The sequence below is a fragment of the Schistocerca nitens genome, chromosome 4 (genome assembly GCF_023898315.1).
Source record: "Schistocerca nitens isolate TAMUIC-IGC-003100 chromosome 4, iqSchNite1.1, whole genome shotgun sequence".
In the NCBI taxonomy this organism is placed as follows: domain Eukaryota; kingdom Metazoa; phylum Arthropoda; class Insecta; order Orthoptera; family Acrididae; genus Schistocerca; species Schistocerca nitens.
The window spans coordinates 544,927,754-545,414,245 of NC_064617.1; the positions used below are offsets into that span (position 1 = coordinate 544,927,754).

Sequence of the window (486,492 nt, forward strand, 5' to 3'; positions counted from 1 at the left end):
CTCATCTGCTGCGTGCAGTACAATTAAATTAATCCTCTCGCCCAAAATATTTAACGTAGCCACGTCAAAATTGTATTATCAATACTTACCTGCGTGCTGAATGCACATTTAAATTAAGAGCTTCATCGGCCATCAGCAAGAGAAGCTATAATTTATTATGTAACTTGAAGTGGTGCGTTACTAGCCCAGCGGCTAGTCGGGAGAGCCGATTTGATCAGGCGTTCCCTTAGCCGTCCGCACCGCGGCTTTATATATAAGAGCGTTGCGCGAAGAAGGAAGGCCCCAGTTCTCTCCAGACGCTGAATGACACGCCATCTGTGTCGGCTGTCGCGTCGCGTCGGTATCACTGCTACTAACAGCCTCGGGTGCCGTATTCAGTTACTCGAGATGCGCGTAACCATGAAATCATTTCAAGTGATTTTCATTATCTAGCTTCAGTTTGCGTATTGTCGTATTTTCACGTGCCGTCGCGGGACAGACATTCTACCAATAATTTAGCGTGGCGTTTGAAATACTCTCATCAAATTATGGCGAGCATTCATTTCAACATTTAATTCGGACATTTATAGTTGCATCAGCGCATTAGACTCTGAACTGCTCTGTTAGTTAGGTTGTAGGGATACCTGTGTTTTTTATTTGTGACTTTGAGAATATACTCAACTATTTTGGAAAATCGTTTTTGATTAGAAATCCCGGACAATCTCCTAATTCCCCAGAGCTATAAGCTGCAGCTATAATATTATTCTCAAATGAAGTGGGCACTAGGAACTCTAATTACAGGCTTCACGTTTTGTTAAATCGCTTTCTGGGGGCTAACAAGTAAATAGAGAGCCAGTGTTGAGAATGGCGAAAGACAGCATTAACGACATTCTAAAAGCCAGAAACTGATTCAACAAACAAACATTTGTACAACAAAATTTTTCTCCCACAAATCCGCCGCCCCACAGTATGGCCAATTTCAAAGTTTCATGTCGACCAATTTAGATATTAGTGGAAGTCTGCTATCGATGAGCCGGCTCCATCGATGGATCGGCTCGATTTCTCTTTTGATATTGACAGGGGGCACATTCTAGCGGTCATTAAGTGTACTCCGTGTCGCCGAAGATCCACCATCTTTATGGAGAGTTATTCCATGAAGTCACAGAGCAACAATGAAAAAAGGCTGGATTTGCGCTCTCTGTAATTGACTAGTATTTAAGTGATGAAATGTTTGCAGCCATCATTGGAAAGTACGAGCAATTCACACCAATTTGTCATCTTCACAATATGAAATTACTTGCCGTGGGCGGAGACTGGGTCTTGTTAAGCGATGCAGTGCGAGTTCCCTTGAATGAGCCACCTCGATTTTTGTCTTACCTCAGACCTAAGAAGGCCAGCATGAACAAAATGATTTTCATTACACGTTTTCTAATAGCTTGTAAGCGTTTAGGTAATAAGTAAAAATGTGTTTTTATTTTACCTTAGGAGCTGGCATCTCTACGTTTGGCCTCCTTGGTTTCGAATACATGTTATTCGGTTTCAGGTGTCAACAAAAAACTGCTAAAAATGAAAATTATGAAATTTATTGACACTTATTTAGATGTACTTAGATTTAACAGCTGTTACAATATAGCTCCGTCACAGAGACTGTCTGACCCAATAAAGGAAACCAGTTCCCTTGATTTTCTAATATTTCATTAACAGTGAATATTATGACTTCTGTGTCTCCTGTAGAAAAATGCAAGAGATACAAACTGAACCGTACTGAATCACAAACTGTCCTCATAGTGCATCAACATCTCATCAGTTGACATCCACGCGCATCCCTTCCGCATGACCTATATAATCCCCTTTCAGTCATTTGCAAATCTTTCTGCAACACTGAAATTGTGTTGCAGCATCAGCCACTGGCCAAATTTTGCAACCAGCTGCCTGCAAAGTCCCGCCACTGGATGCTAAAATCATGCTGGTGTAGCCTTCTGCAACACAACAGAGGTAGCGGTGGCCCGGGTTTCCACGTGCCACGGCGCAATGCTGCACATCCACAGCCACCTAAGTGACAGGGGACGCGTTCCCGTCACAACACAGCTAGCCAGAGCGTCTATAAACTTTCCCCCCTCAGCCATTAGCAGCACTTGTCGAAACTTCCACTCCTGCTGAAGTCGTGACAGTCTCCACGCTAGCCAGAACCCTTATATGGAGCCGAGCAGATGCAACCTCACCAAGTAGCATCATCAAGTAGGCGCAGCCGCTGGTCTACGAGCCTACAGAGAGACCTGCTGGTTTCGGGTCTCGAGCCCGTGTTTCCGAGAGGAGGCCACATCCACAGTGTTATTGTCTGACACTCTGAGAGATTCCAAGCGTCCTGGGTTCAGCGCATGGCATCTGCACGTGTGACCGGTTGTTTGGAACTGACTGCAGTCCAGTGTAAGCCTACAGACTGTCGGTCTGACGCCATCCTTGAATCAGCAAGGCCACTTCACCGCCTTATTCCGCTGCCCGAGCGTACACACACGCCAGCGCCGCCACGCGTACTGGCAATGTGTTATGCTGAAGTATCACGCCACTCCTTGATGATCACACCCGCCATCTGGACGCAGACATGGATCTCTTGCACGGAAGTCATGTTGAATAAAGAAGATATTGAATGAGCTTTCCTGACTCTGCGCTAGTTGACTCTGCACTAGGTGTGATACTGGAAGATCCCAACCTACAATTCCCACAAACGCCATCCTGGCTTGTAGAAGTGACTCACACCGCCAGCGCCAGTAATAATTCGGGCCAGCATTGGTGCATTTCATGTGATAGGATTGGGCACGCATTGTCTAATCGCTCCGATTGGAAGGCCTAATGGAAAGTTCGAGAGTTGAAAGAGGGTTCTGTCATTGACTTAAATGTCTTTGGAGAGCACAATAAGGAAACAGACGGTAGTCTGCACCCAGTTATCTGCATTCAGTATAACTTGTTATAGCACAGTACTCCATGTGCCCAGTCATTCCCTGTAGTTTGTTTAAAGTGTAAGAGGCCTGGACATTACGCCAGGGAATGTAAAAATTTGTGATAAGTTCCTATGGAACCAAACTGCTAAGGTCATCGGTCCCTAGGCTTACACACTACTTAATCTAGCTTTAACTTACGCTAAGGATAACACACACACACACACACACACACACACACATGCCCGAGGGAGGACTCGAACCTCCGACGGGGGAGCCGCACGAACCGTGACAAGGAGCCTCAGACCGCACGGCTACCCTGCGCGGCCCAGGGAATGTAGGGAATGCCCACGTGTAGCACTACAATGAAAGAATTAAGTAAGAAACGTCGCTGTGGTGTTGGTAACAGCTTATTTCCTGGTGTGTTTTTCCTTTTATTGCGGACAACTAACAGATGAGATGTTGGTTGGGTGAACAGCTATTGGCTATGTTGAAATTACGTATAGTGGTGGATGCTAAAATGTACGTCCTGTATCACGAGAAGATGACTGCTCAGACATCCGAAATTGTGAGGGCAGTGTTCAGCGATACGGAAGGAAAGATAGCCGTAAGTATTACATGAAGCAGTTGCGCAATGTGTCACAAAAACAGAGGAGTAGTAACTCACCGTTAAACAGCGTTGGCAGCATCGCAAAACACAGGCAGAACGTGTGCAGTGCCGGAATTGTTCTTAGATAAATTAGTGGATTGAAGGAAACGTAAGTTTTTATTGGACACATGGGCGCAGGTGTCTGTGGATAACATGGGTCTCATAGGAGGTTGGGCCATACACAATGTACGAGAGTCGCTCCGAAAGCAATATCCCCTATTTTTATTCATGGAAACTGCAGGATTACATAAATCACAAGAGAACAGCTAAATAGAGCAATATTTCAGCTACAGGCTGTCATTTTTCCACATAGTCATCACCATCCGTTATGCAGTTTTACCAACGATGAACCAGAGCCTGCATAGCGCGCTCGTAAAAATCGGAACCAGCTGAGCTAACCACTTCCTTAGAGCTTTGACAACAACATCCGAGTCTTGAAAATGTTCGCCACTAGTCCATCTTACAGAGGCCCAAGGAGCTGGAAGTCTGAAGGCGCTAAATCAGGACTGCACGTTGTGTGTGGTAAGACAGTGCAACTGAATTTTGCAGTGAGTTGCGAGGTCACAAAACTGATGTGGGGCCAAGCGTTATCATTTTTCAGGTGAAAGTTGGTCTTCTTCTCTGGTCTCACCCTGGAAATTCGGGCTTTCAGCTTAGTTAGTGTCGTCTTGTAGCGTGCTGAATTGACAGTTTCTCCAGGCTCCAGGACATCGAAAGAAACCACACCCTGGCTACCCCGGAAGACTGTGCACTCACTTTGCTTTGTCTTGAATTTGTTCTGTGCCGGAGAATTCGCATGGCACCATTCCTTGGACTGTCTTTTGCATTACGCTTCTAGTGGTGACACCACATCTCATCTCCGCTGACGATGCTATTCAGAAAATTGTCACCATCAACTTCATATTGGTCCAGCAGATCCCTACAAATTTCCATTTGATGAGGTTTTTAGCATCCGTGGGACCCCAAGATTGTTTCCAAGGCATTACAGCCGACATTCAGCTTTGCACACAATTCTCTGGTCGTCATCCGTCGATCAGCACGGACGAGTTGATAAAGACGCTCTTCATTGCGGGGGATGACGGCTGCGCAGGGTCGACAGGGCGATGGCTCTTCATGCTCACCCTTTTCGCCACCTTGAAAATGTGTTACCCATCGCCTCACATTGCTCGCGACTATTGTATCCCCTCCATACACCTTTAGCAAGCGTCTGTGGGTTTCAATCTCCGCAATTTCTTCAGCAGTGAGGAATTCAATCACACATAACCGTTTTATACCCGCGTCCATATCAGACTCTGCTGGCGCCAATTACAGCAAATGAAAAAGGAAGGTTCAAGCATTAGCACTACACCAACATCACCTGGCGTGGACATCCAAAGTCACCACAAAAAATAGGAAGCTTTACTTTCGGAACGACCCTCGAATGTTAAGTGTAGTGGCTGGATACGAAGTGAGTTCGGCGACACTGAGTTCTCCGGCTGGGATGGAAAATTTCCGCCGTGCGGAGTGGCCGCGCGGTTAGAGGCGCCATGTCACTGATTGCGCGGCCCCTCCCGACGGAGGTTCGAATTCTCCCTCGGGCATGGGTGTGTGTGTTGTTCTTAGCATAAGTTAATTTAAGCAGTGTGTAAGTCTAGGGACCGATGACCTCAGAAGTTTGGTCCCATAGGAATTCCAACGCATTTGAACATTTTTTGGAAAATTCCCGAGTTTGTATGGAAATTATTCCTCATATAGGCGATGGTTACTGAGAAATCTTCGAACCATTTCTTACTGAAACATCACGCTAAAACTGAATCTGATCAGAGTATGGCAGAACTCGATGGAACATCGTCCCATCTGGGGGAAAATCCTAACAGTGCTGCATTGCCGGAAGGTTCATCCCTGGAGCAAGGAGAACCAATTAGACTGCGTACAAGATTACTAAGGTTCAATTTGCTCTATAATGTACCGCAAGTTATGGGAAAACTAGTGTGAGTGAGCTTAGGAACTAATATGCTGGTTAGTGTTATGAATGGTAAAGTCGCTAAAGGAAAACGAAGAGTCATATAAGACACGATGTTTCCTACCCAGGAGTGCCACACGACACAAGAATTAGATTTATTTATATTTATCGTGTCAGAAGCAAACTAAAAAAAAAACAATATTAGATACATTACTACATACATACATACATTATGGTTTGTAAATTAAACTAGTCAAGAATGAAATAAATGATCAGACACAGATTGTGTTGTCAAACATAAGGTAATTTTAATCTATACAGTGGATGCCCAAAAATTTGCAACGTGCAGTGCACTTTGTGTAGCGTTTACGAGGTCCTCCATGGTGCACACAGTTGGAGGTAATGTGCATTGTAGTAGATGTGTTGTCTGCACGGCAGCTCCGCAGTCACACTGGAGAGAGTCCACCTGGAAGCCCCACCTCTCCAGATTACTCTTGGATCTTGTGACAGAAGAACGCAGGCGGTTGAGTGATTTCCATGTGGACCATTTCTCTGTGTGGCCTGGGGGAAGAACTTCTTGCGGGATCAGCCACACCTCCAGATGCTGGCATCTGACCTGCCATCTCTTCTCCCGGTGTTGATGTGGAGTGTCAGCGAGTGGTACTGTACTGTACTGTGAAGGAAGCTCTTTCTAGACACAAGTCTTTGCTGTGCCGGTTGGTGGCCATGTAGTGGGTGGGCTTCGGATGTTAATGCCTTCTTCATTTCACTCCGTGCTGCTGTATCTCTTCGGATGTCCGGGGGGGCTATGCCGGATAAGCAGTACAGTTTTTCCACAGGTGTGGCTCTTAGACAACCCGTAGTGATACGACATGTCTCATTCAGAGCAACATCAACTTTCTTTGTGTGTGTAGATCTGCACCATACTGGGCAAGCGTACTCAGCTGCAGAGTAGCAGAGGGCTAATGCGGATGTGCGCACTGTGTCTGGCTGTGCTCCCCATGTTGTTCCAGTCAGCTTCCTAACCACATTGTTCCTAGCAGCCACTTTTTGCTTTGTTTTTAAGCAGTGTTCCTTAGATGTAAGAGCACGGTCCAGAGTGACTCCGACGTATTTTGGAGTCTTGCAGTGTTCTAAAAAGGTTCCTTCCCAATCTATCTGCAAGGTTCTACTAGCCTGTCTGTTTCGGAGGTGGAAAGCACAGGTCTTAGAAGGATTTGGTTTCAATTGATTGTCACTGTAATAGGCAGTTAATTCTTTCAGAGCATCAGTTAGCTTCCGCTCCACCCTCTCAAAGCTGTGATCTTGTGCTGTGATTGCTCGGTCATCTGCATATATGAAGCTTTGTGTTCCTTCTGGTAACGGCTGGTCGTTAGTGTATATATTGAAGAGGGTGGGTGCCAGTACACTGCCCTGTGGCAAACCATTTTTCTGCTGCCTCCATCTGCTTCTTTGTCCTTGATATTCCACAAAATATCTTCGGTTCTGCAGAAGATTTCTAATTAGACAGGTTAGTTTGTAGTCCTTGGTGAGGTTGTATAGCTTCAGCAACAAGAGTCTGTGGTTGACAGTGTCGTAGGCGGCTGAAAGATCTATAAACACCGCTCCTGTTATCTGCCGCCTTTGGAAGCCGTCCTCTATATGCTGTGTCAAATTCAACACCTGTGCTGTGCAGCTCTTCCCTTGTCTGAATCCTGCCTGTTGAGGGATCAGTAATGGTTCTATCATATCTGTAATTCTTTGGAGGATCAACCTTTCCAATACCTTATACAGGTGGCATAGGAGGGAGATTGGCCTATAGCTTTTGGGGTCATCCCGGTCTTTCCCTGGTTTATGTATAGCTATAATTTTTGCTTTCCGCCAAGATTTTGGTATCTTGCCGCTCTTGACACAATTATACATTAGCTCGAGTAGCCAGCACTTTGCGCCTGGGCCAAAGTTCTTGATCTGTTCACTTCTTATGTCATCTACCCCTGCTGCTTTTCCGACTTTGCACTCATTTAGAGCTGAGTCGAGCTCATTCAAACTGACTGGTCGAGACAGAATGTTTCCCTCTTGTTCGGGCTCCCTTTCCAGGGTTCGTCTCCCGATTTTACTGGTATGGTCAGGTTTACCATTTTTCAAAAGCTGGTGTGCGATCTGGTCTGCTTTCACATTTGTATGCGTATTGGGTTGGGAGGGATCACTGTTAAGGTGTCGTAACAATCTCAATCGACAATAATCGATAGTATCCGTCCAGCAGAGCAGCTGTTTCAGGTGTCACACCCTGCAGATACATTGTCCTACACCCTCTTGGAATTGATGCCCGGAAGCAATGTTTGAGAGTTTGAACAAAGCTGTCATACTCTTCAGGAATAGGTCGCACAGACTTAATCTCCTTGTCCAGCATCTTAGCAAATTTTTTCCAATCAGCTTTCTTGAAATTGTATCTGCGTTTGAAATTCACCTCCTGTGGCCTTATTGCTGGAAGAACTTGACACAGTAGTGGCCTGTGTTGCGTCTTTGGTATGGGCGAGCACACTGATTTGGAGCAAAGCTGTGTGATGTCTTCACTCACAAAGAGGAGGTCAGGGTTAAATCCACGTTGCCATCTGCCACTGTTGAAGGAAGGGGGTAGCTTGCTGTCATGTATAAGAGACAACTGGCAGGATTCAGCCCAGGAGAGGACTGCCTCCCCATTTTCATCATCTTCAGAGTATCCCCACAAATGACTATGGCTGTTAAAGTCACCGATTACTACAGACGTCTTGCTGTTATGGAAGTTCCTGGGTGGTGTGAAGGAAAATGCAGCCGACCACGCAGTTACTCAGCTCCACTGAGATGACTTCGATGTTATTTTCTACGGTGCAGTGAGCACTGAGTAGATAGTGTCGGAAGTTCCATGCGGCTTTTCGCGGATGATGCTGTAGTATACAGAGAAGTTGCAGCATTAGAAAATTGTAGCGAAATGCAGGAAGATCTGCAGCGGATAGGCACTTAGTGCAAGGACTAGCAACTGACCCTTAACATAGACAAATGTAATGTATTGCGAATACATAGAAAGAAGGATCCTTTATTGTATGATTATATGATAGCGGAACAAACACTGGTAGCAGTTACTTCTGGAAAATATCTGGGAGTATGCGTGCGGAACGATTTGAAGTGGAATGATCATATAAAATTAATTGTTGGTAAGGCGGGTACCAGGTTGAGATTCATTGGGAGAGTCCTTAGAAAATGTAGTCCATCAACAAAGGAGGTGGCTTACAAAACACTCGTTCGACCTATACTTGAGTATTGCTCAACAGTGTGGGATCCGTACCAGATCGGGTTGACGGAGGAGAAAGAGAAGATCCAAAGAAGAGCGGCGCGTTTCGTCACAGGGTTATTTGGTAACCGTGATAGCGTTACGGAGATGTTTAGGAAACTCAAGTGGCAGACTCTGCAAGAGAGGCGCTCTGCATCGCGGTGTAGGTTGCTCGCCAGGTTTCGAGAGGGTGCGTTTCTGGATGAGGTATCGAATATATTGCTTCCCCCTACTTATACCTCCCGAGGAGATCACGAATGTAAAATTAGAGAGATTCGAGCGCGCACGGAGGCTTTCAGACAGCCATTCTTCCCGCGAACAGAAAAGGGAGGTAATGACAGTGGCACGTAAAGTGCCCTCCGCCACACACCGTTGGGTGGCTTGCGGAGTATAAATGTAGATGTAGATGTAGATGTAGATTATCTGAAGCCCTGGTCTTACAAATATAGCACTTCCATACTGGGAGTGTGGTGTTTCTGCAGCTAGTTTCATGCCCGGTATTTTTGGTCGTCTCTGTCGCTCATCTCTATGCGTCTCTTGTATACACAGGACGTCGCATTTTTTGTCACGGCATAGGTTGGATAACAGATGTTCTTTGGCTGATGATATGCCTTCAATATTTATAGATATGGTAGTTAAAGTTGGCTCTGATAAGGACCGTTTATTTACTCGCATGTTTGTTTGCTTCTGGTGTGAGAGAATCAACCGTCTAGGTATACCTAGACGCCCAGGGGACGCCCGGATGTGTAAGGCTTAGTTGTCAGGACACACCCTTCGTGGAGGCTTCTCTCATGTCCCCCAAGAATTAGATGGAAAGCAGATACTGCCGGTCGGTTTAGATAACCGAGGACATGAAATCGTCACTTGATTGGAGATTTTACAGCAAGACCCTAACTTAAGCAAGCGACCGGCAGAAGAAGCGCTCTTGGAAGGAGGAGAGAGGATAGCAATGAAACAGTTGCTGGAACACGAGAATTTGTTTCATCCTCGTTGGTCTTTGCTAGCGACCCCAGTGACACAGCACAGAATCCCCACTGGGTGTAAACTGCCTGTATGTCGTAAACTGTAAAGAATACCACATCGTCTGCAATCAGTAATGGGAGAATTTATCAATCAGCAGTTATACGATCCCCTAATGGGCTACCACAGTGTATGGTAGAACTCGATGGGACGTGGTGGGGAGGTTTGTGTTTCATCCGCCTGGCCAGACTGGTCAGCTGGTGAGATTCCAAAGTGTAGTCCTCCTAGGGAGGTCCATTCTTGGGAGTATGTGGATGGCAACCACATGGGCCCCTAGTTAAGTCTAACATTACTTCCACATACATGTGTCAGGCTTCTAATGTTTTCTTTTATGTCTGCCTCCCTTGACCAACAAATGTTTCTGTGGCGCCAATGGTTTTAAGGTCAGAAACCTGAGGCTGCCTTTTCTATCTCAAATAGCAGCGCCAGTGGAGAGGATGGTTCTAGGTACAGTGGAGCCGACGGAAGCAGTGCATGAGGAAACGACCAATAAATCGAAGAGACACTAAAGTCCGACGGTTTAGAGGCCTAAACCCTATGTGGAATTTTGATTAAAACACAGAGTGGATCGAGCTCTTAAGTCCATAACGACAATCGGTATGAAGAACGAAAACTATCATTAAAATTATCTGGTCGTCCAGGTCGGAGGTTGGAGCGTTCGACCTGCTTACCATCACTCGGAAAATTTCAACCTGCTAAAAATCCAAGAATAACGCCTCGGAACCAGAGCGAAATTATAGAGAATCGAGCCAGCAAAGGAAAAAGATATATGAATTTTGGTACTTGGAACTTTCAGGATATCGCAACTAAAGCAACAAATTATTCAAAGGAACCCTTCCGAGCACTGTAAACGTAAGAACATTAACAGAAACACCAAAAAAGGTAAACGAGTAGGGGAATAGGTGACCATGTTATTTACAGTGGAGTTGGCGAAGAGTATTGGGCAAAGAAGGGGATATATGTTGCGACACATAAAAAGGTGGATATGCTGCATCAATAAATGGGTCTGTGTAAACGAATGTGTTATACGAGGGCTGATCAATAAAGACTGAGACTGATTTTTTCCTGTAGCTTCCATGATAGTTTCCTATCTGTACGAGGAATATTTAAAAAGAGCGGGATTTATGTATAACGTCCATAGGCAGCAGCACTCTCGTATAGGTAGTCTGGTAGCAATGCTCTATTTTATAGATGCTCTTCGCATTTCGCATTCCAAACAATGGAGATGACGCGAGAGGAGCAGTACGGCGCAATAAAATTCCGTGTTCTTTTAAACCATACAACAACTGAAACTTATGAAAAGCTGTAGCAAGCGTAGAGTGAAGAGGCACTATCTCGCGCAACAGTGTTTAGCTGGCTCTTTGGACTTCAAAGAAGCCCGACTCGTCTGTATTAAGCAGTGTAGGCCCGGTGTTTCGACTTCTGCTGTAACTGAAGTCACCATCAACAAAACTGCTGTGATTATCCGTCAGAATAGGCGGATAACATTACGTAACCGGAGTGAAGTCTTGAGAATTCCATATGGCAGTGTCGTTACGATTATGCGTGATCATCTCCATATGACTCGTGTTTGCGCCATTTGGTTACCACATCTGTTGACTCCGGAACAGAAGGCTGTGCGAATCTGCTGGGAAAGTGATGGTGATCAATTTTTTTCAACGTAATGGCATGATTTGCCAGTATGCAATTCCCCCTCACAATACGGCAGCATACTACACCTGACTATTGACTAAAATCAAGAAGCACTTTGCAAGGAAACGACCAGAACTTTCTCAGACTGGGTGGCGACTTCATCATAACATTGAGTGTCTTCACGTCGCAAATTAAGTCATTCAGTTTCTCGTTCAATTCAACATTACCTGTGTATCGCATCTGCCTTATAGCCCCGATCTTGCACTCTGTAGCTTTCTTTATTCCCATCATTAAAGGCAAAACTTAGGGGAATTCGGTCTGAGAACTTTGAAGCTGTGCTCTAGAAAAATGAGACGATTCTCACAACCCGACAAAGAACGTCCTGTACCATGTATTCGAAGACTAGCAGAGACGTTATAAAAACAGCATTCAAGCAGGAGGGGAGCACTTTGAAAGAGATCATGTAAACGTTGAAATGATGTAATACAGAGCTGTGCAAAAAAAAGTCTCAGTCTTTGTCGATCAGTCCTCGTACTTGTGGATATGAAACTGAAAGGATACAATAATGATTTGTCAAACATCCTAGATGATATTAGCAACAGGAAGGAGATGTATCTTTTAGTAGATTTTAATGAGAACTGGGTAAACAGAATCAAGGTTGTAGGGAAATTTGGGGAGGATATTGTGAATGATGATGGAGAGCAGCTGGTAGAAATGTGTGAACAGTACAGTCTTCTTTATTTTTTTCAACACAAAAGATCTATGAATACACCTTGATTCAACCTACAAGAATATAATTGATTATTCTACAGGGAAATAAGTAATAGTACTAAGATGGAGGATTGCAGAGTCCATCGAGAAGCAGAACATTCACCTGACCATTTAGTGCTTCAGCATGCACCATGGTACCCCTTTCGAAACATAACAGATAGCAAAACAGTTGTAATGAGAATGGGGAGAAATTGGACTCGCCACAATACAAGTTAAGTTTGCTACAGGATCCCCCAACTGCCTAATTATACAAGCTTAAATTGATTGGGAAGTTGCATCAGAGTAGTGATACGACAGTGGAAGTATAGTCCGTGAGACGAGTGATTGGTACTGACAGTTCCGGCGGGCAGACGGCGCTGTTGCCGAACGTGGCTCACAGCACGCGGCGCCCTGTCTGCTACACGCATTCTCTAGCAGCAGAAATAAAAGCGAGACAAAATACAAGTCGTATTGGTACGCGTGAATTTATTTAAAGTTGATGCTTGAAATATATTAACTCGAAAACTGATAAGAGCTATTTAGTACAAGTATCTAAGATGCTGAAACATAATAAAGTTATTTGTTAAACTTCACAACTGAAATGAAAACTATTTTCGCAAGTTGTTGAACATTAGCAGTTTTGGTTTCCATTGTTAAGTATTAGCATTATTAATTTGTTCTACTACAAGCTACAGAATAATTGGTCAGTGTATTAAGAGTTATAATCTGAAGAAAGTACTCACAATATGATGATCTGGTTGTAGATCGATAGCAAACTCCCTCCTTACATTCCTGAATACGTTGTAGTTACTGTAATGGAAAAACACCACTCACATCACTGTCAGAATCTGATTTGACATTGTCTTCCTCAGCACTACTCGAACTATCACTGCTCTCTCCCAGATGTATAATTAAATTTTCGATGCATTCTTCCACAACCCCTTCGGTTTTGGCCGCCTCTCTGATGGCACTTGCAGTGCTGTTTACAATTTTAGCCCACGTCTCGCTTGTCACTTTATTGATAGCTGCTGGAAGGAGAGTTTCCACTTCAGAGATCGTGATTTTTTATTGTTTGCAGCAATGTAATTTTTATCTGCGCCCACACTCCTTCAATTGCATTGAAGTGACAGTGGTATGGAGGAAGCCGAACGATTTCATGCCCGTGCCTTTTAGCAATCTCGTCAATTACATATGTTGGAAATTGGGGTTTCTTTTGTGCCACAATTTCGAGCAGTTCCGCCTTCCTTAAATCTTCTCTGAAATCTACTTCCTTAAATCTTCTCTGAAATCTACTTTTCGTCGTTTCAACCACTGAATGATATCGTCTTTTTTTGTTGCCAAGGTTGGTGCCTTATCGTGAACAACGGAATGATAAGGCGCATTGTCCATAACAATCACTGATGGACTTGTCAGATTCGTCATAAGCGATGTCTCGAACCATTCTTGAAATACTACACTGTTCATTTCTTCATGGTAATCTCCCGTCTTTTTTGACCGAAACATTTTCAAGCAGTTTGGCACAAAACCTTTCGATGTTCCTGCATGTAAGACAATAATACGCCCTCCTTTGCCAACAGGCACTGCCATTGTCCCCTCGGGCGTTCCATCATTCCAGCCTCTACGTAAAGAATGGCTGGCATTGACCCAAGTTTCATCTAACCACACTATACTTTCGAATTCCACACCCATGATCCTGCGCAGAAATCTGCACCGCCATGCAACTACATCTGCCCTTTCCATTAATATTTTGCGTCCGTTAAACAGTGAATAGCTGAAGCCTATGTCTTTCAACACTGTACGCAATGAAAATTTGCTCCCTTTAAAAAGATCGTCTTTCTGAAGCGACACCTGTAATTTAGATAGAGTGGGATGTTCCCTTCTCTTATAATAGCTGTATATATGACGACGAATAGCGACTTTCTGAAAATCGTCCAAAGCTGTCACCTGCTTATTTCTCGGTCGCTTCTTTCCTGGTGTGTGCAGCTTTGTTGTGCCACTCTCGTCACAATCTACACTATACTGTTCTTTCCCTTACAACAGTGTTCTTACTTATTTTCAATGCTGCTGCAGTTCTCTTCACAACCTGAACAACAGGAATTAAGGGCCCACCTTTGTCCTTTTCTTTCTCAAAGTAATCCCTCACAGAGCACACGAATTCACGGGCCTGGGTGTGTAGCACACTTTTCTTCCTCCGTTTCACTTCTTGTGTTGGTACTACCCGCCACTCTAGACATTGTTTACAACGAAACATAAACAAAGAAACACTAAAAACAACAAAAACGAAATAAACTGCGAATTCAACTTCAGACAAACGACGAACGACTGCACCGCCTGCACGCGAGACACTGGTAAGTTTCATAAGCGCGCGCGACCGGGTTTCAGAGCGGCAACGTGGCCCTTGCTACCCGCTCAGTCAGGCCGTCATTGGCTGCCTGCCTGCGGTCGCTAGGCAACGGAAAGACGCTACCGAGCTGTCAATACCAAAGACTCGTCTCCCGGACTATAGTGCGTAAGACAACTGTGACAGCTGTTCAACAGACGGCCCGTGAAAGTCTTGGAGTAGTTGAGTGTACGTCTGACAAATTTAAAAGTGATCAGTGGAATGATGATACTGAAGCAAAGATGAAGGAGAAAGTTGTGTAATAGATGACTTATGAGCAATGATGATAGAAGTAGGTATATAATACTGACGGGAGAGCTAAATAAAATAGTAACTAGAGAAAAATGCTATCCTGAAGTGGATCTTTAGTTAGCCACTTAGTCACTACGTCCGGTAGAGTAGTATGAGCAGCGATGATTACGGCCCCCTCCAGCAACCACCTATGCACATACCGCTCCCCATGCCCTGCCCCGCCACGTCGAGGCGGTCCAGTTATTATCATCATCATCATTTTCTTTTCCTTTTTTCCTTTTCTACAGCATTTTTAAACTAGTTTATGGAACATAAAATTTGGAAACAGAAGTACAAAAAGTTATTGATATTTAAGAAACATAAAAACAGAAGACAGGAGATATGGTAGACGAGTTAATACCGCCAGCATTGTGACAGGGGTGAACACCTCCGAATTGTTGCTTTGAAGCGTTGACCGCTAGTCACAATCTTTCAGAGTATGTTAAAAGAAGAAGAGACACTGTGCAATATGGTTGATACTGCAACAGTGGAGTGGATTAGCCTAAGTGTCTGTCTTCAACGTTTTTCTAGGTATATCTAAATGTTTATAGTGCATTTTTACGACGGTATGCATGCACTGTCTTATCTTTAACTTATTTACAGGTTCAGAGTGCAGTATTGCGGCAGTTAGCTTGCATGAGCTTAGGCTACGGCATAGTTATGCCAATTGTTCAAAGTTGCCGGCCGCGGTGGTCTCACGGTTCTAGGCGCGCAGTCCGGAACCGTGCGACTGCTACGGTCGCCGGTTCGAATCCTGCCTCGGGCATGGATGTGTGTGATGTCCTTAGGTTAGTTGGGTTTAAGTAGTTCTAAGTTCTAGGGGACTAATGACCACAGCAGTTGAGTCCCATAGTGCTCAGAGCCATTTGAACCATTTTGTTCAAAGTGGTGGTGGTGGTGGTGGTTAGTGTTTAACGTCCCGTCGACTACGAGGTCATTAGAGACGGAGCGCAAGCTCGGGTTAGGGAAGGATTGGGAAGGAAATCGGCCGTGCCCTTTCAAAGGAACCATCCCGGCATTTGCCTGAAACGATTTAGGGAAATCACGGAAAACCTAAATCAGGATGGCTGGAGACAGGATTGAACCGTCGTCCTCCCGAATGCGAGTCCAGTGTGCTACCACTGCGCCACCTCGCTCGGTTTTGTTCAAAGTTGTTTTGCTGTTAGTCAGTCGTGATTTTATTCTTCTTTTTCCGCATTTCCTCTATGGAACCTGTCATGCGGTTGCATATAAGCCTGTCATCTGTGGGCTCGTGTTAGTATGTAGTTTTCATATCTAGATTTGGAAATGTTGTCTCTTAGTGTGTTAAGCTGGGTCCACTGCTCTTCATTTCTAATTGTTGTGTACATAAGTGGTTCTGTGTTACTGTAGTCTTGGTGTAAGGCGTATCTAATGTTTCCGTACTGCCTGCAGAAAAAGACAGTGTGTTCTTCCCCACGTGTTCGGGTTGGTGTCTGTCTTAGACTCACGCAGTTTAAGTGCGTGACATAAGTTCTGTACCCAGTTAAGTGCTGCACCATACCTTGGCTGGGATCGAAATGTTTCATTCTTAACAGCTCCCTTATCTTGAGGAAGAAATCATACCATCACTTGTGTCCCACTCGTCTTGCCATGTATCCATCCACTGGCGACTTAGTTGCGCTCGGATTGTGTAAATACCCTGGTAATTGTGTTTACTTGGTCTAGCCTCCCCATCCGTAAATAATTCATTACAGCCCGATATCTGATGATGATGGCGATATATTCCGAGTTCCACAAACAGCACTATCGCTGATGTGGTACCGAACGCCCCTGATAGTCTGAGCAAACCACTCCTCTGTCCTCGTCTGACCGACCCCTTGTTAGTTTTGAGTCAGTCTGTGTGCCCATGTACTGGCTGCAAAGCTTGGTGCTGATTCGAAAAGGGCGCAATGGTATTTTTGTGTAATTGGCAGGGCCAGTCTGTACTTGCTTGAATTTAGCCTTGCCGGCTTGTGTGGTATTTTTTTCCGCTTCGTCTGTTGTAAAGTTTATGGGTTCGTGGATGTTGAATTTTTCATCTACGTGTACTTCAAAACAGCATGTCACGATTGCTCATCTGTTTATGTCCCCAGTTTTTACTGAGTGGTTTCTTTTCAGTGTGTAGGTTGTTTTACTTTGTGCTGTCTTGAGTTTGTTATTCTACACCACTGGGTGATAGCATGTAGTGCTCCACTGGATTTCTCTTCTAGCTTGTCTCTGTTGCTTGCAGAAATTACGACTAGTAAATCGTCTACACACATGACAACTTCATCTGTCTTATACTCCCCACCTTGTAAACACAAGAGAGGTTAAATAGTTACGTCCCAAAAGACGGGGCCTCAGGTCGACATTTGTGGACAATCCTTAGTAATTCGTATGGTTTCTTCGCGATTGTGAAATCTTCTCGGGTCATCAGCCGAATGGTGGCTTCGCCTTATCGCAACGTCTCGATGAGTTTCGTACCTATCACCTTCGGTTCAAGACTTCATCATTGGAATACGCCTGAAATCACATACTTTGCGGCTGCTTATCTACCATTCTACTACTCTCTCTGTAATCGGGACTATAGTACAGAGACTGTGGTACCTTCAGTTGTCTTAACCTGGCAAACATTGCAGGCCTCCAGAGGTTTTCAACTGCCCCCTGAAAAGTCATCATTATGACCATGGCATATTTGTTTGTTGTGTTCCTGAAAATTGGCAATGCTTTGTTGATGGCATCATCTATAGATTTTCAAGGTCTGAAGCCGAATTGGTGCGGACTCAGGCTCCAAAGAGCTTTATAAGTTTGTAGGCACTTGCACAGTAGCATATCCTGGATCAATATGATTTAGAAGCTGAATTATCTCTGCCTGCTATTTTTTTTTTTTTTTTTTTTTTTTTTTTAGTATGACTGCTTTTGAGGTTTTCCAGGCTGCAGGCATCGTTCAATGACGTTGTCAGAAATGGAGTAATCTGTGGCGCTAGTCCTTTGAGTACCTCTGAGTGGATACCATGCTGGTCCAGGTGCTTTTCTGTTCTTATGAGCCTGCTAGCGCAACTTCTTCTTGCGCAGAAGGTCTCGTAACCATGACAGTGTTGTATGGGTTGTGTGTTCTTCTCTGAGAGTGACTTGGTGTTGTGTGTCTGAATCGAAAATGTCGTTAGGAAAAAATTTATACAACAGAAATTGTGCTGTATTTCTCCATCCCCTCGTCGCGGTGCCTTCATCCTACATCAACTTTTCCAGAACCAGTGGTGTTTTTATTTTTTCTGTTAATACCTTATATGCCCCCCCCCCCAATATACTTTGTTGCGTTTGTGCTGTTATTAATGTGTTCCAATGTTGCTTGTGTGTGTCGCATAACTTCTGTTTATATAGGTCTTTTGCTTGTGTATGCATTTTGTCTTATTTATCTCTTTCCGTCGTTATATCCCACTGATACAGTTTCCGTTTAAGTCTGGACTCTTGCTTAAGTCTTGTTAATTCGCTCGTCCACGTTGTGGGCATGCATTTTCTACTGGACGTTGTTGGTATGGATGTGCTTTGTGTGTTTTCGATTATTACTGCTAGCATGTGAGTCGTGCAGTCCATCCCTCCGTCTACGGTGTTCACAAGATGTTGACTGCAACCTGAGTTATTTTAACAACTTTTTCGCTTTCAATGAGTATAACTGTCACTGCTTTACAGTTTAGATTGCTAGTTATTATTACTCTTGATCATATTGAGCACCAAAAATGACACTAATGTTAATGAAAACAACCACAGCTGTATTATTTCACATTTACTGTGTTACGACCGATTTTGTTCATTTAACATCTTCAGGTTGCCGAGTTGTGTTAAATCATGGCACAAATGGTCTGGTTGTCGAATGTAATGTAAAGACCAAATCCAAGGACACTGATCATAAACGTTTTGCCGAAAGCCTGGCGGAAGTGTGGCTGATCGGTCCATGTTCTGGTAAAAAGTTTTTCCCGCAATGGTGATGCTAGGTTCCGAGACGACAGGGCCCCTGTTCAAACATCTAGCATCGTCCAGGACTGGTCTTTTGACCACCGGGATGAGCTGTCGCATCCCCCTGGCCACCAGTCACCAGATCTCAGTATTTATTGAACCTTTGTAGTCTACGTTGGGGAGAAGGGCGTGCGTTAACTCTCCATGTCCATCATCATTACTTGAACTCGCCACTATTTTGGCGGAAGAAAACAATGCAGAACCTGTAATTATCCATTCTAAGACGACTGGAAGCTGTTTTGAATTTCAACTGTTTCCTACATCGTCTTAGGCACAATAATGTGTTGTGTTTGTGGTATTTCGATATTTTTGTCCACCCTATGTACTTTCAAGCCCTCCTAAAACCACAACGGCTTATTCCATGTCCGCTATTGCAATCATTCGTAACATCACAGAAGGTACATCTTCCTCGAATTTCAGAAATAATCAAAACCATTTGCAGTCACTTAATAATGGAAATACGTCTGTCCGAGTCAGAAACCTGTGAGATTATGCGAAAGGACTTGCTCGTGGAAAAAACCGCAGGACATACCGTTTTCAAGAAGTGTCGACGAACAGATGCACACAATTAAAGACCTATATCGCTGACGTCAGTCTCTTGAAGAGTTACGGAATATATTTATGCTCATATATTATGACGGTTTTGTAGAACTAAATTCTCCTATATAGAAAAAGTCAACATGCATTCCGCAAACAGAAATCCTGGGAAACTCAGCTCGATCTGTTTCCCCGTAAAATCCAAAGCGCTGTTGAAAACGGTGCTCAGGTTGATGCCGTGTTCCTTGACTTCAGGAATGCATTGGATACCGTCCCGCACTTCTGCAGTAAAACTCAATAAGGAACAAAATCGACAAATGTAAAGGTAAGTTCCAGACTACCCCAAGGAACTGTGACAGGGGAGCTACTGCTTACAATTTATATACATGATCTGGTAGAATGCGCTGAAAGCTCTATAAGGCAGTTCGCAGATGATGCAGTTGTCTAAGAAAGTTACAAAGTCAGAAGAGTCTTGCAAATGCAGGAAGACACTTGCAGGATCGGTCGTTTGTGGCAGGAGCAGCAGTTGACGCTGATCGTAAATGACACGTAGTACGCACAAATACACGAATAACTCCAGTACTGTACGATTGCGTTACTGAAGACGAGTCACTGGAAACCGTAACTAAAGTAAAACGTTACGGAGAGGATCGATCATTGGTGGCAGACTGACAGTTGACGCTGAACGTGTATGACTCGTAGTGTGCACAAACAGACAAAGAAATCCACTACAGTACGATTACGTCACTGAAGACAAATCACTGGAAACAGTAAGTAGAGTGAAACACTTCGGAGTAACGACCCGGATCGGCCTAAAGTGGAATGACCACATAAAGCAATTTGCGGGAAAACCAGATGCCGGTGTGAGATTCATTGGTAAAATCCTAATGAAATGTAAGTTATCATTCATCCACGAAAGAAGTGGTTTACAAAAAACTTGTTAGGCCGATCCTTGGTTGCTGCTCATCTGTCTGAGAACCTTGAATTAATAGGAGAGACAGAGAGGATCCAACGAAGTGCAGCTTGTTAAATCACGGGCTCGTTTAGAAGTGGCGAGAGCATTATACAGGGTGTTACAAAAAGGTACGGCCTAACTTTGAGGAAACATTCCTCACACACAAAGAAAGAAAATATGTTATGTGGACATGTGTCCGGAAACGCTTACTTTCGATGTTAGAGCTCATTTTATTACTTCTTTTCAAATCACATTAATCATGGAATGGAAACACACAGCAACAGAACGTACCAGCGTGACTTCAAACACTTTTTACAGGAAATGTTAAAAATGTCCTCCGTTAGCGAGAATACATGCATCCACCCTCCGTCGCATGGAATCCCTGATGCGCTGATGCAGCCCTGGAGAATGGCGTATTGTATCACAGCCGTCCACAATACGAGCACGAAGAGTCTCTACATTTGGTACCGGGGTTGCGTAGACAAGAGCTTTAAAATGCCCCCATAAATGAAAGTCAAGAGAATTGAGGTCAGGAGAGCGTGGAGGCCATGGAATTGGTCCGCCTCTACCAATCCATCGGTCACCGAATCTGTTGTTGAGAAGCGTACGAACACTTCGACTGAAATGTGCAGGAGCTCCATCGTGCATGAACCACATGTTATGTCGTACTTGTAAAGGCACATGTTCTAGCAGCACAGGTAGAGTATCCCGTATGAAATCATGATAACGTGCTCCACTGAGCGTAGGTGGAAGAACATGGGGCCCAATCAAGACATCACCAACAATGCCTGCCCAAACGTTCACAGAAAATCTGTGTTGATGACGTGATTGCACAATTGCGTGCGGATTCTCGTCAGCCCACACATGTTGATTGTGAAAATTTACAATTTGATCACGTTGGAATGAAGCCTCATCCGTAAAGAGAACATTTGCACTGAAATGAGGATTGACACATTGTTGGATGAACCATTCGCAGAAGTGTACCCGTGGAGGCCAATCAGCTGCTCATAGTGCCTGCACACGCTGTACATGGTACGGAAACAACTGGTTCTCCCGTAGCACTCTCCATACAGTGACGTGGTCAACGTTACCTTGTACAGCAGCAACTTCTCTGACGCTCACATTAGGGTTATCGTCAACTGCACGAAGAATTGCCTCGTCCACTGCAGGTGTCCTCGTCGTTCTAGGTCTTCCCCAGTCGAGAGTCATAGGCTGTAATGTTCCGTGCTACCTAAGACGCCGATCAATTGCTTCGAACGTCTTCCTGTCGGGACACCTTCGTTCTGGAAATCTGTCTCGATAAAAACGTACCGCGCCAGGACTATTGCTCCGTGCTAATCCATACATCAAATGGGCATCTGCAAACTCTGCATTTGTAAACATTGCTCTGACTGCAAAATCACGTTCGTGATGAACACTAACCTGTTGATGCTACGTACTGATGTGCTTGATGCTAGTACTGCAGAGCAATGAGTCGCATGTCAACACAAGCACCGAAGTCAACATTACCTTCCTTCAATTGGGCCAACTGGCGGTGAATCGAGGAAGTACAGCATATACTGACGAAACTAAAATGAGCTCTAACATGGAAATTAACCGGACACATGTCCACATAACATCTTTTCTTTATTTGTGTGTGAGGAATGTTTCCTGAAAGTTTGGCCGCACCTTTTTGTAACACCCTGTAGATATGCTGAACAATCCACGGAGGCAGGCGCTAAAAGAGATTCGGTGTGTATCACGGAGACGTTTACTAATTTTGAGAGAGTCCGCTCCGGCGGGAAGTGATTAACAACATATTACTTCCTTCTATATATATATACACTCCTGGAAATGGAAAAAAGAACACATTGACACCGGTGTGTCAGACCCACCATACTTGCTCCGGACACTGCGAGAGGGCTGTACAAGCAATGATCACACGCACGGCACAGCGGACACACCAGGAACCGCGGTGTTGGCCGTCGAATGGCGCTAGCTGCGCAACATTTGTGCACCGCCGCCGTCAGTGTCAGCCAGTTTGCCGTGGCATACGGAGCTCCATCGCAGTCTTTAACACTGGTAGCATGCCGCGACAGCGTGGACGTGAACCGTATGTGCAGTTGACGGACTTTGAGCGAGGGCGTATAGTGGGCATGCGGGAGGCCGGGTGGACGTACCGCCGAATTGCTCAACACGTGGGGCGTGAGGTCTCCACAGTACATCGATGTTGTCGCCAGTGGTCGGCGGAAGGTGCACGTGCCCGTCGACCTGGGACCGGACCGCAGCGACGCACGGATGCACGCCAAGACCGTAGGATCCTACGCAGTGCCGTAGGGGACCGCACCGCCACTTCCCAGCAAATTAGGGACACTGTTGCTCCTGGGGTATCGGCGAGGACCATTCGCAACCGTCTCCATGAAGCTGGGCTACGGTCCCGCACACCGTTAGGCCGTCTTCCGCTCACGCCCCAACATCGTGCAGCCCGCCTCCAGTGGTGTCGCGACAGGCGTGAATGGAGGGACGAATGGAGACGTGTCGTCTTCAGCGATGAGAGTCGCTTCTGCCTTGGTGCCAATGATGGTCGTATGCGTGTTTGGCGCCGTGCAGGTGAGCGCCACAATCAGGACTGCATACGACCGAGGCACACAAGGCCAACACCCGGCATCATGGTGTGGGGAGCGATCTCCTACACTGGCCGTACACCACTGGTGATCGTCGAGGGGACACTGAATAGTGCACGGTACATCCAAACCGTCATCGAACCCATCGTTCTACCATTCCTAGACCGGCAAGGGAACTTGCTGTTCCAACAGGACAATGCACGTCCGCATGTATCCCGTGCCACCCAACGTGCTCTAGAAGGTGTAAGTCAACTACCCCGGCCAGCAAGATCTCCGGATCTGTCCCCCATTGAGCATGTTTGGGACTGGATGAAGCGTCGTCTCACGCGGTCTGCACGTCCAGCACGAACGCTGGTCCAACTGAGGCGCCAGGTGGAAATGGCATGGCAAGCCGTTCCACAGGACTACATCCAGCATCTCTATGATCGTCTCCATGGGAGAATAGCAGCCTGCATTGCTGCGAAAGGTGGATATACACTGTACTAGTGCCGACATTGTGCATGCTCTGTTGCCTGTGTCTATGTGCCTGTAGTTCTGTCAGTGTGATCATGTGATGTATCTGACCCCAGGAATGTGTCAATAAAGTTTCCCCTTCCTGGGACAATGAATTCACGGTGTTCTTATTTCAATTTCCAGGAGTGTATATACAGGGTTATTACAAATGATTGAAGCGATTTCACAGCTCTACAATAACTTTATTATTTGAGATTTTTTCACAATGCTTTGCACACACATACAAAAACTCAAAAACTTTTTTTAGGCATTCACAAATGTTCGATATGTGCCCCTTTAGTGATTCGGCAGACATCAAGCCGATAATCAAGTTCCTCCCACACTCGGCGCAGCATGTCCCCATCAATGAGTTCGAAAGCATCTTTGATGCGAGCTCGCAGTTCTGGCACGTTTCTTGGTAGAGGAGGTTTAAACACTGAATCTTTCACATAACACCACGGAAAGAAATCGCATGGGGTTAAGTCGGGAGAGCGTGGAGGCCATGACATGAATTGCTGATCATGATCTCCACCACGACCGATCCATCGGTTTTCCAATCTCCTGTTTAAGAAATGCCGAACATCATGGAATTGCGGTGAAGCACCATCCTGTTGAAAGATGAAGTCGGCGCTGTCGGTCTCCAGTTGTGGCATGAGCAAATTTTGCAGCATGTCCAGATACACGTGTCCTGTAACGTTTTTTTCGCACAAGAAAAAGGGGCCGTAAACTTTAAACCGTGAGATTGCACAAAACACGTTAACTTTTGGTGAATTACGAATTTGCTGCAGGAATGCGTGAGGATTCTCTACCGCCCAGATTCGCACATTGTGTCTGTTCACTTCACCATTACAAAAAAATGTTGCTTCATCACTGAAAACAAGTTTCGCACTGAACGCATCCTCTTCCATGAGCTGTTGCAACCGCGCCGAAAATTCAAAGCGTTTGACTTTGTCATCGGGTGTAAGGGCTTGTAGCAATTGTAAACGGTAAGGCTTCTGCTTTAGCCTTTTCCGTGTGATTTTCCAAACCGTCGGCTGTGGTACGTTTAGCTCCCTGCTTGCTTTATTCGTCGACTTCCGCGGGCAACGCGTGAAACTTGCCCGCACGCGTTCAACCGTTTCTTCGCTCACTGCAGGCCGACCCGTTGATTTCCCCTTACAGAGGCATCCAGAAGCTTTAAACTGCGCATACCATCGCCGAATGGAGTTAGCAGTTGGTGGATCTTTGTTGAACTTCGTCCTGAAGTGTCGTTGCACTTTTATGACTGACTGATGTGAGTGCATTTCAAGCACGACATACGCTTTTTCGGCTCCTGTCGCTATTTTGTCTCACTGCGCTCTCGAGCGCTCTGGCGGCAGAAACCTGAAGTGCGGCTTCAGCCGAACAAAACTTTATGAGTTTTTCTACGTATCTGTAGTGTGTCGTGACTATATGCCAATGAATGGAGCTACAGTGAATTTATGAAATCGCTTCAATCATTTGTAATAGCCCTGTATATATGCTGCAGAATGACCATAAGAAAATGCGAAAAATTATAGGTAACGCTGATGTTTGGCAACAATCATTCTTGGCAGGCATCATTCCATTGTGGAATGGTGTTGGGGGGTGGGGGCAGACAGTGATCAAGAAGTATCCTCCGACATACAGCTGACAATGGCTTGCGTGATATAGATGTAGATATAAATGTAGAAACTAACGGATGTCTCTTGAACTAATGGAAGCTCTCCCTTTACATCTCTCTGAATTCATACACAGCACGCAAGACCTTGTAATCTCATTATTGTGTCTTACGGGCAATGTCTCGGACTGGCACTTCGGTTGTCGAAGTGTTCAGACACAGCACATGTCGGGCGCCATGAATGTAGCGTGACTGTGGAACTGTAGCCGTTTCCCAGCACGGGTTTTCTTTACGAAACATATTTAATTCTGTAAATTTAAAAGAAGATCGTAGCACTATGTCAATGGCGCCGCCGTAGCCATGCGGCGAACAATTACGCCTCCCAAGACGGATGTAAAAATAGGGCACAAAACAAGTTAATATGGTGTACAATTCGCATTATTTTGAACTTATCGGTGAGGTCGTGGCTGTACACAACATAAAAGCTAAAAATTCAGTTCAGCCACAAGTAACGCTTTACGAATTGCGTTCATCGCCAAAAAGATCTACATTCAAAATTCTTCACTTCATGGAATACAGACAAAGCCAAACTTTATCCAAGCAAAACCCTCACAGTAGTGTAAGTACTCTATACAGGGACAGAAATTTAACAAATTTCGAAAGACGGCATCAATTCGAATAATCGAGGAGACGGTCCTGCATGTCGACGAGCGGAGAAGGCATGTTTAGCGGGCACTAGTCGCCGGATGTTATCGGCAGTTTTAAGTGTCGCAGAGGGACTTTGTTAGTGCGATTCTACGCCGGCAGTTCTGATTGACGTACTGATCAGTCGTTATGATTTTCAGCTAGATTTTATGGTGGTGTTGACCAAGGCAGTACTATAAATCGCTAGGCGCTTTGTGTCAGATCGGGGACCTAGAATGATCAAGCAGGTGTTTGTGAAAGACAGTATTTGGGTAGAGTTATTAAAGTGAGAGTAAACTAAGTATGGTCTGTGGAAAATGAAATATTTGTTTTTGTGTGTTTTTCCGAGCTTCATGTCTTTGAACTCCGACTATTCTTTTGATAACCGATTAACATGGCACAGTGCACAACGAAAATATACTGAAGTCACATTCTGGAGGACGGTGCTTCGAACCTCCGCTGCCCTTCAGGATTTGGGTGTTTCCGTGGTTTCCCTGAATCGCTTAAGGACACGGCCGATTTCCTTCCTCGCCCTTCCCCAATGTAGAGGCCAACAGCGTACAACAAGTGTGACCTCACGGGGAATACTGGTGCAGGGATCCTTCGGACACGCACCGCTATTGATCGGCGCCGCACAGCGAGGTGCTGCTATGACGCACAAGCCTTCAGCCGGCCGCCGCCTCCCCAATGCTGGACGTTGCACTGCTACGCTGCTGGCTCACTGCACAAGCACCCGTCATGGTCGCACACTTGACGCATTGCTGACACTAGACAGCAGGCCGGAAGAAAGCAACAGCAGGCAACCTCCACCTGCCAGGTGGAGGTTGCCTGCTGTTGCCACTTAAAGTCAGCGCGTAGCCATGGGAGACTCGTAATCAGGAAGACGTACTCATATTTTTAGTGTGTTACCAAGTCCATATACGTAATATACGAAGGAAACGTGTAATACAGTTCTATTTCATTAACTTACGATGTGAAGATGCTATGAAACTTGATATTTGAACCTTTGCAACATTAGTCAAGACACTAAATATTCATCACAGTTGATGTATCAGCTCCATTCAACTTCTTTCATCGGTCTTCTGACTGGTTTGATGCTCCGGCCATAAATTTCTCTTCTGTGCCAACCTCTTCATTTTGCACCGTACTTCTTCAAATATTTGTTACATATACACCAATCTCTGTCTTCCCCTACAGTTTTTAGCCTCTATAGCTCCCTCATGTACCGTAAAAGTTATTCCATGATGTCTTAATACATGTCCTCTCATCCTGTCCGTTCTTCTTGCCAATGTTTTCCATGTTCCTCTCCTCGTCGATTCTAAAGAGAACGTCCTCATTTCTTATCAGTTAATTTTCATTACACCAAACGCTTCGATTCTACTGTTTTCTGATTTTCCCACAGTCCACGATTCGCTTCCATACGATGCTATGCTACGAACGAACATCCTCAGAATTTTCTTCCTTCCGATGTTGGATACGAGTACGCTTATTTTGATCAGGAATGCCTTCTTTGTCTGTGGTACTTCATTTTTTATGTTCCCCTTGATTCGTCTGTCTTGCATTATTTCGCTTCCACGGTAGCAGAACATCTTTTCATCTACTTCGTTATTCAATTTCGATAAGCTTATTGCTAATGCCTTTTCTACTGCTACTTATTCCTTTCTTTTTCCTCCCAGGTTGCTCTCAATCCATTGCGTGTGCCCATTCATGAGGTCTTACAATTCTTCCTCATTTTCAGGATAAAAGTATCACCAGGGAATCTTTTCATTCACAGCCTTATACCGTGGATACAAATCTCACTCCTGGGTCTACCTTTTGTTTTCGTCATTGCTGCTTCAGTGTACTGACTGGACAGAATGGGTGATAGACTAGTTCTCTATTTTATACCTTCTGTGATCACAACGCTTCCGCCTTAGTTTTCCGTTCTTACTTTTCCCTACTTTTTCTTCTGATTTGTGTATTATCCGTCTCTTTTTTTCTAGCTTAGCTCTATTTCGCTGAGGATTTCGAACATGTTTCACCATTTTACATCGTCGGCCGGTTTGTCTAGGTCGATAAATCTCAGGAACTTGTCTTGATTTTTCTAGTCTTGCTTCCATTATCAAGAGCAATGTCAGAAATGCTTCTCAGTCGCCTATACGCGATAGTTACCTAACAGACCCCCAATCACTTTTTCATTCTTTAATACACCGTACGTCCAGAAACTTCCAAGACTGGTTTTATTCCTGGCGTGTAAGCAAAGGCAGCTCAGTAACTGTGGTGACAGCTTGAACCCATAACTGTAAACAACAGATGTGGATTCGACCACCCAGTCTCCTCCCCCCCCCCCCCCCCCAGCCGGCCGAAGTGGCCGTGCGGTTAAAGGCGCTGCAGTCTGGAACCGCAAGACCGCTACGGTCGCAGGTTCGAATCCTGCCTCGGGCATGGATGTTTGTGATGTCCTTAGGTTAGTTAGGTTTAACTAGAAATAAGTTCTAGGGGAGTAATGACCTCAGCAGTTGAGTCCCACAGTGCTCAGAGCCATTTGAACCATTTTTTTCTCCCCCCCCCCCCCCCCTGAAGGCCGTATATCCACACAATCAGACCAGCCAGTTACGAGCAGACAGTGTTAAGCAGTGGTCGAGCGGCGTAATGTTGCAGTGTTGTTGTTCACAAATCTAAATGGAGTGACATCTCTAAATAAAGTATTCAAGACATCCTCCTGAATGTTCTGAAGAAGAGAAAAGTGTTTCGGAATTTTTCTTGCATAACTTGTCTTCAGAGCAAAGAGAATGACGCATTAATGTCTGCTATACCTTGACTCAAATAAAAAACACGGACAATTATTTTGTGGAAAAAGTCATGCAGGTGACGATAATTGCTCTTATTTATACGAAACTACAACAAAGCGACAAAGTGCAGAGATTTACATGAAGCATCAACGCTGTGACGACATAACCGACATTCAAGCCACTCTGGCGCGCAAGCTGAACAACATCCCACAAAGGACTTTCCTGACAGATTCACATGGTTTATGAATCTTCTGCGCGCTGTACTCAGGTGTGGAGGGAGACTACGTAGAACTCCTAAAACACTGAAATCTCCATCTTAACTTTTAGACTCAAAACTTTTCTGACTTACTGGGTATATTATTCTTGTCAGCAACTTGGATGCATGGGCTGTTAAGCAGATTGTGCGGTAGTTCTCGCAGTTATCTACCCCTCCTGTTTTCGAGATTATGTGGATGATGTTTCTCCGAAAGTATGAGGGAATGTCTCCGGACTCACAGCTTCTACAAACAAACATGAATAGTCTTTTGGTTGCCACATCCCCCAATGATGTTAGAAATTCCGAAGGAATGTGATCTATCCGTTCCACCTAAATTCGATTGTAACTGTTTATAATGTAATGAAAAATAATCGTCCATTAAAGCGTTTCTTTGACAAATGAGACACCGTGTCCCATCTTTTCATCAAAGCGTAACATACTCACAAGGAAGAATGCTTCCTGTAATTTTGTCTCCGTGCGGTGTGACAGGTCAAAGGATTCCTCTGATCGGTGCTGTGATTTACACCGGACTTCCTCTAATTATTTAGGAACTGTAACAACGCTACTCTCAATGACACACGAAGCAAATCAACTTTCTACATATACTGCCACTGACCACTCTAGGAAACAATGCAGCCTGTGTGACTCTAGACTTCGGAGATCAGTCTGTCCAATATAGTCTGCTCCCTGTCGGGAAACTTGTAACTGATTACCCGGAATATCTGGATCCTTAGAGCGAGCAGGTAGTTTCGAGACACTGCACAGCCCCACAGGCTTCGCAGTGAGCGGAACATACTGTGTGTCTTGCGATTTGTTAGAATAAATGTGATTTATCCGTCAGATACCTAGTGTTTTTTTCTTTTCTTTTTTTTGTCATTTGAGTGGAAATAAGGGGAGGGCAGTGGGTCCTCTGGCATTAGCTGTATACAGGCGTCCAACGTATTAGTGCATTGGTCGTATGGCAAACCTTATACATTGGAGACACACTAAATAGGTAGTGTGCTAACAATGTAATTTCTTTGCGGAACAGTTAGAAAATTTAATAAACAAATCATTGGTTATCTGCACTGTGTTTGCAAATTGCCTGCCTTGGATTTTTTTTGGAAAACCTCATACTGCAGAAACGAATTTCATGCTTCAGTTTGCCAGGAAGATATGATCCCTTCCGAAAAATTCTCTAAGGTTATTCTGGTATATATTCTGAATGGTTTTATACAAGCAAGTTAAGCTTTCTAATGGGTCGTTATAGCGAAATTCCCTTTTAAAATGTTAAGAATGAATTCTCTCTGGGACATTGACAGATGGATTTAGATATCAGAAATAAATCAGTCAATCAACTACCCGAACGTTCCTTTACTGCAACATCAAGTACAGCGTAATTATTAAAATGTAAAACAGTACTACAAAAACCCATAGCGTCAGAAAAGGTATCCTCCTATTGGAGAACCGTTGAATATATTTTAAGCTACCGAACAGAAATGTTTCTTTAAGATAGTGTTTCAAATTGTTAACTGTCACAATGCTGGTTGAGTATCCAGCGACGCACCATGGAGAGACGATCTGTATAGCAAGCACTATCGGGCATATAAGCTGATGAGCCAAAACAACACTGTTGACCCACCTTAGGAACGCAATATATCGGTCACCTCTCGGGTCAGGAGGTCAGTGGGCGTCGAGGTTGGACATGTGAGGCGGTGACGGTACATGGTATCGGATGCCGAGCTCTGAGAGCTGGTGAGCATTTCAGTCTTACTCCCGAAAGAGCGAGAAAAACAGCGGTTTCTGAAATAACATTTTATTAACGTGTTTGCTACAATGAATACTCTCTTCCCCTGCGCTCAGGGAACAGGCAGGGCTGCTCGCCCAGGCGTCGGCGAGGACTGCTGGTTACAGCACCCGAACAGTTTGCGTAGTGTGCGGCAGGTCAGGCACCCCGCCTGACAGGGAAGTAGCGCGGGGCGGCAGCGGGACACCGTGTAGCAGCCCGCACTGAAGGTCTCAGCGTACGCACAGCATATTTCGGATGGTGGCTGTCGTGAAGGCGGAAGCCCAAGGCTCCCTCAGCGTACGGCCTGGAAGGCGCTACACATACAGCCTGGGAGGCGGCACTCTGGCGCCCACAGCAAGTAGAAGATGGCAGCTCGTGGTCGGTCGGGTAGAGCCTTCTCAGAGGAAGGCCCCGTAGATCTGCACCTTCCATCAGCCACGCTGCGACCTGTTAGGAGCGACGGAGTGGAGTGACGAACCCCACCCACAGCCGGCAGGCTGCAATCCAGTGGCTGAGGACTTCAGACAGGAGGCAAGCAGCACATCGTGGTTCACCTGTAACTAACGAAATGTCATTTCGTCGGGTTTGGTGATGCAGGCACAGTGAGAGTGGCGTGTAGGAAACTGGGGTCTTTAATGCCAGATATCACGTCTTTATTGCAGGTTCGAAAGTAAGACGTTGTCAACCGGCTCAAACGGCTCTGAGCACTATGGGAGTTAACATCTGAGGCCATCAGTCCCCAAGAACTTAGAACTACTTAAACCTAACTAACCTGACATAACACACATCCATGCCCGAGGCAGGATTCGAATGCGACCGTAGCGGTCGCGCGGTTCCAGACTGAAGGGCCTAGAACCGCTCGGCCAAACCGGCCCGTTGTCAACCGAACTGAGTAAAAACCCTAAGATTTTGGTAATGACATTTCGTTAGTTACAGGTGAACCACAATGTGCTGCTTGCCTCCAGTCTGAAGTCCTCAGCTACTGGATTGCAGCCTGCCGGCTGTAGGTGGGGTTCGTCACTCCACTCCATCGCTCCTAACAGGTCGCAGCTGTGGCTGATGGAGTAAGTGGGTCAATCATCTATTCATTCTCTCAGCGACCAAACCGGCACAGAAAAGGAAGATAACAGAGAGAAGGCCGAAATACTGAATTCGGTCTTCCGAAGTTGTTTCACCGCGGAAGATCGTAACACTGTCCCTCCTTTCAATCGTCGTGCGAACGCCGAAATGACAGATATTGAGATAACCGATCGCGGAATTGAAAAGCAGCTACAATCGCTTACCGGCCGGAGTGGCCGTGCGGTTCTAGGCGTTTCAGTCTGGAACCGCGCGACCGTTACGGTCACAGGTTCGAATCCTGCCTGGGACATGGATGTGTGTGATGTCCTTAGGTTAGTTAGGTTTAAGTAGTTCTAAGTTCTAGGGGACTGATGACCTCAGAAGTGCCATAGTGCTCAGAGCCATCTGAACCATTTTTACAATCGCTTAGTAGTGGAAAGGCTTCAGGAACAGGTGAGATACCTAAAAGATATGAAGATTATGCAAAAGAACTTGCCCCCCTTGTAACAGTAATTTATCGTAAATCGCAGGAGCAACGAAAGGTCCCTAACGACTGGAAAAAAGCGCAGGTCATTCCCGTTTTTAAGAAAGGCAGATCCACACAATTATAGACCTATATCGTTGACGTCAATCTGTTGTAGAATTATGGATGTTTTATGCTCAAGAACTATGACGTTCTTGGAAAATGAACAGCTCCTCTATAAAAATAAACATGGATTCCGCAAACAGAGATCCTGCGAAACTCATCTCGTTCTGTTCCTCCATGAGATCCACAGCGCAGTGAACAACGGTGCTCAGGCTGACCCCGCGTTCCTTGATTTCAGTAAAGCATTTGACACTGTCCCGCATTGGTGATTAATGAAAAAAATACGAGCTTACGGAGTATCGGAGCAGACCTGCGATTGGATTCAAGACTTCCTTGCAGATAAAACTCAGCACGTCGCTCTTAACGGAACTAAATCGACAGATTTAAAGCTAATAGGAAGTGTGATAGGACCGTTGCTGTTCGCAATACATATAAATGATCTAGTAGAAAGTGTCGGATGCTCTTTAAGCCTATTCGCAGATGATGCAGTCGTTTACATCAAAGTATCAACGCCAGAAGACAGTAAGAATTTGCAGAACGACCTGCAGAGAACTGATGAATGGTGCAAACTCTGGCAGTTGACCCTGAACGTAAATAAATGTAACATATTGAGCATACATAGGAAAAGAAATCTACTACTGTACAGCTACACTATTGATGACAAACAGCTGGAGACAGCGTCTGCCGTAAAATATCCAGGCGTAACAATCCAGAGCGACCTTAAGTGGAATGACCATATAAAACAGATATTGGGAAAAGCAGACACACATTCATCGGAAAAATATTAAGGAAATGTGACTCATCCAGGAAAGAAGTGGCTTATAAGGCGCTTGTTCGCCCGATTCTTGAGTATTGTTCATCTATCTGGGATCGCTTTCAGGTAGGATTGATATAGGAGATAGAGAAGATCCAACGAAGAGCGGCGCGTTTCGTCACGAGGTCATTTAGCTGGCAAGAGAGCGTTACGGAGATGCTAAACAAACTCCACTGGCAGACGTTACAAGAGAGACTTTGTGCATCACGGAGAGATTTACTATTGAAATTTCGGGACAGCACTTTTCAGGAGGAGTCAAACAACATATTACTTCCCCCCACATACATCTCGCATATCAACCACGAGGAGAAAATGCAAGAAATTAGAGCCAATACAGAGGTTTAGCGACAATCATTCTTCCCACGCACTATTCGCGAGTGGAACAGGGTTGGAGGGATCAGGTAATGGTACCCTCCGCCACACACCATTAGGTTGCTTGCGGAGTATGATGTAGATGTAGATGTTAGGTGGCCGTTTGCTCTCGTTTAAACGAGGTGTCGTCAGTCCCGTCCGCACTGTGGTATCTCAAGTACAGACGGTTTTCCCTATCTCTGCGTTTATCTTCAGTCCTAGCACGTCTTGGCGTGGCAGAGATCAGTCTGCAGAATTACATTCCGTCTGCAGTCATACTGCAGCGTTTACGCACCCAGCTCTAGATCTGCCTGCTGTGTGTGGTACAGGCGTTGCCATACTATTGCAATACTGATACTCTTCACGTGCTCCAGATTACGGTTGTGACACATGGCCTGAGCTGGACTTGGTCGTTTTGCCGTCTGTGTCACGTAATAGCTTCGAAAAATTATTAGAGCACACGGATACAGTGTTGCTGTGCAACATCAACAGAGCAGCGATTTTGCATGGCATGGATTCGACTGTTTGTTTATATGAATCAGATATCCGGTGTGGTGATATGTCGCCAAGGAGCTGGTGCCCGACAGCGTCCCAAATGCACTCTATCAGACAATTTTAGTGGCTAAGAGTTCAGCGTGAGTTTAATAATGGTAACCAAACTACTGTAGAACGTTTCCGGGCGTGTGACACAGGCATTTAATCGGCTTGAAATTGTCATCGGCGTCAAGGTAGTTATCAAGCATGAAGGGATACAAGTGGTCCACAGCTGTCATGGTGCCTTCGACTGCTACATTAGATCGCATGGATGTCCAGATCAATGTTGGGGGCCAGATGAATGTCCTCCACAACGTAACACTGTTCCCGTTGGGCTGTGCCCAGACTGCAGTGCAGCTTTCGAGTAGCCGTTTGCCTGGACGACAACATATTTAGAGACGTAGTGTGACAAGAAAAGTGGTTCATCCCACCAAGTGGCACGTTTCGGTTAATAAATGATTCAGTTTCGGTGATCCCGCCCCCCACCGCCCTACAGTAGTAACTGACGATGTCATTGGGTCAACATGGGAGCACATAGGGCTCATTGCTGAACAGTGCGCTCCGAACCACTTGGCAAGCACCAGCATTGTACTCTGCCGTCAAAACTGCCACAGATCGGCGCCAATCCTGCTGTACAGAGAGTGCGTCCAATCTCCTCGTTCGTGAAGGGGCGTGTATGGTCAGTACCTTATCACCGACTTGCGTTTCACCGCCCGTTCATCACTTTACATAGATGCTCACGATAGTAGCAGGGAGACAGCATCGCCATTTCCGAAACGCTCGTTCCCAGGTGCCAGCCAGTAACAGTCCGCTCTTTGTAAAACCAACTTATGTCAGTGTATTATATCCCAGTTGCTGCCTCTATTTGTCGTTAGAATGGTGATGATATTTGGTTTGTGGGGCACTCAACTGCAAGGTCATCAGCGCCCATACAAAGTCTCAATTTTTACACACTCCAGTTTTCTACACGGTCCAATCTAGCCACTGTCACGATTGATGATGATGATGATGATCAGATGATGAGGACAACACAAATAACCAGTCCCCGGGCAGAGAACATACCCTTGTCGTTAGAATGATTGCCCACTAATCTCTGCTACGCTTATACAGGGTGGTCCATTGATCGTGACCGGGCCAAATATCTCACGAAATAAGCGTCAAACGAAAAAACTACAAAGAACGAAACTTGTGTATCTTGAAGGGGGAAACCAGATGGCGCTATGGTTGGCCCGCTAGTGGCGCTGCCATAGGTCAAACGGATATCAACTGCGTTTTTTAAAAATAGGAACCCCCATTTTATTACATATTCGTGTAGTACGTAAAGAAATATGAATGTTTTAGTTGGACCACTTTTTTCGCTTTGTGATAAATGGCGCTGTACTAGTCACAAACATATGACTCACAATTTTAGACGAACAGTTGGTAACAGATAGGTTTTTTGAATTAAAATACAGAACGTAGGTACGTTTGAACATTCTATTTCGGTTGTTCCAATATGATACATGTACCTTTGTGAACTTATCATTTCTGAGAACGCATGCTGTTACAGCGTGATTACATGTAAATACCACATTAATGCAATAAATGCTCAAAATGATGTCCGTCAACCTCAATGCATTTGGCAGTACGTGTAACGACATTCCTCTCAACAGCGAGTAGTTCGCCTTCTGTAATGTTCGCACATGCACTGACAATGCGCTTGCGGTGGGTCACGATGGCAAATATCCTTCAACTTTCCCCACAGAAAGAAGTCCGGGGACGTCAGATCCGGTGAACATGCGGGCCATGGTATGGTGCTTCGACGAACAATCCACCTGTCATCAAATATGCTATTCAATACCGCTTCAACCGCAAGCGAGCTATGTGCCAGACATCCATCATGTTGGAACTAAATCGCCAATCTGTCATGCAGTGAAACATCTTGTAGTATCATCGGTAGAACATTACGTAGGAAACCAGCATACATTGCACCATTTACATTGCCGCACCATACGTTAACCCGCCATGGTCGCTGATGTTCCACTTGTCGCAGCCATCGTGGATTTTCCGTTGCCCAATAGTGCATATTATGCCGGTTTACGTTACCGCTGTTGGTGAATGACGCTTCGTCGTTAAGTAGAACGCGAGCAAAAAGTCTGTCATCGTCGCTTAATTTCTCTTGTGCCCAGTGGCAGATCTGTACACGACGTTCAAAGTCGTCGCCATGCAATTCCTGGTGCATAGAAAAATGGTACGGGTGCAGTCGATGTTGATGTAGCATTCTCAACACCGACGTTTTTGAGATTTCCGATTCTCGCGCAATTTGTCTGCTACTGATGTGCGGATTAGCCGCGACAGCAGCTAAAACACCTACTTGAGCATCATCATTTGTTGCAGGTCGTGGTTGACGTTTCACATGTGGCTGAACACTTCCTGTTTCCTTAAATAACGTAACTATCCGGCGAACGGTCCGGACACTTGGATGATGTCGTCCAGGATACCGACCAGCATACATAGCACACGCCCGTTTGGGCATTTTAATCACAATAGCCACACATCAACACGATATCGACCTTTTCCGCAATTGGTAAACGGTCCATTTTAAAACGAGTAATGTATCACGACGCAAATACCGTCCGCTCTGGAGGAATGTTACGTGATACCACGTACTTCTACGTTTGTGACTATTACAGCGCCATCTATCACAAAGCGAAAAAAATGGTCCAACTAAAACAATCATATTTCTTTACGTACTACACGAATATGTAATAAAAAATTGGGTTTCCTATTTTAAAAAACGCAGTTGATATCCGTTTGAACTATGGCAGCGCCATCTAGCAGGCCAACCATAGCGCCATCTGGTTTCCCGCTTCAAACTAGACGAGTTTCGTTCTTTGTAGTTTTTTCGTTTGATGGTTATTTCGTGAGATATTTGGCGCAGTCACTATCAATGGACCACGCTGTATACACTAGTGTGCAAAACTTTAGGATGAAAGTAGCTCTGGCGTCATGTGCCACTGTCAAGTAATATAGCTCAATTGGACCATATAGAGAGAGAACTGCTACGATATAGAACAGAAGGTAAGTGAAACAAAACGCAGTGAGACGAATAGATATGGTACTTGTATTCAAGGACAATAAGTACACCAAAGTCACGTCATTTATTAGGGTCCTCTGGACTTTACAAACGCCAGGACATGGTTCTTGATCAACACAGATGGCAGTGCATGTTCTGCTAAGTGTAGCCATGCTGGCTAGAAGGTTGTTTAGGAGTTCTTGTGGTAGGCTGTTCCGTCCCTCCTCCAGTGCGGCTAACAACTACTGGATGGTCGTTGGTGATTTGGGATGTGCTGCAATGCGTCTCCCCAACGCATCTCACACGTGCTCCATGGGACTTAAGTCGAAGAAGCGGGCAGGCCACTCTATTTGTTGAATATCTCCTCGTTCCAAGAGCTCCTCCACCTGCACTATCCGATACAGTCAGGCATTGTCATCCATAAAAAAAAAGTACGAGGAGGACTCGCACCCCGGCGTTTCGTACAATCTTAACTGTGTATGTAGATAGTTCATCTAGAGTTTTTGATTAGTGGATTTGTATCAAAATAAGTGACATAAATTGTTGTATCGTTTGAGTGCATTGAATTGGAAGCTTAAATTTTTACATCCCCAAGGGAAAGTAAATCTTTGTACTTGAAATAAATTTCAACTTCATACCTCTACTCATTCCTGAGAAAAGGGACCTCTACAGACGGAGAGTGAGACGGACTACAAACTGATTCTATAGGGTTTCCGTTTCTACCGGTTGAGATACGGAACCCTAAAACTGAAGTCAGGCCCGAATCTACCCCTGAAAAGACGCACATGGGAAAGAAGCACAGCGTCACAATAACTTTGACCAGTGAGTGTACCGTGTTTAAAGATCTGGAGTTCGGTATGACCGAACAACAATATGAATCCCCAGAGTGTAACACCTGGAGCACCAAAACGGTCGTGTCCGAAATATTCCTGGGTGCATTACGTGTTCCCACCTCTAGTCATATGTGGGTGCTTAAGCACATAAAATTAAGAACTGTTATGGAAATGGAAATTAGCGTTTGGCGTCATTGCCCGGGAGGCCCCTTACGGGGCAGGTCCGGCCGCCTTGGTGCAAGTCTTATTACATTCTACGCTTCATTGGGCGACCTGCGCGCCGGATGGAGATGAAATGATGATGAAGACAACACAACACCCAGTCCCTGAGCGGAGAAAATCCCCGACGTAGCCGGTAATCGAACCCGGGCCCCTTAGAACAGCAGTCCGTCACATTAATGATTCAGACATCGGGGCGGGCAAGAAATGTCATGATACCAGTGGAATAAAAAGTATGGGACATGTTCAAGGAATATATAGTCTCTAGAGATTTGAATGTGTTTGGTGACGAGCCAGAGGTTTATAAACAGCTGTAACTTAAAGAAACCAACAGATACGATCTAGAAATCCATAACAATATTTTACTGATTACAAAAGTCGAAGATTACAGAGACATTTGACCTCAAAAAAGTATCTGAGAGGCGGAAAAGGAGACCGCATGATACCCAGAAACGGGAAGACATTAAAATACGCCAGGAACAATCGACCAAGTCACAGGCGCGTTTGAAAATAAAGTATTCAAATGGTTCAAAATGGCTCTGAGCACTATGGGACTTAACATCTATGGTCATCAGTCCCCTAGAACTTAGAACTACTTAAACCTAACTAACCTAAGGACATCACACAACACCCAGCCATCACGAGGCAGAGAAAATCCCTGACCCCGCCGGGAATCGAACCCGGGAACCCGGGCGCGGGAAGCGAGAATGCTACCGCACGACCACGAGTTGTGGACAATAAAGTATGATGGTCACCCAAGAATCATAATAGGAGTATTTTTTAATTAGAGCGATTATTTCGCAATGGAAGGCCTCTGGGCCGTATGTTTAAACAGAATGTTCGTTTGGTGCCACGAACATACTGAGAAAGGTTGTAACACGCTGGGTCGTATCTGCGTATAAGGATTCTGCCTGGTTGAGCGCAGCGTTTAAGTCGCGCGCGCAGCGAATGCGGGCAGGGTTCTCGCCACTGGCCAGCTGGCGGTTGAGCGGTGGCCGGGCGACGCTGGCTGGCAGCTCGCTTCCCCTGGGGGCAGCGTGGCTCCTCGTGGGTGTTTCGCAGAGCAGTCTTGACTTTAGCGCGCGGTAGCCATTAAAAACTTTCAGCCTGCATTCTACTTACCTGCGCATGTGCAGCGCGAACCAGGCTGAACGCAGGGAAAGCTCGAGGTGTCAACTGAAAGAGAATTTGGTTACAAATCCAATGATATTAGAGATATGATCTGAAAATGACATATGAGATGAGATACAGAGACAAATAGATTGGAATAAAACTAACGTACTAAATGATCTATAGCTTTTCAAATATTCAGCCCAAAAAAGAGAACGAGCAATCAATTTGTAGGTTTTGATAAGAACTACTTAGATGATCATTAACCTTAATAAATAAGCTGTGAGACATTTTAATTGGAAAATTAAATGAAATTATCATACCTTACGAATGAAGGCAGCGTGGCAGTATGATTTGGCGGTGAGTACTGTTCACCATGCCCACCATGTTGATGTTAAGATTTATTATTTCATTACCCATTTTTATTGGTTTATGGTAAATTTGCATACTTCTGCTCATAATTTAAATTTCATTAAAGGTACATGAACTACAACTGGAAAGAGGAGACGAAACACTATAAAACTGATGTGTCATTGATGTTTGCACCATAAATACTAAAGGTACCACGAGAATTAAAGTAATTGTCACCATTCCAAGCACAAATCGTAAATATTTAAACTTTGATTTGAGGGGAAACTATGGCAAACAGGAATTATTATATATGTTTAAAGCATGAAATTTTAACGTACAGCTCATGGATCAAACAGAATTTTGATCAAATTTGTATATCAAAAGTTGCATATAAGAACTGGTGATCATATGAGGCCTTTATTAGAAGTCAGTGGACGAGCTTTTTGCGGGTGGGGGTTCCGAGAGTTGGACAAGGGCGTCAGTTTTCCGCAAGGGGTGACCGAGTCTTTATAATCTTCGTTGATCCATTATGGACCGTGGAACAACGGCTGGCATGTATTTCTTGATGCAATAATTTATCAACAACCGTGTGTATTGAAGAAATTTGTTTTATGAACTTCTTAAGTGCTACCAGTTTCGGCATCACATCGATGCCATCTTTCAGGCCCCGCACGTCATAGTCGTAAAAACGCTCTACACGGAAGGAGCCATATAACTGGATCCGTGAATCAAATCGTTATGCAGTAGCTCTTGGGTGGCCTGGCGACACAGACTCGCCTGGCCACCAAGAGCTGTTGCACAACGATTTGATTCACGGATCCAGTTATATGGCTTCTTCCACGTAGAGCGTTTTTACGACTATGACGTATGGGGCCTGAAGACGGCATCAATGTAATGCCGAAACTGGTAGCACATAAGTTCATAAAACAAATTTCTACAATACATACGGTTGTTGGTAAATTATTGCATCAAGAGTCTTTTAAGGTCGGCGTCCTAGCTCCTCAAGATCTTCTGTCAGCAGCTGGGCAGTCCGTTGGTCTTCAGTTGTGCATTATGTGCCGTCAGACTTGTGTGGGCGGTGGTCCAGCCGCGCTCGTAAGATGTTTGGAGTCGTACTTCACGTTCCATAGGATTTACAAATAGTGTGTCACTGTTTGGACTCCGGTTATTTTCCACAGTGAAACTGTAGAACTGTAGAACTGTGGGGACTTCAGTTAAATTTCTTGACTGATTGGCATTTCGGACAGTAAGTCGTCGTGCCGCGTCGGCGGTAAGTTGATCCCTGACAACTGCAATAGGATGGGCGAGGCAGCTTTGCGGTCCTACCTCAACCAACAACATACGCGATTTTGTAAGGAACACTATCGAAAAGCCTCAGTATTGTCACAGCTCTGTAGACGGCTACCGTTATCGCCTGCAGCCGGTAGCGCTTTGCAGTGGAAAGCTGGCAACAGCACTACAAACTGTCAGGCAATCTTCTTACACTGCCTTCACTATAATCAGTTTACTGATGAGAGTATGTTAGTAAATTTGTAACAGTGAACACGGTCTGGATTTTTCCAGCTAATTTATAGTTTATTAAATGTAGAGTGTGATTTTATCCACTATTTGGAGGCCAAGACATTTTATTAATTCAACATAATAGCTTGTGTTTATCACCAGTCAACAGTTTAGTGATTAAATAATTGGATAATAAACCGTATTTTAAAACTTAAATCACGTCTAGTTGGGAACGTGATTTATAGCACTATCTACGTTCAATCTAGCAAATATTGAAGTTGTATCTAGTTGTCAGTAACTATTCTACAATTTTACTTAAATTTAAGGCATCGCAGCTTAGGAAGAACAAATCTGCCCCTCGACGAAAACAGAAGAGAGCCATTGTTTTTACTGTTCTATTTATTAAATGAAGTGAACAATTGTGCCGCAAATCGTGCCATTATTTGTCTTTTAAGAAAAGTGTCACATATTCTTACAAGATACAATCTTAATAAAAACTAGGAAAAGTCCTATAACTATACGTCTGTAAAAATTCTTGACGAGATATGGGCAACTTTTAGTTTGTTTAGAATGGTTAGTACTTAGTGGTGAAGGCTGTCTTCCTTTTACGTTCTTTTTAACTTCTAGGCATTTACATACTTGCAGTGCTAGGAGTACTTGTTCAGTGGAAGAGATCTGTTCCACACTAGCGAAGATGAACAAGTACATTTTAGATCCCATGTTCACTGGTCTTTTTTCTTTTTTCTTTTTTTTTCTTTTTTTTTAGCATACTGCTTCCTCTCAAAATACGGAAATAAAGAGTTTGAAGTAGAAGCGGTGTATTTCATAGTATCGAAGATGAACAAGTGCTCATAGCTCCCAAGGTACGCGTTTTACAACCCGTCTTTACTAGGCTTTTTTTTCGTATGCTGGTGTAAGGAACCAGTCCCTAAATCTTGTCGGTATATTGGCGTATTGTCTCCTAGGGGTGACTAATTTTTTGTCTGGTGCTTATTTCGACGAAGTGCTAGTAGCATAGTAGATACTGCAGTAGATACTGCAATCGTATATAATATTTGATCAGAAGTAAATGAGAGGACATCGACTTGTGGCCAAACTTCCGCTCGTGATACGAATTTTCATGTACCAATGTTCCCAAACAGAGTGTTTTTACCCGGAAGTAAACATAGACCCCAGCTGATGCGATTATAATCCGGAAAGGCGCAACGGTCGGCGAAGTAGCAGTGTAAACAAGGCGGGGCCTGCGCACAGCTGACGCAAGATGGCGGCGATCAGCTGCTGACCCAGTGAGCGGCTGTAGTGGCGGGGGTTGGGGCGGCGCGGCTATTGATCGGCGGCGGCGGGCCGGCGCTGGCGCCGCCGCCTCCAGTGCGCGCCCGTCGCCCAGCCGCGCTGCCTCCGTGTCCGACGCCTCCGCCGCCGCTCCGCCGCCTCCGCTCATGCCGACGGACCCCCCACGACGTCTCTAAATGAACTGTTGTTCCTACCTGTGAGTACCTGGCTCTGTTTCCCGCTCCCGCTTTGCACGGCGACTAGCGGCCCAGCTCGCTTCCCCAGCTAGGCTAGCAGCTGTTGTGACACCGTGTGCGTGTGCGGCTTCCGCTGAGACAGTGCACGCCGCCCGCTATGGCCCGGCCCGTGCTTAGCAGCAAAGTGAGGCGACAGCGCCCAGGAGCTCCTCGCCTCCGGCGCAGTTAGCGACAACAGGTGTGTTGTGTGGCCTTCCACTGCTTTACTTTACAGACACTGTGGCAAGATCTCACACGACTGAGTACCTGGCAAAAAAAGGCACGTATGTTTCTGGATTTTCTTTTCTTTTCAGATCTCTGTAATTTTGCCGCCCTTCGACATCCTGAGGTTTCGTCCCCGTATCACTAACGAGTGGGATTCGACAGTCAGAAGAAGCAGAAATTGGTCATTTTACTGATCTTTTTAACTCAGACTAGAAATGCCTCTTGACGAAATGATGGACAAACGTCAAAGCTTTTTTTCTGATATTTGACATCTGGAGATCCTTGAACTATTTAGAATTGTGATCATGAGCAATAAACACAATTCATGTAGTCATAACAATGCTCAGTGTACTAGTTCTATGGCCACAACATCAACCAGTTTTCGTACAAATTCACTTATAGTGTCTCCTGCATTACTCGTGATACGAAGAAGTAAAGGTGATTAATAATGTACACAGACATATACTGTATTTGTGTTTTTTTTTTTATTTCAATGTATTGGCTTTCGATTGGTGCCCATGCAGCCATCACAGTAGTGCAAAGACGATAGAACAGTGTGGTTGAGTCGACTTTCGTGTCAGTAATGTCGATTCGAATGTAAGGACAAAAAGTATCCAGTCCCCAAGAGGAGAAAATATCTGACCCGGCAGGGAGTCGAAACCAAGCCCCTTCAGTCAGCAATTATCTGTGATTTCTAAAGTTTCCACAACGTCAAAGACAGCATGCATAATTTCGGGTATTGATATTTCATTGCACTGAATTATATGGCAAGACTGACTTAGTTGCTTTCAGTGGGTACTACAAGCGACGGTCTGAGTACCTGCCTGGTCTCGAACCTAGACGTCGGAACGATGCTACGTCCATGAGAATGACTGCTAACAAAATGTGACTGGTTCCATTCCTACAATCATGACTATAAGACAATAAAGAGCCATTGCTCCAATGCTGAAAATACCATCCCCTCTATCCTTTACTTTCTGAAAATAAAAATTATAATCGCTGATTTAACTCCTCGGAGTTTGCTCTCAACGTTGAACACGTTAGACAAATACATGTATATTTGTTTCTTGAGCAAAGTTCATGAAAAATGAATGGCGATACAGCAGTATCTTCATCTCACCTTTGCCACAGTCTCTAAATATCCCATTCCGCCTTACTTTATTTCCGTATTGGGAATCTACTGCTGCACTATTAAACCATTAAAAATTGCGAGACCCACTGTCACATCGTCCGACTCGAGGTGGTGCAGTGGTTAACAGGCTGCACTCGTATTTAGGACATGAAGGATTCAAATCCCTTTATGGCATTCAAGATAAGTGTTGTCCGTGATTTCTCTTCAGGCGAAGAACGAGATGATTTTCTAGAACTGTCCACAGCCAATACGAGCTTACGCCCGATCTCGAAGGGCCTCGCTGTCGACTGGACTTTAGTCTCTTAATCTTCTTTCCTTATTATCAAGTACATGAACTGTCTCTTGGTCTGAAGTGACATAGTTGACATTACGTGATGTAGCATATTTATTTGTGTAATGGAACTCCTTTGTAAAAATGGAGTATTATAGGTACGGATTGTGGAAACATGCAGCAACTGTTGTTGCATCGATAGCTGATTATTTATTTTAGTACAGTTGTGGTTTGATATACGCGATATTTTAATACTGAGGGAGCCATGTGCGGCTGATGCATTACAATGTATCAAAGACGAAAAATTATAAAACTGTTGACTACTACTTGACGTGTTGCCTGTTAAAACTTGTCCCAGTATCTTGAGCCGACGACCGTTTACTGGTTTTTCCAACGTTTCACCGGCGCGAGTTGCTAGATTGGCACATATTTAACCTCTATTGCTGGTTCACCATCGACAATGTAACGTGAAATTTTCACAAGTAATCGGCTACAAAAGTGAAGTCAGTTCCCGTTCCGTACCTTCAAATAAAAAGGCAGAACACAGTAGTACCGTGTTGCTACGGGTTTTAAAAATCCGTCGTCATCAGAAACATGTGAGATGGAACACTAGCGCAGTTGGCCAAGACGAACTGTCGCCTAGTGGAAGGAAGAATGAAGACTGGGGTTGAAGCCCCGTCGACGTCAAAAGTCAGCCGGGATGGAGCTCAAGCTCGAGTTGGAGAAGGCTAGATAAGGAAATCGGCTGTGTCCTTTTCAAAGGAACGCTCTAGACATTTGCCTTGAGCGACTCAGAGAAACACCACGGAACCCCTAAATCTGTATGACTGGACATATCTGAACAGCAGTCCGCCAGTGTCGTATTACTGCAGCACCGCGCTCGGCCTATTAGAAGGAACTATTTGACTTCTCATTTCATTTTGCTTGGAGAGACTCATATGCTAATGACGAAGTAAACGCCTCCACAGAGGACGGAAATGCACACTTCCGCTTGAGAAAGTTCCCTCCTGCACATTACGATCGAAGTAGCAGCTGCAAGCAAGGCGGTCGTTAAGGTGCTGCGTACCACCCTCCCCCGCGGCCTTGAACTTCATTTCCAACTGCATACCCTCCGGCACGTAAGCAGTGAGTTAGGAAACACTCCCATAAATGCACTTTTATTCAGGGGACAATTTCCGGATTTTTTGACCCAATGTGTCCTTTACATTACTAAAGCCAGCGCTCGGTCCTGTCAGACACTATTTAGCCACGGTGGCCGGCAGTTAGTTGTCTCTTGCAGGCCGATTCTGGGGCCCTAGACGGAGATTATTATATACTGCTGCGCATAGCTCCAGTCTTGGTTGTGTTTCCGTTTCTTTTTAAACGTTGTCCCCTTCCTGTTCAGGTTGTTTAGTGATTTCAGTAGTTCGAAAGAACGAATGCACTAACTGGAAATAGCAAGTTATCGAAAGAGTGGGCGATCATTGTGGCTTACTGCAAGCTCATCCTCTGCGAAACAGTTCGTACAAACCCGTCTCCATTGTCCAGCTGCCGGAGGAGGGAGGAGGAGATCTGTGTTCAGCGTCCCGTCAACGACGAGGTCATTAGAGGCGGAGCACAAGCTCAGATTAGGGAAGGGTCGAGAAGGAAAAGGCCTTTCAAAGGAACCATCCTGGCATTTGCTGAAGCGATTTAGGGAAATCACGAAAACCTAAATCAGGATGGCCGGGCGCGGGTTCGAAGCGTCGTCCTCCCGAATGCGAGTCCTGTGCTAACCACTGCGCCACCTCTATCGATGTCCAGCTACCGAACGTCGAGTAACATTAAACAACGATCCTCTTCAGTTTAGGTCGTTATCTACTTGCTAGGGGGAATAGGATTGACTTGATGGAAGAAGTCAATGAACGGTTGTTCCTTGCTTTTCTTTGGGTTAGGACACACGATGACGCGGTCTGTAGCACTAAATTGTTCACCATCTCTCCGCATAACTGTTAAAAAGTTTTAATAGTTTCGACGCAATAAAGCATAAAGCTAAATCTTTTTTTAAATTTCAAAAAATTAACAAATAAATCACATTGCTATATCTCGGTTGCCCGACGATCTTAAATCTCCTTATAGTGTCTGTTCCGTCCCTTCATTGCAATGAAATCTGTATGACATCGAACTGAGCGCCTTCTGCTAGAAACTTTGCATGAAAAAACTGTACGATAAAGGGCTAATCTGACTTACCATGACCATTCTTTTTTTATGTCCGTGGATCGAAATATACCACATGCCTTAGCTTCTTGTGAAGCAATGATGAAGACCTACTTATGCCACCAATCAAAACATCTACATATGAAATTTGTTAGTCATATAAAATGCAATAGCATGTGACGTTTTGTCGAAAAAAACGACGCATTCTCTGTACAAGGTCACAGACTGTATCTCGAAACAAATTATGGGACAACAAAACCAAGTTGAGAACAATATTTTATTATTGTTTAACATCCGAACAAGTTGAACATTTTCATTTCTTACGCTCGCAAATAGGTAATTAACTCTCTTAGATACCACGTTCGCTATGGATTATAATGGAAGCATAACAGCAAAGATAATGGCTTCATCATGTTTTGAATAAATACTAATGTCACCTATGTGAAACTAATGTTTCTGTCGAATCTCATGTTCACTGAACTCATGAAATCGTTCTTCTGGCCTCAAAAAAAAAACTGAAAAAAATGTGTTCGAACGTTTATTAATCCGTAGAAAAAGAGTGCAAACAGTGATAGAACATTATTTTCATGACCAAAGTAATGTAAATCGATCGAGCAAATGGATACCTCCGTTGATAATTAGTAATAATGTAATATGTAACAATTAAAATTCAAAATTAATTCTTATTTTGAAATTTATTACATTTACGAATTTATTTCGGGCTTACAAAACCATGCACATGCGTAACTGGTTGTCATAGTTAAAGACAATAAGTTATAATCAAACATCAAAACAAATTTCGGTAATGACAGATGCTGAAAGAGAATTTTCATGTTAGTGTCCAATATAGAATGGAAGTAATATTGAAAACTAAAAGGGAAATTAGAGCCGAAGTCAATGAAAGACTAATAGGCTTGATTCCGATATTAATCGTCTATGACATCATCATCTAAACATAGGAGAAATAATAAGCCGTCCATTAGATAATCTACATGAATACTACTGTCAGATACATTATACTTTTTAATTAGAGTACACGGAAACAGTGCGGCATTAATACGTATTTTTTTCATGGATAATTCTTTAGTTATTATATCTTAACCACAAGTATTTATTGTATTTTTAATACTTACGTGTTTCTGCATTACGTCATTTTCAAAGAAACAGTGTCGTAGTAATGCTGAAAAGCATAAGGATTAAAGAAACATAATAAATAATTGTAATCAAGATGAGAGTTTTGTCGTAAATGCAGAGTACGACTGACACGTCTCCCAAAGCTTTTATGCACGACATATCAATAATTCTTTAGCTGAGGGGTACCGTACAGAAGAGAGTCAGATTTAGCAAGAAATCTACAACTCAGAGTGTTGAAATGACGCAATACATTTCAATAAACCTTGAAGACTTTCCTATATACTTCTTTCTGATTACAATGTCGCAAGCAGGAATATAGTGCCAACATGCAACCTATTTCGATAATTTCTGACATTATAATGTAAGGAGAAGAGCATGGAACCTTTATCATAGTATTAGGGACAATCATAGAAAACATGTAGACAATATCTATATAAACTGTTGCAACGAGCTGAAAAGTGTCAGTTGACAGGCCAATGCATTCCTCCGAAACAGTAACAAAATATCAGCTATACAGTTTATTGTAAAAGACATAGGGGAAATACAGTATGAGAACTGCAGAGTGTGAAAATCAAAATATTTAAGACAGGCAAAGCTATACAAAGTGTTTAGTGCCGCTTAATTTCAATAGTTGCAAGACTATATCAAAATTTAGTTCGCACAGGCAAACATGCAGAACTTTTATTAGATTGAGTTCCAAGACAGTTACTTCTTAGAAGATTATGACAGTTGCATGAATCACACAAGAAAGAAAATTGATTTAATTAAACACTGAAGAGGGAAGTCCCACATACATATGACGAAATACAAAGTACACTTGTCTACTTGGAAAGTCATATTGTTGTTGCAGACGGCACTTGACCGCTGACAAGGCTATTCTTGTGCATACGGAAAATGTAGCAGCTCACAACACTCGTATCGTGTTCGAAGTTCGTAAGCCGCTTGTGATTCATTGTCCTTCTCTGACGAATCATGAGATGACTCAGTTTGCCCACCCCCCCCCCCCCCCCCATATCTATACGGACCACAATCAGAATTTATCTTACAACGTCTACGACAAGACAAAGACAAACTCCCGTGCGGAAATAGATAAGAACCCTCACTAGCAATAATAATCTCAGAAACCGGTATAGTACGGTAAGCTAAGATTTCCCGAGTTTCAAAGGATTCCAAACCGGCTCTTCCTGCATTGTTACAAGCAACGAAAGCTACAGTTAACCATCCGTTACCCAAACTGGAGGAAGAAGAAACTTTCATTAAAGAAAAATTTAACTTAGCACCACAAAATAAAGTAGGTCCATGAATAAGAACAAATTGAGTAGTTTTACCAACTCCTCATTTGGATGGTAGTGATTTACGTGATATTGAAAATATTCCATGTGCACAGGCATCTTCTAGCTTAAAAGAGTGTGATAGTTCTGCAAATGATGTGTCTCCTGTGGCTGGTCCGTCTAGAGGTTTTTGTTATTCAGTTGGCGGCCGTGGTAGACGGCGCTTAAATTATGACTCTGACTCTCAAGATGGCGGACCGGCGCGCGACTCAAATCATGGCGCGCATTCAAATCGGGGGGACACGGACCACGGACAGTTCGGGATTCGATGCTGACAACCCACGTAAGTAGCGACGTTATCAGTGAAATCACTCGAATATCTCAGTCGCAGTTTATCTGTTAGAATCTTATTCGTTACCAGTGATGCAACTTGTGCCAGCAGCCCTGTATTTTACACCAACACCTAACAATGCACCCTCTCATAAAGCGGCATCTGTGAGGCAGTGGTTTGTGGTCAATAATATTGCTTAAATGGACTGGTCTGCCTAGAGTCCTGAATCCAATGGAACATCTCTGGGACGAGTTAGAACGTCGACTTCGATCCGGACCACAGAATCATACGGAATGGAGATCTTCGTCATTGTCTAATATCAAATCGGCAACAAAGTGAACTGAGTGGCTAAAAATCACGTGAAGGGTTGTCCCATTTCAACATGTGCTGTGTCTGAGTCCCGAACGTTGGGGCTATATGGAGCATGTGCTGTGACTGTAGACACGATATCTGAGCACTCTGCTAAAGACAGGTGTGTAATAAACGTGGCCACTCCGGCCGGCATTTCGGGTTTACGACGTCAGCGGTGTCTAGGGTGGTTCTTTAACATCGCGTAGACCATGCTTCCATACGTGTAAACCATCGCGTAGGACGACCACAGGTATTTATAAACGGACGTCACGTCGCCTCTGCAGAGCCAACCAGGCGATCACCCGTCTACTACGTATCGTTGGCCGCCGACTTGAAAGTGGGGGGCGTCACGAATCCATTCCTGCCAGGGCTATATGGAGACAAATGCGTCGTAGTGGCCCTCAGATGACTTTTGGCCTCTCAACGTACAGGGCAGTTGTAATTAAACTTTCGCTACTTGAGAGGGCCCTCATCAAAAATGAGTGATCGTACAAAATGAAACTTTGTGGAAACATTTGCAAAGACACGTGAAAGAGAACTGACGAATAAACTATTCAAAGAAACACATTTTAATGTCCTCATGAGAGGGTAACATTTGTTAATTGCGTACAATGTTTACATGTCAAATTACAAACTTTGCTCAGTGTGAGAGCCACCTGCATCCACGACAGTCTGGAACCACGCCAGACATTGCTCTTCTACTGCCAGTAACAATGGTGCACCATGGAATGTTCGGCTGTCGTGACAGCTCATGCGCTGCTTGAGGATCGCACACTGCATCCAGTATTCTGAGCCATGGCGCTGTTAACCGTCGGCTTCTCCCAGAAACAATTCCCAAATCAGCAGTTAATTCGAACTTCCGAATCATGTTCTTCAATCATGGTGAGGAAAGACGACCTCTCTGTATCGCTTTAATGCGTCTATAGTCGCGAAGAGCAGCACCACTACTTCTGTTGTTTTGATAAAACAGCTTTATGAGTAAAGCCCTACTCAACATATCCAGACCCATGTTGACTGCAACTATAATGTAAACTGATGATTGTGTTTCAAAGCTATGTCGCCATACCAGCACCAATGCCTAACTGCAAATCACGACACATACACCACTTGCAACATACATCTTGCAGTGCACAGTCTGAACATCATTCCTATAAAGTTGGGCACCCATACGATTAATAGTTTTCTGTCTGCACTAGTTCAAGTAGCGAAAGCTTAATTATAACCTCCCAGTATATTAGAAATGACATTTATAAGGAAGAGAGTAGTAGTCAGGATATAGCAGAGTAAGTGCATTTAGTTAGTGTGGGTTGCATACATTCAGGGCCAAGCATACTTTCTGAGGCAAACTTGATTGATTTAAGACCCCCCACCATTAACCTATTGTTCTGTTAATTGATTTATGACCTCCCTGTTGATAATCCATCCTTCTCAGGAATACTCCAGCCCTTCCCCCCGCCCTCCCCTCCACCTCCGTCTCCCCCAACCTTCTGGGAAAACCCCTCGCCAATACAAGCACACCTTTGATATCAAATTAATTGATTAATTACCTAAATCATTCAGTTAATTAAAACCCCCCCTCTCTGGGAAACCCCCTGCACCCCTGCCCTCCTCCATCTGGAAATTGGTGGGAAAACGACTCAGTCTGTGCTAGAGAGGAAGGATCTCATGAAATACAATTCAAATAAATGTTAATTACATAGAAAAGGATATACTGTGTATTTATAAAATTCAATTTGCAGATGGTGGATTTCTCTTTTATTTGGTGGAAAAGCTAATCATTGTCTGCTGTTTTGGAAGATGCAGGTCTTGTAAAATGCATCAAAAAGAACTAATCAAATAGATCACTTTTCTTCCTGATCACACAATGAATATCGTTATGAAACTGATGTCAACATAACCCACCGCATGTAATTACACTGTTAAAAATCTTCTGATCCCGTCTTTGCTCCGCCTGCATGGAAGACATGTCGACCACTTCATGTATTCCAGCATGTGCCACACTGTACCACATGCCCCCTGTCGCCTGCAATCCTTTGAGCCCCACGCGCTGAACTGGGAGGCGCCTGTCGCCCGCAGAGAAATGCGTCTTACCAGTTGTCAGCTTCCTTTAAAATTTGATACCAGACTCACTTCCTGTTTTGTTCCCAGACACACACCTTCCAAACCAGTCAGTGAAAGCTCTATGTGCTTGCCCTGCAGTGCAGGTACCGACTGAGTTAGTTCATGACACCATGAGCAGAGCATGCTGAGAGAGGCAACCTCTCCACTCCTTATCCCTTAATTCTTTCCCTTCCAATCTCCCCATCGACCCTCTGGTTAGTTTCTGTTGGACTGAGCATCAGTGGCGGCAACTCTTTGATATCGATACGTGAGAAATTCCTGTCGAAACACATCCTTCTTCCCCCCCCCCCACCCCCTCTCTCTCTCTCTCTCTCTCTCTCTCTCTCTCTCTCACTCAAGTGGCTACTTCCTGCGCAGCGAGCATCTGTCATGTGTCACACAAAAACTGCTCTGTTGTCCTGAACAAAGTAATGGAGGCCTGGTAAATCACCAGCAGTGAATGTCTTGGCAATATTTCCTCACTCTATCAGATTGATTAACTAATTATATAATCAATACCCTCTGTATGAGACAGTTTTTGCTAGCATTCTAGAGCTGGATACTAGGATTGGCATATTTGGCAGGATTCGATCCGACAACTTTTGCAAACCATTCTGATTTTTCCCCCTGTTTCCTGTTGGTGAATACTGACACAGTTACATCGTTTTTATGTCCTTAGACAATATGTGGAGTGCTTGGATTGATGTGTGTGCTCATAGTACCGCTATTGGAAACAATAAAGTGACCACTCGTGAATATGATGTCTCGATTGGAAGTGGTGCTGTATAAAATGATAGTTGGAATTTCAAATTTCAGTGTGAGTAATATCGTCACGATTGTGGAATTTCTAACCACTACAGGTCTGCTAAGTGTATTTTATAAAGCACTATAGAATTCCTAAGTTTGTTCTCTCACCTGTACCAGGATGAGGAATATGAGGAAAGGGGCTCCCTCATGATAGGATAGTCACAACAGCAAGTATCACATCAAGACAGTATGCACTGCGATTTATTGAGGAGCACTAAACAACAATTCTAGCAGTTGTCATGGCGAAATAATTGAGACAGCTGAAAACACTTGTACATACAGCCCACTCAGCCCCATATCCATATGCAGTGCGCTCGTCCCCTTATAAACCGTCAGTGCCAACGCTCAGAGGCTGGAGAAAACTGCTGCTGTGACTACAGCCACAGTTGTGGATGTGCATGTCTGTCAGAATGCATCACCTGTGCCATGGAGGGCACTGGGGATGACTGGAATGATAGAAAATCGGATTTCTCAGAGGGGAAAGGGTTAGTTAATTTATTGATGTGTTTAATTATTCAATTGATTTGGTATTAAAGGTGTGGTTGTATCAGCGAAGGGTTTTCGGTGGGGATGGTGAAGGTGGAAGAGGAGGGGTGAGGGATTTTTCAGAAGGATGGATTATCCCCAAGGAGGTCATAAACCAACAAACAGAACAATAGGTTAAGGCTGGAGGGGGTCATAAATCATCAAAGTCTGTCACTGAATGTATACTTCTCCCTGAATGTATGCAACCCACACCAAAAAAAATTCTCTGACAATTTCATTCATGATTTTATGTGTTTGTACGTGCAGGAAAGGAGTCAATGTGGTGTAACAAGAAACGAAAAGAAGAAAACAGAAAACAAAAATCTGTCGGATGATTCTGAAGAATGCAGAGAATACGTAAACAATGGCGAAATTGACTGTAATCACATACATAAGACGAAAATGAGGAACGCATTATGTCTCACATATAAATACAGAGAAGATAAATTAATAGGAATTTCGAAAGATAATGAAGTATTTTCAAAAAGTAGGTCAATACATACGACGCTAGTTTTATACATCATCACAGGAGATCACTCTCTCCCTGTAGGGGAGAATGTTGTATCTTGGAATATTTGTCTGACTTTCGCCTCTAGCCAGCCGTGTAAATGAAGTTTAGTATACTTTCGTATTTCATTTTTAAGTGATAGCGTCATTTACTGTGTGCTGTAGTCTCTTTTAAAGTTAGGAAAATCACTCCAAAAAAAGAAAGATTTTTGCAAATATGAAAAATGTTTCAAGGTACAACATGGCTACGTACCTAGGAACATATTCCACTGAAATTTAGAAGTGTTACTGTCAAAAAATCTTGTTAATACTGTAACTAAGAGTCTATCTGTCAAAATATTATTCTAATAGCCACCTAAGTATTATCAAAAGCCAGTTACAAATTAAATACATTTTGAAATAGAAGCTATTAAATACTATCGCAAATTTCCATGATCGAGACAAGTAAAGCTGTTAATACATTGAGTAAACTCAGCTCATTTCGAAATATAACATGTTCCATTGGTAGATCATCTTCTGTTTCAATATACAAAATGATGTACGACTAACGAAGTGTGAGGGGTGTTAAATAAGTAACGTAGCACTTCTTTTCCTCGCCTGGTTTCGATTGAAAAACTGCGAAATTTGTTGTGGGACGTCGTGGAATACTCCTGTTTAAGCCCCTATACATTCATGAAGTTCCGATAGGTGGCGGCGCTCTGCGTAGCCTTCGAAATGAGGTCTGCAACGAAGATGCGTTCCAAGCAGAAAGCTGTCACTGAGTTTCTTTTCATAGACAACCAGAGCATCGCAGATATTCAAAGGCACTTGCAGAATGTCTACGGAGACCTGAACAAAAGCACGGTGACTTATGAGGAGAGGCACCTGCAACAAGGTCGCGCAAACCTGTCTGCCCTCCGGCGTGTCGGCAGGCCGCATACAGCTGTCACTCCTTCAGTTTGTAAAGTGCGGACACTCTCATTCGAGGTGATCGACGGATGACAATCAAACATCACGTCTCGGTTGGTTGTGCTGGCACTATCGTTTTCCTCGCCATCCAACTGAACATCATAAAGAGCAACGGAGTACCATCTGTGCGGAATTGCTTGCGCGTTACGAGACAGATCGTGGCAATTTTTGTCGAACATTGTCACAAGCGATCGAACATTGGTTCACCACTTCGAAGCGGCAATCCACGAGTGGCGCCACATCACCTTTCCTCCGAAGAAAAACATCAAAACCGCACCCACAGCCGGTAAAGTCATTTCGACGGTCGTCTGGAGCTCTGAGGGGTTATTCAATTGATGTCCTCCCTCATGGTACAACAATCAGCTCTGAAGTGTATTGTTCTACCCTAAGAAAATTGCAGAAACGACTGCAGCGTGTTCGTGGGCACAAAGATGCAAACGAACTTCTCCATGACAACGTAAGGTCTCACACGAGTCTGCGCACTCCAGAGAGGATCTTACAAAACTTCAATGGACTGTTCTTCCTCATCCACCACACAGCCGGATCTCACATCCTCAGATTTCCACCTGTTTGGCCCAATGAAGGATGCACTTCGCAGGATGCAGTACGTGGATGATGGGCCGGTTATTTATGCATCAAGACGCCGGCTGCGACATCGACCAGTGGAGTGGTACCATGCGGGCTTACAGGCGGTACCAGTAAGGTGGTGTAAGGCCGTCGCATTGAACGGAGATTATGGTGAAAAATAGGGTTTTGTAGCGAAAAAAGTGGAGATTAATATGGTGTATTGGAATACCGAATAAAACCAACCTGCTTCCAGAAGAAAAATGTGTTGCATTACTTATTCAAAACCTTTCGTATAACTAGTTTTAAAAATGCAAAAATTTTGCTCTCCGTGAAATTCTGTAACCAAAGTATTAAGAATATCTTCCAAACAGCTTTAATATGTTGTACAGTACATAAATTGGTAGAACCCAAAATATTTACGAATGCTGTAAAACACAATACCTCGTGTTTCACAACAAACTAAAACCGTATAAAATGCCGCAAACAGATTATGGGGGTGTCAAGTGCGCATTCCTTCAGTCTATTCTGTAATCGGTCACCAGACTGAAATACTGACCATAAAACATCACGTGTTCCTAGGTATATTATCCTCAGGGTGCAACGTTCTCCTCTACTTTAGGTTACTTTAAACACACAATATGAGGAATTTCTTAGGAGCTATTTTTACACCAGAAATGTATGAGCTTCACTTCCATCTCAATCACAAACTCAAGAATAATTCAATAACCATTCCGTTCCGGCCCATAAGTCAAACTAAACTCGCATAACACCGTCGCATAACACTTACCTACAGGGTCAGCATAGTGTGCTGTGCGTGTCGCCAACACCAAACCGGAATTGTCACGTGACTTCAGAATAACATTGTTTATTTTCATTTTGTGGCGAGTTCGTAACTTCAGTATTACATTTATTCGCCCTATTTTTACACGTTATTGGTAACATCAGTGTGGAATAATTGTTACTGTTATGGATGTAAATCGAAATAACTCAAATCTGGAAAAGTTTGTTTTGAAAGGTAAGTATCACAAACATCTAATTATTTACTTATTAGCAACACTCGCTTTATGCGTTGAGAAAAACTGAGGTACATTGCAACAGGGAGTTAATACCCTACAGCTAAGTTTTGAGACAAAGATAGGTTACGCAGTGCGAGAGTGTGCTACCAGTCAATCTGTTGATTGTACACAAATGTCGACCAATTATCACCCACAGATAAGATTTACGTGTGATTGAGTCATTACCTCCAGAACGCAGAGATAAAGGAGTTGCAATAGGAAATTGTCGTAGGAATACTAGTACGTATGTCGTGGAGAATCGGTACGTTTATTTAATATTTTAGTTTCCTTAAGGATCAATGAAAAACAAACATTTGGTACAAGAAAGTAAAAACGGAAAAATTCGCCTCTAAAAACATTTCACTAATGGTATATTGCCATAGCTCCCAATCCCCCTTTTTTTGTGAGGGAGAGGGGGGAGGGGGAATACTTAACTTTGGCGCACCTGAAAGTCGTTTCACAGTTCCGCCCCAATTTAATTTTTTAAATCAGGGACATGTCAATACGATCAAGTGCAGAACAAAACCTTTTCTGGAACAAAAAATTAACTATAATGCCCTTGCATTTATCTCTTTGAAATCTTGTCAGAATCGTTCTGAATATTGAATGCAAATTATTAAGATGGCCATGAAACACGTGTATAAAATCCGCAGTACTTTTGAACAAAATGTGTTTGCACTAGCCAAGTAATGACATTCAAAGCCTACAGAGCGCTTACAGGCAAAACCTTTCTTGACTATAGTCACTCGACTTTGCGGGCAATCCAGGTACGCGACAAAAATTCCATTCTGCGCCTCAAGGGGCTCACTGCACGGATATTTCTACTCTATGCTAACACGCACAAATTTAAACCTGGCAAAGTTAAAAATACTTCTGTAAGAAATACGGTTCAGTGGTATATTCGTGTAAGAGACGGATAGTTCGGTCAGTGACTACCCGACGTACGTTCAGCTCTGTAAAGTCACAGACGGCTTTGTAAAGGTAAGTAAATGCTTAATTAATCTGTAATAGACGCACACAACTAAAGATACTTTATCGATCTTACCACTGTCAGACCAATTTTACAAAGTCTTCGTTTTTATCAAAAGGATCTTAAAGAACATTAAAGGACTGGCAATAACTGATCTCCAGAACCGACAGTCTGTGAGACATATCCTGAAGGAAGTCGGAGCATTTCAGGAAAAGCCCCGAAGGAAAGGTACGCCGTGGCCAGAAGAAAGGAAGGAGTTACATCGGCAGAGGATGTGGCAGTACTGGGTAAAGATCAAAGGCCAACAGTTGAACGAGTGTGGTCCAAAGTTGGCCCATTTGAAACAAGAAGAAGAAAATGACCTACTGCGGAACACAAAGCACTTCCAAAAGCAGACATTGTTGTTGTGTTTAGATAATCAGCTCTTGTTTACAACCAAAACCTTTCAGTTTCGATGTTTTTTTTCATATTGTTAGTGATTCTGCGTTCCAGTGTATTAAACATCTGACTGAAAACTGAAAGAATCTGTTACGTAAGTTACATCATGTCTTAATTTTGTGACTGCAAATGAGAAATGATAACGCACTTAGTAAATACCAAGATCCTTGTAACGTGGAAACGACTCTACACTCGTCGGCGTTTACAAAATATAAACATCGCAGAAACAAAATGAACAATGTAAAAATTGTACTATTATCGGGAGATATTACTTACAGATGGCTGACGTTACTGACAATTCTGTTTCTACTACTACCTTTTTAGTTTACATGCTTCTAAGTGATTATCAGCGAAATGTTACTATTAAAAACTGTTGTTACACCTGAAAAATTATGAATTTCTTCAAATTTCTGTTTCAGTTTCTCTTTTCTATATTTTTTGTGGTTTCAAAGTCATAGTTCACTCAAAGAATCCAATATACCACTTTTGGTGAAACGACACGCCATTGTTTCAATGAAAAATGCAAAATCTCAGTACTAAATGAACAAATTTAATTTTAGGATATATTGTATTTAACCTAAAACAACAAGAATTTTTACCGGAAATATAGATATTTGTTCTAATACAGATCAGTGACAAGTTACAGGGAGCATTTCTGACGTTTTGAAATGTGATGAGGGGTGATATGGTCACCTTGAAGATAACAGCGATGCAAAGTTTGAGAATATGTGAAAACCAAAACAGTCCATAACCGCAAATAGTTGTTTTATTCAATTATCGGTTTCGAGGTCACTGATCGTGTTCAGATTGATCTGTCTCCTTGACGCACAGACGGACCTACATTAGGGCCATAAGTGTTTACTACAGTTTTATCATATACACTATGTGACGACCATATGGCGATGTCATTCAAGGCTATAAATTTTGTTTGCCTCTTTTGTAAACTTCAAGGGTACATATCAATCTGACGATCATCATAACGATCGAAACCGGTCATTGAATAAAACAAATACTTGCGGTCATAGACTGGTTTGATTTTTACATATTGTTTTGGAACGTATGACACAACTTGTGTTTATTAACGTCCACACACAAAATTACTGTGTATTGCAATCTAAACTTGCGTTTTATCCTCAGTGGCAGCAATAATACTAATTATTTTCACTAAAATAGCATCCAGGTGAAGAAAACAAAGTTGTTGAATATTATTCACAATCATCTGTAGGAAAGCCATAAGCTGTCATATAATACATGTCTCCAACTTGTAACCTATCACAAGTCGATGGAAGGAATGTGCTGAAAAGTGAATGTACTTGTCTTCTGGTTCCGATCAAGGTGGCGCAGTGGTTTGTGGAGTGGACTCAAATACAGTAGAATGGACGTTTAATTCGCCGTCCGACTCTCCTGAACAACATTTTCACTTATTTTCCCTAGTCACTTCACGCTGGTTCCGTCAGTGCCAACCAAGTTTACAGAGGAGCGGTTTAAAGTCACGCACGGTCATAGAACCGATGAACTGCGGGGCTGCTATTCAACAGTACGTACACGTATTTTGTAAACTTATTATTTTCATTACATACAACATGTGGGTATTTATTTAACATGTTCTGTAAAAGTGCCATTCAAATAATAAAATGTGGGATAACGACTGCTGAAATTTTGTTTTGCTGACTTAAGTACGAGCTTTCCTTTTACGAATAAAAGTAACCACAGTGTTCTTACTCGTGTTTCCACAAAGTGGGAACAGTAACCTAACCATTGTTCCACGTTTACACCATTCCTCAACTTACCAGGAAAGAAAACCGGCACGTGCCCGCCATTTCAGGAATGACCTGCACAGTCTCAAAATTGATTATAACTTATTACAGTTAACGTTAAAAAAATAAAATGTGTAGTATTAAAACTTGTCAAGCGGAAGCTCGAAACCTAAGCGTGTGACGTTCGATGGAAGAAAATGAACACTCTGGTGTATATGAAGTTGTTAAACATTAAAACTTTCCACGAAAATGTACTGTAAAGACACACTGCCGTTGAATTCAAAATTTGTGAAAGGAACGTCAAACATGAGCGCAAAAACAGCCTTAAGTCAGCTACATTATCATTAACATTAATTCCATCGTATTCTGATTGCCCGACTGATACGCTTACCTATCAGTGTATCAACAGATGATTTTTTTGGCGTACTCTGTTAATAATAAAAAGCAACCAATCTCTGTTGACAATATTGTAGTCAAAGTTCATAATACGTAAATAAAATTATTATGCCGATGTAAATACTTAAGTTTTGGTTTAATAAATTAGAAGTACAACCAATGTAATGCAGAGTCAATGATCAACTGTTTCCACTCGTACAAAATCGAGCGGTCACAATCGTCAGCGGGCGCGGGGCGGGGGAGTGAGGAGCGGAGGAAGAAAGCTTCGCCCCCCCGATCCCCCTACCATAATGGTCAGCAAACATTTTTTTTCTCAAGAGCCATTACTCACATTGTGGACCGGTACGTCAGGCTGCACATGTACCGATCTTGTTGTTAATTGGGAACTTGCATAAAATAGTATGTTTTGAGTCCCCAGTAAGCCAGCTTAGTAAGAAGGCGATAAGCTGGCTGTCTGCCCCCAAGTACTGATCGTTAATTTTGGGCACCATTCGGAATCCTTCAAGTCGACTCTTCTGTTACAGGTGACTGCCACCCTCAGCGACCCAAAAGTTGTGAAATTCTGTTTGGCGAAGTGAAGTTGTGCTGTCCGCGTGAGCGGATGATTACTTGATTAAGAACGTCAAGTAGATTTACATTTAAATGCATTATAGAACATGAGAAACGATCGCAAATGTTTACTTCATATTTTGGACGTCACTTTTGTTCTACTTATTACGTTATATTGAAATAGCTTAAAATAAGTTCATATTCTTTGCTTCATGTCAAGATGACCGTCTCTGTAATGCGCGTTCACAAATCCATGTTACTTCTGTGTTAAAATTTACACCATAACAGCTGATCGGTCCGAGTTCCGTCCGTGATCAGTCAGTATTGGAACACAAGCATTAAAACATCCCTCCTGTCACATCCAGTTCCCGACAGTGGGTGTGCTACATACCTCTCTGCCCCTGAAGGAAACAGTCAACTTTACTTAGGTTACGGCCGAATTCAGTTCAAATTAGACACGACTTAAAATATTACTTCCTCTGTATTTCTGTTTCTTACTGTGCAGGAAAACTACTCTCTTAACATGATTTGACGTGCATGGAATCTATTCTCTTACCATTATTTGACGGTTTTTGATACGCTGGAAAAAAGTAGTTCAAATTTTGGCCACGAGCTGCAAATCTGGTGCTGTACAGCATGTCATCTATGTCTCTGGTGCTGATATTCAATTAATTGTGTAAGTTATTAATAAAATAAACATTATGCGTGTCTCATTTTACGACCTTTTCTACCCATATCCCATTCCTAATCCTAGTTCATTACATATGGAAACATTTATGTACGTCTTTCTTGCATTCACGGCCCCAGATTTGAACCTGGTGGCCAAAATTGGAATTTTTTTAGCGTAAATCGGTTTCGCGTGACGTATTGCAATATCTAATACGTTTCGCCTCCATACGATAATAACAGCCCACAGTGGACCTCTGTGAGTAACTGCACTTTAAGTAAAACCACTACTCTATGAGTCAGCCAGGAGGGACTGTCAAGCCGGTTACTGGAGACGGGCGGCCGCACCCCCGCCTCTCACCGCGAGCGTGCCATAACAGCGGCCGCTGAGCACCTGGAGCGCCCTCAGCTCGACGCATCTGCGTGGAGCGCACTCCGCCAGCGCCCGTCTGACAGCGCTGAGGAGCCGCCGCTGCGGCCACGGCGCCGCTATCGATCCGAGCAGTCGACCCTTCTGCCGTCCTTTGTTTACAGCTGCTGAGCGGCCGCCATTCACTTTTTGATTTCTGTTGTAGCAACAGGCCGCTGTTCGGCTCTGTATTACGATTTAGATAAACATTCACTTCAAACCAATCAACGCGGGTTCTATTCAAGTGAGTAAGGAGAATGTAAGGAATCGGCTCAGTTCATTTACTCAGTTGACTATAATCTTTAATTATCTCGTGTATATTGTACAGGGTGCTTATAAATTAATCTTGGGAATTTAACGCTTTATAATATTTATTGTATTAAACTTACAGTTATAAATGCTATGTCAAACGAAGGAGCAACTCAAACAGTTTTACCAAGAACCTTATAAATGTTCAATGTGAGCACCATTTGTCACATGGCACACATCAAGTCTTTAGACGAGTTCTTCCCAAACGTTGATAAGTGTGTCTTCAGTGATTGTAGCAACAGCTGCTTCAATCCGGTTTCTTAATTCATGGATGTCTGCTGGTAGTGGAGGCACATACACACGATCCTTGATGAAGCCCCAAAGGAAAAAATCGCATGGCGTTAGGTCGGGTGAACGTGGAGGCCATACAAAGCAAGCCTTGTCATTGGGCCCCTTGCAGCCTATCCAGAGCTTGGGTACGGTGAAGTTCACTAGCGGATTGCGGCGGAAACATTGCGCGCTGCGCATGCCCACTGGTGCCAAAGACACCTGTTTGAGGTGCTCTTCCATTTGACATATCATTTATAATTGTAAGGTTAATGTAATAAATATTATAAAGCGTTAAAACCCCGATATTCATTTATAAACACCCTGTATTTTAGACTGAGCTGAACTATCTTGGCCCTGTTGCGTGTCTCGTATATCGAAACACATCATCCAGTCACATTAATGTGATCACCTATCAAAAGCCGAATAACCACATTTTGCAGCGCGGACATACAGGAAGGATCTATGAGGTTCTCGAAAGTACCGACAGGATGTGGAGCCATGCCAACTCGAGTGCAGTGGCCAGCTGTGCTATGTTTCTAGGTTGAAGATCCATGGCGCGAACAGCCCGGTGGATGTAGTCTCACACGTTCTCGATTAGGTTTAAGTCAAGTGAGTTAGGTGGCCGGGGGATTATGGTAAACTCACCCTGCTTCTCTTCGAACTACACACATACATTGTGAGCTGTGTGACACGTTGCATTGTCCCCCTGGTAGATGCAGTTGTGCCGAGTAAAAAGAAACTGCCTTCCAGAATGATGAGATCGCCCAGGGAATGTCACGAACACATTCCCCGGACCGTAACGCATGCAGAATGTTCGCTTTTAGACGTTTCAATTGCCAACGGTCATTTGTCAGATGGTGCATAAATCGTGATTCATCTGAAACGGCCACCTATCGCCACTCAGTGGACGTCCAGTTGCCGTATTCCAGCCTTCTTCGCCAATGAATAGCAGTTAGCGTGGATGCACGAACCAAGCGGCTGCTACGGAGGTCCATAAGCAGGAATGATCGCTGAACGGCCGTTCAGGAGACATTGCTAGTAGCACCTTGTTTCTTTTGGGCGGTCAGTTGGTCAACAGTTGCACTTCTGTTCGTCCGTACAGAACTCCGCAGTTGTCGCTCACCCTTGTCATATACGGCCCGAGGAGCACCACAATTGCCGCGGCGTTAATTTTAGATAGCGCCATTTTGACGTGCACGGTATACTTTAAACATGGCGGCAGGCGTATGTTTAGATACTAAGCCGCTTTGGAAACGCTTCCACCTATGGCACGAAATGCAATGCTGATGCCCTTCTGGGTGTCAGATCAATCGCTCCGTTTCCGTATTACGACAACGACTACAGTGGTTTCCGTGTCCCCCGACGCAATTCATATACACTCCACTGCCAGTGCTGCGACCAGCCGTCTGTGAGCAATTACTGCACGTTGACGTCGCACACAGGAGGCGGTCACATTGATACGGCTGGACCGTGCAACTGCAATGCAGAGGTAATTATAATCGTAACCCCTTTACAGTGATAGGCCTAATATGTTAAATGCCAACAACGCCCATCCGAACGTAATTTACAGTAATACAAGACAGTTCTACACTTGTACCAGTAATTCTACTTGACACACAGCACATCGCACTCCCCCCACCCCCTAAAAAATTCAAATTATCAAAAAACTGCGGCTACAGTAACAACATACAGGATGAGGTAGCTACGAGAGGCCATCTGAAATACACCGAGAGCGAGGGGATGTTTTACTATGTGATTTTTGATAAGTTATAGCGGACACTGTGGCGAAGCCGGCCGCGGTGGCCGAGCGGTTCTACGCGCTTCAGTCCGGAACCGTGCGACCGCTATGGTCGCAGGTTCGAATACTGCCTCGGGCATGGATGTGTGTGATGTCCTTAGGTTAGTTAGGTTTAAGTAGTTCTAAGTTCTAGGGGACTGATGACCTTAGAAGTTAAGTCCCATAGTGCTCAGAGCCATTTGAACCATTTTTTTTAATGTGGTGAATTTGATGCCGATGAATTTTCGGTTTTCCGTAATCAACGATTGCCCTAAGCAGCCACGCCTGTGAAGTACTGCACACACGACAGGTGTGGCGCCCCCACTGTTCCCATAAAGTCCTCTATGGGAGGGAGCAGGAGGGAGGATCGTATGACACGGTTGTGTGGGGGACTCTTGGCTTTGTTCGCCTTCTAAGTAGAGCGTTTTTCGTGGCTTGTCCTAACCTCATCTTAATTTCTGATAGTCGATCAACAAAAATCTGTGAACTAAACATTCATAGCAACACTTTCCCTACTTGTCATTTTTTTTTTTTTTTTTTTGCGCCACCGTGTTTCTTCGTCGTCTATATTTATTTACTTGACAATACAATACTTTTTTATCTTTCACTATCCCGCATGGCCAGACACATTGGAAAGGTTCTCCCACTTGAAGCTGTGCCATGTATGGCGCAGCAGTGTTGTAGGTATGCGCACAGTGAGCTTGGTAGCACATCGCGAGTTGGTTGGTTGGTTGATTTGAGGGAAGGGACCAAACAGCGAGGTCATCGGTCTCATCGCGAGTTAACCAATGTTGCGCATAGGATGATAATCGGTGCAAGACGCATTTCGGAAATTACGCAAGAGTTCGAGTTTACGAGGTAAACAGTATCGACAGTGGATCTTCAGTATCGCAAACACAAATTCTCTACACACGTAAAATATCATACAGGGCGAACACATATGTTTGACGAACGGTCAAGTCGCTTATACGCACAGCCATACGGGGCCACCGACAATCTACCGCCACCAATTCGATTATGTGGCCTCAGGAAGCTGTCTTTACCAGGACTGTACACTGTGCAGAGATGAGTCTCCGCATGGATTTCAGCAGCCGAAGATCGACTTGTCTCCAAGCGCCTTCTCGTGGCTTTTTGCCACTCAGCGTATATTCAGTATAAGACTATATTAACTTCGAACTGAACACACCTGCCGCAACGTAATATGTAAATTCGAGTGACACTCCGATGAGACGAAACAACGTTATTGCCCACCGTGAGATTCAGTGCCGCCTAGTAGCGTCCTGGGCAATTGATGCAGTAAGAAAAGTATACAGGGTCCAGTCACCACCGCCTATGTTCGACGTCAACGTACAATAAGCGCTCACAGAGAGCCGGTGGTAGTACAGCAGTGTCGCGGGGACGAGGAAAACAGTGCAGTCGTCATCGTAAGGCGGAAACGGCGCGATTTATCTGACGTCCGAAGGAGAATGATCACTGACTTTCGGGCCACGGATGGAAGCACCTCCGAAACGGCTAAGCTTGTAGACAGTTCGCGTGCTGACATGGTGAAAATACACCGTGCATGGCAAAATGGCGCTATCCAAAACTGGTGCCGAGGCATCCGTGGTGTACCAAGGGTCATAGATTGTCGTGTTCTGACATAGGTGGGAGAGGGAAAAAAGGGGTCACTGGTCAGTCTGTGCTCCCGAGCGGTACAAAGCAGAAGGGAGAAGGACAGTTCACAGTGAAGGCATTTGATTGTTTTCTTCTATCTGAGCCAACACTAGTACAGGCATTTACTCGAAATGCAGGTGGTGAGACTCGGTAGGGAAATCGTTGCGGAGACTCTTGGACAAACAGGGTTTTGAAATAGTTGTTTATTCCAGACAGGACTAACTAATACACTGGAGGCTAGTTCTAGGGTTAGAAAAAGCATGAATAACACTGTTACAACAGAAGCCAGTGCAGAAGTCCCAGAAGTGGTTGCTAACCATTGTAGGAAACACTAGCAGCATCTTAAGGCAACAACTTAGTTGCAAAACAAAACATACTGAATGTGACACTGTTCACTGAGGCACTCCAAGTGAGAGCGCAAACTTACGCAGAGCCTGACCGAGGCTGGAGTCGACGGACGCGGATTCGGCGCCCAGATCGTCTGACTGAGAACTCCGCCAAACTGCGGAATCTAATGGTTTTAAAGAGTCGAGTGGGGACACTGTTTTTCCCTCTTAAAGCCACCCAGCCAATCCCGCAGGTCTCTTGCAGGCGCCTGCCAATCACGGTTTAGTTAAGTCCCCTTTACTGTTCCTAAGGCCGGGATGTTAATGCAGTCGCACTAAGTCCGTATTTGGTATCAACATTGTTCAGCTGAAAGCTAAACGTAACTGTTCTGCCAAATAAGGCTTGAAACATTATTGTTGTACGTCATTTAGCCCCGTTCCTCGGGCTCCCCGGAGTAGTGACTGCTAGGTCAACAGTTTTTGGCGTTTTCGCTCTCTTTCTAACCCTTGTGAGCCTACTGACGTTGCTGTTCTCAGGGCTGGTATCAAGCTGGCTTTATATGCTAGTACGCGCCTGTTGGTTACAAAGACGACATATGAAGTTACATGTTAATTCCTTGAAGAGTAACTAACGCCCTGGGACCGCGTCTGGGAGCGTCTGCATTTTCGCAAGGCTCTCCCCTTACGGTTTACTTCATGTAACAATATCTCTCCTAGTTTCGTCTGACCTCGGCATCGTCTATGCTTCCGCGCCTTGGAGCACCTGTCCTCCTTTCTCAGACCTTCAAGATAACACTACAGTAGCAAGTAATATCAATATATTACAAGGTTGCAGTAATGAACACCGGCTACAGAGATATGTATGGGCGAATAAACGTACAACCCCGAAATGAACCAAGTGAATACTCACAGTGAATATTGCTGTGTGTGGACCTCCGCAGCAGGCGCCTGGTTTATGCACCCAGTCTGACAGCTGTTCATGCCTTTTGACTGCTGTTCATCGCCGACGAAGGATGGAATTTGCACGTCAAGACAGCAAGTGGACGTCAAATGAGTGGCAACGGGTGGCCTTTTCAGATGAATCATGCTGCATGCTTCATCGGATAGGTGGCAGGTGCCCTGTACGTCGTGTCCACACTGGAGGATGGAGCGTTATGGTCTAGGGAATATTTTATTGGCATTCTGTAAGGCACAATTGATCAATACAAGCATGCATCTATCCTTCTGGATATGCAATTTGTTTTTTCTCGGCACTGTGGCATCTACCAGCAGGACAATACAAAGTGTCACACAGTTTGTAGTGTACGCGCGTTGTTCAAAGAGCACCGGGTGAGTTTGCTGTACCCCTAAGCCACCAAACTCCCCGGATTTACGCCCAGTCGAGAATCTGTGGGACAACCTCGATCGGTCTGTTCGCGCGGTGGATAATCAACCGAAAGGCCGGCACTGGAGTTGGCATGGCTCCACATCCCTGTCGTTACTTTCCAGAACCTCATTGACACTCTTCCTGCACATCTCGCAGCTGTCCGCGCAGCACAAAGTGGTTAGACAGGCTTTTGACAAGTGGTCACATTAATGTGACTGGACTGCAGCAGAGAGGAATGGGCAATCACTAAAACGGCGAAACAGGCAGCAGAATGGGAGTAAACATTAACATAAGCGACTGTGACAAAAGGTAGAAGGAGTATGAGCATTTCGGAAGCGGCGATGCCGATCGACTGTACGCAAGCTACTGTCGAGAGCATCTATGGAAAGTGGTTGAGGGACGGTGAAACCTCGAGTAGGCGACAGAGTGTTGGAATTACACGCTTCACCACAATACGTGGAGGTCGATGGCTTAACCAGGAGAGTCCGCGATCTGAGGCATATCTCACGACAGAGTACAATGCTACTGCAGGTTGACGTGTTTCTTTGTGCCCACAGTTGAGCGCAAATTGTTGAACGTGGGATTCCGCATCAGACGATCCCTGTGTGTCCTCATATTGACCAAATAACATTTTCAGTTACAAGTTCAGTGGACACAGGGTCGTCGAGAGTGGATGTATTAATTGAAACATGTCGCCTGGCCGGATAAATCACGTTTCTTTTTACACTAGGTGGATGGCCGAGTGTGGATATGCCGTCATTCAGGCCAACGTTTGTCCGAAACGTACACCGCGCTATGGACGTAGGCCAATGGGAGAGTTTTATGCTGTGTGGAACATTCGCCTAGGTTTGCATGAAACCCATGACAACTGTCGACTGCATTACTGCGGACCAATTGCGCCCTTCATATCTGAAGTCTTCCCTGACTGCGATGACATCTTCCGACAGGATAAATGTCTGTGTAACAAGGCGATAATCGTGCTACAGTTGTTCAGGAGCACGATAGTGATGGTTTGGCCAACAAAAACGCTTTAACTGAACCCGAAGGAACACATCTGAGACGCTATTGGATGCCAGATTGGTGCCACAAACACCTGGCCGCAACTTACGGGAACTGCGTGACCTGTGCGTAGACTTCTGGTGCCACGTACCTCCGTAATCCTACCAACGAGTTTCCAAATCCATGCCATAAAGAGGCGCTGCTGTGTTGCGTTTCTCAAGTGGACCAGTATACAATTAAGTAAATGATAATACTACTTTGCTCTCATTGTGTGTGTGTGTGTGTGTGTGTGTGTGTGTGTGTGTATGTGTGTGTGTGTGTGTCTGTGTATGTATGTATGTGTGTGTGTGTGTGTGTGCAAGAGAGTGTATGTGTGTGTGTGTGTGTGTGTGTGTGTGTGTGTGTGTGTGTGTGTGTGAGTATGAACATGATTACTCAGTTAACTTAGCACGATAATTAATACTCTAGAACGGTAAATTGCATGTTAAATATATTACTCACTTTCTTGGCATCAGGTGGCAGATCCGTATGATTATTTTCTGATTACATGATTTTAAAATAATCAGAGCTGGCAGGAATCACGACTCATTTACACAGCTGATAATGTTAGCCATTGTCTTAAGAAATACACATTTCAAAACACAGTATATCTTTAAATCTAACTGTTTAATGCTGGTGAGGGAAAAAAGGGTTGCGCCTGGAGTGCCTGCAATCAAACGAGTGTTTCTGCGCTTTCACTGCACTTAAGTTATTTCTTTAGCGTTCGTACCACAGAGATAGAACTGATAGCAAGTGAGAGCATCATGTGTTGATGTTTCCACCGCTAGGCAGTCAAGGGTTTGTAAAAGTATTCTGCAAGTGTTTTAGATGAAGACGTATTGAATAAGTAACATAAAATACAGGGTGTCTGAAAAAGAACTCCTATTTTTAAGAATAAATTTAATGGGGAAATTAATGAAAAATTACGTCAATGAGCACATATCATGAAAGAGAAGTCCTTCGAGTTTTTTTTAATGTTAGTAGACGTCAACGGGAGATCCATTTGTTGCTCTGCACACGTCGAGACGATATTTCACTTCTCGCCACATATTCACCAACATTTCAGGTGTAACTGTCCCAACGGCCGCGATGGTTCTTTCCCGTAAATGAGTGATGTCTGTCTTTTCACTGTACACAACATTTTTATGTGGCCCCAAAAGAAAAAGTCAAGTGGGTTTAAGTCTAGACTGCGTGTTGGCCAAGGTATTTGGCCAGCCCTGCCTATCCACCTTCCTGGAAAGCGAGTGTCAAGAGCCGCACGCACACGGTTACTGTAATGAGGTGGGGCGCCATCTTGTTGGAAGAACACAAGCCTCTTTTCTGCCTCAATGTCGTCCATTTGGGGAGAGACGTACCCTGTCAACATGTCACAGTAAACGTCCCCGTTTATTGTTTTTTATACCAAAATGAAAGGATAAATCACACGAGCTTCTGTCAAACTGCACTAGACATTAACTTTGGGAGAGTCACGTTGATGCTGAATAACTTCATGTGGATGCTCTGCCTCCCGAATTCAGCAGTTATAACGAACGATTAACTGTTCACTGACATGAAATGTAGCCTCATTGCTCTGCGCTCCACTACATGCACGACTGGTCTGAACTGAGGGAACAGAGGAAGAAAACAGCACTGGTGCCATCTCAAGGTCAAGCAGGGGAGCTAAATTTGGAAAGTTGACGAATCAAACACCACAAACTAGAATAGTGTATGTCACTTTGTACAGATTCTAGGACACATTAAAACTAGGAAATTCTTTTTAAAACACCCTTTAATATGAAACATTTTATTTTATAGAACGAATAACCTCTCCACTGAGAAAAAAATAATTAAGTGCAGTGCATACTTGAGCTTCGGAGCTTGGTAGTCACAAAATAGTGACGTTAGGAATTTTTCGGACTAAATCGTTCACTCTGCAGCGAAATGTATATTGTTATTAAACTTCTAGACTCATAACAACAATGTGTCACACTGAGATACGAACTGGAACCTTGACTTTCTCGGGCAATGGCCTTAAGAAGTAAGCTACCCAGACACGACCCACGACCCTTCGCGGCTTTAAGTCCGCCAGTCTCTCTCCCCTGCTTTCCAAACTTCACAAAAGCTCTCCCGCAAATCGTGATAGACTAACTGTCCAGCAAGAAGGGAATGGCGGAGGAATGACGTAGACGCAGCCTATCGGTTGTCCCATGACCAAACTTTTACTCTCTGTTGGACCTTGCACTATTCTGAGAGTACATGACAGAATAACACTGCCAGCAGGACAGCCAGTCAAACACAGAACCTTGTCTCTTTATCTGACTTCGCCTCCCGGTCCGAGACTGGTGTTTAATTGCACAGGAAGTTTAAATTTAAGAGTACTCACTAAGGATGATATACCTCTGTCGAAACATGTTTGATACACTGAAAATGTACAAATCATTGTTGTGTTAATGTTGAAGTCAAGCAGTGTCTTGGTACATAAGTTTTCTTCTTAAATGTACGAGTATATTGCGTTTCCTTAATCGGCCTGCTCTTATAGCTTAACATTTAGTGCCCGAGCTAGCCGGAATCGTGGAGTCGTAGCAACCAATTATTCTGGTAAATCGCCGAGGCTTAGGCGATTTCCCATTCTCGTTGATGCAAACGCTGGAGCGTTCCAAAATTTCCACCTCAGAAAATACTATGCACAAGCAGTTGAAATACCAAAACAAACAAAACAAAATTTACACGATTCGCAGACAGTCATTGCACAATATTTCCATGGGGTAACTGTTGACTATAGCGTCAGAGAGGGCATCCGACAGTCAGTTTAAAATGAAATTCGCCAAATCATGAAAACATCAGTCCCCATATGACGCTACAAACACTGGGAAAGAGAGATACGTTGATTTTGTATGTTTTAGAGCGACGTGCTGAGGGACGCCTGAAGTGTAGGATGTGTTGAACAGAAAGACAGATACAGCTGATCTTTTGTGTGACTGATGTTGTATATACGCTGTGAAGTTCGCAATGTAGGAGAGACGTACTAGCAGCGTTGAAGATGGGAGGATGGGTCGTCAGTCGTCCGTGGATAGGTTAGCCGATAAGACCATTATCTGCGAAAGGTAAGGTTTCGGTGTTGAGTTACTGTTCGGCACACAGTTTTAACGTGCATGTAAGTTCATTACGTATATTATTTTTAGAAATAAATGCGAATAACCTTACAAGAGCAGAGGAGAAACTGCGAATCTGTGAGGTGTGCGGTTTTGACGATTATGGAGACCGAAATACAAATGGAACAGATCGTAAGACCTCATGCTACTTCTTGTCAAGAATGAAATGCGTGCGGTCATTTCCTACAGCCATTACCTTCTTCAGCCGGTGCTATGAATTGAAATATTAAACTGCCCGCAACTATCATACGATCATTGTCCTATGAAAAGAATAAATCGTTTCCAACATTTACCAGCAACCAATGTTGTGCTTATATATCGAAAACTGAGGCTTTTTAGACGACCATCAGTTTGGCTTTAGGAAACGTACAGACACCAGAGAGGTAGTTCCGACGTTGCGATTGATAATGGAAACAAAACTGAAGAAAAATCAAGACACGTTCATAGGATTTGTCGACACGGAAAAAGCGTTCGACAATGTCAGATGGTGCAAGATATTCAAAATTGTGAGAAAAATAGGGGTAAGTTGTAAAGAAAGATGGATAAGAAAGAAGTGCTCGGACTGAAAAGGGTATAAGACTGGGATACAGTCTTTCGCCCCTACTGTTCAGTCTATACATCGACGAAGCAATGACGTAAATAAAAGAAACGTTCGAGAGTGGGTTTAAAATTTAATGTGCGAGTATATCAATGATAAGATTCGCTGATGACATTGCTATCTTCAGTGAAAGTAAAGAAGAATTGCTGGATTTCCTAAGCAGAATGAAAAGTCTAATGAGTACAGAATATGGATTAAGAGTAAACCGAAGAAAGATTAAAACAATGAGAAGTAGCAGAAATGGAGACATCAGAATTGGGGATCACGAAGTAGACAAAGGAATTCTGCTACCTAGGCAGCAAAATAACTCATGATGGGTGAATCAAGGAGACCTAAAAAGCAAATTAGCACGGGAATAAAGTGCTTTCCTGGCCAATAGAAATCTGCTAGTATCAAACACAGGCCTTACTTTGAGGAAGAAATTTCTGAGAATGTATATTTGGAGCACAGCATTTTATGGCAGTTAAATATGAACTGTGGGAAAACCGGAACAGAAGAAACTCGAAGCATTTGAGATGTGGTGCTACAAACGAATGTTGGGGTACTAGAGGGAGCTGTAGGGGGTATGGAGGAAGACAGAGATTGGATTACGTCAAGCAAATAACTGAGAATGTAGGCTGGAACTGCTGCTCTGAGATGAAAGCGTTGGTATAGGAGAGGAATTCGTGGCAGACCGCATCAAACCAGTCAGAAGACTCATGAATAAAAAAAGAAAAAAGAAAAAACGACAAGTAGCAGCAACCGTGTATATACGCTATCGGTATTATGAATACCATACAATACCTATCGAGCATGATTCCTCCAAGTAATGTCTAATCCATGCATAATCATGTTGTAATGAGGTCACGGAAGTAAGTAAAAAATAGAACAATTCAACAGAGATGACAAGTTTTTGACTGTAGTATTCTATAAAGCAAACCGCGCTAATTTATCTAGAAAATGAGCGACATCGTTCGTTTGGCGTCACGCCATGACAGCCATTGCCACGAATGAGCTGTTCATCTGCATTGCTATCAGTACCTGTAGTGTGTTGGACGATGTCGGCATCTGCGTCAGAAAATTTAAACACCAACCAGTATAGTTTGTGGTGCTAACGGGGGACAGAAAAGAAAAAAATTACGCAGAACTGTCCGCTGGACTACAGCCTAAGTTGTAGAAACGGTGCGTCACCAAGGAAACATCGGAGTACGCCAGAAATTAAATACTTCTCAGAGCAACTACTGCTGCCGTCACTATTACGACTTCCCGTTGCAGAATGCGCATAAAGTAACCCTGAAACGTAACCTTGAAGCAGAGAAAGTTACCCGTTTACAGACGCGGTGAAAACCATTACGTCGCTAAGTTATTGACGTTTAGAGAAAGGCGCCTGATGCTATGTAACGACGCTAGCTCCTAAGCTCGGCGGGTTTGTATCTAGCACGCTCGTCAGGCGGCAACTACGAAAATGGACGAGAGCTGACGTAGCGTTACTAACTGCAGCATTATGTTCAAAACTGCAATCTGTGTGCAACCTAACGAAGCTTTAGAGTTCACAGTTATCCTCTTATGGGGGTATCAACTTTGTATATCAGAAAGTGCGCCAGAGCACTTCTGATTAAGTAAAATTTTCTGTGGTTGTTCCTTGTATTAATTATATTTCATCGGTTTAAACGCAGTTAGATAGTTACAGAAATGCCATGTCACCGCACTAATGATGTAGTTTCCACCCTGTACCTACACGCAGTTTACTTATTTTTATACGGCGCTATAGTTTTTTCGTACGTCGCAAAAGTTTGTTCAAACTTTCAAGTTGATCTTGACTACCGATGGACGGGGCGCCGTGAATAAGATGCGGGATTCATATCTGTGGTCATTCACGTTTCCGTTTTCTTGTGTTATCCCAAACTAGTTTAAGAGAAGAGCTAGGATGGTTCCTATAGTGCTGGAGAAATATACACTTGAGACATTTGCGACGGCACCGTAGTGGGTTCTAGCAGGCATAATTTTACTTCTAGAGGAGGGTAAGTGGATACTAAAACACACACATAATATTGCATCACTTTATTAAAATATCAGACCTTAAATTAAAACCTGAAATACCTGACTTGGAAACAATCCATGCCCACAGGTATATCTACGAGGGCTATTCCGAAAGTAAGGTCCGATCGGTCACGAAATGGAAACGACTATGAAAATCCGATAAAGCTTTGCACAGATGTGTTGGGTAGTGTCTCTAGTATAACCCCAGTTAGCATCACGTCGCTCTTCTCATTTCTGAGCTCGCAGTGAGTGCGTAAAGATGTCTAGAAAATAGTGTCTGCCGCCAAGTACGGGGGCCTGGTGAGAAATTTCCCCTGAAGCTATGCAGCTAACATTACATAACTGTCGTGCTGTTTCGTCTTCAAGACAATTCTCAGCCGCATTCTGCAGGGGCAATGAAGATGCTCCTGCATCGTTTTCAAATGGAAATGTGAGATTACCCACAATACAGCCCGTAATTGTCTCCCTCTGAGTTTCAGCTCAGGTCACATGAACCGCTGGTTATGAAGACAACATTTCGGCACAAGACAACGAGCCGTAGGCCAGCGTAGAGAATTGGCGGAGAGCACTGGCGGCTGCCTTCTATAGCGAGGGTATGGGAAAGTTGGTACAACGCTACGATACACGTCTAAGTCGGGTCGGCGACTATGGAGATAAGTAGCTGCAAGGTGTATCTAACTGTTGCAAATAAAACATTTTTGATTTTTACCGTGGTTTCCATTTCGCGACCTATCGGACCTTACTTTCGGAATAGCCCTCGTATGTATTTGTTACAGCCACTGAACAATTATCACTTCATACAATCCAGAAAGATATTCGTCTCAATGTACAAGTGACTATAAACTCCGGTATAGTTCTGACTTGTAATACAACTAAAGTAAGACGATTCTGTCGTTTTAAGCGATGATTGCGGAGTCGGGCTGAGCGGCACTGCACTCTGACTAAGTATTCGTCCAGCAGCGGCGACTTATGGAACCTCTAGCGGGTTTTTCTACGTCAACTGCTCTCACTCATTGCTGCGTCAGGCAGCGACTGTCCTTACGTGTGGTTCCGTCGTGAGATACCATCTTTGACATGGGACCTTGTTTTCGAACGACGCTACGATTCCTATCGAAAGGACATGGCTGATTCCTTCCACATTCTTCTCTAATCAGACCTAGTGCTGAATCCATAATGATCTTGCCGTCTGTCGGACTTAAGTCTTCCTTATACCTCCTTCTTCGACCTCACTTTCGAGGCACCAGTCGCAATGTCGTTGCTTCTTTATTTGGCTTCGAATAGCTGAAAGAGGAGAGCCCTGCTCTGAGAGAGCCCTGTTCCTAAGAGAAATCGAATGTGGCTACCTTAGACCTTGAACCTGGATCTTCCGCGACAGCTGCCTACTGTCTGCCACCTAACCGCAAATGCCATCTCTGTAAGTGGCAAATGTGTCGACTTCAAAAAGACTCAAAAATGCAGATTCCAGCACCTGAAAAATTTTCGACTACTTTCTATATTATTATGTTTCATCTTTAACACTTGTAGCGTGTTACGCGGGTTTCATGTGGAACCTTGGCAGATGATGGTTCAAATGGCTCTGAGCACTATGGGACTTAACATCTGAGGTCATCAGTCCCCTAGAACTTAGAACTACTTAAACCTAACTAACCTAAGGACATCACACACATCCATGCCCGAGGCAGGATTCGAACCTGCGACCGTAGCAGTCGCGCGGTTCCGGACTGCGCGCCTAGAACCGCTAGACCACCGCGGCCGGCTTGGCAGATGAGACACACTTTTTCTAGTAGTTCCTTTCATCGCTTTATTTCCCTTCATTTTTGAGTCTGTACTTGTCGATCGACGCTAGAAGCTGGGGAAAAAGTTTCTGTTAAGTCGTCTGAAATTTTGGAAAACCGAGCGAAGCACAGATTGTTCCTTTCGCTTAGTCAAAACGGAAATACGTCTCAACTGCATTTATGTCGACGTGTTTAGTGCCTTGTCGACTAGTGTTTTGGTTATTGTTGGTTTTCTTTCTACAGAATAGGAGACTCCTCTCTTGTTCGAAAATAGATTCTTGTAGAAGACGTTCCTACACTTGTGATTCTCAAATTTCGTCGGATATTATGCCCATAAATGAAATAATTGAAACAGAAGACCAGCAAACGCAGGAGGGTCCGAGATTTGTGCTGTGTTACGGCCATTTCCCTTTTTTTTTTTATTTCAAACTGTTTGGCACAATGGTCACACACAAGCAAGCACAAAATTCAGAAACATGTCATAAAATTAAATTGTAGTTACATTATACGTAAGACATGATCATAGCGAAATTCCTTTGTTTTCATGGATGTACAGTAAGACATTGAACACTGTGCCGTTCAAAGTTAAGCTTTTGCATAATCTAACAAATTAAGGAACCACTTTGTTGATAACAGAGATAGGCAACATCCAATGAATAACGGTGCGTTTCGTCGCGGGATCGTTCAGTCGGTGCGAGAGCGTTACAGAGATACTCAACAAACGCCAGTGGCAGAGGTGACATTAGAGGCACTGTTCATCACAAAGTGGTTTACTGCTGAAATTCCAAGAACGTACGCCCCAGAAAGAGTTGGGCAACGTATTACTTCCTTTCACGTACATCTCGCGAAATGATCAGGAAGAGGAAATCAGAGCTCGCATGGAAGTTTACCAACAGTTATTCTTCCCATGTACCATACGCAAATGGACTGTGGAAAGAGGGAGAAAAGTATCCTCCGCCACAAACCGCAAGGAGGCTCTCGGAGTATAGCTGTAGATATAAATCTCACGAAATGAAGAGAACATCAAAGATATTAGAGCTCATACGGTGATTTACTGTTAATCATTCATCCACAATCATTCTTCCCACGCATCGCTCGCGGATGGAATACAGAATGGGCGAAAAGCTAGTGATAACGGAAGTACTATTCGCCACACACCGTGAGGTGGCTTTCGGATTATATCTGTAGGTGTATAATTTAATGGAAAACGTAATAATATCGTTCTAACAATGCGAAGCCGACTACCACTTTGTCAGCTTCATAGATGTCTTGGGCGTATGACATTACAGCTATACATTTGTTCGCGCAAAATTACAAATTAATAAACTGCAATTTCGAGAAACTGCCACCAAAATTGTGACTTGTAATGTAACATAACGGCCACAAGATAGTCTTACGGAATGGGCCCTGGCCCAACATTCTCTTAGTAAATTTTTGTTTTTAGAACTGACATTCATCGGCGCCTGCTGAAGCTGTACGCATACCCATCAGTTGTGAGCACAGCGGGTATTGCTTTTCAGCAGTGGCGAAAGAAGGAGTCTGAAGGACGAGGCGCATTCCAGGCATCGCCGTTCCGCTCTATCGGCTCAGGATAAACAACGACTCGATGAGATCATCCGCCTTAATTGGCGTATTACAGCAAGATAATTTTTGCTATACACACTCGTAGCGTGGCTTATTCATCACGGCACCTCACGCAGCGTACAGCGAGCGCACACCCTGTTTATGAACTGCCCATTACTCATTCCAGGCAGTCGGGACATTAGAGGACCGAAAATTTCCTATCAGCCAGGACGCAGCACTTTATCCTGGATGGACAGTCATCTACAGACCCCGCAGCAATACAATATGTCCAAGACAAGGCAGCCCCTCATCTAAAATACACACACCCAGTCACAAAAAAGGCCTATCCGATGTCCTTTGTAAATACAAACGTGAACTTCTACTCTAACGTTACGAAAAGTGGCAGGCAATACTGAATTTCAATTTTCTTATTCATGGCGCCTTCATAGAAAAACGCACAATAACGAAACGTTTGTGGTGGCCCAGTGCGCCTAACTTATCTACAGCTACACCTGCTTATACAGGGTGGTCCCGAATTCATGGTACAAACTGTAATGGTAGGTACAGGACATTGTAACAAGGATTTATTGTATAGGAATGTATAGTCGCAGGTGACGCGGTGAGGCGTAAACAGGGGAAAGAGAAATGGAGTGATCGGTTGGTGTCACTGCCGGTAGAGGGCAGTAGATGAACATGATGTATCGCAGTAGGGACAAGCGCCATTCACAATTGTGCTGCCGTAGACGATGGGTGACTTTACGTATGCAGAAAAAGCAGACATGCATTACATGTACGGCCGTGCAAATGGTAACGCCAGAGCTGCGTTACGAATGTATCGCGCGGAGTATCCTAATCGACGAATGCCGGATCATAGAATTTTTCAACGGTTACATCGTCAACTTTGTGAAACAGGTACGTTCGACGTCAACAGACATGACGCTGGTCGATTAAGAGCTGTACGCACTCCAAGACTGGAAGAACGCATCTTGAACATAGTGGCTGATAGACCCGAGTCAAGCACAAGAACTGTTGCGCGTGACGTACATGTGAGTCATCAGACTGTATGCAGAGTGGTAAATGAAAATCGCTTACACCCCTTCCATTTTCAAAAAGTACAAGCATTGAATCCGGCAGATTATCCTCTTCGCGTGAACTTCTGCCAGTGGTTGTTGCAGCAATGTGCGTTGCAGCCGGATTTCATAGGTCATGTGCTATTTACAGATGAAGCGACATTTTCACGCGAGGGTGTCTTTAATGCGCACAATTCCCATGTGTGGGCAACAGATAATCCACATGCAACGCGTCCACATGCGTATCAACAACGTTTCGGTATTAATGTGTGGGCTGGTATTGTGAACGACTTTTTGATTGGGCCATACTTACTACCCACGCGACTCTGTGGCGAAAGCTATCTTATTTTTCTGCAAGAAGTGTTACCAGAACTGCTGCAAGATGTTCCGCTCGCCATTCGTAACCGCATGTGGTTTCAGCACGATGGAGCGCCAGCACACTTCAGCACTGCTGTACGGAATTACCTGAATGCCACGTTTGGTGCTAGATGGATTGGGCGTGGTGGACCAGTCCCTTGGCCACCCCGATCTCCTGATTTCTCTTGCCTCGATTACTTTTTATGGGGACATCTTAAGAGCCTTGTTTATGAGACTCCAGTTGACTCAGATGAGGATCTCGTTGCTCGCATATCTGTAGCTGCTGCAGGTGTGCGTGAAATACCAGGCATCTTTGAACGTGTACGCCAATCGCTGCACCGACGCTGTCAAGCATGTATCGCTCATGGTGGACGCAATTTTGAACACTTACTGTAAACATGACACTTGTCAACAACGATTTCAATAAAATCTTTCGTTTTCCTTTCGGCCGTTATTTCCCCTGTTTACGCCTCACCGCGTCACCTGGGACTATACATTCCTATACAATATATCCTTGTTACAATGTCCTGCACCTACCATTAAAGTTTGTACCATGAATTCGGGACCACCCTGTATACGCCGCAGGCCATCTGCCTGAGACGTTTAAAATCAGAAAACACTTTTTTTAAAATACACAAATTTAAAAATTACAACATATGACAAATGGAAACTCTGCATCTCTAGGTATTTTTGTATTTGTGAAGTCATTTTCAAACATACTTTACGGAGAACGCTATAACATCGACTGTTTCAGTAATTTTGCGAATGTTTTCACTAGCTTGGTCCACCGTTTTACTGTTATTTTCATACACTTTTCCCAGTAAAATTCCCACAGAAAAAGTCTCAAGCAGATGGCTTGCGGAGAATGTAAGCAGGTGCACATGTAGATAAGTTATGTGCACTGGACCGCCGCAAACATTTGGTTATTGTTCGTTCTTCTGCGAAGGCTCTATGAATACGGGACAGCGAATGACGAATGTGTGTCACGTAGCTCCATCTTCCCAGGAAAAGCAGTATTGCCTGTCACTTTTCGTCAAGTGAGAGTAGGAGTGCTTGAAAATTAAGATACTCATCTGTATTTACAAAGAACATCGGATATGCTTTTTTCCTGAAGGGTTGTTTGAAACAATGTGAAGTATTTCACTAGACTATAAGATATTAGGGTGCCGATTCACATCTACAGTAAGATGAAATCAAGCTTCATCACTGATAAAATACAGTGTACGGTAAATTTTACCACCCATATTATTTTTATGCAACCACTCGCAATACTTCATCACCTTGTTTTTGTCATGTGGAGCACGTAAAGTAGTTAATACATTGGATTAGTAATAAATAGGATAAGCAATATTATTTCTCTACTAATAACCATTTGTGTGTGTGTGTGTATGTGTATGTGTATGTGTGTGTGTGTGTGTGTGTGTGTGTGTGTTTCTGTGTGTGTGCGAATGGCAGTCAACGGCTCGAAGAAACCATTCCGAAGTATTCACCGTCAGTCACATTCGGTGATGGTACTAACAAATCTCGCCTCTATCCTATGATCTTTTTATATTCTTCTTAAAAAAAACAACAAAATTTTATTTATATTTCAACCTTAAATTATTGTTATTTAGAAAAGTATCATTCTTTGTAAATTCTGTAGATTAAAAACAAAAGAAAAGAAAACTGTGATAAGATGAAAAACGAAAATTGTAAGATGTACGACCTGTTTTAAACATCAGATAACAGGTCTATAATTTGGCAATAAATAAATAAAAATAGTCATGTTGGACGCTCGGGACCTGGAGAGAAGAAGTTCTAACTCAACCCAGAGGCATTCCATTGGGTTCAGGTCGCGACCCTAGGTAGGCCAGTTCACTCCAGGAATGTTATTCTCCATACACCATTGTCTTACATATATTAATTTTTGACGGGTGTATTGTCGTGTTGATAAAAAAAAATCATCGTCTGCAAACTGTTCCTCTACTGTACTCAGTAAACAATGCTGCAAAATGTTTTCATGTTCTTCCGAATTTAGTTTGTTAATCGCAATGAGAGGAATACACCACAACCACGAAAAATATCCCTGTACCGTATTTCACTGATGGTATCAGATAACGTTCTCCAGGCAGTCGCCAAACCCAACCCCTTCATCGGATGCCACAGGGTATAACGTGATTCATCAGTCCAAATCGCTCGTTTCCAGTCATCTACTCTCGTGTGGCATCGCTATTCCAAGCGTCGCTCAGCATTGACTAGAGAGATGTGTCGCTTATGAGGAGTTGCTCGACTATTGTACCCATTTTTAACTTCCTACGCAGTTATTGTACCAGCTGGACAGCTGGCACCACTTTAGAACTCATGAGGGATTCCGTCCGCTGATTTCATGCGATTTTTTTACAACATCACTCTGCAATGTTCGACGGATCTTGGCCGTCAGTACATGAGGTCTAGTGCTGGTTTAGCTTTGGTTGTTCCTACGAGTTCCCACTTCGTCACAGTCACATCACAGTCTACGGCACTTTTAGAAGAACTGAAATGTCCTGGTTTCCTGGTTGGATCTGTTACTCAGGTGGCATCCAATGAGAAGTCTGTTCGAAATCACTGAGCTATCCTGACCGACCCATTCTGCTGTTACTTACTGGCAATACAATACTCCTCGCCTTCTTTTATACTAAAGGGCCCGCCTCTCGCGACATCTAGTGGTCAAATCCGCACTACATATAGGTGTCCAGATACTTTTGCTCAGGTAGGTCTAGTGTATGTCTGCTAGTTTCAAGCTATATAAAATGAAGCACGTGATGTTGGAACTGCGATATACGAGTGTTGTCCAGAAAGTAAGTTTCGATCGGTCGCTAAATGGAAACTACAGTGAAAATGAGAAACATTTTATTTGCAAGAGTCAGCTACACTTTCCAGATACTTCTCTATGTAGTCGCCAATCCGACTTAGACATTTGTCGGAGCGTTATACCAAATTTCCAACACTATCGTCATAGAAGGCAGCCACCTGTGCTTTCCGATAATTCTCTACGATGGTCTATAGCGCGTAGCCTCCGCCCAAGTGTTGTCTTCGTATCCAGCGTTTCATGTGAACAGAGATGATAGGACGAGCCAATTGGGGCTGTGTTGTGAATGATCGAACACTTCCTATCGAAAAGGTTGCAAGAGCGTCTTCACTGCCCCTACGGCTGACAATTGCCATGAAGAAGGAAGTACGGGGCAGTTGTGTTAGGTGGGCTGCATTCATTAAGGCGAAGCCTCTCAGCGGGCCCTCCTACTTGGCGGGAGACATCGTTGTTCTAGGCACTTTTACTCGCTCACAGTGCGCTCACAACTGAAAAGAGAGTCTATGGTCATATTAGAGACACAACACAACACATCTGTGCAAAGCTTCATCGGGTTTTCACTGTGGTGTCCGTTTCGCAACCGATTAGAACTTACTTTCTGGACAACCTTCGTACTACGTAAGACGAGAATAAGGCATCTGGGTGTGGTAGCATACTGCAGGAAAGCGTCGTGTAATTAATTTAGGTAACTAATACAGATATTAAAAAAATTATTTAATTTATCGTAACCTGCCATCTAGGTAAATATACTTCATTGTATCGGTCCAAAGTTTTAGAGACCATTATGTATTTGAGTAGGTGCTCATAATACTTACGTATATGTTTATTAGCAGTCTGTAATGAACTGCGATGGTCACGATATTAACGGTCGTGGTTATTAGGTTTTTGTTGACAGCCAGAGGAAGTGATGAAGATACGTATTGGTGAAACAAGTGATTTAGTGATATGTACCTCCTTCTGTCAGTATTTAGTGAGCTCTTTATGTCTGTTGCTTTTTCCTCGAAAACAAGTGGAAAGTATTAATCGGAGGAGAGTACGGAGAGTGGTAGCGTGGTATGGAGACGGTAGCGGACGCGGGCCGCTGGTAGAGCTGGCGCCGGCCTCTCCGTGGATGGGCGGCCGCGCGGAATGCAGAGCGCTCGCGATACCCGACACCGCCAGTCGGTGGCTGCGCGCTGGCGACTGCCGGCTCTCCCATACGGCAACACGGAGAACGTCTAACGAGTGCACAGCCAACACGTCAGTTACACGTCTGATTATGGTCACACACAGACTTCATGATAGGTTTCAGTTTCATGCTGGTCTGGGACTCTAATCACGACCATCCCCCGTCCACCATCAACTTCCTATCAGGAGTTTTGGTTCCTATCTCGAGCCTAAGATTTCCAGCCAACATCTTAAAATGCTTAATCCTGATCTCAGTACCAAACTTGCTTTCTGAGAAGTTTAGTTTTCGAGCAGGGCATGGTGCCACGTCCCAAGCCACCCGGGTTGTCGAACACGCAGCACAAGGACGGTTTCCGCGGACGTAGAGAAGGCCTCTAATTGCATCTGGCGCGTCATCTACATCTACGTGATTATTCTGCTATTCACAATAAAGTGCCTGGCAGAGGGTTCAATGAACCACCTTCAAGCTGTCTCTTTACCGTTCCACTCTCGAACGGACGCGGGAAAAACGACAACTCAAATTTTTCTGTGCGAGCCCTGATTTCTCTTATTTTACCGTGATGATCATTTCTTCCGATGTAGGTGGGTGGCAACAGAATGTTTTCGCAATCGGAGGAGAAAACTGGCGATTGAAATTTCATGAGAAGATCCCGTCGCAACGAAAATCTCCTTTGTTTTAATGATTGCCACTCCACGTTTCATGTCTATGACACTATCTCCCCTATTTCGCGATAATACAAAACGAGCTGCCCTTCTTTGTACTTTTTCGATGTCATTCGTCAGTCCCACCTGACGCGGATCCCACACCCCACAGCAATACTCCAGAATAGGACGGACAAGCATGGTGTAAGCAGTCTCTTTGGTAGACCTGTTGCACCTTCTAAGGGTTTGGTTTGCTGTACCCACAATATTATCTATGTGATCGTTCCAATTTAGGTTATTTGTAATTATAATCCCTAAGTATTTAGCTGAATTTACGGCGTTCAGATTTGTGTGACTTATCGCGTAATCGAAATTTAGCTGATTTCTTTTAGTACTCATGTGGATAACTTCACATTTTTCATTATTCAGGGTCAATTGCCACTTTTCGTACCATACACATATCTTATCTATATCAATTTGCAAGTCGTTTTGGTCATCTCATGACTTTTTTTTTTTTTTTGGTCATCAGTCTACTGACTGGTTTGATGCGGCCCGCCACGAATTCCTTTCCTGTGCCAACCTCTTCATCTCCAACCTACGTCCTCAATTATTTGCTTGACGTATTCCAATCTCTGTCTTCCTCTACAGTTTTTGCCCTCTACAGCTCCCTCTAGTACCATGGAAGTCATTCCCTCATGTCTTAGCAGATGTCCTATCATCCTGTCCCTTCTCCTTATCAGTGTTTTCCGCATATTCCTTTCCTCTTCGATTCTGCGTAGAACCTTCTCATTCCTTACCTTATCAGTCCACCTAATTTTCAACATTCGTCTATAGCACCACATCTCAAATGCTTCGATTCTCTTCTCTTCCGGTTTTCCCACAGTCCATGTTTCACTACCATACAATGCTGTACTCCAGACGTACATCCTCAGAAATTTCTTCCTCAAATTAAGGCCGGTATTTGATATTAGTAGACTTCTCTTGGCCAGAAATGCCTTTTTTGCCATAGCGATTCTGCTTTTGATGTTCTCCTTGCTCCGTCCGTCATTGGTTATTTTACTGCCTAGGTAGCAGAATTCCTTAACTTCATTGACTTCGTGACCATCAATCCTGATGTTAAGTTTACCGCTGTTCTCATTTCTACTACTTCTCATTACCTTCGTCTTTCTCCGATTTACTCTCAAACCATACTGTGTACTCATTAGACTGTTCATTCCGTTCAGCAGATCATTTAATTCTTCTTCACTTTCACTCAGGATAGCAATGTCATCAGCGAATCGTATCATTGATATCCTTTCACCTTGTATTTTAATTCCACTCCTGAACCTTTCTTTTATTTCCATCATTGCTTCCTCGATGTACAGATTGAAGAGTAGGGGCGAAAGGCTACAGCCTTGTCTTACACCCTTCTTAATACGAGCACTTCGTTCTTGATCGTCCACTCTTATTATTCCCTCTTGGTTGTTGTACGTATTGTATATGACCCTTCTCTCCCTATAGCTTACCTCTACTTTCTTCAGAATCTCGAACAGCTTGCACCATTTTATATTGTCGAACGCTTTTTCCAGGTCGACAAATCCTATGAAAGTGTCTTGATTTTTCTTTAGCCTTGCTTCCATTATTAGCCGTAACGTCAGAATTGCCTCTCTCGTCCCTTTACTTTTCCTAAAGCCAAACTGATCGTCACCTAGCGCATTCTCAATTTTCTTTTCCATTCTTCTGTATATTATTTTTGTAAGCAGCTTCGAGGCATGAGCTGTTAAGCTGATTGTGCGATAATTCTCGCACTTGTCAGCTCTTGCCGTCTTCGGAATTGTGTGGATGATGCTTTTCCGAAAGTCAGATGGTATGTCGCCAGATTCATATATTCTACACACCAACGTGAATAGTCGTTTTGTTGCCACTTCCCCCAATGATTTTAGAAATTCTGATGGAATGTTATCTATCCCTACTGCCTTATTTGACCGCAAGTCCTCCAAAGCTCTTTTAAATTCCGATTATAATACTGGATCCCCTATCTCTTCTAAATCGACTGTTTCTTCTTCTATCACATCAGACAAATCTTCACCCTCATAGAGGCTTTCAATGTATTCTTTCCACCTATCTGCTCTCTCCTCTGCATTTAACAGTGGAATTCCCGTTGCACTCTTAATGTTACCACCGTTGTTTTTAATGTCACCAAAGGTTGTTTTGACTTTCCTGTATGCTGAGTCTGTCCTTCCGACAATCATATCTTTTTCGATGTCTTCACATTTTTCCTGCAGCCATTTCGTCTTAGCTTCCCTGCACTGCCTATTTATTTCATTCCTCAGCGACTTGTATTTCTGTATTCCTGATTTTCCCGGAACATGTTTGTACTTCCTCCTTTCATCAATCAACTGAAGTATTTCTTCTGTTACCCATGGTTTCTTCGCAGCTACCTTCTTTGTACCTATGTTTTCCTTCCCAACTTCTGTGATGGCCCTTTTTAGAGATGTCCATTCCTCTTCAACTGTACTGCCTACTGCGCTATTCCTTATTGCTGTATCTATAGCGTTAGAGAACTTCAAACGTATCTCGTCATTCCTTAGTACTTCCGTAACCCACTTCTTTGCGTATTGATTCTTCGTGACTAATGTCTTGAACTTTAGCCTACTCTTCATCACTACTATATTGTGATCTGAGTCTATATCTGTTCCTGGGTACGCCTTCAGTATCTGATTTCGGAATCTCTGTCTGACCATGATGTAATCTAATTGAAATCTTCCCGTATCTCCCGGCCTTTTCCAAGTATACCTCCTCCTCTTGTGACTCTTGAACAGTGTATTCGCTATTACTAGCTGAAACTTGTTACAGAACTCAATTAGTCTTTCTCCTCTTTCATTCCTCGTCCCAAGCCCATGTCCTCCTGTAACCTTTTCTTCTACTCCTTCCCCTACAACTGCATTCCAGTCGCCCATGACTATTAGATTTTCGTCCCCCTTTACATACTGCATTACCCTTTCAATATCCTCGTACACTTTCTCTATCTGTTCATCTTCAGCTTGCGACGTCAGCATGTATACCTGAACTATCGTTGTCGGTGTTGGTCTGCTGTCGATACTGATTAGAACAACCCGGTCACTGAACTGTTCACAGTAACACACCCTCTGCCCTACCTTCCTATTCATAACGAATCCTACACCTGTTATACCATTTCTGCTGCTGTTGATATTACCCGATACTCATCTGAACAGAAATCCTTCTCTTCCTTCCACTTCACTTACCCCTACTGTATCTAGACTGAGCCTTTGCATTTTCCTTTTCAGATTTTCTAGTTTCCCTACCACGTTCAAGCTTCTGTCATTCCACGCCCCGACTCGTAGAACGTTATCCTTTCGTAGATTATTCAATCTTTTTCTCATGGTAACCTCCCCCTTGGCAGTCCCCTCCCGGAGACCCTAATGGGGGACTATTCCGGAATCTTTTGCCAATGGAGAGATCATCATGACACTTCTTCAATTACAGGCCACATGTCCTGTGGAGACACGTTACGTGTCTTTAATGCAGTGGTTTCCATTGCCTTCTGCATCCTCATGTCGTTGATCATTGCTGATTCTTCCGCCTTTTGGGGGCAATTTCCCACCCCTAGGACAAGAGAGTGCCCTGAACCTCTATCCGCTCCTCCGCCCTCTTTGACAAGGCCGTTGGCAGAATGAGGCTGACTTCTTATGCCGGAAGTCTTCGGCCGCCAATGCTGATTGTTTATCAAAATTTAGGCAGTGGCGGGTATCGAACCCGGGACCGAAGACGTTTTGATTATGAATCAAAGACGTTACCCCCTTTTTTTTATTTTTTTTTAAGACGCTACCCTTTTTTTTATTTTTTTTATTTTTAAAAAAAGAGTGTTCAGTTATGAGTAGGTGGAGACAAGGCGGGCAGGGGTCGAAACCCGAGGCCTGGCCGCGATGTCTTCCCCCCTCCCGTCCCTGAAGCACTCACGCAAAGTAGCTTTTTGATTTATTTTTGTTTTATTTTTATTTATAATTTTTTTTTCACCAGGAAAAGGGTAAATGAAAAAAAGATCTTTATTGGTACAAACTTAAATACAACAGAAATGCCATCCTTCCGGCGAAAATAACACAAGACAATATACTCGTACAAGGCGAGGAATTTTTTTTTTGTTTTTTTTTTAATTTTATGAACAAGGTGTAGGGAAAAAAAGAATAATAATTCTGATGTAATCTAAGAGGTGTGAAGCAATATACAGTGGAGTGAGGGAAAGACCAGTGTTGTCTGGGGTAGTGCATTGAAGAAAGGAGGCGCGTGTCCATGCGCCTACTCCACTGTGGGTTACAAATGTAGAAAGTAGCGCAGGGAGTCTCACATGTCAGCAGGGGGGGCGGGAGTGCTGTCGGCGTGTGGCACCATCCAACTGAGCGGGGGTGAAGTAAAGATCGCATGTAGGTAGTTGGCGAAGAAGGCGCGGTAGCACGGTCGCTGTTCAACTTCACTGTGGGCGGTTTGTAAGTACTGCCAGAAATCAAGGCGTGATTTGTCGCCACCATTATACATGTAGGTGATCGTCCACCCCTTGACCCATACAATCGCATGATTTTTGGAGGCGGGGAAATAAGAATTCTCAGGATGGATAAAAGTCCGTGGGTCAATCGAGTCCGGCGGAACGCGGAGGTAACAGGCAACAAACTGTCGGGCAAGTTTCCAGACGTCACTGGTGGCAGCACAAGTCAGTTGGTGGACATCGTCATCCACGAGGTGGCAAATGGAACAAAGTGGAGAGTCCTGTAGTCCGATGGCGTGAAGGCGATGGTTTGTGGCGAATTTTTCATTTGCGACTTGGTACCATGTTGCCCGGACGTTGGAGGGAAGAAAAGGCTGGTGGATGTGACGCCAAACCGTTGGCCACCGCGTGGACGGATGTCTCAGTTCGATATTGTTGCTGGATATGGAACGAAGGAGTGGGGTGTAAAAATCTTTAGGTCGAGGAGAACGCGTGGTCGGTAAGTGCGTGTGAGCGTAACTGAAGTCGACGATGAAATCAGAAATGTGGGTCAAATGGTGCTTGATGTGTCCGACTGGTACTGGTGGTGTTATGGTCGCGGGCACAAGAATTTCCAGCAAGCTGCGCGTAAGGGAGGTGCCCCCGTGCCACTGCTTGTGCATGGTGGACATGTACAAGGACGCCGCTCGGAGTCGCACATTGACAAGGCCGAGGCCTCCTGCTCGCGGGGGAAGGGTGAGCGTGTCGCAGCGGACCTTAAGGATCGTACCGGCCGTAAGGAAGTATCCGAGGGCAGCCTGGAGGCTGCGTCCAATAGTTGATGGCAGCGGGAGGACCTGTGCGATGTGGACCATTTTGGCCGCCACATGTTGATTGAGGTATTGGACACGTTGTAAAGAATCGAGTCGTCGGAGAAGATTTTGTCGCACCGTCGTGCGGATAGTTTGGAGTGCACGCCGAAAATTGATGGCAGCGGAGCGGCGAACGGTGGAGGTGAAAATGATACCAAGGTATCGTAGTTGTTGTACACACGGGAGAGGTGCTAAGTCGTCGTGTGAGAGGCCGCGTCCAATGGGCATCGCCGCGGATTTAGCCACATTCATGTTACTGCCCGCTGCAGTGCCGTACGTTGATATCAAATCAAGTACCGTGTGCGTTTCACTCCGTGAGCGGATCAAGAGGAGGAGGCCGTCCGCATACGCACGACATCGAAAACTGTGCTGTCGCAAAGTGAGACCAGAAAGGTGGCTCGTCAGACTCCCGATGAGTGGCTCCAGGCTTATGGCATACAGTAGGGTCGAAAGTGGGCAGCCTTGCCGTACGGAACGCCGGATCGCCACTGGTCCCGCCACACGGCCGTTAACCTGAATCAGAGATTCGGCGGTGCCGTACAGGCGCCGGATCACGTCGATAAAGGTTGGTGGAAAACCCATGCGGTTCATCACTGAGAACAGAAAAAGATGCCGCAATTTGTCGAATGCGCTGTCAAAATCAATGGCAACCACTGCTGCGCGGAGTCGGCACGCCGCTGCCAGTGCAATTAAATCGCGACATTCTCCTGTGGCCGTTTGTATATTAACTGAGCCGCCCGGAGTTGTCTGTTCCGGGGATAGAATGCTAGGCAGGATCTTGCGGCATCGCGTTGCCAGTAGGCGTGTAAAAATTTTACAGTCTGCGTTAAGCAGAGTCAGGGGACGGTAATGTGCTGTCGTCACACCTGGTGTCGGTTTGTGGATGGGTATAATAATTCCCGTGACGAAGGACGGCGGTACGGCGTTCCCCATCGTCAGCAGTTCATTAAACATCTTTGTCCACCGTGACGCCATTAGTGTGAAGAAAGCGCGATAAAATTCTATCGGCAATCCGTCGACACCAGGTGACTTATTCAGAGCACCTTTTTTGATTGCATCGTGGATTTCGTCACGCATAATGGGCTCCATCAGCTCGTCCGCTTCGTCGCTGGTGAGGGTGCGAGTTACGTGTGGTAACACAGACTCCTCAGGGTGGTTGTTGGTAGTCTCCTCCTGGTACATTGTGCGGTAGTGGTCGACAAAGGCACTGACGATTTCGGCCTGGCAAGTGACGTGCTGGCCGCGACAGGTGGTGATCTCGGTGATGAGTTGTCGTCGTCGATGTTTCCTATCGGAGGCGATATGATGCATGGTCGGATGTTCTTGTTCCGCCGAATCTTGACGTCGGGTTCGCACCATAGCCCCCTGCAGTCTACGGCGTGTCAAAGTTACAATTTGCGCCTTAATTCTGCTGCGTTCCCTCTGGGTGTCGGGGGTGGGCGGTTGGGCGTCCAGGTCGCGGAGAACGGCGTAGAAATAGTCGGTAGTGTGCCGGCGCCATATAGCAACTTCCTTTCCATACTGAATCAAAGTACGTCGAATGGCAGGTTTGGCACATTCTAGCCACCAGGTCAAGGTCGTGCCGTATTTAGGTAAGCGTCGTTCACAGGTGGACCATGTCTCGGTAACACGTTGAAGACATTCGGGATCATGAAGATGGGAGGTGTTTAGCTTCCACGGTGCACGACTACGCCAGACCACTTGCTTGGGGAAGAGAATGGTGCAGATGTAGGCACAGTGGTCCGAAAAGGCCAGGGGCCAAAGTTCTGCACCTTGGACTGCAGGCGTGAGTTCCCGAGAGACGTAAATTCTATCAAGGCGGCTCGCGGAGTGACTCGTCTGGTAAGTATGTCCAGGCGCGTCGCCGTGCCGAACTTCCCAAGTGTCGCGGAGCAACAGATCTCGGACGACAAGACGCAGTTCTTGACAGGTGTTGTAGTGGGGCACTTGATCTTTAGGGTGCAAGACACAATTAAAATCACCCCCAAGCAAGTAATGGTCGCAGCGTCCAAGAAACAAAGGAGCGATGTCTTCTGAATAGAAGAGTGCCCTGTCGCGTCTGCGGGTGGAGCCTGACGGAGCGTAAATGTTGACGATACGGGTCCCCATGACGGTAACGGCCATGCCTCTGGCAGATGGAAGGTATGTGATATCGGCCACTGGAATGCCTTCTCTGGCGTAGATGGCTACGCCGCGTCCCAGGTGGTCACCAGGAGAAGGATAAGTGTTATATCCCGCGACGTCTGGAAGTGTAGCCAGGTGTACTTCCTGTAGTAGTGCGATATCGACGTCCGACGCCCATATCATCTCTCGAAGCAGTTGAAGTTTCACGGGTGAGCTAATGGTGTTAGTGTTGATCGTCGCTATTCGGTAGGTTTGGAGCCGTACCCCGCCGTGGAGGGGAACTCCACCGGCGGAGGATGAAGAGGGACGAGGCAACGGTGAGTCGTGCCGTACGCCACCCGACGGCGGTATCAGCGGCGTAACGATGCTTCCGTCTGGGGTAACTCTGTCCCCAGCGTGTGGTCCGGGTCCTCATCGACGTCCTCACTCCACACCATTGAAGGCGTTGTCGTTGTGATGGTCGTACGTTCCACTTCGGTCGTAGGGGCAGAGGACGTCTCGGCGACAGTCGCATCTGTGGAGTCCATTGGTTCAGGAGCACCCGAGCGAGCCAGTAGAGTAGGCATCGACGTATCCACAGTCGGCGTCATGTTGTCGTCATGCGTATCGTCGTGTAGGTTCTCCGAGGCCTCGTCGGGTCGGACGGCCTCTGGAGCATCGGGGGGTGGTGATCCGTCTCGTTCCGAGACCGTACGGCGCCTCCTCTTGCGCCTCTTAGGTGAACGTTGTTTGCGGGTTCGCCCCTCCGTGTCGGAAGACGGGAGGGAGTCGCGTCGCTCTGAGAGGAAGGCCGCCGCGGGAACGTCAAATGAAGGGGCGTCCATATGTTCAGGCGGGTGGGTGTCGGAAGTCGTCGCTGTTGGTAGTGGCGCCGGAGTAGCGTCAGGCTTTGAGCGCGACGCGTCGGCCCCAGCGGTATCCGTAGCAGCTGGAAGGGTCACCGGTGCATGGTCCGATGGGCGGCGGCCGGTGGGAGGAGAAGAGAGCGCCGAGGCGTAGGTGATCGGTAAAACCGTCGTCGGAGCCGGAGGTGCCACGGTAGCGGCTGGCAATTGGGTGATTCGTCGCTGAAGACACTCAGATCTGAGGTGGCCTTCTTTGCCGCACCCGGAACAGGTCTTGGGTTGGCCGTCGTATATGACAACCGCGCGGCACCCGCTAATTTGCAGGTAAGATGGCACGTGGCGATGGAGGTCTATGGTGATCTGCCGTACACCGTTAAGAACGGGGTACGTTTGGAATTGCGCCCAGCGTTCGGCAGTGTGGCCATGTACAGTGCCATAGGGGCGGAAAGCCGCGATAACGTCTTCCGCTGGAAGCTCGAACGGGAGTTCGAAAACTCGTATGGTGCGCATTCCTAAGCCGGCATGGTCGACAGTGACTGCTCCGACATTGCCGTCGGCGTGGCAAAAGCGTAATCCATGGTTGGTGTCACGAAGTATTCTTTCACATACCGCGTCATTGACGACTTTGACGTACACAGTACTGCTTAATATGGACAAATGGATGCCCAAGATGTCAGAAGCTGGGATCTTAGCAACGTCGCGTAGGAAGCGTTCCACTTCCAAGGCCTTTGGTCGTGCGTAGTCGTTGCAGAAGTTGAAACGTAAAGTTGATTTTCGAAAACGGTTGGCCATGGTTCCAGTGCACGTAAGCGACACGTAAGTGACGGCCGCTGAAATGTAAACAACAGCGAGCGCGCGCGCTCCGCAGGCGGAAATAACAACACGTCCGTACTGCACGGCGGCGAAAGCCGGACTGTCCTAGACCACGGGTCTTTACAAGACAGTAAATGACAGCATCATCTGCAAACAATCTAAGAAAGCTATTCAGAATGTCTCCTACGTCGTTAATATAGATCAGGAACAATAGAGGGCCTATAACACTTCCTTGGGGAACGCCGGATACTACTTCTCTTTTACTCGATGACTTTCCGTCTATTACTACGAACTGTGACCTTTCTGACAGGAAATCACGAATCCAGTCATACAACTGAGGCGATGCTCCGTGGGCACGCAGTTTGGTTAGAAGACGCTAGTGAGGAACAGTGTCGAAAGCTTTCTGGAAATCTAAAAATATGGAATGAATTTGACATCCCCTGTCGATAGCAGTTATTACTTCATGAGTATAAAGAGCTAGTTGGGTTTCACAAGAACGATATTTTCTGAATCCGTGCTGACTATGTGTGAATAAATCGTTTTCTTGGAGGTACTTCATAATGTTCGAATACAGTATATGTTCCAAAACCCTACTGCAAATCGACGTGAGTGATATGGGCCTGTAATTCGGCGGATTATTCCTCCTTCCCTTTTTGGGTATTGGTGTGACTTGAGCAATTTTCCAGTCTTAAGGTACAGATCTTTCTGTGAGCGAGTGGTTGTATGTAATTGCTAAATATGGAGCTATTTTATGAGCATACTCTGAGAGGAACCTGACTGGTATACAATCTGGGCCGGAGGCCTTGCCTTTATTAAGTGATAGTTTAATATACAAGCTCCACCAATAAGAGTGTCTATTAAACATAATAAGAGTCCTGACTTCATTCTTACGTAATATGTATTTTTTATAGTTTAGACAGATGTAAGAGTATGATTAAGTCAGTGCGCCCCAAGGTTCAGTCCTTTACCGATCCTGTTCTTTAGTATTCGCTAGCCCTGGGATGAAAAGATTTCACCAAACTAGCAGGGCGTGCTAAAAAGCTGTGCTGCATACTACCTACCTCAGTAAATTGATAAGCAAACATTCAACAAGAAAAAATTTGGAATGGGTATCTATAAGCGGAAATAAGTATTTTAGAAGCGAATCAGGAATTAATATTACGGGGCATACCCACGTTCATACGAAGCACATGATTGTATTATAGGCAACAAATGGTTCAAATGGCTCTGAGCACTATAGGACTTAACATCTGAGGTCATCAGTCCCCAAGAACTGAGAACTACTTAAACCTAACTAACCTAAGAACATCACACACATCCATGCCCGAGGCAGGATTCGAACCTGCGACCATAGCGGTCACGCGGTTCCAGACTGAAGCGCCTAGAACCGCTCGGCCACACCGGTCGGCATTATAGGCAACATGCAAGGTATGTGCACGTCGCAGAATGGCTACACCCAGTTGCGTCTCAGGGGCATAAGAACACCTAGCGCTGCCATGAAGTTTCAGACAACATTTCGTCCTAGCAAAAGTTGTTCCCCATAACGTGACCTATCAGCCCTATACGCTTGATACGAAGGCTTTGAAACATGTTGTATATATTCATGATATCGCCAAGCGTGACAACAGTCATCCTGCACTCTTCAGAGACGACATTGCTGTCTATGCCAACCACTAGAAAATTACTCCGTCTTGCAACTTCAGAGATACCTTGAGAAATAACTCAATGATCCAATTTCGAAAAATTTAAACTATAATAAATGAAAAGCAATCATATTCACTACCATGATAAGACATCCCAATCACCGACTATCCATCGAGGGACGGATCCCATCCTGGTGGATACTGTGAAATACATTGAAATACACTCCAGGACAAAAAAGAAAAAAATGACGAAACACGAAGAAATTATCAGAATAGGATGGGAATCAGTAGCTATGATATACATGTACAGCCAAACAAAAAATTGCAATTTCAGAAAAAAAAGAATGATTTATTGAGGGGAAAATGTTTCATAAAATGAGCAAGCCAATAACGTGTTGGTCCACATCTGACCCTTATGCAAATAGTTACATGGTTTGGCTTTGGTTGGTGCCGTTTTTGGATGTTCTACTGCGTTATATTGTGCCAAACTACGTCCAATTGGCGCGTTAGGTCGTCAAAATCATAAGCTGGTTGAGGTCCTGCCCATAATGCTCCAAACGTTCTGAATTGGGGACAAATACGATGACCTCGCTGACCAAGGTTGGGTTTGGCAAGCACTAAGACAAGCCGTAGAAACTCTTCGTTTGCGGGCGGGCATTATCCTGCTGAATTGTAAGCTAATGATGGCTTGTCATGAAGGGTAACAAAGCAGGGTGTAGAATATCGCCGACGTACCGCTGCGCCATAAGGGTGGCGCGTATGATAACCAAAGGGGTCCTGCTGTTAAATGAAAAGGCACCCCAGACCATTACTCCTGGTTGTCGTGCCTTCTGGCGGGCAACAGTCAGGTTGGTATCCCACCGCTGTCCAGGGTCTCTTTAGAGAAGTCTTCGGCCTGGAATCTCAGTCACTGCAGTAGAATTGTCTTCAGCGACGAGTCCCGCTTCGAACTGAATCCCGATGACCAGCGAAGACGGGTCGGAGACGCTCCAGACAGTGATGGTATACCAACCTGACCGGCACGCCCCATACGGCCAGACAACCAGGAATGATGGTCTGGGGTGTCTTATTTTCATAGCAGGAATGCTCTGCTTGTCATCTGCGGCACCTTTATAATACAGTAGTAGACCGGCGAATCACCCATTTTGTTGCCATTCATGGCAAGCCATCCCGGGCTTACATTACAGCAAGATAATTCCCGCACGCGATAAGAGTTTCTGCTGTTTGTCTTCATGCTTGCACAAACCCTACCTTGGCCGGTAAGGTTGCCGGATCTGCCCTCAATTGAGAACGTTTGGAGCATTATGGGTATGATCCTCCAACCAGCTCGGGATTTTGACAATCCAACGCACCAATTGGACATAATTGGCACGATTTCCCACAGGATGACATCCAACAACTCTGTCAATCAATGCTAAGCCGAATAACTGCTTGCATAAGAGCCATACGTAGACCATTGCGTTACTGACTTGCTTAATTTGTGAAGCTCTTGAATAAATCATCCAGTTTCCCCAAAATTGTAATCATTTGTTTGTCTGTACACGTAGCTCACATCCATCGATTTCTGTCCCATTCGGATAACTGTTTCGTGATGCTCTGATTTCTTTTCCGTTTTTTTTTTTTTTTTTTTTTTGTCTTAGAGTGTATTACAGCCTAAAAGTCAATAGTAAACTGTTGTAGGATTCACTGTGTATGAAATTGAGGTTCGGTTAAATTATATAGTCTGTACCCATTACTCAAGCATAACTGGCTGGTAGCCAGGGAAAAAGTCATTTATTTTACAAAATGGTGGTCCATCAATCAGATCTGGGGCATGACAGCAGACAAGTGAACAGAATCCAGATCCTCCAGCACAGTGCTCTTAGAATTAAAACAGATGTGTCCCAGTTCGCTTTAAACACTCGCAATCATCTAGATAAAAACAAGTCCAGCATCACATAACTCGTATAATATAAAATTCAGTTATTTCGCGAAATTTCAGGAAACCTCCTTCTCAATTTAGTTCATCATTAGGTTCGGACTCATTTCAATAATTTTTTGAAGGAATACATCGCCATTTGTGTATTTCTATATATTTCCTGTGTACAGTGTATATTTTGGCTTTCACTCCGTTATCGTGTACAACAATCTTGGACGATTAACGTATTTTGCTGGGCACTGATAAGTATGACACGCCATATATCGAGTACACTGTCCCTATACCATTAACATCATTTTGCTGTGTGCTGTGCAGGACGACACAGACACAGTTCAACACATTTGTTTGACATGAAATAAAAAGTATAAAATGTTTTTACCTGCTTTTGGCTCACTTTCCCAGATATGATGTGCTACAATGATAATGTGCTGCTTCTTACAAGATGTTAATTTTGTACTTGTTTCCTATGAATGCTATGCTCTGTTGCCTCAGAGAATAATAGTTTTGGTCACAGGTTTCCATCTGCAGTTTATTTTTATCCGGGAACCCTCAGAAATTTCCAATGTTTTTCGGTACACATAAGAAAATTAAAGCATGGGTGGAAACCTGTGTCCGAAGCCGTCATCCACCGAAGCAACAAAACATAGAATTCAAAGGAGACACGGCCTCTCTATGCTGCAGCTAGCTCCATCTTCTCCGTTGGCGATCGTGACATTCAGTCGCGATCACTGAATAACAAACAACATTGCGAAACTGTCCTCCTCCGGTCCGTCAGCGTACAAAGTCACGTTTGCTGTCCAAGGGGTGGCCTAGTGGCAGGCGCCGGCGCCTGTAACTTCAACGCCCTGTACCGTCGTGGGATGACGCTTCTGGACATAGGTTCCTACCCTCGATTTGTACTTCAAGGCATCCTCTGCAACCCCTCAAAATTTGTCGGTATCGTTTTAGTAAGACGCTGTACATTATCATTCAGTTGAGACAGAAGGCATTTGGGCAAAGTCTTCTGGGCCTTCAGATTACACGTTAGTAGTATTTTGTGATTTCTCGCAAGTATATTTCATGTATCTAACTTAAAACGTGCTGGGAAAACGTCTCACGTAATGGGATAGTGTCTTAGTCTAGCGGGCTGTGACCACACATTCACCAAGTATAGTGTGCAGTACACTTTAAAGAAAAGTGAACCCATTCGCTGCAGGCTGGCATGGAAAGCCAAATTCCGCCCGATGTCGGACTCTAACTCTTACGTCATAACACGACGCCACTGTACGGGTGTCATCACCTTAAACTCAATAAGAAAGTATATCGATGCACCTATTAAAATACGAATCGGTTAATCGTTCCTCCAAATTACACTCCTGGAAATTGAAATAAGAACACCGTGAATTCATTGTCCCAGGAAGGGGAAACTTTATTGACACATTCCTGGGGTCAGATACATCACATGATCACACTGACAGAACCACAGGCACATAGACACAGGCAACAGAGCATGCACAATGTCGGCACTAGTACAGTGTATATCCACCTTTCGCAGCAATGCAGGCTGCTATTCTCCCATGGAGACGATCGTAGAGATGCTGGATGTAGTCCTGTGGAACGGCTTGCCATGCCATTTCCACCTGGCGCCTCAGTTGGACCAGCGTTCGTGCTGGACGTGCAGACCGCGTGAGACGACGCTTCATCCAGTCCCAAACATGCTAAATGGGGGACAGATCCGGAGATCTTGCTGGCCAGGGTAGTTGACGTACACCTTCTAGAGCACGTTGGGTGGCACGGGATACATGCGGACGTGCATTGTCCTGTTGGAACAGCAAGTTCCCTTGCCGGTCTAGGAATGGTAGAACGATGGGTTCGATGACGGTTTGGATGTACCGTGCACTATTCAGTGTCCCCTCGACGATCACCAGTGGTGTATGGCCAGTGTAGGAGATCGCTCCCCACACCATGATGCCGGGTGTTGGCCCTGTGTGCCTCGGTCGTATGCAGTCCTGATTGTGGCGCTCACCTGCACGGCGCCAAACACGCATACGACCATAATTGGCACCAAGGCAGAAGCGACTCTCATCGCTGAAGACGACACGTCTCCATTCGTCCCTCCATTCACGCCTGTCGCGACACCACTGGAGGCGGGCTGCACGATGTTGGGGCGTGAGCGGAAGACGGCCTAACGGTGTGCGGAACCGTAGCCCAGCTTCATGGATACGGTTGCGAATGGTCCTCGCCGATACCCCAGGAGCAACAGTGTCCCTAATTTGCTGGGAAGTGGCGGTGCGGTCCCCTACGGCACTGCGTAGGATCCTACGGTCTTGGCGTGCATCCGTGCGTCGCTGCGGTCCGGTCCCAGGTCGACGGGCACGTGCACCTTCCGCCGACCACTGGCGACAACATCGATGTACTGTGGAGACCTCACGCCCCACGTGTTGAGCAATTCGGCGTTACGTCCACCCGGCCTCCCGCATGCCCACTATACGCCCTCGCTCAAAGTCCGTCAACTGCACATACGGTTCACGTCCACACTGTCGCGGCATGCTACCCGTGTTAAAGACTGCGATGGAGCTCCGTATGCCACGGCAAACTGGCTGACACTGACGGCGGCGGTGCACAAATGCTGCGCAGCTAGCGCCATTCGACGGCCAACACCGCGGTTCCTGGTGTGTCCGCTGTGCCGTGCGTGTGATCATTGCTTGTACAGCCCTCTCGCAGTGTCCGGAGAAAGTATGGTGGGTCTGACACACCGGTGTCAATGTGTTCTTTTTTCCATTTCCAGGAGTGTATTTCCTCGCTGGGTCCGGAAGTGATGTGTAGCATGTGTGGGAAACAGCCTTTGTGTTAACAGAATATTGCGTGTAAGCTGCAAGCAACCATCCTCATGGGTAGAAATTAGGAGCTGAAAAGATTTAGCAACCATGTCCCGAACAGTTACCTTAGCGGAGGTATAGAGCAGTGGTCGTCAAACTGCGGCACGTGGGCCGCCTGCTGTCCTAATCAAGTGTTGGTGCGGCCCCCTGTTCTCAGCCAGTTTTTTCATAACAATGCGTGCTTCTGGCAACTAAGAGATGAATCCAGAAACGTCAGCTAACGTTAAGAGCATCTTAAGAGTGTTTTTTTCTTGCTCAGTACCAAAAAAAAATACTTAAGATGTGCTTACTTTCAATTGATTGGTGAATTCGGCCGTGAGCTACGTCCAGTTTGCCACTTACGTCAGAGGCAGAGTCGTACGTAGGCGCGTTCACTGCAGGGCTAATAGAAATGAGAGGGGGGAACTGATTTTTTCCGACGCTGACAATTCACGAGCTGCGCAACTGACGCCGATCAGCTGCTGTGGTATACATCTCAAACGGAAGTAACATGGATCCGTGAATGCGCGTCAGAGGTACGGTTTCCTTCAAATATTTAACAAGCAATATGAAATCAAATAAAGACTGTTCTAATATAAGAGTAAAAGAAAAACATTTAGTAAACATTTGTGATCGTGTCTCATATTACTATTACTGTTATTAATTAATATAACTTACTAATATATGTAGGTTACAAGATAATAGTGATATCGGCAGGGGAAAGTGTGACAAAGTGGCCAGGACGGGGAAAGTGATCGTTGTACACTTTTTGGCCTGAACAGTACTGCTGATCAGACTAGTTTTGATTGTTTCATCACTTGTATGAAGAGTAATAATTTTTTACAGCATCAGTGTTTAAACAACGATTTTTGGCCGATAAATGTAGTTCAGTCAGATAGTTTCTTCTCTGGATAACTAATTCAGACATGGCATCCAATCGGGAATAGTGACCACACTGCTCGTCGGGGAAAGTGATAATGTGTACACAGCAAAAATAGTTACTTCCAGAAAACATATAGCATATAAAACTGTCTTCTAAAACCTTTGATGTACAAAACTATCATCTCCCATTCAATCCCTTTGTGACAATTTCGAATTAACTAAAAGAAAAATTTAAAACCGGCTCTGTTGTATGTGGCACACAAAACTCCAATTGAAAACGATCTGCTGCAGCCGCTTGGTAGACACCTAGAAAATGTGCCCGAAGATCAGAAAAACAAACCTGAGATCCTATTGCACAGGCACTGGCCACGGTAGCCGCTTAGGTAAGGAAATCTGATCACTATGTAAGCCTTCATAAATACTTTGTTTTCTTTTTCTCTTAAAAATACTTGGTATGATACGTTATAATTTGTACATGCAAAATGTGTAAGTTTCCATCAACAACTATGATTTGGTGAAAACTGAATTTCTCGTTGAGTGGCCATTTCCTCCCCCCCCCCCCCTCCCCTCCCACACAACCACCACCCCACTCCTCCAGTCCTTTTAATGAATGCCCACGTGCCTCCCTACAACTTTAGTATGGGCTCTTACGCAGAAAAGTTTGACGACTGCTGGTATAGGGCGATCAGAAGGAGCGGTGGGTGGGCGGCGACCTTCCGCGCGGAGCTGTGTCGCCCGCTCCTGATGTCGCCAGCACTCGGCCCGGCCCGGCCCGGCGCAGCCGGATATTAGGAGTCCTCTTTTTCTCCGGCAGCCGTTGTTTATGGAGGGCGCGGGACGGAGCTGGCGCCGAAAGAAGGACACTCTCAGCCCTGGACACGTGTTGTCGTGTCCCACGTGCTGGCCGCCACTGCCGACAGTTTTAACGGCGCCAGTTCCTCTGCTCGGCTGGAGTTCGTACTGCCAAGGAGACCTTACGGAATAGTCCTCTTCGATTCTCTTCATACGAAGAATATTCGGAAAGTACCGGTTGCTGTGACCAGGCGGTTCTAGACACTCCCGTCCGGAACCACGCTGCCCCTAGAACTTAGAACTACTTAAACCTAACTAACCTAAGGACATCACACACATCCATGCCCGAGGCAGGATTCGAACCTGCGACCGTAGCGGTCGCGCGGTTCCAGACTGAAGCGCCTAGAACCGCTCGGCCACTCTGGCCGGCTTTCCGTCAATTCTTTACGCTGATCTGCAATTTGTTGTCTGTGCCAAAATTTATATCGATAGCCAGCGGGTCATGCGAGCAGAGATAAAAATCAGGGGGAGCCAAGTCCAGGCTGTATGCGGGTTGATCAAACATTTCACATCGAAAACGCTGCAGGAGCGTCCTCATTGCTCCTGCAGTGTGCGGTCGAGAATTGTCATGAAGTAAGAAATGCGTGACAGTTACGTTGTGTGGGCTGCAGGAAATCAGGAGAAATCTCTCAGAGGCACTCATTCTTGGGGGGAGACATTACTTATCTAAGCATTTCTACGTGCTCACTCTGACCTCAGAACTGAAAAGAGCGACTGGACGTTATTGACGGGCATGCTAGAGACACTGTCAGACAAGTCTATGTAAAGCTTCTTCGGATTTTAACTGTGGTTTCTATTTCGCGATCGATCGGACCTTACTTTCTGGACAGCCCTCGTACTTACAAGATTTGAAGGTCAGTGCTTGAACGACCGTTTCATAAACCAGTACGATGCACTTCTGAAAAACACTAAAAAAATCAACAATGAAGATTTGAACATCCGAGATATTAACAATGTCGTGTGTAGCTGTGTACGTAACTTGCACGCTGATTCCAGTAATATTAAAAGCAACTCTTTTAAACTTTACTTTGATTTATATATTTATTTTTAAATTTTATGTTAATTAACAACTGCAGACACATAACTTTGTAATAAAAATAATATCTTTTGTTTTTAATTATTACCTGAATGAAAATGTAAGTACTCATACTGAATTAAAATTTGGTACAAAAATACGAAATTTCTTTTCGTTAAATGAAAGATTATACGAGGGCTATTGGAAAAGTAAGGTCCGATCAATATCGAATTGGAAGCACAGTGAAAATCTGATGAAGCTTTGCGTCGACGTGTTGGACAATGTCTGTAGTATGTTCGTCGATCGCGTCACGTCGCTCTTTTCAGTTCCGAGCGCATAGTGAGCACTTAAATATGCCTAGAAAATAATGTCTTCCGCCAAGTTATAGGGGCCTGGTGAGAGATTTCGCCTGATGTCATGTAGCCCACACAACGTAACTGTCATGCATTTCCTTCTTCGTGACAATTCTCGGCCGGACATTGCATGGGCGATGACGCTCCTGCGACGTTTTCAGTGTGAAGTGTTTGCTCATCCACCATACAACCCGGACTTGGGTCCGATTTTCACCTCTTCTCACACTACCCGGTGGCTATGACGACAACATTTTGGCACAGACAAGTTGCAGACCAGCGTAGAGAATTGGCAGAAAGCGCAGGCGGCTGCCTTCTATGGCGAAGGTACTGGAAAGCTAGTACAATGCTACTTGGTACGGAAGTAGCTGTAAATAAAACATTTTTGATTTTCACTGAGTTTTCCATTTCGTGATCGATGGGACCTTTCTTTCCGTATAGCCTTCGTATATACGGAATATTCGTAACTACGAAGTAGTGCTGAAAGTTTATGCTTTCGATTTTCTTGATGAAAACTCTTAATACTTTTAAAATAAAACAAATATTAATAACATTCTGTATCTTTACTCTTCACGTCTACATATTTGCAGCCCTCTGTCGCTAAAGGGCTCCAAATTGTAGCGTTTAACATGTTGGTGGGTGACGTAACTAAGCTGATGCGTGAGAAGCAGCGTGCTGTAACCGAGTTTCGAATTCGAAATATTCATCCACACATGGAGCATTGGAGGACCCTGTCATTCAGCACGACAATGCCAGACGCACAGGAGTGCTGTGGCGTCTGCAACAATCCGACGCCTCGGGCTCACTGTCATTGATCATCCTCCTCACAGTGCCGCTTGGCTCCATCCGACTTTCATCTGTTTCAAAAGTTTAAATAAAACCTTCGAGAACATCACATTGGTGGTGATGAAGTGGTGCAAGCGGAGATGATGTGGTTCACTCAAGGAAGTCAAACGTTCTACAGTGACGGTATCAACAAACGGGCCTCCCGTTGGGAGAAATGTGCTCGTCGCCAGGGTGACTATGTTGAGAGATATGTAGACATGACGAATAAGGGTGTCGAATGTTAATAACATTTGTTTTTCTTCTTCTTCTTCTTCGCGGATGGATCACTTAGGACCACGCGTAATCAACATTTGTTGGCCTTCCTTTTCGCCCAGTATTCCTTCATAAACAACGAATGGGCTAGCTTTCGTTGCGTAGACCATGTATGTCGGTTAGTTTTTCTCTCTTCTTCCTCAAAACCCCGTGTGTTTGTGATTTTTCTGATTTCATTTCTATCATGTAGATTTGGAGACCCTAATTCTCTCAGGTCTTTTTCCGTCTGTTTGTACCAGTTCGGTCTTGTAGTTTTGTTCTTTAAAAATGTATGGATTTTGTGCGTTAGCCTGTTTGAGTCCATTCTTTGTAAGTGCCCCATGAATTGGATTCTTCTCATGCGCATTGTGTCTGTTATTTTGGAGATATTTTTATATATTTCAGCATTTGTTTTATTTAAAAAGCTTTATTACTTTTCAAGTAAAAAATCTGAGGCATTACTTTTCAGCACGCCCTCGTACCGCTGGGGTTTCAGAAGACGACTACACGAAAAGTATAAGATATACAGAAATATGACACACATCGTAGGATAGACTGTCTCTCCTAGTTTTCATTGTTAATATGTTCCTTGACATCGTTGCAGAGCGCACCACTAGGGGGTACACGACTGAGAACTAAGCAAATCATCTGCTCCGTATTGTCGCATCGAATTAGTTCGCGCCTGTTGATAGGCAACCCAACAAACAGATTTCCAAAGCGTTTTCCTGTCGTGGTGTTTTCTGGGAGCTTCCCAGCGGCCTTCGTCAACTGCACACACGTTTACGCGTTTCTCGCGTCGCAAACTGTGCCCATATTGAGCACTTATAATGTAAGTTAAAAACTTTGAGAGATCCACTGGTCTGTGTGTATTTTCTCTATGTATTGTATTTTTTGCGTACTCGTCTCTGGAGACCACTGAGGTGCTTGCGTTTTTAATGTTATGTTTGTATTTATTTCTCATCTCTCAAAATAAAAAAAGCATTTCATGTTATATTTAATGTTTAGCATTTTGTAAGAAATTTTAATGTCTTATAAATTTTCATGCAATTAGTAATTAAAAATAAAATGTTATTTCTATTACAAAATTTTCATTTTGTACACAGCTATGGGTAGTTCTGTTCATACTTAACAGCGCCCGATCTTCAACATCGATTTTTGAGTTTTCTATGAGAAATACATCATACTGCTTCAGGAAGCTGATGTCCAAGCATAGATCTTTAAACCTGTATGTATGAAGAAAATTGAAGATGGCACACCTTAATGTACTCTTGTAAATACGAAACGCTATTAAGCAAGCGTAGATCCAAGGCTCGGTTTGGGGTGGGTTCTCAGTTCGTTACTTTCACGCTTCCCCCCCCCCCCCCCCTCCAGTATAACTTCCCATTATTGCCACTCTTAACATAGCACAGACGCCTTAAATACTATTACTGATGACAAAAATGAGATCCTTACATGAAATGTAATAATATTAACAATAATAGTAATAGTAATAATAATAATGTAATTTTGTTTACACTGCGCGTCTGAGATATACTGCATTTCAAAAGCATGCGAAAGAAAATGTAAGAAGTACATGTGTCATATAGCTGATTAAAGAACTATAATTCGCAAGAAACCTTCATAAGTTTTACAAAGTTTTACAGACATAAAACAAGGTGCATACTCGTCATTATCAGTACTTCACGAAGCATTAGGACTGTGGACAAAGGTATGCAAAATATGGTTCTGCGAGCGGGTAAATGGGAGCGTTTAATTTACTGAGACTGAGACAAGTGGCCGTTTCGTTTAGACGTCGGTGCCAACCTTCGCTGTGTTCCGGATGATGTCTGCTGTAAAAGTAAGTTTATGAAGAACCGTCCTTCTTACACATATGTGGAATATACTAATACCCTTAAGGAACTTGCAGTGATAATAAAGCTCATTAATAACCATAGCCAAGTTCATAATAAATAGTCTTTGTAGTGACGTATGGTAAATCCTCCACAAGCTGATTACATATAGGAAAAGTGTCGTCCAGACATTACAAAAGATTATCATTTCTTTCCTCGAGAAATTCATACACAAAAATACATCTCACAGTGTTTAGAAGGCAGTACACATCGCTTTTCTACATTCCCCTTTGTGCCTTCTTTTCCTACTATTGTTTTTCTTCTTGAATAAAACTAATTTCATTAACAGCTATTATCCATTTACGTTATCATATACGAACGGTGGAAACATTTTCTTTGTCTATGTATTAGATTGTATATATTTGGTCGCTCTTATCGGAGAACAGACACAGAAAGAAATATCAAGTACTCATTGTTCGCAATTTGTCACCAAAATAAAATACACAATAAAATAAAGATTAAGGCGACATGAACATGTGTGAAGGCGACGAGAATTGATCAACTTCCGATGTTAGTAGATGACAGAACCGTCCCTGTTTTCGCGCATGCGCATTCTTCTGTATACTCATGAGTTTAGAACTCTACACTCGGCATAGTCAGATGATCACTGGCGTCCCTGGCCCACTCGCCATGTGATTTGCGAATTATTTACACTCAGGCTCGTGTCACACACCACCATGAATAGTCGATTTTGATCAACTGGTTTTATTTATGAGGTGGTCGACAGTAAGACCCATTTCACACGAGCGGCTTCTTTATCAAAACAGACTGCTTGTGGTGGGAACTCGTCGCACTTTAGCATGTAAATCAGTCGGCATTTACGTTGTACGATGCCTGAACAAAGAAATGCCTACACTTTCCGTAACAGAACCTACACCTGTACCCGGCAAGCCGTCTTGAGGTTTGTGACAGTCGGAACTTTGTGTACCACTGTCACTTTCCCCCTCCATCTATTCGTACGCCTGCGAGGCTTTGTCTACGTTTAAACTTGCAGCCAAGCGCTCTTTGCTTTCATAACAGTTTTCTAAAATTGGCTGTTGAAGCACGTCAGGTCTGTTTTTATCCCTCACAACTTTTCTGTCACATACCTATCTAACGCACAGTGTACAATGCTCTTGAATTTTCTCCGTTGGTACTCAATGTTGCTAGTGCTTGTGAAAGAACTTAGATAAATACTTTTCAACGAAACTTTTTTTTCAAGAGTGAAGAAGTCACACCTACAAACGAGGAAAATACTTTTCAGGGTTGTTTGGCACTTGGGAAGGAAACAAGACAAATGGTTCAAATGGCTCTGAGCACTATGGGACTTAACAGCTATGGTCATCAGTCCCCTAGAACTCAGAACTACTTAAACCTAACTAACCTAAGGACATCACACAACACCCAGTCATCACGAGGCAGAGAAAATCCCTGACCCCGTCGGGAATCGAACCCAGATTAAGAAGGTGGTATGTACTGCCTTCTAAATATTATTTGATGTGCTTGTATGTACATATCTTCACGAGTAAATAAATGATGTTTTCAAATGTGTCGACGACACTTTTCTTATTTCAGGTCTCAGTAGCATAGAGAATTTACCATACAACCTTTTGTCAAGAAAATCCACCACGAATGTCGCTGTTTTCATTGTTAGTCCTCTAATGCTGTAATTTCGACCTTTTGTAGGAAATACGGCCCCTGCTAACCTCACTTTCGCCGTTCAGTTCTCGACCTGCGCAGAAGACGGTTCTCGCACGACGCGCTGTCTTGACGTCGACGTGTAAACAAAAATGACCACTCCTAACACGAGAGACTAGTACAGGAACAATACGCCAGGAGTGCTGCAGGAGACTCACTTGCCACGAGTAGCCGATTGAAACAAAACAAAATATCGCTGAGCTTGCATGTGTGGAGCCCTGGCCCGCCTGCGGTAAGAGGCCCGCGCCGCGAAGGCCTCGCTGTAGTCCGCTGCCCCCACCCCCCTCCCCCTCCCTGCGGACACAGCTGTGGTATTGATTGCCCGCGGCTGTCGGCTCCTTTGTGCTGCCCGAGGCGGGGCCGCCAAAGCATTGTCCCGAACAGGTACCGAGGACGCCACGGGCCGACCGCACAGCTCTCAGTTCGCCTGTAAGTTCACAAAACCCGAGTGTTTCCCGTCGACGACAGCCACTTGCGCCACTAGATACTACTGTACCTCCGTTACCAGAGTCGAATGTAGTGTTGTAATTAGGAGCACCTGCACCAAGAGCCGCCAGAACCCTGTCCCGTCCTACACAAAACTGCGCCAGCTTCATTCTTCCCGGTGTAGCATCTCTGCCTAGTAAGACTTCGAGTCGCTTGAGTGTGTACGCCGGCTTTAAATGCGCCGTTAAAGTGAGAGTGTGTCCACTTATATAATGATATACAGCATTTAAAACAAAAATTTAGACGTTATTAAATACCTCTATAAACTGATCCTTGATTAGATTTTCAAAAGTCCAATTTCTTTCCTTTTAAATGCGAAATTTATAAGTGAACTTTGTCCACTCTTAACCATACTACTATATAGTCCTTCAGCAGAGTACGTTCGCAGCGGTTAGCCAAAAGTCTTCGTCCCCTCTACCGGGAGGTTATAACTAAAGTGCAGTTAACGTCAAGTGTGGACTGCATTCATCGTACGGCAGCGGAACTTGGTAGATGTTCTAATGCGTTAATGCGAAACCGATTTACGATGGAAAAAAATTAGTGCCAATTTTGGCCCATAGATGCAAATCTGGCACTGTGAATGCAAGAATGGCATATAGAAATGTCTCCATGTGTCATGGGTTAGGAACGGGACGTGGGCAGAAAAGGTCAAACAGGTGAGAAAGGCGTTGTGTTGATTTTATTATTAACCGCTGCTTACACAATTTATTCAATGTGAGCACTGGAGACGTCGACAAGATGCTGCAGCGGTAAAACGAAGTGATCAACAGTTGCTCGCAGCAGTTCCGGTGGAATCTGAGCGAAGTGTTTCTGTATATTGGCCTTCAGATCAGATAGGAACCGAACGTGTCCCCGGTAAACACGTTCTTTCAGATATCTCCAGAGCCAAAAGTCACATGAATTCAGATGAGGTGATCTTGCAGGCCATCCATCGGGAAAACCTCTGGAGACAACACGTTCGTGGAAGGTCGCATTAAGCAGATATTTCACTGCGCGAACGACATGAGGTGTTGCCCCATTTTGGTTCAAATCAAATGGCTCTGAGCGCTATGGGACTTAACATCTTCGGTCATCAGTCCCCTAGAACTCAGAACTACTTAAACCTAACTAACCTAAGGACATCACACACATCCATGCCCGAGGCAGGATTCGAACCTGCGACCGTAGCAGTCCCGCGGTTCCGGACTGCAGCGCCTAGAACCGCACGGCCACCGCGGCCGGCCGTTGCCCCATCTTGCATGCAAACAATGATTTCCATGCAGTTGCACTTTTCCGAAGCAGGAATCACATGCTGCACAAGCAGGTATCGATAACATGCAGACATCACGGTACACCTGACATGCCCTGTCCTGCATTCTCTTCACAGACGAACGGACCGAGTATAATGGAGTTTGTAAGTCTACACCACACCGTCACATACAGTGAGTGCTATGGTTCTTCGTGTACTACACGCGATTCAACAGTTCCCCAAATACGGCAGTTCTGCCGCGCGGGATAGTCGTGCATTCTAAGGCGACTTGTGACGATTGGCGCAGCTCCCCCGGTCGGAGGTTCGAGTCCTCCCTCGGGCATGTGTGTGTGTGTGTGTGTGTGTGTGAGTGTAGTCCTTAGCGTAAGTTAGTTTAAGTTGGATCAAGTAGTGTGTAAGCCTAAGGACCGTTGACCTCAGCAGTTTGGTGCCATGGTACTTACCACAAATTTCCAATTTTTTTGGCAGTTCTCTGTATTCATAGCACCTTGTAATGTACAACGTCTCTCGTCACTCAATAGAATGTTGCCCAGCCACATATTATCAACTTCTTTCTGTGCCGAAAATCAAATAGCAAATCATGCGGATCATGAGGTTTCAATTGCTACACCGTTTGGGTCTTATACGGGTGCTAATGTAAAACAGACCGCGAAACCTTCCGTATTGTTGACAGTGGGATGGGCAATTCTTGCAACACTGCACGAGCATTAGCACAAGCCGGGGTACGTGCTGCATTATCAGTAACAGCAACAGCAACTTCGTCCATGGCTTCCACCGGGGTAGGACGCCTTCCTCCTCCAGATGCCACACCAAGTCTCCCGTGTTTTCGAATTTCATTATCACCTTCTTTAAACCATTTAATGACATCGGGCGTCTCCTCAGATCTTTCAGTCGACGACATTTTCTCTATGTAACACTGTAATTGCGGCCCTTTTCATGAAACAGTTTCACTAACAGCGCGTTGTCTATGTTCTCTGTAGCCAATTTTTCATTCAAGTTAGGGCTTGTCAAATGACGGCGTGGATGTCATACCGTCAAAGAAACTGTGTATAGCGCCAGATTTGCACCTTGTGGCCAAAACTGGAACTATTTTTTTCAGCGTAAGGGGTTACGCATTAACACATCATATCTACCATGTTTCGCTGCCATAAAACAATTACAGCTCATTGTGGGGCTCGGGGAGTAGCTGCACTTTGATTATAACCACCCAGTATGTGCGAGAAAAAGCAGCCGATCTGATCTTCAAAATTACTGTCATAAATCACCTGTCCTTACAGACGGTATGACCATAGGACATACCTGTGTTCAGATAATATACTACTGGCCATTAAAATTGCTACACCAAGAAGAAATGCAGATGATAAACGGCTATTCATTGGACAAATATATTATGCTAGAACTGACATGTGATTACATTTTCATGTAATTTGAGTGCATAGATCCTGAGAAATCAGTGCCCAAACAACCACCTCTGGCCGTAATAACGGCCTTGATACGCCTAGGCATTGAGTCAAACAGAGCTTGGATGGAGTGTACAGGTACAGCTGCCCATGCAGCTTCAACACGATACCACAGTTCATCATGAGTAGTGACTGGCGTATTGTGACGAGCCAGTTGCTCGGCCACCATTGACCAGACGTTTTCAGTTGGTGAGAGATCTGGAGATTGTGCTGGCCACGGCAGCAGTCGAACATTTTCTGTGTCCAGAAAGGCCCGTACGGGATCTGCAACATGTGGTCGTGCATTATGCCGCTGAAATGTAGGGTTTCGCAGGGATCGAATGAAGGGCAGAGCCACGGGTCGTAACACTTCTGAAATGTTCAACGTGCCGCCAATGCGAACAAGAAGTGACCGAGATGTGTAACCAATGGCACCCCATACCATCACGCCGGGTGATACGCCAGTATGGCTATGACGAATACACGCTTCCAATGTGCGTTCACCGTGATGTCGCCAAACACAGATGCGACCATCATGATGCTGTAAACAGAACCTGGATTCATCCGAAAAAATGACGTTTTGCCCCTCGTGCACCCAGGTTCGTCGCTGAGTACACCATCGCAGGCGCTCCTGTCTGTGATGCAGCGTCAAGAGTAACCACAGCCATCGTCTCCGAGTTGATAGTCCATGCTGCTGCAAACGTCGTCGAACTGTTCGTGCAGATGGTTGTTGTCTTGCAAACGTCCCCATCTGTTGACTCAAGGATCGAGACGTGGCTGCACGATCCGTTACAACCATGCGGATAAGAAGCCTGTCGTCTCGACTGCTAGTCATACGAGGCCGTTGCGATCCAGCACGGCGTTCCGTATTACCCTCCTGAACCCACCGATTCCATATTCTGCTAACAGTCATTGGATCTCGACCAAAGCGAGCAGCAATGTCGCGATACGATAAACCGCAATCGCGATAGGCTACAATCCGACCTTTATCAAAGTCGGAAACGTGATGGTACGTATTTCTCCTCCTTACACGAGGTATCACAACAACGTTTCACCAGGCAACACCGGTCAACTGCTGTTTGTGTATGAGAAATCGGTTGGAAACTTTGCTCATGTCAGCACGTTATAGGTGTCGCCACCTGCGCCAAACTTGTGTGAAAGCTCTGGAAAGCTGATCATTTGCATATCACAGCATCTTCTTCCTGTCGGTTAAATTTCGCGTCTGTAGCACGTCATATTCGTGGTGTAGCAATTTTAGTGGCCAGTAGTGTATATTAATCGGGAACTCAACTCTCCTTGGAAACCAGTAAGGATTCCGAAAGCAGTGGCGATACGAAACCAATACTAACTGCACTTCGTACTGAGGTATATAAGCAATCTGAAAATGAAGCAGGGAGAGTCTTAATGTACTGTAAATTACAGACGTAGCTGTAGATGAATAAATCAATCACCGTCAGTGCAGGAGATTTGCAGTATGTGCCTCATACAGCCTAGGGCAGAAGCCTCAACTGGATCGAACCAGCCTGTTGGAAGCAGACTGCTAAAACTGATCAAAACTGTCAAATCGCGTTACCAACAAATGTAAACATATTACTTGCTTTCGTGCACATTTAGACGTCCCTTTCAGGGCACAAGTGTCCGCGAAGTTGTAAGACAGCCTGTACTCGCTACCTAATCTTTCCGACGAAAACTGCGCGGAACCGAAGGCGAGTCTACACACGTCTATATCCGTGCGTGAAAGAGCATACGATATTACATGAGTGCTGCCGATAGAAGTCGGAGCGTTCATTCACTTGAGTCCTTTCAAAGTGGGAAAACGTCGGCAGCAGTTGGATCACTGCTCTCGCGGCACGTTGGCAAAGTGATTGCGAAAGAAAGAAGGTATCGTGTTGCAACAAGGGCAAAGAATACGTGGACAATGTGAACTGAAGCCGTGTCTTTTTGACATCAAAATTGAAGATTATCGCTACGGGAACAAACGTGATACAGCATTAAACGAAATCTGCTGTGCGTTTAAAGACGGTAGACCGCAGACAACAGCACAGTACATTGAAAAGAAAAGCTCTGTGTTCACAGTACTGCCTAGACCTAGAAAGACACATCATTGAGACTTCGAAGTGAAATGGTGCTGGCAGTGAGTATGTTTGTGTACCAACGTATAGTCTTTTGCCAGACTTCTATTCACCAGCGACGTGGAATCTTAAAGTACAGACAACTTCTTGGAACAAATAATTGCTTTTCTCATCACAGTGTCCAGCTTTGGTAGTTTCTCCTGCACAATATCCAGTAGGAATCATGAATTATCCTCACTCACCCTCAGTTAATTTCGAAACAAGTTTTCGTCTCCTTAAAGAAGTTGTTTTCGAAGCTTCCCCTCTCCTCTCGTCTAGTCGACCATTTTTCACCCATAATGACAGTTTTTGTTTTCTTTTCGTGTCGTTCACTGCATAGAAAGCAGCGATCACAGAGAGAGAGGAAGAGTTTATTGGTAATTTTCTTTTAGCTCTCAATGCTGTGAGAGTTTGCTCTCTGCGTGAGATGTACTTTTTGCGACCCGCCCAGACGTGAAACCACGCGCGACCTCTCCCGCTCGCTTTAGCGGACGCTCCTTTGCACACGTTAAGAGACGTGTCCATGAACACTCACGTACGATAGATTGCTCAAAAGAAGACAAGTCATAGCTTACGCCGCATCAGCTGGGTGCCTCAGTTGACAAGTGTCAGACTACACATCCAAAGTTCAAGGCCTCCAACTAAGCCCATTCTAGTGTTCTTTTCTATCATTTATCTCTCCTTCCACCTCTGACAACGGCTTGTATATGTGGAAACTCCCAAAGCAAAGTTCGCTATGGTTCAGAGCCCACGTCAAACTGTAGGTCTTCGTACAGCTGTTTGACTGAGTCAGTTCGAAAGTCATAGGAAAGCAAGGGTATTTAAATTCCGCTACTCCCGATTATTCCGCTACTCCCGAATGCGGGATCATTGCCCTAAGCCAGATTTCCCCGTGCAATTAAAGTGACGCCACAGCTAGTCACGTAACGAGTCAAACTGCAGTGGCGGTGTGAGCTCATTTTCACATGCAGTGGTCTAAAATCTAATGGTACAGGTTTCATTATGTCTTTTACTGATTACTACGGCGTGTAATGAGTAATACCCTAGCATGGGTTGTGAGTGAGCCAAGAACTAAACAGCAGGAAAAGAAAGCACAAACGTTTGGTCCGAAAGTGGATTTCGCGCAGGGCATCAAATACACTTAAGAATGAAAATTAATGTTGTCAGACTTAAAAAGTAATTAGTACTCGTGCACGTAGATTTATTCGTTGGGCATTCCAGAATGACTATTTCGAGTACCTTTCGAGCTGTGCGTCAAGTTCATCTAAAGCATTTGTCAATTGAAAGAGGGATGCGATGCAGTCCTAAATGCAGCTGCAACTGACTGATACTTGACATCTTGCGATTCCCCACCACTTCTCCTATATATATTCAGCGCCCTAGAAGTACGAATATTAAATTCGCTCTTACACTTTGCAGATGTGCATGAAATTGAAGAGGTCGCAAGTACTGTACCTGTAAGTAAATGCATCCTGTATCGTGTTTTGACGTAGTAATGTTTTGTACAAGTTCACAAAAATCATTTAGTAAACCTGCCATGACGTCCAGCACAGAGTAAGCAGTTGGTTTATTCACTCTCAAGTGCCTTTAACAAGAGCTTAAATCGTGCTGAAATTATTATGCTTCCATCCCCCAGAAAGTTTTCTTCTGATTTCTTCTCTCAGGTTCCTCTTCTTTTACGGTACTGCAGTCTATGGAGGACCCAGGCCTTGTCGACCACCTGTCTCCTACAATCCTCCGCCAGCCTTCTCGAGTTTCGTACTGCTAGTGTTCTCAGATCCGTCTCTACCTCATCCAACCACCGCAGCCTCGGTCTCCCTGCTGAGCGACTACCCTCTAGTTTTGCAATTATTACCTTCTCTGGCACTCGTTAACCTTCCATTCTCTGCACATGCCCCGACCACTTTAACCTTTGTGCCTTTACATCTAGGGTGATTGGTGTATTTTTATTTTTTATTATTTTCTTCAGATGCACTGGCCAAATTTTTAAAAGAATTTGTAACCGTACGAAGCTAACATTAGAATAATCAGCGTATACTGCAAGCATAACACAATAAAAAACTTCCTGGAAGTTTACCAGGATAGGATTCGAGTCAGTGACTTCTGCCTTTTGGAGTAAGTACTCTACCCACCGAGATATCCAAGCACAATTTAAGGCCTCCTCCACAGCTTCACTTCCACCATTATCATTTCTCCTACCTTCCAAAGTTTTATACACTTGATCTCCGTGTAACGACAATATGCAACGTCCTCATTAAGCTCCACCACATTTTTCATTCATTGTCCTCTCTTCTCTGCTAACCCTTCCTCTCTTTGTGAAAGAAGTTCTGGACCATCACATCATCGTGCACATTTTCCCAAGAACAGTTTTCCACAGATTTATTTCTTCATAGTTCCCGCGCTTGTCTTCACCTATTTCTAATATCTCGTAATTCCCACACTTTTGAAATTCTTTGCATGCCATCTCTTCCGGATTTTCGCCTGCACAAGTTTTACTTTTGTACTGCGCCGTGTCTTAGGGGCATAGTTTAAGAAAACCTTTTGCCAAATCCAAATGTTGTTTATCACTATTTTATTGAAAAAATCTTTCTTTTTCCTTGTCTGGCTAAATTTAATGATATTTTTTCTGTGCTTCGTGCCTCTTGCATAATCTTGCTTACTAGACACAATAATTATTGTGTTGCCGCGTTTTCGCAGTCTGCATTGTGCGGGAGTTTTATTCTGTACCCTCCAGCCTGTCTGTTGCTCGATTCCGCTCTAAACCGCGGGCTTTATCCATATATCACTTCTTCGAAGTCTTCGTCAATTTTATGTGGAAATTCTCAGCCCGTAGCACAAGTAATGGTAGTGCTGTTTCAAACTTTTTTCTCTTTTCTTTCATACAAATTAAATTGTATCCATAATGAACTTCAACCGTGTCACACACGATCTTCAGTTTATGTTTTTCCTTCCTTGGTATTCCAACTTTCTCATTCTCACTTCGTGTTCTACTGTGTATCTGAGTACATTCCATGAAATCTTTTTCGAAGTCATAACTGCCCATCAGCATCGCTCGAATCTGCATACCCTTACTGAAAATGGCTACAATGTCTGAAGTCCCTAATTATTCTTATGGTGATTACTGGGAATGATTTTTTAGTTGCCTACCTACTACGGAATCTCCGGCACCCACGTGGACGACTGCAGTGTAAGTCGATATTTTATGTTGTAAAGTACGGATTTCGAATTAAATATATCAGAGGGAGAAATATGGAGCCGACGCATTTCAGAGTTCTTTCAGTTAACATCCGGGAGACTGCCAAGATTATAATCTTCATACAATGGACGTTTCACTAAAATGTCACGCGTGTGAACTCCTTGATCAACTGCGGTGAGGCTTGGAATTTAACCCAAATATATTGACCCACACTCTGATAAGAAGGTAACTTTGCACCACCAGTTCCCACCCCTTTACCGGAAAAATGCAGGAGATGAAAATTTTAGTCATCGGGATTCGTGTTGGCTGTTTCCACATTGAACAATACCGCGCTGACGTGCGTTAATGGTCTTGGGTTGGGCGGTATGTGCCTAGCAGCTATACTAAAAAAAAAACTGTCTGTATAGCGTAATGCAGAATGCGCACTTGTATATGGCGACCATCGCGTCTTGTCCTGTGATGTCATTTGTTTATGGAACTTCTGACTTCAAGAGACATGTGTCTTCAGCTACACGACACTACTACACGGCACTGTTACTGCTATTTAAATGTATTACTGTTTCATAAAAGAACGAGCAAAAAAATCTTTGACACGTTTATTATCATCCGCAACTTCTACAAAGCAATCTCGTCACCTCCCTCTCCGTAAAGAACGCCGGGTTAAAGACATAACACATCAGAATAAATACTTCTGAACACAGAGACAAGCGGACAACAGAGACAGGCAGCTCTGGAAATAATAAACTTACGCAAATGCCGAACACGGTTTCCTGGACTAGCACTATATTAGGAGGCTCCCGTTTATAGGTTTCTGCTTGACATCCTGTTTGTTGTACACATGCAGTGCCGCGAAGCAGTGTCTACTGGCTGCAGAGGTCAGTGAACCGCGAGAGGGCAAAAATACCGGCAGAGCAGGAATAGCCGACCATGTATTTCTGGTAATCGTCTCCAGCGACAAGTTAATTAGTATGCTCAAAGGGAACGAAAGCTTAAAGGATGGGCACTGAAAAAACGTTAGCAATGAAATACGGGAGCATTGGGACACGTTGGAGATTAATGGCACTTGTGGGAATAAGAAACCACGATCCTAAGGCACAAGAACTACATGCACATACTTCGTGACGCCGACGTGAGAGGTTCTTGCAAATATTATACAAATGAACGAACGTTATGAAGTTTTTGGGATGTTTGACTGCTGTTTTGGGTAAAAGTCAGTACAGATAATTTGGCGTAATCTTATCGTTCAGGAAATAAAATGACTTTCACTCTCGGTATACAGTCCACAGGACGTTTATAGATTTCACCGACAAACTTTGAAGAAAGATAGGTCACACACAAAGAATCGTTTTTGCGAAGGAACATATTGTTTTCAATCGTCGTTTGCGAGTTCCGCATACGAGACGTCCGTAAGGTTCGGATCATCATAATAGCAGTCGCACTCAGATTACACGTTTTTAAGATAAATGTTCAACAGTTGTTAAAATGAACTGCCCTGATCGTCATTATAGCCTTAGTATCTTCCTAATATCCATATTCTGTTTCGTGTGGCGAAATTCATCATTGATTTGGACGATTAACTAATCCTTATCTCATGATTTATAGAGGCACCACAAATAGGTTACCTCAAGTCACGAACTGCGCAGCGATGTGTCGTGGACACCTTGAATCTTTCGTTTTATTTCTGCATTCTGACTCAAACCCATCACGAAAATTCTCAACCGTACCTGACACATTTGACTGTGTGAACCCGATCTCCCGCTGCAACATTTCGGAGGATGTTCTCGGCGTCTGGTACAGTTTGTATATGTTCACTTCACAAAACCAACGGAACGCCGGGTGAACTACGTGACTGCTGCACCACATTCTCTTAGTATCCTTGTTCTCGACCATTGTGTTTTATTATCTTCCGCCTCCCTCGCTAATATCTTTAATTTTCCAGCTGGCTGAGAACGAGCGTCCCAAATTGTGGAATAAATCAGCGAGAGGTCGGAAACAGCGATTTGCTCATTTCACAAGCACAAAGACATTGCATCTACTATTCGAATGCAACTGCGGCTCTGCGGTTTGTTAGGCAAGGCACGCGAGTAAGATAACCCAGCCACAAGGCTACACTATCTTCCTTTGGTTACAGATTCATAAAAATCAGAATGGCTTCGTGGTTCGTGCAAAGGTTTAGAACATATAGACCAGAATATCTGTTTTTATATTGCAATAGCAATTAAGAAAAACAGACGTAAGCGGACTATGTCGCTCAAACTAGTGTAGAGTGTTCGTAAATACCTCTTTGACCGTCGTTGTCATGATGAGTGAGAAATGAAATACTTATAGCAGCTGTTAAGAAATGAATGAATGAGTTTACCCTAGCTGAGCTGTTAGCGCAGCGACAGCCATCACATCACATATTGTACACCAACTTACTAGCTCCATATTTAGCAATGAGTCAATTGCTCGCTCTACGAACTGATCCATTCCTAAAGACTGTAAAGCAACACAGATCATTTGAATCAAAAGGGCATAAGACAGTAACTCGCTGAATTATAGTCGCTTATCACTGACATCGATTTTTAGTAGAATTTTAAACGTATGCTGCGTTCCAACGATATTTAATACCTCGAAAAAAAGGAACTAATGACACACACAAGCACTGATTTAGAAAATATAGTTTTTGTGAAACACAAATGACTCTTTCACACAAAGTAATGAGCGTTATCAAAAGGGCGTCCCAAGTTGATTCTATAATTCTAGATTTCCAGATGGTTTTTGCTCCTCACAAGTGGTCCCTAATCAAATTGCATGCCTCTGGAGAATCTAACGTTCCCCAAAGGAAGCATTATAGCTCCTTTGCTGCTGTTAACCCATGTGAACTATTTAGGCAGCAGTCAGAGCAGCCCTGTTACACTGTCTGCAAATGATGCTGTCGTTTACCGTCTAGTAAAGTTGTCAGAAGATCGAAACTGATTACAAAATGGTTAGACAAGATACCTGCATGGTGCGAAAAGGGGCAGTAGAACCCAACAATAAAAACCGCGAGGTTCTCCGTATGAGAACTAAAGGGATTCTATCAAATCTCGGTTACACGATAACGTCGATTCAGCTAAATACCTAGAGATTACAGTTACGAAGAATATAAACTACAACGATCACATAAATATTACTGTGGGAAAGGTCAACCAAATATTATGTTTTATTGGGAGAATACTTAGAAGATGAAACAAATCTGGAAAACAAACAGCCTAAAACACGTTTGTGCGTACTGTTCCTGAGTATCGCTGAGCGGTACAGTATTCTTACAAAATAGGATTGACGTAGGACATACAGATAGCCTGTTGAGTGTCAGATAGTTTTGTATTACCACGAAACATGGGAGAGAGTATCACAGATAAATAAGCACGTTGGCGGGGCACTTATTGAAACAAAGGCGTTTTTCGTTGCGGCGAGATCTTTTCGCGAAATTAAAAATTTTTCCTCAGAATGTCAAAATACTTTATACATAAGTAGGAACGTCTGTGGTAATAAAAATAAGATAAATCAAAGCTCCCAGGGAGACCTTTAGGTGTTGATTTTTCCCGCATGCTGTTCCAGAGAGAAAGGTTAAAGAAATAGTCTGAAAGTGGTAGTATGAAAATTCCGAAAGTAATGTGAAAGTGTTAATAGTAGCGTAGTGACGTAAATTTGGCTGTAGAAATAAGCGTTACATGTCGCGCCAGACCTAAAATATGGTCGTATTTGTAATGCTGTTGGCACAGCGCAACAGTGAACACAAAAATGGTTCAGATGGCTCTGAGCACTATGGGACTTCTGAGGTCGTCAGTCCCCTAGAACAACTTACTGCCTGACGCAGGAATCGAACCTTCGTTCCGTAGCGGTCGCGCGGTTACAGACTGTAGCGCCTAGAACAGCTCGGCCACCCCGGCCGGCCAGGGAACACACTAAATTTTATGTCAGAGGTTATCGCTCAAAGCTCACATGTGTTGTTTATTGACAAAATTGGTCTTGACACTTATTTCAATCTCCATAGCCCGCATGAAGAACAGAAATGCGAAACGTTCTAACTGTCAAACCTGACATTTGTCGGGAGAATGAAAAAAACCATGTATCTCTGTTCGTACCTAACTGATTTGTATCCAAGTAATCGAGATGATATTCTGATGCGACAGAATTATACTGCTCATGGCATCACAGCAAAACAATGAGACAAATTAGAAAATATATACTTTATTAAGAACGTTGTAAGTGCCATACCATGAAACTGACTGGTTCTCAGTGACAGGAACGAAGCAGTAACCAGCCACTGTTAATAATGCAGTTTAATTACACAAATAGCGCTGTTACCAGTTTCGAACCGACATGTCAGACGGCTGTTCACTTGTATATTACATTTCTTGTGGTTTATATTAGTTGATGGATGTTTTTGTTTCCAGCAACTAATGTAAACAACAGTTGTAATATGAACGTGAGCAGCCGTCTGAACCTGACGGTTCCAAACCGGTAACGGCGCTATTTGTGTAACTAAATAGAGTTGTAACCGTGACTGGTTGCTGTTTTCTTCTTCGCGACAACCAGCTTATATTGTGCATAAAGTCAAGAGTCTCAAAAGTGATAATTTTCGACTAAATAGCACTAAAAAAGATTTAGTTTCAAATACCGAGGCACAAAGTTTTATTTGTGATAAGAGAAATACAAAAATACAGTATTAAGCTTTTATCTAGTAGAACTGTAATCACCGAAAACTACTTCGCTTATCTTTTAAAATTTGTAACTTCAGAGGGAAGCACAGCTTGGTACAAAGACCATGAGCTGCTTACTACCGCTTGTTTGAAAGACTTTCTGCATATTTTGACACCTGGATCAAGTTTGAGGACACCAACAGAATACCGAGAACACAACAGCACTGGCAACGGGTTTTGCGACAAAATAGCTCTTGGAACGTTTTCCACACATCAGTATGTAGTTGGAGCGAGCACCTCCTAAAGTCTCCTCAAGTCCTCGTATATGGGCTATTGAAACTGCCTTAAGTGTCGAAACTGGTTAGTCAACGAACACTATATTTAAGCACCTCTGTGTTCTAACGTGAATCAATCATAAAGGTAAAGGACGCAGGCGTGTAAAGCTGAAGGATAGCACAGTGCTATTGGTGAGCCGTACGGCACGTGTCGCGTACAATGCGCCCCACACTGGCTCTGCCTCTCGGCTGCACGGCTAAGTAGCGCGCACCCCAGATGCAGGCGAGGTAATTCCATCAGGACACAAGTGGACCCCGCTGACAGCATGCGGCGCCCTACTTTTCAAGAGCAGGAGCTCTCAGCGCTGAGCGGAAAGGCGCGCCCAGTCCTGTCCTGTCCTGTCCTGTCCTGGTCCACATCAGGTGGAAGGGAGGGGGTAGGGTATTTCGAACTCGTCTGCCTGGAAGAGCAACCTTCAAGCAAAAAAACATAAACTCACTTTATCCCTGTGTCATTCCTCCACAAGGATCAGCTAACTAAAATGAACGAACTAGTGTCGTATGTCACCGAGGCTGGCGTCGCAGTGGGTACATTCAGCTGTGTAATGACAAAGGTTTTTCTTGCTTCACGTCATGTTCTTTAGAGCATCAGTTGAGCGTAGGTGCTTGTAACGTGTGTGTGTGTGTGTGTGTGTGTGTGTGTGTGTGTGTGTGTGTAGTGTAGTGTAGTGTAGTGTACTGCTGTGTTTGTGTTGTGCGACGACCTCGACAGATGGACGGAAGTGAAACCTGGTAACAGTACTTAGCCTACTTTTCTCAAACAACACCAAGGTAGCTGCAGAGCTTAAGGGCCCCATACGACGACGAACGGATCACCATTGAAAAGTGTCCCAGACGCTCACTCCATTCGGCGTTTTAGTGGGCTTTTGAAATAAATCCAGCTCATTGGTGCCATGTTTGATAATAAGGACTGTGCGCCAGCATCTTTCTCTCCATAACGGCCAATTAGTACACAAGCAAATTTCTTCCACTGCTAGGATTTGAACTGGCTATCTCAGCTCCAACATGGTCGAACACACTTACAGTAGTGAACATGGCTACGTAGACGGGTACTGAACTGATTATTTACTATTATATTAGCCCGTTTCCGAGAAAATTATCCGATCTGAAGGATCACGATGAAGGAGAAGTGTCCTTAACATGATACAACACCCCTTGCTATGTACGTAGAAGTGATTTGAAAAGTGTAGATATTTTTACAATAAACGCCGAAAGTAATGACTGGCTAATGAACTATGTTCAAATATACATTTGCACTCCAGAGCCACCTTACGGTCGGTAGCGGAGATTACATCATGTACCAGTACCATGAACGTTCTGTGTAGTGTCCGAGAAATGTCTCAGTAGTTGTTGTGGTCTTCAGTGCGAAGACCGTTTTAATGCAGCTCTTCAAATGGCTTGGTTCAAAGGGCTCTGAGCACTATGCGACTTAACTTCTGAGGTAATCAGTCGCCTAGAACTTAGAACTAATTAAACCTAACTAACCTAAGGACATCACACACATCCATGCCCGAGGAAGGATTCGAACCTGCGACCGTAGCGGTCACTCGGTTCCAGACTGTAGCGCCTAGAACCGCACGGCCACTCCGGCCGGCGCAGCTCTTCACTCTAGTCTAACCTGTGCAAGCCTCTTCATCTTTACATACCTTTTCGAAGCTGCAGCATGAATATGGTTATAATAATCAAGCCTTAGTCTCTCTGTGCAGGTTCTACCCCCATGCCCCGCCCCCTGCGACAAGCGCTCACACCGTTACCTTTACAAACAAACTGAGTACTTACTGCTGCATCAGAATGCGTCCTATCAAACCCCTCGTTTTTAGTTGAGCTGTGCCATAAAGATCTTTTATCCCTAAACGATTCAGTACCTCTTCCTTAGTTATTAATCCATCTCCTAATTTTCACCTTTCTTCTATAGCATTACATTTCAAGAGCTTCTACGCTGTTCTTATCTGAACTGTTTAACGCCAACGTCCCACTTCCATACAAGGCTACACTCGAGTCAAATACCTTCAGATACGCTTTTCTTGCAGTTGTCGGTCTGCGGCTAATATCTTCTCAACTTCGGCCATCATCAGCTATTTTGTTGCCCAAATAGCTAGACTGATCTACCACTTCTAGATTCTCATTTCCGAGCGAAATTCCGTCAGCATCGCCTGATTTAATTCGACTACGCTCTGTTACCTTGATTTAACGTTTTGTTGATGCTCATATTATCTCTTTTCAACACACTCTCCAATCCGCTCAGCTGCTCTTCCAAGTCCTTTGCTGTCTGTCTCTGACAGAATTACAATGTCAGCGGCGAACCTTAAAGTTTTAATTTCTTCTCCGTGGATTTTAATACCTACTCTGAATTTTTCTTTCGTTTCCTTTACTGCTTACTCAATATACAGATTGAATAACATCGGGGATAGGCTACAACCCTGTCTCACTCCCTTTCCAACCACTGCTTCCCTTTCATGTCCCTCGACTCTTTAACTGCCATCTGGTTTCTGTACAAATTGTAAATAGCCTTTCGCTCCCTGTATTTTACCACTGCCACCTTCAGAATTTGAAAAAGAGTATTCCAGTCAACATTGTCAAAAGCTTTCTCTAAGTCTACAAATACTAGAAACGTAGGTTTGCCTTTTCTTAATCTAGCTTCTAAGATAAGCCGTAGGGTCAGTACTGCTTCACGTGTTCCAATATTTCTACGGAATCCAGACTGATCTTCCCCGAGGTCGGCTTCTACCAGTTGATCCATTCGTCTGTAAAGAATTCGCGTTAGTATTTTGCAGCTGTGGCTTATTAAACTGATAGTTCGGAAATTTTCACATCTGTCAACACCTGCTTTCTTTGGTATTGGAATTATTACATTCTTCTTGAAGTCTGAGGGTATTTCGCCTGTCTCATACATTTTGCTCACCAGTTGGTAGAGTTTTGCCAGGACTGGCTCTCTCAAGGCTGTCAGTAGTTCTAATGGAATGTTGTCTACTCCCGGGGCCTTGTTTCGACTCAGGTCTTTCAGTGCTCTGTCAAACTCTTCACGCAGTATCCTATCTCCCATTTCATCTTCATCTACATCCTCTTCCATTTCCATAATACTGCCCTCAAGTACATCGCCCTTGTTTAGACCCTCTATATACTCCTCCCACCTTTCTGCTTTCCCTTCTTTCCTTTGAACTGGGCTTCCATCTGAGCTCTTGATATTCATAAAAGTGGTTCTCTTTTCTCCAAAGGTCTTTAATTTTCCTGTAGGCAGTATCTATCTTACCCCTAGTGAGATAAGCCTCTACATCCTTACATTTGTCATCTAGCCATCCCTGCTTAGCCATTTTGCACTTCCTGTCGATCTCATTTTTGAGACGTTTGTATTCCTTTTTGCCTGCTTCATTTACTGCATTTTTATATTTTCTCCTTTCATCAATTAACTTCAATATTTCTTCTGTTACCCAAGGATTTCTACTAGCCCTCGTCTTATTACCTACTTGATCCTCTGCTGCCTTCACTACTTCATCCCTCAAAGCTACCCATTCTTCTTCTACTGTATTTCTTTCCCCCATTCTTGTCAATTGTTCCCTTATGCTCTCCCTGAAACTCTCTACAACCTCTGGTTTTGTCAGTTTATCCAGGTCCCATCTTCTTAAATTCCTTTTTGCTGTTTCTTCAGTTTTAATCTACAGTTCATAACCAATAGATTGTGGTCAGAGTCCACATCTGCCCCTGGAAATGTCTTACAATTTAAAACCTGGTTCCTAAATCTCTGTCTTACCATTATATAATCTATCTGAAACCTGTCAGTATCTGCAGGCTTACCTAAGGACATCAAACACATCCATGCCCGAGGCAGGATTAGAACCTGCCACCGTAGCAGCAGCGTGGTTCTAAGCGCCTAGAACCGCTCGGCCACAGCGGCCGGCACGTCGACCACTAGTAATCATTACGTATGTACAAAATGATAAACTTCGTATGAGCAGGAATGTAAATTGTTTCCAAGCTAACGCTGTCTTCGATTAGAAAGAGTTCACATTGCTTGTTCATCGATGCAATGATTGCTGGAGAGGAATAATGAATGTTTGCTTACCCACATGTAAATTGGTGAGAACTGTATGACTACAGTTACGTCTAAAACCATGGTTTGAAAATGGTTGGAAAAGATATAATTACTATCGCAACCGTGACGGGTATGGAAAGAAAATAGTTATTTTACAGCCCAAGTTGGTGGTCCTGTACCCCTGTACTTCATCGGTATGTTGGAACTTCATGAATCTCTGTCTTACGTAGCTGTTACAAGTTAAGTAGTTCCGGATGCATACTCATGAATATCTTACAAAAAGTTGTCATAGGTTCTAACGATAGAAAGCCACTGTTGTAATCGAAAAATAGTAATGTTTTGGCCTCCTATTTACAAGCAATACGGTAAATTTGTTTATTCTGATAGTCAACTGGAAGTTCACTGGCTGAGCAACAGTCTCCTGCACGAGTTTCAGCATCTTGTTACAAGCCTTTGCTTTGCGACATCGGTATACATGTGCCTCATTGATGTTGGCCAGCTCACATAACTTTTTGTCCAGAACCAAAATAAAAAATTTATCAAACGAATCTTGCTTAGCTCATTGCGTGCGGCTCACGTAGATTTACGTGTTTCCACGTCCAAGTACTGTGAACGAACCACGTAAAATTTTCGTTTTTCGTTCCTCGTCGTTTTCTGAGACCTGTTGCTCATGGCACTAACTATTTCAATTTAACAAAAGGATATATATGTATTGGAGGGTTCAGTGCAATGAACAACAGTGTGAACTTATTTTTATCTTTCGTTTTCCGCCAAGAATCAGTACCGCGAATTAGTCAGTACTGTAGTTGTTGCCTCGTGCGGTATGGCGTGAAAACAGTTGACGGAAAGCGAAATTCTTGCTGAACTGTTTGCGGATAATTTTTCTGATGTTCCAAGTGATTCAGATGATGTTGCTGTCAGTGGTAGTGGAAGCGAAGAAGAAAACAACAAGGCTATATCAGTCAAAATGAGATAGTTGTGAACGATTTAGATGACGGAACTTCTGATAGTGAAAGTCAGAGGGACAAGATCACTATTTTAGACACATTTAGAGGAATTCCAGGTGTAAAAGCTCTTTCCAGTGAGATCAATAGCGTTACAAGCACTGTGGAATTATTTCTAGGGTATGAATTGTTCGATCACCTGTCGACACAATCAAACTTGTATTATAAACGAAACAAAAACCATTATAAAGAATTTCCTAAGTCTCCCAAATTTACGAATATCACTGCTGTTGAACTGAAAAAGTTTCTGGGTATGATTATCTTGATGGGAAAGATAAAGAAAGATTACTTGAAAGACTATAGGTCAACAGATCCTCCAATAGAGACATCGATTTATGGCAAGCTAGAGAGCAGAAATCGATTTGAGCAGATATGGAAATCGAGGCATTTCAGTGACAGTTTCTTACAGAGAGGTCAGGAAACGTACTCTACAAAACTGAACTTTTGCTAAAGTACCTTCTAGATAAATTTCAGACCATATACAAAACTCAACAGGATGCTCTTGATGAAGCAATGATACCATGGAGAGGGTGGCTTCGTTTCCGGACATATAATTGTGAAAAACTTGTCAGATATAATTTATTTGTACCTATGATTTGCGAGTGTGTGTGGATATATCTCCTATCTAGAAATATGCACTGAGGAAAGAAAAAAGCTTCGAGACCCTATTCTCCCTGTACTTCCATCTCATCTTGACATGTGGCACGATGTTTATCAACACAATTACTACAACAGTACAGCTATTGCCAAAACACTTCTAGAAAGGAAAACAAGAGTTTGTGGTACAATACGAATCAATAGAGGTCTCCCTCAGTGTCTAAAAACAGAAGCCAAATCTCTTAAGAACGGAGACACTACATTTACAAAATGTGATATTTTGCTGCAGGTATGGAAAGATAAAAGAGGGGTGAGAATGATAATTCACGATTAGTTGCGACAAGAAAAAAAAAAACAAAAACAAAAAAACAGAAGGGAAAATTATAATGCGGAAAGCCAATAAATGGACATAGAAAGTAGTTTTGTTTCTAACAAATTTTGCTTTGCTTAAGTCATACAAAGTGTACAGAAAACTAAATCCAGATATACAAAAAAAGAATGAAACGTAACTAAAAAGAGTTGCAAGAGCCTGGTCATGTGATCAACAAGCTGGCGCAGCAATTGTGAAGGAAACTGAACAATCCGACTTACAAAACGAGCACCTGCTAAGAATCCAATTGGTCGATTTTCAGGGTACGTGAAAGAACATACTATTCGGACTATTGTGTCTACGTGATGGTATACTGTGATACATTTTCGGTAGAAGTTTTGAGAAGAGGAAGTGGGCCACCGAATCAAAAATACAGGGTGCTATTTAGAAAAATACGCCTATTGTTCATATGTTGGCAACGAACAGAGATACAAAAAAAGACTTTCATGCCGGTTAAAGACTTCCTGGTAGCTAAACAAAAACTGCTTGATACTTTTTTTTTATATTGCTTATGGACAAAATGTTATTTAGGGTGATCACGATAAATGGGGACACTTGAAGACAACAGGATCGTCTGCCAACAAACAGCACCTGAATGTTATGTACCAGGTCACTTATAATAATATATCGACAAGCGTTCCGCTCCGGCTTCACACGAGTTGCAGCAAGCACTCTTTTTTTTTTTTTTTTAATTTATTGACTTTCGGTACATGCCCTTACAGCCATTTCGACTCTGGAAATATGATTCTACAGTCTGCTTTGACAATATAAGTTATACAATAGGGACATTAGTGTAAGTTGTACCGTGGTACGGCCGGCCGGTGTGGCGCTTCGGCCTGGAACCGCACGACCGCTACGGTTGCAGGTTCGAATCCTGCCTCGGGCATGGCTGTGTGTGATGTCCTTAGGTTGGTTAGGTTTAAGTAGTTCTAAGTTTTAGGGGACTGATGACCTCAGATGTTAAGTCCCATAGTCCTCAGAGCAATTTTTTTGAACTCTGGTACGAAGTTAATAGAGCCACGACCGGACGACTTGCCTAGAATAGCAATAATAAATTACATAAACAAACCATCCTCGTGATTCGTTCCATCTATTAGTGAAAATCGTATCAAAACCTCTACAGCAGTTCCTGAAATTAGCCTTCATGTTTGACAGAAAAAACGACGGTGGGCTTTAATTTATCGTCTATCACTAAATGATGGAACTATTTTAATCACAGTAGGTTCAGTTATATTAATGCACCATTAAAGGAACAAAACTGACTGCCTACGGAGTTAAAACGGTTCCATCATTTAGAAAATAAATTGAGACTGTGTACCTGTACATGAAGAAATTACTCTAATTTATAGTGTGTAGTGATCGCGAACAGTAACGATCCTACAACACGCCTGAAGCTATTTTCGCTTCTGACATTTAGAACGAAGTATTGAATACTGTTTTATAGTATGTCGTCAGTTCAGACACAAAGCTAGTCCGACACTACGTTGTTAGCTCGTCTGAACTGTAAGGGATGCCTTCCGAATGACAAAAACGCGACGTAGGCCTTTCCACCGCTGGTGCACACCATGGACAAATTAAAGCGAGCTGAATTTTTTACGATCGCTGTTCATGGAATTCGTATTGGTTCTAACAGAGGAAATTTGCAAGACTAGCAGAAAAAAAGGGCGCGAAAGGAAATCGTTTTCCATTAGTCAACATCAGACTGAAGAAGTATAGCGTTGTAGTCATGGACGTCCGATAGATGACCATTCTTGAAAACAGAGATGACGTGCACATTTTTCCTGCTGCTTGGAACGCTTCATTGCTCCAGTGAGGTACAAACAAGCTGCTGCTGAAAAGGGAACGAGTTCTGCCGTATACATGTTTGGAATGGATAAGTATCAGTCAGATGTAGTGGTCTTTCCTCTTTTGAGCGATTCCAGTTCACTTGCAATTCTGCGACCACTGCCTTGCGGTGACGAGGAGCAGCCGAGTGCGCAGTGGAGGAGGGCGGGGCGGTGGGGGGTCAGAGCTGGTAGGTTCTACAAACCAGACTCACGGGGAAATTGTATGACGAGTCAACCGGCAGCGGCAGTTCTGGTGAGCCACCAACAGCTGTCGGGCCGTCTCACTCCCCCCTCCCATCCCTTCCCCTTCACCGCAGAAAGTTCGCCACTCTGCGCTGCTTTGCCGGGAGCTATTACGTTAATTGCTTTACGTAAGCAATGATTCGCTGCCAGCATATTAGGAAAGCGAACATGACGTGTCTAACGTACCAGAGATAGGCACAGAGTTATTAGCGCTGAACTTTTTCAGATCGTCACAAGTAAATAAACCTCTTGTAAAAGCGTTCCCACTGCTCCTGGCGGCGTTTCGTTTACAGTATCCGCTTTTATAAACTAAGACCTGATAAAAGTGGGAAACTGTCTGAACACTTCCTGCCTGGACCATGATACCAAGCATCACGTCTCATTTCCTACTAGCAGAGTGAAATTAAGCCCACTCTCCCAGTCTTTCCGCTCCGTCCAATTTGACAAATTTAAAGTTACGAATGCATGTTTCTGCGCCTAAAGTTTCATCCACTAACGCTGGAGACACCACCAGAAGCTATAAAGTGCCAGATGTTTCAAGCTCAAAAAAACCTCAGCAAGCCAATATCGGACCGCTGCATAACAACAGAATCGTCAGAGTTGTCGACACCTGTATTAATTTTTCGCCACTGTTAGTCAACGATGGAAAATGTCCGTACTCAAAATTTTAACTGCCGACATGGGCTGGAAAAGCGCAAATTTTTTTTTTTCTTTTCCACGGTTTCCGTGCTTTAAACTGCCTAGCGTACAAACCTGGAGTGTCTGCGTGTACTACACCCCGCTCTCTTCGTCTATTGAAAGCGATCGAAATATAATTAATATGCGTAGAGAAATACTGCCTGTATTTTATAAATAAGTTTCTTTCCAAGTTGGTATGAAGTAAGTGCATACAAATACAAATTTCCAACACGACTACATTAAATTTATTTCTTTTAGCTACTCCAGAAAACTGAAACATCGTCGAAATGTTATAAACATTTATTTTTTGTGCTCCATGAGCATACATTATGGCAACTGTGAGTAGCAGACAGACTTCGAAATTTATACAGAAATATGAGCCATACCTATGGATAAATCCTCCCTTATATCGGTTACGCTGAGCAGTACTCGGCATATTTAATCAGGTTTTGAAAGCAAAGACAGGCAAAAAGTCTAATAGTGGTTGCAAATTGAGAATGTTGTAACTGAAAACTATAGTCCATTAAAATTATTATGGATTTTTCTCACCGCAACTTCGACAGAGTTACAAATGACAATTTCAATAAACGTAAGTTGCTGATTGTTTTTTCAGGCATCACGCCGGAGGTTCATAGCTGTAGTCCACAACAATTTTCTGTAGAATTTTTTGTAAAATGAATTCCACTCACGGAAAAATGTTCGGTCTTGGGTTGAAGTACAGGCGTCATGCAAGAAGGAATCTGAAATATCTGCACGTATTTGTCAGTGTGAGTTCATATGAGCCTGATAATTATTCTGACTGTATATGATCAAACCAAGTATCTATTTGTTTTCACAGAATGAAAGAAAAATGTGACACGTGAAAAATATAACATACAAATTTCTCCCAATCAGAGACCAGTTTGTTGATACAGTCACTGTAGAATGTTTGATTTTGTTGACTGAGCCACAACCTCACCTCTGCTTGCACCACTTCATCACTATCAAGTGATGTCCTCGCAGGTGTTCTATAAGTTTTGAGAAGATGTGAAAATCGGATGATGCCAAGTGGGGACAGTATGATGATCGATGACGGTGAACCCAAGGCGTCAGCTTGTTACAGATGTCGGAGCGTCCGTGTGTGGTCTGGCGTTGTCTTGCTGAAGCACAGGGTGCTCCATATGTGGACGAATTCTTCCAATTCGAAACTACACTCCTGGAAATTGAAATAAGAACACCGTGAATTCATTGTCCCAGGAAGGGGAAACTTTATTGACACATTCCTGGGGTCAGATACATCACGTGATCACACTGACAGAACCACAGGCACATAGACACAGGCAACAGAGCATGCACAATGTCGGCACTAGTACAGTGTATATCCACCTTTCGCAGCAATGCAGGCTGCTATTCTCCCATGGAGACGATCGTAGAGATGCTGGATGTAGTCCTGTGGAACGGCTTGCCATGCCATTTCCACCTGGCGCCTCAGTTGGACCAGCGTTCGTGCTGGACGTGCAGACCGCGTGAGACGACGCTTCATCCAGTCCCAAACATGCTCAATGGGGGACAGATCCGGAGATCTTGCTGGCCAGGGTAGTTGACTTACACCTTCTAGAGCACGTTGGGTGGCACGGGATACATGCGGACGTGCATTGTCCTATTGGAACAGCAAGTTCCCTTGCCGGTCTAGGAATGGTAGAACGATGGGTTCGATGACGGTTTGGATGTACCGTGCACTATTCAGTGTCCCCTCGACGATCACCAGTGGTGTACGGCCAGTGTAGGAGATCGCTCCCCACACCATGATGCCGGGTGTTGGCCCTGTGTGCCTCGGTCGTATGCAGTCCTGATTGTGGCGCTCACCTGCACGGCGCCAAACACGCATACGACCATCATTGGCACCAAGGCAGAAGCGACTCTCATCCCTGAAGACGACACGTCTCCATTCGTCCCTCCATTCACGCCTGTCGCGACACCACTGGAGGCGGGCTGCACGATGTTGGGGCGTGAGCGGAAGACGGCCTAACGGTGTGCGGGACCGTAGCCCAGCTTCATGGAGACGGTTGCGAATGGTCCTCGCCGATACCCCAGGAGCAACAGTGTCCCTAATTTGCTGGGAAGTGGCGGTGCGGTCCCCTACGGCACTGCGTAGGATCCTACGGTCTTGGCGTGCATCCGTGCGTCGCTGCGGTCCGGTCCCAGGTCGACGGTCACGTGCACCTTCCGCCGACCACTGGCGACAACATCGATGTACTGTGGAGACCTCACGCCCCACGTGTTGAGCAATTCGGCGGTACGTCCACCCGGCCTCCCGCATGCCCACTATACGCCCTCGCTCAAAGTCCGTCAACTGCACATACGGTTCACGTCCACGCTGTCGCGGCATGCTACCAGTGTTAAAGACTGCGATGGAGCTCCGTATGCCACGGCAAACTGGCTGACACTGACGGCGGCGGTGCACAAATGCTGCGCAGCTAGCGCCATTCGACGGCCAACACCGCGGTTCCTGGTGTGTCCGCTGTGCCGTGCGTGTGATCATTGCTTGTACAGCCCTCTCGCAGTGTCCGGAGCAAGTATGGTGGGTCTGACACACCGGTGTCAATGTGTTCTTTTTTCCATTTCCAGGAGTGTAGATAACACAAAGCTGTTTTTCACGCACAGGCATAGTTACGTTGCATACCGCCAAATTACACGCTACAATTCGGAGCCTTTTACAGGTCCTCTGACTTCTTTTCCGTACAATCATTCGATTCTGCAAAATGGTTACTACAAGAGACCACTAGAAAACATTGCCCTGAGTGCAATCTGACCAAATGCAAATTAATTCCTCGATAATGGTAATATCAGGAAATGCGTTTTTCCATATGACACAGTCTCAAATTTATTACAATAAATGGAATTTAAAAAACGAGTTTCAACTAGATAACACATGATAAAAATTTATGTTTTAGCCCGGGACCCGAGACTCCGACCCATCAACGATTCTCCCTGTTAATTAACCACGAAAGCTCTTAAATATAGCTTTAATCACAAGCAACAAATTGTGCATACGTCTAAACTTGAAACGACACGACATAAAGTTTGCGCTGGACGGGTATTCGAACAGAGCCTAATCGACTGTTAACTGAGCACGATCATATGAGAGACGTCGTAATTTTTCACCAGTAGCGAAATGATTGAAACTGAAATAACGAAGCGATAAAGTTTTACCTAAGCAGGATTCGAACCCAGCACCTTTCACCGTAGTTTTCTGCCAGTAGTAGACGTTAAATATCGATGTATTTCACAAGTAGTGATTTCTGAGCATGTCTGAAATGGAAATAACTTGATGAAAAAGTCTGTGCTGACTGGGAGTCGAACCCACACATATAGCAGTATCGTTCAGAAAGAGACGTTAACTATTAAACCGTTTTTAACCAATAGCTAGGGGTGGCATGTTTGAACTTGAAATGATATGATGAAAAATTCCATGCCAAAACAGGCATCTATCGTTACTGTTGATGACGCAGTAAGAGACAATTACATGATGAAAATATTTGTGCCCGACCGTCATACGAAACCATAAAGTCATCTTGAAGAGCTTGGAATTTTGGAGAAACACTGAAACAATGGAACTGTATCGTCCCAAACGCGTCTGATCCCGCATAAGGGAGTACCTCAATTGGAATTCCAGTCCTGCAGCAATATTTTCGCAATCTCAAGATTTAATTGCCCTTTGACCTTCTACACTGAAGTGACAAAAGTCATGGGACAGCGATATGCACATATACAGATGGCGGCAGTGTCGCGTATACAAGCTATACAAGGACAGTGCATTGGTGGAACTGTCATTAGTACTCATGTGATACATATGAAAAGGTTTCTGATGTGATTATGGCCACACGACGGGAATTAACAGAATTTGAAAGCTGTATGTTACTTGGAACTAAACGCATTAGACATTCCATCAGGAAATCGTTGATGAATTCAATGTTCCGAGATGCACAACGTCAAGAGCGTGCCGAGAACATAAAATTTCAGGCATGACCTCTCACCACGGTCAACGCAGTGGCCGACGGCCTTTACTTAACGACCGAGAGCAGCGGCGTTTTCGTAGAGCTATCAGTGCTAATAGGCAAGCAACAATGCGTGAAATAACCGCAGAAATCAAAGTGGGACGTACGACGAACGTATTCGCTGGGACAGTGAGGCAAAATTCGACGCGCCCGACACATCGCCTGTAGCGCATCTCCTCGGCTCCTGACCATATCGGATGGACCCAAGGCGAGACTGGAAAATGCGTGAAATAACCGCAGAAATCAAAGTGGGACGTACGACGAACGTATTCGCTGGGACAGTGAGGCAAAATTCGACGCGCCCGACACATCGCCTGTAGCGCATCTCCTCGGCTCCTGACCATATCGGATGGACCCAAGGCGAGACTGGAAAACCGGGGCATGGTCAGATCGATCCCGATTTCAGGTGGTAAGAGCTGTCTGGCGGAAACCTCACCAAACCATGGACCCAACTAGTCAACAAGACACAGTGTCTGGTCCGACTAAACCGATCATTGACTGGAAATGGTTACGTTCGGCTACTTGGAGACCATATGCAGCCATTCATGTAGTTCATGTTTCCAAACATGTCCAGGTCACAATTGTTCGCGATTAGTTTGAAGAACATTCTGAACAATACGAATGAATGATTTGGCCACCCGCATTACCCGACATGAATTCCATAGAACATTTAGGGGACATAATCGAGAGGTCAGTTGGTGCGCAAAATCCTGTACCGGCAACACTTTCGCAAATATGGACGGTTGTAGCTGCAGCATGACTCAGTATTTCTGCAGCGGACTTCCAACGACTTCCTGCTGCACTACGCCGGACAAAAAAAGGTCCAATACGATATTAGGAGGTATCTCAAGACTTTTTTCACGTCAGTGTTTGACGATCAGTAACAAATTAAAATTTCTGCCACGACTTCCGGCTCTGTACTATCCAAAAGGTTATTGAGTCTCCCCTAATAGCTACCAAAGGGACGTAGTGTTTACTGTAGAGTTGAAACCACAATACAACCCTACATTGTTCAGTTGGCGTTACCAGACATGAAGACGATCTATTCGTATTTGTTCAAAATGGTTTCCTGAAGGGTGAATCGAACACAGCCTTTAAGCATACCAAGCCAGGATCATTCTAACGGATCACTGAACTACAAATATGTGTGGAACATGATTTTATTGTAATGATGGAGACTCCGCAATGAATGAGAATTATGACTCCCTGGAGGTGGCAGCCCGCATCTCGTGGTCGTGCGGTAGCGTTCTGGCTTCTCACGCCCGGGTTCCCGGGTTCGATTCCCGACGGGGTCAGGGATTTTCTCTGCCTCGTGATGGCTGGGTGTTGTGTGCTGTCCTTAGGTTAGTTAGGTTTAAGTAGTTCTAAGTTCTAGGGGACTTATGACAACAGAAGTTGAGTCCCATAGTGCTCAGAGCCATTTGAGCCTGGAGGTGGCTCAAAAATGGCTCTGAGCACTATGGGACTTAACTGCTGAGGTCATCAGTCCCCTAGAACGTAGAACTACTTAAACCTAACTAACCTAAGGACACCACACACATCAATGCTCGAAGCAGGATTCGAACCTGCGACCGTAGCGGTCCCGCAGTTCCAGACTGTAGCTCCTAGAACCGCTCGGCCACACCGACCGGCCCTCGAGGTGGGTTACAGCCTCTTCATAACATTTATTTCCTTGTTCGTTCACATCACCTTTCACCAGCTGCCACGGCTACCCAACTTGATTTTGTAATAGCTGAAACAAAAACAAGTAACGACCATCTGCACGAAATGGCAGCATTACAGGATGCTGAAATTTCTGCAGGAGGAGTTGTTTTTCACATGAGTTCTCGTGGTGCTGTAGGTATCAGTAGACTTGCGTGGTGCCGGGGCTAGCAGTGTATTTAATACTAAATTCTTCTAGAATTTACATATGTAAATGATGCTCTAAGCCCCCCCTATTCTAACTCCGACTTTTGCTGTTGCACATGGATTAAAAAGAAACGCGAACTGACTGTAATCGACCCTGCAAGTGGAGTAGAAAAGAGTTTAGCACCTGCAATAATTTCATTTGATAAATAAGTTAAATAAAGGAAAGTTTCATTAACGTAGTGATAAATGATAGGGTTGCTCTACCGATTAACAGAATGAAAGTTCTGTCCAAAATAACAATATGGTTTATTATAACTCAAAATAATAAACAAAAACACATGAAACATTTACAATACATCACATTGGCTCAAATTGGATACTCAAATAAATGCTGTGAAGGTGAAGTTGTCCCTAAACTAGATTGTGACATTTATGATGAAGTGGTATGTGGAGCCAATTGCTTGCAACTCAAGTCTTAAGAGAGACACACAGCCAACCCAGCATTAATTGCTGCTACATTAGTAAGAACTCAGACAATGAACACCCAAGACAGATCAAAGTTAGAAAAGACAAACAGGCGCGCTCTGCTGACCTCGGATTATCACCTAGCAAAATTGCCTGCTTTAGCTGGTGCTGCGGACGTACATTACCAAGCTGTCTTCTTAACTGCAAGAACACGATCTGGCGTACCGGAGGCAATGGCTGGTTGCTTCGACGTCCCGTCGTGGTGATGATAATGTCGCGAGTATAGCCCGAAACAAATTATCCTGGCCTGGTTGTTCCAGACTAAAGACTTCCTAGCAATACACTCATCACTATCCCTTAACATGGACACCAGATAGGAAAGGACAGAAACATTGCTCATGGAAAGGTAGTGCCTCTTATCGCATCGACAGTGGAGATCGCGAACATAAACAAAAAAAGTTAGCAGCAGTAAATTCTTATGCGAGAAAACGCAGTGTGTTAATACTTTAACAATCTTAATCTATTAATGCAACGATTATTGTTCCCTGTGGGAAGGTTCATATACACTCCTGGAAATTGAAATAAGAACACCGTGAATTCATTGTCCCAGGAAGGGGAAACTTTATTGACACATTCCTGGGGTCAGATACATCACATGATCACACTGACAGAACCACAGGCACATAGACACAGGCAACAGAGCATGCACAATGTCGGCACTAGTACAGTGTATATCCACCTTTCGCAGCAATGCAGGCTGCTATTCTCCCATGGAGACGATCGTAGAGATGCTGGATGTAGTCCTGTGGAACGGCTTGCCATGCCATTTCCACCTGGCGCCTCAGTTGGACCAGCGTTCGTGCTGGACGTGCAGACCGCGTGAGACGACGCTTCATCCAGTCCCAAACATGCTCAATGGGGGACAGATCCGGAGATCTTGCTGGCCAGGGTAGTTGACTTACACCTTCTAGAGCACGTTGGGTGGCACGGGATACATGCGGACGTGCATTGTCCTGTTGGAACAGCAAGTTCCCTTGCCGGTCTAGGAATGGTAGAACGATGGGTTCGATGACGGTTTGGATGTACCGTGCACTATTCAGTGTCCCCTCGACGATCACCAGTGGTGTACGGCCAGTGTAGGAGATCGCTCCCCACACCATGATGCCGGGTGTTGGCCCTGTGTGCCTCGGTCGTATGCAGTCCTGATTGTGGCGCTCACCTGCACGGCGCCAAACACGCATACGACCATCATTGGCACCAAGGCAGAAGCGACTCTCATCGCTGAAGACGACACGTCTCCATTCGTCCCTCCATTCACGCCTGTCGCGACACCACTGGAGGCGGGCTGCACGATGTTGGGGCGTGAGCGGAAGACGGCCTAACGGTGTGCGGGACCGTAGCCCAGCTTCATGGAGACGGTTGCGAATGGTCCTCGCCGATACCCCAGGAGCAACAGTGTCCCTAATTTGCTGGGAAGTGGCGGTGCGGTCCCCTACGGCACTGCGTAGGATCCTACGGTCTTGGCGTGCATCCGTGCGTCGCTGCGGTCCGGTCCCAGGTCGACGGGCACGTGCACCTTCCGCCGACCACTGGCGACAACATCGATGTACTGTGGAGACCTCACGCCCCACGTGTTGAGCAATTCGGCGGTACGTCCACCCGGCCTCCCGCATGCCCACTATACGCCCTCGCTCAAAGTCCGTCAACTGCACATACGGTTCACGTCCACGCTGTCGCGGCATGCTACCAGTGTTAAAGACTGCGATGGAGCTCCGTATGCCACGGCAAACTGGCTGACACTGACGGCGGCGGTGCACAAATGCTGCGCAGCTAGCGCCATTCGACGGCCAACACCGCGGGTCCTGGTGTGTCCGCTGTGCCGTGCGTGTGATCATTGCTTGTACAGCCCTCTCGCAGTGTCCGGAGCAAGTATGGTGGGTCTGACACACCGGTGTCAATGTGTTCTTTTTTCCATTTCCAGGAGTGTATTTGCCTATTCTACTATGTACACCACTTAAACTACTATTATTCCACGAACTTCTTTGTGTGAGAGATGTGGTGGAGTCCTATGGACTAGCGCCAATCCCTTGTCAGACTCCCCCTCCTCTGACGTGCATTAGGATTTGCAGGTCTACTTTCAATCTCCTGGCCCCACTGTTGTCCTTGGTTTCGCTCTCTCCAATTACGGTCTCTTTGCCGTTCGTTATTCCTCCTCTCCCAGATTCCTTGTCTAGCATGACCCTGTTCCCTGACGTTCTGGTTTCCGTGTCTCTGGTTTCCATAACCTTGAATAGCGTAACCTTGATTTCCGTAACCCTGGTTTCTAAACTGACCAGTGCGATTATGCGATCTGTTGTCGTCTTCCCTTGCTGGCCCGTGGTATTTGTTGTTTTGCGCCTCCTTCTTGTCCTTTGCGTCTTGTTTATCAAAGACTACTTCGAGTTCGCGCAATAGACTCTTGAATGCTTCTATGTCAGATCCACACTTCCCGACAAGTGTCTGTTGATACCTAACTGGCAATTTGGAAAAGCAAAATTTGATGATTTCTCCATTGCTATATGGACTATCTAAAAACCGATTCTTCTTGAGTAAATCATCAAATAATTTGGTTGCGCTCCTATGCCCGGACACTTCCAGTTCAGGGCAAAATATTATTTCCTCTTTAATCCTGTCTTGCGTTTCCTTTGACCAGTAGGTCCGCAGGAATGCACCAACAAATTCCTCATAAGTCCGACACGTCGCTGCCACACCCCACATCTTTTCCGCGGCTTGGCCTTCGATGTGTCCACACTTGAATTCTAATTTTGCCTGGGTTGGCCATGACGACGGTAATGAATTTGTAAATAGCATCACCCAGCTCTTCGGATGCATCGACCCTCCATTCTTTGAACTTCTGGAATTTTAGTATCGACAGGAAGTGATTCTGATCAAAATCCTGTCCGATCTTCGCACTGGTGTTGTCACTCGTTTCCGATACTTGCACGTCTGCTGAGTGTCCTGATCTATCTTGCTGATAACTGTGATGTGCTACCTCTGTATCACAGTGGAAGTGGCACTCCGAATTCACTCTCCTAAGTGGGATACAATTATTGGAGCTATTACTAGGTGTTTCTACGTGTGCCTTGTTAGTTCCGCATTCTGTCACTGGGCTAGAGCACGGCGGGCGTTTCCTCGGAGACACAATTCTGTGTACTCCATCATTGGTATCCGAACGCGCAGTGCTTGTGTGCCCGTTTCGCTCTATTTTTGCTATCCGTCTCTCTACTTCTTTCATTCGTTTCGTGATGTTCGTAACCGCAATATTACCTTGAGTTTTTAAGAACGCTAAGGATTTTGAGTGGGCTTGTGTCGCACGTCGCAAGCGACCTGAAAGTTGAGAAGTTACTTTTGCGATTTTCATTGCCCCTGTTGCTGCCGTTTTGGCTAGGCCTGCTACTTTTTGTGCTACCATTGACATTTGTTTTGCTTCTCCACATTCTTTCTTTATTATTAGTAATTCCCCACGAATTTCCCCTGTATGCGAAATTATTGCCTCTGTGTCCTTCTTACGCTGTTTCTCATCTTCTTCCTTCTCCTTCTTACGTTGTTTCTCATCTTCTTCCTTCTCCTTCTTACGTTGTTTCTCATCTTCTTCCTTCTCCTTCTTACGCTGTTCGTCAGCTTCTTCTTTCATTGATCGTAGGAAGCTCAGTATTGGGTTAATGTCATCATTTTGATCCTCGTCACACATGGGTGATGTAACTCTGGACACCTGGGCGCTAGAGCTCTGACGTGACCGAGCTGGCCCCTGTCTGCTCTCGTTCGTTTGATTATAAACTTCTGCAACCGTCTCGACCTGTGTGCCTGTCTCTGTTTCATCCTCTACCTCACTATCATAATCACGGCGGCGACGTTGCTCTAAGATCGCGTTCAAATCACCTTCCTCATCAATGACCCTGTCGTCCTGTCCTGCTAAAAATGTGCCCATCTCATCTCCGAACCTATCCCCGTCAGTAAACTGCCCCTTATCCATTATGCAATCCTCTTTTGTTTTAACTTCGCTCGATAATAGTCATGCCTTACTTCTCGTGATCATTCATGAAAAACAATTTTATCTAAATTGCACAATAAAAATAATCTACGCCATATGTTTTTCGACATAGACACAAAATTTCAACAACGCCGTTCCAACGCTGTAATTACATGCACAGAAACTGCACACAAGCCCGACAAAGTGTGAAGTGGTACGGACACCACTTCAAAGAAACATATAAAGCAATGAACAAACAAACAAATATATACGCTGAAAACAAAAACAGTAATCATGCGCAGCTACTTAAAACTAATCACGGAACTACAAGAAAAACAAGTTGGGTATTAATCATTAAAAAAAATAGAGAAAAACTAAGAATACTGTTTGCTTATCAGTGATTCACAGGAAAGATCCGAGGCTAAGGATCGCCATTTTATGCGAGGTGCCGGGGCTAGCAGTGTATTTAATACTAAATTCTTCTAGAATCTACATATGTAAATGATGCTCTAAGCCCCCCCTATTCTAACTCCGACTTTTGCTGTTGCACATGGATTAAAAAGAAACGCGAACTGACTGTAATCGACCCTGCAAGTGGAGTAGAAAAGAGTTTAGCACCTGCAATAATTTCATTTGATAAATAAGTTAAATAAAGGAAAGTTTCATTAACGTAGTGATAAATGATAGGGTTGCTCTACCGATTAACAGAATGAAAGTTCTGTCCAAAATAACAATATGGTTTATTATAACTCAAAATAATAAACAAAAACACATGAAACATTTACAATACATCACATTGGCTCAAATTGGATACTCAAATAAATGCTGTGAAGGTGAAGTTGTCCCTAAACTAGATTGTGACATTTATGATGAAGTGGTATGTGGAGCCAATTGCTTGCAACTCAAGTCTTAAGAGAGACACACAGCCAACCCAGCATTAATTGCTGCTACATTAGTAAGAACTCAGACAATGAACACCCAAGACAGATCAAAGTTAGAAAAGACAAACAGGCACGCTCTGCTGACCTCGGATTATCACCTAGCAAAATTGCCTGCTTTAGCTGGTGCTGCGGACGTACATTACCAAGCTGTCTTCTTAACTGCACGGACACGATCTGGCGTATCGGGGCCGATGGCTGGTTGCTTCGACGTCCCGTCGTGGTGATGATAATGTCGCGAGTATAGCCCGAAACAAATTATCCTGGCCTGGTTGTTCCAGACTAAGGACTTCCTAGCAATACAAATGCGCCTCTGAGGGAGACGAAGAAGGCTCGCCACACAATCACTGACGGTACAGTGATTGATTTTAACAAGCGAAGTCACACAGTAACTCCGATACGTTCAACTTTAGCCAAAACTGCTCAAGACAGACAACATAGGCCTCTTGTACGCAGAACGCTCAGTTGCCAACTGTACTCGGAAAGTTACGTTGAAGTCGAAACTTCAGCAACTTCGTCAAACAGTTACAATTAAATAAAATTATATTAGACAGCCAACAGAAGGCAGGCTGTCCAGAGCAGCGAGTGCTCAGTCTTGTAACCTACTCCGACCGAAAGGCGAGAGCCGACTCCCCACAAGAGCACCCATACAAACCGAACACAGAACATTCCCGCCCCCACGACAGTGGCCGTGGTTAACCGTTCCAATCAGCAACTCGAAAACCGGCGGAAAATTCCACTCTATTGCCGGAGCACTACCATTCCACCAATGGAGATTCTTGGCGCCAATTTCTGCGCCGATTTTGCTACGTCACGGAGCTATGTCCTGAGCAAGCCAATCACAGTTACGATTTTGCAGAAAGCGCGGGAATTTGCCCGCCAAAACTGCCTGGGTACACTAGTCATTCCCACGCCTCGCTGGTAGCCCGCCAGAAAGTGTTTTCGCTAAGTTTCTGCGAAGTAACGGAACCTCTAGCCCAGCCGCTACTTCAGGCCCCTGCGGGCGTGTCTTTTGACAATGTCGGCGTCTGGAAAGCATTCACTCGACTCCCTCACACCCGTCGGCGTACCCTTTCAAGATCAGCAGAGCCTGCCTGTCACCGGACCACCTGGGTGACGAGAGACGCTGCGTGGGAAGTCCGCGTGTGAAGGAATAGCAACTTTTCACCGGATGCAATTAGAGAGGAAAATCGTAAGATAGAAATATGAGAGGGGGCTCATGCCACCTCTCAGACTTATGGCGAACGCGGTGTAGTATAAACGCAAAGTCGTGGTGTGCATCCATGTCTTTACTTCGTAAACCCCATTTTGTCTGATGTAATTCTCTACGCAACAGTGCTGTGACCATTGCTCATGCAGCATCTGATGTGAAGCGTATAGAGGTACGTAATCTACCATTGCAGGTAAAACGTTCCTCAAAAACGTAATTTGGTGCGTAAGTCAAGAAGACTTGTCTTGCTGGTTGTTGTAATTCGACTGATCAGTGATTTATTGAATGTCACAGTTGAAAGTTATGAGAAACGTTGCGGCGTTAGAAAACAGACCATGAAACTGAAAAAATAATTAAACATTTGTGACGTTTTATTCCCTTAGGATTTAAAAGAGGGCTGCAGGCAGTGGAGATACCTGTAAATCACGTCAGTAAATAGTTGTCTCGTTTCAAGTAGGATGTTACGGTGTGAATTATTTGCCACATTCAAGAAGATCAACGGCTTTCGTGAATGACGTTTGCACGGTTTATCATTATCGTCAACCCAATTATTGACAAATGTTATGAAGTGCAACCATTTAACCTTCGTGAGAGACTTGAATTCAGTCGATAATATTGAGAAAAAAGAAAATAATGATGGTTAGATCAGGCAGGCTGCGGAACGAAATCGACTGTGCCGTTTGAAAGGAAAGATCGCAGCATTTGCCTTAATCGGTTAAAGAAAACATCAGACAAATCTGGATAGCAAGACGGTGATTTGGACCATCGTGTGTTAACTTCATAAGAAAATAATGGGTAGCTCTAGTAAAAAATATCACAAGCAAAGGCCAATGTGATTCCACAAAACGTAATGTTATGCAGCTGGTGGCACTAGGTTGCGAACAACATTCCAGCGTATCTTCATCACAGTTGACACCTGTTGCCAACAGCCGAGACACCTCGTGATCGCCATATAAGATGGACAACAAGGGAATTGCAACAAGTATTACTACTCTAGAAGAACGCCCATCTGCACTCTGCTGATTTCACTAAAAAATCTGTCAAGCAGACTGGCTGGAAATCATCCCTACCACCTATATTCTTCTAATACTGCTCCCTCAAAAGTTTATTTTTTTCGCTCATTATCGAACAACCATCTAGGAACTTTCTTGGGTGAAATTTAAAACATTCCCGGCGTACGGTCTCTCCTAAAAATTCCGAGAGAACTGCCGGTTGTCTGTAACTTGCTGTAACGATATCTCGGTGCAGAGCCTTCTAGCCATCTTTGGGTGAATACTGACGTGCAATAAACTAAGCTCCCCTATTTAAGATCCCGCCAGCACATGTGTGGTGTTGTAGATGGCACTGCGTGTGCGTTGCCCGGACTCCTATTCTGGAGGACGACGGTTCAAATTCGTGTCCGGTCTTCCAGTTTTAGGTTTCACGTGATTTACCTAAATCGCTCCAGGCAAACGGCTCCTTTGAAGGGCACGGCCGATCTCTTCCCTCATCCTCAGTAGCTGTCTTAGCTGTTTGTGGTTTACTGACGTAAGTGTACTGCAAACGAAAAAGTTCATTCACCTGAAAGGATTCGTCTTTTTAACATTACCAGGTGCTATTAATATTATGAGTAAATAAAATTGTCTTTAATATTACTCAATTCAGAACCGTTTTCCTTAAGATTGCTTCGCTTGGCAGCAACTCCAACACATAATAACACAAATGAACAGACAACGCAACGCTGATTACACAACATGAACGATCACAGTTAAATTTTAGAAGCTGCCAGTAATCCACAGTTTCACATCATAAAAGCAAACTGTCCAAGGAATCTTGCACAATAACCGCAAAATTACACTCAGAAAGCCGCAAAGTAAGCGAAACAAGTGAATGAGTGCAGCGCAAGTTCAATTCCAGCTTCTGCTAACATTGAAGTAGAAGAATTCGTGTTTAGAATGAGGAACAAGGGGCACAACAGGCTGATAGTACTGAATATGTCATCCCTAAACAAACTGCCATTTAGTCTATAAAACCAAAGGTACTAAAAAGTCATCTACTCATAACGATTACAATATAGCTGTTGATGATGCTTTATTAATAAAAAAAAGACGCCTCATGAATGACCTATTCAATTTTCAGAGTATTCGGGAGGACGACGGTTCAATCCCGCGTCCGGCCATCCTGATTTACGTTTTCCGTGATTTCCCTAAATCGCTCCAGGAAAATTCCGGGATGGTTCCTTTGAAAGGGCACGGCCGACTTCCTTCCCCGTCCTTCCCTAATCCGATGAGACCGATGACCTCGCTGTTTGGTCTCTTCCCCCAAACAATCCAATCCAATCCAAATCCAATCAATTTTCAGATACTTTAGGACAGAGAGAAATAAAAACAAAAGGAAGAGGTTCACCAAGGTGAGCGTGGGACAGAGTTTATATGCAGCTGCTCGAGTGTGGCACGTTTCGTCCGTAGTTTATCGTGTATACGTTCAGCTTTTTAAGAATGGTCGTCATCTCACGCTTCTCAACTTCCATAGTTCGCTACCCGTCCAATTTTCTTCCCGGAGGGCCCTTGATTTCATAGCATCATTGACACCTTGCACCCATCTACTAAACGATGTTCCATGTTTTCTTCACGCAGCTGATGTCCATTCATAGATTATTCATAGATTCTTTTTGGTCATTGGTTATCATACAGTCGTCTGAGGTGGCCGTACAAATATTTTGTTACCTGTAGCATTGAGAATAATGTATTGTGTAGGGAGCACATTGTGCTCATGTGGGAGCGGTCTATACTATGATTTAAACTAGTTGTCACTTGACAGGCAACGGGCTGCAGGGCTCTCGCCACCAATAAACCAATGGCAGCCGGCGCTGTCGGCTGCCACTGCGCTGCCACTTCGCTCTGCTGAGCTGACTAGGGCACTGTGCCAGCCAGTCCTCAGCGAGCCGTTGTAGACGTGCGGGTGAGAGCTTTGAGTGACTTGTAGCTTCGCGTGTTTACGATGTCCGATGAAAGCAGTCGCAAGAGAGGGAGGCCGAGGCTGCACACTTCTCGGAAACCTCCAAAAAGTGGCGGACATGCCGTCGCTATATGCAGTCAGGCGCGTGAATACGTGTGTTCCTTAAGGGAGTATTTTGAGAGAGAGAGGGATGCAGGAGGGCCTCTCGTTCCTTTGGATAAGGTGGTGGAGCGAACTGCAGCTGCTCTGCAAGTTAGCGAACGATCCGTAATAAGAATCTGCAAGGAGAAATTCACGAAATAAGGCTCAAGTGAATCATCTAAATTGGACACATCTGGGAAAAAGAGGCGACTAGAGAAGAGGGTCACAAAACTTGACTCTTTTCAGGAAGATGCCATTCGTCGTCAAATATACGCATTTTATTCGAGGAAGGAGTATTCAACACTCAAAAAACTACATGCTAACCTCACAGCGGCTGACCTGTTTCAGGGTAGTAAATCGTCTTTGTTACGAGTCGTGAAAATGTTAGGATTCCGCTATAAATCCATCTCTGGCAGAAAGTTACTAATGGAACGCCAAGATACTGCAGCCTGGCGATGCCGCTTTCTTAGAGAATTAGTGGGGACAAATTTTGATGATATCGTTTGGCTTGATGAAACGTGGGTGAATGCAGAACACAGTTTAAAAAATGGCTGGACAGACGGTACCATAAGCGGTAGTATGGCAGCTCCGATCGGCAGAGGAAAGAGGATAATTGTAGCATATGCCGGAAATTCAAAAGGTTTCATTCCAAATTGTCTGCTGCTATTCAGTTCAAATAAGACCTCCGACTACCACAAAGAGATTAACCACAATACTTTTGTGAAATGGTTTGAAGACTGTGTCCAGAACAAAAAAACTATCATTGTTATGGATAACGCTCCTTATCACTCAATAATACAAGATAAAGCACCCACAAAGTCAACGAGGAAAAACGACATTGTTAGTTGGTTACAGAAACATATGGTACAGTTCGACAGTAATTTGACAAGGGCAGAATTATTAGAACTTGTATTGCAACACAAGCCAAAGAACCCTATTTACATTGTGGATGAAGTAGCAAAAAAATACGTGCATAAAGTGCTCAGATTGCCTCCTTACCATTGCGATTTCAAAGCAATAGAGCTGATTTGGGCTCAGGTTAAACAGCATATTGCTGCAGAAAATAAGAAATTCACATTAACCGAAGTGGAACGCCTTTTGAAAGAGGCAGTTGAAACTGTGACATCGGAAGACTGGCAGAAGGTGGAACATCACGTGAAAGGAGTGATACAGGACGCACGGAACAATGAAGGTATCTGACAACAAAGTGTCGAAGACTTGATTATATCTGTCAATACGAGCAGCAACACGGATAGTTCCACTGATTCTGACTCTGAATTAAGCGGTGTTTTCGCATTGTCTGATTAGTGTGTAGTGTACTTACTGCCATTAAATATTGTGTTTGTGAATTTATTTCGATTAATTCTTATTCTTGTTGTGAGACTAAGAAATACTGTTTGGCCAGCTCTCGTCATCTCCTTACGGTAAGTTAGACTGAATTTTAATTTTATTTCATTTTGTATACACACCAAGATGTTATTCAATGTGTGTAATAGTTTTCGAGATTTGCAATCTAAAGAAGAAAACTTTTCCGGGCGCGAAAATTTCTTACACTTCAGTAGTTAATGTAACAACGGCCCTAATTAAAATTAAGAAAAGATATTTGATATGCTTATAGATACAACTGAGACCGATACTGTACGTAAATTTCAAAATATTTACATAATATTCATAGGAGATAGAGATTTTAAACGTCATACTTGTTTCGAGTTCAGTATGGATAGAGTTGCTTAAAAACGCTGTTTTCAGAAATTTTTATACAGGAAACGTAATGCACTACGAAAAGCTTTAAGGATTCTTTGCCGAGTGCATTATTTTGGTAATGAATGGAAAAAAATATTTTGCTGTGGCACCAATAGTTTTTCAGTAATGACGTGATAAGTTAGAAGCTGTTTGCGAAATCGAGAATTTAAATAGTTTCAAACAAATTAACGTAACTCTTGTCCTAATTAAAATTAAGAATAGATATTTGACAGATGGAGAGACATTGTAGAGATATACATCACATGTGGGTTTGAAATTTTTTACTTACTTTTTGTAGATGATACAGGCTTTAAAACGATTTTCTATCGCCGGGGGTAGCGATGCGCTGAGGCGGCTGCCTCCAGCCACTGCTTGACGTGACAATGCCGCAACTTCGCAGCGCAAACGTCAAGTGACAACTACTTTAAATCAGACTGTAGATGGTTGTAAAACAATAAATTGGTAACGAAGATCGCAGGAATTCTTTTTATTCCATGATTATCGATTTCGGCGAAACTAAAGCCGCCATCATCGGATATGTCCTAAGATCCGAAGATGGCGGCTTTAGTTTCGCCGAAAACCGGTAATCATGGAATAAAAAGAATTCCCGCGATCTTGGCTACAAGTTTATTGTTTTACGAGAATGGTGTCTTTTTCTCCTATAATATCCCATATTCTTTCACTTATGACGTGCTTTACTCTGCATATACGAGAGTTTCTTTGCCAAAAATCCTTGCTAGTTCGGGGCCATGTGGAGACTGGAAGCCATGCATGTTCCCGAATACTAAGAATTTGGAACTTAGGAGTTAATGCTGGTCCACCAGTAAATCTTTCCTATAATGGCACAATTACATCATATAGTAAGACCGCATGCTCCATTGCACCGGGATTACGAAGACTATAGCAGTGTGTGTCTGACACTTTCCACCGCAACCTCGCGTTACCAAAGTGTGTAAAACGACTCGAAAGATTTTCGGTGACACTTATTTGCCATTTGTTCGCCGTGTAAGAGCGATTCATGCAGGAGAACTTCGTTTGGCATGGAAAAATTTAATTATTTTATCAATCTAACTCCGTTGCTTTTGTCCTTTTATGTGATCCTCAATTTCTTTTAGCTCTACAAGGGCCAATGAGCAATAATATGGGGACACAAGTTCGGTATGCACAGAGGCAGTCTTAAAAGTGTTATGAAGGTTTTCTAATAGTCTCCAAGACGAAATGCAATTGCAGTTAACCTTGTCAGGTGATTTAGATTCAGCAACAAGTACCATAGCATTTAACGTAGCTGTCTGTTCTAACAATTACACTATGATAATACTCATATGAACCTTGTTATAGACTAGAGGGTTCATTAGTTGTTTCTCTCTGTCTTAAGCTCTCTGAAAATTTAAAAGGTCACTCATCAACGATTCTTACTTTCTTGAAAAAGCATCATCAACGTACTGAAATCATTATGAGCAAATGACAGGCCTCGTTTCTTTCGATTTTACGGACAGAATGACAGTTTCACGCAGGGATGACACTTTCTAGACTTTACTGCGAGCTTTTTGGTCCTTTTTCCCACATTCTGATCGCAACTACCTCTCCTTTAATATTATCAGGGTCTGGAATCGAATTTGCACTACACCAGCTTATAAAGTTTCTTTGTGAATGTTCATGTTTTTGTGGACAGATGTGAAAATTACCGAACAATCAATTTAATAAGTCACCGCCGCTAAATACTAACGCGAATTCTTTACACACGAATGGAAAAACTGGTAGAAGCTAACCTCGGGGAAGATCAGTTTGGATTCCGTAGAAATGTTGGATCACGTGAGGCAATACTGACCCTACGACTTATCTTGGAAGCTAGATTAAGGAAAGGCAAACCTACGTTTCTAGCATTTGTAGACTTAGAGAAAGCTTCTTCCCCCATGAACCATGGACCTTGCCGTTGGTGGGGAGGCTTGCGTGCCTCAGCGATACAGATGGCCGTACCGTAGGTGCAACCACAACGGAGGGGTATCTGTTGAGAGGCCAGACAAACATGTGGTTCCTGAAGAGGGGCAGCAGTCTTTTCAGTAGTTGCAGGGGCAACAGTCTGGATGATTGACTGATCTGGCCTTGTAACATTAACCAAAACGGCCTTGCTGTGCTGGTACTGCGAACGGCTGAAAGCAAGGGGAAACTACAGCCGTAATTTTTCCCGAGGACATGCAGCTTTACTGTATGATTAAATGATGATGGCATCCTCTTGGGTAAAATATTCCGGAGGTAAAATAGTCCCCCATTCGGATCTCCGGGCGGGGACTATCTAGAGGACGTCGTTATCAGGAGAATGAAAACTGGCATTCTACGGATCGGAGCGTGGAATGTCAGATCCCTTAATCGGGCAGGTAGGTTAGAAAATTTAAAAAGGGAAATGGATAGGTTAAAGTTAGATATAGTGGGAATTAGTGAAGTTCGGTGGCAGGAGGAACAAGACTTTTGGTCAGGTGATTACAGGGTTATAAATACAAAATCAAATAGGGGTAATGCAGGAGTAGGTTTCATAATGAATAAAGAAATAGGAGTGCGGGTTAGCTACTACAAACAGCATAGTGAACGCATTATTGTGGCCAAGATAGACACAAAGCCCATGCCTACTACAGTAGTAAAAGTTTATATGCCAACTAGCTCTGCAGATGATGAAGAAATTGATGAAATGTATGACGAGATAAAAGAAATTATTCAGGTAGTGAAGGGAGACGAAAATTTAATAGTCATGGGTGACTGGAATTCGTCAGTAGGAAAAGGGAGAGAGGGAAACATAGTAGGTGAATATGGATTGGGGGGAAGAAATGAAAGAGGAAGCCGCCTGGTAGAATTTTGCACAGAGCATAACTTAATCATAGCTAACACTTGGTTCAAGAATCATAAAAGAAGGTTGTATACCTGGAAGAATCCTGGAGATACTAAAAGGTATCAGATAGATTATATAATGGTAAGACAGAGATTTAGGAACCAGGTTTTAAATTGTAAGACATTTCCAGGGGCAGATGTGGATTCTGACCACAATCTATTGGTTATGAACTGTAGATTGAAACTGAAGAAACTGCAAACAGGTGGGAATTTAAGGAGATGGGACCTGGATAAACTGAAAGAACCAGAGGTTGTAGAGAGTTTCAGGGAGAGCATAAGGGAACAATTGACAGGACTGGGGGAAAGAAATACAGTAGAAGAAGAATGGGTAGCTCTGAGGGATGAAGTAGTGAAGGCAGCAAACGATCAAGTAGGTAAAAAGACGAGGGCTAATAGAAATCCTTGGGTAACAGAAGAAATATTGAATTTAATTGATGAAAGGAGAAAATATAAAAATGCAGTAAATGAAGCAGGCAAAAAGGAATACAAACGTCTCAAAAATGAGATCGACAGGAAGTGCAAAATGGCTAAGCAGGGATGGCTAGAGGACAAATGTAAGGATGTAGAGGCTTGTCTCACTAGGGGTAAGATAGATACTGCCTACAGGAAAATTAAAGAGACCTTTGGAGAGAAGAGAACCACTTGTATGAATATCAAAAGCTCAGATGGAAACCCAGTTCTAAGCAAAGAAGGGAAGGCAGAAAGGTGGAAGGAGTATATAGAGGGTTTATACAAGAGCGATGTACTTGAGGACAATATTATGGAAATGGAAGAGGATGTAGATGAAGATGAAATGGGAGATAAGATACTGCGTGAAGAGTTTGACAGAGCACTGAAAGACCTGAGTCGATACAAGGCCCCGGGAGTAGACAACATTCCATTAGAACTACTGATGGCCTTGGGAGAGCCAGTCATGACAAAACTCTACCATCTGGTGAGAAAGATGTATGAGACAGGCGAAATACCCACAGACTTCAAGAAGAATATAATAATTCCAATCCCAAAGAAAGCAGGTGTTGACAGATGTGAAAATTACCGAACTATCAGTTTAATAAGTCACAGCTGCAAAATACTAACGCGAATTCTTTACAGACGAATGGAAAAACTGGTAGAAGCGGACCTCGGGGAAGATCAGTTTGGATTCCGTAGAAATGTTGGAACACGTGAGGCAATACTAACCTTACGACTTATCTTAGAAGAAAGATTAAGAAAAGGCAAACCTACGTTTCTAGCACTTGTAGACTTAGAGAAAGCTTTTAACAACGTTAACTGGAATACTCTCTTCCAAATTCTGAAGGTGGCAGGGGTAAAATACAGGGAGCGAAAGGCTATTTACAATTTGTACAGAAACCAGATGGCAGTTATAAGAGACGAGGAGCATGAAAGGGAAGCAGTGGTTGGGAAAGGAGTGAGACAGGGTTGTAGCCTCTCCCCGATGTTATTCAATCTGTATATTGAGCAAGCAGTAAAGGAAACAAAAGAAAAATTCGGAGTAGGTATTAAAATTCATGGAGAAGAAGTAAAAACTTTGAGGTTCGCCGATGACATTGTAATTCTGTCGGAGACAGCAAAGGACTTGGAAGAGCAGTTGAACGGAATGGACAGTGTCTTGAAAGGAGGATATAAGATGAACATCAACAAAAGCAAAACGAGGATAATGGAATGTAGTCAAATTAAATCGGGTGATGCTGAGGGGATTAGATTAGGAAATGAGACACTTAAAGTAGTAAAGGAGTTTTGCTATTTAGGGAGTAAAATAACTGATGATGGTCTAAGTAGAGAGGATATAAAATGTAGACTGGCAATGGCAAGGAAATCGTTTCTGAAGAAGAGAAATTTGTTAACATCGAGTATAGATTTAAGTATCAGGAAGTCGTTTCTGAAAGAATTTGTATGGAGTGTAGCCATGTATGGAAGTGAAACATGGACGATAACCAGTTTGGACAAGAAGAGAATAGAAGCTTTCGAAATGTGGTGCTACAGAAGAATGCTGAAGATAAGGTGGGTAGATCACGTAACTAACGAGGAGGTGTTGAATGGGATTGCGGAGAACAGAAGTTTGTGGCACAACTTGACTAGAAGAAGGGTTCGGTTGGTAGGACATGTTTTGAGGCATCAAGGGATCACAAATTTAGCATTGGAGGGCAGCGTGGAGGGTAAAAATTGTAGAGGGAGACCAAGAGATCAATACACTAAGCAGATTCAGAAGGATGTAGGTTGCAGTAGGTACTGGGAGATGAAGAAGCTAGCACAGTATAGAGTAGCATGGAGAGCTGCATCCAACCAGTCTCAGGACTGAACACCACAACAACAACAACAACAACAACAGAGAAAGCTTTTGACAATGTTGACTGGAATCCTCTCTTTCAAATTCTGAAGGTGGCAGGGGTAAAATACAGGAATCGAAAGGCTATTTACAATTTGTACAGAAACCAGATGGCAGTTATAAGAGTCGAGGGGCATGAAAGGGAAGCAGTGGTTGGGAAGGGAGTGAGACAGGGTTGTAGCCTCTCCCCGATGGTATTCAATCTGTATATTGAGCAAGCAGTAAAAGAAAAAAAAAAAAAAAGTTCGGAGTAGGCATTAAAATCCATGGAGAAGAAATAAAAACTTTGAGGTTCGCCAATGACATTGTAATTCTGTCAGAGACAGCAAAGGACTTGGAAGAGCAGTTGAACTGAATGAACAGTGTCTTGAAAGGATGGTATAAGATGAACATCAACAAAAGCAATACGAGGATAATGGAATGGCCGGCCGCGGTGGTCTCGCGGTTCTAGGCGCGCAGTCCGGAACCGTGCGACTGCTACGGTCGCAGGTTCGAGTCCTGCCTCGGGCATGGATGTTTGTGATGTCCTTAGGTTAGTTAGGTTTAAGTAGTTCTAAGTTCTAGGGGACTAATGACCACAGCAGTTGAGTCCCATAGTGCTCAGAGCCATTTGAACCATTTTTGATAATGGAATGTAGTCGAATTAAGTCAGGTGATGCTTAGGGAATTAGATTAGGAAGTGAGACACTTAAAGTAGTAAAGGAGTTTTGCTATTTGGGGAGCAAAATAACTGATGATGCTCGAAGTAGAGAGGATATAAAATGTAGACTGGCAATGGCAAGGAAAGCGTTTCTGAAGAAGAAAAATTTGTTAACGTCGAGTATAAATTTAAGTGTCAGGAAGTCGTTTCTGAAAGTATTTGTATGGAGTGTAGCCATGTATGGAAGTGAAACATGGACGATAAATAGTTTGGACAAGAAGAGAATAGAAGCTTTCGAAATGTGGTGCTACAGAAGAATGCTAAAGGCTAGATGGGTAGATCACATAACTTATGAGGAGGTATTGAATAGAATTGGGGAGAAGAGGAGTTTGTGGCACAACTTGACTAGAAGAAGGGATCGATTGGTAGGACATGTTCTGAGGCATCAAGGGATCACCAATTTAGCGTTGGAGGGCAGCGTGGGGGGTAAAAATCGTAGAGGGAGACAAAGAGATGAATACACCAAGCAGATTCAGAAGGATGTAGATTGCAGTAGGTACTGGGAGATGAAGAAGCTTGCACAGGATAGAGTAGCATGGAGAGCTGCATCAAACCAGTCTCAGGACTGAAGACCACAACAACAACATGTTTTGTAATCAGTGTTATATTGTCTTTTCATTTGTGTCATTGTGTATTAGAGTATTGGCAATACGGAACTAACTTTTGTCTTGTTTTTAATTTCCGCACGTAGGGGTTAGATAACATTACCCATTGGCTGTCATGGTACTTAGGCAAGTTTTGCTGTGGGTGCCTTCCTGCCATTCTAGAACATTTGTATTCATCTTTTAATCTGATGCCAGATACTTTTCAATCTTTCAGCAAAATCTTAAGCGGAGGATACATCTTCTCCCACGGTAGGTTGGCATATTTCGAAAGAAGGGGGAATTTTTTGGCCAAAGCACCCTTGGAAGGGGATAAGCCTATGCTTTCGAGGATTTAAGATTTATATTCTGCCACAGAAAGTGGTAGCAACACATCCAAATGATTTTGGCTGCTGTTTACATAACAACATCGTATTTTCCCCACTGTCTTGTGAACACGTTCAGTTCTGTCATTCACTCGAAACTGTAGTGCATTAGCTCATAAATTCTTCTGCTTAGGGCACAATGGCTTCAATAACTTGGACATAAGTATAGCACCTGTGTCAGTTATTACGGTCTCTAGCATTCCGAATTTCAACGACCATTGGTCAATCATAGCCTGTGCCATTGTTTCTAGTTGTTGATTTGGTATGGGTATCGTGGCCAAGAAACGTGACTAATGCTCAATTATAGTTAATACATATCGATTTCCTGCTGGTGTATCTATTCCGTTCATTTGGAATGATCTGTTCGGCTCAGGTAAACTTTTTAATGGAATTTGCTGATGATTCGTCTCTGCTCTTTGAATGCAAGTAGCGCAGCACTTTACGTAACGCTCTGTGTCCTGTTTACTTGTTGGCCAGCAATAACTTTCCACAGTGCGGCAAGCTGTGGCACGTCGTCCACTATGCCTTGATAATATGGAGTTGTGAACCTGCCTCAATACTTTGTTTGCATCTACATCTACATGGATACTCTGCAAATCACATTTAAGTGCCTGGCAGAGGGTTCATCGAACCACCTTCAAATTCTCTATTATTCCAATCTCGTATAGCGCGCGGAAAGAATGAACACCTATATATTTCCGTACTAGCTCTGATTTACCTTATTTTATCTTGGTGATAGTTCCTCCCTATGTAAGTCGGTGTCAACAAAATATTTTCGCATTCGGAGGAGAAAGTTAGTGATTCGAATTTCGTGAGAAAATTCCGCCGCAACGAAAAACGCTATTCTTTCAGTGATATCCATCCAAAATCCTGTATTATTTCTGTCACACTCTCTCCCATATTTCGCGATAATACAAAACGTGCTGCCTTTCTTTGAACTTTTTCGTTGTACTCCGTCAGTGCTATCTGGTAAGGATCCCACACAGCAGTATTCTAAAAGAGGACGGACAAACGTAGTGTAGGCAGTCTCCTTAGTACACTACTGGCCATTAAAATTGCTACACCACGAAGATGACGTGCTACAGATGCGATATTTAACCGACAGGAAGACGATGCTGTGATATGCAAATGATCAGCTTTCCAGAGCATTCACACAAGGTTGGCGCCGGTGGCGACACCTACAACGTGCTGACATGAGGAAAGTTTCCAACCGATTTCTCATACAAAAACAGCAGTTGACCGGTGTTGCCTGGTGAAACGTTGTTGTGATACCTCGTGTAAGGAGGAGAAATGCGTACCATCACGTTTCCGACTTTGATAAAGGTCGGATTGTAGCCTATCGCGATTGCGGTTTATCGTATCAAGACATTGCTGCTCGCGTTGGTCGAGATCCAATGACTGTTAGCAGAATATGGCATCGGTGGGTTCAGGAGGGTAATACGGAACGCCGTGCTGGATCCCAACGGTCTCGTATCACTAGCAGTCGAGATGACAGGCATCTTATCCGCATGGCTGTAACGGATAGTGCAGCCACGTCTCGATCCCTGAGTCAACAGATGTGGACGTTTGCAAGACAACAACCACCTTCACGAACAGTTCGACATTTGCAGCAGCATGGACTATCAGCTCGGAGACCATGGCTGTGGTTATCCTTGACGCTGCATCACAGACAGAAGCGCCTGCGATGGTGTACTCAACGACGAACCTGGGTGCACTTTCTGAAACTGTCAGCATTAATAAACGTTACCATTGCTGCAAGTTTTGGAGAGTACGCAGATATTTCAACAAAATTGCGTACTGAATTTGAAACAAGATTCACTGATATTTCGCGCTTGGAGACAGATTTAGGAATGTTTGCTACTTTTTTCTCTATAGATACCGATTCTGTAAGCCACTCTCTCCAAATGGAAATAATAGATTTTTAAAAAAAAAATGGCTCTGAGCACTGTGGGACGTAACTTCTGAGGTCATCAGTCCCCTAGAACTTAGAACTACTTAAACCTAATTAACCTAAGGACATCACACACATCCATTCCCGAGGCAGGATTCGAAGCTGCGACCTTAGCGGTCCCGCGGTTCCAGACACAGCGCCTAGAACCGCTCGGCCACTTCGGCCGGCAATAGATTTTCAGTGCGATTCAGAATTGAAAGATAGATATCAGAACGGAAAGACTTTAAGTGCCTTTTACAAACATTTGTCACAGAAGCGTTACCCGCAACTTCATAGAAATGCAGCACGGATGCTTAGTCTGTTCGGATCAACGTACAATTCTGAGCAATTCTTTTCCCTAATAAAACAGATAAAATACGACTGATGTTGCATATCAGATTATCATCTGAAATGTGCTTTGAGACTGAGCTGTGCTGAGTCAGTCATTCTCAACACTGAAGCTCTTACGCAAGGAAAAAATTTTTCAAATGTGTGTGAAATATTATGAGACTTAACTGCTAAGGTCATCAGTCCCTAAGCGTACACACTACTTAACCTAAGTTATCCTAAGGACAAACACACACATCCATGCCCGAGGGAGGACTCGTACCTCCACCGGGACCAGCCGCACAGTCCATGACCGCAGCGCCTAAGACCGCTCGGTTATTTCCGCACGGCTTACGCAAGCAAACTAAATAAATGTAAAAAGCAGCAACAGAAAACTGATGTGTTATTCAGGTCCCTAGTTTTGCCTTCTAGCTTGCCATCGTCCATTAACTTCCTATTTCGTGCGTATTTCCATTCATTTTGTCCTTCTTTTTCTTGAGTTTGAAAATCTATTTAGCATTAAGGTTACTGTAATAACCGTATTTATTAAATGTTCAACATGTTTAATTAGAGCCGGTCGGGGTGGCCGAGCGGTTCTAGGAGCTACAGTCTGGAACAGCACGACCGCTACTGTCGCAGGTTCGAATCCTGCCTCGGGCATGGATGTGTGTGATGTCCTTGGGTTAGTTAGGTTTAAGTAGTTCTAAGTTCTAGGGGACTGATGACCTCAGAAGTTAAGTCCCATAGTGCTCAGAGCCATTTTTTTGTTTAATTAGAATGGTGATTCCTTTTTACGGTTCCTTTGGCAGCATATCCTCAGTTGCTCAACGGAGTATTGATTTACTTGCGGCTAACAAACAATTTCAAATGCTGTCTTCTATTTTTCGACACCACGGTCTTCCAGAGTTATTCAGCTTTCCGTAGCACTTGGCTGTCACTGTCAAGCGAACAGCCAAGTGCTCCGCGCTCCCGCTCGCCGAGCGCAGCAAAGAGCAGGATCACGCTGCTCCATAGAGCGGTACCTTGAACGGCCCTGTACTAGACGAGTACCAGTTAGGCTTCCGTAAATATTGCAGCACAACATCCACCTTAATAAAATTAACAGATGACGAGAAGCTTGCAATGGATACACAACAAGTGATTATCAAGTGCTTCTCAGACTTCAGCAGCGCGTTTGACTTTGACGACTTCGACATTTTACTTGCCAACCGTAGCAGGCTCAATTTCTCGCAAAGTGCAGTGCAATCATACCACATGTACGCTTATGATCTCCAGTTGTACCTAGGTGCAAAACTAAGCGGTACTGGTTGGTCAGTCTAGGCCCCTTAGCCAGACCATCTTTCATATTAATTGGGACAAATATCAACTTCACTCACTCAGTAAGGGGTCTAGCAGTAATAATAGAAGAAAATCTAAACTGGATTGAGCACGAAACTGCCGTGTATAAGAAGCCATTATCATCTCTCGAAGACCTACAAAAAATATAAAAAGGTATTCCATCTTGACCTGAAAAACCAACTTGTACAAACACTTATACTTCCGTTTACTGATTACAGTGATTTTATCCTAAAACAGCCGTGCGATTCTGGGCGCTACAGTCTGGAATCGACCGACCGCTACGGTCGCAGGTTCGAATCCTGCATCGGGCATGGATGTGTGTGATGTCCTTAGGTTAGTTAGGTTTAATTAGTTCTAAGTTCTAGGCGACTGATGACCTCAGAAGTTAAGTCGCATACTGCTCAGAGCCATTTAAACCATATCCTGAAATACCTTTCTCAGGAAAGCACATCCCGCCTGGAACTGGTTATGAATGCCTGTGCTCGTTATATGTGTGATGTTCGACTCTTTGATCATATTTGACCATGCCTGCTGCGTGCAGACAAGCGCAGAGATTCTCATACCCTCTGTATTGTTTGTTTTACTATCGACGCACACTGTCCCTCATATCTCTACTCGGCCTTAACGCTCTTGACAGAACAACATGGCAGAAACACCCGTTCCCGTCAGAGCAAAATCCTTTCTGCCCCATTCCAGCGTTCAGTCACTTTCCCGAAGTCCTTCTCAGTAGAGGAACCGAATTCTGGAGTAGCCTCTCGCATTCTATTTGACACTTCACTAACATCTCCAGCTTCAGAAGACAGTTAATGACGTATCTACCGAAGCAATAATAAGGATTACCATTGTCTCTGTACTCACTCGTTACTTTCTCTCCAGCCAGATCATTCTCATTTCCCAGTATTCTTGGCTGGTGCAGTCTCCTTAAATTTCCTTTCCCCAGAACTTGCTATATCAGAAAACATGAGTTTTGTACAGCCATAAATTGTTTTATGTCTGCCACTATCGCTATTGTCATAGTTATTATTATCATTATTGCAATTTTTATCATTAATTTTATCGCACCAGCAGTAGTAGAAGTATTGTCAGTACTAACTTTATTCGTTCATAGTATTATCTACACACATTGTCACTATAGACACTCAAATCATTTTAATACTATTTGTCATATCAAAATTCATGTTCCTTAGGTAATTATGATGTGCAAAATGTTCTATATGTGTGAAAACCTGGTCCGATGTAAGAAAGGACCTGATGGCCCTCATTGAAACAGGTAAAACAAATAAAAATAAATAAAGGAAATAAATAATTCAGTCACTGAGCTGCCTTATATAGCTCAACTTCATTATTGGTTTGTAATGACGCGGCGTTCTATTACAATATCCAGTGATGCTCTGGTTATTACTCCACAATTATCCTACCAGAATTGTTTTCGCTCTCGCGATTCTGTTTGTAAAATATTTGCAACGTGAGCAGCCGTCATTCGGAGATTCAAAAAGTGATGTCCCATAAATACATACGGTTATCATTTTAGACCTGAACTGCATGTCCACCTTTAACAACGTATTTCCAAGCTGCGTCTTAAAATCGATAATTAAAAAATTAATGTTCTCTCGGCATAAATTACAACCGTCCCCTATCTCACGTTCATGGAGCTTTACAGCCATGTTTTTAGATCTATGGGACTAACTCAGCACACGTCTTGCTCAGTGACAAAACAAACAGATCACTGAAACAACAGCTCCTAATAAGAGAGATTAGTCAGTGGCTAGAAATTTAAGCTGGCGTCCGCTGTATCAGTGACAGGGTACTGTTTGAGCACAACGCTTGATAAGAACGGCAAAACAAAGACGCGCTTGCGGAGCGACCTGAGTGTCAGGCGAGGGGAGCGGGCCGGTAATGACAAATAAACAGCGTCGGTTGCGGTGGGGGAGGTGTGGGTGGGGGGTGGGGGAGGGGGAGGGGGAAGGGGTTACGTGTGTGGGGGACTGACATCGCGCGCTGCTCGTTACCGCGTTAACCCGAGTGACCGGGAGCGGAACCCCGCCGCGAGTCGCAGGGGCGGCAACGATTGATGATATCAGCACGCGCACGAGTAGAACATGCTTACTGGCAGTCGCAGCAACACAGGAAAATGCTGCAGGGCGGGCAGATGTCCGACTCTTGGTGCAAAAGGCTGGCAGCTGTGCAACGTAATGCACATAAACAGGCGGAAAGTTCGATTACGAATTAATCTGACGCATATGTGGCATTGTGCTGCGTATAACAGTTAATATTTTAAGTTATATGTAAAACAACACACAGCTGTTGTTAAAAATATTTTAATTTCCACTAACATTTAGGTTCACTGAACACCAGGTGACAGTTCAAAAAATGGTTCAAATGGCTCTGAGCACTATGGGACTCAACTGCTGTGGTCATTAGTCCCCTAGAACTTAGAACTACTTAAACCTAACGAACCTAAGGACATCACACACATCCATGCCCGAGGCAGGATTCGAACCTGCGACCGTAGCAGTCGCATGGTTCCGGACTGCGCGCCTAGAACCGCGAGACCACCGCGGCCGGCCAGGTGACAGTTGTCTAGGTCCTCGGTTAGTGCTTTGGTACACCTGATAACATTTTTTTTTTCTTTTTCGTCTCATTCTCCATCCCCAGGAGGAGAATGGACTATTTTAGATGGTCCATTACACACTATTCTGCAAAATTTAACTACGAGATAGATAAAGTAGCATAACACATTAACAACTCGGCGGAAATAAATGAAATTACGGGAGCATGTAGCCAGAGGCCTCCCAGTCGTTCACAGAAAGCTGGACATCACACGGCGTTAGGTCAGCATGACTACAGCGCCAGATGGTGCTGGCTCCGCATCACGGGACAGTTGAAGGAACGGGGAAAGACAGTGCGTGTCCATCAGCGAACAGTTACAGCGCACTGTGGTTGTGTTCTCCCTAACAACATTTGGATGACTTCACAAGGGGAAGAATCATCGGGAAACTGGAAGCAGGGCGAAGCGTGAGGAATGTAGTTTGGTATTGCTCACGACGTTGTTACGCGTGCATTGGGAGCGTTCCGAACACTGCCCGAAAGAAAGGAGGTGGTCAGCCACGGTCACCTACAGCAGCAGATGACCGCTACATTGTGCTACAGGAAAGAAGGCACCCGCGTCAAACAACGAGTGAAATTGCAACCACATTTAACACGGCTGCAAGGCACGGAATCTCACGCTCCCCAGTGGCACGGCGACCACATGGGGATGGTCTCTTCGCCGGACGATCGGTATGTTGTGATCTGTTGACACGCGTACATCGGCGCCGCCGTTTGCGATAGTGCCAAAAGCGTAGGTACTGGACCAGCAAGGTTCAAATGGCTCTAAGCACTATGGGACTTAACATCTGAGGTCATCGGTCCGCTAGACGTAGAACTACTTAAACCTAACTAAGGACATCACACACATCCATGCCCGAGGCAGGATTCGGACCTGCGACCGTAGCGGTCGCGCGGTTCCAGACTGTAGCACCTAGAACCGCTCGGTCACTCCGGCCGGCCCTGTATGTGTTCTGATTACTCTTATTATTATTAGGAAGATAATTTTTCTCTATGTAGAGTGTCACCAGTGAAATACTTTGGTAGTCAGGAGAAATCTGGTGACTGAAATTTCGTGAAACGATCTCACGCCATTGTTTTAATGACTGCCATCCCACCCCGCTTATCATGTACGTGACACTCTCTCATCTATCTCACAATAATACAAAACGAGCAGCTAGTAAGGTTCCCATACCTCACAGCAGTACGCTAGCTGAGGACGGACAAGCGTAGTGTGGGCAGCCTGTTTAGCAGACCTGTTGGATCTTCTAAGTGTTCTGCCAATAAAACGCAGTCTTTGGTTTGTCTACCCCACTTCATTATCCATGTGACCACTCCAGTTAAGCTGTTGGTAACTGAAATTCTTAGATATTTAGTTCTTCGGAGATAACTGCCACTTTTCGCACAATACAGGTATTTGTAAGGGCGTACTTACCTCCAAATATTTGAACATGGTACGCTTACCGGTCAACGTTATTATGACACTACTCTTTCCCCAAGTACGTCTCTTCAGGGCATTCGACCCTGGCTTCATTTTTATGGATGACAATGCGCGACTGCATCGAACTGCGTAGGTGAAAGAGCTCTTGGAACGAGAGGACATTTGGCGGATGGTCTGACTTATCCAGCATGTGTGGGATGTGGTGGGGAGACGTACGGCAGCACATCCACACGCACCAAGGACCATCCAACAGTTTGAAACTTCTTTATTTAAATGAGTGTGTCTGTACTTAAATTGCTGAACAACTGAGAAGATGAAACTTCTACGTCATTTGATTCTGAAACAGCTGAGTAAAACTGAACGTACTGTGCCTACTTTCTCCTTACTTTTCCTTATCATGTCAACACTGACCCATAATATTCTAGCGCAACGCAATCTGACTGCTCAAAAAAAAATTACAGCCTGACTTCAAATAATTAATACAAAAGAATGGCCCTGAATAAGAAGCAATCCTGATAAAAACCTATCCATTTCATTAAGCACTTACCTCACAAAAATCTTCATTACGCAAACTACTGCAATACAGCGAGCGTCAATACTGCCAGCTACATAAAAGATTCTAACAACTAAAACCACGTCCGCGGCTCGTGGTCGTGCGGTAGCGTTCTCGCTTCCCGCGCCTGGGTTCCCAAGTTCGATTCCCGGCGGGGTCAGGGATTTTCTCTCCCTCGTGATGACTGGGTGTTGTGTGTTGTGTGATGTCCTTAGGTTAGTTAGGTTTAAGTAGTTCTAAGTACTAGGGGACTGATGACCATAGATGTTAAGTCCCATAGTGCTCAGAGCCATTTGAACCAATTTTTGAACTAAAGCCACTAACTACTAATAGGCATGTGGTTAGCAAAGGAAAGATTTTGTTGCAATGCGACATCCAGTTCAAACAACAATATAAATCGTCACTGACATCCAGTACAAAGATATATAATCATGAATAATTTTCAATCTCCAAGTCGGATACTTCCAGATCGTTAGCCTACACTAACACTTCAGACCTCTACCCTCCACCAATGCTAACTTCTCACATTTAACATCCATCACTGCTGGCTATTCACCTCTAACTGCCAACAGTACTTCCATCACTGCTGGCGACTAACTTCCAACTGCCCAATACTACTGGCAATTTACTTCCAACAACGAGTCCAACCAGCAACAGAGTCACTTACAAAGAAAGCGCAGTCAGAGATCCAATACAAAGCGCTACACAGCATTGTCAACACAGAAGCAGCCCACTTACAAGTTGTCAACCGCGCTGGTGGAGGAATCGAACGCCCTACCTCAAGAACCCCTTACTAACCTTATGGCCAGCTTGGGAGCACGTTGGAGAGCAAGCATTGCTGTCTATGGTGATCAAACACCGTGTTAAGAACCATGAAGCGCCTTTTGTAATACCCAGGAGACCATTGTAAATCCCGATGATTTCATTTAATTATTGTCTTTGAATAAAAGTATCATTTGTTTGTCTCATTGAATATCTCTGTCAGCTACCTTCTGTACTATTATGTAGCAGTTCTTTTTTGTATGGTCCTAGTTTCATGGAGCTATGTTACTTGGCAGTGACACATTGTGCGAAAGTAACTTTTCCCGGGTTCGATTCCCGGCGGGGTAAGGGATTTTCTCTGCCTTGTGATGACTGGGTGTTGTGTGATGTCCTTAGGTTAGTTAGGTTTAAGTAGTTCTAAGTTCTAGGGGACTGATGACCATAGATGTTAAGTCCCATAGTGCTCAGAGCCATTTTGAAAGTTACTTTCGTCGTTAAGTTTTGGCAGCACTGTATAATCACATCTACATCCATACTCCGCGAGCCACCTGACGGTGTGTGGCGGAGTGTACTTTGAGTACCTCTATCGGTTTTCCCTTCTATTCCAGTTAAATTTTTAATGTCACCCTGTGCCAAACAACAAGCATGGCATGCCACTCTGAAGAGGAAACCACGAACACGACGAACCCACCGCGCGCACCACCCATCCGACGCAACAATGGGAGTGGCAACATTCCACGCATGTCATCCACCGCAATAAATGCGAGCTTATAAGCCTTAAGGACAGTACCACCGGCGATAAGGCGCTCCCTGACACTTCCAGCATCGTGGTACCACTCTACATCCCGAGCCACTGCGACACAGAGCAGTGCTTTCCAGCGGCGACCCGTTGGATCCAGTCAAACGACTGCACCAAGGAGCGACTAGAGGACCCGGCAGACAGCCGCACCATGCGAATCAGGTCGTTCGGATACTTTTGGGAACGACTGTACATTCACAACTACTAGTTTATCTTCGTTTGAAACGTGTGGCTCATTCTCGTCTCAATGGCGGCTCCCTTCCTCGCTAGAACCGGTAGTTCGTTATGACACACGATGAAGGTGAAATGAAGCTGACGAAGTACTCAGTGGTTCGAGTGCGTACTCAGTATCCTCTCTAAAGTCGTTGACAACTGTAACTTCTTCGTCAGACATACCATACCCTCCCTCGGATTCTGAACCAAAAAGTATCTTTCGAAATGCTGCTATGAAAATCTGGAATGAGATTTTCACTCTGCAGCAGAGTGCGCGCTGATATGAAACTTCCTGGCAGATTAGAACTGTGTGCCGAACCGAGACTCGAACTCGGGACCTTCGCCTTTCGCGGGCGAGTACTCTACCAACTGAACTACCCTTTTTAGAAAATACTAGGCGAAATAGTAGTAGGATAGAGGTGATTCCCAGTTGAAAAGCACATTGTTTTATGCCAAGCCTCATTGTAGAATATTACCGAGTACAAATGTCACTGTTGCATAAGACGAAGAACTAAGCCGATGTGGGCAGCAGCCATTCTTCCCACGTGTCCATAAGCAAGTGACAAACGACACGTATGAAGGAAAAACATGCCAGACTCAGATTATTTGGAAGAATCCTCAGGCAGTGCAATTCATCTACGACAGGGATATTTTATAAATGCCTCGTTCGACCGACACCTGAGATAGCTCGCCACTGTGGGACGTTTACCAGCTATGACTGAAAGAGCAAATAGACGAAATCCCAAGAACCGCAGTGCGCTTCGTCACAGGTTCATTTAGCAAGGTCTAAAGCGTCTTGAAGATGCTGAGCCAACGCCATCAGCAGAAGCTACAAGAGTGCGTTTTGCATCACAGAGGGGTAAATTATTAAAATTCCGAGAGCGTACGCTTCGAGACAAGACAGTCAAAATGTTAGTTACCCCTAAGGAAATCTTGCAAAGAGGCCATAAAGGTAGAATTAGAGTCTAAATTATATGGCGGCTTCTTTCTTCGCATCATTAGCGACTGGAACAGGAAGGGAGGAAAGTGAAAGTGGTACAGCAACTACACTCTGCCACACATCGTAAGGTGGCCTACTGAGTTCGGAAGTAGAAGTAATAGTAGGAGACACTGCAAGAATGGTAAAAATGCTTACTCTTAAAACATATTTATGGGTGTTCCAAAAGGAGTCATGTAGGATATTATTTTCTGCCACATGTATCTCGCATAATGAAAAGTATATATGTAGGCCATTAGCTTTATCGCTCTATCATTCTCCCTTCCCCGCTACACCTGAACTCCCGCAGGAGGGCGCGGTAACGAGAAACGGCGAGCTTCTTTAATCAACGAACTGGGCGCTCCACAGCGCAAATACCGGGAACCTGGGACACATGCAGAGAAGACCTAATACTAATAGGCAAGAGTTTCAAACACGTACACACACATACAAGGTTTTTATAAGACAAAACTGTAGACTGGAGAAACAACACAAGACAACCTGGTGTGACGCAAACCCAGTACAGAACCTCGCAACTGCCGTCCCAAGACAGTCATACAAAGGGTGAACGAACAAAATTACAGAAACTGTCAAGTGCAAAGAGGCCAGTTACAAAATATATTGGCTGAAGAGTAGTTACATGAAGCCGTTTGAACACCGCGACGCTTTGTCAGGTTTTGTCAAGTCTTGGCTTTCTTCTGGAGCGAAAGGAGCTCAGTTTGTAAAGCCTGGACAGACCTTTTTCTAGAGCACTGTCGGAGATGGATGTTTAAGTATAGCATATTCAACCTGATACGTAAGAACAAATCTTTCGAATTTTAGCCTGATACTTCTCTAATGATTACAGAGAAATGGACATTCATTATTTCAGTAACAGTCTGCGAAATTGTTAAAACGTTTGAATCATTTGGAGGAAAGACGGCTCCAGGTCTCAAATATAATTACATCCGAGTGCACTCGCGCACACCCCCGTCCGTTTCTGCAATGTTCCCACAAAATAATGTCTTTCCTCGAGTTGTTGTAAACATGAATGACATCTACTGACATATCTGAGACAAACGACACGCTGAAGTCCGAATAACATGGTGTGGAGCCAAGCGGAATTAACTTTCACTACGACAACGGCCATATACGCGCTTTGATAGTGATCAGGCTAGCATTCCAAAGATCTGGCTTCTGAGCAGTTGACTTTAAGCTTGATTGTCAAAGATAATACCGTGTTGACATAATCGGTGACCAAATGACAGACATTTGCTGACGATCGCATTGTATGCTGTGGTTATATCTTATGCACCTTACGCCTTAGATAAAACTTTTCAGCAATAAACTACTTGGATCTGTTCATTTGTACCACGAGAAGCACGATATCTTAAGCTGTTGTATAAAAAAGAAAGAATATGAAACAGAACTGAGAATGACACAAACCTACTAAAAAGTGTGCAGTTGGCACCTTGATCAGAAATGGGTGGAGAATAAAAATATTATAAGAGAAATACATCAATGAGATAACGTTGTCTTAAAGGCGCTGCAGTCTGGAACCGCAAGACCACTACGGTCGCAGGTTCGAATCCTGCCTCGGGCATGGATATTTGTGATGTCCTTAGGTTAGTTAGGTTTAACTAGTTCTAAGTTCTAGGGGACTAATGACCTCAGCAGTTGAGTCCCATAGTGCTCAGAGCCATTTGATAACGTTGTCGTCTCAAAACTCATTAGCGACGACGCAATAACACGAAACGCTTGTATGGCAAGAAGGCGAAGAAGACTTGGATGTGCCATTGTGGTAGCCATATAGCATGACGCTAAAACGATAATGGCTATACAAGCAAACACAACAGTTACTGTGCTGACAGCTATGTCCTATCTCAGTGTACAGTCACGTGATGCCGGTTTACTATTTGATGCTGCACTGACAAATTGAGCCTATGAAAAGTTACAATAACACCTTTATTTTATTCTACATAATGCTCCACATGTGTTGGTATATTATAGGCGCAGATTTTTTAAATGCATCGCATGTACAGCATTCTACCGAAATTTACGTGTCAAGTGATCTCGATTGTTATTGGCGACGGAAGGGCCTGAAATGCTCTACAATCATGCCTGTTTAATATTTAGGATTTCCTCAAATTACTTCGGGTGGAGGCGGGCGACGTGGAAGGGGAACTGGGATGGTTTCTCAAACAACACAACTTCAATGCCTGAGACAGTGCCCTACCTATGACTTTGGTATCAACAGACAGCCTTTCATCCTTCCATTTTCCTCCTGTCGTGACTATGTGCGAAATTACCTTGGATTCCGTATCACCTTACACAGTCAAAAGTACACAGCATGTTTGCTCTCAGCCTCTTGACAGCAGTCTGCTGCCTGGTGGTTTTATGGCGAGCAGCTATGAGTTAATGCTGACACGTGTCCTGTTCTAGCAACAGTTTCAACGACGGCCAAGTCGCGCTCACTACTACTCTAACCAAATTTCAGAACCTGACCGCCGACTGTTTTTTCTCCACACAGCGACTACTGAAAGTCATCTAGCGATAGTGACACTATTAATTTAGGGTAGTTCTGTCCACATCGTTAAGGAATGTCAATTACCTAAGTTTCTTCCTCTTTGTAAGGCACATCATGTGGCCTTAGATTCCGGACACGGATTACTGTGCATTCCATAGACGCCAGCCATCCAGATTGTAGTAGCACGTGAGCATCGTTTTGATACTGTTTTAACGTTCAATCTTTGGCAAAGGCTTTTCGCTAGGTTCCGATACAATGAAATGGAATCTGTTTTCATGCTTCTTGAAGTTTGGTGGGCAGCTGTTACTGAAATTTGGGCTACTGGATCTGACAGGCAAAGGAAAGATACTTGATTAGGTCTAAGAAAAGGGCTTTGAGCAACTCTGAACATACCGATTTTGGAAATCCACAGGACTTTCTTCCGAGCACGGTACAATGTTTCTGGTTTTGTGCACTGTAGCTTCCGTCACGCTTACACGGAAAAGATCTAATTACAAACGGTTTAAAAGTGCAAGAGGTATGCAATTGTAAAATGTTTTCGTAAAGGCCAGCTTTCATTTTGCTGTCTACCAAAACTAGTTCTACTTTGTGATGTTCTGATGTTGCTGTTATGATTAAGTGTTGATACTTTTGTTTCCAAGTGTATGGCATCGGTGTCGACACAAGGCTTCCGATAATTTCGTAATTTTGTAAGAAATATCAAAGTCTTTGTACTAGAAGTACCAAATGACTTTGAGAAAAATAATAAGTTCCAATACTGCCTTAATGAGAATTAAGCTGTATTCATATCTATGTTGCATATAGGAAAGACAAGTGCATTAGCAAAAACTTCGTACTATGTGCATTCTACAATGAGTACATGAGATTTCAGGAACGTATTACTATAGTAGTACTAATAAGCGCGTACGTGCGACCTTCGAAAAATGGTTCGAATCTTGACTTTATCGACTTTATACCCAACTTGGGTCATGCAAACACAGTAAAATTATAACTTTTTTTGTATTCTAAATAAGTGTGTATGATGTTTTAAAAAAACTGTAATTCTAATGAGTGTTTTGCTTAATAGAATAATTTTGTACTATTGTCGATGCCAAATATCGTGTCGAATCTATTACCCCTACTGGTGCTGGCTCCAAACCGTAATGACATCACCGCTATAATGCTGCACCAGTCATACTGATATACAACAATTCAATCTATTAAACCGAAAGGACTGAATGGTTCAAATGGCTCTGAGCACTATGGGACTCAACTGCTGTGGTCATTAGTCCCCTAGAACTTAGAACTACTTAAACCTAACTAACCTAAGGACATCACACACATCCATGCCCGAGGCAGGATTCGAACCTGCGACCGTAGCAGTCGCACGGTTCCCGAAAGGACTGAAATCAGTAACATGCACAGACAGGACATACTTTCAGTTGGTATACGGTATATCCCTATAGAAGTGCAACCACGGTCCTACACCAGACACGTCCTCCCAGTAATGCTATCCCCACATACCCTGTGAGAGAACCTCTGCTGGTAATAAAGAGGAATAACAGAGGAAAACATCAGTGACAATACAGTCAGACCTGGATACTGGCTCACGGAAAGCAGAAGTTCTGGGTCTGAGCCTCGTCTGGCACAAATTTTCATTCATCATGACATATCCATTACACAATATGTTCATCATTTGAGAATGGTTATCAATGGGGTCGTGTTATGCCATATCATTGCAGCTTCATTGATTTCATCCTCACTGACTCAATTCATTAAATTTCACAATTTTTATCAATTGTTGTCCTTTTTAACAGATCATAAAATAATTTTTCTGCAGCTGATGACATATGATCTGTCTAACGTTTCGAACGTCCAACTCAGTAACCTGACCCTGGCACTAGAATAGACCTATTTTTTTCTAAGAAGCAACAGCGTCTTATCTGCAAAGAATATTGATTTACGACACTTGATTTATTGCCACTATTTTGTAAAGTCTTGCCAGTCATAATACTTTGCGCCCAGAAAACGTGGCAATAGCCAGTTCCCTTCATTACCACTAGACTCGTGCTAGATTATACCAACATGAAAGCATCATTGTTAACTCATGGTAACAACATAAAAATTAAGTCATTATTTTCCTGGTACAGAATAAAATTATTGAGTTAACAGAAATGATTTCAGTGCCTACTCCAAGAGCAGAACAGACAAAAGAAAAGCAGTGTTAGTTGATTTCCTAAATTCACCCTTGTTGCTCATGTTATATTTACTTAAGTACAGTAAGGTGAAAGTAGTGGAACAAGGGAGGCATCAGTGCACATTGCAGGTTGCCTACATCAGGGGAAAGTATACATTCACGATCAAACAGACTGTTCTCTTTTAATTGACAAGTCCTTAAGTTATTGTTCTGCTAAGACGATTAATACCCCCTGGGGATAATCAGTCCTTTTAATTGACAGGTTCTTAACCTACTGTTCAGTTAAGTGGTTTTCCATGTCACCCCCACCCCTAACCCTCCCCCCTCCACCTCCACCATCCCTGTGGAAACTCCCTTCGCCGATTCAAGCACACTTTTGACACAAATTTGATTGACTAATTAATTAAATCGATCAATTAATTAACCCCTTCTCTGCTGGGAGACACCCCACCCCACCTCTCCCCTTCCCTCCCCCACCTGGAAATTGCCTGGAAAAAGACTCAGTTGATTGACCATTTGGCAGGAAACTGAGTGCTGTGCATGGAATTTTGTTTGAACATTTTAGACAATGTATGGAATATTGTTTACTTAAACAATTTACAGGATACAAGGCAGTGTGTGGAATATAGTTTATTTACTTATTTATCCAAAGAATTTGGGGGGGGGGGGGGAAATCGATTGCAGAGTATGGAATATTGCTGAAACAATTTAGACACTGTGTGGAATACTGTTTACTTAAACAATTTACAGGATGCAAGGTGATGTATGGAATATAGTTTATTTCTTTATTTACTTATTTAAAGAATTTGGCGGGGAATGGAGGCAGTGTATGGTATATCATTTAAACAATTTCTGTAGACAAGGCAATGTGTGGAATATTGTTTATTTAAACTATTTATGGGATATAAGGTGGTGCATGGAATATAGTTTATTTATTTATGTAAAGAATTTGGCGGGAAATCGATCGCAGTATATGGAATACCGTTTAAGCAGATTAGGGAATGAATGGGATATTGTTTATTTAAAGAATTCATGGGATACAAGGCAATGTTTGGAATATAGTTTAACTATTTATTTAAAGAACTGTCAGGAAATTGACTGCAATGTATGGAATACTGTTTATTTAAACAATTTATGGGATACAAAGTGGTGTATGGAATATAGTTTATTTAAAGAATTTGTAAGTAAATCGATTGCAGTGTGTGGAATATTTAAACAACTATGGCGCTTTTTCATTTCGATTGCGTAAGGAAACACGTAGCTACACTGTAACAGCCCGCTTAAACATGTCTGAAAAACTCTCTCACGGCTCACCACCCATGCAGGCTGCCAGGAGTTGGGGCGAGCGCTGGAGGGACTTAGAAACGCCAGCTGGCTCGCCGCAACGCTGTCGACTGTTGGCGGCTCTGCAGATACGTGAAGTACTGCGCTAATCCCTGATCAAAAGCGTCAGGTGGCGGCAACCGTTTGAGACTCATGCCTGAGAAATTCCTGTTGAAACACTGCCAGGCCCGCACACGCCGTCGGTTGTTTCGGACCGAACCGTAGACAAAGCAGTGTTTAAATGAAACAACAAGCCTACTGTTACCAGTCACTGTTTATTTATCTCCACGACGCGTTTCAAAGGTTTAAACCTCCATCATCCGGTGGATTTACATTTGTCAATATGACATTTGTCTGTGTGTGTGTTGTGTTACGATTTTTTGGAGGAACTTGGGGCACTGTCTAGTGGAGAAACAAAACACTATTTCAGAACATGGTTTTGGGTTTCTTTTGACAAAAATTAAACGTGTATCTAACGGGAAAACATAAAAATAAGTAAAATAAAGTACCTCCAGTGGTCACAGGTTCCTTTCACTGTCGTAACACATCACATGTCTACTGTCATTTGGTGTCGGAAACTATTGGGTGCATGGATCGTATAGCAGGAGAGAAAACATTATCACAAAGTACAAAAAATATACGTCCTAACAATATTATTACAGGACAAATTTTTTAAGGGATTTGGAGGTGTTGTTTAAGGTGTTGAATACATTCGTTGGAATAAATACTTCAGGTGCCACAAGTTCCTCCAAAAAATCGTAACACAACAAACACGCAAATGTCATATTGACAAATGTAAGCCCACCAAATGATGGAGGTTTAAACCTTTGAAACGCGTCGTGGAGATAAATAAACAGTGACTGGTAACAGTAAACTTGTTGTTTCATTTAATAACAGTCACGGTAGAGCCTAACCTAAAATGTTCGCATTTAAAGCAGTGTTTACCTAGTAAACCCCCAGCTGTGAATGTCTTGGAAATATTCCTTCCATCAGGTTGATTGACTAATTAATTAAATCAGTACCCTTTATGTGCGACAGTTTTCTTACCTCCTATTGATAGATACTAGGACTAGAATATTTGGTGGGATTCCATCCTGCAACCACTCGGTTTCCAAATACTACTGTTTTGTTTTCCGTTGTCCTCTTTCGGTAGATACTGACACAGTTAGGTCATTTGGTAGGGAGTCAGTTACGTTGGAGGCGGCTGAAAATTTCAAATTTCAGCTCAGTTGCATGCTATGTCCTTAAACAATTTGCGGAAGGGGCTTGACAGATGCATGCTCGCAATATCACTGTCGGAAACAATAAATCGGCAATTTGATGTTGTGATTGGGTTTTTAAAGCGTTGCATAACCCCTAACTTGTTCTCTCCACTGTACTCGGAAGAAGGTACTTGATGGAATAGTAACAACAGCAAGAAATACCTCTGCGATGTATTGAGAAGCACTAAACATGACACACTTAAACTACGATACAGTCTGTAGCAGTAGCTGTCATGGTTAGATGTCTGAGATCACTGAAACACTCTCACATCCATGTCCTGAGGTCCACACGCAGCGCGCCAATCCCCTCCTACACAGCTGGCGCCAATGCTGAGGTCAGTGAAAACTACCACCGCGGCCACAGCTGCAGTTGCGGGTGCGCGTGTGTGCCGGAGTGCGCAGCCCTCGCCCATGGAGAGCATCAGGTATGAATGGAGTGCTGTTACTTCCCGTAACCACCCTTGTAGCTAGCCATGGTGCACAGCAAAACGAGCATCTGCGGCTTGGATGTATACTGCAATTCTAACAAATTCCACCCCGACATTAACCCCATAAAAAATAAAAAATAAATAAATAAAAAAAAAACTTTATCCAATCCGAGACAGTGAAGCTGTTGGCCATATATCTCGCAAAATATAGATTTCCACTCTTTTATACAAGTTATTTTCAAAGACAGATGAAATTATGGCATACACGTTCTTTTCACATCGCTAAAGTATCTTTACTTGTTGTGAAAGTCCTGTAACAGTATGACATAGGTTACATTTCCTCTAAATATTTACTCATCAGGTAGAAAAAAAAATCTGTTCTAATTTGTTACATCAGGCATCACAGGACTAGAACATTAAACTTATTTTTGGCTCATGATGGAATGCTAAGATCTACTTCTGTCACAGGATGCCTCCTCATTTTCGAACTCCGCGCAAAGTACCCAAATGCCTAGCAACATACCAAGGTAATAGCACAGAGAAGTTGGAAATGTCAGGTTTATGCTACATATCACTTTATAAATTCGGTAATACAACTGATTTTATTATGATGGTTGTCTCTCTCTCTCTCTCTCTCTCTATAGGTGGGAGATTGGAATTCCGTTAAAAGATATCGCCGCAACGAAAAAAGACGCCTGATTACCGATCCAAGTCAAGAATCATATCCGTGCTACCTACACAGGTAGCACCAGGTGGCGCTTCTTTGATATCAAATTGATAGCCTAATTAATTAAATTGATCATGAGAGACACTTTACACGGTGAGTAACTTTTTTTCCAGCAGTCGGAGTACACTCACCAGGTAGCTGAAATGGAAAACCCTGGAGGAAAAACAATGTTCTTTTCAGCGAACACTATCAAGAGTGGTTCAAGTGGCTCTGAGCACTATGCGACTTAACTTCTGAGGTCATCAGTCGCCTAGAACTTAGAACTAATTAAACCTAACTAACCTAAGGACATCACACACACCCAAGCCCGAGGCAGGATTCGAACCTGCGACCGTAGCGGTCACGCGGTTCCAGACTGAAGCGCCTTTAACCGCACGGCCACACCGGCCGGCCACTATCAAGAACAGACATTTAAAGCAGACCGCAGAATTCTACCACCGGCAACATACATTTTGCATAAGGACCGCACTCTTAAAAACACGTTCACAAGGATTATATTACTGTCACCCTGCATAAAAAGCTGTCTTGGTTCTACAGGCACACACACACACAAGAGTCGCTAATAGTGTTATGCTTTCTGGTAGAAATGCTGTCTGCGATTTGGAATCAGGTCATCCATTCAGCCGCATACTTGTACTGGATCGTACAGAGATGTCTCTTAATCATTACAGCCACTGGCGAATCATATTTATGCCACTATCATATCTCAAAACGAGTCACCTTTTTTGAACCTACGTGCTACGGATCCCATACAGTTAAAACTCCAGCATGGTTTTTTAGGCCCTCTGCATCTTGTAACTGCTCCTCAGTCTCTGCCCCACCCTCCTTGCAGCTTTTTCCATGTGATCGTTCCAGTTTAAATCAGAACTAAACGGAAGTCGGAGAGCGCTATATCTAGGACCTTCTGCATCCCATGGAGAAACAGGACGAGCTGAATTAAAGCGACAGGACCATGTTTTGACCAATCAGTGGAAGTGGGGACACGTTGTCGTAGCTCCACCAACTGTGAACAATGTATAAGGTCAGCGCCAAATGAAGCCGTTTCCTCCAATACGAGGTAGTAAAAAAAGACACTACAAGCAGTTATGGCGGAGAAGATGAGCAAGACTCCACATCATACAGGAACTGGAAGAAGGATGAGGATCTTGCTACTGCATTGTGGTGTGTCTCCACATGACATATAGGTACTGCAGTCCAAAAGTGATACATGTCTCTCAGGGTACATTCATGTCTGTCATCCAAACATTCTCTCCCTCCTCGTTTCTTTTATACCGTCCAACAGAGAAAAACTATGAACTTTAAAAACTTCACTAACATCGCCCAGTAGATAATTCGACAAGATATTACCGCATCTCTGTCTTCTGATACATCGAAAACAAATACCATCTGCATGCTAGCATCGAGCATATGCAGCAATCCTATTAAACATACAGGTATTGGTTCAGTGGAGCAAATGGCTCGTGAGCGAAGTCGCTTCCACAGACCAGTGTGAAGTTTCGTCACCTGTACTGTAGGACGACCATATCCCACAGACTATTAATTGCAGTTGAGGTTCCCTGTCTCGTTGTTTGATACATTGTTTTTTCTGTTGTGACACATCCAAGCAGTGTATGACTACAGCTACATACACCACCATCATTTTGTTTTTTTCATCATGACTTCGAGGTCTGTATCAGGTACTAAACCAACATTAACTTGTCTCGATCCATTGGCCCTCACAAAAAACTGGACATCGCATCGTGTAAATTATGCTGCTACTGCTGCATCCACAACACACAAAGGATGATTGAAATATAAGACTGAGGCGGTGTTTCTTATTGAAAAAAAAAAATGCAGACGACATCACATCATATGGAAACTGGAAGAGTTTTACATCACTGGGGAGCATTTCCAAACAACTGTCTGACCTCTACACATAAAGTCATCTTTTGCAGTGAGGTGGCGGCCGCCGGTGGCCGAGCGGTTCTGGCGCTACAGTCTGGAACCGCGCGACCGCTACGGTCGCAGGTTCGAATCCTGCCTCGGGCATGGATGTGTGTGTTGTCCTTAGGTTAGTTAGGTTTAAGTAGTTCTAAGTTCTAGGGGACTTATGACCTCAGCAGTTGAGTCCCATAGTGCTCAGAGCCATTTGAACCATTTTTTGCAGTGAGGTGGTAGCAGACATCTAGGTGTTCCATTTCGATTGATCCCTCATATTGCAGTCATGTACGTGATCACTGTTTTGGTGCAGGCCCTCCCAAGAGGGCGTTGCCCCGCACCAGGACTCTCTATTCATCTCAAACAAATAATGTTAGTCAGTCAATATGTGGCAATCAACAGTGTACTATTGTATGGATGGGATGCAAAAGACACCGTCAATGTATTGTAATAGGCACCATAGTTGACAGTGTGATCAATTTTAGAAATTTTACACGTTTTTCCATAATTTGAACGCCACCAGCGTTCTTCCCAGTTTCTGTATCATTGCTAAACCACCCTTCCACTACTTTGCGATTACCACGTACTAGATTTCGAATGTAGATATATGACTGTGTAGTACACCCATTCATTGTTAATTCTCGAACATATATATACCAAAGGATACCAGACAGAATGCTATACCGATCTACATATTTCTAGCACTTCGATCATAGTGCATAATTTACGATTACGATTGCCCTTCTTTCCCTATATGGATGGGAGTCACAGAGCATTCTCGCATTCCTGAGATAAAGTTGGAGATTGAAAGATTTCCCTGCATTGTCTTTGACCCACTTCCCACCCCCTGCACCACTGTCATCGATTTAATTTGCAGCTCACCAGAAGCATAAGGCTACTACATACGCTAAATCCACATCTCATGAAGGAACAGGGCAAGCCGAGTCCGTAACTGCTGTTCAGCGAAGATTGTTCCGCGCCAGTCTTACTCACGGCGCCCATCTAAGTGCACATGGTCTTTCCAGATGGAGCTCTATGACAGACATAGTTTGAAACATTTTACGTAAATCAACTGCGCCATCAGTTCATGAGTTTTGTTCTAGTGTCTGGGGTCAGTAATAAGAAGGTATTTATAAGAGAGAAATGATCGTGGAACATAAACACATGCGTTCCTAAGGCTACGTGGTCCTGCACTTAAAACACGCTATAATGCTAGAGCAGTGCGTTTTTCGACCTATTAGTCGCATGGAATGCAATGCTGTTAATATTCCAAAGTAAGAAATATATTTCCAGTGCATGACATACATTCTCCCTTAAAGTTTCTCTACGATAAACTATGGTGACAAACTGTAAATTTATAAAATTATTACCTTGCGCATCAAACAAAACATCGATTCTTTGTAATACAAACACTACATAGCTTTCCAGAGACGTATGACGCCTGCTCTTTACGAAGTTCAAGCCCGATTACAGTACGGAAATTATGATACGTTCACAACAGCCCTATAAAACGATCGTTGCCAGCCTAAAATGCATACGAAGAAACAGTGACAACTTACAAGGAAATATACACCAAGATCAGTAGCCAGAGGGGATGTAACATACCCCAGATAATCACCGCCTCTGGTAACCTTCATCTTGCACACTGAAGTAATGGTCCCCGATGTTAGGCTGTGCTCCTCAAGAGCGGGATAATATTACCGTTTCGTCTTGACGTCTCTAGAGTGCCGTCTCTCTCCACTTGTAAGGTGTGTATATGTAGCATCAGTCGACTCTCCTCCTCCAGAACAGGCAATTTTATTGATTTCGCTCAGTACTCATTTCATGGTATTTGTCTCTAATTTTATGTGTTCTCAGTCAATTTTCGTAATTTTACTAGGTTTTTGCAATTTTACATATTTCATGGTACTTCCCACAATTTTTACGTATCTCACTTCAATTTTTGGAACTATACTAGCATTTCCACGAATTTTAAAAAATTTTATTTCATCTTCTACATTTTTCCACAGTTTTCCATATGTATATATTCATATTGCTGAGATACCTATGTGCTGTTTGATTTTCTACGAGAATATTTGCGCATCTTATAAACCAACCTTCTAAAAAATCATAAGACTTGCCCTCTCCGCGATGATTCACTTGCATGCATTCAGGATAGCACGAGCATGGGAAGTACAGTAACACTCGGTTCGTACGTATATGAAACTGAAGACTCGATTTACGTCCAAGGTGTGCAGAAGAGAAATGTACTATTTGGCTTACATCTCCGTTCTTCTAGAAGAGGGTACCGAAACAGGTTTTCGATCGATGGACATGTTTCATCACACTTGAGTTGAAAGTTCTCTAATGACTGTGGTATGAAGAGGTTTGTTGCTGATGATCGCAGGTAGATAATGCTCTAAGTCACACACAGAAGCCCCGAGAGAAAAACGAAAAAAAAAGTTCATAAATGAACTACAGCAACATCTCCCTGTCTCCCTCCCAACCGATCACTCCATCTAGTTTCTATCGCCCTTTATCGCAGATCCATGTCAATTTAGAGGCAGATGGCTCTCTTTTCCAGAAAAACATCAAAGACAGCAGTCAACTTGGGTGTATCACCATTACCTCAATAGACGTGCAGTAGAATGTTGTTAAAAAACCATACAGCAACTGCTTGTGAGGTATTTGTTAGCTGATACTGCATGGTTGTGATTGGTCGAAAGAACAGCGGAGCTCGTTGTAAATACTGATTTTTAGGGTTTGACACCTAAACAGTCCTGCCCAGTGTCAAACACGCGATACATTCTGTAATTGTATACTGAAGTCATCCAAGCTGGTAATACAACGCTCTTTAGCTAAGGATAAAAAATTATAAGGCGATTGCCGATAACTTTGGGGTCACACCTGGACTTGTGATCCGACACATATAAATTTATTACTCTACATTTGGTGGTCAACCATGTTCAAAATTCTGTTCCAACCGTCTTATCGCTTTCCACGAAAAATAACTGTTCCCGGTAGTTTCATGTCAACTTTTTTCTCATATTCCTCAAGCTGTACCATACTCGTTGCCTTGTATAAGAACTTTCCTGCACCAAACAGAAGACATGCTAGTACTTCTCATTCCTCCTCAATGTCCCCGCGTTTCGGCGTATTTTCCCTCAATCCATACGTATTTTCCGTCAATTTTCGCAACTTTATCGATTTTATCTCACGACAGAACTTAACTTTGGTAATCCGACAGGAAACGATGTTAACACTACGGTAAAGCCGCTGACTTTTAATAAGCAATCGGAGATTAATTTATGAGTAGCCCTCGTACCTACAGTTTATTCCATTCCGTGTGACAAAGATGAGCTGTTACGCCATAAAAATCCACTCTTAAAACTTTCCTAAATTTTTATAGAATATGATAAGTAGGATAGTGTCGAAACTGTTAAAGTTTGTGTTATAACACTTTATTGCTTGAGCACTCCGATTACTTTTAGAAAAAGATTGGTCGACGAGGAGAACGATCCCTTCAGCAATCATCGCATGCCCTTTATTTTTTCTTGATTTTCGGAGTTTCGTAACCGTCCTAGAATAAACCTGTGACGTTACAGTATTCTCACGAGTTACTCTCGCGAAATTTGTTATCGTAATTTCTTTGTGACACCAAAAATCTGCAACAATCATTTTGCGATTTGCAAGCGTCTGCTTGAATTTTTTGGGCTTATTGTCAGAATGAGTTCGCAGTCACTGTCTAGACTGTTCCTTATTATTAGAGTCCACGCACTGGACCCATGTCTCGTCCCCAGTCACGAATATATTCAGAAATTCCTCCTCCTTTTCGCGGTTACACTGATAGAGTGTCAAGGCCGGACCATCTTTCAGTTTTCTGAACATCAGTGATACACTTTTATATCCACTACGCATTAAAATTATTATAACCTAACCTACCTGGAACAGTGTTAAGGAAGATTAAGTTTGAAATCTGAGGCACATCGTCTGAAACTCTGTAAACTGCGAACCGACGTCTCGCACGCAGTTTCATCAAGATGTTGCACAAGTTGATCCTCACATCTAAATGTCTTTCTCGACCACTTTCATCATGCACATTTATGAGACCAGCCATGACTTTTCTGCTCCAGCCCGTCGCAACATTACCACTCATTACCGCATCCCTATATGCTGTTGTTGTTGTGGTCTTCAGTCCAGAGACTGGTTTGATGCAGCTCTCCATACTACCCTATCCTGTGCAAGCTTCTTCATCTCCAAGTACCTACTGCAAACTACATCCTTCTGAATCTGCTTACTGAATCTCGGTGGCAGTGAGTCGTTCTGCTTACAGGAAGCCAATAATAGAACGTACCTCACTGTTGGAGGGAGGAGCGATAACGCTCTCCGTTTCAGTGACACACGCCGACGAAAGAAACGGAGAGCAAACTGACGCTACGTGATTTTCAGTCTCTTGTTCCAACAACCCAAGAGTCATGAAGCTACAAGCATTTGTTTATTTTTAATAGCCAGTCGGAGATTAACTTATGAATAGTCCTCGTATTTCAGCGGGTAACAGGTTCGTCCGACGCACGCTGTGGTGGTTATAGGAGTTAATTAAGTAACGAACTCGTGGTCCAGGCCGTGAAGGCCCAAGGGTGTCAACCAACCCTGCGTCGTTATGTAGAAGAGATATGGAGGGGTATGTGGTAATCACGCAGCATTTCCCGCCATTTTCCCGACTTTTCAGACAGTGGGGCCGCTACTTTTAATTCGTAGCCCCTCAATTGGCACCATGAACTGAGTACAGTCCGTAGCAGTCTTCCCACCAAGGAAAGCTCCTTAGTAGTATCGGGAGTAGAACCAGGATCCCCTGCACGGTAGCCCTCTACGCTGACCAATCATCGACAGAGGCGGACATATAAGCTCACTAGCTAACCCTAATTGGTTGACGTATAGGTTTCTGCGAAATGCAATCTGCATGTGTTCAAAATAAACGTGACGTTAGTTGTGTAAACACATTTTGCTGCGCACAGTAGCTCCATCACTATGGTTAGCTGTATTTATGACGTAACCGCAACTTCTTAAAATGAACTACATTTCGTGTAAATCTTTCGATTGGACTTCCATTCGGCGGGTCGCATGATAGTGACCAGCGCTTGTACAGTGTACTAAAGTAGTGGTCGTTTTGAGCTTGAGCTGTTGCGTATGGATATGGGAGAAAGGATGGAAACCGATGCTGTAATAGACCCTGTTCAAAGTTCATCAATGAACTTAACTTTACCAAACAATGCATAGTTAACAGAGTCTTATGCCCTCATTCCATCGCACACTATGGAGGGCTTAGGTGCTAATCGCTGTGATCAGCAAGAGTAGACTGCGACTTCACGTCTCCTTGTTGACCAAATTCTGGCTGTCTTCAGACTGAACTTGTCTAAGTTGGTGCACATTATAGTAATATCCTGTACAAAAAGTTAAATCTGAGAAAATGTGAGTGAATTCTGCAACAAACAGGAAAGCACAAAGCATCACAAGTCTTCTACTGTAAACCGTCCGTGAAGTTCCAAGAATGATTGAATTCCTGTCGTATAAGCGACGCCAGCGCAGTAACGACGGTGGCAGTTGTGCTATCAACTGTAAATAACAAATGTGCAGTTGGCAGGTAATTTGTGAGCAGGCAGCGTTAAGCAGTGGACGTGTGACCACAGGGTGTCAACGTTGCTATCTCGCAAACTGCACTGTGGCAACGGGCTATATCTCTAATTACGTTATGAAGAAAATAAAAGCGTGTGCAAACTTAATTCTCGTACAAAAGCAACGACGGGTGGAAGCCTGTCACGACTTGACTGAAATGCAAAACGCGGAATAAATCATCACGGGTGACGATACTTGGTGTTATCAATATGAAGTTACCACAAAACGACAGAGTACAGTTGGGTCTCTGATGGCTCGCCAAGACCGAAGAAGGTGAAAACGTGCAAGTTGAACAACGTCCCAAAGAAGGACTTTTCTGACGGTTTCACATGCTTGTATGAAATCTCTGAGCGTTGTACTCATGTTAGGAGAGACTATGTAGAACACCTGAAGCACTAAACCACCATCTCATCTTTTCCATATTTTTTATTAAGGCTCGGATCTATTTGAACTGATTGGAATTTCTAAAATAAACATAGGAGAAAGAAAAGAAAGACACACACCTGCTTATACTAAATTAAAAATTTATGGCATGAATGAAAGTCTTTCATATTTTTGATTGCATATCTGTTGTGCACAATGTGGTAAGAATGTCCAGAACACCTTCGAGATGTTTTGAGTTCAGTCAGCACTTTCTTTTCATTACGAATCTGTACGAATACTATTTTATGCCAGTAGTTCTGTAGTGAGCTAGCTTTGTAGTGTGGTGTTGCTCCATGCGATTGGGAAGACCGAAGACTATATTTACCAAAGTATGCAGTCCTATAGCAGTAATACCAACAACTATAACATATTAATTGTTTAATGCCATGAAGTGTGGGTCCAGTCCGAAGTTTGGTTTCATGTGGCTCTCTACGCTAGTCTATTCTGTGCCAGCCTTTTTGTTTCTGCATAACCACTGCGACCTCCGTTTATTTGAACCTGCCTACTGTAGTCACCCATTGGACTCTCTCTGCAATTTTTACTTCCCCTCCCCCCTCCCTCCCCCCCCCCCCCCCACACACACAGACACAAACTTTCCTTCAGTACCAAATTAGTGGTACCCTATCGAGCAATCCCTTATTTTTCTCAAGTTCTGCCATAAATTCCCTTACTTCCCAGTTTGATTAAGTAGCTGCAAAAAATGGTTCAAATGGCTCTGAGCACTATGGGACTTAATATCTGAGGTCATCATTCCCCTACAAAGAACTACTTAAACCTAACTAACCTAAGAACATCACACACATCCATGACTGAGGCAGGATTCGAACCTGCGACCGTAGCAGTCGAGCGGTTCCGGACTGAAGGGCCTAGAACCGCTCGGCCACCGCGGCCGGCTCAGTGACTGCAACTCGAGTAATTAAAAGTGGTATGATTTCAAAAAGATAATAAAACTATGCTGACTCCCAATTTTGGCTTTCCAGCCGACACTGCGTGTGAGTTACATTAATTGAATACTCGAGTGGATGGTTGTTATTCCTTTAACGCCAGAATTATCTGCACGGTGTGGCATCACATGGTACGGAATCGCCCGCGCGAACGAGTTCCGCTGTACACGGAAATAATGTGTCAGCAAGCGGATGCAACACGAAAGTATAGTTGAGTCGGACTAAGTTTATCCCTGACAACTGCAGTGACCTGGGCAAAGCAGTTTCGCGGGCCTACTTGGAACAGTAACTTAGCGCGATTTTGTAAACGTCTCCATGGCAATGTCTCAGTGTTGTCACAGCTCTGTAGACGATTACTGTTTTCGACTGCCGTTGAAAGCTGGCAATAGCGCTGTGAGCTATCATGGATTTTCTAAGCCGTCTCGACTATAGACGAGATGAAATAACGTACATAATTCTCATCCCGCATTTGGATCCGAGTTTTGAACCGGCACTGGTGAAGTTATTAATGCATATTTCTTTTGATTATTATTGTTTAACTTATAAATTATTACATATTATTACTTCTTACATGAAACATAGAATTAATTTTACTTAACAAAATCGAGAACTTGTTTTATCACATCCCAGTTTTGAAAAGGAACTTTGAGCTATGCTAAAAAAAAAAAAAAAAAAAGAAAAAAGTAAGTCCATGTTATGTGGTGGGCCATGGAATAACTATTTTTCCTGCGGGGAATATTTATTTTCCCAATTTTTTTATATCATTGTGATATATAAACGATCTGCTCTAGTTACAGTTCCATTATTTCGTTCGATTACCAGTAGACGGTCTAGAAATAGAAGCAAATAAAATGAATTATAACTGAAATTGATTTCGACAAAGATGTGTCACCCAAAACAGGAGAGAAAGATGGAATGAATTTAAGTTTTGATTGGCTGTGTCCAGTTTTGGAACTACGTTCATGCGCCCTCTTGTTGCGATTTGTATATCTTACGTTCATTGAGTTTACGTTCTACAAGATCCCGCGTGGTTTTACAGAGAAACAAAGACGGGGTGTGCCTCGGCTGTTTTGGAAGTAACAAGGCCACAAAAAAATTAAAAAATATAAGAAAAAAAGAGAGAAAACCGTGTGCAAACAAATGGCTAAGCCGCGCGGGATCAGCCGAGCGTTCTCAGGCGCTGCAGTCATGGACTGTGCGGCTGGTCCCGGCGGAGGTTCGAGTCCTCCCTCGGGCGTGGGTGTATGTGTGTTTGTCCTTAGGATAATTTAGGTTAAGTAGTGTGTAAGCTTAGGGACTAATGACCTTAGCAGTTAAGTCCCATAAGATTTCACACACGTTTGAACATTTGAGAAGTGGCTAATACAAGAAAAGAAATCACCCACGTTCCCTCACTTAACCAGCTAGGAGCCGTTGATTTCCACAGTTATCTAAGAATGGATGCATCATACGTTTGGAAACTGCTGAACATCATCAAACGGTTCTTAACGAAAAAGTATACAGTCATGAGAGTGTAACCTGCGAGGAGAGGCTGTTAGTCACAATATGGTTTCTAGCCACTCGCAGAAAGTGCAGACGTATCCTCTCAATTATTAACTAAAATGATTCCTGAATCGTACAACGAGATTCATAACTGATTGAGGAAATACATCAAACTAAAGCAAAATAAATAAAACAAAAGACGTTCATGTAAACGTTATTAATTTATTTATGTATATAGCATAAAAGATGACCTGTAAGTTTAAGAAACTCATTTCAGATTCGAAGAAGAAAGAAAACACATGGCGATGGCGCACATAATTTAATAAAAACAATGTCAAACACATAACAAATGAAGCATTTAGCAGCGGTAATAAAATTACTTTGCCAGCCGAAGTGGCCGTGCGGTTAAAGGCGCTGCAGTCTGGAACCGCAAGACCGCTACGGTCGCAGGTTCGGATCCTGCCTCGGGCATGGATGTTTGTGATGTCCTTAGGTTAGTTAGGTTTAACTAGTTCTAAGTTCTAGGGGACTAATGACCTCAGCAGTTGAGTCCCATAGTGCTCAGAGCCATTTGAACCATTTTTTAAAATTACTTTGCTCTCAATAGCAGAGGGCTTAGATATAGGCTGGGCTTTTTTAACACTTATAAAAATGAAGCAAGTATATTTTATGAATTAATCTCCATTGAATGTCAATATTTCGATCTTCAGATTTCATTTCTGATATGTATCAGAAATAAAACCTAAAAACAGAAATACGGAAGATCGACGGACTTTTATTCTATGCACCACATGAAACCACTATGGAGTCGTTAAAAAATTTAAAAATGCTTCATTTCTTGCATGTGTATTGCTATACTCCTCGTACGACGTGTCCCACAAACATCTGCAGTCTTAAAATTTCTCCAGAAACTCTGTCCTTAAGGTTTTGTTTGCCTCGCACCCTGTCATGTGTATCAGAACAGCATTTAATCCCGTGCACGTTGACAAAAGACGAGAACTTCTGTAGGGCAGCGCAACACCAGTTTGTAGGGTGGAGTGCTGACGGCGGTCAGCTGTCGGGTGGTCCTACCCGGCCGACATCTCGACAAGGAAAGTTCGTCGGTCGGCCAGTCAAAACGTCTACATACGTCCAATTTGTCGGTCGGTCGATTGGTGCGCGTGCAGTCCCTTTAGGAACAATTGTTATCGGTGACCATCGTGTAACGGTCCGAAATTAAGGCACGCTTTCATTGGTGTCTCTTATGAACGCCTTATAGCGAAAGTGAGCTATCATTGATTCGCCACATGACGGGTTGCATGCTCAAAGGGTTGAAGGAGAACGATTAAACATCTTGGATTAGGGGAGGACAGACAAAGAAATCGCCGGGTCCATAGCAAATGATCTTCTTGGTATTTCCTGAGGTGATTTAGGGAAACTGGAAAACATAAATCTGGATGGCCCGAAGGAGACTTAAACCGCTGTCCTCTTTAATGGAAGTTCACACTGTCGAACGGCGCATAATGAAACGATCAGCTTCTAATGCGTTCATACTTGACGCTTCGTGCCCCTCAACGGCTGAATATACAGGGTGATACACACATGCTTGGAATGACATGGGGTTTTATTAGAAATCCCTCCCCCTCCCCCCCCCCCCAAAAAAAAAACAGAGTTCACAAGCTGTCCGACAGGTGGCGCTGGACAGCAAAACGTCAGTAACTGCTACCGTGACGGGTGAGAGGTACGCCGATATGTTACAGAATCGCATCATCCCCAGCCTGGCTGATAGACACCTGCTGGAACGTACGATTTTTCTGCAGGATGGCGCTCCACCCCATATTGCTAGACGCGTGAAAGATCTCTTGCGCCCGTCGTTTGGTGATGATCGTGTGCTCAGCCGCCACTTTCGTCATGCTTGGTCTCCCAGGTCGTCCCCAGACCTCAATCCGTGCGATTATTGGCTTTGGGGTTACCTGAAGTCGCAAGTGTATCGTGATCGACCGACATCTCTAGGGATGCTGAAAGACAACATCCGACGTCATTGCCTCACCATAACTCCGGACATGCTTTACAATGTTGTTCACAACATTATTCCTCGACTACAGCTATTGTTGAGGAATGATGGTGGACATATTGAGCATTTTCTGTAAAGAACATCATCTTTGCTTTGTCTTACTTTGTTATGCTAATTATTGCTATTCTGATGAGATGAAGCGCCATCTGTCGGACATTCTTGAACTTTTGTATATCTTTGGTTCTAATAAAACCCCATGTCATTCCAAGCATATGTGTCAATTTTACCTCTCTATCTACATTATCCCGCGATTTATTCAGTTTTCAAATTTATACTGACTTTTTGATCACCCGGTACTTACTTTTAGATGAGTGTAGGTCCGCAACGCTGTAAAGTGATAGCTAGTTTTTGTGTGGACAAACTCCGTCGGAAAACAGACGTGTCTTGTTTTTTCTATTGGTGCCAGTCTCTCAGTGAAATGCTGGCTGTGCTTTCCAAATAGTGTAGCTAGCTCTTTTTACCCTAAAAGAATCTCTCTTGTCCGGGATTTCCGGCCTCAGATGAACCCGCGCGGAAAGTCCGAAGCCCCAAGTAACAGCCGATACCGGTCTGAGGAGGCTGGAGGAGAAAGCGAAAGTTGGCAACGGTGCGCCGCGCGGTAGCCGCGCGCACGTTGGCAGCCTTGCAGCCGGGTCAGCTGTGCGACGCGGCGGCAGCCATGCTGTTCAGTGCGGGAGGCAGCCTCCTCACGGCAGTCGGTGTGCGGCTGTTGTTCTGTCGAGTAGTGTTGACAAAAGTGCGTGAGCGCGCGCGCACACTCCGCGTCGCGTGAGAACGCGCAGGCCGTGCGTGCGGGGAGCACGTGGCGGGGATCCGTAACTCACCTCGAGCCGTGCACTCTGCGATCCTTGGCGCGCCGCGGGGATGGAGGGCCTCAGACTAGCTATTCAGTGAGTTCTTACTTTTAGCTAAGAATTATACTGCACCAGTATTGTAGCTTTACGATGTGTATGCCGTGGATTGTACTAGAAACGGCTGATAAGCCTATCTCGTGATATTTTTGGCGAAACCAAACTGACGAAAACAGCAGTGCATTTTTCTAATATCAGAGTATTAGACTTCGTCTTAAAAGTAAATGTTCAAATCTGGCCTCATAGCAGTACTCTCAACACAGAACAGCAACTGGATCAGTCACCATGTAAAAATAACTAATCTTTCCTGTGAACTGAACTGTGTATTTTGCGTACAGTGAAGCATGAACAACAATTATATTTTCCCTCTAATTCGATACGAGGGACAAATGATTTAGGTTCCTATTTCATAAGTACCATGGAGCCTAAACTGACTATTGCAGGATACGGCTATTCTGTGATGAAAAGAGACATAATTATAAAGTTTTGGAAATCAAAGTTAAGTCTAGAACCAAAACAATTTGTCGTCGCAACCCATACAAAAGCTAAAAAGTGGCAATATTTGTTGTGTGTGTGATTGGATAGCTTGAAGTTTAGAGATGCAGTGTAGGGGGAAATGGAAATGAGCATCAAATAGATCGAAAGAGTGAAGACTGTGAAAATAAATAGGGCATTTTGTTGCCGATTTGTTTTTTTTTCCCTTCTGAACTTCATTTCTGTGCAAAATTGTTATTGTTTACGAGTGGCTCGTTTTGCTATACATTACGGATACTACCGAAAAAACCTTGTATGATACTCCTGAGTAAAGAAATAGGCTGTGCTGTAAAATTTTATGTTTACTGAGTTTAAATGCTGCCATGTGCAATATGATCATCACACTTAATTGGTGTCCTATATGTTGTCACGCTTCCACATGCACTAGCGACTATTGTCGGCTGGTTACAGTCATTGTCGTTACGCTTTTTATTCTTTTGCCCGCGTGGCACGCTGCAGCCGGATACGGGAGCGCAGTCGAGTGCTATTTACCTGTATGGCGCGCCGTTTTTGTGCGCGGCGAAGCACGTAAAAAGTGGCAGAACGCCCGCCCCCCTGCACGCACACCCGGCGATATAAACGCTTGTCGATGTCACCGCACGCACGTGCGCAGTGCGACGTCCCGGAAAGGGCGCCGACGCCGCACCCTCGGAAAGACAATGGGCGTGCCTCTCGTGCTGTCCTGCGGCTGGTTAGCGCCGTGATTGCTGCTGAGTGTCTGGCGTCTCCTGGCCTTTGTTGTCTGCGCGTGCCTTGCCCGCCGCGTTTGTTTAGCTTCTCTCTTTTTTCCGACCGCAGCCAGCCAGTGCAGCTCTCTGCCTTGTCTGCTGCTCTACGCCATCTTTCACTCTCGCCATCAGCTGATGACAGTGCAGCGTCGATGTCGCTCTGTTACGAATTGTATCCCATTATCACCGCTGCTACCGCTTCCACGGGGTTTTGGCCCGCGCTGCGTCTATAAAATAGTTCTTTTCAATGAAACAGATAATAAGTTAATGTTTCTATGCCCGGCGCCAGTAGTCTGTATTGACTGCTACGATAAAGTGAATGGTACTTCGGCATATAAAATCAAATAACATCAACATAGTAACGCAATAGCGAAAACATGCAGCTTAGTATCCGTTCTCAAATTATGTTCGAGTCATATTTAATAAACAGAACGCAGAAAGTTAAGCTGAATATTCCAAACAATTTTTGAAGGAGAGAATATTTTAGTAACTGGGGAGAAGTCGCGAATAGAGCCCTACATAATTCAATTCTGGGTCCACTCCTATTACATATGTATGTGAATGACCTTCTAACTACCCTACCACAACAAAGGTCAAAATTTAATGATGATTGTGGTGTTGCTCACGCTGCTAAATACTGCATTTTCGGGCAACAACGAAGTTATTATGTGGCAGGTGTCATTAGAGCACAGTTAATAAAGTCATTTCATGTAATAATGAATAAACTAGGCACTCATCTTTTCGTGTTTCCCACGCTGGTCTCGTTGTAAAATCATGGCTCAATCGTCGAAAATCTAGGTGGTGATGATTCCAAGCTCGGATGCAAAGAGGCCTAGGTTTTACTCTGCTATATTCAAAAGTTTTATAGAAGTGTTTCACAAACCATTCTTGAAGATTACACCTTTGAAAGTTAGCACAATGGTAATGTAAAATAAAAAAAGGAATCAGCACTCCGAATTCAAGTTACACTTCTTTTTTATTGCTTTTGTTGCGATGGCACGTAACACACAAAACATCACTTCACAATACAAAACATACTTGAAAACATCTTCCTCACTGTTAAAGTTCACATTTTATAAACTGGCTACAATATGCGTCTTTCCAACATGACGTCCAACAGTCCGACTCTCTAACAACCAATAATCGCTTACGCGCCCAAAAATCAGTTACAAGTACGTCAAAGATCATAGTGACAAAAGAAAGTATACACACAAGAATAATATCATTGCAATATAAACATATCGATGAATCAAAGTACTTCTACATTAACGGAATCAAATCTGTATGTTGGCTCAGAAATTTGTCAACTACTTTACAGAAACACAGTAAAATATTACTGGTATCGAGAGGTTCAGGTGAGTTGTCGCAATGGTTACGTAATTCAAGTACCATTGCAACCTTCATCAAGCAGAACTGATACGTCTTGCAGACGATACTAGTCTTAAGTGGTTCTCTGAAAATGACTCCCCCTTATTTTTGAAGAAAAAACACTATTTTCAGTTCAGTAGGCTAAACAAATAGTCTTGCAAGCAACTAATGTAGCACACACGCTCAGTAAACAGGAGAGAATGTTCTTAAGTTTTGGGTATACATATTGATGAAAACTTGAATGAGAAGAAACATATTAACGAGCTGCTCAAACAATTAAACTCAGGTCCTTTTGCTTCATGCTAACCTTGCAAACAAACGAATCAACCTCCTAACATATTTGGAGTGGCCGTGCTACAGTCTGGAGCCAGCGGACCGCTACTGTCGCAGGTTCGAATCCTGCCTCTGGCATGGATGTGTGTGATGTCCTTAGGTTAGTTAGGTTTAAGTAGTTCTAAGTCTAGGGGACTGATGACCTCAGATGTTAAGTTCCATAGTGCTTAGAGCCATTTGAACCATTCCGCGTTCAGTCCGGAACCGTGGGACTGCTACGGTCGCAGGTTCGAATCCTGCCTCGGGCATGGATGTGTGTGATGTCCTTAGGTTAGTTAGGTTTAAGTAGTTCTAAGTTCTAGGAGACTGATGACCTAAGATGTTAAGTCCCATAGTGCTCAGAGCCATTTGAGCCATTCAGCGTTCGAAGTGTGTTAATTCCCGCCCTGAGGCCATAATCACACAGGAAACCTTTTCACATGAATTACCTGAGAACAAATGACAGCTCTGCCAATGCACTGTCCTTTTTGTACCTTGTGTATGCGATACTATCGCCATCTGTGCATGTGAATATCGGTCTCCCATTCCCATGACTTTCGTCACACCAGTGTAATTGTCTATAGTAAGTACACCTATGGCCTAATTGACGATAGTGATATGAATGTGCGAGACCCAGGAAGAGGTGAAACATTTTGCTACCCAGTGATTAATAACTATCCATTGCTAGATAGGAGCCACGCTACAGACTTCTCCATGCATTGCAGTTTCCGGTTGCACAGCTTACTCAATAATCGTTAGCTATTTTTCTGCGGCAAATACTTAAAAATTGCCGCCCCGTGAAATTTCGTATTACCGAATTTAGTCTGTAGTGTTTCCAAAAGCGAGGGTAAGATTCTTCGCAGGAATATTGTGATAAGCATTCTTGTTTCATACATCTGGGAAATACATGTGTCATTCGTACATGAGTAGTGATTGTGCTCTTGCAGTGATAAAATCAAAAACAAGGAAGCCTGATCAGACACTTTTGTTTTAACGCAGTTTTAAAAAAAATCAACATTCAAAAAGAGCGGATGAAAAATGGCGTAAGTGGAGCCACCAGGGTACGTATTTCCAAGAGAACTTCAGTTCCAGTTAAATTTCTGTGTCAGTTTCTACATGTAACAGAAACACTGCCGGAAAAAATAATTTCGTTAAGTTACATCCTTACGACCCGCTGATCGGTCGCAGAACGATTTCCCGCAAACTGCACTATAACTGCAAATGCAAATCTGTCACTTCTTCTTTTATTACTCTGTGGACGCCGATGTTCAATTCTAAAGCTACTAAGAATTCTTTTATATGAATGCGTGGTGTCTGTTCTTTGGGACATATAATTGATTCGCCTAGCTGGGCAATGGATCCACCTTATTCAGTGCGGATGCACAAGTACGTCCGACCTCCTTCGGGAATCTGAGTAGCAAGCATGGAGGAAATGGAAGGGGGCTGTGGATAGATGACACTCGGTGGGAGTGTGGGTCGGCCGTGAGGCGTACAAAGATATTCCGCACAGTTGTGAGAAACACTGTGTCCCCCTGTGTCCCGGGTGGCGCAGTGGTTAACGCACATGCCTAGTAAGCAGGAGGGCCCGGGTTCGAATCCCCGTCCGGCACACATTCCTACTCGTCGCCGCAGATGCCGCACAAAGTCCTGATGAAGCTAATATCACTAGTCCCTTCCCTTTCCGTTCCTTTCCTCCCTCCCCCTTCAAGAATTCTAACACATACACCTTCATAGGAAATTAAGTAAACAACATGGATTCTTTCGATACAAACTGTACTGTGAACACTAGACATAGAAAACCCTCCTCGAACACTGAAACGGAGAAGGTGTGAATTGTTCTGCGAGTTCATTGTATGACTTCTCGTTAAGTTTATGGATAAGGAAAGTGATACTTCTTGTCAGTAACTTAGCTGCTTGGAGTGTAGGAGTAATGAAGTTTCTTACACGGGCGGTCGCTGAATCCACCAGTGGTACTTCCACAGTCACATCAAACGAACGTTTATTTTTTTTATTTCTGTTTGACGTTACGTGGACACTGATTTAATATTCAAGTTTTTTAATAGTGTTTGTAATTGTTAAAACTATGGTAATGCTCTGCAGCGAGTAGGTAACACGCATGGTCAATGTCTTTCCAGATTAAAGATAAATGATAAATAAAAGTTTTATAAAGTAAAACACAAGCGTTTGTTCATTGTCGTGATTCCTGTACATTTCTTATACTTCTTGACAGAATCGTATTTATATATTCACATAACCATTCTGTATATCGAACGGTCATCTTCCGACCAGTGAGCAGTCTTCACGTCGCTGAGGACGATGTCTTCTTTTCCTTTTTTTAAAATAAATATAAATGACTGTAACTTTTAATTCAACTCTAATTGTATTACTGTAAGTCACATTTCAGAATATAGGAACGGCAAGGAGAGGGATGTAACGGAATTTAACGCGTGTGTCGTAATTGTTCTGAACCGTATTATAGGCGCTTTTTTCGTAAGAAGACTTCATCTAATTAAGTCGCAGACGAAATATATTTACGGAAAGAATAACTTCTTTGGTTTGAAAGTAGTATGTCAGGAATGTGGCTCTGTTCCTTAGTCAACCGTTAATGAGCCATAGCATGTTGATGACAATGGAAACGAAATTCGTTAGGAGATTAGGCAGTGGAAAAGTGTCTGCGGTAATGGAGGTCGTGGGGTATCGGGGTGGGACTGTGCTGTTGCGTTAATTCTCTCTCTCTGGACTGTCTGGCGTAAAAACTAAGCACATCTACCATAAGATTTTTCGTATGATGCCACAGATACAAATTCATTAAAGGACAGTTCCATTTTCCAAAATGGTTCAAATGGCTCTGAGCACTATGGGACTCAACATCTGTGGTCATCAGTCCCCTAGAACTTAGAACTACTTAAACCTAACTAACCTAACGACATCACATACATCCATACCCGAGGCAGGATTCGAACCTGCGACGTAGCAGTCGCGCGGTTCCGGACTGCGCGCCTAGAACCGCTAGACCACCGCGGCCGGCTCCATTTTCCACCTTGACTGTATTATGATGAGTTATTTATTTCACACCATCACCTGATGTTGGCCATGTGCTATTTTCAGGTGCTTACTCTTCTTCTTATTTTTATTCTTATTCTATCATGCATTAGGCTTTCCCTCAGCCCGTTGCAGCTACGCCTGGCCCTTCCATAGTTGTGCAGGTCTTCCAATGCATCATTACCCAAGATTCACTTCCATATAGTAATGTTGGTACTAACATAACTTTATAAAATTTTAGATATGTTTCTGTTCTTACTTTACGTTGGAGGGCTCTTATGATAGTGCCATTTAAGTAGTTAAATTTTTTAATTTTGTCTTTTTGATCTAGAATTCCCCTGTACGATAGCACGTTTCCCTGAAATTTGAATCTATCCTCCTGGAAATGGAAAAAAGAACACATTGACACCGGTGTGTCAGACCCACCATACTTGCTCCGGACACTGCGAGAGGGCTGTACAAGCAATGATCACACGCACGGCACAGCGGACACACCAGGAACCGCGGTGTTGGCCGTCGAATGGCGCAGCATTTGTGCACCGCCGCCGTCAGTGTCAGCCAGTTTGCCGTGGCATACGGAGCTCCATCGCAGTCTTTAACACTGGTAGCATGCCGCGACAGCGTGGACGTGAACCGTATGTGCAGTTGACGGACTTTGAGCGAGGGCGTATAGTGGGCATGCGGGAGGCCAGGTGGACGTACCGCCGAATTGCTCAACACGTGGGGCGTGAGGTCTCCACAGTACATCGATGTTGTCGCCAGTGGTCGGCGGAAGGTGCACGTGCCCGTCGACCTGGGACCGGACCGCAGCGACGCACGGATGCACGCCAAGACCGTAGGATCCTACGCAGTGCCGTAGGGGACCGCACCGCCACTTCCCAGCAAATTAGGGACACTGTTGCTCCTGGGGTATCGGCGAGGACCATTCGCAACCGTCTCCATGAAGCTGGGCTACGGTCCCGCACACCGTTAGGCCGTCTTCCGCTCACGCCCCAACATCGTGCAGCCCGCCTCCAGTGGTGTCGCGACAGGCGTGAATGGAGGGACGAATGGAGACGTGTCGTCTTCAGCGATGAGAGTCGCTTCTGCCTTGGTGCCAATGATGGTCGTATGCGTGTTTGGCGCCGTGCAGGTGAGCGCCACAATCAGGACTGCATACGACCGAGGCACACAGGGCCAACACCCGGCATCATGGTGTGGGGAGCGATCTCCTACACTGGCCGTACACCACTGGTGATCGTCGAGGGGACACTGAATAGTGCACGGTACATCCAAACCGTCATCGAACCCATCGTTCTACCATTCCTAGACCGGCAATGGAACTTGCTGTTCCAACAGGACAATGCACGTCCGCATGTATCCCGTGCCACCCAACGTGCTCTAGAAGGTGTAAGTCAACTACCCTGGCCAGCAAGATCTCCGGATCTGTCCCCCATTGAGCATGTTTGGGACTGGATGAAGCGTCGTCTCACGCGGTCTGCACGTCCAGCACGAACGCTGGTCCAACTGAGGCGCCAGGTGGAAATGGCATGGCAAGCCGTTCCACAGGACTACATCCAGCATCTCTACGATCGTCTCCATGGGAGAATAGCAGCCTGCATTGCTGCGAAAGGTGGATATACACTGTACTAGTGCCGACATTGTGCATGCTCTGTTGCCTGTGTCTATGTGCCTGTGGTTCTGTCAGTGTGATCATGTGATGTATCTGACCCCAGGAATGTGTCAATAAAGTTTCCCCTTCCTGGGACAATGAATTCACGGTGTTCTTATTTCAATTTCCAGGAGTGTATGTACTTGCTCTATAAGCTTGTTGTCTATAATTTTTTTTTCTTACTGGATTTTTTCGAAAGAATGCCATGGCTTTTGTTTTTTGTGTTGATATTGACTTATTATATATCTGGCAGGTTTGGTATAATTCGTAGGCAGCTCTCTGCAGTCCACCTTCATTATTTCAAATTAACACTTGCCTACTCTTATTTCCACAAGTTTACAGTCATCCGGTGTGGGTGTATACAATGTGCGTATGTAACTTTTGTCGGAAGGCTTTCGTAGGATCGTTAGCGTTTGTCTTCAAGCGTCAGCCAGCCATTTCCCTTTTTTTTTCTGTCCCTGTAACTCTCTACCATGGCTGAAACAAGCCTATGACCATGTATACTACCATTCTTTGCATACATTCAATATCCCCCATTAGACCTGTTTGGTGCAATTTGAGCAGTGTCATAGAATGAATCGCACGAGTGTTTTGTAAGCAATCTCCTGCACTTTTCCCAACGAAACGAAGTTTGCCCCATGCGTTACCTACAGTTAAATCTCTGTGAGTATTACATTTCATACCCCTAGAAATTGTTACATTAAGGTCTTTTTATTAGTTGACGGATTCCCGTTGTGACTCATTTACATTGTGAAAGGATACTAAGTGTTTTTTTCTTTCATTTTGTAATGTCCACAATTTTACATTTTTTAACATTTAGTGCAAGTTTACAATTTTTGTTGCACCACTTCGAAATCTTATCACGATCTGATTGAATATTTCAGGAGTGTTTTCCAGACAATAGTTCATTATAGATAACTGCATCCTCTGCGAGACACAACATTGTCTATCAGGTCATTATTATGCAGAACGAACAACGAAGGTTCCAACACGCTTCGCTCGGGGTACGCCTGAAGTTATTTCATGCTCCCTACCATGAAATCCTGAATCCTGTAAAAATTCTCTTTTGATACCCCGTATCTGTTACTCTAACTTATAAAGTCTGACGTACATGCCTTCTGCCTTTCAATCCCAGAACTCCATGCAAAAGCTCCTTTCACTGTGTTTCTGGTGCGCTGCGGTAGCTACAAAGGACCCCAAAATCCGTAGCGCGTCATGCGATACCTCCGCAGCGCTCCAGTGTACTCCGCTGCGGTGAAAACAGTTCTCCTTGCCCACCACCCTCACCCCACAGTCCTCTCTCCGAAAAATCGCGGGCTAGTCGGCGCCGTGCCGTGGAAACGCCGCAACATCGATTTCACTGCATTACCTGCCGCAAGGCTGCCAACTAAACGGCCAACACTTTGCTACCTTGTTGCAGTGCACTTTAACAGTGAGCCAGACAGTTAATTGCTGTCGTTGTTGTATACTGAAGCGTCAGTGCAGTTTGCGTCAAAGACTTCGGAAGACTAAAAAATTGCGAAGGTTTATCTTTTTCCTGTCAAATTCAGACTTTCGGAAAGATTCATCCGATTTCATAAGACTCTTTTTATGTTGAATGAAAACCGAAAATTACAGGGTTGATCGTCACTGTTCCCAAGTAATACATAATACCTGTCCTCCACCTTAGATATTATTAAAATTCCGTGAATTTTGGTACAAAGTTTTCGAAAAGCAATAACATGCAAAGTGGGGAGTATTTTGCTGACTTGTTAACGCCTTTTTTGCGTACCGAGGTAAACTTTATCTTTTCTTTGCTGCACAACGAGCCTTGCAACTATTCTTCACATATTTTCCCGTAAAGTTTGTGCGAAAAGTTTCCTACGAAAAGTAAATAATAGGTATTTGCCTTTTATGTAAACAAATACATCACTTTTTTTCTTTCCAGACAGTGCTGAATGCCCTTAAAATTGGAATATTTATTAAAAACTGTGTTGCGCAATTATTATGCGATTTAGAAGTTTGGGCATTAATTGTACGAGTACAGCAAAATACCATACAATCGCTTGTCGAGAACTTCTTTTAGATATTTCCTGCGGTTCAGGAAATATTTGGCGTTAAAGGTGCTTCAAAATATACTTGCTCTTCGGCAGCCGAGGTCTCTCAAGCACTTTCTTGTATTGATGCTTCCCTCAGAGTTAAGCCATTTCGAAACCTGCTCATGGAGAATTATTACCGTAATTTGGTCAGCGAGGGAGGAAAGGTGTAGCGTCAAGTTACTGATCACAAGACATTACAACAACGTCCTTGGTTACCTCGTGAAGGTCTGTTCAGTGTATCACGTATTTAGTGCAAGAAGCGACGTTGTTAGTGATCAGTCGAACTGGGACATTCATTACGTTCTGTGGCCACAGTTGTGCTATTCGTGAAGAGTGAGATCTGTGCCAGTTTTTTTTACCCTATATCCATAATGACCCATAATAGCACCAAACGGAACGCTACACACAGAACTAGCATTCGGGAGGACGACGGTTCAGACCCGCGTCCGGCTATCCTGATTTAGGTTTCCCGTGATTTCCCTAAATCGCATCAGGCAAATGCAGGGATGGTTCCTTTCAAAACGCCGACTTCATTCCCCGCCTTTCCCTAATCCGATGGGACTAATGACTTACTGTCTGGTCCCCTCCAACAAATCAGCCAACCAACCAAGAATTCTTATATTGTACCCAACGCTTACTGGCGAGTATTAAGTTTACTACTGGTATATGTCAAGATTGCAGGGTTTTGTAGGACCATCTTTTTTTTCTAAAATGCAGTATTATTAACTACTAATGTGGTTTATTACAAGTTACGTACACGGTTGTGGTTTTGATGGAAGTATTACTCAGAAAATCATTGACTATTGAAAATAAATAGTATCTCAATAATGTTTCATTTGAAACTCAAATGTCTGTGTTTGCCTAATTGGTCTCAGATATCAGCGTGTCAGTTTTGCTTTTTTTTTTAAAACATTTTGCACGATCCGGGGTGTTACAATCGATAATAGGTTGAAAATACAGAAGATTTAGTTTGTTACGTCCACCGGTACATCCGATGACATGATGTAAGACTCCCCGAGACAAATTTCAGACTCACTGTCTGTACATTTTCCGGGCCATAATGGGTAGTGATTTTAATTCACTGCAGTGCATCTCAAAGTAATCAATAAATATCTGATTGCATCCGACTGGCGTCTTGCACAAATAAACCACAGCCCACTCTGACTGTGGCCTGGCTCGCCCTCTCACGTCTAACTTTCGTCGGAAAGCGACCTCATTTACCATCACCGCAGCAGAAAATGTATTCGTGTGTTTTAGGAAGAATTAACATACTACCGTTCCAATATGTACAAAATTAACCTCTTACTTGTGCAGCTTTCCCAATCCCTTCGTTCGAAGACAAGTTCTCCCGGTAAACAGGTAATTATACACACAGAGGTCTGTTTCGATTCCAAACACTTATCTGATGCAGCCATGACAAATGCACCCATGGAGAACTGTATGTAGGTAGTTGCAACCCGCCAGCAACATACGCTAAGTTCATTCTACGTGGCTGGACCTAGTCGCAGTATCCGTTGTAAAATGCCTAACTGAGACAGTTATTGTAATACCATCTAATATCAAGTTCAATACTGTGTACAGGAAAATGAAATAATCACTGTTTTTTGTTTCACTTCTCCCTACTCCATTTTCTTCGTCACATGGTATTGCTCAGATAACCCAGAAACAGCATAATCATTTTACTGAGACCTGAAATCCCTTCAGTTTCTATTTAGTGATTCCAGTGTGCAGATCATGCAATACAGTTAACTTTACCTTGCGCAGTAAGAATCTACTTTCCCACCAGAAGTGTTCTGATCTAGATGTGAGACTATTTGCCGCGCGGGATTAGCCGAGCGGTCCAAGGCGCTGCATTCATGGACTGTGCGGCTGGTCCCGGCGGAGGTTAGAGTCCTCCCTCGGGAATGGTGTGTGTTTGTCCTTAGGATAATTTAGGTTAAGTAGTGTGTAAGCTTAGTGACTGATGAAGTTAGCAGTTAAGTACCATAAGATTTCATACACTTTTTTTTTTTTGTGAGACTATTTATCTACTGTTATTTATCGGTCTCCAAACTTTGATACTGCCTCTCTTCGCTCGCCCATTTCCCGCCCCCCCTTTCCTCCCCCAACTCCTCCTCCTTAACAAGGTGTTTTTGAGCGTAAGTCACAGTCGTCCATTAACACGATACACAGCAGTATTAAAAGGAAGACTTAGGATTTGGTCCTTAAAACGCGTGAACTGGTACTTGTTACTGTTGTTCCATGTCGTCACTTAATGTCATAATTCTGTACTTCTAGTGCCACTGACTGTTATAGTACTACAGCTTGAAAATTACAGTATTCGGAATCTGAAGTGAGGAATTCCATAAGTGGTTCTTGCCTTTATGACGTGTTACATAATTTAAGACACAAGAGATTAAGTTACATTTATAGCTCTTTACTCAATTCAACAACACCATTATTCTTATTTGAGTCAGAGTTTCGTTTCCGAGCATTTCTGCATTCGTGTCTGTTGAGGTAGCGTATAAACGAGAACAGTAAAACTGAACTGCAGTTGTAGCTCCTTGTAAGAGTAATACAAATTCCACGCATCTTGACGAAGAGATCGACTTGAGAACTTCTTTGCCGGCCGGTGTGGCCGTGCGGTTAAAGGCGCTTCAGTCTGGAACCGCGTGACCGCTACGGTCGCAGGTTCGAATCCTGCCTCGGGCATGGATGTGTGTGATGTCCTTAGGTTAGTTAGGTTTAATTAGTTCTAAGTTCTAGGCGACTGATGACCTCAGAAGTTGAGTCGCATAGTGCTCAGAGCCATTTGAACCATTTTTGAGAACTTCTTTCCTTGATATCCAAACTGTAATTTACGTCCCGGGGTTCTAAAGAAATGGCTACGGCAGATTAAAAACAATGGGACCTGGATCTGACGTTGGCGAGAGTTGGCTTCGCACACTGCCCCGCATACCTTCCGTCTCCCAGCGGCTTCCTCCCACTTCTCGGAGGTACTAACTTAAATCTTCCGCAGAACAAATATTGATCCACTGCCAAGAAAGTGCGAAAACTCGAGCGGAAATCGTCCGCTTCTAGTGAACTCAGAACAGCACAGGGCTGAACACGAAAAGTGCAATATGGTTCAATAGCGACACAATCGCCAAATTTCACAAACTGAGGTATTTATTGCTTTCTCATCACGTTTGTTAAAGTTTGTACGTCCTTTCTTTTTCCAAATGCCCGAGGTAATTACTTATTTGTTGCTACAATCGCGTTTTTCTAAAAATGGCTCTGAGCACTATGGGACTTAACATCGGAGGTCATCAGTCTCCTAGAACTTAGAACTACTTAAACCTAACTAACCTAAGGACAGCACACACATCCAAGCCCGAGGCAGGATTCGAACCTGCGACCGTAGCGGTCGCGCGGTTCCAGACTGAAGCGCCTAAGTGAAAAATAGTAAAATAAAATATTGATGTTTAATTTTGTGCATCAACATGATGCGTTGTAATCTGAAATAAAATGTCTGCTGCAGTTAGGCGTTTTTTTTCATCTTTTAGGCACGGTGCAAAGGTAGATATTTCCATACACATTGTCAGTGAACAGGGATGTGTGTATGAAGGGCTAATGCCCCTTTCTCTTACTGTCACGTCACTGGTCTCCAAGCAGAGCAGACGACGGTGTGGCAGAAGCACCTATAGTTTGGCTTGCTGCACGGAGTTAGCGAGAAAAGGCGAGTTGTTCTTTGATGAATAGTACTGGGTCATGTTTCAACACCATTATTTGTGCTGCCTCGAATTTGAGATCAGATTCACCGAAATTAGCAACACGTACGCGTGCACGTGATCGCCGCAAGGCACTGTTGAGCGTATAATGGAGGATATTTGGCACAAATATCAGTTACTCCGTCTACTACTGCAGTAACCCAAAGAGCCCTTGAGGCAGATTGCACGTCTCTGTACGCATCCTAATCTAGCTGAGCATATAGTTCTGATGCCCACTCTAAATATACATCAAAGGCAGTAGAATTACTGCACAGTTTCCTTGTAATGCTAGTTTTCTTGATTCCCTCAATACCGTCTCTAGAGAACCACATCGAATGTGCTCCAAAGGCTCCTATTTAAGCTCTTCAGGCATTTTGTCACCTTATGGATAGCAATCCGTCGTAAATCCACCCAAAATATTGGAGCACGCTATCGAACTAGCGTCTTGTATACTGTCTCCCTTGCCGATGTACATCACAGAATCCTTTTGACGGGTCTAAGTCTTTTCATATTTTCGTACCATTTTCCATTGCTTCATTACTCGTAAGTATTTAAACTACGTGACAGGCTCCCCCAGTTTACCACTGATGTCTTAATCGGGTACTGTAGTGTTACTTTCCTTGTTTACTCCACAACACCTTTGGAGTGTGCCTTGTTTTCTCCTGTTAAGAACAGCTGACAAGTCGTACGTCCTAATCACCCGGTACACTAGCCTCATTTGTGCGGTCGGTCATTGGGACTCACTTTCATCAAGTGACCATATTCTGTTGGCCTTATTCGCTGTCACCAAGCGGTTCAGTCACTAACCGAGACGACGAAGTATTGGGAACAGCCTATGGCCTGGTAATTGTGGATCAGAATACAATAAGCAAACAAATTGGTCAACCGAAGTTTTTTTCGAGGAACTACATGGGAAAACTTCAAATGTGCTTTTACACATTGTACTTGAAAACACTGTAACAAAATATGTGCCTCTAGAGCTTAACGTTATTGACTAATGAATCACTCGCATATTGCTTCTTGTTGCATATTGCTTACCATTTAATGACATCGTCGTTGCGAGACGTTACCCCTTACGGCGAAGTTCGCGATGACGGGTGTGGCAGAAACGGGAAAGGTAAATTAGAAAAGATATCCTTGATGTTAAGATGGGTATAATAAGAATCGGTGGATAAGTGTTCGTATTTACTACAGCAGCGTATTTCCATGAAGTGGGCTGTACGTTTTGGAACTAAATTTCGAAGATAACTAGAACTGAACACCTCGTCGGCAACTCTCTTGCTTCTCAATACTTTGTAGTCGCAGGCCGGCCTCTTATTAGCTGCTTAGCCTTCCTTCTGCAGCTCTCTGAGGAACCTCCTACATTCAAACAACACTGCTAAATCCATTTTCGGAGTCTACAAGATAGTCAAGCTACGAAAAAGATGTCGCGTTTGGATACAATGGTGTTACTGGCTGACGATATTTCGTTCTATTTTTGAGACTTACATGTGAAGAGAATAGCTGCAATGTGATCTCTTGTTGAGTATCGGGGCTTTCAATGAGTGATTCACACAATAATCAGTTGTCAGCAATAGATCAAATGTGATCACTCAGTGTCTTTTGAATATAGCACTTAGAGACGCATTTTCTTCCATCAAGATCAAAGTATTTCCGGACACCCAGATACTACAGCTACTGTAGAAAACCCATTTAATACTATAGTCATTACGAAAATGAACACTCGCTGCACCTACCAGCAAATTCATTTTACTCCGTTATTGTTTCCTCGACTGAACGAGAACCTTCATATAACTATGTTCGTAGTAGTAGTTCACTATCACACTATCTAAAATACGAGCAGAACCTGAGCATTTGGCATTGTCAAGATATTCGTCTTTAGTACGATTCGATGGCTCGGTAAATAAGTGACCTCCCCCGTGATTCGAATTCCACAGTAAACTGTATGCCCTGTTTTCAAAAGTCAGTGGAAAGCAACGGCGTGCCATCTCCATTTGTACCATCGTTTGTAAAGCAATTTGGTGTTCGAAACAACCTTCGGGCTGAGGAAAGATTTACATTATATCTCATCAGTCTAATTTAGACTTGTTAAAACGGACATTTAATGCATTAACTGGTGAACGTACGTGGCTGTAGTAGCCAGACCCGTATACATACATGGTGTTGCGAATCTATTCGTTCAGATTAATACTGCTGGTAGATAGCATCAAAACCAATATATTTCGCTGTGGTACACATGGTTTCTGATTGCAGTTTCTGATGCCAGAGACTATTTATGGTTGGTTCAAATGGCTCTGAGCACTATGGGACTCAACTTCTGAGGTCATCAGTCCCCTAGAACTTAGAACTACTTAAACCTAACTAACCTAGGGACATCACACACATCCATACCCGAGGCAGGATTCGAACCTGCGACCGTAGCGGTCGCGTGGTTCCAGGCGCTACAGCCTAGAACCGCTCGGCCACCCCGGCCGGCAGAGACTATTTACACCGAAGGTAGCGTAGCTAATTACAACAGCACCACGCACAGGAAATGTTCGGATGGGACCATTGGCTGTCGTGTCCGTTCGAAAATTCCCGGCTTGTCCGCAATAGTGCAAGCAGCCTGCAATTCTAACATGGAGGTCGTTTTCTGTTTCCGCAAATGTTTCAAACACTAGCTGTTTCATATGCCCCCAGAGGAAGAAATCCGGGCACGTGAGGTCATGTGACTCGAGTGGCCAGTCCACAGGGCCACTTTGGCCGATCTATCAATTCCCGAAGGTAACTATCAGATGATTTCTCACAGCAATGCTGAAACGGGCTGGCGTCCCATCGTCCTGGATGTACATTCTCCAACAGTTCTGGCAACACGTGTTCCACGAAGATGTGATATCTCCGTCCGTTGAGGCGGTATTTAAGAATGTATGATCCAACCAACGTATCACCGAGAATGCCTGTCCACAATTAACACCGAATAGCTGTTGATGAGCACGAGTTCGAGTACCTCGTGAATTCACATTTGCCAGAATATGCAAACTGAGGATATTTGAGTGTCAGTACACATTCCCAGTCAGCGACACAACAGTTTGCGTCAGCATCACTAACGAAATGTTCCCAGATATAACAAGTTGACTTCAGAGATCATATGTTCCTTATCGAAATACGCTGACGGAAAAAATAGCAAAACCAGAAAACAATTAATGTAAATTAATGAAATTTCGGGAATACATTTGTTCAAATGGTTCAAATGGCTCTGAGCACTATGGGACTCAACTGCTGAGGTCATTAGTCCCCTAGAACTTAGAACTAGTTAAACCTAACTAACCTAAGGACATCACAAACATCCATGCCCGAGGCAGGATTCGAACCTGCGACCGTAGCGGTCTTGCGGTTCCAGACTGCAGCGCCTTTAACCGCACGGCCACTTCGGCCGGCGAATACATTTGTCTAAGTGATATTTTGAAGTGCACATGTTAATGTAAGCGCGAGATAACCCATTGCAAATGTGAAATGCCGGCACATCAATAACCATTGTAACGCCACAGTGCTGAATGCAAGCATGCAACCGTGCACACATTGTGTTGTACAGACGTCGAATGTCAGTTTGTGGTATGGAGTTCCATGCCTGTTGCACTTCGGCGGTCAATACAGGGGCGGTTAATGCTGGTTGCGGATGACGCTGGAGTTGTCGTCCGACGATGTCCCATATGTGCTCGACTGGAGACAGATCAGATCATCGAGCACGCCAAGGCAACATGTCGGCACCCTGTAGAGCATACTGGGTTTCAACCGCGGTATGTGGGCAAGCGTTATCCTGTTGGAAAACATCCCTGGAATGCTGTTGATGAATGGCAGCACTGCATGTCGAATCACCAGACTGACGTACAAATTTGCAGTCAGGATACGTGGGTTAACCACGAGAGTTCTCCTGCTGTCAAACGAAATCGCACCTCAGATCATAACACCAGGCATAGGTCCACAGCATCTAGCACGCGTACAGGCTGGTTGCAGACCGTCAGCTGACACCCTTCTAACCAACACGCGGCCATCACTGGCACCGAGACAGAACCAGCTTTCATCAGAAAAAAAGAGACCTCCACCCTGACCTCCAGTGAGCTCTCACTTGACACCACTGAGGTCGGAAATGGCGGTGATTTGGGGTCAGTGGAATGCACGCTACAGGGGGTCTGGCTCGGAGCTGTACTAGAAGCTAACCATAGTGTCAACTACTGCTCAAATTGCTGCTGCAGCTGCAGTATGGTACGGCATGACCATACGTCATACACGATGGTCTTCCCTCTCGGTTGTGCGACGTGGCCGTCCGGAACCTGGTCTTCTTGCGACCGTACGTTCTTGTGACCATCGCTGCCAGCAATTGTGTACAGTGGCTACATTCCTGCCAAGTCTTTGTGCAATATCGCAGAAGGAACATCCATCTTCTCGTAGCTCTATTACACGATCTCTTTCAAACTTACTGACATGTTGATAATGGCGTCTTCGTTGAAGCATTCTTGACTAACATCAGCTCACCACGTCCAGTCTCAAAAGTAACTAAAGTCATGACCGTTAGAGCGTGTATTTAAAGCGATCCTGATTTATATCCTCACAGTGGCGCTACTAGCGCCAGTTCTGTGTGACTGGCCCGAAATATTGACAGACATCATCTTTCATACACAGGAACACGCCTACCAACTTACGTTTATGCCGCATAACCCGTTCTTGGTTTCGGAACACTCTGTATGTATTCCACAAGCAACCTGACCGCGTGTGTCGGATAACAATACACTTTCCTTCATTCCATGTTCCATTGGCGAATGCTGCGTGAGAGGAAAGACTGTTAGTGGGTCTCCTTATGAGCTCGAATTTCTGATTTTTCTTTCGTGGTCAATTTGGGTATTGGGAGGAAGTTCTTAATGCTTCATGGAACGTATGCTCTCGGAGCTGTAAAAGTAATCCTCTCCATCTTGCTCAACGCGTCTCTTTTAGCGCCTGTCGTTAAGAGTTCGATGAGCGTCTCCGCTTCGCTCTAGCGCTTACTACATCTACATCTACATGGATACTCCGCAAATCACAATTAAGTGCCTGACAGAGGGTTCATCGAACCACCTTCACAATTCTCTATTATTCCAATTTCGTATAGCGCGCGGAAAGAATGAACACCTATATCTTTCCGTACGAGCTCTGATTTCCCTTATTTTATCTTGGTGATCGTTCCTCCCTATGTAAGCCGGTGCCAACAAAATATTTTCGCATTCAGAGGAGAAAGTTGGTGATTGGAATTTCGTGAGAAGATTTCGTCGCAACGAAAAACGCCTTTCTCTTAATGATGTCCAACCCAAATCCTGTATCATTCCTGTGACACTCTCTCCCATATTTCGCGATAATACTAAACCAGTCTCCGACGAAATTCACTGCTTTTTCTTGGATTTTCTCTGTTCCACCTGTTAGAACTATCCGGTAAGAGTCCCAGACTGGCAAATAGTACCAAAAACTTAAGTTGGTCCGTCATTCGACTGAAGTGAGATGATTTATGGAACAAGAAGAATCTGCTTAAAAATTAGCTGCCTCTACTTTCGAACACAGCTCCTTCAGGGTAAATGACCACTGCATGTTCTCGCTCAGACGTCAATTCCGATCTACGCTGATGTAGTTGGAAGCTTGGACAAGGTGGTGTAAAATATAAATCGATAGAAAAGCGCAGTTGTTTTCTGATGATTGGTAGACGCACCTTTGCAGGCATGTTCCTAATATTGTAACACTTCTCTGGGAAATAACTGAATATCCTGGTACCAGCATGTGCTTTGATTCGTGGAGGTATCAAAATGGCGGTCATAAACCACTTACCAGAATGCAATACGCGTAAAATAACGCTCTGTAGCAAGAACTCTAGTTCTCATATCATTAGTCGGCGTAGCCAACAAATAACCTCTCACCTTCGAACCTGACCTAGATCTCGGGTTACTATACGTATCAAGTCGGTCGTGACAACGTAAATTAAAAAAAAAAAAAAGAAGCAAGATACATCTCTGTTGCGCACATCACTACGTAACGCGTCAAAGCTGACATCTGCTATCGGTGCGTTCAGTTAGAAGACTACTGATACTTACAAAATAGTTTATAGATTTATATTTCAGTATCGATTTTTGAGATATCGTAGCATCGATATTAAAGACAAAATATCGACTATCGGTAGCAGAAGAAGCTAGGCTAATTGTTACCAGTGACAATATCTTTTTTTTTCGTCATTCAAATGAATGAATCTTTTTCTGACACTTCTCAGAACATCAGTGTAACATATTTGCGACTTCTCAAACGTGGCCATTGGGGTGACGGCGGGGCAGCAATATTTTTGAACGAAATTAAGGCAGGAATATTAGTTATTTTGTACCTAAGCGTTGACATTCGTTATTCATTCAGTTCACGCTTTCGATACAAGCAGTGCGCTCGAATATTGTTTAGTTCTTTTAATTGCAAAAATGATACTTTCAATTATGTAATTAAATCCTCAGTTTATGGTACGGTAAGATAACATTTGATTTACGTAAATGCAAGTACTTGCGTAAAGGAAATTAGCTCGTCCACAATAAGGCATTTCAGATATTTATATTCCATCTGTTCCGAATAATTTTACTCTTTTCGTCCGTTCATTGAAATTTGTATCTTAGTTCAAATGGCTCTGAACACTATGGGACTTAACATCTGAGGTCATCAGTCCCCTAGACCTTAGAACTAATTACATCTAACTAACCTAAGGACATCACACACATCCATGCCCGAGGCAGGATTCGAACCTGCAACCGTAGCGGTCGCGCGGTTCCAGACTAAAGAGCCTAGAACCGCACGGCCGCACTGGGCAACAATTTGTATCTCTCATTCTCTTTTCACGTGCCTTTGTTAACATTAAATGATAACGAAATGATACGGCAGTGTAGGCATGTCGTATTCGTCGACGAGTAATGTCAGCAAGGTGTTGACATTTTCTTTTTAACAGTCACATTGTTACGAAAGGCTTTCCAAAAATGGAGCAAAGTTAAGTGTCGAGTTGACATTAAGAATCCATTTATACCTAAAGCATTAGTAAAGCTCTCAACATGTGGCCAAAAATTACTGTTTGTTGACAAAAAGTTATTGGGTAGGATATATAATGTTAATTATTCTTGCAGTTATTGATTTAGATGTGTTTGTATGTTGCTTTTTACGCCGTTCGAGAAATTCAGTTAACATCGATTTTTGGAATCGATTATTATTTGTTGTCGATGTCTAGACGTCGATGATAAAATCTCAACCGACATCGATGGTTTGACAACATTTGACATCCCTAGGTTCAACCGTCCTTTCCTTCGTGCATTCTGAAAATCTCAAACGTCAGGTAGAGCAAGATGTTAGATCGCCAGTCCGAGAAGCATATATCACAGGAGTTTGGACGTGCCACCCGCTTTCGCACCCGTTGCTGGATGATCCCGTTTTTCCAGTCTGGCGGTGGACCGTTTGTGTGTAGCGGCTGAGCGGCGCGCGTCGGGCACGTGTCGGCGGGGACAAAGGCCATTGGCCGCCCACGCCAGCTGCCGGCGCCCGCGCGCGCGCCTGCGCCCCTGTGCTATGTATAGGCCGCGTCAGCTGCTCGCCTCGCCGCGCATCTCCTCACACCTGGCTGGCCGTCTGCGGACTGCGTTCTGGTGCAACCGTTCCGGCAGGGGGGCCGTTAAGACTGCAACGGAACTCTGCACTGCCCCCCTTTCTGTTACCCTCACCTTAACCTCCACCTTGACAAGCCCTCACCTTCGACTCTCCACAGCCCTGAACAAACAGATCCGTATGTTTCCAGAATTTTCTGCACTGCGAACCATTTTTCTGGCATTTTCTTGTTACTCTTGTGGAAGTCATTGACCCTTCACGTTGCCTTTATACAGCGCTCCATTCCTATCGCTATCAAGGTATCATCTCCATTTTGCGGTAATGATGAATCCGATATCGTCGACGGTCTGTCTTACACAACAGGTGGTTGTAATTAAAGTGGAGCTACTCACAGAGGTCCACTAATTATCGTGTGGCAGCGAAACTTGGGGGATATTCTAATGCGTTAATGCGGAACCGAATTATCCTTAAAAAAAAAAAAAACTTCCAATTTTGGCAACCAGGTGCAAATCTGGCGCTTTGAATGCGAGAAAGACTATAGTAATGTTTTCATATTAAATGGATTAGGAACGGGACGTAGGCAGAAAAGGTCAAACAAATGTGAAAGGCATACCGTTTATTTTATTGTTAACTGCCCCTCACACAGTCTGTTCAATATGAGCACCGGAGACGTCGACGAGATGCTGTACAGCGCCAGATTGGTGGCCAAAATTGGAACTAATTTTTTTCTATCGTATATCGATTCCGCACTAATACATTAGAATACGTACAAAGTTTCGCTGCCATACGATGATTACAGCCCACACTGGACCTTCGTGAGTAGCTGCAGTGTAATTATAACCACCGCCGGCCGGAGTGGCCGAGCGGTTCTAGGCGCTACATTCTGGAACCGCGTGACCGCTACGGTCGCAGGTTCGAGTCCTGCCTCGGGCATGGATGTGTGTGATGTCCTTAGGTTAGTTAGGTTTAAGTAGTTCTAAGTTCTAGGGGACTGATGACCTCAGAAGTTAAGTCCCATAGTGCTCAGAGCCATTTTTTTTAAATTATAACCACCAGGTACTTCTATCTCGACCTATCCATGCGGTTCTGTCCAACATCACTTCAGCTATTATTCCCAGCAACAGCTCGAGTAGCAATATGTGCCCAAGCATTCTGTTTTCTCGTTTCATTGTGTTGATACATACATTTCTTGTAGTTGACTCGCTGGGATCATCATTCCTTACTCGATAAATCCATCAGGTCTTCATTAGTTTTCCCGTAATACCAAATTTCTTCCCATTTTTCATATTTCATTTAATTATTTAACCAGGCAATATTAGGGCCATTAGGCCCTTTGTTGCATCTACCCAGATATTCTAGATATTTTTAATTACATTCATTACAATAAGCATGTTACACGTTAAACCAAATTTATATTTCACACTCAAGAGAGCTGTGCTTCCAACATAGATTTCACGAATCTTTTCTCTGCTCTCAAGGTTTATATTTTTATTATTAGCTGTGTTTAGGAAGCCCTTTTTCCTTGTGCAATCCTTTTTTCATCTATTAACAAAGAAAGTTGTATTATATGCCATATTCGTAGTTACACAGTGACCCATCTTACAAACTTAAAGAAATATTAAAACTTTCACTATCACACATTTATAATAAAAACAAAATTGTATACTACCTTTAACAATTAAAATTCACAAGAACATGATTGTTTCAGCAAAAGAATATGTTTTTAACGAATTTTAGATAAATATTTAAAATTAGTGGTGGTGGTTGTGGTGGTGGTGGTGGTAAGGTCCTGTGGGACCAAACTGCTGAGGTCATCGACTACTTAGTCTAACTTAACGCTAAGAACAAAACACACACACGCATGACCGAGGGAGGACTCGAGCCTCCGACGGGGTAGCCGCGCGAACTCTGACAAGGTGCCCTAGACATCGCGGCTACCTCACGCAGCTTAAAATAAGTTATGTACGGAATATTGTACAGTATATCCAAGGCATCAAGCAATCTAAAAAAAAAACGGAAAGAAGAAGCTGTGCCCGAAATGCCCTTCTTTTACTGTTCAGATTGTACCTCAAATGGACTTCAAAATTTAGTCCAGTCTGACCGATGAAAAATAAGTTTGGTAATTGTTTTTCGTCCTTTGTGTGTCACATATTTTTTCTTGACCTTTACTTCCTTACTTGCTTCATTTTCTTCAGTAATCATTTTTCTCAAAGGTAGTGTAGTGTAGCCATCTCTTTAATACTGCCAGTTCCCACTACAATTCGTCTTCGGTGAGTTTGGAATCTGGGTGGTATGATGTGTCTCCTATATCAGTGAGGAAGTGGCTTTTCTAAAACGCTGAAGGTATGTCTTTCTCTCACCATTTTGATTGCTAAGTCAAGAAAGTTAATAGTGCCGTTCTTTTCCAATTCTAATGTGAAGCGATTTTAGGGTGCTGCTGGTTTAAAATTTTTGGCAGTTCTAGTAACTAATTTTTACTCCTTTTGAACAAAAAGTGGAGTTGTCGACGTACCGTTTGCAATAAATCATGTTCTCTTTGTTTCCTGGGAACAGTTAAAAAAATTTTCTCTCGATTGTTCACAAAAAAATATGCTAATATGCATGATAGGCAGTTACACATGCCTAAATCTTTGTTTTGCATAAAACATTTGAAGTAATAAACAGATCGCAAAAATGGTTTTCAAAAAAGCCAGGATCGTGAATCACTCCTTACTGAAGAATATGCCGTTTATATCGCTAAATGGAAACAGATTCATGATGTGTATGTGCAGACTGAAGCGATTAATGAAAATTTGTACCAGGGCTGGCACTCAAACCCGGATCTCATGCTCACTAACCAGATGCACTAACTACTATGGCACTGTGGCAAGTGGGTTGAGGTGTGAATGGGAATTTGGATTGAGGAGAGAGGCGTGTTAGAACAGTACGTGCAGTTCTTCAAAGACACTGTGCGAAGTTGGCGTAGGGGTTAGAGCACTTGCCTAGTGAGCAAGAGACACGGGCTCGAAACCCGTCCTTGGCACAAATTGTCATCAATCGGTTCAGTCCGCATACATGCACATAGACGTTTAAGACTTGGAAAGGTCTCTGAAACAATATAGTTTTTGGAAACATTCGTTAAAAACATCGCTCGTTTGGACACTGGTTACAGTCAGACCGTCAAGGTAATGTGAATATTCGGTGATGCATTCGTGTATTGCTCGCTTGTAATGCATGGAGAATCGATGTAATAGATAGTTTCATGCCACGGTTAGGCGAACTGCATGCATTATTAGTATTCTGTCCCTAATGATCACAAGGTCAACGGGACGATTAACACAATCGATTCTTCTTTTGTTTCGTATAACTCAGAAAAGATGTCCTCTGAGATATGCTTGGTACTTTTCTGCAAGAATCCGCGTCTCTGATGTTCACGAACGCTTTCGAGAATGGCTGATAAAAGAAAAAGTTCCTATAAAATACGAAACGAAGCGTCAAAAATTCCTCAGTGTGTGCTCACGAGCTGCGATTGTCAAACGCAAGTAGATTGCGCTGACACAACTCTTCTGCCAGTCCCAGGCTTTATCGGTAACTCTGGGTGTTTACCGTTAGTGGTAAACTTTTCAGTCGACGTCGTCGTCGACAGTGACGGACTGAAGCATTCCGTATTTCCAAGTGAAATAATGAGCTGGCGGTTACGTAAATGATGTGAAGGTGGGAGAAAACAGCTGTGCGTAACAACGTGTGGGAGTGTACTGCTGGGAGCGATGACTCACGGCAGACTGTTTGTAAATAAGAACGCGCGCTACGCTGGAGCCGTCCTCACAACTAAGCACCGAAGCCCCTTCCACTTAAATGGATTCTCTATTACAGACTTACGCTAAAAAAGCATGTGGTTACCGGTTTACATAAGTGATTGTCATCTTCAGGTCTGGTTCAAATGGCTCTGAGCACTATGGGACTTAACTTCTAAGGTCATCAGTCCCCCAGAACTTAGAACTACTTAAACCTAACTAACCTAAGGACATCACAAACATCCATGCCCGAGGCAGGATTCGAACCTGCGACCGTAGCGGCCGCGCGGTTCCAGACTGAAGCGCCTAGAACCGCTCGGCCACTCCGGCCGGCTCTTCAGGTCTGTATGAAAGTGTACTACTGGTGATTTCAGATTTCTTCAATCTTAAAAATAAGCTGAGAGAGAGAGAGAGATCGCACATGAAATCATCTTTACTTGGATTGATAACTAGTTTCGGCAAACAATCTAGCCATCTTCAGTTCTAAGGTATAAAACAGATTTTTTCTCAGGTTAGAAACATACAACAGCTTAAAGAAGTGCACATAATATTGTAGCAGGATTAAAGAGTATACACACGAATTAATTACATAATACATACCATAAAACTTTCTTGATTAGTGATGGTGCCATTACGGCTTCATACATCATCCATTTATAACATCAGTAAAAATAGCGTCCCATCGTTCGTGACCAGTGTAATTGAACGATGGACATAAAACTGAAAATATACACTAATATGGGTAAGTATTACATAAAATTACATAGCTTGGTTTATATAAAATAAGCAGATTCCTGTCATGCAAGCCGGTCTCTGTGGCCGAGCGGTTCTAGGCGCTTCAGTCCGGAACCGTGTTGCTGCTACGGTCGCAGGTTCGAATCCTGTCTCGGGCATGGATGTGTGTGATGTCATTAGGTTAGTTAGGTTTAAGTAGTTCTAAGTCTAGGGGACTGATGACCTCAGATGTTAAGTCGCATAGTGCTTAGAGCCATTTTCTGTCTTGCAAGTTATTATCGTTAAAGTCCTGTTGGTCTAGCTATAAGACAAGCTGTATTGATGTCACTATTTAAGTTTAAGTACATTTACATCTTGTTCCTTAAATTGTTATTAGAACATGTAAATTTTATGTAAGTTACACAGCCAGCTGCTATTGCCACCTAGCAGTATCCACCCAAAGCAACTTATCGAGAACCTAGTGGCCGTCAGTCCCCATTTCGCCACAGCACCGGCCACGTGTGTGTATACGATGAATATACCGAATATTGCATTTGTTGAACGTCGTAATGGGCATCAGCTGCCATACTGTTCACATGTATCACGTCATAGCAACATATAGATGATGATCTTTGTTACGAAATGATGTAAATACTGACTGCGTCACTACTAATTTGTAATGTCATGACGGCTTTGGTCAGACGATGTCTTTTACATTGACATTTCAGTCGATAGTTCTTTATGCAAATATTGCTTTATTTTCACTGCTTCTTACCTACATTAATGTATATTTTCAGTTTTAAGATCATCGTTCAATTACACTGCCCACGAACGATGGGACGCTATGTCATTTTAAGAAACATTTTAACGATGTTTGAAGGCGTAATGGCATCATCACTAATCAATAATGTTTTATGATATCTATCATGTAATTAATTCGTGTATATGCTCTTGAATCCTGTACAAAATTATGTGCATTTCTCTAAGCTGTTGTATGTTGTTAAGATGGGAAAACCTCTGTTTTATATCTCAGATCTGAAGATGGCTAGATTGTTAGACGAAACTAGATATCAATCCAAAGAAAGATGTATTAAACAGCTCTGCAAGGAAGGAATGCAGGTGTAAGAAATATGATGAGCTGAGCGTGTTGAACCTCAGGTCCGTGTAAAATTGTTGTCGAAACTTGTTACCACACAGAAAATATTTTTTTTAAATCAGTCTTTAAAAAATGCAGTGCAATACAGTACCTCCACACTTGAACAGAAAGATGTTGTTTTATATTTAATAATGGAACAATTCGTCGGTACACTGACTCGTAAGCTGTCTCAGTAGTGTAGTGGTGTGGTGTAGTACAGTTTACAGGTTGGAGCAAAGTACTTCCATTGCACACTGTTTTTAACTAGCCAGTCAGTTTTCCATTTGCACCGACGAGGTAGCAAGTACGTTTATAGAACAAATTACAATAAGAAACCACCACAGTTGTATTGACACACATTTGTTATGTCACGACCGGTTTCATTCGAAAGAATATGACGTTACACTGCCAAGAATCTTAATGAATTCCCACAGAATTGCGCCAGTATCATGACTTAATAAGTCTAGTTGTCTTACATAATAGTATAAGCAAATTTTGGAACATGATGGTGTAGTGTACACAGTTTGCGAAGTTGAAGTTATGCCAGGCGGACGACGGAGGATTCCATAATAATTCTCCCTCAAAGTTACAAAAAAAAAACTTTGATTTATAGCAACAAAACGAGATAAGATATAAATCAGTGTGTTCGGACAGGGAATGAACCTCGCTCGGTATGGTAATTTTTGATCAGACAGCATGATGAAATCATTGGCTCTTCTGTAGGCACCGGTGCAAAATGAGCCTCCATCTTCTAAAGGACTATGCCTAGAACTAGAAAAGTAGTGTTTATCTGTCAGGTTGATGATTCCCCTGCATTTGGTACTTACAAGGAACCCCTTGAGTGCGAGGACGCAAAAGGCTAGTGACATTTACGGTATTTGACATACACATACCTTCTACCATGCGCTCACAATATTGACTGCTAATGGCAACAGAGGGCGGGACTGCAGGTATCCAGTGGTGAGCCCAGCATGAGGCTACGGAGCCTCATAGAACTGCTTAGTCGACGAGTAACTCGTAACAGTGCTGCAGTGGTAGTGGTATCGATGCAAAGCAGACCAGTGGCAACGATAAACAAAGCAAACATTGTGTGCCGGACCGAGACTTGAACTCGGGACCTTGGCCTTTCGTAGGCAAGTGCTGTACCAACTGAGTTACCCAAGCACGACTCACGCCCCGTCCTCACAGCTTTACTTCTGTCAGTACCTCGTCTCCCACTTTCCAAACTTTACAGAAGCTCTCCTGCGAACCTTGCAGAACTAGCACTCCTGAAAGAAAGGATATTGTGGAGACATGGCTTAGCCACAACCTGGGGGATGTATCCAGAATGAAATTTTCACTCTGCAGCGGAGTGTGCGCTGATATGAAAGTTTGGAAAGTAGGAGACGAGGTACTGGCAGAAGTAAAGCTGTGAGGACGGGGTGTGAGTCGTGCTTGGGTAACTCAGTTGGTAGACTACTTGCCCTCGAAAGGCAAAGGTCCCGAGTTCGAGTCTCGGTCTGGCACACAGTTTTAATCTGCCAGGAAGTTTCATATCAGCGCACACTCTGCTGCGGAGTGAAAATTTCATTCTGTAAAGCAAACATTGCTTTATATCTACAACAGCAGTTACCGAAGTTGATATTTCGTTAAAAAGAAACCCAAGGAATTTTGCAGATCGAAAAAGAAGTGCAGATGAAGTATTAGTGTTTCTGGTAGATGATTCAGTGGAAAGTGTGGTGTCGTGTACATTCGACTAAGCGGACGATGTGCACGAGGAGAACAATGAGGACGACACGTGCTTAACAAGTGAAAGTGGTATTGAAACAGGTGCCGAGCCACGTAGTTCACCATCCTTGTTGGTGAGGGAGCCACAAATCCCGTGTGCAGTGAAACGTTGTTAAGGACAATCGTTGTCCAAGAAGTGGGTACTAAACATAATTACGTGCATGGAAGATCATCCGCCGTACAGTAAAAAAAAGTAATGATCATATTTCGAATAAGTTCGCAGCAACATGACCGTGTAGAGCATAAGAAAAACTACGGATATTCAAGGGAGAATAAGGCGCACTTGTTACAAAAACTAGTGTTTGCGGTTTTCAAGAATGCTTGACTACGTTATGCGTATCAAATTGCTGGCCGAATAGATCAGTGATTTCAAAGGGAAGCAGTGAATGGTTGCGTAACTTCAAACAGTGCTACATAATAGGGAGACGTAAGATAACGAAATTTCAAACAAAGCGTCGACTTGACGACGCACAGAAAACTGTGGAATCGACCAGAAAATTTATAGGTGAGATAAAGAAACTTATTCTATCGTTCAGTAAGGAATTTGTTTTCAACTCCGAACAGTCGGGAAATGAAAGAAAATGCATATGAAAGTAACCCTAAAGTGAGAGGTAGTGAGAGATTTTTACCACTAACATGCTTCAAGGCAGTCGTATTTACACCACAGCAAGCAAGAGTAGGAAGGTGGGCCTAAGAGAACTACATATATAGTATGAGCACTGCTTTTGGCCAATAACTGGTCAGAATAATATACTTTCGCTTGATTCCTGGTCTGCGTAAAAAAATCTTACTCCTTTAGAGCGAACCATCCCTCCTGAAAAGTGTGTAACATTGCAGCTCATACCACCTGCACCGCTAGACGAATTCAGCCTCTGGATGTTTTTTTACGTGCCTGTAAAACGTATTATCGCACTGTCTGCAGCTGGACGATAAGCTCCACGATAGACTTGTTTCGCGCCGGCCGATGTGGCCGTGCGGTTCTGGGCGCTTCAGTCTGGAACCGCGTGACCGCTACGGTCGCAGGTTCGAATCCTGCCTCGGGCATGGATGTGTGTGATGTCCTTAGGTTAGTTAGGTTTAATTAGTTCTAAGTTCTAGGCGACTGATAACCTCAGCAGTTAAGTCGCGTAGTGCTCAGAGCCAACAAGACTGTTTCGCATTCGGTTGCCTGCCATCACATTCCTCCAGTTCTCATCACCCCGTTACACCAATATGACTCTATATGACTGGATACCTAGCTAAACGTCCTGAACGGTTTGTAACTCCCAAAGAGTTCGCCTTCGGTTTTGTTGGTGCGAACCTTTGGTATCATTGTGGCGCGCCTTTTTTCATTCGGTGTTCATGGTGCAAGTTAATGGTTTGTTCTGAACATTTCTTGACTGTCGACGATATCCATTTTGTGAAGTGTGATCCATACATCCCATTGTAGGTTCATCTCTGCACCGCCAGCACACTCATTTTCTGTCGCCCTCATGATGCGCATGATGAGTCACTAGCAGTTAATATTTTTTCAAATGAGCCATACTGAATATTGAACATGCGACCTCGCACTTAAGGGGTTCCTTATTAGTGTTAAGAACTATCTCAAATTTGCTTACTCATAGCTTTAATTAGCATAAGCGTACCATCGATCAGATCATGAAAGATTTGGTGGTAAAGGGTTGGGTCGCGGTGACAGGTTTCTGTGTTTTTGAAATTTAGCGGACATTATTATATTGTGGATTTTAGAACGCATAGTCAGTATTCCGAATTGAACAAACAATCAGTCAGAATATATTCGTAATGCTCCTCCACGAGCTATTTAGAGCCGTAACGGTTAACGGTGCTACTGAACATTCCCTCACACGCAAATTCTTTGTTGACATTTAGACAGATAACTATATTGTCTTTAAAACTCTGTTCTCCTCTGGGGGGATGGGGGACTGATAATGTATCTCATCCACATGGCGGAGATTGCGTGGACGGAACTGCCGAGAGTTCCTCGCGAAGCGGATGAATATCTAAGTATAGCCCGCGGTCTTGGCTTAAGTCCCAATACTGGCAGCTCAAGCAATACATTTCACAGGTATTTATGAAGACAGCTAAACCGGCTCCAATATAAAATGGAGCTGTCATAATCAGTAGGGCGGTGACTCCAACTACTTCGTAAATCAAGAAAAAATTGTAAACATAAAGATAACAATTTTTTTTCGAATGTTTTGGAAGTTCGCAAAAGAGTAAAAAAAACTCAGTTCAAATACACAACCTGAAAAAACGATTCCTGGCAAGAGAAATAAGTCTGAACTTAGAAAGAAAACGAAAAGTATAAAATTGGTATCGGGTTCTTTCAACACATCCATCGAACACAAAGAGCAATAAAAGAATGTTTATTGTTGTTAATGCTGCTTTATAAACCTTATAGTAATGTGATTCTATGCTTACTAATCCTCCCATTAACGCAATACGACCAAATTGCCCGTTCAAACAGTCTCTTCTCAGTTGTACGTCACTAACTACCGCCCTACTTTGAAAACTGAAGTTGTCTGCAAAGAGGCTGAGGAGAGTAGACATTTAGGATTACACTGCCAGAAAAGTAACTCCCGAGAGGTGGTTTCCATGTTGCAATGGAAGATGACAATGTAATTATTTCTACGGATCTATATGAGTTGAATATGAGGGCAGAAAATCCCAGGAAGCCAAGGTACTACGTGAAGTCATGTACGGGTCCAAAACCTTGCAGTTATAGTATAGAGAACCAATCTCCTGTTAAAGCTGAAAGCAAACAGAAAGGTGAGCTATCATATTCGATATTTAAAATCGCTTGTTCATATTTGTCATTTTGTTGGCATCACTGTGAGCTCACTAAATTTGACAGTTTCTACCAGTCAGTTCTCACATATTGTGAAACTTCCTATCAGATTAAAACTGATTTCCGGACCGGGACGCGAACCCGGTTTTAAAAATCTTTTCACAGATGCTTGTTACATCAGAAAACACCGTTGTACATTATACGCCTTTTAAAGTAGGTTTTCACTGTTTAAAATATATCCAGCTCATGTAAACATATGTGCTACTGTGTGCTGTATTTTGGGGATGTAACAAGCATCTGGAAATTTTTGTAAGTACAGGATAATACCCATCAGCACGAATCATGTTATAACATCAGTAACAAATTCCTAGTTATGTTCTACAAAGCGATTTGAACTGAAATGAAGTGGTGGTGGTGGTGGTGGTGGTGGTGGTGGTGGTGGTGGTGATGATAAAGGCGAACGGAGGACTTAAATTTCTTACAAGGGGTATGAGTAAGCGCAATCCACTTGTAACGGAAATCACATTAAAAGTGCGAGCAGCCATGTAGGGTACTGCTGCAGTGTATGGAGCCCTGATCGGGTAGACATGGCAGCAATTATAGAATGATGTCACGTGATGATACGTGGGGCGTTCAATAAGTAATACAACACCGTTTTTCTTGACCAATTTCGGTTAAAAGAATGCGGAATTTGTTATGGGACATCGAGGAATATTCCCGTTTCAGCTTCTATAGTTTCATGAAATTCCGATAGGTGGCGCACGGAGGTGAGTTCCAAGCAAGTTCCAAGCAGTGAGTTCTTTTGGCGCAAAACCAGAGCGTCGCAGACATTCACAGGCGCTTACAGAATGTCTACGGAGACCTGGCAGTGAACAAAAGCACGACGAGTCGTTGGGCGAGGCGTCCGTCGTCATTGCAACAAGGTCGCGCAAACCTGTCCGAACTTCCGCTTGCAGGCCGGTCGAACGCAGCTGTGACTCCTGCAGTGTTGGAACGTGCGGACACTCTCATTCGGAGTGATTGACGGATCATAATCACACATCTCGCTGCTCAACTGAGTGTCTCTGTTGGTAGTGCTGACGCACTTGTCCACCAATTGCGGTACACGGCGATGTGCCGCTGGGTTCCTCACCGTCTGACAGAACAGCACGAAGCAACGAAGTACCACCTCTGCGGAATTGCTTGCGCTTCACGAGGCTGATGGCGACCATCTTTTTTTCTGTCGAACTCGTCGCAGGCGATCAAACATTGGTTCCTCACTTCGAACCGGAAACAAAACGGCAATCCACGAGTGGCGCCACATCACCTCTCCTCCGAAGGAAAACGTCAAAACCGCACCCTCAGCCGGCAAAGTCATGTCGACGGTCGTCTGGAGCTCTGAAGGGGTTATTCACTTGATGCCCTCCCTCATGGTGCAACAGTCAGCTCTGAGGTGTATTGTTCTACCTTTAGAAAATTGCAGAAACGACTTCAGCGAGTTCGTCGGCACAAAAATGCAGAAGAACTTCTCCAAAACAACGTAAGGTCTCACACAAGTCTGCGCACACTAGAGAGGATCTTATAAAACTTCATTGAATCTCGCATTCTCAGACTTCCACCTGTTTGGCCCAATGAAGGATGCACTCCGCGGGAAGCAGTACGTGGATGATGGGCCGGTTATTGACGCACCAAGAAGTCGACTCTGACGCCGATCAGTTGAGTGGCACCATGCGGGCAAACAGGCTTCCCAGCCACGTGGCGTAAGGCCGTCGCATTGAACGATTATGCTGAAAAATAGGGTTTTGTAGCCAAAAAAGTGGAGAATAATATGGTGTATTGGAATCCTGAAAAAAAAACCTGTTTTCAGGAAAAAAGTGTTGCATTACTTATTTGACACCCCTCTTACAAACAGGACTTTTGTCTGACTTCATTGTAAAATATAAAACTCAGTGTCATACATAACCAAACTGTATAAAGATAAGCGAGCAGTTGTGCGGGATAAAGAGTGTAAAATGTACAAAAACACAAGCTCTTCAAATTTTAAAGTTTCCTTTTCCAAAAACGTATGAAACGGCAAATGCATTTGGCAACCGATCTGTCTATGGAGCTAAGAGTTGATCTAAGAGAAAAATTACAATTTTTAATATATGTCTTGTTCTGTTAGTATTCATGTGAAATGCTCTTAGTCTGTTAATAGGACGGTCGCAGGTTCGAATCCTGCCTCGTGCATGGATGTGTGTGATGTCCTTAGGTTGGTTAGGTTTAAGTAGTTCTACGTTCTAGAGGCCTCATGACCTCAGATGTTAAGTCCTATAGTGCTCAGAGCCATTTGAACCATTTTGTTAATAGGAACAATTTCTTCTCTCGTGAGTGCCGAGTTGAGAAGCCGCGGCTGGCGACGAATCTATTGCGAAATAGCCCAGTACTGTGTGCCTTTGATGATGTTACAGTCGATGTTTTCTAACACTACCTATTCCATTTTTGCGGGGCTGGTGACGACTGTGGGAAGCACTGTTTAGTAAGGTGTGCCGGTGGGAAGAAGATGCTGCGCCATCTTCGCCGTTGCTAAGGTCATAACTGTGAATTTTAAAATTTTCCCGGCGAATTGACTGTTCAAACAAATTTCGGGCTTGCAGCCGGTCGTCGTTCAATATTTCTCACGATGTTTCAACTGGGCACCTGCCAGTCATCTTCAGTTGAGCCGTCGCAGACTGGCGAAAACGTCCTCCGTTCCGCAATATATAGCGTACTGTAAGTATTCTGCGCATGCGTCGAAAACTTGATAGTTGAAACACACTGCCCGCCGGCAGCGCCCTCGCTGGTGGAATAGCGGAACTCAGTCGCCCTCTGCGTTGCTGTTTGTCACGGCCGTCGACGCACTCTGTCGTCTTCCATTTGAGCAAATCGTGGGGATGATGGGATTCCGTGCACTGTCCAGCTGGTAGCCGCTGTCACGGTTTAACAGATTTTCCGCCAGTCGTGTTTCTACGGATTCTTTAATAATGGAGTCCCAGAAAGACGTTGCTGTGGACAAAATCATTGTTTTCTCATACTCCATTGAATGTCCAGTAGAAATACAATGTTCAGCAATAGCGGACTTGCTTGGCTGCAAAAGGCGAGTGTAACGTTGATGTTCAGTGCAGCGTTCTTTCACGGTGCGTGTGATTTGACCTATATAAGCCATACCACATTGGCACGGTATTTGTAAATTCAAGTTTTCGACGCATGCGCAGAATACTTACAGTACGCTATATATTGCGGAACGGAGGACGTTTTCGCCAGTCTGCGACGGCTCACCTGAAGATGACTGACAGGTGCCCAGTTGAAATATCGTGCGAAGTATTGAACGACGACCGGCTGCAAGCCCGAAATTTGTTTGAAAAGGTCATAACTGGTCAGTATGTGAACCTGCTTCATGTAATCAAACCTTGGTATCCCTGTACACTAAATTCTTCTGTAGCTTGTGTTCGCTTCTAGATCGTACCGTTGGTCTACGATGAACTTCCGTCCAAGGCTATATTCTACATATTTTCACTTACATTTATATTCATGTTAGAAGATCCGAAAAAGAATAAATCATACATCACACTTAAGAGAACAGTGTGCGTTCCAAGGCATATAGTCGTTTATGCCATATTATGAACTACTGTCGCCGAGGAGGTTGGCTGGTCAGAGCCGGAGTATTCCTGGACAAGAGTGCACAGTACGTAGGCAGTTGAGGAACGAGCTGGCACCTCGAAGTCGCTTCTGGAGTCCCGGGGCGTCCTCTTGGATTCCAGCCAAAGGGGCAATGCTCGCCATTAAAATATCCTCAGCTCCTGGCGGTTCTCTTTAGAGTACCACACGAGGTAGTCGGGATTACAAACGCTTCCTTTATTTTGGCGACGCAGATGCTTGCATTGCAAGTGGGGCTACATAGCTCTATCCCATCACAACTAAATAACGAAAGTCATGAAGCCAGGGTAGAGGAACTTAAAACTTCTGAAGTTGTTACATGTAACAACGCAGCATAATTTCTGTTTCTTCAGATATTCAACTTTGATGCCGTGGATGAGCCAAAGACACTTGGCTTGTCTTTCGGGGAGGGGAGGGGGGGGGGAGTGTCGTAGCGCTGGTAAGCGGAAGAACTAGCCCACACTAGGCGACAACCGTTTCAGTACTTAAGCGGGGTCACTGAACAAATATACAGAACTGTAGACCTCCCTAACTGACATAAATTTACTGTAGAATTGTGCAACTTATTTTTTCCCGTACGATGATTTTCTTGGAGAACTAAATACACCTCTGTAGCAGTCAGCACGGTTGCCGAGAACACAAGAGTGTAAAATCCAGTTTGCTCTGTTCGGTCACGTCATCAGTCATTTATATATATAACGGAGCCCTGTTTGATACAGTTTTTCTTAACTTCCGGATGGCATCGATGGAGTTACACTGGATCTCTTACCAACTGAGATACCAATCGTTCCTACAATTTTATGTCAACATTAGCCTTCATAAGTCTTAAGATGTTTTGCCCATTATGAACAAAACGATGATACTACTTCACATACAAACTTAGGTAACTAACTGAGCTACATTACTATCACGTGTGTTGCAAATGTGTTCGCAAGTTAATTTCCACATTTCGCTTAACAATATCAAATATACAGAATCCGGAGATGCTGCACTGGAAGCTTATGAAAAGTTTCCAGGAAATCTGGAGGTATGGATAGTTATAGCCTTCACATACGCAGTTTAAGGAGTTTTATTTTACAGCTTGGAATAACTGCTTTTAACTCTCTCAAATTCGGGTGCAATGAAAGGAGGAGGCACAGACCTAAATGTGTCATCGATATATTCTACTAGTTACTACGCGGTGAACACATCCGTCTACTGAAAATCTTTGGACTGAGCACCGGTTGGGTGACTTCCGTTTCAGTGTTACTAGCTACTCATTTGATCCTTTGAGTCTATATGGACTGTATTACAAAATTCCCCTAATCTGGGATTGAACAATTAACATCTGGCAGTAATTTGCGCTCCCTGCACGCTGTAATGAAACTCACAGGCACGTTCGAGAACAGCGTGCCCGAAGCGAACTCGGACATTGCCTTTCTCGGTGAGTGCTTTATCAGTTGACCCAGTAGAGATCGTAACGCGGTCTCACTAAAGACGTAACACTGCAATACCTCTCCTAATCTTCCAAACTCAATGGAAGCTCTCCATTTACCGTGTCTGGACTTGCATGTTAGTCAGATCTCCGTTGCTAGCGTTTCCCCAAAAAGTAATAATGTTGACCCTGGATCCCAGACCAACATACTGGTTTCACTTGAAGTGTCACCTAAATTTCACAGAATTTGAATAGTCCATCAAACCACTAGCGCTAGTAACCTCTACCGCTAGACTCCTGCCGGCCGCTGGTGGCCGAGCGGTTCTGGCGCTACAGTCTGGAACCGCGCGACCGCTACGGTCGCAGGTTCGAATCCTGCCTCGGGCATGGATGTGTGTGTTGTCCTTAGGTTACTTAGGTTTAAATAGTTCTAAGTTCTATGGGACTTATGACCTCAGCAGTTGAGTCCCATAGTGCTCAGAGCCATTTGAACCATTTTTGAGCTAGACTCCTCTTTGTGTAAATACCAACTGGCAGTGTGCCACATAACGTCTAAGCGACTGACAATGTTTTTATTTTTGCGTCGTGTTCTACTCTATTGACGCAATTTTCAATGGCTAACTTAAATGATCTACACTAATTTTTAACTGCAAATTATATGTAGCTTGTTTTAAAATTATCTCGTGAGCAACTGTAAGAACAGTCATAAAAGTAGATGAAATGACACGTAAAGATACTTATTAGACAATCTATAAGGCCATGAATACTAATAACTCATTTGTGGAAGAGCAATCTTCGGAATGGAGGACTCCACTCTGTATGTTGCCGATAAAATCTCGCTAGTTCACAGCAGCAGCAAAACTTCTTTTAGAGGCCAAGGGAGAATACTGAGAGCACAATGCGAGAGTTATCGAGGAGCGAAGATTTGTTGCTTCAAGACACCTTCTGAGGGTCTTCTTTGGAAAATGCCGCAGTATGCGTTCCTTCACCTATCTCGACCTCCTGTAAAATGAAACAGTACTTAAGTCGTCGTTTTAGCTGTACCGGATAGACCCCAAGCGGAAAGGCAGCAGCAAATGGGTACGATGCAGGCAGCAAACCCTGCAATAATAATATTTGGTAAGGGTTCAGTAATGAAAAATACTCAAGACTGGGTCGGTAGTGTGTTATGGAAGCCACTTCTTTCGTTGATGAATTATATTTCCTTAAGATTTTCCCAATGAATTTGTCTTGCAACTGCTTTCCATGCATTTTTTATGTGCTCATTGTACTTAAATCGCTCCCGATAGTTACTTACAGGTATTTTACGGTGGGTGAGGTTCCCTGTAATTTTTGTAGCCAAAAGTGCAATCTGACAGTAGTGACTCTCTTCACCTACATGCAAGAACTTGCTGAAAAATAAGGCCTTCGCTTTTTTGTGTGAAAAGTTTTAGCTTTATAAATGAAACAAACGTTATTAACATTCCACATCGTTATCCTTCGTGTCTACATACTTGCAGCCCTCTTCCGCTAGAGGTCTCCGGATTGTAGCATATAACATGACAGTGTGTAGCGTAACTATGTCAGCGCGTGAGAAACGGCGTGCTGTAATCGAATTTCGAATTCGAAGAGTTCACCCACACATGGAGTACCCTCTCCTTCAGCAAGACAATGCCAGACCACACATGAGCGCTGTGACATCTTCAATAAGACGACGCCTTGGGTTCACCGTCATCGATCATCCTCCATGCAGTCCCGACTTGGCTCCATCCGATTTTCGTCTGTTTCCAGAACTTAAAAACACATTCGAGGACTCCAGTTTGATGGTGATGAAGCAGTGCAAGCAGAGGAGGCGACGTGGTTCCGTCAACAGAGTGAAACATTCTACTATGCCGGTATTAACAAATTGGTCTCTCATTGGGAGAAATGTGTTCGGCCAGAAATAAATTTGTGCTCGTGAAGAACAAAGATGTAGAATGCTAAAACGCTTTAAGAGTTTTCACATAAAAAATACAAAGGCACTGCTTTTCAGCACACCCTCGTATGAGCAATACGGGTCAACTACCTGTCCCTGCACCAGGCGTAATAAGTCACTGAATCTTATCTGGAGAATATCGTAAATTTGGAAAAGCAGTCGTAGAAATAGTGAGTAACTTCAAAGATTTAAGCCTTTTAATGTAAGCATAGCCACAGGCACCTTGCCATAGGAACCGAGGTGAAAACTGTAAGAAGAGGTGAGCAGCTGCAAGGCGGCCGCTGTTATCTCAAGTCGGTGGCCCAATGTTTGTGGTAGCGTCTGGAGAGTTGGCACAGATCCCGGCTGTGTAAACACAAGGCGCGCTCAGTGCGTCCGGAGCCCTGACCGTTTCTTGAAGGCCAGTGCTACTCGTTCTCTGCTGTGGAATTCTCCACTCAGAAAAAAAAAAAAAATGGAAAAATGCAAGCTTCGTTTCATTGCTTAGGACTACGGCCATAGGTGCAATTTCTTTGATTTGCCCAGAAACTTGGCAGAAATAGAACTACAACGTCTGAGGGTAGCCACACAGCGCCAGAGTTCATGCCGCTGCTGCACAGGTTTTAAGGTCGCAAGCAGCAGAGATCACCCCAGTCTATTTCTCTGCAGGAATTTCAGCTGCATGAGCGGCTGCGCGAGCAGTTTTACACGTGGCGTTCAGAACGTCACACGCTCTCGATCAGAATATTTCAGTGATGATGGGCAACGTAGATTGTGTGGACAGTGCACCGTAAATTCTGGGGGTATAAAAATATCCCTTATTTACTATATATGATGTGCGGGCTATAAACGCAGCAGCATATAGATGGAGCAATTACCATAGCCCTTACATGGGTAGATTGAGAAAATGGAAGTGGAAGAAAGAAATAAAATTGACAGATAATAAAACTACAAAGAAGTTTCTTTATTTCATATATATTTACAATTAAGTTCTTCGTTTCCCGAATAAGTTCTTCATTTTCCGGTTAAGACAGGGCTTAACGACTCGATGATTCTGAGCGTGAGCACTCGCTCTTGCTTGCGCTCCTATTCGCGAGCAGAGCAGTTGCGGCGTGGTGAGGAATGAGGGAAATGCGCGCGCACTATATGGTTGCGACAACACGGGAGACCCGCCAAATGTAAAATTGGGGAGGATCAGTTCTGACTGCTGTGCCATCTAAGATCAGCAATGAGAATTCAGCATTCCGTGAAACCGATAATGTCTTCGCATTGTAATCCGTATTGCGAGGTATCTTATGAGTACGCAAAATGGTTAGTGTATCATAATACACTGAATGCTTTCATAAGTTCAGATCACTAAGGTACTTACTTGTCTTACCACGTCAAACAATACAGAAACAGAAAATGCGAAGGACCTGAGCGTGGACAAAAACTTTTATAATTTAAAGGGAAGCTCTCTGAAGAGGAGCAGCTACAAAACTTTTTAGCAAAGTCGTTGCGCCCTTTCGCGGATGGTGATTTAATAAAAGAATACTTGGTAGTTGAACCGGAACATCTACGTCCGCTTCAGGTAGAATACGTTTGACGTGCTGTCGTTATCAAAAATGCCAATCATTCGTCGTAGCCGGTCGCGGTGGACGAGCGGTTCTAGGCGCTTCAGTTCGGAACCGCGCGTCTGCTACGGTCGCAGCTTCGAATCCTGCCTCGGGCAGGATGTCCTTAGGTTAGTTAGGTCTAAGTAGTTCTAAGTTCTAGGGGACCGATGACCTCAGATAAGTCCCATAGTGCTTAGAGCCATTTTTAGCCATTCGTCGTACAGAGGTTTAATGGCACACGACGTTCGCACCAGCTTGCAAAATATGTGTAAAGAGTTTGTTGAATATTTTTAGCACTCTGTGAAAGTGTAGATATCACAGGCACACAGCTGGATGTGACTTTCTTAGCAATGTTCAAGAAAGCTTAGAAAATATAGGTTTCTCATGGAATTTATTAATTTATGTGTCCACATACAAATGCCAGTCATCCGGAAAATATATAAAGATTCATAGCTCAACTGAATGAAAATGGAGTCCCATGCTTCTTGACAGAGCATAGGGGAACGCTCCGGGAGACCCGCACCAGCCGGCCGGAGTGGCCAAGCGGTTCTAGGCGTTTGTCTGGAACCACGCGACCGCTACGATCGCAGGTTCGAATCCTGCCTCGGGTATGGATGTGTGTGATGTCCCTAGGTTAGTTAGGTTTAAGTAGTTCTAAGTTCTAGGGGACTGATGACCTCAGAAGTTAAGTCCCATAGTGCTCAGAGCCATTTGAACCAATTTAGACCCGCACCGCCGAACTAGGCAAGGTCCTAATGGAGGTAGTTTGGAGTTGCCTTCCTCCGACCGTAATGGAGATGAATGATGATGATGAAGACGACACAACAACAACCAGTCATCTGGAGCAGGTGAAAATCCCGGGAATCGAATCCGGGACCCCGTGCTCGGGAAGCGAGAACGCTACCGCGTGACCACGAGTGGCGGACTCAGTTGAACGGGAAAAAGAAAAAGCTTCCAGTAACCAATTCGCATTGATCTCTCACTTGTAGTAAGTGATCTGCAGTGCAACAGGGAGTATACAGACGTCTAGGTTCCTCCAAGTACACTGCCCAAAACAGAATTAGTACACCATTTTAGAGGTTTCCACCGCATTCAAGATTTGTAGTTGCAACTGTGCCTATGGAGTATACGAAATAATTAAATTTATAGCTTGAAATAACAGTCTCAGTTGCAATTTTTTTTTATTTACAGGAAATGACGTGTTTCGATCTTTTGGGGCATCATCGGATTAGCGTGAAAATTAATGTGGAAAACCAACATTCGCCCATTAATGCCCACATATTTCAAGAAATTCATAGCCGGTTGCTGTACCAGGCGTCCTGTATCGAATGGAACCAATTTTAATTAAATTTATATATCAATAGCACAAGCGGTTCTGAGGTACCAGGTATGGACCCGTGCTGAAACACCCATTATTGGGGCCTGGTGTAGCCTCCACGGGCAGCAGTGCAAGCGCTGATCCTGGCAGCCAGTCGACCGTGCAGATGGCGAATACTGTCCTGCGACACGTTATGCTACGCCTGCTCGACTTGTTCATGTAGTTACGTAAGAGTTGTTGGTTGACGAGTCACTTCTCGTCCCATCATATACCACCACGTGGTCGGTTGGAGACGAGACCAGAGATTTTGCTGACAAGGGAAGTTGCTGCAAGTCTTGCAGAGCACGTTGAGTTGCACAGGCAATGTGTGGACGAGCATTTTCATGTTGGAACAACATATCGCCTTCTTGTTTGCAAGAACGGCAGAAGAACGTGTCTAACAACATTATGTGCTGCGAGTACTGGTTAGATCCCTTTCAGAAACACCAAAGGTGAACCAGAGCTGTAGCTTATCGCGCCCCGGACCATAAGGCCTGGTGTGGGGCCAGTTTGTCTTGGACGAATTGCGAAATGCCGGCCAGTATGGCCGCTCGGTTCTAGGCGCTACAGTCTGGAACCGCGTGACCGATACGGTCGCAGGTTCGAATCCTGCCTCGGGCAAGGATGTATGTGATGTCCTTAGGTTAGTTAGGTTTAAGTAGTTCTAAGTTCTTGGGGACAGATGACCACAGATGTTAAGTCCCATAGTGCTCAGAGCCATTTGAACCATTTGAATTGCGAAATAGTGCTCACCAGGTCTACGTCGTACGCGGATTTTGCTTTCATCTGAAGACCACGGCGCGAAATTCCATCTACCAAGTGATCGTCTGACGGCACCAGTCGAGTCCTGCACGACGATGCTGTGGCGCAAGTTGAAGATGGGTGCATCTCCGTGGCATGGTTGTCCGCCTGCTTTTTCACATTTTTGTACCACAATGAGTCTTCTAGCTGTGAGCATTCTCTGTTACGGCGTAGACACAGGTGGTGCTCTGGTAACTGTTCCCATAGTCCCTCTGCTAATAACCGGTCTCAACAGTTCATGTTGACAAGTCCGGGCTCACAAGCCCTCTTATCTATGCTGCGGTAGCTGTACAATCTGCCACTGCTGCCCTTATAAGGTGACGACCCTGGCGGGTGTCGTTGCTGTATGAGCGTCCAGAACCTCAATTACAGGTGTGAGGATGTTCACGTGTCCAACTTCTGTAGCAATTCTCTGAAAGGACCAGCTCGCCACACGGAACCCCACAGTTTGATTCCTTTCAGACTCGCTGTTTTGGCTGCAGGAAGCATGAGTGCATCTCCGTGGCATGGTTGTCCGCCTGCTTTTTCACATTTTTGTACCACAATGAGTCTTCTAGCTGTGAGCATTCTCTGTTACGGCGTAGACACAGGTGGTGCTCTGGTAACTGTGCCACTATGCTATGTGTTGGCGGACGATGTTGAAACCATTATCAGTACAGCTAATATTCCCAGGTAGCATATGCCATCATCGGATCGTAATTGACGTCTTCCAAGGTGTACTGATTTTTTTTCCGGCGTTGTATTTCCCTCAGGATCGATTTCCTCGTTTACACTTGCTCCCGTTTCTCTCCCATGTCTCCCCTGTGTCGATGGAGGGGGTACAGCACTCACTGCTGGCAGGCCTGCGCTCACCGTCTTCTCGCTGAGCACGTTTGCTGTGAAGCCCTGAATTAAGACAGCCATCCAAGATTTACGCCGTACAATAATTTTGCCAAGACACTGGTCCTTAACTAGAACAGAAATAGACTGCGAAGTGGTCTCTGTCAAATTTACGCTTGTGTTGCCTTCATGTCTTCATGCATACATACTAGTCACGGACATTTCCGTGTGTCCTCAAAGTTGTAACTATAAACAGTCCTCACGTAATTGTGAAGTGTATATGTTGCAACGACAACGTCAACAAATTCAACATGTATGGGTCTTTGCAGAAGCCGTCAATTTACTTGCTAATATGCCAACCGCGCATTTAACAAAACGCCTGCCTCCTGATAACCTGTAGTTAAAAATTGTTTCTGAAATATCAGAATTTTCTGGAAAAGATCATAAGAGGTTTTCACGTAGGACAAATGTCTCATCGCCCACAAATACAAATGGAAGAGGTATACGGGTAGGACACTTGGCAAGAGGTTTCGATTGACACACATTTAATGTCTATGCGTAATTCTGTTCTCGAGGAGAGTTGTTTTGAACAAATTTGAACCTTCTTCGTAGTCATAGCTTCCCACATCAGTGTGCCTGAAACATTAAATTCTGTGTGCCACAGCTACTAGAAAAATCGAAACGATATAGAACAGTTTTTGGAGTGACTCATCTGACATACTATAATACTAAAATATATTGGTGAGGAGAGTAGAACGAACTTCAAAGTCATATGGCTCTGAGCACTATGGGACTTAACTGCTGAGGTCATCAGTCCCCTAGATGTCCCATGGATGTGTGTGATGTCCTTAGGTTAGTTAACTAACCTAAGGACATCACATACATCCATGCCCGAGGCAGGATTCGAACCTACGACCGTAGCGGTCGCGCGGTTCCAGACTCTAGCGCCTGGAACCGCTCGGCCACCCTGGCCGGCAGAACGAACTTCCCCTTTGTTGGAATGTCAGTTAGCGTAGAGCGCATTCATTACTTCCGCTGCTGCTTTTGACGTAGACGACGACAACGAAGACGACAGAGTAACAACGCAATGTAAAAAAATTATTTTCTATCGAACGAAACACTGTCTTTGCTGTTCCCGAAAAGTAATTTCTCCGACGCTTGTACCTGGCCGTCTGAATGTCAATGCCTGGCACTTTTTCCTGTTCCGTGTTGTCGGCACACTTACTGAAATTCCTGTAGCTTTTTCTCCAGTTCGAATCACGCTGTAAAATCGCAAGCGTGGCCCGCCATGAATCCCTCTTCTGTGCGAATCTCGTCATCTCAGAGTAGCATTTACGCATTACTTCCTCAGTTATTTGTTGGCTGTTTTACAGAGTATTTTAACCTGTAGTATTTTCCCTCTACTACAATTGAAATTATTCAAATGGTTCAAATGGCTCTGAGCACTATGGGACTCAACTTCTGAGGTCATTAGTCCCCTAGAACTTAGAACTAGTTAAACCTAACTAACCTACGGACATCACAAACATCCACGCCCGAGGCAGGATTCGAACCTGCGACTGTAGTGGTCTTGCGGTTCCAGACTGCAGCGCCTTTAACCGCACGGCCACTGCGGCCGGCCTTGAAATTATTCCCTGTTGTCACATCAGATGTCCTATCATCCCATCCCGTCTTTTTGTCGGTGATTTCATAATCAGTCCACCTAATTTTCAACGTCCTTCTGAAGCACTGAGTCCCAAACCCTTGAATTCTCTTCTTTTCCGGTGTTCCCACAGTCCTTGCTTCGCTTTCATGCAGTGCTGTGCCCCAAACGTACATTCTCAGAAATTTCTTCCTCTAACTAATGCCTATGTTTGATGCTAGCAGACTTATCTTGGCCTGGAATTGCCGCTTTGGCCTTGCTGATCTGCTTTTTATGTCCTCCTCGCTTTGTCCTTCATGTGTTAATTTGCTTCCAAGGTAGCAGAATTCTTTAAGTTTCTTTATTTCATAGTCCCCAATTTTAAAAAGTTCGTCGCTAATCTCATTTCTGCTACTCCTCATTATTTTCGTCTTCCTTTGGTTTACTGTCATTACATATTCTGCACTCATTACAGTGTTCATTGCATTCAAATATCTCATAATTCTTCTTCGCTGTCACTGCTGATAACAATCTCATCAGCTAATATTATCTTTGATATCCTTTTCACCCCGAATTTTAATCCCAGTCTTGAGTTTTGAACCTTTCTTTTATTCCCGTCATTGCTTCTTCGATGTGTAGATTGAACAGTAGGGGCGAAAGACTGCATCTCTGTCTTACATCCTTTTTAATCCGAACATTTCGTGGTCTTTCATTCTTACTATCCGCTTTTGGTTCTTGTGTATACTGTATATTACCCGTTTTCCTATAGCTTACACATATTTTTCTGAGTATTTCCAACATCTTGCACCATTATACATTGCCGAACGCTTTTTCTAGGTGTTGTGTGGGAGGGTAAGATTACAAGAGATTGCTACTTGTTCGCCTACGGTAATAGCTGTATCCCTTAAAAAACGCAGTGTGGGATGTGTGCCGCCATCACTCAGTGCATCAATTGAGGAGTCTACAATGAAATCCATTCGCAAACGTAGACTAAATGTATCGTTTCAACAACGCATGATCATAGTAAAAGTGAAAGAATTAAGGTCATGTTTGTGAAATTATCAACTGTACGGAGCAACCTTGCCGTCCCCTGTTGCTACAATTTCCAAATGCCATATGACGCTCAGGAGTGTTATTTTCTGACGAATGTTCGACATATCGCAGTTCACACAGGAGGAATGTCGCTTTCTGGCCCGAAGAAAACCACCTCATGTTAAGATACGGGGCAGCACGCCATCACGACGTCTGCCTGACCTTATCACACCAGAACGATCAACTCCATGTGGCTCACTGTCAGTACAGGACTAATAAAGAATCGCGCAAAAGTAATGAGGAAGTCTTTTGAAACATAACTCCTGAGTTTCTCCGCAATGCGTCCAGGAGATGGTAGAGGCGTATGCATCCGTCTGTAAGGCCGATGGTGAACATACGGATTCTTTGGACACACAGTTTTTATACACTGATGAACCAAAACAAATTATCATTGATCACCGCGAGATTGAATGTTGTCTGGTGGCGCTGCAGGCACATGGTGTGAGGAAGGTATATAAGCGGGGCTGGGACGAATGGGGAATCATCCTAACGACGATATGGGTCGAATATGGAGACATCCACTGGCATAAGCTTGTTTGACAAAGGGTCGAGTGTTGCGACCTGACGCCTGGGAACGAACATCTCGGAGATGGTGAAGCTGGTTGGCGGTTCGTATGCTGCTCTCGTGAGCACCTGTAAGACGGTGAGAGACGTGGGACGTCCACAGCCCATCGCAGAACGTAGAAATTGGAGATTTGTCAAAGCAGGATAGGTGGAGATCCGTGGTAGATCTGACGACAGATTATAATGCTGTTGCAGGCACAACTTTTGTGAAGCATACAGTTCAGCTCGCATAACTGAACATCAGGCTTTGCAGCAGGCGACTCCTTCGTGTTCCCATGCTGACATAGCGACATCGTCAGTTACAATTGCAATGGGCACGGGATCATAGAGATTAGACCGTGGATCAAATGGGAACGTGTCGCCTGGTCGGATGAATCACGTTTCTTGCTACACTAGGTTGGCGGTCACGTTCGGATACACAGTGATCCTAGTGGACGGCTGCTCGAAACACGTACTGGGGCACGGACTACGGCCGGTATTATGGTGTGACGGGCATTCGCTTTCTCTAATGCTTTGACCTCCCCGATAGCGATGGCATCAATCAGCATGCCAAAGTCCGTGTCTCAAGGCCATAAACTTGTTGCAGTGGTTTGAGAAGCATTATAGTGAACTCTCGTTAATGTTTTGAGCACCGAATTTGCGTGAACTGAATCCGATGGATTGGATCTTGAAAGCTGGTGGTCAGAAGCTCCGCGGCCAGAAACTACGGGCCCGCGAATTACGGGAACTGTGTGACCGTGGTTAGACCTCTGGTGCAACACACCCCAGGAAAGTACTAAGGACTTTTCGTATCCGTGCCACTAGTATAACTTCTGTCAACACGCAGCTGAGCAGGTGTTCATAACGTTTCGGCGCATCAGTGAAGTGTACAACATAATATAGTGATTTGTTCTAGCTGCATTTTCGCAGTGAACGCGCAGCACACCGACAATTTGTCACGTCACCCGAACACTGCGCCTTACTCAAGCACTCTGCAGTGCAGATACTAGCTGTTGTTGCAGATAATGGTCCGCAATGGCTGGCGCGCGGCACGTCAGCGTTTCGGCCAATGGCCGCTGCAGACGCGAGGAACACAAGGCAGCACTTCGCCCTACAGCGGCTGCAGGAAAGCGGTTACGTAGCTGCCTCGTCAGGACTTCACGCCTGCTGTGTCGGGTCACAGGCACTACTGGTTTTCAGAGACAACAGATGACTTTTCTATTTTAAGGTGGCGTATGGACAAGTTGCGTACTTAATAAAAAAAAAAAGCGTGCAAGGTAAAGGTTTTGTGTTCCGTCGGCGACGAGACCATTCGAAACGGAGCACAAGCTCGGCCTGGGAAAGGAAGTCGGCCGTGTTTCTCTCAATGGAATCATCCCAGCATTCAGCTTAAACGTTTTAGGGAAATCTTGAAAATCATGAATCTACAGGTCCAGGCGAGGATTCGAACAGCCACCCTCCCATGTTCTAGACCAGTGTCTCATCACTGCGCGACCTGTCATGATCTGTAGAACATTCCTCTACTCGCCAGACAACTAGGAAACCAGTCGAGGCGTCGAATAGGGACAAAACATTGCCTCTGCACTTAATGCCGCAGGACAAATATCACAAGCAAAATTCTTCAAGGATGTTTGCATTTTCAAATGTGCATGTCGCCTATTTTCAAATAAGGCATCGCGTTATCAGTGGTTTCTGGCGCTTAAGTAGACCAACAAAATTGTAGTATACTCCGAGGATAGGAAAAGTCTTTAAATTTTGAACGTATGTATAAAACCAACGCTATCGACACGTGATTTCCGTCTCCTCCATATACAGCTCATTCTGTTAATTCACGATGTTGCTGCACATAATTCGTCAGACGTCTCCCACTTCCATTTAACGCTATTGCAGAGTATGAAAGTTACCAGGGCGGGCCGGGGTGGCCGAGCGGTTCTAGGCGCTACAGTCCGGAACTGCGCTGCTGCTACGGTCGCAAGTTCGAATCCTGCCTCGGGCATGGATGTGTGTGATGTCCTTAGGTTAGTTAGGTTTAAGTAGTTCTAAGTTCTAGGCGACTGATGGCCTCAGAAGTTAAGTCCCATAGTGCTCAGAGCCATTTGTGCCAGACTAATGTGTAAGTTACGAGAAGTGAAAAGAGAACCGGCTCATTCATACTGAAACGTAGGGTGGGCCCCTGCAGTTTATGCCAAATCACTCGACCATAAATTTGGGGGGCAGTAGCAGTATAACAAAGCACTCAAAGATTCCAGTGTCTAAGTCTTGTGTTGACGGTTTGACCGCTAAGCCCAACATCCTCCACTGCTAGACATTTTGATCACTAATACATACTATAACCAACGTCCGCCACTGGTACTTCCTAAATATATTTACGAGTACTACGAGTTGGAAGGACCGCACCATCGACGATGCTGGCAGTCATGGCAGATTTTCTCGCAATGAAGCAATCATCTTCATCACAGCCAACGTCTACTAAACGTAAACGGAATGAGGCTAATGATTCAAAGACCCTCCCAGCTGCAACATGGTTCCTTGTGGTTTCACATAGTGAAGGAGGTCAGCCCTTTGCTACGGTAAATGATTCAGAAATATACTGATGGTGTTGGCAGCCCTGTGAAATCCTGCTCTCGTTTATGCAATGGCACTTTTAGAGACTACTTCTGATACTCAAGCTTTGCTCCTCCACAGCTATCCTGTTTGTGTTGAGGTCCATCGAACACTGAATTCTTCCCGTGGTGTTATTTGCACTAGGCTGATCGATGGTCTGACCAAGGCAGAACTCCAAACATACACCTCTGACCACGGTGTCATTGCAATCTATCAGGCGATGGAGAGAGTAGTGCCCACATGCTCTCTTTTCTCACTTTCGACAAGTGGTACTTCTGTCAAAGATCAAAGCAGGCTATGAAGTTATCACAGCCTTAACACACATTCCGAACCTGATGAACTGCTTTCAGTGTCATCGTTACAACCACACTCGAATGTCACGTTGACACCTGGCCAAATGTGGTAGGGATACTCACGAGGGCGATTCTCCATGTCCTTTTCCCTGCTGTATGAATTGCAATGGCGAACATGCAGCCTCCTCTGGAGGTTGTCCCGTGTATCTCGATGAGCGGGCCGTCCAGGAGATCTGGGTGAAGGAAAAAGTACCTTACCTGGTCGCTCGCAAATTGTTGGCTAGTCAGAAACCCTGCGTTCTACCATCTGGCACTTACGTACTGTTGTTCTTGCTACCTCTCGCTCCACAGAGGACATGGCCACGCCGACATGCGACCTCAAATTCAGCATCACGGCTATAAAATCGCCCAGTGTCACGGTAGCATCCTTGTCTCCTCCCCCAGCTGTGCAACAAGCCACCAAACTTTTGCTTCACGGGGCGAAGTCACCTGTTACACAACCGGCAGGCCGGAATGGACTGAAGGAATACTCCTGTGAACACTTCTTAGGTCCCTCCAGCCAACATACTTCTGAGTCTTCCTCTGCCATCCGGAAGGCTCCTAGAAATCAAAGGCAAATGGTATTCTCCTTCGCCGACTCAAAGATCCTCTTTGACGGCATCGCCGTGTGATACCCTCGCCCGACCGACCTCCGTGTCGCTGGTGCGCACCGCCAACCGTTGTTCTGGCCGCAATCGCAGCGTCCGCATGTTCTCTGCCTCCAGGAAACAAAATGCGTCTTCATGACCACTTTGAGCTCTCTCATTTCTTTCCGGTCCGCTTGGACATTCCCCCTGTCGACAACATTCTACTCATGGGGGAGTCATGCTGTTCATCTGGGATGACATTCATAGTCAAACTATCTCTCTGACTATCCAGCTTCAAGCTGTTGCAGTCCGCATTTTCCTTCTTCACTCACCTTTTCCCTTTGTACCATTTACATCCCTCCGTCATTTGGTGTCACCAGGGCAGACTTCCTCCAGCTTATTGGGCAACTCCCTCACCCCTTCCTGGTGCTTGGTGACTTTAATGCGCACTGTCCCCTTTCGGGCTCTCCCAGAACCTGTCAGAGAGGTGTCCTCTTGGCTGACCTTCTCAGTCGACTTAACGCCGTCTGCACCCACGTTCCTTTCAGGCCCTATGCACACCTATTCCCATTTGGACCTCTCCTTTGCACTGCCCAGTTTGCCCATCGTCCGTTCTCTCTGACAAATACTGGAGCGACCATTTTCCGTGTGCTATCCGTTTGCTAACTCCTACCCCATCTCCGTCACACCCAAATGGCAGCTTCCTAAGGCTGACTGGAGGCTTTACTCCTCTACATCTACATGACTACTCTGCAATTCACATTTAAGTGCTTGGCAGAGGGTTCATCGAACCACAATCATACTATCTCTCTACCATTCCACTCCCGAACAGCGCGCGGGAAAAACGAACACCTAAACCTTTCTGTTCGAGCTCTGATTTCTCTTATTTTATTTTGATGATCATTCCTACCTATGTAGGTTGGGCTCAACAAAATATTTTCGCATTCGGAAGAGAAAGTCGCTGACTGAAATTTCGTAAATAGATCTCGCCGCTACGAAAAACGTCTTTGCTGTAATGACTTCAATCCCAATTATCGTATCATATCTGCCACACTCTCTCCCCTATTACGTGATAATACAAAACGAGCTGCCCTTTTTTTGCACCCTTTCGATGTCATCCGTCAATCCCACCTGGTAAGGATCCCACACCGCGCAGCAATATTCTAACAGAGGACGAACGAGTGTAGTGTAAGCTGTCTCTTTAGTGGACTTGTTGCATCTTCTAAGTGTCCTGCCAATGAAACGCAACCTTTGGCTCGCCTTCCCCACAATATTATCTATGTGGTCTTTCCAACTGAAGTTGTTCGTAATTTTAACATCCAGGTACTTAGCTGAATTGACAGCCTTGAGAATTGTACTATTTATCGAGTAATCGAATTCCAACGGATTTCTTTTGGAACTCACGTGGATCACCTCACACTTTTCGTTATTTAGCGTCAACTGCCACCTGCCACACCATACAGCAATCTTTTCTAAATCGCTTTGCAACTGATACTGGTCTTCGGATGACCGTACTAGACGGTAAATTACAACATCATCTGCGAACAACCTAAGAGAACTGCTCAGATTGTCACGCAGGTCATTTATATAGACCAGGAACAGCAGAGGTCCCAGGACGCTTCCCTGGGGAACACCTGATATCACTTCAGTTTTACTCGATGATTTGCCGTCTATTACTACGAACTGCGACCTTCCTGACAGGAAATCACGAATCCAGTCGCACAACTGAGACGATACCCCATAGGCCCGCAGCTTCATTAGAAGTCACTTGTGAGGAACGGTGTCAAAAGCTTTCCGGAAATCTAGAAATACGGAATCAACTTGAGATATCCTGTCGATAGCGGCCATTACTTCGTGCGAATAAAGAGCTAGCTGCGTTGCACAAGAACGATGTTTTCTGAAACCATGCTGATTACGTATCAATAGATCGTTCCCTTCCAGGTGATTCATAATGTTTGAATACAGTATATGCTCCAAAACCCTACTGCAAACCGACGTCAGTGATATAGGTCTGTAGTTCGATGGATTACTCCTACTACCCTTCTTAAACACTGGTGCGACCTGCGCAATTTTCCAATCTGTAGGTACAGATCTATCGGTGAGCGAGCGGTTGTGTATGATTGCTAAGTAGGGAGCTATTGTATCAGCGTAATCTGAAAGGAACCTAATCGGTATACAATCTGGACCTGAAGACTTGCCCGTATCAAGCGATTTGAGTTGCTTCGCAACCCCTAAGGTATCTACTTCTAAGAAACTCATGCTAGCAGCTGTTCGTGTTTCAAATTCTGGAATATTCCATTCGTCTTCCCTAGTGAAGGAATTTCGGAAAACTGCGTTCAATAACTCCGCTTTAGCGGCACAGTCGTCGGTAACAGTACCATCGGCACTGCGCAGCGAAGGTATTGACTGCGTCTTGCCGCTTGTGTACTTTACATACGACCAGAATTTCTTCGGATTTTCTACCAAATTTCGAGACAATGTTTCGTTGTGGAACCTATTAAAGGCATCTCGCATTGAAGTCCGTGCCAAATTTCGCGCGTCTGTAAATTTTAGCCAATCTTCGGGATTTCGCGTTCTTCTGAACTTCGCATGTTTTTTCCGTTACCTCTGCAACAGCGATCAGACCTGTTTTGTGTACCACGGGGGATCATTTCCATCTCTGCATGGGGGCTTCATTAAAAAAAAAGAATGCAAATAATTTTTAATTTTTGCTCTAGTAGCTGTCTGTCCGATTACGAAGTCTCGTAACGGTTGGCCCTGACTAGTATTATTACGCTATCTGACTGCATAGAACAACAACAAAGAATGAAATGGAAATTTTCATTAACACAATTAATTAATTAAGTCCCCAGCAACTATAAAACCAACGCAACAACAAGCACAAGAGTAACTGTTCTGTGTGTGGGAGTGTGACTCAACGTACGCATCTGGCACGGTTCTTCTTCAACAACACAAGAATTTTTAAATAACATTTATACTGAATTAATTAAAGGAAATAAAAATACCATAATTACTCAAGAGAACCACAATTACACTCTAATCCAAGAACACAAGCCAGATGCTTTGTTGACTGAACCTGTAATGACGCATTATTTAAAACATGGAAATAATGAAAAATAAATCAAGTTTCGTTACCTTCATATATTGATGACAAGCACTCAAATTATTACAATATATCTCCACACCGACTCGCTATTACAACATCTCAACAAGAATTTTTCAGTATCACATCTCAGCAAGCACTCCCTACTAGCACATCTCAACACGAACTGACTACTACGAGCTCTCCCCAAGCACTGACTACCACGACTTCCCAATAATCACTTCCCGTGGAGGCGGCGGAACAATGCTCTCTAGCGATCTCTGGCGCTGTGGCTCAGTGTAGCCACCTTTCATCTCTTACCAATTTATGAGGTATGAATCTCTCAGTTGCTGTTGCTACTATATCTTTGAATTTGAGCCACACCTCGTCTACATTTGCATAGTCAGTTCGGAAGGAACGGAGATTGTCTCTTAGGAAGGCTTCTAGTGACACTTTATCCGCTTTTTTAAATAAAATTATTTTGCGTTTGTTTCTGGTGGATTTAGAAGAAACGGTATTGAGCCTAGCTACAACGACCTTGTGATCACTAATCCCTGTATCAGTCATAATGCTCTCTATTAGCTCTGGATTGTTTGTGGCTAAGAGGTCAAGTGTGTTTTCACAACCATTTACAATTCGCGTGGGTTCGTGGACAAACTGATCGAAATAATTTTCTGAGAAAGCATTTAGGACAATCTCGGAAGATGTTTTCTGCCTACCACCGGTTTTGAACAAGTATTTTTGCCAACATATCGAGGGAAGGTTGAAGTCCCCACCAACTATAACCGTATGAGTGGGGTATTTATTTGTTACGGGACTCAAATTTTCTCTGAACTGTTCAGCAACTATATCATCGGAGTCTGGGGGTCGGTAGAAGGAGCCAATTATTAACTTAGTTCGGCTGTTAAGTATAACCTCCACCCATACCAGTTCGCACGCCGAAGTGGCCGTGCGGTTAAAGGCGCTGCAGTCTGGAACCGCAAGACCGCTACGGTCGCAGGTTCGAATCCTGCCTCGGGCATGGATGTTTGTGATGTCCTTAGGTTAGTTAGGTTTAACTAGTTCTAAGTTCTAGGGGACTAATGACCTCAGCAGTTGAGTCCCATAGTGCTCAGAGCCATTTGAACCAGTTCGCACGGAGTATCTACTTCGACTTCACTACAAGATAAACCACTACTGAAAGACACAAACATTCCACCACCAATTCTGCCTAATCTATCTTTCCTGAACACCGTCTGAGACTTCGTAAAAATTTCTGCAGAATTTATTTCAGGCTTTAGCCAGCTTTCTGTACCTATAACGATTTCAGCTTCTGTGCTTTCTATTAGCGCTTGAAGCTCAGAGACTTTCCCAGCACAACTACAACAATTTACAACTACAATTCCGACTGTTCCTTGATCCAAGCACGTCCTGTATTTGCCATGCACCCTTTGAGATTGCAGCCCACCCCGTACTTTCCCGAGGCCTTCTAACCTAAAAAACCGCCCAGTCCACGCCACACAGCCTCCGCTACCCGTGTAGCCGCCAGCTGAGTGTAGTGAACTCCTGACCTCCCTGGCGACCTTCGACGAACAACATTTCGCCAGTTGTGACGACCAGGTAGAATATCTTACAAACATTATCCTTACCGCCGCAGAACGTTCCATTCCTCGCACTTCCTCTTTACTGCGCCGTGTCACGGCCACTTTGTGGAGTGAGGTATGCCACAACGCGATTTGCGCCTGGAGACGTGCTCTCCGCGTTTTTAATCGCCATCCTACCATGACAAACTGTATTCGTTATAAACAGTTGAATGCACGGTGTCGTCGCGTTCTTCGGGATACGTGGATTTCATTTACTAGTTCTTTTAACAGTTCCACTCCCTCTTCTGTCGTGTGGGTCAGCCTCCGAAGACTCTCTGGGACCAAGGTCCATTCTCCAATTTCCGGCCTGACAGTAGCAGATAATGTCATAGTAGCCCCTATTGCTATCTCCAACGTCTTGTGCCCCTATTTTGCTGAGATTTCGAGCTCCACCCCCTATCAACGTGCCTTCTTCCACCGGAAATGAGTGGAGGAGTTTCGGGCTATACCCCTCTCAGAATCATGAGAGCTACAATCCCGCCTTTACTATGTGGGAGCTAGATCATGCTCTCACCTCATCCCGATCCTCCGTCCCAGGGCCAGATGATGTTCACATTCAGAAGTTGCAGGACCTTTCTCTTGCAGGCAAGAACTTTCTTCTTCATATGTACAATCGCATCTGGGCAGAGGGCACGTTTGCCAGACGCTGTTGTGAAGCCACTGTCATACACATACCTAACCCCGGTAAGGAAAAACACATTCCTTCTAGTTATCGCCCCATTTCTCTCACCAGCTGTGTTTGCAAGGTGATGGAACGTATGACCATGCCTGGCTGGTATGGTGGCTCGGCTCACACAATTTACTAACCACAGCACAGTGTGGAGTTCGAGCACGCCGTTGTGTAGTTGACCATCTCGTCACTTTATCAATCCATGTCATGAATGGTTTTCTGCGGCAATACCAGACTGTGGTCGTGTTTTTCGATTTGAAGAAAGCCTACGACACTTGCTGGAGGAATGTTACCTTCCGTACTCTCTACACGTGGGGCTTCCGTGGCTGCATGCCTCATTTCCTTCAGGAATTTTTAATAGTCCGAGTTTTCAAGGTGTGGGTCGGTTCTGCCTTTATCCAGGAAAACGGTGTGCCTCAGGGTTCCATGCTGAGCGTCGCCCTCTTTGCTATCCATTAGCCCTATTATAGCATGTCTCCACCGGGCATCTCCGGCTTCCTTTCGTTGACGATTTTGCCATCTATTGCAGTTCTCCACGTACTTGTCTCCTTGAGCGGCGTCTTCAGCGTTGTCTCGATCGTCTTTACTCATGGAGCATCGACGGTGGCTTTCGCTTTTCCACTGACAAAAGCGTTTGTATGAATTTCTGGCGGCGGAATAGGTATCTTCCTCAGTCTTCACATCTTGGGCCTGTTGTTCTTCTGTTTGTTGAAACTACATAATTCCTGGGGCCCATGCTCGATAGGATACTTTCTTGGTCCTCCCTCGTGTCTTACCTGGACGCCCGCTGTACGTGGTCCCTCAATGTCCTACGTGTCCTCAGCGGTATCGTTTGTACCGGTCCCTTGTCCGTTCGAAGCTAGACTACGGGTGTTTCGTTTATGCGTCTGCACGTCCGTCCCTCTTACGTCTTCTTACTATCCACCATCGTGGCATCTGTTTGGCCACTGACACATTTTACACTAGCCTGGTTGAGAGTACTTATGCAAAAGCTCCCGAACTGCCGCTGTCGTACCGCCGAGATTTTCTCTTTTATAGATACACATGCCGTTTGTCTGCCATGCCCCGCCACCCATCGTATGCCTCGTTCTTCGATGATTCCTCTGATCACCAGTACGGGACGCATCCCTCTTCTCTGTTACCTCCTGGTGTTCGCTTTCAGCTATTGCTCCGGCAGCTTAACTTCACGCAGCACGCTACCTGCCATTTTCCCAATGGGTGTGAACCCTTCACCTTCATTCTCTTCCTAAGGACACTATTCCAGCCTCGCTCTATCGCCGTAATTTCCTCGACCTTCGCACGGAACTTCGCGATAATGCCTTTGTGCACACTAATGGCTCTCGGACTGACCGTGGTGTCGGGTGTGACTTCGTCATTGGCACCGACGATTTTCGGTACCGGCTTCTGGAACACAGCTCAGTATTTACAGCGGAACTCCTTGCCCTGTATCAGGCCACTCAGTACAACTGGCGACACGGGATTTTCAATTGTGTCATGTACTCCGACTGTCTCAGTGCCCTTCAGAGCCTGTGTGCTCTGTACACCGTCCATCACTTAGAGCGACGGGTCGAGGAAAGTTGTCACTTGCTCTCCCCTCATAGAGCCACTGTGATGTTTATGTGGGTCCCTGATCCCGTCGGTGTGACGGGAAACGAGGCCGCTGACGCTGCTGGCAAGACTGCAGTCCTCGTTTCTCGGTCCGCTAGTTCTTCCATTCCCTCCGATGATCTCTGTGTTGCCATCTGTCAGCAAGTTGTGTCACTTTTGCATCACCACTGGTCCTCCCTTCATGGGAACAAGCTCCGCGCAATTAAACCTCTCTCAGCGGCTTGGACGACCTCCTCCTGGCCCTCCTGCCAGGAAGAGATCGTTTTAGCTAGGTTGCGAATTGGGCAGTGACCTTTTAGCCATCGCCATTTGTTAAGTGGTATCGCCCCACATCTTGGTGCTCTTTGCCCTAAACCTTTGACGGTTCGCAATTTCCTAACAGAATGCCTTTTTTACACCATCTACTTTCTCATTTATGTTTGCTGTCTGAGTTATTGGCCGCTTTAGTGATCGATGCTCGGGTTATCGACCGCGTTTTACTTTTGATCCTTCTTAACAATATGGAGAACGACATTTAATCTTTAGTTCAAGACCTACGTTTCTCTATAGAGTATTTTATAGACCTTTCTCTTAGTCCCTGTTTTTAGCTGTCTTTCCTTCCGTCGATTGGGCTTAACGTGTAGTCGGTTTTAACTCCTTTTTCGTCTTCGTGTTCTACGCTTCTGACATGAGCGCGTATGACCCTAATTGTTTTTGCGCCCTGAAACAAAACGAAACAAACAGTACATCGTAATTTCAGTTGGTCGTATATTAAGTAGCAATACTAGAGCGCATACAAAACTCTATAATGGTAAATAATAATGTTCTTGGTACGCAATGATAATAGTAATTTTTTTCAGGAGTTAGTTTTCTATTAGCCATAAACGTTACTGAGCTGTAAATGTAATTTTGGAAGAAGGCTGTACATGTATTTAATTGGTTTTATAGATGAAAGAGAATGATCGCATTCTAAACCCTCACGTTAATCGCTCGGAACACCAGGGTAAGTGGTCGCAAAACTAGAAAGCAGTGCTTTACAGTGCTCAGTGTGAAAACGCCATCTAATAGTTAGAACGTGCTGCGCCGTAAACATAGAGGGCGGACGTGTGTGGCTAGACACACTAGAATGGGAACATTCCAGTGGCAGAGGGAACCACAAAGGAAGCTCAGCTGCACGTGATAACAGCCTGACATATGTCTGGAAGGCGCCGTCAAAACAGGTACAGCGAGGTGTTTACTCTTCCGCCGTGATAGTCGAGCCAGACGTTGTTGATACAGAAGGAAATGCATTCTGGCTTCTGGTGCAGCCTCTTATCAGGCAGAAGTAAACAGTGTGTATCTCGCATTAACTGCAAAAAGTGTTGATACGAAGTGGATGACAGAACGATAACTTAGCTGAACCTTGAGGTTAGTCTAGCTTTGTCGAAAAAACATCACAGTTCCGTGGAGGGTTATGACCTCCTTTGAATACACGTTTGCAGAAAACTGACGGAAGAAAATTGTTAATGTTGTAGCAAGCAGCCAAGAAAAATATACCCTGTGACTGAGGTTTTATTTAGTTCTGTTGTTAATCTTTAGGCGCGTTCAGCCAGCGGATTGAAAGTTTTTACGCGGGGGCGACTGTTGTTGACAAGAACGAACGGACGGACGGACGGACGGATGGTTGATGTGTAGGTAGGAAGCATCAAGCTAGCAACGAAGCAGCAAAGGAAATTCTGTCCTCATCGAAACCACGAGAAAATGCACACAAGCTATCTAGCGAGGTGGCGCAATGGTTAAGGCAATGGCCGCGAATGGCGGAAGTGTGCGGCCTCCCTGATTGGTGTTTTGTGTGGTTTTTAGTAAATCGCTTAAGGCAGTTGCCGGGATATTTCTTTTCAAAAGAACATGGCCGATTACGTTGCCCGCATTTCCTTAATTATAGCTCGTTTCATCTCTAATGACCTCGACGTCCACGGGACGGTCAGCCCTCCTTCCCTTTGGAGCACGAGCTCGAATTGACGGTGGCAAGAATCGACCGCAGCTTCGCTATAGGTAACCTCATAGGAACTACCACAGGTAATTACAGACACCGATGAACCCAAATCCGAACCGACTGATTACGGTACGAAGCCCATTATCCTGAATAAGAGTTCAGTCTGCCGTATGGTTCTGGTATACTCTCCCTAAATAATATACTAGAAGCGAACAGAGCGAAGAGGAAATAACTGACTGCAACTCTGTTCTAAAGGGCATTATCAGAATCCCCACAGAACACCAAAAATATGATAACCTTGCAGCGCTCCAAGTCATTGTTACCAGAAGTCCTTATGAGTTTCACCTCCTTCGTATCCCCGTCCAGTTACCCCAGTTTCAAATGTTTTTGTATTTCCCTCACCAAATAGTTTGTGCTTTCGACAGTGCCGCCCTGTTCTGTCAGAACTGAGCTATTTCCTGTTTGCTAATCAACAGCTGTAGAGAGACTGTTTACCAGCTCCCTGCCCTCAAATCAGCATAGTCAAAGCGTGACTCTTTCTTGGCACGACATGCACCTAGCACGCTCGCCGTCATCTGCAGCTGTATGTGTGCTATAAAAAAAGTGTGTACAGCAGTGGAGTTCCAATAAGCGTTTTGCAGCTAACCTTTCCTGAGAAAAACAGTATTTCTGCGTAACTCTATTGGATCTGTTTCGCTGTGCAGTGGAGAGCGCCAGTGTCTGCTGACGTAGCAGAGACCTCGCCTGGGCCGCTTGGGGGAGTGGAGAGAGAGAGAGAGAGAGAGAGAGAGAGGGAGAGGGAGAGAGAGAGAGAGACTGCGACTGCACATACACTCATTATTCCATTCCTCCAGTTCCAGATCGCGTGATTAGTAGTGCTACAGTATGTGATCACACAAACGATTTCCACTTAAGAACTGTTACACAGTATTACAATCAGTAGCGATATTAAGGCGAGGGATTAGGAGGGGAACTTGCCCCATTGGGGGACCGGCCCCAGCGCCGGACAGGTTTGGTTTACCCATTTGCATGCTGGAATGCAGAAGCCGGCTGTGTTGCAGTAGAAGGAGAACACGCTTGGTTGTTTCTCACGCCGCTTTGCTTTGTCCCTGTCAGGGTGAGAAATACGTCGTCAAGTGATCATCTATTGTTACTAATGTTACGTAGATAATCTGAACAAGAATTTTTGGTAACTATAATTTGATTTAAATGTGTGTGAATTAAGAATAAGGTAACGTCCCATTGGTAACGAAACTTACCTCCATTTGAATAGCGGTAAGTGTAAACCTTTCGTTTTGGCCTTAGTTTCGGACACTAAGTTTGTGCCCAATCCCAGACAGAATCAATTTCAAAGCCAGACGTACTGAAGTTGTATTACATTTTGCGGGGATTGGCAGTTTCAAATAATAATAATAATAATAAAATGAAAATGAGATGAGGTACAATGACGCAAGCTGTCGACGGTGTATTAGGTGGAAAATTCAGCATCAAGGAAGTAACAGTGCACTTCTGTCCCTAACATCTCGTAGAGAGAACATGTTGCTGCTCTCAAATCAGGCGAAAGAACAACAATAGCGCCTAATTTGGGCAGATTTAAAAATAGTTTCCCCGATGTTTGAAAAATCAACTAATCAAATATCTTAAATATTTAGATAACAGTTTTTTGCCCCTAAACAAAACATAAGTTTTCAAAATAGCTTATGATTTAGCGAAAGATTTGAACATCAGTTCAGCAGGAAGAACAAAACTGTGGGCCGTAAATTTGTTCAGGATTTCATGAAAGAGCATTCCGAATTTTCCTTACAGTGTGTCCCACCTACCTATCTTCAAAGAGCACAACGTTTCAACAGAAAGCAATCAATTGTTACTTTGAACGTCTATAACAGCATTTAAACTACTGTTCTATTTATCATTTTTCTAAGATTTCGTTTCTCATACAGTGTGTCCGGCGTTAGGAACTGTTAGTGGAATCATATCACTTTAAATGTGATTAATGATATCAAAGCGACATTTTTCATTTGTTCTTGTGACTTTTGACTACTAATGTCGTATATTTTCACGATGAAACACTTTCATTATGATTCGTTCATATGGTATTTATAAAAGTGCAAAATGACTAGTGTGTTCCCCAATGTACATCTCCCTCTACATTTAACTATACTTGCTTTCTCAGACCGCACATTTTGTTTTTCAATTAACCGTAGCTAATGTTGTCTGCTTTCTAGTCTTCCCCAACTCTAACGGCTGTAGCTAGTACCGGGAAAGAGGAGCACTAACATTTTACAGTGGGTTTGGCGCGGCTGCTTCCGTCTACCAATACCAATCATGGCAACACGATTTTGTATACGTCTCTATGGTGACGCGTCAGCGTTCCTGCAGCTATTTTTAGTCGCGTAGCACCGGTACAGCCATCAGTACTTTGCGCTTCCCAGTTGAAAGCTGATAAAAGCGCTGCTAATTGTCATAGCTCTTCCACCGGCGTGCGTTGTACAATATCATTTAACTTGAGAAGTACATTAAATATCAGACTAGTAAGCCAATACTTCGACTTTCGACCACCTTGGATTGTTTTTTATGTTTGATGTCGCTTTTACGCGCTCCAGTCCTTATTACTCGAAAAATGGTGCGTTAGACGATGATTTTGATTCTTTTTTACACTGTAAGCCGCCCCGCCCTCCCTCGTCGCTCAGTCCCTTGTGTATGTGTAAATAAGGGATATCAGTTCCTAGTGCGGTAACGAATAACATCAACGGGTCGGGCAGCCTCCTGATCCTGAGAAACTAGGTCGGCCGACCTGGCGTGGAATGAAGGTAAAAAATGCACATGGTACAGTATGAACCGTAAAACAGAAAAACCGTTGACTTTGCATATTATGTTTACAGGAATAAATCGAAATCATAGAATATGACAGACAGGTGTCGCAGCAAATAGAAAAAAAGAAATATCTTGTGGTTTGCAGAAGGCGCATTTAAAAACCTAAATTTAATTCGGAAACACCGGAGACGTCAACAGGATACTCGAACGCCAGCGATTAGTATATTACTTTGACACACAATCACATTTAAATCTGCTGAAATCGTCAGTTGCATCTCATTGTCAGTCTAGAACAATTACCCTATAACCTGGCATTACAAATCCTTGTGCGTGGCTTCAGAATCTCACTCTGAGAAGTTTTGCCGCCTCGCCCTGCTTGTCTACGAAAGTCAGCAACCTGTACCGCCAGCAGTGCTAAGTTCCCCCTCTCGCCATAAAACTGCGGACGCAGGCAGATAAGGAGACGACATAGCGAGAAGCAGTCTGGTTCGCAGCTGCTAGTGCCGTCGCTGATAGACTCGGGTCGACACACACACACACACACACACACACACACACAATCGGGTCGCCACACACACACACACACACACACACACACACACACACACACACACACACACCCGCGCGCGCACGAGAACGACTGGTGTACTGACAGAGACGAAGGACGTTACGACTGTTTGTGGCTTGAGTCATTGCATAGGCTGCGTCTGATAACTTTCTTCCTTTCAGGCTGTTACCATGTCTAAAAAGACTACTGCAAGAAAGTTCGCAGAAGCCTTGCTATCTCTCTCTCTTTCTCTCGTGACGGACAACCTCCTGCCGAGCGTAGTGCAGCAACTAGATGAGGCATCGATTCAGCAATTCGATGGAAGTTCCCTGCAGAAATATTCAACCGTGCTGCCTGTATGATGATGATAAAGTCCCATACTCCTTGACAGAGTGTAGGGGACGCACCGCCGTATTAGGCGAGGTCCTACCGGAGGTGGTTTGCCATTGCCTTCCTCCGACCGTAATGGAGATGGATGATGATGATGATGATGATGATGATGATGATGAAGATGAAGAAGAAGACGAAACAACAATACCCAGTCATCTCGAGGCAGGTGAAAATCCCTGAACCTGCCGGGAATCGAAAGCAGGACCCCGTGTTCGGGAATCGAGAAGGCTTCCGCGAGACCACGAGCTGCCTGTATAGCCGTCTACAATTGTGAAAGTGTTGCCGGTGCAGGATTTTGTGCACGACCGGACCTTTCGATTGTGTTGAATAGGATTCATGTCGGGCGATCAGGATGTCCAAATCATTCGCTCAACTGTGGGCCTGTGACATGCGCATTGTTATCCAGAAAAAGTCTATCTTTGTTTGGGTACATGAAATACACGAATGGCTGCAAATGGTCTCCAAGTGGCCGAACATAACCTTTTCTAGTCAATGGTCGGTTCAGCTGGACCAGAGGTCCCTGCCCATTCCATGTATCAACACACCGCACAGTACTATGGAGCAACCACCGCTTCGTGGGGTCTGCGCCACACTCGCACTCCACCATCAGTTCTTAGCGACTGAAATCTGGACCTTTATTTGGCCAGGCCACGGTTTTCCAGTCGTCTAGGGTCCAACAGATATGGAGGCGCTGCAGACAACGTCGTGCTGTTAGCAAACGCACTCGCGTCTGTCGTCTGCTGCTATAACCCATTAACGCCAAATTTCGCCGCACTGTCCTAACAGATATGTTCGTCGGACCTCCCATGTTGATTTCTGCTGTTATTTCACGCAGTGTTCCTTGTCTGTTAGCACTGACAACTCCACGCAAACGCTTCTTCCGTTAAGACCATCGGCCACTGCGTTATTCCGTGGTGAAGTTAATGGTTGAAATTCGATATTGTCGGCACGTTTTTGACATTGTGGATCTCGAAATAATGAACTCCCTAACGATTTCTGAAATAGAATGTCCCGTGCATCTAGCTCCAACAACTATTCTGCCTTCAAAGCTTTTAATTCCCGCCGTGCGCTCATAATAAAGTCGGAAACCTTTTCACATGAATGACAGCTCACCCAATGCACTGCCCTTTTATATCTTGTGTAAGCGATACTACCGCCAATCTGTATATGCGCATATCACTACGTGCAATTCCACTTCTTCTGTCACCTCAGTTTATGTTGACATAATTATTATTATTATTATTGTTTCAGTAATGGCGAGCGTGTGCGTGCCGTCTAAGAGCTGAACACGCAGGGTACTTCAGTGTACCTAACCAACGGTCGTCGATTGGGCCCGAATCAGGCCCGCGTGATTTCTGGACGCTGTAAACATTTTGTTACACTAGCATGCCATGCAGTTAGGACCTTCAGGTGGAAAAAATTTGAATTTGATAATTAAGCATAAGAATAATGGTACTTATCGCAGAGATACCGTATTTGGTCAGCTCGTTTGGTAGCTTCGTGCTTCGGGAATGTGCCACAGTGTAACGGAGTGCTAGGCTGACGACCTGGACACGCGACGCCACGGCAGAGCAGGAAGCGAGGAAATCCTACCTGCCGTGACGAGACTCGACGCGATACCGGTGTTGCTGACATCCCTGCAGCCAGCAGGATCCCAGGGCACTTGGCTGTGTTTGTGTGCTGCCCCTGGCAGCCAGCTAGCTCCCACCCCTTTCGGCTGAGTCTCTGGTAAACACAGCTGCCGCCTTGTTCGTCCTATGTACACATCTGGCAGCAACCCTTCACCGTCTTGGGCGAAAACCTCTCTGCCCGAGCAGGTGGGGAAACTGCGGCGTAAATGTCGTACAGTAACTTTATTAAAATCAGAAGATCCATCCGCAGATTGCGGATATGATTATCAGCTGCGCAATTTATTAGTGGCATATGAAAATCTGCTCCGGACCGGGAGTGGAATCTGGTTTTCTCACTTAACTCGAGTGGTCACCTTAACCACTTCGGCTATCTGTACACGCTCCCCGGATCGACCGAAACCTCCATGTACCCACGTCCTGTACTCGCACGCTTGTTGTGAATCCTGCACGGGGAGAATTACACTCCTGGAAATTGAAATAAGAACACCGTGAATTCATTGTCCCAGGAAGGGGAAACTTTATTGACACATTCCTGGGGTCAGATACATCACATGATCACACTGACAGAACCACAGGCACATAGACACAGGCAACAGAGCATGCACAATGTCGGCACTAGTACGGTGTATATCCACCTTTCGCAGCAATGCAGGCTGCTATTCTCCCATGGAGACGATCGTAGAGATGCTGGATGTAGTCCTGTGGAACGGCTTGCCATGCCATTTCCACCTGGCGCCTCAGTTGGACCAGCGTTCGTGCCGGACGTGCAGACCGCGTGAGACGACGCTTCATCCAGTCCCAAACATGCTCAATGGGGGACAGATCCGGAGATCTTGCTGGCTAGGGTAGTTGACGTACACCTTCTAGAGCACGTTGGGTGGCACGGGATACATGCGGACGTGCATTGTCCTGTTGGAACAGCAAGTTCCCTTGCCGGTCTAGGAATGGTAGAACGATGGGTTCGATGACGGTTTGGATGTACCGTGCACTATTCAGTGTCCCCTCGACGATCACCAGTGGTGTACGGCCAGTGTAGGAGATCGCTCCCCACACCATGATGCCGGGTGTTGGCCCTGTGTGCCTCGGTCGTATGCAGTCCTGATTGTGGCGCTCACCTGCACGGTGCCAAACACGCATACGACCATCATTGGCACCAAGGCAGAAGCGACTCTCATCGCTGAAGACGACACGTCTCCATTCGTCCCTCCATTCACGCCTGTCGCGACACCACTGGAGGCGGGCTGCACGATGTTGGGGCGTGAGCGGAAGACGGCCTAACGGTGTGCGGGACCGTAGCCCAGCTTCATGGAGACGGTTGCGAATGGTCCTCGCCGATACCCCAGGAGCAACAGTGTCCCTAATTTGCTGGGAAGTGGCGGTGCGGTCCCCTACGGCACTGCGTAGGATCCTACGGTCTTGGCGTGCATCCGTGCGTCGCTGCGGTCCAGTCCCAGGTCGACGGGCACGTGCACCTTCCGCCGACCACTGGCGACAACATCGATGTACTGTGGAGACCTCACGCCCCACGTGTTGAGCAATTCGGCGGTACGTCCACCCGGCCTCCCGCATGCCCACTATACGCCCTCGCTCAAAGTCTGTCAACTGCACATACGGTTCACGTCCACGCTGTCGCGGCATGCTACCAGTGTTACAAGACTGCGATGGAGCTCCGTATGCTACGGCAAACTGGCTGACACTGACGGCGGCGGTGCACAAATGCTGCGCAGCTAGCGCCATTCGACGGCCAACACCGCGGTTCCTGGTGTGTCCGCTGTGCCGTGCGTGTGATCATTGCTTGTACAGCCCTCTCGCAGTGTCAGGAGCAAGTATGGTGGGTCTGACACACCGGTGTCAATGTGTTCTTTTTTCCATTTCCAGGAGTGTATTATTGTCACGACATGCATATCTGAAGGACATTGGATATCACATCGTAAAATACAAGCGCTGTAAAATAGCATTATTAAGATCGCCAACAACCAGTTTAGCACATCTTGGCATGCGTAGGTGATACACCGCGGTCGGAAAAATCATGTTAACAAACGGAATACAGTACTAGCATTTGAAGGACATCATCTGTCACTGGCGTAAAGATTATATCCTTCAAAAAATTTGTTATGACTGTGAATGCCAGCTACAACAAATTTATTCAGTACTATCAGTTTTTGTTTGTCCGCCCCCGGTAGCTGAATGGTCAGCGTGACGGATTGCCAATCCTCTGGGCCCGGGTTCGATTCCCGGCTGTGTCGGGGAATGTTCTACGCCCAGGGACTGGGTGTTGTGTTATCATCATCATCATCATCATCATCATCATCATTCTATCATCCTCATCGACTGCAGGTCGTCGAAGAGGCGTTAAATTGAAAGACCGGCACCTGGCGAACGGTCTGCCCGACGGGGGGCCCTAACCATACGATTAAATAAAAGAAAGTTTTTGTTTCACTCTGACGTGCAGCAATGCCCATAGCAACACCTGATTTATTTTGCTTTACTTGTGACCTTAACCTGTTGTATGCATCGTCATCCTCTTCCTGTTGCGAACTTCAGTCTTGATCTGTCTATCTGCACTTTAGTTTGCCCACTCTGCAGAACGCCACAGGCTGATACGTGTAGACCGTTCTGCCAACGTTCATCGCTCATTGGTTCAGTATGAGGCCTCCAATTTTGACGATATGCTAAGGTGCCATTTAAACTGCAAAAATGTTGAGTATCTGCCTTACGTCTTCAATTCTCTTCTCACTGTCTCAGTTACACCCACAACTGATCGAAGAAATCGCATTTCACAGACGTGGACTGCACTTCTCTCCCGGTCAGTAAGGACCTGTATAAACCTGCTTGCACCGCCAGTCTTGCAGAACTTCAAATTGTTTCTTTCCGTACTTTATTCTTAACGTTCAGCTTACTGTACCACACACTGTATTAAACTTTTCTTCAATTATCGCGCCAATATCAAGCGCTTAAATTGGTGATTGTACAACCAAGGAAACTAAATTGGCCGACCTACTTAATGGATTATTAATATGCAGTAATATAATATAATGCTTATTAATAACCAACATGCAACGGACTTCAGATGGGCAACAAAATGTTGTCTATTCTGATGTATGCTGCGAAATTTGAGAATTGCACTTGGTGGATTCTCCTCTTATAAACGCAGGTGGAAAAAGAGAACAGTCGGATTAATACTCGCAGCGAAATAACAGAACTCTTTATGAAGTCCGTATTTTCACTTAACTTTAATTGCTGATTCGACGCATGCTGCTTCGGGACGGTACGTCCGCAGCTGCTTGGTATTGTGGAAACTTCTATAGTTTTTTTGTGTCCGTCTTAGTGGCATGAATATACAATTTATTTCTGTAGTGGTTACTGGTTTCGGGCTGACTCGACCTTTCTCAAACGACACTCCTGGTACTTAACCATAACTAGTTGTACAACATGATGCCAAAAGACACGAATAGCTATGTACATAAAGTCAAACGATTGTGAAAACGCCGGCTGGAGTGGCCGAGCGGGTCTAGGCGCTACAGTCTGGAACCGCGCGACCGCTACGGTCGCAGGTTCGAGTCCTGCCTCGGGAATGGCTGTGTGTGATGTCCTTAGGTTAGTTAGGTTTAAGTAGTTCTAAGTTCTAGGGGACTGATGACCTCAGAAGTTAAGTCCTATAGTGCTCAGAGCCATTTGATTGTGAAAACACACTTGACCTCGTAGCAACAAATGATCCTGAGTTAATAACGAGCATCAAAACGGATACAGGGATTAATGAACACACTGTTGTCGTAGCGATATTGAATATTGTAACCCTCAAATCCTACAAAAATAAACGAAAAATACACCTATTCAAAAAAGCAGATAAAAATTCACTTGACTCCTTCTTGAGAGACATTCTCTACTCCTTCCAAATTAAAGATGTAAGTGTGGACCAGAAGTGGCTTAAATTCAAAGAAATAGTATCAGCAGCAATTGAGAGATTTATACAAAGTAAATTAACAAACGACGGAGCTGATCCTCCTTGGTACGCAAAACGGGTCAGAATGCTGTTGTAAAAACAACGAAACATGCCAAATTTAAATAGACGCAAAATCCCCAATATTGTCGATATTTTACAGAAGCTCGAAATTTAGCGCAGACTTCAATGCGAGACGGTTATAATGGTTTCCACTACGAAACTTTGTCTCGATACCTGGCAGAAAACCCAGATATTCTGGTCGTATGTGAAGTTTTTTAATGGCAAGACACAATCAATCCCTTCTGTTTGCGATAGTAATCGAGATACTATGAAGATAGTGCTGCCAAAGCAGAGTCACTTAGCACAGCCTTCCCAAATGCCTTCACAAAAGAAGACAAAGTAAATATTCCAGATTTCGAATCAAGAACAGCTGCCAAGATGAATAACGTAGAAGTAAATATCCTCGGAGCAGTGAAGCAACTTAAATCATTTAATAAAAACGAGTCTTCTGGTCAAGACTGTATACCAATTACGTTCCTTTCAGACTATGCTGATGCCATAGCTCTATACTTGGCAATCGTATACAACCGTTGGCTCGACGAAAGATCCGTACCCAAAGACTGGAAAGTTGCACAGGTCACACCAATATTCAAGAAAGGTAGTATGAGTGATCCACTAAATTACAGGCCCGTATCATTAACTTCGATATGGAGCAGGATGTTGGAACATATATTGTGTTCCAACATTATGAATTACCTCGAAGAAAAAGGTCTATTGACATACACTCAACATGGATTTAGATGGTTCAAATGGCTCTAAGCACTATGGGACTTAAAGACTTAGGTAATCAGTCCCCTAGACTTCAGAACTACTTAAACTTAACTAACCTAAAGACATCACACACGTCCATGCCCGAGGCAGGATTCGAACCCGCGACCGTAGCAGCCGCGTGATTCCCGACTGAAACTCCTAGAACCGCTCGGCCACAGCGGCCGGCATGGATTTAGAAAACATCGTTCTTGTGAAAGACAACTAGCTCTTTACTCGCATGAAAGGTTGAGTGCTATTGACAAGCGATTTCAGATTGATTCCGTAGTTCTGGATTTCCGGAAGGCTTTTGACACTGTACCACACAAGCGGCTTGTAGCGAAATTGCGTGCTTATTGATAATCGTCTTAGTAATGTGACTGGATTCGTGATTTCCTGTCAGAGCGGTCACAGTTCGTAGTAATTGACGGAAGGTCATCGCTTGAAACAGAATGATTTCTGGTGTTCCCCGAGGTAGTGTTATAGGCCCTTTGCTGTTCCTTATCTATATAAACACTTTGGGAGAGCAGCCGTCTTAGGTTGTTTGCAGATGACACTGTCGTTTATCGACTAATAAAGTCATCAGAAGCTCAAAACAAGTTGCAAAACAATTTAGAAAAGATATCTGTATGGTGCTAAAATTGGCAATTGACCCTGAATAACGAAAAGTGAGATGTCATCCACATGAGTGCTAAAAGGAAACCGTTAAACACGATAAATGAGTCAAATCTAAAGGCAGTAAATTCAACTAAATACCTAGGAATTACAATTAGGAACAATTAAATTGGAAGGAACACATGGAAAATGTTGCGGGGAAGGCTACGCAAAGATTGCGTTTTATTGGCGGGACACTTAGAAAATGTAACATTTCTACTAACGAGACTGCCTACACTACGCTTGTCTGTCCTCTTTCAGAATACTGCTGCACGGTGTGGAATCCTTAATAGATAGGATTGACGGAGTACATCGAAAAAGTTCAAAAATAAGGGCAGCACGTTTTGTGTTATCGCGAAATATGGCAGAGAGGGTCACTGAAATGATACAGGATTTGGGCTGGACATCATTAAAACAAAGGCATTTTTCGTTGCTGCGGAATCTTCTCACAAAATTCCAATCACCAACTTTCTCCTCCGAATGCGAAAATATGTTGATGACACCGACCTGCATATGGAGAAACGATCACCATGATAAAATAAGGGAAATCGGACCTCGTACGGAAAGCTATAGGTGTTCGTTCTTTCCGCTCTCTACACGAGATTGGAATAATAGCGAATTGTGAAGGTGGTTCGATGAACCCTCTGCCAGGAACTTAAATGTGATTCGCTGAGTATCGATGTAGATGTAGAACTGCGAACAATAAATACTCTCATTGATAAGATAGCTTACGTATCTACTGTTATAACTGAACGACACAACCGAACTTTGGTTTGTGCCTCTTGGCACCGTGTCGCATGACTAGTTACGGTAAAGAACAAGGTGTGCGGTTTTGAGAATGGGCCAGTCAGCCCCAAACTGTAACCACTGCAACAATAAATTATATATTCATGCAACTGAGACGAACAAAATAAATTTTTAAGAAATTTTCCACTTATCTTTACAGCTCTCCACAACTGTGACTGATGGGAGCACGCGTGGAATTGCATATACATATATATTGATTTCCTCGTTAAACAAAGAAGCAACCGAAGGCACTGATTTGCGAGAGATGGCAAGTCTAGATCTCGCAGTATAAAATGTACTAAGTGCGGTTACTATGAGTGCAAACACTGTCCGTTAGGCACAACACTCCAAATATAAAAGTGTGACCTAAGCACGACAGAGAGCCGGCGCGATGACTGTGTCACTGGAAGCAGAAGTAGATTCGATCTGAACTTCAGACCGAACTGGCTCGCTAGTCCCTAGCGGTCGTATTTTATAACCGCTACGCGGCGTCGGCGGCACGTCGCAACTCCCTCGAGGTGTGACTGAAGCCTCGTCGGGGTTGGCGCCGCCGGTGGCACTGTGTGGACACGAGGTAGTGTAATTCTATCTTATGCAATATGTTTAATGAAGGTAATTTTATTTACTTGATTTACCCTATCAAGGTAACCCAGCATCTTTACGCTGGTCGGCTGCTTCTGCGACATTGTCGATGGTCGACGACACTGCAGCACTGTTGCATTACTTCATTCAGTACAACAGAGCTCGCTGTAATGTTTCAAAATCCGAAACCAATGCCTAATCATGGAAAAAAAAGAGCGTCAAAACACAGCTATCGATAGTTGTCATTATCAAAACCTGACTGCGCAAGATTCCTTAATGACGTCATCAGTGTATAAGTTAAATTAAATTAGCTACAAAGAGCAGCTCGTCGTACCCCCCATATTCATGTATTCGAAATTGATTCTCCTGCTCTCTTCTTAGCACATATGTGTCTTGTCTTCGGACGCTCCGTGATTTATCTTTAGCCCATGATGCCCTATAACTTTTTCATACATACTCCATCAAAAGCTTCGACATGCCCTGTAAATTTTTAGGGAGATTCTGCCGTCTCACATTTTTCCTTCCTCAATTATCTGTTTCATAACGGAAACATTATCAACGCAGTATCTACCCTTGCGAAATCCGATCTGTTATTCTAGCAAGACAAACCAGATGATGGGGCAGAGGCGAAATATGGAAATTCTGGTATAAAGTTTATATCTGGAGAGAAACTTCAAACTAGTTTGTCATATTATAAATGCAAAAAATTGTAATGAAACTAGAGTAATCACTTGGGTAAACGTTGTCTGTGTAAAACATTGACATGATAGTGCATACGTTTTATTTATTGTCAGACGTTTGAGTCCATCATTAATTAACTGAAGAAAAAACTACTGTTGATTCTGAAGGATACACCACTTCGAAAATCGGCGCTCTGCTAAAACCTGATGATGGAGATGATGCGTCTCACCAACACCGACTCAAAGGAAGGCCTCGGCGCTTGTTCGTGACGTCACGTCAGCTAGGCACGGCGAACGCCAGGTCTGTTGCAGGCATACTCACAATGGTGGTGTCTCCCTCTCTGACACAGGAAAATGTGAAACTATTGGCGGTAGTTGACCAACGCACATTGTCCTGAGACATTTCTGCAATCAATTAATTGTGCAATTCATTACACTTCTTAACAAATAGTGTACTCCTGAACTTAAATTTCCACCTGTTTTAAGGACTGACATACAAAAACAACTTTATGGTCCAGCAGCAACAGAATTCGTGCTTATTTACCTTATTTGTAAATCTGAGGAAGTTACGCTTGTACTGGGTTGCTTTTACAAGAAACTGTGAACATATTGGTGCTCTTCTTTAGGTATCTTGGTTGACTATGAGGTGAGTAGCACTGGATGTTAATGAAATATCTTGCGATTGTACACGTTGGGGGAGGGGGTGGGGGACAGAAGAAGAGGCAAAAGAGAGATACTTGTTTTATCAAATAAAATTTTTTTATCTTAGAAAGTTTCTCCTTTCAGTTGCAAGAGGGGAATATTTATCTTTTCTAATGTGCTTGTTTAAAAAAAGTTTAAACTCAGCAGTATTTTCGATGTTGTTGTTGTGGTCTTCAGTCCTGAGACTGGTTTGATGCAGCTCTCCATGCTACTCTATCCTGTGCAAGCTTCTTCATCTCCCAGTACCTACTGCAACCTACATCCTTCTGAATCTATTTTCGATGTATGAAGCTATTTTGTTTCCTGTTTAGAATTTCTTTCGTTGAAAACGACTGTAATCTAATGACTGACAACAGTTGGACATTTACACATGTAAATTATTTCACATTTCCAGTGACGATGTCAAACGAAAATAAATAAATAAATAAATAAAAGAAACGAGTTCACTGTAAGGGGGTTGGGGTAAGTTTCGATATCAAAATGGATCAAGTAAATATAGTTACTAGAATGTAAAATTTCCGAAGCTTGCAATGGAGCAAAGCATCTTCTCATATTGATCTACGCTTGTTTCGACAGGATTCAGTAATACAGAACTATGATATTCATTTGTAGCTTTACGATAGTAAGAAAATCTTTCATTTAAATAAAACTGCAGAATCCAAAACAATACCACACATTTTGTCCAAAAATGTGAGATTTATAGTGATAAGCACGCCCAGGCGTTTCTGCCTGCAACAGACCTGGCGTTCGCCGTGCCTAGCTGACGTGACGTCACTAACAAGCGCCGAGGCCTTCCTTTGAGTTGGTGTTGGTCTCACACGCGTACACAATCAGTGGGCGCCATCTAATTTCTGTGTGAATTTCATGAGACTATTCAATTTTTATTAGTAATATAACTCTGATGTAAAAGAGAATCATGAGTCCTATCTTAACTTGGGGAGTGCGTGGAAAGACTTCTATGTTGAGGAAAATTATAGTTTAGCATCCCGTCAAAGGTAAACTAAAGGTGCTGGAATGCTGAATCACAGCTGTGCAAGATAACAGGTAACCTCTATCAAAGTCCTGAGATTCGGAGAAAGTAGTTCATCTTCTGTAAATAGCAGCTAACAAGGCTCTTCCAAGCAACCAATATCGCCTGCGCACTTAAAGGAATTATGTTTAATATGTTTCAATAAAATTTTTCTGACACTCTAATTGTGACTACTGCCGTTACACGTATATTAATTTATTATGTGTATGGTCGTTCCTTCTTAGTGGAAAATGCAGATGAGATGGAAGTATTAGATATAGATATCGCTTTCCTGCAGTGCTTATAGCAAAAGTGAATGCTTTACTAGACAATTTGTGCATGCGCCAGGAATGTAACGCTTCATTCTAGCTTGTATTAAATTATATTAATCACCGATTGGTCCAATTGCCTTTTAAGCACATTTTTATAGCTCAGATAATATTTTCTATGTCAAGCGTAATACATATGATAGAATTTTTTACCAAATGTGACAATCACAGATTTACTCTCGAAATTAGCAGTTTCACCTGCGATATACGGCCGTCTTCCGATCAGTGTTGTAGCTTAAGGAGCTCCGTGACATTGAGGTGCACGTATTGTGACACTGGTCAATGTAACCGATAGTGTATTTCACAAAAAGGTTAAATTTGAAAAAAGTGCAGTATAGTGGATTATAATCTATCTGTTGCTCTAACTGTCTTTCGGACTAAAGATGTGAATCGATAATTTTTGCACTGGTGGAATAAATCAGACCATTGTAGAACTGCTTCAGTGGTTTAAGGAAGACAGTAGACTACCTACTGAGGACCATAATATCGTTACCTTAATCTGTGGAAAAGTTGAGGGAAATGATAACTTAGCTGTAATTATTCTTCTAAGTGAAAAAAATACGAGCTTATCGAGTATCGGACAAGATTTGTGACGGGGTAAAAGACTTCCGTGCAGATTAAACTCAACACATAGCTCTGAACAAAACAAAATCTAGATATACAAGGTAATCTCAAGAGTACCCCAAAGAAGTGTGACAAGACCATGCCTGTTTATAATGCTATATAAATCATCTAGCGTCTAACGTCAGAAGCTAGATGATATAGTTGTGCGTAAGAACGTAGCAAAACCAAGAATAGCTATTTACAGAAAACCTGAAGAAGATTGATGAATGGTGCAGGAACTGGGGGTTGACTCTGAACATAAATAACTATATCATATTACGCAAAAATAGGCGAAGAATGCCGCTACTATGGAATTACACTAATGACCACAATTCGCCAGAAACAGTAACTTCCGTGAAATACCTAGGAGTAAGCATTCAGATCGGGGAATGTGGGCTACCCACATAATTATAGTTGCGCTATATTTTTGGTTCAAATGGCTCTGAGCGCTATGGGACTTAACATCTGTGGTCATCAGTCCCCTAGAACTTAGAACTACTTAAACCTAACTAACCTAAGGACATCACACACATCCATGCCCGAGGCAGGATTCGAACCTGCGACCGTAGCGGTCACGCGGTTCCAGACTGAAGCGCCTAGAACCGCTTTATTTTTGGAACAGTATATAAATGACATAGTAAATTTTAGGATTACTGGTCGTATTGGTGGCATTGGTAGGGAGAGAAACATCGATGAATGCCTGAGAGAGAAACCGGGAACCGACGACTTTTCTTTCTGTTTTGTTTGTTTGTCTTTCCATATAATTAGAACCCCACATCTTTCAGTGTTAGTGAATTGTGCAGTTTATTTCCTTACTAAATATATTTTTTATAAGTAATAAAAGAAGTCGCGTAACTTCTGTGCTTTTATGTAATAACGTTCTGCATCATCTGAGTACATCCGGCGACACAGACTTTTCAATTGTGTCCTCTGCTCAGTCTCCCTCAGCGCCCTTCAAAGTCTCTGTGCGCTGTACGCCGCCCATCCCTTAGTGCAACGGGTCCAGGAAAACTGTCTCTTTCTCACTCTTAGTGGAGCCACTGTGAGGTTTATATGGGTTCCTGGTCATGTCGGTCTGCCAGGAAACGAAGCTGCCAAGGCTGCAGCACTCGTATCTCAGCCCACTAGTTCCTATATTCCCTCAGATGATCTCTGTCAGGAGATGGTGTCCCTCTGGCATCGCCATTGGTCCTCCCTTCGTGGGAATAAGTTCAGGATTATTAAGCCTCTCTCAGCGGCTTGGACGACCTCCTCTCGGCCCTCCCGCCGGGAGGAGGTAATTTTAACTAGACTGTGTACTGGCCACTGCCTTTTTAGCCATCGTCATTTGATAAGTGACGCTCCCCCACCACTTTGTACACATTGCGCCGAAGTCTTAACTGCCAGCCACTTTCTGACGGAATGTTAATTTTTTAACCGTTTACGTTCCCGCTTGGGTTTGCCGTCTGAGTTATCGGCCATTTTAGCAAATGACGCGCGGGCTGTCGACCGCGTTTTACTATTTACCCGTCAAAGCAATACGTCGAATACCATTTAATTTTTAGTTTTGGACCTCCGTTTCTGTATGGTGACATTTGCAGCCCTTTCTCCACGTCCCTGTTTTTAGCTGTCTTCTCTTATGTCAATTGGGATTGACATTTAGTAGTTTTTTGACTCCTCACTGTCTTCGTGTTCTATAGTTTCGACGTGGGCGCGTGTGACCCCCAGTTGTGTTTGCGCCCAAAAACGAAACAAAACGTTCTGCATCATGATCAAATGTAAGAGTTCCCTGCTAATGATAAGTGTGAAAGTTGTTTATGAATAACAGAAATAAACTCGATTAAAGTTATGTTTGTTATATTTTTGTTTTACAATTTTTTAAATCTGACTTTTTTAGAAAATACCGTTTTTTAGTGCTGAACGATAAATCTGCTTTTTTTCTTATTTTGACTTCAACATCCCTTTGTTTCACGTTACAAATCATAAACTTCCGAATGTAACCAGAATTAAACATTGACAATTTCAATTTTGTGACAAATACTGTTTATTTTTATGTAATAGACACTAACAGTGAGATAACTGTGCGGCAAAAAAAGGTTCTGTAGGTCACGCGGCGCTTTATACATCCTTATTCGGCTTTTAGACGGTTCACCTAGATCGCAGTGAGACACTGAACTGATCAGCTAGTGAACGTAGTGAGACACTGATCAGACAAGAAAACAAAGCGATGGGAATGAGGTAACGCCCGATAGCTATACAACACAACTAATTTACGGGTAACGCGGTTACGACCTTAACAGATCAAAGCTATTAGAAAACTGCCGTAGTTTACTGTAGCTTTGCAACTCCACACAACAGAAATAGTAGAAAACGCAGATGCCAGGGTGATATTCGTAAGAAGAATCTTAAGAAAATGTAACTCATCCACAAAAGAAGTGGCCTAGAAAACACTTGCTCTTCGATTCTTAAATATTGCTCATGTCTTCGGTAGCATTATCGTACATACAAACGCATTTCTTTGCCTTCAGGTGCGACACAGTATGTCCTGCGTTCGATTCCCAGTACCTAAACCGTTCCTCTGACGTGGTAAGGTCGGGTACAGAGGGGTGGGGGAGGGAGGATACAGAAGGAAAACACATTACTTGGTCTCACATACTCTGTACGTCTAGTGAAATGACCACAGCGAGAAAACACGAGAAATTTGAGCTAAAACAAAGATTTACCGACATCATTCTTCTCACGCGCCATTCGCAAATGGAACTGGGCTTCACGAGGCCACTTGAGAGACAGAATATATAAGCTGACGCCGAAGTATCCTCAAATTGCAAGGTTTGCACTGGACCGTGATCTACATGACATTCGTTTATTTGTTTAGTACAGCTCCTCAGGCTTTCGCTGCGATTAAGAAGTATGTCTAGAAATTTAAGTGACTCATTTGTATCCCACGCACTCTTGAAGAGGTACATTATCTGATTACCAAGCTGTACTGAGATAACATTGACCAAATATACGTCTATGGTGGGTTTTATCAGTGGCTATTTCATCATGCGATCACGAATGATTGCTGCCTTTGATACATATCTCATGGCTCGGCTCTCCTGAACCCCAATAACATTACTCTTATAGGACAGATGTTATTGATGTGAAGCAACCTCCAAGAAGCTGTACGTCCCCACCAACCCCATTTTCTTCTCCCCTAATTAATTCTATTGTTAAAATGGATTATAAATTTTAATGAATATGTAGTAGAAATTAAAAGATACTGATGGGCCGGGAATCGAAACCCTATTTCCCTCATATTGCGAATAGTTGCCCTAACCATAAAGTTATCTGAGCAGCCCACCAAGCGTTAACTCAAACTGATGTTTACACCTACGATTTCCGAACAGTACCACCAGAAGTTGAGGCTTGGAGTACGGTGGAATAACACCGCTGGGGGAATAGTCGATGGAGTCAATATGTAGATATGCCAAGTTCCACAAAGTGCATTTTAGCTGTGTATATTTTTACTTGTGACAAACTTGTTTGTAATTACATTTTTAACAAGCCTGTAAGGCATGTACAATATACTCTCCACTAAAATGTTAACGTGGCATGAGTAACGAACGAACGATGGACCACACTGTATAAGATCTGAAGATGCTTGAAGATATGAAGATGACAGTCTTACCTGTCGAAATAGGTCAATCAAAAAATTTTTGAACGCAATCTTGGCTATAAAAAATTTCTTCTAAAGTACTTACAGATCCTTCCTTCTCATTTCTCATTATGAGGAACTTCAATATACGTTTATGCTTAGGTTAAGCTGCGATTGTCCACATAGAAAAGTTACATTCCAACAGTAGTTATGCGTTCTTGGTCAGAACTACTGTATCGTTTAAGCATGCCACACGTATGTACAAATGCTTAGAATGTCGAGGTGGTATTTACGTACTGGTTTTATATCGGAAACACTGATGCTGCTACTGCTTATAGAGGATACGATAGACAGTTTTCTAAACGTACATTCAAGAATGTTTAGTTCAAATGGTTCAAATGGCTCTGAGCACTATGGGACTTAACATCTATGGTCATCAGTCCCCTAGAACTTAGAACTACTTAAACCTAACTAACCTAAGGACATCACACACATCCATGCCCGAGGCAGGATTCGAACCTGCGACCGTAGCAGAATGTTTAGTCTCGTTATCACTAAACTGCGCGAGACTGGTGCAGCATCCAACAGCCGTACTTCATCTGAACGTTCAAATTAACACAGTGTGGATGAAGTAGAAGACATTATTCAGTTGTTAGAACGTAATCTTCAACAAGCACATGCAAAATTGCTACATGTATTGGTATTCCAAATACAATATTAAGTACATTAGCCATGTACGGCCTCTATTCTTATCACTGACAATGGATGCAACGCCTTGGAGAAGGAGACGAAGGCAGACGATTAGAATTCTGTTGTTGGCTAACTGCAAATCAGAGTAATCGGGTTAATACCGTTTACTGAGTAAACCACTTTCACTCGTGACGGTATCAAGAACACTCGTAACTCGCATCGGTGGTTCGACGAAAACCTGTCTTTCTTTGTGGAGACACCTTCAAGAACGTTGCTCTTCAAATGTGTGGTGTGTTATGATAGACAATGAGTTGACAGCCCCTGCTGTGTCACCACCATAATTTTACAGGGCCTTGTTTTGTAGACTTCGATGAAAACGAGCTTCCAGCATCATTCGAGTAGATTCAAAAGGCTACAAGGAACGTTACGTTCTTGTAGCATGACGGGGGCCCCTGCCATTCTAATCGTCAGGTTACTTACCATCTAAACCGAAGATTCTCCGGAAGATGTCTCTCTGCAGCTGGTTGACATTTATCTTTCTTACGCGAAGCAGTTCATCCCTATTACAGGAGGATTAACACCATCTTTTCACAAATGTGATTAAATGTTACGTCGAAATGTGTAGTCACTGATCTATGTAAATTCATTCCACTCTCCGTGATTTGACATACAGCTGTTTTCTTATTTTCGCATTAAAAAGGTTAATCGTGGCCTCAGGAGCTACGTCAGTGACGACCGAGGTCCTCGGACCTTGTCCCCTTTAGATTGTTTTCTGTGGGGATATTTCAAGGGGTAAGTCTACAAAAAAAAAAAAAAGGAAACAAAACAGGTGAACTGATCGTTCTGATTATGAATAGCGTGCCTCATAAACTGAAGCCAAGACAACCTCACAATAGTTAGACGTGATGTTGTCAAGAGAATTGGAAAATGCTTTGATATCGGAGATGTAATTAATTACTCTGTTTTGAACTTAATTATTTGCCTTTGCTTAACACTTCCTGTGAGTATTAGTCTGTTACAGTCTTAACAGTTGTATCTCTGAAACCAGTAAAACTTGGACACATGTTATATGGAATGTTTTCTTCGAATACTACCACTTCCTAAACTACATGCTGTTACACCTGACACACCTTATATGTATATTGTATCGACTTGGGAAGAAACAAATTTGTCAATGTGAAACTGCAATAATTATGGTACGGTAATGGAAAGACGTACTACACGCAACCTACTGAAGGCAGCAAGGGAACAGGTCATGTAATCCGACAGCCGCCAAAATGATTTTTCTTTTTTAAATTGTTGATGTAGAACACTGGAGCGTGGGAGTGCGTGCCGCGTACAGAGGCCCGTACCTTGTCACCGGTAACGGTGCATTCCGCGCGCGTTGTGTTTGGGTAAGGGTGCAGTTGCGGTCGGCTCTGGGCAGTGAGAACGAGGTAATCGAACCCAGGACCGGCAGCAACAAGGCCCCACCTACAAGGTAGTGTCCAGTTTCCTTACGCCGGCTTCCAGTTTCCCGCAGATGCCGGCCGCTGCACCTTAGCTGGTTCTCGGAAGCCTCACAGCCTGAATTATGGATGAGGAATCGCCTTGAGAGAACTCCATTCCCTTTTCTGCCGCGAGCCGCAGAAAGATGCGTTCCGGAAAACACGTTTGCGCAGAAGACATATCGGCTGGGCAATTAAAGGTCCTACCTCTGTTGCAACTTGCTTTTGATTGCAGTTATCTACCGCTATCCATTTACAAATGGGATATAGTATTAGACAGACAGCTTCGGAGAGAGATAGAGGGGGGGGGTGATGTACAGTGGATAGGCAAAGTAATATGACTAGGTCTTGGAGGTTATATTTCAATGTATTATACTCTTTGTTCTGTGACTGAATACAAACGACCGGTGAAACGTGTGATCTGTCTCCCAAACCGATAGTATCCACGTTATTAAAACATCATCGACGGAGAGACTGTGGGTGAAAGCCAAAGTTAACTAACAGAGACCGACGAGCATAAAAGAGATTGTGGCCGGACAACATAAAACTAACGCGGTGAAAGTGGCTGTAGAACTCAACACTCACACGAGTAGTACTGTGTCGACAAAAACATGTCGGCTGGAGGTTGACAAGGCTATAATTCGTGGAAGGGCTGCAATTGCAAAACCTTAATAACGGAAGCAAACTGCGAAAGAAGTGGTGCCATGATCATAAAATCTAGACAGCTGACGACTGGAAGAATGTGGTACGTTTGGATGAATCATCGTTTACAACAATTGCTACAGACGAACAGGGTTGTGTGTGGAGAACCCAAAAGAAACCTACGACTCGGCGTGCCTGCTTCCTACAGTCAAGCATGAGGGAGATTCGATTATGATTTGGGCGGCTATATCGTGGTATTCAGTATTCAGCTGGTGCTATCATTTCCTCACTGGCCGGGTTACTGCGAATATTTATCTCGACATCCTCGAGATCGGAGTGCTTACTATGACTATCATTTTGCTGCCAAACACTGCCATATGCCAAGATGGCAATACGCCCATACAAACAGCCAGAAAGGTTCAAGCTTGGTTTGGGGAGCATCAGAATACCATAGAACGCTTTTCTGGCCAGCACCTGCCAGACATCAACATTACTGAGCTGTTACGGGGAGTTTTAAAGCAGAGAGTGAGGATCAGATTTCCAGCTCCAACATCGTTGAAGCGATTGGTAGATGTTTTGGTACAAGATTGGGAGAACATTCCGTTGGAAACCATTCAGATACGCTACGGGTGTATTCCGCGAAGAAGTGCAGCTCTTCTCAAAACCAATAGTGGTACAACTCCTTATTAATAAATTACTATTTTGTGTATGTTAGCTATTCATATTATCTTGTAACCCCCCTGTAATTACCTAGTTGACAGAACTTGAATACGATAAGGGATTGTTACACGCTACTTGCCAACAGTCTAAAATCAAGTGAGACGCGTTTTATTCCCGTGAACGAAGAGGGTGTTTGCAGATGGAGAGCAGCCTTGGGTTGTGCGAGGATGGGAGGGTAATCGGATGTGGCCTTTTGAAAGGAACCATCCTCGTATTCGAAGGAAGATTAAGATTTAACGTCCCGTCAACATAGAGGTCATTAAAAAGAGAGCGAAAGTTCGCATTGTTTGAAGGATGAGGAAGGAAATGGGCACACTTTTTCAAAGAAACCACATCCCAGCATTTGCCTGGTGCAATTTAGGGAAATCGCGGAAAACTTAAATCGATGGCCGGACGCGGACTTGAACCTCCGTCCTCAGGAATGAGAGTCCAGTGTGCTAATCACTGCGCCACTCCGTGCGGTCCGTAATTGCCTTACGTTATTCAGGAAAATGATGGGAAACCTAAATTTAGGTGGCTAGACAGTGAGTTGTCCTCCCGAAAGCGATTTAATGCCATAATCACCGCGCAACCTCTCTCGGTAAGCGTCACTTCATTCAGTTGTTCGTAAGCATGTTTTGTTGTAGAGTGCCGTCAAACTAAGCTCGTTCACAGACTTGAGCCACGTCCACAGTGAATAAAGCGGACACAGAAAGGTCCCCAGCTTGTGCGGCTAACGTTCATTGTAAACAAGAAATCTTGGGGTCCTTGTCTCACGATTACACTGCAGTTCCCACGAACGTGCGGCGGGAGGCTGGCTGGATGGCTTGGTGTTTGCAAACAGGCGGGCTCTTGTCGCGTAGTCGTGTGCAGGAGGAAGTGAAGTGGGGAGCGTTATCAGCTCGGCGTACGGCGCCAACACCGCAACACGGCCGCAGTTCTCTTCTTGCCTCGGTGTGCCTCGCACAGCGCATACCGTCTTCCGTAAACAGCCGGCTTCTTCTTCCTTCATCCATCTTTCTTGTCCATCGTATCTATCCTGCTCTATTTGACTTTACTCATAGTTCTTAAATTCATATTTTCAGTCAATTTCTCTGATGCATTTCTGTGACATTCGTGGTACCTGTGCCAAACTTGCACCCAACCACTGTTCAAACAACTGCTGCCCTCCCTCAGCGTAACTTATTGTTATGAAGCATTCCGTTCCTTTTATCCTGTGGCCCTGGCCTGCCTTTAATTAGGACGTTCCGAAGTTCTGCGACGAGCCGGAATAAGTTGGCGTCGACGCACCTGCTGCGGATGTGAGCGCAGCTGCTGCGGAAGTCTGCGGTGAGTACTGGTCGCTGTTGCTTTCTGACGATAGCTGCGGAAATCAGAAATTCTGTCAGTTGCTGGTAACGTGAAATTAAAAGTGTGCGGACAATTCAAAAGACTGGTAAAGCTTCACGCAGATGTCTTAAACTGAAACACCAAACATTTAAGACCTTGTAGTCCTAGAGATGAAAATGTAAATGTTGAATAAGGCATTGGTGGCTGGGATGTTCTGTAGTAGCTAAGCCACCTAAAACGCAAATGCTTTTTCTATAAGCGTTATTGTTTAGAGTAACCGACGTATGAGATTGGAAGTGGAGCCATATGTGTTGGAGGTGGTGGGAGGGTGAAACCTCGTGCTAGTACATAGCTTTCCGCTCACGAATGGCACCAAATGTGCCGCCAAATTTGCCCCCATCCAACTAACGGATCACCAGAAAGTGGCACATGCCTTCGCTCAATCGGATAAGTTGGAAATTATTTACTCACCCTTCCGCACCCACCATGATGACTTGATACTGGCAAGTGGAAATTTCTCCAATAAAGTACGCTTTTCGTACCACAGAATGTGAACGAAAGAGATTCAACTCCAAGAAACTAACGTGACAAGGCCAATAGCTATAGGGAAGGACGAAACTGCGACATTCATTAAAGATGAGAGCACAAAAACTGAAAAGTCTTGCAATAAATGACATAAACGTTTAATAGCAGGACATTTTCTATTTGTTCATGTCGGGTGATGAATCTCGTCTTTCTCTGCTGGTATTTGCCTTGTCATGTTAAGATTCTTCGGGCCCATTTCTTCTTGTTTCTGTAAAGAAAGAAGTGTTTCACTTGGCAATGTGAAGACTGTAAACAGTCCTCAACCTAAGGTCGATTTGACATGCTGTGTTATTTACTGGAAATGCTAAGCCCTTGCCATAATCAGTAATTACAACGACGGTAAGTTCTGACAGTTCTGAATGTTATTTGCAGTAATTTGAAACGAAGGATAAAGAAATAGGTAGTAATCACTACCCAGTCTAATAAATAGTACTTTCAAGCAGTTCTGGCAGTGAGCTAGACTAGCTTCCGTTCACCCCTCTTTTATACGTTGGCGCTGAAACTAATTTCAGTACTGAGTCTGGATTGTGGTACGGGATATGAAACAGTCGCCTTCAAAATTCGACACCAGTTTTCTGCTGTTGCAACTCCATCGATACAACTGTAAATGTTCAGTGCTTCTGTGTCACTGGAAGGAGACCCGACAGCGCCAATCATCGCGTTTTTATACTTGCATATTTGAAATAAAGCCAATTATTCAGTGCTTCTCTCGCCTGGGCGTCATTCGATGGTTAAATTAAGTCCATGTAAGCGAAACACCGTGACTGCTCAAACATAGACACAAAATTACATATAAACTGTTGTTGTTGAAGTCTTTGGTCGGAAGGCTGGGATGTCGCAACTCTCCACGATACTCTAACCTGCACAAGTCTCTTCATCCCTACGCAACTACTGTAACGTACGTCAGTTAGAATTTGCTTACTGTATTCAAACCTTGTCCTCAATCCACAATTCACTCCCCTCCCCCTCCCCCCCTCCCTTCCCGCCCCACAAACACACTACCTTCCATTAACAGATTGAAAATTCATTGATGTCTCAGGATGCTACAAACTTCTTTTTTTATCCAATTCGCTTCAGTATCTCCCCATTACTTTTCCGACCTACTCTTCCATTCTTCGACATTCTTCCGTAGCAGAGTAACAAATCTCGCTATATCAGAAACGCTTTTCTTGCTATTGCCAGCTTTCATTCTGTGATTTCTCTACTGAGCCAATATCAGTTACTTTGCTAGCCAAAAAGGAAATTAACGTACCACTTTTAGTGCCTGATATCTTACTCTTCTTACCCTGGCAACAACTGATGTAATTCGACTAAATTCCATTACAGTTGTTTGACGTTCAGCTTGTAATATCTTTTCAAGACACTAACCATTTCGTTCAACTGTTTTTTCAAGTTCTTTGTCGCCTCTGACATAGTGTTATCGACAGACGCCACAGTTTTTATTTCCTGTCCCTGACCTTTTTTGTTCATTGTACAGAGACTCTACAAAATTTGGTATAGACTATAACCATGCCTCGCTCCCTTCTCAACAGTTGCTTCTTCTTCATGTCGTAAGGCTCAGAAAACCGCAGTTTGGTTCCTGTACAAGTTGTAAATAACTTTTCACTCCCTGCATTTAATCTCTCCTGCCGTCAAAATTTTAAAGGGTCTATTCCATGTCTTATTTTAAAAAGCTTTCTCTAAATCTACAAATGGTATAAACGTAGATTCGCCTTGCCTTGCTTCAAGCTGACTTAAAAGAGAAATCGTTGGGTAGGTATTTTCTCGCGTGCCATTTCTCCGAAACCCAAACTGACCTTCCTCGATGACAGTTTCTGCAAGTTCCTCGATCTTTCTGTAAATAATTCGTTGCAGTGTTTTGGAGCCATGACTCATTAAATTGGTGGCTGTGAAACTAAAGTAAAGCAGTCGTAAATTCGAAGATTGTGTTGAACATCACAGTGCTTTACTAGGCACGGTCCTGTTAAAGTTGGTATGCCGTTGAATCTTTCCGACAGACTTAACCAGTCTGTTATAGGAACACCTATAGTTTAACGTTTTTACCGAACCACGGCGTAACTCGGCATTTTTCATATCAATGTGAAAGAAGTGTTAATGACAGATAAAAATCTTAGGATTGTCTCTTTTTCGGGCTCTTTCTTCCTCATTTGCAGATATACAAGTTGTATGATTAATTGCCGTCTTTTGCAACCGTAATAAAAGTCTTAACAGATCGCGAATCGAATTCGAGACCTTTGATCTGTAGTCTGGCATTTTATCATTGAGTCACGCTACAGAAACTTTTTCCGTAAATTCAGCATCGTTCTCGATAGAGGTATTTTATTTTTTTATGTTACCTCCTTAAGAAGTCTTTTAGTGGTTAATAACTTACAGCCTTTAGCGGGACCGTTGTGCTGTATTCGTTCGAAAAAAGTTGCGTGCGTAAACATCCCGTGTGTGTGGAATCTGTAGCCGTGCGCAGGTCCGGGGCTCGGGCGATACGCGAGCTCGGTTGCCGTACCGTGAGAGAGGGGAGATACCGTATCGCTGGCTAGCCGACGCGAGACACGTAATTACGAAGCGCGCGGTGATGTATCGGCGAAATCTCCGATATCGGAGCTTCCTCCCTCCTAACTGCACTGTTAGAACAAGCGAATCATTTATTGGCGTCCTTCGCGTTAACCTCTGTGTAGTGCGGATGCATTTCGTTTATGAAGTGACAAGTCTGTAACTTCTGTTACTTTGGGAGACATGGGAGAGGGGGACTGTGATGTGACTTGACAGCATACGGAAATTAAAAACAGAAAGCTTACGATTAAGTTCTGTCACCGAATTTGACATAGTTTCATTGTGCGCACTTGCCGTACGATCAAGTCTCTTCAAGCCAATTCGTTAGTGAGGGAATATGTTGTTTTTATGTTCGCTCTAATACTGACGTTAACAATAATTTCATTAGAAATTAGTATGGTTTTCGCTTCAGTATAATTATTTGATATTAAATCACGTGCAGGTTCCCACATCAGACATTACAAAATGGCTTCCTAATAATTATGCGTTCAGTTTATGTCCTTCAAGTATAATTTTGGCCCTAGTTGCTTATTAAAAGTTATTTCGCTCCAACCACACTTTCATCGAGTTTTATGATCACTTTATACATTAAATATAAAGTTATCGGCCTTGTAAATGTATCGAAATACATATATACTCAGAAATATCATTGAGGTAGACAAGGTTTTCCTGATGCTTAGTTTCATTCGAATGTAGTTACCGGTGAACTGTCTTGTATACACTGCATTATTATAGTAGCATTTCAAGAAACTCAATTTTATTTGTCATTATAGTCTCAGTTATATACATTCTTTAGTTTGTTCGTTGTGGGAGCTTCGTTCAATCGGATTCCAACTATTCACTAAATAACATCTTATGTTCCGAAAGGTTTTGGCTTTGTGTCAGTTTTATTGTTCTGTTTTGTTGTTTTTTAAATCCCCTGTGTGTAGATGAAAATTACTAAAAAATCCTTATGGTATAAGTTTTAGACCGATTATAGTTTTAAAAGTCCGAAGCAGTTAAATTAGGGACTACCAACGAAAGACTTTCGATAGGTATTGATGTGCCATGATGGATGGTAAGGAAAGAAATTGTCGCAGTAATGTGATGTTTACGATCGGTCGCAATTTTGTCGAAGTGAGAAGCGTTCCATCGCATAACACTCAGACTGGTCGTGGTGGGACGCGACACACTTCAAGCGACGGAGTGGCCTGAAAATTAACAGAGAAACGTTTATTGGTTACACTGCTACACTTATAAAATAATCTTAATAACGTTCGCCAGCCTCGCTTTGATGGAAGAGACAATAACTTGCCTAAGCATCAAAACTAATGATTAAAGAATGCCTTACAACTATGTAGCTGTATTCGGAAAGATTCAGAGAACTGACTTCTGGATAGGGAAACATACACAAATTACAGTCAGTACACTGCCTAGTAGCTAGTAACTTAATAATCTCCACAGACGTAACACTACAACGTGAATAGACCGACATTCTTACAAAAAACACCACGTTTCAAATTTCCTCGGAGTGAATTGTAAAGTATTGGCTTCAGTTATACCTTGCCAAGTCATTGTATTTTGTTAAACGTCTCCAGCTAGCTGATGGCCTCCCTACTCAACCGCGCAATATTCTCCTATAAAAACGACAAACGACTAACCCCCGCGCGCGGGAACATACTTAAGATTTCTTGTAAGCTTTCCATATTGGAAAATTAGCTTTGTTGATCACGATGGCACACTACCTCGAGACCGCAGAAATGTTGAAAACTGAACCACAACCTCCACCCCCAGAGAGCACACGAATTGCCTCTAATGCCCATGATGGTTATCGGGCAAAGAAACTCGGCGAAATTGTTTTAACAGGCAAGCTTTGCAGCCAGTCAGCCTCAGAAGCAGAGCAGAATGCAGACATTTTCCTGCTAATAGCACTTATATGGAAATAAGTTCCAGACCTGGACATCTCGTAAGTCTGTTTGCAACAGGTACTGGAAAACACCTACTTTCGTTTGAATGTCACTAGTCCTTGAGCCAGCATCGTAGGCTCCGACCACAAGCCACTGTTTTGTAAATCGCACCACGAGGGAAATCATTCAGGCATACAGAACGATTCAATTTACACGTTAAGTGTCAGATGCAATCATTTCTGGCAACAGCAAATTATGATTAGCGCTAGGCTAATCAAACCGATAGTTATGGAAATTACTCCCAGATTGCTTTACGCACCGTATGTATGTTAGCAGGAAAACAACCACTTTGGTAAACAAATACTGCTCCTCCTCGTACACCAGTGAGCTGTTTTCATCTAGTACTTTAAACAAAGCATTTACGTTAACTTCAAACAGACCACTAACAGCTGTCCATATATTGGTAAAGTAAAAAAAGAAAAAACCATTCACGGATTAGGCCTTAGGTATGTCCTGACTGGCCAACTTTTCCCTACAAAACAGTACGCCGAGCGATCCATGACCGTGGGAAATGTAATCAAGCATATAGCCAATCCCTCCAGCCGTTATTGCCAGTAGATGAATCCTGGCGATGCCGCTGCTTCTTTATTCAAGCAGCTCCTCATTTGGCCTCACAAGGTCTGAGTGAACAACGTACCGGACCTATCCGCCCCAGGAAAAATCTGAGGAGGTACAGGGAACAGAACCCGAATGCAGTGACGCTAGCCATGCGTCTACGGAGGCGGTCTAAGTCGGAATATATGTAACACAAATGTTAGAGTTATCTGGACCTTATATTCCTCAGTCAAACTTTCCTGACCATCTGTGCAGTGATCAATGAGGTTCTTTTCTCGGTTTTAAATATTTTTGTTTCTCTTGTTAGACTTTTGCACCAGAATGCAAAACTCCATTCTGAACCGTAGAGAGGACACACAATCAATATAGAAATTATTCCTGTTTCTGTTATGGTAGTCGTGAATTCCTGAGCTCAACTAAAATTCACTCTTCTTATTAACTACACGGAACATTAGGGAGTACTATACACTGAGCAGCCAGCACATTATGACCACCAACCTAACAGCCGGTATGTCCAACTTCGGCACGGATAACAGCGGCCACTCGTCGTGGCATGGAAGTAACGAGGCCTTGGTTGGTAGGTCGCTGTAGGGAGTTGGTACCATATCTGCGCGCGCGCGCGCGCGAACACACACACACACACACACACACACACATACACACAAGTCACCTAATTCCCGTGGTGTGTTCGATCGGGTTCAGATCTGGAGTAGAATGGGGGGGGGGGGGTGCAGCGCATCAGTTGAAAATCGCCGCTGTGTTCCTCGAAACACTCCATCACACTCGTGGCCTTGTGACATGGAACATTATCTTGTTACAAAAATGCCACTGTTGTGGCATACGTGGTCTGCAACGTGTGTACGATACTCCTTGGCCATCATGGTGCCTTGCACGAGCTCCACTGGGGCCATGGATGCCCGGAATGTTCCCCAGAGTGTAATGAGAGCCGCCGCCAGCTTGTCTCCGCCCCACAGTGGAGGTGTCAAGCAGCTCTTCCCCCGGAAGACGACGATTCGCCCTCCCATCGGTGTGATGAAGAGAGTATGGGGTTCATGAGACAATGCAAAGCTCTGTCACTGCTCCAGTGTCCAGTACCGATGGTAACTCGCCCATTTCAGTCGTAGTTGCCGATTTCGTGTGTTAACATTGGCACACGCATGGGTCTGACTGGCAGTCATTCCTCGCCATAGGCAGTAATCAGTAAAAGTTCTCAGCCCGTTTCATCCCCTGATAGGGCGCGTGACAAAACTGTTTTTCATCTATCAACACAACAATTTAGGCTGATTTTTGCATCTTTGTAAAGTGTCTGAAAACGGAGCCATTTGGTTCTGAACTCGACGGCACGTAAATTTGACTTTCGTAAATACAGTTTAGTGAAAAAATAAAAAATAAAAGAAGGGAAGCAAATGTTTGTTTCACAACCGCGAATGCACCGGTTTCGTTTAACAAACAAATGTTGAACAAACTTGTGACGTCACAGTGCGAGACTAGATGGCCGCCAGTTACGAGGACAGATTCTTAATATCTCGGCTTGAACTATTTAACGCCAAACAGGGTGTTTATAAATGAATATCTGGGTTTTAACGCTTTATAATGTTTATCATATTGAACTTAGTTATAAATGATATGTCAAATGAAGGAGCAACTCACAGTTTTATCAAGCACCTTATAAATGATCAATGTGAGCACCATTTGTCACACGGCACACATCAAGTCCATAGCAGAGTTCTTCCCAAACGTTGATAAATGTGTCTTCAGTGATTGTAGCAACAGCTGCTTCAATCCGGTTTCCCAATTCAGGGAGGTCTGCTGGTAGCGGAGGCACGTACACACGATCCTTGATGAAGACCCCAAAGGAAAAAATCGCATGGCGTTAGGTCGGGTGAACGTGGAGGCCATGCAAAGCAAGCCCTGTCATTGGGTCCCTTGCTGCCTGTCCAGCGGTCGGCTATAGATTTCATGTGTGCCGTGTGACAAATGGTGCTCACATTGAACATTTATAAGGTTCTTGGTAAAACTGTTTGAGTTGCTCTTTCATTTGACATATCATTTATAACTGTAAGTTTAATGTAATAAATATTATAAAGCGTTAAAACACCGATATTCATTTACAAACACCCTGTATTTCGCAAACTGAAGCTGAAATGATGTTATTGAGCAGATCTGATTGAGAATTGGTTAAATACAGCTAGAATAATCAGTATTAATGTGGTCAGCAAAGTAAATTTGTTAGCGGCCAGAGCTGGTACATCACTTACGTCTGATTAGCTGTTGATACGTCATGGCACGCTGAGTAAAGTTTTATATTATTATTGATGTTGTACGAGTAACCAAGGGCTTTGAGCCTTACTTATCAAAAAGATGTCATAAAGTAGTAATGAATGCTAAGGAAAGATACATAATTCTAATAATTGTAAATAAATCACGAATGGTGTCCCAAAATTAAATTTTTTGCGGTCTCCTATTCGTTGTTTATGGGAGTGACCTCCTTAACAAAAAAACAGGCAGAGTTCGACTTCTTGCAGGTGTCATAAGCATTCTGACTAATGTTAGAGGCTCCATAACAAGAACCGTCGTTGTCTTTCAAAGACTAATGGATGCTCTGCAAACTGGCTCTCGATTTCATAACAACACAGTTTATTCCATTATGTTCAGCTGACAACAACATAACAATGCTGAACATGAAGACGGTTCAGTGCGTTTCTTCACTTAGAGAGATAGTGTTAGTCAGGTGCTGTTACTTATCCAGTTGTGTATGGAATTTTATTTTTGAAGAAGAATCTGTAAAACATAAGTGCTTGTTAAGAGTGATGAGAACGAGGCCTAAAACTGAAATATTCGTAAATGTAATTACCCAAGGTTGGACTAAAATGGCGACAAATATCATCGAAAGTCGAAAAGATTTCTTCGTGTGTTATTTCTCATATTACTTAAATTGTAAACAAGTGGGAACTGTCACGCACACATAGCAGACAGAGACAGAGACAGAGACAGAGACAGAGAGAGAGAGATTCAAATACGAGTATTCCAGCATTACCGCGTGTCCCATTTCTGAGGCATCATATTTGTTCATTCTTCCGCCATTGCTTCGAGAAACGTCTTCGCATTTGTCAACGAAAACACAACTTTGAATACTCTAAAATGCTTATTTACCTTGAAAAACTGTTTTAGACTTAAAATGGCATCGTCAAACAATAGTTTTTACGTGTAGTACGCTCGAAGAAGCCAGATCTTCGCTGTAAACTTTCTTTTCTCCACTTCGTCGTAGTCATTTTATTATTGCCACTATTATTATTATTCCTCCCTCTTTTTACACTGCTCAAGTCCACTGTCCTGGGCGTTGGCGATGATTACAAACAGTGCTCTTAAATCTTCAATATCACTGTAGAACTGTTTGATGTTTTCTGGTGCTAGTCTAGTCAAAAACATACCTGGGGGATGATATTCATTTAACTACTGATTAACGTTAAATTTTGCCTTGGAAAACGACTAAAGCTTTGTATTTATCATAATTTTCATTGCGCAACACGTGTGCCAAGTGCACAATCTCTCTCTGTTCGGTTTTAATAGGCAGCTCATTTCTGCAATCTGCACTTAACAGTAATAGCTCCTTACTGGCGTGTTGTACTGAGTTATAACACAGACTTCATACAGCAGAGTATTAGATATGCAGTACTTCACCACAGATCGGCCATTACGAAGATATTTTCTCACTCTACTCAAAGCCAACTTTGCTTTCATATGGTTAAAATTTTGTTCATTTGATAAACGTTCTCATTGTTCATTTTGCCTTGTACATTATTATGTCATATGGTTCTCAGATATTGTTATTTAGAACGTTGCCAATAAAAGGTTCTGGAGATAAATATGTTAAACAATAATTTCGGATGTCTCGACTACTGTTCCAAGATTCCTCATCGGCGGGGGTGTGGTTGCGGTTGGGGGGAGAGAGAGAAAGTAGTAGAGGGGGGCGCCGGCCTTCCAGTGAATAAATATTGCTAGTGTCGGATTCTCTTTTCCATGAACCAAGTTACAAAGCTGGCCCATAGTTAATTTGCTTATTTTACAAGAATTGATCAGTAGATCCTGTCAGTAGGAATGATGAGAAAAGTCGCGACTCATATTTCATCACACTGCCACTGTCACCGATCACCCGACGGGTTAGCTAACTACCAAACATTAAACACCTACTAATGGCAGTTGCGACCGCCACTTCCTCGCAACACTGACCTCAAGGATGGATTGTTAATCACAGCCATTGTGACTGTGCACTCTATTTCAGCCGGGCTTCCGGAGTCAGTTCAAAGGTAGTGAGTTAGCTAGGAGTTGAATTACAGTGCGTATTCGGTTTAAGTAACCAACTGGATTTACAATTAAGTGACCCAAGTTCCGCCATTCTCATGAGTAAGTGCCTGATTCGCAGTGGCAACAAAACATCCCAATGGAAGTGATTCACCGAATGTCTCGTCTCCTTCGAATGTATGCAGTTCTAATAAGGAGAAAATTCGAATTTCATTTTTCTTTTGCAGTTTCCCTGTTTCTATCAGAAACATTAGTTCTAAACATAAAACCAAAGTGCGTAAATATCATGTTGATTATTGTCATTAGGCTTTACCAGCATTCTTTTGAATAATGAGGAACGATCACAATGTGTTCTTTGGAGATTTCGGTTAACGACGCCTTGAAGCCCATAAAACTAAAGAGACACGTGTGGACAAAACTTCCACACCACGCAGGTAAACCCATCGAATTTTTTTAAGCGTCATATGCAACAACTAAAAGAAAACGTCAAGTTTCTTCAGAAAACAAGCATCAGTTCCTAAAAGTCCTAAGATCATCCGTAGAGGTATCAATTTCAAAATTCGATTCACCACACATTTTTGGTGAGAAATTAAGTTCTCCCGCAGCCGCCAAAATGTTCAAAATTATGCGGAGAGAAAGGTTTGGCGAGAGTTTGAAGTCGGTACCACACTCACATGATATCGTGGCTTGTCGTATTGAAGCAATAGCCAGTGACATGGAGAACAAATTACTACCATGTCTTTATGACCCCAAAATTCGCTCTGCAATTTTGACAGTACTGGTATAGGAAGTATTTCTCAACTTCTTGTTTTTGTACGCTGCTGTTACGGAAAAGAAATGCACGAGGACTTTTTTCGTAAATCTCTGGAAGGGAGGACGAGAGGTGAAGATGTTTTCTTTCTTGTGAATTTCTTGTTTGTTGCCTGCCGAAGTGGCCGTGCGGTTAAAGGCGCTGCAGTCTGGAACCGCAAGACCGTTACGGTCGCAGGTTCGAATCCTGCCTCGGGCATGGATGTTTGTGCTGTCCTTAGGTTAGTTAGGTTTAACTAGTTCTAAGTTCTAGGGGACTAATGACCTCAGCAGTTGAGTCCCATAGTGCTCAGAGCCATTTTTTTTCTTGTTTGTTATCTATCAAAATGGTTCAAATGGCTCTGAGCACTAGGGAACTTAACATCTTAGGTCATCAGTCCCCTAGAACCTAGAACTACTTAAACCTAACCAACCTAAGGATATCACACACATCCATGCCCGAGGCAGGATTCGAACCTGCGACCATAGCGGTCGCGCGGTTCCAGACTGAAGCACCGGCCGGCTATTATCTATCTGTCATGGACAAATTGTGTTGGTGCATGTATCGATGGGATGGCAGCATTTAGTGGAACTAAAAGAGGTTCATGGGAAGAGTGTGTGCTGTTTCTCCTTCTTTAAAATTCACACATTACATGATACACCAGGTGGCACTGGCTTCTAAAGTAGTACAACCAGAAGTTCAATGATTTGCTGAAGGATGCCGTCAGTACTGTAAATCAGGCGAAAGCACGAGCTTTAAATAGTAGGCTATTTTTCATTCATTTGCAAGGAGATGGGTTTCACTCAAGATTGGCTTCTGTTGCACTTGGAGGTACTTTCGTTGTCTCGTGGTACAGTTCTTCGCCGCTTGTGGAGCTGAAGGATGAACTTCGTTTTTTCCAGCTGATCAGAAGTCCCACATTTGCGGCTCAGTTTCTAAATGAAAAATGGCTTCTAATATTGTGCTAGTTGGCCTACGATTTTGAGAAACTCAGTTATCTTGGTCTCACGTCAAAGCCGAAATAGTAATATCACCTTTCTAACCAAGGAAGTGCTTGGTTTGAGAGATAACTTGAACAGATAGAGAGAGCTAACTGCGTGATGTTTTCTTGCCTTACTAATTCCGTGGAGGAGAATGAGTTGAGGATGTGGATAAATTAACTGAGTTGGCGTAGTACATCTCGAAATCCTTCGTCAACAATCAGAGTATAAAATTCCAGAACTCTCATCTGAATATAACTGGATCCACAATACGTTCCATATGGTCACGGCCGGCCGCTGTGACCGAGCGGTTCTAGGCGCTTCATTCCGGAACCGCGCTGCTGCTACAGCCGCAGGTTCGAATCCTGCTTCGGGCATGGATGTGTGTGATGTCCTTAGGTTAGTTAGGTTTAAGTAGTTCTAAGTTCTAGGGGACTGATGACCTCATATGTTAAGTCCCATAGTGCTTAGAGCCATTTTTTGAAACGGTCACGAGAGACCATTTCCTTCCCCATACATCCCTGATCCGATGTGACCGATGACCTAGCTGTTTGGTCCCTCCTCCTCCTCCTCCTCCTCCTCCTCCTCCTCCCCCCCCCCCCCCCCAAAAAAAATCAATCAACCAACCAATGAATTTAAATCGAAGTCTCTTGAAAATTTTTGGGTGCACACTTGGACTGAATATCTCAATATAGCAAGAAGAGCAGCGGACTTGTTATTACCCTTCGCGTCAATTTACTGGTACTAATGAAGACGAATCTTTGGTATCGACTGCAGATGGAAGGCGATCTGCGAGTTGCCGTTACAAAGATCCAAAAAAGTCTGGATGTGCTTTCTTCTCATGAAGCAGCACACACTGCACACTAAATGTGAAAATGTCAAAACATTCCGATTTTTGAACCGTGTGCATTTTTACTTTTGTTTATTTCCTTTTTCAGATTATCAGTTTCAATATAACAATTTTTAAATTGGCATTTAAATGTTGAGCATTGTTCTGTCATTATTTGTGCTTCGTGAACTTTCAAATATTAACTTTCTAAACGAATTAAAATAATTACGGATGGAAACAGTTAAACTTTAACTAACGAATTTGTGAACTAATTTGTAAAACGATATGTAGTAAAGTACACGTATTTGTTCAATTCCAATAACTGCACCTACAGTCATGGTTATTTATATAAACAGCCGTATTTGATAACTCGTACCACCTTTGAATAATACAAATGTATGATGATTAGTAAAAAAATGTCATGATCGAATGACATTCTCGAATTTCATTATTATTGTTGTTGTTGTTGTTGTAACTGATAGTTCCAATAATTAGACAGAAGTAAATATAAACGGTGGACCATTTTCGAGAAGTGCTGAAGAAGGAAAGCAAAATAGGAGGAAGGGGAGATAAAAGAGATTCATGTTTCAGAAGGGGGATTCGACGGGAAAAGTTTGAGAACTCCTGCTCTAGATGTCTGGGGGGGGGGGGGGGGGGAATTGGAGGATGAAGAATATAGTGTTTAAGGTTTGCAGACGACGTGCCCTTTTCAGCTACATATGAAAAAGAAATACACAATATTGTATACTGCATTAAAGGTAAAGGAAAGATTTATGGAATGGAAGTCAATACAAAGGAAACAAAAGTAGTGGCACTAGGAAAGAAATAAAATGGTAAAGATAATGTGAATGGAGAAATATTAGAGCATGTGCTTAGGTTAGAGAATTCCCTCCCTAGGCCCGACAAGACGTCTCCCGAGACGCGACAAGGTAGCAGTAGGCAAAACGCAACAGGGAATAACAGTATTAATATGGTAACAGTAAATTGCGGGAGTGTCTATAGAAAGTTCCCAGAACTGCTCTCATTAATAAACGGTCACAATGCCCACGTAGCACTAGGGACGGAAAGTTGGCTGAAACCAGATGTAAACAGTAATGAAATTCTAAACTCGGATAGGAATGTATACCGCAGAGACAGGCTAGACAGTGGAGGGGGAGGCGTGTTTATAGCGATAAAAAGTGCAATAGTATCGAAGGAAATTGACGGAGATCCGAAAGGTGAAATAATTTGGGTGAAGGGCACGGTTAAAGCAGGCTCAAACATAGTAATTGGATGTCTCTATAGGCCTCATGGCTCAGCAGCTGTTGTGGCAGAACACCTGAACGAAAATTTGGAAAATATTTCGAGTATATTTCCCGACCATGTTATAGTTTTGGGTGGAGACATTAATTTACCAGATATAGACTGGGAGACTCAAACGTTTATAACGGATGGCTGGGACAAAGAATCCAGTGAAATTTTTTTAAGTGCATTATCTGAAAACTACCTTGAGCTGTTAAGCAGAGAACCGACTCGTGGCGATAACATATTAGACCTACTGGTGACAAACAGACCCGAATTATTTGAAACAGCTAATTCAGAACAGGGAATCAGCGATAATAAAGCGGTTGCAGCATCGGTGATTTCAGCCGTAAATAGAAATATCAAAAAAAGGTAGGAAGATTTTTCTGTTTAGCAAAACTGACAAAAAGCAGATTTCAGAGTACTTAACGGCTCAACACAAAAGTTTTATCTCAAGTACAGATAGTGTTGATGTTCAGTGAACAAAGTTCAAAACCATCGTACAATATGCATTAGATGTGTATGTTCCAAGCAAGATCGTAAGAAAGCTACCCAAGCACGACTCACGCCCCGTCCTCACAGCTTCACTTCTGCCAGTACCTCGTCTCCTACCTTCCAAACTTTACAGAAGCTCTCCTGCGAACCTTGCAGAACTAGCACTCCTGAAAGAAATATCCTTTCTTTCAGGAGTGCTAGTTCTGCGAGGTTCGCAGGAGAGCTGTACAGTTTGGAAGGTAGGAGACGAGGTACTGGCAGAAGTGAAGCTGTGAGGACGGGGCGTGAGTCGTGCTTGGGTAGCTCAGTTGGTAGAGCACTTGCCCGCGTAAGGCAAAGGTCCCGAGTTCGAGTCTCGGTCCGACACACAGTTTTAATCTGCCAGGAAGTTTCATATCAGCGCACACCCCGCTGTAGAGTGAATATTTCATTTAAGATCGTAAGAGATGGAAAAGAGCCACCGTGGTACAACAACCGAGTTAGAAAACTGCTGCGGAAGCAAAGGAAACTTCACAGCAAACATAAACATAGCCAAAGCCTTGCAGACAAACAAAAATTACACGAAGCGAAATGTAATGTGAGGAGGGCTATGCGAGAGGCGTTCAATGAATTCGAAAGTAAAGTTCTATGTACTGACTTAGCAGAAAATCCTAAGAAATTTTGGTCTTATGCCAAAGCGGTAGGTGGATCAAAACAAAATGTCCAGACACTCTGTGACCAAAACGGTACTGAAACAGATGATGACAGACTAAAGGCCGAAATACTAAATGCCTTTTTCAAAAGCTGTTTCACAGAGGAATACTGCACTGTAGTTTCTTCTCTAGATTGTCGCACAGATGTCAAAATGGAAGATATCGAAACAGATGACAGAGGGATAGAAAAACAATTAAAATCGCTCAAAAGAGAAAAGGCCGTTGGACCTGATGGAATACTTCGATTTTACACAGAGTACGCGAAGGAACTTGCGCCCCCCCCCCCCCCCCCCCTTCTTGCAGCGGTGTACCGTAGGTCTCTAGAAGAGCGTAGCGTTCCAAAAGATTGGAAAAGGGCACAGGTCATCCCCGTTTTCATGAAGGGACGTCGAACAGATGTGTAGAACTATAGACCTATATCTCTAACGTCGATAACTTGTAGAATTTTGGAACACGTATTATGTTCGAGTATAATGACTTTTCCGGAGACTAGAAATCTACTCTGTAGGAATCAGCGTTGGTTTCGTAAAAGACGATCGTGTGAAACCCAGCTCGCGCTATTCATCCATGAGACTAAGAGGGCCATAGACACGCGTTCCTAGGTAAATGCCATGTTTCTTGATTTTAGCAAGGCGTTCGATACAGTTCTCCACAGTCGTTTAATGAACGAAGTAAGAGCATATGGACTATAAGACAAATTGTGTGATTGGATTGAAGAGTTCCTAGATAACAGAACGCAGCATGTCATTCTCAATGGAGAGAAGTCTTCCGAAGTAAGAGTGATTTCAGTTGTGCCGCAGGGGAGCGTCGTAGGATCGTTGCTATTCACAATATACCTAAATGACCTTATGGATGGCATCGGAAGTTCACTGAGGCTTTTTGCGGATGATGCTGTGGTATATCGAGAGGTTGTAACAATGGAAAATTGTACTGAAATGCAGGAGGATCTGCAACGAATTGACGCATGGTGCAGGGAATGGCAATTGAATCTCAATGTAGACAAGTGTAATGTGCTGCGAATATAGAAAGAAAGATCCTTTATCATTTAGCTAGAATACAGTAGGTCAGCAACTGGAAGCAGTTAATTCCATAAATTATCTGGGAGTAGGTATTAGGAGTGATTTAAAATGGAATGACAATATAAAATTCATCGTCGGTAAAGCAGATGCCAGACTGAGATTCATTGTAAGAATCCTAAGGAAATGCAATCCGAAAACAAAGGAAGTAGGTTACAGTACGCTTGTTCGCCCACTGCTTGAATACTGCTCACCGGTATGGTATCCGTACCAGATAGGGTTGATAGAAGAGATAGAGAAGATCCAACGGAGAGCAACGCGCTTCGTTACAGGATCATTTAGTAATCGCGAAAGCGTTACGGAGATGATAGATAAACTCCAGTGGAAGACTTTGCAAGGAAGATGCTCAGTAGCTCGGTACGGGCTTTTGTTGAAGTTTCGAGAACATACCTTCACCGAAGAGTCAAGCAGTATATTTCTCCCTCCTACATATATCTCGCGAAGAGATAAATAAATCAGAGAGATTGGAGGCCACACAGAGGCATACCGACGATTTTTCTTTCCACGAACAATACGAGACTGGAATAGAAGGGAGAACCGATAGAGGTACTCAAGGTACCCTCCGCTACACACCGTCAGGTGGCTTGCGGAGTATGGATGTAGATGTAGATGTAGATGCATGGCCTTAAATACCCAGATAGTAGGATAGAAACTGACTCGAAGAGCGGCACAGAAATTAAAACCAGGACAGCAAATGCCAAAGAGGCATTTTGTGAGAAAGGAAGAATTTTCTGCAACAATATGGGGAAAGATTTTAGGAAAAGATTAGTAAAATGTTCTGTACAGAGTGACCTCCGATATCACGCTGATGCGTGGACACTGAGGAAGAAAGACAAAGGCTGGAAGCTATGGAGATATGTACGTGGCGGAGGATGGAAAGAATAAATTGGATGGGTAGAGTGAAATTTTAGTAGTACTGAGAAGAGTGGGAGAGCAAAGACAGTGACTGGATTTAATAAAGAAAAGGAAAAGAAGTTGAATTGAATTGGGCGAGTATTAAGAAAAGTGGAGAGGTCTGTAACAGCAATGCTAGAGGGGCTTATGGAAAGGGGGGGGGGGGAGGAGGAGGAGGAGGAGGAGGAGGAGGAGGAGGAGGCGAGGGCGATGTTTCAGCTCCTGAATGATGTGTTGGAAGGCAGCACATACAGTGGCATTAAGAAGGAAGCGTTGGGTCGCAAGCAGTAGAGACACAAAGGACCTGTGAATACAGTAAAATGCCCGCATCTCGTGGTCGTGCGGTAGCGTTCTCGCTTCCCACGCCTGGGTTCCCGGGTTCGATTCCCGGCGGGGTCAGGGATTTTCTCTGCCTCGTGATGGCTGGGTGTTGTGTGCTGTCCTTAGGTTAGTTAGGTTTAAGTAGTTCTAAGTTCTAGGGGACTTATGACCACAGCAGTTGAGTCCCATAGTGCTCAGAGCCAATACAGTAAAAATCTTGAGGTAATGATGATGGTCTCTGTAAAAATTTTCAGTTGAGTATATACCATGCTAAAAGTGCGATTTTGGAACGTCTGCAAAATGCCCGTAGTAGCCATAATCTAATCATTAGACTTAAAATCTTTACAGGGTTGACATACTCGGCCGGCCGGTTCTAGGCGGTACAGTCTGGAACCGCGCGACCGTTACGGTCGCAGGTTCGAATCCTGCCTCGGGTATGGATGTGTGTGATGTCCTTAGGTTAGTTAGGTTTAAGTAGTTCTAAGTTCCAGGGGCTGATGACCTCAGAACTTAAGTCCCATAGTGCTCAGAGCCATTTGGACCATTTTTTTTTTTTTTTTTTTTTTTTTTTTACATACTCGAATGTCAGTCATGATGCGTGGTTTCCAAGGTTTCCTTAAATCTGTTGAGACGAATGCTGCGATGGTTGCATTGAGAAAAACACGGCCGACTTCTCCATCCTTGCCTATCCGATGACCTCATCGTCAACGAGACGTTGAACCGTAATCTTACGAGTACTTCCTTTATCATAGCGCGAGCAGTTTTAAATTTCATTAGAAGGCACTGGTGGCAATCACAGGTTGGAAATGTGGGAAATAGTGTGAGATATTCGGTGACACCTCAAATCCGTCGTTTCCACATTGGCGAACCTCCTTCGGATAAGTTGTTGTCCTGATGTGCTTTTTTGTTCAATTACTTTTTATGCAGTCAGACCTCTTCTCACGTTTTGTTCATCCACAGTATTGAGATAGGGTTACGCAGTTTCTGTTGTGCTCTTTTCACGATTATCTATAAGAAGGAAACTTTGGCATTCCAGTAAACTCTGTCCATATTCTTTCAGCAGACGAGATAAATTTTTGGTGCTGGGACACCGGCCTCCGCCTGCTGCTGCTTTGTTTCTGACATCGATCCCCGTCTTGTCCACGGTAATAAGCTGCCACCGACAAGTAGTTTTTGTAATAAAAACTTTCTAAACATTGCTCGTAAATTAGGTTTCTAATTTACTTTTGATCACCATTCAACAACTGCGGTAAATGCCTTGCACTCGCTTTTCTCAGAGTACATACAGTAAATTTCTTTTTATAAGTCAGTGGTGCCGCCTATTTACACACGTTAAGTCGCCGCTCGTTCAATACGTTGTCCACCTAATCTTTGTTTCCCTCTATGACTACTATTTCGGGACTTAACAGACGTAACTTACCACTGCGCGTGTAACTTACCGTTTCTGAACTGTTGAAAATGAAGGCGCAAATTCCTTACAAACCGTTATAAAAGTTACATAAATTGCCATCCATTTGGACACTAGTCAGCAGGTTATTGCATAACATGTATCAACAAAAATTTGTTTGATTCCAGAGCGTTTTCTTGTGCCTGTCGATATAATGCTCTGCACTTCCGCATGTCGGTTTGCGCGGCGTACTCTGCGTGTGCCGGCTGTCTCTGCTTGAGACTACGCAGCTGGCCTGGCGGCGTGGTGTGGTTGCCCCGTAGCGGCCTTGCACGTGTGATGCGCCGCAGATGCGCGCGCCTTTGGCAAGGCGCTCTGCGCAGTGCGGCGGCACGGGTGTGCAGCACGTGTCCGCCGGCCTCGTGTTCAGCGTTGCTCACGGATTCCGGAGTCTGCTGAAGCAGCACGTTGGCTCTAGAGATGGGATATTATAATACCGATATAATCGATAAAAGCCATAATTAATATCTACACCGAGAATTAATCGGCTTAAGATATCGAAACCGGACATGTCGGTATAAAAAATTAGTATGCACACACTGCATGGTTAACCATATTTGCTCCGGTGTCTGTAACTACAGCTGTCACTTATCATGCGATGTTTCGAACTGTTTGCATGTTTAAAAAATATTTTTTCAGAAAATGAGAAGCATTGTCAGAGGTATGTAGTTCTGTAAGTTAAAAAAGAGCTAAAGAAGTTGAACCTCTTTCATCCCTATCTGTATCCACATAACGGACATCAACACTCATAAAAAATCTTTGATTTGACGCATACATCAGCGAGTAATGCTGTTGTTAGTTTACTTGATTCTTGCTTAAACTGCAATCGAAGTATTTCATATTTTTCGTTTATTAATTTTACCAAAGTTTTTTTTTGTTAGTGTTTTACACAAACCTGCTAAACTAAACTCCGCCCGAACAGTTCGCGGAAGACGCTAACGGTACTGACCGCCCCCCCCCCCCCCCCTATATCATCCTCCACCTATAGGCGTCACTGGATGCGGATATGAAGGGGCATTTGTCAGTTTTCGTGACTGGAGCCGCTACTTCTGAATCAAGTAGCTTTTCAATTTGCCTCATAAGGGCTGAGTGCACCCCGCTCGCCAACAGCGCTAGGCAGACCGGACGGCCACCCGTCCGATTGCTAGACAGCCCGACAGAGCTTAACTTCGGTGATATGACGGGAACCGGCGTTACCACTGCGGCAAGGCCGTTGGCCTGTTTTATACAAAGGAGCTAAAACTTTTATAAGACTGATGAAACCTTGTTCCTCCGCAGTAAAAATGGCACACAGTATTTGCAAATATGAAAGAAGTTCGTTTAATTTATTCTTTTCGTCATCTCCTTCTGCAAACAAAGGAACATTGGTAACTCCATGTGTACAATTTGAATAAGCAGCTGACGAAGTCGAAGCAGCTGCTGGATTAAAAGTGGGACTAAGAGGTCTGCTTCTATAGTATCAAGCTTTGATTCTGACTCCGTTTTCCTCGACCATCCTGTAGCCAACCGTTCCTGATCAAAAGTTTTCCGTCGCTGGGACTTCAAACGATCTTTATGTTTGTAGTGTTACCTGAAGTTCGGAGAAGCTTCCCACAATAATTGCACTTCGCACTTTTACTATCATCTGAATTGAAATATTTCCACACATTACTTTTCAGAGGCACTAATATACACAAGGATTACGATCAACGACGAACACAAGCAGTAGTTTCGAGAGTTGCATTTCTACCAAACTTACTTTCGAGTGAGAGGAGGTTACAAATATCGATTAAAATAACGCGTCACTGATACCTGTATAACGATATATCGCCGTTCGGTATCCCAACTTAGTCGGCTCCAGCATCATATTCAAGACGACATGCCGCGCCGGGGCCGCTTATAGCGCCTGCAGCGCGGGGAAGTCAGGTTGACAAGCGCGCTAGGGGGATGTCGGCCGCTATGAAACAAGTTGTTGTGGTCTACAGTCCGAAGACCGATTTGATGCAACTATCCACTAAACTCGGTCCTGCGCCAGTCTCATCCACTCATTTTTTTCCCCTACTCTGTTCAGTAATTCATTGGTTACGCGATTTAGCCCTCTCATCTTCAACATTCTTCCATAGCACCACATTTCAAAACCTATTTTCCTCTTGTCTGAACTGCTTATCGTGTACATTTCACTTTCGTACAAGGCTACACTTCAGAAAAATACCTTATGGAATGGTTCAAATGGTTCTGAGCACTATAGGAGCGTGATCGTCTTTCACAGAGATAAGACGGTCATGGGGAGTGTTCACGCAAGAGAGTCATCGACGTTCGTGCCGTGTGTGCTGTGGCGCTCTTGTTGGAACTAGACATCCTCACACCCATCCCTTCAAGTTCGGGAAGAAAGAACTCCTCGGCGATCTGGACATATCTCTCAGAAGTGACTGTAACTGGCCTATCGCTCTCTTCAAAAACCCATGGGTCAGTAAAGCCAATTTTGGATAATGCACATCAGACTGTCACGCATTCTATGTGCAGGGGCAAAACACGATTTTCTCTTGGGTCCGTGCCACTCCAGTGTCGCATTTTTTTTTTTTTTTTAGTTCACGCACCAAATGAAAATATGCCTCGTCGCTGAAGAACAAAAGGGCGTCATGAGACAGGTTTTCGATCAAGACTTAACATATACTTTCTTCTCTTTTCTTGTGTGCGCAGTACTGCCATTTTCTATGGTTGGAAGTTAGTCTTCATGAAAAATCGTGTCACTGTGCGATAGGAAATTGCAAGAGCAGTTGTATGTTTGCGTGAGGATCGCTTGGGGAAACTGAAAATCGCCAGCCTTACTTTCTCGACGTTTTCTGGTATGCTGGTGGTTCTTGAAGGCTCTGTTTTCTTTTTCTGCACACTGACGGTATTCATAAACGTTTTCACCCACGTCAAATCGATTTTCGATCAGGAACACGATCTGCAGGCGCGATATTGAGCTCTTCTTTGAGTGCACGCTGGGTTGTGATGACCGAACGGCGTTTGGAAAAGTAAGATGTCAGGACGAACGCACACTCCTCCCTTGTCCATTGCACGCTCGTTACTAAACTAACCGTAAAAAGAACAGTTACGTCCCATCCTTTAGAATGCGCTCAACCCCACACAATAATTAGTAATGACCGCTGTGTGGCGCGCGTTTAAAATAAGAAAGTTCCTGTGCCGCACCATGTACTTTGTGCCTCTGTTCATCGTTTTCACGAATTACGTACACAGGGAATTTGATATTTCGCTGTTCGGCTGATACTGCAGCTGCAGGTTAAATGCATCAGCCGGTAATGCGATGTGTAAGTTGAGACGCTGTAATGCAAACGTGCCGTAGTACGTACACGTTCCGTGTGACGTAACAGCAAAGCGGAGAAATACGTAATGCGTTGTTTACTTCCGTGTTAAATTTACGGTGCGGTTTTAGCCCTCCGCGAATTGATTTTATTTTGCAGAAAAATTTTTCACTCTGCAGCGGAATGTGCGCTGACATGAAGCTTCGTAGCAGATTAAAACTGTATGCGGCGCGGAGAACCGAACCTGTGAGGGCGGGTTGTCAGTCGATTGTGGATAGCTCAGTCGGTAGAGCACTTGCCGATGAAAGGCAAAGGTCCTTAGTTCGAGTTTCGGTTCGACACACAGTTTTAATCATTCAAGAAGTTTCCTAATTTGATTTTGTTTCCATACTGCACGTTTCGCATAATTGCTTCAGTCATCGTCAGTGGCCTACAACAGTAGGGTTGGGTTGTTTTGGGGAAGGAGACCAGACAGCGAGGTCATCGGTGTCATCGGATTAGAGAAGGACGGGGAAGGAAGTCGGCCGTGCCCTTTCAAAGGAACCATCCGGACATTTGCCTGGAGCGATTTAGGGAAATCACGGAAAACCTGAATCAGGATGGCTGGATGCGGGATTGAACCGTCGCCCTCCCGAATGTGAGTCCAGTGTACTAACCACCAACAGAAGGGATTCCTGTAATTATTTTGTCTTCAGTAGTTTATATCTAATTGAGAGCAGCTATTGTAGACTAACTACTCTTAACCATCAATTAGAAGTTAAGTAAGATATTAATCACTTCTGTCTATTTCTGCTGCATGTGTCAGTTGAAAACATGATAATCAAACAGGATAATCAATGAAAGCAGAAAACATGTAGGAGAGCGAAGATAAGTCCCGAGTCGTCATCATCTTGTGCTCTGCCTATTGCCAAGTTCCTGACAACATTGCGGCCTCCGTGTAATTCTGTTACAAGCCAATTGCTTCCTAGTATGGCATCTTCCTTCTTTTATTCCAACCAGCATATTTGTTCTTCCCCTTCCTATTTTCTTCTGTCTTTCCACTGTACCTTCGATAGCTGTTACTAAAATTCCTTCTCCTCGCAGTAGATGTCCCACCCACTTTGCTTTCCTTTCCTTAACCAGATTTACGAGAGTTCTTTGTGCCTTTGCTCTTTACATTAACTTCACTGTTAATCGCTTTATCCACTAATTTTATTTTTACTATTCTTCTCCAAACTTATTAACGACAGGCAGGCTGCATGCTTCCAGTTTTCTTCCATCATGAAACGCAAACATTTGTGCGGTAAAAATTATGATCCGGCTTCCTCAGCCACAAGCGCACAGAATTTTTCAAGATCTCCGCAACCTCAAAGCGATTCCCCCGATGAGCTTGTTTGAGTGGGCTATACAGATGGAAGTCTGATGGTGCAATGGCGGATGGTGTGGTCGACACGCTGGAAGTCACTGTAGTCGCTGGCCGGTCCCTCCGCGTTGCATCAGCCAATTGTGCTTGCCCTTCAGCTTCTCTAGAGCGGCGAACTCATCGTCTAACGGTGCTGACGTCCACCGTAGCTGCGCCGTACGCCTTCTTTAGCCTTTCGTGAATGCGTTTCATCGTTGCAGTAAGGAATTCATTCAAAAACGCAGCCTTTTACGTAAGTCAAGGTCAACCATTTTCTAAATTTCTACAGTGCTGCCATCTGTTGATGTAGGCCGCGCGGAGTGGCCGTGCGGTTTCAGGGACCATGTCACGGATTGCGCGGCCCCTGCCGCCGGAGGTTCGAGTCCTCCCTTGGGCATAGGCGTGTGTGTTGTTCTTAGCATAAGTTAGTTTAAGTAGTGTGTAAGTCTAGGGGCCGATGACTTAAGCAGTTAGGTCCCTCAGGAATTTACACACATTTGAACATTTTGTTGATGTAGGACACTGCTACTAAATTGGAGGAGATTTGCGGAAGTGCGCCAAATTTACTATCACTACATTACCGAGTTAATGAAGGAGAAATAAAGGAATAGCTGGCATTACTTTCTGACTGGCCCAAGTAAGTCTTCCGCCTTCCAGCACCTCTTACGATTAATACCTCTGAAGTGGCTGAAATTGATTTTCTCTGTATCTTTCCGTTTGGTGATCTCCTTACATTCTGACTATTACTGTGTGCTTCAACTACACTTAGAAATTATTAACGTTGAGAGAAGCTATATTTACGTCCTAATCAGGTCGTGGCCTTCACAGAAGTGATACGTTTGGTCTCGTGTTAGCTATGCTCCCTAAAAGGCATCGTTGGCATCAGCTATAAACTTAATATTATTTCTTTAATCCACTTACGCTACATGTTGCATTCATCTACTATAGAAATATTAAAGACTGTACAGTAGTAATCATATATTAGATTACTGTATCTTTATACCCTCATGTTGAATGTTTCAATTTTGTCCCTGTGTTCTTCAGTGTCCAACTTTCACAGCCGTAAAGAAAAAACTCTTCACACGTTCCTTAACTACAATTGCATTTTGTTGCATAACAGGCTTTTTTTTTCGCGAAGGCTTACTTTGCCATTGCAGTTTTTGATCTTATTTCTTTTTCACTCGTCTAGTTATCATCTCCTTTTCGATTGTCATTTCATACTCTTGTAATGCTTCTTAAAGCCTAGACAATGTTCTTCGGTGCAATACCTGTCGCTTTTCTAAAACCAAATTGTTCTCCCCTGCGTTCTCTTCCATTATACGTACCCATCTACAATTCAATACCCTCAACATAATTTTGGTAGCATGAGCGATTATAATTATTGTTCCTTATTCTTGTTGTTTATTCTGTGCGTTTGTTGGTACCGGATGTTTTGTGGTTAGAACCACCACTGTCTTAAACATGTACCACTTTCGTATATCGCGCTGCAGAAAGCTGTATTTTGAGTGACGTCTCTTTCATCCATGCACTGAAATATTCTATACGAAGAGCATCCAATGCAGAAGTTTGCCTCTCTTCATTTCATTTACCGCTTTTTTATACGTCAAAGGTTAGAATTGTAATTCCTATTTTTTTATCTGCTTCTGTTTCATCTTCCATTTCAATGATTAGATATGGCTTCTCCTTTGTACTGTGTATGACTTCCATATACACTTCTTTCTTACTTATTTCTCCTTTTACAGTATGGTAAGATTTTATCCTCAATTTCTCTTCCTCTTTTCACAGCGACGAGTCGACAAACAGGACAAAATAAAAGGTTGTAAAAACAGCGCTTAGAGGTTTAAGTTCCATATGAGCTTACGTTATTATAAATAAAATGCACTCTAGGAAAGATTGTTCTTACAGGCATATCTACGGCACTGTCTAACATCTCGGGGTATTTTTACATAGTTTGTGAAGAACCAGACTGACGTAAACATACTTCAGAGTGGAGAAATCGTTCCTAATACAATCGATGATGATGATGATGATGATGATGATGATGATGTACTCTCTCTGTCCTGTCATAACTATTTTTAAAAAAACTGATGGACGATCACAATGGAACATGGTAATCTCCGCTCCTCCACCCTGCCCCCTCCTTTCTCTCGCAAGAAGCATGATAGAAGTAAAATAGTTGTTCCGTTGGAAGCAAGAGCTATTGATTGTGTTTAACAGGCCATCTTGCAAACGAATATGGAATTTTCCTTACCTAAAGAATTTGAAATGTACGAATTTTCGCCTTCCTTTGTGCATTTTAATTTCCCGTTGTTTTTTGAAAGTGTTACCTTGTAAGTCATCCGCGAAAGAGTCACTTTCATCATATTCAGACGCCAACAACTAACCGATGATCTACGCTTCAGCCTTTAACATATAGAAAAAAAGCGTGTCTCTAGAATAGTTACAACTAAAGACGATGTAAGTGAAGCATATTGTGGATAAAAAGCAGAAGTATAAAAGATCGATTTGCCCTTAGTGACGGCGATCTGTCAAACCTCGTTAGACGAAATTTTTCCGCTGCATGCGGAATGCTGCTGATAGCTCAGCTGCTTAGAATATTAGTCACAAAAGGCAAGGTTCCGGCTTCGAATCCCAGTCCCAAAAAGCGTTTTAATCGGCCAGTGGGTTTCAAATAACTATTAGTTTGTCCAACGCGGCAGGGACTTTGGCTCCCAAAGGCTAGGTAGTTGTGGCTTCCCACCGTAGAGGGAGAATTCCGTGGTTCAACTGGAACCGGAGTAGCCGAAACTCGGCTGGTAGCCTTCTCTGCTGGCAGAGGACGTATTAATGGACTGCTCCGGACGGAGGCGGCCCCCTAAACAATTACTCATTACTCGGGAGGTGCTCATTGAATATGTATGACTGGTCGCCTGCGGGGCGGGAGATAATTAGTCGGGATATAGGCTGGTTAGGTGGGATGGTGCGCTGAGTCCTGCCACACAAGTATCACTGGCAAGTCGTTTGTACACGGGCTGTCATGGCAGCTGGCTGCGGGGACCTTAGGAAGGTTGGCAGTGGATGGTGTCTCGTACTGCAAAAGAACTGAAACGTGGAACGTGGCGTGCGTTTCGTAGAGGGTCGTGTACAGGCAGTTACTTCTAGAAGGGAAGTTAGAGTATACCCGTCGAGGTAATTAAAGCTGGACATTTCGTGGCCTCTTCAAGGTACCATCTAGGCAGTCGCGTGAATAACTTAGTCAGTCTGGCCAACTAACGTAGTTCAAAGAATTGGTTTTCAGTGCTGAGTCTACGATAGTCGTCGCTGTCAAATCTACAGTTCGTTTAGGGATCAAACGCCTTAACTTTTCTTCTCAGTCTCCATCCATGGAAGAAGTAGGGAAGTGTCTTAATGTATTGTATAACAAAAAATACCCTCTGCCACGCAGTGAATCATGTAGCATGAATTTAGATGTAGAAGGGACAATTTCACAGGACACTGGTTAGGAGAGAAGTATATAAAATGGGAACGAAAGTATTATCAGAGAATAAATATTAACAGGAAAGACAGATCAATCGCTGAATGGGACAGCCACAGCTGTAGAAATCCATTTGAATAATACATAACTGCAAAAGCTGCCTTGAAGATTTGTTGATCTGTCACTGGTTCAGAATTAGTTTTGTGACTGTAAATTCACATCCTCAGTTGCCAACAATTGACCTTGGAATAACCCGTCTACCTACACAGGCCTTAATGAAATACATGTGGGCAGGAATTTAAACAAGTCTCTTCTTTAAATTCAGAAGCTTGTAAAGCCTCCTCTAACTATGCAAGAAAAAAAACACTTGGTTAGTGGGGCAGCCTAGAATGACAAAATTGGCCCTCTACAAACTTTTGAATTTAAGGAAGAGACTTGTTAAGATTACTGCCCATACTTAGACGTCCATAAGACACGTGTAGCTAGACGGGTTATCGCGAGGTCAATAGTGTGGCACCTCAGGATTTGTGTATATAACCACGAAAGTAATTGTGAACCAATAAGAGATGAATAAATCTTCTCGCGGCAGCTGCAGCTGTTATTTCTTATTTAAAAAGAAGGAAAGGCATTTAGTTTTTCTTGTGAAATACACTCCTGGAAATTGAAATAAGAACACCGTGAATTCATTGTCCCAGGAAGGGGAAACTTTATTGGCACATTCCTGGGGTCAGATACATCACATGATCACACTGACAGAACCACAGGCACATAGACACAGGCAACAGAGCATGCACAATGTCGGCACTAGTACAGTGTATATCCACCTTTCGCAGCAATGCAGGCTGCTATTCTCCCATGGAGACGATCGTAGAGATGCTGGATGTAGTCCTGTGGAACGGCTTGCCATGCCATTTCCACCTGGCGCCTCAGTTGGACCAGCGTTCGTGCTGGACGTGCAGACCGCGTGAGACGACGCTTCATCCAGTCCCAAACATGCTCAATGGGGGACAGATCCGAAGATCTTGCTGGCCAGGGTAGTTGACTTACACCTTCTAGAGCACGTTGGGTGGCACGGGATACATGCGGACGTGCATTGTCCTGTTGGAACAGCAAGTTCCCTTGCCGGTCTAGGAATGGTAGAACGATGGGTTCGATGACGGTTTGGATGTACCGTGCACTATTCAGTGTCCCCTCGACGATCACCAGTGGTGTACGGCCAGTGTAGGAGATCGCTCCCCACACCATGATGCCGGGTGTTGGCCCTGTGTGCCTCGGTCGTATGCAGTCCTGATTGTGGCGCTCACCTGCACGGCGCCAAACACGCATACGACCATCATTGGCACCAAGGCAGAAGCGACTCTCATCGCTGAAGACGACACGTCTCCATTCGTCCCTCCATTCACGCCTGTCGCGACGCCACTGGAGGCGGGCTGCACGATGTTGGGGCGTGAGCGGAAGACGGCCTAACGGTGTGCGGGACCGTAACCCAGCTTCATGGAGACGGTTGCGAATGGTCCTCGCCGATACCCCAGGAGCAACAGTGTCCCTAATTTGCTGGAAAGTGGCGGTGCGGTCCCCTACGGCACTGCGTAGGATCCTACGGTCTTGGCGTGCATCCGTGCGTCGCTGCGGTCCGGTCCCAGGTCGATGGGCACGTGCACCTTCCGCCGACCACTGGCGACAACATTGATGTACTGTGGAGACCTCACGCCCCACGTGTTGAGCAATTCGGCGGTACGTCCACCCGGCCTCCCGCATGCCCACTATACGCCCTCGCTCAAAGTCCGTCAACTGCACATGCGGTTCACGTCCACGCTGTCGCGGCATGCTACCAGTGTTAAAGACTGCGATGGAGCTCCGTATGCCACGGCAAACTGTCTGACACTGACGACGGCGGTGCACAAATGCTGCGCAGCTAGCGCCATTCGACGGCCAACACCGCGGTTCCTGGTGTGTCCGCTGTGCCGTGCGTGTGATCATTGCTTGTACAGCCCTCTCGCAGTGTCCGGAGCAAGTATGGTGGGTCTGACACACCGGTGTCAATGTGTTCTTTTTTCCATTTCCAGGAGTGTACTTGTACGGAAGATACTGTTATATTGACACAAATATTACTGTTTCTCGAAATAGAAGACAAAAATAAAGCATCATGGTTCTATATAAACATCTTCCACTAGAGATTCGCTACGCACTGAACTGAAGAAGTTCCACATTATAAATTTTTGTAGATCAAGAAACGTTAGAGAATCACGTAGATCTTGACTAATCTTGGTCCCAGGCGCTGAGGATAATCAACGACAGCTGAGTAATTTGAATGCTCTGTTTGCGCCTTCTCTGTATCTGTAGGTGTGCCACTGCCTAATATTTGTGAGACTAGCAGCGGTTATTGACCATTACGTCAAATGTACCCCAAATCGTAATTGTAACTGACGTTAAATGGCTGGTGTACTAGCATGAAAGCTTCACTGTTACCTTAAGTCTGCGTTTATCCTGAAGCTGTGGTCGAATGGTCTAGTTGGTCGGGATGAACAGGAGACTAATGTCCAAATCGCGGTCTAGCATTTGTCACGAAATAGTGTAGGCTCCATATTTTTAAACGCGTTTCGCTGGTATCATTTCATGTAACTATATTTATTGATTGCATTCAGTAATTGAATTTAATTCAATAAAATTAAAAACGCGCACAAAAAACCACGACAGGTTTCACTGCGTTGTTACAAAAAGCAGTACGGCCAGAGCCTCTCTGGGAACACCTGTCTAGTGTTACGACATTCCAGTCGACTCTTGCTAATTCTAAACTCGATAAATCAAGCTAGTTGTCAAGTTCAGTAAATGGAAGAACTCCTTGCGGTTTGGCACACTAGATAAATCGAAGTCCTTGTCATGACAGACTGCCCGGCAAACACTGTAATGCAAAGACAGCGGCGGTCTAATGCTTGGTAATTCGAATTGTATAGTCGGTTGTTCAGATGAATGTTTCGTCAAATAACAATTGACAACATTCTTCTACTTTCTAGTCACTGCATAAATAACGACAGTAAATAAATAAGTTGTAAAAATGACTTCAAAGGAGTACAAGTGTTTGATTTTCCCTGAAAAACGCAGGTTACTGGGACCTTGGAATGATAAGTGAACAAAAAAGGATGTACTGAAAACTGTCGGGATTCCGTCATTCACACCATCCATAACCCTGAAGCAGGAAGATAAGATTGTTGAAAGCGTGTCATACGGATGGAGGAAGCGAATATGGGCAGATGAGTCCTGGGATCTTGAAGAGTGCTCATTGAAATGGCTCAGTTAGTCCACAGAAGAAAAAGTTACTGTCGGAGGGTATTTGCTTAAAAAGGCCAGGTCATTCGCTTTTAGTCTGGACATTGAAAAATTTAAGATCTAGCGTTACTTTCTGCCTCCCTTTATGAAAAATTCCGAATTATACTGAAACTGCAGTATCATTTTTTAAAATTAAAACTCTTATTTAGACGTTTTCTGTTTCCACTTTGATCATTCAACTTTCCGTTCAATCGTACTCTCAATTATTCGAACTTCCTGTTAGTTCCCTTACTCTTCGAACTATCAAGAGTCTACTGTTCTTGCATCGTGTAGCTGGCACGCAGCATCAGCACATGTTTGTGTACAAAGGAAGCAGCTGATTCGCGTATCACTGCGCCCAGTATCCGCCGGATATGGTATGTCGGCACATGAGCCTTCTGTTCCGTATCACGGGTAGTCTCGTATTTAGTGTTAAACGCATTAGCTTTTCCTGCAGTCAATGCTTCAGGAATTTGGCGTAAGCTTAACAGTCTTGGAGGGCGACTTTGTCGTAACGGCCACGACATAGCTGTAACTCATATTCCAAGTAATTTTTTGGCATAAACCAATTATAAGCAACTACTACGAACCCAAACACAGTAATTAATTATGAGACAACAGCCTCCGTAATTTCTACATTTATTTTGCTGATTAGAGTCTGTGAAATTTCTCATTTCGCGAGAAACAGAGCTGCATATATCGCAAAGCAGAGCATTCTGTTGTGCTTAATATATTCCTCTTCCATTAGATCGTACCATCGGCCTATTCTTCGCCGTCGATACCCAGAAAAACACTTCAGCGCTTCACCTACCATCCATTTGTCTGGCTATATGTCCTCCATACCTCCATCCCATTTTCGTTACAGCCGTCACTCCAGTTGAATTTACGCCATCGATTTGTTTTTCCTGCCTCTCGTAGCAATTCCCAGCATGCATGTCTCCATTATTCGCTGAGCAAAACTCCATGCCTCATTGCCGCAAGTCAAAATTCTTAATACACAATAACAGTTAACTACCTGCTTCAGAAACATTAGTTCAGTTTTTAAAATTCTATTTACTTTATCTGAGTCCCTTCTTTTGTTTAATTCTTATTGATATCGCTTAGTTGTATTTATGTCCCAAATATAATAAGTTTGCATCTGGTTTAGAGACTTCTTTGTTAATTTGCAGCATTTCTCCCTTCTATTTAATCTCTTTACAATTTATTTTCAGGCCAATTTTTCAAATTTCCTTTTTTAAGTTCTTCCATTCGTTGTTGAAGCTTAATCATCCTGCAGAAAAGCGTCACAATGCCGCAGCACAACGTGGGTACCTCAAGTATTTATCACTGACACAGTTTTTTGCCCCGTTTAAGGATCAGAAGACTTCCTTTGCCTGAGTCCTCTTTCTATCGAGTCGAAATTTGCTATGAACTCCTATGTGAATCCCCGACAAAATGGTAATTTACTCATTGCTCCTCTATATAATTTCGTTGCAATAGCGAACGGGCCATGTGACGTGTCCGCTTCCAAAGCTAGCCTCTGTGTTTGCACGATGTGAACGTCACTGGAAGAGAATGCAAGCAGTGGTTCGCAGTTTGTTTGTCGCCTGACTCGAGCGATACGGCTTTCGCTCTGGTGACCTCTGCCGGGTATCAGCCTCACACAGTGACCTCGCCCTCGGAACTCTTTCCGCATCAGACAGCAGCTGACGCTCGATCAACACAGATACGTCTTAAGCGGTCATCCGGGCAATGGCTTCGGGAATGCGCATGTCTAGTATATCACTAACCCATTTTGATGTTTACTGTGTCAGCTTTGTCGCGCTGGAGCATGTGGAAATTTTTCAAGGGTATTAACAATGGTTATAATTTCACTACGACTGGTGCATATCTTACCCATAGAGGGTTTTCTTAAATTAATTTAATTAAATATAGTTCCTTGCTCTGTGGAAGAAACTAATAATACAAGCATACCTTTTACAGATAACGATCGCCCACAAAATGTAAACCTATCTAGGCCACATAAAGTAACTTTTTCACAAACAAGAAACAGAAGTTAGTTCAAAATTCTTAGGTTGAGGAATAGACTGTAGATTATGGCAGGAATTTTCTTATTGCGATCAGATACATTGAACACACAAACTGTTAAACGCTCAACCAATTCACAAAACCAGCTATAGCAACATACAAAAAAAGATCACATACAACTTTTTAACAGAGCCGTGAAAAATTTTTGTAGGTTGCAAAAGATCCAGGGAAAAAAATTCTCAGTAACGAACTAGACAGTGAATCTGTTTCTGCGCCAGCCAAAGTGGCCGAGCGGTTCTAGGCGCTTCAGTCTGGAACCGCGCGACCGCTACGGTCGCAGGTTCGAATCCTGCCTCCGGCATGGATGTGTGTAATGTCCTTAGGTAAGTTAGGTTTAAGTAGTTCTAAGTTCTAGGGGACTGATGACCTCAGATGTTAAGTCCCATAGTGTTCAGAGCCATTTGAACCAGCCAATCTGTTTCTGCAAATGTTTCTCCTGTATATAACAACTATAGGAAATCCATGAATAAGTTCATTCCTTAACCACTCCTCTCAATGTGCGGAACAAAACAATATAATGTCAACTATAGTTGATAATTTGAATAATCATTAGAGTTACTGACGGATGTTATGACAAATTGATAAACATGATGTAATTCAATAAAATCTCTGACTGTATCCAAACTTTTTGGGAAGCAGTACTGTCGTAATATCTTCGTACCATGTTTTGATTTTTAAGTAAACATAATGTCTGAGTATTGTGTGCTAATTTCTGTACACTGAAGGAACTACATTACTTGAAACTATTTTCTAACACCACTAGCTAAAGAAAAAAAAATTAAATGTTCATATTTTTCGATTCCAGTAAAACCGTCGTAAAGAACAGATAACTGCAGGGGAAGATAAGCAAAAAAAAAGTATATATAATCATACCAATAATGTAAATAGTTGCACTTAAAAATGAAAATAAATTCCCGAAACACGTCGTTATGGTTGGAAAAACGTAACTCGTGCAATGTTTTATTATTTAATGAATTTTCTTAAACTTGCCACACTCGTAGGTTCACGCCCGTAGCCTTTCTTACATGCAACATCGCTGTTCGCGTCAGGAGATGGACAATGCTGTAAGACTCTAGGTATCTGCATCTCTGCGGAAGACTGTATCTCGGAAGAACACGGCTGCAACAATGTAAAGTGACCCTGCAGAATTGTGAGGACTGCATGCGTAGCCGATGACCACTATGCGATGTGATAGACAAACACTTCTTCCAACAGTCGTTTTTTTTCGTGCTGCAGCAACGTTGCCCTCATTGATAGACAAAAGTTGACTACCCAGTCTGGGTTCATCCCATCGGCTGAAGTAGTCGCCCTACATTAACATTCTGACTCGTTGTGATAAAACAACCTCGACAGCTGTTTACACGCACTGGAGGTAGCGTCGAAACGTTGATCGCCTCTAAGATACGTAAAACTGCATCAATCATTGGCTGATTCGCTGGTGAAGCAAAACAAAAGGAAGAGAATAACTGACTGCGCACACTACTTGCAAGAGCCACAGAATCACACAACATCTAACGGTTAAAATAAATAAATTTTGCTTACAAAAAGCTTTGACGAACAATTCATTTGTTTCAGATAATATCTGAGAAGTTAAGAAGTTAGAGGTTGTTCGAAGTGCCTGATAATATTAGAGCCTCATTGTAATAAGACTAAAGTTTCATAATCTGCGAATAGTTTAGAAACATGTCATTGTTAAGTCATCATCCTGGACACTGGTTTGATGCAGTTCTCTATTATTTTCACTCGTCAGCCATAATCAACGATCTGCTTTATATGTTCGTATGTATGAGGTCTTCCCTTGGAATTGATTCTTTCCATCATACCTGCAACGACAGCTTCCATCAACTTCTTTTTAATATAGCTTAACCATTCTCACTTTTGGATTACTTAACTTTTTTATTGGACACTTCTCGATGACTCGTAGGTCGTCTTCATTCCTTTCTTAACCTGCCCATTGGTTCTCAGATAGTCTCCTATAACATAATATGTCAGAGGCTTCTGATTGTTTCATATTTATCTTCCCTAGTGACCATGTTTCATTTGCATACACACCTCCTTTTCAAACATTGCTTTTCATGAATGTTTTCGATTCTTTGCTGCATTAATTTTTGTATAATGTCCTTTTACTTCGTCATCCTTGCTACTAAGCCGTGCTTGCATCTTGCTTCTATATGAAAGGCTTATTTCAATAGTAGTAAAAGTCCATTTCTGTTTATTCTGAGATACAGAGCCCTAAAGTTAAATGAGCGCTGAAAAATCTGCAGTTGAGATACCAGAAATATTCAAATATATATACTTGAGTATTTCTGGTATCTCAACTGCAGATTTTTCAGTTCTCATTTAACGTTAGGGCTCTGAATCTCATAATGAACAAAAATGGACTTGTACCACTATTGAAATAAGCCCATCATATGAAACGTTAAATTTTCGGTGTCCAAGAGCCGTTATTTCCTCAGATACTGTACTGTGCATACACTGATAAACTTCTGAGCTTAGAACTACGTAATTTTTTCACTTATTATAGTAAAAGAACAATACAAATTCTTTCAACTGCATAATTAAAATTGCACCAGTGAGTTACTTAAACATTGCCTATTTTTACTAGCTTGAATCCTCAGCAGCATTCACCAGACGCCTGAAGTTGTTTCGTTTATGCGTTTCTAGTATACAAGATAAAATCTGTAGCGGATTTAATGGCGTGTCCTAATTGTGGATTTCACGGTGCGCCAGCTAATTATGTTATCTAACTGCAAGGGCCCCGTTATGCGCAGTCTCGGAACGAGCCTCCGAACCACTAATAACCAGTGTGCGCGTCCTCCTTCAGCAGATGTGTGAGCTTGTACGTGTTGTTCAGAGCTGGAACGATCATTAGTTGGCCTCTGATTAACAGCAGGGTACAGATAAACAGCGATTTGTTGTAATGCTGCTGGCCTCACAAAGCAGTTCCACTTGCCTCTTCTCCTGTTGTGGGGCACCCAGGTTTGGTGCATATAAAGTTAAGTCAGGTTTCATAAGGATTTTGGGTACACATGATTTGTAACTTTGATCTTTTGGGTTGCCAGTCTGACGCTTAATCAGTTAGGCTACCAAGAGGTGAAGAAATAATTGGCTGTACTGTGAACTGTAGGTAGTCTGCAAAAACTCTTCGGCTACCTGTGGTCATATGCGAGTGTTTACCACGCATTATGAACACTATGGTTTTTCGTAAATATTATGCTAGTGGTGGCTTCCAAGCAACCATGCGCTGTGTCCTCGTACTGCATGACAAATTTCTGGTGTCTACGTCACAGATATCAGTCTCAGGCAAGACACACAGAGATTCAGACGCTTAATTCTCATTCGGGCTGGTGAGGCGGCTTGGGGAATGGGCGGAGTGGTCACTTGAAATCCTGTCAGTGCATGTTGATTTATTTTCCGCTGTTTCTCTCAATACTCACAGCTTCGCAGCAGCAATGTCTTTACAATCTTTTCTCCAAACGATTATATTCCTTCTTTAATGACCTTAATGTTGTGGGGCGTTAATCTCCAACCACACCGTTTTGCAAAAGGCATTCCCCAGTTAAACATCTTTGTCAATTCTGCTTCCACAGTTACCGACAGTATTATAGACTTCAATTTCATACAGCTGCTGGTTGTCAGGTCATATGTAAGACTTCAGTTTATTGAGAAGTTAAAAGTATTTTTAAATTACATACGACAATTTGTTAGTTCTTTCATTTGTCTCCCATCTGAAAGAAGAGTTGCAACGAAGTTCAGAACAGGAAAGAAAATTGCAAGATGAACACTAAACAGTAATAAGTTTCACAAATGATATTTCTCTTTTGACAAGTAATCAGATTGAGACATATGTTAAAAAAATCAACGGGGTTTACAGGCTGCATAAGATAAAATTTGGGTTAAATTTGATATTTTAAGATTAAAAGAAGCATTAATGACAGTGGTAACCAACATTTGCCAGACATTGCACTACACCATTAGTTCCCAACTTGCGGGGTAGTTACCCCTGAGCGATATATTAAAATTTTCTGAGAAGTAAAAAGAGAAGGGTTCAACTATATTTCACTCATGAAACTAAATTATCTTAATAGGTCATCACTGTTATCACTATTTCGTAAGAGTGTAATGCAGATTATAAAAGTTACCAGTAATCAATTTCTTTCCTTTTTTTTTCAAATACTAGCGTTAGCGTATGACACTGTGTTACAGTTAATGTAACAAATGTATGGATATTATCTCCCTCACATAATAAGTCCCCTACGCACATACTTTGTACTTTGTATCTATAACAGTAAAACTGAGACATGTACATCACATATGCTTAAATATTTCGTGCAAATGACTTCTCCGAGTTGTATTTAGTTCACACAGTTGATGGGATATCGCTTCATTAAAAAAAATGGTTCAAATGGCTCTAAGCACTATGGGACTTAACATCTGAGGTCATCAGTCGCCCAGACTTAGAACTACTTAAACCTAACTAGCCTAAGGACATCACACACATCCATGCCCGAGGCAGGATTCGAACCTGCGACCGTATCAGCAGCGCGGTTCCGGACTGAAGCGTTTAGAATCGCTCGGCAACAGCGGCCGGCTCGCTTCATTATTCGGTTCATACAATACACGAATAATTGACAGCACTACACAACAGTAAGGCGCTACACTGCTGACGGGCATACACAGTATTATTGTTATTATTATCACTAATACCAGTAGTCAGATACAAAGCACTGACAGCAAAAGCCTTCCAGTTCCAGACAATTCAGAAATAAGAAGTCCTGCGATAAAGTGTTTCCAGACGGTGGGCCTAATTATTGCGCACGCATTTTAATTTGGATGATTTTAAATGAGGTGCACGGTGTGGATGAAACAGATGTCGGTTGGGATAGAAGTGGTGTTCTGTTACAGGTGTTTTTCAGCAATCGCGATGCGTTGAGAATTGCATCATCATTCTCCCTATCCCCTAAAAATATGTTGTAGAAATAAACAGAACCAATTCTCTTATTCATTTATTAGTTCTTTGTTTAGAAAGACCATCTACACAGACTAAGTATCATTTATCATTCGTCATTTTAAGAACGAAAGTGTTCGAAGAAATTGTTTTTCATTCTTATGAATAATAATAATAATAATAATAATAATGATGGTGGGAATAGGGGTATTGGGGGGGGGGGGGGGGGGTTACTAGCTAACATCTCATTACACTCAGAGGTAATGGAATGCTCTCACAAAGGTTGGGAACCAGTGCTCTAGATACTAGGAAGTAGTACATAAAACGGTACGCCAGGAGCCTAGAAATGTTGGATGCGGAATATTCAAACTGGAAAAAATCAGAACAGACAAGACTGGTAGTATGTGGAATATGGCGGAACAGGAATTATACGATGGAGAGCCGTTAGCCATAATTCTCGAAGACATATTCTGTGCTCAATAAGTACTGCGATGTGGTAGGAGTCGTGCGATTATCGAGAGGAAAGTACACACGAAAATGAGAAACAATAAAGGATGAAATATACAGGCGTATAATAGTTAATAGCAAAAACTTACACAGGTGAAAGTATACGATACAATAAACAAAAACATTCTAGTAAGAACGAACCGCTACTGATTTCAGTATGCAATATTGTCCTAGTCATTATAAATGTATTTACGATGTAAACTTGTCGATTACGTTGCACCTAACTGGGCTCAAATTTGACGTAAACACACAAGACGTTCATGAGTCACCACATCAGCTATGTTTGTGGTGACATGTTTGGTTAAGCATTGGGTGGCTTCTGTGTCTATGGAGGAGTCTTTCAGGATTGCTTGAGTATACTCAAAACAGACTAACCTAACTGAGAAATCTATATAAATAAAATTGTATACGTTGGCTTGTACAAAATCGTCAATTCCGAAAGTTTCTCACTGACTAATTTGAAATTTTGACACAACGTTGCATTTGAAACACGGGTGTTTTTATATGCCTGTTTTTAACGCATATAATATATAAATGTATCTCACGTGTAAAAATTTAAATCGGTCAAGAACTTTTGTACATATGGAAAATCACCTAAAACTTGCACCGCAAATGTTGTGGAAACGAAAAGTGCTACTGATTGGTAGTCAGCGGCTCGTATTGCTAGTCAATCAAAAGATTGTAATAATACTTTGAAAGTGTATTTTTTTGTGGAAACAGACACTTCTTAAATGGAACAATGTCGATCAGCATTAACATACTGAAAGTAGGGTAAATTAGAATGTCAGTGGTGTTTGTTTCAGGATTCCAGAGCGTGTCATTTTCGAGATACTATATTTTGAACACTACACTAAAGAAGAACACAAAAACATACATTAGATATACGTATTCTGACCAGTAACTAGACAACTGATTATCACAGGTTGGGTTTAGAATGACTACCGACAGTGACAATACACGCTTTCAGTCTGGTATGGAAAGACTGCTACACACGTGGAAGCATATCAGCGGAGATGTCATAGTAGACTGCGGTTATACATCGTTGCATATCATCGGTTGTAATTGTTATGTCCTTGTACACAGCGTTTGTCACCTTTCCACACAGAAAAAAGTATACAGCCGTCAAATCCTGGGAACGGGCCGGCTAATGCGCATGTCCTCTGCGTCCAATCCAATGTTTTGGAAACAATTCGTGAAGACGTGTTGTAGTACTTCGTGCACTGAGAGTGAGACAGCCTTCATGTTGGTGCCATAGGTCCCTCCTAGTCTGCAAACGAATGTCTTCTATCAGCCGTGGAAGACGGTTTGTTGACGGGCTGCGATATTTGGGCGCGTTCTGTGTTCCGTGTATGAAAAACGGTCCTATGAGCTGATGGTTTACTATCCCACACCACACGTTTACGCTTCGTGGACGCTGGCGTTCCACCTGACGAAGCCAGCGGAGATTGTCGACAGATCAGTAGTGCATGTTCCGACGGTTTACCTGGCCATGACTGGTAAATGTGGCTTCACCGCTTAAAAAGATACGTGATACAATTGGAATTTCCTGTCTTAATGCTCATGCACAGAAGTTAACGTGATTCTCATAATCGTTTCCACGCAGCTCTTGACAGAAATGTGACAAGAGTGGCACCTGCGTCGATGGGGAATACATAGGACACTTGCCTGACTCATGCCAGTTCCTCGTGCGACTGTGCACGGGATCTATCGTCCGGATCAACTGCATCAGCTGCGAGAACACAATACGAACACTGACTTCCAATCCATTCTGTGAAAACCGCACACCAAAAGCTAGTTTTAGGTGATTCACCATACATATATTTTATGACCACCTACCTAATAGCCGGTATGTCCACTTGTGACATGGGTAACAGCACCGGCGCATCGTAGCTGGAAGCAATGAGGCCTCGGTAGACCGCTGCACGCACAAGTCACCTAATTCCCGTAAATTCTTGGGAGGGCAGGGGGGGGGGGGGGCGATGCAGTGTTCAATCACCTCCCAGATGTGTCGGATCCGGTTCAGATACGGCGAGATAGGTGGCCAGCACATCACTTGGAACTCGCCTCTGTGTTCCTCGAACCACTCCAACACACTCACAGAGAAAGGTGGCATAATGGTTAGCGCTGGACTCGAATTAGCGAGGACAACTTTTCAAACCCGCGTCCCGCCATCCTGATTTGGATCTCCCGTGATTTCTCCAAATCGTTTCAGGTAAATGCCGATGTGGTTCCTCTGAAAGGGCATGACCGATTTCCTGTCCAATCCTTCCCTAATCCGAGCATGTGCTCCGTCTCTAACGACCTCGTTGTTGACGAGAAGCTAAACACTGATCTCGTCCTCTTCCCCCTCCTCCTTCACACGCCTGGCCTTGTGACAGGGCGCTTTATCTAGTTGAAGAATGCCGCAGCAGCCGGGAGACATGACCGCCATGAAGGGGCGTACGTGGACTGCAACGAGCGTACGATACTCCTTGGCCGTCATGGTGCCCTGCACGAGCTCCGTCCCATGGATGTCCACGTGAATGTCCTCCAGAGCGTGATGGAGCCGCCGCCAACTTGTCTCCGTGTCATGGTAACACAGGTGTCAAGGATTCGCCCAAGCCCCCCACGCCCCCCCCCCCCCCCCCACTGCATGATAAAAAAGGTACCGAGAGTCAACGCTCTGCCACTCCGCCAACATACAGTGCCGATGATCACGTGCCCCTTTCCGTCGTCCTGTTAAAATTGGCACGTGCATGGGTCATCGGCCACGGATGCCTATCTTTAGATGTCTTCATTGCACTATGTGTTCAGACATGCTTGCACTCTGCCCAGCGTCCGCAGCTCGTGGTCGTGCGGTAGCGTTCTCGCTTCCCACGCCCGGGTTCCCGGGTTCGATTCCCGGCGGGGTTAGGGATTTTCTCTGCCTCGTGATGACTGGGTGTTGTGTGGTGTCCTTAAGTTAGTTAGGTTTAAGTAGTTCTAAGTTATAGGGAACTGATGACCATAGATGTTAAGTCCCATAGTGCTCAGAGCCATTTGAACCAACTCTGCCCAGAATTAAATTCTGATGTCAGTTCCGCCACAGTTCGCTGCCCGTTCTTTTTCACCCGTCCGACATCTATAATAAGCGGTGGCCGCCCAAACCAACGACGTCTGGTAGTGGTTTCGCCACGTGTTGAAGACACTCACTACAGCACTCCTCGAACACCCGACAAGTTGTGCAATTTCAGAAATTCTCGCGCCGAACCTCCGGGCCATAACAGTTTGCCCTCGATCAAACTGGGATAGATCGCGCGCCTTCCCCATTCTACATAGGGACAGCACGCTCACTGATACTACAAGCACCGTTCGTATATCGGTAGTAGGTCGGTGGTCATAATGTTTTGGCTGGTCAGTAGTATGTATAATACATTCAAACGTTGCTAGCGAACAGGAATTTGTCGGCTTATAATACTACAGGGTGGGCAAGTAAGTGGCCCAGACGACTGGACGTGAATGTATGCATATAACCACACCCCCTGATGCGCACACCACGTGGACGCCTGCCACGTGATCCGCACCAGTTCAGAGCGTAGTGCTGGCTGTGGATAAGTGTAATGGGGACGATGGCACTCACAGTGGAGCAGCGTATGTTCGTTGTGGAAAGTTATGTGACAACAAAACCGTGGAATGGTGTGGTCAGTTGTTAACTGAGAAGTTTAACGGTGAGAAAGTACCAGCAAAGAGTGCCATGGAACGCTTAGTCCGAAAATGGCGTCAGTCATGATCTGTTTTGAGCAAGTCAAAAAACATTCCGAAACATGTCCGGACACCAGAAAATGTGTCTGCAGTTCACTAGAAAATGCTTCAGAGCTATATTAAATCAACCCGTCCCCTGTCGCCAGAGACCGGCATATCACGTCGATCATGCGGGCGAATACTCCACGTGGACCTGTTCTCCGGGTGACTTTTATTTGCCCCCACCTTGTACTACAGAATCTGAATATGTAATAACAGTAAACATGGCTCAAGGTCAGAGAGAAGGTGGAAGAGGAGATGGACGGAAAGAGGAGACAAGAGGAGATGGAGAAAGAGGGGGAGGAGAAGATGGACATAGGAAGAGGGAGAAGGTGGTGGCGGTGGCGGAGGAGGAGGTGGAGGAGGAGCACATGGACAAAGAGGAGGAGAGGAAGAGATGGGCAGAGAAAGGAGGATGTAAGGAGACTGGACATGTATCCAATTCCCATACATGTTGGAAACGTGTTTCCTGTTTTTTTTTTTTTTTTCATTTTCCAAATAACCAGACCAAGCCACAGCAACGCGTGGCCAGAAACAACTGTTATTTGAGGAAAAGAGAGCCCAACAAAATTCTGTTAAAGTCAATTTAAAAATCCCTTAAAATTGGCGTCTGCTTTAAAAGACGTTTGGGCGGGTTAGAGAGACCATTTGGCTTGTAGATAAACATGTCTGTCGTGAGGCGGAGCGAGGAGATCGGCTGCGATAGCCGCGGGGACCTTGAACGCCAGCTGATCGAGTCCCGACAAACAGTGTCGTAAACGGCCGTTTGACGCTGTTGCCCTTCGTCTCTGTTGTCCCGAGGCGAGTGCGGAACGCTCGCAAGGATAACGACTGGAACACGAGGAGGCCTCGACATTTGCTTAAACACGCGAGACTTTTGTCCCTCTTCGCACTCTGCCTCTTATACGCAACAAGTTGCAGTCAGCAACCCGGTGAGACCGAACATTACTTCGAGGATCAAGGTCGCCAGGGGTTTTTACGCTCTACACATCTGTTCAGTACCACAATGTCGCCTAATCAGAAACACTCTTTCCTTTCTAGAATATATGAGGGTTAGTCAATAATAAGCCCCTAACTTAGGTAGAGGTATTAGTGCCTTGTGTACCAGCCTGAGATTTATTTTACTTTTCAACAGTCTTCTCCTCTACATTTAAACACTTATTTCATAAATCGACAAGGCCTTAAAAATCTGCAGCTTGGATTTCTTGAGCATCATTCGTAGCCAATGAGTGACGTCTCAGTCAACAACCAATTTATTTGGTTCTTAAATTGCTGCAACCCACAACGCCGATGTGTCGTGGGGGTAGCGAAATACTCCTACACGGTGACAACCAGGCGAACAGGACGCTCTTTGTTTGCAATTTCTTCTTGTCTTTTGTTGAGTTACTGTATTCAATTTAATACATTTCAGTGAAATACATCCTAATCATAGCCGAGACGAATAACACTACGAACATCCTCTGTGGACAATTCCTTGGCTCACAAAAATCACACTGTTCCAGTCTAGTACACATTTACAGCACAGCTGCCGTCTTGGTCTGAATGCAGATCATTAACGATTTTCCGCGAAATTCTGTGTGGCGTCTACCTTCCATACATGTTCTACCACCTTGTAAATAAGTACGGGCACGAAGTTTAAAACGATATGCGGTAATATGCAGTTTGCGACTTATTTATTGACTCACCCTAGTAACTGGACTTGCGACTTAAGTGACGATTATTTGTGAGATAGAACGTCGCATGTCTTTCTGCACGTACGGAAAGGTCCACAATGAAGGACTTTGATTTCGCATTTGGAGGGTTCCTTTGAGATATGATGATCTATATAAACAATTTGCCACATTTTTTTCCGTACCTTGGTTGTAGAAGTCTCCATTTTGGCTCTTCAGCAAACGTTACACCTCGAAAATCACTTTGTCAGTCTGGAAGTGCATACCGCGCAACAGATGATTCATCCGAGCATAAAGGAAGAAGTCACTGGGTGCCATATTAAGAGTATACGGGATGTAAAGCAAAATTTGATAGTACAAAGGAGGAGCATGCATGATTGTGTCCTTTGTAGAAGCACCTGTGGCGTTCGTATCGAACAAAATGACCCCTTTGAGTTTCCCGCGACGCTTTGTCTTGGAAGCCTCCCGCAACCTCGTCAGGAGAACTCGGTGGTATTCTCCTGTGACGGTATGCCCCTTACGAGCGTAATTTGTAGCACCACACCGTGATAGTCTTTTTCCTTTTGTTTTCAAGTCACGTTAACCGATGATGATGGGACTTCTTTCTCGGCGGTGGCGATTCCACATACTTCCACTGCTTGCTCTGCTTCTTCCTATCGATGGCATTATGACGAGCCAAGTATTCGTCCACGGTGATTATGCGACCAGAGTAGTCCTGTGGATTGCCGTGACGCATTTGCAGCATTTCCACTGCTTCCCAGGTTCAGCGGATTTTTCGAATGCGTGTGAGAAGTCGCGGAACCCAAAGGGCGGCGACCTGTGTCGTGTAAGATATTGAGAACTGACAGATTTTCATATTTTCCATCTTAGCCTCCATTGTGACACGCCATTCTTCACACACCAGCGCCTCCGCTTCTCTCGAGATTCCCGCTTCTTCACAGTCAGATGGTCTGCGAGCCTGTTCTTAGTCATTCAGGCTTGCTTGAGCACATTGAACTCCGCCAGTACAACAGTGTGGCTAGGTCATTACTGTGTCATAAGATCGCACAGTGTTGCCATGTAGATCCACCAACTGTGTAAATGTTGTTGCGGTGTTGTTTCTCATCAGATGCAGAACACGAATAACGGCATGATACTCCTCTTCATCAGTAAGCTACGCCATTTTGTTTTGGCTCCTCTAGCGGCGTGCTGCAGTACTGTGGTGCGGGGATTTCAATGTGTAAAAGGACTGCAGATATATATACCTGTCAGTAAGAAAAAAAATTACGTAACTTTATTTTTTCGAGATGCTAATTAAATCTTTACGACATCCTCTTGTACAAGAGTGTTCAGTACATAGCGTTGCCGATGTTCTGGTGTGGAGCGCTGACAGGCGGGCCTCGCGAGGCAAGCCTCGAATTATAAGCAAAGCCAGCCAGCCAGCCAGCGCCGTGGGAAATGACGCTGGCCTGTGTCCTTGGCTGCCCCCTCCCAGCACAACAAAGAGACGGCCGAGTCTAGCTAGTTCATTACACTGTGTCCGGTAGTGATGTCGACCGTACAGCGGCGTCCTTAGGCCCGTACCTTCACATGGTTTCCAAAGGGTCTGGTCATTCTGTGTAGGAGCTGTGAAGGAACTGCATGCAGTGGACATTTGGAATCGGGTCCATCGCGAAAGACCATTTTCGCAGTGGCACAGCGATCCAGTTAGGCGTTTAACCCGTTGTCCGTGGATGATGCAGTTCAGATTGGAGGTGGTTTCCGTTATGTGTTGGGTATGGTCATCATCCCCTGACTTGGACTGTCACTCCGGTTACCGTGACGTGGACCAAGATGTTTATTTTGCCATTCTCGGTGTTACCCTTTCTCCTACACGTTCATGACGAGTATGCTGCGACACTCCTATCTCACAAGATGACTACAACGATGCCCACGGCTCTGCTCGCTCACGCTCCTAGTTTAAACAACATTCATTTCCATTGTCGTACTAAATTACCCGATATTAATCCTGTAGAAAAGACAAGAAATATTTGGAATAGCGGGAATGAGGCAGCAATCAACATCCCCGCAGATTTTTAGCTCTGAAACATCTACTTACAAAGTGGCGTCTGCCGGGTGTGACCTTCCCGAAGAAAGGTGTGGACTCCCTACATCTTCGAATTATCAAGGATAGATGTGCTGTTAAATGATGTTAGCGTGACATATCCTGGAGTTGATCAATTTTTTGTTCGCTGTGCTTACCACCGGGTATTACGGGTATTGTTTCTGATCTGGCGAGAGCATTTGCTAACATTTTACTGTATTTGCTAAATGAAGAATTCGCGCTCCTCTGCCGTCACCAGCACAAGGGTGTTTCACCAGAATTGAAAGCTCAACCTATTACAGAGTACGTTTGAAAGCTGATGAACTATATGATAGCAGAAATGCTGGAAGGTAGACTTTGAATATTGCTGCCAGAGACTTCAGTTATCGTTTATAAGTCATGTTTTACGGAGCTTGAAATTTTTAAATCTGGATCTGAAGAACAATGCTAAATACTCAATGGAGTGAAGAGGGTCTGGAAATTCTCGTTCTAAATTAATTGAAATAACAAATATTGGGTATTGCAGTAGCCACTGTAAGGCAATATTGAAGACTTTCGTAATGTCGTATGAAATTAATCATGGTTGGAAGTCATACATATTAAAAAATAAAACAAAAAATTGGGATTCGAAGTGACTGTGGATGCGGAAACCGGGCTGGACACAGGCCGGATAAGAATAATGCAAATAGTTGTCTTGATTCAGTAAAAAATGCTTGCATTATGTAACACAGGGAATTGAGCTGGAGGAAAATTGTATTCATCATTTTATACACAAGCATAATTAAAAAGAATTTGTAGAAAGTAGAATTGGCTTCCTGGACCTTAAAAATCGAATCTGGTTATTACCAGTGAAATTGATTACCGGATTTCAGGTATATTATGCAAACAACTAAGTTTTACAAAGGCCCAAAAATGTTTCAGCACCTCTGCGTTATCATCAAGAGGTATTTTTATTCAGTTACAAAGCTAGGAAAGTACGTGTCCATCTGTTGAATTTCACAAAGTAATATACGATTCGGCTTGAGGAGTACTCATTAGAAAAGTTGCTGCATTTGAAATCAGTCACCATCGATGGTGTAGCAGTGGTTGGTGAGCTCTGTGGCAATACAAAGAAATGGAGAAAATCCATGATGATAAGGAAAACCCCGACGTGTCCTTCATGGCTTCGTCCGACTGCTCATTCAGAAGTAACAGGAATTTAGTTTTATATTTATTTGAAACTTTTCAGAAAGTTTCCTGAATTCATGAAGCATAAAGTGATATGGAAAAGGGAAACACGAGGCAGCTCTGCACCACGCATTGCACGCTGTAATAGCCTCCCGCGTGGAACATAACTGCCAGCTTCGTCGTGGACAACCTCCAATACACACTGACCAGCCAGAACATTATGACCTTCTATCTAATAGCCGGCATGTCCACCTAACGGCACTGACCGACCGCCGTGTCCATAGGCGTCACTGGATGCTGTTATGGAGGGGCGTGTGGTCAGCACACCGCTCTCCCGACCGTCGTCAGTTTTTGTGAAGACCGGACGGTCACCCATCTAACAGCTAGCCAAAACCGACAGCGTTTAACATCGGTGACCTGTCGAGAGCCGCTGTTACCACTGCGGCAAGGCCGTTAGCATACAAGTCACTTAATTCCCGCAAATTCCAGGGAGTGGGGCGATGAACTCTGACGCCACTTTCAATCACATCCCAGACATGTTCGATCGGGTTCAGGTCTGGTGAGTTGGGGGGGGGGGGGGGGCAGCACATCAGTTCGAATTCGCCACTGTGTTCCTCAAACCACTCCGTCACAGTTCTTGCCTTGTGACACGGGGAATTATCTTGCTGAAAAATGCCACTTGCGTTGGGGCACATGATCGTCATAAAGAGGAGTACGTGCTGTGGAACCACTGTACGATACTCGTTGGTTGTTGGTGCATTGCACGAGCTCTACTAGACCTACGGATGGCCACGTGAATGTTCTCGAGAGTGTAATGGAGCCGCCGCCAGCTAGTCTCCGATCCGCAGTACTGGTGTCAATCAGTTGTTCTCCTGGAAGACGACGGATTCGCGCCCTCCCATCGGCTTGATGAAGAAGGTACCATCCAACGCTCTGCCACGGCGCGAACGCTCAGTGCCTATGATCACTTTGGCATTTCAATCGCAGTTGCCGATGTCGTAGTGTTAACCTTGTCACATGCATGGGTCGGCTGCGGAGGTCCATCTTTAGAAGTGAATGTCGCATTGTGTGTTCAGACACACTTGTACTCTGCCCACAATTAATGACTGATGTTAGTTCCGCCACAGATCGCCGCCTACCCTGTTCTGCCAATCTGTTCAGCCTATGACGCCCGACATCTGTAATGAGGAGTGGCCGCTCAAACCCACGGCGTCTGGAAGTGGTTTCACCTTGGTTGCGCCACGTTTTCAAGACACTCACCATAGATAGCACTCCTCGAACACCCGACGAGTTGCGCAGTTTCGGAAATGTTCGTGGCGAGTCTCCGTGCCATTGCAACTTGGCCTTGGTCAGACTCAGATAGACCGCGCGCCTTCCCCATTCTTCACACGGACAGCACGTTCACTGATCCCAAATGCACTGTGCGTGTGTCTGACGTCTGACCAACAGTCATTGCTCGGTAGGTGACGCTGCTATCGCGTGGACGGGTTTATATCAATAGTAGGTCGGCGGTCATAATGTTCTTCAGAAATGGCTCTGAGCACTATGGGACTTAACATCTGAGGTCATCAGTCCCCTAGAACTTAGAACTACTTAAACCTAACTAACCTAAGCACATCACACACATCCATGCCCGAGGCAGGATTCGAACCTGCGACCGTAGCAGCCGCGCGGTTCAGAACTGAAGCGCCTAGAACGGCTCGGCTACTCGGCTCATAATGTTCTGGCAGATCAGAGTTCGAGAACGGAAAAATAGATATCGGTCTCTCTCCACCGTCTAAAAATTTTCGATATGTTAGCTATATTTCGTATATAGCAATGTATTACTTAAAATGCACCGAACGTAAACTGATCAGCTACTACATTCTTCACTGCAAACATTTCAAAATATGCGCAATGGTTTACCTTACTTCGCTTGACTTGAAATTTCCCTGGCCGTGTGTCGCACGACACTTTGAATGTTAACAACATAACAGCGCTACAAACCACTGTCGTCAAGTTAGATGATCCTGCATAAAAACTAAGATGTTAATCTCTGAAAAGCAAGATCACACACTATATATGAAACAAAGAACATAAATGGCATAGGCGAACAAAAAAAAAACCATTTTGGTGCCAAACATTAACTTAGCATCATAGAGAAGAAAAGTAGTAATGGAACGACGGTAATACGTTGCACAGTAGTCGTCTACTTATCTGTTTACTGATTAACGCCTTTTTTGGATGTAGTGGATTTGCAGATATGAATTTATTGATGACAGATACTAAGAAATGTACTGGTCAAAGCGGTTGAAATATTGATGAATACTATCAGTGTCAGCCACGTTCGTGAAAGAAATGAGATCAGGGGCACATTTAAGCACGAGCTATCGATAGCATAGGTGCTTGCACTACAAAAATATAAACAGAAAAAGCCGTTACTGTCGATTCTCTTATAGTCGTGAAAGTGGTAGACAATTATTTTGTAAGGGATTATTCGGCTGGCCGGCCGGAGTCGCCGAGCGGTTCTAGGCGCTACAGTCTGGAACCGCGCGACCGCTACGGACGCAGGTTCGAATCCTGCCTCGGGTATGGATGTGTGTGATCTCCTTAGGTTAGTTAGGTTTAAGTAGTTCTAAGTTCTAGGGGACTGATGACCTCAGAAGTTAAGTCCCATAGTGCTCAGAGCCATTTGAACCATTTTTTGATTATTCAGCTGAATTTTTCAGTGGACAGCCCATATGAATTAAGTCAACATTCAGTATTCATACAGCGCACGTCATCGCATCGAATTATCAGTGGCTCCCAGTTAATCTACTGGAACTTCATTTGGCAAAATCGCTAGGACATAAAAAGATTTAACAGCTTAAAACGAATCCAGTTTTGCGCAAAGCTGATTTCTTCCATGTCGCATCGGGGACAGAAAATGTTAATACAGTATTAGTTAACTGCAAAAGAGTTCCCAGAACTAGTCTCGTTTATAAACAGGAATAATGGCCACATAGTTCTAGGGACAAAAAGTTTGCTGGGACCAGATGTTATTACCAGTGAAATTCCAAATTCCCATTGAAATCTTTGTGCCACAGATGGATCAAACATGGTTATCGGATGCGCTGATTGATCTCGCTGCCTCAGGAGCAATAGTGGCGGAACATCTTAAGGGAAACTTGGACACCTCGTGTAAATTTCCTCGTCATGATGCAGTATCAGATGGAGATTTCAACTTACAGCCATAGACTGAGAGACTCAAGAGATCAATGCCGGACGTACGACGAACGTGCGGTATCTGTGAAGACAGTGCGGTGAAGTTTGGCGTTAATGGGCTATGACAGCGGACGACCGACGCTTACGACATGACTTGCATCGCCTCCCGTGGACTCGTGGCCATATCGGCTGGACCCTGGACGACTGGAAATCTGTAGCCTGGTCCGATGAGTCCGGATTTCAGATGGTAAGAGCAAATGGTAGGCTTCGAGTGTAGCGCAGACCACACGAAGCCATTCACCCAAGTTGTCGACAATGCATTATGTAAGCTGGAAGTGGCTGCATAATAGTGTGGAATGGATTGGGTCCTCTGGTCCAACTGAACTGATCATTGACTGGAAATTGTTACGTTCGGCTACTTGTAGAGCATTTGCAGCCATTCAACGCCATGTCACCGGGCTGCAATTGTTCGCGATTGGTTAGAAGATCGTTCTGGACGGTTCGAGTGAATTATTTGGCCATCCAGATCGCCCAACATAACTCCCTTCGAACGTTTTTGGGACATAATCGAGAGGTCAGTTCGTGCACAAAATCCTGCATTGGCAACACTTTCGCACTTAATGGACGGCTATAGAGGCAGCGAGTCTGAACATTTCTGCGAGAGACTTCCAACGACTTTAGTCCACGCCACGTCGTGATGCTACACTAAGCCAAGAAAAAGGAGCCCCGACACCATATTATGGCGTATCTCATGACTTTTGTCAACTCAGTGAATGATGTGCAGAGCCTTTACACTCGTCTCGCAGTTGATGTAGTCATAGTCCATGCCGATGGCTCGAGTAACCCTCATCGCCGGCATTGCCGTTGACGTTACTGTTGTGGGCCATTTTATCTGCTTTCTCTCTGTCGCCTGTCGTGTTACCATGACCATCGGCGCCGTTTCCCTCGCGGATGCCTTCATGTTCTGCGCTTTTACGGCTTCCTCGTACCGCCGCGCCCATGTCTACAACCCGAATGCTTTACGGTCAGGCGGCAGCAGCGTCTCTGTTCCTTTAATGCTGCCGGCACGTCTGTTTTACGGCCCACTGTAGCGATATACGTGTCGGCTACTCGCCCTTGTTACGACGTTCCTACTGCTGTCCCACCTGAATATCTCCGGGACTTTGTGTAACACAGAAGTCAGATGTTACACGCTGAGGAGGGACGAATAGCCTGCATTACAGGTGATGAACTATGGTAAAGTCCTGCACTGTGCTGGCTAGTTAGCGACAGTTCTTAGCTTGGAGTTGTGAGAAATTTCACCCTGTCTCGCGGCCAAAGCGAGGTTGGCGACCCCAATTTAGAATTTTTGATAGAGTAACAGTCCAGAGACAATCCGGTTTCGCCAGCAAACGTTCCTGATTAAATCTGTAGATCAGTACGTCAAATAATTTTCTACCGTGCCGCACTTCGTCAACAGTGCGTGGATCGCGAGTGTCATTTTGTTCAACGCCTCGGTAACTCCGGGCACGGACAAAAGGAACGCTTCAGCTTCGTCAGCATCAGGTTCCCCTGTCGTTCGTTGGCTTGACATAGTGGAAAATGTATCAGGGCCCCACTTTCATCTGTGAAACATCCACCATGTATCTCAATAGTGCCCAGTTGGCAAGAGGGATGCTTCAACTCACGTAGCTGTCAATGTATTCGTACCTTTTCATCATCATGTAACAATGTGTACGGCGACTCTTCAGTCCGGGCGTTGTTTCTCCATTCTGTGAACGTCTCGATGCGGCGTACCTGCACGGTGGAAATCTTTGGTCCCTATCGTGTGAGATTAACAGACGTACTACTGTAGAACTGTTATCCCTTTCCCCTACAGCGATGGTGTGAGTTTGAACACCGTGGCTGATCAGCGATTGCTGAATTGACGTGTAAACTATAGCAGTATGGCCACTCTTTGTACTGTAACAAGCCGCCGACGGCTATTGCGGTCAACAAGAAGCTAGTTGCCGGCAGAAAGTGACCCCGGCGGCAGCAGTTTTCTCCAAATCGAGGTGCTGACGGCACACACTCCACAAGGTGGCACGTGTAAATCCGTTAGCCCAGTGCCCGCACCACTTCTTTAGAGTTCCGTGCGTCGGGCCCCTAAGATCTTGCCACTCGATCATACTCTCATGCCCCGTATCGTGCCCATCTTGCGCGCTGTCACGCCGACGGCCAGTAAAATGTCTGACGACATACTGTTCACGCGACAAGCCGAACTATTCCGTTCGCTGTGTCAACAAGAGTGTTATTTCATCAACACAGCAAATTTATTTCATTCAGTTGGTCACGAACACAGAAGACAATGGAATTCAATGGATCAGTTCTCAACTGTTATCTATGCGGGAGCAAACTTGGTATTCTCATGTTTTCTTGATTTAGTTTACTGTTTGAAGTTGCACGTAATTGCGCTCTATCAGCTCTGGAAATAAACACACGTCCATATTTTATATTTGGTGTCTGCAGATCTACATGCAGGTTTCCTCAACAGAGAAATGAGGAAAAAGAACGAAGAGTCCGGTTTCTTTGGATCTATGCCGATCTTCGGATGGCGGATTCCTCCCTCCCACCCCCCACCCCCACCCCACCCCCCTCTCTCTCTCTCTCTTAGAGAGAACATTTAATCTAAATCAATTCTGTAACGTACACAGTTTGGATCTCAAAACAGGTAGATAAACATGTTGAAACTTACCGAGCGACAACGCTGCCCCGTCTCCGCCACTGCAGTCTGTCAGTTACAAACTTGTGCACAACGCAAATAACGATAAATCGCCAGACACTGTCGGTAGGAAAATATTGTTTTTTACTTCTGGACATAGCGTAATCAATTGTTAGTGCATGACTGTCGACATAACACTACATGCAGCTATAGAAAAAATCCCAAGAAATAAATAGCTGATGTGGGTGGATATCGGACCCTAATAGAGTATCCTAGTCCACAAAAGGTGGCTTAGAGTGTATCTAGACACAGCTGTAGATGCGGAACTGGACGTTACTACAATTTTCACGGGACACAGTTTCCCCCTAAATGGTTCAAATGGCTCTGAGCACTATGGGACTAAACATCTCAGATCATCAGTCCCCTAGAACTTAGAACTACTTAAACCTAACTAACCTAAGGACATCACACACATCCATGCCCAAGTCAGGATTCGAACCTGCGACCGTAGCGGTCGCGCGGTTCCAGACTGAAGCGCCTAGAACCGCTCGGCCACATATGCCGGCAATTTCCGCCTAGATAATTGGATATCTGCGAGAAGCTAGACATTGCAATTAATACTATCTGCTTAGTCATTAATGTAGAAAAACAGCAGTAACGTTACTACCACACTTCCGCCTGGAGCATACCAGACAGTCTAACAGTATCTAGATGGTCATCTATTCAGGAAATGCGCTGTGTCCTGCCCGTCGGGTAGTTCGCGATCCAAGCGCAGACGTGGTTAGATGCCCCACAGAAACGTATTTTGTTTAGAGGGTGCGGATGTGGTCTGATTAACGTGCTTTTGGCAGTGTATAAACGCCAAATCACCCTTGTTTATCCAATCTTAATCTGCCAGTAAAACGTATAGGAATGGGGGAAAATGTATTTCCAGCAGCCCCACATTGGCTATACTGTAGTCTGCGTGTGCCTGTGAAGGTACAGACCTGTGGGAAGCAGTGTCGTAAGGATGCGCCAGCTTCCGCCGTAGCTGGGTGCCCAAAGTGGAAGGGTGCAGGGTCCGTTAGCTATGGGGGGACGTGGCGGCACGCACAACACGCACTGGAATGGAGCATTGTGCGCGGGGCGTCGCCGCCGACGCCCGTCCGTCCGCAGGACAAAGGCGCGCTGCAGGACGATCACCTCTGCGGCACGTGCCCCGCACCACTCACTGAGGCGCTGGGGCTGCACATCCCTCCTCTGGGTACAACTAGCCTACATTACGGGAGAGTAAATGACACGTACCAATCCTGCATGACGGAAAGAGTTGTCCGAAACGCCGAGAGGAACGTCGTAACGCTGTCGCGATAACCATACAGCGATTAGTCAAAATAATACCAATACTTGTGAAAATAAACAATCTTTGTTAGTAGGCTATCGACTTTTCTTTTTGATTGTATTTAACATTGGTTTGAGAGATATAAGCGGGAATATGTAGTACGTATCCATTCCTGTCTAAGTCTGTAAATCCGAAAGTGGGCAGCTTCCTCTTCAAAGTACCCCGCGTTCTCCACAAAAGAACATTTACACTGATTACTTCCCACATGTTCCAGCAGGAGGTACTAGTGGTCAAACCAAGGAGAAAAGTTTATGTGATATGTCAGCAAACGAATACCTGTTGAGGAATGGGCCAATCTGCCCCCTCATTCCCGTCTGTCTGTGCTGCATGTGGTTACCACACATGCTGGCATATCTTCCAGCCTATCTTCGCACTGAATCACGCACTCTTTCAAATACACCTGCCTCCATTCGGATTGCGTCACATGTATTGGTCACTTTCTCCTGTAACATATGCACATTCTCGATGAGTGTCCATTAACTCCTTTAAATGTCCCCATTGCTAGAAATCGTACGGATTCAGGTCGCATTGACTGGAAGGCCATTTCACGGTACCACGCCGACCAATCCATCGCCCTGGGAAGGCTATAAAGAGGCACTGTGCCTCGCACAATCCGTAGAAAGTGGACAGTGCGTAAACCACAATCGTTTGTTTCTCTGCAAGCGTAACTTCGTCCAGTAGCAGTGTTGATTCATGCGCAATGAACTGAAACAGTAAGACGACCTACACTACCGAATACTGGATATTACGCGTCACAACTAAGACGGCGTATATCTTAAAGTGTTTGGTTCATGACGTGTTATGTTTCAAATGGCTCCAAGCACTATGGGACTTACATCTGAGGTCATCAGTCCCCTAGACTTAGAACTACTTAAACCTAACTGACCTAAGGACATCACACACATCCATGCCCGAGGCAGGATTCGAACCTGCGACCGTAGCATCAGCGCGGTTCCAGACTGAAGCGCCTAGATCCGCTCGGCCACAACGGCTGGCCGGGACGTGTGATTTTAAGAAGTTTCTTACACGAGGTTCCTTATTACAAGGCAGTGCACGTTGTAATAAATTGTTTCGAATTATCTTTTCTATCGTGAATGTTTTCCGTATGTATTTCAAAGAATTTGTACAGTATGAATGAGATTTTCACTCTGCAGCGGAGTGTGCGCTGATATGAAACTTCCTGGCAGATTAAAACAGTGTGCCGGACCGAGACTCGAACTCGGGACCTTTGCCTTTCGCGGGTAAGTGCGCTACCAACTGAGCTACCCAAGCACGACTCACGCCCCGTCCTCACAGTTTGGAAGGTAGGAGACGAGGTACTGGCAGAAGTAAAGCTGTGAGGACGGGTCGCGAGTCGTGCTTGGGTAGCTCAGTTGGTAGAGCACTTGCCCGCGAAGGGCAAAGGTCCCGAGTTTGAGTCTCGGTCCGGCACACAGTTTTAATCTGCCAGGAAATTTCAATTTGTACAGTATCTAATCCAAAGGATGATAATTAAAAAACAATCTTGATCTCAAATTTCTTTTAATCGGAGTGACCGGTTTCAATCCTTAAGGATCATCTTCAGACTCTGAAATAACACACGTGCAGGTAGAGGGATCCTTACAGTAACGTATATACACTGAAATAAGATTACAAATTAGATATACCCAGAACGGCAAGTGGACTTCCATGGAGCAGACTGCGACGATCCACGACGCTGAACTGACTGCTAAATGGATAGGCAGGGAGTGGTCTTAAATAGCACTAGTCCCACTCATCGTCCTGGTTATGACATCAGTGTTAACCAATCAGAAGTACAGTGTGTACTATTAGCGTAAAATGTATTACAATAGCCTATATTGCTAAGATTTGAACGTGAAAATGTCACGGTATAGAGTGCCTGAGCGTATAGCGTTCCTGGAGGCCTACTGCGGCTCAAAGGAAGTTTTCGACCAAGTTGAAGCTGATGATTACCGGTCCAAGTGTGCTAACAATCATACTTGGTTTGTAGGTCTGAGAGAACGGGTAGTGCTTGTGATGACAGTGTTGGCAATGTCGGTCGTCCAAAAAGGGTAAAAACATCTGAAAACATCGAGAAGACATGTAATATGTTCCAAACCAGCCCCAGTAAATCGATCAGACGAGCTGTACAAGAGGTGGTAATCAACCGGGAGACATTGCGACAAATGTTGTTGAAGACCTGCATCTCTTTCCATACAAAATTCAAACCCATCAGACATCAAGACACAGGTTCAAGGAACAGCGTTTGTGTTTCGCCAACGCTATTGTCCACAGAATTCCCGAACAGGACTTTGATGTGAACATGGTGTGGTTTAGCGACAAAGCCCAATTTCACTTGGATTGGTTCATCAATAAGCAAAACTGGCGCATTTGGGGAACTGAGAATCTGCATTTCGCTACGGAGAAGCCTCTACATCCTCAACGGGTGAATGTGTGGTGCGCAATGTCCAGTCATGGAATAATCGGTGCAAAATTCCTTGACGGCACGGTGACTACCGAAGGGTACGTGGAGGTTTTGGAAGATGATTTCATCCCCATTATCCAAAGTCACCCTGATTTCGACAAGATGTGGTTTATGCAAGACGAAGCTCGATCCCATCGAAGCAGGAGAGTGTTTAATGTCCTAGAGGACCACTTCGGGGACCGTATTCTGGCTCTGGGCTACTGGCATGGGCCTTGATTGGCCACTATATTCTCCGGATCTGAACACATGCGATTCCATTTTGTGGAGCTATATTAAAGACAAAGGTGTAGAGCAATAATCCCGAAACCATTGCTGAGCAGAAAACAGCTGTTCAGTAGGTCATCGACAGCATCAATGTTCGGACACTTCCTGCAGGGCATGCAGAATTCGCTATTCACTTGCACCACATCATCGCCAGGAATGGTAGGCATATCGAACATGTCGTAAAGTAAGTCCGAATACCTGTAGTGAAGTTTACGTGTTAAATAAAGTGTGTGCACGCCGTAGTTTGTAACTAATTTACGTTTTTTCATATAGTTCAATAATTATCACCATGTATGAGCCTATATGTGTATTAGAAGATCAGGTCTTCTTTTTCCTTGGTGGTTTCCTGAAAAAGGTTGTCATTGTTTTTGTATATTACTCGCATATCACTAACGCATGATTGTCGTGCAGCCACGCGACACACTCGGCGCGTCTCCTCACGTACAGGGTCTCAAGTAGTCAAGAGCATAAAAGCCGGTAGTGCGTGATAACAGAACATATCAAATTAATACACACTAATCAGCGATGAGTGATGAGCCGGCGCAAAGGAGGGGAAGAGGGGGCTTTCACAAATCTCTTCCCCCTCCCCCTTACACATACAAACCAAATATATCCCGCCATCATCCCAATTCTGGCGTATCACTGATGATTATGGTATTAAAAACAAAATAAATGGATAACTACGATAAAATAAAAATAATTTGTTCACATCGGTGCGTAGTACATTGCTTCAGCGTAACTCCCAAGACAACGCATTTCAGAGAAATACAGCATTTCGGAAGCATTTGTCAGAATGTGTAATTCAGGCAAGAACTCTAACAGCAACTAAATCTCATAACTCTGATAAAACCATAATTTACGCAAAATAAAATGCGTTTTACGTTTGCTGTGTATAAGCTTCGTATAACCTTCAGGTGATGGTTCTTTTTTTTTTTTTGTTAATATTTTTTGCAGTTTTCGCAATAATTAACTCGTGACAAGATAGCAGTTTCAAGCCTAAATCTTACAGAAAAATTATGGAAAAATCATCAAATTCACATATGCATAGATCTCTCTAGTCTCTAAACACGTGTGAAACTTAATTTTAATCAGAGTCAGACTCAGTTGTTTGTTTTTTCTTTCGTCACGTGTCTTTTTCGCGTGCGAAAAAGTTTCGTGCCAGAGACAACGCTTTGCGTGGTGCAACACAGTCGTAACCGAACTTGCCAGGCTCCCGCTCGTGTGTTGCTGGTGGGAGCAGTCGAGCCCTCTTACTTTCAAATGCTAACGGCATATGGTTCTATAATGTTTCAGTGACAGAGGGTAGCCGCTAACCGCAATGCGGCGTCCGTACGATGCTTCACAGGGGCAGGCGTTCGGGATCTCCAGTTGCGTGAAGCATTTTTGACCAGACGTTACGCACACTGCGAGAAGAAGTAGGTCGACTGTGATCCAGGAAGTCGTGTCGCCTGGACCTGAAGTGTATGTGAAGCCTTGCGCTTTCAACGGGTCGTACAGCCACTGCGAGTTCACACCAAGTGGGTCAGCTTAAAATAGACGCCGCTGTTTGACTTACCGCCAATCCCTTGTGACGTGGCCTCATGTAGACTCTCGGCTTCTCCAAGCCATATACGACCTTAACCCAGGCGTTCAAGCAACGAAGATGCCAACTTTGCGCATGAAAATAGCAACAACTTCTTTAATGTTTCTTTCGCTTAAAATCGGTTCTTATTAAACCTTGTAACACATCATGATTGCTCAGAGTAACCTCTACTTATGACTTCCGAGTATGATACAGAAAGAAATCCGTATTTGGGAAAGAGCTAGAATTATCTGGTATCCTTTTCCCAGCATTTCATGTTCTGAATGTGTCATAATTAATGAATTTGCTGCAAAACAGTTTATCATTTGTCACTACATTTCCACTAAAAGGAGTCCAGCATTTCTGGGCGTTATTTAAATGACATAATTACATTTTATTGCCTCCTCATTGATATCATGCTCATTATCTCAATTTCAAGTCAGCAACATTTATTCAATTTTTCTTTGCGACCAGATGATGATGACCCGTTCAACAAAGGGAAACTTGAAAACAACTCTCGCTGTACTTCATCACGGAGAAAGGGTACAATATCAGCCGTTGATCGAAACGGGCGTAAAGAGCGATTGCAGGGAAATGAGTTTATCAAACCGTGGAATTTGGTCTGTGACAGGACGTGCTGCTGGGATAGTGATGCACATTTGGAACCAGTGGATAGAAAAGGCTTTTATGCAGCATCCAGTTATTCTGCACTGCAAAATGTAATTCACATCACGAAATACGTAACATGTCCGTATGTTCGTAACAGACGGTTGGTCCGACACTAGACTAAAACTGATGTGCACCAATTGCCGTCGACGGTTGGGTGCAGTCTGCTGTAGACCTTTCTGGTGAGAATACACATGCCATTCCGTCTGTTTCCGTTATCCAAAAATCACAACCATCACAAAACTACAGTGGGAATATAATCGCCGTCGCTAGCGTGCTGAGTAATAAAATGTAGTTAACTTGGGCCAGATGATGATCACGTAGGTGTTACACGCTTACATGGTGACCACAATGTGGCAGTTGGCATTGTTGAGTGGCGTAGCCTACCAACACCAAATTTCATTGTTTGAGGCGTCATTGAATTGATGGGATGTCGATATCTGTGTGCTGAGGGTTCGGTAATCAGTAGTCATAACTTCGGGGAAATATTAGACTTGAGAGGCACTGCCACTCGTTTACATAACGGCGGAAGTCATATTTTCCTGTGATTATTGGAAGCCCCGTGTGCAGAGGATCTATATGTTAGGGACGTCCAATACCAGATTGGAAACATTTGGTATCTTCAGCACTGTGAGATAATACTTCGGTCTCTATAGATATACTTAGATAATACAGAAACAAAAGTGTGGATACCGACGTTATGGGAAACTATTGGTGGCTGATGCACTTTTAAGCTTTTCTAGAACACAAGGCTAATTGTGAGAATGACGCTGTGTTTTGTTGAATCAACTTGAGTATAAAATCAAATATAAACTTTAGGATCGAAGGACAAACATTCAAATTGGAAACAAAATACAGGCACAACATAAATTTTATGCCACTGCAGTGTATCATTGTAAACCTTTTCTGAAGGCAATAGCACTCATTTAAAAAAAAAGGCTCGATTTTGGAATAAAATGCGAAATACAGGAATTATACTATGTTTGCTTGAACCAGCTAGAGCACAAAATAAACACGTGAACCAGTTTTCCAAGTTACTGGGTACAGATTTAACATTACCTGTAATATTCCTTAAGTCTCATCTGTTCATTGTAGACTGCACATAGTATGTCATTTTTATTGGTGCGCCAAGTTTCTCGCATTTAGGGTACGTTGTTGTTGTAGTTGGTGTTACTGTCTTCAGTCGGGAAACTGTTTTCATGCAGCTATCCACTCTTCATCCTGTGAAAACATCTTCCTCCATGCGTAACTACTACAAATTATATCTAATTGAACCTCTTACTGTATTCGTGCTTTGGTCTCCCATTACTATTTTTATCCTCCCTGCGATTTCCTGACGCCTCAAAAGGTGTCCTATCATTCGATCGCCTGTTTTAGCCATGTTAACACTTACATACTGCATACTAATTTTCATTAAACTGACAGTGAAAGGTTATTATTTTTTTCAACATGATTCAATATATCCGACAGTGGTTCAAAAAAATGGTTCAAATGGCTCTGAGCTAAGGACATCACACACATCCATGCCCGAGGCAGGATTCGAACCTGCGACCGTAGCGGTCCCGCGGTTCCAGACTGTAGCGCCTAGAACCGCTCGGCCACCCCGGCCGGCCCGACAGTGGTACTCTAATATTAAGTTACTTTGAAATTAGCGAATACTTGATATTGGTAACATATGAATGGTAATATCAGTAGTCTCGGAACTTGCCTACGACACTTCTTTAGCTGCCGGCCGCGGTGGTCTCGCGGTTCTAGGCGCGCAGTCAGGAACCGTGCGAGTGCTACGGTCGCAGGTTCGAATCCTGCCTCGGGCATGGATGTGTGTGATGTCCTTAGGTTAGTTAGGTTTAAGTAGTTCTAAGTTCTAGGGGACTAATGACCACAGCAGTTGAGTCCCATAGTGCTCAGAGCCATTTGAACTTCTTTAGCTTCTACATTCGCTTGATATTTAGAGGCTATTATAGCAATGTTTCTCCTGACATTTTGCGTGTTGTAATATACATTATGGACAATATAAAATTAATAGGTGTCGCAAACATCTTCCTTCGTGAAGCAATTTTCACAAACGTTAGCATGCGTAACGGTCAAACGCAAGAAGTGAAGATGTGGAATCACCCCAGAACGTGGCTACTTGAAAGCTTCGTTCGTCACGTTGGCTAGATGCAAGCATGTTTTATTGTGTTGCTAAGGCCGACAGGCGTTTGAGTAGACATTAAGTGTCTGCAGTTCTGGTGTATTCCTGAGAAGCCATTCATGGAAACAGTGGCTTCATCGCACCACACACTTCACGAAGAGAAAGAATTGAAAGCCGTAGCAAATATACATAGCTGAAAAAAATACACTTACCATTCTGCGGTGTATAGGCAGTCTCCGTCAAAACTGCACTAAATCGAGGACGTTTCCAATTATATCAAACAGCAGTTTAAACAAATTCTTATTCTGAATAATGTAACAAACGATGCGAACAAGAAGTCACTATTTCTGTTCAATGAAACAAAAATCAGATGTTATCTCTCGGAGAAATGTGGTAACATCTCTCGTCCTTACATCCAATTTGACCGAAGTTCCATTACATGTAACGCGAACATGGTTTGTCACAAACGCAAAAAGGTACCACATTGGGTTAAAATGCGATACCTGGGGCTCACAGAAAGTGTTTAAAGGCCTTGGCACAACCCTGAATCTGAATTGGTACCCACGCGCCATTATAAACCGACTAGAGAGAGAGAGAGAGAGAGAGAGAGAGAGAGTAAACAAGTAGGAAAACTCGTTTCCTTTCCGAAGCTGGAGTCGTGTTATGCTCCTGTGTGTGTGTGTGTGTGTGTGTGTGTGTGTGATGCTATAAAGCGGTTTTGTTTTTTCGTTATCTCGTGAATCACCTCTTGCGTCCCTTGGCGGTGAATTACTTCAGCGAACAATCGAGTAGCGTCACATCCTTGGGAAAACAAGCAAGGCCATAGAAGGAACGCATTGTGTAAAAGAGTGGACTCAACAAGCTAGAGGTCTCTGATATAGGCCAGGTAAAACATGAACGAGCATCTTGAGGACAGCAGTATGTCTACTAACGAATGCAAATGATGGGAAGTTGACACAAGATAACGGTGCGCTCGTTTTTCGTCAGGTGTATAGGAAGTGCACCTTGGAAAGAAACACGCAACAGGGGAAACTTCCTGGCAGATTAAAACTGTGCGCCTGTCCGGGACATCAACTTGGATCTTATGGCTTTCGCGGCCAAGTGCTCTACCGACTGAGCCGTTCGAGCACGACTTACGACCTGCCCTCAAAGCTCTACTTCCGCCAATGTCAGCTGGACAGCTAAGTCAGTAGAGCACTTGCCCACGAAAGGCAAAGGTCACAGGTTCGTGTCCTGGACAGGCACACAGTTTTAATCTGCCAGGAAAGTTTCAAATCAGCTCACAGTGCTGCAGAGTGAAAATTCATTCTGCATGCAACAAGTGCGCAGGTAATAGTGAGCGGATCTTTCCCATTTGCTTAAATTTGTTCCTCTGTGTTCAGTCAGAGAAAGGAAGAAAGACTACGCAAGAAGATATATGTGTTCCCCCGCCCCACAGCAAGAACCTTCATTTGCAGTGTAGGTTATCGTATGCCGCCCTGCCAACGATTACTGAAATTAAATACAAACTCATTAAGTGCTGTAAGTGATCAACTGGCACTAATGCGTAGGTTCTGTCCTGTTAATTTTCCCTTATTAGTTTGAAGAAATGAGAGAAATTTGCCTCCGAGGTTTGTCAAAACTATCTATACTAAACTATTATGATTGTATAAATTGTGAATTTCCAACCTCGACATAAGTAACAGCTAGTGGACATAGTTTTAAGATTCTGCGTGTTTTATTTGGACCCAGTTATAACCATGGCCTTCATGTTATTAATACAGCTGATGACAGTTGTACATGGATGCACGCAGTATGGTGTGTTCGCATTTACCCGCGCGATGTATTATGTGGCAAAAACAGCTGTGCAGTTTCGTGAGGAATACCATACATTTCCGACTAACGTGCGGTATTGAGTTCTCTTCGCACTATCGTATTAGTTTCATCAGTTTCCTGTATACTGCTGTTGCTACATTGTGTTACGTGGTATAAATACCTACTAGCACAGTGACCTAAAGCACACAGCAAAATGGAATCAATACTCATCACTTACCGACAACAATTTCCCGCGCAACTTGCTTTTTATTTCTTTCCGTAACCGACACTGCTCAACTCTGATCTACTGCAATTACTTATCACATAGTCTAGCACCGTCCGTTGGTTATCATTTTAACAATTAGATCCCGTTGTAGATTATTTTGCAAACAGGCTTCAAATACACTGCAGGTGATAACCGTGTTAACAGAATCTTCCGTCTGTTCTTGGTAGAACATTATAATAAACGAAAAGCACCAGTTTGCTTTCGTTCCACTTTGTCTGAAGATGGCCTTGTAAGCCCAAAACCGGTTAACAAAATAAAAGTAATACTATGGAACAAATAACAAACTGGTGATAACGTGATAATTACTGCGAAATACAGTGTGTCCCAGGAGGAATGATCAATATTCAGGGATATGACAGGAACGACCTTTCGAAGCAAAAAGTCTAGTAAACATGGACTCTGAACTGCGTACTTTAAGAGCTATGAACACGTATTCATCTTTGCTACTGTGAAACACATCTACTGAACCATTGCTCGTGACTCTTGAGATATGCAGTGTGGAGTTCATGTTTACTAGACTTTTTGCTCCAAATGGTTGTCCTGTCATATCCCTGTATACTGAACATTCCACGTAGGACATATTTTCAGAACTCACAACGTGTATCTTCTTATCCTCAATGTAATTTGTTCTGTACGGTACTGTATGTAATGCTTCTACCACACCTACGACCATGCCACCTGTTGTACCGCAGGTACAACATGAATGTGATCGCTACTGAACAGGGTAAAGCAGCAAAGAGGGGCCATCCCTAATAAACCCGGAATTCGTCCAAAAAGTTTCGAGTCTGGATTAATAAAAAACAGAAAAAAGTTAAGATAGTGGTAGTCATGCTTTAGGTGTTCTACATAGTGTTCTCCCAATTGAGTGCAAAGCACACGAAGTTCATGCAAGCATCTGAAACTGTCAGAAAAACCCTTCTTTGGGATGATGCTCAATTCGCGCTTTACATTGGTCTGAATATCGGTTACGTCGTCAAAGTTCCCCCCCTCCCCCCCCCCCAATATGAATTGCCGCAATTTTTGTAGTATTTATAACACAATTGTCCGCATTTTGCGTTTTAGTCAAATCAGGGCATGTGTCCACGCGTCGTTGTTTTTGTTCGGAAGTCAAGGCGTGCAGAACAAACATTGCACACATTTTTCTCTTCTTCAAAACATTCTGTAGAATGTCATGAGGTCTTGATTTATAGGTATTGCTTTTTGTGACACAGCACGTTGACACACTAACTCCCCGCGTTCACTACCTGGTCACAAATGACTGGTCGAATGCACATCTGTTGTTAACAGTTATTAAGTTCAAGCTGGCATCGTAGTTTCTGCTCTGACGTCACTTATAAGCCAGGAATAAAATAAGTCTCGAAACGTTTTGGACGGACGGTGTATATTGAGGCGCGGTTTCGCCAAGTAACAGCTGACAGAGCAACGAATTTTCAATTGAACGCAATTAATTTTTAATATTTATAGCTGTCGAAATTTGACATCGACCTTTTTAAAAAAAATACTGAGTTTGTTTTTTATTGTGGCATTGGAAATAGCTGACGAGAAGGACTTAAACGACATATCATGTGTGTTACTTGATCCAATCACCATCTACATGATTACTCTGCAATTCAGAGTTGAGTGCCTGGTAGAGGAGAACAACATAAACAGCCCGTAGTCAGGAGAAGAGGTCCCACAAACTTAAGCAAACATTTAACTTCATGAGTTTTGCTGTTCGCTTGAAGCCAGTCTGTCTGTATTCTGTTGTAGCGAGAAGACAGTTTTCTCGTAAAGCTAACAAAACGTTCACGATATATACGACACTCGAAAAAGTTGACAGTTTTTGTCTGTATGCGACTGGGATCAACCACATTAGCGTTTGGCGAATACTACATTCCAACGTATTTCATCCTCTCCACAGTTCGCTCCATCTACAGCTACATGGAAGTGACTTTCAAAATCGGTTTCAGTTCTCAGAATTGTCTACGAAAACTGCAAAGTGATGCGGCATTTCTATGCAAGATTTTGTTCACGGGTGAAGCAACGTTTACAAACTATGAGCAAATCTATCTTAGCAATATGCACAACTCGTCAGTTGAAAATCCACGCTGGTGAGAAGTGTCCAAACAATCACTTTTGTCTGGCAACGTGTTGTAGGGACTTTTCAAGAATCGCATCATTGGTCCCTATTTTATTGATGGGGACTCGAAAAAGAAGCATATATCTACAGTCAGCAACGTACATACTGTCGCCGTTATTGGAAGATATCCCAATGGGTATAAGGCAAGCCATGTCGTACCAGTATGACTGATGTTACGTCCATCCATTCCGCACAGATGCTTGCACACAACAAAGCATTTGGAGATATTTCAGTCGATCATTTTGTAAACACAAAATGGAGCGCCCGTTGACCAAGTTCATCATCTTTGACTGTTATCTGAAGATAAATCTAATGTGAACCCGGACGCCACCGACAACATTTCAGAGATTGTTCAGGGACATTTGTTCCGTTATTTTGGTATAAGGGACATTTTGTCCCCGGTGGCTCGTTACAGAGTAATTACATTTCGTTTGGTTTCTTACTCCTGTTTATCTTTGTACTGTATTCCACTGAAAAATCTTCAGAGCTATGGAAGTGTCGGTGACATGCGCTGTGTGTCTTTTTGGAAACAGACTTGATCCATTCTCCCGCGGTACTAGCTGACATTAATGCCCACTTTCCATTCAGTACTACCTGGTTCTGGTTTGGGTTTGGTTGTGCAGAAGTATTGGTCGAATGTTAACAATGACTCACAACTTTATGAGTAAGTTTGTCGATGAACAGGTATATGGGCTGTGTGGATCAACTGAATGCATTAGAAGAGAGGCGCGACAACAGTAAGCTCATTGTTCCCAATACGACGGCAACCACGTCACAATATTTTTCCATCTGACGGATGTTGCATTACTCTGAGTTTTGTGTTCTACGTTTTGACGAGTGCATACTGTAAGCTTTTTCGCTGCTGCTCCACAGAAACAAAGATAACTGGCGTAACGAGCTAAATAATTCGTAATTACAGGTTTACTCAACAATGAACCATCGGGGACTAGGAGTCCCATGGAACAGCCAGCCGGAGTGGCCGAGCGGTTCTAGGCGCTACAGTCTGGAACCGCGCGACCGCTACGGTCGCAGGTTCGAATCCTGCCTCGGGCATGGATGTGTGTGATGTCCTTAGGCTAGTTAGGTTTAAATAATTCTAAGTCTAGGGGACTGATGACCTCAGCAGTTAAGTCCCATAGTGCCCAGAGTCATTTTAACCTTGGAACAAATTACTCAGAAAATATCCCTGAACAACATACAAAGATTTTGTCGGAATACGGGTTCACACTGTATTTACACGTTCTGTGTATAGCTTGGAACGCCTCTCTTAGGTGTCTCATGTAGAAATACAGAATTTTTGAAGAGCAGCTGTGCTAGATAACAACCAGTTTTATAAAAGTATTGTAATAGCTGTGGATTTGTACAGAACAGACTTACTGCAGTTGCGAAAGAAGACATTACTACGAGAATCGTGAAACTGATTGCAAACGAGCAAGGCCACAAAACTGCTAGTTGCGGTGCAAGACTTGCAAGTGGAGATAAAGATTGTGAAATAGACCGGCATAGTTTCTGATTTGCAACTGCCATTGTGTAATAGGTTCTTCCTCCGCCTGCGGAAGCCGCAGGTAATGGCTAATGCTATGTGAGATGCACAGGCGGCTTGTGTCGAACCAGTCCTGTTCTTAAAGGGGCTGTGCGTGTAGAGAAGCAAGGCGCGGGCAGGGGGGCGAGGGTGGGGGAGCGCGCAGCTGTTCGGGAGCGCTCGATACTGTCGGAGCGCCTGCAGGTGGCAGCCGGCCGGCAACAGGCGACACCGCGCCTCAGTCGCGTTCTTTCTGCACCGATGCCGACACACGCTTGCCTCTGGATGCGTTGCACAGCGAGTACTGGCGCTACTGAGTGTGTACGCGGTCTCCAGGTGGTGGGAGGAGCGTCCTGTGCTCCACCGTCTCTCAGATGTTGATGGCTGATCGGCAGGTAATTACCAAAAGTTTGCATGCCTCTTTGTCTTCACTTGCTGCGTTCTCCACAAGGGCATGTTACCTGCATAATCCTTGATTAATGTTATATTTGTTACATTACGGTTTAGCGGTCGAGTTCAATCCTTCTAAATAAGTTTCATGTCACAGATCTCGCTCATTATAAATTTTGTACACCTAAATCTCCACTACGCAAGCAACTTTATGGTATTTGGCATGGTGTCAAGAAATGCGAGGACACGGAGATTTAAGAAGATTAATCTCTCAATCTGTACTGTGCAAACCTACCACTCTGTGTAAACGTGGCACTGGTGGAACCTGTGCTTACTTTGTCTCTGAAGCAAGGGCAGAACATTGTGCTGTGTAACATGAATAAGGCAAATTGTTCAAATAATGTTCCATGTTTTCTAGTCTGTAAACAGAAACCATTGTTTGGCCTCAGAATACGCCTGAAACAGCAGTATCTGCATCTAGGCATGCCTTCGTAGTTTACGTTTAAAACAAAACAATGATGTAGTTTCTCAGATGGAATTTTTTGAATAGTACTTTAATACAAAATTCTTTGGTAGCGTAGGTTTATGCAATAACAATTACATTCAACATTTCGGAATGTGGTTTATAAGTGACTGTCTGTGACGCTGCTTTCAATTTAAATATTAAAGTACAGTGCAGCTTACCGGTTTAAATCACAGCAGTATTCCACATTGCAGCTGTGGAGTTTCACTTCCAACAACTGAAAAATGTATTCTTCTTACTAGAAAAGTTTTATTTGCCCAGATCGCGCAGGAGAGCTTCTGTAAAGTTTGGAAGGTAGGAGACGAGGTACTGGCAGAAGTAAAGCTGTGAGTACCGGGCGTGAGTCGTGCTTCGGTAGCTCAGATGGTAGAGCACTTGCCCGCGAAAGGCAAAGGTCCCGAGTTCGGGTCTTGGTCGGGCACACAGTATTAATCTGCCAGGAAGTTTCATATCAGCGCACACTCCGCTGCAGAGTGAAAATCTCATTCTGGAAACATCCCCCAGGCTGTGGCTAAGCCATGTCTCCGCAGTATCCTTTCTTTCAGGAGTGCTAGTTCTACAAGGTTCGCAGGAGAGCTTCTGTAAAGTTTGGAAGGTAGGAGACGAGATACTGGCAGAAGTAAAGCTGTGAGTACCGGGCATGAGTCGTGCTTCGGTAGCTCAGTTGGTAGAGCACTTGCCCGTGAAAGGCAAAGGTCCCGACTTCGAGTCTCGGTCGGGCACACAGTTTTAATCTGCCAGGAAGTTTCATATCAGCGCACACTCCGCTGCAGAGTGAAAATCTCATTCAGTTAATTGTACGTCACCATGATTACTCAGCAAATTGCAGCCACACCCCAAACCGTCCATTAGCCGACCTGCCAGACGGAAGTTCCGGCTGAGTCAGAATCGTTCTCAGAAAATTGCGTCGTATTCTCTCCACCCTAAACTTAGCACACTCGAGGATTTCATTTATGTGTGACCACTTTAACAATCCGACAATTGTGTTGATTTCCACTTTCATCTGTACGATTTAACGTTTGAACCAGCTGTTTTCGTTACCAAATCAAATTCTTGCTCTGCGAGCAAGTGTGCGTTGTTTTGAAACTTCCGGACAGATTAAAACTGTGCCAGACCAGGAACCTGCATTTCACGGGTAGTGCTCTTACTGACAGACAAAGCCAGCACAAGTCAAGAATCTGCAAGTACTCCTCTTCTTTCCTAAGTTTGCTTCGCGAGCTGCGCCAGGATAGCTCAGCAGGTCGCATTGCCCCTGAGAGGCAAGAGTCCGGGTTCAGATAAGGTTTTAATATTTCAGAAATATTTAATATTTTATTTCACGGTAACAAACAAAAGGAAAGGACAATCGAAATTGTAATTATACAACTTTTACTACAGCTAGTAGTTCAGAAGGGACTGAGGCACTGTTGTATCCTATCCCCCATGTTATTCAGCTTACACTACATCTGCACATAGAGACAGCAGTAAAGCAAACAAAGGAAAAATTTGGAAAAGGAATTTACTTCTCTGGAGAAGAAATAAAAGCGTTGAGGTTTACCAAAGAGACCGTAATTCTCCGAGACGAAAAGGACTTGGAAGAGCAATGGAACGAAATGATAGTGTTATAAGATGCATCCCAACCAAAGCAAAATAGTGGTAATGGAAATAATAGAGTTAAATCAGGCGATGTGGACTAGCAAATGTCACACTAAATGTAGCTTCTGAGGTTTTTTGTTATTTGAGTAGCAAAATAACTGCCGATGGCCGTAGTAGACTGGATATAATGTCAGACTCAACAGCAAGAAATGCGTTTCTGAAAAGATCTTTTTTACATCGACTATAAATTTATATGATAGGAAGTATTTTCTGAAAGTACCGGGTGGCTATAATTGCAGTCCATTGTGGACTGTAGCTGTACACTGTTTGTATGACGGTATGGCATCTACGCTATCATTTGACTAGCCATAACGTGAGCGAAAAGTATGGCTACTCAGAAGGGAGACCGTGTGCTGTTAGCGAAACTATTTTATGTGAACGGCAGCAATTACAGTGCTGCATTGAGAGAGTATCACCTACTGGAGGCTCTGAGGAGAGTCCCGATGTCATTTAATGTTTTAAAGACGATGATAATGAAATTTGAATACACGGGTGAGCTGGAAGGGGAAGGCGATGGAAGTTATGGACGACGCAGCTGTTGCTGTAACTGACCATTCAGTAGTGCCCGGGTAGTGCTAGTCCTCGTGCAGTGTCGCGAGAATTCTCCATCCCATGGTCAGCAGTACGGAAATTTTGCGATCTGTTTTACACTGGTACCTGTACAAGATCCAGATGGTGCAGCAACTGAAACTTCCTGATCTGCAGCAATGTCCTGAGCTACTCTTCGGTTTCTGGCACGGATCGAAGTTGAAGACATGTGGCCGGGCAATATTCTATGGAGTGACGAGGCACATTTTACGCTACAGGGTGCAGTGAATGCACAGAATTGCCGTATTTGGGGGTGCTGTTCAACCACATAGTGTGCACGAAGAGCCACTGCACCCGCTGTATGTGACTGTGTGGTGTGAATCCACAAGCACCTTTATTCTCTGTCCGTTTCTCCTTGAAGAGAATACACTCAGAGGGCCTATCATATGTACCGTGACGTCTGTACGTTATCGAGACCTCCTGATACAGCATGTGATCCTCGTTTTGGAAAAGTGCAACTGTGTGGAAATCACTGTTCTCATGCGAGATGGGGCAACACGTCATATCGCTCGCCCAGTGAATGATCTGCGTAGTGTAATATTCCACGAACGTATTATCTCCAAAGGTTTTCCAGATGCATGGCCTGCAAGATCACCTGATGTGAACCCATGTGACTTTTGACTGTGGGGATATCTAAAAGAAAGCGTTTACCAGGGACACGTTCGGTCTCCACCTGATACGAAGGTTGCTGAGATTCCAACGGAACTGCTACGAGCAACTGTTGATTACGTCTTTTGCGGATGCAGCATCACGTCAACGTCTCAAGTGCACTTATCGAACAAATAGTGTAGACGGTGGTTAATAATAAAATCCTTTCACTTGTTTGACCATCCCTTCCCTGCCCACGTCCCGTTCCTAATCCATCGCATATGGAGGCATTTCTATGTCTTCCCTGCATTCAAAGCACCAGATTTGCACCTTTTCTCAGAAACTGGAACTAACTTGTTTTCCAGCGTAAATCGGCTTGGTATTAACGCATTAGAATATCCACCAAGTTTCGCTGTCATACGATAATTCTAGCTCACTCTGTATCTCTGTGAGTAGCTGCCCTTTTAATTATACCCGTATTTGGTTACAATGTAGTCGCATAGATTAGCGAAACATGGACGAGGAGCAGTAAAGGCGAGAAAAGATGAGGAATAAACTTCGTTAGGATCATAAAAAGTGAATCTTACGACGTAACAGCCACTAAAGATGTCTGCGCTTAGACTGCCCTGACGGGGCTCATTTCTACACCTGAATCAATTTATGGAAATTAGAGTTGTACTCTTATGTCCAAAGAAAAGCGAATTTCTCTTTAGAAGTCTGAAACAAACCACAGTGCGAATCTGCGACGAAGCGAACTAAAGGCGAAATGGAGGAAAAAGAGTTGCTACTCCATCGATCGACACTTGGCGTCAGCGTGAATTGCGTCGTATCGACAACATGTATGAGATGAACGCGATGCTTTTCGACTTGCCATATTTGCCACTAGTAGCACCAGCAGAGCAGCCAGTGGGGAAGTGCCGCGGCAGATCACGGCGCCCGAGGCTCTCCTTTTCCGCCGGCAACAGGACACCCACGCGCCCTGTCGGGGCGTCAGCTTCCCGCTTCCTGTCACACGCGTGTGCGTCCTATCCTCACCTCTGCGTGGCAGGGGCTAGCACGTTTCTCACACAGTACCCCTCACGCACCGATACAACTCTCACAACGCTCGCATGCGTTCTCCAATCCTTAAAGGAAACAATCGTAATTATTCCAACGCTTCGCAGTTATACAATAGCGCACGCATACATTCTTATAGACAAAGAAAATATTTTTTCTTCGCCCTATGCAAACGGTTTTCCATCCGCTCCTTAGAATACAATAACTTTTTAGGCCATATTGTAACGGCACTGACCATCTTAAGTAGTATAACAAAAACAGTTAATCTAGGTCCCAGCTAATATTTATGTACTCTGATAATTGGTTTGTACGTCCACATGATTACTCCGCAATTCACAGTTAACTGCCTGGCAGAGGGTTCATCGAAAGACCTTCAAGCTATTTCTCTACCATTCCATTCTCTAGCAGCGCACGGAAAAAACGAACACTTAAATCTTTCCGTGCGAGCTCTGATTCCTCTTTATTTTATTATGCTGATCCCCAATGTAGGTGGGCGCCAACAAAATATTTTCGCATTTGGAGGAGAAAGTTGACGATTGAAATTTCATGCGAAGATCCTGCCCTAACGAAAAACGCCTTTGTTTCAATAACTGCGACCCCAATTCGCGTATCACACCCGTGGCACTCTTTCCCCTGTTTCGTGATAAAGCAAAATGAGCTGCCCGTCTGTGAAATTTTTCTAAGTCGTCTGTCAATCCTATCTGATGCGGATCCCACACCGCATAGCACTACTCCAGAAGAGGGCGGACAAGCGTAGTGTAGGCAGTCTCTTCATTAGACGTGTTGAGTTTTCTAAGTGCTTTGGCAATAAATCAATCTTTTATTTGCTTTCCCACAACATTATCTACGTGATCGTTCCATTTAAGTTATTCGTAATTGTAATCCGTAAGCATTTAGTTGAATTTACAGCTTTTGGATTTGTGTGATTTACTGCGTAACAGAAATTCAACAGAATGCTTTTAGTACTTATGTCTATAATGTCACACTTCTCGTTATTTAGAGTCAATTGCCACTTTTCGCACCATACAGATATTTTACACCATTAACTCTGGAATTAACAAAAAAAGGTGACATATGATGCAGCTAATCACCATAAAAACTAACATACTGCAACGTCATCGGGAGACAAAATATGTATACGCCATTGGCGACGCGTGGAGCCAGTACGCGGAGCTGCAGCACCTACGAAAAAGTACCAGTCAACAAATCCCGACTAGCATATAGATGCTAAGAGTTATAAGGGGAAAGCTCCGCCCGCTGTTCAACAAGGGTGGAATAAACCAACGAGCGAAAAAATTACCGAATAGCGTGTACACAATAGAAAAAACTCATTGTACAAGCAATCATAATACAGTGTTGATTATAATCCACAAACGTATTTAAAATACATTACAGCACAGTAAAAACTTAAAAGGTCAATAGTAGTGGCTAGAATCTGAAGAAATTGTCCTCTGTGTGCATTAGGTACCTCTTGCCAAAGACAGTAACATAGGTGATGCAAATTGCCAAGCAAAGATACGTGTAGTAAGACACACGCCGCTGTTCCTGCGTTCCGGCGATAACACGTCCCGCAAGCTAGCCAACAGAACGAGGCGTGTCCCGCCTCATGCTCAGCGTCGTGCGAGGTTTAATTTCAAATCATCTACAATTAAAGTAGATTCTACATGGACTTACAGTCAACTGATAACAAATCACGAAAGAAAATTAACAATAATTTTTAAATAAAAATAGACCTACCTTCGGAGACCTGGTTAATTACGTTGCATGTAAAAGCAGTGGTAACTGGCATGAAAACGACCTCATTACTAAGCACTGGAAAAATGAAGGGACACTTTAAGGCCTTAAAACGTGTTAATAGAAACCTACCTAGCATTACCTATATTTAAAAAAAATAAAAACATACAAAAAGCATAGTAAAAACAAAAGAAAGCTGTGATACGCACGAGCATTTAGCTAAAGTTCTTTTGCTATAAGTCTTAAATTGTAAGAACGTACAAAAATGAGTACCAAGAATGAAAAGTTGAATCAGAAGAGTGGTAGGTGTACATAACAAATCTGTTAAACTGTTTGAGGATATCTCTGTTGTTCCAATATAATGCACACGAGCTCTGTGAGAGCGTGCGATCTGAACTGTTTTTGTATGCTTCTAGGAATTTAGTTATTTATTTGTTCTCCTTAATTACAGCTTATTATCTGAAAATCACATTTCGGCGGATTGTCGTAAATTGTGCGTTACCTATTTATTTCTAATACTTAATTTTAAAAATACAAGTACTTCTATTATTACAAAACGGCAATGAAACCATTAACTAGTCACCTAACTACAACGACCACTAGAGAATCTGTTCTCTGTTTGTCCATTTATTTTGGTGTATTTAGCTTGTAGATGGTTGTTTCCGCTATTGGATCCGCCCTCATACTAACCCGGTCAGCAGTCATTGTCTGCTGCATTTCTTGGGTGTCGGGCAACTCGTCAGCAGCGTTTCCACTGTACCCAGCAGTTCCATTCATCACTGTTACGTCCACACTTACATGATCACTTGCACCAACGCAATGTAAGATTCTTGGGACTCTTTTCCATTCGGTGGTCGCCGACCTCAGTTATTTTCTCTCCACCTGGATGGCAGCACGCAGTCTTATGGTTGAATCCCTCGTGCAGTCTTCTTTGGCCTTCCTAGATACTGCGCCAGCAGTATCGTCCAAGATGCGTCAGGTCGACTCGCCCCTTAGCCCTACTTTGGAATCCAACATCCTTAATACCTGACGTTCACTACTCGCCGCATCCTTACAGAGCGCGCAGTCTAACAAAGTGTGTACTGCTGTGCCCATAGTGCCGCAGACGCAGCTATCATTCATCTGTCTTCAGATTTTGTATAGATACATAGCATACGGGCCATGTCCACTCAGGTCATGTACCAGTCCACTCGACCGGGTAAGAAGCCCCATTTTTAATCTCTCCCTGGTATCAGGCAAAAATTCATGTGTTCTCCTGCATGTGCCTGAAGTGTCCCATTCATTTTGCCACAGTGCTAATACGCGATTGCCTTTATTTCGAATTGGCCTTAGTTCCAAGCACCCTTCGTACTTCCATCTGATTGTCTTTCTTCCAACAGTAAAATGCTCCCCTTTTCCTAATTTCCAAGTCCAGTGTGCATATTCCTAGAATATGCTCACCAGTAGTCGCCTGTTGATCTTAGTAGCACTCCTCGTTGAACTCTCCACTAGCTGCTATCTATGAGTCCAAAAGCTTGCACCATATCCTACGACTGATGCTAATATAGATTGGTGGTATACATTGATTGTTTTCATGGGAAGCCGAAATTGCCTATTTGCAAGAGTTACAATTTCATTCGTCACGTTTGTATCTTTTCTGCCTGCTTCCTCTATATGGTGTGCAAAGTCAGGACGTCCGCCCAAAAATATCCCTAGATATCTCGTTATCGCACCTCTCGTAATCGTTACATCATTTAATTTCATTTTAGGGTTCATGACTAGGTTCCCTTTCAGCAGGGGGTAAGTTGTTTTGTGAGGTCCTGGTAACAGTTTAACACTTCGACACCAGCCTTCAAGTTTGTGAAGCGCCTCATTACATTTGTCTTCTACATTCTTCTAGAGTTAGCACTTACAACGAACAGCACCCCGTCTGCAAATGCTACCAAACCGCTTACGTTACCGCTATCATGTAACTTCTGTTGTATGGACTTCAATGCTACGTCTCGAAACTCTGGCCCAAACACTGATCCCTGCGGACAGCCTTTTGATATTGTCTTCGTTATTTTCTTTCTTGAGCATGTTAAAGAAGCATATCGCCCGTGGCAATAATCTCTCAGGGAGTTGTGCAGCGCATCTGGACACTCCAAATCCCTAAGGCGACCAAAGAAAGGCGGCCACCGTAGGTTATCGAAAGCGACGTCAGTATCAGTCACCATCGTCTATATTTACATGGCGCGTGCACACATACTGCCGCTTGTTTGATTTTATTGCAGTCTTTTTCTGATATGACCTTCTTCCCCACAGTATCCACAAATTACTACGTGCTTATATTTTGCCAAATGACTAAAGTCTTTGCATTCAACGCACCACCTCACTACTAGATCTTTTTTCACTGAAACCGAACTAAATTACTAAATCCAAGATATACATTTTGCCGCTTAATAAGAGTTGTTCTAATCTGAAGGCTCACTTCAATAACTTGGATCACTTTTCTTCCCATTGGTCCTGTGCTGAATCGTACTGTAAAGCCACTTTCGAAGCTTTCCTTCGCCGATTCACTTCAACGTTTTGCATGTGTATTGTGTCGTTCACTATCTTTCCATCTGTGTACCTGGGATGTTGTACAGTATCATTAAGTCTCTTTTTCTCAGGTTGTTCACAAATCAGTGTCTGTATTACCTTTTCGTTGTTCATTATCTTTTTCGTGTCACTTTGTGCAGCGGTTTCCAGGATGACTACATTATTGGTTTGCTTGATCTCCCTTATAAAAATTTTCTCTTTGGTGGTGTTTATTAAAGTCGTTAGTTTTTGTTACATGTCATTTGCCTTTTCATTTGTTCTTGACTTTATGAACAAAGTATTTTGTTGCATTGTTTATGCTATCGCTATTTCAGTTTGTTTCGGTTACATCACTCATGTCAAACTTGAGATATCACTGTCAGTATTCTAAAACAAATTATGTCAGGTGTTCGCACAATGTCACTGGATAGTTTCGATATTGTTCAGCTTCAAAGGAATATGGGATGCTTTTAAAAATGGTTCAAATGGCTCTGAGCATTATGGGACTTAATATCTGAGGTCATCAGTCCCCTAGAACTTAGAACTACTTAAACCTAACTAACCTAAGGACATCACACACAGCCATGCCCGAGGCAGGATTCGAACCTGCGACCGTAGCAGTCGCGCAGTTCCGGACAAGCGCCTAGAACCGCTCGGCCACCGAGGCCGGCGGCGCTGTGATGCTTTTAACCACCGGCGCTGTGATGCTTTTAACCATCTGTTGTACCCTACATCCTAGATGATGGTTAATAACCGAAAAAGGTATATGAATAATGGGGGTTAAAATGCATCTTATAAAATACTTTACGGCTGTTTAATCTCACCTCATGGAAACATTATGATGGATGAATGTGTTACGCTGCAGCACAATTTCGCCACACAGCTGTCAAGGATAGTAAAAAGCGAACAGGTCGATACTAGGGCATAAAGTCTTTACAGATTTCATTCTGTGTACTCAACTGGACAGTAACTATGCCGCACAGACAGGCGCGTGAACAATATAGGCACATGTCAGCTGGGCTCAAAGAAGCCGGTCGCAGTAATCTGCGAATCTCTAGACACTTGAACAGGAGCGATGTCGCACACAGCGGCAAAAAGGAAGCGGTCGACCTAGAGAGACGACAGAACCTGAGGAGTGAGCAGTCGTCGGAGAGGCACTAAGAGCTCCAGGATTCATCATTATCATCGATCCGACGTGCGACTGGTGCATCAGTGACCACAAGGACCATTAACAGGCAGCTCGCAGAAAAGGGGGCTGAGCTAACGGCGCCCCTTGCACCTCTGTGAACCAACAAGCCCATCTGCAGGGGTGTCGAGTACATTCGGCCCGTAATCTCACTGACAGGAGTAGAATTTTCCTCAGTGATGACTCCCGCTACGAATTGAGCCTCGATGACCAGCGATGAAGTGTCTGGAGACCCCCCGGACAGCGGTGGGATGCATATCTTACTGTCGCCCGCCATACGGCCCAGCAACTAGGTGGTCTGGGGTGCTACTTCATTTCACAACAGGACTCCTTCGATTATCATCTGTGGCACCCTTACAGCACAGCGGCACGTCGAAGATATTCTACGGGCCTTTCTGTCATTTTTCATGGCAAGCCATTCCGGGCTTACATTTCAGGAAGATAATGGCCGCCCACACACGGCGCTAGTTTCTACTGCTTGTCTTCGTGCTTGCTAGACCCTACCTTGGCCAGTAAGATCGCCGGATCTCTTCGCAACTAAGAACTTTTGGAGCATTATCTCCAACCAGTTCGGGATTTTGACGATCTGTTGCGCAAGTTTGACAGAGTTCGACACGATATCCCTCAGGATGACCTCCAACAACTCTACCAATCAGTGCCAAGCCGAATAACAGCTTCCTTAAGGAGCAGAGGTGGACCAACGCATTATTGACTTGCTCAATATGTGAAGGTCTTTCTCTTGAATAAATCGTCCAATTTTATGGGATTGTAATCATTTTTTTGTCTGTGCATGTACATGACATCTACCGATTTACGTCCCATTCGGATAATTCTTCCGTGGTGCGCCTTTTCTTAGTATATTTGCTTCAGCATCCACTCGCCGACCTTTGAGATCGTAAAGTAACGTGGCAGAGTAACACCACGAACTTCGCTGTTGAACATAACTATTGAACATAACTATTTGTACGCGAGCTAGCTGTGTGAACTGTTAACGCATAAACCATGTAAGCGTAGGCGTCTGTTCGGTGTTAACTCTTTTCTTTACGATGCCACATCGACTAAATGACACTGTGAAAATACAGTACATTTATAGACGCGGGCCTCGAGGACCTATCTTGCACCCTCTCGGTACAGCTCTGGATACAAAGTTTCATTACAAAGTAAGGAAAATACCTTTCGTAGAAGATTCCTCACTTATTTTGAAATCGTGATGTCAAAAGTAAAGTAAAGCAGTATTTGCTTGATACATTTTTTAACTACCAGGGTGACATTTACCAGAATTATTACCTATCTTGTAATTATGTTCCTAACGGAGACAGGAACAGCAAAACGTCATTTTTAGAAAGCATCATATGATTCATTCGGTAATGCACATTCTCTCCTCAGGATCTGTTCAGATATGTGTAGCAATGTATGTTCACTCAAACAAACATGACGTTATCAAATACGTAACACAAAACCGACACACACTCCTGTACCAGCACCCATTGTAAGAACCCGGGTTAACGTAACTTGTCCACTTGCCGGACAGTAAACAAATGGAAACAAAGGAAAAACTCCAGTTTAACCTGACTGTCAAAGCCGCTGAAAATTATTTCCCGTGATAAATGTAGAAATCGAAAAAAGATGGAAAAAAATTCGACTGCCAGTTTCGAGATACACAGAATCAAAAGATTAAATCAAATATGCAAATAACCGAAAACCTAGTCCGTCCACCTTCCGCTGCTTTTCTCGAAAAGTGGTTGAATACCACAAAAAATCACCAGTATTATCCTATTGATTGTAATTTTTTGAAACTCTCCTCAATAATCATGTTGTAATCGGGTATCATACCATTATTTGTGCATTACGAATAGTCAGTGCTAAAGGATGAAAACTGAGGTTAAAAGAACTGTACTTTTCGTGTTAATTTGTCTGTGTTCGATGGCTACAATCAGATAAAGACACGTTATGTAGACACAACCAGCTGATGGTTAAAGTTCATTTTATAAAATTCATCCATCGGCCGCCCAACTTTACAGTTTTGCATTTTCTGTCGATAGCTGCATTAATACTGATTTGTGACCAATTTGCATCACTTCTTCGCGGTGCGTCTTTTTATTTTCTTTTTTTTTCTTAGAGTGTATGTTATTTGACGGAAAGCTTCAGACATCTGACGACTGAAGACAATTAATAATTTATTGAGGAGTAAATAAAATTCGTTTTTTTATATTACATTATAGTAAAATCTATTTATAATATTTTCCATAAATACATTTTACAGACTTCGGTTTACTTCCAGTTTCTTTAGAAAGAGTAAACAGTTTGTAATTTATTTAACCCTGAATTATTAGAATCTCGTAAAATTTACGATTGCGGTAGGGTATAAAACAGGACATGTTGTACTTAATTTGGTAGGTAACATACCACTGGAGATGTAATAATGGTAATTAACTGATTCATGTGAATAAAGTGTGCAGTATTACACTTTATGGTAGTTTAGTAACAATGCAACATTTTCGGCCCTTTAGTGTTCTATGGTTAATTCAATACATTAAATTTCTTGTGCTATATTTTTCATCAATTTTGTTCGCTTACGTTATGTTATTCAGTATTGCTTCATTGTTATTAAACCTAATTATAGAATTATGAAGCTTGCTGTTCTCTGTAGAAAAAAATTGCAGAAAAGTAGTCCGCGGGGGAGGGGCTGGTGGATTGGAGGGAGGGGGCGCTAGCTTCGACAGTTCTTGGATCGATGGATCACCTACGTGCAGTTCTATTCGTATTAACCTGTTTTCCACCTTTCATTACATCCCTCTAACAAGACCGAAATGCTCGCGTACGGCTAGAGTAGTGCCTCGCCGTACCGTAATGACACAAAAGCAGTCATAATCTGCCGGTCGGAGAATAAAAGATTGTCGCATTTTCTTGCTCAGCTCGATGAAACCCACCTGCAAACAAAATCGCACGACGGTGACCTCTTATAAATCCAATTAAACGCGTTTTGTGAACAAACCGCTGATAAGAAACGCTTACGTTTTACAAACATGCCACGTTCATGTTTAGTTACTTTTTTTCCACACTTAGAAAGTCGAGCTCCCATTCGGAACTCCCCTTGTTAGGTGTAGAACAGTTTGAGTCGTTTTGGCGTATTGTAATGGAAGTGGATTTGTCTTCTGGCGATATTCTTACGGTCAAGTCGTGACGCAGCCTTTGCACAAGCAGAACTGGGCCAGCGCTGGGCTCGCTATCAGCTGCGGCAGTCAATATTCATAGCGCTTGACACACAAAACATTTCCATTCGTTTTCTCCGCCCGTCTTCACTAAGGCCTTCGCAGCCGAGTAGTGCACGTGTGTCGTCGGCAGAACACGTGCAGCGTGGCAGAGCCGTCTGTCGCCGAGACAGGTAATTAGGTGAGAGAGCAGCTGCGACCCGTGCGTTCCGTCCTTATACGTCAGCTGGCTTCCCTTTGGCGGCTGAATACCAGTTTTTGTAATTCTTCCACAGCGTTGCATACCCATTGCCACAGGTGCACTGCAAGGTTAAGACCACTGGCGCACTCGTCCCGTCCAGAATTCAAACATTCTTGTTTGACTCAGACAGCACTCCTGACCTTGCCTGCATGTAAGGACTTTAAAGAGAAGTCATTCCGCAATCTAATCTTACAAAAATTGGAATGGTAGCGAAAACGATGCTTCTAAGTATGTTTTATTTTCGTTGTTAGAAATGGAAATGGACGATAAAATTTGGAGAAGGAAGTGATTAATTTATAATGATAACAAAGAGTCGCGCAATCTCGTGTTACCGAAAATTGCGAGTGACGCTCAACGGATGTTCTTGTTTTCAGACCGAAGATTGGTGCTCTCACTCGAGTGGTGTTGCAGAAAATCGCCGTAACCAGTCAGTGCTCGAAGAAGACTGTCCTCGTTACACCATTATATTCAGATGGTACTGAGAGTTTCAAAGGGATAGTTCAATTTAGAGCAGGGGTTTCAAAACTTTTCCTCGGACATTACACTTTGAGGATCCTGATATTGTGACGGAACACCTTGTTTATTTAGAAAGTTATCAAATTTTTAAAAATCAGAAGACTTGTTTTATTCGGTGATTATTTCAATTGTAAATCATAACTAATAATACAGACATCATAGAATTTTAAAAAAGTAATTCGTATCGTCAAAATGTCGAAAACGCTTGATGTTATTAATAGTTTTTTTCCGGAGCACTTACTTCCAGCGGTTGTTCCGCGGAACACAGTCTGGGAAACCCTGGTTTGGAGGACACTCGTAACTAGTCATCTCGCTTACCGTAATGTTACTGCAGTACAGAAACTAAAGGAAACTGGAGGACGAGCAGTTACGATTGATTATTTTTTTGCTCTCTAGCACCGCATGATGAGAAGCAAAAAATTAACTGGCGAAAAGTTAAAATCTTGCGCCTAGCCGGACTACTACTTTCAGCGAGCAATATACTGCCAGTGGCGCCGGCAGAACACACTTCAATGACCAGTGCAAAGTTTTAATTTGGAACTAAAATCGTACTTCCTTAGTACAGTGATAATGAGGTGTTTCCGATTGTGCAATTTGTGGCGCACTAACTGCGAAAGGCAGAGATCCTAGATAGACAATCGTGCACGATTCGCTCAACAGGGTAGAGGTATCCTTAAACTGCTGGTATGCACATGTTATGCGCACTGCTATGCAACATCGCTTCGGTGGGATTACAAGGCCGTAAGAAACGGAGCACAAGCTCGAATAAAAGAAGACTATTGAAGGAAATCGACCGTGTCCTTTTCAAACGAAAAAAAAATTACGTTAAACGATTTGGAGAACCTTAATCACTGCGCGACCTCACTTCCTTTTTTTTTAGGTACGATGTTCACGTGAGATTCCCGATTTCGTTTGAAGCTGATGTTGAAACTCTCTGTATGTCTTCAATGACGGGCGCAACGTTTTTAATTCGCAACTAAAACCGTAGTTCCTTAGCACAGTGTCTTCAACTTGAAGTATCCTTAGTAATCAAGTGCTAAAAGACAATGTAAGTTACAGACCTGATAGATGCTTCTTTTGTTTTTCCTAAAAACTTCAACAAATGGAGTAAAACTTTCTACCCATTGCTCAGGGTCAATCCAACGATTTAGAAGTAATTCAAGGGGCGGGTTGACAGTGCTGTCGGAAGAATCCTGAGGCAAAAATCATTCATTTAATATCGAAAAGGAACAAAAAGCAAGATCACTCCTCAACGTTCACCGATAAGAGATAGATCATAAGATTGGCAGTGGAAGAATGAACAGGAAAATCCTCCGTGGCCTCGTCTTCGCCTGCAGTGACCACCCAAGAACTTTTACCGGGTGGCTAAATGGATAGTTGTACATTGTCCCTCTACCCACTCATCTACGAGCCAACAGGTGTGTCATGGGCGAAAATGATGCACTGATTCTACGAGAAAATTACCCACTTAGTCCAACAAATAATCTAAGCTGCAATACTTAACTAGTTCACTTCGTAAGTCTCTTTTAAGGCATTTGTGCGTAGCTATGTTTTAAAGCGTTACGGTAAATCACTATTTAAATGATTTTCTGCATAGTTTTATAGTTAGGAAACAGGGTGGATATGCCTAGTAGATTACGTTCAAAGTGATCTGCTGTTGACTTGTTTACTTCAGCAGTAAAAAAGATATGAAGTAAATAGATGATCGAGCTGTGGGGCAATAATTTGCATGCCATAATTACGTCCACGAATATGCTCCGACTGTTAACCCTTTAAGTGGCAGAGGTTTCTGCCTGAAGCCTCCATTGCATTAATTTTTTTATCAAGTGCCAGTGCATTTAGCGCGAAATCACTGACGATGTTGCAAAACAGAGACCTCTAGTGGTACGCTAAGGTACTTCTGCGTATGTCCTGTGGTATAGCATTCACTCAATAGCGTTCAAAGCAACAGTCAGCGCAGAGATTGTGCTACGTGAGTGTAGGAAATTGTGAAATTCTGGTTTTTTTTTTTATAGTGACTATACTGAGGCGATATTGACAGAGAAAGTAAGTATATCTAAAGTTATTGTAAGGTAAATTTGAGTTTGTACTACTGTTTATATGAGTGGTTTCGAAATGAAACCACTGGGGCAGAATGAAATTTCTGTACGAAACAACTGGGGCATTATGTAGTTTTGATAAAAAATTTATGACATTTTAGGTTCATTTTTGCTTGTTATTTACGACTATAATTCGTTTTGGGCATTATCAATTCACGGACGTTTTGGGCTCTGGGTCAGCGACTAAGAAAAATATTAATTGGCTTTCACATACAGGGTGTTTCAAAAATAACCGGTATATTTGAAACGGCAATAAAAATTAAACGAGCAGCGATAGAAATACACCATTTGTTGCAATATGCTTGGGACAACAGTACATTTTCAGGCAGACAAACTTTCGAAATTACAGTAGTTACAATTTTCAACAACAGATGGCGCTGCGGTCTGGGAAACTCTATAGTACGATATTTTCCACATATCCACCATGCGTAGCAATAATATGGCGTAGTCTCTGAGTGAAATTACCCGAAACCTTTGACAACGTGTCTGGCGGAATGGCTTCACATGCAGATGAGATGTACTGCTTCAGCTGTTCAATTGTTTCTGGATTCTGGCGGTACACCTGGTCTTTCAAGTGTCCCCACAGAAAGAAGTCACAGGGGTTCATGTCTGGCGAATAGGGAGGCCAATCCACGCCGCCTCCTGTATGTTTCGGATAGCCCAAAGCAATCACACGATCATCGAAATATTCATTCAGGAAATTAAAGACGTCGGCCGTGCGATGTGGCCGGGCACCATCTTGCATAAACCACGAGGTGTTCGCAGTGTCGTCTAAGGCAGTTTGTACCGCCACAAATTCACGAAGAATGTCCAGATAGCGTGATGCAGTAATCGTTTCGGATCTGAAAAATGGGCCAATGATTCCTTTGGAAGACATGGCGGCCCAGACCAGTACTTTTTGAGGATGCAGGGACGATGGGACTGCAACATGGGGCTTTTCGGTTCCCCATATGCGCCAGTTCTGTTTATTGACGAAGCCGTCCAGGTAAACATAAGCTTCGTCAGTAAACCAAATGCTGCCCACATGCACATCGCCGTCATCAATCCTGTGCACTATATCGTTAGCGAATGTCTCTCGTGCAGCAATGGTAGCGGCGCTGAGGGGTTGCCGCGTTCGAATTTTGTATGGATAGAGGTGTAAACTCTGGCGCATGAGACGATACGTGGACGTTGGCGTCATTTGGACCGCAGCTGCAACACGGCGAACGGAAACCCGAGGCCGCTGTTGGATCACCTGCTGCACTAGCTGCGCGTTGCCCTCTGTGGTTGCCGTACGCGGTCGCCCTACCTTTGCAGCACGTTCATCCGTCACGTTCCCAGTCCGTTGAAATTTTTCAAACAGATCCTTTATTGTATCGCTTTTCGGTCCTTTGGTTACATTAAACCTCCGTTGAAAACTTCGTCTTGTTGCAACAACACTGTGTTCTAGGCGGTGGAATTCCAACACCAGAAAAATCCTCTGTTCTAAGGAATAAACAATGTTGTCTACAGCACACTTGCACGTTGTGAACAGCACACGCTTACAGCAGAAAGACGACGTACAGAATGGCGCACCCACAGACTGCGTTGTCTTCTATATCTTTCACATCACTTGCAGCGCCATCTGTTGTTGAAAATTGTAACTACTGTAATTTCGAAAGTTTGTCCGCCTGAAAATGTACTGTTGTCCCAAGCATATTGCAACAAACGGTGTATTTCTATCGCTGCTCGTTTAGTTTTTATTGCCGTTTCAAATATACCGGTCATTTTTGAAACACCCTGTATATATCACATGAAATGATGGGTGGTTGAAGACTGTATGTCGTAGTGATTACAGAGTGAAATCACCTCCATAAAACAACTGAGTGTTTACTTTTGGCAATTTCTTCTTCAACGCGTTGCTTACTGTGATATTAAAGGTTACCTTGGAGAAAAATATTAAAATTATAATTGTTTTCACATTATTGGGACTCAGAGTTAACAAGAAAAAGTAAGTGGGTGGGATTTGGAGAGACTGGTAGGTGTGGCTTCCAGGACAGCGGAGCGCACGCACTGGAAGAGGAAGTAAAGTGTTGGTCAGGGCTCGGTGGTGGGACCGCCAGAGTGTTGACCTTGCCTTGTGGTTCACGGTCCGCCGCTCCGCTGCTATACCCTGCAGGACGGGTTCCCAAGACACCTGCCTCTCTGAGCACGTGCGCGCCTGCCTCTTCAAGACACGCATATCTCTCACGTACTGCCCCTCTCCCGCTCCGTAGTCGTCGCTAATGTCACAATTGTTGAACAGGAGTACGGTGTCTGAGGTTACGTCATAGAGGGCACGCGAGCAATCGCAGATCCCGAGTTCACTCTCTGTGCGGTGAATTACATTAGTTTAGCGCAGAATTTCTATTCCTTATCACCTATTGTACTCTAGGGATCAGTAGCCTGCGGACTATTTCGTGTCCCTATCAGGAACAACACAGTGAAGATGCACTACGCCGTTGGAGATGCGGGATCGATTCCTGAAGAGCCCTTGCTGATGATTTCCGTAAGTTTAATCAACGACAAGTGTACTGAGTAACGTTGTGACTGTTTTGAAGGTGAATGAAGGTAATTAATGTATTCAGGTTTGCAATAAATGACCTGCAACCACTCACTTGCTGACAGTTTAATTCTGCACCATCCTGCCGGCCGCGGTGGTCTAGCGGTTCTGGCGCTGCAGTCCGGAACCGCGGGACTGCTACGGTCGCAGGTTCGAATCCTGCCTCGGGCATGGATGTGTGTGATGTCCTTAGGTTAGTTAGGTTTAAGTAGTTCTAAGTTCTAGGGGACTTATGACCTAAGATGTTGAGTCCCATAGTGCTCAGAGCCATTTGAACCATTTTTATTTGAACCTGCACCATCCGTTTCAGGATTGTACCCATGACATCTAAGAGTTTAGATTATGAAAATCGAAGATACAGAGACACGGCTGCCAGGAAGCGGAAGAAAGCCAGTGTGCACTCCACGTGCATACCGGTCTGAGTCATTCCAGACTTGGAACGGGTCCTTCCGGATGCCATGAAGAGCACAGGGTGGTGGCTCATGTCGATACCCGTGATGTGCGTCACTTTGGATCGGAAGAGACGCTCTCTGGTTTCGAACGGCTACCAGAAGTGGTAAGAGCTGCCAGTCTTGCTTGCGAGATGAAAGCAGATCTCACCATTTGCAGCATAGTCGACAGGACCGATGCGGACATGTGGTACAGAGCAGAGTGGAGGGTCTGAATCAGAGACTCAGGTGATTCTGCGACCGTGTAGGCTGCAGATTCCTCGACTTGGCGGGGTTTCGGGTTCCGCTAAATAGGTCAGGAGTCCGGTGTAGAGTAGCCGGAGCGATTTTTTAAAGGTTAGAGGGCGTCGGGGAAACAGAGAAAGGGCTTCAGTCTCAAAGGGTGCAGACTGAACACAGGAAGACCGTAGATCTAGGAACCACTGGTATAACAGTTGTAAACTGTCGTAGCTGTGTTGGGAAAGTACAAGAGCTCCAAGTGCTAATAGAAAGTACTAATTTTCAAATCGTTATAGGGACTGAAAGCTGCTAAATTCAGCCGAAATTTTTTCGAAGGACCTAACGGTGTTCAGAAAGGATAAGCGAAATACAGGTGGTGGTGGCGTCTTTGTTACTGTTAGAAGCAGTTTACCTTGTAACGAAATTTAACCAGACAGTTCCTGTGGATTAACATGGGTAGAGGTCATTCTTGGCAACCGAAATAAAATAATGATTGCATCTTTTTACCGACCTCCTAACTCATATGATACAATTGCTGAAAAGTCAAAAGAAAACTTGGGTCTAATTTCAAACACGTACGCGACTCGTACAATTATGGTTGGTGGTGACTTCAATTTACCTAAATATGCTATCGAAAGTAGGTGATTAAATATGCGTAAAACATAATCTGAAGTTGTGCTAAACGCATTCTCTGAAAAGTATTTCAAGCAGCTAGTTCATGAGCCCACTCGAACAGTAAATGGTTGTGAAAACACACTTTATCTCTTAGTTACAATTAATCCCGAACTAATAACGAGCATCAAAACGGATACACGGATTAGTGAACACAGGTTTGTCATAGCGAGACTGAATGCCGTAACCCCCAAATCCACCAAGAATATAATGAAATAAAAATATATCTGTTCAAAAAAGCAGATAAAAATTCGGCTGACCTCTTACTGAGAGACAATACCCATTCCTCCAAATTAACAGTGAAAGTGTAGACTTAATGTGGCTTGAATTCAAGGAAGTAGTATCGACAGCAACTGAGATTTATACCCTAATAAATTAACAAACGAAGTAACTGATCTCCCATGGTACACAAAACGCGTCAGAACACTGTTGCAGAAACAACAAAAAGAGTGCCAAATTTAACCGAACGCAAAATCCCCAAGATTGGCGATCTTTTACGGAAGCTCGAAATTTAGCGTGGACTTCAGTGCGAGATGCTTATAATAGTTTCTACAACGAAACTTTGTCCCGAAGTCTGGCAGAAAATCCAGATACTTTCTGCTCTTATGTAAAGTATACTAGCGGCAAGATACAGTCAATGCCCTCTCTGCGAGATGGCCATGGAGATACTATCGATGACACTGCTGCTAAAACACAGTTGCTAAAGACTTCTGAAATTCCTTACCAAAGAAGACGAAGTAGTGAAGCAGCTTAGAACATTTATTAAAAGCAAGTTTTCCGGTCCAGACTGTATACCAGTTTGGTTCCTTTCAGAGTATGCTGATGCAATAGCCCCATAGTTAATCATCATATACAACCGCTCGCTCAGCGAAAGATCCGTAGCCAAAGGCTGACAGTTGCACAGGTCACACCAATATTTAAGAAAGGCAACACGAGTAGTCCACTAAATTACAGGCCCATATCATTAACGTCGATATGACGCAATATTTTGGAACGTATATTGTGTTCGAACATTATGAACTACCTCTGGGAGAACGGTCTATTGACACACAAGTCAACACCGATTTACAAAACATCGTTCTTGTGAAACACAACTAGCTCTTTACTCACACGAAGTGTTGAGTGCTATTGACAAGGGATGTCAAATTCATTTATATTTCTAGATTTTCAGAAGGCTTTTGATTTTGCAAGGTAGTGTTGTAGGCCCTTTGTTATTCATTATCTTTACAAACGAGTTAGGTTGTTTGCAGATGATGTTGTCGTTTGTAGTCCAGTAAAGTCATCAGCAGATCAAAAATTGCAAAACGATTTAAGTAAGGTAGCTGTGTGGTGCGAGAATAGACAGTTGACATGAAATAATGAAAAGTGCGAGGATATCCACATGAGTGCTAAAAGGAATTCGTTAAACTTCGGTTAGACGATAAATCAGCCAAATCTAATGGCCGTAAATTGACTAAATACCTAGGAATTACAATTACAAACAACTTAAATTGGAAGGAACGCATAGAAAAATGTTGTGGGGGAGGCTAACCAAAGACTGCGTTTTATTGGCAGGACACTTAGAAAAAGTAACAGATCTACTAAGGAGACGGCCTACATTACGCTTGTCCGCCCTCTTCTGGAGTGCTGCTGTACTGTATGGGATCCTTACGAGATGAGATTAACAGCATACATCGAGAAAGTTAAAAAAAAGGCAGCACTTTTTGTATTATCGCGAAACGGGGCAGAGAGCATCACGGACATGATGCAGGATTTGTGGTGGACATCTTTAAAGCAAAGGCTGTTCTTGTTGCGGCGGGATCTTCTCACGAAATTTCAGTCACCAACTTTCTCCTCGGAATGCGAAAATATTTTTTTGACACCGACCTACATAAGGAGGAACGATCATCATAAAAAATAAGCGAAATCAGAGCTCTTACGGAAAGATACAGGGGTTAATTTTTTCGGCACGCAGTTCGAGAGTGGAATAATAATAGAGAAGGCGGTTCGATGAACCCTCTGCCAGGAAATTAAGTGTGACTGGCAGAGTAGCCAAGTAGTCAGCTTTACGTTCTGTAATCATCTCCATAAAAATTTCCTCGCACCAGACGACATACAGTGGCACTTGCATTTCTGTGATAGAATATGCTGCCCACAAAAAATAAAGCTTTCTTACACGATTGTTCATTTACTGTAGTGACATCTTCATCAGTAAGTGATGAGGTCAGGTTGGCCTAGCAGTGTCCTTAAGACTGATGTTACACGTTTGAAACACTCTGTATCATCTAAGTATTCTGTACAAGCAACAGAGTTGGCTAAACCAATCGTCGCAATACTAATTTGCTCTCTTATTTCTGCCTTGAAAATTTATAGGTGAGGGAGATGGTTCAAATGGCTCTGAGCACTATGGGACTCAACTGCTGAGGTCATTAGTCCCCTAGAACTTAGAACTAGTTAAACCTAACTAACCTAAGGACATCACAAACATCCATGCCCGAGGCAGGATTCGAACCTGCGGCCGTAGCGGTCTTGCGGTTCCAGACTGGGTGAGGGAGAGTTTTGGAGTACAATGTGTATATCGATGGACCCAAAAAATCATAGACTCTTCTTCCATGGTAGAGAGACCGGTAGTACGCATGCTACGTCCTGCACGACATCCTGAATCGACCACCCTAGTATATAATAGTGTCCATAAGTCCGACACTATTGCACAAGCGAGGAACGTCTGCGTGTATTTTTCGAAAAATAAATGCAAATATAGTATATCCTACAGGGATCGCGATGTCCTTCCATAGACAGGAGCAAATGCGTCCTTCCTGCCAAACGTCGCCCGAAGTGCGGTGTACGAGTACAGTAGCCGGCCCGGCTGCTTCCGTGAGCCCGTCATGCCCTGGCGACCGCTGTAATTCGGCGCCGCTTCCGCGTGCTTCAGTCTCTCTCACTTCTCATTCCCCAGACAGTGAATCTTCTCTTTCCTAAAGTTACCGTATGTTTGTACTGATTTCTGATGACCACCTCCCCACACACATCAAGATCGCATTTAAGTGCACGTTATCTAGGCTGCAGCGTACCAGACGGCACCACAAAGGGACCCACACCACCAAAATTCAAAATACAAAGTCCTAGTGTTAATAATTTGACACGTCCGCCTTGTAATCGTAATTATTTACATTAGCATGTAAGGCTGTGTTTTTAATGGACAGCGAAAATGAACTAACAAAGGGACCGAGCCCACTCGCCATCTCCGATTTCGCCCAGATTTGTGGTATATGCTGGGCTTAGCTAAGAATGAAAGAGATAGAAGTGAGAGCTCCAGATAGCCAAGCGTTTAGAAAAAACAGCATTTTGGCGCGGGTCGCGCAAGGTTATGTTAGCATACTTTCCAGGCAGCGTTGGCGCAGCAAAACGGTAATCCGAGGGTCATTGGTGCGGAAACTTCTATAAAATTTTCAACTTTTTACGTTTCTTACACTGGAAACACACCGACATAACGCAATGTATATTTGATGTGATGAAACCTAATGACCATGAGAAAAAACTTCATACTTTGACTCGTGGGGACGATGAACAAACCCCGAATTAAACGACGAGATTTTTCAAGATGTGAGGAGGACTACTATCGCGCAGTATTAAAGTGATTCGTCCCCATAAAGCACTTCGCTAGTACAACCTTGCGTTGTCCAATTTTATCGCCAGCTACAAAATTTGATCAAAAAGCTTCAGGATTGTTCGTATCTCGTCGAGGGAGAAAAAGAAATCCCATTCAGAGCAGACTGCGTAAAAATACATTTTGTTGTACATGATCAGCTATCCTCGCCAACATTTGTAAAATGATGCATTAGCGTTGTTTGCTTGCAAACTGTGCGATGAGAGAGAATCTTTTATGAATGTCAAATTTGTTTTTGTTTAAAAACTTTAAAACAACTACGTAATTATAAAAATGCAGCGATCATAATGTGTGCAGCATGCCTAGAAAATTACTGCTTCTTCTGTTTTTGCAATGAATATTACCCCAGCATGCGTAAATTATCAATTATAAAATAATAAAAAATGGCTCTGAGCACTATGCGACTTAACTTCTGAGGTCATCAGTCGCCTAGAACTTAGAACTAATTAAACCTAACTAACCTAAGGACATCACACACATCCATGCCCGAAGCAGGATTCGAACCTGCGACCGTAGCGGTCACGCGGTTTCAGACTGAAGCGCCTTTAACCGCACGGCCACACCGGCCGGCTCTATAATAAAAATACCTATTTTTATACACGAAGTTCTCATTTATGCCGCACAGTGCCTTCTTGGAAATTTATTTGCAGTCCCTTTTCTTTTATAGAATATTAATAAAAAGATTTTTTAGCATTATTTGGTTATTTGCAGTGTAAGAAAAAGTTGAAGATTGTGTAGGGACTCGAACCAACGGCATTCGGATTACCGTTCTTTCCTCTACGTCAGTCTTTGCCGGGAAATTATGCTAACAGAAATGGCTCATGCCTCGCCTTAACCGCACCAGGAGATGCTATTTTCTTCTAGACGCTTGGCCATCTAGAGCTCCCACTTACTGTCAATATCATTTCCGGCCAAGCCCTGGACCATAAATTTGGACGAAATCGTATATGACGAGTAGGCGCGGTCCACTTGTAAGGCAAGATTCACCTCTCAGACCTCACTCTCCATCAAGTCAAATCACAGTGGACCATGTCAGACGTGAGTCACTTCGGTTGACAAAACAGCTAAGAATACCTGATGCAATTTTGGCAGATTAAAATGAGTTACGTTTTGCGAAAAGCCGATTTATTCCATACCTAACTTATCATCCAAATCAGAACCTATGAATCTGCAAGAGTTTTCCTACTATCGATGTCACTCTAAAAATGTACTCGTCATTTATGATCATTAACAGCAGTGGAGGGTCTTTTTCAAAATCCATGGTAGGAGGCAGGTTCCACATCATGGCTTCTCAGAATTGAAAGTGGTTTTTTAAGTTATTAGGTATTTCAATTAAATATAGGTGATATATGCTTAGATGTTATACATATTGTTATCTTGCATGTGCCTAACCAACATATTAGCTTAAAATCACAGTGTAATTTTTAAAATTGAAATACTGGTGTTCACATGGACTTGAAACTCAACTTTATATATATATATATATATATATATAGTACACTGCGATGTTAAGACATAATGTTGAATATCTTAATGATTTAAATTATTATTGTTCTTTAATTTTATCAGTTTTCCGAATGATAAATTGTATAGCAAACTAAGAAGCCTTAAGTGCATGTAATTCGAAAATTTCTCATAATGCTGTTTTTGCGGCTTGTTTAGCACAAAATTTCCCCTGGTAGGGCCTGCACTACGGGTTCAGCCTAGGGTATAAGTATACCTATCGTAAGACCTCTCGACGTAAACATTATTAGAGATCGAGCATTCCCTTTGTTGCACAAGGTTAGAGGAAGGGATCTTGTGAGCCGATTTTCAACAAATAAAAAGCTATTATGTTCACAAAATTTTCACTGCTAAGTTTCGCGAGACGAAACGAGATAAAATGTGTAGCGAATTTACTAGCAGTGTTTCAAAAAAAAAAAAAAAAAAAAGTGTGTGAAATCTTATGGGACAACTGCTAAGGTCATCAGTCCCTAAGCTTACACACTACTTAACCTAAATTATCCTAAGGACAAACATACACACCCATGCCCGAGGGAGATCTCGAACCTCCGCCGGGACCAGCCTCACAGTCCATGACTGCAGCGCCTTAGACCTCTCGGAGTAGTGTTTCAAAACAAACTTGTAAAATGGCTAGCAGTGGTATTCTTGTCCTAGGTTGACCAGTGCGTGCTGATAAGACGCAAATAACAACACTCCCTCTGCAGCAAAGATTAATAAAGGGCAGGAGAAAAGTATATCCAGTGCGAAAAAATACGGAATTCAAAAAGCAGTCTTGAAACATGAAAGACAACGAAAGGCATAGTTCATTTAATGTAATATTAAAATTTTAAATATTTAGGCGGATGTGTTGTTCATTGGAGGAAGATTAGCCACGGCGATTTTGTGAAGAGAATGTCCCAGTAGCGTATTGAATGTATTGTCCACCTCTGTAGCGTAGCGGTAGCGTTAACGCCTACCACGCAAGGGGTTAGGGTTCGATTCCCGGCAGGGAATTGGGTGTTGTATGTCCTTCGTCATCACTGACTCGCAAGTCGCCGAAGTGGCCTCAACTAAAAAGGACTTGCAATACGGCTGCCAAACTTCCCAAATAGGACCTCCCGGCCCACAGTGCCATACGATCATTTCCATTTTTCCATTGAATGTATTAAAAATTACTTAAATTTGCTTGTGAACTGGAAATTATTTTTCACGGTTTATTGCTTTCATAACGTGTCTGTGAAAGCTTTGTGATTGCTCTCTGAATTTTAATGAGACCTCTGCAGAACCTGCTGATTTATAAAAACTAAATCGAATGAATATGTGCAAAAGATATTTACCCGAAAATACTGGAAAATTAGGTTGTCGCTCCGGGTAATCACTCAGAAGATTCACTTTAAGTAATTTAGGGAAAGTAGGACGAACGTTCTCTATCCTTACTCCGGTGTATAACTAACTCAAATAGCCGGCCGCGGTGGTCTAGCGGTTCTGGCGCTGCAGTCCGGAACCGCGGGACTGCTACGGTCGCAGGTTCGACTCCTGCCTCGGGCATGGGTGTGTGTGATGTCCTTAGGTTAGTTAGGTTTAAGTAGTTCTAAGTTCTAGGGGACTTATGACCTAAGATGTTGAGTCCCATAGTGCTCAGAGCCATTTGAACCATTTGAACTAACTCAAATAAATGATTTTCTGTACGGAGAAGAAAAATCGGAGCAGATCTTGTAGAACTCGGGTCACCAGCAAAATCTAAAGGAGGGTTTGGGTTTGTTAGTGTAATATAAGCCACAGGTTAAGGTTATTTGTGAATATGAATACTGACTGAAAACGTCTGACTGTTATGACACATTCGGATTGCATGAAAAAAATATTTCAGTGTCTAACTTGTAAAAGTAGATCGTCAGTCACCTTGACAATGGCATGAAGCATACTTTCTTTGCACGGTAATCAAAATTAAAGACCCATTGTGGATATAGATTATTTGCAGCCAAACCCCAGGAAGTTGGGATTAGTGCACAAGATTTCACAACTGAGAGTATTTGGCACGGAATAGCCCGGTTCAGGACTTGTCTTATAACTAAGGGAAACCTTTTGAAAATGTTGGTCACAACCGGGTCTTGCTAACTATTTTTAGTTTAATTGTCTGACAATATGACCCGGAAAAATGTTTAAACCTGGTGTGTGTGAGAGTGTATTTATTTATGTGTGTACCGAGGAAAGTCGATGCTATCTCGATATTTACATTGTACCTGTGTCGCTACCGATCCATGTTAATTTTGTGGTGGGTGGTCTTACGTACCAACAGAATTAATCCTGTACTTGCGTGGGTGGAATCAGATTTGAAAACATTATGCGCACTACCAAGCCAAAACTGCGTTGAACTGGCGTATAAGAAATCAGTAGTAACATTTCAGGTGGTATTCACGTGTTTTTTCGGCCATTCATTGTGCAGTAATACTTAGAATCTGAAACGCCCTTCCCAGTGTCTTTTGTCCTGCGCGCTTGCTCAGTTAAAGCAGCAGTGAGCGCCGCAGAGTGGTTTCTGTAGTTGCTAGTAATTACTGCGAATCGGCTGGTGGCGACCGTTGCTGAAAGGTCAGTCCGCTGCGCCAGTGCGGAACCGTGACTGCGTCTTCGCAATACTCGCGCTGGAGTTGAATGACCGCCGACGCAGGAACTCTCCGCTTCCCCAAGCCCTGTCCAAGCCGCGTCACGATGCCAGAACCGAGGCCCACGAGGAAGACAGGCCGCGGCGCGTATGTCAGAGCACGTGACACTGCAGGTCTTACGAGTGCCAGCAGCAGTCTCCGGCGGGAAGCGCGTAACTGTTCCATACGCGTTTAATGCATCTTGACTACGTGTTTAAATGCGGGCAAGTTATCGATAGCACACGACAAAATTAAGACCTTTACGGGTACCTTTTCAATTAAATATTGATTTCCCGTTGGTCCTGCACGGACAGAGCGTTCACGAAGTGTGGCGGACACGCCGACTAGTGTGACGTCACAAATTAGGCGCAAGGCCCGTATATCTCGTTGGCCTCGGCCAGAACCGTTCTGCCAGCTCTGTTTGCTCCAAACTCACAGCTCCCCCTCCTCAAAGGCACGCCGTTGTATAATAAGAAGGAAGAGCCTGCCCCCTTGCGGAATAGGTTTTTGTCGCTAGTTTCCGGACGAACACTCGACTTCGCTCAGCCCATTGCATCTTCTTCGAGGAGTCTTCATGGGAATTGCCTTAGTTATGTTTTCACAGCAATGCATCATATACTGCAGTAAGTAAAACTAAAGACGCTTGCATTCTGCGTTACAAGTAAGCAAAAGATGGTAGTTCTTAGCAGTTATTACATTCTCATTCACTGGCTGTCGTTGCATAAGATACTACGTAATACATCACATATTCACGAAACCAGAAAAATGAATATTACAATATTTGAGCATTACACAGGCCCCGGCAGTAGACAACTTTCCATTAGAACTACTGACAGCCTTGGGAGAGCCAGGCCTAACACAACTCTACCATCTGGTGAGCAAGATGTATGAGACAGGCGAAATACCCTCAGACTTCGAGAAGAATATAATAATTCCAATCCCAAAGAAAGCAAATGTTGATAGGCGCGAAAATTACCGAACCATCAGTTTAATAAGCCATGGCTGCAAAATACTAACACGAATTCTTTACAGACGAATGGAAAAACTGGTAGAAGCCAATCTCAGGGAAGATCAGTTTGGATTCCGTAGAAATATTAGAACACGTGAGGCAATACTGACCCTACGACTTATCTTAGAAAATAGATTAAGGAAAGGCAAACCTACGTTTCTAGCATTTGTAAGCCGGCCGGTGTGGCCGTGCGGTTAAAGGCGCTTCAGTCTGGAACCGCGTGACCGCTACGGTCGCAGGTTCGAATCCTGCCTCGGGCATGGATGTGTGTGATGTCCTTAGGTTAGTTAGGTTTAATTAGTTCTAAGTTCTAGGCGACTGATGACCTCAGAAGTTAAGTCGCATAGTGCTCAGAGCCATTTGAACCATTTAGCATTTGTAGACTTAGAGAAAGCTTTTGACAATGTTGACTGGAATACTCTCTTTCAAATTCTAAAGGTGGCAGGAGTAAAATACAGGGAGCGAAAGGCTATTTACAATATGTACAGAAACCAGATGGCAGTTATAAGAGTCGAGGGGCATGAAAGGGAAGCAGCGGTTGGGAAGGGAGTGAGACAGGGTTGTAGCCTCTCCCCTATGTTATTAAATCTGTATATTGAGCAAGCAGTAAAGGAAACAAAAGAAAAATTCGGAGTAGGTATTAAAATTCATGGAGAAGAAGTAAAAACTTTGAGGTTCGCCGATGACATTGTAATTCTGTCAGAGACAGCAAAGGACTTGGAAGAGCAGTTGAACGGAATGGACAGTGTCTTGAAAGGAGGATATAAGATGAACATCAACAAAAGCAAAACGAGGATAATGGAATGTAGTCAAATTAAGTCGGGTGATGCTGAGGGAATTAGATTAGGAAATGAGACACTTAAAGTAGTAAAGGAGTTTTGCTATTTAGGGAGTAAAATAACCGATGATGGTCGAAGTAGAGAGGATATAAAATGTAGACTGGCAATGGCAAGGAAAGCGTTTCTCAAGAAGAGAAATTTGTTAACATCGAGTATAGATTTAAGTGTCAGGAAGTCATTTCTGAAAGTATTTGTATGGAGTGTAGCCATGTATGGGAGTGAAACATGGACGATAAATAGTTTGGACAAGAAGAGAATAGAAGCTTTCGAAATGTGGTGCTACAGAAGAATGCTGAAGATTAGCTGGGTAGATCACATAACTAATGAGGAGGTATTGAATAGAATTGGAGAGAAGAGAAATTTGTGGCACAACTTGACTAGAAGAAGGAATCGGTTGGTAGGGTATATTCTGAGGCATCAAGGGATCACCAATTTAGTATTGGAGAGCAGCGTGGAGGGTAAAAATCGTAGAGGCAGCCCAAGAGATGAATACACTAAGCAGATTCAGAAGGATGTAGGTTGCAGTAGGTACTGGGAGACGAAGAAGCTTGCACAGGATAGAGTAGCATGGAGAGCTGCATCAAACCAGTCTCTGGACTGAAAACAACAACAACAACAACAATCCAGCCTCAGAAACTGAATTTTTATTACATATCACTTCAGGAGAAAGAAAACTGGCGTGCTACGGATCGGAGCGTGGAATGTCAGATCACTTAATCGGGCAGGTAGATTAGAAAATTTAAAAAGGGAAATGGATAGGTTAAAGTTAGATATAGTGGGAATTAGTGAAGTTCGGTGGCAGGAGGAACAAGACTTTTGGTCAGGTGATTACAGGGTTATAAATACAAAATCAAATAGGGGTAATGCAGGAGTAGGTTTAATAATGAATAAAAGAATAGGAGTGCGGGTTAGCTACTACAAACAGCATAGTGAACGCATTATTGTGGCCAAGATAGACACAAAGCCCATGCCTACTACAGTAGTACAAGTTTATATGCCAACTAGCTCTGCAGATGATGAAGAAATAGATGAAATGTATAACGAGATAAAAGAAATTATTCAGGTAGTGAAGGGAGACGAAAATTTAATAGTCATGGGTGACTGGAATTCGTCAGTAGGAAAAGGGAGAGAAGGAAACATAGTAGGTGAATATGGATTGGGGGGAAGGAATGAAAGAGGAAGCCGCCTTGTAGAATTTTGCACAGAGCATAACTTAATCATAGCTAACACTTGGTTCAAGAATCCTGAAACGAGGCTGTATACATGGAAGAAGCCTGGAGATACTGACAGGTTTCAGATAGATTATATAATGGTAAGACAGAGATTTAGGAACCAGGTTTTAAATTGTAAGACATTTCCAGGGGCAGATGTGGATTCTGACCACATTCTATTGGTTGTGAACTGCAGATTGAAGCTGAAGAAACTGCAAAAAGGTGGGAATTTAAGGAGATGGGATCTGGATAAACTGAAAGAACCAGAGGTTGTAAAGAGTTTCAGGGAGAGCATAAGGGAACAATTGACAGGAATGGGGGAAAGAAATACAGTAGAAGAAGAATGGGTAGCTCTGAGGGATGAAGTGGTGAAGGCAGCAGACGATCAAGTAGGTAAAAAGACGAGGGCTAATAGAAATCCTTGGGTAACAGAAGAAATATTGAATTTAATTGATGAAAGGAGAAAATATAAAAATGCAGTAAATGAAGCAGGCAAAAAGGAATACAAACGTCTCAAAAATGAAATCGACAGGAAGTGCAAAATGGCTAAGCAGGGATGGCTAGAGGACAAATGTAAGGATGTAGAGGCTTGTCTCACTAGGGGTAAGATAGATACTGCCTACAGGAAAATTAAAGAGACCTTTGGAGAGAAGAGAACCACTTGTATGAATATCAAGAGCTCAGATGGAAACCCAGTTCTAAGCAAAGAAGGGAAGGCAGAAAGGTGGAAGGAGTATATAGAGGGTTTATACAAGGGAGATGTACTTGAGGAAAATATTATGGAAATGGAAGAGGATGTAGATGAAGATGAAATGGGAGATAAGATACTGCGTGAAGAGTTTGACAGAGCACTGAAAGACCTGAGTCGAAACAAGGCCCCGGGAGTAGACAACATTCCATTAGAACTACTGATGGCCTCGGGAGAGCCAGTCCTGACAAAACTCTACCATCTGGTGAGCAAGATGTATGAGACAGGCGAAATACCCTCAGACTTCAAGAAGAATATAATAATTCCAATCCCAAAGAAAGCAGGTGTTGACAGATGTGAAAATTACCGAACTATCAGTTTAATAAGTCACAGCTGCAAAATACTAACGCGAATTCTTTACAGACGAATGGAAAAACTGGTAGAAGCCGACCTCGGGGATGATCAGTTTGGATTCCGTAGAAATGTTGGAACACGCGAGGCAATACTGACCTTACGACTTATCTTGGAAGAAAGATTAAGAAAAGGCAAACCTACGTTTCTAGCATTTGTAGACTTAGAGAAAGCTTTTGACAATGTTGATTGGAATACTCTCTTTCAAATTCTGAAGGTGGCAGGGGTAAAATACAGGGAGCGAAAGGCTATTTACAATTTGTACAGAAACCAGATGGCAGTTATAAGAGTCGAGGGGCATGAAAGGGAAGCAGTGGTTGGGAAGGGAGTGAGACAGGGTTGTAGCCTCTCCCCGATGTTATTCAATCTGTATATTGAGCAAGCAGTAAAGGAAACAAAAGAAAAATTCGGAGTAGGTATTAAAATTCATGGAGAAGAAGTAAAAACTTTGAGGTTCGCCGATGACATTGTAATTCTGTCAGAGACAGCAAAGGACTTGGAAGAGCAGTTGAACGGAATGGACAGTGTCTTGAAAGGAGGATATAAGATGAACATCAACAAAAGCAAAACGAGGATAATGGAATGTAGTCAAATTAAGTCGGGTGATGCTGAGGGAATTAGATTAGGAAATGAGACACTTAAAGTAGTAAAGGAGTTTTGCTATTTAGGGAGTAAAATAACCGATGATGGTCGAAGTAGAGAGGATATAAAATGTAGACTGGCAATGGCAAGGAAAGCGTTTCTCAAGAAGAGAAATTTGTTAACATCGAGTATAGATTTAAGTGTCAGGAAGTCGTTTCTGAAAGTATTTGTATGGAGTGTAGCCATGTATGGAAGTGAAACATGGACGATAACCAGTTTGGACAAGAATCGAATAGAAGCTTTCGAAATGTGGTGCTACAGAAGAATGCTGAAGATAAGGTGGGTAGATCACGTAACTAATGAGGAGGTATTGAATAGGATTGGGGAGAAGAGAAGTTTGTGGCACAACTTGACTAGAAGAAGGGGTCGGTTGGTAGGACATGTTTTGAGGCATCAAGGGATCACAAATTTAGCATTGGAGGGCAGCGTGGAGGGTAAAAATCGTAGAGGGAGACCAAGAGATTAATACACTAAGCAGATTCAGAAGGATGTAGGTTGCAGTAGGTACTGGGAGATGAAGAAGCTTGCACAGGATAGAGTAGCATGGAGAGCTGCATCAAAGCAGTCTCAGGACTGAAGACCACAACAACAACATCACTTCAGGTGTTTTCGCTTGCATACTCTTCGACCCTTTCCAAGACATTTGAAACCAAGTCAGGGACAGAAAGGTGGCACTGATTAGTAGGTAACTGATTGCACATATGATTTCTTAAACATTTACGGCCATGTCCTTGTATGTAGTGAAAAATAGAATAAAGAGACTGAGCCTTTTCAAATGCCCAGCCTGCCAGGTCATCATCTGCTTCGCCGCCTGACAGTCGCCGTTCTGACGGCAGCAATTGACGCGTCGTGGGCCGTGCTCTGCCGTTCTAACAGGCCTCATTTAAAATAACTTGGTACACGTCCAAAGCGTTACGGTTGCTGTGTGTGCGTGTGTGTGTGTGTGTGTGTGTGTGTGCGCGCGCGCGCGCCAGAGAGAGAGAGAGAGAGAGAGAGAGAGAGAGAGAATGTTTAGCTGTAGTCCTACTTACATGCACTAGGAATTAAACTACAAAGGCATTTGTCACACTGATACATCCCCGGTAAATGCGAGCTAAGGAGGCGGCTAAATACACAGCGTTATCAGCTAGCAGACAGTCAAGAGGTTGAAGGAAGCACATGCTCCTCATGTTAATGTTGTCTTTACCAATATCAATCGAGACTTGCAACACGGCTACAGACGATCTCCGGTAAGTTCACTTTTATTCCGCTAGAGGCGCGTCACGTGCGCATTGTCTTGAAAGTTACCCGCTTTCTTCGCCAGAGCAGTTTGATCCGACATTGGCTATTCAAAACAAAAAGTTAACATTTTGAATTAAGAGGACACAGCTGGACATGACGCCAACGCGAACTCAGTGCTTCAGAGAGTTAATTAATGAATGGTTGAAGATAATAAGAATAAAAGGACTAGAGCCTAAATGAAGGAAAATAAATTATTCGTTATGTATTTTACAACGACGTTCATGCGGAGTTCGTAATAAACTTTGAAATATTTCTATGCTTGGGTCATACGTAACTCGAACTGAAAGATTTGTATAAATGTATTAAATATTGTATCGCTTGATTTACTGTCATTCTATTAATAAAGAATACTGCAATTTTCAAGTTAGCATTCCTACAATTTGAGTTCTTAGTACTCACAGATGGTTCTCGTCAGAAAGATTTCCTTCCTGCAGTGTGCAATTCACGTTGATATTGAAGAAACTCGCAGAACTAACGAGGGTAACTTGGTCACTCGTAGTTAATGTCGTTTTTGATACCAGAATCCGGAGAAATAAGGTGCATTCGTTGCTAAACTAACACTGACACTGTCAGAGACAATTGAAGAGCTATCGTATCTGTGAACTTCCACAGATATCCATACGAAGTGAAATATAATTTCGTTTCGCTTACAGACGAATATTGTTTAATGCGCAACGCATTTCACGAGTTAATATTTTATGTGGCTGTAGGTGCAGCAGGACTAAAAGCCAAATAATTTTTTATGTTTTTAATTTATCTCGTAGATTTTCCAAGCACCTACCAGCACTTCAAGTGAAGGGGATAGGTCGCGCTTGCTTTTCTAGGCTAGCAAAGATCCTGCATAGGAACATCAATTGGAAGTGTTAAGGAATGTTATTCAGACCATTATTGTAAAAATGGCGTTTGCGGTGAAGTAAGCCGCATTTCGGAGCACTGTCAAAGCGTGACCCATGAGTTGCTCACGTTTCAAAGTTGCTTTGAAATTTACTACAAAATCGAATGAAACCGTGCAAGCCAGTGAATATCTAGGGCACGGATGAAATACGTTTGCCAAAATGCAATCGTCGTTGATTAATGTAGTTATACCTCTCCGACAGACAGGTTACCATCAGCAGTGTCACATCCCGTCACTCCTGGAGAGACTGCGGTGAGGTGTAAGTATTAAACTACGGCACTAGGATAAAGTCAAATGATTTGGAATTTGTACCTCCACTGTCTTTCCATTTCCGACAAAGTACTAGGGATGAAAAATTTTCATTAATTGTTCTCGAACTTGAGATCCAACGGTAAAGTTGCTTGTGGACTATAGATGACGTCTTCTTGGGGCTGATGGTAGTTCGTGTGTTAACTGTCTTTAGTCCTGTTTCCTTCCTACTCTCTATTGATGCACGGAAAACGACAAGCAGTACTGTCGATAAACCTCCGCTTGAGTTTTACATACTCTGATTTTGCACAAAACAGTGTAATTTATACAGAACATTAAAAGAACTGGCGTACCTGGAGCGTAACTTACGGAGTAGAAGCCGTAGTGAAGAAATACTTCCCTTCGAAGAAGTATTTTCTCTTATTACGGGAAAAAGTGACTTTATTGTAGGAAGCTTCTTGTTTGTCTCATGGGCGACCTGCGCGTCGGACGAGGATGAACTGATGATGAAGACAACACAACACCCATTCCCTGAGCGGAGAAAATCCCCGACCCAGCCGGGATCGAACCCGGGCCCGTAGGTCGGCAATCCGTCACCTTGACCACTTTTTTTGTCCGTTGGTGATAGTTGTGTTTGGTCGTTGCGGACGTCACTTGACATCCTTTCAAGTTCCTTTGTTGGTCCTTCCACTCAGTTTTTTATTACAGAGGCCAACCAGCTCTGCCGGCGAACACTCAGCTATCGGGGCGGACACCTGGAGAAACCTTCAGAACTTCGGCCAACTACTTGCTGTCCTTCTTTACTCTTCTTTCTGTCAGAAATGAAGCACCCATAGCAGCCTGAATTTCTTCTATGATACTTTTTAATGGGACTTTAATCCCCACAATCCCCACTTCTACTTTTTCTGACATAAATTTAATTATGCTGTAAACAGTCTCTCGTGCCGCTACGCAAACTCTTCCTGCACCTAAGGTGCTTGGAGACGGCGACGCCATGCGGTTTATAGTAATATGATCATTAGATGTGTCTTGGACGGAAGACGGCAGTGGACTGAGGCAGCCTCCCCTTCCGAACAAACGAAAAGAACTCGCCCAGCGCTTTGGCTAAAAATTCGTCACTGCTCGACTGCCACCTTATCCCGGGCAGACGCCAAGTTCGCTAATGTCTCTTTCGAAATGATTCTAGAAACTGACAACAGAAGGCAGCACCTGTCGAAAGAGAGGTAGCGAGACGCCCGTACATTGTTCTCATACGAAATGAGTCCAGTTTTCGAGCGATAGGTGGCTCATGTGCCGAGAAAATTGCGGCCCGACCTGCACACGAGTGCGGGCCTTTCAACACAGCTGTGGTCCGAGCTGTGCTCGGGCCTGGTCTCCCTCACTTGGTGTTGAACAGGCTCGCAAAACTCCGACCTTCGAATTACTTCTCGAAAAAGTTTGTGAGATACAGTATTCGCTATATCTGTGTATGTACTACACTCGGGCAAAGGACGAGAAATGTCGGCGACCCCTCCCTTGCCCGTGTACTTTGCTCCTGGCCTCTGTACCGTCTCCAGTAGCGGAGACTCGGTTTGATCCCACGTGTTGCCGTGGGAACAGGCTCGCCTTCCGAGGCGGAGCAGCGGGTCGGCGCACTGCTGCGACAAGTGGCCCGGCCTGGCCGCGGCCGCAGTCGGCACGCCTACGCGGCTGGCCGGCTCGCTCATCCAGCTAGTTGGCGCTCATTGCCACCTGCGGCCGCCAGCGCTCTAGCCGTCGGCACACCACGCTGCCTGCCTGCTCTGGTTTCCGGAACAAAATTCACATAAATACCACCTCGAAGAGTCTTTCTGATCTGCCGCGACACGCTCGACCCTGTGCACCCTATTAAAGTGCGGATTGCTGCCCTCCTCCCCTCCGAATACAACTTGCCGTCACCTTCAATGTCAACGTTTCACAGACGCCTAACATTTTAAAAATAACAAAGCAGTATTATTATTATTACAGTCAATAAAATGTTCCCGGCTATTATGCCGTGGTCGGATGGATTTCACATTTAAAACCACCGTTTCGTCCCTGTTGTAACTTCCTTGCGCGCTGTGAAAACAGGAGAGACGCACAGATGCCGTTCATGAAGACAGAATTCGGATATTAATTTATGATACATCTAATATCAAACAGTAAACACAACACATAACTTTGTTGCTGTAGCAGGATCAGTTGCTAACAGTAGATTTAAATGTAGAAATACATTACTGGCCATTAAAATTGCTGTACAAAGAAGAAATGCAGATGATAAACGGGTATTCATTGGACAAATATATTATACTAGAACTGACATATCATTACATTTTCACGCAATTTGGGTTCATAGATAATGAGAAATCAGTACCCAGAACAATCACCTCTGACCGTAATAACGGCCTTGATACGTCTGGGCATTGAGTCAAACAGAGCTAGGATGGCGTGTACAGGTACAGCTGCCCATGCAGCTTCAACACGATACCACAGTTCATCAAGAGTAGTGACTGGCGTATTGTGACGAGCCAGTTGCTCGGCCACCATTGACCAGACGTTTTCAGTTGGTGAGAGATCTGGAGAATATGCTGGCCAGGGCAGCAGTCGAACATTTTCTTTATCCAGAATGGCCCGTACAGGACCTGCAACATGCGGTCGTGCACTATCCTGCTGAAATGTAGTGTTTCGTAGGGATCGAATGAAGCTTAGAGCCACGGGTCGTAACACATCTGAAATGTAACGTCCACTGTTCAGAGTGCCGTCAATGCGAACAAGAGGTGACCCAGACCTGTCACCAATGGCAACCCATACCATCACGCCGGGTGATACGCTAGTATGGCGATGACGAATACACGATTCCAATGTGCGTTCACCGCGATGTCGCCAAACACGGATGCGACTATCATGATGCTGTAAACAGAACCTGGATCCATCCGAAAAAATGACGTTTTGCCATTCGTGCACCCAGGTTCGTCGTTGAATACACCATGGCAGGCGCTCCTGTCTGTGATGATGCAGCGTCCAGGGTAACCACAGCCATGGTCTCCGTGCTGATAGTCCATGCTGCTGCAAACGTCGTCGAACTGTTCGTGCAGATAGTTGTTGTCCTGCAAACGTCCCCATCTGTTGACTCAGGGATCGAGACGTGGCTGCACGATCCGTTACAGCCATGCGGATAAGATGCGAGGCCGTTGGGATCCAGCACGGCGATCCGTATTACCCTCCTGAACCCACCGATTCCATATTCTGCTAACAGTCATTGGCTCTCGACCAACGCGAGAAGCAATGTCGCGATACGATAAACCGCAATCGCGATAGGCTACAATCCCATCTTTATCAAAGTTGGAAACGTGATGGTACGCATTTCTCCTCCTTACACGAGGCATCACAACAACGTTTCACCAGGCAACGCCGGTCAACTGCTGTTTGTGTATGAGAAATCGGTTGGAAACTTTGCTCATGTCAGCACGTTTGTAGGTGTCGCCACCGGCGCCAGCTTCGTGTGAATGCCCTGAAAAGCTAATCATTTGCATACCACAGCATCTTCTTCGTGTCGGTTAAATTTCGCGTCTGTAGCACGTCATCTTCGTGGTGTAGCAATTTTAATGGCCAGTAGTGTATATACCGATACTAAAGGTTTATAAATCTGTCACTCTTCAATACAATATCTACTCAGAAGACGCTGAGCCTTGGCCATTATTATAGTCTGTAATTGTTATTCGACCGGCAAACATATAAAATGGGCTCAGAGCATGAATGTTCCAACTTAAGTACATCCGTCGCTGGATCTCTGAAAAGGGTATTCTTGCATCTCATTGGCAGCGGCGTAATCGTTCAAGGCAGCGCCCTCGTGCCGCGGTGGAGGCTGTGGGAAAACGCGGCGGCGTAACTAGCGGCGCGCATATTTAAAAGTGCGGTCGATACCGCAGTCCCCATATAAGGAGGGCATTTTCAAGGGGGTCGTAGCTTCTTTGACTGTCCGAGTCTTGATGTATTAGTTTTCAGGAAGGAAGATGGTAGCTTACGCCACACGATTTAGCGAAAACCCACGTACACAGTCGGTTACTTGCGCCGGGGTTCGAACCAATACCAACTGCAAAAAGTAAGGCATCAAAAAAAGTTGACGGATAGGACAAGAAACATCTCAGAACCAGAGCTGCTCGGCGCAGAATTAAAACATCTCACCAGTGCACTTTTCAATAATGATTATTCTCCCACTAAGGTAAAATGGTTAAAATGGCTCTGAGCACTATGGGACTTCACATCTGAGGTCATCAGTCCCCTAGAACTTAGAACTACTTAAACCTAACTAACTTAAGGACATCACACACATCCATGCCCGATGTTGGATTCGAACCTGCGACCGTAGCGGTCGCTCGGTTCCAGACTGTAGCGCCTAGAACCGCTCGGCCACCCCGGCCGGCCCGCTAAGGTACAGAGAGCGTTAAGTGCCTATGGAATCGAAAGTTTTCCTACCTTTAATTAAGGTCGTTACTGACCGCATAGAAGAAATCTCCAAAAATAAGAAAAAACCGGAACATCGCGGTAATCTACACATCCACCCGGAAGATACAAGATTGCCTAAAACTGGCCAGGGATGCTCGCAAACGCTGGAAAAAAAGATCCCATGTACACTGCTGGCCACCGTAAATGCAACACCAAGAAAGGCAAGAGGTAGCACAACAAAATTTATTTTGTAGATAACATGTTGACCAAGTATCAAATGATTACGTTTACAGACGTCTGTGACATGTGGTTCCTGCCAGAATCAGTAGCCAGAGTAGCCGCCATTGTTGGAGATCACCGCTGCCACACGTCTCGGCATTGAGTCAAAGAGACTTTGGATGTGTTCCTGGGGTACAGCAGCCCAAGCAGCTTCCACACGTTGCCAAAGATCATCTGGTGTGGCAGCTGGGGATGTAATCTGGGTCACTCGTTGAGCAACCATGGACCACATGTTTTCTATCGGCGAAAGATCCGGAGAGCGAGCCGGCCAGGGAAGCACTTCAATCTGGTTATTGACGAAGAACCTTTGAACAATGCGTGCCACGTGTGGTCGCGCATTGTCCTGTTGAAATATGGCTGTGGCCGAGCCCTGAAGGTAAGGAAGGACAACTGGCTCCAGCACCTCGGATATGTAGCGCCGGCTATTTAAAGTACCGGCAATGCGTACTAGAGGCGTGCGAGAGTAATATCCAATACCGCCCCATACCATAATACCCGGTGCAAGACCAGTGTGGCGGTGCATAATGCAGCTGTCCAGCATCCTCTCTCCACGGTGTCTCCACACTCGAATCCATCGTGGTGCTGCAGACAGAAGCGTGCCTCGTCAGTAAAGACAACGTCATTCCATTCTGCCGTCCACATCCGTCTGTCATCACACCATTGGCGACGGAGACGTCTGTGGTTCTGCGTCAGTGGTAGACGAAGCAATGGACGTCTTGCGGACAGACCACTCTGCTGTAAACGGCGTCGAATGGTACGCGCAGACAGTGGATGATGCGTTACAGACGCAATGTGCTGTGTTATGGTTCGGGATGTCACTGAGCGAACCGTCACTGCCATGCGCACAATTTGCCTATCAGCACGTGCAGTGGTGCACCGAGGTGAATGCGATCGACCACGTCGGTCCGTCGTACCCTCCTGCATCCAACGGTCACATATCCGCATTACAGTTGTTTGGTTTCGTCCAACACGACTAGCGATTTCTCTGTATGATAATCCACAATCTCGGTAAGCCACTATCCTTCCTCTGTCGAACTCGGATACTTGATCAAACGATGTCCGCTGTTGTCTACGAGGCATAACTGATCGTCTTGTGAAACAACCACAAGGTAAACACACGTGCCGAACGTACACTCGTCGAAATCGCCAAGCCTTAAATGGCGCTATGAGGTGGCGCCACAGGCGCGCGTGATGTGCGTCTGCGCTGAAATTCTAATCAGTTGCATATCTCATCGCTGCCAACCCATGGTGTAAATTTCACTTGATTCGGATGCTTCCTTCAGGGTGTTGCATTTACGGTGGCCAGCAGTGTAGTTCTAGGGAGGTGTACGTGGGTACTACAAAAATAACGGTAAAAAAAACACTCGAAAGCACAAGAGCAATTGCAAAAGGAGGGAGACTGAAAAGTCAGCTGTTGCGGAACATGCTTCGCAGCCAGGAGACGACCACGTCCATTTTGATAGGACTCAAGTCCTGGCAGCCACAAGCGGATAGCATAAAAGGCTGTACAGATAAAGCACAGAGATTGTAAAAACCCCGGGAATTTCAGTTGAGAAGAAGGCATGAAATTGAGTGATATCTGCATTCCGGTGTTGACGATGCACGGGGTGATAGCAACAGCGGACGACGGCAGTCGACATTGCGCTTGGGTATTCAAAACGCGTGACGCCACGCCACTGCGCGGAAACACGCGTAAAGGGAATTTTGCTGCAGCCACTAGCGAGCCACGAAGTGAATCGGACACTGCAAGCAGCTATGGCCCCCCTTTAAAGTCTCCTCCGCAGATGGGGACGAAACACTAGATTTAAATGTGAAATCGCCCGCATCTCGTGGTCGTGCGGTAGCGTTCTCGCTTCCCACGCCCGGGTTCCCGGGTTCGATTCCCGGCGGGGTGAGGGATTTTCTCTGCCTCGTGATGGCTGGGTGTTGTGTGCTGTCCTTAGGTTAGTTAGGTTTAAGTAGTTCTAAGTTCTAGGGGACTGATGACCATAGATGTTAAGTCCCATAGTGCTCAGAGCCATTTGAACCATTTTTAAATGTGAAATCCATTCGATTGACGGCATAATAGCCCGGAACATTTTATTGCCCCATTTCTGGCCGCGAAAGTTTACATTTTACAATGTATTATTATTGTATTAAAACGTAAGAGGGGACTTCAGTAAGAGTGGCAAATTGTTATGGCAGGTCAAGTAACTCTGACTGCTGCACAACACTTCAAAGTGAGACAGACACTGGGTTTGGACAAAGATACGGAAACAACGCGAGAAACGCATGTTTGAACGTAAATGCAGATGCTAGCCAAGTCTGCAGATGGTAGTTGTATTTGGCCACGAGCAGCACCAGTGCCATGTCTTCAATACGGCCGGCCGATGTGGCCGTCGGTTCTAGGCGCTTCAGTCTGGAACCGCGCGGCCGCTACGGTCGTAGGTTCGAATCCTGCCTCGGGCATGGATGTGTGTGATGTCCTTAGGTTAGTTAGGTTTAAGTAGTTCTAAGTTCTAGGGGACTTATGACCTCAGATGTTAAGTCCCATACTGCTCAGAGCCATTTGAACCATTAGAACTGTCTCTGCGGGGAAACTCGGGACACGTATTTTCTTCCTACTTGAGACGATATGCGTAACTTACCTTCTGAAGTTCCTACGTATTTTGATTTCATCTGTGCGTAGCACATTGCTCCAACATAACTTTTAACAAATCGCAATTCAGAATAATCCTTTGCCGACTGACCTATCCAAGCACGACTCACGACCCACCCTCAGAGATGTACTTCCACCAGTACCTCTCTTGACGTCCAAACTTCACAGAAGTTCTCTTTCATACCATGGGGTACTCGTGTTTAAAACTTCTTGCCAAATTAAAACAGTTTCAGTCCTCCAGGATGTTCCAAATCTGCTGTTAGTGAGTGCACGGCAGGAGTGATCCGGTTCCGCAGATCGTTCAGAGTGGTTGGTAGAGGCGGGACGTAAACAGCTTCCTTCACATTGGACCGTATATATTCCAATTAGGATAATTTTACCACCGGCTATGTTCGAGATATCCAATAACCAATTACAGACGGCAAGTGGCAGCAATATCAAAGGACACACAAATATAAAGCCCGGACGTGCTCGCATCATCTGAAACCGTCGCGACGTGTTTTGTTAATCTTCACGACACGACACATGTACTCTTAAGGTCAATAGTGATGAAGGCTCATCCACTTACTGCAAACTGAGAGCACATGCCAGATATTTCAATGTCGTGTCATTCAGCATGATTGGGAGCCTTTGGATGCGGTTTTATTATACACGACGCCTAGACCGTTACTACAACCGGCTGCGAACATGTCCCAATATTATCGTTTAAAGTAAAACGCCTCAAAGTACATTCGCGTTACCTTGGTATCGACATGGGCAGCGGACACCGATATGACGGTATGCTTACAAATGTGCGCGGTATCGCTTGACGCGGCACAATATAAGTAGGGAAAGAGTTTTCAAACTATTTGTGTCCTAACTTGGAAGTGTACAAAATGGATGTATTAGTTTGGGTAGCAAAGATATGTCAGTTTATAAATTGATTACTCAGGGCAGCAACACAATTTAAAGATGTGTTTTTCTGGATCCCCGTCGGAAGCAAAAGCCATTACCTTTTAAAACTAAGCTTACCATGGCAAACGTCTGGAGGCAAGGACTGTGAGCTGTAGCACAACTCATAACAACCTAAACATGTTCTGTGGCAGATTATCTCAGACGTATCTTATATCTGTGCCCCCCCCCTCCCCCGCTCTCCTTCAAAATGGTTCAAATGGCTCTGAGCACTATGGGACGCAACTGCTGAGGTCATTAGTCCCCTAGAACTTAGAACTAGTTAAACCTAACTAACCTAAGGACATCACAAACATCCATGCCCCAGGCAGGATTCGAACCTGCGACCGTAGCGGTCTTGCGGTTCCAGACTGCAGCGCCTTTAACCGCACGGCCACTTCGGCCGGCGCTCTCCTTCTCCTTACGTATTGGAGTGTAATCGCCACCTCATGCCTTCATAGTTTAGAAACTCATTAACTTGACTGTATGACCGGTTGAGTGAGAGGAGACTACGAATCCAAAGGTCCGTCGTTCGATCTCCAGACGGTTCCAAAATTGTTTCTTTCACTTACGTTAGATCTTTTTCTGCATCTAGCAATACATTGTTACTGTGAATATACCAAGTTCCGCCGTGTTCCGGAGTTCACGTTTAACTATAGGTTGTAGGTCCCCTGCAAATGACTAAATCAATTCAGAGATCAAACAATAACAAGGGTATTCGACCTGTAACAGGACCATCCCTGAGGTCGTCAAACCAAAATTGAGGCTGAGTACAGCTTTGCGTTATTAACTTCACGAGTTTGAAAGTATGCCTCAGAAGGTGAAATAACATTGAGATACGGGTTCGCTCCGACCAGTGCCTGGAAACAGCTTAGGAATATGTCTCGTGATAGAAACAATGACACTGCAAATGACATTTCATCGTTGGCCACAGTGAGCACTACTACATCTGTTACAGCTGAGGCAGTCTGTTAATTATTCGACAGTTCGTTGCTTCCCGAAAACAAAGGTGGTAACCGTGTAAAGCTTGGATTTTCATAGAGAATTAATGTGACAAGTGCACGAGAACTGTTCATACAACCAGACCTAGTAACAATCCCCCTCCACACATATACACACACATACACAGATAATTCGTCGTTATTATTGCAGTTTTCACGCAAGCTGCAGGAGACTTTTAGTACCTATCTATCCGTCTTCCATACGGCCGCACGGATATTCTTGTTCAGAACGATCGAAGAGTCCGCAAGATAGCAATGACCTCTCGTGTGAGAGCGCTGGCTCGCGCGTGTTTGTGTTTTGTGTTGGTTGGCACGTAGTGGACCGTCGGAGTGGGGGCATCGGCGCGAGGTGGCTCTGGGGCCGAGCAAGGTCAGGGCAGCGGGTGACGTCATCGGCGCACGTGCATCGATTCCACCGAAACCGCACCGAGCGCTGCTGCAGCCTGCGACTTCGTTCCGGAACTGCTGAACAAGGGCCTTTAGCAATCCGCTCGAGTGACTGTTTCAGAGCATGTCCCCCAGAAGAAGCACCTGAATCATCGATATACAAAAGTAATTTATAAAGTGCTCCAGGAAAATTAAACAGGACCAGTATTGTTAATTGGTTCATAAATTGACGGACCATCAATTGCTAGTTCAGACTTTCAGCTACCTAATACGTTTGTTACCTAATAAAATATCCCGTTAGTTGTTGACAAATTATCGGCTTGGTGCAAGGCTTGACAATCACACTCAATCTAGCGAGATCCCACAGCACCCTTCTCTTTTCGAAGCGCTGGTCTCTCATCGTGGTGGGAGAGCCGCTGCAGACTTTCGAAAGAAAGCTGAAGCCTTACGTCAGAGCGAGAAGCATGATCGGACGGCGTTGATGGTGGCGCACTGTCTGTGAAAGGCAAGGGAATATGAGTTCGAATGTCTGTCCGGCACATAGTCCTACCTGTAATCCGTTGATTAAATTTATTGCTATTTTTAGGTACCTAATTTACTCTACATCTAAGCAAGCTACCGTCGTGTTTGGCGGAGGGTACTTTGTGTACCATTGTCACTTCGCCCTTCTCTGTTTTAGTCACGAATGGGGCGCGGGAGAAAGATTGTTTGGCAAGTCAAAAAAAAATGGTTCAAATGGCTCTGAGCACTATGGGACTCAACTGCTGTGGTCATCAGTCCCCTAGAACTTAGAACTACTTAAACCTAACTAACCTAAGGACATCACACACATCCATGCCCGAGGCAGGATTCGAACCTGCGACCGTAGCAGTCGCACGGTTCCGGACTGCGCGCCTAGAACCGCGAGACCACCGCGGCCGGCTGTTTGGCAAGTCTCCGAGTAAACTAGAATCTATCTAATTTTACGTTCATAGTCTTGTTGGGAGATATATGTAGGAGCAAGCAATATACTGGTTGATACTTCTAGGAACGTACGCTCTGGGAATGTAATAGTAAACCACACCTTGGTGCACACCGCTTTCGCGCTTGCTGAACGAGCCTATGGTGAAACGCGCTGCACGTCTTTGAATCTTGTCTTTTTCTTGTATCAATCTTATCTGGCACAGATCGCAGACAGACGGTTAGTATTCAGGTATTGGTCCAACGATGTTTGGTTAGCTACTTCGTTTGTTGATGGACGACATTTCACGAGGATTCTCCCAGTGAATGTCTGACATCTGCTGGTTTTGCGATTACTTTTCTGTGATCTGTCCAGTAAAAATCGCTACGTACGCATTCTCCCAGATATTTAATGGACATGATTTCTTCCAGTGATTGCTTAGCAATCGTGTAATCATACAAGAGCGGGTTTTTGTGCCTGTTTATGTAAAATACCGTATATTTATGTTGAGCTTTAATTGCCAATCCGTGAACCGAGCCTCGATCCTACACAGGTTTTCCTGCATTTCGCCAGTTTCCCAACGTTGCCACTTCTCCGTATGCAGCAATATCATCCGCGACCCAGTCTCTTCGATCTTCCGACCTTCACCACTAAGGCAGTTATACGCAGAGGTTTAGAAAAAGTCTGAAAAGGTTGTAAGGCTGTTGTAGGGTAGATTGTGCTGAGAAATAATTGTTAAGAAAAATATCCGATACTTTGCGCCGTTTCAGAGTTAATTACCATTGAAGTTAGCCCATCAGGCGCTCGCCCACCTTTGTATCTCTGTTAGTAGTAAAGTGTTGTAACCGCCCACCGGTTCCATAGCATGGCGATTAATAAAGTAGGGAAGTAACTTGATTGCATAAAATGTATAAAGCAGTTATACAAGTTTAAAGCATATAACAATAAGTATTTACAAATACTTTGTCGAATTGTATGAAAACTAATGGAAATGTTTTTTGAAATCCATACCGCCTGCCGCCCACCGTGAGAGCTGGAACGCCCACTAGAGGGCGGTAGGGAACGTGTTGATTACGTACTGGCGTAGATGGTAGCGCACGAGACTGCTCAGCCTTTTTTGCTCGAGTTCGATTCTTACTACCCTCCCATGTCCAATTTTTGTATCGCCCTCTCGTTCGGTTTTAGGAAACCGAACGAAGAACACATTTGGCGACATCGTTACTGGGAGCTACTTGAATTTACGCGCGCAAATGCCTGATTGTATAACTCAATGCTAATTAACTCGGAAAAGGCGCAACGTGACGTTCTTAACGATAATTTCTAAGTACAACCTACCCTGCAACACTCTTACAAACTTCTCTGACTGATTCTGACGCCTTTCTATACTGTGAACAGTAACGACCCTAGCGCTCCCTTGGTTACGCCCAAAGTTACTTTTACGTCTGATGATTTCGATCCGTTGGGTAGCAACTTCCTAATACAATCACAAACCTGGTCAGATATTCCGAAACTCAAGGAACAGGACAACAATTCGGATGCTCCCCCTCCCCCTACAAATTTCTAAATTTCGCTGTATCATTATACACTATCTATATAGTCAGGTTAATGTGACCACCTGTGAAAAAGTTGAATAACCCACATTTTGTAGCGCGGACCGCTGCGAGACGTGCAGGAAGAAAGCCTATGAGATCTGGAATGAACCCACAGGGATGGGCAGCCTCGCTGACCCCAGTGCCGCGGTCCACTGCGCTAGGTTTCCCGGTCGAAGATCCGTGAAACACACAGCCCGATGCCAGATTCTCGATTGGGTTTAAATACAGGGGTTTTGGTGGCCAGAGCAGCACAGTAAACTCATGCAGGTGCTCTTCGAACCACGCACGTTCACTACGAGCTGTGCGACATGTTGCATTGTCCTGCTGGTAGATGCCATCGTACCGAGAAAAAACAAACTGAATGTAGGGGAAAACTGGTCCCCAAGGATAGATGCATATTTGTGATGACTCACTGTGCCTTCGAGAATGACAAGAACACACAGGGGATGCCACGAAAACATTCCCGAGACCATAACGCTCCCTCCTGCGGACAGGACCCTTCCGACGGTTGTATCACGGACATACACGACTACGGTCGTCTGTCCGATGAGACATAAAACGAGATTCATCTGAAAAGGCCGCCTGTCGCCACCCAGTGGACTTCCAGTTGCGGTAATGACGTGCAAACTCTACCCTTCGTTGCCGTTGAACAGGAGTTCGCATGGGTGCATAAACAATGCTTCTGCTGCCGCCCCTCACGCCCAGAAAATTCCACTGAACGGTCGTTGAGAAGACACTGTTGTTAACCGCTTGGTTTATCTGAGCTGGAAGTTGCTCAAATGTTGCGCGTCCGTTCGCCCGTACACACTTCCCCAGCCGTCCTTCACCCCTTTCATCTATAGCCCTTGGTGCACAGCAGTTGCTTCTGCGCCGGTTTTGGATAGCGCCATTTTTCGATGCACGGTACACTTCAACCATGGCGGAAGACCCACAGTTTACAGAGTTAACCGTTTCGGAAATGCTTCCACTCTCATATATCCTAAAAAGAGTCTTTTTCAGTGGATGAATGAAAATGTGTACTAGGTAGCCCCAATCCTAGGCCGTACTTGGTTTCTCCCGTAGGGGAAACATCAAACAGAAAGGGAGATTTGTGGCCTGGAGAATGTTTTCGTGACATTCTCTGGGTGATGTCGTCGTTTTAGAAGGCACAGTGGGTCAACACAAGCATGCCTGAGCCGTGTGCGGCTCATGTTGGCGCCATTTGTAGGTTGAGATCGTGTAATAGGGATAGTGGCGTCTTGTTTTCTTCCTGTGTTTACTGGCGCCACTACGCGAGTGGCAGCAGTAGCGTTTCTCGACATCTAGTACCGTGGTACTATCTTTGTAAGGACGTCAAGTGTTTTCCGGGTCGGGTGTGTCAGTAGTTCCGTTGGGACGGAGCAGCAGCAGTGAGGTCCGACAGTGCCAGGGCATGCTGGGACCGCTGGCGGCACGCAGGCACTGCTGGATTGAGGGGCTGTAGTTGCGAGGGCGACAACCTAGTTCTCCACATGACCCAGGACGTTTGAATTGAGTGAACATCAAGCCAGTAGTGAAACCTCCACTATTTGTTCGCGTGTTGCTGCTCGCAGGGTTGCTGAGACGAAGAGCAACGAGTGGAGTCTTTGGAGTTGGCGAAATTAATTAGCCATTCTCCAACTTTCATTATTAATCATTAAATTCCTTGTGTTTATTGAAGAAGTTCAACCAGTGGTATTTTTCTGCCTAGTGGCCGCTAACGCCCCAGTTACCTGCCATGGAGGTTAGAGTATTTCGTGGCAGTGTACCTTTCCTCGCCTTCCCGCTGCTGTCCGGTAAGGCGTGTAGTTAGACAGCCTCCTTGATTGTGGTTTGGATATTTGTTTCTTTTGGACTACTTTGGTCGTAGTGGGTCCTTCTGCTTCTGGATGTTTTAAACACCGAATTCAGAAGACTCAGTGCTGTCTGCTGGTTCCGCTTGACTGGGCTATTCCATCGTTGTGTTGGTTACCAGACGTTAGGTAGATGTTGCAAGAGTGTTGACCGGCGTTTAAACTGTCACTAGTTCGAGTTGCCATCCGGTTAAGTGGATACAGCTCTTGGTTGCCTGTCTCATCGTTTACGAAGTTGAGCGACCTTCCCAGGTCGGTTTAGTAAACACTTGTCCAGTGTTGCTGAAACTTTTAGGAATAGTCGTCAAAAATAAAAGAAAGCTTTTATATGTGGATTTAGTTCTAAATTTTCAAACTGCATCTTCTGTGGTATTTCCTAGCCAAACGACTGTTTGTTTTTAAACACACCTCACAGCAGCTGTGCAACACACAGAACCTGGGAAACATCCAATTTTATATTGTTGAGCACAAACAAGTAGTAGCTACCTTCTGTTATCTGCAGCTGGCATCTCTGGCAGCTTTACAAGAGCCACGCTAACAGCGGACGCGTCACCGCCAGTTGAACAGTAGCCACTCGAGACAATTTCACTGTTTAAAAGTGCCACCATGAATCATTAGTAACTCCCTTTTATATTTCCTAGGCGTTTTAAGGGCGCTGTAGCAAATGGAGGCGGCCGTAACCCGTCGTTGTTTATGGTCTCTGCCGCTGGACTGCCAGTTTAGCAGCGCGCTTCACTCCATACGGCAGCGAGGATTGGAGGGAGGGACGGGGAGGGGGCGACCTTCTGCCTTCTCATACAGTGGTTCTGACGACGTAGCTCTGCTTTGCTTGTCGAATATCTCACATTCGAAACGTTGCAACGATTCAAGCGTAAGGAATTGAGGATCTAGTCTGGAATGGTGCAAATTTTAAAGTGCGATCAAAAAGTTTCCGTTCGAGGTCGTTGCTGCAGCGTATATGTAAAGTTGTGCGACTCCGATGCGGATGAATAAACGCAGACATCTAGGCAAGGGGTTACTGTAGCATTCGTGTCTCTCCGCCGTGCGGAAATATGAACTGTGGCGACGTTGTTGCCAAATGCGTCCAAACAGGATCAACGTACTGTTTTCGTTTTCTTGGTTGCCGAAGAAAAAATACCGGTAGACATATCGGAGAGTGAAGAATGCGTATGGTGCAGAAAGTCTGTCGAAAGCCACCGTTGTGGAATGGTGTGCAAATTTCGTTTTGCTCCCCAGTCGCGCCCCCATATAGCAAATGTAATGCAGGGGTTACGCCCAACTCAAGTGGGAGGCACACGATCACCATTCCTACAGTCCTGATCTTACCCACGCGATTGTCACCCCTTCGATCCCTTAAAAATGGTCTTGGGGCGTGAACAAGTACGTCCAGTAGGCAGTTACGCATTTCTTCACGTAGCAGGACACAGCGTTTTACCTAGCGGCTATCTTCAACATGGTGCGTCGGTGGGATGACTGCCTCAACGCTCATAGCGATTTTGCCTGATTGGCATACCGATTCCGATCCGTAAGGCCTTCGAACGGAAGCTTTATGATCGCTCCTTGTACACCAGAGACCACCACCTACGTACGACGTCAACATATAATAACCACTGATAGACGACTGGTGTCAGCACTAACAGTGGAGGATTTATAAAGCGAGTCGCAGGGGCAAGGGGACCCGGGTAATGCGGAAACGGAGGGATTTGTCTTCTGACGGCTGAGTTGGTAAACCGTTCGCATGGCAAAATGACGCTATCCAAATAGGTGCCAAAGCAACTGCGCTGCAACACAGATGATAGATGATGGATGTGAACGTGGGTGCAGACATATATACCGCCGAATAGAGGTGCAACTGTTGAGCAACTGAACGCCCAGATGAAGAAGCAGCGGGCTACCGACAGTGTCTCCTCAATGGCGTTGCTGCGTATAGTCCTCCTAAGCAGGCGCCTGGTTCATGCGCCCACGCTGACAGATGTTTATCGGCGATGAAGGCTGGGATTTGCACGTCAGTAACCGGCCGTTGTGGCCGAGCGGTTCGAGGCGCTTCAGTCCGGAACCGCGCTGCTGCTACGGTCGCAGGTTCGAACCCTGCCTCGGGCATGGATGTGTGTGATGTCCTTAGGTTAGTTAGGTTTAAGTAGTCCTAAGTCTAGGGGACTGATGACCTAAGATGTCAAGTCCCCTAATGCTCAGAGCCATTTGCACGTCAGTACCGCAACTGCACTTGACAGATGAATTGTAATTCATGCTACATCGGACAGATGGCCGTTGGGGTGTACGGCGTGAAACATCTGAAAGCAAACACCAATCTTCGGAAGAGTCCAGGCCGGAGAAGGAAGCGTTATGGTCTGGGGAACGTTTTCGTGGCATTCTCTGGTTGGTCTTGTTGTTCTCGATGGCACAGTGAATCAGCACAAGTATGCATCTATCCTTGGGGACAATGTCCATCCCTACATGCATTTCGCCTCTCCTCGGCCCTATGGTATCTACCGGCAAGATCATGTATCGTGTCTCACGGCTCGCAGTGTACGTGCGAGGTTCTAAGAGCACCTGGCCACCTAACTCTCTGTATTTAAACCAGTCAAGAATCTGTGTGCTGTTGGTGTCTGGATCCTCTAACGAGAAATCTAGCGCAGCTGGCAATGGAGTCGGTATGGTTCCTCATCCCTGTCGCTACCTTCCAGAACCTCACTGACACTCTTGTTGCACTTTTCGCAGCGGTCCTCGCTTAAAGAGTGGTTATTCAGGCTTTTGACATGCGGTCACAGTAATATGACTGGATAGCGCAGTTATACCTAAAGATAATTGTAAAACGATATTAGAAATTTCAATTACGCCCTACAGTAAAACATATAAAAACGTCAGCAAACACACAGACGTAGACCTGTAGTTGAAAATAAGTATCGGTTCGTAAGGATTTATACACTGTTTGAATTTTTCTTTAATGTAATTTAAAGCAGTTAGCTGATAATTCCAAAACAATGTACAAACATATTTTACATATACGAAGTGTGTTCAGGAAAGTAATGACAATTTTATAATTCTATGTGTTGTATTAGAACGTTTCGCACGATATTTTCGTTGTTGGTCTTGCTAAAACTGTTTAAAAATTTTACAGCCCTATTAGCTTTTAAGTCTCTTATCAGCTGCAAAAAGGTCACAAGCTTCGACGATTATTTATTTTGTGTTTAAATGGATCGGAGAACTGGTTTTAAATTCTGCTATAGGAACGGAATGAAGAGGAGGAAAGTTTTAGAAATGTTTAATATTATTTTTTGGAGTCTGCTATAGGTAAAACAAGGGTTTAATATTGGTATAAGAGAATTGAAGACGGCCTTGAAGACGTTGAAGATGCTCCAGCACATATTCAACCTATGAAATCGTTGGAAAAGTTCCGTTATAGTGAACGATCGCCGAGTCACAATCACAGATTTCGCTGAAGATGAAGATGTTAGCATATCATTTCGCTCTTGGCATGATATTCTTCCTGGTGTTTTAGGTGTGATACGTGGGACAGCAAAGTCTGTTCCAAAACTGCCGAATTTCGAACAAAAACAGCGGCGACTGTAAGCTGTTCAGCAATCTCTAAATGGAGTCAACAACGAAACGTAACAACTCTAAACGTGTCGGAACGGGTGATGAAACATGGGTTTACGGGTTGTACGTTAAAGCTGAGGCTCAGTCGTCTCAGTGAAAGGAATCTGGATCGCCGAGACCTACAAATGTTCGACAAGTGCGGTCAAATGTGAATGTTACGTTAACTGTGTTCTTAAATTTTAACGATCATGAGTTAGTACCACAAGGTCGAACGGTCAGTAAGAAGTACTACGTAAAAACTCAACGCTGTTTGCATGGAGCTATCCTAACAAAAAAGCCACGTTTGTGGCGGAACAATCCATTGCTTTTGCACCACGATAATGCACCTGCTAACATTTCGTTGCTTGTTCGTCAATTTTTTGTCAAAAATTTTGCAATGATGCCCCAGCCTTCACTTTGGCCAGACAATTTTTTCTGTTCCCAAAAATAAACTTTTAAGGGACATCGCTTTATAAGCATAGATGAGATTAAAAACGCATTGCTGAGAGAGCTAAAAGCTATTCCCAAGATAAGAGTTCCAGAAATATGTCAGGGATTGGAAAAAGCATTACTATAAGTGTACAATGTCCAGTGGAATTATTTTCAAAAATGTCTTTTTACATATCTCTTGCATGGTGTAATTGGTGTAATCTTCAACTTTTGAGACCTAACAGCATAATCAGGGAATAATGGTGGGACTCTCGATTTGACATGGAATTCTAACAGCGTTTGCTTTAAGGAATTCCTTACTTCTACTACAGAATTTATAGCTGTTGTCAAATGTAGACTGTTTTTCTCAGAGAAAGAAAGAGAGAGAGAGAGAGAGAGAGAGAGAGAGAGACCGGCAATCTGTTCTGATTCGAAGCCTGCGAAGTTCCACTGTATGCCTGGCTTGACAGTGGACGCAGACAGGGCAAGACAGCGCAGCGTGCCGTTAATTTTGTGTGGTGCGTTCTCTCTTATAGCGTAGCGTACTGTACTGACAATAATAATGATTTCATAATAATGAACTTGGCTGCAGTAACGTCATTGTTTTCCATTAAAACAACGTTAAGTCAAATATTTGGCTGGCTCAAATGGTTCAAATGGCTCTGAGCACTATGAGACTTAACATCTGTGGTCATCAGTCCCCTAGAACTTAGAACTACTTAAACCTAACTAACCTAAGGACATCACACACATCCATGCCCGAGGCAGGATTCGAAACTGCGACCGTAGCAGCCGCGCGGCTCCGGACTGAGCGCCTAGAACCGCTAGACCACTGCGGCCGGCAGTCAAATATTTCTCAGCCAACAGACCGCATTACATAACATATAAGAAGAGAAAATATACAAACTAATTGAAAGAATAAATCAGAATTTTTGGAAGTAGAAAGAGCGCACGCAATGAATGCACAAGGAAAGATTGTGCCTAAAAGATAGCAGAGGTGGCAGACTGTGTAAGACTTACTAAGGCGCTGTATTGACCACTACTAAAAGTAAAAGCAGCACTTTATTGACCTTGACGGAAAATCCTTAGTGCTATGTGTAAAAGACAAGCTGCCTCACAGAAACAAAGTAGTCGTAAATTGCTTTCTGTCTCAAAGTAGTATAATGTAATGTGAAACTGGATTGTACTGTATTCTTAGTAAGTACCATACTTTTACACATACTGTGATGATGAAAGTTGAATTTATTATAAGCCTGCTCGGAAGTAACTAATGTCTTGATAGAATACTGTGGCGAAAACACTTCTTGTTGACCCCAGAAATATGTATCTACCCGCGTTGCGCGTTTAAATTGGGCTTCGTCAAAAGCATTTGTGAAAGCCGTCGGTTAACCTTCACGTCGATTCATGTACTTGTGAGAGAGGCATACAAGAGTCAATTAAGCAAAAATAAAGAAGTATTTGTAGGAAAGCAAATTACGGAATTACTGTCTAAACATTTTCTTTGGTTTTTGCATGATATTGAATGAATAGCGAGATTGTATTTTAAGAAGTGTCTACAAGAAATTCGGAGATCATCCAACCTTATGATATGCAACGCGTCACTTAAACTGCCTTTCTTGAATGGTCGTTTGGACTTCTTTTCGGATAACCTTGGCGCCGTAGTGACGAACATCGAGAACGGTTCCACAAGGACATTTCTGAGGTAGAAACGCGTTAAGGCGAATGGGCTACCGCAGTGTTTCACATGTAAAAAACAATTATTGTTTTTGAACTTCCACTGCTATGGGTGTGAATCCTGAATCCTCCGTGGTCATGCTGACAAACTTTTATGAATTTATTTGTAAAATTATAGACAGTGGAAATTAAAATGTCCTCTGGTGCCTCTTCAGCTCCAGGCCGGCCCGTTTGACGTCCTACCCTCTTTAAGTAGTGAATGTGCGCGCCCGTAGTGTGTCAGAATTGTTGTCACAAATCGCACTCGAGTAACATCTTTAAATCAAGTGTTCAAGAGATTACCAGAATGTTTTGAAGAAGAGAAACATGCGTACAAAGTTAGTTCCGCACACATTTGCTCGCGACTAAAAACGACGACTCGTTGACACCTGCCACGACTTGACTGAAATGCAAAACGCGGGCAATTCTTTCCTGAAGAAAAAAAAAAAAAAAAAAGGAAAAGAAACACCACGGGTGACCACACATTGTGTTGTCATTACGAACGTACCACGAAACGACAAACCGCAGAAATTCAAATGAAGGTCAACGCTTTGACGACATACCGACTTTCAAGCAAATGTCGTGTGCGAGTTGAACACCCCAAAGACAGTTTCGCATGTTTCTGTGAACGTTCTACTCAAGTGACGGTCGACTATTGGGAATACCTGAACCATTAAAAGACACCACCTTAACTTCTCTCTGTTTTTTATTAACCTACTCCTACTCTTTACAGAGTTCTAGCGTTGTAACAAATCTCATTAGAGAGCTTTCTCTGAAAATACACTCCCTAAATTTGGAGAAAACACACGAGCCTATATTGTTCTGTTCAAGAAATAGTCATAACCACCAACCTAAAAAAAAAAGCGATGTAAATGTAAAATGACTTGTTCTACATCGTTAAGATTTAACGTGCAAAATGTACATAAAACAAACAAACAAACATTTGGTGTAGCACGTGAACAGGAGCCTGTAAACAGAGCAAAATTTTCCAATCTTTTGGGTATTCATATTGATGGAAACATAAATTAGAAGAAGCATATTCTGAGCTACTCAGACAATTCAGCTCCTTTTGCTCTTCATGTAATTGCCAAACGAAATAACCCCCTGGCATTTTGCATATTTCCACTCACTGTCAGTAGTGACTCATGAAATAATGTTCTAGGGTAACTCATCACCTAGAAAAAAAGTACTAATTGCATAAAAGCGAACTGTAAGAACAGGTATTCTTCTGCGGTCGTCATGTAGGCACCTCTTCAAGGAGTTTGGCATTTTAACTGCATCAGAAAACATAAATTCACCAGAAAAATTCGTCGTAAATGATTATTAGCAATTTAATAAAAGTAGTGACGCCCATACCTAGAAGCAAAAAATGACATTTATTGCCCATTATTGAAGCTGTCAGTGGTTCAGAGTAGTTCAGTATCTATCAACACATTTTTTTTAATCATCTGACAACACAAATGTCTAAATGTAAAAAAGTAAGTTTTACATCTAACCTAAAATCATTTTCACTCCTTCTATATCATGTACGCATTTTTATTTAAGATCTGGTTGTCTGTGAAAAGAAAACATCCAAGTTTTTAAGGGTGGTTGCATGATTAGGATTAATATTTTTGTTATTTAATGTTAATACTAATCACGTATACGTCTTCCTGTAAACTGACTTGCCCCACATCATTTAGATAAAAAAATCATTCAAATGATCCATAGAACATGTAACTGTGTTGAAACTTTTTGGACTGTGGAGGTAGAGACAGCATTTGCAGAAAAAAACATTACATGAAGATTGTGTCAGAAACAAATTCTGAAGTTAGACGTGGGTTCAGAAGCGAATTATCTTCCTGAAACAGTGTATATTGTTCTTGTCACTGAAAAAAATCTTACCCGTGAGTCAACAACTATACTGACGGGTATTAACGGTGGTCACAAGATTGAGACGTCAGTGTATAGAGAAGGCTGCGCGCCAAGGTCGGATGACAATGCACCGTCAGGCGTTCATTGTTTACGAAATTGTTATGCGCCGTGTGCATTGCATTGTGCTCCCTCGTACTGAAAGGTGCATGGCGCAAAAGCGTGTGCAGCTGTAGAAATGTTGGGAGTGAGTTTGCGTGAGCTGTGCAACATTAGCAGTGTGGTGTCACGTCGATCGTCACTCAGTTTAGTATTGAGAATGTAACAGCCACCGGTATTCTACAGCAAGAAATTTTCCGTGAAAAATCACTGAAGCAAAGAGTGACACATATTCGAGTAATTATCGACATATTCACCCCCGTCCCTGCAAACGCCAGAGCGGAAGTTTGTAATTTTTTTTCGATCCGCTGACATAAGACATCTGCATGGCTGCTATTGGGGCGCCGATGTTAACTGTTGGTCGTCGTTGGCAAGCCAGTCAATATAGATATATTAATTCAGCTTGTCGAGATGACCTCGGAATTCTAGAAGAATACTGTCAATCGTGTATGTTATCTCTAACACCCTTCAACTCAAATTCTGAAGTTATTGTTCGAAAAACATTGGATGTCGTCAACAAAAAAATCAAAATCAATGGCACAGGTCTAAACAACGTCCGCTACACAGATACCGCGCGGGGTAGCCGCTCTGTCCAGGGCGCCTTGTTACGGCCCGCGCGGTTGAGTCCTCCCTCGGGCATGGATGAGTGTGTTGTCCTTAGTGTCAGTTACTGTAAGTTAGATTAAGTGGTGCGTAAGCTTACGGACCGATGACCTCAACAGTTTAGTCCCATAAGACCTTTCACAAATTTCCAAATTTCTGCTACACAGATGACACTGTAATACTCGCTAACAATATACACCTGCAGCTTCTTCTAAATAGAATTAGCAACACCGGTAAGCAGTTGGAGCGTGACATCAGTTAAAAAACCTACAGGCATTAGCAAGAAGTGAATAGACAATATGACCATCAACTTAGATGGGAACATTAGTGAGTCAACAACATGACGAATCAAATGCAGGCTAACGGAAAAAATAGGGCAATGATGAAAAATTGTAACGAGAATTGTAGTGTCACTTCTCAGTTGATATTACACAGGCAGCATCTCAGAAACTCAGTTATCTGCCGCGCAACCACAATAATCAGTTTGTTATGCATGTATGAACTGTAAAGTGCTATGTCACTGGTCCAGTTATATGGAGCAGAATTTTAAACAATTTTAACCTCATCCGTTATGAACAGGTGAAGGGGTCAAAAGTGTGTGTGTGTGTGTGTGTGTGTGTGTGTGTGTGTGTCTGTGTGTGCGCGAGCGCTTATGCCACATGTTAAAGAACCCAGAGGTACAGCATGTGGCAAACGATGAGGTACTTTCAAATATAAAAGTAGTTTTACTGGTTTGTTATTTAAGTTTGCATGTCTATACTAAATGAAAGATTATTCATCTCAAAAAAATAAACATCTTGTAAAGTGTGCTTTTGATTAAAGACGTTTGATGATACTGAATAATTTCCTCTCCCCTCCTCCGGAGGATTCATCACAGAAAAACTAAAACCTCACAGAGATAAAAAGGCAGGGTTTAATTTCATGGTTTTTTTTTCTTTTTTACAGAACTCGACTCGGCGAGAGGATGGTGAGCATGAGCTCAACACTCGTCGAGACGGTCTCCATCAACTATGAAGACTTCAACGAGAGTTTTCTCACTTGTGGAACTTGCCTATGTAAGTAGCCAGCCCATTACATCAAGCATGAAAGAATATAATTAACAACAGTCATTTCGGTATCGGTCTAAATTTGAACAGCAGCTGTCTATTCTTTTAGTTTCGTTTAAAGCATAATCTTCAAAAAAATTCCAGTGTGTGCCATTTTAACATTGTCTGTCTATATTTGCTACAGGTGGAAACATTCAGCTGTGTATCCGACTGAGTTTATTTACTCAGCTTTCTTGACATCAGCAATTTGTGAACAGAGCTGTAAATATTTTCATTCTTTTATTATTGCCATGGCAGTATTTTAAAAGTGACCAAGTCAAATGTGGTGTCTTGCCCTCTCGTCTCGTATATGGTGCCTAAGGGATGCTGCGTTCTCGAATGCTATACAACAATTAAAGATAATAACATTAGTACTTTTATTTCAATAAATCAAACTGACAATGCTTAACTTCGAAATAACAATGGTGTCGCAAGCAGTGGGCGACATGCTACATAAGTCAGAGTCCGTTGTTATATATAATGTTCAAGCAAGTTAGGCACACAGTTCGTGGAACTGCTATCGTAGCACACTCTGCTAGGCCGCGCTAATACTCTGCGAATACTGTCCACTAATGTCCGGCCTAGGCTGGCAGGAGCGGCGCTTACATTCTCCTCCTGCAGAGGCCGCTGCTGCCGTGGTGCCACCACTGGCCGACGTCGTTTCACCGCCTTCTCTTCTCTTGCGTTCATTTTAGTTCCGGCGCTTGTGGTTACGCCAGAACATCAACGGCAATGTATAATGTGATGCTGAATATGCTGCTGAATGTAACACGAATCTAGGTACTTCATTCACCTCTTAGATCGCACATTTACTTCTCGTACACCCTTCCCTCCTAAGTCTCTCTATTTACCCACCTTCGTCACGCATTATGTTTCCTGTTTTTTTTTTTCCTCTTGCCGTTTCCCATACTTTACGCTGAAGGAATTACGAATTATATTGTAGTCGTAAAAGCTAAGGATATAATAATCACTTCTGATCCGTGTGTTGAAAATCCATTTGAAATGGTTTCTGCTTCAGCTACTGGCATATACGTATCTCTGTTGTCTCAAATATTCACGAAAGATGTTATAAGTCTAAGTGTCACACCATCAGGAAATGGGTCTAATGATGAGAAAGGAATAGTTGCAAGTGCAACAGCTGTATCTCATTAAATATGACTGACGTAGAAATGCTCGTTGAAGAAATACCTGGGCATCTTTGAATTTTTGATACTATATTTATTGTTATACAAATATTTAGTGTTATCAATCTGAGGATGTGAGGGGGGTGGGGTGGAAGCAGTGGCTAACTTAAGTTATTTAATGAAACTGAATGTTTGCAGAGAAAGAACTTAATATAAATTAAGAATCATGAAGTTCAATTTCAAGAAGCATTTGTAAATGTGTAATTTGTGATTATATTTAGATTAAAAATACTAGGAAAACCTAGTTTTTACTGGTTAAATAGCTGACACAATCAAAACACTAAGAATAAATGATCTGAGGACAGAACTACCTGATTCTTCAAATAAGAACTTGGCACTAAAATGATACTTCTCAATGTAAAAGGCCATGTGCAGCAAATAAGAATAATTGTGTTGTAGTGAAAAGGAGATAAGATTCTTTTCCAGAATTTCGCCACTACATATCCAGAAGGATATTGAAGGAACTCGCTGCTGTTTAAAATCTGTCAAGAAACTACATAACGAAATCTTAATACCTAAGGAAGACAAATCATATACTATACACAGAGGCAAAGAAGACCTAAAAATCTCTGAAACGTCTCTTAATGTACTATATGATCCACTGTAGAGCCAACTGTGAAGATTATATGGAGAACTCAAATATTAATACAGACACAGGTTGTAAAACTCTGACTTATCCAAGTGTACCTCGAAATTTGCAACTGCCATTTTACCCGCTGCTAACCCTGAATCAGTTCCAATAAATAACACACCATATCACCAGCAGTAACAACGCAGAGGAAAATAATTAGCCAATGTATTGCTGCCTAAGATATTTCTGTCATTAAAGAAAGAGAGCCGGCCGCTGGTGGCCGAGCGGTTCTGGCGCTACAGTCTGGAACCGCGCGACCGCTACGGTCGCAGGTTCGAATCCTGCCTCGGGCATGGATGTGTGTGTTGTCCTTAGGTTAGTTAGGTTTAAGTAGTTCTAAGTTCTAGGGGCCTTATGACCTCAGCAGTTGAGTCCCATAGTGCTCAGAGCCATTTGAACCATTTTTGAAAGAAAGAGAGTGATGCTATATTCAGATAATTGAGTCCAAACAAGCTCCAAAAGATGTCTGTGACCTCAAATGATGAATGCAAATTTGTATGCATGTTCCAGGCCAGTGAGTGAGACAGCAAATATTATAATTTCTCCCCCTTCTGGTTTGGATTCTTAAACTTACGGAAGGGAATGGGGAGGGAAAGCCTCATCGATAAATGGCTTATGTACTTCTGTGGAACCTAAGCAGTTTCCGAGACACATGTAGAGGAACTAAACTTCTGGCACAGTGAACACCTCTCACGTCAGTGTAACGGGATAATAGATTCCAACAGAGGGATTATATCAGTAGGTCAGGGTTGTACATGTGATTAAGTCATTCCTCCTCCTGCTCCGTACGCTGAAAACATATGCTAAATCACGTGGTGTAAAAAGACAAGTTCAAGATAACAATGTGTAACATTCATCTTTCACCTTGCAGAGCACTGGACAGACCAACTCTTTTTGCTTCTCAAAATTTCCCAACTATACCTACATCTTAAAAGGGTTCAATATATGGAATTTTTTGTGAGATACAATGTCCGTCGGCCTTAAAATTACAGTTATTGAGAACCCTAGTGTATCAGAGAAGCTATGCTATGTCGGTACAGGCAGTAATACGGCATCTGTCGTTCTCCTCCGCTGACATCCTCCTGCTCATCTGCCGTTGTGGGACCTGCACAGAGGGAAGCGGTCACTGACTTGGCACTATGGTTACTGCTACCTGTCTGGACGCATCTACAAGATACAGTAGTCTCCAAAATGAAGCATTCACTCACTCACTCTCGTCATGTTCTGCATGCCTCACAAGAGCAACACAAGTCCAGTCAATGAGGGAAAGTTAGGGGAAAAATTCGTGAAGTCGCAAATTTTTCTGCAGTAGTAGGGATGGAGGAGTGTAATAAATAAAATACTAATAATCCTGATCAGTGGGGTGTGGGCTAGAATGTGTATGTGCGGGAGGGGGGGGGATGTGAAGGACATTTTTTGTTTTTCTTGAATAACTCAAAACTACGGGTTCTAGCAAGAATGTTTTGCAGTACACAATTGTACTACATGGTCATGCACTTCCCTCCTTCACAGGTCTGCAAATTGAAGAACGAGCAGACAGTTCTCCATTGTCTCTACCTCACTACGTTACAGAAATCAACTACAGGGTATTTCACAAAGTTATAACGACCCTTCCGCAGCTCGACCTCTGAATCACTGGTGACGCAGTGTGTAGTCATGCCAGGGGGTGTTTACACTGCACAGAGTATGTTAAATCTATATGGAATATAGGTATGAATTGTATGGATTACTCATTATAAAAATGGTTCAAATGGCTCTGAGCAATGTGGAACTTAACATCTGAGGTCATCAGTCCCCTAGACTGAGAACTACTTAAACCTAACCAACCTAAGAACATCACACACATCCATGCCCGTGGCAGGATTCGAACCTGCGACCGTAGCAGCTGCGCGGTTCCTGACTGAAGCTCCTAGAACCGCTCGGCCACAAAGGCCGGATACTCATTATTCTTACCCAAGAAACGCGTATGGACAAAATATGTGTAAGCATCTGCACACTGTTCTACACTGCTAGAGGGGAAATCAATTCTTAGTCGCCCTGTTCGGCAGCTGTCGCGTTCTTCCGGAAAGGTAACTTCTACCACGAATGCAGATCGCTTTTTAGTTTACAGACAGACTCTACCTCCCCAGCGTCCTCTTATCCCATGTGAGTAGACAAAACACTTCCATGAGTTCATGTTCATATAATGGAGTTACTTTCAGTTTACTAAGTGAGTATTTATTTGTAGTTACTAAGAGATATTATGCAGAAAAGCCCAATAGCTGGAGCTGTCAACTGCCTACCACACTGAAGAGCCCGTTCAAGGTGTAACATGCTGACAGTATGTTTTGGGCAAGGTCGATTTCATTTCTCGGCTATCAATGGCTGGAATACTTTTCGTAGCTTGAGGGTATGAAATGCATCACCCAAGCATCAGCTCTCCCAGCCTCTGAAGAGCCGCAGAGGCCTAAATTGGCTCCCTCTGTAACAGTAGGTCACCAAGGTATGATTGACCTTCAGATATTTCAACACAAGTCAACCAGTGCATTGCAGCGGATACCGTTCTAGATTTAAACATGATCAGTTCCATTCATCAGACATGGTTACACCCACCTTGCAAGGCAGTCTGCGGATGTGTGGCAAGTGGCTCCACCCAGTGCAGCCAGCAGTTCCTCAATGGAAGAGATTTGTGCAACCTGCAAGTAACACTGTTAATGGTGATAAAAGTGCAGTATCTTCATGTCAATCGTTAATTCACCACCAAGTGAGTACAACGTGGCCACAGGGCTTTACAGTATGCTGTCAGACCAACTGGGATGGTCCGAGAACATTTTCCCACACAGTCGACTTATCATTTCGCACCCCCCTTTTCTTCCCATTTTCAAGCGTACGCTTTCATCCATGTCAGTTTTCGCTACCAACTGTGTTACAAATGTATACAAATCTTGCACTTGGACGCCTCTGTTGTCCCTCACAGCGTGGCTCCCAAACGGCGGCTTTCGTCGCTTGGGCGTTAAATCGTAGCAGGGGATGCCATATTTACCAATTCAATCCCTTTCCCAGTAACGCTACATAGGTCACTGACAACATCATTATACTTACAAACGAAGTATCTCTCAGGCAATGTTTATAGGAACGCATTTTACATAAATTCGTGCTTAATCCAGGTGCATATGTTGTCCTTCCGGAAGGATTTATGCAGAGGAACTTAGAACTTCTCATACTACTTATTTACTCTACCGTCCGACAGACAGCATTAGCAAACATTTCATCCACCTGACCCGTTCTTTTGTTAAAAACAACGTTTAGCTTTCATTTTTGAGTCAGCATTATTTTGTGTTTATGAGAAAACTTGGATTGCTGAAAATGTATTATCTGCCTGTTCTTCTAGTTGATAATTAAGTGTAACTTCTCTGTGCACGTACTGTATGTGTTAGAGAAGTAAATGTTCACATATTCTCTCAGAATGTCACGTATCTTTAAGATTATAAGACGCACCTTAATTTTTAAGGATCTTTTTAGAAATAAAATTTTACCATTTTTATCATTAGGTTGCAAAGCCAGACTACAAAAATAATTCTTCATTTATAAAACTGAACTGACCTTTAAAATCCCTCTGTTACTAAACACAGATCATGCCCCTCCTCCCCCCCCCCCATCCCCCCACCCCTCCACCCACCCAGGGGGCTCGTCACTCTTTGGCGGGTTGGTGCTTGGCTACCAAGGGGCCCCAGCCTTTGCAGCATCTTTTCCCTTCCGTGCTGCATGTCTATCCTCTTGCTATTCTTTTTCCCCTCCCTTGGGAACATGTCTGGAATGTTACTGGGAATGTTCCACATGTCTGTCAAAAAAAATGGTTCAAATGGCTCTGAGCATTATGGGACTTAACATCTGAGGTCATCAGTCCCCTAGACCTTAGAACTACTTAAACCTAACTAACCTAAGGACATCACACACATCCATGCCCAAGGCAGGATTCGAACCTGCGACGGTAGCGGTCGCGCCTTTCCAGACTGAAGCGCCTAGAACCGCTCGGTCACAGCGGCCGACACGTGTATGTCACTAACATAAGAATAGTCTCACCGCTGTTTTTTTGTTCCCTTTTCCTTTCTTCAGTCTCCTTCTTCTGTCCTTCCTCCTCTTCAACGTTTGAGGTTCATATTTTTCTGCTTCCTCCTTGTATGCACCTGATGGCTGGCCCACGCGTCTGACGCGTAACTGGTGACTGGGTAATGCGTAATTCTGAGCCCCGGGTCGACAGGTAGGGTTCGAACGTACCCCCTGGTACAGGCCACTACCAGGGAGGGGTTATTGCCTGAGCTGCTACCTTCCCAATTTGCCGATTGGTTTCTCTGTCAGGTGTTCAGGAGGTGTGACCTGAGGTGTGAACAATCATATAAGGCGGATGCGCCCCCTTGTGAAGGGGGGCCTCCAGTTGGAAGGAGCGCTCCATCGGAGACGCTGGCAATCACGGGGGATTTTCTCGCAATGAGCCAATCATCTTCACAATCAACGTCTACAAAACGTACACGGAATGAGGCTAACGATTCACAGCTGCACCACAGTTCCTCGTGGTTTCACGTACTGAAGACGGTCCGTCCTTTGCTACGGTAAGTCCGTTTATTATTCAGAAAGGTGTTGACGCCATTGCCAGCCATGTGAAATCTTGCTCTCCTTTACGGAATGCCACTTTGCTTTTGGAGACTACCTCTGATTCTCAAGCTCAACAACAGCGTGCCGCGTAGCTTCTCCACGGCTACCCTGTTCGACCCTGTCCCTCGCAAGTTACTGGCTAATCGCAAACCCCGCGTTCTCCTGTCTGGCACTTATAGTTCTGTTCTTACTACCTCTCGCTCTATGAAGGACATGGCCACACAGACATGCGACCTCAAATTCAGCTCAGAGGTTGTGAAATCGCCCACTGTCGAGGTAGCATCCAGCTGTGCAACAAACCATCAAACTCTCGCCTCAAAGGGGCGAAGCCACCAGCTACACAACCTGTAGGCCGGAAAGGATAGAAGGAGTACTCCCGTGAAGACTTCCTATATCCCACGAGCCAAACAACACCTGAGTCTCCCGCTGCTAACTGGAAGCACTCGAAGGTCTTCTCCTTTGTTGACTGTGCGGCTGGTCCCAGCGGAGGTTCGAGTCTTCCCTCGGGCATGGGTGTGTGTGTTTATCCTTAGGATAATTTAGGTTAAGTAGTGTGTAAGCTTAGGGACTGATAACCTTAGCAGTTAAGTCCCATAAGATTTCACAAACACGTTTCCTTTGTTGACTCGAAGATCCTCTTCGACGGTGTTGCCACTTGATACCTTAGCCAGTCCGGCCTCAGTGTCGCCAGTGCACACCACCAACCGCTTTTCTGCGTTGGACTCCACAAACCGACAGCCGGCAGCCAGCCGCTGATGTGACACCCTTTCATTTCTTCGTCATCATGACTCTCTTCCAATGAAACGTTCGCGGCCTTTGGTCCGACAAAGAGGATTTACAGCTGCTTTTAGCATGGCAGCGTCCCCTTGTACTCTGCCTTCAGAAAACAAAATAGCGTCCTCACGACCGCTTTGAGCTGTCACATTTCTTCCCAGTTCGTTTTGACCTTCCCCCTGAGCTCGGCCGGCCGGTGTGGCCGAGCTGTTCTAGGCGCTTCAGTCTGGAACCGCGCGACCGCTACGGTCGCAGGTTCGAATCCTGCCTCGGGCATGGATATGTGTGGTCCTTAGGTTAGTTAGGTTTACGTAGTTCTAAGTTCTTGGGGACTGATGACCTCAGATGTTAAGTCCCATAGTGCATAGAACCATTTGAACCCTGAGGTCGGCATTCCATCCCATGGGGGAGTCAAGCTGCTCATACGGGATGACGTTCATAATCAACCCATCTCCCTTACTCTTATTCAAGCTGTTGCAGTTCGCCTTTTCCATCCTCATCTGACTTTTTCTCTCTGTACCATTTATGTCCCTCTGTCATTCGATGACACCAGGGCAGACTTCCTCCACCATTTCTGCTACTAGGTAACCTTAATGCGCATATAAGTCAGTGATTGGTAGAGCACTTGCTCGCGAAAGGCAAAGGTCCCGAGCTCGAATCTCGGTCCGGCACACAGTTTTAATCTGCCAGGAAGTTTCATATCGACGCACACTCCAATGCAGAGTGAAAATCTCGTTCTATGGGTGCTTTGTTTCTGCGTCTGCACATCCATCCCTCTTATGCTGTCTCAACACTACCCACCGTCGTGGCATCCGTTGGCCACTGGCGCCTTTTACACTAGGCCGGTTAGGAGTCAGTATGCTGAAGCTACTAACTACACTGTCCTACCGCCGTGACTTTCTCCGCAGCACGTATGTAAGCCGTTTGCTATGCGTGGCCGCCCATCCTATGCCTCGTTCTTCGATGATTTCTTTGATCGCCAGTATGTGCCGCGTCTGTCTTCTCTGTTACCTCATGGAGTCGGCTTAACTTCACCCTAAACTTTCCCGATGGTTGTGAACCCTTCACCACCTTGGCTTCGTGAAGCGGCCCGTGTTAACCTTGGCCTTCGTTCGCTTCCTAAGGACACTACTCCAGCCTCGCTCTATCGCCTTCAGTTTCATGACTTTTGCATGGAAGTTTGCGATTGTACCTTCGAACATACCGATGGCTCTCGGACTGACCGTGGTGTCAGGTGTGCCTTCGTCATTGGCGCCCACATCTTTCGATATCGGCTTCCAGCACACTGCTCAGTCTTTACAGCCGAGCTCTTCGCCCTGTATTGGGCCACGGAATACATCCGGCGACACACACTTTTCAATTGTGTTCTCTGCTCAGACTCTCTCAGCGCCATTCAAAGTCTATGTGCGCTGTAAACCGCCCATCCCTTAGTGCAATGGATCCAGAAAAACTGTCACTTTCTTACTCTAGGGGGAGCTGCTGTGATGTTTTTGTGGGTTCCTGGTCATGTGGGTCTCCTAGGAAACGAAGCTGCTGACGCTGCTGCCAAGGCTGCAGTCCGCGTACCTCAGCCCACTGGTTCCTATGTTCTCTCCAGTGATCTCTGTGTTGCCGTCTGTCAGGAGGTGGTGTCCTGTGACATCGCCATTGGCCCTCCCTTCATGGGAATAAGCTCGGGATTATTAAACCTCCCCAATGGGTTGGACGACCTCCTCTCGACCCTCCCGCCGGGAGGAGGTCATTTTAACTAGGCTGCGTATGGGGCACTGCCTTTGTAGCCATCGTCATTTGATAAGTAGCGCTCCCCAACCACTTTGTACATATTGCGCCCAAGTTTTAACTGTCCGCCACTTCCTGACGGAATGCCCATTTTTTAACCGTTTACGTTCCTTCTTGTGTTTGCCGCCTGAGTTACCGGTCGTTTTAGCAAGTGACGCGCGGGCTGTCGACCGCGTTTAACTTTTTGTTCGTCAAAGCAATATGGAGAAGGTCATTTAATTTTTAGTTTTGTGGTTTTGGACCTCCGTTTCTGTGTGGTGTCTTTTGAAGCCCTTTCTCCACGTCCCTGTTTTTAGCTGTCTTTCCAAATGTATGACCCCAGTTGTTTTTGCGCCCTAAAACAAAACAAAACAAACACAAATCACTACCAGTTCTAGTTCACTGGTACCGTAGACTGCAATGACATATCGTAGGCTAGGCAGTGTTCACGGTTTGTGATTGCGGTGCGGAGGGGGGAGGGAGGGGCGAGACTGTTAACAAGCTTGCAAATCCCCGCAAGTCATATATGTACGCCACATCGGTGCGCTGTTACTGCCTGTTGTTGTTGTTGTTGTTGTTGTTGTTGTGGTCTTCAGTCCAGAGACTTGTTTGATGTTGCTGTCCATGCTACTCAATCCTGTGCAAGCTTCTTTACCTCCAAGTAACTACTGCACCTTACATCCTTCTGAATGTGCTTAGTATATTCATCTCTTGGTCTCCTTCTGCGATTTTTACCCTCCATGCTGCCTACCAACCGATCCCTTCTTCTTGTCAAGTTGTGCCACAAATTTCTCTCCTCCCCATTTCTATTCAGTATCTCCTCATTAGTTACGTGACCTATCCATATAATCTTCAGCATTGTTCTGTAGCACCACATTTCGAAAGCTTCTATTCTCTTCTTGTCTAAACTACTTATCGTCCATGTATCACGTTCATACATGGCTACAGTACATACAAATACCTTTAGAAAGGCTTCCTGACACTTAAATCTATACTCGATGTTAACAAATTTCTTTTCTTCAGAAACGCTTTTCTTGCTATTGTCAGTCTACATTTTATATCCTCTCTACTTTGACCATAATCAGTCATTTTGCTCCCTAAATAGCGGAACTCATCTACTACTTTAAGTGTCTCATTTCCTAATGTAATTTGCTCAGTATCGCCTGATTTAATTAGACTACATTCCATTGTCCTCTTTTTGCTTTTGTTAATGTTCATCTTAATATCATCCTTTCAAGACACTGTCCATTCCATTCAACGCACTTCCAGGTTCTTTGCTGTCTCGGACAGAATTACAATGTCATCGGCAAATCTCAAAGTTTTTACTTCTTCTCCATGGATTTTAATCCCTACTTCAAATTTTTCTTTTGTTTCCTTTACTGCTTGCTCAATAAGTGTTTCACAAATTCCGCCATCTTTGGCACTCCTGGCGTGTCTCCTTCATCAACACAGCGTCACCATGGAATTCCCAGCCACGCGGCTAGACCGGCCGTTGCGCGGCAGGATGCTAAGCTAACGTTCGGCACTACGTGCTTGCTGCCGGGCCGCGACCCGCTAAGAGGCCACAGCTCGGCCACGCCATCTCCCAACTTAGAATATTTTCAGGACGCCACGGCTCGCCCGTTACCTCACAGGCTCAAAGTTGAATTAACGATGTGTCATTTAACTTTGTGAACCTGTCTTATGGACTGTACTTACAGGTGGCTGTGTGCTAGCTTATCCATCATTGAAGATGTATGTCCAACTTGGCATGTGCGAAGGCAACTTGTCAGCGTGCCGGCCAATGGGCTTACTTTGGTCCATACTTGGCATCTGGGAAGTAGCAGAGAAGCTGGCAGTTGCATGCGGTGTCGCTGAATTGTGCATGGTACCAGCACAGTTGTATAGTAGTGGCAACAGGGTAGGGCATCAAAATGTTGAGCTGCAGAGGTGGCACTGTGTGAGATCGGGCGGGCACGCCTCGAATCATGGCAGTGACATTATTGTCGCCTGTTCTCAGCTCCGTTCAGAGTGGTTTGGTCTGTATCATGGGTTGAAGTGCTCTGACAAGCTGGGATAATATGGTGTCTCTGAAGTTTATATGATGCTGATGTAGGATCATAAATAATCTATCCACTGCAGCAAGTTTTCAGTTTAGCAGTTCTGCTTCGTGTGGAATCAGGGCAAGTTGCAATTGCTGAGGAAGTCTGACTATCAAAAGAGTCCAAAGTTGTCCGGTTCGAGGTTTGTGTCTTGTAAATTTCGCAGTCAGCGCCACAACTGTGATGGTGGTGGTGTGGGATACGTGCCAGTTGTGCAGTAAAGCTGACTGTATTGGACTGTGCCTCGTACACAACCAGTCCTCGGTCGCTTCGAGATAGCACATGTACAATTCCGATATGCACATTTGGATCTAGTCAGCTCCTTTTCCAAATTTGAAATCTTCGAATAAATATTGTCAATCATCGACTGTGTGTCTCGCTGGCTTGAAGCAGTACCTATCAAAGATATCACAGCAGAATCCAGTTCTTGGGCCTTCGACATGCGTATGTCCTGCTTCAGCAGCCCCGAGATAATCGTCACTGACCGATGACGCGAATTTGAGTCGGCACTCTTTGATATTTTCTGTTACCTCTGTGACACTAAACAAAATCGGACGATGACCCCACCACCTCTTTTTTTTATTTTTATTTTTTTTTATTCCTCTCCTGTGCCAACCTCTTCATCTCAGAGTAGCACTTGCAACCAACGTAATCAGTTATTTGCTAGATTTTTTCCAATGTCTGTCTTCTACAGTTTTTTCCCACTGCAGTTCCCTCTAGTACCATGAAAGTCATTCCCTGATGTCGTAATAGAGGTCCTGTCATCCTGTCCCTTCTCCTTGTCAGTGTCTTCCACATATTCCTTTCCTCTCCGATTCTGTGCAGAACTTCCTCATTCCTTACCTTATCAGTCCACCTAATTTTCTACATTCGTCTTCAGCACCACATCTCAAATGCTTCGATTCTCTTCTGTCCGTTTATCCCACAGACCACGATTCACTACATACAATGATGTGCTCCAAACGTACATTCTCAGGAATTTCTTCCTCAAATTAAGGCCTATGTTTGATACTAGTAGCCTTCTCCCGGACAGGAATGTCCTTTTTGCCAGTGTTAGTCTGCATCTTACGTCCTCCTTGCTCCGTCCGTCATCTGTTATTTTGCTACATAGGTAGTAGAATTCTTTAACTTCATCTACATCGTGACCATCAATCCTGATGTTAAGTTTCTCGCTGTTCTCATTTCTGCTACCTCTCATTACTTTCGTCTTTCTTCGATTTACTCTCAATCCGTACTCTGCACTCATTAGACTGTTCATTCCATTCAGCAGATCATGTAATTCTTCTTCACTTTCTCTCAGGATACAGCGAATCGTATCATTAATACCATTTCGCTTTCAGTTTTAATCCCACTCCCCAACCTTTCTTTTATTTCCATCATTGCTTCTTCGATGTACAGATTGAACACCAGGAACGAAAGACTCCATCCCTGTCTTACAACCTTTTTAATCTGAGCATTTCATTCTTCGTCGTCCACTCTTATTATTCCCTCTTGGCTCTTGTACTTATTATGTGTTACCCATCTCTCCCTCTAATTTACCCCAATTTTTCTCAGAGTTTCGAACTTCTTGCACCATTTTACATTGTCGAACGCTTTTTCCAGGTCGACAAATCCAATTAAAGTGTCTTGATTTTTCTTTAGTCTTACGTACATTATCGATCGCAACTTCAGAATTGCCTCTCTGGTGCCTTTACCTTTCCTAAAGACAAACTGATCGTCATCTAACACACCTCAGCGACTTGTATTTCTGTATTCCTGAACTTCCCTCAACGTTTTTGTACTTAATTTTTTCATCGATCAATTGAAGTATTTCTTCTGCTACTTAGGGTTTCTTCGCAGTTACATTTTTTGTACCTGTGGTTTTCTTTCCAACTTCTGTGATTGCTATTTTTGTAAATGTCCAACCCTCTTCAACTGTGCTGCCTACTGAGCTGTTCCTTATTGCTGCATCTATAGCCTCAGAGAAGTTCAATCATACCTCGTTATTCCTTAATATCCCATTTCTTTGCGTATTGGTTCTTCCTTATTAATATCTTAAACTTCAGCCTACTCTTCATCACTACTACATTGTGGTCTGAGTCCATATCTGCTCCTGGGTACGCCTTACAATCCAGTATTTGATCTCGGAATCTCTGTTTCACCATGATGTAATGTAAATGAAATTTTTCCTCATCACTCGGTCTTTTCCATGTATACCATCTCTTCTTGTTATTCTTGAACAAAGTATTCGCTGTTATTAGCTGTAATGTATTACAGAACTCAGTTAGTCTTTCTCCTCTCTCATTCCTTGTCCCAAGCCCATATTCTCCTGTAACCTTTTCTTCTACTCCTACAGCTGCCGTCCAGTCCCCCAAGACTTTTAGATTTTCATCTCCCTATATGTACTCTATTACCCTTCCAATATCCTCATATACTTTCTCTATCTCTTTATCTTCAGCTTGCGACATTGGCATGTATACCTGAACTATCATTGTCGGTGTTGGTTCGCTGTCGATTCTGATAAGAACAACCCTATCACAGAACTGTTCACAGTAACACACTCTCTCCTCTACCTTCCTATTCATAACGAATCCGACTCCCTTTATACCATTTTCTGCTGCTGTTGATTGTGCCCTGCACTCATCTGACCAGACGTCCTTGTCTTCTTTCCGTTTCATTTCCCTGACCCATCTATATCTAGATTGAGCCTTTGCATTTCCCTTTTCAGATCTGCTAGCTTCCCTACCACGTTCAAGATTCTGACATTCCACGCCCCGACTCGTAGAACGTTATCCTTTCGTCGGTTGTTCAATCTTTTCCTCATGGCCACCTCCCTCCCGGAGATCCGAGTGGGGGACTATTCCGGAATATTTTGCCAATGGAGAGATCATCATGACAATTTTTAATTACAGGCCACATGTCCTGCGGACACACATTATGTGTCTTTCATGTAGTGGTTTCCATTGACTTCCGCATCCTCATGCCGTTTGTCGTTGCTGATTCTTCCGCCTTTAGAGGTAGTTTCCCACCCCAAGGACAAGAGAGTGCCCCGAACCTCTATCCGCTACTCCGCCCTCTTTGACGACGCCGTTCGCTGAATGAGGATGACTTATTATGCAAGAAGCCTTCGGCCGCCAATGCCGATTATTAATAAAAATTCAAGAGGTAGTGAGATTCGAACCCGGGAACGAGGGCGTGTTATTAATCAAACACGCTACCCCTAGACCACGATGGCATGCCACGCGCAACCCTCGAGACCACCCCATGCAGCAGCAGTCATCACTACTGACGTTTGCAACTTCCAGCCTGAGGACGTTAGCGTTACAATTATCAGTGACGACCTCTTTAACAATCCATGACGTGATCTTCAGGCACATCCATCACTCCACCCATCCACCTACTCATACAGGCCTGTCAGCTATCCTCGCACGTTGATTGCATGGCCCTATCATCTCACCTGTCTTCGGACGACATCTGCCCCGTCACTGCACCAACTCAAGCCCCACCAACCGTCAACTCTGCGACCACCGACTCCGCTGCCTCCACCTACAGCAACATAAACACCACAGCACCGTCCATTGACAGCACTTGCTCAGCCTCAGTCATAATTTGGCCAGCCACTGTCGCCATCGACGTCCTTGGACACATATCAAGTAAATGCCATCTCCACCATATCACAGACAAGAAGAAACGACGCAGCTGCACACTGCCCAACAGCCAGCCTTGGATGGCTGGTCACGTGCACCTGTGCCAGCACCACACCAGAACCAATGTGTGTGCATCACCTCCACCTTTAGCATCATCGATATCGCAGACCAAATAGTCACAGCCCTGGTGTGTGATACCTCTGGGACTGAAAGTCAAAGTCAGTTCACAGCTTTGCATCTGCATATAAATCTACTACACATCACAAGACGGCGTATTCAAATCATGTCGGCGTCTTCAGTGTGATAGATCTCCACAAAGGATATGGGGAGATGTACTAATAAGTTGGCCAACACAGTTACAAGTTAACAGTACCTTACTGTGAGGGGTGACATACAGCACATCTGTTCAACACTAGGCTCTGAACCAAACTTCCTTTGACTCTTTTTCACAGATATTACACACTGGGACTGTGGTTCTTTGTTCTGCAATGTCGGTTGTGCTGTCCTCCCCACAGAAACAGATCTGCAACTGAAGCAGTTGTGAATACCTGCAAGTGACGTTTCGCCACCACAATTTATTCATTTCCATGCTGTTACTTTACTGTCAAGGTAGAGGGTCGTGTGTCGGTAAAAGTTGTGCTATGTAGGTTGGAGACACCCTTAGTGAATCCAGTGATCTACAGATGACATACCTTATTGTGGCCACTGATGTAAGAAACAATTTTAGCATTTCTTTGGCTAGGGCTCTGATGTATGACTCAAGGAGTCTCCCCTCAAGCTGCACTACTTACTACGCTACTGGCCATTAAAAATGCTGCACCACGAAGATGTCGTGCTACAGACGCGAAATTTAACCGACAGGAAGAAGATGCTGTGATATGCAAATGATTGGCTTTTCAGAGCATTCACGCAAGGTTGGCGCCGGTGGCGGCACCTACAACGTGCTGAAATGAGGAAAGTTTCCAACCGATTTCTCATACAAAAACAGCAGTTGACCGGCGTTTCCTAGTGAAACGTTGTTGTGATGCCTCGTGTAAGGAGGAGAAATGCGTACGGTCACGTTTACAACTTTGATAAAGATCGGATTGTAGCCTATCGCGATTGCGGTTTATCGTATCGCGACATTGCTTCTCGCGTTGGTCGAGATCCAATGACTGTTAGTAGAATATGGAATCGGTGGGTTCAGGAAGGTAATACGGAACGCCGTGCTGGATCCCAACGGCCTCGTATCGCTAGCAGTCTAGATGACAGGCATCTTATCCGCAAGGCTGTACCGGATCGTGCAGCCACGTCTCGATCAATGAGTCAACATATGGGGATGTTTGCAAGACGACAACCGTCTGCACGAACAATTCGACGACGTTTGCAGCAGCATTGACTATCAGCTCGGAGACCATGGCTCCGGTTACCCTTGACGCTGCATCACAGACAGGAGCACCTGCAATGGTGTACTCAACGACTAACCTGGGTGCACGAATGGCAAAACGTCATTTTTTCGGATGAATCCAGGTTCTGTTTACAGCATCATGATGGTCGCATCCGCCGTGTTTGGCGACATCGCGGTGAACGCACATTGGAAGTGTGTATTCGTCATCGCCATACTGGCGTATCACCCGGCGTGACGGTATGGGGTGCCATTGGTTACACGTCTCGGTCACCTCTTGTTCGCATTGACGGCACAATTTTAACGGTGGACGTTACATTTCAGATGTGTTACGACCCGTGGCTCTACCCTTCATTCGATCCCTGCGAAACCCTACATTTCAGCAGGATACTGCACGACCGCATGTTGCAGGTCCTGTACGGGCCTTTCTGGATACAGAAAATGTTCGACTGCTGCCCTGGCCAGCACATTCTCCAGATCTCTCACCAAATGAAAACGTCTGGTCAATGGTGACCCAGCAACTGGCTCGTCACAATACGCCAGACACTACTCTTGATGCACTGTAGTATCGTGTTCAAGCTGCATGGGCAGCTGAACCTGTACAGGCCATCCGAGCTCTGTTTGACTCATTGCCCCGGCGTATCAAGGCCGTTATTACGGCCCGCATCTCGTGGTCGTGCGGTAGCGTTCTCGCTTCCCACGCCCGGGTTCCCGGGTTCGATTCCCGGCGGGGTCAGGGATTTTCTCTGCCTCGTGATGGCTGGGTGTTGTGTGCTGTCCTTAGGTTAGTTAGGTTTAAGTAGTTCTAAGTTCTAGGGGACTTATGACCACAGCAGTTGAGTCCCATAGTGCTCAGAGCCATTTTGAACCGTTATTACGGCCAGAGGTGATTGTTCTGGGTACTGATTTCTCAGGATATATGCACCGAAATTGCTTGAAAATGTAATGACATGTCAGTTCTAGTATAATATATTTGTCTAATGAATACCCGTTTGTCATCTGCATTTCTTCTTGGTGTAGCAATTTCAATGGACGGTAGTGTATATGCAATGAGTGAAGCAACAAATTTCGTTGTGCGTGTAACCTCTATTTTATCTGATGATAAAATGAATGTGTTAAGTTTTTCTCGTTCTTTTTGTCATCTGACCTTGCAGCTTTGTAATTAGGTGGAAGACTGAAATGCTTTTAAAGGTCACTGATGATACATTTATTTGGTACATGAAATCACTCCATTGTAAACAAAACGAATGTTCACTCTGCAGCAGAGAGTGCACTGATTTTATACGTTCCCGACACCTTGAAACTGTGTGCTGGACAGGACTCAAACCTGGGACTTTCGCTTTTCACAGGCAAGCGCTCTACCGACTGAGATACCCAAGCGTGACTCACAACACGTCTTTACAGTTTTACTGCCACCAGTACCTCATCTCCTACGTTCCAAACTTCACAGAAGATGTCCTGTATATCTAGTGACCAGCCATTTCCAGGAGTGGAGGAGAGCTTCTCAAGTTTGGAAGGACTGAGATTAGGTGCTGGCGAAAGTAAAGCTGTGAAGGCAGTTGTGAATTGTTCTTGGATAGCTTAAACAGTAGAGCACTTTCCCAGGAAAGGAAAGAGTGCCAGGTTTTAGTCCCAGTTGGTTCTCAGTTAAATTCTGCCAGGAAAGTTTCAGTCCACTTTTATACCCCAATTTAATATTTCCGTTTGTTACAGTACCCCTTTTATAATATAGTAGTTTATTTTAAACACCCGCCAGGTTAGCCGAGAGCACTAATGCACTGTTTCCTGGACTCGGGTAGGTGCGCCGGCCCCGGATCGAATCCGCCCGGCGGATTAACGACGAAGGCCGGTGTACCAGCCAGCCTGGATGTGGTTTATAGGCAGTTTTCCGGAGTGAATACCGGGCTGGTCCCCACGTCCCGTCTCAGTTACACGACTCGCAGACGTTTGAAACACGTTCGCACTATTTCATGGTTTACGCTATGTAATGACAGCTGCTCAAGCGATAGATAGATAGTTTATTTTAGACGACAGTAATGATTTAGGAATCGGAGTGTTTGAGTGTCTGAATGTGAGAGAAGTAATATGATTTTAATACAGTGAATTTAAAGGTTCCCAGGTTTTGAATCACATGTCTCTCTCTCTCTCTCTCTCTCTCTCTCTCTGTCTCTCTCTCGCTCTCTTTAATGGGGACTCAATTGGAGTTTAGTTTCGCAAGACTATCCTCGTGGTTAGTAGATGATATTCCATATCTTATCTTTTCAACACGTAAGTCTTCGTGTCACCTGAGTACAGAAAAAAATCACACTGACACTATCACAATCACAATCAGAAGACGTATAAAAAGGAAGGCTACGCTCTTTGTTATTGTCAGAATTACGTGAAAAAATTGCCACTTATGCTTCTTTACAGATCTAATGATGTCACCCTCACTGAAATAGTCCTCAGAACCATAGAAGCATTCGTGCACACTGTCACCTGGATCTTCATTGTCACTAGGAACGTCTGAATAATCAGTGGTGGCCTGTTATCATGTGCTAATGTGCTGCAGCACGCTGTAAATATCGGTCTGTAATTATCCCATATCTCTTCGAACGCGAGCTGGAAATCGCAAAAAATTACACAATTTCTTTTCGAATGCGAGCCGAAATCGCGTTAAAATTACGCCATTTTTCTTCTCATGTGTGCTGTTATGCAAATAAAACGGACTAAAACATGTTTCGTAGTGCTCTGTCTGCGATATCTTGAAACCAACTGGAGAGCTAAAATGGTCGTCAGCGTGGCTTCGATCAACTCAGAGAAGGGACACAGATGTCTGTTTTCGTCTGCGCTTGCTCTCGATGCCTACGCTTTCTCTGACGTGACATCGTTCCTCCCGACTCTATGGGTGCTACGTTGCTCACCGCACAAACTGCATGTAACGTAATGTGCGAGCATAGAGCACGAGAGGCTTTCGAGCAGCAATTGTAGTGACTGCTCTGTGGGTGTATAGTTTAGCTGCAGTAACTGGCAATTCGTTGGCCCAGGTTGGATCCTTGCTGCTACCAACATTTTTTTCTATTTTATTTTATACTTCACATTGTTAAGCAATTGTTCGTAAATGCTGTCTTGTTGGTTTGAAACCTTTGTAAATATCGAATTATCAAAACAAAAGTGCCTAGAATATTTCGCCTGAGTGGGCCAAACGAAAAAGTAAGACGCTCTCTAAAGATTTACGCATAGAATACGATTTAATTACGATTACTACTTTGTAAGCCAAAAGGCAATAGGCACATTCGTAAAATTTTGCACAAGCCGCCGCTTCGAATAATCATTGTCAAAAATTTCCGAAAGTATTTTAAATTTGTTCATTTCCTTTCGTTTTATGAATAGGGCTAACTCTAAAAGCAGGGGGAAGTTCAAGACAAATTTGTAATATCAAAATACAACCAGAATGCTAAATACAGAAAAGGTACATGAAGGCAGTCAAGTTTGCGACATTGACTACTGGTGTAAACACCTAAATAGATGAAGTCGTTAAAGTATATCAATATATCACAGCAGATGGCATCTACAGACAGCTTGTAGAAAACACGAGTTATCTCAAGATCCATGTGTAACGGATGGCTCGTGAAACACTTGTAAACTCGGTATCCGTGCACAGTGTGTAAATCACCAGCCAGTGGGCTGGTATCTCTGACCACTTTTGCCGACTATTATACTGCAATCTCCATTATTTAGTAGGGATAACCACAACTCACCGATATTACTTCTACTAATTTTCATTCTCAGCGTCTTGACTACCTCATTTCTTTTTCATGGCTGGTTTTATAGAACCGCAATAAAAACTAATTAACTTTCTTGTAGACTTGAAAGCTTCTCTGTAATTTAGCGATGTGGGCTTACATCCTTATGGAAATGTAATTGAAAAATTGCATGCAGACATAAGGAAGTAAATTGAGAATCCTTCGAAATTAAAAGTAAATATGATACCCATTTTATAGGAAATGTTAATAAGTTATCTGTTTGCCTTGATTTAAGCAAAGAATAATTCATTGTCCACCGACAGTGTAATATGTCCACTTGTAGCCTTAAGCCCAGGTAGATTAAGCAGCCATTATCATCAATGATAACTGTTATTATTTCTTTTAGTAGTAGTTTAATAGCTATTATTCACTGTTAGTATGTACTTGACTTGTTCGCAATTGAAACTTCAGAAACAATGTTTATATGAGCGCAATTGTCAGTCATCACTACGAGCTCTATCACCATACTAAATTTGGTGGCACTGTGATTAACACACGGGATTTAAGAGCAGCAGGAATTTACATTAAAGGTTCAGTGATTTCACGAAATCTAGGAAATGAAAGCATGGTTCCTTTGAAAAGGAAATGACCCAATTTCCTATCCAGTCCAATTCTAATCCAAGCTTGTGCTGTATCATCACTGACGGAACGCTAGACCCTACCTAGTCTTCCTTAATACGGACAATGCAGACTTACGTTTCGTATTGTTTCCCTACTTTACGCTATAGTTATACTTGGTTCTTCGCCATAACCATCATCACCATTACCCATTATTGCTTTCTTTAGTCCTCATTAGCATATTATTATCGCTCCAAAAATCATATAGTGCACGTGTTTCTCTGTGCAGGCATGTACGACGGCGGTGAGCACACACCGAAGTTGCTGCCATGTTCCCACACCGTATGCCTGCACTGCCTCTCACGCATTGCTGCATCACAGACGCGTGATACAGGTGCCTTTCGTTGCCCCATCTGTCGTGAATTGATTGCCATCCCACGGGGAGGTGTGAGCGCTTTGCCACCTTCTTTCCTCGTTAACCAGTTGCTCGACCTCATGAGCAGACAACGAAGGGAAGTCATTCCAAAATGCTCGGTGCACATTAACCAGGTAAGTGTTTGGTTCATTTGTGTGTATCAATCTATTTCATTTATCCCAAGAGTTCAGTGGGTTTGTTTTGTTGATTATGTAGCATTAAGATATGACACAGTGAAGAAAATATGTAACATGTAATGTATAGAAGTAGCCTTATGGATATTGTAACACTGTATGTTGAAATGTGACCTGGAATTAAGAGGTGGTTAAATGCTTTGTAGGAACTGTTGTTCTGCGAGACGTGTGATACTGTCTTTTGCACTCAGTGCACTGGAGGCAACCACAGTACAGCAGTAATGAACTGTGAACACACAATCATACCATTCTCAATAGCCATCAAGCGAATGTCTGAAATTCTGCTGTACAAGGCCAATGACTGCATATCAAAGGTTTGTTCTCTAACTTCTATACTATTTATGTACTACACACACACACACACACACACACACACACACACACACACACACACACTGGCTCCTTAATTCTTTGATGGACAGGCATCATTGTAGCTAACCACATATGTGCAGCCTTAGAAAGGGCAAACAACACACTTCACAGCTTACTGCTCAGAGTTGATCATTCTCTAAACCAACCAAACATTATTTTTGGCTGAAGTTTCACTAAGTGACAGGAGAATCACCACACCATACTTCTGCCACATATTTACATGAGCTGATTTTCAGTACACAGGCATTGTTGTTCTTGGAAATGTCGTGTATTGCTTCATATAATACTTCAATATACAAGTGTTTCCTGTAATTGCTTATATTCTCAGATGCTAACGTTCCAAGAATGTAGTAGGAATATTATTTTTATTTAAATACAATTTTTTATACTTAAGACAACTTTGTGTAGTTATTCGCACTAACCACCATGATTCTGTTGTATGAAATATATCCAGCCAAAAAAGGATGACAGAAGAGGAATGTTACTAAATAATATGTGATCAAATTCCTTCTAGTGACAACAGCATTGGCAGTGTTGAACATAACCCAACATTCATGTGTCAAGCATTAGTGAGTGGTGATTAGCTGTGGAGACTATATTTAATGCCATTTTTTGTTGTTGTTTAGATGAATTTTTGCACACCTGTTGTAGAACACACATTAAAATAATAAATGTAATGTCTTAAAGCTGAATCTAATTTAAAATATGTAAATTATTGTTCGTACCCATCTAGGGTAAAAAAGTTAATAAAGTCCATGGTGATATAAACATGAAAATAGTAGAGGGGTGGGTAAGTGGGTGGAGAGTGTGTGTGTGTGTGTGTGTGTGTTTCATATATCAAACAAGGTTGTAGAATATGGATGATTAGGGGAACTATGCCACTGTTAGCGAAAATTTATTTTTAAACATGGTTTGTAATCCACATCAAACTGTAGTTCTCCTTATAACTGGCTAGGTAAGTCAGTTTATCGGTCAGAGGAAGGAAACAGCTTACCACTTCCAACAATAAATGCTTTATACATGATACTAACATGAGCAAACAGAAATGTTTTTGGTTAAGTGCAAAATGAACAAAAAAATTGTGTTAAGCAAGGTCTGAATTGTGAATGAAACACAAATGATTAAGTTTTGCTTTAACAGCACTTGTGCCTGATGTTTGTGAGTATCGAAGAGATTATTTCTCATGTTTCAGTGAACATTGTGTTGATGACATAGCATTCCATGATTCTCCTCATACTAGAACAGGGAAAGCTCAGTCATAGTGGTAAATAGGTAAACTGTTGGTAGAAGTTCCATCAATTTATAGAAATTTTATCCATTTAAGATGCTGTCATTTCGAAAAAAATCATTATGTGTATTATTGTTTATGTAATAGAAAGTATCATGCATGAAACACTACTTGGCCACGTGTGCTTCATCCTTAAGTTTTTGGCTTATATTATGAAAATAAATGTCTGTCATGCCATGTGAAGTCACCAATCCTATTATTTGAAGGAGGAGCAGGAGGAGGAGGACACTCTTAGTTTACAACGTTTACCAAGAGAGTCAGAAAATCCCAAGATGGCTGAAGGAGAATGAATGACTGTTACACAAGCAGATCATCATACAACAAATTCAGTTATAATGACACTACTGGAAAATTTTGTAATCGATATCTCAGTCTGTTATTGGCTAATAAATTGTCAAAATGATCCTAAAAAAAAGTTCTCTGAAGATTTATCTACAAACCTTTTAAGAGTTGTACATGAACGTCAGTATTACACTCTAGAGTACAAATAACATGTGAATAATGGTGATGGAATCCAAGGGTGTCATTTTTGTTATTTAATGCAGCAAAGGCACGTGCATACAATAATTCAAAATGTTATGATGACCACTCTACATGAGACTGAACGCTGCTTGGTGGCACTGCTGGCGCAAAACACAGCAATGAAATTTATAAGCTGAATAGAGAATCACTCATATGATGATATGAGCTGCAAAGGGGGAAATCCACTGACAAAGTGGAGATTGTTATGCTCCTGCACCTTGGAATGAGCATCTCGGAAAAGTGAAGCTTGTAGGATGCTCGTGTTCTACTGTTGTGAGCACCTGCGGAAAGTGGTGTAAGGATGGTGAAACGATGAGTAGGCAACAATGTGTTAGACATCCACGCCTCATCACAGAATATGGAAGTGAGGGGCTAACATGTACATCTACGTATACATGGATACTCTGCAAATCACATTTAAGTACCTGGCAAAGGGTTCATAGAACCAACTTCACAATAATTCTCTATTATTCCAATATTGTACAGCGCGCGGAAAAAACGAACATCATATCTTTCCGTGCGAGCCTTGATTTCCCGTACTTTATTATGGTGATCGTTACTCCCTATGTTTGTCAGCGTCAACAATATCTTCGCATTCGGAAGAGAAAGTTGATGAGTGAAATTTCGGTAAGATTCCGCCGCAACGAAAATCACCTTTTTTTTATGTGCACCCCAAATCCTGTATAATTTCAGTAACACCCTCTCCCCGATTTCGCGATAACACAAAACGTGCTGCCCCTCTTCGGACTTTCTCGGTGTACTCCGTCAGTCCTACCTGGTAAGGATCCCACATTGCGCAGCAGTATTCTAAAAGAGGACGGACAAGCGTGGTGTAGGCAGTCCCTTTAGTAGATCTGTTACATTTTCTAGATGTCCTACCAGTAAAACGCAAACTTTGGTTAGCCTACCCCACAACATTTTGTATGCGCTCCTTCCAATTTAAGTTGTTCGTAATTGTAATTCCTAATTGTTTAATTGAATTTACGGCCTTTAGATTTGACTGATTAATCGTGTGACTGAAGTTTAATGAATAACTTCTAGCACTCTTCGTTATTTAGGGTTAATTGTCAATTTTCGCACCATACAGATATCGTTTCTAAATCGTTTTGCAATTTGTTTTTATCATCTGATGGCTTTACTAGTCGATAAACGACAGCTTCATCTGCGAACAACCTAAGACGGCTGCTCAGATTGTCTCCAAAATCGTTTATATAGATAAAGAACAACAAAGGGCCTATAACACTTCCTTGGGGAACGCCAGAAATCACTTCTGTTTTACTCAATGACTTTCCGTCGATTACTACTTTCCGTTAATTACTACCTCTGACACGAAATCACGAATCCAGTCACATAACTGAGAGTATTCCATAAGAACGCAATTTCGGTAGAATCTGCTTGTGTGGCACAATGTCAAAAGCCTTCTGGAAATCTAGATGTACGGAATGAATTTGACTTCCCTTGTCAATAGCACTTAACACTTCGTGTGAGTAAAGAGCTAGTTGTGTCTAACAAGACCGATGTTGTCTAAATCCGTGTTGACTGTGTGTCACTAGACCGTTTCTTCGAGGTAAGTTATAATGTTCGAACATAATACATGTTCCAAAATCTTGCTGCATATCGACGTTATTGATATGGGCTTGTAATTTAGTGGATTACTCCTACTACCTTTCGCCGGCCGCGGTGGCCGTGCTGTTCTATGCGCTACAGTCTGGAACCGAGCGACCGCTAAGGTCGCAGGTTCGAATCCTGCCTCGGGCATGGATGTGTGTGATGTCCTTAGGTTAGTTAGATGTAATTAGTTCTAAGTTCTAGGCGACTGATGACCTCAGAAGTTAAGTCGCATAGTGCTCAGAGCCCAGCCTACTATCTTTCTTGACTATAGGTTTGGCCTGTGCAAGTTTCCACTCTTTGGGCACAGATCTTTCGTCTAGCGAAGGGATATATATGATTATTAAGTATGTAGCTCTTTTACCAGCATACTCTGAAAGGAACCTAACTGGTATACAGCCTGGACCGGAAGACTTGCTTTTAATAAGTGATTTAAGTTGCTTCAGTACTCCGAGGATATCCCCTTGTACGTTACTCATGTTGGCATCTGTTCTTGATTCGAATTCTGGAATATTTACTTCGTCGGCTTTGGTGAATGAATTTCGGAAACTGTGTTGAATTACTCTGCTTTGGCAGCACTGTCTTCCATAGTATCTCCATTGTTATCGCGCAGAGAAGGCATTGATATATCTTGCTGCTAGCATACTTCAAATACGACCAGAATCTCTTGGGATTTTCTGCCAGGTTTCGAGACAGAGTTTCGTTGTGGAAACTATTATAAGCATCTCGCATTGAAGTCCACGCTAAATTTCGAGCTTCTGTAAAAGATCGCGAATCTTAGATATTTGCGTCCGTTTAAGTTTGGCGTGCGTTTTTCGTTGCTTCTGCAAGCGTGTTCTGTGTACCAAGGAGGATAAGCTCTGTCGTAACACACACACAAAATTAATTTAAACTTTCTCCAAGACATCTGGTAGCTTCAAGCACTTTTCAAAGGAACTCACCATGCGACAGCGTACTGACTTAGTTGGTGCCTGTCAGTCTTTATCGCACTTGGTTGCCGCATTCAACTTGGTTCTTGCAGTTTCTGGGGATTGTGATTGTTAGGAAAACAAATGGAATTGAGACATTTGTTGTATTGTTAAGGCTGAAAGGGAAAGGAGAGGGTGAAATCCGATACAGGCACATAGTCTACTACTCTCAAATAGTACGAAGAGGACTGTGAAGCATATTAATGTTAGTGGTATTGAGAAACAGCTGAAATCCTTAAAATTGAACAAAGCTCGAGGGCCCGATGTAATCTGTCAGATTCTATACTGAAATTGCAGGTGAGTTAGCCCCTCTTCTAATTATAATCTATCGTAGATCCATTGAACAAAAAAACATGCCCAGTTCTTGGAAAAAGGCACAGATTAAACTGTCTACAAGAAGGTAGTGAGCTCAAACATAATGATGTATCTTGAACAGAATGACCTCCACAGTGTAAACCAGCATGGATTCCGAAAACAACAATCATATGAAACACAACTTGACCTTTTCTCAAAAAACATAGTGGATCAAGCCAATGAGCTAGATGTTGTATTTCTTGATTTCCAAAAAGCATTTGACTCAGTACCACACTTACACTTATTGTCAAAAGTATGATCATATGGTGTATTAAGTGAAATTTGTGACTGGATTGAGAACTGTGCTAGGGAAGACACAGCATGTCATCTTGGTTGGAGAGTCATCGTTAGATGTAGAAGTAACTTCCGGTGTGCCCCAGGGAAATGTGCTGGGACCCTTGCTGTTCATGTTGTATATTAATGACCTAGCATGCAATATTAAAAGTAAAATCAGGCTTTTTGTAGATGATCCAGTTATCTATAATGAAGTACTATCTGAAAGAAGCTGCATAAATATTCAGTCAGATCTTACTAAGATTTCAAAATGGTGCACAGATTGGAAACTTGCTTGATGTTCAGAAGTGTAAAATTTTGCACTTCACAAAATGAAAAAAACCATAGTTCCTATGATTATAATATCAATTAGTCACTACTGGTATTGGCCAACTCATACAAATACCTAGGTGTAACACTTTGTAGGGGTGTGAAATAGAATGATCACAGTTTCAGTTTGGGTAAAGCAGGTGGTAGACTTTGGTTTATAGGTAGAATACCGTGGAAGTGCAATCAGTCTACAAAAGATATTGCTTACAAATCACTCATACAGCCGGTTCTACAATATTGTTCGAGTGTGTGGGACCCATACCTGATAGGACTAACAGGGGATATTGACAATATACAGAGAAGGGCAGCATGAATGGTGATAGGTTTGTTTGCTCCATTGGAGAGTATCACACAGGTATTGAAGGAACTCAACTGGAAGACTCTTGAAGATAGACTTAAAAATATCCTGAGAAAATCTATTAACAAAATTTCAAGAACCAGCTTTAAATGATTACTCTAGGAATATACTACAACCCCCTATATATCGCTCACATAGGTATTGTGAGGCATTCAAACAGTTACTCTTTCCATGCTCCATACACAAATAAAACAAGAAGAAATCCTAATAACTGGTACAATGGGACATACCTTCTGCCAAGCACCTTTTGGTGGTCTGAAGAGTATAAATGTAACGTGGATGTAGACATAATGATCCTGTCCAATGGACAGATCACTATCAACATTCTAAATCTCTTGGGTGTGTCTTGGAGTGAGGCAGTGTGACAGGCATTTGTGCAAAGCAACTTTATGCAGCCTTCTCCTCCTCTTCAACAGCCAAATATGAGTTTCGAACATTTCTGACACACCAACATTCCAAGCGGCATTGGTATTAGCATTAGCATTAGCAATCTTGGCTGTTCAACATATCCCACACTGAATTAATAACAGATTGTTTATTGTGTAGGCTGCAGCAGTTATGTTGAATGGAATAATAATGGGCAAGTGATGGTAATTAAGAACTGCAGAAAACCAATCTTAAGATTGATGATCAAAATGGCAATGATACTTTTCAAAATTTCATGAGAAATACATTAGTGATATTATGGAATAAAAAATAACAATAAAATGCTTTTAATTGTAATGCTTATATACCTACAGATATGAATTAAGTTGGAGTTATATTGCTAAAGTATTATATATTGAATAAAGCATGGTTAGAAAAGTAATTAGTACATTTACATAAATTGTTTGAGAAGTTAACATGTTCTTTGGTCATGTTAAGTATCATCTCCAGATAAAAGATGTTAAATTGTTTCGTTTGTTGCAGCTGTCGCAGGCTCAAGATGCTGTAAGGCAAGAACTTCAGAGGTTGGATTTGGCAGCAGAGCAGTGCCTCGATCAGGTGAACAGAACATTTGCTGATGTGGCTGCACAACTGGAATCTCGAAGGCAGGAAATGGTTACTGCAGTTAGAGATGCCTGTGAAGAGAAGCGACGTGTACTCGAGGAGCAACTCGCTCTCATTGACGGTGAAAAGAACAAAGTCAGTGTTTCACGTTATTGCTTCTAATATAGTGCACTAAATGGATTATTAAATTGGTGACGTATCATTCTTTGTCTAATACTGTGCTTTACCTTTATCCCCTTAAATTCATCACAGGATTTCTGTCTGAGTGCAAAGGCAGGCTACTGATAAAAGTTCATTATCTTCCATGGCCAATGTTATTTTGAATAAAATAATTTTGGGTTTTAGGTTGCTTCACTACAAAACTAGAGCAATTAAGTTTCTTAATAGCTCTAGTTTTATTATGATGCTGCCTGATCCCCAAAATAATTGCAACAAAAAAATAAAATAAAAAACAAACTACAGATCATAGTATGAAGGCTTTCATGACCGGATGACACATCTTCTGGTGAACCTTCCGGGATGTAAGGTCGTGGTATTAGCATTAGCATTAGCAATCTTGGCTGTTCAACATATCCCACACTGAATTAATAACAGATTGTTTATTGTGTAGGCTGCAGCAGTTATGTTGAATGGAATAATAATGGGAAAGTGATGGTAATTAAGAACTGCAGAAAACCAATCTTAAGATTGATGATCAAAATGGCAATGATACTTTTAAAAATTTTATGAGAAATACATTAGTGAGATTACGGAATAAAAAATAACAATAAAATGCTTTTAATTGTAATGCTTATATACCTACAGATATGAATTAAGTTGGAGTTATATTGCTAAAGTATTATATATTGAATAAAGCATAGTTAGAAAAGTAATTAGTACATTTACATAAATTGTTTGAGAAGTTAACATGTTCTTTGGTCATGTTAAGTATCATCTCCAGATAAAAGATGTTAAATTGTTTCGTAGTTTCATGGACCACGACCTTACATCCCGGAAGGTTCACCAGAAGATACAAACTACAGAGTTCTGTGCTTCATCTTTCATATTAACTTCTATCCAGGGTAGATAATGTCCTTACCCTACAGTCATTATTTGATTTTAATTGGGTTACTGGGCATCATGTGTAGAGCATTTATGACATGCCTCTTTTTATGCTCAAATCTTGGATATGTGGAAATGACAGTTGCAAAGCAAACAACTGAAAAAGGATAAAAGAAACATCCAATTAAAAGCCAAAACTACTTATGTACGTTGGCTGATGTATCTTGTTCAACAAAAAACAATTTTGACAATATTATTTAGTTATGTGTTTTGTAGATTATTTGATCAATTGTGTTATTGAAATATGGAATGAGTCAGTTTACTGAATACGTATCTGTGATTAGTATTAACATGAACAGAAATGTTATTCATTAGTCTTACTTGTGCAACTACACTTAAAAACTAGAATGAGATTTTCATTCTGCAGCAGTGTGTGCACTGATATGAAACTTCCTGGCAGAATAAAGCTGTGTGCCGGCCCGAGACTCGAACTTGGGACCTTTGCCTTTCGTGGGCAAGTGCTCAATGGTAGAGCACTTGCCCGCAAAAGGCAAAGGTCCCGAGTTCGAGTCTCGGTCCGGCACACAGCTTTAATCTGGCAGGAAGTTTCACTTAAAAACTAGTTTTAATTTTTTATTTTTGCAGGCTACAGTTCTTAAATGGAATAAAAGGAGTTGTTCAGCAGAAATAGTTTTAGGTTAGATTTAAATCTCACTTTGCTAGCTATGTTATTGGGCAAATGACAAAAATTTTTGGTTACTGCATACTGAATTCCTTTCTGACCATTAACAGCTTTAATAACGGGTAACAAAGGCATTGACGTAGTGAAGTGGCACCCGGGTTACAATACTTTATTGGGCCTCTTGCCCCCTCGGCACCTGGGATATGACATACACTTTATTGTGCCCCCCCCCCCCCCCCATAAACACATATAGTAATGTAATATATAGAATATAATAATAATATATTTTCCAGAAAGTCTTGTATGTGTTGGAGACCGTGTGGTACCCTTCTGCAAGTGGCAGCTGGGGCATGATAGACTGCCTTGCACGCTCTAACCCCCCACCCCCCCCCACCCCCACATACTGTGGCACAGAATAAAGATCATTTTTCCTCTAGTAGGTTTGGACATCATTGATCTTCTCAAATTGCTATGAATTATTTTAGATGAATTTTATTAGCAAATTTATATATTATGATAATGTAGCTGAAATGCCTAACTGCTTGAAGGAGTACCTACATGTCAACCACAGGTGAATACCACATATTCTTACACTTTGCTTTTGCACTGTCAGTACTTCCTTTCTTTCTGAGTAATGAGTTAACCTAGAAAATTATCCCTTAAAACACTACTTTACCACATATATAAAGAGCAAAAGTAACTGAGTTTAATTGTTCAAGCAGCTCAAATACGCTTCCTCCAGTTTAAGTTTTCATCAATATATACATCCTAAAATTTGGAACATCTCCCCTGCTTCCCGACTTAAGTTTCATATGCTACATTAATTTTTGGTATGTCTGTCTGTTGAACAGAACTTAATATATTGTGTTTCCTCCAAATTTAAAGGATGTACATTTTCAGAGAACACTTTATACTTTAAAAAATATCATTGGCAATCTCTTCCGTAGCGCTCTCTCTCTCTCTCTCTCTCTCTCTCTCTCTCTCTCTCTCTAACTGCATTCGTTACAAAATTAGTGCTTTTTGCAAAAAGTACCAATGCTGCTTGATGAATCTTAATTGGAAAGTCATTAAACGAATGGAGGATAGAAGTGGACCCACAATTGAACCCTGTGGGGCTCCCTTCATGGTTTCTCCCTAGTCACTAAAATTCTTTCTCCTACATTGCTGTTTGAATTATTCAGCGCAACTTTGTGCAATCTACCTGTTAAATACAGTTCACACCAGTTGTGTGTAAAGCCATCAGTTCGATAAAACTTGTTTTCCTTAGAGTGTAATATTACCCACACAATCAAATGCCTTGAGAATGCCACAGAAAACACCAGCTGTCAATACTCAGTTACTTAGGGCTTCTGATATTTTGTGATTGAATGCGTGAATATCATTCTCTATAGACCAATCCTTCCGGAATCCAAACTGTGATGTGTTAAGTAAATTGTTTCAACTTAAATGTGAGGCTTATCTTGAGTACACTAGTTTTTCAAATATTTTGGGATAAGGTGTCAGTAGGAAAATTGGACAGTAATTATTGAAGTCTCTCATATCGCCTTTCTTATTAAGAGGTTTAACAATTGCATATTTTAATATGTGTGGAAAAATCACTGTCTGTGAAGCATTACATACATCACTAAGGACATTACTTGTTACGTTAAAACGACTCCTGAATTATGTTTGAAACTACATCAACATGATATGAGCTTTTGTTTTTGAGGACTTTTATAGTTCTATTAATCTAAGTGACAAATGTTGGTGTCTTAATAGTTGCTTGAAGTTTTGTGAAATATCATTTTTAAAATAGGTTTTTGCTTCTTCAACTGAATCATTTAATACTATTTTTGCTGTTACATTTAGAAAAAAATTCTTAAAAATACTTGCTACTTCTGAATTATCAGTTATAATGAGAACCGTTGAATGAGTATACATCAAAATAATGTCAGTTTTTTTAAAACTTTTTTTTTATTACCATTTTACCTGTTTCGAGAAGAGGACTTAGTGTGTGACTGTTTGCCTTTATATGTGTCAATCACCCACCTACAGTTTAATAGTAGAGACAGTCTTAAATTAAAATCTCATCCATTAGGATTTTGCTATGTTACAGTGATTCAGCAGCACAATTTTATTGTATTAAGTCTTCGTAGTAATAGAATTATTATTATTATTATTATTATTGTTATTGTAGTAGTAGTAGTAGTAGTAGTAGTAGTAGTAGTAGTAGTAGTTACATTCTTTCTAGAAAGTAAAATTTGAAATCATTGTAGTTAGTTCATAAAATCTTTTTACTACAGTAACATAACTTACGTAACATACACATACATTTTTCGGTAATTATAAAATTTTTATGTTAACTGCTTCTTCTGTTGATTCTAGGTAGAAAAATGTCATACTAAATGAAAAGCATTATATTGGTTATGTTATACAGGATTAATTTATTGAGTTAACCACTTTTCAGCTTACAAGGCCATAATCAGACTATATAACTACCGTAGCCAAAGAAGTTGCAATGTTTGTAAACAACACTGGAAAAGACTTTACTCATCTAGGCTGTAGCATGGACATATAGTACATGTCACCCTTGACTGGGTGGTGGTAATGCGACTTAAAACGCAAAACGTTGTACAGAAAATGAATACAGTATAAAGGCAGTGAGCAGGGAAAACACGAACACCATACTCAAAAACTGAGCCTATATAACAGTTTACATAAAATAAACATACAAAATAAAATAAAGCAAAATTAGTACTTGACAAGACCATTTCAAGCGGTGTTAAACATGGAAAGTGATGCAGAAACCAATTAAAAATAATTAGCAGGTGTGACAACTGAGTATATGGAGTATATAGGCAATCACAACATAATAAAAATAAGTGAATACATAGAGGAAAAGTAGGAATATGAAGGAACAATGTGGAATGTGATAGAAAATGGAGGATTATGTGAAGTTCAGAAGAGGGGAAGTATTAAGTTGTATTTGATAATTTAGGATTAAATCAGGAATGTGGGCATGAAAGAAGCATATTTACAGATTTTGAATCAAAGCTATTAACTAATATGAACCCAGTGCCTCCTAGAACGTATGGACTTCCTAAACTACATAAGAAAGGTGTACCCATCGACCCAGTTGTACCATCATTCAGTGCTTCACCTTACAAACCGGCTAGGAAACTGGACACCTTAAATAAGAGCAAGTCCAAATTCAAATCAAAGCATGGTATTTCAAACTCAGTGGATCTTGTAAATAAGATAAAACACCTGTTTATCTCACACAGAGATAAATTAGAGTCCTCTGATGTCTCTAGTTTCTTTTCCAACATAACAGTAGGGGAATATGTTGATATCCTGACGGAGTTGACAAACAAGTCTGATGTCAACCCTGAGGAATTGAATGACTTGAGATGGGCCACTCAACATGCTTAGCACAAAATTATTTCCAGTTCCAAGGGACACAGTTAGATGGGTAAACTATGGGGGTCCACTCTTAGTCCACCTTAGGCTTAAAAAAAAAAAAAAAAAAAAACTGACACTACAAGAAGCTCAGCCCATTTTTGCATAATTTATCAGTCAACTTCAAAATATTCAGTTCACAATGGAGACTGGCAACAAAATCCATAAACCTTCCTGCATCTCACCATGACATCAATACGCAGACACATATTTTTAAAATACATAGAAAAAGTAAAAATACAGACACAATAACACCTTCTTGGTCACATCATCCAGTGACACACAAACATGAAGCTCTCCACTAAATAATAATAATAATAATAATAATAAGGCCCGGGAAAAGAATAGGCCTCCGGTATGTTCTGCCAGTTGTAAAAGGCGATGAAAAGAACAAACCACTAATAGGGCTAACCCCCCTTTTAGTGTGATGAGTTGGTTCAGGACAGAACTAAAGAAGCCTCGGACAAGCGCCGTCATGGTCGGGGACGACGCTTGAACCCTATGCCCGCCCACAATGGTAACAACACTGCTAGCCAACTGGAAACTGATTTAAATCCAAATAGAGGGGTTTTGCAGGATATGCTTCCTGCAACCACCCTAGAAGGAAAACAAAGACAGAGGATGAGATGGTCAGATGAAGTTAATCGACACCTCATGTTCTGTTATTACCAAGCAACAAACCTAGGAACCAACACAACTGGATACAGATCACAAGTATACACAACATTTATTACCAGATACCCAGAATTAAAACTTTTAACAGAACAATGACTAGCTGATCAGATCCGTGTAATAATCAAAAATAACAGGATACCCCAGTCAGAATTAGAAAACATCAAACAACAAGTACAACAAATACTGGAACAAAATAATGTGCAATCAGAAGAAGAAGAAGAAGAAGAAGAAGAAGAAAATACAGTAATGGACTCAAACATCCCAGAGCAAACAAACAAAGAACAACATGCATCAATTAAACAATCAGAGGAAAACGAAATCTTAAGACAGCCACCAGAACAAACACAAATAGAACATGAAGTGACACACATGTTAGATATAGAAGAAAAATTTCAGTTGACATATATAGAATACAAAGACACAAATACAGACATTAGACCATTCTTGCATAGACCGCCAAATAACCCACAAGTCGAAACAACAATAAAAACTATCAACACAATCATACACAACAAAATAAATGAAAACACAACTATGGAAGAGTTACAACTACTGGTTTATACAGGAGCACTCACTACACTAAATATACACACTAGGCAGAGATCAGAACCAACCAAAACACAGAAGAAACCCACAAAACCAGCATGGCAACACAGGCTACAGATCAGAATAGAAAAACTGAGAAAAGACATCGGACAGCTAACACAATTTGTAAGAAATGAAATGTCAGAAAAAAAACGAAAAAGGTTAGGTAAAATCTCACAACAAGAAGCGATAGAGCAATTAGATGAAAAGAAGCAGAAATTACAAGCATTGGCCAAACGACTTAGAAGATACAAAAAAAGTGAAAATAGAAGGAAACAAAACCAAACATTCAACACAAACCAAAAGAAATTTTACCAGACAATAGATAACACACACTTTAAAATAGACAATCCACCAAACATAACAGAAATGGAACACTTCTGGAGCAACATATGGTCAAACCCGGTAAAATATAACAGGCATGCACGGTGGATACAAGCAGAAACAGGCACATACAAGTTGATACCACAAATGCCTGAAGTAAAAATTTTGCAACATGAAGTCACCCAAGCAATTAATTCTACTCACAATTGGAAAGCCCCTGGAAAAGATAAAATAGCAAATTTCTGAGGAAGTTCACCTCAACACATTCACATCTAACTAAATTATTTAACAGTTACATTGCAGACCCATACACATTCCCTGATACACTTACACATGGAATAACTTATCTGAAACCTAAAGATCAAGCAGACACCGCAAACCCAGCTAAATATCGCCCCATAACATGCCTACCAACAATATACAAAATATTAACTTCAGTCATTACACAGAAATTATTGACACATACAACACAGAACAAAATTATAAATGAAGAACAAAAAGGCTGCTGCAAGGGAGCACGAGGATGTAAAGAGCAATTGATAATAGATCAGAGGTGACATATCAAGCTAAAACTAAACAAAGGTTGCTATACTACGCATACATTGATTACCAAAAAGCTTTTGATAGTGTACCCCACTCACGGTTACTACAAATATTGGAAATATACAAAGTAGATCCTAAATTGATACAGTTCCTAAACATAGTAATGAAAAATTGGAAAACCACACTTAATATCCAAACAAATTCAAATAATATCATATCACAGCCAATACAGATTAAGCATGGAATATACCAAGGAGACTCATTAAGTCCTTTCTGGTTCTGCCTTGCTCTGAACCCACTATCCAACACGCTAAATAATACAAATTATGGATACAATATTACTGGAACATACCCACACAAAATCACATTTTTGCTATACGTGGATGATCTAAAACTACTGGCAGCAACAAATCAACAACTCAACCAATTACTAAATATAACAGAAGTATTCAGCAATGATATAAATATGGATTTTGGAACAGACAAATGTAAGAAAAATAGCACAGTCAAGGGAAAACACACTAAACAAGAAGATTACATATTGGATAACCACAGTGACTGCATAGAAGCGATGGAAAAAACAGATGCCTATAAATATCTAGGATACAGACAAAAAATAGGAATAGATAATACAAATATTAAAGAAGAACTAAAAGAAAAATATAGACAAAGACTAACAAAAATACTGAAAACAGAATTGACAGCAAGAAACAAGACAAAAGCTATAAATACTTATGCTATACCAATATTGACCTACTCATTTGGAGTAGTGAAATGGAGTAACACAGACCTAGAAGCACTCAATACACTTACATGATCACAATGCCACAAATATAGAATACATCACATACATTCAGCAACAGAAAGATTCACATTAAGCAGAAAGGAAGGAGGAAAGGGATTTATCGACATAAAAAACCTACATTATGGACAGGTAGCAAAATACACAAAGCAATCACTCATATAAATACATCGGCTACACCACTGCAATTTCATAACCACTTCTACAACCCTTTAGATCACATAACATCAACAGATACGAAGAAAGTAAATTGGAAAAAGAAAACACTACATGGCAAGCACCCTTATCATCTAACACAGCCACACATCGATCAAGACGCATCCAACACATGGCTAAGAAAAGGCAATATATACAGTGAGACGGAAGGATTCACGATTGCAATACAGGATCAAACAATAAACACCAGATATTACAGCAAACATATTATTAAAGATCCCAATACCACAACAGATAAATGCAGACTTTGCAAACAACAAATAGAAACAGTAGATCACATCACAAGCGGATGTACAATACTAGCAAATACAGAATACCCCAGAAGACATGACAATGTAGCAAAAATAATACATCAACAGCTTGCCTTACAACGTAAACTTATAAAACAACACATTCCCACATACAAGTATGCACCACAAAATGTACTGAAGAATGATGAATACAAATTATACTGGAACAGAACCATTATAACAGATAAAACAACACCACATAACAAACCTGACATCATACTCACCAATAAAAAGAAGAAATTAACACAACTAATAGAAATATCCATACCCAATACAACAAATATACAAAAGAAAACAGGAGAAAAAATTGAAAAATACATCCAACTGGCTGAGGAAGTCAAGGACATGTGGCATCAGAATTAAGTTGACATTATACCAATTGTACTATCAACTAAAGGAGTCATACCACACAATATCCACCAGTACATCAATGCAATACAGCTACATCCAAACTTATATATACAACTACAGAAATCTGTAATTATTGATACATGTTCAATTACCCGAAAGTTCCTAAATGCAATGTAACATATACCGTACAGTTAAAAGGAAGTCACGCTTGATCAAGGTCCGCGTCACTTTCCATTTTTGACCAGACATAACGTCTGAGAAAAGAAAGAATGATAATAATAATAGTACTTTATACAACATCGAATGATTCATTGCATATGTACAAAGACAGCTTACAGTTCTTGATGCATAACACAATAATACATTCTTCTGAATATATAATTGATTAACAAAATAATTATATTACAAATAAAATGATTTGTTTAGCAATATTTAATATTTTTTCAAAGCACTTCTTATTCTGCATGTAAGTATGATATTCTTCTAATGTGTAAAAGGAATTTTGTAACAGGAATTTCTTTAGCTGAAATTTAAGCTTCATTGTGGGAAGGGTCGTAACTGTAGTGGGCAGTTCACTGGCTAATTTTAAACCTGCATTGTGGACCCTTTTCATAGTGCTGTTCTGTGGTTGCTGATGTAATTTTTTTTTATTTCTGGTATTTTACTTATGCAAATCAGAACAAATGTTGGGCTGCAGTCTTTTAACAACTAATAAGGCTTTTAGGATGTACATGTTTACTATGGTTAGCACACCAGTATTCGGAAACTAGCCGTGGCATGAATCTTATAGATCTTTTTTTGAAGTATTAACTGCTTATTTAAATTTGTTTTGGTGGTTCCTCCCCAAATTTCTATTACATAATTCAGGTGAGAGGAAAATAAAGCATGGTATGCAGTCTTTGGAACAACAGTCTCTTTGCAGAACTTGCAAATCATATTAACTGCAAATATATTTGTAAACAACTTGCATGCTAGAGTGTCAACATGTGTGTCCCATTTTAAATTGCTTTGAATTGTTAAACCAAGGAATTTTACACTCAGTTTTTATTTTACTAATTCATTATGTATGTATAGTTTAATTTTGTCATTATAACTACTGTTGTTGACATCCGTGGGACATGTTTTACTGGTGCTTACATTTAAGTGGCTTTTGTTAAAATACTGAACAATTTCATTTGTCACATCATTACAATGGGTCTCTAGTTTGTTAAATGATTCCTTTTTACACATAATGGACACGTCATTCGCATACAGAAATACTTCGGAACTTTGAAGGCAATATTTTATGTCATTTACATAAATCAAAAAACAGAAGAGGACCCAATACAGGCCTGGGGAACTCCATATTTTATGTTAGTGATTTTGGATTTATGAACACCACTTCGAGTTTTGAGCATACAAACTGTTTTTGATTACTTACGTAAGACTTTATAAGGTAACGAACAGTGCTTCTAATGCCAATTTCCATAGCTCACCTACATAATAGGATAGTAGCATTCATGCACTCGAAAGATTGTTCTCAATGCCACTTATTACCTCTTCAGTCAACTGAGCAGATGCTGTACTAGTTGATTTACATTTTAAGAATCCATTTTTTTTTCCCCAAACATTAGGTTGTGCTTGTTGAGAAAGTTTATAATTCTTTTATATGACTTTCTCAATAGTCATTATGGACTTTCCTTTTGTGTTTTTATGTAGGAGGGTGGTTGTACATAATGCAAACTCTTTTGTCATTGCCATTCTGCCTCATCAGGAGCCTTGCAATCATAGCTTGTGAACAAATGCAGTACACCAGAGCTGAATTCTTGTGACTGTACAGTTGTATCAAAGTACTTAAGGAACTGGCATATTTCCTCAAAATATAAGTGTTATTAGAGTTAAAGTTAGGGAACTGCTTGCTGATATTGACTTGGACATTATGTGTACATCAGAGCACCACTGAAACAGTGACTCGGAGGCTTCCTGTGCCAAGATACAGATCAGCTGGCTGTTTTTCGAGGAGCTCTTTGAATAGTGGGGGAGTTGCCGTGTATGTGAAAATTGATATCCCATTTGAATCTGTTGATGTACTAAAGCACTGCACTAAACAGGTCATTGAGTGCTGTGCAGGAGCAATTGAATTTTCACTTTTCTCTTCAAGCTAGAAGCCAGAGAGAGTTATTCATTCACTTTCTATAAAGTACCAAAATTTAGTTGTGTGTGGTGACTTAATTTTATAATTGATTGTACAAGGATATTGGAAAATCTCTAAATTCATATCATCTGATGTAGACTGTATTATCTCTAACCATAGTGTAAGAGAACAGTATCATAAATAATAATAATAATAATAATAATAATAATAATAATAATAAAAAAGTTCCTTCATTCTTCATTATTAGACAGTGGATTCAATTACTGAAGGGGTTAATGGCCTTTCAAACTATGATGCACAAATTTAATACTAAAAGGAATTTGTGTGTGTTCATGTATGCACGCATGTGCACAATATAATACTTCCTTAACACACTTTCATGCTCTTTCAAAGTTGCTTTCCATTAGAGCATTTTAAACAGGGCACTAGTACTAACAGGCAACCTGCATGGCTGTTTAATGGAACAAGGATAGCATATGGAAAGAAGTGGTAATTACATCAAAACATTAGAAACAGCAACAATTGAACTACAGTAGCCCATTATAAATGCTGCTGTGAAGTGCTTAAAATGTTATTAGGATGGTAAAAACCATGTGATATGCAAACAGAATAGCTAGTTCTCAGGATAAAAATAAAGCAATACAGTCAGTCATGAAGGAATTGGCAGGCCCACAGAACATGGTCGAAGGTATATTAAGTCAATACATCATAATAAACATGTTATTACTGATAAGTCAGATATATATCCAGTATTAAGAGTCACAGTCTGAATACAGCAAGAGAATTAAGTAAAAACTTATTTTCTGTAGAAAATCATATAACTCCTGGAAAATGGCTTGCCAACACTGCTATCTGGAATACACTTTCGTGATACTGACAGGAGGGAGGCTGTGTCAGTAATTAATCACTAAATACTAAGGACAGTCATGGATATGATGGGGTATCTAGCAGGATACTGAAGCACTGTGCTGTGTATGTTAGCCACATTTGTAATTTTTTCTTTAGGAATGGTCAGTTTCCAAAAGGATTAAAGTACTCAATAGTAAACAGCTTAATAAAAAAAATAAAGAATGGCCAAAGATTTTGTGAAACCATTTGTGTGTAAGTAAGAAATAAAACAGATTAGAGAAACATTTGATATGTCTTTGAATTATGCTTGAAATCATGTACATTTTTAATTGGTAAATGTGAATAAGCAAATTTAGTTTTAGAAGGGATTAACAACTGAAAATGCTATATTCTCTTTTTTCTGTGAGGTACTGGACTGATCAAACCAGAAGTTACGAACATTAAGTGCCTTCTTTGATTTAACTAAGGTGTTTTAGTCTGTTGATGGCAACATACTGGGTGTTTCAAAATGAATATCAGGGTTTTAACGCTTTGTAGCATTTATTACATTTCACTTACAGTTATAAATAACACATCAAATGAATCACATTTGTCATACAGCACACAGTTGATGGTGAATTCTTCCCGAACCTTGATAACTGTATCTGGAGAAATTGTTGCAACAACTGCTTCAACCCCTTCTCTTAAGTTGGGTTGATCAGCTGGTAGCAGAGCCACATACACATGATCCTTTATGAATCTCCAAAGGTAAACATCGCAGGGCGTTAGATTGGGTGAATGTGGAGCCCAAGCAAAACATGCCCTATCTAGCCACTTGTGGCCAACCTAGCAGTCGGGTGCAATATCGTTTAACCAATTACATACTGAATTATGCCAGTGAGGTGGCACACCATCTTGCTGCCAAATAAATTTCTGTGGTTCAGCTTTTTCCAGCCGAGGAAAAGGCCACATTTCTAGCACATCAAGATAAGAAACACTAGTTATAGTTGCTTCACCAAAAAGGAAAGGCCTATATATTCTCCACCAGCTATGGCACAAAAACATTCAGTTTAGGGGAATTTCATTGCAACTGTACCATCTCATGGGGATTTGCTAACCCCCAGATGTGCACATTATGTATGCTCACATTTCCATGTAGGTGAAACATTGCTTCACCATTGAAGATGGCACAATCCAGAAAATCATCCTCATGCAGCTACATTCTGTTTGCAAAGTTGGTATGTAAATCATTGTCTGAAGGCTGTAGAGCTTGTAACAATTGCAAATGATAAGGACATAGTTGTAAATGTCTGCTTAAAAGTCTTCACACATACGTCACTGGAATTGCTAATTCAGAATTAGCCTTCTGAAGTGATTTCTGGGAGCTATGCATGAAAGACTCTCTCCCCTTCAAAAAGTTCTTCACTGTTGTTCACAGGATACAGATGAAACTGTTTGAGTTGTTCTTTTGCTTCATGTATTTTTTATAACTGTATGTTGAATGTAATAAATGCTATAAAGCCTTAAAACCCTAATACTCATTTTGAAACAACTGGTATTACTGCAGAAGTTAAACTGTTATAGAAAATGAGGGAGTAACTGACAACTGGTTCCTCACATACTTAAAGAACAGAAGGAAAAGGTCATTCTATACAATAATGAGAATGGCTGTGAGTTGGTGTCTGGATGGGGCACGGTGAAGTAGAGCGTCCCTCAGAGGTCAGTGATGGAACCACTATTGTGTCTTATGTAATAGATGATATATCTTCTAATACGACAGGTTATTCTAAAATACTTCTGTTCACTGATGATACTAGCTTGATACTGAAGGATGTTGAGTGCAACATAGGCAATGTGTCAAATAGTGCAACTGAAGATAAAAGTCCATGGCTGGAAGAAAATAAATTGATAATAAATCACAGTAAAACTCAGTTAAAACTGAGATTTTGACAGCACAGAATAGGTATATGTTTAATGAGTCTGAACAATTCAAATTCCTAAGTGTTCAGGTAGATGGTAAGCTGTCATTGATAGACCATGTCCAGGATCTTGTGAAAAAACTCAATACACTTCTTTTAAATATTGGTTGTTAAGACATGTAGAGATTAAAGGCATTAGCTGTCACTGGGAACTGATTTATAACAACAGAGCATGTTGAAAATTATAGCCAGACCAGGATTCAAACCCGAGTCTCCTGCTTACTAAGCTGATGTGCTGACCACTATGCCATCCAGACACAGAGGTCACCACAACTGCGCAGACTACCCTAGCACACCTCCCATCAGACCAAAATTCTCAACTTGTACCACACACTACTGATGTAGTGGCCCTCTCATTATCTTCATTTCTTGCAGCATCTCACTAATTCCCTTAAGAGTTCGAACTTGGTGTGCATCTGCACTGAAGGGATCATTGGCCGTCATCATAAATGGTGTGTGTGTTCTTTTGAGATGTATGAAAGAACAGACACCACATATATAATGTCATTTATTGTTAACAACATGAGATTATTTCCAAGAACTAACAGCTTTCATTCAGATAATGCTAGGAAGAAATCCAACCTGCATTTAGATTGAATTTCTGTACTCTTGTGCAGAAAGGTGTACTGTATTCTGCTGCATCCATTTTCAATAAGCTACCACTAGGATTAAAATCCATTTCCCTTTTCAAATTTTCTAACCTACCTGCCCGATTAAGGGATCTGACATTCCACGCTCCGATCCGTAGAATGCCAGTTTCCTTTCTCCTGATAACGATAAAGTTAGATATAGTGGGAATTAGTGAAGTTCGGTGGCAGGAGGAACAAGACTTTTGGTCAGGTGATTACAGGGTTATAAATACAAAATCAAATAGGGGTAATGCAGGAGTAGGTTTAATAATGAATAAAAAAATAGGAGTGCGGGTTAGCTACTACAAACAGCATAGTGAACGCATTATTGTGGCCAAGATAGACACAAAGCCCATGCCTACTACAGTAGTACAAGTTTATATGCCAACTAGCTCTGCAGATGATGAAGAAATTGATGAAATGTATGACGAGATAAAAGAAATTATTCAGGTAGTGAAGGGAGACGAAAATTTAATAGTCATGGGCGACTGGAATTCGTCAGTAGGAAAAGGGAGAGAAGGAAACATAGTAGGTGAATATGGATTGGGGGGAAGAAATGAAAGAGGAAGCCGCCTTGTAGAACTTTGCATAGAGCATAACTTAATCATAGCTAACACTTGGTTCAAGAATCATAAAAGAAGGTTGTATACCTGGAAGAATCCTGGAGATACTAATAGGTATCAGATAGATTATATAATGGTAAGACAGAGATTTAGGAACCAGGTTTTAAATTGTAAGACATTTCCAGGGGCAGATGTGGATTCTGACCACAATCTATTGGTTATGAACTGCAGATTGAAACTGAAGAAACTGCAAAAAGGTGGGAATTTAAGGAGATGGGACCTGGATGAACTGAAAGAACCAGAGGTTGTAGATAGTTTCAGGGAGAGCATAAGGGAACAATTGACAGGAATGGGGGAAAGAAATACAGTAGAAGAAGAATGGGTAGCTCTGAGGGATGAAGTAGTGAAGGCAGCAGAGGATCAAGTAGGTAAAAAGACGAGGGCTAATAGAAATCCTTGGGTAACAGAAGAAATATTGAATTTAATTGATGAAAGGAGAAAATATAAAAATGCAGTAAATGAAGCAGGCAAAAAGGAATACAAACGTCTCAAAAATGAGATCGACAGGAAGTGCAAAATGGCTAAGCAGGGATGGCTAGAGGACAAATGTAAGGATGTAGAGGCTTGTCTCACTAGGGGTAAGACAGATACTGCCTACAGGAAAATTAAAGAGACCTTTGGAGAGAAGAGAACCACTTGTATGAATATCAAGAGCTCAGATGGCAACCCAGTTCTAAGCAAAGAAGGGAAGGCAGAAAGGTGGAAGGAATATATAGAGGGTTTATACAAGGGCGATGTACTTGAGGACAGTATTATGGAAATGGAAGAGGATGTAGATGAAGATGAAATGGGAGATAAGATACTGCGTGAAGAGTTTGACAGAGCACTGAAAGACCTGAGTCGAAACAAGGCCCCGGGAGTAGACAACATTCCATTAGAACTACTGATGGCCTTGGGAGAGCCAGTCATGACAAAACTCTACCATCTGGTGAGCAAGATGTATGAGACAGGCGAAATACCCACAGACTTCAAGAAGAATATAATAATTCCAATACCAAAGAAAGCAGGTGTTGACAGATGTGAAAACTACCGAACTATCAGTTTAATAACTCACAGCTGCAAAATACTAACGCGAATTCTTTACAGACGAATGGAAAAACTGGTAGAAGCGGACGTCGGGGAAGATCAGTTTGGATTCCGTAGAAATGTTGGAACACGTGAGGCAATACTAACCTTACGACTTATCTTAGAAGAAAGATTAAGAAAAGGCAAACCTACGTTTCTAGCATTTGTAGACTTAGAGAAAGCTTTTGACAACGTTAACTGGAATACTCTCTTTCAAATTCTGAAGGTGGCAGGGGTAAAATACAGGGAGCGAAAGGCTATTTACAATATGTACAGAAACCAGATGGCAGTTATAAGAGTCGAGGGACATGAAAGGGAAGCAGTGGTTGGGAAGGGAGTGAGACAGGGTTGTAGCCTCTCCCCGATGTTATTCAATCTGTATATCGAGCAAGCAGTAAAGGAAACAAAAGAAAAATTCGGAGTAGGTATTAAAATTCATGGAGAAGAAGTAAAAACTTTGAGGTTCGCCGATGACATTGTAATTCTGTCAGAGACAGCAAAGGACTTGGAAGAGCAGTTGAACGGAATGGACAGTGTCTTGAAAGGAGGATATAAGATGAACATCAACAAAAGCAAAACGAGGATAATGGAATGTAGTCAAATTACATCGGGTGATGCTGAGGGGATTAGATTAGGAAATGAGACACTTAAAGTAGTAAAGGAGTTTTGCTATTTAGGGAGTAAAATAACTGATGATGGTCGAAGTAGAGAGGATATAAAATGTAGACTGGCAATGGCAAGGAAATCATTTCTGAAGAAGAGAAATTTGTTAACATCGAGTATAGATTTAAGTGTCAGGAAGTCGTTTCTGAAAGTATTTGTATGGAGTGTAGCCATGTATGGAAGTGAAACATGGACGATAACTAGTATGGACAAGAAGAGAATAGAAGCTTTCGAAATGTGGTGCTACAGAAGAATGCTGAAGATAAGGTGGGTAGATCACGTAACTAATGAGGAGGTATTGAATAGGATTGGGGAGAAGAGAAGTTTGTGGCACAACTTGACGAGAAGAAGGGATCGGTTGGTAGGACATGTTTTGAGGCATCAAGGGATCACAAATTTAGCATTGGAGGGCAGCGTGGAGGGTAAAAATCATAGAGGGAGACCAAGAGATCAATACACTAAGCAGATTCAAAAGGATGTAGGTTGCAGTAGGTACTGGGAGATGAAGAAGCTTGCACAGGATAGAGTAGCATGGAGAGCTGCATCAAACCAGTCTCAGGACTGAAGACCACAACAACACAACAACAACACAAGGATTAAAATATCCTAGCAGTAATCATCACATTTTTTTAGGCTAAGTTGAAGAACTTCCTCATGGCTAATCTGTCAGTGTGTTCCTGGAAAAAATTTAAGAACATTTCTCTGATACGGTGTTGATTATGGTAATATGAACTCGGCAGCTTGCCATTTGTATAGGATTCATGTTAAATTTGCTTTTTTTCTTACTAGCAAACACAGCTATGCTTTGTAATTGATAAATATGTATGGGAATTGTACATCCTAATCTCCTGCTCCTTCTCTTCTTCTTTCTCTTTCTGCCCCCCCCCCCCCAATCCGTTTTTTCTCCTCCTCCTCCTCCTCTCTCTGACCTTGAGCTTTGTTTATTGTTATTAGCAACAGATCCTTGACTGGGAATTGCAGTCATTTAAAATGCATATGTAAATTGTATATGGGGTATGATAGACCTCTCTTGCTGCTGCATCTGTGAGGATAGTAGCTTCACTGACATTATTCCATACTTTCAATTTGTGAAATGGCAGGATTACAAAATTTTTGGATGATTCAGATTCAGTAGTAAAAGTGTAATCATATGCAAATAAGCCATAAATATAACTTCCTGTTTTCTATTAAAACCAACTCTGAGGAATAAAGCAAGACAGCATATGACTGAGTACACTGCTTTTGTTCAACATTATGTATAAGGAGAAAAAATGTGTATTGGAGAAACAATTTGAGTAATGTTAAAATGCTCAGCTGTTGTGGTTAACTCTGACTGCCAGAAAGAAAATGAAGCTGCACGCTTTTCATAGCAGGGCATAGCACAACCTATGTACTTTGGTCGTGAACATCTTGAGATTTTTGGTAATAATGTCAAACACAGAATGAAATTTTCACTCTACAGCGGAGTGTGCGCTGATATGAAACTTCCTGGCAGATTAAAACTGTGTGCCGGAGCGAGACTCGAACTCGGGACCTTTGCCTTTCGCGGGCAAGTGCTCTACCAACTGAGCTACCCAAGCACGACTCACACCCCGTCCTCACAGCTTTACTTCTGCCAATACCTCGTCTCCTACCTACCAAACTTTACGGAAGCTCTCCTGCGAACCTTGCAGAACTAGCACTCCTGAAAGAAAGGATATTGTGGAGACATGGCCATAGAGCACTCGCCCGCGAAAGGCAAAGGTCCCGAGTTCGAGTCTCGGTCCGGCACACAGTTTTAATCTGCCAGGAAGTTTCAATGTCAAACACTTTCGTAATTAAAGTAGTATAGATATAGATTAGCTCTTCTGATGTAATTACATGAACTGACTTGGTCCATAACCATGGAGACTGGCTCCTCGGTTTGGTCCTACTAAACTCTAGATATGTAAATAAAAAATTGCCCCCACTGATAACCAAAGTCTTTTTCAGTGCATGTGATCTTCAGCTATATGCATTCATCATATGTCACCATTCCTTAGGTTTCTGCCATGGTATTTCCTTGTCTCTCTCCTAATCCAGCAAAGAACCTGCCTCTGCTAATTTGCAATAAGCAGCTCTCCATCATTCACTGAGCAATACTCACTTTTGAATAGTTTCCGCAGTTCATGTCCATACCTCACTGCCATAAGTCAAAACTGGTAATCCAAACTGGTTATACACTTTCCTTTTCACACACATGGGTAGCTTAGTTTTGAAACCACCATTGTTTGTTTCTTGTACTGCACATACAGGCAAATGTGTGCAAATGTCATAAATACAACAACTCAAACTGATTCTGTGATTTAGTTATGGATTTTTACAATTTTCTTTTCAGTGTGTGTTGGTTTAGTTCATTTTGAACCCTGTTTTCCAACTTGGTCCATTAAGATTGTCTGCAATTGAAGAAAACAGTAAAATATTATTAGATAAATTAAGATGATTTAGATGTGTTCCATTAACATGCATTCTTTCAGTTTTCTCACTTTAAGGATGGAAATAGTCCTGTAGGGATGTAGATAATAGTTTTTGTTATATGGAACCTAAAACTGGTGCAGTGAAAGGGAGAGAATTGAACAGGGTCCTGTGACTGAAGGACTTCAGATATGCAGAGAGGGATATGCAGATCTGAAGGATCTTTGTGCTGTTGTGGCTACCTTTAATGTCAACAGTAACTTAATTCTAGAACTTCTGTTACTCTTTATGCCCCTCATAAGTTTTTTACATGCTGTGGTGCAAGTAGTAGTTTCCAGAAAACTATTATTGCAGGTGGAACGAGAATGTGAAGGTCTTCAGTATCAGGTGGAAGTACGCAACATAACACAACGAATTGGTAGCTTGACAGAGAAACTTGACGCAGCTGGCCCTCTAGGAGAACCCCGGGAGAATGCTTTCCTAGCTTGTGACTTCTCACACAATGACAGCTTGAAGACTATGGAATCTGCTCTGGTCACTCTTGGTCGTGTTCGAACATCGACAACTTTCCCAAGCCTGTGTACAGTAAGTATATTTCTTATGACAAAATAATGTCTATCCTTTCCCAGAAACTCTGTTACTGTTACTGTTACTGTGGATCTATGTGCATTGTCACTGTAGATGATGGAAGTGTGTGCAAACTTCCATTCTTTTCCCCTGTGGTACCATTTCGATAAACAATTTCTTATTCTCATGCTTTTTACATTGTATCTTAAGTAATTTAACGAGACAAATAACAACGGACCCATAAACAATCAGATATTGTCATGCTTTTGGTTAGAAATTCCACCTTTTCTTACTCTCTCATACTCCCAGATACATGATAAACTTCCATCGGTTTCCTTCATCTGGCTGTTGTATTCTACTTGAACTTGGTTTGAGATGCACAACACTTTGACAATTAGCATCTTTTATTGCATTAACTAATGATGCAATGGTGGTGAAATCTGCAGCAATTTGTGGAAGGGTTGCACTTCTGTCACGTTGAACGATTCTCTTCAGTCATTGTTGATTCCGTTCTTGCAGGATCTTTTTTGGGAAAATCCCCATTTCATCGCTACCTCAGAGATGCTGTATGCCATTGCTTGTACACCGACTATAACACAACATTCAAACTCACTTAAGCCCTGATAACCTGCCATTGCAGCAGCAGTAACCAATCTAACAACAACAACTGCACCGGACACTTGTCTTACAAAGACGCTGCCAGCTGCAGAGCTGTATTCTGCCTGTTAATATATCTCTATATTTGAATATGCATTTCTATACCAGTTTCTTTGACACTTCAGTGTATATATAGCTATTATAAGAGAAGGGAACAATCCCCCTCTATCTAAATTACTCATGTCACATCAGAAGGACGATCTTTTTAAAGGAAGCAAATTTTCATTATGTACAGTGCTGAAAGGCATAGGCTTCAGCTATGCAGTGTTTAACGATTGCAAAATATTAATGAAAAGGACACATGCAGATTTCTGTGCAGGACCATAGGTGTGAGATCTGAAAATATTGTGTGGATAGGTGAAATGCGGGTTACTGTCAGCCATTCGTTACGTGGAAGCTGGAGTGATGGAATGCCTGAGAGGACCATTGCAGTGCCTGTTGGAAAAGAAGGGTGAATAGTTGTTTTACATACAGGTACATCAGATGGTTGTGTGCCAAAATCCTTGTTAATGTTTCACTAATAAAAAAATAAAATAAAAAAAACAACATACATGTGATTACCATGAAGAGATAAACAATATGATTTTTCAAAAGTGGTTCAAGTCACCACTTATGGTGAATCTGACAAGTCCATAAGTAATCATTATGGACATTGCCCCTTATCATTCTGTTGTTCATGATAAGGCACCAACTTTGGGAAAAAAATTATATTATTCTGGGGCTGAAATAGTAAAAAGTGGATGTCAGAGAATATTTGAAGAAGGCAGAATTGCTCAAAATTGTGACACAAAAGAAAACACAGTTTCCAACACGCATAGTTGACAAGATCATTAAAATTGCATGGGCATGAAATCATTTGGATTCTTCCATATCAGTGTCGCTTCATTGCCATTGAAGGCCTATGAGCACAAATAAAAAATTACATTATTACTGCAAACAACAAAAAATTCACTGTCTCTCAAGCTGAAAATCTTGTAGCAGCTGTCAGTCAAGATGCAAGTGTCACATGAATGAAAACTGTGATCAGCATTGCAAGTATCATTAGAGAGGTAGCAAAAAATAAAGGTGTTATGGAAGAATGCATCGAAAATTTAATTATACACTCCTGGAAATGGAAAAAAGAACACATTGACACCGGTGTGTCAGACCCACCATACTTGCTCCGGACACTGCGAGAGGGCTGTACAAGCAATGATCACACGCACGGCACAGCGGACACACCAGGAACCGCGGTGTTGGCCGTCGAATGGCGCTAGCTGCGCAGCATTTGTGCACCGCCGCCGTCAGTGTCAGCCAGTTTGCCGTGGCATACGGAGCTCCATCGCAGTCTTTAACACTGGTCGCGACAGTGTGGACGTGAACCGTATGTGCAGTTGACGGACTTTGAGCGAGGGCGTATAGTGGGCATGCGGGAGGCCGGGTGGACGTACCGCCGAATTGCTCAACACGTGGGGCGTGAGGTCTCCACAGTACATCGATGTTGTCGCCAGTGGTCGGCGGAAGGTGCACGTGCCCGTCGACCTGGGACCGGACCGCAGCGACGCACAGATGCACGCCAAGACCGTAGGATCCTACGCAGTGCCGTAGGGGACCGCACCGCCACTTCCCAGCAAATTAGGGACACTGTTGCTCCTGGGGTATCGGCGAGGACCATTCGCAACCGTCTCCATGAAGCTGGGCTACGGTCCCGCACACCGTTAGGCCGTCTTCCGCTCACGCCCCAACACCGTGCAGCCCGCCTCCAGTGGTGTCGCGACAGGCGTGAATGGAGGGACGAATGGAGACGTGTCGTCTTCAGCGATGAGAGTCGCTTCTGCCTTGGTGCCAATGATGGTCGTATGCGTGTTTGGCGCCGTGCAGGTGAGCGCCACAATCAGGACTGCATACGACCGAGGCACACAGGGCCAACACCCGGCATCATGGTGTGGGGAGCGATCTCCTACACTGGCCGTACACCACTGGTGATCGTCGAGGGGACACTGAATAGTGCACGGTACATCCAAACCGTCATCGAACCCATCGTTCTACCATTCCTAGACCGGCAAGAGAACTTGCTGTTCCAACAGGACAATGCACGTCCGCATGTATCCCGTGCCACCCAACGTGCTCTAGAAGGTGTAAGTCAACTACCCTGGCCAGCAAGATCTCCGGATCTGTCCCCCATTGAGCATGTTTGGGACTGGATGAAGCGTCGTCTCACGCGGTCTGCACGTCCAGCACGAACGCTGGTCCAACTGAGGCGCCAGGTGGAAATGGCATGGCAAGCCGTTCCACAGGACTACATCCAGCATCTCTACGATCGTCTCCATGGGAGAATAGCAGCCTGCATTGCTGCGAAACGTGGATATACACTGTACTAGTGCCGACATTGTGCATGCTCTGTTGCCTGTGTCTATGTGCCTGTGGTTCTGTCAGTGTGATCATGTGATGTATCTGACCCCAGGAATGTGTCAATAAAGTTTCCCCTTCCTGGGACAATGAATTCACGATGTTCTTATTTCAATTTCCAGGAGTGTATATCTCGGAGTGAGCAGTGATAGGTTGAGCAATGCTAAAGAATAATATTTTAAATTAAATTCTGACAGTGACGCGAGTGGTGTTTTCCCATTAGCATAGGTAAAACACACTCAGGAATGTAAGATGGGAGCATGCTACTGACCTCTCGTAGTGAGTACCTTCTTCAGATCATCACTGTTAACTTGTTGATAAAATATTGTAAATCATTGTAGAGCTGCATAATAAAGCTAATATTTAATGACAGAAACAAAAACCTGCAAATGGTCATTGATCTGCAAAAATAGTTTTTTTTTTTTTTTTTTTTTTTTTAACAAATAACGTTATGATACATTAACATATTAGATAGTAAATAGCTCTTTTTTTTTAGTTTTTTGAGATTACAAGCAACAACTGTAAATAAATTCATGCATACATATATGACCCGCATGTTGTCAACGTTTTTGTTTCTACTGCCAAAGAACACATGTAGTTGCAACCAGGTGTGGAATACCGTAAGCCACATTCAGCAACATTGCCATTTTTTCCACCTCAATTGTCAGTACCAATCACACTTTTTATGAACTATAGGGAGTCAACCTTGAAGTCCATGTGATATTAAGGTCCACTGCTAGTTGCATTTTCTGTAATCTAGATTCTTATCACATTTTACGTATAAATGCAGCATCCTGTGCTCACCGTTATTGAAAGTACCGTTTTATTACAATGTACTCTTTCTGTGGATCAGTATCAACCAGTTGCTCCATGAAGAATGACCTATGCTTATGTCATGATGCTGTCTGGCAAATACTGCTTGTAATATTTAATAATTCCAAGTACACTTTAAGATCTGATTGAATGTTTCAATACTTCGTTTCACACAAATGGCAACTTTATGATACAAGGCTGTCAGGTGCATTTGTTAGCAGTTAGAATTCTGCTGCCACATTTACCTCACCTGTTTCACCATATTGCATAAAGTACACAGTTTGATGTATTCTCTACACACACTTCGTAGAATTGTAAGTAGTTGGACAAACTTGAATCATTTCCTGCAATAGTCCACTTCTTGTGTAGTTAAGACATAATGTAGCAAATCAAAAATAAGAATAATCATTTACTGGAACTCTCAAATAACGGAAAGGTAGCCAGCATATTGAATACCGGTAATGATACTTCCTCAATGTGAACACTGATAAGAGTGTCACAAAAATTAAGTTAATTTCTCATACTTAGGTATGGGAATTTGGTTATAACTAAGAGTGCTTAATATTTGTTGGATGCAGTGTAGAAAATTACCTGAAATATCAGTCCTATGAAATAAAAGTAAAGATAATATGTTAATATTTTTGAATTGGTACAGGTGAATCTCGAAGGCCCAGCTGTGACCCAGTTGAGTTCATCGGCTGTTCTCCGAACAGTTGACTACCGTGGGGACCCTCGCACATCTGGTGGTGACCCAGTGAAAGCAGAAGTGGCCCGAGTAGACAGCAGTGCAGATATGCCTCCAGCTGAGCTAGAGGATCGTGATGATGGTACCTACCGTATACACTTCAGACCTCCTGCACCTGGACGCTACATGTTACGTGTGTCTGTATTTGAACGCCCTGTCAAAGACTGTCCATTATTCTTCGATGTGACAGAACACAACAACCCCATATCTGTCTATGGAGTCAGAGGTTCTGGCAAAGATGAATTCTTGCAGCCAGTTGCCATCGCTGTGGATGACTCTGGAAATGTGTATGTTGTGGATACTGGTAATTCTCGAATCAAAGTGCTGACACAAGACCTGGAATTTGTAAGACACATTGAAAATGAGGGACTTGTGGGACGCAGTTGTACAGGAATTGCGGTATCTGACAGTGGACTTGTGGTGGTTAACTGGAGGACTAAGACAGTGACAGAAATGTCAACTGATGGCCAAACTCTTTCAAAGTTTTCTCATAATGCGTTCCAAGAACCTATTGATGTAGCTGTGGACAGAACATATGGTCACATCTTAGTGGCTGACAATGGAATCAGTTGTGTTTTTGTGTTTGACTCTGAAGGAAAGCTTCTTTTCCAGGTAAATATAATTTTCTGTTTGCTTTTTATACTTACAAAGTAAGTTTTCCACATTACGGACTCAGCTGTAAGCAGCAGAATTCCTGTTTGCAGTCCCAAGGTGTGTGTGTTTGTGTGTGTTTGTGTGTGTGTGTGTGTGTGTGTGTGTGTGTGTGTGAGAGAGAGAGAGAAATGTTAAGATGTGTATTTCTGCCCTTTGTTGTTTTGTGTTGATAACACCAAGTTTTGTCATCCTTATTGATTATTCCAGGAAACATCTACAAGTCGCAGCAGCCATCCTTGTCTTTTCTCTTCAGGAATCAATGGGTTTGGGAAAAACTGTGCACACACTTTTCTCTTTTTCAATACATTCTAGAGAGAGTATTGAAAACTTAATTTAAAAATATTGTTCCATTGGGATTTGTACCATTAACATCGACACACTGTGGGCGCATGCCCACTGCTCAACAGTGCCTGATCAAATGCACACCTGTTGTTTGCATTGTCAGTTCAAGCTGCCACTGTAGTTATGCCACAAATGTCACTTATCTGCCAGAAAGGAAATAAGTCTTCGAACTTTTTCGAGGGACAGTGTATTCCCTCATCGGATTTGTGGTAATAATAAAAATCATTCCAAATTATCTGGAGCATTCACTCAATAACCACTATGCAGAAAAACTATTTGCACTTGAATATCACTTCCGTTGACTGCTGTGTAGAAAGATGTGCACTATTCTGCTGTTTCTATTTCCTAGAAAATTCCTTAAGAACTGAAAACTTTGGCTAGAAATCTCTGTATTTTCAAATATTAATTGAAGGGCTTTCTTATGGCACTGTAAAATAGTTCCTTGCCCTTGTTTAGAACCTGTTACTGTGTGCGCCACTCATTTATCAACCTTATTATAACTCCTCTCTTTATTTTTATCAGAATCTTCCAATTATGTAGTGACTTTTTATTTGACTAAGTAGATTTGGCTCGTGTGGTTCCACAAATAAATTAATGAAAAAGAGAATGTAATTTAACTACACATATACATACTGTCGTAGAGACAGTGGGAAATATGTAATAATTGAAATGTTTTAGAGTTTAAAGTATACCAAAGAATGGTATGAGAAAAATTATCGGAAAAAGGAAACATTTCATTTTTGCTCCCTCTAAAATCCGTCAGCTGAATGACTTCATGAAAGTCGCTTAACTTTTGTGTGTGATTACCCGAGATAAAGGGAAAGACCTCAGTGAAAACATGCACTGCTGTTTCACAGGGTGTGCATGACATATTCATTCCTGAGCAATTTACACATGTGTCCTGTTATTATACTTATAGCTTTCTACTGCTAACATTATCTGAGCTGTGATTGTTGGACTTTTTATGTTATAGGAGCTTTGTGTTCAATTGTCTGAAAGCACAAACAATTCCTCTTACATGTTGAATGTGGATTGCATGGTAGCTACTTACTGCTAGTTTTACCCCACCAATTTCCAGCCCTTATTTGGTAGAAATAAGAAAGAGACTTTATGCAGAAAGTGCAGTTAACTTGTATATTTTCAAAAGGGCATCAGTGCATAATTGGTTTATTGATTTTGCTGTTGTTTCGGATACCACATTTATAACTGCACAGACTGACATTAAAGGGGTGTCAACCCTTAAGTTAGTATGTTTTCTATAGATTTATGATTATTTGTAATACATGGAGTGCTTCCAAGAGTATACTACAATAATACATCAAACTTCATCTATTCTCACACCAAAACCTCCAGGTGTCAGACATTCATATCTGCAGTAAACATTGTATATTGATAAGAGTATCAACCCAATGTCTGATTTAGTTCATACTATGTGCTGCCGTCTTGCATTAATTAAAAGTAACGACAGAACTATAGAGCACAGCAAAAGCATATTTATGAATAGTTTTTGCGTGTAGGGAGAATATTTTCCTGACTTGTAAAGACTTTTCAGAGTTTGTGGAAATTTCTTTTGGCAGTGCTTCCGCTTTGTTTATTTGAAAGTACTAAATCTATAGACTACATTTTATTATGACCACTAATACTTCAGTAAGTGTGATGCAACTGTTTCTTTATTCTACTGTCCCAATGTTTACATGTATTCTGTGAAACTAAAAATGCACTAGCTGCTCCATCTTGAGTAGTGTCTGTTCTGTCGCATGTGTCTGACAGATCACTACACCTATCTATACAAATGTACTCTATAGGTTTTCTATTTTCAACTGACAAAGCGAAAGCACTGTGAAACGAACATTTCTACAAACTCCGAAAAGTCTTTTTACATGTTGGGAAAATATTCTCCCATATAACAGTTTCACAATTGTAAGCAGCAGGATTTGAACATGAGACCCTTGGTACACCGACTTAACACTCTACCAACTCACCCACGGATACCAAGAACACAAATTATTCATTGATATGCTCTGATAATTCTGGTGTTACTTTTAATTAATGTTTATGCTCATTCTGCTGGACAGTAGCACACAGTACGAACTAAATCAGAGTTTTGGTCAATACTCTACCGACCTACAATGTTTGGTACCGATCTGAGTATCTGACGTCTGGAGGTTTGGGTGTCAGTCAATCGTACAGCTCAGAATAATAATCACAGTCCCAGCAGACTTCTGTTGCACCTAGCTGATTCTGGAAAATTCAACCTCAATTTCCAGTGAGAGAATAAAGTTGTTTACCCTGTGACAGGGATTTCAGCTTCATAAAAAGGGACCAAAGGATGCTCTGCGTTATATCTCAGAGCCAGTTCATAGAAGTTTGTAAACAGGTAAATTTATTGTTAGACACACTGCTGTTACTGAAATGCTAGACTTGTAGTCTTGGTGGCAGCCACACTACAGAAAGACAAGAATTTATGAAGAAAAACTAAGTACTGGAAGACAAGGGAAAGCAACACTCTCAATCATCACTTTCCCCACTCTGTTTGTAATAACACAAGAAATGGTAGTATTACAGCTTTGACAATGATCACTGTACTGGGGCCTCAAGTCTAATACAATCAAGGACTTGGAAAAACTCTAATATTACCTGCCTGACTATCACCTATCATTCTCTGAATATATTTTGTAGTGGCCTGTAAAGAAAAACAGCCAAGACAATCAGTGAGTGGACTCTCAAACACTGATGATTGTTGTAGAATAGTGCATCAGTACTGTAAAACTGTACATATTGTATTGTATGCAGTCAAGATAATGTTAATGTGACAGGCATCAGTTTCCAGCTTTTAATGATTAATTACATTACCAAAATATAACATTAGCAATTCAGTCTCCTGTCTGACAGGCACATTTGCACTGTATAACATAACAACGCCAATAAAGATGCCCATATGAACTTGTTACACAATTTAAACAGTGGTTGTTCAGTTTCATAGGAGTAACAATAATTGAACACTGTAATAGACACTGTACTATTCTTAAATTGCACTTTTCTATTTTGTATTTTTGTGAGATCTGGTACTTATATCAATATACATAGTGTTCCACATAACTCTGCAACCTCATATATTTCCTAACTTAAACAAAATGTGAAAAATGCAACTGACCAGCGATGCACCTATGTCCAGAGCTCACACAATGGGCAGGAATGCAAATTCCATTAAAGTAAATAAACATGACTTTCAACACAAAGTCCTATTTACTAAAATGGCACAGGTGGTTTTTTTCTGAAATGAAAACTGAGGTACAGTTTAGTGATAAGACTTGGAAACTTCAAGGTTGTGGTTACATCTTGATGGCAAATGCACCAAGGTACAAATTTTCACTGACTGCTTCAGCATTACATAAAATCATGATAAGTTATGAAAGCATATCTGCATGAGACCAGTAAAGTCTCCGAAATTGTGTCCTTTCATTTCCATAAGTACCTGCACCTAGGTTTCAGGCTGGATGCCCTATTTACATTCAATGCTAAGGTGCTAATCCAGAGCATGGACAGCCTTGGTAATTCTTTTCACGTGAAAGGGGATATTTAAAGCAGACTGGGGCAGCAGAGAGAATTTGGCTCAAGGAGGGAGGAATGCCAGGGTAATCCATGAAGCTGTGTGAGCCCCTGTATAAGGTGGCTTAGTGGCTAATGCACCTGTCTAGTTAGCAGGAGACTGAGATTAAATTCGCAACCTTAGTACAAATTTTCACTCGGCACTTCAGTCTACGTAAACAAAAACTTCAACAGGTGTTTGAAGTGCACATCGTTTGCCACAGTACACTTTAAGAAACAGTGAACAAGTGAGTATTGCACAGATTGTTGTGTTTCTGGAGACAGCACTGCTCACACAGTGGTAATACGTAGTTGAATATTTTCTAGTGTCGTCAGGGAACCATGAACACACATTTTCACTGCACCCGAACAGAAATGTAATGGTTTCAAGTTGGGGGATTGGGCTGGCCAGCTCACAGGACATCTCCACCCATTTGGGAACATAACATCCGCAACATCCACAACTTCTCTGGAAACACACGCATAGTGTGTGGGGCATCCATAATGCTGAAACCATATTGATAGACTTGTTTCCAGTCCCAGATCCTCTATGAGAAGCAGTAGATTGTATTGAGGTAATGATGCACCTTGCTGTCCATTTGATGTTCCCTGATAAAAATAGGGACCTAAAATATGGTTACTAATGACTCCGCACCAAACATTGACTCCCCACTGTTACTGATGAGCAACCACATTAAACCAGTGGTGATTTTGCACAGATCAGTAGTGAACATTCTGCAGAATAACATGACCATGATTTGTGAATGAAGTTTCATCCATAAACAATGTGTCACTTAGGAATTTGAGACTACCTTGCAACCGCTGAAGTGCAAAATGACAGAATGCTGTGCGGGATTCAAAGTTCTTGGTGGACTTAGATATGAAATGTATGCCTGTACAACATTCTCCAGAAACTACTATGGCTTATTGCAGAACTACGACGTGCAATCTGTTGTACACCACTCACCTCAGGATTGTGCACTACAATAGCCAGAACAGCAATTTTGTTCCCATTGTTGGTTGGTGTGTTTGTAAGTTGATGCTTTCTGGCAGCCCAGCTGCCTGTTTCCACGAGACTTATGGAGACATTGTAGTGGTACAAGGTAGGACACCATGAATCTAGATAGTGTTCAGTGTAAAGTGCTACAGTTGTGGTTGCATTTCTGTGAAAGATGCTGTACATTAATATAATATCTAGTTTTTCTTCATTATTGAAGACTGGCTTATCGACAAAATGAAAGCAAATGTAAAAAGCCACACCAGAGAATAGAGAGCAATATCTACTCAAATTTAAAATGCATTGCAGTGTATTTCCCTGTTTGTCAGCACCAGCAGTACAGTAGACTTGATCACGATATGCTAGTGGACTGAACAATGAATGTATAATGTGCATACTGATATTGGTCTGCTTACAGCAGGTTTCAGGACTGTCCAGGCAACTTTTGCTTTGTGTAATACAACAGAAACTAAGGCACCATTGCCATTCTTTAAAGTCCAAACAATTCAGATGGTATGAGATTTAGAACAACGAAACTAAGTCCACTGTCACTAATTGTACCTCAACTTTTCACTTCAACAGAAAAAACATACATGTGCCATTTAAATGGGGTGTGCATTCATGCCAATTGTATGATCCCCTGACCTAGGTGCATCCCTGGCCAACTGTATTTTTCACATTTTATTTAATTTCAGAAATATGAGGTTCTCTCTCTCACCAGCAACACCACAACATCAAATAAGAGCAAACTTTCCTCTATATAGTATATTATATTTATTCAATTCATTTGTCCATACAGCTGTGGGTTTTTAAGATATTATTTCACTTTCCACTGACAACATGATACTTAAATCCCGTCCTCTGGCATCAACAAGTAAAGGAACACATGGTGTCGGTGCCTCAAAACATACATACATACATATATATTTAAAAATATATCTAAAAACAAAGATGATGTGACTTACCAAATGAAAGTGCTGGCAGGTCGACAGTCACACAAACAAACACAAACATACACACAAAATTCAAGCTTTCGCAACAAACTGTTGCCTCATCAGGAAAGAGGGAAGGAGAGGGAAAGACGAAAGGATGTGGGTTTTAAGGGAGAGGGTAAGGAGTCATTCCAATCCCGGGAGCGGAAAGACTTACCTTAGGGGGAAAAAAGGACGGGTATACACTCGCGCACACACACACACATATCCATCCACACATATACAGACACAAGCAGACATATTTGTGTCTCTATATGTGTGGATGGATATGTGTGTGTGTGCGCGCGAGTGTATACCCGTCCTTTTTTCCCCCTAAGGTAAGTCTTTCCGCTCCCGGGATTGGAATGACTCCTTACCCTCTCCCTTAAAACCCACATCCTTTCGTCTTTCCCTCTCCTTCCCTCTTTCCTGATGAGGCAACAGTTTGTTGCGAAAGCTTGAATTTTGTGTGTATGTTTGTGTTTGTTTGTGTGTCGACCTGCCAGCACTTTCATTTGGTAAGTCACATCATCTTTGTTTTTAGATATATTTTTCCTACGTAGAATGTTTCCCTCTATTATAACTATATATTTAAAAACATTACTAAATCATATTATGAGGTCATTACATTGTCAGTCTATAAAAACATAAACTTGAGCCTCTTTTTTTAAGGGGGTGAGGCTGTACTTTCTAATTGTAGGTGCCTGATGATGGGATTTATGTATTTTGAAGCCAAATGTGAACTAGTAAATCTTCAAAATACAGCCTTATGGGCAAGCATATTGAATAAACGCAAGTATTACAACTTAGGATGATCCCTTTCCATCTTACTATGGAATCTGCAAAGTCCAGAGGTGTTAAAACACACCTCTCTGGTCTTATAGAAGATCTGCTGTCATTGTAATCATTAGGGTCAATGTGTCATCAAATGTATCCAGATAATTATTGGTGGACACTAATATGGGATGCATTCAGCCTTCACTTTTGACAGCTTGAAATCCGCTGGAGACACTTTCAATGAGCTGTCTGTATGTCTGTGGAGGAATGGCACCCTACTCTTCCTCAAGAGCCGTAACCAGAGGAGCACGAGATTAGTGTTTAACATTGCGTGAACTATGAGATAATTAGAGACAGAAAACACGCTCGGATTAGGAAAGGATGGAGAAGGAAACCAGTTGTGCCCTCTCATAGGAACCATCCCAACATTTGCCTTCATTGATTTACTGAACTCGTGGAAAATCAGTATGGCCATGTGTGTTAACCACTGTGCTACCCACTACCCAGAGGACTAGTGATGTTGGATGCTGGGGTCTGGAGTGAAATCAATGTTCTAACTCATTGCAAAGAACTTCCATTGGCTTCAGGTTGGGACTCTGGGCAGCCCAGTCTATTTCAGGAATGTTACTGTCTGTAAGCGAGTGCCTCATAAACATCATTTCAGGAAAAAGTCATTCTCTTGCTGATACAAACATCACATCCGAACAGTTCTTCTACTGTACACAGTACACAATGCTGTAAATGTGTTTACATCCCACCATATTTAGCATTTTCATATGTGCAACAAGCAGATCACACCGTAAAAAAAAAAAAAAAAAAAAAAAAAAAAAAAAAAAAAAAAAAAAACACCACTCATGCTGTAATATTAACACCTCTGTAGTTCACTGTTGGTACTACACTGATGGCAAGTTATGTTCTTCAGGCACTTGTGAAACCCAAATCCTTCCCTCAGATTGCCACAGTGTATAGCAGGATTGATCACTTGTTTCCTGTTTTCCAATGTCCATTGGTTTCTCTCTTTATACCACCTCAAGCATCACTTAGCACTGACAGTGGAAATGTGTGGCTTATGGGGAGCTGCTCAGCCATTCTACCCCATTTATTCTTTTTATACCCCTGCTCACACTCATTGTTCAAGCTTAGCAGCTCAAAGCACCCAAATGAGTCCTTCAAACAATGGAAAATCCAGGATGAAATGTAACAATATTAGAAAAGGCACGAGCGCGCACACTCGCACTCTCCTCCTTTTCCGCTACCCCCCCCCCACCCCCCCCACACACACACACACCTCTCTCCCACCCTCTGCCTAACCTGCAGCATTTCACTGTCCGCCACCCCCACCATAATATCCCTCCCCACCCCAGGTTCCTCCTTATTCACACCCAGTCACCACTCCCATCATGCACTGGTGCAAATGATTCCTTCCAATGACTTCATGTGATTTTTTTACAGCCACCCTCTTGGTTTAGCTGTTGATGTTCCCTTGCATTTCTGCTTTACAATTGCATCACAAGCAGTCAACTGGCCAGCTTTAAAAGGGCTGAAATGTCCCTGATAGATTTGTCACTCAGGTAACATCCAGTGACTAAAACATGTTCAAGGTCACTGAGCTGTACTGTCACTGCTTCTCTACTGACAACCCAATACTCCCCACCTCCTTTTATACCGGTTGGTGTGTCTCTTGTGACATCTAGTGGTAAATCCTGCATTATATAGGGGTGCCAAAATACTTTTAAAATCAGCTTATTTGTACACTATCTGATCAAATGTTGTACTTACTGCATGTGTCAAAAAGTTACATGTACCCGAGTTGGAAAACTCAAAATATGACATGATTGGCTACTCTTTGAGAGGCCTTACTGTTGCTGAGTTTATCTAAGAGATCCTGATCTATTCAGACAGGATAGATAATAGATATTCAGGCTCATACTGGAAGTAAGGAAATAACAACTACCAATAAATATAGTAATTGTGAACAAATGAAATTGGTGAACATACCCCCACTTCAAAGGTGTTGGGAAGGTGGAATGAGAAGATACAGTTTCTGCCCCCCCCCCTCCCCAATTCACTTAGGGATGTACATGATTTGCAGGTGGAGCCAATGATAAAAATAATATTGTAAGTCAGCAATTATGTGATTAATATTTTGGTCGAACATTACTTATAACTAAATCAAACTGTCACATCCTTGAAGCTACTACCTGACAATGTTAAACATGTTATAACTCTAACTACATTCGGTCCTGGCCTATCATGAGTTTCCACAAAGGAATCTCGTAAACTGGAATGGTTTGTGTCTTATTTTTGGCATCATTATGAGCAAAAGAGCAACAATGTTCTTTGCTAAGACTGCATTAGGTATATCCATGTAGTAATTAATACAAAACCATACAAAGGAAAGCCTTTTTAAAAACAAGAAAAGATGATTTCCGTAATTGGAGAAAGTGACAGAAAAGTTCAAAGTACACGAGAAGAGTCTTTTTCACTGAGAACCTGTCACAATTTTTCAGCAGTGTGAAAGTAGTCTTGCGTTGGACAGGAAACACACTGACATATCATGAAATGAATACGGGAAACGTCATTACAGTTCTCGAAGAGAAGAAGCATGATGTGCCAGAACTGAATATCTGGCTGAAGAGCTGCGACACTAGGCTAGTGCCAGAGATACAAAACGAAATACTGGAAACTATGGCTCGCATGAGACATTGTGCAGCAAATAAAAAGTTCTTATGTGAATTTTAAAATTTTCCCGGCGAATTGACTGTTCAAACAAATTTTGGGCTTGTAGCCGGTCGTCGTTCAATACTTCGCACGATATTTCAACTGGGCACCTGCCAGTCATCTTCAGGTAAGCCGTCGCAGACTGGCAAGAATATTCCGAAAATTTCAGGTAAAAGTGGTTTTCCGCCCACCATCGAAGATTGTGGACCTTGTGGGATCAGTTAAGAACAATCTGTTACTACGAAAGGCCGGAATTTACAAGATACCGTGCCAATGTGGTATGGCTTACATAGGTCAAACCACACGCACTGTGAAAGAACGCTGCACTGAACATCAACGTTACACCCTTCTTTTGCAGCCAAGCTTGTGTCTGTATATGTGCAGGTGTGCGCGTGCGCGCACACACACATCCGCACATATACAGACACAAGCAGACATATGTAAAGGCAAAGAGTTTGGGCAGAGATGTCAGTCGAGGCGGAAGTACAGAGGCAAAGATGTTGTCGAATGACAGGTGAGGTATGAGCGGCGGCAACTTGAAATTAGCGGAGGTTGAGGCCTGGTGGGTAAAGAGGATATACTGGAGGGCAAGTTCCCATCTCCGGAGATCTGATAGGTTGGTGTTAGTGGGAAGTATACAGATAACCCGGACGGTGTAACACTGTGCCAAGATGTGCTGGCCGTGATCCTCATTACCAACAAACGCTGTCTGCCTGTGTCCATTCATGTGAATGGACAGTTTGTTGCTGGTCATTCCCACATAGAAAGCTTCACAGTGTAGGCAGGTCAGTTGGTAAATCACGTGGGTGCTTTCAAAAGTGGCTCTGCCTTTGATTGTGTACACCTTCCGGGTTACAGTACTGGAGTAGGTGGTAGTGGGAGGGTGCATGGGAAAGGTTATACACCAGGGGCAGTTACAAGGGTAGGAGCCAGAGGGTAGGTAAGGTGGTTTGGGGATTTCATAGGGATGAACCAAGAGGTTACGAAGGTTAGGTGGACGGCAGAAAGACACTCTTGATGGAGTGGGGAGGATTTCATGAAGGATGGATCTCATTTCAGGGCAGGATTTGAGGAAGTCGTATCCCTGCTGGAGAGCCACATTCAGAGTCTGATCCAGTCCCAGAAAGTATTCTGTCACAAGTGGGGCACTTTTGGGGTTCTTCTGTGGGAGGTTGTGGGTTTGAGGGGATGAGGAAGTGGCTCTGGTCATTTGCTTCTGTACCAGGTCGGGAGGGTAGTTGCGGGATGCGAAAGCTGTTTTCAAGTTGTTGGTGTAATGGTTCAGGGATTGAGGACTGGAGCAGATTCATTTGCCACGAAGACCTAGGCTGTAAGGAAGGGACCGTTTGGTATGGAATGGGTGGCAGCTGTCATAATGGAGGTACTGTTGCTTGTTGGTGGGTTTGATGTGGACGGATGTGTGAAGCTGGCCATTGGACAGATGGAGGTCAACGTCAAGGGAAGTGGCATGGGATTTGGAGTAGGACCAGGTGAATCTGATGGAACCAAAGGAGTTGAGGTTGAAGAGGAAATTCTGGAGTTGTTCTTCACTGTGAGTCCAGATCATGAAGATGTCATCAATAAATCTGTACCAAACTTTGGGTTGGCAGGCCTGGGTAACCAAGAAGGCTTCCTCTAAGCAACCCATAAATAGGTTGGCGTACGAGGGGGCCATCCTGGTACCCATGGCTGTTCCCTTTAATTGTTGGTATGTCTGGCCTTCGAAAGTGAAGAAGTTGTGAGTCAGGATGAAGCTGGCTAAGGTAATGAGGAAAGTGGTTTTAGGTAGGGTGGCAGGTGATCGGCGTGAAAGGAAGTGCTCCATCGCAGTGAGGCCCTGGACGTGCGGAATGTTAAGGAAATGGCATCAATGGTTACAAGGATGGTTTCCGCGGTAACAGATTAGGTAAGGATTCCAGGCGTACTAAAGATTGTTCAATTCCGGCGTCTTTGCTATGAACTTCTCATTTCAAAACTATGTAGCTTGAAATGTATTGGTCCAGTGTTAATAAAATTTCAATACGTTATAGGCACAGATATTGGTAGTGGAAATCTCAAGTTAGAGAAGTTTTCAGTCACTCACAAAGGAGTTCTTAAGATTTTTCTGAAGTAACTTTTTCTCAGCCCAGGATAAACATTTACAGGAAGTGTGCGTTTTCTTTGAAGGTCTCTTTTGTAGTTGTGAGAAGCTACAACCACTGTGACTGTACAGTGCAATATGGATTTTATAAAGAGTGATTCTTAAGGTATGGTTCTGTGTGTGCTGGACCCCGCGATTAACAGCGTACATGGCTGTGAGGATGAGTGCGTTGCTGCCATGAAATCCCAGGTTGTTGGAAAATGTTTTTCCTGTGTGTAGCAAGATAGCGTCAGATTCCACCACTAAGCCCACTGTTATTCCCACAGTCCAGCACACACAGAACCAGTCTTAAATACTACTATTATAAAATGCGTGTTGCACTGTACAGTCACAGCAGTTGCAGCTTCTTACAACAACAAAAGAGATCTTCAAAAAAATCTGTGCTTTCTGTTTTATGTTTTTTCTGGGCAGAGAAAAAAAATGATAAGAACTTTTTCTTTTTGTTGACTGAAAAACTCTGTAATATGAGACTTCCGCTGCTGATATATGTGCTTATAACCTATTTAAAATGTCATAAACATCGGACAAATATATTTCAAGCTCTATAGTTTCGAAGCGAGCAGTTCACAGTGAAGATGCTGAAAACCAGACAATGCTTAGTACAAACTAGAATTTAAATATTTATATTTAACTTTAAAACCAAATTTGCTCCATCTAGTCTAAAACTGATTAAAACAAGAAAAATAATGGTATAACTCATTCTGCAATAGGCCTAGTGGTTTGCTTGTAATTAAATCTTATACTCAAGTCTCCACAGTAAAAAATTCGATAGTAGAGACATACGTGCTGAACATCTGCCTACAGAATGACTTTCAGCAAGGTTAATTAACATATACTGAACATATGAACTTTTTTTTAAATTTACCTTCTGGTATGTTATACAAGTTTTCCAGTGGGTCTATCTCGAGTTTCCACACATTCATTGACTTAACTTGAAATTGTAGCTGGCAAGAGCGGAAAAACTTGAAGTTCTTTACAACAAAAGGAAACAAAAAAATAAATTTTGATGATTCTTTTGAATTCGTGAAATTCTTCTCTAAGTGCAGTAATGTCTTAGTAAACAAAGTTGGAAAATGTCTTGCAGCAGGCCTAACACAATAGAAAAGCCTCAGAAATAATGTCTTGTAGTGCACTATTTTACACAAATTACTTTCTCAATGGAAAATAATAATAGTAACAAAGCACAGTATCTTAAATTGCATATTCTCAAATGAGGAACCGATTGTAACCATGGAATTTGATTTGATTCGAGATCTTCAAGGGACAGCAAATGTGAGGCAAATATTTGTAAATGCTTCAGTGACACTGATTAAACTGACTTTAAAAACAATATATAATCATCAGTGATGTGTTTGCAGTAGAGCTGTCCACAGTTCAAAGACAGAATGTTAATCATTACAGGAATTTGCAGACATGCCTTTATTATATGCTACAACAGGATGTAGTGTCTGGGAAGGTGAAAGAGTGTACAGAGAAAGTTTCACAACAAATGTCATCTCAATTGGAAGCAATTTTTCCTATTGAACTTGGGAGACATTGGATCATTCAAGCCACAGAAGGCTGGTCAAGATCTCAAGAAAGAAATGATACTTCAGATTTTGAGGGAATATTGTTTGATCATATGGGAGCAGATTCATCAATAAGCACCAACTTTGCAGCAGCATGCACATTTAGAAGAATGTAGTGTGGAGGGAAAAAGACCAAGAGGAAGACCATGGCTGAGGTACATGGATCAAATCATGAAAGATGTGGGATGTAACACCTATAAAGAAATGAAGAGAAAAGCTGAAAGACTCACAGAATGGAGACAAGCTGCCATTGTAGCTGTTGCAAACCAATTCTTGGATTGACCACTACAGAAGAAGAAGTGTGGAGGGCACTGGCACTGGCACTATAATAAAGAATGGGTGCAAGCACTAGGTTAAGGTGCTTTTGAATCCAGAATTCAGTTTCACCTACAGAAAATCATATATCCCATACAAAAATTCATAGTGTTTAGTTTTCCGAGTTAAGAGTTTGTTTGGGGGAGGGGGAGGAGAGGTAGCAGAATTGATAAGACCAAATATGACAGTAAATGCAGTTAAGCAGGATCCTGCTGAGTGAACTAAGAAAATTTCTATTTCTTTCAATGAAAATGTTTACGTCTTAAATACTACAAAATTGTATTGTTCCTTAACATGTTTACATTTACCAAAAGCTTGCATTTAAATTCTTCACTCGCAGTTTGAGGTTTTCCTGTCAGACACATCTGGCAACAAATTATTTAATAGTGTCATAGTGAATATTATACACAATGGAGCTATTTGGTGTCCATTCTTGGAAATTCTGAAAATACTATACAAACAATAACACGGAAAATTTTCAAGAACATGTATCATATGTGATATATGTATAAAATGAAGTAACCATTAACTCTCAATTTATTACTATAGAAAGTTATTTTCAGCTTGTGACCTGTTAAAAACTGAACAGGAATTATTAATTGCATAGCTGTAACAATAATCTGGATACTATTATATTAAGAATTAAAATTCTTGACATATAAAATGTTGTTTCAAAATCTAAAATAGCAAAATCTGTTATGAAGACCCTTTTACTTTTAAACAGAGAATAATTTTTCTAAGCTATTCTAATTACAACTATCTGCCATTCAAACAACAAAATTAGAACTGTCTACAGTAGATACTTCACTTTGGGAAGGTTATTTGGCAAGTTTCTGTTTGGATCTAGTATGTAAAAGCATGCTTGTCCCTGAACATTATTTTAAAAAAACCTTAGAAATTTAACTTTTTATGGCTGGTAAACAATTTTGTGCATCCACACTTAAATTTTCTTTCATTTGACAGGTTGGAAAGAAGGGCAGTCAGAGAGGTTACTTCAATTTAATCTCCTCTGTGACTGTTGGTCAGAGTGGAGAAATCATTGTTGCAGACTCAAGAATCCAAGTGTTCTCAGCAAAAGGTGATTTCATGGAGGAGCTCTACCCTGAGGGCAAAGGTTAGCACGTAGATCACTGTATGCACAATATTGCTAGAAAAAAGGAAGCATTTCTTTAGCAAAACATGACCATCTCATACACTTATATTAGTACTGCCAAATTTGTAGTTTTAAGGTGAATAAGTGTGTGCCCATCCAGCTTCATATTATATTGGTGTTATTTTCTAAGATAACGATTAAATCACAATATAATATACATACAGCCTCCTATTAACTGTATATTTATATTTTTTACATTTATCTTTTACAGGTCGTGGAAGATATGGTGGGATTGTCGTTGATGCCCACAATCACATAATTGCTACACGGTCAGAAAAAAATCGAAACTATGTTCAGGTGCTGAGATTCAGTGATGGTACCTTAGTTTCAACTATAGATTCTCATGAGTCTAGACTGAAAAGACCCAGTGGCATGGCAGTTACCAGTGACTTTCATGTCATTGTCGTTGATTTGGGCAATGATTGTGTCAAGAAATACAGATACTGGTAATATTGTCAGGAACATTAGCACAAGTTTTTGAGCAACAACTGCATGTGTTCACTGAAAAATACCCTCTTCAGTTTTTGCATTTTTTTAATTCACAAGGATGAGTAGAATACTCATTACTATGGACAAATTTTCAAAAGCTGCATAGAGATTTAATGTCACAGTTCCATTGGTTTATTGCACATGATCATTACATTTAAAATAGATCAAAATTTATTACCACTATCATCTTTAGATTAGATTATGGAATAGTATTTTGTCAGTAGTACCAAGTACTCGACATCACACTGAAGAGGAAGTTTGGCTATGTATAATTTCAGTTCTCAGCTAGTCTCTTCAATTTTGTACTATACCGTGTACAGTAGCCAACTTTAGTGTCACTTCTGAAGCAGTTATTTATTTTGACAAAATGACCAAAGTCTGACCCCTGAATTTATGCCAACAAATTGCCTTTCTAATTTCTAAAGGCAATATTTCCGTGAAATTTAGAAGATAATAAAATTGTGTGACTGCCAGGTCACATAATTTATAGGTATGTTAGCCTCCGAGTTTCTATAAGAACAGCAGTATACCAGTGTGGAAGTACATGAATCTTCCTGTTAGCTCTTAGTGCTTTTGCACATAATTAATGCTATATTGTAAGCAAGACTTCCTCTGCAAATGTTACTCTTTTATAGGCAGGTTAATTTAGAAAAAAATGCTTTCAGTTCTATAACTTCATTTCCTTTACACTGAGGGGATGATACTACCATAACTAATGGGGCAATTCATTATGTGTCCAATTCATGCCTCTTTACAAATAGCTTTGAGAGAAAAATTACACTGGTGAATTTTTTCAGCTAAAAAATACTATTTTTAAATGCAACATGTGGCACTGTGAAATCTCCCCCAAAAAAACCTTGTTTTCTTCTATTAGTTGTAAAATATGTAACTCATTTAACATAAAACCAGTGCTAAGTGACAAGTCTGTTTAATACCCATTAATACGTTTGCTGCCAGCATCAATAAGACATGAAATGTTGCATATATTCTGAGGAAGGTCTGACTGTGGCAGAAATACAAGCAGTCTGTATGCAACAAACTAATATCTATCTTTGTAGAATATGTCGATAACATTCAGGTGCTAACTGATTAACTCAAGGAAGTATCCATTGCATATGCTGATGGCCCGGAGGCATATCGTGTAATTTTTTAAAATTTTGTCTTTGCACTGTTTAATCTTCAAGAATGCTTCAGAATGACAATCGTTTACAGAACTGTATCTCAGAGACTACCCTTATTATATTTTTGTTTGTCCTTTTGAAGATGTATATTAATAGTCTGTACATTTGTGTACTTGTAAATAACTTATCAGAGAAAGTGTTTCTTTTCATTAAGACTGATTTTGTTTTCTATTAACAGCTGTACATAGAATCTGTACATCCTAATTCTAAATGTCATTGTGTTTCAGCATGTGATATTAATATGTGATCTTGTCGATTGTTCTTACAAAATATACTTGAATAAATTTCACATTGTATAAAATTATGTATTTCATTCTTTAGCCTTCCTTTCAGCCCTTTGTGAAGTACTGTTCTTTGTGCATGCAAGCTGTTAAAATATATAAATATATTTATAAACATTCACATTATAAGTCACTTACAGTTACACTGTAAATTTCCTTCGTCTTTCTTGCAATGAGGTGATAAGACTGTTGAAAAGTTTCAGCTAATACACCCTTGTGGCCACAACAACAAAAATTTATCTACTTACCATTCTTAGCAGTGTTATAATTACCACAATAAAATGTAAAAGTAGTTTGCTAAATTGTGTAGGAGCTATTCTGTCAGTCACTGACATTGATAACACTTTTAATTTTTAATATTGCTCTTTAGATATTGATGCCTGCATAAAAGTTAGGTTAAAGTCATTTGTTAGAACTTTTAGTTGTAACCAAATGAAAAATAACACTTTATTGCTGGAGCTATGAAAAAGAAATCCTGTGTCACTTATTATACTTTTTGTGTATGCAAACAGTAAAAAGTCAACAGTTATTGCAGAGACTTCGCTCCCCACATGAGTCATTGAAATGATCATCTTGAGGTTGAAACTCTTCTACCTGTGTTTTTTTACAAATAGATTTGTAGTTGGAGATGATCTGCCTTGAGTACAACACAATTTTTTTCTCTTTTTTTTTATTCTCCAGACATGTTTCACTGAAGTTTCAGCAACATAAGTGGTTTTCTTGTTACCACATGCCGTGGATTTCTTGTGAAATGAAACAAGTGCATTAAATCACATAAAATCCACATGCTGTGGATTTCCTGTGAAATGAAACAAGTACATTAAATTACATAATATCCATGAAGTCCACAGCATGTGGTAACAAGATGATAAAAAACCCACTGATGACTCTGGAACTTCAACAAAGCATGTCTTGGGATAAAAATTAAAAAAAAAAACTGTTTTGCTCAAAGCGAACCCTCTTCAAAAAATAAGCGTTATTGAAAATTTATTAAGGAGATTAAAGAACTGTGTGAGGAGGATGTCTTGAAAAGACTGAGATGAATACCAACAAAGTAAAGCAAGGGTAATAGAATGTAGTCAAATCAAATCAGGTGATGCTGAGAGAAATAGATTAGGAAATAAGACACAAAAGTTACAAGGGTTCCATGAAGAACCAACTTTCGAAATACCTGCCATTTCTGTTCTAGTAAGCTGACAGCACTGAATGTTCGCAAACTCGAGGGAATGTTTGGTCAATGTAACACACTAAATGAGTCGCCTGTGAGATGAGACTGACTGTTTCAAAAAAGTTTTGTTCTGAACATAAACCCCTGGGGATGTTCTTGTGTTAATCCTTCTGCAGAAAATATTGCCATTGTGAGTGATAATTTTGCTGCTGTAAGTACAGTGAAATCTATTTGCGCAGACATTTATAGCAATAGGATATTCCCAGAACAAGTATGCAATGAATTCTGAAATGGGGTCTGCAAATTTGGGCATATAAAATCCACCTGACACAAGAATTCAAGCCAAGCAATCATGTGGGTGCTTGCAAAATGAATAGTGGACAACAATTTCATTAAGACAACAACATTCATTTAGGAATGGCTTCATGAACAAGTAAAATTGCAGTATTTGGGGCCACAGAAGAACCTTGAGTAATAATGGAGAAGCCATTGGATCCAAAATGAGTGAATATGTGGTGTGGCATTTGGGTTGGGGGCCACTATTCTTCGAAGATGGTGCACATCAACAGTGGACAGCGAATGCTGCTGCAATATGTTAAGTATGTTTTTGTGGTCTGAAATGGATCATGTGAATGTTTTGAGGTTTGGTTGCAACAAGATGGCGCAATCTGTCACACAACTGCAAAGAGGGACCTGTTATGAAGGAGATTCCTTGGCAGAGTGATTTCTCACAATGGTGGCACGAACTGGCCACCCAGACACTCTGATTTGCCAGTGTCATTTCTTTGTGTTGGGATATTAGAAACCTCATGTGTATGTCAACAAACAATGATCACTTCTAGAGTACTAGGCCAAGATTCAGTGTGTAATTTCAGACCTACAGGGACACGTATGAAAAGTTACGGAAAATTTAATCGAAGGTGCAAGAATGATATCACATTTCATTCATTCACAAGTAGTGTACACTGCAATAATACACAAATTACTTAATTTCATAAATAAATTTGTATGTTGTAATTAACTCAAAACTTGCATTCTTTATGGAACACCCTCTCATAGATGGATTTTTTCCTTTACTTGGGCAGCAAAATAAGTGACAATGGTCACAGTAGAGAGGATATAAAATGCAGACTGGCAATAGCAAGAAAATAATTTCTGAAACAGAACTCTGTTAACATTGAATATAAATTTAAATGTTAGGAATTCTTTTCTAAAAGTACCTGGCTGTAGCCTGGCCTTGAACAGAACTCAAACATAGTTGATAAGCGATACAGACAAGAAGAGAATAAGAGCTTATGAAACATAATGTTAAATAAGAATGCTGAAGATTAAATGGATAGAACACATAACTAAATGAGACGGTACAGAACTGAGTGGCAAAAAAAAATAAATTTATGGCTCCAGTTGACTATAAGAAGGGATCAGTTGATCACCATGGAACAGACAATTTGGGTGTGGAAAGGGTGGAGGGGGAGGGGGTGGCAGTAAAAATTGTAGAAAGAGACCAAGGCTTGACTACAGTAATAAAGTTGAAGTGTATGTAGGTTACAGCAGTTATGCAGAGATCAAGAGACTTGCACAGGATAGAGTAGAGTGCAGAGCTACATCAAAACCAGTCTTCAAACTGAAGACCATCACAGCAACACCAAAGCTATACCCATGATTTGGAAAAATACCACAGCCACCTTTGTAACTGAAATGGTCAATACACACTTGTGCACTGATGTTCAACTCAGTGATGGCTGGTTGGTATCCCAGTGGTGGAAATAATTCCCATCATCACTATTTCATGGGTAATGGGAGGGAAGGTGGTGATGTACAGTTCTTGATGGCTTGATTTTGCACCATTATCCTGGACTGAATTCCACACCTCTCTGCAGTTTATAATGGAATAACAACTTGATATTATTGATGGTGACTAGTGATAAGTTTGCTGGATGGGAATGTAAACCTGTTTGGTCCCCGTTTGTGCTGTTCGGCAGAAGTTAGTTTTATGCAGGCATCAGGTTTCACTCTTGCCCATTGACAACAACACTACACACAAGCCCATCAGCACCTGAAAGTATACAGTTAATGGGCTACGTGGCAACTAAAGCTGCAGAAGAGACCTCCCAAAACAACACCAGACAGTGGAGCACACTATAAGCAGGTAGACAGGTAAGTAAGAGTACCTACTGTATATTTAGTATTCCCACATTATTCTAAGCAAAATCCAGATATTTTGAAATATAGCACAAATTCAGGACTACAGAATGAAAATTAGGTAATGACTGAATTTACGGTCATGCTGACATATTAGTAACTTAGGTGAACAAAATAGAAGAGTAACAACATCATTATGGCACACACTTTGATATCAAGATAAATATTAGATGTTTTGAGCTAAGTGTAATGGAAACAGAATGACCACAAGGTATTATTGACTGGGTCTTTCTATTTAATGCCACTTCAACAACCTGTGCATCAATGAAGATGAGATGAAATGAAATAATTGACAAGGCAAATACCTATTCCCCAAGCAAAGAAAATCTCCGATAAGTCAGAAAATCAAGGCACCCTCTATTTACAGGCAGTGACGAGAACCACTAGACCATAACTCTTAACAATTTGCAAGGATAACCTTATGATAAAAACTAAGACATGTCCATCTCGTTAAGTAACAAATACAAAACTAGCTTGAAAGCCACATCGCTGTAGGACTATCTTAACTGACACAAACACTTCTTTAATATTACCAATTAGTCATTTCATAGAAACTGTGCAATTGTCTTCATGACAGGCTTTAACGGTTTATTTTACTTTGAGATTATGGAAACGTCTTGCAGAGTAGGAATTAATTACATCATCAGAGAATTCCACTAACCTAAAGCATTGGAAAGCTTGCAAGTTGTTTTTCAATGGCAGTAACTATTTTCACAGATATTCATCAATTTTAAGTCATGAAAATTTGATTTGAACTGCAACTTCATGTTTGCTTGACTTCACATGAGTTTTAGTGGTGGTTCATTTGCCTTCCCCAAAGATAAATTTCACACCATGAACTGCGCAGTCAACATCCCAGTCAATATTATCACCCTGTCATTTATGAATGGGAGATTTCTATATTTTTACATGATAGACATCAGAAACATTATCTACAAAAATCATAGCTGCAAGTACTGGACCAACAAAGTATTAACCTTAAACTATGGAAACTCCAGGTAAGAATATGAGCCATGTAGGAAAAGATAGACTGCTACTTACCATAAAGCTAACACACTAAGTTCCAGACAGGCACAATTAAAAGGCTTCTCCACCACAGACTTCGTTGGAAAAAGAGAAACTGGAACCTCATGTACACATGACCAACTCTGGCAGCTTGGGCCAGAATACAACTATCGTTTGGTATGGAAGTAGCAATCTGTGGCCAAGAGCAAAGTAGACCACCCTTTGGCTCAACATGCAGCTGAACATAGCATGCTTGATTTCAGTGGCTGCTTCACTAACCAAGCCACTTGGATCCTCCCCTCCACCACTAGCTTTCCTGAACTGTGCAGATGGGAGTTATCCTTGCAACTCTTCTCTGCTGTCCCCTCCAGACCGCTGCTTCCATCCCACCTGATAGTTGCATTCTGGCCCAAGTTGCCGGGCATGTGTGTCTGAATGGCATGTGTGTCACTTTTTCTGACAAAGGCTGTGGCCAAAAGCTTATGTGTGTCTTAACTTAGCATGTTATCTTTGTATGTAGCAAAGTATTAAACTTTTGCAGGAATCTCTGTCTTGTGTAGTACCCTGTCTTCTGCCTTAATGCTCTCAGGTTTTCAAATTTCGTCTGGTGTAGTTGCCCAACAGTAAGTCTTTCCTTCTCAGCCTGCTCAGTAAGTCTCCCCTGACCTGCAGTTCTGGGTGACTTTCCCGAAATCTAACCTTTTTCCTAAACCTCTCCAGACCTTTCCTTTCACCCCTCTTTCTTCCTCTTCAACCCTTCTGTCAGAAGAAGGGGCCACTGCCTCCAAAAGCTCGCATAAGTATAATCTTCTTTTATGTGTTTGTGCTCTCATTGCCACTTGGTGAGTAGATTTTTTTTTATCTACCCAATTAACCTTATAACATATGACTTAACATGCATAAGCAATAATTTTTCTTTGGCAACAGAGAGCAGAAGTCTGAACTTCTTTAACCTGAACATATCCCATTATTTATGGAACTGCAACACCTAGGGGTTTCTGATAACAATGACATATATGCTTGAGGCAGCTTAATTTTTTTGAGAGAATGACGCATAATTTCAGTGTCCCTCAAAATCATACGATAATTGTAATAACACAAAGGAACGCAATGCTGAAAGAAAATGTCCTATAAAGTCTGTTGATTACTTTGAAAATATTAAAAGAAATGTGGCTACATAATACAAAAATTTCAGTCATTTTACTGTCCTTAAAGAACGTTCTCCATCACCGGGACAACTTGATTAAAAGAGACTTTCCCAGAAAAATTGGGGTGGATGGAAACCCTACAGATAATGATTGGGAGAAGGAATGTGGTAACATGTGCAGTTCTCTTCATTCTACTTAAGGATTTTGTACAGGAAAGATCAACAAACTCTACCCAGAAAGTCCAGTCAATGTGTGTATATTGTGAAAGTATTGTTGGTTTGCTTGAAACTGCAGTTACTGTCCTTCAAAATAATCCCTGCCGATGGTAATGCAGTTCTGGGAATGGCTGTACAAGTTCTGGAAACTCATGGTGTAGTTGTCTTTAGGAAAACCTTCAGTTGCATTGTAACATTACATTGCCGGTCTGTAAACCTCTGACCCTTCAGGACTGATTTCAATTTTCAATTTGGGGGGGGGGGGGGGGGGGGCACTGGGAGACAAGTCTGGTGAGTATGTTGTCTAGGGTAATTGAGAACTCCATCGGCCAGGAACTGCAGCACCAAAAAGGCAGTGCGTGGCCAGGCAGCAAGATCCAGTTGCCTTGTCTGGAGTACTAGGGCTTTACCCACTTGATCTGTCTCAAAACCAATTTCCGCTTCTCTGCTATTATTCATACTATAATACAATGGTCCTGGGAAAAAAGTTCCTTCACTTTCTCTATGTTGTCTAGGGTGCATGCAGTTGCAGACTGGCCAGATCAGGGGACACCTTCCATAGTGTCCTGGCCTTCTTGGAAACATTTAAATAACTCATAAACAAACTTCAAGGTGACAGCACTTGCTTTGTAAATGGTTGTCAGTATTTCATGAGCCTCTTTCACTGATTTTCCAAGTTTTAAACTGAACAGTATATTTATTTGCTGATCCAGTTTGGGTTTCCACTGCGTACGTTATACCTTCACTCTACAACGTTCTGTTTATGTGCAAGAAGCGCACTCGCAGCACCACCCCTCAGGAACTTGTTTACACATGCCGTGACCTGCCCAGTGCAGAATTCGGTGGTGGTCCATTCTTATGATTATGAGCAGTATTTTCTAATATACAGAACTTGGTGGACAGAGTTGTATTTACACCCTTCAGTTTGAGACTTAATTTCTATGCCTGTGCCTTTAACAGTTTGAACAAATGGCTAGTAGAAGCATCAGGCTACAATCTTCAGTCAAAATATCATAATTTTATGACACTTTAAGTGCTTGAGAACATTTGACAATAAATAGATACCCTGAATTTCATGATGTCTGGCTAATCTTTCTGATACACTTGAGCAATTAAGTTACGCACACATATCCAGTAGCCTGCAGTACCCCTTTCTGTCCCGAAGACGATGGAGATATATCATAACATTGGCCCCATGAGACAAATTGAGCATTGGTGTCAATACTGATCCATGACCTGCCATTCACTGTCCACATCCCACAGGGATTGGTCAGACTTGGCTCCAAGGCAAGAATGTCTTACTTCATAGCATCCCAGATTTGTCAACAGAGTTGAGATCATGTCTCCTGGAGGCGGCCACATACTCAAGCATCCTCGTCTCATGTCTTTGGACTATTACTTCAAACAATTCTGACAATTTAGAAGCAATGACACAGTACATTGTCTTGATCAAGGTACAGGTTATCAGCAGAGTGCAGTAAATGGAGGAGTACGTTGCACAATAATGCCCACCCCTACATTGCCTGTTTGGTGCAATAGTTCCTAGACAACAGGGGAATTGTGTCACTCAGTCACCTACCATAATCCCCTGTGTATCTCTAAATGTGAGACAGTTTACATGCAAGCAGAGCAGGGAATTAAAGAAAGCACATGAAACTTAAATAATAATAATAATAATAATAATAATAATAATAATAATAATAATAATAATATTTATTATTGTTATTATTTTTATTATTATTTGCTCCTGGTTAACTTTCAATAATTTGTTGCTCCTTGACATGCATTTTGAGGGATGACGAAAAAGTTATTAAGGGGCCACACAAGAATACTGCCACCACCATCTACATACCTTAAATACACCCTGTTGACCAAGAGAATCTATTGCCATTTGTAAGATTTGAAGTACTTTTATCCTGTCATTGTGTGTTCCACAATATCAGTCCAGGTTACTTTTTTCCATGCTTCACAAACTGAATCCTGCATTCCTGCGTCCATGATGCAGGAACACAGGAACAGATGTGTTCTGTGTCCTGTTGTGAGCAGAAGTACACTTGTGAGACAACAGCTTCTGTCTCCTCCAACAAAGTTGTGCAGCACTGAACTTGCTGGAGGTGCACTTGGGCCATCATCGACTGTTACAACATCCACAATAGATGCCATCAGTCACTGTCCTCGGCAACCAGACACAATGGTCGTGTGTGTGTGTGTGTGTGTCTAATTCAGAAGGAAGCCTTTTGGACAAAAGCTTACTTGTTTAGTCTTTTGTTGTGCCAGTCTGTGATTCATGACCCCCCACTATATGGTAAGTAACAATGTATCCTTCTTTTAATACTATCATGGCACTACAGTTTGATGCCAGAGGTGGTGGCAACTAAATGTTACTGAACCTGCCATAAACCATTGTGATGAACATGATTACAATAATATTTTGACACGTTACTTGTTAATCACATACAACTGCCAAAAACTATATTGCTGTTGACAAGGCAATGATACAACACTGTTTTAGAATAAAGAGGTGCATGGTACATCCAATGAGTTAGTTGATATTCAGCTGGAAAAAGCACTTTGCAACCCAATCCCAAAACCATTCCAACAGCAAACCTGACATTGAACTCTGCCTTGAACAGTTCTGATTGAGATCCCAACTTTATCCACCTCTAATAGCTCAAAATCATCCCTTACAAGTGTTCCAAGAATTCCTCACATCTAGCATTGCTTTACAACCCTTCCTCAGGTCCGTACAACATGACACTAACCTGTTCTCTGCAGAACTCCAGGCTCTTCATTCTCGAAAAGCTGTTGACTCCAACATTATCCTTCCAGGAGAGAAGGGATCTACCACTGTGGTAGTTGACTGATGGGAGTATGTAAGTGAAGGTCTACACCAGCTGTGTGACACCACCTCTACATACAGCATCTGCTGTTAAGATCCCATTTACTGTGATTCAGACTGACCTGCAGACCCTCCTTACAACCTCAGGTCCCTCACAACTAACGCATCAGTCCACAGAACTTCTAACCCCACCCAAACCATGCACCTCCATCTTTTACCTTCTTCCTTAGATCTACAAACCTGATTACCCAGACTGCTGTATTGTTGTTGGCTTCAAAGCACCCACTGAACATATATCTGCCTTAATTGATCAACACCTGCAACCCATTGTACAATGACCTTCCTCCAATATTAAAGACACCAATCATTTCCCAGATTATTTGATATCTGTACCCATCCCACTCCCATGACACCATGCTTGACACCATTGATGTCACCTCCCCTTATACCAACACGCCTCATGTACATGGTCTGCCTGCTGCTGAACATTTCCTCACTCAGTGCCCATCTGATGCCAACTCTACAGTGTCCTTCCAGCTCACCTTAATCAACTTTATACTTACCAACAACCACTTTACCTTTGAGGAGCAAACATACAAGCAGATCAGATGCACAGCCATAGGAATCAGGATGACTCCTTCCTATGCCAATCTTTTCATGGGTTGCTTGGAGGGGGCTTTCCTATAATCCATAATTTCCTTGGTTTAATTTGGTTTAGATACACTGACGACATCTTTGCCATATAGACTCATGGTGAGGCTGATCTGTTAAAATTCTTGGTATCTCTAAATACATTTTCCCAATGAAATTTCACATGGTCCTATTCCGAATCCCATGCTGCTTTTCTTGACGTTCATCTCATCTACAACAAAGGTTAGTTACACACTTCTGTGCACATTAAACCTACTAACAAACAATAAAACTTACATTTTGAAGCTGCCATCCTTCCCATGTCCAGTGTCCCCTCCCATACAGCCTTGGCATTCAAGGCCAACATATTTGTTCTGATGCAGACTTTTTACAGCAATACATCACCCTTCTCACATCAGCCTTCACTGGAACTGATTACCATACCACCCTAGTTCAAAAGCAGATTTCCCAGCCCACCACATCCAATTCTAGAGCTGCTGGTCACTCCAAAACAACAACTCAGGAGCACACCACTTGTTACTCAGCATTATCCTGGTCTTGAACATATCAAACAGCTTCTTCGATAAGGCTCCGAATTCCTAAAATCATGCCCTGAAATGTGCTCTATTCTGTCCAATATTTTGTCCATCACACCTGGGATAGTTTTTTGTAGCCCTTCCTATCTCTACAAATACCTTTGTCAGATCTATACTCATTTTCCACCTATCTCCCTACCCTATGGCTCCTACAGCTGTGACCGCCTCTGCTGTAAGACTTGCCCTATGCATCCTCTTACCACCACCTATACCAGCCCTGTAACTGGCAAACCATATGTTATCAAAGGGAGAGTCACCTGCAAAACAATATGTTGGATACCAGCTGTTACGTAAGCACTGTTCGGCCTTTAACAAAGGCATGCCTACCACCAGTTTCTCACAACTCCGCCGGTGGCAACTCACACAGCAACATGTCCTTGGTCCTCACCACCCATCTGGTATTAATTTATGTTAATTTCTTCACTCTGTTATAGTTCTTTATGTCTCATTTTCTAACATTTCTATTTCTTGCCACCCACCTCCACCTCTTTCGCATACAATACGCTTTTCACTCTTATTAACTCGTGCAATTTTTTTTTCCATTAGTCTCTGTCTTGCCTATTACCCTGCCTTCCACCTTTAACCACTCAAGTTTTCAAATCTCATTACGTGCAGTCTCCCCTGACCCAGTGTTCCAAGTGACTTTTCCAAACTCTACCCCTTTTCCTACGCCTCACCAGTCCTTTTCCTTCATCCCCCTTCCTTTCCCTTCTCCGTTCTTCCAGAAGAAGGAGCCACTGGCTCTGAAAGCTTGCAAACTTTAATATCTCATAGTGTGCGAGATGTGCTTGATTGTGTGTGTGTGTGTGTGTGTGTGTTTTTCTTTTCTTCTCTAAAGAAAGTTTTGGCAAAAGGCTCAGGAGGAGGAGGAGGAGATTAGTGTTTAACGTCCCGTCGACAACAAGGTCATTAGAGACGGAGCGCAAGCTTGGGGGAGGGAAGGAAATCGGCCGTGCCCTTTCAAAGGAACCATCCCGGCATTTGCCTGAAGCGATTTAGGGAAATCACGGAAAACCTAAATCAGGATGGCCGGAGACGGGATTGAACCGTCGTCCTCCCGAATGCGAGTCCAGTGTGCTAACCACTGCGCCACCTCGCTCGGTTCAAAAGGCTCAGTTTGTAAAAGTGTTTTCTTTGTGCCTGCCTCCAACTCAATGTGTCATCTTTACGACGAATAGCAATCTATCCTTTTCATAATACTGGAGGTAATAATCATGTGGAGATAGTTGCTTAGTGTCTGAGTTGACAAAACCTTTGCTGTTGCCTCCAAGAAGGCAGTGAACAGTTCTCTTTCAGTCTCCACAGGATACCTTTGAAACATAAGTTGAAGGTAACAGTCTTCAGGTCATGGTGTTGAGCATGGGAGATCACTAAAGGGCACATCTTTGATGTTTTGTGTGCCTGATGTCACTGTAATGTAAGCCAGTTCAGCATTTTCAGAACCCTTCTTGCATTCTAGTGTTAATGTCCACAAGGTCTTTGTGTTCAGGCATGCAGACAGACTGAACAGTCCACAAGACATTGTCCTGTTCACAACTGGAGGCAGTGCACTCTACTGAACTACACAGAAAAAGGAGTATTCAGACAAGCGTCCGACAATAAAAAAATTTTCAATTAACCTGAATCCAAATTTGTAATATTTGCTTTGAATAGTTGCCTCAGCTGCTCTAAAATTTTAACGTCCTAAATACAGTCATGACAATATCATACAAGTCTCATCAATACACAGCTTTCATTCCTATCTAAATTTGTTTCTTCTCTTCTTCTTGTCTAACAATTTAATGAATATTTACCAACATGCTGAAACTTTAAATAAATATGTATGAGGATGGTTTGTAAAGTTCTTGGAACAGAATAGAAAAAAAGAACTTACATCACTGAAACTTTTTTATTTTTCAATGTAGTCTCTTTGTAGATTAATGCACTTGGTTCAACGATGTTCCAGTGCCTTAACCCCATCACGAAATTGTTTCCTCTAGGCCTGCAAAATAGTTGTCAACTCCGGCTATCAATTCTTCGTTTGAAGTGAATCTTCATATACCAAGAAAAATGTTCAGTTTTGGGAAGAGATGGAAGTCTGACAGAGCTACATCAGGTGGCTAAGATAGGTGCGGCAACAATTCATACCTTAGGTCGTGTAATTTTGCCATGGCGATGGTACGTGTGCGGGTGCATATTGTCTTGAAGGAAGATGACCTCCTTCCTTGCTAAACCTGGCCTTTTTTCGTGCATCTTTTCTTGCAATTTGTCCAGGAAGTTAGCATAGTATTCTACAGTAATTGTTTGCCCAGTGGGGAGATAATCTGCAAACAGTATCTCCTTCGCATCCCAGAACGCTGATGCCATGACCTTTCCCTCCAAAGGAATTGTCTTTGATTTCTTTGGTGGTGCAGAATCAGAATTTTCCACTGCTTTGACTGTTGTTTTGTCTTTGGGGTATAGTAGTGCATCCTAGTTTCAACTATGGTCATAAACCGGCACAAAAAATCTTGCTCATTTCTCCTAAAACGGGCCAAACATTGTTCCAATATGTCTATTCTCATGCGTTTCTGATCCAACATCAAGAGTTGTGGGACCCATCTTGAAGATAATTTTTTCATTTCTAATTCTTCAGTTAAAATGTGATATACCCTTTCAGATGACATCTGGCAAGCATGAGCAATATAACGCACTTTCAATTGGCGGTCCTCCATGACCATTTTGTGCACTTTTGCAATGATTTCTGGAGTAGTGACACTTCTTGGCCGACCACTGCGCGGATCATCTAAGCTCTCCAGACCAAATTTAAATTCATTTGGGGTCTTGGCAACAGTTGAATATGAAGGAGCAGAGTCCTCCAGTTTTTTTTCTTGAAATCGGAATGAATGTCCTTTGCTTTCATACCTTTCTTTACGAAGTACTTAATCACTGCTCGAATCTCGATTTTTTCCATCTTCGCAAATCACTACGCAGGAACAACAGAGCCATGGCACTGCTACAGCTCTCTTCCAAGAGCACTGACGTGGCACATGTTTACAGGCAACAGCCCAATGAATATCATGTGAACAACTCGTTGCACTAGTGCTGACTTCTCGTGATGATTCCGAGAACTTTTCAAACCACCCTCGTACACATCTTGTACAAGAAATGAAGAAGTGTGACAAGACTAATGTCTAAAATATTTCTATCCTTACTCCCTGTAACAACTGTATCACTGAAGGATTTGTCCAGTGTTTACCTTAGGAGGTGAAATATCAGTACTGCCAATAGACACGTGTAAAAGAACAGACACTCTCCCAGTATTCACATGAATAGTTCCTTCTTCAGAGAGAAGAGATATGTCGGGGAAGGTAAAATACTTGATTGGTGCATAGATTCATAACATTTTTGTTTCGCATGTTGGTATTCCGGTTGCTATGGGTTTATTTATTGGTTATTTTTTATTTGTAATTCACTATTGCTATTTGAGTTTACGCATTGTCATTTGGAGATAGGGAGTGGAGCTCAGGACACCAGTACCTGGGCTGCCAAGTGATGAAATCTGAACGTTTCCGACATATTCTTCTGTTTGAGTTCAATGGAGGGGTGGCAGCAGTAGAGGCAGCCAGAAACATTTGCACCATGTATGGGGATAATGCCATTGGGTAGAGCATGGCAAGACATTGTTTTTCTCATTTTAAGGAGGATTGTTTTGACATTAGTGACTCTTCTTGTTCAGGAAGACCTTTGGGATTTTATGAACATTGTTTAAATGCATTAATCTACAATGATCCACATCATTGTACTCAAGAACTGGTAAATGCGATGAACAGTGATCATTCCACCATCATGTGGCACTTACATGCAATGAAAAAGGTTCAAAAATCGAGTTTATGGGTACAACAAATTCTCAGCCAAAATTATTAAAATTGCCAGTGGCCATATGTGCATCTCTGTTGCTCCCCATCAACTGGCTTGTGAAAAACACCAATCATTCCTATCCTGTATCATTACTAGTGATGAGAAATGGTGTCTTTATGCTAACATAAGGACAAGAAAGGAATGAATGAGTCCAAACAAAGCAGCAACTCCCGATACGAAGACCTGCGTGCATCAGCAAAAGGTAATGTTATGCACCTGATGGAATGGTGACAGAGTGGTGTACTACGAATTGATTCCCTGAGGCATAACCATCACTACTGACATTTATTGTCAACAACTAAGGCTTCTAGCAGATAGAATCCCAGAACAATGACCAGGAAGACTGGATGAAGTTATGCTACTCCATGATAACATCTACTCACTTTCTGCTAGACTAAAAGAACACGATACAGGAGTTGTGTAGGGAAGTCATTCTGCACCCACCTTACACACCTGATCTTGCACCCTCATATTTTCACCTCTTCCATCTCTATTAAACAACCTTCAATTTCCGGATGTAAATGCGCTCCGCAATATCGCTCGAAGAGTTCTTCACCTCAAGACGACGTGATTTCTACAAGTATTTGTATGGAGTGTAGCCGTGTATGGAAGTGAAACATGGACGATAACTAGTTTGGACAAGAAGAGAATAGAAGCTTTCGAAATGTGGTGCTACAGAAGAATGCTGAAGATAAGGTGGGTAGATCACGTAACTAATGAGGAGGTATTGAATAGGATTGGGGAGAAGAGAAGTTTGTGGCACAACTTGACTAGAAGAAGAGATCGGTTGTTAGGACATGTTTTGAGGCATCAAGGGATCACAAATTTAGCATTGGAGGGCAGCATGGAGGGTAAAAATCGTAGAGGGAGACCAAGAGATGAATACTCTAAGCAGATTCAGAAGGATGTAGGTTGCAGTAGGTACTGGGAGATAAAGAAGCTTGCACAGGATAGAGTAGCATGGAGAGCTGCATCAAACCAGTCTCAGGACTGAAGACCACAGCAGCAGCAGGGGAGTCCTAAAAATTTAATTTTATAGTGTAACAATAAAAACAATCGATTTTTGACAATATAATGTAATTAGATAAACAAAGAAATCTACTCACCAAGCTGTAGCAGGAGCACACACACATGTATACGAAAAACCCTTTTTATGTAGTATTTTCCCGCCAGCACTTTGTGAATAGATTTAGCTACCCAGTTACACTATAAAATTATAGTCTTGATTTCTTAGTGTCTGCTAACTTACGTTTCTCATTTTCTTCATCTACATCTATACTGTGCAAATCACTGAAGTTCATAGCAAATGGTATGTCCTACTGTACCGTTTATTAGAGCTTTTTTCTGTTCCATTCACATATGGAGTGTGGGCAAAATAATTGCTTAAATGCCTCTGTGTATGCTGCAATTAACCTAATCTTACCCTCATGATCCGTATGGGAGTGATGTATAAAGGGTTGTTGTATATGGCTAGAATCATCATTTAAAGCTGGTTCTTGAAACTTTATTAGTGGATTTTCATGCGATAGTTTTCATCTGTCTTCAAGAGTCAGCCAGTTTACTTCTTTCAGCATCTCAGTGCCCAGAGTTAAACAAATCTGTGACCATTTGTGCTGCACTTCTCTGTATACATTCAATATCCCCTGACAGTCTTACTGGTATGGGTCCCACACACTTGAGGCTACACAACCATTTGTAAGCAATCCCTTTGCAGAATGAATGCATTTCCATACTATTCTACCAATAAGCCAAAGTCTGCTGCTTGCTTTACCCACAACTGAGCCTATGTGATTGTGCCACTTCATGTCCCTGTTGAGTGCTACAACCAAGTATTTGTACAAGTTCACAGATTCCAACTGTGATTCACTAATATTATATTTATAGGATTCTGTGTTTATATATACTTGCAGTTTCTAACAAGTAACGCACCCTCTTTCCTGACGAAGCAACCGTTGGTTGCGAAAGCTAGAATTTTGTGTGTATGTTTGTGTGTCTGTCGACCAGCCAGCACTTTCATTTGGTAAGTCACATCATGGTGTTTCAAAAATGACCGGTATATTTGAAGCGGCAATAAAAACTAAACGAGCAGCGATAGAAATACACTGTTTGTTGCAATATGCTTGGGACAACAGTACATTTTCAGGCGGACAAACTTTCGAAATTACAGTAGTTACAATTTTCAACAACAGACGGCGCTGCAAGTGATGTGAAAGATATAGAAGACAACGCAGTCTGTGGGTGCGCCATTCTGTATGTCGTCTTTCTGCTGTAAGCGTGTGCTGTTCACAACGTGCAGGTGTGCTGTGGACAACATGGTTTATTCCTTAGAACAGAGGCTTTTTCTGGTGTTGGAATTCCACCGCCTAGAACACAGTGTTGTTGCAACAAGACGAAGTTTTCAACAGAGGTTTAATGTAACCAAAGGACCGAAAAGCAATACAATAAAGGATCTGTTTGCAAAATTTCAACGGACTGGGAACGTGATGGATGAACGTGCTGGAAAGGTAGGGCGACCGCGTACGGCAACCACAGAGGGCAACGCGCAGCTAGTGCAGCAGGTAATCCAACAGCGGCCTCGGGTTTCCGTTCGCCGTGTTGCAGCTGCGGTCCAAATGACGCCAACGTCCACGTATCGTCTCATGCACCAGAGTTTACACCTCTATCCATACAAAATTCAAACGCGGCAACCCCTCAGCGCCGCTACCATTGCTGCACGAGAGACATTCGCTAACGATATAGTGCACAGGATTGATGACGGCGATATGCATGTGGACAGCATTTGGTTTACTGACGAAGCTTATTTTTACCTGGACGGCTTCGTCAATAAACAGAACTGGCGCATATGGGGAACCGAAAAGCCCCATGTTGCAGTCCCATCGTCCCTGCATACTCAAAAAGTACTGGTCTGGGCCGCCATTTCTTCCAAAGGAATCATTGGCCCATTTTTCAGATCTGAAACGATTACTGCATCACGCTATCTGGACATTCTTCGTGAATTTGTGGCGGTACAAACTGCCTTAGACGACACTGCGAACACCTCGTGGTTTATGCAAGATGGTGCCCGGCCACATCGCACGGCCAACGTCTTTAATTTCCTGAATGAATATTTCGATGATCGTGTGATTGCTTTGGGCTATCCGAAACATACAGGAGGTGGCGTGGATTGGCCTCCCTATTCGCCAGACATGAACCCCTGTGACTTCTTTCTGTGGGGACACTTGAAAGACCAGGTGTACCGCCAGAATCCACGAACAATTGAACAGCTGAAGCAGTACATCTCATCTGCATGTGAAGCCATTCCGCCAGACACGTTGTCAAAGGTTTCGGGTAATTTCATTCAGAGACTATGCCATATTATTGCTACGCATGGTGGATATGTGGAAAATATCGTACTATAGAGTTTCCCAGACCGCAGCGCCATCTGTTGTTGACAATTGTAACTACTGTAATTTCGAAAGTTTGTCTGCCTGAAAACGTACTGTCGTCACATATATATATATAAAAAGAAAGATGATGAGACTTACCAAATAAAAGCGCTGGCAGGTCGATAGACACACAAACAAACACAAATATACACACAAAATTCAAGCTTTCGCAACAAACTGTTGCCTCATCAGGAAAGAGGGAAGGAGAGGGAAAGACGAAAGGATGTGGGTTTTAAGGGAGAGGGTAAGGAGTCATTCCAATCCCGGGAGCGGAAAGACTTACCTTAGGGGGAAAAAAGGACAGGTATACACTCGCACACACACACATATCCATCCACACATACAGACACAAGCAGACATATTTAAAGTTTGGGCAGAGATGTCAGTCGAGGTGGAAGAGTAGAGGCAAAGAAGTTGTTGAGAGACAGGTGAGGTATGAGTGGCGGCAACTTGAAATTAGCGGAGATTGAGGCCTGGCGGATAACGAGAAGAGAGGATATACTGAAGGGCAAGTTCCCATCTCCGGATTTCGGATAGGTTGGTGTTGGTGGGAAGTATCCAGATAACCCGGACGGTGTAACACTGTGCCAAGATGTGCTGGCTGTGCACCAAGGCATGTTTAGCCACAGGGTGATCCTCATTACCAACAAACACTGTCTGCCTGTGTCCATTCATGCGAATGGACAGTTTGTTGCTGGTCATTCCCACATAGAATGCATCACAGTGTAGGCAGGTCAGTTGGTAAATCACGTGGGTGCTTTCACACGTGGCTCTGCCTTTGATCGTGTACACCTTCCGGGTTACAGGACTGGAGTAGGTGGTGGTGGGAGGGTGCATGGGACAGGTTTTGCACCGGGGGCGGTTACAAGGATAGGAGCCAGAGGGTAGGGAAGGTGGTTTGGGCATTTCATAGGGATGAACTAACAGGTTACGAAGGTTAGGTGGACGGCGGAAAGACACTCTTGGCGGAGTGGGGAGGATTTCATGAAGGATGGATCTCATTTCAGGGCAGGATTTGAGGAAGTCGTATCCCTGCTGGAGAGCCACATTCAGAGTCTGGTCCAGTCCCGGAAAGTATCCTGTCACAAGTGGGGCACTTTTGTGGTTCTTCTGTGGGGGATTCTGGGTTTGAGGGGATGAGGAAGTGGCTCTGGTTATTTGCTTCTGTACCAGGCCGGGAGGGTAGTTGCGGGATGCGAAAGCTGTTGTCAGGTTGTTGGTGTAATGTTTCAGGGATTCCGGACTGGAGCAGATTCGTTTGCCACGAAGACCTAGGCTGTAGGGAAGGGACCGTTTGATGTGGAATGGGTGGCAGCTGTCATAATGGAGGTACTGTTGCTTGTTGGTGGGTTTGATGTGGACGGACGTGTGAAGTTGGCCATTGGACAGGTGGAGGTCAACGTCAAGGAAAGTGGCATGGGATTTGGAGTAGGACCAGGTGAATCTGATGGAACCAAAGGAGTTGAGGTTGGAGAGGAAATTCTGGAGTTCTTCTTCACTGTGAGTCCAGATCATGAAGATGTCATCAATAAATCTGTACCAAACTTTGGGTTGGCAGACCTGGGTAACCAAGAAGGCTTCCTCTAAGCGACCCATGAATAGGTTGGCGTACGAGGGGGCCATCCTGGTACCCATGGCTGTTCCCTTTAATTGTTGGTATGTCTGGCCTTCAAAAGTGAAGAAGTTGTGGGTCAGGATGAAGCTGGCTAAGGTAATGAGGAAAGAGGTTTTAGGTAGGGTGGCAGGTGATCGGCGTGAAAGGAAATGCTCCATCGCAGCGAGGCCCTGGACGTGCGGAATATTTGTGTATAAGGAAGTGGCATCAATGGTTACAAGGATGGTTTCCGGGGGTAACAGATTGGGTAAGGATTCCAGGCGTTCAAGGAAGTGGTTGGTGTCTTTGATGAAGGATGGGAGACTGCATGTAATGGGTTGAAGGTGTTGATCTACGTAGGCAGAGATACGTTCTGTGGGGGCTTGGTAACCAGCTACAATGGGGCGGCCGGGATGATTGGGTTTGTGGATTTTAGGAAGAAGGTAGAAGGTTGGGGTGCGGGGTGTCGGTGGGGTCAGGAGGTTGATGGAGTCAGGTGAAAGGTTTTGCAGGGGGCCTAAGGTTCTGAGGATTCCTTGAAGCTCCGCCTGGACATCGGGAATGGGGTTACCTTGGCAAACTTTGTATGTGGTGTTGTCTGAAAGCTGACGCAGTCCCTCAGCCACATACTCCCGACGATCAAGTACCACGGTCGTGGAACCCTTGTCCGCCGGAAGAATGACGATGGATCGGTCAGCCTTCAGATCACGGATAGCCTGGGCTTCAGCAGTGGTGATGTTGGGTGTAGGATTAAGGTTTTTTAAGAAGGATTGAGATGCAAGGCTGGAAGTCAGAAATTCCTGGAAGGTTTGGAGAGGGTGATTTTGAGGAAGAGGAGGTGGGTCCCGCTGTGACGGAAGACGGAACTGTTCCAGGCAGGGTTCAATTTGGATGGTGTCTTGGGGAGTTGGATCATTAGGAGTAGGATTAGGATCATTTTTCTTCGTGGCAAAGTGATATTTCCAGCAGAGAGTACGGGTGTAGGACAGTAAACCTTTCCTCATTACCTTAGCCAGCTTCATCCTGACCCACAACTTCTTCACTTTTGAAGGCCAGACATACCAACAATTAAAGGGAACAGCCATGGGTACCAGGATGGCCCCCTCGTACGCCAACCTATTCATGGGTCGCTTAGAGGAAGCCTTCTTGGTTACCCAGGTCTGCCAACCCAAAGTTTGGTACAGATTTATTGATGACATCTTCATGATCTGGACTCACAGTGAAGAAGAACTCCAGAATTTCCTCTCCAACCTCAACTCCTTTGGTTCCATCAGATTCACCTGGTCCTACTCCAAATCCCATGCCACTTTCCTTGACGTTGACCTCCACCTGTCCAATGGCCAACTTCACACGTCCGTCCACATCAAACCCACCAACAAGCAACAGTACCTCCATTATGACAGCTGCCACCCATTCCACATCAAACGGTCCCTTCCCTACAGCCTAGGTCTTCGTGGCAAACGAATCTGCTCCAGTCCGGAATCCCTGAAACATTACACCAACAACCTGACAACAGCTTTCGCATCCCGCAACTACCCTCCCGGCCTGGTACAGAAGCAAATAACCAGAGCCACTTCCTCATCCCCTCAAACCCAGAATCCCCCACAGAAGAACCACAAAAGTGCCCCACTTGTGACAGGATACTTTCCGGGACTGGACCAGACTCTGAATGTGGCTCTCCAGCAGGGATACGACTTCCTCAAATCCTGCCCTGAAATGAGATCCATCCTTCATGAAATCCTCCCCACTCCGCCAAGAGTGTCTTTCCGCCGTCCACCTAACCTTCGTAACCTGTTAGTTCATCCCTATGAAATGCCCAAACCACCTTCCCTACCCTCTGGCTCCTATCCTTGTAACCGCCCCCGGTGCAAAACCTGTCCCATGCACCCTCCCACCACCACCTACTCCAGTCCTGTAACCCGGAAGGTGTACACGATCAAAGGCAGAGCCACGTGTGAAAGCACCCACGTGATTTACCAACTGACCTGCCTACACTGTGATGCATTCTATGTGGGAATGACCAGCAACAAACTGTCCATTCGCATGAATGGACACAGGCAGACAGTGTTTGTTGGTAATGAGGATCACCCTGTGGCTAAACATGCCTTGGTGCACAGCCAGCACATCTTGGCACAGTGTTACACCGTCCGGGTTATCTGGATACTTCCCACCAACACCAACCTATCCGAAATCCGGAGATGGGAACTTGCCCTTCAGTATATCCTCTCTTCTCGTTATCCGCCAGGCCTCAATCTCCGCTAATTTCAAGTTGCCGCCACTCATACCTCACCTGTCTCTCAACAACTTCTTTGCCTCTACTCTTCCACCTCGACTGACATCTCTGCCCAAACTTTAAATATGTCTGCTTGTGTCTGTATGTGTGGATGGATATGTGTGTGTGTGTGTGAGTGTATACCTGTCCTTTTTTCCCCCTAAGGTAAGTCTTTCCACTCCCGGGATTGGAATGACTCCTTACCCTCTCCCTTAAAACCCACATCCTTTCGTCTTTCCCTCTCCTTCCCTCTTTCCTGATGAGGCAACAGTTTGTTGCGAAAGCTTGAATTTTGTGTGTATATTTGTGTTTGTTTGTGTGTCTATCGACCTGCCAGCGCTTTTGTTTGGTAAGTCTCATCATCTTTCTTTTTAGATATATTTTTTCCACGTGGAATGTTTCCCTCTGTTATATATATATATATATATATATATATATATATATATATATATCAGGTGCATTTTCTCTAGTGTTTTGACGGATATTTGCAAGGTGTAGCTGGAATCAGATCAAACAAATACTGCATATCACATCTTTCATGCAACACAAAGTGACAACAGAAAGCAACTGTTTGTTTTCCGTTACAAACATAATGATGTTTGGAGAAGAATTTTATATGCACGTTCGATAGAGCACTCCCAAATTAGTCAGATGCGGTATTTGTCTCACCAATATGTATTAACACAGAGACTTTAAAACACTAAGAATAAAAACTACTCCAGCAGTGACAGCACCGCCCAGGCCCTCCTTGAGTGGTACATGACAGCAGTAGTGCTGCTCAGTAGCTGCTGGAGTACTGGTTATTCTTCATGTTTTGATGTCCCTGTTAATACATACTGTCAAAATGAATATTGCACAAGACCAATTTGAGACCCATCTATCAAATAGGCAAATATTTCCACTTTAAAAATCATTTTGATTGTAATGGGAAATAAACCAACACTCTGAGAAACCATGAAATTTAGTAATTAATAATAATAATTTAATTCTCATTGGACAATTATAGCAATAAACAATGTCACACACACAGTACAATGCAACAGACAATTTAAAAGAACAGGCCAGTTGTTAACATTATAGTGTTACAGTACAATACATAGGCCTACATCCTTTTATGTGGTAAAAATGCTGGGAAACTAACCAGCATTGCAGTGTTCATTTTAATGCTTATTCTGGTACATCTTTTACATTATGTAAGAGCTTATTAAGTAACTTGCACGCAATGAGTTTATGGGAGCACTACATCCAGCTGACACACTGTCCATCATCTACCATGGCTGAGCTGAAAGACTGGAGATAAAAAAATGATATCAAAAAATTCCATAAAAAACTAATCCACATAAGAAACAAAACATTTTTACCAAACAAGTGAAAACCTCCCAGACACAATGAGGAAAATGAGCAATGATTTTTTATGGGCATATTCTCAGAAAGAACCCAAATAGACCAGCCAAAAAAATCTTTTGACTACTTCCTCAACAAAAAATCAAAACCAAATTGGCTACAGGAGACAGAAGGGCTTACAAGAACTCCAAATCACACAAAATACATTTAAAAAAGTACTAAGTCAAATCAAAATGAAATGAATAATAGCTGAATAAGAAAAGAAAGCAATGTTAGAAAGAATGAAAAAATAGAAGGGCACAGGACATTTAGAAGTGGACGACCTAATGTACCACAAAGACAGGTCACGAAAGAAAAAGAAATCCTAATTGAGATTATAGAAGCAACCCCTATATGTATTTCTATTCCAGAAGGTTTACAGTAGTGGAGGTCCACTTTTAGAAAGAAATTTAAATCTTACATCATCTCTGCTTCTTGATCCATCTTGTTCCACTCTCAATTTCTGCTGGATTTTTCTATGTATAATTGCTTACTGTTCTTTTGTAAGATACTTTCCTCAAGTTATTGGATATACTGCTATCACTATTTGGTCATTAAATCTCCAAAATCAGTTGCAATTCCTTTTTATTTACCGTCCTACTTTACATTGCTGAAAGAAGTTACACTCAAGAATCCATTATCAGAAAATGATGTAGGGCCTAGTATCAAAAAATGCTACTTTAGAATATTGCAATTAGCAGCAGCATGCATGTCAGAACTCTCCATCCATAGCTCCCCACAGAACTCAAACAGTGATAACTATGTAATTTTTCTGTACAACACAAAAATGAGCACATAAACTGTTGACAACATTGTGCCCTCCTCCCCACTAGAAATACCTACTACTCACATGACAGCTTACTCATGGTTTCTGCAAGGGTATTAAAACTGGAATTTAATTCGACAGATGAATCTCGCTTAAATTCTTTGTATTTTAAATCTGTATCTAATAAACAATAGTCCGAAACTGAACACAGTTCTCAATAAACTGCTGAGAATTCATATTGACTAGTAGTGAAACATACCATTTAAAATATTGGCTCTATCGCGAGAAAGCAATGGGCACTAAAGGCGCTGCTGGATTAGATTAGATTCAGTTTTTGCTCCACATACCCAAAAAATAAGAAGATTCTCGTGGTTGAGGAACACGTCAGTTAGTATAACATAAAACATTGGAATATAATACTTACTATCGTGATCACTTATCAGGAGATAGTCGAAACAGGTTAATACAATGCAGTAAACTGGAACAGCTAATATTTGCAGAATGAACACCTTGTCAGAATGAAACACTGCTATACACTATTAATAAATTTATCATACACAAAATATCTAATCTTGACTGTTGTGACCAAATGTCGTCAAATCTGAAATCTAACATACATTTTTACTTAAGCTGGCTTTACAGTCTCTTTTAAGATGTTCATCTATGGAGTAGGAGGAGTTGTCTATCTAAAGGTCTTTCAAACTCTGATTAAACCATGCTTTATCTGAAACCAAGTTTTTAATGGTTGCTGGTAATTTATTGAAAATGTGTGTTTCTGAATATTGGACCCCCTTTTGGACCAAGGTAAGTGAT

General features: G+C 43.2%; 1 protein-coding gene and 1 non-coding gene across 6 annotated transcripts; both read left to right on the forward strand.

The window, feature by feature from the left end:
• Positions 1–42,408: 42,408 nt before the first annotated feature.
• LOC126251651 (tripartite motif-containing protein 2-like) lies at positions 42,409–461,855 on the forward strand. 5 transcript variants are annotated; one of them, XM_049952206.1, is made up of 9 exons: positions 42,409–42,443; positions 392,685–392,794; positions 413,527–413,786; positions 413,993–414,160; positions 420,829–421,044; positions 440,565–440,795; positions 445,291–445,992; positions 460,417–460,567; positions 460,818–461,855. In XM_049952206.1, exons 1-9 carry the CDS (start codon positions 42,424–42,426, stop codon positions 461,054–461,056), a joined length of 2,097 nt encoding a protein of 698 aa, XP_049808163.1. In that variant the 5' UTR covers positions 42,409–42,423; the 3' UTR covers positions 461,057–461,855. The 5 variants fall into 5 exon arrangements, with proteins under 5 accessions (XP_049808163.1, XP_049808162.1, XP_049808164.1 ...); XM_049952205.1 differs by lacking the exon at positions 42,409–42,443 and adding an exon at positions 185,103–185,327; XM_049952207.1 differs by lacking the exon at positions 42,409–42,443 and adding an exon at positions 267,381–267,751.
• On the forward strand, positions 282,355–282,429 carry Trnat-cgu (transfer RNA threonine (anticodon CGU)). The gene has a single exon. It is a non-coding gene; the product is annotated as a tRNA-Thr (tRNA).
• Positions 461,856–486,492: the final 24,637 nt, after the last annotated feature.

Bases quoted from the DNA above. Each gene is read 5' to 3' on its own strand.
- LOC126251651 (XM_049952205.1), top strand. From the start codon at position 185,302: ATGGAGGGCCTCAGACTAGCTATTCA. The intron at 392,795-413,526 runs GTAAGTAGCCAG...TTCTCTGTGCAG, and splicing joins CACTTGTGGAACTTGCCTAT to GCATGTACGACGGCGGTGAG. The intron at 413,787-413,992 runs GTAAGTGTTTGG...AATGCTTTGTAG, and splicing joins GCTCGGTGCACATTAACCAG to GAACTGTTGTTCTGCGAGAC.